This window comes from Rhinoraja longicauda, chromosome 1, assembly GCF_053455715.1.
Source record: "Rhinoraja longicauda isolate Sanriku21f chromosome 1, sRhiLon1.1, whole genome shotgun sequence".
Taxonomy (NCBI): Eukaryota; Metazoa; Chordata; class Chondrichthyes; order Rajiformes; family Arhynchobatidae; genus Rhinoraja; species Rhinoraja longicauda.
In genome coordinates this window covers 23108758-23651518 of record NC_135953.1, presented here as the reverse complement: position 1 = coordinate 23651518, position 542761 = coordinate 23108758, and the positions used below count along the sequence as shown (strand labels likewise).

The following is a 542761-nucleotide window of genomic DNA, read 5'->3' as shown; positions in this document are numbered from 1 at the left end:
GACTAATGTATTCATCGTCTGCTTTCCACATTGGCCGAAACCAGAAGGTGGAGTCTGAATTCTTCAATGCCATGAATAACATTTGCGGTGCTGAACTGCTGCCAGATCTTCCAATCCGAGCCCAACAGGGGAGTGAGAAAGCTTTTTTTTTTTATCTCTCTCCAGGATTAACATGACATACTGATAATCTTCTCGAGTCACAAGAGACAATGTTAAAAAAAAAAAAAGTTTGAAAATTGAGCCATTGACACGGATAGAAGCAAAGACGCAAACTTCGTTGTGTCATCAGACTTCAGTTGCATGACATCGGGGCGATGCGGGCAGCCGGCATTCCGCTGGCATGAAGTTTCAATCAAAGAAGATGGAATTTGCCCAGTAATGCACAGATGACTATAATGTCTCCTGTGTTCATGCTTGTGGTCCCGGCGTGGCCGAGAGTGACCCTTTTTTTGTCTTACGAGCGATGACATGCGAGTTACAAAAAGTTTGTGAATCGCACGAATGGTTTACTGATCTATAACTCAGAAATGAGACAGTATAAAATTAGCGTGGGAGGGGAAAGTGGGGAAAGGAAATGAATCATGTTGCTACCCCCCCCCTGAGATTCGACCTTGAAATACTTTCTTGCGCACGTTGGGCAATGTTAAACCAGCAACCTGCTAACAGGTGCCGAAACAGGTTCCCCTTTTCTGTGTGACACGTAATCCAGAGAAACGAAACCTCTGATCGTATTAGCCCTGTTTCCTGGAGAAAGGAACGTGTATCACAATGAGTTATCGTTTGTCCTTCAGCAAGATCAGCGAGATCAGTGATCACCGCTTGACCTTCCAGCGTTATCGGGTGGATTCCTTTGAAATACTGGGACGATTATAACATAAAAGATTTAAATCAAAAGGCTGTTACCATGATTTATGTTTTATGGACCGAGATGAGAAAGTTTTTTTTCACCCAGAGAGTGGTGAATCTGTGGAATTCTCTGCCACAGAAGGTAGTTGAGGCCAGTTCATTGGCTATATTTAAGAGTGAGTTAGATGTGGCCCTTGTGGCTAAAGGGATCAGGGGGTATGGAGAGAAGGCAGGTACGGGATACTGAGTTGGATGATCAGCCATGATCATATTGAATGGCGGTGCAGGCTCGAAGGGCCGAATGGCCTACTCCTGCACCTATTTTCTATGTTTCTATGTTGCCCACATGTAACACTCCAGACAAATGAGCAATATCCCCGTCGACCTAATCACTATGGAAAGTCAAAGGTCTCAACATCCATTTGATGGCTCCTCAATATCCATTGGTAGCGAACAGAAGAAACAGGTAGTCTACTCACTCCTGATTATTACCTAGGCAGCGATGTTATCCCCATGTTCTGACTAATATTTATTGAATTTCTGTTTATCATTATACATTATACATTTGTATATGTTCCCAGGCCTGTTATGTCACTGCAAGTAGGAATGTCATTGTTCCCTTGTCATAAATGACAATTAATCACACTCTTGACAAATGTGCATAAAGTGCTGGAGTAACTCAGCGGGTCAGGCAGCATCTCTGCAGAACATGGATGGGCGATGCTTCAGGTCGAAACCCTTCTTCAATATCAAGAGAACTTAGTGAGCCATGATCACAACTATCTTCAAGAAAAGAGACAAGGCTGGCTGTGGTAACTCCAGTGTGGTATTCCAGCTGCCCAATGCAGAGGAAGGTAACACCTCCTGCCACTTCCCAAATCAGTCTAGTCCAGAGGCTCTATCCATCCAGAGGCTCGGGAGGGGGGGGGGGGGGGGCATGATCTTCACTGTTCACCAACTCTATGAATAATTCAGGCTGCTGCACTGATCACCATACCAGCTTTTTACGTTCACTGAAGTTTTCAATGCCATGAATCCGGACAGACGACGGGATACATCCTCAAGTTTGGCTGCTCACATAAAATCATACTTTCCTGATTTGTATATCTTCATATTTCTGATCTTCTCTGTATCCTCTCCAGAACCTTGACAGCCTTCCATGAATATAAAAGTTGGGAGGTCATGTTACAATTATATAAGACGTTGGTGAGGCCACATGTAGAGTACAGTGTTCAGTTGTGGTCACCATGTCATAGGAAAGATGTTGTCAAGCTTGAAAGAGTTCAGAGAAGATTTACCAGGATGTTGCCAGGACAGAGCAAGAGGGAGGGGTTGAGCAGGCTAGGGCTTTATGCCATGGAGTGCAGGAGGGGGAAGGGTAATCTTTTGCTGTGTACAAAATCATGAGAAGAATAGATCAGGTTAATGCACAGAGTCTCTTGCCCAGAACAGGGGGATCAAAAACCAGAGGACATAAGTTTAAGATGAGGGGGGAAAGATTTCATGGGAACCTGAGGGGTAACTTTTTACACAAAGAATGGTGGGTGTATGAAACGAGCTGCCAGAGGAGGTAGTTGAGGCTGGTACTATCGCAATGTTTAAGAAACATTTAGACTGGCACATGGATAGGACAGGTTTACAGGTATATGGGCCAAAAGCAGGCAGGTGGGACGAGTGTAGATGGGGCACATTGGTCGGTGTGAACAAGTTGGGCCGAAGGTCCTGGTTTCCATGCTGTATGACTCTATGACTCAGCTATCAGAACTATGACTCTATGACTCTAAGGTTTAACCAAGGTTCAATGCAGATTTACTTGTAACCTTTCTACTTCTTAATTTCTCCACCCTAGAAATGAATCCAAATATCAGATTTGCTTTTGTTATGTTCTTGTTAACCTGTAACACAACTTGTAATGATTGATATATTTGTACACTAAGGTTCCTTTGTTCATTTACCCCACCTAGACTACCCCACCTAGATTCACACCTTTTAACAAATGAATAATCTCTCTTTTTATCCTGACAAAAAGTAAAAACGTCATATTTATTTGTTGAATTTATTTCCTAATTATGTCATTTACTTATATGTTCCTTTGATATGTTACATTCTTCCACAGGAGAACAATCGGGAAACAGGAAACATTGTCTTGACAATGTCCACAAATTTAGAAATGTTGCTTTTGATTCCAGGTGTTACCTTAAAGTATATTATATTGTTCACTGTTTCCTGACTGTTCTCCTACTTTTACTTTTCTTTATCTTCAACCCACAATGCCCTTGCCAAACAAGATGCCAAGTTAAACTAATCTCTTCTGCCTGCACATGATCCACATCCCTTCATGCCCTGCCTCTTAAGTGCCACTATATCTGCCTCCATCACCATCCACAACAGCATGTTCAGTCACCCACCACTCTCTGTGTAAAAAACAAATCCCACACATCTCCGTTAAATATTGCCCTTCTCACCTTAAAACTATCCCCTTTAGTCTTTGATATCGCATCCCTGTGGATGAATTACAGATGGTGATGAGTCAGAGTATAGAAGTGAGATCGACCGATTGACCAAATGGTGCCAGCACAATAACCTGGCTCTCAATATCAATAAAACCAGTGAACTGATTGTGGACTTTGGAAGAGGAAGGATGAGGACCCACAATCCTGTTTATATTGGTGGAGAGAGCCAAAAACTTTAAATTCCTGGGCGAACATATTTCCGAAGATCTTTCCTGGACCCAGCACACTGATGCAATTATAAATAAAGCACATCAATGCTTCTACTTCCAGAGCAGATTACGGAGATTCGGTATGTCAGAGAAGATTCTCTTGAACTTCTACAGGTGTACAGTAGAGAGCATATTGACTGGTTGCATCACGGCCTGGTTCGGCAACTTGAACGCCCAGGAGCGGAAAAGACTGCAAAACGTTGTGAACACTGCCCAGTCCATCACCGGCTCTGATCTCCCCACCATTGAAGGGATTTATCGGAGCCACTGGCTCAAAAAGGCAGCCAGCATCATCAGAGACCCACACCATCCTGGCCACACACCCATTTCACTCCTGCCATTGGGAAGAAGGTACAGGAGCCTGAAAAACTGGAAAGTCCAGGTTCAGGAACAGCTTCTTCCCTACAGCCACCAGGCTATTAAACACTACAACCTCAATTGAGCTATGAACTACAATAGACTATTATTATTATTGCACTACTATTGTTTGTTTTTTTAGTATGTGTACGTGTATATATATGTGTGTGTGTGTGTGTGTGTGTATATATATATATATATGTTATATATATATATATACATATGTGCGTGCGTGTTTATATATGTGTGTGTTTTAATATATATATATATACTAGAACAAGTGTGCCCGTTCAATGCGGGCCCGTTGGGCCCGTCCCCACACCCCCCATTCTCTCCTCCCCCAGCCCCACTCTTACCCGTTTGGTGATGACAGATGTTGCGGTATTTGTGGAGGGGGGAGAGAGTGAGGGGGGAGGGGGGGGGGGATAGCGGGGAGATGTTCTCCCGGGTGTGGGAGAGAGGAGAGAAGCAAAGGGAGAGAGGAGAGGTGAGCCGGTGATCGCGGGCTGGCGCCGCTAACGGCGTCCATTGTATATGTGTGTGTGCATGTGTATTTGTGAGTATGTGTGTATATATACACACTGAACTTTTTTTTCTCTTGTTTATCATATTGTTTACAGTGTACTATGTTTACATATTCCGTTGTGCTGCAGCAAGTACGGATTTCATTGTTCTGGGACATATGACAATAAAACACTCTTGATTCTGAGTATCTAACCTATCTATGTTCTCATAATTTTATATATTTCTGTCAGGTCTCCCCTCAAGCTCCGATGCTCAGAGAAAATAATCCAAGTCTGCCAAATCTCTCCTTATAGTTAATACCCTATCTAATCTATGCAGCATTCTGGTAAACCACTTCTGCACCCTCTCCAAAACCTCCACATTCTTTCTGTAATGGGGTGACCAGAACTGTACCCAATACTTCAAAAGTAGCCTAACCAAAGTCCTATAAAGCTGCAATGGTGACTTCCTGAAGCTCTCTTTCCTATGTCAGTCCTTTAGTTATTTGTCAATTGTACTTAATGTATCTGCTTCTATGCCACTTTGAACATGGCTCAATCAAAATCCAGAAATAGCCAGAGATTGTTCAACATCCAATTGCCTGCTGCTCTTTTGTTTTATTTGGGGCACTGTGAAATGTTGTTTAATTTATTTTAATATGGAATCGTTCACTTGATGTGCATCAGAGATTGCCTTTGAGGCCAGCTAATTTACAGCAAACTCCTCATTGACTATTAACAGTTCCTCCTCGAAGTATTTACTTATATTTGTGCTACCATGGACCACGATAACTGAATTTCAATTTCCTTTCCACCCAGTATAAGGTAAACTTTACTCTGGGTAGGCAACACAACTTTCAGGAATTTCATCCATAGTTGGGAGGATGCTAGTTACTCCCTAATTATGGAATTCCCCATCACTATCACATTCTTTGCTCTCCCCTTGGCAGCCTTCAGAGCCACGCTGCATTGGCCTACATTACAATTGTCCGTATTTCACTCTTTCTCCTTGACCTCACAACAAGACTGTCCAAAGCAATGTCTCCATCTCAAACAGTCCAGGATCAGTCATTGAGCATGAGTGTGGATCTGACACACGAGGGCAGAGAAAGACTTTCTCCTCAGTTCAGAATGCACAGGATAACTAGACAAAAGTCCAATTTAGGAAGATCTTTATCAACCATGACGGAGGATCTTAAAGGAAATGGCTTCAAAAAAGCATTAAAAGTTGTTACTTTCCTGAAAATCCATTGTCATGTGTTGTTGAGGTTAGTTATTTCTTGAATTCGTCCACAACCTTTAAGTATCAACACCCATAATCTACATCAACCCTCCAATATTCAGGACTTCTTACCAACAGAGATCTGACTGGGTAAATTCACAGAAACATAAAATGCCAGATCTTCAGTGAGGGACAAAATAACATCTCAAAAATCCATTATCATACCTTTGTTTCTTTTTAATAGGAAATGTTTTTTTCCGAAATTAATCAGTTAAAAAGGTATAAAATCTCAAATAGTGTGTAAGTACTCGACAGGGCAGTCTTGCACTGGAGGCTGCAGACAAAGAGGGAATTTAGCCATAAGCCTCAAATCCTTTCATCCTATTTCCATTCGGAACAGGAAATGTGAGAAATTTAAAATAAAATGAAGGACAGAAACAAAGGAGCAAGCAATCACAATATATTCTGAAAGGGAGCAATTCTTCAAAAACATTGGAGTTGAAAGAAAATAAGTGAGTGCTAGGGCTGAAAGTAATTTAAGACTTATTGTGAACCCATTTAAATATATCTGGTAAATGTAGACGTGGGAACTCTGGAATGATCAGTTAACCCATTACCAGTTTTCTATATTTTGTGAAAACATGACTTTTAAAATATCTATTTAACTTCATAGCAATGGTAAGAAATGAAATTAAAAATCATAATGGAAATTCAGGTTCACCTTTAAAAAAAATAGGTTAACAGTATGGAGCCCATGTTTCCCTCTGATCCTCGTGGGGATAGTGTCTGCTCCCCAAATCACTTCATTAAAGGGGTCAAAGTAAAGAATTTCATTGTTCCATCTGGGACATCTATTCTATATACTAAAACTCTTGTTTGTTTGTTTATTCCTGAACTACAGCCAAAACGGTACATGATAACGCAACAATTTTGGCCCACCTTACTCACTGTTGTCCCTTTGGTGCTAATGGGGGGAGTTCAACGAGATCTGGGTGTCCTAGTGCATCAGTCAATGAAAGGAAGCATGCAGGTACAGCAGGCAGTGAAGAAAGCCAATGGAATGTTGGCCTCCATAACAAGAGGAGTTGAGTATAGGAGCAAAGAGGTCCTTCTACAGTTGTACCGGGCCCTGGTGAGACCGCACCTGGAGTACTGTGTGCAGTTTTGGTCTCCAAATTTGAGGAAGGATATTCTTGCTATGGAGGGCGTGCAGCGTAGGTTCACTAGGTTAATTCCCGGAATGGCGGGACTGTCGTATGTTGAAAGGCTGGAGCGATTGGGCTTGTATACACTGGAATTTAGAAGGATGAGGGGGGATCTTATTGAAACATATAAGATAATTATGTTCCCAATGTTGGGGGAGTCCAGAACAAGGGGCCACAGTTTAAGAATAAGGGGTAGGCCATTTAGAACGGAGATGAGGAAGAACTTTTTCAGTCAGAGAGTGGTGAAGGTGTGGAATTCTCTGCCTCAGAAGGCAGTGGAGGCCAGTTCGTTGGATGCTTTCAAGAGAGAGCTGGATAGAGCTCTTAAGGATAGCGGAGTGAGGGGGTATGGAGAGAAGGCAGGAACGGGGTACTGATTGAGAGTGATCAGCCATGATCGCATTGAATGGCGGTGCTGGCTCGAAGGGCTGAATGGCCTACTCCTGCACCTATTGTCTATTGTCTATTGTCTATAATGGAAGAAGTTTCATTGAAATCAGTGTTATATTTTTAAAGTTATTCACATTTTAAAGTTTAAAGCTATCTCCTAGGGAGGGAGGGGGAGGGAGGGAGGGAGGAGGTGGAGGGAGGGGGAGGAAGGGAGGGGGAGGAGGGAAGATAAGGGGGGTTGAGGGGGAGGGGAAGGGGAAGGGTGGGAGGGGCGGCAGGGAAGGGGAGGGGAATGGGGCGAGGGGGGAGGAGAGGATGCTGCACCAATGCAGGAGAGGTTTGGGCCCAACGAGTCCACTTGATCTAGTGTGACAATAAACCACTCTTGCCTCTTGCCTGATGAATAACTGCAGCTGTGGCCAGAAACCAATTATTTCATATCATTCCATGTGATATGAACCATTTGATACATTAGGAAAAGGTCATGCTGTTATAAAGTATTGTTCACACATCGCAATGTGTTTCAAAGCTCTTTATGGTCAATTAAGTATTTTGAAACTTGGTGTCTGCCATATTTCAGCAAAGTTACATTCATTTTTTTAATAACTAAATGATTATTTTATTTGCAAATTTCAAACACAGATATTTAATCTTATTTTCATACAAATATACAGTTTGGATTTTATTTTCAAATTGAGTACGTTTTTCCCAATCACATATTTACAATGAATTATAGCTGCGAATGCATAATGACTATATGTTTCCTTTTAGACTATAACCAATTTCAAGCACCTTGCAAATTTTCTCTTTAGAAACCTGTCAGGTGCAATTCTTGGAGGAATTCAACAGGTTAGCCAAGATCTCTGGAGCGAAAGAGATGGTTGGAGTTTCAGGGTGTGACACTACATCAGTTCTTTGTTCATAAATTTTCTGAATGAATTCTTAAGTAAACAACATGCCCCTAATTAACATATTCAAGGGGTGTGCATCAAGTTAGCATCAAGATGTTATCACCCTGGGATGATTTAGATTTTAGATTTAGATTTTAGATTTAGAGATACAGCGCGGAAACAGGCACTTCGGCCCACCGAGTCCGCGCTGCCCAGCGATCCCCGCACATTAACACTATCCTACACACACTAGGGACAATTTTTTACATTTTACCCAGTCAATTAACCTACATACCTGTACGTCTTTGGAATATGGGAGGAAATCGAAGATCTCGGAGAAAACCCACGCAGGTCACGGGGAGAACGTACAAACTCCGTAGTCAGGATCGAATCTGAGTCTCCGGCGCTGCATTCGCTGTAAGGCAGCAACTCTACCGCTGCGCACCGTGTTAGGTTGCGAGCTTCAGAAATTTATCATGGACATTTGCGCAAATTGAAACAGGCAAGGTTCAGACTTAAAGCATTGGCCGTCTCATTGCTTTCATATATGCTGCTTGGCCCACTGAGTTCTTTCAACAGTTTGATTTCTGCTCCAAATTCCAGCATCTGCAGTCTCTCTTGTGTCTCCTCATGTTGCACCACAGCCTGGCATGACAACTGCTCATCTCTTGACCGCCTAAACCTGCAGAGAGTGGTGAATACAACCCAATCTATCGCAGGCTCGTCACTTCCTTCCATCCAGTCCAGCTTCACAATTCATTGCATCAGGAAAGCTGGAAGTATCGTAAATTAAAATCCCTTTTTGGCACCCAGAAAAAACCCACGCAGTCACAGGGAGAATGTACAAACTCCGCACGGACAGCACCTGAGGCCAGGATAGAACCTGGGTCTATGGCACTGTGAGGCAGCTGCTTTACCACTGTGTCGGTAGCATATATTGTAAACATGCCTAAATTGTTGAAATATCAAGGGCTGCCTGTGTAAGTAGAACTGTACTCCAGCAAGGTGGATAAGTAGGAGAAAATTAAAGAAGATTTAAATCTGGCCCCTGTAAACTAACATAATTTCATAAAGTCTATCTTCACAATGCATTGCATCAGAAAGGCTGGAAGTAACGTAAAATAAAATCCACTGTACACAATGTGTGTGGATTGAACATATTGTTCTCATAGTGATTATATGAATATTTACTCTGATCAGTGTGGATTGGAGCTTATAGACTTGGACAGTCCACCACTCTAACCTTTTATTTTGTACTGTTTCATGGATTTCACTATATAATAGAGATCAATTGATTTCAGCACCACATGCTAATGAAGAGTTGTGTTTCAAATCACTGTTCAGGCCCTGTGGAATGTGTTTTAAGTAGAAACAAAATTAGATACAGCTATGAAGCCTTCTATGGATGAATATCTTGGCTGTTTTTAGTTTAGTTTAGGGATGCAGCATTGAAACAGGCCCTTTGGCCCACCAAGTCCACACCAACCATCAATCACCCATATACTAGTTCCATGTTATCCCACTTTCGCATCCTACACACTCAGAATAATTTACAGAAGCCAATTAACCGGCATATCTTTATAATGTAAGGGGAAACTGGAGCACCCAGAAAAATCCCACGCAGTCACAGGGAGAACGTACAAACTCCGCACAGACAGCACCTGAGGTCAGGATAGAACCTGGGTCTATGGAACTGTGAGGCAGCAGGTCACTATGTCGGTAGCTTATATATATCTTGTGTGTTGAGACTGTTGGCAGACCAATTTCCCTCCGGGGATGAATAAACCTTTCTCGTATAGTATATTGTAAAAATGCCTAAATTGCTGAAATGTCAAGGGCAGCCTGTGCAAGTAGAACTGTTCTCCAGCAAGGTGGATAAGCAGGAGAAAATTAAAGAAGATTTAAACAAAAATCTGGCCCCTGTTAACTACAATCATTTTCTAAAGTTGCACTGTGAGTAAATAGGGAGGTTGGAATTCTGTTTTCACTATCAATGGGATTTTATTGACTGGGGGCAATACCTTCTCACTGTTACATGGTTCACATGACACTGGACGTCATGTCAAGTGGTTGAAAGCACTGATTCTACAGTTAATGGAACGCTGACATTTCCTCATCGTCCCGAAATGAAGAATCATATAACAAACAAAACTTTTCACACAATAACACACGGCAGAAAGTAAATGCTGATAAGCAATGACATCAGCAAATTCAGAGAGAAAACACAGTGGCAGCATGTTTTACATTAAATTTTGTACATCTCCTTCCTTCTGGTGAAATTCTCCTCATATCACCACCACTGCATTTGGAAATATATGAATGGATCTACAGCATCAGGAAACAAATATTTTATAAGGACACTGCCTTCTGGAAGAGGTGTTATTTGTTTGTAGAAGTTAACAAAATATTGAAACTATTTTTCACATCGATCATTTTCAATGCCATCCACAACAAAATTGATGCATGATTCTTCCAAGTTTCACCTGTCACCTTTTAAGGATTGATAAGCACTTTGTTTTATGTGAGAATAGTGTTCTATTCGAATTTCACTTTAAAAAAAAGTCATTAATTCGCCTTTCTGTAATGAAAGGATTGTGATAGGATTACCGGTGAAGCCTCACATTTCCCGTGGTCAAAGTCTAGAATCAAGTGGAAACAATATAGATTGGCTGAGACGTCTGCCAGTAACTATATCTTAGCCAAATCAGTAGCATCATTTTAGAAAGTCAGGGGATGAACGAGAAATTGGATTTGATTAGTTTGCAAATAGTATCGTTTGGCCGGTGGGGTTCTGGGATAACTGAACCATCCAGTATTTGAGCTCGCAAAGTGTCAGAAAGAGAAGAGAAAGGTTGATAAAGAGAAAAGTTAGGGGAAGCAAGCATTACAGTTTAAGCTAAATAAAAAGTGCTGGAGGAATTCAGTAGGTTAAACAGCATCTGTGGAGGGAATGAACAGACAATGTATCAGGGTCAATTAAAAATAGGCCGCATCCCTCTAAACCAGCGGTTCTTAACCTGGGGGTCGTGACCCCCATGGGGGTCGTTTGGGGTTTTTCCGGGGATCATGACGGGGATATAAATTAAATTATCCCATCCCATTGACTGAGTTTTCATAAGTCAGGCATGTTTTCATAAATCAGGCTGTTTTTTTCAATTTTTGTTTTGGGGGTCATGGTACTGACCAAGAATGTCTGATGGGGTCGTGGGGTCAAACAGGTTAAGAACCGCTGCTCGAAACTTTTCCTATCCATGTGCCTGTCCAAATGTCTTTTAAATGTTATTACTGTGCTCATCTTAGTCTGCGTACTATACTTACAGTTTGAGCATGTTGACTGCAAAATATAGCACATTGGCCAAGAAGAGCTCAATCCATGTTTCAGGTGTAAAACATCAGATAGATGTTAAAAGATTCACTAGCTTCCTGTCTCCTCTAACAATTAAAATGATTCCATATTTCCTGCCTGATATAAAGATTGGGAAGAAGCAAAACTTCTTCCATCAAAGTACATTGTCATCGCAATACTTCAGTTTAAAGATCATGAGAAATAGAAGCTGAAGTAGACCATTTGGCTCAATCTGCCTGCTTTATTTTTTTGTTGGTCATTTGCCTCATCTAAACTTTCCTACATTAGCACCACATCCCTCGATTTAAGAAAACCCATATAAAGTCATGGAGTAAAACAACAGGATCAGTTCCTGTGGATTGGAGGGTAGCTAATGTTATCCCACTTTTTAAGAAAGGGGGGAGAGAGAAAACAGGAAATTATAAACCAATTAGTCTGACATCAGTGGTGGGGAAGATGCTGGAGTCAATTATAAAAGACGAAATTGCGGAGCATTTGGACAACAGTAACAGGATCGTTCCGAGTCAGCATGGATTGACGAAGGGGAAATCGTGCTTGACTAATCTTCTGGAATTTGTTGAGGATGTAACTAGGAAAATGGACAAGGGAGAGCCAGTGGATGTAGTGTACCTTGACTTTCAGAAAGCCTTCGACAAGGTCCCACATAGGAGAATAGTAGGCAAAATTAGAGCACATGGTATTGGGGGTAGGGTACTGACATGGATAGAAAATTGGTTGGCAGACAGAAAGCAAAGAGCGGGGATAAATGAGTCCCTTTCACAATGGCAGGCAGTGACTAGTGGGGTACCACAAGGCTCGGTGCTGGGACCGCAGCTATTTACAATATACATTAATGACTTAGATGAAGGGATTAAAAGTAACATTAGCAAATTTGCAGATGACACAAAGCTGGGGGGCAGTGTGAACTGTGAGGAAGATGCTATGAGGTTGCAGGGTGATGGGTGACTTGGACAGGCTGTGTGAGTGGGCGGATGACTGGCAGATGCAGTTTAATGTGGGTAAGTGTGAGGTTATCCACTTTGGTGGTAAGAATAGGAAGGCAGATTATTATCTGAATGGTGTCAAGTTAGGAAAAGGGGACGCACAACGAGATCTGGGTGTCCTAGTGCATCAGTCACTGAAAGGAAGCATGCAGGTACAGCAGGCAGTGAAGAAAGCCAATGGAATGTTGGCCTTCACAACAAGAGGAGTTGAGTATAGGTGCAAAGAGGTCCTTCTACAGTTGTACAGGGCCCTAGTGAGACCACACCTGGAGTAGTGTGTGCAGTTTTGGTCTCCAAATTTGAGGAAGGATATTCTTGCTATTGAGGACGTGCAGCGTAGGTTTACTAGGTTAATTCCCGGAATGGCGGGATTGTCGTATGTTGAAAGACTGGGGCGACTAGGCTTATATACACTGGAATTTAGAAGGATGAGAAGGGATCTTATTGAAACATAAGATTATTAAGAGGTTGGACACGTTAGAGGCAGGAAACATGTTCCCAATGTTGTGGGAGTCCAGAACCAGGGGCTACAGTTTAAGAATAAGGGGTAGGCCATTTAGAACAGAGATGAGGAAAAACTTTTTCAGTCAGAGAGTTGTAAATCTGTGGAATTCTCTGCCTCAGAAGGCAGTGGAGGCCAGTTCTCTGCATGCTTTCAAGAGAGAGCTAGATAGAGCACTTAAGGATAGCGGAGTCAGGGGGTATGGGGAGAAGGCAGGAATGGGGTACTGATTGAGAATGATCTGCCATGATCACATTGAATGGTGGTGCTGGCTCGAAAAGCTGAATGGCCTACTCCTGCACCCATTGTCTATTGTCTATTGTCTATTGTCTAACACGGTAACAGGCCCTTCAGCCCAACTCATTCATGACATCCAGGTTGCCACGTCTGTCTAGACCCATTTATCCACGTTTGGCCCATATCCCTCTAAACCTTTCTTATCTGTGTTCCTGTCCAAATGTCTTTTAAATTATATGATTATACTTGCCTCAACTACTTCCATATATCTACCACCCTCTGTGTGAAAAAGTTGCTCCTCAATTTCCTATTTAATCTTTTTTTCTCTCACTTTAAACGTATGCCGTCTAGTTCCTGATTCCGTACCCTGGGAAAAAGACATCAGATTATAATCAAGTACTGAACCCTCCTCACCCTGTTGGGGAGATAAATCCAAAAGTTCATGGAAATTATATTTAAGCTGAAGATCGATCATGTCTTCATTCAAAGAACCAATGAATTTCCTCCCACCCTCCCTCTCACCCCCCTCTCTCTCTTCCCCACTCCCATCCCCTCTCCCCCCCCCCCACCTCTCCCTCCCTCCCCCTCCTCTTCCATCCCATCCCCATCCCTCCTCTCCCCTCTCTCCCACCCTGCCCTCCTCCTGTTCCCCCCCCTCCACCCTCTCCCACTCCCCTCACTACCCCCTCCTCTGCATCCCCTCTTCCTCCCCAACTTGCCTTTAGCAATGACCTTTCACCAGTGTTGTCTGCCTTTTGACTGAACAAAGATGTTGAATGTAAATGCAATTACGTAGAAATCACAAGTGAAATGGGTGGATGAAGATCACTAATGTTATGATGCTGGCATAACATAGGAAGGCAAAACTAGTGATGATATTTATAATTTTTTATAACTGATGAGGACATACAATATTTCCATTCACAAACTATTTCCAATAATAAACTATCAACTGTGATATCATTATCGCTTTCATTAGTAGCTCATAATCTGACAGTGCAAGGTTCAGTATTTCAATCTATATTTCCCAGTGAACAAGGCAGCACTAACATTCATTGTCTTCACCAGAACCAGCTTTCAATGTTCTTGACCTCTACGTGTGTAATTTTTTACTCTCGCACTTGGAAAGGAATAGATGGAGCGGAAACACAAGACACGGCTGATGCTGGAGCAATAATTAAAATGCTGGAACAACTCACGGATTGAGCAGCATCTGTGGGGGGAAAGGAATTATTGACGTTTCGGGCCGATGCACTGCATCAGGATTTGATGAAGTGGATCAACTACCTGTTATAATAGCTGTTTGATTTTCACATCAATTACATCAGTGAAATTATAATCAGGTGGGTTCTCTAACAGCAAATTCCCTGAGACGAGAGTGAAAAATATTCCTCCTGTGAATTGATTTTCTCTCAAGAAAGCAGATTTCCTTGAGACCCCGAGGTTTAATGCCTGTTGTAAAACAAGTCAAGAAATGCCCAGCCAGGAAAGTCAACATTTAAATTGAAGTAAGAGAACCCTTGCTAAAACTTTGAAAGAGCTTCAGTAAAACCGAATATGTGGAGATGAGTACAAAGTACAAACAAATTTGACCGGGTTTTTTGAAAACGTGACCAAGAAAACTGATGAGGGCCGTGTAGTAGACATTGTCTATGTGGACTTTGATAAGGTTCCACATGATAATCAGGTAGGGAAAGTTAGATCACATGGGATTGAGGGCGAGCTAACCAATTGGATACAAAATTGGCTGGAAAGTAGGAGACAGAAAGTAGGATGGTGGTAGAGTGTTGTTTTCATACTGGAACCCGACAACAATTGGTGTGCCACAAATATTGGTGCTGGGTCCACTGTTGTTTGCTGCTTATATTAATGATTTGGATGAGAATGTAAGTAGCATAGTTAGTACATTTGCGGATGACACTAAAATTGATGGTTTAGTGGATGGTGAAGAAGTTTAAATAAAAATTACAGCAAGATTATGACCGGGAATGAAAGAGGGAGTTTAATGCGAGGTGTTGCATTTTGGAAAGAGTCACCCGGACAGGATTTGCGCAGCAATATGGTGGGGCTTGAGGGAGAGTTGCAGAACAGAGACACCTCGGGGTACATATATATGGTTCACTGCATTACAATAATGTATTGCCAAAGTTCCAAAGATTTGGAAAGCAAGAGTTTCAAACTCAAAATCTATTCAGATGCAAAATTATTTTTTTTTAGAAAGATTGTGAAATGCATAGTGTAGCAAAACAGATACACAGCCAATGTATGTGGTGAGTTTCATACTCACCAAGTGTGCTCCTGGAAGTTGCATTTGCTAAATATTCTGGTGACCTCTACTGGCTGAATCCCAATGCTGCTGCTTTTATTCTTTTGGATTTCAGGTTTCAGATTACAAATTAGTTTACTGTGATATAAACCAGGCTGCAAAGAAATTCCTTGTTCACTTTACCACCACATACCACCGCATAGCACCCTTTCTTTCCTTGATGTATTTTCAAGCCCTTTGAAGATGTTAGACAATAGACAATAGACAATAGGTGCAGGAGTAGGCCATTCAGCCCTTCGAGCCAGCACCGCCATTCAATGCGATCATGGCTGATCACTCTCAATCAGTACCCCGTTCCTGCCTTCTCCCCATACCCCCTCACTCCGCTATCCTTAAGAGCTCTATCCAGCTCTCTCTTGAAAGCATCCAACGAACTGGCCTCCACTGCCTTCTGAGGCAGAGAATTCCACACCTTCACCACTCTCTGACTGAAAAAGTTCTTCCTCATCTCCGTTCTAAATGTTATTTTCATCCAGCCGCAGGAGCAGACCTGAAGCCTCTTCTCGGATGCTGATTGTGCGCATGGTTCTTGTTGAGTGCATGTATTGCTCATGGTCTTTTCCGTTCCTAGGTCTATGGCCGTATTATCCGTCAATGATGGAGGTCAAAAACATAAATTATGATTGATATATATTCAAGGCTATAATGTAAGAGTTTTCAAGCCACGGCTTTAGCTACTACCTCTGTCCCAAATGTCTCCAGATTTCCAGTCATCCAACATATCACAGTACAATGTTTACTACATTAAAGATACTAATATACAAGCTATTGTCCTTAAAGAGAAACTGGTAAAATTGTAAGTTTTGCCATTCATCCTCTGCCCCAAGAAAATACGCCCTCTTCTGGCCAATCTGGATTTGGTAGATATAGATTAAGCATGCTTGCATTCTTTAAGATGCAAAGGGCAGCATTCATTTCCATCTGTTAATGATACAGATGAAACGCTTGCATTTCTGTTCTCATCTACGATGTTCTGTCCAGTGTGCCCTCACCAGAGTGGCTGGCAAGCTCAGTGAAAGTTGTCAATATTGTCGTGTCCAAAACATTGTGTCCACAGTGCCTCAGGATTTCCCAAAGGACAGTGGGATTCATTTTGATGAAAGTGCCCCCAAAGAGATATAACTCCTCCTTCGTAAATTGGACACTTCAATGTGAAGTTGTAAAGAGGCAATAAGGAAAGAGATCTATCTTTGCGTCTATCTAGTTGTGGTTAAGGTATTACTCTGACCATGAACACCAATCCTGGCAGCATGTCTACAAACTGAGAAAGAATAGACATAAAAGCACTCACCAAGGCTCTGGAGCAAAACAAGAAATGAGGAAGGAATTCAATGGGTCAGGTAGCATCTGGGGAAGGAATGGACAGGCGACGTTTCAGGTCGAGACCCTTCTTCAGACACATGTATCCACTTACCTCAGCTTTGCCTGACTTTGTCATCCACCACAGAACCACATGAAATACTACTTTTGTCAGATTACTTGGTGAATATTTTCAGGACATTCTGTTTTACTTTCAATTTAGTCCACAAGTGTGATCCCAGGCTACCGGTAACCTTTCACTTTCTCCACTGTGGTGTCTCTAGCTTCGTTCTCCAACACCAGTCCAACAAAGTTGAAATAGCCTGAGGAATGTGTCAAATAGCAAAAAAAAGGCTCTTCAGCCCAAATTGTCTATGCTGACATAGATGCTTATCTAAGCTAGATCAATTTGCCCCCACACCCATATCCCTCTATACCTTTAGATACTAGGAACTGCAAATGCTGGTTTACAAAAAAAGACTCGAAGTGCTGGAGTAACTTAGTGATTCAGGCTCTCAAGAACTCTGGAGAACATAGATAGGTGATGTTTCAGGCCAGGACCATTTTTCAGTTTAGTTCTGTTCTTCAGATTGATTATGGTGCGGGGTGGGGTGAGGGGAGGGGGGAATGGAGGGGGGTGGGGGCTGGAGTGAAAACAATTGGAAGAGAGGAGGAGTAGGACAATGCCTAGCTAGTGACCAGCGCTGCCGTCGCAGCTGCGGCTTGCCTGCAGTCCGTCTGTCTTTTGTGTTTTTTGTTGTTTTGGTATGAATTGTAGTTTTAATATGGTGTAGTGTTTGTATGTTATGTTGGGGGGGGGGGTGGGAGGGAACGGGAACTGTAAAAAAATTCTCTCTCCTGAACGGAGACGCGACCTTTGTTTCTGTGTCGTGTCTCTGTTCCCGTTGCGGCCTACCACCGGCCATGCACCCGGGACCACCTGGGGCTCTGGTTCGCAGAGCCCGCGGCCCGAACTCACCACCTGCGGCGCTGGCCGCCTTCGGATGCTGCGGGAGCGGCTGCGACTCGTCTCCGGAGGCTCCGGCGCGGGCCATATGGACGTCGGAAGCCCGCAGGCCCCTGGATGGGGGCCGACATCGGGAGCTCCGGCAGCGGCAGCGTGTTCGCCCGTCCCGAATCGCGGGGCTTGGGTCGGCCCGCCGCGGACCTTTCACCGTCCAGCGCGGCCTGGAATAGGCCATGGACCTTTCACTGTCCGGCGCGGCGCTCCAATGTCGGGAGCCCCGACCGCCCCGACGTGGCAACTCCAACAGCGTGACATCGGGAGAAGACGGCAGGGGAGAGAAAAGACATTCTGGCCTTCCATCACAGTGAGGAGGGACTGGAGGAGACTCACTGTGATGGATGTTTCTTTTGTTGGTGTTAGTGTATGATTGTGTGTGTTATTGCATTTTTATTGATTCTTCTTATTGGTCTTAGTGTTTCAACTGCGGGTAATGTTTCATTTCACTACACATTTATGTGACAAATAAACGACTATTGACTATTGACTAGTGACAGGTGGATACAGATGATGGGGGTTGGGGAGGGGGGGAGTTGATCGGCTGATGGTTGAACATATGTGAGCTTAGTCTTGTTGATGTAGAAGAGGTCACATCAGGAACTCCAGATGCAGTAGATGAAGTTAAAGTCTCACCTGGTGCATTCAGTGCTCCCGATGCAGCCCCCTTTATATCGGTGGGGCAAAGTGTAGACCGAGTACGTGCTCCAACCGCCAAGGCTTGTAGGATCACATGGTTGCCAACCCATTCTAACTCCCCTTCCCATCCTGGCCTTTTTGTCCTAAGCCTGCTCCATTGCCAGAGTGCGGCCAAATGCAAACTGCAAAAACAGCTCACAACCTAACGGTATGAACATTGAATTTAATGTTGAATTTTAGGTAACTGACCTACAAACAACCCTTCATTCCTAACCCCACCCTCCCCTACCCAGTGTTCCATCTGGGCATACCCTTCCCCCTCCCCTTATTCCTTCCTCTGGCTTCACAATTTGCACCTCTTCAATCCTTATCTTACACTTTTTTCTTTTAATCTCCAGCCTTTGTCCAGCCATTTGCCTAACAGCCCGCAACCCCCCCCCCACATCTGTAGACGGCAGTGTGGCGCAGCGGTATTGTTGCCACCGTACAGCGCCAGAGCCCCAGGGTTCGATCCTGACTATAGGTGTTGTCTGTACAGGGTTTGTAAGTTCTCCCTGTAACCGTGTGGGTTTTCTCCGGGTGCTCTGGTTTCCTCCCACACTTCCAAAGACATACAGGTTTGAGGGTTTATTGGCTTCTGTAAAATTGTAAATTGTCCCTAGTGTATGCAGGATAGCGCTAGTGCACTGGGTGATCCATGGTCGGCATGGGCTCAGTGGGCTGAAGGGTCTTTTCCACATTGTTTGTCTAAAATAAGGACTTGTGTCCACTTTTCACTCACCAGGCTTTGTCCTGCCCTTCCTCTCTTACAGATTTCTCCACCTCCTCACCCCCCCTCTGCAATCTGTCTGAAGAAGGGTCTTGACCCAAAACATCGCCTATCCGTGTTCGCCATCGATGCTGCCTGAGCCTAAGCTTCTCCAACAATTTGCCTTTTTTTCCCGTCTAAACCTTTGCTATCCATGTACCTGTGCAAATGCATTTTCAATATTGTTATTGTTATTGCTTTAACCACTTTGTTAGGTGGTTTGCAGACAGAATTATAGGTTAAAACATGACACAGGTTTTTTTTATAAGGAGACCTCACTGAGTGTATTCTTTCGGTTAGTCATTCAATTGCCCATGTTCATTTTCAACAGTTTTTGGATAGGAGAAAGCTACCGTGTAAACTAATAGAGATTTATGTGGCTACAATTTGCCTTCAGCTGCAAAGCGACAGTTACCACTGACCTTGAAGAAAGATCAATGGTGTGAATTTCACATTTTCCATCACATGCTTCTGATGGGTGCCAATTCCCTATCATCCAGCAGCTGCACCACCACAAGACTGAGCAGCCCGTTACACTGAAGGATTCTCAGACAACTTTGACAATCTAAACATGATACAGGTGCTTTGAATGAAACATACACACATAAGTATTGTAGGATCCAGAATACTTTAAATTATTTTAATATTTTTGAATACAAACATAGAAACAGAAAAATAGGTGTAGGAGTAGGCCATTTGGCTCTTCGAGCCAGCAACACCATTCAATATGATCACGGCTGATCATCTAAAATCAGTACCCAGTTCCTGCTTTTTCCCCATATCCCTTTATTTCCTTAGCCCTAAGAGCTAAATCTAACTCTCCCTTGAAAACATCCAGTGAATTGGCCCCCACTGCCTTCTGTGGCAGAGAATTCCACAGATTCACAAATCTCCGGGTGAAAAAGGTTTTCCTCATCTCAGTCCTAAATGGCCTACCCCTTATTCTTAAACTGTGACCCCTGGTTCTGGACTCCCCAACATCGGGAACATTTTTTCTTGCATCTAGCCTGTCCAATCCTTTTAGAATTTTATATGTTTCTATAAGATCCCCTCTCATCCTTCTAAATTCCAGTGAATACAAGCCCAGTCGACCCATTCTTTCATCGTATGTCAGTCCTGCCATCCCGAGATTAACCTGGTGAACCTATGCTGCACTCAATAGCAATAATGTCCTTCCTCAAATTAAGAAACCAAAATTGCACGTCATACTCCAGGTGTAATTTCACCAGGGCCCTGTACAACTGCAGTAGGACTTCCTTGCTCCTAAACTCAAATCCTCTCGCTATGAAGGCCAACATGCCATTAGCTTTCTTCACTGCCTGCTGTACGTGCACGCTTACTTTCAGTGACTGATGTACAAACACACCCAGGTCTCGTTGCACCTCCCCTTCTCCCTTATCCATTCTACTTGTTACATACTCAAAAGATTCCAGAAGATTAGTCAAGCATGATCTGACACCATTCAGATAATAATCAGATAATAGAGCATCTAGCTGCTCTAGACGTCAACTTATCTACATCGGCGAAACCAAGCGCAGGCTCGGCGATCGCTTCGCTGAACACATGCGCTCGGTCCGCATTAACAAAACTGATCTCCCGGTGGCCGAGCACTTCAACTCCCCCTCCCATTCCCAGTCTGACCTTTCTGTCATGGGCCTCCTCCAGTGCCATAGTGAGGCCTGCCGGAAATTGGAGGAGCAGCACCTCATATTTCGCCTGGGCAGTTTGCAGCCCGGTGGTATGAACGTCGACTTCTCCAACTTCAGATAGCTCCTCTGTCCCTCCCTTCCCCTCCTCCTTCCCAGATCTCCCTCTATCTTCCTGTCTCCACCTATATCCTTCCTTTGTCCCGCCCCCCTGACATCAGTCTGAAGAAGGGTCTCGACCCGAAACGTCACCCATTCCTTCTCTCCCGAGATGCTGCCTGACCTGCTGAGTTACTCCAGCATTTTGTGAATAAATCGATTTGTACCAGCATCTGCAGTTATTTTCTTTTAATAATCTGCCTTCCTGTTCTTGCCACCAAAGTGGATAACCTCACATCTATCCACATTATACTGCATCTGTCATGCATCTGCCCACTCACTCAACCTATCCAAGTCACCCTGCAGCCTCATCGCAGCTCACACTGCCACCCAGCTTTGTATCATCCGCAAACTTGGAGATGTCACATTTAATTCCGTTGTCATATATAATTCCGTAATATATATTGTAAATAAATGGGGTCCCAGCACCGAGCCTTGCGGCACCCCACTAGTCACTGCCTGCCATTCTGAAAAGGACCCATTAATTCCTACTCTTTGCTTCCTGTCTGCCAACCAGTTCTCTATCCATGTCAATACCCTACCCCCAATACCATGTGCTCTAATTTTGTACACTAATTTCTTGTGTGGGACCTTGTCAAAGGCTTTTTGAAAGTCCAGATACACAACATTCAATGGTTCTCCCTTATCCATTCTACTTGTTACATACTCAAAAGATTCCAGAAGATTAGTCAAGCATGATTTCCCCTTCATAAATCCATGCTGACTTTGACCTATCCTTTCACTGCTTTCCAAATGCGCTGCTATAATATTTTTAACAATCGCCTCAAGCATGTTTCCCACTACCGATGTAAGGCTAACTGGTCTATAATTCCCCGTTTTCTCTCTCCCTCCTTTCTTAAAAAGTGGGGTTACATTGGCTACCCTCCAGTCCACAGGAACTGATCCAGTCAAGAGAACATTGGAAAATGATCACCAATGCATCCACGGTTTCTAGGGCCACCTCCTTGAGTACTCTAGGATGCAGACCATCAGGCCCTGGGGATTAATCTGCCTTCAGTCCCACCAGTTTACCGAACAACATTTCCTGACTAATGTGGATTCCCTTCAGTTCTTCCCTCCCACTAGATCATCTGTCCCCTAGTATTTCTGGGAGATTGTTTGTATCTTCCTTCGTGATTTGGTTGGTCAACAGATACTCTCTTGTACTTCTACAGATGTACAGTAGAGGGCATACAGATTGGTTGCATCACAGCCTAGTTCAGTACCTTGAATACCCAGGAACCAAGGGGGATCACCATGAGTGGTAGTCACTGCCTGGTCTATCATAGGTACTGACCTCCCCACCATCAAAGGGATCTATAAGAGGTACTGCCTCAAAGTGCAGCCAGTATCAACAAATACCCACACCACCCTAGCCACACTTATTTCACTCCAACCATCGGGAAGAAGTTATTGGAGTCTGAAAACTGTAATTACCAGATTCAAGAATAGCTTCTTCCCAACAACCATCAGGCTCTTGAATGCTACACAAAGCCAACCTCAACTGTGACTATAGGATTTATTTGGTTGCAATAAGGAGTTCATTAGATCATAAGATCATAAGTGATAGCAGTAGAATTAGACCATTCAGCCCATCAAGTCTATTCCGCCATGCAATCATGGCTGATCTATCTCTCCCTTCTAACCCAATTCTGCTGCCTTCTCCCTATAACTTCTGACACCCATACTAATCAAGAATCTATCTATCTCTGCCTAAAATATATTCACTGACTTTGTAAGAAGTGGTAAAGAATTCCACAGATTCACCACCCTCTAACTTAAGCAGTCTTTTTGCACTGGTAGACTGAAGAAGGGTCTCGACCCGAAACGTCACCTATTCCTTCTCTCCAGAGATGCTGCTTGTCCCGCTGAGTTACTCCAGCTTCTTGTGTCTATCTTCAGTTTAAACCAGCATCTGCAGTTCCTTCTCACACATTTTTTGCATATTAAATTTTTGTTTATTATATATTAAATATTATCTACAGTGTATGTAATGTGTTTAAAGGCCTGTTATGATGTTGCAAGTAAGAATTTCATTGTTCTGTTGTCAATACAAATGACATTTAAACACGCTTGATTCTTTCTTGAAAATCTTCCTCAGGCAAATATCAATTTAATACTTGAGGTACTGAGGGCCTTAATCAACAAGCACGAAACAGCGTACCCCAATGCCTTCCGCATCATCACTTGGGACTTCAACAAGGTTGCTTGAAGAAGAATCTGCCTAACTACCATCAACAAATTAACTTCAACACCAAAGGACCCCACACGTGACCACTGTTATACCACCTTCAGGAATGCCTAACACACCATCCCTCACCTACAATTGACTGTTGTACTTTGTGGTCCGGTACCTGTTGTAGCTTTAGTGACTCTGGACGGACCACAAGTACACGTGTATAAAAGGTTACAATGCTGGAGCTCAACTCCAGGCTGTTTATTCCGTGGTCATCTGGATCCAGAGTGACCACCCAATCACACCAACCTCTTATATATGCATTCCTGCACATGCAAACAAAGTAGTCCTTGGGATACACAAAGTAGTCCCAGCAATATCACAACATCCCCCTTGTCTTATAAAAGAAATATATATATATATATATATATATATATATATATATATATATGTAACAACAAACTCTAAACACAAACTTTTTTTTTTTGAAACACCATAAAACATTAACAAATATCAACAGTAACGTGCAGGTTTCTTACTGGCACGTCCCGAGCGTGTCACATAATCCCCATCATCATTACGGGCCGGTCGTTCCTCCTCTTCACATTGGGTCTCAGCCCTATCGCTGCCTGGGGGGACACAATGGGGACCAACCCCTGGCTTCCCCAGTGGAAGATCTCTCAACTGCACTCGATTCCTCCTGAACCGATTTCCATTCGGCGTCTCAATAATGTAAGACCTTGACTGGGGTTCGTCGCAGACCGATCTCACTTCTGCTGGAACCCAGACTTGATTCGCTTTATCCAGAACCCGGACCTTCTGTCCAGCGTGCAATGGCAACAAGTCATGTCTCTTGACCGAACTGTCAAACTGTGCCTTCATATTCTGCTTACGCTCCTCAAGTCGCTCAAAGGTCCTCTGCCCTTCATATGCCTTGTTCATGTCAAGGTTCGTGGGGAGAGGCGTCCGAATCTGTCTTCCAAACATCATCTCCGCCGGTGACGGTAACTTGGAATCAATCGGTGTAGTGCGCAAGTTGAGTAAAGCTGCTGCTACACTCTGTCCCGTTGCCAAGGACTTCTTGATAACAGACTTCCCCGTTCGTACCATGCGCTCAATCAGCCCATTCGACTGAGGGTACCTAGGCGAGGACGTTGTATGGGTGATTCCCCATTGCTTGCACATGGACTGGAAAGCTTCACCCACAAATTGTGGACCATTGTCGGAGATGATCTCCGTCGGTGCTCCTAGCAGACCAAACATTGCAGTCACCATATTAGCAACCATGGCACTCGTGGTGCTAGTCAGTCGGTTCACCACCGGAAACTTGGAATGGTAATCCACCATGACAAGATATTGAACATTGTCAAGTTCAAACATGTCCATTGCTATTTTGGTCCAAGGTGTGACTGGTATCTCATGTGGCATGAGTGTTTCCCTCATTTGCTCTGGCATGTGCATCTGGCACGGACTACACCTTCGGACAAGGTCATCAATGTGTTGGTTCATGTTGGGCCAATAGACCATTTGTCTCGCTAGAAGTCTCGTCTTCTCAATGCCTTGGTGGCCAACATGAAGTTGCTGCAAGACATCCTGTCTCATCGACTCAGGAATGACCACTTGCCGTCCCTTGAAAATGACCCCATTTGACATGCCCAACTCATCTCGAAAAGGCCAGTAGGGCCGCAGGTCGGTAGGTATCTCCTGTAGGGTCGCCGGCCATCCGGAATGGACATACTGCATAACCCTATGCAGTATAGGGTCACGACAAGTTTCTGTCTGCAGCTCCACCCTTTTGAGTTTGCCGAAGTGTGTCAAGTCGACATCTAGTGTGTCCTCGATGTTGTCGAAGAAGATGCTCTCTACATGTACATCGAGATCTATGCTCTCTGTCTTCTCCGGATTGGGCAGCCTGCTGAGAGTGTCAGCAATGATCATCTCAGCCCCAGGTCTGTGCTCTATGGTGAAGTTGTATCCTTGCACCTTGATGAGCAACCGCTGCAGTCGGGGTGGGGCACTCGTGAGTGGTTTGCCGCAGATAGTGACAAGAGGCTTGTGATCAGTCAGCACCTTAAAATCCCGCCCAAATAGGTACGTATGAAACCTTGTGATGCCAAAAACCAAGGCAAGGGTCTCGCGTTCAATATTGGAGTAGTTGGACTGGCATGAAGACAGTGCCTTCGAAGCGTACGCAACAGGCCGTCCTTCCTGCGAAAGGCATGCTCCCACTCCTTTCATTGACGCATCTACCTCAAGGGTGACAGGAGCATCAGGGCGATAGTACTGGAGGACAGATTCCTCCTGTATGCAGCTCTTCAGGTTACACAACGCCGTTTGGTGGTCTTGCCACAAGAATGGGACATCTTTCTTCAGCAAATCCCTCAAAATGGCGACCAGGTCAGCATACTTTGGGATGTATGGCGATAAAAAATTCATCATCCCCAGGAACCGTTGTAAATCTTCCTTATCTTGTGGTGTTGGCATCTTATGAATGTCCTGCACCTTACCAAGATCTGGCCGAATACCTGTGTCTGAATACATTGTCCCGAAGAAGTTGATGGAGTTAGCCTTCACTACGCACTTAGCACTGTTGAAAGCTAGTCCTTCCCGGGACGCTGCCTCTAACAGCTTCCTTAGATTATAATCATGTTCTTGCGCTGTGGATCCCACTATGACAATATCATCCGCAATGCAGACGCATCCAGGAACCTGTTCTATGATCGTGTCCATACGCTGCTGGAATATATCCTGACTCACCGACAAACCGAAAGGCAACCTCTTGTAGCAATACCTGCCAAAAGGCATGCGGAACGTGGTAAGTTCCTGGCTTGCCTCATCAAGTCGGACAGACCAATAACCCGCTTTAGCATCGAGTTTGGAGAACAATTTCCCATTGGCAAAAGCCGGATTGATCTCCTCAAGTGTCTGGATCTTGTGTGGGCAATGTTTGAGACTTGCATTCAAACGCTTCGGGTCTAGGCATACCCTGATTGACCCATCCTTCTTAACGGAGGTGGTTATTGAACTGCACCAGTCCGTATGGTGAGTCACCTTTCGGATGACTCCATCATCCTCCATCTTGCCCAACTCAGCCCGCAACTTGTCTTTGAGATGGATACTACATTTCCTTGGCGCATCAATGTGTGGTGTGGCCTCCTCCTTGAGATGAAGGGTGGCTGGCCCCTTGAAGTTGCCAATCCGATCAAACTGATTAGGCCACCTCTTCATTAGGTCCCCCACCGAGTTGAAACTGTCTTGCTCCTTCCGAGCGTCTGATGGGTGCTCCTCTGTTCCCATAGCATGTATCGTGACAACCTGAAGTTGCTTAATACCTGGGAGGCCTATGACAGCGGATCCTGCCACGTCTACCACGTAAAATTCCTGAGGACACCACATCGACCCCTGGTATCGGCACGAAACGGATATAGTTCCAACACACATGATTTCCGTCCCATTATATGCTGTCAGACGGACTTTGCATGGTCGCAGGTGCTGCTTGTAATCACCTGGCTGTGATTCTTCTTCCAGTCTACAGGCAGAGACTGAAGAGTGCGACACTGGTGACGAGGACAATGAGGTGCTGGTCAGGGGAGACAGTAGAGTGGTTTGGGGTCTGCTACGAATCAGTGGACTGTGTTACATTGAAGGATTCATCAGCGGACCTGAACGAAAATGCTACACTCATCACAAAATATACTTTACCTTTCAGTTTGTCCTACAAAGTGGACAGCTTCACATTTATCCAAGTAATACTGCAACTTTACTGACTTTATCTTGCACTAAATGTTATTCATGTTATTCTCTTTATCACGTATCTGTACACTGTATGATGGCTCGATTGTAATCATGTATTAACTTCCCACTGACTGGTCAACATACAGCAAAAGCTTTTCACTGTGCCTCAGTACGCATGACAATAAACAAAATTCAAATTCAACTGCTTCATATTTGCCCACTTACTCAATGTGTCGAAATCAAGATATTGCAATACGTAGAAATCCCTAATGCATATGCCCTGGCCCCCTGACATATTCTACATTTGTTTTAAGCAGCAGGTAACCCAAATATTGACAGACACAAAAAGCTGGAGTAACTCAACGGGTCAGATAGCATCTCTGAAGAAGTGGAATAGGTGACATTTCGGGTTAACACCCTTCTTCAGAACTGAGAGTCAGGGGAAAGGGAAACGAGAGATCGAGACAGTGAAATAGAGAGATTACAAGGTCATAAGGAATAGGAGTAGAATTAGGCCATTTGGCCCATCGTCTACTCTGCCATTCAATTTTGGCTGATCTATCTCTCCCTCCTAACCCCATTTTCCTGCCTTCTCCCCATAAACTCTGACACCTGTACTGATCAAGAATCTATCTATCTCTGCCTTAAAAATATCCAGACGGCCTCCACAGCCTTCTGTGATAAAGAATTCCACAGATTCACCACCCTCTGACTAAAGAAATTTTTCCTCATCTCCCTCCTAAAAGAACATCCTTTAATTCTGAGGCTATGACCTCTAGCCTTAGACTTTCCCACTAGTGGAAACATCCGTTCTACCCAAGCCTTTCACTATTCTATATTTTTCAATGAGGTCTTCCCTCATTCTTTGCTCACAATATTCTAAATGCGACCTTACCAGCACCTTGTAGAGCCTCAGCATTACATCCCTGTTTTTGTATATATGCCCTCTTGAAATACAATACAATATAATACATATCCTTTATTGTCATTGTACAAGTACAACGAGATTTTGATTGTCGCTTCCATATCGATGCTATCAAATCAAATATTTAAGTAAATCACGGCGAACATGTGAACAACAAGAAGGGGGGGGGGAAGGAAAAAGAAAAAGTGGGAACGAGGTAAAGTGCAAAAAAGGTTCATGTTGTGCCAGATGACCCTGGGGGCAGAGACAAATCATGGCGGGCTCTCAGCAGGACCGATTCAGAGCAGCTATAGCTCTAGGGGTGAAGCTGTTCCTTAGTCTGGAGGTGCGGGCGTAGAAGGCCTTGCAACGTTTGCCAGATGGAAGTAGTTCAAACAGACGGTGGCATGGGTGTGTGGAGTCCTTGTAGATGTTGGTGGCTTTCCTGAGGCAGCGTGCGTTGTAGATGTCCTCCAGGGCTGGCAGCTGTGTCCCAATGATCGTCTGCGCTCTGCAGACGACCCGCTGAAGAGCTTTCCTGTCCGCTGCCGTGCAGCTGAGATACCACACATAGATGCCATATGTCAGTATGCTCTCTGTGGTGCAGCGGTAGAAGGTCATCAGAAGCTGTTTTGGCAGACCGACCTTTTTTAGTGTTCTCAGGAAGTACAGCCATTGCTGTGCCTTTTTGACAAGTGCAGCGGTTTTGGTGGACCATGTGAGGTCCTGTGAAATGTGTGTGCCCAGAAACCTGAAGCTGGACACTCTCACCACTTCGTCCCCGTTGATGAGGACTGGAGCTTATTCCTCATTCTGTGACCTTCTGAAGTTGATAATTAGCTCCTTGGTCTTAGTAGTGTTTAGGGACAGGTTGTTCTCTGAGCACCAGCTCGCCAGGTTCTGCGCATTCATTCTGCGCATAACTGCTAGCATTGAGTTTGCTTTCTTTACTATCGTTTCGATTTGCAGACTAATTCTTTGGGAATCCTGCACCAGCACTCCCAAGTCCCTTTGCACCTCCAATTTCTGGATTCTCACCCCATTTATAAAATAGTCTATGCCTTTATTCCTGCTACCAAAATGCATGACTCCACACTTTGCTACATTATATTCCATCTGTCTCTTCTCTGCCCACTCTCCCAACCTATCCAAGTCCTTCTGTAGAGTCCTTGCTTTCTCTACACTACCTGTACCTCCACCTATTTTCGTATCATCCGCCATTTGCCAATAAGCCTTCAATCTTCTCGTCCAAATCATTAAGATAAAGTACAAATTAGTGAACGATATGCAAAAAAGTAATGATAAAGGAAACAGATCAATTCTCCTTCACATGCCCACATGGCCTTTCTGTCCTAGGCCTCCTCCATTGTCAGAGTGAGGTCAAACGCAAATTGGAGGAACAGCACCTCATATTTTGTTTGGGCTGCTTACAACCCAGCGGTGTATTGATTTTTATAACTTCAAGTAACCTTTGCATTCCGTCTCTCTCCGTTCCTCCACCACCCTAGTCAGTGTACTAGTTTCAATGTCAGCCTGGTAAGTTTCATTGTCAGTAACTTGTTTTCACCTAGCCCTCAGCCAACAATGGACAATTTCCTTTATCACCGTCTATATCTCTCGTGTCCTTTTCCCCTGACTCTCAGTCCGATGGGTCTCGACCAAAAATTTCACCTATTTCTTCTCGCTAGAGATGCTGCCTGACCCGCTGAGTTACTCCAGCTTTTTGTATCCTTTTGTCAAGTGTATTTAATTGTCATATATAACAACAACGGAACGGGTGTCAAGGGTTTCAGGGAGAAAGCAGGAAAATTGGATTAGGAGGCAGAGATCAGCCATGATTCAATGGCTGAGTAGACTTAATGGGCCGAATGGCCTAATTCTACTCCTATAACTTGTGAACTTGTGAACATCTCGGGAGAGAAGGAATGGGTGACGTTTCGGGTCGAGACCCTTTTTCAGACTCAGAATTTCTTCAGTCTGATGGTTCTCGACCTGAAACGTAACCTATTCCTTCTCCTGAGATGCTGCCTGACCCGCTGAGTTGCTCTAGCATTTTGTGTCTACCTGGTGTGTAGTTAGAGTAGTTGTCTTTCCCCATCTTTTTTGTTATTGCTATTTTTAATTTCTTTGCTTGGTTAACAGCTTAAGGATAAGGGAGAAGTCTTTTAGGACCGAGATGAGAAAACATTTCTTTACACAGAGAGTGGTGAGTCTGTGGAATTCTCTGCCACAGAAGGTAGTTGAGGCCAGTTCATTGGCTATATTTAAGAGGGAGTTAGATGTGGCCCTTATGGCTAGAGGGATCAGGGGGTATGGAGAGAAGGCAGGTACAGGTTACTGAGCTGGATGATCAGCCATGATCATATTGAATGGCGGTGCAGGCTCGAAGGGCCGAATGGCCTACTCCTGCACCTATTTTCTATGTTTCTATGTTTCTATGAACTTGTGTGAACAATGAAATTCCTACTTACCGGAGCATCACCATTCAGTATGATCACGGCTGATCATCCAAAATCAGTACCCCATTCCTGCTTTGTCCCCATATCCCCCGATTCCGTTAGCCTTAAGAGCTATATCTAACTCTCTCTTGAAAACATCAAGTGAATTGGCCTTGTGTGGCAGAGAATTCCACAGATTCACAACTCTCTGGGTGAAAAACCTTTTCCTCATCTCTTTAAATTCCACTTATTCTTAAACTGTGACCCCAGGTTCTGGACTCCCCCAACATCAGCAAACATTTTTCCTGCATCTAGCCTGTCCAATTCAATAATTTTATATGTTTCTAATAAGATCCCCTTTCATCTCTTTAAATTCCACTGCATTCCAAGCCCAGTCGACCCATTCTTTGATCATGTGTCAGTCCCGCCATCCCGGGAATTAACCTGGTGAATCTACGTCGCACTCCCTCAATAGCAATAATGTCCTTCCTCAAATTAGGAGACCAAATCCACACACAATACTCCAGATAATATCGCTACTAGATAATTATCAGTTTAATATCAATAATCTTCGGTGTAAACCAGCATCTCCTGTTACTTCCTACACAACCCAAATATTTAGTCAAGTTTAGAGGGGTGGTGCCTGAGAGTGAAGCCCAAAGATAATAGACAAAATTTAGTAGGCAATACCCACCGATCGCTATGCCTCTCGCAGTGTAATCAGTGTTGTGGGGGAACAGTATGTGTGATGATACCATTAAAATGCAGAAAATATCTCATCTATCAACTCACATTATTTTGTTATTTTTATTTTTTAATGTTTTCTCCTGCTTAATTTCTCTGATTTTATTATTTCTTACTGTTTCTGCCCATTTCCCTCCCATCCTTCCTCCCCAACTGCACTTTTGTGCAGTTTCCCTTGTATTGCTCAATGCTCAAACACACACTGCACAATAGACAATAGGTGCAGGAGTAGGCCATTCAGCCCTTCGAGCCAGCACCGCCATTCAATGCGATCATGGCTGATCACTCTCAATCAGTACCCCGTTCCTGCCTTCTCCCCATACCCCCTCACTCCGCTATCCTTAAGAGCTCTATCCAGCTCTCTCTTGAAAGCATCCAACGAACTGGCCTCCACTGCCTTCTGAGGCAGAGAATTCCACACCTTCACCACTCTCTGACTGAAAAAGTTCTTCCTCATCTCCGTTCTAATTTAACTTATTATCACTATTTCTCTCTTCATCTTATTTTTCACATGATGTACATAAACCATAAAGGCGATTCGACCTTTATGGTGCATGCCTGTACACACACATGTGCACACACACACACACACACACATACACCCACATATATATCTCTACTTTCTTTCTTGTGATTTCCTCTAATTATTTGTTTAGCAACCTTTTTCTTTCAATCTCTCTCTCTCTCTCTCTCTCTCTCTCTCTCTCTCTCTCTCTCTCTCTCTCTCTCTCTCTCTCTCTCTCTCTCTCTCTCTCTCTCTCTCTCTCTCTCTCTCTCTCTCTCTCTCTCTCTCTCTCTCTCTCTCTCTCTCTCTCTCTCTCTCTCTCTCTCTCTCTCTCTCTCTCTATCTATCTATCTATCTATCTATCTATCCATCCATCCATCCATCCATCCATCCATCCATCTATCTATCTATCTATCTATCTATCTATCTATCTATCTATCTATCTATCTATCTATCTATCTATCTATCTATCTATCTATCTTTCTTTATATGTACCATGTGCTGAGAACCATATGCTGAGAAGTGTGTGCATGACATATATATATATCATCAGTCATGCACACACTTCTCAGCACATGGTTCTCCCTATCTTTCCAGGTGAGACAGAGGTTCACCTGCACCTCCTCCAACCTCATCTATTGCATCCGCTGCTCTAGATGTCAACTCATCTATATCGGCGAAACCAAGCGCAGGCTCGGCGATCGCTTCGCTGAACACCTGCGCTCGGTCCGCATTAACGCCACTGATCTCCCGGTGGCCCAGCACTTCAACTCCCCCTCCCATTCCCAGTCTGACCTCTCTGTCATGGGCCTCCTCCAGTGCCATAGTGAGGCCCGCCGGAAATTGGAGGAGCAGCACCTCATATTTCGCCTGGGCAGTTTGCGGCCCGGTGGTATGAACGTTGACTTCTCCAACTTCAGATAGCTCCTCTGTCCCTCCCTTCCCCTCCTCCTTCCCAGATCTCCCTCTATCTTCCTGTCTCCACCTATATCCTTCCTTTGTCCCACCCCCGACATCAGTCTGAAGAAGGGTCTCGACCCGAAACGTCACCCATTCCTTCTCTCCCGAGATGCTGCCTGACCTGCTGAGTTACTCCAGCATTTTGTGAATAAAGTTCTCCCTATCATGATCACTGTTCTCTCACATACATTTCATTAGGGCCTACCCATACACATTCGCAATCAGTGACAATAGACAATAGACAATAGGTGCAGGAGTAGGCCATTCAGCCCTTCGAGCCAGCACCCCCATTCAATGCGATCATGGCTGATCACTCTCAATCAGTACCCCGTTCCTGCCTTCTCCCCATACCCCCTCACTCCGCTATCCTTAAGAGCTCTATCCAGCTCTCTCTTGAAAGCATCCAACGAACTGGCCTCCACTGCCTTCTGAGGCAGAGAATTCCACACATTCACCACTCTCTGACTGAAAACTTATTTCCAGAAATCCTAATATTGTGAATAAAATAATATGAACACATGTCGAGATATTTTTCTTTTCATTCTATATTAGTGTAATAAAATGTAATGCATACATACCTACACTGATACAGAAGTGCGAGCTTTAGACATGAATAATGTACATTGCTACCATAGCTTAATTTTGAATTTAACATGTAATTGAGGGGGTCGGTGCAATATAGTGCTAACCCTCACTTTGGTAAAAAATGAGTTACATGGCATTAACACGATCCATACTCACTACCCTACAACCTGTAAAAATGTCATATTTAAATTCAACCAATAAGTTGGTCAAATAACATAGGGGTTGGCAAAAAAGAGGGCCAATCAATCCGCAAGTGAAGCCGCAGAGAAAGCCACTAGATGGCTCTGGATTAAGAGGGCTGAGCCGTGGGCGGTTGCTGCTGGGACGCAAGTCAGGGCCTGATCAATCCCGGCTGGGTTGCCTGGGCGAGGGTGTCTGATGTTGTGAGACCTGAAACACCAGATGACCCCAGGTCACATCACTGAGGATGCGTCCCAGTGCATCCAGAAGATGTATCTTGCACACAGGCACCTTCTTGTTTTATTTTGTGATTTGTGGATTTTTCAAATGTGAATATCTCATAACGACACAATTGTGGGTTAGCAGTATATTGCACCAACCCCCTTCAATTTTACATCATTCAAAAATGAACATAAACAAGGAAAACACTTTTTATTTCTGGCATTCATGATAAGATTTACATCATTTTGTGTGTGAGATATACAGGGTTGCACTGTTTCGCATATCAGCTAACCAATAAAAAGATCAGGTCCTGATTTATATCATCTCTTCACCTCCCTCCCCCCCCCCCCCCCCCCCCTTGTCTGAAGAAGGGTCCCAACCTGAAACATCACCCATCCCTTTTCTCCAGAGATGCTGCCTGACCCTATGATTTTCTCCAACACTGTGTCTATTTGAATTGGATTCATGCTTTTGTACCACATCAGGCAGCATTGGTCATTTTAGTGGCTGTCAATTTTAACTAATCAATTCACCAATTCAAATTTTCTTGGCTTTAGTATTAAGTTAAATGTCTTTTCAATTATATTGTGGATACAGTGGAGTTCTATTGTTTGCAAATGCCTAATCTCTGCTTCCATGACTTTTTAAAATAAAACAAAAAGGGATATAGCTCGTGGAGGTGAAATTAAAATGAACAGAGAAAGCAAAGAACAGTTCATTAAAGATAAGAAAATAACTGCAGATGCTGGTACAAATCGAAGGTATTTGTTCACAAAATGCTGGAATAACTCAACAGGTCAGGCAGCATCTCAGGAGAGAAGGAATGGGCAACGTTTCAGGTCGAGACCTTTCTTCAGACTGATGGGTTCATTAAATATGATCAATTGGCCAGATACAGACAGAGTGGATCTCTAGTGCAAATATTCAATCAGTAACATCTAAAGTTTAAAGATCACGAAGCAGCAACTTTTCAAGAAATAGTTATAAATGTCAACTATCAACTTATCCAAGAAGTTGAACAAAAATAATTGTTTGCAAACATTTTGTATACGAAATGTTTGTCATTTACATCAATGATCTGGATGATGGTGTGGCAAATTGGATTAGTAAGTATGCAGATGATACTAAGATAGGTGGTGTAGTTAATAATGAAGTAGATTTTCAAAGTCTACAGAGAGACTTGGGCCTTTTGGAAGGGTGGGCTGAAAGATGGCAGATGGAGTTTAATGCTGATAAGTGTGAGGTGCTGCATTTTGGTAGGACAAATCAAAATAGGACGTACAGGGTAAATGGTAGGGAATTGAGGAATGCAGTGGAACAGAGGGATCTGGGAATAACTGTGCATTGTTCCCTGAAGGTGGAATCTCATGTGGATAGGGTGGTGAAGAAGGCGTTTGGTATGCTTGCCTTTATAAATCAGAGCATCGAATATAGAAGTTGGGACGTAATGTTAAAATTGTACAAGGCATTGGTGAGGCCGAATCTGGAATATGGTGTGCAGTTCTGGTCGCCAAATTATAGGAAACAAAATAGAGAGAGTACAGAGGACATTTACTAGAATGTTGCCTGGGTTTCAGCACTTAAGCTACAGAGAGAGATTGAACAGGTTGGGTCTTTATTCTTTGGAGCGCAGAAGGTTAAGGGGGGACTTGATAGAGGTTTTTAAATTTTTAAGAGGGACGGACAGAGTTGACATGGGTAAGCTTTTCCCTTTGAGAGTGGGGAAGATTCAAACAAGGGGACATAACTTCAGAATTAAGGGACAAAAGTTTAGGGGTAACATGAGGGGTAACTTTTTTACTCAGAGGGTGGTGGCTGTATGGAATGAGCTTCCGGTGGAAGTGGTGGAGGCAGGCTCGATTTTATTATTTAAGAGTGAATTAGATAGGTATATGGATGGGAGGGGATTGGAGGGTTATGGTCTGAGAGCAGGTAGATTGGACTAGGTCAGATAAAGTGTTCGGTATGGACTAGAAGGGCCAAACTGGCCTGTTTCCGTGCTGTAATTGTTATATGTTATATGAAATCGCAGAGAGTTCTACCCAGTCTAGCACACAGAATCTGCCTACTAAAATGGCGCTGAAATATACCCATGCCCGACTACGGTTTTTAGAGTCGAGTGGTCTATCTTGCTCCTCTAGTAGCTTTGGTGAAGCCTCGCGATGGGAGTGTGTGACTTGCGCCGCCGTCGGCCTTGCGTCGCTCTTTCCCTGTGGGCGGCCGACGGTGAGTGTCTGTCAGTAGCGGAGAGGCGCGAAAGGCGCGACGCAATCCGCCGCTAATCCTGTCCATCGAAAGTGGAGATGCTCCAATTTTACTTAAATATGACTCTCAGTTTGCTAAACAATGCCATCTGCCCAGTATTAGTGATCGAGTCGGTTTTTAAATGGCAACTATAGCGATGGCTGAAAACCTCCGGTGTACATCAAAATGGCGGCGCCTGGAGGGAGGCGCCCTGCAGAATCTACACGTTACCGCTTTTACCGTCCGGTTTAGTTTTTCTTTTCGTCTCCACTCCGATGTTGAATGGTTTCAGCTGAGCATATTATTGTTTGCTCAAGGTTCCAGCATCGGCAGTTTCTTGTGTCTCCCATTGAATGGTTTGTATTGGTCGAGGCTGCCAGTATAGGGCCATCAATGTGCAATGCCTGGAAGCTGGGCTGGAATTGATACGACCAGGGCTGGAATTGCAAAACTGTGACGGTTTAAATCAGTTTAGCGAAAAAAACACAATTTTCTTCCTGTTAAAAACGATGACGGAAGTTGGCGTTCACTTAAATTTATACTTAACACAGTGTATTCTTGGAAACTGGCTTTTCCAACATGTGGTTGCAATGATGACAATCTTAGGACACCTTTGGAATAACCGTGAAAAGAATGCGTGTCTGAGCTTCCAATATGCGACCCCCCCCCCTCAAGCCTTGACACTTGGGCTTTTGAAGACAGTCATTCTAAAGTATAAGGATCTCCACTTTCCAACATAGGTGTGCAGTTGAAATTCATACAACTTTTTTTTTAAACCTGGTATTTACATTGGTTAACCATATCTCATTTAATTTGACTTCTAGTACTCTGAAAATGGTCCGGTACTCATTGGATCCCGAGAATCCCACTAAATGTAAGTAGTTTACCTTTTAAACTTTAATATGCCATCAGTGTTAATTCAACCAGTTTACTGACTGTTGTATATTCTACAGCATGCAAAGCAAGGGGTTCCAACTTGCGAGTACATTTTAAGGTAAGCATTTTGAATTTTATGTTGCTCTAAGTGAAAAAAAATTACAAAAGTTTTGAAAATGTATGGTGCTTGTGTTATGTGTAATGTATTACACCATGCAACTGGATATCTGAGTTGATCTTGATGTAGGTGTTAATGCTTTCGCAGCCCAGTTACATTCTCATTAATACATTGCCTGGTTAAATTGAAGCACTGTTAAATTTGTGGACTTGCATCATAAGACCACTTAACAAATTAATTGTTTTTCAATGTACTTTACCAGTCCTGCAAAATCCATATTTAAGGAAAAGTCAAGGAAATGCAGGCTGGTGAGCTTGACATCAGTTGTGTGTGCATAAGGTACTGGGGGGGAAGAGATTCTAAGAGAAGGGTGAATATGTATCGCTTAGTGTGTGGGAAATGGTGACTCAACTGAGTCAAAAGTGGTGATTGAGGTGGGCAGGGCAGTCGCTATCAGCAATATGGATTTTAACAACTCTTATTGACAAGGTCTCACGTGGTAGACTGGTCCAGAAGGCAAAATCACAAAATTGGCTTGATGGAAGAAGTTGGAGGAGGGTTTTATTTCCTCCAAAATGGAGGCCTGTGACCACAGGTTTTGGTGCTGGGTCCCCTGTTGTTTGACATACATATCTTGGTATGTATATGGTATTCTCACCATAGATTTGGGTGAGAATGTAGATGGCATGATTAGTAAGTGTGTGGGTGACACCAAAATCAGTGGTGTGATGAAGATAGTCTAGCGTTGCCACAGGATATAGATCAACTGTCAGTGTGGGCAAAGGATTGGCAGATGAAATTTAACTTTGACAAGTACAGTGGTGTATTTTGATCAGTAAACCAGGGCATGACATGAAAGTAAATGATGCGGCCTTGAGGGGTGTTGTAGAAAAGAGATTCATGGGTACAGATGAGGTGCAAATAGTTTTGTTTTCTAAAAATTGACTAAGATAAACATGGTTAGGTGTATCATACGCTTGTCTCTTTTGAACGGGACATTGAGTAAAACCGTTCGATTGTCATGTTGCAGCTGTGCAAGATGTTAGTGAGACCACACCTGGAACATTGTCATTCTTTTCCCATTCTGTACATTAAGCTAGATTAAGATGTAATTAAGCTAAATGGTTCAGAAAATAGTCACAAGGACATGGCACAAAATGCTGAAGTAATTCAGCGGGACAGGCATCATCTCTGGAGAGAAGGAATGGGTGACGTTTTGGGTCGAGGCAGGTTTGGAGATGGGTCTTGACCTGCAACGTCGCCCATTTCTTCTCCAGAGATGCTGTCTGTCCCGCTAAGTTACACCAGCAATTTGTGTCTATCTTCGGTTTAAACCAGTATCTGCAGTTCTTTCCTACACAATCACAAGGACACTGTTGGGACTGGAGGGCTTGATAGGTCATTATTGTAATTTACCAAGGATAGGGGTATCTGAACCTAGAGGGCATAGTTTAAGATGAGAAGGGACCGATTTAAAGGGGGCTTGTGGGACAGGACGTGATTTTCCACACAGAATGATGGGTATGTGGAACATGCTGGCAGCGGAGGGTGCAATTATAACGTTTAAAAGACATTTGAACAGATACATGGGTGGGAATGGTTTGGAGGCATATGGGCCAGGCACAGGCAAGGGGGGCTAGCTTGGTTAGGCAACTTGGTTGGCATGGATGACTTGGGGTAAAGGATGAGTATATGGAACAAGTTCCCTTAGGAAGTAATAGGTGAGTATAATTATAGTAATTTAGAGATATTTGTGGGTAAGAAATGATTAGAGGGTTGTAGGTGAAATCTAGGCAAATGGGACATGCTCAGAGGGCATCGGGTGAATTGAGCCAAAAGGGATCTGATTTTTTGCTGTATGACTATATTTGAGAATATCCGTGCGACGTTGCATCATTTTGCTATGCAAAATAATTCTGTTTTTGGACCTTTTTTATTAATCGTTGAGCAAGGAGAGTGCTTGTCTGCCAGAATTTGATTATTGTGATGACCATCTTAGGACACCTTTTGAATAGCTGTGAAATAATAAGACTATTCTGAGTGACCACATTAAGATTGGCAGTATGACAGAAGCAATGGGTATAGGTTGACTAATATAACCGAAGATGTTCTGGTCCTAGAATACTCGTGAAACTGCTCAGACCATCAAAGGCATGCACATTCGTAAGGCAACCAAGTTCCTGAAGGACGTTGTAATCAAGAGGCAATGTGTCCCTTTCCGGCGCTACAATGGAGGAGTTGGCAGGTGTGCTCAAGTGAGTTTAATACAATGAATTGCAAATGTAAATTTATGACCTGTTGTATTTTTAAAACAGAGAATATTTCAGGTAACGTTTAGAACTTGATAGTGATGTTGATTGTGCAAATATAATCCAGCCTTTGTGGACCATATTAATATGCTTGATTAAATTCTGAGATGAGAATTGTCCTGTGACAGAACTTCCTGTACAGGGGACAATATATCAACGGATTTGCAATCTGCAGGTGACATTTGGCCTGCTATGTTTTTTAAATTCTCAATTGCTGACAGTGCATTTATTACATGGACTCTGCTGTACTTACTGGATGTATACCAATAGCTTTTGTGTTCCTTTCAAATGTGGCTGCAGTGATGACAATCTTAGGACACCTTTGGAGTAATAATGAAAGCAAATATTTTTCTGAGCTTCCACATTTTAAGGGGATGTGAAAAAATATTAATTGATAGTTCATTGAATGCTTTGCCAAAACCATCTTTTAAGATTTAATTTAAATGTTAAAATAGACGGTTTGGTGACTTATAATGGTATACATATTCACTGTTTCTTAATTATCTTAAATACGGTTTAGACTATGAATAGCACTAGATTTTGTCCAGAAATTAAGGATAACGTAGCTGAAACAAAAGACAAGGTGAAAAGAAATCATACTAACATGAAGTTATTGTTTGCAATAGGCTAAGGCATGGGGCTGGACACAAGGACGTTGGCCTAAAAAGAGTGCAGAGTTCCTACTGCATATGCTGAAGAATGCAGAGAGCAATGCTGAACTAAAGGTGGGGAATATTCACTTCTGCAAACAGTTTTGGCCTTGAAACTTAAAAAGGAAGTGGAATCAGTTGAGAATTTCATTGAAGTTTTGGTTAATTGGATTAAAATTGTCCTGGCGGTTGGATGTTTTGTTGCTCTTGAAGAGCACTTAACATCTATAATTTAAAATGTGGTTACAGTGATGACCATCTTAGGACACCTTTGGATTATACATGAAAACAATGTAAAAGTTCTGAGTGACCACATTTTATTATCTTGCACTGTTTCTTTTATTGTCATCCATATTTTTTTTAATCAAAGCTCAATTGTTTATGGCTGATACTGCTGTTGTTTTTTAAAGACTAATCGCTTAAAACTAGTGCCCAAAGGGCATAACCGTATGATATATCCTGCAGTTAATGCATTTATAAATATAATGAACAAAATGTATTCTTGTTCTGACTGTCCTTGACATAGACCCACCTTGAACACCAGGGGAGCTATGTGAGGATGCTCTTCCTCGACTTCAGCTCTGCCTTTAACACGGTCATCCCGAGCAGACTGGTCACCAAACTTTCTGACCTTGGATTTTCCCAAACCATCTGCAATGGATCAAGGACTTCCTGACCAACCGCCCCCAGACCGTCAAAATAGGCCCTCACCTCTCCTCCACCATTACACTGAGCACCGGCTCACCACAGGGCTGTGTGTTGAGCCCCATCCTTTACTTCCTCTACACTCACGACTGCGCCCCCACCCATCCCATCATCAAGTTCGCGGATGACACGACTGTGGTTGGACATCTCAGGAGGAGATGAGACAGCCTATAGGGATGAAATCCAAAGGCTGGCAGCATGGTGTTCAGTGAACAATCTTGTCCTGAACTCCTCCAAAACAAAGGAACTTATAATTGACTTCAGGAAAACCAGTGTAGAATACGACCCACTCTACATCAATGGGGTCTGTGTGAAAGGGGTACCCGCTTTCAGGTTCCTGGGTACGCACATCGCAGAGGATCTTACCTGGTCTACCAACACCATCACCACAGTAAAGAAGGCACAGCAGAGACTCCACTTCCTGAGGATCCTCAGGAAAACCAACCTGCAGGAGAAGCTCATGATGTCCTTCTATCGCTGCTCCATCGAGAGTGTGCTGGCATACTGTATAACCACATGGTATGCCAGCTGCTCAGAAAAGGACAGGAAGGCCCTTCAGAGGGTCATCACGACGGCCCAGAAGATCATCGGCTGCTCACTGCCCTCCCTGGAGCACCTGTTCAGCCTACGCTGCCTCAGTAGAGCAGGCAAAATAATAAAAGATCCATCCCACCCCGGCCACCGTCTGTTTGTTCATCTGCCCTCTGGTCGACGTTTCAGGTCAATCAAATCCCGAACAAACAGACTTAAGAACAGTTTTTACCCCAGGGCCATACGAGAACTGAACACTACCTTCTGCACTAGGCAACACTGTTAAAAAATCTTTTGTACTTAATATAATTGTATTTATTTGTTTTTGCATTTATTGCATATATGTTTTTACGCACCGTCAGGATTGGCTATTTTTTAATTTTGTTGTACTCGTTGCAATAACAATAAATGAATATTATTATTATTAAATGGTTACAGGAGCAGAGACAAAATTTTGAGATCAGTTTGAAATTGTCATTCGTGCACCTGACATAACTTTGTGGTTTAAGAAGTTTGAAGAAGCAGCTGTCTCTTTGCTGTGGCAAGGAGAACATAGTTTTCCATGGTGCATTGAGTAGTATATGAAATTGTCTGGTGTATCATTGTCACATGTACCGAGAGACAGTAAAAAAGGTCAGACTGGGAGTGGGAGGCAGTTGAAGTGCTGAGCCACCGGGAGATCAGGTTGGTTAAGGCGGACTGAGTGAAGGTGTTGAGCGAAACGATCACCGAGCCGGCATTTGGTCTTGCCGATGTAGAGAAGTTTACATCTGGAACAGCGGATACAATAGATGAGGTTGGAGGAGGTGCAGGTGAACCTCTGTCTCATCTGCAGCATTGGGTCCTTGGATGGAGTCGAGGGGGACCCAAACAGTCTTTCCAGATGAGACTGAGGTTCACCCGCACCTCCTCCAACCTCATCTATTTTATCCGCTGTTATAGATGTAAACTTCTCTACATCGGCAAGACCAAACGCCGGCTCGGTGATCGTTTCGCTCAACACCTTCACACAGTCCGCCTTAACCAACCTGATCTCCCGGTGGCTCAGCACTTCACCTCCCACTCCCAGGCTGACCTTTCTGCCATGGGCCTCCTCCAGTGTCATAGTGAGGCCCACCGGAAATTGGAGGAACAGCACCTCATATTTTGCTTGGGCAGCTTACAGCCCAGCGGTATGAACATTGACTTATCTGGCTTTAGATAGTTCCTCTGTCCCTCTCTTCCCCTTCCCAGTTCTCCCACGGTCTTCCTGTCTGCACCTATATCCTTTCTTTGTCCACCCCCCCGACATCAGTCTGAAGAAGGGTCTCAACCCGAAACGTCACCCATTCCTTCTCTCCTAGATGCTGCCTGACCTGCTGAGTTACTCCAGCATTTTGTGATACCTTAGATAGTTTTAAGTAGTAGCCCATATGTAGAATGAGCTGCCAGGTGAAGCTATAAAATTAGGTGTATTTGTGCATAAATATATTCAAATTTCTCTACATCTCAAAACAGGCAATATTTAAGAAATATTAGTAAGTCTTCTGAAATAGATGCCATTGTTCCTCTTTTATCAGTTAATAAATTTGCACTTGAATTATATCTCTGCTATAATTTGGAGGTTTATGCGTGCAGGTTTAGTGCATTGCGACCAGTTGATTAGTTTCCATTCCTATTGGTTAAATTGTAGGCAAAGGGTATTTAAAATAATAGCAGCCTTTTTTCCCCCTCAGGGTCTGGATGTGGATTCCCTCGTGATTGAGCACATTCAAGTGAACAAGGCTCCTAAAATGCGCCGGCGGACATACCGTGCCCATGGTCGTATCAACCCATACATGAGCTCACCTTGCCACATAGAAATGATCCTCACTGAAAAGGAGCAAATTGTTCCAAAACCAGAGGAGGAGGTTGTTCAGAAGAAAAAGGTGATGTATTGTTCTTGCCATTTTTGTGCGTAGAATAATTGGATTTAAATTTTACCTCTGAGCCCCGGGTAATGATTTGTAAATTTACTTATGAAATGATTGTGTGTGATTAGTAACTGATTGCTGTCATAACCATCATGCGGCATTCTTCAGATATTAACCATGTGAACAGATATGATCTGAATAGCTACAGATTTTATTTTTATATGGTTTTATTTTAACATTTGAATCGTTGTATTTTTCCAATCAATGATATGTAGATTTTAATGCTGCGTGATAAATTGGGGTCCTTTTCAATGGATTACGAGTCTTGATTTGAATAGTCCATGTGCTGGCTCATTTGCGTATCATTTATTTTGGATTTAGGCACCACGTAACACTTGGATAATGTTCCACAATTGTTTTGCAGGTTTCTCAGAAGAAGCTGAAGAAGCAAAAGCTCATGGCACGGGATTAGATTTTACTAGTTCTGTATATAATAAAACTATTGGAACTATTGGTGTGACTCCAATGTTTATGCCTCAACTGTCTAGATTTCCTTGGATGATTGTACCGTTTCTAAATTTCTCATCTTTGTTATCTCTTCATGGTCTCATACATCTGTTCCTATAACTTCCAGTAAACTTCATGTTTACTAAAGAAAATACATCTTGGATGTCCTAGAATGGAAAGTCATCTTGGGAGCAGTTGCAACAAAGATGGAAGAATTGAGATTGGGGAATAGTATCTGCAAGAGGCAGGGTGGGAGGATTTGTAATATATGTTGGTTGGTAGTCTGTCCCCTGTGCTGGAGACAGATCAGGAAAGGCGAGAAGGTCAGAGATGATCCATTTGAGGACAGGGTTGAAGTTAGTGATGAAGTTAATGAAGTCCACAAGTACTGCATGCGTGCAGTAAGCGGCAATCACTGTAGAGGAGAAAGGGTTGGGGTATAAGGCCAATGTACACATGAAACGAGGACTGTTGACATAACTGACAAAAAGGCAGGCAAAGCTGGGGTTCATGCGGGTGCCCATGGCTGCCCCTTTAACTTGGAGGGTGTGCTTTCTATGGTACATCTAGAAGTTTGTAAGAGTCACTGGAGAAAGGCTGAATTTACTTAAAGTCAAGGCGATGGTGTGCTGCCTTGGCAATCACTTGAATGCGGTTGGTCCAGACAGATCGTTGGTAATGTATGTAAGTGAATTGCTGCTTCGCTGCAGAGAACAGTTTGGGTCCCTGGGTGGTGTGAAGGGAAAAGGTAAGGGGATGGGTGTTGCATGTCCAGCAATTGCATGACAATATTCAGATTTGATGACGGAAGAGGTAGTTGAAGTCAGAGTATGGTTACTTTCAGTACTGAAAGGTGAAGAGTGGCTATGTAATGTGGAAATTGCAAAGACTAATGAGAGCAGAAGCATGAAAAATAGATCAATGGAATTTGAGACGTCAACAATGTTTGTGGGGGGGGAGGATCAGCTCACCACAGAGTAAGAGGGGTTTTCTATCACATGACTAAAGAAATGAATTATATTTTTGAAATTTCGAAGAATTAAACAGTTCCTTTGGGAAATAACTTGCATATCACGATGTTGCCATTGGTGGGTGAACTTTCCCTCCACAGATGCTACTCGATATAGGACTTCGGTTAAACCACTTTTGGAGTATTGTGTGCACTTCTGGTTGCCCCATTACAGGAAGGATGTGGAGCCTTTTGAAAGGGTGCAGAGGAGGAATACAAAAATAATGCACACAGATAAAAGTAGGTATTGGTATCATGTTTGACACAGATATTGTGGGCCACTTGTTCCTGTGCTGTACTGATCTATATTAAATGGGTGGAAGGTAATGGCCTACTGCTTATTTAGTTTAAGCTTGTGCATTTATTAAAAAAGGTATTACACAGTAGCTTTCCCCATTAATATTCATTGTGCAGAGGAGGTTTACAAGAATATGTTGGATTAAGAAGGAATTGGCTACAGAAACCAGTTCCCATGGTAAAAACACTGGAGGAACTACACTGAGAGGTGGGACTCGGAAGTGTGGAGCAGAGGAATCAGGATTTCAGGTACAAAGTTTGTTGAAAGTGGCACCATGGGTAGATATGGGTGGTCAAAAGGGGGTTTTGCCACATTGGTGTTGAGTACAGAGGTTGGGAGGTCACGTTAAAATTATATAAAACATTAGTGTGGCCACATTTATTCAGTTCTGGCCACCATGTTATAGGAAAGATGCAAAGAAGATTTACAAGGATGTTGCCAGGACTCGAAGGCCTGAGCTATAGGGAGAAGTTGAGCAGGCTAGGACTATATTCCTTGGAGCGCAGGAGGATGAAGGGTGATCTTATAGAGGTGTACAAAATTATGAGGAATATATTGGGTAGACGCGCAGAGCTTGTTACTCAGAATAAGGGGATCAAGAACCAACGGACATAGGTTTAAGGTGATGGGGGAAAGTTTGAATAGGAATGTGAGGGGTAACTTTTTCACACAAAGGGTGGTGATGTATGGAACGAGCTGCCGGAGGACGTAGTTGACGCAGGTCTATCACAACATTTAGGAAACATTTAGACATGGATAGGATAGGTTTAGAAATAAATGTGTTGTCTTTCTGCTGACTGGATATCAGGCAACAAAAGCCTTTCACTATCTTGGTACACATGACAATAATAAACTTCACACAAAGGATGGTGGGTGTATGGAACAAGCTGCCAGAGGGTGTAGTTGAGGCTGGGACTATTCCAAAGTTTAAGACAGTTAGACAAGCACATGGATAGACACAAAATGCTAGAGCAACAGCAGGACCGTTTGACCTGTTTTTACAAAATGTTAAATGGTCAGCTCAACATAGATGACCTCATCTACACCAAACCTATCAGGAGCAGACAAGGACATTCGATTCAATTTGAGATACCAGCTATCAAGACAGATGTGTATAGCAATTAATTCTTCCCTCGCATAACAAAAGCATGGAATAGTCTTCACCCTACTAGTTACTCAACCAGACGCAACTACATTTAAGGCAGTTCTCTTCTCCAAGAAGCCCTTCTTGCTTAAGTCCATACTCTGCCACCTCCAGTTTAAATTCCATTTGGAATATTTTGGAGGACCAAGAACCAAAACAGGCAGCATCTCATGAGAGAAGGAATGGGTGATGTTTCTTCAGTCTGAAGAAGGGTCTCGACCCAAAACGTCATCCATTTCTTCTTTCCAGAAATGCTGCCTTTCCAGAAATGTTGCCTGTCCTGCTGAGTTACTCCAGCATTTTGCATCTATCTTCAGTTTAAACCAATAGCTACTGTTCCTTCCTACACTACATAGATATGACAGGTTTGGAGGGTTTTGGACTAAATGCAGGCATGTGGAACTAATGTAGCTGGGACATGTTGGCCTGTGTGGGCAATTTGGGTGAACACTGTCCAGTCCATCACTGGCTCTGCCTCCCCACCATCGAAGGGATTTATCAGAGTCGTTGCCTCAAAAAGGCAGCCAGCATCATCAGAGACTCACACCATCCTGGCCACACACTCATTTCACCACTGCCGTCAGGAAGAAGGTACAGGAGCCTTAAAACTAATGTCCAGGTTTAGGAACAGCTTCTTCCCAACAGCCACCAGGTTATTAAACACTACAACTTCAAATAAGTAGTATAAGAAATTAACTGCAGATGCTGGTACAAATCGAAGGTATTTATTCACAAAATGCTGGTATGACTCAGCAAGTCAGGCAGCATCTCAGGAGAGAAGGAATGGGTGGCGTTTCGGGTCGAGATCCTTCTTCAGACGGAAGAACCTCAACCTCAAATAAGCTCTGAACTTCAATAGACATTATTATTATTGTACTACTTTTGTTTGTTTTTTGAGCATGTGTGTGTATCTATACACACTGAACTTTTTTTTCTCTCGTTTATCATATTGTTTACATTGTATTGTGTTTACATATTCTGTTGTGCTGTAGCAAGTAAGAATGTCATTGTTCTATTCAAGATATCTTTATTTGTCATCCATTTAATTTATCTGGGACATCTATACCAAAACCCTCGTTTGTTATCTTGTTTGTGCCTGAACTTCAGCCAAAACGGTACACGACAGCGCGACAATTTTAGGCCCACCTTACTCACCATTGTCACATTAGTGATATTGCTAGTAGTTTTATTGAAATCGGTGTTATATTTTTAAAGTTATTCACATTTTTAAGTTTAAGGGGAGGGGGAAGTTGAGGAGGGGGAGTTAAGGAGGGAGGGAAGGGGAGAGGGGGAGTTGAGGAGGGAGTTGATGAGAGAGGGGAGTTGGGGAGGACAGGGTCCTGCACCAATGCAGGAGAGGTTTGGGCCCAACGGGTCCACTTGCTCTAGTATGACAATAAAACACACTTGACTTGTATCACGGCCGGAGCTGTGCAGGTAAGCAGGCAAGTGTTGGGCAAGTTCTCTATGACGTTCATGGGGAGGCGCAGCCCAGCGGCGCATCCAGGGCGCGGCCGCTGACGAACCACTTGGCGACGGTGACGGCGACGGAGCGCATTGGGTCACAAGCAGCCGCTGGGAGGGAGCAGCCCCGTGTGGACGACACGGCCGGGCGGGCGGACGGACGGACGGACTGGGTGCGAGTTGGCTGGGCCGGCATCCCTGAGGAAGTAAGTGGGCCGCGAAGGTGATCAGGGCCTCGAGCTTTTGGCGGTGAGTCCTCGGCTTTCTGAGTCTCGGGTGTTGTACTATTTTTGCCCGGCCGAGGTGGGGGAGAAGGATGGAGGCCGGCAGAGGCAGAGCCAGAGGAGAGAGGGATGGCGTTGTGTGGCAAATCGGACTCTCAGCTTTGACCCTGGTCCTCACTGTGCGCAGTCCTGTACTTCGCACTTACAGACTTTGAAGTAGAAATTGCAGCAAGATAATTTATTGCGACGATCCCGCATCTCTTGGAAGAAATTGTATTGGTTGGAATCTTTTTAAGGAAACGTTTTAAGATGTCATGATATTTTCAGCCCGCTGTGGTAACAACTATCAGTGAATCTAGTCGTCTAGGCAGTAAAAATCTAGGCAGTATCTCGAATCTAGGCAGTAAAAATCAACAAAAAAAACATGTCCCCCTCTTAAGAATCCCAGCTAGTCTCTAGAGCCATTGGAGATGGGCGACGTCTTAAATGAATACTTCCTGTTTATTTTTACTATGGAGAACATTGTGGAAGCAAGGGAATTCGGGGAAGAGAAGAATGATGTTGTGAAACAGATTGATATTATGAAAGAGAAACGGTTGGTGGTCTGGAGGTGAATAGACGTAGATAAATCTTGACCAAATGTAGATAAATCAGAGCCTGACCAAGTGTGTCCTTGGAGCATTATGGGAAGCAAGGGAAGAAATTCTGCTGGAGATTTTGGTGCCTACATTTTTGGAAGTTGAACCAAGGCAGGACATACACAGTGCTCTGTGGTTCACTGTTGTCGAACGGAGAGACCTAGTGGTACAAGTAAAATACAGAATTCCCTAAAAGAGAGGATACAGGTAGACAAGATAGTGATTAAGGCATATGGCAAACTTGCATCATTAGAAGGGACATTGAGTTCAAGAGTTGAGATGTAATGTTACAGCTATATAAGATATCACACTCTAACAATGAGCATTCATGTGAGAATCTTGGAAATGTGGAATACTTTTTAGGAGAATTGCATTGATAGTTTTCCCCATATACAATTGAAGTGTCTTAGTTGTTGGATATTCTTAAATTGATTTTTCCAATGAGTTATATTTTTAGTTTTAACTGTCTTCTTGTATTTTGAAAAATCTGATTTTGGATTTCTAAAAGCAAACTATGTTTGCATTAATGTGTTTTAAAAATTGTAGAAATAGTTTATAAAGTACAATATGTGACAACATAATTATTACATAAACTGTGCCATTATCACCTATAACCACTATTCTATGCCACTCAAACTGTTTCTTTATAATTAATGGAGGGAATGTTTGACAATTTACAGTATTGGTTTATTATTGTCACATGTACTGAGTTGCAGTGAAAAATAATGTTTCGCCTACTGTCCAGGCAGTTGATACCATACATGAGAGTAATCTTGAAAATAGGTGCTGGAGTAGGCCATTCGGCCCTTCGAGCCTGCACCGCCATTCAATAGACAATAGGTGCAGGAGTAGGCCATTCAGCCCTTCGAGCCAGCACCGCCATTCAATGCGATCATGGCTGATCACTCTCAATCAGTACCCCATTCCTGCCTTCTCCCCATACCCCCTCACTTCGCTATCCTTAAGAGCTCTATCCAGCTCTCTCTTGAAAGCATCCAACGAACTGGCCTCCACTGCCTTCTGAGGCAGAGAATTCCACACCTTCACCACTCTCTGACTGAAAAAGTTCTTCCTCATCTCCGTTCTAAATGGCCTACCCCTTATTCTTAAACTGTGGCCCCTTGTTCTGGACTCCCCCAACATTGGGAACATGTTTCCTGCCTCTAATGTGTCCAATCCCCTAATTATCTTATATGTTTCAATAAGATCCCCCCTCATCCTTCTAAATTCCAGTGTATACAAGCCTAATTGCTCCAGCCTTTCAACATGCGACAGTCCCGCCATTCCGGGAATTAACCTAGTGAACCTACGCTGCACGCCCTCAATAGCAAGAATATCCTTCCTATATCGTTCCAATATGATCATGGCTGATCATCCAGCTCAGTAACCTGTACCTGCCTTCTCTCCATACCCCCTGATCCCTTTAGCTATAAGGGCCACATCTAACTCCCTCTTAAATATAGCCAATGCACTGGCCTCAACTACCTTCTGCGGCAGAAGATTCCACAGACTTACCACTCTCTGTGTGAAGAAATGTTTTCTCATGTCATTGCAATGGTCTTTATTAACTGGAAAACGTGATTTTAGGTGTTGTTGCAATATCGGCTGGAATTTCTGATGCTCTCCGATGGAAAATTACACACCCATTTAGGGAAATTGAGAAAAATGTGGTCCTGATCTCCCATCTACCTCACTGGTGACCTTTGAACTATCTTTCATCAGACTTTCTCTTGTACTAAACGTTGACCCTTAACTGTGCAAAGTGGACGGCTTGATTGTAATCATATATTGTCTTTTCTTTGACTTGGATAGCATGCAAACAAAAGCTTTTCACTGTTCTTCTGTACACATGACGATAAACTAAACTGTTTAAAAATGGAAGTGCAGAGTTGGCAAATATTTATGCTTATGCTCTATTTTTGCAAACTTGTTCTTGGAAAGTGGATGTCACTGAACTTCCCAGACGTACAGGTATGTAGGTTAATTGGCTGGGTAAATGTAAAAATTGTTCCTAGTGGGTGTAGGATAGTGTTAATGTACGGGGATCGTTGGGCGGCACGGACTTGGTGGGCTGAAAAGGCCTGTTTCCGGCTGTATATATATGATGATGATGATAAATCACTTTAGATCAACTTCCTGAACCTTGTAAATCAAAATACAGTTAAAGCATTGGATTCAATGGTGCGCTTTGTCACAAGCAGGATACACCTGATGGTTGTTGTGCCATTGACCTAAAGAGATGGCAAGGTCTTTAGCTTGATGTGAGGTCAAGTAGCCTAGACGTGGTTCCTTAGGCTATGCTTTTCGTGCCTGTTTTAAAAAATATAATCCTGTGATGATTTTCACACAATTAGATTCCTCAATAGCTTGCTGACATTTTTATTATGACACTTTAATTAGTGTATAAGAATAGATAAAGTGAGAAATACAGGATATCTAGCAATGAGTGTCAAACTGTACCTAAATAAAATAATAAGCAGGAAGCACACAGTCACAGTTGGCAGTATTATTGTCTCACAGCGCTGGTGACTCAGGTGTAATCCGGAATTCCTCAGTAATCTGTGTGGAGTTTCATAATCCTCCGGTGACTGTCCTTGCGTGCTTCTGTTTCCTCCCATATCCCAAAGAATTGCTGGTTGGTAGATTAATTAATCATTGTAAATTGCCCTTGGCGTAAATAGTTGCTTGATGGTTGGTTTGGATTCAGTTGGCCAAGGGCCTGTTTCCATGCTGTCTGATTCTGGGAAAATGCAATCAGCATGGGAAAAATTGGGGGGTTGATTGTAACATTTGGTTGACAAGTATGATTCTGCTGTTGGGAATGGTAGATATGTGAGGGAAATGTGATTATGCGCTGTTAATCATGTTCCAAAAATTAAAAATATTTTTCCATATTTTAATCCATAGCAATGGTCTGCATTCCTTGCATCGTCATTCCAATCCTACTGTGGGTTTACAAGAAGTTCTTGGAGCCTATTGTGTATCCATTCATCTCCCCTTTTATTTCCCGTCTGTGGCCTAAAGCTGTTAAAGAAGATCCCTCCACACCAAAAATTGAAGCACATAATGGAACATTTAAGGTGATGGTTATAAATTGTTTTTGCAGATATCGCATTTCATTCCATTTTACAATTTTGCACAGGAGGGTTTGCTATGCAGTTTTGCAATGTGTTGATTTTGAGGGTTATTCAGACCAGTGGAGCTGTTTTGGTGGCTGTAGATTATTGAGAAATTAGTTTGCATCCATCATTCTTCCTTGTATGTTACAGATTTCAATAATGGGCAAAAGCTGAACTTTCTAAATGGGTATTATGGGGCGCATTTTATTAATGGTCTATGACGTGGTAATTGAATTACTGTCCAAGCTTTCAACAAAAATGGTAATCAGAGTTGAAGGGAGGGAAGATTACAATGTATCCATATAAATAAACATCCCTATATAATGATGAAGCACGGGGCCAAGCAACAGGTTAAAATTGCGCTTTGTTAAGCTGCACAGTAGTTATTTAAAGATTTTATAAATAAAACATTAACTGATTTTTAAATGCACAATGTTCATGTTTTTAATCCAATTTCTCTCTTTCTGATCTATAATATCAGGTGACTGATTAATTATTGCATAATTTGACTAGACCATTGCAGAGGCTGCAACAGCCAACTTGGGTTCTAGCTTCAATGCAGGCAGGCTGTCATCTAGTGCAGTATGGTGGCAGGAGAATTAGCGGGAAAAAGGTGGCCATTTAATAGAAAATAAGAACATGGAGAATAGTGATATCAGTGTGGAGAATACTAATATGCAAGGACAGATTGAGTTAAGGAAAGAGGTTTCGGGACTCTTGAAGAGCATTAAAATGAATATGTTCCCAGAGCCAGGTGACATCTGTCCCAGGTTATTGAGAGAAGCAAGAGGAGATTGGGGGAACCTTGACGAAGATCTTTGTGTCTTCTCTAGCCGTGGGTGAGGTCCCAGAGGACTTAGAGTAGCTAATGTTGTTCCTTTGTTTTAAGTGGGATGTTAGAGATAATCCAGGGAATTACAGGCCGGTGGGCCTCAAGTCAGCAGTAGAAGCTATTGAAGAAAATTCTTTGGGATAGTATTTGTACCCACCTGGAAGAAAATTAGTTAATTAGGAAGTCTGTGTGGCCTTTATACATGGCAGGTAATGTCCTACTAACTTGATCAAGATTGTTTGAATGGTCAAAAAGGTGATCGATGAGGATAAGGTGGTGGATGTTGTCTACATGGATTTCAGTATGGCATTTGATAAAGTACCTTATGGTAGGTTGATCCAGAATATTAAATTGCATGGGATTAACAGTGATTTAGTCGTATGGATTCAATTACTGATAGAAGACAGAGGGTTGTGGTGGAAGAAGACAGAGGGTTGCAGTGGAAAGAAAATATTTCGGTTGATGGTCTGTAACCTTTGAAACCGGCGTTATGCAGGGATCATTTTTGGGACTTCTTTCGCTTGTGATTTTATGTATAAAGGACTTTGATATAAACATAGATGGGTCGGTTAGTAAGCTACCAAGTTAATAGACACCAAGGTTGCTGATGTCACGGATTATGAGGAAGGCTGTCAAGCCATAAAGCGATGACATCCTCAGTCTGAAGAAGGGTCTCCACCCTAAACGTCACCCATTCCTTCTCTCCTGAGATGCTGTCTGACCCGCTGAGTTCCTCCAGCATTTTGTGTCTACCAGCGATGATATAGATCAGCTACAGAAATAGTCGTGGGAACGGCAGATAGTTTAATATGAGCAAGTTTGAAGTGTTGCACTTTGGCCGGTCGAATGGAAAGGGGGAAATATACAATTAATGGCAGGACCAGGAACAGCATTGAGGTGCAGAGGGATCTTGGTGTCCATCCATCCCTCCTGAAAGTGGCAACACAAGCAGATAGAATGGTAAAGAAGGCTTGTGGTATGTTTGCCTTCATAAGTCAGGGCATTGAGTGTAAGAGTCAGGCCGTTGTGATGCAGCGTAATTGGACTTTGGTTAAGCTGCATTTGGAGTATTGCATGCAGTTCTGGTTGCCCTATTACATAAAGGATGTAGAGTCTTTGTAGAGGAAGTTTACCAGAATGGTGCCTGAATGGGTAGGTACATGGTGTGTTTGGACAGACTTGGATTGTTTTCTTCAGAATACTGGAGGTTGAGGAGCGACCTGACAGAAGTACATAAAATTATGAGAGGTGTAGATAAAGTAGACAGTCAGAACTTTTTTCCCAGAGTGAACATATTAAATACAAGAGAGCATAGGTTTAAGGTGAGAGAGGCAAAGTTTAATGGCGACATACAGGGCAAATGTTTGTTTTTTACACAGAGGCTGGTGAGTGCCTGGAATGTGCTGCCAGGGGTATTGCAGATATAGTGGCATTTAAGAGGAATGGAGGGATATGGATTACATGCAGGCAGATAAGAGTTTGTCTTGACTTCATGTACATCATCAACATTGTGGGCTGAGGTCCTTGTTCCTGTGCATGCGGCTCTGAGGTTCCAGGAAAATAAGCGGAGGAATAGGATTGAGGGGAATGTTCTGAGAATTAGCATAAATGTGACGGTCTTCTTCTGTGTTGTAAGACAATATCAGAAATATGATCTCCTGGTTTCATATGATCGTGTTAATTGGATTGTGTGTTGGGGAAAACTATAAATAACTAATCTGCAACATAATAGAATTGTCCAGTGTAACGGAGCATAAGAAGCAAGAGCAGCCACCTGGCTCTTCAAGCCTAATCACAACTCGCCCTAGCTGACCATCTACCTCAACATTTCCCTGTGTGATTCCTATATACCATGGTTCCACTAATATCTGTTTATTAAAATGTACCAGATTAGAATTCAGGGACAATATCAAGCCGGCTGGGGATGAATAAAAATTCATGTAATCATCTGCAGTTTTGTTATCTTGCTGCTTTTCACCATATTCCTTCACGTGCATTTTATCCAATGTTCATTCTTCTGTTATGATTATTACAGGGGAGAAAGAACAGACGTAAGAAAGTGAGAGCATGTGACATCAAAGCTCAGAAGCTGCTATCTGTAGAGTTTTAGCACAGATAATATCATCAGTGCTTCACAGACCACTGAACGAAATCATTAATCGGCTGGCACTAATAAAGGAACCAAATACTATTCTGCTGCAGAGTCTGTAATAGCTTTTGTTCTTAGTCCAAGACAGTAAGGGTGTATTTCTTCCAACAAAGTTTGGCAAAGTGAAATTCCCTTTGGATTTTTGCAACTTGAGTATTTCAATATTTTTTTTAATTCCACACAATCGGCATCCATTCTTTACTGTGAAAATCTGAGATCCCATACAATACTGAAAATACTGAGAGGACTAAAATTATCGGCAGAAAAGGGAATAAAACGAGTGTTCAAACAATTTCCAATCTCACCTTAAATCAAAGATAGACACAAAGCTGGAGTACCTCAGCAGGACAGGCAGCATCTCTGGAGAGAAGGAATGGGTGGCGTTTCAGGTTGTGACCCTTCAGACTAGTTAGGAATAAGGGAAACAAAAGATATAGACGATGATGTGGAGAGATATGCAAAAATGAAAGATATGCAAAAACGTAACGATGATAAAGGAAAAAGACCATTGTAAGCTGTTGGTCTCACCTTAAATCAACTGAGCGCCAGCTGAGATATATACGAATCATCATCCTGAATGCAAACTTGTCACTGAGACAGAATGCTGGTCAACAGAACCATGATGCTGAACTCCAATGGACTGCCAATAACTTGGATTGAAGAAAAATGACAAACTTGTTCCTTGTTTTAATTTCCCATAGGTGCCACCGATATATACTGTTATAATTGATCACATATCCTTTTTCTTTAGTCTGACCATTCATCTATGAAGGGAGATGGGGATTGCATTAACAAAGCTACAGATGGCATCAACACACAAGAATTATCAGATACTTCAGACAAAAAGACTGATTAAGATCTTCATGAAGCCTTGAATAATATGTTATGATAATATATAGAAGAATAACTAATTTTATTGACCAGCTTGAAATTCATGTACAAAGATTCCAATATTTTGCTTTATGTTAAACTTCATTCCGTGCTGTTTAATCATTTCCTTTTATGCAATGCTGTAAAATAATTCTTTAGTTCTGTAATAGTGGACAAATATCCCATAAGTGTCTCTTGATTGCTGCATTATGTTAGAGATGTTATTGCATTGATTATAATTCTTGGTTGAGGACACTCTATAGCTGTACAGTAATTAGTAAAGTGGCTCCTAATTAAATATGAGTAAACACATTCCCTTGCAACTGCATTTTATTGGATTACACCAAGAATTTGGACCAGCAAATCAGTGTTCAGTTCTCTTGTCATTACTTGCATGTAACTGGATGTTCTGCTGGTGTAACTCAATATAAAATGGTCTGTTTAATCTGACAATTGGCCCCTTTTCACTTTTCAGTATCTGCTATGCAGATATTTCTGAGGGAACATGTAGATGGATATTTTAATCGTGAAAAGATAGTTGGGGGAAAAAATATAGAAATTAGCTGAAATTTCAGAATTTGGGCATTGCTATATTGAAACACCCTTCAGCATTGCCTTAGTTGAGGCATATCTGTTCTCATCTGAGTGATGCAAGGAGATCATAAAGTTTATAGCTTGATTTAATTTTTTGTAGGACTTATCCTGCTGCATATGATAGCATTTAGTGAAGATGGTCAGTTGTTTCAGATTTATTACCCATCTGCATTGCATTGACATTAGCTGAGATCAAAATTAAATATAAATAGTTCAGATTTTGGGCTCGGACACCCACATACCACCCTAATTATAATTTCTAGTTCGTTGTTTCTGGAAGGATTCAACTGGATTGTTGTGTCCTTAATTCTGATGTAGCTAGGCTTGTATGTGCAGACTAACAAAGAGCTGATGGTATTGAGCTAGCCATGCAAGAGTTAGTAGTTTTTGGAGAGCTGAAATATACTTGATGGAAATTGGATGAGAATTTTATAAGCCAACATGGAGAACATTCATTCTGAGATTCACAGTAGAATTCTATTCGGTGAGCAGCCATTTCTCACCTAGTTAAACCTGGGAATTTTGAAATTCAACCTGTTTAAAATATCTTTTACTTCACTGACATCTTCTGGAGGTTTATCAATACTCTTGCAGTAACTGTAAAAGTTGTGGGCATGGTCCGCAGATGCCCCTTTTGCAAAGTAGCGCAACTGGGCTTATAAAGAACATGGTAGTCTGTTATTTTGAGGTTGCCCTGGAACCACTATAGAATTGTGAAACAATATCCTAGAATGTTAGGATATGAAAATGTTTTTTTCCCCTTCATACCCTCTCTCTCTCTTGTATCCTTGTACTTTGTCTCCCTGTGATGAATGTATACGGTAATACTTACATAGCCTTTTGTTCAATTTGTGGAGCTTCATTTGAAGAAACTTGGAATTGATTGTTTCTCAACCAGAGATGTGCACATGGAAGAATGAGGAAGAAAACAAGAATTTTACTTCATATAAATTGTATTTCATGTATAATGTCAGAAGACAGTTTAATTCGGAAGTTGTCAAGGTATTTTTGAAATAAACATAGTTGCACTGTGCGGAATACCTCATCTTTGCGAACATCAATTATGATGGTAAAAAAAATTGGAATTCGTCATATGGCTTAGGAGCCCATTCATCCAATTGCTTCAGTGCTATCTCTTTCAAAGAAGAGTTCAAATGGATAATAGTGCCGTAAAATATATACCCAATTCCATTACTGTTAAATTCACTTTACTAGCATTTTAAACAATCCAAATCTTAGCTTGCCAATTTTTTTTTAAATTCCCATACTCACAATTTTTGCTATTTATCTTAAAATCTCCTGGCAGCTGAAATTAGGGTTGTGCATCCACTCAAGGTTCTACAATAATATTGAACACAAAATTGCTGTATTATAAAAACACCTCTGGTTCTTTAATGTGCCTCGGGTGGAGATCAGCAGTATAGTTGATTCTACGGTTTTCTTAATCCAGTTAGTTGTAATGTAATAATTACATTAAAACAAGATAGACATAAAATGCTGGAGTAACTCTGCGGGTCAGACAGCATCACTGGAGAAAAGATACGGGTGACGTTTTGGGTCGAGACCCTTCTTCAGAATCAGAGTCATGGGAGAGGGAAACAGAGATATTAAAAGCTACAAATAAATGAATGGAGGGTATGCAATCTTTCATTTGTCCTTTGTACCTTTTTTATCCACATCCAAACTCACTCTATTCCCATAGTATACCCATATTCATGCCACTGAAAAGTTCCAAGCTTTTTCACAAGCCGTAGGTTGCTGCTCATTCTGTCCAAGAATCCTGGTCTTATAGCCGGCACCCCAGATATGACAAGACCTGTGTTATATGTCAGATTTGTGTGTAGTCCCTTGAACAACACGCACATTGAGTGAAGGATAATTTATACCAGGGAGGATGAGCGAGGACTGCATGCAGAGGGTTTTGATACTGTCTTGCAAGAAATTGTAGGATGTCAGATGCATATAATGAATGAATATTACTTTGTCATTCAAAACCACACACTAGACGAGTGCATATTTGAACAGAATTCCGTTGCATCTGGCTCACAATGTAACACCGAATAATAAAAATAGATTTAAAAAATAAATAAGTAACTCGCACATAAAAATAATGGCGGCGGATTATTGCGAATTCAAGAGTCTGATGGCTCGGAGGAAGAAGCCACTGCAGAACCTGGCTGTTCTGCTCTGTATGCTGCAGTACCTTTTACCAGAGGGCAGCATGGTGAACAGTCCATGATGGAGATGGGTGGAATCTTTAATAATGTTTTTGGCCTTAGTGAAGCAGCGTTTGTGTGTAATGTCCTGGATTGAAGGAAGTGAAGTCCCGATGATTTTCTCAGCCGTCCTCACCACTCTGCACGGACTTCCAGTCTGAGGCTTTGCAGTCCCCAAACCAGACAGAGATGCAGCTGGTCAGTATGCTCTCTGGTGCCTCTGTAGAAAGTGGTGAGGATGGGATGGGGGAGGTGTACTCTTCTCATCCGGCGCAAAGAGTGCAAACTGGGCTCTCTTGACTAGAGATGCAGTGTTTAGGGACCAGGTCAGACTGTCTGATCTGCATCCCCAGGAACTTAGTGTTACTGACTAACTCCACAGCGGTGTCACTGATGTGGAGTGGTGTGTGCCTGTGCCGGTTTCTCCTGAAGTCAACGATGATCTCCTTTGTTCTGTCGACATTCAGGACCAGATTGTTCGTGTTGCATCAGTCCACCAGTTGTTTCACCTCCTCCCTGTAAGCCAGTTCATTGTCGTCCCGGATAAGGCTCACCACTGTTGTGTTATCCGCGTACTTCATGATGTGGTTTGTACTGAACCTGGTACAACAGTCGTGGGTCATCAGGGTAAACAGCAGTGGACTCAGGACACAGCCCTGAGGGGAACCAGTGCTCAGAGAGATGATGTTGGAGATGTTGTTTCCATCCCGCACAGACTGGGAATCTGTCAGTGAGGAAGCCCAGTAGCCAGTTACTAAGGCCCAATGGACCCAATTTGCTTCCCAAGTGCTGAGGGATGATTGTGTTGAATGCTAAACTGAAGTCCAAGAACAGCATTCGCACATGTGTGTTCTCCAGATGTGCCAGGCTCAGGTGGCGTGCAGAGGATATGGCATCCTCTGTGGAGCGGTTTGGCCGGTAAGCAAACGAACGGATCAAGTGTGAGGGGGGGGGGGGGGGGGGGAGTCTGGAGATAATATGGTCCTTGACCAGCCTCTTGAAGCACTTCATCATTATGGGAGTGAGTGCTACAGAGCAGTAATCGTTGAGACATTTGATTGTGGATTATTTTGGCACTGGTATGATGGTGGCAGTCTTGAAGCATCACCATCACCCTCTGCTTCCTTCCATTAAGCCAATTTTCTATCCATTCATCTACCGTGCCCTCCATAATGTTTGAGACAAAGACCCATCATTTATTTATTTGCCTCTACTCCACACTTTGAGATTTGTAATAGAAAAAATCACATGTGGTTAAAGTGCACATTGTCAGATTTTATTAAAGAGTATTTTTTTACATTTTGGTTTCACCATGTATAAATTACAGCTGTGTTCATACATAGTTCCCCCCATTTCAGGGCACCATAATGTTTGGTACACATGGCTTCACAGGTGTTTGTAATTGCTCAGGTGTGGTTAAATACCTTCTTAATGCAGGTTTAAGAGAGCTCTCAGCACCTAGTCTTTCCTCCAGTCTTTCCATCACCTTTGGAAACCTTTATTGCTGTTTATCAACATCAGGACCAAAGTTGTGCCAATGAAAGTTAAAGAAGCCATTATAAGACTGAGAAACAAGAATAAAACTGTTTGAGACATCAGCCAAACCTTAAGCTTACCGAAATCAACTGTTTGGAACATCATTAAGAAGAGAGCACTGGTGAGCTTACTAATTGCAAAGGGACTGGCAGGCCAAGGAAGACCTTCACAGCTGATGACAGGTTACAGTTTGCCAAGAAGTACTTAAAAGAGGAACCACAGTTCTGGAAAAAAGTCTTGTGGACAGATGAGACCAAGATTAACTTATGTCAGAGTGATGGCAAGAGCAAAGTATGGAGGTGAGAAGGAACTGCCCAAGATCCAAAGCATACCACCTCATCTGTGAAACACGGTGGTGGGGATGTTATGGCCTAAGCATGTATGGCTACTGAAGGTACTGGCTCACTTCTTCATTGATGATACAACTGCTGATGGTAGTAGCATAATGAATTCTGAAGTGTATAGACATATCCTATCTGCTCAAGTTCAAACAAATGCCTCAAAACTCATTGGCCGGCGGCTCATTCTACAGCAAGACAATGATCCCAAACATTCTGCTGAAGCAACAAAGGAGTTTTTCAAAGCTAAAAATGGTCAAAAGTCGCCATCACCCAATCTGAACCCAATTGAGCATGTCTTTTATATGCTGAAGAGAAAACTGAACAGGACTAGTCCCCAAAACAAGCATAAGCTAAAGATGGTGACACTACAGGCCTGGCGGAGCATCACCAGAGAAGACATCCAGCAACTGCTGATGTCCATGAATTGCAGACTTCAAGCAGTCATTGCATGCAAAGGATATGCAACAAAATACTAAACTACTTTCATTTATAAGACATTGCTGTGTCCCAAACATTATGGTGCTCTGAAATGGGGGGATTTTTTTCTATTACAAATCTCAAATTGTAGAGTACGGAGGCAAATAAATAAATGATGGGTCTTTGTCCCAAAGATTATGGAGGGCACTGTATCTCTCCTTGGATCCCAATGTGATCTAACCTTCCAGAGCAGCCTACCATGAGGAACCTTGTTGAATGCTTTACTGAAGCCCATTTATACAACATCTACAGCTCTGCCTTCATTGATCTTTTTGGTCAAGTCTTCAAAAAACGAGACACAACTTCCCACGTACAAAACCATGATGACTATCCCTAATCAGCCCTTATCCGTCTAAATGCGTGTATATCCTATTCCTCAGAATACCCTGTAATAACTTCCAACTGCAGATGTTAAGTTCACTGGCTCATAGTTTTCAGCATTTTCCCTGCAGCCCTTCTTGAATAAAGGCACAACATTTGCCACCCTCCAGTTTTCCGGCACCTCTCCTATATTTAAAGATGACTCGTAATTTTCAACCAAGGATCCCGCAATTTCCTCTCTGATTTCCCACAATGTCCTCAGATAGATATGATCAGGCCCTGGAGATTTGTCTACCTTCATACACGATAGTACCTTCAGCACCTCTTTGACCATGACACAGACTGCTCTCAAGACACTTCCATTGACTGTCCCAAGTTCCTCCGTCCTCCTTTCTTTCTCCTCTGTAAAAACTGGAGAAATACTCATTGAGGACCTGGCCCATCTCCTGTAGCCCCACACAGAGTTGACCGCTTTGATTCTTGAGGGGTCCCATTATCTCTAGTTACCCTTTCCCCCCTTATGTATTTATAAAATCGCTTGGGGTTGTCTTTAATGCTATCTGCCAGTTCTATCCCCTGCCCCCTTTGTGCCCTTCTGATTTCCTTTTTTACTCTGTTCCTTATTTCCCACAACTCCTCCAGGGATACACTTGATGTATAATTGCAATAAGCAGTGGTGTGTAAATGTCTTGCAGGTTGCTGCCACTTTATGGGAATTACAAGATATGAAAAATGTATTTGAAAAGACCCAGGCTGGAAATATGGGTCTTAAATAAGAGGTAGATTGCAAGAGGGCCATTTAGGGAAACCATTAACGGCAATGACAGGTAAATCACTCTTTCTATGAACTTAGGACAGGTGAGCAAACAACAGGCAATAACTAGTAATAAAAAAATAACTACCTGGGTACAAATTGGTGAGGCATTCTTAGAGGATATCTCTAGTGGATTGGTGAAACCTCCAAGATGATGCGACTTATAACAAAGATCCACGTGACATTTCTTTGCCCAGGACTCAGCCTCAGTTCCAATATTGCAATGAGACACAGAGCTTACAAAAATTGCAGTGGTAGGCAGTACATCCTTTTCAGAATGGCAGGCAGTGACTAGTGGGGTACCGCAAGGCTCAGTGCTGGGACCCCAGCTATTTACAATATATATTAATGATTTGGACGAGGGAATTGAATGCAACATCTCCACGTTTGTGGATGACACGAAGCTGGGGGGCAGTGTTAGCTGTGAGGAGGATGCTAGGAGGCTGCAATGTGACTTGGATAGGTTAGGTGAGTGGGCAAATGCATGGCAGATGCAGTATAATGTGGATAAATGTGAGGTTATCCACTTTGGTGGCAAGAACAGGAAAGCAGACTATTATCTGAATGGTGGCCGATTAGGAGAAGGGGAGATGCAACGAGACCTGGGTGTCTTGGTACACCAGTCATTGAAAGTAGGCATGCAGGTGCAGCAGGCAGTGAAGAAAGCGAATGGTATGTTGGCATTCATAGCGAGGGGATTTGAGTATAGGAGCAGGGAGGTTCTGCTGCAGTTGTACAGGGCATTGCTGAGACCACACCTGGAGTATTGCATACAGTTTTGGTCTCCTAATCTGAGGAAAGACGTTCTTGCCATAGAGGGAGTACAGAGAAGGTTCACCAGATTGATTCCTGGGATGGCAGGACTTTCATATGAAGAAAGACTGGATAGACTCGGCTTGTACTCGCTGGAATTTAGAAGATTGAGGGGGGGATCTTATAGAAACTTACAAAATTCTTAAGGGGTTGGACAGGCTAGATGCAGGAAGATTGTTCCCGATGTTGGAGAAGTCTAGAACAAGGGGTCACAGTTTAAGGATAAGGATAAGGATTTTAGAACCGAGATGAGAAAGTTTCTTATGCCAAACCCAGATGCACAACTATTTTCCCACTATCCTGCCCCACCGTGACCCCTTCCACCTGTATCCTTTCCTCTCGCTTCACATTTCACTCCTCTCCTTATCCTACAACCTTTTGTCTTCTTTTAATCTCTGGTCTTTGTCCATCCATCTGCCAATAAAACGCCCCCTCACCTGTATCTATCAAGTTTTCTTATCGAGTCCACATCATAAGATTAGAAATTGTTCAGCCAGAGCTGAACACACTTCTCGACATCTGCATACAATGGCGTCTTGCGCTTCTTGTGCGGAGTGGTGGAAAGATTGGTGGAAACAGGGCCGCGACGGGAACGTCTTTCCTTGTCCCCATCTAAGTATGATGCTTTGTTTTTCCCCCACTTCTTTTTCATCTTTCTCCTCCCCACTGCAATCAGTCAAAGAATAATCTTGATCCCAAAAATGTCACATATCCTTGTCTCCCAGAGATGCAGTCAGACCTGCAGAGCTACTCCAGCACTTCGCCAAAGACCCGGGTTCGATCCTGACTCCCTGTGAGCGGGTGGGGTTGTTTTTAGTGCTCCGGTATCCCCCCCCACACTCTAAAGACGTACAGGTTTGTTGGTTAATTGGCTACGGTAAATTGTAAATTGTTCCGAGTGTGTTGGATAGTGCTAATGCTAGTGTACGGGATGACCGTTGGTCGAAGTGGAAGAAAATAACTGCAGATGCTGGTACAAATCGAAGTATTTATTTCACAAAATGCTGGATTAACTCAGCAGGTCAAGCAGCATCTCAGGAGAGAAGGAATGGGTGATGTTTCGTGTCGAGACCTTCAGACTGAAGTGGACTCGGTGAGCTGAAGGGCCTGTTCCGCGTTGTATAGAGCCCTTGCAAGTAAGGTCATAAGGTCAAAGGCGTGATGCGCGGAATCACTCAAGCGTTTTGGGGGGCAAGCAAGCTTCCGGCATACACTCGCCACACACGCAACACGCACCGCTGAGTTACTCCAGCATTTTGTCCATCTTCAATTTAAATCAGCATGTGCACTTCTTTCCTACACATTTTGTCCGTTCCAGATGCTGGCTTGAAGGGCCAAATGGAGAAGTTCTCCTCCTCACTCCGACGAGGGAGGAGGAGAATGCACCGAGTTAGCAACCGGCTGTGCCCGGGAATTGATTGCAGAGAAGGATGAATGAGATGACTGCGTGTTACAAGCCGGCTTTGTATCAGTCCAGCCGTGCCACACTGACAACGCTGAACGCTTGTGTAGGGAGGAACTGCAGGCGCTGGCTTCAACCGAAGATGAGACACAAAAAGCTGGAGTAACTCAGCGGGTCAGGCATCTGAAACGCTGAACACTTGCTGTACAGCGAGCCTTCAGAGTTCATTAGAGCTCCTCCTCGCTTACACCGCCCCCACACACCCCAGCTCTGTAGTGTGCTGTGGGTCACTAGGTGTCAGGTTTACACTGCGTTTCTCATCATGATGATTTATCTAGAACTTTATCGGCACCGCAGTCATCACATTGGAAACGGCGCCAGTGGAAACGGAGACGCAAGAGAGCAGAGAGTTTAAGGCCCTGTCCCAGTTAGGCGTTTTTTAATGCGACTGCCGGCGATTGTAAGTCGTAGCAGGTCGCCGAAAAAACGGTGACTGGATCCCCCCCACGACAATGTCTACGACAAGCTACAACAACGTACCACCTAGTCGACGTCAAGCTACGGCAAGCTACCGAAAACCAGCGACCCAATTGTCGCAAGTAGAACGTCCACCTACGACAACGTACCACCACAGAGGCGACAACCTACAACAACCGAAGTCAACCTACGTCCACCCGCGACAAGCTATGACCCTGAAGACTGAAGACAAATGAAGACAATTCACGTTTCGACCACTTTCCCTATAAAAGGGGGTGTACGGTAGGGTTTCCAATCATTCTGCATCATGACTATTTGAAAGGGATGCCACGAGAAACTACTCTGAAATACAATAACTTCATACATCAATTTTCTGTCAAAATGTCAAGAATTTTCTTTATTGATATACAAACAACATTTTTTTAAAGGTCGATAAGAACATACAACAGTGCATACAAAAATATTGTAATAAACTTCAATAAATTTAAATGAACTTCAAACTTTAAACAGAATACAAGTGCAAAAACATACAAAACCTAACATCATTCATGGACACATTACACTGATGATCAGATGAAGTCCACACTTGGAATTCGCCGAAGTCAGCACCGGCGACAACCTTAATCACCTGGCGACAACCTACTTCGCCAAGCGACAACCTGGCAACAACCTACGACAGCGCCCACGTCAGGAGACGTCAAGCTACGCTCATTGGCGTCAAACCAACAGTCGCCGAAAAATTTCAAGCCTTCACAAAATACAGTAACAACTAGAAAAACGCTACGACTCTTTGGAGACTACTCACGACCATGTCCCAGTTCGGCCAATTTTTAGGCCACTACAGACAGCCTAGTCGCCTGTAGTGGCCTAAAAATTGGCCGAACTGGGACAGGCCCATTAACTTCCACACAAAAACAAACGACTATCTCTGCAGTACAAGATATGGAACATTTTGGTTCCTGTTCAAAATACCTCGGGTTTACACTCCCTCTGGGCAGACAATGCCCTTACAGAGCTGGATACACTACAGCGACTCCGGGCTGAGACACCAGAAGGAGCCCAGCCAAGACATGCTACAACTCTGGATGGATGCTCCACTTAATGTCCACAACCCATCAACGCCATAATTACACAGCATGCCCTGGAGTAAGACGGCCAGGTCCAGAGTCTGTCTGACCTCTTCCCTCCCGTGTCTTGCCATCTTTGAATTTGCTGGGAATTGGAAGCTTATGTTGTCTTCCACAATGTGTAGGGAGGAACTGCAGATGCTGGTGTAAACCGAAGATGGACACAAAAAGCTGGAGTTACTCAGCGGGACAGTCAGCATCTCTGGAGAGAAGGAATGGGAGATGCCTCGGGTCGTGATGGATCTGGACCCGAAACATCACCCATTCCCTCTCCAGGGATGCCGCCTGTTCCACCGAGTTACTCCAGCATTTGTATCTAATGTGTCCTCCACAGCGTCACCTCATGGGGAAGCGTCATCCAAACTGCGATGTCAACCATTGTATTGTAATGAGTGGAGAACCGATCTGTCATCCGTGACCAGAGAGGCTTCACTTCATGCACTGGTATTGGCCACAGACACAAGTCAAGGCACATTTATGATACGCAGGGAAACAACAGTTAAGCAGCCTGATGTGATTAAGCACTGTATTTATGAGGTGCCATTCATAAAGATGTTTGGTTGGGACTGAGGTGTTGTTGCAAGTTTACTGGCGATTTTGACTTCAGAGTGTGGCAGAATTCTAGCAAAATTCTGGCAGGATTCTGGCAAAAAACTGTGACAATTGAACGGCTGCTGGGACCGAAGACAGTCCCGCTGTACTGGCAGCCGTAGTAAGTGCTTGCCTCCAGTACACCGCTTGTCCTCCAGAAGGAGTTGCGCGGCAACAGTACGGGTCAGGGGTCGTGACTTCGCCTGCCGTGCAAGGGGTCTCTATCTAAAGTCTAAAATCTCCATTAACTTTCCAAAGTTCCCTAGTCTTCATTTCTTTCTCCACGGAAAAACCCCTGTCTGAAAGTTACACACACTGGAAAGTTACACACACTTCTTCCCGTCTTTCAACCATATTGCCTGGATAGCAAGGTAATAAACATGTTCCCTTGTGCTAATCACACGGAACCCTCATTTTATCTGTCTTATTTCTCGGACTCCTTGCATGTCTTATCACGTCTCCCGCCCATTGGTTTGACTTAATTTATCTGCTGCATTTGGCAGATCGTCATACCACTCCACCACCCCCGGCAGAGATGCTGGAATAGAGGACAAGATCCTCGAAATTTTTATTAAAACAGAAATGTCAGGTTGCATCTCTGGATGACCTCCCTTCAGAACTCGAAGGAAAATACTTTGACAGGAGAGAAGAAAATTACAGAAGACAAAATGACAAAAGGCTGGAGTAATTCAGCGGGTCAAGCTACATTTCTGGAGAGAAAAGGAATAGGTGACGTTTCGTGTCGAGAACCTTCTTCAGACTGAAGGTATTTATTCACAAAATGCTGGAGTAACTCAGCAGGTCAGGCAGCATCTCGGGAGAGAAGGAATGGGTGACGTTTCCCATTCCTTCTCTCCTGAGATGCTGCCTGACCTGCTGAGTTACTCCAGCATTTTGTGAATAAATACCTTCGATTTGTATCAGCATCTGCAGTTATTGTCTTATACCTTCTTCAGACTGAGAGTCAGCGGAGAGGGGGTCGAGAGATAGAGATGGAACTTAGGATAAACGAATGGAAGATTTGCAAATAGCAACGATAATCAAGGAAACGTGGGGAGAGTACAAACAGAGGAACTGAACAAGACGACAGTAAAACTAGTACGACACTAGAATAGAATAGAATAGCCTTTATGGTCATCCCAAAAACATGTTTTTGGACGAAATTACGTTACCCACAGTCAACCATTTTAGAGGCAATAAAAAAGAAAACAATAAAACACACAATCACATAAAACAAAAAAACATCCATCACAGTGAGTCTCCTCCAGTCACCTCCGCACTGTGATGGAAGGCCAGAATGTCTTTTCTCTTCCCTGCTGTCTTCTCCCGCGGTCAGGCTGTCGAAATTGCCAACATTTCCGATATTGAAGCCCCCACCGGAGTGAGAGGAGCAGCGGTTAAAATGGCGGAACCATATTGGGGAGCGGGCGAGCCGATGGGGGCAGGGAGGGATTAAAACCATCCCAGGTCTCCGGGTGAACTGGCCCTCGTGGGGTTCACCGGAGCCTGACTTACCGACAGCGGGCTTCAGAAACGCAATGTCCAGCAGCGACGCTTGTCTCAGTCCACCTCTCCGCAATCACTGCGCTCGGAGAGCGGGGCCCGGGCACCGCACACACCGCCGCCGCCGACTCCGGACATTGAAGCCCCCGCCGGGCGGTGGAAAATCCCGCGGCCTATTCCAGGCCGCGCCGGACGGTGAAAGGTCCGCAGCGGGCCGACCCAAGCCTCTCGATTCGGCGCGGACGAAGACGCTGCCGCTGCCGCTGCCGCAGCTCCCGAAGTTGCCCCCCACCCAGGGGCCTGCGAACTTCCGACGTCCACAGAGGGACCGCGGCCGGAGCCTCCGAAAGCGAGTCGCAGCCGCACTCGCAGCGCCACCACACAGCCCCCGAAGACAGCCAGCTCCCAACAGTCCGCGAATCAGAGCCCCAGCCGATGGTCCCAGCTGGAGGCCGCCAGCTCCCGGTGTTTGGCCGATGGATGGTAGGCCGCAGCGTGAACGGAGACACGACACAGAAAAAAAGGTCGCGTCTCTGTTCGGAAGAGACACCAGGGTGGGGGAGGGACGGATGGAGAGAGAGGGGATGCAAGTATTACTTGAAGTTAGAGAGAAGCAATGGCAGCGTGCTCTACCCAGAGACCCCCGCAGTCGGGAAAGGCCCCTGTGGATGAAGCGCCTGCCGACGGCGGCGGCGGCGTGCGTGCGTTGCCCGCCCCCCGCTCTCCGAGCGCAGTGATTGCGGGGAGGTGGACGGAGACAGGCGTCGCTGGACATTGCGTTTCTGAAGCCCGCTGTCGGTAAGTCAGGCTCCGGTGAACCCCAGGGCCAGTTCACCCGGAGACCTGGGATGGTTTTAATCCCCAGGCATTGGGGGAGCGGACTCCCTGCCCCCATCGGCTCGCTCCCCATTATGTTATGGTTCCGCCATTTTAACCGCTTCTCCCCTCACTCCGGTCGGGAATCGGACCACTATGTTCAGCGGTCCCATTGGGGGCACATTACATCAGGCGTTGGGTTTTGTCCGACTCGGTCTCCACAGGCTGGGTGCCGTGCTGAGGGGCGGACTGACTGACTGACTGACTGCGGCATCTTCAGAGGTCCCGGGCAAGGAGGGGGTGGTTGCTCCAACCCAGGCCAGGCCCGGTGTAGGTGCAAGTGTCCGGGCAGCGCTCGGGGAGATGGCAGAAGGAGGCTTCACCGCCTCCCACCATCAACAACAAACAAAGCAGAGCATTAGTTCGGGCTCCCATACTTGCCGTATTACACGTTATGTTTGCGTGCTTTGATTTATTCCTGGGATTTGGGGTTAATGTTGACAGAGCTGTATTTTTTTAATCCCTGGCTGCCCCGTGAAGACGTCAGGAAGATGTATTTCTATATTGGCTCTTGGTGTGATGGGACACCCGCGACGGTGTTCGGAAACACTGTCGCCGTTATACGAAGGGTCCGCAATATGTAGAACTCAAAATGACGCGGGGTTTTCAAGGGAACGGTCCTATCCAACAACTCATTCAAGTCGTAGTGAAGATGTGGTTACGGAGGTCATGTTGGGTGAGCTATAATCCCTGAAGATAGTATTCAGCGCATATGATAGTACAGGAGATGCGATGACTGGAGGCACACCATTTGGCCCAATCAGCCCTTTCCAGTGTTTGGATACCGGATACCATCTGTCTGATATATCAGGGTAACATATTGCCTTATCTGCGGTATACTTGTCCACCTGCTTGCCATCTATATAAATGATTTGGATGAGCACATCCAAGGCATGATTAGTAAATTTGCAGATGACACTAAAGTGGGTGGTATTGTAGATAGTAAAGGTAGTTGGCAAAAATTGCAGCAGGGTCTTGATCGGTTGGGCAGGTGGACTGAGGAATGGTTGATATCATTTAATACCGAGAGTTGTGAGGTGTTGCATTTTGGGAAGTCTAACATGGGCAGGACCTACACGGTGAATGGTAGGGCTCTGAGGAAGGTTGTCGAGCAGAGGAATCTAGGAGTTCAGATTAGGGTTAGTCAAGTGGAACTGGTCCAGGTACAATGTTGGTACATTCTTTAAAAGGGAAAAGATAGGCCGATGGACCCTGCATGCTGGAGAAGATGGTAAGTGAAAGTTGATTAAAATGAGACACTTGCTATTGAGGGAGTGCAACGTAGGTTCATGAGGTTAATTCCCGGGATGGCGGGACTGTCATATGTTGAAAGAATGGAGCGGCTGGGCTTGTATACACTGGAATTTAGAAGGATCAGAGGGGATCTTATTGAAACATATAAGATTATTAAGAGATGGACATGCAAGAGGCAAGAAACATGTTCCCGATATTGGGAGAGTCCAGAACCAGGGGCCACAGTTTAAGAATAAGGGGTAGGCCATTTAGAACGGAGACGAGGAAAAACTTTTTCATCCAGAGTTGTGAATCTGTGGAATTCTCTGCCTCAGAAGGCAGTGGAAGCTGATTTTCTGGATGCTTTCAAGAGAGAGTTAGATAGAGCTCATAAAGTCAAGGGATATGGGGAGAAGGCAGGAACGGGGTACTGATTGTGGATGATCAGCCATGATTTCAGTGAATGGCGGTGCTGGCTCAAAGGGCCGATTGGCCTATTCCTGCATCTATTGTTTATTGCCTATTAACACTCTGAGTAAAGGAAATTCTTCTAATTGCAGTTCTCAATGGCTTGCCCCACATTCTGAAACTGTGTCCCCAGACCTCAATCGGGGGCCTGTTCCTGCATCTAGCTTGAATTCTATGATTCAGTGAGATTCTTCTATACTAGAGATTATGGACCTCGTCTCCTCTATCTCCTTAAACCTTGTGGACCTGAGACTCTAGGATTGGGATGTGAGATGATAGAACAATTCAAACTTATGAAGGATCTAAACAGAATAAGTAATGTTCCTATTAGTAACAGGGTTGCAGTTCAGCAAATGATATAACAATGGGAAAAGCAAGGAATGTTGTCTTTTCTAATCTCTGAAAGGGTGGTGGAAGCAGATTTAAAAGACAAAGAGGAAATAATTGGTGCTGGACTGGAAAAACGGGAAAGACAGGTGAATGTGATAACTGGATAATTCTTTACAAAGGTCAACGTGGGCTCAGTGGAAAAATGACCCTCCAACTGTGGTGAGATGATTCTAAATGAAAGCTCAAGATTTTGATCTCTGGAGTTTGTTCTGCAGGTGAAGTCCAGGAATGGTAACAATGGACTCTGGGACATTTGATCATGCGCATGGTTCTCTTATTGTAACTACATTGGGTTGATGTTTGACTCTTCTGTGGAATGTAAGGAGCAAGAGCAGGTATAGCCCATACGGACCTTGATCCTGCTTAGCTAACGGCTTACATATGAAAGGCAGTAACTGTGATATACTTGTTTTAGGAAGTTCTAACGGCGCTGATGGAGAACGCACAGCAGCCAGTTTCTTCTATTCTTCCGTCTACTGAGATGCTCCAAAATGAGATAATATCAAAGTTTTCCAAAGGGTCAGAATGTCAGCAACGATCCCGAAATGGACAGAAACTCTTCATTTGTTCTGAGTGTGGCAAGAGCTTTAACAAATACTCACATCTCAAACTGCACTTGCTGGTGCATACAGGGGAAAAGCCCTTTAAATGCCGCATATGTGAGAAGGACTTCAATCACCCATCCAGCCTTCGGAAACATGAGATCACGCACACAGGAGAGAAGCCATTCAAATGCTCTGACTGTGAAAAGAGTTTCAACGACTCGTCAAATCTGTCCCGTCACAAACGCATTCACAGTGGTGAAAAGCCATTCAAATGTAATATGTGTGAGAAAGAATTCACTTATTCACACCATCTATTGTCGCACCAGCGCACACATACAGGAGAGAAGCCATATCAATGCCCAACATGCAAGAAAGAATTCAGCCAATCTTCCTCATTAGTGATGCACCAGCGAACGCATGCTGACAAGCGGCCCTATAAGTGTGGCACCTGTGGGAAGAAGTTCCAGTTGTCACGCCATTTGGCGAGTCATCGTTGCACGCATACAGGAGAGAAAGCATTAGAATACAAGAAAGAGTTCAAGCGGGACTCTAGTTTGACAAAACATAAGCGTCTCATTACAGGGGAGTTGCCGTCTAAATGTACCTTTTGTAGCAAGATGTTCCGTCTGTCGCACAACCTAATGAACCAGAAGCATTTATGCGCTGGCGAGAAGCCATATCAATGCTCTGCATGTAGGCTTAAGTTCAACCAGCGCTCGTCTCTGATGAAGTATCAGCACGGAGGGGAGAGAACCCTATTGTGTTCCGTTTGTGACAAAGGATTCAAGGGGTCCAACACACTGGCACACCATATCATTGCTGGCAGCAGCCCACATCATTGCACTGGCTGTGGAAAGAGTTTCAAGAACTCAACAAATCACATTCAGCACCAGGCTATACGCATGGAAGAACGCCCATACAGACTTGCTGGGTACAGGAAGAGTTTCAAGCATGCGTATAAAGGATGCACACAGTTTATTGAGCCATCGGAATGTACACACAGGCAGGACTCCATCCAAATGTACAAGATGCAAGAAAGCCTTTAAAACACCTTCCAACCTGTTGCATCAGTAGCATTTCACAGTACTTGAGATCTTGTTATCTAATTTTCTCCTTGCACTTTTCAATAATTATGAATAATATCACTTGGATGAGACATTAGCTTTGAATATACCTTCCTAATACAGGAATTGCAATGTTTTTTTATTGAGGACGTTTTTGACCCACTGAAAAATATGATGTGAGCAAGTTATAGACAATAGGTGCAGGAGTAGGCCATTCAGCCCTTCGAGCCAGCACCGCCATTCAATGCGATCATGGCTGATCACTCTCAATCAGTACCCCGTTCCTGCCTTCTCCCCATACCCCCTCACTCCGCTATCCTTAAGAGCTCTATCCAGCTCTCTCTTGAAAGCATCCAACGAACTGGCCTCCACTGCCTTCTGAGGCAGAGAATTCCACACCTTCACCACTCTCTGACTGAAAAAGTTCTTCCTCATCTCCGTTCTAAATGGCCTACCCCTTATTCTTAAACTGTGGCCCCTTGTTCTGGACTCCCCCAACATTGGGAACATGTTTCCTGCCTCTAATGTGTCCAATCCCCTAATTATCTTATATGTTTCAATAAGATCCCCCCTCATCCTTCTAAATTCCAGTGTATACAAGCCTAATTGCTCCAGCCTTTCAACATACGACAGTCCCGCCATTCCGGGAATTAACCTAGTGAACCTACGCTGCACGCCCTCAATAGCAAGAATATCCTTCCTCAAATTTGGAGACCAAAACTGCACACAGTACTCCAGGTGTGGTCTCACCAGGGCCCGGTACAACTGTAGAAGGACCTCTTTGCTCCTATACTCAACTCCTTTTGTTATGAAGGCCAACATTCCATTGGCTTTCTTCACTGCCTGCTGTACCTGCATGCTTCCTTTCAGTGACTGATGCACTAGGACACCCAGATCTCGTTGAACATCCCCTCTTCCTAACTTGACACCATTCAGATAATAATCTGCCTTTCTATTCTTACTTCCAAAGTGAATAACCTCACACTTATCTACATTAAACTGCATCTGCCATGTATCCGCCCACTCACACAACCTGTCCAAGTCACCCTGCAGCCTTATTGCATCTTCCTCACAATTCACACTACCCCCCAGCTTAGTATCATCTGCAAATTTGCTAATGGTACTTTTAATCCCTTCAGGTACTTATTTCGGTATTGATGACTTATTTAGCAACTACCTACCTGCAAAATTGGGACTGTTTTTGATGTTGATTCTTTGTGGATTTGTTAGCAATCTAATTTTCTGGTGTGCTCCATGTCATAGTCCATGCCTGGAATACTTTTATAAGCCTTATTTTGTTGCTCCAACGTACAGGGCACCAGTGTTTAATAGAGGCCTGTAGTTCTTGAGCTCAGGAGGTATGGGGTGTCAGACATTCGGCAAATAATGCATCTCACCAGATCTGCCTTTAATCATTGCCGAGACTTCATGTGCAGATGGACATTCTGCTGCTAGACCTTTGGACATAGACCTGAGTTACCAGGTCCTGCTCTCTTTTTTCTGCTAAGCCATGATGGGGTTGCTGGACTTCCACCCGAAATGGCTGGAAAATTCAGGGCCAATGTTTGAACATTTTGTTTCCATGGAACAGATATTTATACTGCAGAAGCAGTTCCTCCCCAAGTCCCCATATGACATTTTCTTCAAATTTATTGTTTTCCTTTCAGGGAATATTGTTGAAATATGCAGGAAAGAACATGGAGAAATAAAGAAAAAAATTATCTTTGCAGAATCTTCATAAAGAAGTGTTGTCAGCAGTTCTATTTCCACTTACTGGTGCCAATATGCAATAAGAAAAATAAGGTGCCACATTTTTAATTTTGTTTTGTATGATGTGTGTTAAGTCAAACTCATTATCGGATCATGAACAGTGGTCCTTTTTACTTTTATGAATATTAATGTTTTGAAAGCCAGACTTTAATTTTGTTGTATGACAGGAATATTTGTCATATACACACACACACACACCATCACATTTTGCTGAAATTTGAAACATTGAGAATTAGAATTTTTGTTCTTCCCATTTGAGTGAAAACAGCAAAAAAAATATCTAAGTTACTATTTAAATAGTAACTTGTATATCTAGAACAAGGTTCTACTCCTTTTCAGAGTGCGATCCAAACCATAGTCTGTTAATTATTGCTAATTTATGATTCCTTTGACTCACTTGGCCGAGTGACAGTTTATTTCCAACTCTTTAACAAAACTTTTACCTTCCAAGAAGGACAATCCTAATTTATGAAGTTTTACTGCTTCATTTAAGGAGCTGTATCATGCCCATTATAGATACTTCTTCAGTGTGAACAATATTCTAACAGATTGATACAATTCATTGTCAATGTCTGTGAAAGTGGTTGAGCTGTTTGGCATGTCTGCTGTAGACAGTCCAGGTCTCACTGGCATTGAGAAAAGTAGTTATGCCTGCTATAACATAATGAAACCCAGTTAAAGACTCGCATCTCACAGAGGGATAAATTCTGCCATGTTTCTGAAATCTGCAAACTTTTTAGTGATACCATTTTGTTATTAATGGATTTATTCTTTCTTGTCCTCAATAACTCAAACACCAATAATTTACTAACCTCCTCCACCTCCTGCAGTTGCATCTTTTAATCATGATTTTGATCTTGGCACATAATGCATTTGGCCTTGAAGCTCTCATGGCATCACAAATTGCTGGATGGTTTTGCCTTGTGCCGCTCCAGCCAATCTAGGAAACAAAAGCTGTTTCAAAAATAGCACATTGTAAATGCTTACTCTACACGCCCCTCACTAAAACTGGTATGACCAATCCTTAATCTCGGTAATAAAATTAGAAAATGCTGGAAACACTCGGGTCATGCAGTATCTATGGAAAGCATATTCACAGTTTGGATTAAATACCCTTCATCAGAACTGGGAACAGGAGAGAGAAAAATGCTAGAGTCCAGGTATACCTTTGGATTCTTTTTTGTGGTCTTTGTATATTATCTGAAATGTTATGTCTACAATATGCCAATTGAGGCCAAAGCAGTAATTTTGAAAGTTACAGCATGGTCTATGGTTTTGTATTTATTCCTGTATTAATAATAAACCTATGAAAGCCACATTCTTTATTTTTGATAACCAGAGCAAGTAAAGAGCAGTAATGTTGCCTTGTCAACTTTAAGGACTTGTATTTATTTGTTCACTACACTGTTCAGTTTTCATTGTTGTACAGTCTAGATTCAACCTCCAAGGTGCACATCTGCAATGAGCTCCATCTACCATGTCAAGTCAAGTCAAATTTAGTTCAGTTTAGAGATACAAAATGGATACAGATCCTTCACCTTCCATGTCCACACCAACCATCAATCACCCATTCACATTAATTCTATGTTAACCCAGTTTCTCATTCAGTCCCTACACATGAGGGGCAATTTACGGATGCCAATTAGTCTACAAACCTGTACGTCTTTGGGATGAAGGAGGAAACCAAAGCACCCGGAGGAAACCCACGCGGTCACAGGAAGAACATGCAAACTCCACGTAGCACCTGAGGTCAGGATCAAACCCAGATCTCCTATGCTGTGAGGCAGCAGCTTTGCCAGTTCTGCTGCCCTACTATATTTGTCCTCTTTAAAGTATATCACTTGGCAATGTTTTGCACTGTTTGCAAATCAATCCCCAAGACCAGAGTTCACTGAAGAGTATTAGACCCAAACTTGACATGTAGGGAATATCACTGCAAACCAGCATTGTCTATAAAATGTCCATCACCATACTTCCATCCACATAGCTAGTTTTCTATCCACGTTGCTGCTTTCCCCTGAATTCCATGGTCTTCCACTTTCTAACTATAACTCTGTAAATGTTACAAAATGTCTTCCAATAGCCCACAAATGCATCTGAAGCACTGGTTTGATCAACATTTTCTTAGTTACCTTTTTAAATAATTTCACCAGGTTTGTCATGCTTTTAACAAATCTGTTTGCTCTCCTTTATTTAATAACTGTCTCCAAATTTGTTTATGATATCCAGTACTGGTAAGATGTGCCATTTGCAATAGTTGCCCAGTCTCCAATGTTAGGATGATTGTATGACTGATTTTTCTCCTTCTGGATAGTTATATACTTGTAGAAATTCCCTCATCCTCTATGCCCAAATAGTTACTTTGCTTCTTGCAGCAATATATAATACATTCTACCTATACTAGATGATTTGCTTATTTTAGTGATCACTTCATCTATATTATAACCCTGTCTGAAACTTCCCACTCTCATTGTAATTTTTATATCGTCCACTTTCTTTATAAAAGCAAGCAGTATATCTGTTTAATACTTCAGCTACACCATTGCTTCTCCATGAAGGTTACCCTTTTAGACCTTAATTGGACCAATATTTTTCCTAGCTAACCTCTCAGTGGATTTACCCTCATTTTATGAACCTACTTATCATCCCATTTGTTCGAACATTATCATTAAATGTATGCAGATGATGTCAGGTAAATATCTGCTGAAACATTTTTAGAATATTTCGCTCAAAAAAAACTTATTTTTATAGGGGACCATGGAAGAAAAACGCTCCCAAATATCACAGGAGTTTTATTAAATGGCTAAATAATCTTATATAGTGTGGGGAAGATACCTTTGTTAGCAGGGCTCCATTGGTAATATTCTAATCTTGAGGTAGGAGGTTAAATTTAATGGGCTTGAACCCCTCACCACATTATCTGCACTGATACCTTAAGCTCTGAGGAAATACTGAATAGGCTGAAGTTCTTTTTGGAGGCTGAAAGCAAATTTATTTGAATTGTGTATATAATATATATTTTTTAAGTGACCTAGGTAGTGGATAGGAAATATGAGGTACTTATTTCTCTTAGCAGATAGTGCAATATGTAGAGAGGTAGGATTTAAAGTATTTAGCAGAAGTATTGGAGGGGAGATGTGTTTTCACATGGTAAAATGTGAAAATGGTAGGAATCTGAAACTGCATGAGCAGATCCTAGAGGCAGAATTACATTTAAAAATATGCTGTTAATGTTGCAAGGCCACATATTTTAAAAAGTGGAAAATTGGATCAGTCTGTTCAACACTTCATCCATCACACATGATGACTCAAATGATTTCTGCTGTAGATTTCTTTGATTCCATTGCATTATATTATATGGAATGCATTGATTCCATTATAACAGATGTCATTTTTTGGCAGAGACATCAAACCAAGTTCTAACCTGTCTAGTTATTACTGTACTGTAAAGTTTCAATGGATTTGTATTGTAGAAAATTGATGAATGGAACCAGTCAGCTAAAGAAACCAAAATGTACAATGACTGCCAGGTTGTGCTTGTGATGAGCTTTCTAAAAAGTTCCTTTCTGGATGTTTTTGCTTGGTAGCTGAGCCAAACCAGACCATGATGAAGGTGAGGACAGATTCTACGATGGCAGTATAGAATTGGACCATCAATGCCCGTGGCAGATTGTGTTTCCTCAGCTGCCGCAGGAAGTACATCCTCTGTTGGGCCTTTTTGACTGTGGAGTCAATGGTGGCCCCCCCATTTAAGGTCCTTGGAGATGATGGTTCCAAGGAACTTAAATGACTCCACAGATGTGACTGTGGTGGTGTTGATGGTGAGTGGGGGGAGGGGAGGGAGAGCTCTCCTAAAGTCTTCAATCAGTTCCACTGTCTTAAGAGCATTGAGCTCCAGGTTGTTACGAAGGCACCAGCTGTGTCACTTCCTGTCTGTAAGCAGATTCCTCCCCATCCAGGATCAGTCCAATCAGGGTTGTGTCATCCGCAAACTTGAGAAGCTTGACAGAGGAGTCTGTGGAGGTGCAGTCGTTGGTGTAGAGAGAGTAAATGAGAGGGGAGAGTACGCAGCCTTGCGGTGCTCCTATCTGAGGGTCTGCAGGTCCGAGATGTGCTTTCCCAGCCTCATATGCTGCTCCTTTCTATCAGGAAGTTGATGATCCACTGACAAAGGGGTTCAGGCACAGTCAACTGGGAGAGTTTGGAGTAGCTCTGACACAATGGTGTTAAATGCAGAGCTAAAGTCCACAAACAAAATCCTTGCATAGGTTCCCCTGCGGTCTAGCTGCTGGAGGATGAAGTGCAGGCCTAGCTAGGTTGACTGTGTCATCCACCAACCTATTGGCCTGGTTTGTTAATTGGGTTTGTGATGTTTTTCAGCTGGGCCAGCACGTCTTTCAAAGGTTTTCATGACTACAGAGGTCAGTGCGACAGGCCTGTAGTCATTAAGACCAGTGATCCTTGTCGTTTTGGGTACAGGGACAATAGTGGAGACTTTGAAGTAGGCAGGGACAGTACAGGTTTGCAGGGACTGGTTGAAGAAGCCGATGCTACCAAAAGTTTGAAATTAAACCAGGCAAATGCAGTCCCCATTCATCCAAACAACAGCGGCGAGGCAGCAGAGGAGAATGGTATCTCAATTTTCTCAATATAGACATGTCAGAAAGAATGTGTAGGAAAGAACTGCAGATGCTGGTTCAAAGCAAAGGTAGACCCAAAATGTTGGATTAACTCAGCGGGTCAGGCAGCATCTCACTAGAGATGGAATGGATGACGTTTCGGGTCAAGGACACAAAATGCTGGAGTAACTCAACGGGTCACGCAACACAAAATGCTGGAGTAACTCAGCGGATCAGGCCCGAAATGTCACCCATTCCTTCTCTCCAAAGATGCTGCCTGACCCGCTGAGTTATTCCAGCATTTTGCGTCTACCTGTCAGAAAGAATGAGCAGGAATAGATTAGTGACAGTCATACAGGATATCATTAAAGATATGCCATTAATCTTCACATTTAGTGCCATTTCCAGTGTTCCATGCCGCCATCACCACACACAACACTGCTTGTAAAGCTGCAGCAAGTAAGAATTTCATTGTTCCTGGTTCATATCCAGAGCATTAAACAAGTAAGCACTCTTGACTCTTGACGCTCAAAGCAAACTTGGAGAATAGAATCTCGTCATATGATTAGGCATTTAACGAATCCATATTGAGTTCAACTATTCTATATGTCCCTACCTATGTCCTAGACACCTCACACACTCTTTGTCTCTTCAACGACTTCCGTTTTCCAGGCCCCAACTTCCTCATCTTTACCATGGATGTCCAGTCACTCTACACTTCTATCCCCCACCAGGAAGGTCTTAAAGACATCTGTTTCTTCCTCGACCACAGAACCAGCCAATTTCTGTCTACTAAGACTCTCATCCGCCTAGCAGAGCTGTTCCTCACCCTCAACAACTTCTCCTTTGACTCCTCCCACTTCCTCCAAACCCAAGGCCTAGCTATGGGCACTCGCATGGGGCCCAGCTATGCCTGCCACTTTATAGGGTAAGTCAAACAATCACTGTTCCAAGCGTATACTGACCCTATCCCCAAACTCTACCTCCGTTACATTGACGACTGCACCGGTGCTGCCTCCTGCACCCATGCAGAACTCATTCACTTCATCAACTTCACGACTAATTTCCATCCTGCACTCAAATTCACTTGGACCATCTCCCTACCGTTTCTGGATCTCACCTTCTCCATCACAGGTGACAGACTATTGATCGACATCTACTACAAACCTGCTAACTGCCATAGCTATCTCGACTATATTTCTTCCCACCCGGCTTCCTGTAAAGACTCTATCCCCTACTCCCAATTCCTCCGTCTATGCCACATCTGCGCCCAGGATGAGGTTTTCCATACTAGATCATTAATGTCATAATTCTTTAGGAAACGGGGGTTCCCCTCTTCTATTATAGATGAGGCTCTCACTCGGGTCTCATCGATATCCCGCAGCACCACTCTTGCTCCCTTCCCCCCACCCCCCATATTCACAACAAGGACAGAGTTCCCCTTGTCCTCACCTTCCACCCCATCAGCTGTCGCATCCAGCATATAATCCTCCAACACTTTCGCCACTTCCAATTGGATCCCACAACTGGCCATATCTTCCCATCTCCACCCCTTTCTGCTTTCCGCAGAGACCATTCCCTCCGCAACTCCCTGGTCAACTCGTCCCTTCCAACTCACACCACCCTCTCCCCAGGTACTTTCCCCTGAAACCACATGAGATGCAATACCTGTCCCTTCACCTCCTCCCTCGACTCCATCCAAGGACCCGACAGTCTTTCCAGGTGAGGCAGAGGTTCACTTGCACCTCCTCCAACGTCATCTACTGTGTCTGCTGTTCCAGGTGTCAACTTCTGTACATCGACGAGACCAAGTGCAGGCTCGGCGATCGTTTCACTGAACACCTCCGCTCAGTCCGCCTTAACCTACCTGATCTCCAGGTTGTTCAGTACTTTATCTCCCCCTCCCATTCCAAATCTGACCTTTCTGTCCTGGGCCTCCTGCACTGTCAGAGTGAGGCCCAGTCCAAATTGGAGGAACAGCATCTCATATTTCGCTTGGGTATCTTACACACCAGCGGTATGACTTCTCTAATTTCAAATAGCCCTTGCTTTACCGCTCTCTCCATCCCCTCCCCCTTCTCAGTTCCCCCACCAGTCTTACTGTCTTCGACTACATTCTATCTGTCCCGTCCACTCCCCTGACATCGATCTGGGGAGAAGGCAAGCACAGGTTACTGATTGTTACAGACAGACTGTTGGCGAGGCAGCCATTGCTGGCGCCACCCGGTGGTCACCTGGTTGCAGTTGCAGTTGTACACAATGTTGGTGAGACTGCATTTAGAGTATTGTGTTCAGTTCTGGGTGCCATGTTAAAGGAAAGATATTGTCAAGCTTGAAAGGGTTCAGAGAAGATTTACGAGGATGTTGCCAGGACTAGAGGGTGTGAGCTATAGTGAGAGGTTGAGTAGGCTGGGTCTCTTGCACGGCAGGCGAGGTCATGACCCCTGACCCGCAATGTTGTCATGCAACTCCTTCTGGAGGACAAGCGGTGCACTGGAGGACAAGCGGTGCACTGGAGGCAAGCGCTTACAATGGATGCCAGTACAACGGGACCCGTCTTCGGTCCCAGCAGCCATTGAATTGTCGCAGATGGCTGCCAGAGACTCTGAAGCCAAAATCGCCACTAAACTTGCAACACCTCAGTCCCAACCAAAAATCTTTATGAATGGCACCACATAATTACAGCGCTTAATCACATCAGGCTGCTTAACTGTTGTTTCCCTGCGTGTCATAACTGTGCCTTGACTTGTGTCTGTGGCCGATACCAGTGCATGAAGTGAAGTCTCTCTGGCCACGGATGGCAGATCTATTCTCCACTCATTACAATACAGGTACTCCTCAGCTTCCGATGGGTTTTCCGTTCCGAGAAACCTATCGGAAACCGAAAGTATTGTAAGTCAAAATGCATTGAATACGCACGATCACGTGACCGGGAGCGAGCGGCGGCTCCCTACGGATCGCTGCCGTTTGCACCATCGCAAAGTCGAACTATCGCATGTCGAAACATCGTAAGCTGGTGAGCACCTGTACTATGGTTGACAACGCAGTTTGGAAGCCGCCTCCCCTTGCGGTGACGCTGTGGAGGACACGTTGGAAACAAAATGCTGGAGTAACTCGGCGGGACAGGCGACATCTCTGGAGAGGGAATGGGTGACATTTCGGGTCCAGATCCATCACGACCCGAGGCGTCACCCATTCCTTCTCTCCTGAGATGCTGGCTGTCCCGCTGAGTTACTCCAGCATTTTGTGTATATCTTCGGTTTACACCAGCATCTGCAGTTCCACCCTACACATTGTGGAGGACAACATGTTCTAAGCTTCCAATTCCCTGCAAATTCAAATATGGCAAGACACGGGAGGGAAGAGGTCAGACAGACTCTGGACCTGGCCGTCTTGCTCCAGGACACGCCGTGTAATTATGGCGTTGATGGGTTGTGGACATTAAGTGGAGCATCCATCCAGAGTCGTAGCATGTCTTGGCTGAGCTCCTTCTGGCGTCTCAGCCCGGAGTCACTGTAGTGCATCCAGCTTTGGAAGGGCATTGGCAGCCCAGAGGGAGTGTAAACCCAAGGTATTTTGAACAGGAGCCAAAATGTTCCTCGTCTTGTACTGCAGAGATAGTCATTTGTTTTTGCGTGGAAGTTAAACTCTGCTCTCTCGTGTCTCCGTTTCCACTGGCGCCGTTTCCAATGTGATGACCGCGGTGCCGATAAAGTTCTAGATAAATCAACGTGATAGTAAACCTGACACCTGGTGACCCACGGCACACTATAGAGGTGGGGTAATTGTGTGTGGGGGGAATGTAAGCGAGGAAGAGCTCTGAAGGCTCACTGCATAGTAAGTGTTCAGTGTTTCAGATGCTTGTCCCGCTGAGTTACTCCAGCTTTTTGTGTCTCATCTTCGGTTGAAGCCAGCGCCTGCAGTTCCTCCCTACACAAACGTTCAGCGTTGTCAGTGTGGCACCGCTGGACTGATACAAATCCGGCTTGCAACGCGCAGTCATCTCATTCATCCTTCTCTGCAATCAATTCCCGGGCACAGCTTGTTGTTAACTCGGTGCATTCTCCTCCTCCCTCATCGGAGAGAGGATGAGAACTCCTTCAAGTAGATATACATTGAGGAGATTTTGCAGTGGAATGGACAAAATGTGTAGGAAAGAAGTGCAGATGCTGGTTTAAATCGAAGGTAGACAAAATGCTGGAGTAACTCAGCGGGAAGTACATGTTGCGCGTGTGGCGAGTGTATGCCGGAGGCTTGCTTGTCCTCCAGAACGCTTGAGCAACTCCGTGCGTCACGCCCTTTGACCGTATGACCTACCGTGCAAGGGCTCCATTCCTTGGAGCGCAGGAGGATGAGGGGTGATCTTCTCAAGGTGTATAAGATCACGAAAGGAATAGATCGGGTAGATGCACAGAATTTCTTGCCCAGAGAAGGGGAATTGAGGTCCAGTGGACATAGGTTCAAGGTGAAGGGGAAAAGATTTAATAGGAATCTGAGGGGTAACTTTTTCACACAAAGGGTGGTGGGTGTATGGAACAAGCTGCCAGAGGAGTAGTTGAGGCTGGGGCTATTCCTATATTTAAGAAACAGTTAGACAGGCACATGGATGGGACAGGTTTGGAGGGATATGGACCAAGTACAGACAGGGGGACAAACATTCTGGCAGGCAGGTTTGCTAGTGCGACACCTGTGGCTTTAAACTAATTAGTGGGGGGGAGGGGTTAACAAATTGTGAAGATGAGGTTAAAGGGAATACAGGAGATATTGTAGAAGACTCTCGGAAGAATGGGAACAGAAGTTCTAGAGGGGAAAAGAGATTAAGGGCAGGGCCATTTGTGACCGATGTGAGAGGGGAGGTAAATACAGAAGTTAAAGTGTTGTAATTAAATGTATAAAATGTATAAAAGTATAAAATATAAAGTGGATGAGCTTGAGGCTCAGTTAGTCATAGGCAAGTATGATGTTGTAGGGATCACTGAGACATGGCTACAAGAGGACCAGGGCTGGGAACTGAATATTCAGGGGTACACAACGTATAGAAAAGACAGACAGGTGGGCAGAGGGGGTGGGGTTGCTCTGCTGGTAAGGAATGATATTCATTCCCTTGCAAGGGGTGACATAGAATCAGGAGATGTTGAATCAGTATGGATAGAAATGAGGAATTGTAAGGGTAAAAAGACCCTAATGGGAGTTATCTATAGGCCCCCAAACAGTAGCCTCGACATAGGGTGCAAGTTGAATCAGGAGATAAAATTGGCATGTCACAAATGTAATGCTACGGTGGTTATGGGAGATTTCAACATGCAGGTAGACTGGGAAAATCAGGTTGGAAATGGACCCCAGGAAAGAGAGTTTGTAGAGTGCGTTCGAGATGGATTCTTAGAACAGCTTGTACTGGAGCCTACCAGGGAGAAGGCAATTCTGGATTTAGTGTTGTGTAATGATCCTGATCTGATAAGGGGACTAGAGGTAAAAGAGCCATTAGGAGGCAGTGATCACAACATGATAAGTTTTACTCTGCAAATGGAAAGGCAGAAGGGAAAATCGGAAGTGTCAGTATTACAGTATAGCAAAGGGGATTACAGAGGCATGAGGCGGGAGCTGGCCAAAATTGACTGGAAGGAGGCCCTAGCAGGGAAGACGGTAGAACAGCAATGGCAGGTATTCCTGGGAATAATGCAGAGGTTGCAGGATCAATTTATCCCAAAGAGGCGGAAAGACTCTAAGGGGAGTAAGAGACACCTGTGGCTGACGAGGGAAGTCAAGGACAGCATAAAAATTAAGGAGAGGAATTATAACATAGCAAAGAAGAGTGGGAAGACAGAGGATTGGGACTCTTTTAAAGAGCAACAAAAGTTAACTAAAAAGGCAATACGGGGAGAAAAGATGAGGTACGAGGGTAAACTAGCCAATAATATAAAGGAGGATAGCAAAAGTTTTTTTAGGTACGTGAAGAGGAAAAAAATAGTCAAGGCAAATGTGGGTCCCTTGAAGACAGAAGCAGGGGAATTTATTATGGGGAACAAAGAAATGGCAGACGAGTTAAACCATTACTTTGGATCTGTCTTCACTGAGGAAGATACACACAATCTCCCAAATGTTCTAGGGGCCGGAGAACCTAGGGTGATGGAGGAACTGAAGGAAATCCACATTAGGCAGGAAATGGTTTTGGGTAGACTGATGGGACTGAAGGCTGATAAATCCCCAGGGCCTGATGGTCTGCATCCCAGGGTACTTAAGGAGGTGGCTCTAGAAATAGTGGAAGCATTGGAGATCATTTTTCAATGTTCTATAGATTCAGGATCAGTTCCTGTGGATTGGAGGATAGCAAATGTTATCCCACTTTTTAAGAAAGGAGGGAGAGAGAAAACGGGTAATTATAGACCAGTTAGTCTGACATCAGTGGCGGGGAAGATGCTGGAGTCAATTATAAAAGACGAAATTGCTGAGCATTTGGATAGCGGTAACAGGATCATTCCGAGTCAGCCGGGGGGAGGGTTGCTACACAACCTCCGTTAGGCGGCGCCTGGGCCTCCGGGCCTACACTGTCCGTAGGTAGACACAAAATGCTGGCGTAACTCAGCGGGTCAGGCAGCATCTCGGGAGAGAAGGAATGGGTGACATTTCAGGTCGAGACCCTTCCTCAGTCTGAAGAAGGGTCTCAACCCGAAACGTCACCCATCTTCAGTCTGAAGAAGGGTCTCAACCCGAAATGTCACCCATTCCTTCTCTCCCGAGATGCTGCCTGACCCGCTGAGTTACTCCAGCATTTTGCGTCTACCTTCGATTTTAACCAGCATCTGCAGTTTTTTTCCTATACTGTTAGTACTTACAATGTCCGGGCCTATAGTGCCCCCCGGGCCTAATACGGGACAAGGACGGTCCCGTATGGGACAAACCAATTTAGCCCAAAATACGGGACGTCCCGGCTAATACGGGACAGTTGGCAACCCTACACGGTGGGACTAGTGCAGCTGGGACATGTTGGCCGGTGTGGGCAAATTGGGGCGAAGGGCCTGTTTCCACACTGTATCACTCTATGACTCTATACCGCTGGGCTGTGAGAAGCCTGAAGAAGGGTCTCGACCCAAAAAGTCACCCATTCTTTCTCTCCAGAGATGCTGGCTGTCTCGCTGAGTTACTCCAGCATTTTGAGTCTCTGCGGTGTAAACCAGCATCTGTAGTTCCTTCATACAGTGTCCTCCAGCATTTTGTGTATGTCTACAAAGTAAACCAGCATCCGTAGTTCCTTCATACAGTGTCCTCCAGCGTTTTGTGTGTCTACAGTGTAAACCAGCATCCGTAGTTCCTTCATACAGTGTTCCTCCAGCATTTTGTGTCTACAGTGTAAACCAGCATCTGCAGTTCCTTCATAAAGTGTTCCTCCAGCATTTTGTAACTACGGTGTAAACCAGCACCTGCAGTTCCTTCATGCAGTGTTCCTCCAGCGTTCTGTGTCTACAGTGTCAACCAGCATCTGCAGTTCCTTCATACAGTGTTCTTCCAGCGTTTTGTGTCTACAGTGTCAACCAGCATCTGCAGTTCCTTCATACATTCCTCCTGCATTTTGTATCTACAGTGTAAACCAGCATCTGCAGATCCTTCATGCAGTGTTCCTCCAGCGTTTTGTGTGAATTTCCCAGACTACAATTCCCAGAACACCCAGCGATTCGATCCGCGGAGGGGGGATGGGGGATGCGTGTGACCTGTGACCCGTGACGCAAGCTGTGCGACGTGGACGGTATGCGGGGACGGCGGTTGGAGCGGCAGCGGGAGCGGGAGCGCGCGCTGACAGTGATCGTTCGCCGGTCGGGCCGCGGGAGGGGATCAGCGCGCCCGGTGTCAGCGCACGTCGTGGGTCGTGGGCGAAGAGGAGCGGTGGACAGGCGAGTAAAACCATAAATAAATTACACCCAGGGTTCCGCGCCGTGTACCGGGAGGTGATTACATTCAGGTTGTCAGATATGTCAACACCGGCCTAATAATGGGGAGAGAATTAAACTGATCTTCAAACATTGATCTCGACACTTGTATTGTACACATCCTAACACGTTGGAGTAATGCTTCTATAGTTTCTATGTTCATCTAATGGTCTGAAGGAGGGTCTCGACCCAAAACGTCACCTGTTCCTTTCCTCCAGGAAAGCTGCCTGAGTTACTCCAGCATTTTGTGTCTGTCTTCGATTTAAGACAGCATCTCGAAGGTATTTATTCACAAAATGCTGGAGTAACTCAGCAGGTCAGGCAGCATCTCGGGAGAGAAGGAATGGGTGACGTTTTGGGTCGAGACCCTTCTTCAGACCCTTCTAAGACAGCATCTGCAGTTCCCTCCTACACATTTAGTATCTATCTTCAGTAATCCAGTACAACATGTTTATTGAAACAGCAGAGATAGCCTATCACTTGAATGTAATACATTTAATGTCCAATTTAATTACCAACTTCATTTCTCCGTGGTAACTCTCTCGACAGCAGTTTGAAGAAGGGTCCCTACCCGAAACATCGCCTGTCTATTTCCCTCCACTGATGCTGTCTAACGGAATGAAGGGATATGGGGAAAAAGCAGGGACGCCTCGGGTCGAGAAGGATCTGGACCCGAAATATCACCCATTCCCTCTCTTCAGAGATGCCGCCTGTCCCCCAGATTTTGGATGATCAGCCATGATCGAATGGCAGTGCTGGCTGGAAGGGAGTGGATAAGGGAGAACCAGTCGATGTGTTATATCTGGACTTTCAGAAGGCCTTCGACAAGGTCCCACATAGGAGATTGGTGTACAAACTTAAAGCACACGGTATTGAGGGTTCAGTTTTGAGGTGGATAGAAAATTGGTTGGCGGACAGGAAGCAAAGAGTAGGAATAAACGGGTCCTTTTCGAAATGGCAGGCAGTGACTAGTGGGGTACCGCAAGGCTCAGTGCTGGGACCCCAGTTATTTACAGTGTATATTAATGATTTGGACGAGGGAATTGAATGCAACATCTCTAAGTTTGCGGATAACACGAAGCTGGGTGGCAGTGTTAGCTGCGAGGAGGATGCTAGGAGGCTGCAGAGTGACTTGGATAGATTAGGCGAGTGGGCAAATGCATGGCAGATGCAATATAATGTGGATAAATGTGAGGTTATCCACTTTGGCGGCAAGAACAGGAAAGCAGAGTATTACCTGAATGGTGACCGATTGGGAGAAGGGGAGATGCAACGTGACCTGGGTGTCATGGTACACCAGTCATTGAAAGCAAGCATGCAGGTGCAGCAGGCAGTGAAGAAAGCGAATGGTATGTTGGCATTCATAGCAAGAGGATTTGAGTTTAGGAGCAGGGAGGTTCTGCTGCAGTTGTACAGTGCCTTGGTGAGACCGCACCTGGAGTATTGTGTGCAGTTTTGGTCTCCTAACCTGAGGAAAGACGTTCTTGCCTTAGAGGGAGTACAGAGAAGGTTCACCAGATTAATCCCTGGGATGGCGGGACTTGCATATGAGGAAAGACTGGATAGACTGGGCTTGTACTCGCTGGAATTTAGAAGACTGAGGGGGGATCTTATAGAAACATATAAAATTCTTAAGGGGTTGGAGAGGCTAGATGCGGGAAGATTGTTCCCGATGTTAGGGGAGTCCAGAACCAGGGGTCACAGCTTAAGGATAAGGGGGAAGTCTTTTAGGACCGAGATGAGAAAACATTTCTTCACACAGAGAGTGGTGAGTCTGTGGAATTCTCTGCCACAGAAGGTAGTTGAGGCCAGTTCATTGGCTATATTTAAGAGGGAGTTAGATGTGGCCCTTTTTGCTAAAGGGATCAGGGGGTATGGAGAGAAGGCAGGTACAGGCTACTGAGCTGGATGATCAGCCATGATCATATTGAATGGCGGTAGCAGGCTCGAAGGGCCGAATGGCCTACTCCTGCACCTATTTTCTATGTTTCTATGTTTCTAAGGGCTGAATGGCCTACTCCTGCACCTATTTTCTATGTTTCTATGACCCGCTGAGTTCTTCCAGCACTTTGTGGTTTGCACCAGATTCCAGCATCTGCAGCTCCTTGTATCTTTAACAAATCCCATCCCCATACCAGATACTACGGAAAGTAAATATTTTGAACTACATGTTGTCCCTCAAATACTGCCTTTTGCCTGCACTGAATGCAGAATTGACCACATTATTTTCTATATATTAACAACAATCTTACATTGCAACACCAGTGCAACACATGGAATAATTTTTAAGATAAATGTTTTTTTTCACTATAATTTCACACTGGCTGCTGGATAGCGAATTGGTTTCATGGAAGGAAGCAGAAGGTGATGGCGCATGGTTGTTTTTTGGACTGGAGGCCTGTGTCTAGTGTGCTTCAGGGATCGGTGCTGGGCCCATTGCTGTTTGTGGTTTATATCAACAATTTGGATGAGAATGTAGAAGGCATGATTAATAATTTACAGATGACATTAAAGCAGGTGGTGTCATAGATAGCAAAGATGATTATCAAAAATGGCAGCAGAATCCTGTCAGTGTGTGTAATACAAATATGCTAGGGTAGTTTGAGATCAAGGAGGTGGTGATGTTGAGGCTCTTGAACAACATTAAGGTGGATGTCCTTAGGGCCTGATGGGGTGTCTCCCAGGTTATTGAGGAGAGGCAAGAGAGAAGATTGCAGGGGCCTTGATGAGGTTCTTTGTTTTTTCTCAAGCCATAGGTGAGGTCCTGGCGGACCTCAAAGAAAAAGGGAGAATCTAGGGAACTATAAGCCAGTGAGCCTACAACATCAGTGGTAGGAAAACTATTGGAGCCGAAGGGCCTGTTTCCACACTGTATGACTTCATGGATAATGGAGTATGATTTCTAATTACAAACTCATTTGAGTGTTATGTAACATTGATATTCAGCATATTATACCATCAGAGAATGATAAAGAGGGAGATGTTTTCTTGCAATTTTCTAGTTTATCTAAGGAAAGTTATCCAAAGAGTGTAATTGTGAGACATGTCGTGAAGTTCCCAGTTTCTACGTACGAGCTACAAGTTTGCTGGAACGAATAATATGCTGATAGATGTCCTGAATTTCAGTCTGAATGAAAACATCCAGCTGTATTCAAGATCACTATTCAAAAGCAGTTGTGCATCTTCGTATGGTACTAATACTCAAAAACAAGAATAGAATTCTAGATGTTTTCTTTGATTGTATTACTTTTAGGCATATAACCATATATAACAACTACAGCACGGAAACAGGCCCGTTCGGCCCTACCAGTCCACGCCGACCACTCTCTCTGACCTAGTCGCATCTACCTGCTCTCAGACCATAACCCTCTAATCCCCTCTTATCCATATACCTATCCAATTTACTCTTAAATAATAAAATCGAGCCTGCCTCCACCACTTCCACCGGAAGCCCATTCCATACAGCCACCACCCTCTGAGTAAAGAAGTTACCCCTCATGTTACCCCTAAACTTTTGTCCCTCAATTCTGAAGCAATGTCCCCTTGTTGGAATCTTCCCCACTCTTAAAGGGAAAAGCCTACCCACGTCAACTCTGTCCATCCCTCTTAAAATTTAAAAAACCTCTATCAAGTCCCCCCTCAACCTTCTACGCTCCAAAGAATAAAGACTCAACCTGTTCAACCTCTCTCTGTAGCTTAAGTGCTGAAACCCAGGCAACATTCTAGTAAATCTCCTCTGTACCCTCTCCATTTTGTCGACATCCTTCCTATAATTTGGCGACCAGAACTGCACACCATACTCCAGATTCGGCCTCACCAATGCCCTGTACAATTTTAACATTACATCCCAACTTCTATATTCGATGCTCTGATTTATAAAGGCAAGCATACCAAACGCCTTCTTCACCACCCTATCCACATGAGATTCCACCTTCAGGGAACAATGCACAGTTATTCCCAGATCCCTCTGTTCCACTGCATTCCTCAATTCCCTACCATTTACCCTGTACGTCCTATTTTGATTTGTCCTACCAAAATGCAGCACCTCACACTTCTGGCTTAGATAAAAGTAATCAGCGGTTTTGCATGTTTTTGTATGTTATTTAAATGACTGATTAGAAATAAGTGTATCACAGATAACAAAATACTGGAAATATCCAGGTAGTAAGGCAGCATCTGCCATTTTGATGTCAATCTCAGGAATTGCTGAATCTGGGTCTTCAGTGGTGATGGTAATTTATTGTTTAATACTATATTCACAGGACTTTTTTTTTGTAGCAAGTTGTTTCTTAGTGAACTGTGAAATAGACTTTTTTTTCAGGTCATTGACCTTTCTTCAAAACTGTTCTACAGAAGGATCATTGATCTAAAACATGAACTCTCTTTTTGTCTATCTGTAGTGTCTAGTGCTATATGTTTTCTTTGCTAGTTAATTTTTAATTACTGGCTTCTGCAATATATTTTTCTTCTGATTCATGGCAAATAGATAATCTATAACAGCTTTGGACATCAGGTGCAAAAAAAGTCCACTGAAGGTGAAAAACTTTGGACCTCTAGTTTCAATGTTCTTTCTCTCAAATATTGAACAGTGAGTGCTTCCAGGCAATTGTGGCAGGGACCTAATATGAACCATTCCTTTCCCTGGAGCTGTGCCAAGATCCTGGTGTGAATCCCTGCCCTCCTCGTTCCTACCTCTTATACAATGACATTGGCATGAATCCAGCAATGAATTGTCCTCCCTCTCATTGTAGAAAATCAGTTTGTGAGGGCAGATGATACGCAGATTGTTGTGACAGTGTGGCCACTCAGTCATAGAGAGATACAGCATAGGAACAGGCCCATTGTCACACCAAGTCTACACCAACCATCAAGTACCCTCATTATTTTACTCTCCCCACATTCCCATCAACCCAGGATCTTCCATTCACTAAGGAATTTACGGCTGCCAATTAACCTACGAACGTTCATGTTTTCGGGATGGAAACAGGAACACGTGGGGGAAACCCATACATTCACATGGAAAAAAAACCTTCTCCCAACTTATCCATGTTGACCCAATTGCCCAACCAAGCTAATCTCACATGCCTGTGCATGACCCCAAGCCATTATCCATGTAGCTGTCGAAGTATCTTGCAACTGTCATAATTATATCCACCTCTATCAGTTCTTCTAGCAACTTGTTCCATATATGTACCACCCTCTGTGTGAAAAAGTTGCCAGGTACACTGCCAGGGAAGGTTTAGTTTAATTGAGAGCTACAGCATAGACAGACCCTACAGCCCACTGAGCCCACAGCAACCTTTGATCACCCGTTCACATTAGTTCTCTGTTATCCCATTTATGCATCCACTCCCGACACTAGCAATTTACAGAGGCCAAATAAGCCACAAACCTACATATATCTTTTGGATGTGGGTGGAAATCGGAGTAGCCGGAGAAAACCCACACAGGAAGAATATGAAAACTCCACACAGACAACAGCCAAGGTCAGGATCAAACCCGGGTCTCTGGCTCTGTGAGGCAGCAGCTCTACCAGTTGGAGGAGATGGTGGAGGCAGATACGATAACAGCATTTAAGAGGATTTTAGATAGGCACACAAATAGGCAGGGATTCGATATTGAATTCAATAATTACAGATAACTCATCTTTTCAGTTTGTGTCAGAACTAGCCAGTTTTGCTGCACCGTGTGCATCTGTAACATCAACTCAGTTTCTCTCTTTCCATTGACGCTGCCTAATATTCTGGATATTTCCCACACTGACCAGCTGTGCAAGCTTTTTAATGTGTTTCTTTGTTTGTTTTATCTCTACCAACTGTCCTCGTTAATCTATCAACCAGATGGCTTCATCAACAGTTTATTACAGTACAATCCAAGCCCAGCCCTGTGAATTATATTCTCTTTGTCCAATGCATCCATCGTCCCTGCAGCAAAAAATCAACTTTTTTTTTGTTTATCCCAGTTCTGATTAAGGGTCTTCAAACTGAAATGATAACTCAGTTATCATTGTGTGGGATAGTATTAGTGTACTGGGTGATTGCTGATCGGCGCAAACTCGGTGTGCTGAAAGGTCTGTTCCCACACTGTATCTCTAAAATCTATAGTGAAGATGACAACCCTACCCCATCTTCATTCCTGCTAAAAACTAACTTGAATCTTTCTCTTTCCCAGTTCTGACACAGACCGAAAATGTTAACTATTTCTCTTTTCCCAGATTCTAAGCTTTTCCTGCACTTTCTATTTTTGCTTAAGAATTTGTATTAAAAAAGGGACCTTTTTGTTGATAATAACCAGGTAACCAGGTTAATTTTGTGTATGATATGAAACAGACCAACTGCTGTAGATAGTATGCAGAGGTAAATGGCTAAATGCAAAATTCCGCACTAATGATGGGACGTCCAGGAAACAGAAGAAACGACAGATGCTGGAATCCTGAGTGAAAAACAAACTGCTGGAAGAATTCAGCATGTCAGGCAGCATCTTTGGAGGGAATGGTCAAACAATGTTTTGGGTTGGGACCCTTCTTCAAACAAATGTATAGATGAAGGTAGACAAAATGCTGGAGTAACTCAGCAGGACAAGCAGTATCTCTGGAGAGAAGGAAAGGGTGACGTTTCGGGTCGAGACCCTTCTTCAGACTGATGTCGGGCGTGGGCGGTACAGAGATAAAATGTAGTTGGGGACAGTAAGGCTGGTGGGAGAACTGGGACGGGGGAGGGGATGGAGAGAGAGGGAAAGCAAGAGCTACTTGAAGTTAGATGTACAGATGATCTTTGCTTCCAAGTCTACAGCTCCCTGAAAACGGTAACACCAGTTTAGCAGGGAGTACAAATACCTTACGAGGGACTGAGCTGGTTGTACATTTTGAGAAGGCTCCGCTCTTTCAACGTCTGCAGTAAGATTCTGCAGATGCTCCACCAATCAGTGGCAGTCAGTGCCATCTTCTTCGCTGACGTGTGCTGGGGCAGCAGGGCGAAGGCCGCAGATACCAATAGGATTAACAAGCTCATCAAGAAGGCTGGCTCCGCACTGGGGGTGGAGTTGAATTCTTAGGAGGTGGTCTTGGAGGGGAGGATGCTCCTCAAACTGCGGAGCATCTTGGACAATACAGCTCACACTGGTCAACCTGAGAAGTACTTTCAGCAACAGACTGGTTCCACCAAGATGCAGTACCGAACACCACAGGAGAAGGGTCTCGACGCGAAACGTCACCCATTCCTTCTCTTCCGAGATGCTGCCTGACCTGCTGAGTTACTCCAGCATTTTGTGAATAAATACCTTTGATTTGTACCAGCATCTGCAGTTATTTTCTTATACCACCGGAGATCCTCCTTGCCTGTGGCTATCAAACTGTACAGCTCCTCCCCCTTCTGTTGTGGGGTTGACTGATTGACTTCCCTCCCTCCCCAATCTTTGCACATCTCCAATCCTTTCCACTCGTCACTTAAATTTCATGTTTCATGTATTTTGTGTTTTATGACTGTTGGCAGATCAATTTCCCTCTGGGACAAATATTGTATCGTATCATACAAGATTGGCAAAGAAGTCTTACGGTATAAAAACACAAAATGCGGGAGTAATTCAATGGGTCAGGCAACATCTTAAAAATACAATACAATACAATATATCTTTATTGTCATTGTAAAGGGGTACAACGAGATTGGGAATGCGCCTCCCATACGATGCAATAAATGAATTAGCTAGTCAGTATTAATTTAAACAACCCAATGAAACAAATTAGAACAGTTTTAAAACAGAATAAAGTGCAAGTAGATCTGTGCCGGTTCACTGTGCGATGTGACCATCCAGCTCAGCAGGACCGGTTCATAGCAGCTATGGCCCTGGGGATGAAGTTGTTCCTGAGTCTGGAGGTGCAGGCATAGAAGGCCTTGTATTGTCGTGCCCGATGGTAGAAGTTCGAACAGACTGTTGCAGGGGTGTGAAGAGTCTTTGTGGATGCTGGTGGCTTTTCTGAGGCATCGTGTGTTGTAGATGCCCTCCAACGCTGGTAGCTGTGTTCCAATAGTCCTCTGAGCTCTATGGACGCTGAAGAGCTTTCCTCTCTGCCTCCGTGCAGCTGAGATACCCCACAGGGATGCCATGTGTTAGGATGCTCTCTATGGTGTAGCGGTAGAAGGTCTTCAGCAGCTGTTGGGGTAGACCAGACTTTTTCAGTGTTTTTAGGTAGAACAGTCGTTGCTGTGCCTTCATGACCAGTGCAGCAGTGTTATTGGACCATGTTAGGTCCTCCGAAATGTGAGTGCCCAGAAACCTGAAGCTGGACACTCTCCCCACACTGTCCCCGTTGATAAAGATCGGGGCATATTCCCCGTTGTGTGACCTACGGAAGTTGATGATCAGCTCCTTGGTCTTGGTGGTATTTAGGGACAGGTTGTTATCAGAGCACCAGTCCGCCAGGTTCTGTACCTCCGCTCTGTATTTTGTTTCATCAAATGATAGGCAGAGTTTTGGGTCGGGACTCTTCTGTCTGAGGAAGGGTCCCGACTCAAAATGTTGTCTGCCCATGTACTCCAGAGATGCTGCCTGACCCGATGAATTACTCCAGAACTATAGTTTCATGCTCTAGATTCCAAAATCTGCATTTGCTCATGTCTAAGGCTTATGTTATGCTTGCCTTCATCTAGCAGAGCGTCGAATATAAGAGTCAGGAAGTCATCTTGCAGCTTTATAGGACTTTGTTTATGGAGCATTGGAGTATTATCTGTATTACTGGTCATCCCTTAATAGTAAGGATGTGGAGACTGTAGAGAGAGTGAAAAAGAGTTTTTCCAGAATGCTATAAAATGTAATTAAAAGAAACTGCAGATGCTGGTTTTTCTCAGATAGACACAAAATGCTGGAGTAACTCAGCGGGTCAGGCAGCATCTCTGTATTCATCATATGTATTCTACTTCTATCCTCTTAATATCATCTACAATATCTTTAATTAGCTGCCAACTCATCTTACTTTTCTTCCCAATCTTGTAACCTGCAATATTAAGTTACTAATCCAGTCCTTTTTTGAGTCATGTTTCTGTTAACTAGATAATATGGCTATTATATTTGTAACATTATTCACCGCATTTTGCATTTATTTTTGCACTTTTCAAGTCTGCTCCCATTGAATATTGTACTGTATCCCTCTCTATTCCTTTCTAACATTACCATGTGTTAGGATCAACTGTTCCTCTTTTTATTATTACAATACATTGGTGTAGATAATAACCCTGCCAAGCTTTCTTCAATATATGAAGCAGTGTTTATTTTTATGAGAGTTAATCCAAAAGATTAAACTTCTACAAGAAATATTAAACAAAGGGGCTTGAGAAAACGGCAATTGAAAAATGTTGTTACGATATTTCATTTAAGGCTGACTCCAAAGAAAGTGGTAAAATAGATTTATTATTATGGAATACTTGCGACTGTAGCTGTACATAATTGCAAAGTAAACCTTTTTTCTCCCATGTTGGAGATCTTATTTTTGCTCTTTCTTTGCTTGTTATACCTATGTTTTTGATTAAAATGATAATCAAGAGCTCTGTACTCTTCCCACAAAAATATACTACCATGCATTTCTATGTTAAGCTTAATTTGTCACTTATTTACCCTTTCTGTTGCTTTATTATTGCCCTCCTGTGATCTGTTGTAGCCCTCAGTATTGACTGATATTCAACCCCCTCACCTGTATCCACCTATCACTTGCCAGGTTCTGTGCCACCTCCACCTCTTTTTCAGCTCCCCCCCACTTCAAGTAGTTTGAAGAAGGGTCCTGACCCACAAAGTCACCTATCCATGTCTTCCAGAAATGCTGCCTGATCTGTTGAGTTACTCCTGCACTTTGTCTTGTTTTGAAAACCAGCATCTGCAGTTCCTTGTGGCTATATATTTATAAAAAGTAGCAAAAAGAAACAGATGGGAAATGATAATTTATTTTATAAGCTGTGAGTTACGGTGATCTCAAATGGAACCTTAAGTCTCATTAATTTGACAAGTGGTTTCTATTTACCTGAAGGGTTTGCCTTATTTGGGCGGGTAAAAGAAACAGATGGATTGTCAATGCATTTTATGTAACCAATCTACAATGTCTTTGCATTTAGGTTCTAATCAAAGTGATGTCCAAATAATCTGGATCAGGTACCGTGCGCAAGTGGAGATGGGTGCAAACAGTAGCAGCACTGCTGAGATCGCAAGTAATGATTACCTTAAGCGTCTTGCTGGTACTGAATCAATCTCTGAGAATGATCCATTCTGGAATCAACTTCTGTCATTTACTTTCACTACACCAACTAATGGGTAAGAATATGATATTAATAAATGAATATTATTCACTTTAAATTAACTGAAGCAGTGTAGTGATCATTAAATGATTATTAATTTAAAATTCACTATCATGTTGATGCTTTTACATTCTTCAATCTTACTATTTCTGTTACTTTAATAATTCCACTTTAATTGATAGTAATTTCAATGTGATTTACCTACAATAAGTGTGCTTATAACTTTAAACATTTTTTTAACTACAGATGTAGCTGTGTTTACCTTGTGCTTACTTTATTTTGGTGCAGCAGTGATACTGACCATGGCTTATATGAAGGAAAAGTAATCAAGTACAGAAAAAAAAGTCTCAGAAGGATTGCAGCATAGAGCAAAGCCATTAGACATAGACATAGAAAATAGGAGCTGAAGTAGGCCATTCGGCACTTCGAGCCAGAGGAGTTGAGTAAAGGAGCAAAGAGGTCCTTCTGCAATTGTACAGGGCCCTAGTGAGACCGCACCTGGAGTACTGTGTGCAGTTTTGGTCTCCAAATTTGAGGAAGGATATTCTTGCTATTGAGGGCGTTTACTAGGTTAATTCCCGGAATGGCGGGACTGTCATATGTTGAAAGACTACTGCGACTAGGCTTGTATACACTGGAATTTAGGATGAGAGGGGATCTTATCGAAACGTATAAATTATTAAGGGGTTGGACACATTAGAGGCAGAAAACATGTTCCCAATGTTGGGGGAGTCCAGAACCAGGGGCCACAATTTAAGAATAAGGGGTAGGCCATTTAGAACGGAGATGAGGAAGAACTTTTTCAGTCAGAGAGTTGTGAATCTGTGGAATTCTATGCCTCAGAAGGCAGTGGAGGCCAATTCTCTGAATGCATTCAAGAGAGAGCTAGATAGAGCTCTTAAGGACAGCTGAGTCAGGGGGTATGGGGAGAAAGCAGGAACGGGGTACTGATTGAGAATGATCAGCCATGATCACATTGAATGGCGGTGCTGGCTCGAAGGGCCGAATGGCCTCCTCCTGCACCTATTGTCTATTGACTATACCGGCAGAAATCAGCCGTTGAAATAACCACTGTTAAGTCCTCGCCAATAGTGCGGCTTACAAATTAAAACTATAACCAATGGCAGCGGCCTGCATTCGAGTGAGGACCCCCTCCTTGGAAACAAAGTGCTACCGGCCATAGACTTGGCGCGCAAAGTAATACACACAGCACTATCGGTTTGGTGCGCAAAGTTTTGAACAAAGCTCTGTCGGCTACAACGCTAACAGCCACAGAGCTATGAAGCTTTAAACACAGTGCTACCAGCCTCAGCGCTATGAGACTTTAAACATAGCGCTACCAACCACAGCGCTATGAGGCCTTGTAACTTAGTGCTACCAGCCACAGCGCTATGAGGCTTTAAACAAAGCGCGACCACTCTCCGCGCTATCAGCCACGGACTGTTTGGGCAAAACTTATTATATCTCGTTCCTGCTTTCTCCCCTTATCCTTTGATTCCATTAGGCCTAAGAACTATATCTGACTCTCTCTTGAAATCCTGTGAATTGGCCTCCACTGCCTTCTGTGGCAGTGAATTCCACAGATTCACAACTCTCCGGGTTAAAAACTTTTTCCTCATCTCAGTCCTAAATGGCCGACCCCTTATTCTTAAACTATGAACCCTGGTTCTGGACTCCCCCAACATGGGGAACATTTTTCCTGCATCCAGCCTGTCCAATCCCTTAAGAATGTTATATATTTCTATAAGATCCCCTCTCATCCTTCTGAATTCCAGAGAATATAAGCCCAGTCGATCTATTCTTTCATCATATGTCAGTCCCATCATCCCGGGAATTAACCTGGTGAACCTACGCTGCACTCCCTCAATAGCAAGAATGTCCTTCCTCAAATTTGGAGACCAAACCTGCACACAATACTCCAGATATGGTCGCACCAGGGCCCTGTACAACTGCAGTAGGACCTCCTTGCTCCTATACTCAAATTCTCTCGCTATGAAGGCCACCATGCTGTTTGCTTTCTTCACTGTCTGCTGTACCTGCATGCTTACTTTCAGTGACTGATGTACAAGCTGCACCATCGGTGTGACCATCTCTCGATTACTTCAATCTATGACTTCCTCACTCTTCCGGATGAGCCTGAAGTCATCCAGCTGCAGCTCCACTTCCCTAACATGCTCTTTAAAGAGCTGCACCTGGAAGCACCTCCTGCAGATGTGCCACATTGGCTGTCTTCCTGAGTCGCCCACAGGCCGAGCACTCCTGCTAGCTTCCACTAGCACTAGCTTCCAACCCGCCGACACCAGGTCCAAGTTGCACTCTGAAACAAACAGAAAGTGACAGACCAAACCTTATACTGAAATCACCCTTGAGCCAAAGCCTCAATGTCCCACTCTTACTCTGTCCACTCTTACTCTGTCCATTCCAGCTATGGCCTCTTCACTATGGCGTGCCATCCTTTTATTGCCAGCTGTTTAGTTCTGTTTAGAGATACAGCACAGAAACAGGCCATTCGGCCCACCGAATCCATGCCGACCAGCGATCCCCGCTTATTAACACTATCCTACACACACTAGGGACAATTTATTTTTACATTTACCAAGCCAATTTTACCTACAAACCTGTATATCTTTGGAGTGTGGGAGGAAACTGAAGATCTCGGAGAAAACCCATGTGGTCACAGGGAGAACGTATAAACTCCATACAGACAGCTCCCGTAGTCGGGATCGAACCCGGGTCTCTGGCGCTGCAAATGCTGTAAGGCAGCAACTCTACCGCTGTGCCACCGTGCCGTCTTTTATTACCCAATTACCAACCTGTGAGACTTGCCTTAACTTAACTCCATGCTTATCTAAATGATTTATTCCTGAATTGTCCCCATTGCTGACGTTAAACGGACTAGTCTGCAGTTACTGAATTATCACAACATCCTTTTTTGAACAATTTTCCATTTGCCAATTTTCCATTTCTTGGATACCATTCTTGAATATTTAGATGCTTGGAAGATTATGCCTACATCCTCTACAATTTCCTTCCTTGCTTCACTCAATAACCTTGGGTGCATTTTATCTGGACCGGGTCATTTAATCTCTTTAAATGCAATTAACCTTTCTAGTAAAAAGCAAACTACTGGAGGAACTTAGAGGTCAGGCAGCATCTGTGGAGTGATATGGATAGATGACGTTACAGGTTGGGACTCATCTTCAGATGTGTAGATCCGGAAAAGTTGCACTCGAACTGGGCTTTTACAAGAACAGAACAGAACAGAACAGAACTTTATTGTCATTCGGTCAAATACCGAATGAAAAAAAAAAAAAAAAAGCTCCGCAGCAAATGAATTTGGGATTCTTAATGCCATCCTGAATGTTGCCCCTTTGGGTGGTTATGTGACAGGGATTCCCGCAAATCTATGAAAATTTTATACTTTTTTAAAAGACGCTTCAAAAATACCCATTAATCTTGTACCCCGGTAATCTTTGCCATATTGGAGCTGAGAGTTGATCTCAGGACACTGATGTGAACCATGTTGTATATCCATTGTGGGTGACAATGTCTCAATGTAAACCTTTACTAATGGGTACTGCTGATCAGTTCAAACAGATTGGAAGAGGACCTTTGTTTTTTTGATGTTTAAGGTCTATAGTTTTATTCACCTCATTGTCTTGAGTAGTTGATAACTCGGATGGCCTCTGAATATCGCCATATGCACTTAGAAACTTTGGAGTGATTGAAAACTGAGATCCTTGGAATCTATAACTGTTAATAGAAAATGCTGAATTCAATCAGGAGTTAAGGCAGCATTTATGGAAAGAGAATCATAAGAGAAATCTTGGATTGAAGATTCTTTGTCAGACAGTTCTGACAAAGGCTCTTTGTCCTGTAAAGTTAACCCTATTTGTCTTTCTAAGCCTGCTATCTAAACCTGAGTGTTTTTCCAAAAAATTCTGACCTTAGTTCTGGAGTGGATGCAACATAGGTTGAACATTTTTCCATTGCTCCTCTAGATTTCCTCTATTCCAGCGAATTTCTGTAGACGAGGTATAATTTTTGTAGTGAGAAATATTAAGAAATCCATGGTTTGATGCCATGACCTCACTTGACACCATTCTACTTTAGGACTATTAGTTTAGTTTATTGTCACATGCACTGAGGTACAGTGAAAAGCTTATTAGTTAAGAGCTTGACTTGCATGTCATAATATAGTTGACGTAGGACCAAGACAGATTGTTGAGGGAAGCCAAATTTAAAAAGGATCCTCCATGGCCCTTCAATTGAGGGTCAAAGGCTTATGTGCAGTCAACAAAGGCTGTGTATGGGTGGTTCATATCATTCCCAGGATTTCACATGGAAGAGCTACATGGTGAAAATCATGCCTTCAGAGGAGAATATACCAAGGATAAGCAACTAGGTCTTGGATGAAGATAGAATCCCAGTTCAATTGTAAATCATGTCTTAGGGCTACTTCCAATAAAGGTTCAAAGCCTCGTCTTCCACAACTGGAAAGAGGGGGCTATGTAAGGGGCCTCAGAGAGAAGAGTGGCCTCAGAAAGAAGAGGGACCTCAGAGATTATGACCATCTTCCAGAAACAAGATAAATCTGATTTTGATAATGGCAGGGACATCCTGCCAACGGAAAACTGGTCATCAGGTGTGTTGTTGCATGTGGTGTAGGAAGGACATTGTTGCTATTGAGGGAGTGCAGGAAGGACATTCTTGCTTTTGAGGGAATGCAGCGTAGGTTCACCAGGTTAATTCCCGGGATGGCGGGACTGATGAAAGAATGGGTCGACTGGGCTTGTATTTGCTGGAATTTAGAAGGATGAGAGGGGATCTTATAGGAACATATGAAATTCTTAGAGGATTGGACAGGGTAGTTGCAGGAAAATGTTCCTGATGTTGGGGGTGTCCAGAACCAGCGGTTACAGTTTATGAATAAGGGGTAGGTCATTTAGGACTGAGACGAGGAAAAACTTTTTCACCCAGAGAGTTGTGAATCTGTGGAATTCTCTGCCACAGAAGGCAGTGGAGGCCAATTCACTGGATGTGTTCAAGAGAGAGTTAGATTTAGCTCTGAGAGCTAAGGGAATCAAGGAATATGGGGAAAAAGCCGGTACGGTGTAGTGATTTTGGATGATCAGCCATGATCATATTGAATGGCAGTGCTGGCTCGAAGGGCCGAATGGCCTACTCCTGCACCTATTTTCTATGTTTCTTTGTTTCCCTTTTTTGAGTGTAATGCATCAGTAGCCAGAAGAGGGCACTCATGTTCTTTTTGCTGTTTATAACCCAAATGATCAAGTCCAGACGAGTCCAGCTATAATGAAAATCTTGCTTGCAGCAGCATCACAGGCAAATATAGACAGACTCATTCAACACACAAAAACATGAATTATACATATTTTACAGGACAATGAAAAGAAAAAGATTGCAAAAAGCAAGACATTAATGCAAAACACTATCTGAGGAAGGTTCTTGACCCGAAACGTCACCCTTCCTTCTTTCCAGAGATGCTGCGTGTCCTGCTGAGTTACTCCAGTTTTTTGCGTCTATCTTTGCTTTAAACCAGCATCTGCAGTTCCTTCCTACACATTAGAAAACAAGTCCCTGGCAGTGCAAGAGATGGTCCTTAGTGTTCCATTGCTGAAGCAGGAATAGATAGGGTTGTGCAGGTCACTATAAGAAATTTCATGTTCAGTTGGTGTGGATCCTTGATGATAAGAGTGGGGAAGGCTGTGTCCACAATGGGTGGGCTGAGTCCACCACTCTCTGCAGCCTATGCATGCCCCTGCATTGGAATTGCTGTATTGGAATTTCGATGGACGTGTTGATGCCCAACTTCTACCAACACATCACGTGTGTCACCAGGGGGGAAAGAACTTTGGACCACTGCTACACGCCGTTCAGGAAAGGCTACAAGGCCGTTTCTCTCCCTCCTTTTGGGAAATCTGACCACGCTGCCATTTTCCTGCTGCCGGAGTACAAACAGCGGATAGTACGGGAAGCGACAGTGACGAGGGACGTAAAGCGGTGGTCTGACCATTCAGAGGCCATGCTGCAGGATGCACTGAGCGAAGTCGACTGGAACATGTTCCAAGCAAGTTCCAGAGACGTAAATGAGTTTGCGGAAGTGGTTACGGACTTCATTGCCACAATAGCCGATACCATCATCCCCATGGTAAGGGTCAGTATCTTCCCAAACCAAAAACCCTGGGTGGACAGGTCTATTTGCGTGGCCTTGAATGCTCGCACCGCTGCTTACAACTCCGGCCTGGCATCCAGCAACATGGACGACTACAAGGGAGAGTCCTACCGACTGCGAAGGGCAGTGAAGGATGCAAAAAAGAGGTACCGGGACAAGATGGAGTCACAGATGGAGCAGCAGGACACCAGGCGCCTTTGGCAGGGGCTACGGACTATAACTAGCTACAGGTCCAGCACCCCCTCAACCGGAAGTGCCGGCTCCTCCTTAGCTGATGACCTGAACTCTTTTTACGCACGGTTTGAGACGCGTAACACCACCAGCTCGCCGTCTAAAAACAGCACCGAAGGGGCGCTGGCTAGCGAGGCTGGAGGGGGATCCACCGCCGGGGATGTGCACACATTCTCGGTGTCCGAGCATGAGGTGAGGTGGGCTCTGACGCGTGTGAACACGAGGAAAGCTGGAGGCCCAGATGGTATATCTGGGCGAGTACTAAAGTCTTGTGCAACTCAGCTTGCTCCAGTGCTCACCACAATATTCAACGTCTCCTTGGCAAAGTCCGTGGTCCCTGCATGCTTCAAAAGATCCATCATTGTACCGGTGCCAAAGAATGCCTCTCCAGCGTGTTTAAATGACTACCGACCGGTGGCCCTCACCTCGGTTGTCATGAAATGCTTTGAGAGGCTAGTTAAGAAGCACATCTGCGCCCTCCTTCCTCGCAACATGGACCCACTACAGTTCGCATACCGTCCGAACAGGTCCACGGATGATGCGGTCTCCCAGGTTCTACACACCGCTCTCTCTCATCTGGACAGCCAGGGGGGCTATGTGAGGATGCTGTTCATTGACTTTAGTTCAGCATTCAACACAATAGTCCCCAGCAGACTGGTTGAGAAGCTGCTGGAACTGGGGCTTAGCACCCCTCTGTGTGCCTGGGTCCTGGACTTTCTCACTGCCAGGCCCCAAGTGGTCAGGATGGGGGAACACACATCTAGCTCCCTCACCCCGAACATAGGATCCCCCCAGGGCTGCGTCCTTAGCCCCCTACTGTACTCCCTGTACACACATGACTGTGGGGCCAGGTTCAGCTCAAACTCCATCATCAAGTTTGCTGATGACACTGTGGTGGTGGGCCGGATCTCCAACAACGATGAGAAGGCCTACCGGGAGGAGGTGGCTGATCTGGCACTCTGGTGTCAGGACAATAGCCTCCTCTTGAATGTCACTAAAACAAAGGAGCTGATTGTGGACTTCAGAAGGGCTAAACATCCAAGGACGTACACGCCACTCGAGATAAATGGGTCTATTGTGGATAGGGTGAGCAGTTTCAAATACTTGGGAGTCCGCATCGCAGAGGATCTGACGTGGGCAACGCACATTGCCGCACTGGTGGGTAAGGCTAAGCAGCGCCTTTACCACCTTAGACAACTGAGGAAATTCAGAGTGTCGCTGAGGATCCTTCATTGCTTCTACTCTGGGGCTGTAGAGAGCATCCTGTCCGGCAACATTACAGTCTGGTTTGGGAACAGCTCTGCCCAGGACAGGATGGCCCTGCAGAGAGTAGTGCGTTCGGCAGAACGCACCATGGGAACTACACTCGTCCCCCTGCAGGACCTATACATCAGGAGGTGCAGATCCAGAGCAAGCAAGATCATGAGGGACCCCTGCCACCCCAGTAACGGACTGTTCCAGATGCTACGATCAGGCAAACGTCTCCGCTGTCACGCTGTGAAAACGGAGAGGATGAGACGGAGCTTCTTCCCACAGGCCATCAGGACTGTCAATTTTTATAACCCCAGAGACTAAATTTTTGTCGACACTTTTTGTGCTATGTTTAGTAACTTATTAACTTTATTTATATGCTGTAATTCTTTTTGTGCACAACCCGCAGGCATTGCCACTTTCATTTCACTGCACATCGAGTATGTGTATGTGACAAATAAATTTGACTTGACTTGACTTGACTAGTGAGGAGATGTTGTTTCCACAGATTGATGTCCACTGATAGAGTGGATGTGGAATTCATTGCCACAGAAGGCTGTGGAGGCCAAGTTTATTTTTAAGGCGGTGATTGACAGATACTTGATTAGTATGAGTGTCATAGATACTTAGACAATAGGTGCAGGAGTAGGCCATTCGGCCCTTCGAGCCAGCACCGCCATTCAATGTGATCATGGCTGATCATCCACAATCAGTTCCCCGTTCCTGCTTTCTCCCCATACCCCTTGATTCCGCTAGCCCTAAGAGCTCTATCTAACTCTCTGTCAGGGGTTACGGCGAGAAGGCAGGAGAATGGGGTTGAGAGGGAACGATAGATCAGCCATGGTTGAACAGCGGAGTAGACTTGATGGGTCGAATGGCCATCATGCACTATATAACTTATGATGAGGAAGTTAATGATCAAGTTGCAAAGGGAGCTATGGAGGCCCAAGTCTTGGAGCTTGATTATGACTTGTGGAGGGATGAATGTGTTGAAAGCCAAGCTGTAGTTGATGAATAGCAGCCTGATGTATGTGTTCCTGTTATCCGGATGGTCCAGAACAAAGTGGAGAACTTGCTGTTGATCTGTTGTGGCAGTAATTAAATTGAAGCAAATCCAAGTCATTTCTGAGGCAGGTGTAAATTTGTGCCATAACCATTCTCTGAAAGCACTTCATTACAGTTGATCTAAGTGCTACCGAACGGTAGTCGTTGAAGCTGGTCATCATGCGCTTCTTGGGTACCCGTACAATATGATGCCCTTTTGAAGCATGTGGGAACCTCAAACTGCAGAAACAAGCAGATGAGAATGTCCTTGAAACTCCAGCCATTTGGTCTACACAAGTCTTTAGCGCTCGGCCAAGTACACAGTATGGGTCGAATACTTTGGGTGGATTCACCTTCTTGAAGGATGCTCTGATGTCTCTCACACACTGAGATTTGTTCTTTGAGGGTTGTGGAGGTTTGTATAAGTATGTCATTGTTCTGCCTCTAAAAGTGTACGTAAAAGGCATTGACCTAATCTGGAAGTGACGTGACGTGTCATTGGTACTTATGCTACCCGCTTTTGCCTTGTAGGAGGTGAGATAGTGCAAGCCTTGCCACAGCCGTCGAGAGTCCATCTGTGACTCCAGCTTAGTCGAAGTCTCCATGCCCTCATGGTAGCCTCCAGGAGGGTGTGCCTGGAAGAAGTAGTATTGCCACATGGTCAGATGTTCCAAAGTGCTGTGAAGAATGGGGTGGTAGGCGTTCCTGATGGTGGTTTAGCATTCAAATGTGTTGGGTCCCCTTCTGTTGAAGGTGATATGTTGTTGGTGGTTCGGCTGATACTTCTGAAAGCCAGCTCAGCGATGATACGGAATGCTTCAGGCTATGCCGTTTCCTGCTTGTGATCATGGCGCTCAGCTCCTCAAATGCTAGCTTGACATCTATATATATATTTCTTTGGTGAATATTTCGGTATTATTTGCTATCATCACAAACTGTTTGTTTGTTACTGTTCCATTTTGCATGAGTGCTGAAGGAGGGCAAGAGATCTGATCTGTGGAGATGGAGAGTGGGGAACAAGAAGTGAGACCGTGGAAACAAAGGAAAGATGCTTGAGACATGGAACAGATGGTACAGAGAATATCAAATGCCAATGGATGACTTTTGAAACAGTAAAATAACCTTCTGATTCAGATTATATTCTAAACTGGGTGTATTTTCTGAATTTTCCTATCCCTCCCCAAAGGCTCTAAGTTCATACTAGGGTGAAATAAATGTTGAAGCTTGTTTATCTGTGCAGGCTATTTATCTACATATTCTATCAAACTAAGTGTCATGCTAATGTCTGGGTGCATGTATATGCATGTCTGCGTCTTTGTGTTAAGTCTGCGAAGCAGAAACTGGCCTCTAAACTAAACTAACCTTGTCATTGGACCAGGAATTTGCCCAAGTCCTAAGTCCGAATGGGTTAACTCTGAATCTAGGAGAGGAACTTCGGTGATTTCTGCATTACCTGCTCGGTGATAAGTGTCGACAACTGTTTCCCTGACCATCACCTAAACAGGTCTGTTATGTCAATGAACCTGGCCCCTCAACAACCATGGTGGTGGAAATAGAAACATTGCTGAATTAGAAGGCCATGAGCAGATTACTTCCCCTCAGCAAAGGCAGACGTCATTATGATGAAATTCCATAACTCAATTTGTTCGGCAGTCAAGTCACGAGTGTTTTATTGTCGCATGTTCCGAGATGGAACAATGAAATTCTTATGTGTATGAAGGAACTGCAGATGTTGGTTTAAACCAAAGATAGACACAGAATGCTGGAGTAACTCAGCGGGACAGGCTGCATTTCTGGAGAGAAGGAATGGGTGATGTTTCGATTTAGGTTTAGAGATACAGCGCGGAAACAGGCCCTTCGGCCCACCGAGTCCGCGCCGCCCAGCGATCCCTGCACATTAACACTATCCTATACACACTAGGGACAATTTTGTTTACATTTACCCAGTCAATTAACCTACATACCTGTACGTCTTTGGAGTGTGGGAGGAAACAGAAGATCTCGGAGAAAACCCACGCATGTCACGGGGAGAACGTACAAACTCCGTACAGTCAGGATCGAACCTGAGTCTCCGGCGCTGCATTCGCTGTAAGGCAGCAACTCTACCGCTGCGCCACCGTTTCGGGTCTTCAAGTAAGAATGAAGCAGCACAGCAGATATATAAACATAGTACTCTGTAAGCATCATAATAAACAACATATAAAGTTTGAAGAACTTTCTGAAACTTTCTAAAATCTGAAGAAGGGTTTCGACCCGAAATGTCACCCATTCCTTCTCTCCTGAGATGCTGCCTGACCTGCTGAGTTACTCCAGCATTTTGTGAATAAATACCTTCGATTTGTATCAGCATCTGCAGTTATTTTCTTACACAACATATAAAGTTCAGTAATAGTGCAAAGTCAAAAACAATGCCCCCAAGTCGATGTAGTTTGGAGCTTATTTATATATTGTAGTGTTTAATAGCCCAATGTTTGTGGGGCAGAAGCTGCTCCTGAGCCTGGGCCTTACAGTTTTCAGGCTCCTATACCTTCTTCCCAATGGCAGGAGTGAAATGAGAGTTCGGCCAGGATAGTGTTGGTCTCTGATGATGCTGATTGCCATTTTGAGGCAGCGATCGTTGTAGGGGAGGTCAATACCAGTGATGGACTGGGCAGTATTCACTACCTTTTGTAAATTTTGTTCATGGGCATTCGAGTGGCCAAACCATGCCTCATGCAACCAGTCAATATGCTCTCTACTGTACACCGGTAGATATGAGAGTATTCATGGACATACTGAATCTCCTCAATCATCTAAGGAAATAGAGGCATTGATGAGCTTTCTTTATGATTATATCAATGTGCTGGGTCCAGGACATATCTTGAGAGATATGCATGCCCAGGAATTTGAAGTTTTTGACTCTCTCCACCACTGTCCTATCGATGAAACTGATTTATGGGTCCTTCACCATCCTCTTCCAAAGTCAACAATCAGTTCCTTGGTTCTATTGACATTGAGAGCGAAGATTGTTGTTCTGGCACCAAATGAAACTTGGCACCTCACTCATAGCCTGCTGAGAAGTTATAGTTACTGCCCTGCTTTGTGCTTTGGACTCATGGACAGTCTGCAGTAGGTACCTGTAAGTAGCAGAGAAGTACTACTGAAGAAATAATTATCCTTAAATTTGACAGGCAGGATAGGCAAACCAATATCAATCCACTCTCCCAGGCCAGTATCACCAGCATGGAGGGAGATACAAAATGCTGGAGTAACTCAGCGGGACAGGCAGCATCTCTGGAGAGAAGCAATGGGTGACGTTTCGGGTCGAGACCTCTCTTCAGACTCAGTTCAAGATTTAAACCAGTCTGCAGTTCTTTCCTACACATTTTCACCAGCATGGAGGCTGTGTTCATGTTCAATCAGCTCCAGGGTTAGGCCACATCATTCAATGCTTGACGTCAGCAGAATGTGGATCGGATCCTTTATCCACCTTGGAATTTATGGACGTAAAGTTGATGTATCCGCACTCCCAAGAGACTTCCAAAGAAGGAAAGGTAAAATACAGCCTTCCAGCAAGATTCCCAGCATGGTAATTCGGATTTTTCTTTCAATCCCACCTTACCTTGCCCACAACGTTTAGTCAGGAAATCAGTGCAGTTGTCACGTTGTACCGTCATCAGTTAATTTTCATAAATATGAACCTGGGACCATTTGTTATAAACGGTTTGGTCCTGTAACATGCTATATTGCATGGTACCCTCAGTGCCTCTGAAAAACTATTGAAAAACATTCTTGAACTGCAATATTAAATAATAGTCAGAAACTCAGATTGATACATAAGAAATATTTTTGCATAGGTTTATGTTTCACATATTGCGGAACTGTTTTTATTTTTATTTTATGATGCCAAATGTCTAGATGCTTTTACTGAGAGTTTGCATACATGCCCCATGTTATGTGACTATTGGAAAAATTGCCGTATGATTTAGCGCTGCAAATTTATTTTCTGTGAAGTTGATTGTTGTTAAGAGATTTATTTGGTACATTGTCTGGAAAACCCCAAATGCCTATTAAAGTAACATTCCTAGATTTTTAACAATATTGCAAAACAAAAACAATATGCTTGTGGCAGCATGAAATATATATTTTGAAAAGACACAAAGTGGTGGAGTATCTCAGCAGATCGGGCAGCATCTCTAGAGAACATGGATAGGTGATGTTTCGGGTCGGGACCCTTCTTTGGCCACGCTTTGGGTTGGGACCCTTCTTCAGACCTGCGGAGTTACTTCAGCATCTGCAGTCCCTTGTATCTCTATGGAATATACATGACTGCAGAATTTTGCAGGAAGTATTAAACTATACAAACTAACAAATAAATTATTATACGGTTCTGTACACTGTAGATGTATGAAGCTCTTAAAGGCTCTAATTTAAGATGGATACTTTTGGAAGCTTTGCTTTGATGAAAATACTGCTTGTGCATATTTATAAGCGGTGTAATAGCATTGTGTTGTAGAATTCCCCCAAAGATTGTTTAAAAAAAAAACTATTAGCTAATCAATAGCAGGTGTATCATAAAGATTAACTGGGATGAAGTGGGGAATCACATTCTGCATTTTTATCTGTGCTTCAGCAATTAGAAGTGCTTTTCCTTAGTCCTTGCATGTGATTGATAGTTATTATCCTTTATGCCTTCCTTGCCCAAATCAAATCACACAATATTAATTAGTTTATGTTACTAACTGTCGTTTTGACTATTTGATGTGTTGCCCTACATTATTCCAGCTACAGAAAGAAATAATGAACGTATTTATTATCTTTTTACCATCATTAGGAGATGCCCTAAAGTGAATTGTAACCAGTTAATTAGAGTGTACACATTTAATACTTGCAAAGTTGACAGCCAGTTTGTTCATAACTATATCCCAGAAATGCTGACATGTTTGCTTTGGAGATGGTGAGAAAAAAAATTATAAGGAAGAGCAAAATCAGCAATCTCAAATCTATTGAAGCCTTTCATAAAACTTAAACAGCCATGTCTAGGCTTTCCTTCAATGTCTTTGCAGGCCAGTAATAATAAGACATGGGTACTGCGGTGTTTGTGTTCTAAAGCATAGTCGCCCTTATGATAACATTCAGAGAATGGTATGGATGCCACAAATTTTTCCCACACTTTGTCTTCAAACCTGAGTTTGATGTTTTACAAATTTTCTAAACTCTGCTCAGCCCTGAATGTTTGACGTCAGAAACAATTTATCAGTGATTTGTGCAGCTAGACTCCAGTGTATGAAGATCCTTTGACCTTATCCCAAAACAAATAAAACAGTTGCAGTGTTTCAGTTAATGGTACCCCTTATCGGAGATTAGATATAGAGAAAAATAATGTTGATTTGTATGAGTGATGTCATTTAATTCCAGAAATTTTACTTGAACATAATGGTACAGAAACAGAAAAAAATAGCAACAGTTAATGTTTTAATTTCAATTCTTCTACTTGGTAGAAATGAATTTCTATTATTGCTTGAAGTGTAGGAAAATTATTCTTAGGAAAATGTGTTTCATATAGTCCATTGCTATATTTGTTTTACCTGATGATTTGCAGTGTTAAAGGTGGTATGTCCATGGAACAAACAATTGGATCTATATTTAACAAATTCTAATTCAAAGTATTACAGACAAAAAACAGGATTATTGGAAAGGGTGCAGAGATTTCCGAGGATGTTGCCAGGAATAGAGGGTTTGAGTTATAGGCAGAGGTTGAGCTGGCAGGGAATCAAAAACCATAGGTTTAAGTTGAAGGGGAAACAATTTATTAGGAATCTGAGGGGTAACTTTTTTACACAAAGGGGGTGGATGTATGGAACAAGCTGCCAGAGGAGGTAGTTGGGGCAGGGAATATCCCAACATTTAAGAAGCAGTTAGACAGGTACATAGATAAAACAGGTTTGGAGGGATATGGACCAAATACTGGCAAATGGGCCTATTATAGCTGCAACACGGTGGCTGGTGTGGGCAAGTTGGGCCAAACGGCCTGTTTCCACACCGTATCACTCTATGACTCTTTTATTATAGAACTTGCAGATTTTATTCTGAAAGCCATGGCGTTGCAGATATTGGGACTTGATCTAGAATTAGCACAGAGGTGAGAATAAAAAAGAGTGTTTAATAGCCTAATGGCTGTAGGGAAGAAGCTGTTCCTGTATCTAGACATTACAGTTTTCAGACTCCTGTACTTTCTTTCCGATGGCAGGGGTGAAATGACTGTGTGGCCAGGGTGGTGTGGGTATCTGATGATGCTGGCTGCCTTTTTGGGACAGCGACTCTGGTCCTTTATTTCAAAAGCAAGAAAGTAATGTTTCAATTGGTTAGAGCCTTGGTCTAACCCCTTTTGTGCTCGATTTTGAGTAAAATTGATTAATTTTGAAGGATGCACGGTAGCGCAGCGGTAGAGTTGCTGCTTTACAGCGAATGCAGCGCCGGAGACACAGGTTCGATCCTGACTACGGGTGCTGCACTGTAAGGAGTTTGTACGTTCTCCCCGTGACCTGCGTGGGTTTTCTCCGAGATCTTCGGTTTCCTCCCACACTCCAAAGACGTACAGGTATGTAGGTTAATTGGCTGGGTAAATGTAAAAATTGTCCCTAGTGGGTGTAGGATAGTGTTAATGTACGGGGATCACTGGGCGGCACGGACTTGGAGGGCCGAAAAGGCCTGTTTCCGGCTGTAGATATATGATATGATATGATATGATATTTTGGAGCCAGAAGAGTTAAGATGGAATTAATGGTGGGCATCGAATGGTCGGGGCATCGATGAAGGAAATCATAATGCAGCTTTATGGAACTTTGACCATATTTGGAGTATTGTGTGCAGTACTGGTTGCCCCAATACAGGAAGGATGTGGACACCTTGGAAAGGGTGCAGAGAGAGTTTAATCAGAATGATGTCTGGATTAGGGGGTATGAGCTACAGGGAGAGGTTGGATAGACTTGGATTGTTTTTTCTGAAACAGCGGAAGTTAAGGGTTTGACCAAATAGAAGTGTACAAAATTATGAGAGGCTTCAATAGGGTAGGCAGTCATAACTTTTCTCCCAGGATGAAAATATCACTAGGATGGAAATATCAAATACTAGAGAGCATAGCTGTAAGGAGAAAGGGGCAAAGTTTAAAATATATGAATTGAATTGAATTGAATAAATTTTATTTGCCAAGCATGTACATACAAGGAATTTGCCTTGGTGCTTTACTCGCAAGGATAAAAAACACGATATACAGTAGATAATTAAAAATAAAACATTATAATTTAAACGTATGAAAACAAAATACCAGAGCAAAAAGAGGCCATAGACTTTTGGCTGTTGAGTAGAACTACTACTCGTGGAAAAAAGCTGTTTTTATGTCTGGCTGTGGTGGCTTTGATAGTCCAGTTACCTTCCAGAGGGATGTACTTCAAAGAGTTTGTGGCCAGGATGAGAGGGGTCCGAGATGATTTTGCCCGCTCGCTTCCTGGCCCTTGCTGTGTACAGTTCGTCAATGAGGGGAAGGTTGCAGCCAACAACCTTCTCGGCTGATCGAACGATGCGTGGCCACCTCTGGATGTCTTGCTTGTTGGCTGAGTCAAATCAGACCATGATGGAGAAAGTGAGGACAAACTCTATGATGGTAGTATAAAACTGAACCATTATTGCCTGTGGCAGATTGTGTTTTCTCAGCTGTCGCAGGAAGTACATCCTCTATTGGGCCTTTTTGACTGCAGTCGATGATGGCCTCCCATTTAAGGTCCCTGTAGATGATGGTTCCAAGGAACTTAAATGACTCCACAGTTGTGACTGTAGTGTTGTTGATGGTGAGTGGGGGAAGGGGAGGGGGAGCTCTCCTAAGGTTTATAATCAATTCCGCTGCCTTAAGAGCATTGAGCTCCAGGATGTTGCGATGGTACCAGGACGCCAGCTGTGTCACTTCCTGTGTGTAGGCAGATTTCTCGCCATCCTGGATCTGTCCAATCAGGGTTGTGCTGTCCGCAAACTTGAGAAGCTTCACAGAGGAGTCTGTGGAGGTGCAGTCGTTGATGTAGAGAGAGTAAAGGAGAGGGGAGAGTACGCAGCCTTGCGGTGCTCCTATGCTGAGGATCAGCGGGTCCGAGATGTACTTTCCCAGCCCCACACGCTGCTTCCTGCCTGTCAGGATGTTGGTGATCCACTGACAGAGGGGTTCAGGCACAGTCAACTGGGATAGTTTGGAGTGTAGTAGCTCTGGTACAATGGTGTTGAATGCAGAGCTAAAATCCACAAACAAAATCCTTGCAGAGGTCCCCTGGTGGTCTATGTTCTGGAGGATGAAGTGACTGCGTCATCCACTGATCTATTTGCCCGGTATGCAAAATGCAGGGGGTCCAGCAGGGGGTTTGTGATATTTTTCAGGTGGGTCAGCGCCTGTCTTTCAAGGGTCTTCATAATTACAGAGGTCAGTGCGACAGGCCTGTAGTCATTAAGACCAGTAATCCTTGGCCTTTTGGGGACAGGAACAATAGTGAAGACTTCGAAGTAGGCAGGGACAGTGCAGGTTTGCAGGGACTGATTGAAAATGTCTGTGTAGACTGGTGCCAGTTGTTCGGCATAGTGCTTGAGGGTAGAGGGGGAAACATTGTCTGGTCCTGGAGATTTCTGGCTTTCCTGAATAGCTTTTCCACCTCCTCAATTTCTATTATTAGTGATGGAGAAGTGGCCAGACTGATGTTGGGCAGCAAGGAGGGGGTGGGTAGTGGAGGAGAGCCCAGTCTTTGCAAACTGGAGTCAGGCTGTAAATAGGTGTGAAGTGGTGATTGGGGAGGAGTGGGTGAGGGAGGGAGGGAGGGAGGGGGTACCAGGGTTATGTTTCTGTCTTCCAAACCTGCAGTAAAACTCATTCAGGTCATTGGTCAGCTGACGATTGTCCAAGGGGTGGGGGTTTTTCCTCTTGTAGCTGGTGATTTCTTGCAAGCCCTTCCACACTGAAGATGAGTCATTAGCTGAGAACTTGCTCCTCAACTTCTCAGAGAACCTTTCCTTGGCAACTCTAATTCCTCTTCTCAGCTTGTACTTGGCCTGTAGAGATCTGCATCCCCGCTCCTGTAGGCCTCATCTTTAGACTGGCGGAGCTGTCTGAGTTCTGCTGTAAACCAAGGCTTGTCGTTGTTGAACCTGATCCTGGTCCTAGTGGGACTGTAACTGTCCTCACAAAACCTGACATATGATGTCATGGTGCCTGTATATTCATCGAGGCTTGTGGTTGCTTCCCTGAACACATTCCAATCAGTGCAGTCAAAGCAGGACTGTAGGTTTTCAATGCCCTCGCTTCTCCACCTTTTCATTGTTCTGATCATAGGCTTAGCAGATTTCAGTTTCTGCCTGTATCATAATGATCAGATGAACAGGGCAATTTGTTTACATGGGTGGTAACTGCCTGGAACGTGCTACCTGGGGTGATGGTGGAGGCAGATACAATAGTAGCACTTAAGAGACTTTTGGATAGGCGTATGAATATGCAAGTAATGGAGAGGCATGGATTATGTGCAGGTAGGTAAGAGTTGGTATTGGTGAGCCAAGGGGCCTGTTTCTGTGCTGTACTGATCTGTGTTCTTAACTCGCATACAGATAGCTTAATTTTGATTTGTGTTCTGGCATTTGACAAGTTGATTAATGTCAGTATTTAAAGTGGCGATTTGAACTAGAGAAGTTATTTCCTCTTCGGGAGAGTACACAATAAGGTGACATAGTTTTAATATTAGAACTAGGACAGTTAAGAATGAGGAAGCGTATGAAAAAGGCTAATGAAAAATTGGAACTCTTTCTCTTACCCCCAATTCCATGTCCCAAAAAGATGGGACCGTTACAGTTTTCAAAATAGTGATTAATAGATTTTTTTTAAAGTAAAGATTTCAACGACATATGATGAATAAATAAGTCTATCATATCACAGATGAGGGCCATTCTGCCTTTGGGACTTGTCCACTCTTTAGATGCCAATTCTTCAGCTACTTCTGATTATTTTTGGAGAACCAACCTTAAATCACACCAATAAAAAAAACACCACTAAATATGTTTTTCCAACCAGGCTGTTAATCACCACCATCTGTTCCTTTACCGTTAAAAATCTATATTCTATTTTACTTCTCATCCCTATAAATACTATCAATCATTATTTTCATGTTAACAATGCAATATTTTGCTAATTTGGTAACATTATTTTGTTGGCAAAATTGCTGAACTTCTCATTGTCCTATTAGATTTGTGTAACGTAGGCTCAACAAAGTACAGAAGTTTATGAAACAGAGTTTTATACCATTCTTTTGAACTATTTCTGTAGCCATAACTAAGTGTTTACGTGAACATGAATTGCAAGAGCTTTAGGGCATCCTCAAGTGCTAGAAATAGAGATAATACTATATATGTCAGAGAATATATACATTTAATGGCAAGAGGTGAGCAGAGGGATTTTGGGATGCCTGAAAATGGCATTATAAGTAGATAGAGTAGTTAAGATGTATATGGTATGTTTAACTTCATTGGTCTGAGCATTGAGTATAAGAGCAGGAAGTCATGATGCAGCTTTATAGGACTTTGGTTGGGCCAGATGCGTGCATTTCTGGTTGCCCCAATACAGGAAAGATGTGGAGGTTTGTGGACATACAGGTTTGTAGGCTAATTGACTTGTTATAAATGTAAATTGTCCCTACTTGGTGTAGGGTAGTGTTAGTGTGTGGGGATCGCTGGCCAGCACGGTGTGCCAAAGGGCCTGTTTTCTCTTTGTATCTCTAAACTAAACCAAACTAAACTAAACTAAACTAAATACAATGATGGAAGATGGAGTCAGGTCAGGGAAGGGGAAGGTGAAAGTGGAAGCAGCTGCTGGAAGGTGATAAGCAGGAACAAAAAAGACCAACAGTGTTGGAATCTGACATCTTGTGTTCCCATTATCACTTTCCAGCATCCGTCTCCACCTTCACCTTCGCCGTGCCTCCTCTTACATGTCTCTATCTGTTTACATTTTTTTTCTTGCTGCCTCCATCTATTTGCCAGGTGCCTCTTTCTCCCAACTCCACCTCTCCCCTCACCTACCAAGTACCATATGTCCACCAATCACTTCTGTCTCGGTTCCTTCAGCACATTGTGTGTTGCTTCATATTTCAGCAAGCTCTTGTGTCTCCAATTACCAAATCACTTTTGTTGGAGAAGGAGTTTCTATAAATTTTAATGAACTCATGGAACTTTCCTTAAAAGCTTGTTTTATTTAAAAATGCTTATTTGAATATTTATTTTTTGAATTTTCGCACAAGCTGATCATTGCAGTCTTCTCTAATCTAATTTATGAAATGTCAACCAAACAATGTATTGAGTTTCTATTAATAATTCTAGTTAATCAAACATTAATGACTTTATCTGAGGTGATATTCTGCAATTGGAGATTGGGTACCATTTGAAAAATTGGTGCACTTGTGAACCATAAATAGCAAAAAATTGGTGGTTAAGTAAACTGCGAATAAATATTAGATGGTTGTCAGGGAGGGGATTAAAAGACTGTAATCTAATCAAGGAATATAGATAACATTACAAACTGCGAGACTAGAACTCAAGCAGTTTGCCAGCTGAACTGCAAGATTAGGTTACTCCTTAATGCTCTGACAACTAATAATTATATTATATATAGAGCTACTTTTGAAACATTGAACAACAGCCGTCTTTGATATTTTGTTTTTGCATCAGTTGATTTAGTCCAAAACAGGATATGTGGTTATTTCAGTATATATAATATTCACTCTCCATGGTATATTAATCAATAGCGTAACTGAATTTATCCTTGTGAATTAATTGATTATGTTATACAGTTTTCACACTATAATTTAACTTGGGGAATTAAATAACTATTTAACATGCTCACATGTTTTCTGCCTTGTTTGCAGCTGAACCACTTAGATCAGGATGTTTAGTTATAGTACCCAGTCTGTGCTGACATAGCTGATATATGGTGGAAAGTTGATATAGAGTTGCACTCGGCTTCCGGGTGAGAGTTCGGGAATGAAAAATTGATCAGGATATTCATTTGTTGACTTTCCCTAGCGTATATAAATAAGTGCATTTTTGATTCATTCAGTAAGTACAGGATCAGGCTTAGTGGCTATGCATCCATGGTTAAATAATGTTTATTGCTTCGAAGCTGTCAACAGGTTGGGCTGGAACTATGGAAAGAAAGCATAGTAAGGATTCTGATTGAGAGAAAACTGTTAAAGAACTGGAAATGATACAAAACTGTTAAATCATTAGGCGCTGAGCTCGGAAAAATTAAAGAAAGAAGAGTGAAAGAGCGGGAGGCACAAATGATTAATTAATGAAGAATTATAGGAGAGGACAAAACAGTTGTAATGGGATGAGAAACTGAAGATGCAGTAAAGGATAGTATATCTATTCTTGGTTCAGCTTGCAAAGAATAACCGTGCTCCAGCACCATCTTGAATAGTGTCTCCAGGAGATTTTGATAGTTTCGGCAGAGCCATTGGTAGCATCTGTTGATTAGGGAAATGTAGACCGTGGTTCTGGCCAAAAGTTATTGATCTCATGTTTAGACCAACATTCTGTTTCTTTAATTAAAAAGTAAGTTGCTGATCATTGAGGCGAGAACTTGGAGGTCTGGGGAGTGGCCAATGTTGTTCCTTTCTTTAAAATGGGAAGTAGAAACATATAAAATAGGTGCAGGAGTAGGCCATTCGGCCTTCGAGCCAGCACCACCATTCAATATGATCATGGCTTATCATCCTGAATCAATACCCTGTTCCTGCTTTCTTCCCCTATCCTTTGATTCCGCTATCCCGGGAATTAACCCGGTGAACCCACGCTGAACTCCCTCAATATCAAGAATAGCAAAAGCAAGTAAGGGTAATCTAGGAAATTATAGGCCTGTGAGCCTCACGTCAGCAGCTGGGAAGGAGAGGATTCTTAGGGATAGGAATTACTCGTATTTTTGGAAAAGAATGTACAAAATCATGAGAGGAATAGATCAGATAGACGCACAGAGTCTTGCTCAGAGTAGGGGAATTAAGCATCATAGGTTTAAACTGAGGGGGGAAAAGATTTTTAATAGGAATCAGAGGGGTAGCTTTTTCACGCAAAGGGTGGTAGCTACATGGAATGAGCCGCCGGAAAAGGTAGTTCAGGCAGGTACTATTGCAACATTTAAGAAGCATTTAGACAGGTACATGGTACATTTAGAAAGGTTCAGAGGGATATGGGTCAAATGCAGGCAGATGGGACTATTGTCGACGGGACATATTGGTCGGTGTGGGCAAGTTGGGCCAAAGGGCCTATTTCCACACAGTATGACTCTATGAGAATGGGCTAATCAGGGACAGTTCAGCATAACTTTTTTTGGGGCAGTTCATGGAATCCTTAGTTAAGTAGTTTGGATTCGGAACTGGCTTACGCATTGAAGACAGAGGGGAAGGGTGGAATGATGTTATCTTGGCTTGAGGTCCGTGACCTGTGGTGTTCCACAGAGATCAGTGCTGAGACCACTTGTTTGTGATGTATAGAAATGACTTGGACGAAAATGTAGATGGGTTGGTAAGTTTGCAGATGATACCAAAATTAACTACCCAGGGAGAATATGAGGTGCTGTCCGTGTTGTCTTACCCTGCAATGGAGGAGGCCCAGCACTGAAAGGTCAGTATGGGAATGGGAGGAGGAGTTAAAATGTTTAGCAACCAGGAGATCACCTGTCCCTAAACACCCTGTCTCACATCCATCCATTTCAAAAGCAGATTATCTAGTGGTATAACAGAGCTGTTAATGGGAACTTGCCAAAAATTAAATAGATGCTGCATGTTGTAAATTATAGCAGCATAAATACTTAATTGACCAACAAGTATTTTGGGGTATTTTAAGAGGTGTATGAAAAGTACTATATAAATGCAAGTCATTTTTCTAATTATCGGATGGATTTTGGTATCCTGGGATAACTGGAGAAAGAGAGAGAGAGAGAGAGAGAGAGAGAGAGAGAGAGGGCTGTGTAGCCGCCTTTCCGAGAAGCCCAGCGTGCCGTTTCGTGATGCGAAGAGACGCACACTGTACAGAATGCTCCTGCACTTTCTGCACCTCCTTGCCTTCGTCTACCGTCCTTGGCGGTCTGTGTTACCACCTGAAGGTGGGGGCGGGCCCCAGTTGGGGTCTCTCTACAAGGGAGTCATCCCCCTTTACATTGGGGACCTGGGGTGGAGAGTGTTGCACAGAGCAGTGGCGTGTAACAAACTTTTGAGTCGGTTCACGGGCTCGTCGGCCGCCTGTATTTTATGCGGTGAGGAGGAGGCAGTGTTCCACACGTATATGGAGTGTGAGAGGTTATTGCCCCTGTACCAATATCTGAAGGGGTTGTTCCTCAAGTTTTCGTTACACTTTAGTCCTACGATTCTAGTGTTTGGACACAAGGCAGGGAGTGGGGAGGGTCGTTAGGGGGGGTGGGACCTCCCTGTCGGTTTGCTCCTGGGCCTGGCCAAGATGGCCATTCGTGGGTCCAGGCAGCGGGCGGTCGATGGTCTTGCCAGAGTCGACTGCCTGCCCCTCTTCCGGGCCTACGTCTGTGCGCGCGTATCCCTGGAGAGGGAACACGCGGTGTCCACGGGGACTCTGGAGGCCTTCCGTGGGCGCTGGTGATTGCGGGGTGTTGAGAGCATTGTAAATAATGAAGGCAACGTTGTATTATAATGATTACTTGATGTATTGTAACCTCTGAATGTAGTTTTGATGTGATGTATCATGCGTTTGTGCTGAATAAAGTATTTGAAAAGGAAAAAAAAAGAGAGGGCTGTGTGCATGGCAAGGAAAGATTCTGAGGGTGCCAGTTGGTAAAGTTCAGTAGATAATGAAGTGAGGTGGAGCAGACTTTAGAGGGATATATATATATATATATGGGTTTGCTGGTATTATTGGTGGCTTGAGAATTCCTTTGCATGTCCTGGTGGCAAATCTAGGCGCTGTTTAATCATTGTATGCCATTCTTCCCATTCCAAGAATTTTCCGAGCTGCTATTGATGTTTTAACTGCTCTTGGGCTCCCACTATATCTTTCCTAAAATCAACATTTCTTGCCTATGTTCCCGCTAGCCAGCATTTATGGCTAAATTCCATGTCCCTGCCACCCTAGCACATGGCCAAATTACACACTGGGAAATCAAGTACCGGAAGCATAGAGTTACTAAATGGGTTGCATAGTTTTACTTGATTGTATTTCCTGCTATTTGCCAGCATTGGAAAATAGCTCACCTATTCATACACTGCTGTTTCAGGAATGTCTAGAATCTTTAGTGTTTTAAAATGTAGAAATGCAATTTTTAATAGGAAGCAAAAGAGATTCAAAGAAGGATTTACCGGACTTTGCTGATGCAAACTGCAAATAATTATTTTAAAATATTTTAAAGTTGATTTAAAAATATATAATCACCATTTAAAGATGCTAGATCATCTGCATTGTCTAATTGTAAGCTAATTATAACAGAAATACGCTCTTGTGAAATATTTAACCTAGTAAAAATGCTCAGGTCATTTGATATTTTATGTTCTAAAATATTGCTTTTTATTGGTATGACGGTATGGCAAATGAAATTCCTCATATGTTGCAAAACATACTTAGCTAATAAAGTATGATTATGATTATAAGGTGAAAGTGGAATTCAGGGATCAGAAGCTTTTTTGAGCTCATCCACCACATCATTACAGGGAAATGTTTATAAATAATATTTTCATTGTAATTTTCTACATATGCTGTTAGGTTAGGTTATACTGTTAGGTTTCAATATTAATTGGTTCTTTGAGGAAGAGTTTCAGTTCATGCATAGAAAATATATATTATGATTTATTTTAATCATTTAGTTTCCAATTTGCTAAAAAATGTTTTAAAAATATTTACAACCTAATTTGATGGATGTGATGTTAAATCATACTGATGGTCAGATTGCATGCTGGAAAATGTTGCAAATTGCACTTGCTTAGAATATAAAGATATAGCTGAAATATATATTTCAAACGCTGAATTTGAAATAGCCAATTTAAGCCATGACTTTTGAAACCATTTGATTTAGTGTAACAGCAGTACATTGAATAAATGACACAATACATAATGTAGCCCAAATCCACTCCAATGTTTATTCTTGGTTAAAATATGACCCAAAATAATTTTGTGTTGGGGTATATGATTGTTAAAATATTGCAGTAAAGTTGTTTGAGACAGCAGACAATCATGAATAATGACAAAACTAAATGTCTTTTCTGGATCATTACCAAAATGTAATAAACTGCTAACAGTTGGAGAGGGCTCTGTAATTATAAATATTCAGCTATGGATTTCTGTTTGAAATGTTCATTTACAAATTATCTATGCCAATAAAAATATAGATTTGAACTAGGTATGAGATAATAATTTAAAAAATCATACAATGCTGAAATTGGTGTTTTAAAATAATGGATCTGTATTTCTTTTGCAGTGCCGATACTCGTCTCTTGGAAGAGGCAACACTTCCAATCTCCAAATCACTCAGTACGTATGTTATTGCCTGAAATCATGTCACATTGTTTGACGTTAAAAACTATATGTAACCTTGAAGTCACACATTTTTACAATAAAACAATTTAACAGTGCGTTTTTGATTCTAGGAGATTTAATTATCAAAAAGCAACCAAAATCAATTCGCCGGCTCAAATGTTTCTACTGAGTTAAATGATTTCAGCTGGAGTAGAGTAGATTTGTAAAATTTTCCTCTGTAGATAGACAGGTGGTGGAAACATCAACATTTCAGTGGTTCTGATAATTAAATAAGATAGAGATTTGGTGTTATTTTCCCCCATAGATAAACACCTATACATTTTGTATATTTTTACACAGAAAAAGTAGCAATTTGGTTAAAGTATTGGAGAGCTGTTAGTTGTAGAAATCAAATCAATCATGTTATGTCATTTTACAGAGAAATAAAATTATTTAAACTGAGGAACATCCAATTTTAATTTTCTCTATTACTTTAAAATATATATTTTTAGTGTAAATATGTACATTTTGCAATAAGCTTATATCTGATTTTGAAAATACTTTTTCAATATGGCTTGTAAAACATTTCATATTAATACTTGTTTTGCATGTTCATGATATTAAATAGCTCTGAGGTTTTGTGTGTTTCTTTCAGTTGAGAACAATCCTCGTACAGGGAACTTACAAGCTCTTGTTAAGGTCTTCCTCAATAGGACCAATGAATTAAAAATCTCGGCTGAATGTCAAGAGTAAGTCAGCAGTCTATTTTTGATATATAAATTGATAGTGCCGTTAAGGCTATTGACGTCTCTGGAGTTAACTTTATTTCATACTTTTAAAGTATACTAGATGGGCGTGGACCTGTTGGGTCCAAATCTCTCCCGCGGGCCCGGCAACCCTCCGAGCAAACCTCTCCTGCGGCCAGCAGCAGGATAGTTCCCTTCACCCCCCCTTGATTGTCCGCCACTCCCGTCACTCGTGCGGGTCCTGCCCCCTCCGAGCGGCAACCCTCCCCCAACTGCGCACATGCTGATGTGGCGGTCTTCTAACGTAAGTGTTAAAGTTTAAAAAGTGATTGGCGGCCATCTTACGTAAGTATTAAAGTTTAAAAAGTGATTTTTAAATCTCTCCTGCGGGCCTGGCAACCCTCCGTGCAAACCTCTCCTGTGGGCGAGGCAACCCCCGTTGGGTGCAAGCCTTTCCAGTGGGCCCGGCAACTATCCTCCAACTGACGAACCATGGACCCGTTGGTGGCCGGGGAGTGTCCACCGGGGCCGTGGGTGGGCGAGAGGGACAGGAAAGGGGAGAGGGAGAGGGAGCCACTCACCTTGGACCCGGGCGGGCATTGCGTCGGCCAGAGTGAGCCTTGCAGCCTTTGTGTGGAAACCTCTCCTGCAGCGGGAGCTCGGCGGCATGGCCATCTTGTTTGACTCTCTGCCGCCTCGCTGCATGACGGGACGGGCGTCAGTCCTTCGGGGGGGGGGGGGGGGAGAGGCATTTATGAATGTTTCTGCTCGACAGTTGGCCGCCATTCCCTTCACTTGGGCGGGTGCCATTGTGGCGTCGAATGCAGCTGACGGGCAGGAAAATGGAAAAGTGATTTTTTAATCTTTAAAATGTCAATAACTTAAAAAATATAAGACCAATTTGAACGAAACTTGCCACTGCAGATCCAAGGACAATGGCGAGTAAGGTGGGCCTAAAATTGGCGTGCTATCGTGTACCGTTTTGGCTGTATTTCCGGATGAACGGACACAAATAAACGGCACAAACAAACAAACTGCACAAACAAAAGGCAGAACAAACAAGAAGAGTTTTAGTAATATGTATATATATATATATAGATACATTAACTGCGCCAAAAGAGGAAAATTTGACTTCCATTATATTACTGATCCCAAACGTTCTTTCCAGATCCAACAGCATTTGGTAGCAAATCAATCAGCTTCCCCGCCAAATGGCATCATAGAACATAGAACAGTTCAGCACAGGAACAGACCCTTTGGCCCACTATGTCTGTGACGAACATTATGTCAAGTTATACTGATCTCCTCCACGTGATTCATATCTCTGCTTTCCCTGTTTATGTACATATCCATGTGCCAATCTAAAAGCCTCTTAAATGCCCCCTTTTCCTCCTCCTCTGAAGTAAATGGTTTATTTAAAAATATAGAAGCTTCTAAAATGGATTGAAAAGCTAACTGTTCATTCCTGAGCATAATACATAACTACTGAGAAATGATCCTTAGCTTTCTGAGCCCAGTCTATGCAAACTATCTCTTCTGCATTCTCTAGCTGATTCTGTGCAATTGATTCAGTATTCATAAAGAAGTAATTTTTGACCTATTTTTGGAAGAAAATAGACTTGCAGTTATGAAGCACTTACAATAAGTCCAGAATGTTCCCTAAAATTTTGCGATAAATGTATTGTTTTGCATTGTGGGATATGATTATTTGCATGCATCAGACTAAACAGGAGGTTCATCATTTAATAACTCATGTGGAATACTACTTCTGATGGTGCAACATTCCCTCAGACAGTCGTCAAGTGTTGCAGTGACAGTATTCTAACACCTGGGAAATTTCAACCAGGTGATAAATAGCAATACATTGTGAATTTAGCCCAAATAATATTTCAATGAATAGTCTAAATTATTTCACAATATTTCAATAAATTGACTGAACTATATGAGCTCCTCTGGAGAACTGGGAAAAGTTGAGAATAAAGGCAGGCTGATAAATTAGGTTGAATTATTGATGTGTACTGTTTTTATCACCCAATTTAAGAACACAGCCCTGTATTGGGATCTTTTTTGTATGGGGAGGAAATTATTAGCATGGATTCTTATTATCACTGGTTAAGAATGTTGGTGTGCATAAATACATTTTTGACATGTGTCTTTTGTATTCAAATACTTTGCCAGTATTTAAGCTTTAAGTTCTCAAATTTGGAATAAATACTTGAATGAAGGTGTGGGCTCACACAAGAGTCATTGTTTAGTTTTCAGTTTAATTTACAGATACAGTGCAGAAACAGGCCCATCGGCCCATGGAGTCCAAGCTAACCAGAGTTCTTCGCACACAAACACTATCCTAGCCTATAAACCTGTACGTCTTTGGAGTGTGGGAGGAAACAGGAGATCTCGGAGAAAACCCACGCAGGTCATGTGAAGAACCTTCAAACTCCATACAGACAAGCACCTGTGATCAGGATTGGACCCGGGTCTCTGGCACTATAAAGCAGCAACTCTACTGCTGCGTCACCCATTACCAATTGGTATTGGGTACTTGGAAGGGCTAACTGAGATGGGTAGATGCACTAAAAAAAGTACTCAAAGCGTTTCATGTCCTTCGGATGTTCACATCATTTAATTGCCAATAAATTACTTTTGAAGTCACTGTTCCGATAGCTTTGTTGGCAAATGAGGGCATGAATTTATGCACAGTGAGAAACACGAAGATTTTTGAGAGTAAACCAAAATTAATACAAAATTCAAAGTTACTATCACTTATAATGTCATTATTAATTTAAGTTTTACTTCTTTATACCAAACAACTATTCTCAGAGACAAACTTTCTTCGGCCTATGGTTTGCATGTAAGAACTAAAAACAGCATTTGCTCATAGCAAATAGCATAGGCCCCTTCTTATCTCTTCCCACATATGTACAGAGTGAGAATTTAATCCATGATAATATTGATAAAGTGACTGTATAAAACACATTGAATCATAAACTTCTGAAACTAAATTTCTAAACTATCTGCAGTTGCTGTGCAAATCTAAACAAGTAGGTATAGAAATAGCAATTATGTAACGCCCTGTTATTGTAAACATACTGGGAGACTTTGTTTTCTCATGCATGTAGTACTTTTTGAAGGTTGCATTGGCTGCCTATTAAATTAAAATGTCTAAAAGCACTTCATAGCAGGTTAATTTGAATGTAAACCAAATGGGGAAATATGACAAATTCTATCTGAAATTCTGAACAATAAGAAAGATAATTGATTATTAATCAATATCAGTGTTCTTTAAATCTTTTGTTAACAAAGTATCAACCAGTATGATAATCAATTCATAATGTAGAAAAAATACCACAGTTCAGGATTATCTTAATTATAATGGGGAGCATAATGTAACCGTTGGGGCTACTGCCCCATAGCTCCAATGACCTGGTTCAATCCTGACCTTTCGTACTGAGCAAGTGGAATTTGCACATTTTCCCCGGGATTAAATGGGTTTACCCTGAGTGTTCCAGTTTCTGCCACATCTCAAAGACATACAGTTTGGTAGGGTATTTATTATGGTAATGCACCCCTCATTTATGTGGGTGGTAAAAGAATCAGGGCGCAGCCAATGAACATGAGAGAGAGAATGTTACAGGAAAATAAGTGGATAAATCGAGTTGATAAGATTTCTTTCAAATTGAGGAAATAACCTAGTCATTTGCATTAATGGCTTCTTTTATTGTAAAGAAATACATGATATAATTATAACAGAACCTTATTTTAAGATTAGCATTTTATTGTCAAATCTTTTAAACTCATTTTTGAAAAATAGGGACGGTACTGTGGTGCAGCAGTAGACCCAGGTTTGATCCTGACTACAGTTGCTGTCTGTACGGAAATTATACGTTCTCCCTGTGATTGTGTGGGTTTTCTCCGGGTGCTCCGATTTCCTCCCACATTCCAAAGACGTGCAGGTTTGCAGGTTAATTGGTTTCTGTAAAAAAGAAAAATGGCTCTAGTGTGTAGGATAGAACTAGTGTAGGGGGATTGTTGGTCCATGCGGACTCAGCGGGCCAAAGGGCGTCTTTCTATGCTCTCTAAACTAAACTAAACTAAACCTTTTATTAGTTTCATGTTCTTTTTCAATGTGACAATGCCTTTTTGCAAAGCCATGCTCAGGTTCTGTGTCTTTCTTAATATGAAGGTGAAGCGCCTATCTTACCAAGTTTTGGTGTAAAAAATATTTTTAGTAAAAAAGATGTTTCACGCCCAAAGCATACTGGTGCAGGAATCAATTCAAACCCTTATTTTTCCCTATCCCTTACTTTCTCAAAGACCTCCTTTATTTCTGGAAACCACCACAATGGGTTATTTCTCCTCCTTTGAAGATTGCATAATTTCTGCCCAGAAGCAGAATTGCTTTCATAGTCCCTTAGTCCATTTGTTAATAACCATCTTTTTGGTAATATTTCCTCTTGGTCTACATTCAGTTTCTTTGATTAGCCAGCTGGTAAGGTCTTTTTAAGACATTTTATCTTAATGAGGCTTTTCAAATGCATGTTGCCATTTCTCTGTTCTTCTCCCTTCTCCATTGTTAGAATTCCTTTGCCAGAGCTTCATATGGTCTTTGCCTGTGTTACTGATCAAATAATTTACATTGTTGAAAAATATCTTGTCGTTTAGTTACTTAACTCCCTTCCTCCATTTAATTTCAGGTTTAACATTAACTCTTTTCCCTTAATATCATGGCAATTTTGATCAGAACAACCGTAAATCTTCCAAATTGTAGGGAGTAGTCGCCACCTCATTTGAACTTAAGGTGCTCAGATGTGATTCTATACATCTCTGCTGTTCACTTTTTAAAGTTAATAAATTATTTCCGAAATCTGGTGGCTAGAACATGCTTATTACTTTATGCTTGCTGTTAAGGGACTAGCCATTCAGGATTGAGATTAGAAGACATTTCCCCGAGAGTGGTATATTTTTGAAATTCTCATCTGTAAAGGCTCAGCCGCTGAGTAGATCGGTCAGAGATAAAATATCGGATTTTAGATATTAAGGGAATCAAGGGATTTGGGGTTAGTGCACGAAAGTGGTGATAGGTGAAAGATCAAGAGGAATTTTATTGAGCTGGCATGAGAGGCTGAATGGTCTACAGCTACTTATGTTCCTTATGTTCATAAGTTCTATGACTTCCATTCACACTTTATCTAGAGGACTAAAGTACACAACATTCCTTTAGTCATCTTCATTATTTTATCTAAATCTCCCTGGCAGTTTAAAGACCTATATCCATGGGCAGGAACAGTTTCAGCTTTTTATCTTTTAAAAAGCAATCTGGTCTGGCCTTTTAAAATACAAGTTGGATGATCCTCATATTTGCCTGCATTTTATTGTCTATTTGCTTAATTATAAATGATCTTTTTGAAATTTAATCTTCTTTTACATTCCTATTTGTTTTTCTGTATTGGGAAAATTGGATATGTGGCTTTCTTAAACTGATTTTATCAATAGATGAATCGTTGAGGCATTTTAGATCATTGTGGTTCCACACTGGTCTGAACCTGTCATTTTAATTATGTTAAAGTTACAATTATGTTAAAATTAATGGGCCTCTTTGCAGGAACGTCGAACAATCACTGTTCCAGGCATACACTGTGCCTATCCCCAAACTCTACTTCCGCTACATTGATGACTGCATCGGTGCTGCCTCCTGCACCCATGCAGAACTCACTGACTTCATCAACTTCATGACTAATTTACATCCTGCACTCAAATTCACTTGGACCATCTCCGACATCTCCCTACCGTTTCTGGATTTCACCATCTCCATCACAGGAGACAGACTATTGACCGACATCTATTACAAACGTACTAACTCCTATAGCTATCTAGACTACACTTCTTCCCAACCTGCTTCCTGTAAAGACTTTATCCCCGACTCCCAAATCCTCCGTGTACCCCGCATCTGCGCCCAGGATGAGGTCTGAAGAAGGGTCTCGACCCGAAACATCACCCATTCCTTCTCTCCAGAGATGCTGCCTTTTACTCCAGCAGACTTTCTCCAGCATTTTGTGTCTACCTGAGGTTTTCCATACCAGGTCATTGGAGATGTCCTCATTCTTTAGGAAACGGGAGTTCTCCCTCTTCCCCTCTTCCATTATGGATGAGGCTCTCACTAGGGTCTCCTCGATGTCCCACAGCTCCGCTCTTGCCTCCCCTCCCCCCATTTGTAACAAGGACAGAGTCCCCCTTGTCCTCACCTTCCACCCCATCAGGCATCACATCCAGCATATAATCCTCCAACATTTTCGTCACCTCCAACGGGATCCCACCACTGGCCACATCTTCCCATCTCCACCCCTTTCTGCTTTCCACAGAGTCCGTTCCCTCCGCAACTCCCTGGTCAACTCGTCCATTCTCACGCAAACCATCCCCTTCCCAGGTACTTTTCCCTGTAACCGTAGGAGATGCAACACCTGTCGCTTTACCTCCCCCCTCGACTCCATCCAAGGACCCCGACAGTCTCTCCAGGTGAGGCAGAGGTTCTCTTGCACCGCCTCCAACCTCATCTACTGTATCCGCTGTTCCAGGTGTCAACTCCTGTACATCGGCGAGACCAAGCGCAGGCTCGGCAATTGTTTTGCTGAATACCTCCACTCAATCCGCCTTAATCTACCTGATCGCCCGGTTTCTCAGCACTTTAACTCCCCCTCCCATTCCCAATCTGACCTTTCTGTCCTGGGCCTCCTCCATTGTCAGTGAGGCCCAGCGCAAATTGGAGGAACAGCATCTCATATTTCGCTTGCCCCAGCAGTATGAAAATTGACTTCTCTTACTTCAAATAGCCCTTGCTTTCCCTCTCTCTCCGTCCCTTCTGCCTTCCCAGTTCTCCCACCACTTACTGTCTCCCACTACATTCTATCTCTGTCCCGCCCACTCCTCTGACATCAGTCTGATGAAGGGTCTCGACCCGAAACGTCACCCATTCCTTCTCTCCAGAGATGCTGCCTATCCCGCTGATTTACTTCAGCATTTTATGGTCTACCTATGATTAATAAGTTTGCAGATGACACTAAAGTGGGTGGTGCCATAGATAACAAAGATGGTTATCAAAAATGGGAGCAGAATCTTGTCATTGTGTGGAATACAAATATGCTAGGGTAGTTTGAGGTCAAGAAGAAGGTGTCTACCTTCGATTTAAACCAACATCTGCAATTATTTCCTACATATTTTAATTATGTGCTCATTATCTGAACAGTTTCTCTCCTGTGCCTTTCCTTTCTTGGGTGAATAATGTGCACATTTTTATAAAATAAGTAATTTCTTATATGCTTTTTTCTTATATGCCCGTGATTTTCATAATTTTGTGACATGAGAAATATAAACTCAGTTTGCAAAACAATATTCTGCAACCTCTATGTGCAACCCTGGTTTATGTGGTTTCGTTATAACTCACAGATTCATCACCCTTCTTGTATTTATGTTTCTCTCGTCAGCCAGCTGTTTATTTGGCAGGCCCATAATGCCCTGTTTATCATTCGCTGTTTACTGAAAACCTTTGTTAGCCAGATGCCCGAGGAGGAGCTACTGCTTAACTTTACATACCAAGAGAGAGCACCATTGACTTATGGTGAGTAAAACAAAAGGGAAAATTGATTAGAATTGAAAAATGGTTCATATTTATTTTTATGTGGCATATTTCTGAATCATATTTCTGAGTTTTATTTGCGTCTATAAATTTCAGTAAATATTTATCTTGCATTATACATGTTTTTTAAAGTAAGTATTTCTACATGTTTATTCTACAACCCTGCATTTATTGACAATATTATTATTGTACAACTTTATGAGTATTATCTGTTCCTGGTACTTTACCCTATAGCCACTATCACTGATGTACTGAAGCTAGATTTTAACACTATTGGTTTATGTGAGATGTTATGATGTATAAAAAGTGCTTGATTGGACATTTGGAAAAGGTTCTACTCAATGTTACGCTCTTCTCTGGAATGAGTTTGGAAACATAGAAAATAGGTGCAGGTGGAGGCCATTCAGCCCTTCGAGCCAGCACTGCCATTCATTGTGATCATGGCTGATCATCTACAATCAGTAACCTGTGCCTGCCGTCTCCCCATATCCCTTGATTCTACTAGCCCCTAGAGCTCTATCTAACTCTCTTTTAAATTCATCCAGTGAATTGACCTCCACTGCCTTCTGTGGCAGAGAATTCCACAAATTCACAACTCTCTGGATGAAAAAGTTTCTTCTCACCTCAGTTTTAAATGGCCTCCCCTTTATTCTTAGACTGTGTCCCCTGGTTCTGGGCTCCCCCAACATTGGGAACATTTTTCCTGCATCTAGCTTGTCCAGTCCTTTCATAATTTTATATGTCTCTATAAGATCCCCTCTCATCTTTCTAAATTCCTAGTCTTTCCAATCTTGACAGTCCCTCTATCCTAGGGATTAACTTCATGAACCTACGCTGCACTCCCTCAATAGCAAGGAAGTCCTTCCTCAAATTTCGGAGACCAAAACTGCGCACAATACTCCAGATGTGGCCTCACCAGGGCCCTATACAACTGCAGAAGGACTTCTTTGCTCCTGTACTCAAATCCATTCGTTATGAAGCCCAACATGCCATTAGCTTTCTTCACTGCCTGCTGTACCTGCACGCTTACTTTCAGTGACTGGTGTACAAGGACACCAAGGTCTTGTTGCACTTCCCCTTTACCTAATCTGACACCATTGAGATAATAATCTGCCTCCTTATTTTTGCCTCCAAAGTGGATAACCTCACATTTATCTACATTATACTGCATCTGCCAAGCATCTGCGCACTCACCCAACCTGTCCAGCTTGCAATCTCCTAACATCCTCTTCGCAGTTCACACTGCCACCCAGCTTTGTGTCATCCGCAAACTTGCTAGTGTTACTTCTAATTCCATCATCCAAATCATTAATATATATTGTAAATAGTTGCGGCTCCAGCACCAAGCCTTGCGGCAGTCCACTCTCCACTGCCAGCCATTCTGAAAAGGACCTGTTTATTCCTACTCTTTGCTTCCTGTCTGTCAACCAATTCTCTATCCATGTCAATACCCTACCGCCAATACCATGTGCTCTAATTTTGCTCATCAACCTCCCGTGTGGTACCTTATCAAAGGCTTTCTGAAAGTCTAGATACACTACATCTACTGGCTCTCCTTCATCCATTTTACCTGTCACATCCTCAAAAAATTCCAGAAGATTAGTCAAGCAGGATTCCCCTATCATAAATCCATGCTGACTTGGACCAATCCTTTTACCGCTATCCAAATGCGTCGTTATTACCTCTTTAATAAATGACTCCAGCATCTTCCCCATCACCGAAGCCAGGCTAACTGGTCTATAATTCCACGTTTTATCTCTCGCTCCTTTCTTGAAAAGTGGGATAACATTAGCTACCCTCCAATCCACAGGAACTGATCCTGAATCTATTGAACATTGGAAAATGATCACCAATGCATCCACGATTTCTTGAGCCACCTCCTTGAGTATCCTGGGATGCAGACCATCAGGCCCTGGGGATTTATCAGCCTTCAGTCCCATCAGTCTATCAAATACTATTTCTCGCCTAATGCAAATTTCTTTCAGTTCCTCTGTCTCCCTTGATCCACTGTCCACTAGTACATCTGGGAGATTGTTTGTGTCTTCCTTAGTGAAGACAGATCCGAAGTACCGGTTCAACTCTTCTGCCATTTCCTTGTTACCCATAATAATTTCACCCGTTTCTGCCTTCAAGGGACCCACATTTGTCTTTACTAATCTTTTTCTCTTAACATACCTGAAGAAGCTTTTACTGTCCTTTATATTCTTGGCCAGCTTCGCTTCGTACCTCATCTTTTCAGCCCATATTGCCCTTTTTGCTAACTTTTGTTGTCCTTTGAAAGTTGCCCAATCCTCTGGCTTCACACTAGTCTTTGCTATGTTATACATCTTTTCTTTTAGTTTTATTCCATCTCTAACTTCCCTCGTCAGCCACGGTTGCCTCTTACTCCCCTTAGAATCTTTCTTCCTCTTTGGGATGAAATGATCCTGCATCTTCTGGATTATACCCAGAAATTCCCGCCATTGCTGTTCCACCGTCATTCCTGCTAGGATCCCTTTCCATTCGACCTTGGCCAGCTCCTCTCTCATGCCTTCATAGTCCCCTTTGTTCAACTGCAACACTGACATTCCTGGTTTAACCTTCTCCCTCTCAAATTGCAGATTAAAACTAATCATATTATGGTCACTACCTCCAAGCAGTTCCTTTACCTTGAGTTCCCTTATTAAATCTGGTTCATTGAACAACACTAAATCCAGAATTGCCTTCTCTATGGTAGGCTCCAGTACAAGCTGCTCTAAGAATCCATCTCGGAGGCACTCCACAAACTCCCTTTCTTGGGGTCCAGAACCAACCTGATTTTCCCAGTTAACCTGCATATTGAAATCCCTCATAACCACGGTGGCATTACCTTTGTTACATGCCAATTTTAACTCCTGCTGCAACTTACATCCTATATCCAGGCTACTGTTTGGGGGTCTGTAGATAACTCCCATTCGTGAGTTCTTACCTTTACAATTCCTCAACTCTATCCACAGTGACTACATCGTCAGTCCCAATGTCACCCCTCGCAAGGGACTGAATTCCATCCCTCACCAACAGAGCTACCCCACCTCTCTGCCCACCTGCCTGTCCTTTCCATAGGATGTAAAACCTTGAATATTCAGTTCCCAGTCCTGATCCTTCTGCAGCCATGTCTCTGTAATCCCCACAATGTCATATCTACCAATCTCTAACTGAACATCAAGCCCATCCACTTTACTGTTTATACTTCGCGTATTCATATATAGTACTTTTAATCCTTTGCTCATCTCAGCTTCCACATGGATTCCCACAACACTTGGCCATTTGCTCCTATTGCTTCATGAGCTTTCTGTCCCGTTAATTCTGGGATGTTTCTTAATTATTCCTATAGTCTCTTTCCCTTTAACTCCATCCTTGTTTATCCCATTTGAAACCTCCCCCCACTATTTAGTTTAAAACCACCCGTGAAGCAGTGGCAAATCTGCCTGCCAGAATGCTGGTCCCCCGCCTGTTGAGGTGCAACCCGTCCCTTTTGTACAATCCACCCTTACCCCAAAACAGATCCCAGTGGTCTAAGAATCTAAATCCTGCCCCCTGCACCAGTTCCTCAGCTACACATTCAGGTCCCGTATCTCCCTGTTCCTGCCCTCACCTCAAGTCTGCCGCTGTGCCACCATGCCGCCCCATTTCATATCTGATTCATATCACCCCTGGAGCATGTTCTACCACTACCACTCTGTGCAAAAACAAACTTGCCATGCACATCTCCTTTTAAACATTCCCCCTCTCACCTTATAACTGTGCCTGCTAGTAATTGTAATTTCCACACTGGGAAAAAGGTTCTGATTGTCGACCCCAATCTATGCCTTTCAGACTTGTGCTTTCAAGGTGAAAGTGAAGGGGAATGACAATGGGGAGTTTGCAAGTTTAATATTTTGTGTCATACATCACTGGGTAAATATAAAGTGACTGCAGTTCCTACATTTGTCTATTTAAATCTTTTTCTTTTTGCAGGGTCTGAGCCAGAAGATCTCCTGGAGGGATTGATATGCAGCCTAGTACATCTCATTATTGAAATGCCATTGTTGTAAGTTTTTTTGCTATCGTATTTATCTCAATCCATGTAGTTTTGTTTAAAATGTATTTGATATTTAGTAATATTCATAAATTCTAGTGAATTGACTTTACCTCTTTTTCTCCATGCTGTTTGTGGTGGATGCATTGGGTTTGCACATCAGATTCTTGCTCCTAGAATCAAGATTCAAGTTTAACCTAGAATAACATCATCTCTGTTGTAACTGATAACACCCTTGCCTTAGATAGAATGTTCAGTTTCCTAATTTCACTTAAACATTAACATCAAACAGCCACATCTGTATGGTACCTGAATTGGTGCTGTACTGCCTTAGTGGCATTAAACCTAGGGCCAGTCTGTCTTCCTAGATGTGATTTGTAGTGTCCAGAATAATATCCACTCTTAAAAATGAATGAATGAACGAATGAATGAACGAATGAATGAATGAATGAATGAATGAATGAATGAATGAATGAATGAATGAATGAATGAATGAATGAATGAATGAATGAATAAATGAATGAATGAATGAATGAATGAATGAATGAATACTTTATTGTCACATGTGACAAGTCACAGTGACATTCTTTGCTTGCATACCCAAGGTATGCAAATAGTCGCCACATAAAGGGCACTCACAAAGGTACAAAGTATCCGCGCCAGGTCCCCCTTTGTTCTCCCTCCCCCTCTTCCTCCCCCTCCCTCACGGCAGTCCCCTCACAACAGATCCTCCTTTGTTCTTCCCCCCCCCCTCATGGCGTTCCCCCCACGCCGGATCCTCCGTTGTCCCTTCCCTCGGTAGCGTCGTCCTCACTTCCATATGGTCCATCCTCGTCTGTCGGTCCGCGCAAAAATGTATCAAAAAAAGTCATTTAAACAAAAGTCATTTTGTTTGAATGCCACAAGTCATTTGAACAAAATGAATGAATGAATGAATGAATGAATAAGTTTATTGGCCAAGTATGTGCATATAGGTATGTGCCTTAGTGCTCCGCTCACAAATGACAACACAAACATACAGTTAACAATTAAGAATAAAGCATAACCACATCAAAACAATAAGGATACAACATTACGGTCTAAACATGTGGGTGAAAATAAACCAGAGCAAAAAAAGAGACTACAGACTTTGGTTATTGAGTAGAACTACTATTCGTGGAACAAAGTACCTGTGCCACAAAAAAATATAGTAAACCCTAGTTATAACAGACCATGGGGAGGGGGTGGGTGGCGGGGGAACTGTGTCCGTTAATCACCCATTCACTCTAGTTCTATGTTATCCCATTTTTGCACACACTCTCAATACACTAGATAAATAGTCTCCTGCCACACAGAGGCAAATTAACTTGCAAACCCGGGTCTCTTTGCGATGGAGAAAACCACAGCAGTACACAGACAGCACTCGAGGTCAGGATCATACCCGGATCTCTGGCACTGGGAAGCAGCGGCTCTACCTGTGTCGCCCCACAGATGGACGAATCTCCTGATTCATCAAGCCACAGATTCCAGAATTAACGGTGTTTCTCTGTCACTCCCTGCTCCAGGGACGAGAGGCCACCCTCCTACTTCAACATTAAAAAATGATCAGCCAACTCGAGCTCATCAAACTGCAAGCCAGCCAAAATATTATTTGTGTCCAAAATGAATGGGATATTCAGGCTGAGCAATCGCTCCACCAGTAATGAGGAGGGAATCCTTTCAGCTCATCTTTATTTCCCCCCCCCCCTTATAAAGAGGTTTGTAAAAACGAGGGTTTACTGTACTTGGCAGTTTAGGCTGCATCTTTGGGAAGAGAAACAGAGCCAGGTTTTGAGGTAGTTGACTCTACGTCGGAACTGATCATTTGATTAGGCTATCAGAAAGAGATGATCTGATCTTTGTCATCAGTGTTTCATAGTGTTCATACAAATTAGCTGCTACATTTTCGCCTCACAACAGTAACTATATTGGTCTGTTGGTCAAGAAACTATTTTAAGATCTATATTTTATGATTATGTCAATCAATTTCTTAAATGGAGCAAATTTGTATGTCAGAATTCTACTAATCAGACCACTGATATATTGGTAATTTCATTTGGGATGATTGTGTGAGAAGCGGAGAGCAATCTTACTGATTTTGTAATTAGAGTTCTTGAGTTTAGAGAGCGAAAAGCATAAATATTCAGTCATACTTTGTTCGGAGGTGATGCAAAGTAAAGATCCCACATTTCTCTTCATGTTTAATTTATGTATAAATTATGGTTTTGAGTCTAAATGATGCTGCTATAACCATGGCTTTTATTGCACCTGTACCTAGCCATACTTGTGCATGTGACAATAAATTTGACTTGTCTTGGCTTGAGGAAAGATCAATGCATGAGTTGCCTCCAGTTGAGGGCTTTTATTCTAATGGAAAACTACCAAGCGATACAGCCAAGAAACAAGGTATCACAAAATGCTGGATTAACTCAGCAGGTCAGGCAGCATCTCAGGAGAGAAGGAATGGGTGACGTTTCGGGTCAAGACCCTTCTTCAGACTGATGTCAGGGGGGCGGGACAAAGAAAGGATATAGGTGGAGACAGAGGGAGAACTGGGAAGGGGAGGGCAAGAGAGGGACAGAGGAACAATCTAAAGTTGGAGAAGTCAATGTTCATACCGCTGGGCTGTAAGCTGCCCAAGCGAAATATGAGGTGCGGTTCCTCCAATTTCCGGTGGGCCTCACTATGGCACTGGAGGAGGCCCTTGACAGAAAGGTCAGACTGGAAGTGGGAGGGGGAGTTGAAGTGCTCAGCCACCGGGAGATCAGGTTGGTTTTTGCTGTTCCTCCAGCAGCCCAGTGGTATTACACCATGTGGTATGTCAGGGAGGATATCACAGCAGTGCTTTGGCAGGACAGACTAGAAGGCTCGATTAAGGAGGCTGTTTGGGTGGAACTCAGAAATGAGAAAGGTTTAGCAACACTTATAGGGGTGTATTATAGACCGCCAAATAGGGAACGAGAATTGGAAGAGCAAATATGTAAGGAGATAGCAGATATTAGTAGTAAGCACAGAGTGGTGATTGTGGGTGATTTCAATTTTCCGTATATAGACTGGGAATCACATTCTGTTAAAGGGCTGGATGGTTTGGAGTTTGTAAAATGTGTGCAGGATAGTTTTTTGCAGCAATACGTAGAGGTACCTACCAGAGAAGGGGCAGTGTTGGACCTCCTGTTAGGAAATGAGATGGGTCAGGTGACGGAGGTATGTGTTGAGGAGCACTTTGGGTCTAGTGATCATAATGCCATTAGTTTCAATATCATTATGGAGAAGGTCAAATCTGGACCAAGGGTTGAGATTTTGGATTGGAGAAAGGCTAATTTTGAGGAGATGAGAAAGGATTTAAAAGGAGTGAAATGGAAATTGTTGTTTTATGAAAAGGATATAATAGAGAAATGGAGGATATTTAAAGGTGAAATTTTGAGAGTACAGAGTCTTTATGTCCCTGTTCGGTGGAAAGGAAAGAATAATAATTTGAAAGAGCCGTGGTTTTCCAGGGAAATTGGACACTTGGTTCGGAAAAAGAGGGAGATATACAATAAATATAAGCGGCAGGGAGTAAATGAGGTTCTTGAGGAATATAAAGAATGTAAAAGGAATCTTAAAAAGGAAATTAGAAAAGCGAAAAAAAGATATGAGGCTGCTTTGGCAAGTAATGTAAAAGTAAACCCCAAGGGGTTCTACAGATATGTCAATAGCAAAAGGATAGTGAGGGATAAAATTGGTCCATTAGAGAGTCAGAGTGGACAGCTATGTGCTGAGCCGGAAGAAATGGGGGAGATATTAAACAATTTCTTTTCTTCGGTATTTACCGAGGAGAAGGATATTGAATTATGTGAGGTAAGTGAAACAAGTAGAGTAGTGATGGAAATTAGGAGGATTAAAGAAGAGGAGGTACGGACACTTTTGAAGAATATAAAAGTGGATAAGTCTCCAGGTCCTGATAGGATATTCCCTAGGACATTGAGGGAAGTTAGTGCAGAAATAGCAGGGGCTATGACGGAAATATTTCAAACGTCATTAGAAACAGGGATGGTGCCGGAAGATTGGCGCATTGCGCATGTTGTGCCTTTGTTTAAAAAAGGTTCTAAAAGTAAACCTAGCAATTATAGACCTATTAGTTTGACGTCTGTGGTGGGAAAATGAATGGAAAAGATACTTAGGGACAATATATATAATTATTTGGATAATCAAGGCCTGATTAGAAACGGTCAACATGGATTTGTGCCTGGAAGGTCATGTTTGACTAATCTTCTTGAATTTTTTGAAGAGGTTACCAGGGAAATTGATAAGGGCAAGGCTGTGGATGTTGTCTATATGGACTTCAGTAAGGCATTTGACAAGGTTCCACATGGAAGGTTGATTAAGAAGGTTAAATCGTTGGGTATTAATAGTGAGGTTGCAAGATGGATTCAACAATGGCTGAATGGGAGATACCAGAGGGTAACGGTTGACAATTGTATGTCAGGTTGGAGGCCAGTGTCTAGTGGAGTGCCCCAAGGATCTGTGTTGGGTCCACTGTTGTTTGTCATTCACATTAATGATCTGGATGATGGTGTGGCAAATTGGATTAGTAAATATGCAGATGATACTAAGATAGGTGGAGTAGTTGATAGTGAGGTAGATTTTCAAAGTCTACAGAGAGACGGGCCTTTTGGAAGGGTGGGCTGAAAGATGGCAGATGGAGTTTAATGCTGATAAGTGTGAGGTGCTGCATTTTGGTAGGACAAATCAAAATAGGACGTACAGGGTAAATGGTAGGGAATTGAGGAATGCAGTGGAACAGAGGGATCTGGGAATAACTGTGCATTGTTCCCTGAAGGTGGAATCTCATGTGGATAGGGTGGTGAAGAAGGCGTTTGGTATGCTTGCCTTTATAAATCAGAGCATCGAGTATAGAAGTTGGGATGTAATGTTGAAATTGTACAGGGCATTGGTGAGGCCGAATCTGGAGTATGGTGTGCAGTTCTGGTCGCCAAATTATAGGACTTCATATTTCGCTTGGGCAGCTTGCAGCCCAGCAGTATGAACATTGACTTCTCCGACTTTAGATAGTTCTTCTGTCCCACTCTTCCCCTCCCCCTTCCCAGTTCGCTCTCTATCTTTCTGTCCCCACCTATATCCTTTCTTTGTCCCGCCCCCCTAACATCAGTCTGAAGAAGGGTCTCGACCCAAAACGTCACCCATTCCTTCTCTCCTGAGATACTGCCTGACCTGCTGAGTTACTCCAACATTTTGTGATACCTTCGATTTGTACCAGCATCTGCAGTTATTTTCCTACAGCCAAGAAACAACTCCTCTTCATGATGTACAACATGCCTCTCTCTGAGTGCGCAGGGGAGAGAGAAGAACAAAGCCTGAACAGATATAACAAAGAATGCACTTTAGAGCATAGGAATTTCCATTCAGGTACCAGCACAGGGCAATTGCAGGTTAATTATAAAAAATATGGCACAAAAGTCTCAGAATAAGGATTCTACTTAAGTTATGAACTTTGTAAACACCAAATTGGTGGGCACCTCATCTTGTGCTGGTATGAAGTCTTCCCTTGTTGGTAGTGTCTCTTTAGAATTTAGAGAGATTTCTGTCGAATTTGTTCCAAAATTGTGCATTTTGCTTGCCTTCCTCATTTAGGTTTCTCTTGTAGGCATGCATTGCCACTGGTACAATAGACCAGATTATTTTCTGCTCAGATGCCACCTGAGGTCATTGCCCACCTACACTTACATGAATTTGATGTGGATGACCCCTCTGTACCTGTGGCTTGTCAGAGAATTTTCTGCAGTAACTGGGCACAGGCAACATTGTGCTGAGACCCAGTACCTGAAATTCACCTTTGACAGAATGCAAAGTTAGAGACAGGACTCGGTCTTCTTTCAGAGCTGCTGCTGAATTTAAGAATATTTAAATATCTGTGACGTTCAGAAACATTTTACATTAAGAATTTTTTTTTAAAAAAAATAGCTTCCTTTAATGATTGTGTCATAATCTGCAAGGTAAAGATCCCTTTCAAAATCAGTGCTGAATATGGTTGAAGTGAAGAGATCTCCACTGCTTGGTCTGACTCAATGTGGCTAGCATAGTGGCAGATCTAAATACATTTCTTGCTTTGAAAATCTCAAATTTGCGATTCCACTGTGTGTGCGCAGAGGTCACAGAGAGATGTAAGAATAATAGAATTATGGTGGCCAGTGATTTCAATTTTCCCAGTATTAACTGGGATTGCTTCAATGTGAAAGGTTTTAGAGGAGGTTAAGTTTTTAAAGGGCATCCAGGAAACCTTTTTAATATGAGGATAGTCCTAATAGAGAATCACACAATATTTAGGAATGTAGCCAGGCAAGGAGGGGTGGGGAGTCAGTAGAAGAGCATTTTGGCTATTGGGACCGTAACTACCTTGAAGGTGGAAAAGGATAAGGATGGACTGAATATTAAGATCCTGAATTGGGGGGAAGGCCAATTTCAGTATCATGAAACTGAATCTGGCAAACCTATATTGGGAGCTACTGGGCCCACAAATGGGAGTCATTCAAAATTCAATCAGAGTTGAGGCCCAATCTGTTCCCGAACAACTTGTTTCAAGGAGCCCGGGATGAAAAGGGATATTGAGAGGAAAAAAGGAAGCATGTGGCAAGTATAGAGAAATACAAATGAGGAAGGCTTTACAAAATAACACTGGAGGACACGATTGACAAATATTTTAAGGAACCCTATGTATATTAAAGGCAAGAAGAGAAATGGAAATAGTAGGTTTGTTAGTGACCATAGTCTGTCTATGGAGCCAGATAATGTAAGTGAGTTATTAAATGAATACTTCTCATCTGCATTCACTAAGGAGAAGGGCATCGTACAATGATTAACTAATAACTTGTTTGATCCTAATTTAGTAGTTTGTGAGTCCATCTGCTCTGGTACAAACTCATCCATCAAAGAAACTGTTAGTGTAAATGGACCTGCACTGGTTTAATGGTTTGTCAATGGTTTCTCTTCCCATTCTAGAAGTACTGTATACTTTCAGAGTAAATAAATTCGAATAATTGACTAATTTTGAGCTTGGAGGCCTCAATCACTATGGTAACCTAGACTGACATGTACTGCCAACAGAGGAAAGGCTTTTCTCTCTTTAAACAAGCATCATTTCCTGTTTCTTATCAAATATTATTTGATGTTTAACACTTGGAGGCAACCGAATCCCTTGCTTCAACTTGTAGTTAACCTTTTACTCTAGTGATTGGCCTACAGGAAGGATGGCCATAAAGCCTGGTTCCTGTGTGATTTTTAAAATGTATTTATTTAGAATTACACCTTTGGCACCACTCTGCAATTACACAAATGTTTCTTCATTAACCTTTGAAACTGGACACAAAGAAAACTCTGATTTGGGAAGTGCTTGATGCATTGATGATATGGAAGTTAGATTACAGAGTTTGATTGTTGCAGCAAAAATATGTGTGTTTTGTTTTATTACTCTCTAAGATTAGCTTGATCAACCATTCTTTTAACTTTTTTAACAGAATTATGATAATGTTTGTTCAGCCATTGCAGCAAGGGGATAATTTTGAGGTGTATCCAGATTAAAGCCCTTTTTATGGCAGTTTTGTACTGACTTAGATTCAATAGTTCTTGACACAAGACTTTGGGCCATTGATGGCACCCACAGATTTATTTTGCAGGGTCCCCATTTATGCTGGCTTTTTTGTTGGTTTCGTTGAACAGTCCTTGTTCCAAACATACACTGGCACCACTGCTCAACACTTACTCCTCTACGTCAGCCTCTCATCGGCCTGCCTCCTGCACTCGTGTTAGAACCCGTTGATTTTATTGACTTTACCAATAACTTCCACCCTGTGCTCAAATTTACCTGGACTATCCCTGACACCTTTCACCCCTTTCTTGATCTCTCTGTCTTTTACAAGGGACCGACTAACAATTGGCGTCTACGAAATACCCACTGATCCACTTCTTATCTGGACTACACCTCCTCCCACCCTGCCTCTTACAAAGACGCCATGCTCTATTCTCAATTTCTCTGCATCTGCCACATCTGCATCCAAGATGAGACTTTCCACTCCAGGACATCAGAGATGTCTTTAGTAAACATGGTGTTCCCCCCTGCTGTTGTGGAGGGATCTCTCACAGACCTCTTTGTGACCCGTAATTCTGTTCTCACTTCCCCCCTCCACCTAGACGGAACAAGGATATTGATCCCCTGGTCCATATCTTTCACCTGACCACCCTCTGTATCAAACACGTTATTCTCTGATGTTTTCACCACTTTAAACATGATTCCACCACCAGTCATATTTTCCCACCCCCCACTCACTCCCTCCACAACTCCTTGATTCACTCATCCCCTTTCGACCAAACCACCCCTGGAAGTGCTAGAGATGTAACATCCTCTGTCATATTCATCCAAGAAACCCAGCAGCCATTCCAGATGAGACAGAGGTTCACATGCTCCTCCTCCAACCTCATCTGCTGCATTTGGTGCAGTCCTCTTCCTACTCAACACCTCTTCCCATTCCCATTCCAACCAAATCCGAAATGTTGCATACCAATGTTCTTCAGAGATACTGCTTGAATTGCTGAGTTACTCCAGCACTTTGTGTTTTTTATTTCAATGTCGGATCTCTTCAACTCCCTAATCTTCTCCACTTTCTCCCGTCCTTAGCGATGTTAACAATCTACTTTTTCAGGAAACTGGTGGCAAAAATAGTGTATAAATATATCCTACTATTAAAGGAAACTGTCAATAATCATTGGAAATCATACATCTATATACTAAAACTCTCGTTTGTTTGTTTGTTTGTTCCTGAACTGCAGCCAAAACGGCACACGATAGCACGACAATTTTAGGCCCACCTTACTCACTGTTGTTCCTTTGGTGCTAATGGAAGAAGTTTAATTGAAATTGGTGTCATATTTTTTGTTATTCACATTTTAAAGTTTAAATCTATCTCCTAGGGAGGGAGGGGGGGGAGGAGGGAGGATAAGGGGGATGGAGTGGGGGGAGGGGAGTGGAAGGGAGGGAGGGGGGAGAGGAGTGGGGGAGGAGTGGGGAGGGAGGGGGGGAGGGTGGGTGGGTGGAGAGGGAAGAGGAGGGGGAGGAGAGGGTGCTGCACCAATGCAGGAGAGGTTTGGGCCCAATGGGTCCACTTGGTCTAGTAAATTATTAAAATTGAAGTGTTATGAGAATTACAAAAAGTTTAATGAAAAACCAAAGGAGAAAATAAGAGAAGAGTGCGATAAAGCTGTATGTGGAAGATCAAACAACTGCATTAATATCTGAATCGTATGTTATTGGATATTGAAATAAGGATATTGAAGAAGTAAACCCAGAGATGGATCAGAATGAAATGTGTAATATGATGTATAAAGGTAACATTTTGGCTATTAATTAAACAAAAAAGGTAAAGTCTATTCTCCCAGGATGCGTCTCATAGGCAATGACTGTAATGCTGCGCAGCCTAAATTTGTATCTACGTAGGTTCTTCCTGTGATAATTACATAAGTGACCTCTACTACAATCTATGTCCAATTTTTCTTGCGTGTGTTAATGCCAATTACATTTCTCTTGCTGCTAGATTTGATAAACATTGCTGAGTTAAATATATTTCAGTTGTCTTGCTCTAAATAATACAATTAATGCTTTATCAGTTGAAAAGTGAAATTGAGCTATCTGTTTTCCCTTTAATGTGTTTTGATGGTTAATGTAAATTTACTTACAACAAACTTCTGCTGATTTAAACTTGTTTTGTTTTTGCTTGCAGAGATATTACATATAGCATTCTTCTTGAATCTGTGACCACACTTTTAGTTCTACTGTCGTTCCAACTATTCCAGAAAGAGATCATTCGGGAGAGCATAATTTTCAATTATTTAATGCAAGGACAATGGTATGTAATCTCTATTCAAACTTTTAAAATTAACTTCAAAGATCTAGCCTAAAAGAATTGTGTCAGTCTGAGCGGTAAATTTTCCACCCTGATCTTGAAACCAATATTAATCTATTGGAGGAAATTGAGCAAAATGACCATGTGTATAGTGTGATATCTTGAGCTCAGACACAGAACAACAAGTTAACTCGCAAGGCTGCACAGTTGCACTGTGGTTTATTCAAACATTTACAATCCTCCACCAAAGGTGGTGCTTTTACAACTCCTTCCACCCTAATTTTAAAAAAAATTCCGGGTGGACATTTTGTTTTGAATATAACCGATGGTATGAAATTATTACAATCTTGTCTGATAGTTTACTTTTATACAACCGGAATAAAATGAGGGCATCATGCATCTATGTGGTATATACAATGATATGTACATTTCAGGCAATAACTTTACAAATTTAACCTAACCACTGGGTTTCTCCTTCTTTCTGGATATCTTCCCTGACCAAAAGTTTCTGACTGTTTAGAACCACTTTAGACTCATTGTTAATCCAGTCAAACCTTCCTTTTGACCTACATTTATAGATTCCAGTCCATCAGTCAATTTTGTTTGACTGTCAACCCCACTTGAACCTCCATTTTCAGGCTGATTCAAGCTCTCACTAACTTGTGTACCTTCTTGTACCATTTCTGGTTCATCTGGTACCTGTACTTGAGGGGTAACCCAATTATCTGACTCGTCTACTTTGTCTGATTTCAACCCGGTCTGTGCTTGCTTAGGCATGACATGGTCAATGTGTACTTTTCTCACATTGCTCTTTTCCTATTTTTAATTACTTAATTCAAACGTCTTGATTCTGCATCAAAAGCTTCTACTTCAGTGATGTTATTTGCAGCAAAAAACATTTCTAAACGTTCGATGTACGCACTGAACGTTTCCCGGCTTTGCTGGAACTCACCCAATCTTCCGATATATCCACTGGGCACCGCCATTTTAGATATATATATTTTTTATCAGTCTCACAGAATTCAACTTTGTGAGCCGATTTCCAGCTGTCCTTGACACCAAACGTTATACAACCTTCTCCGTGCCTCTGTAGAATTCCTTATCTACACAGACAACTGCAGATGCTGGTTTAAATCGAAGGTAGACACAAAATGCTGGAGTAATTCAGCGGGACAGACAGCATCTCTTGAGCATCCCATTCCTTCTCTCCAGAAATGCTGCCTGTCCCACTGAGTTACTCCAGCATTTTGTGTCTACCAGAGCAATGCAATTCTTACTTGCTGCAGGCTGTAAATGCAATAGGCCCACAGGTCTGCAAATGCAATAAAACACAGATAAATATATAATAATCAAAAATATAATTAAATAGCCATGACACCAGGTATACATAATAGTGCAAAATCCGGTCCAAAGTGCAACCAACGACAGTCTATAGAAGATCAGAACAATGATAGGAAATGAGATAAGCGTTTTATATAGAGACTTGTGCTTACTCTAGGAGAAGCAATTAGCATAATACAAATATACAATGGTGTTGTTTGATTGTATGTATAGTGAATGTTGTGTGTGTAAGAACCTGTTACCAAGCAAGATACGCCTACGTCTACAGTAAGGCGGTCTTGCTAAACATTGGACTGCGGTGCCAGACCGATGTTACGAGCACTTTCCACCGAGCTCATGACATCCCGCAGAACATAGTGAGGCTACCGGGATCTACCTGGATTGCGGCCGTACCAAGGAGGCGGCGCAGGCGGCGTTGTGAGCGCAGGAGGAAGCGCGGTTGCCGAGCGGGCCTACCAGCTCGTCTGAGGAAACAGCCACACGAGCCACCGGTACCGAGCATCTTCCTCTCCAACGCCAGATCCATCGTCCACAAAACAGACGAACTGGAGCTGCTAATCGCTGGAAACCCCAACATCCGCGACTGTTGTGTGACGATTATAACGGAGACTTGGCTACATCCGCTAATCCCGGACGCAGCAGTACAGCTAGTGGGGCGCTCCATCCACCGGCAGGACAGAAACGGCGACTCTGGTAAGAGCAGAGGAGGGGGTCTGTGTATTTACGTACACAATGACTGGTGCACTAACAGTAACATCATATACAGCCACTGCTCTCCTGATTTGGAAGCAATGACTGTTAAGTGCAGACCCTTCTATCTGCCGCGTGAGTTCACTGTAGTGCTCATTACTGCGGTTTACATACCACCAGATGCTAACGCCAGCATAGCCCTCACCCTGCTGCATGACACTGTAAACAAACAGCAACAGGCTCAACCTGAAGGAGTGCATGTCATTGCTGGGGACTTTAATAAAGCATGCTTAAGGACAGTACTCCCCAAATTTGTGCAGTATGTACAGTGTGCCACCAGGGGGGTAAACACACTGGACCATGTTTATTCCAACTTAAAGCACGCTTACAGAGCAGTACCTCTCCCACATCTGGGTCTCTCAGACCACCTTTCACTGCTCCTGATCCCAGCATACATCCCGCTCAGGAGGCAAACTAAGACAGACACAAAGGTTATAAGAACCTGGCCATCAGGAGCACTCACAGAGCTTCAGGATTGCTTTGCACGCACAGAATGGACTATATTTGAACACCAGGACCTAGAGGAATATACAGAAACTGTTCTGTCCTATATAAAAAGCTGCACTGATAATGTGACTGTTAACAAACACATCCGGTATACCCCAACCGCAAACCCTGGATGACTAGAGTGGTACAGTGTCTTTTGGAAGCACGCTACTCTGCCTTCAAGTCTGGAGACAGAGCACAATACAGCGCGGCAAGGGCTGAGCTGAGGAGGGGCATCAAAGCAGCCAAGGAGGACTACAAGAGGAAAATAGAGGACCATCTAACTCAGAACAACCCACGACAGGTGTGGCAGGGTTTACAGCAGATAACCAACTAAAAGGGAAAAACATCTGTGACCTCCAGCGTGGATACCTCACTGGCAGAGGAACTAAATCATTTGCCCGTTTTGAGACTGCAATGCCACACACAGCCATCCTGCCCCCACCATCTATCACACCCAACACGCTCACTTTACAGGAACACCAAGTGAGACGTGTACTAAAGATGGTGGATCCAAATAAAGCGGCAGGACCTGATGGAGTACTTGGTAAAGTGCTGAAAGCTTGTGCTGACCAGCTTTCAGAGGTCCTCACAAAGATCTTTAACATCTCCCTGACACAAGCCACCGTCCCATCCTGCTTAAAATCGGCTACTATTATCCCTGTCCCCAAAAAGCCTGCTGTCAGTAGTCTAAATGACTACAGACCAATAGCCCTTACATCGGTTGTTATGAAATGTTTTGAGAAGCTTGTGGCACAACACATCAACGCCATCCTTCCTCCCAGCTTTGACCCTCATCAGTTTGCCTATCGAGCAAACAGATCTACAGAAGATGCCATCAATACAGCCCTCTACACTGCCCTGAGCCACCTGGAGCGCCCGGGGACCTATGTAAGAATGCTTTTCATAGACTACAGCTCGGCATTCAATACGATCATCCCAGACATACTAGTGGACAAGCTGTATAATAACCTGGGTTTTCCCCCATCCATCTGCGCCTGGATAAGAGACTTCCTCACAAACCGCCCACAATCTGTTAAGATCGGCCCCCACAGCTCCTCCACCATTACGCTCAGCACTGGCTCCCCGCAGGGCTGTGTGCTGAGCCCCCTCCTTTATGCTCTGTACACACACGACTGCACTCCTATTCACCCCTCCAATTCAATCATCAAATTTGCAGACGACACAACTGTGGTCGGTCTGATCACTGGAGGGGATGAGCCTGCGTACAGAGACGAGGTCTGTGCTCTGTCCGGATGGTGCGAGGCAAATAATCTAGCACTAAACACAAGCAAGACAAAAGAAATGGTGCTGGACTTCAGGAAACAAAGAGCGGCTCCCACCCCACTTCATATAAATGGGGAGGAAGTGGAGAGGGTCTCCATCTTCAAGTTCCTGGGGACCACCATCTCCCAGGACCTCTCCTGGACTGCAAATACCAAAGCGGTAGTGAAAATGTCACAGCAGAGACTGCACTTCTTAAGATTACTCCGGAAAAACAGACTGAAGGAGAATCTGCTGGTGACCTTCTACCGCTCTACCATCGAGAGCGTACTGGCATACTGCACCATTGTGTGGTATGCTGGCTGCCCGGCTGCAGACCAGAAGGCCCTCCAGAAGGTCATTAAGACAGCAGAGAAAATTATCGGCTGTCCACTACCTTCTCTGAAGGACATCACCTGCTCGCGCTGTCTGAACAGGGCCAGAAATATAATCAAGGACAGCACTCATCCAGGACACGAATTGTTTGCTCTCCTGCCCTCTGGGAGGCGCTACAGGAGCCTAAGGGCCAGGACAAATCGACTCAAAAACAGTTTCTTTCCCTGGGCCATAAGAACAGTGAATGGAAGCACATGACTTGACTACTCTCATTTTCGTCGCACATTTTAAAAAAGAAACTTATTTTAGAATTTTAGGTGTAAAACTCATTCATTATTTATTAGGTTTTTAAATTGTTTTTTTTATTGATACTAGTATTTGTTGTGTTGGTTCGTATGTCTGTGCAATTTTCTTTGAAAGATATGCACTGTCGCACTGTTATCAGCTGTAGCACTTCTAATTTTGTTGTACCTTGCGTACAATGACAATAAAGGCATATTATAAAAATTAAATATCATGGATACTGGAAATCTGAATTAAAACAGAAAATTATGAAAACACTTAATAGATCAGGAATATCTAAAGGATACTGGTTAAAGTTATCAGCTTTTTAAAATATTCCAGTCAGTTATATTCCAAAAGAAGCAACACTTGCGTGGCCATTGACTTGATAACAAAGACCTTTGACCTTATGATTACTACAAAAAGCATAACGGGAGGCCAGAAAAATAAGGACGCATAAAAATCTAAATATGAAATACATCACCAGATCACTTAATTTGGTCAGGCACAAGGAACCGCAGGTGTTGGTTCACCAAAACACAAGGTACTAAGCATTTGAGAGAGCACTGGATCACGATTTAAACAGCATGGTTCTTTAACTGTGTATGTGGAAAGATAGCACTCCATTGCTTGAAGAGAAGCAATTTATTTTTTTCATGTATATTATTTTTGATCACAAAATGCAGGATACTTTTGCAATAAATCCGCGCAACAAACTTCCTTATACTCATCTCAGTTGGATAGACCCCTTATTTTTGTACATAATGTTTACAGTAGATGGTGCTAGACGTTAGCTGTTAGTCACCCAAAAGGCGTTAAATGCTAGTTTAATCTTTATTTCTTAAAATACTGATGTTCAAAAAATTATGAAACAACTTGAGTGTGGTACTTTTGAGCCAACAACGTATATGCAGCCAAGTACATGGATAGGAAAAGTTTAGAGGGATGTTGATCAAATGTGAGCAGGTGGGACTAGTGCAGATGGAGTATCTTTGTCGGCATGGGTAAATGGCAAGTTGGGCTGAAGAGCCTGTGTCCGTGCTGTATGACTCTTTGACTTATTCATTGATATTATTGTCATCTATTCAATGCTCTTGCCACTATCTGCAGGATACTTTAATGGCTGTAATCCACTATGCAGATGGTTATATAATAACATAAAATGCTGAAAGTAATTCAGCAGGTCAGGCAGCATCTCCGGAGGACATGGATAGGTGCCATTTTGGGACGGGACCCGTCAGACTCTAGAGCGTTGCCTGACCTGGTAACTTCAGCACTTTATTTTTTTGTTGTAAACCAGCATCTGCTGTTCCTGGTGTCTCCTGGTTGCAATAAAACGTTGGATTCTTCCGGTACACCCATTAAATCAACCTCAATTATCAAGACTATGTAATCCCTATTTGTGCCAATGTTTTATCTGCTTGTGATGAAAGTCCTACAATTTTTAAGTAAAAGGAGTCTATGTTTATTTTCATTGAGCACAGCATTATTAATAAACAAATTGTCTCAATTTCTTAATTGTTCTTTGCTGCTAAAAATATTTGACCAGATTATAATATTAATGCATTAAAGCATTTATGGTACTGTGAGTGATCTTTGACAATGGTGTGAAATAACTAACTGAACAAAGTGTGGTTGAGACATCACAATTGATCTTAATGCTGACAGAAATTGTATGGAAATAAAATGAGGGACTCCATTCTTTGCTGCTACCCAATGACCCCTGCTGGTGTCCGCTTGTATGTGTTTGAGATTGGCTTTTGCATTGATTCTGTAAACACCTGAATATCCTCCCAATATTTAAATACTATGTTGATGCATGAAAATTAAAATTTGGCTGAGGTAACGGAGTGATGCAGGACCTGTAAATTCCTGACAAAAGACTTACCTGTATTTTGTGATTTGCATTAGCTTTGATTTCATTTTTGTTTCCTCTCTTGCTTTCATGTCTCCTCTTCAGTCCTCTTTCTTTGCACTCTGTCTACACTATCCATCGCTTCATGATTTCAAAAGTGAGTTTAGCTCATGATTTGCTTGAAGATCTTGATCACTCAATTAGAGTCAGGCTTCTGACAGAGAAGTTCTCCAGAGATGCTGCCTGGCCTGCTGAGTTACTCCAGTGCTTTGTGTCTTTTTTCGTTAATTTTGTTAAACTTCCTGGTTTCTACTTCTGACAGAGAGTGTTTCACAGTGGAGTTGCTATTTTTAGGGAAATATTAATTTTTAACACTTTTGGGTAGGTAAATATCACTGACTTTCTTTTGCAGGTTCTGTGTTAGAATTGGCTATAATTTAGCAGAAACAATCGCATAAATGCAATGGCTTCAAGACCAAATCAGAAGTGAAGTATTCTGAGGCAAGTGACTAATTGCCTGAAACCTTAATGCCTATCCCCAATCTACACGGCACTAATCAGGAATGTGATGGAATCATCTCCGCTTACACGGATGAGTGCAATTCCAATAACACTCAACACCATCCAGGTCAAAGTAATGCATTTGATCGGCAATATTCATATTGGCAGCAATGTCTAGCAATTTGGCAAAATGCACTAGAGCCACTTATTTACACCACTCTGACATCATGTCCCAAATCAGCCACTTCTACCACTCAAAACGACAAAGGCATCAGGAATTTGGGGATGCCATCTTCTGCAGGTTCCTTCATTGTTGCACACCATCAAGATTTGGAAGTATGGCTGCAGTTACATTGTTGCTGGGTCAAATCGTGGAACATCTTACCCACCAGCGCTTGGGAGAATACCTTCATCAGAAAACATGCAGTAATTTAAGAAGATGATTTACCACCACCACCACCACAAGGGTGATTAGAATGGGAAACAACTGCAGTACTACAATGCCCAGATCCTGAAAAAAAAGAAAGCAGTAATTCCGTGATTTGCAAATATTTACTCACCATCGACTGTTTTGGGCACCTCGCTTTGAGCTACGAAGCTATGAATTATACATATGAAAACACTGTACTGCAATGACCACTATGCATTTTCCCTAGGGTGGGAATGGAAGAATGGCTGTAGATGAAAAACAATAGGTCGGTTTGGAAGCCAGTTAGATCTGTGTCATTTGAATATCATAAAACAAATCTTCTGTGCCCTTTGAAATAGCTTGCATGTTGCTTTATTAGAACCACAAATCCTTGTCTCATTGGAACATAAGGATCTCTATTAAAGTTTTATGGTGTGTGAGCGATATGCACAAAGATTATTAGTTGTTAAAGCTTAAACACGAGCAGTGGCCAAATTGCAGATTCAATTTTTTAAAATAAAATGTCAGTATTGAATATTTATTTTGATATGGATTACTCAGACCGTTTTATCAAACTCATTTTAGGTCACGGGCCGGAATGGGCAAAATGCGACTTCATGCGGGCCGGATCAGTTGTGCACGCATGAACGCACACGCCCGTGGTCCCACAGCTTTCGTTGTCTTTGTTTTTTCAACCTGCTCTCATGTGTCTCAGTCTCTGCTATAACTACAATGCGTTTCACTTTATGAATTTAGTTTCTTATGAAGAAGATTGCCTAGCAAGCATTACTTTTATGATTGGTATCTGGGCCCTAGATAGAGTGGATGTGGAAATAATGTTTCCAGTAATAGAGTCTAGGACCATAGGTCATATCATCAGAATAAAAGACCATATCACCCCCGTCCTTTATAAACTCCACTGGCTCCCCATCCCCCAGAGAATCCAGTACAAAATCCTCCTCATAACCTACAAAGCCCTCCATAACCTGGCCCCATCCTACCTGACCGACCTCCTCCACAGGCACACTCCCACCTGCACCCTCCGCTCTGCCGCTGCCAATCTCCTATCCCCCCACATCCGGACTAAACTCAGATCCTGGGGGGACAGGGCTTTCTCCATCGCTGCTCCCACCCTATGGAACTCATTACCCCAAACCGTTAGAGACTCCCCCACACTCACCACATTCAAAACATCGCTGAAGTCTCACCTGTTCAGTACTGCCTTCAACCACTGAAGGTCACCTCACCTACTGTCTCCTTTCTCTGTTCATTTATTTATTTACTTATTTATCTATTTATTAATTTCCCTATGTTCTCAAAATCTCTGTAAAGCGTCTTTGAGTATATGAAAAGCGCTATATAAATAAAATGTATTATTATTATTATTATACATTCAAAATGGAGATGAGGAGGAATGGGTGGTGAATCTATGGAATTCATTGCTGCAGACAGCGGTGGAGGCCAAGACATTGGGTATTTTTGAGGCAGATATGTCTTGATTAGGTTACAGGGAGAAAGAAGACAATAGAATGTGGTTGAGAGAGAAAAAATAGATCAGTCATGGTTGAATGGCAAAGTAGACTTAATGGGCTAAATGGCCTAATTCTGTTCCCCTGTCTTATAGTCTTCCTACAGTGTTTATGTTTTGCCCACAATGGGCTGGCTGGGTGGTGAACAGCCAAACAGCAGCTACCTGGCATGGTGAAAGATGGTCTGTCCATCATCTCACCTGAAGGCCCCGCTCCCCATCCTTCTCCTTATGTCTTTCTTCCTTCCCCTCACATCCTCTCCCCTCACCTCTCATATCCTTCTCTCCCCTCACCTTTTCCCTCACCTGCCCTCTCCCTTTCCTCAGCCTATCCCTTCTCTCATCCCCACTTCCTTCCTTCTAACTACTCCCTCACTCCCCTCCCTTACTTCATCCTCTTTCTTTCCTTACCTCGTCCCTAAATCCCCTCCCTTCCCTCATCCCTAAACACCATTCCTTCTCTTATCTGCTCCCTTCGTCACCCCCTCCCTCCCTATTTCCTTTCTTTACCACCTACTCCCCCACTCCCCTCCCTCGACACCCTCTCTTCCCTTCCTCATCCCTAAAAATCCTCCCTTCCCTCATCTGCTCCCCCTCCCCTTCCTTTACCACTACCTTCTCCCTTCTCTTCCCTATTCCCACATCATTACCAGCATCTTCACATCCCACCTAACCTTAACCCAAACCCAGAGCCCCCACCCTGGGGAGCAGCTCAGATTTTGGACCGCTGGCTGCGGCCCCATTCACAGTGCGGTGACTTCCACCAGCCTCTATCCACGCACTCACTGGGTATCAGGCACATGGTGGCGGTCTCTGTGGCGGCAGCCCAGGCACTTCCCGGTGTCCACAACAACGCTCAGACTCCCCACCTTTCCCGGTGCCGGCCCCTTCCCTCCCGCGTCATCGCATGGCCAGATATGGACGTAGCTTCCACTCACCCCCAGGAACTGGGGAGTGGGGAGGTGACAAATCACCCCGCGGGCCGGATTGGACCCATTCGCTGGCCAGATGCGGGCCGCGGGCCGGTAGTTTAACACCCCTGACAATACAATACAATACAATACAATATATCTTTATTGTCTGGAGTTAGTAAGGAGTAAGACCTGTGTGATCTCCCGGACAAGTTTCGATCGCCTAGCTTGGGGTCGGAGAGGAATTTCCCGGATTTTTTTTCCCCAAATTGGCCTGGGTTTTTAATCCGGTTTTTCGCCTCTCCCAGGAGATCACTCAATTCTTTTGGGTGGGCGGTTGGAGCTGTTGGAGTAGCGGCCGGGCGGTAGGTTTAGAAACCGAGCACAGGGCTTTGTTTGGGGAGTATGAGTGTCAGGGCAGTTTATTGTTCTGGGTGTCGGATGTGGGGAATCTGGGAGTCTGATAGTCTTCCAGACACCCACATCTGCGCCAGGTGTGACGAGATGGGGCTCCTAAGGGACCGTATTAGGAACCTGGAGCGGCAGATTGATGACCTCCGTCTGGTCAGGGAGAGTGAGGAGGTTATAGAGAGGAGTTATAGAGAGGTGGTCACTCCAAGACCACGGGAGGTAGACAAGTGGGTCATGGTTAGGGGGGGCAAGGAGCAGAGGCAGGGACTAGAGAGTACCCCAGTGGATGTACCCCTTGGCAATACATACTCCTGTTTAGGTGTTGTTGGGGAGTACAGCCTACCTGGGGGCAGCGACGGCGCCCGGGCCTCTGGCACGGAGTCCGGCCCTGTTGCTCAGAAGGGTAGGGAAAGGAAGAAGAGAGCGATAGTGATAGGGGACTCTAGTGAGGGGGTCAGATAGGCGATTCTGTGGACGCAGTCGGGAGACCCGGATGGTGGTTTGCCTCCCTGGTGCCGGTGTCCGGGATGTGTCTGAGCGTGTCCAGGATATCCTGAAAGGGGAGGGAGAGGAGCCAGAGGTCGTGGTACATATAGGTACCAACAATATAGGTAGGATAAGGGAAGAGGTCCTGAAAGGAGAATTTAGGGGGCTAGGAAGAGAGTTAAAAAAAAGGACTTCCAAAGCGATAATCTCAGGCTTACTGCCTGTGCCATGCGATAGTGAGAATAGGAATGGAGTGAGGTGGAGGATAAATACGTGGCTGAGGGACTGGTGCAGGGAGCAGGGATTCAAGTTTCTGGATCATTGGGACCTCTTCTGGAGGAAGTATCACCTGTACAAAAAGGACGGGTTGCATCTGAACCTGAGGGGAACCAATATCCTGGCGGGGAGATTTGCTAAGGTAATTGCGGAGACTTTAAACTAGTACGGCTGGGGGGAGGGACTCAAACACAGATAGCTAATAGGCAGTGTGTGAGGCAGGAGGCAGAAAAGGGAAACACTCAGACCCAATATGTAGGAGAGAAAGAAGTGAAAAGAAATAAACTGAGAATAAGAAATGATGGGTCCCTTAAATGTGTATATTTTAATGCTAGGAGCATTGTAAGAAAGGTGGATGAGCTTAGAGCCTGGATTGACATCTGGAAGTATGATGTTGTGGCGATCAGTGAAACATGGTTGCAGGAGGGTTGCGATTGGCAATTAAATATTCCAGGATTTCATTGTTTCAGATGTGATAGAATCGGAGGTGCAAGAGGTGGGGGTGTTGCATTGCTTGTCAGGGAGGATATCACAGCAGTGCTTTGGCAGGACAGACTAGAAGGCTCGATTAGGGAGGCTGTTTGGGTGGAACTCAGAAATGAGAAAGGTTTAGCAACACTTATAGGGGTGTATTATAGACCGCCAAATAGGGAACGAGAATTGGAAGAGCAAATATGTAAGGAGATAGCAGATATTAGTAGTAAGCACAGAGTAGTGATTGTGGGTGATTTCAATTTTCCGTACATAGACTGGGAATCACATTCTGTTAAAGGGCTGGATGGTTTGGAGTTTGTAAAATGTGTGCAGGATAGTTTTTTGCAGCAATACGTAGAGGTACCTACCAGAGAAGGGGCAGTGTTGGACCTCCTGTTGGGAAATGAGACGGGTCAGGTGACGGAGGTATGTGTTGAGGAGCACTTTGGGTCTAGTGATCACAATGCCATTAGTTTCAATATAATTATGGAGAAGGTCAAATCTGGACCAAGGGTTGAGATTTTGGATTGGAGAAAGGCTAATTTTGAGGAGATGAGAAAGGATTTAAAAGGAGTGAAATGGGACATTTTGTTTTATGAAAAGGATATAATAGAGAAATGGAGGATATTTAAAGGTGAAATTTTGAGAGTACAGAGTCTTTATGTCCCTGTTCGATGGAAAGGAAAGAATAATAATTTGAAAGAGCCGTGGTTTTCCAGGGAAATTGGACACTTGGTTCGGAAAAAGAGGGAGATATACAATAAATATAAGCGGCAGGGAGTAAATGAGGTTCTTGAGGAATATAAAGAATGTAAAAGGAATCTTAAGAAGGAAATTAGAAAAGCGAAAAAAAGATATGAGGTTGCTTTGGCAAGTAATGTAAAAGTAAACCCCAAGGGGTTCTACAGATATGTCAATAGCAAAAGGATAGCGAGGGATAAAATTGGTCCATTAGAGAGTCAGAGTGAACAGCTATGTGCTGAGCCGGAAGAAATGGGGGAGATATTAAACAATTTCTTTTCTTCGGTATTCACCGAGGAGAAGGATATTGAATTATGTGAGGTAAGCGAAACAAGTAGAGTAGTGATGGAAATTATGAGGATTAAAGAAGAGGAGGTACGGACACTTTTGAAAAATATAAAAGTGGATAAGTCTCCAGGTCCTGATAGGATATTCCCTAGGACATTGAGGGAAGTTAGTGCAGAAATAGCAGGGGCTATGACGGAAATATTTCAAACGTCATTAGAAACGGGGATGGTGCTGGAAGATTGGCGCATTGCGCATGTTGTGCCTTTGTTTAAAAAAGGTTCTAAAAGTAAACCTATCAATTATAGACCTGTTCGTTTGACGTCTGTCGTGGGAAAATTAATGGAAAAGATACTTAGGGACAATATATATAATTATATGGATAAACAAGGCCTGATTAGAAACAGTCAACGTGGATTTGTGCCTGGAAGGTCATGTTTGACTAATCTTCTTGAATTTTTTGAAGAGGTTACCAGGGAAATTGATAAGGGCAAGGCTGTGGATGTTGTCTATATGGACTTCAGTAAGGCATTTGACAAGGTTCCACATGGAAGGTTGATTAATAAGGTTAAATCGTTGGGTATTAATAGTGAGGTTGCAAGATGGATTCAACAATGGCTGAATGGGAGATACCAGAGGGTAATGGTTGACAACTGTATGTGAGGTTGGAGGCCAGTGTCTAGTGGAGAACCCCAAGGATCTGTGTTGGGTCCACTGTTGTTTGTCATTTACATTAATGATCTGGATGATGGTGTGGCAAATTGGATTAGTAAATATGCAGATGATACTAAGATAGGTGGTGTAGTTAATAATGAAGTAGAGTTTCAAAGTCTACAGAGAGACTTGGGCCTTTTGGAAGGGTGGGCTGAAAGATGACAGATGGAGTTTAATGCTGATAAGTGTGAGGTGCTGCATTTTGGTAGGACAAATCAAAATAGGACGTACAGGGTAAATGGTAGGGAATTGAGGAATGCAGTGGAACAGAGGGATCTGGGAATAACTGCATTGTTCCCTGAAGGTGGAATCTCATGTGGATAGGGTGGTGAAGAAGGCGTTTGGTATGCTTGCCTTTATAAATCAGAGCATCGAATATAGAAGTTGGGATGTAATGTTAAAATTGTACAGGGCATTGGTGAGGCCGAATCTGGAGTATGGTGTGCAGTTCTGGTCGCCAAATTATAGGAAGGATGTCGACAAAATGGAGAGGGTACAGAGGAGATTTACTAGAATGTTGCCTGGGTTTCAGCACTTAAGCTACAGAGAGAGGTTGAACAGGTTGGGTCTTTATTCTTTGGAGCGTAGAAGGTTGAGGGGGGACTTGATAGAGGTTTTTAAAATTTTAAGAGGGACGGACAGAGTTGAGGTTGGTAGGCTTTTCCCCTTGAGAGTGGGGAAGATTCCAACAAGGGAACATAACTTTAGAATTGAGGGACAAAAGTTTAGGGGTAACATGAGGGGTAACTTCTTTACTCAGAGGGTGGTGGCTGTATGGAATGGGCTTCCGGTGGAAGTGGTGGAGGCAGGCTCGATTTTATTATTTAAGAGTAAATTGGATAGGTATATGGATGAGAGGGGATTGGAGGGTTATGGTCTGAGAGCAGGTAGATGAGACTAGGTCAGAGAGAGTGGTCGGCGTGGACTGGTAGGGCCGAATGGGCCTGTTTCCGTGCTGTAGTTGTTATATGGTTATATGGTCATTGTACAGGGGTACAATGAGATTGGGAATGCGCCTCCCATACGATGCAATAATTTAATTAATTTAAACAGCAACAACCCAACGAAACAAATTGTAACAGTTTTGAGACAGACAGTCTTATTCTGTGTGTGGTAGGATAGAAAAAATAGAGACTAGGGAGGACAAGAATTTATAGTGACTTACTTTATCAGTATTTATAACCAATCACCAGAGATGGAATTCATTTTTTTTCAATTATTTTGGTTGGGGAGGAGTGTTTATTCTGCAATTCCATTCATTTTTCCATAATGAATAAGCCTGGTATCCTTGGCAATGGTGTAGATTGTTCTGCTGATTTATTGTCTGAATTCATTTTTTTAAGTATTTAACCATTTACATTAAGTACCATGTCCTTTACTGAATGTTTTTGAAGCTGGATTTTACATTGATCCTTATGTAAGAAAATTTACGACTGAAACTGCAGACTATTTAAAATAACTTTGCCACATCTTCCCATTCCCACAGCATTGATATATTAGCTTGTACATTATGAAAGAGAGGTTTTGAACGTGAAACTATATTTAAACGCAAGTTTTACCACATCGGAGATTTACCTTCTTTCTGGTCAGTGCAATGTGCTTTTCTCAAAATGTGAGGATGAATTGTGTCTAATTTATTTGAAGATTTATAAATGCTTGCCCTCATTGGTCGGACCATCGAGTTTAAGAGTCAGGAAGTCATGATGCAGCTTTATAGGGCTTTGCTGCAGCCACATTTGGAGTATTCTGGTCACTCCAATCCGGGAAGGATGTGGATATAGCAAGGGGCAGAGGAGGTTTACCAGAATAACTAGATTTTTCAACCAGCATCTGCAGTTCCCCGTTTTTACCTTTTACCAGAATGCTACCCGGATTAGAGGGTACATTTATAATAAAGATGTCAACATTACTGAATTAATTAATAATACCCAAGCTATGCCACCATTTATCTATGGATTAATGCTGGTTCATAATATGTAACCTTGGTAAACCTCGCTATGTGTTCTATTTGCTATTTTATTTGCCAAGCTTATTAGGCACTGGTTAAACAGGTCCTCTTTGGTAACAATAACCAATGAAATAGAAGCATCTGGAAGGATACTTAGTGATTTGTGTGCTGATCATCAGCTCAAAGTTGTGGAACATGTCAACAAGGCTTTGCAAGCTGCCGTGGATCAGTGTAACTTGGAGTGGAAGCTCTTGGCATTGTCTTATTTTTGACTGTGTCAGTCATGTGGAATTAATTCATTGAAAGGAAGGTAACTAGATCAACAGTTTCACAACTCAAAAAGTATGTAACTGTCGGCCCTAACTTCCAAATAAAAGTCATGAGCTATTACTTAAATGTTTTTTTAGGACTGATCATTCTGAAATCTAGATACTTCCAACTTTGGAATTTCCACAGTTGATGGATGAGCAGAATGAACTTGAAGCATGATCTAATATCCTCCTTATGTTTAGCATTTTGCCATAGCAACAGAAAATAGTCACTATATAGGTATTTACAGATGTTTAATGTAATGTTTCACATTTAAGTTAAACTACTTTATTCTTTTAAGTATTCCAAAATTGCATTTGCTGGATGATTTGTAAATAATTCTGAACTATAATATTGTGCAAATAAAGCTCAAAACTTTTCAAAGGTTCAAAGGTCAGTTTATTGTCACATGTACCAATTAAGGTACAGTGAAACTCGAATTACCATATTAAAAAAGAGCAACAAGACACACAACATAAAAGTTAACATAAACATCCACCACAGCGGATTCCCCACATTCCTCACTGTGATGGAAGGCAATAAAGTCTAAACTTCTTCCTCTTTATTCTCCCGCGGTCGGGGCAGTCGAACCATCCCCAGTCGGGGCGATCAAAGCCCCCGCGTCTGGGCGATCGAAGCCCCACGTCGGGGCGATCGAAGCCCCCGCGTCGGGGCGATCGAAGCCCCTGCGATCGGGGTGGTCGGAGCTCCTGAGGCTTGGAGCTCTCGAAGTCGGTCTCCAACCAGAGACCGCGAGCTCCACGAAGTTAAGTCTGCAGGTTCCCGCAGTTGGAGCTCCAAGGTCGATCCCCGACAGGGATCGCCATCTCCACGATGTTAAGTCCTGCAGGCTCCCGGGGTTGGAGTTCCCGAAGTCGGTCTCCAGCAGAGGCCGCCAGCTCCTTGGTGTTAGGCCGCAGTGAGGACGGAGATGCGATACGGGAAACAATTGCATTTCTGTCGAGGTAAGAGATTTTTTAAAGTTTCCCCGAACCCCCTCACCCCCGAACCCCCTTACATCCCACATAAAACAAGCCAAAGAACACTAAACCATACATTTAATACATACTAAAAAAAACAAAGTATGAAGGGACGAGACAGACTGTTGGCGAGGCGGCCATTGTGGGCGCCACCTGGTGGTTCAATAAATAGTTCCATTTTGAAAGGGGGATAACTCTTCCAGTTTAGGTGCAATATTTTCGATGTAATGTTTATAAAATAAACTTGAAATGATATATATCATCTTTTCATTCCCTTTCACTCCTTTCCTTTGTAGGACAAAATCATTTGACTAACAATCAAGCTCTTTTAATGGAACCATGAGAAGACATGGTTATACCAAGTGTTTCATTTAGTTTGTGCTATCACCTACCACAAAATATTGCACATGATACCTGGCTGTGCACTATTAATATGTGCACCTTAATATTTAAAAAACTAATTGTTTAATATACTCGGTGACTGAGCCTCCACAGCCATCGGATAGAGAATTTCTAAGGTTCATGACATTCTGGGCGAAGAAGTTTAATTTCTCTCTATCCTGAATGGCTGACCTGTTAGTTTGAGACTCTGCTTACTGGTTCTGAACACCGCAGCCACAGAAAACATCAACACTACATCTTTTCGGTTACTATTCAGAGAGGAGTAAATCTGAGGTTGCTTATATCTTGAGGGCAGGAAGAAATAATTTTATATTTATAATGACAGACTAAGATTGTTTGGCCCATCAGGTGCACGCCTGGTCACAGGCGAGCAATCCCATTAATCCCAATTCGCCTCATTTCTCTGGAGCATTGAAAAACAATCTCAGACAATCCCATCAACTCTCCAATGATTCTTTTGGTTGCCATTAATTTACATGCAGCGATATTGGGCAACAACCACCCTACTAGGAATGCGTGAGGATGTGTGAGAATACCAAGGGACAACCAATGCAGTCAAGGAGTGAGCACAAATACTCCACATGTATGCAAGAGGGAGGAGGAGTGTGATCTGTTTATCCAGGACCACACTTAGCGTGTCATTTGCAAGGGCTCGGTTACTTTCCAATGGGAGAGATAATCTAAAAAAATAATCATCAAACACATTAATATTTTGGTTATTTATCAATTGTTGCTTAGTTTACAAGGTGTCAAGTAACAAATTTTACCAACACTCTTGAAAAGTGGATGTTCAAGGATGTTGTTCAGCCTGTCGGCAGTAAACCAAAATGAATTTCCTTCGTATTGTTCAAGAAAATCAGAATAACGTTTTACAAGGAAGATAACATTGAATATTGCTAATATGTAGGTTTATGTTACAAGGTATAATTGCTCTGTGTTCTGAAGTAAGTTTGTAAAGGTCATGGGTCAGGTTTCAAACAAAAACACTGGATTATTTGTAGAAATGTAATTTAAGAAGCTGCATTACTGGCCAAGAATTCTTTCTTTGAACACAGTTGGTGATCTCGAAGAAAGGATAGAAAATAACATTTGTGCTCATGGTTTTTTTCAAACTTATTTTCATATAAGCAAATAAAATATAAATAGAAATCTTTCACGATTGGATAATTTTAGAATGCATTGGATTATATTCCTTGATAAGTTTATGGGATAATGGTTTATTAATCCAATAGAGAATGGGTTTGTCACAAGCAAAAGGACTTATTTATGGAGTGCCCTCCATAATGTTTGGGACAAAGACTCATCATTTAATTATTTGCCTCTGTACTCCATAATTTGAGATCTGTAATAGAAAAAAATCACATGTGGTTAAAGTGCACATTGTCAGATATTAATAAAGGTCATTTTTATACATTTTGGTTTCACCATGTAGAAATTACAGCTGTGTTTATACATAGTCCCCCCATTTCAGGGCACCATAATGTTTGGGACACATGGCTTCACAGGTGTCTGCATTGTTCAGGTGTGTTTAATTGCCTCCTGAATGCAGGTATAAGAGAGCTCTCAGCACCTGGTCTTTCCTCCAGTCTTTCCATCACATTTGGAAACTTTTATTGCTGTTTATCAACATAAGGACCAAAGTTGCCAATGAAAGTCAAATAAACCATTATGAGACCGAGAAACAAGAATAAAACTGTTAGAGACATCAGCCAAACCTTAGGCTTACTAAAATCAACTGTTTGGAACATCACCAAGAAGAAAGAGAGCACTGGTGAACTTACTAATCGCAAAGGGACTGGCAGGCCAAGGAAGACCTCCACAGCTGATGACAGAACAATTCTCTCTATAATAAAGAAAAACGCTCAAACACCTGTCCGACAGATAAGAAACACTCTTCAGGAGTCAGGTGTGGATTTGTCAATGACCCACTGTCCGCAGAAGACTTCATGAACAGAAATATAGAGGCTACCCTGTAAGATGCAAATCATTGGTTAGCTGCAAAAATAGGATGGCCAGGTTACAGTTTGCCAAGAAGTACGTAAAAGAGCAACCACAGTTCTGGGAAAAGGTGTTGTGGACAGATGAGATGAAGATTAACATATCAGAGTGATGGCAAGAGCAAAATATGGAGGTGAGAAGGAACTGCCCAGGATCCAAAGCATACTACCTCATCTGTGAAACAGGGTGGTGGGGGTGTTATGGCCTGGGCACGTATGGCTACTGAAGGTACTGGCTCACTTATCTTCATTGATGAGACAAATGCTGATGGTAGTAACATAATGAATTCTGCAGTATATAGACATATCCTATCTGCTACAGTTCAAACAATTGCCTCAAAACTCATTGGCCGGTGGTTCATTCTACAGCAAGACAATGATCCCAAACATACTGCTAAAGCAACAAAGGAGTTTTTCAAAGCTAAAAGATGGTCAGTTCTTGAGTGGCCAAGTCAATCATCTGATCTGAACCCAATTGAGCATGCCTTTTATATGCTGAAGAGAAAACTGAAGGGTACTAGGTTCCCAAAACAAGCATAAGCTAAAGATGGCTGCAATACCCTCAAGATGGCTGCACCCCCTCAACCGGAAGTGCCGGCTCCTCCTTAGCTGATGACCTGAACTCCTTCTACGCACGGTTTGAGACGGGTAACACCACCAGCTCGCCGTCTAAAAACAGCACCGAAGGGGCGCTGGCTAGCGAGGCTGGAGGGGGATCCACCGCCGGGGATGTGCACACATTCTCGGTGTCCGAGCATGAGGTGAGGTGGGCTCTGACGCGTGTGAACACGAGGAAAGCTGGAGGCCCAGATGGTATATCTGGGCGAGTACTAAAGTCTTGTGCTACTCAGCTTGCTCCAGTGCTCACCACAATATTCAACCTCTCCTTGGCAAAGTCCGTGGTCCCTGCATGCTTCAAAAGATCCATCATTGTACCGGTGCCAAAGAATGCCTCTCCAGCGTGTTTAAATGACTACCGACTGGTGGCCCTCACCTCGGTTGTCATGAAATGCTTGGAGAGGCTAGTCAAGAAGCACATCTGCGCCCTCCTTCCTCGCAACATGGACCCACTACAGTTCGCATACCGTCCGAACAGGTCCACGGATGATGCGGTCTCCCAGGTTCTACACACCGCTCTCTCTCATCTGGACAGCCAGGGGGGCTATGTGAGGATGCTGTTCATTGACTTTAGTTCAGCATTCAACACAATAGTCCCCAGCAGACTGGTTGAGAAGCTGCTGGAACTGGGGCTTAGCACCCCTCTGTGTGCCTGGGTCCTGGACTTTCTCACTGCCAGGCCCCAAGTGGTCAGGATAGGGGAACACACATCTAGCTCCCTCACCCTGAACATAGGATCCCCCCAGGGCTGTGTCCTTAGCCCCCTACTGTACTCCCTGTACACACATGACTGTAGGGCCAGGTTCAGCTCAAACTCCATCATCAAGTTTGCTGATGACACTGTGGTGGTGGGCCGGATCTCCAACAACGATGAGAAGGCCTACCGGGAGGAGGTGGCTGATCTGGCACTCTGGTGTCAGGACAATAGCCTCCTCTTGAATGTCACTAAAACAAAGGAGCTGATTGTGGACTTCAGAAGGGCTAAACATCCAAGGACGTACACGCCACTGGAGATAAATGGGTCTATTGTGGATAGGGTGAGCAGTTTCAAATACTTGGGAGTCCGCATCGCAGAGGATCTGACGTGGGCAACGCACATTGCCGCACTGGTGGGTAAGGCTAAGCAGCGCCTTTACCACCTTAGACAACTGAGGAAATTCAGAGTGTCGCTGAGGATCCTTCATTGCTTCTACTCTGGGGCTGTAGAGAGCATCCTGTCCGGCAACATTACAGTCTGGTTTGGGAACAGCTCTGCCCAGGACAGGATGGCCCTGCAGAGAGTAGTGCGTTCGGCAGAACGCACCATGGGAACTACACTCGTCCCCCTGCAGGACCTATACATCAGGAGGTGCAGATCCAGAGCAAGCAAGATCATGAGGGACCCCTGCCACCCCAGTAACGGACTGTTCCAGATGCTACGGTCAGGCAAACGCCTCCGCTGTCACGCTGTGAAAACGGAGAGGATGAGACGGAGCTTCTTCCCACAGGCCATCAGGACTGTCAACTTTGATAACCCCAGAGACTAAATTTTTGTCGACACTTTTTGTGCTATGTTTAGTAACTTATTAACTTTATTTATATGCTGTAACTGTAATTATTTTGTGCACAACCCGCAGGCATTGCCACTTTCATTTCACTGCACATCGAGTATGTGTATGTGACAAATAAATTTGACTTGACTTGAATACAGGCCTGGCAGAGCATCACCAGAGAAGAGAGCCAGCAGCTGGTGATGTCCATGAATCGCAGACTTCAAGCAGTCATTGCATGCAAAGGATATGCAACAAAATACAAACATGACTACTTTCATTTACATGACATTGCTGTGTCCCAAACATTATGGTGCCCTGAAATGGGGGGGGGGCTATGTAAAAACACTTGTAATTTCTACATGGTGAAATCAAATTGGCCTTTATTAAAATCTGACAATGTGCACTTTAATCACATGTGATTTTTTCTATTACAAATCTCAAATTGTGGAGTACAGAGGCAAATAAATAAATTATGGGTCTTTGTCCCAAACACTGTATTAGCCAGGATATCTATCAGACCAAAATATTTCAAATACAAATGCTTTATTGAAAAATCAGCAAGCAGTTTCTTAGTAAATTAAATATTTTGCAAGTGCCTGTTCAAGCCCTGATGAAAAGATAAAGATTAATTTAAAGAAATTCTGAGGACCACTATTGGTGCAGTTGAAGGAAGTCACCATGGTGATTTATTCATTCTGGGCTCATGTACAGTTTAGTGGATGCAGTCCTTTTTTAAAAACTTAGCGCAGTTAATTTTAGAAACTCTTATTTTGCGATGGATTAGATTTGTGTGTAATGAATCTTGATCTTTTGTGTTGGTGTGGCTGATTGTTGGCAAATTGGGGGCACAAACAAGTAGAAACTGATTTTTAGTGTATTAATAAAAAATTGGGGTATTACTCGTAGATAAATGAACTTTTATCTTTTTTCCCCCTTCTCCCTCCGCTTCCCTTAACCGTCCACATCCCCACCATTTTTCACAGCCTTCAGAACACTAGCAGGATTATCAAAACATTACTTTACAACTTCATTCGACAAGAGAAGTGTCCACCTCAAAAAACTCAGATTTTTGAGCAGACCTCTGTGGGAAATGGATTGCTATATGGATTAGCATCTGGTGTGGCATGTAAGTATATTATGTTTGATTGTAGGAATTGCAAGTACCTACTTAATTTCTGTTGCTTCTCAATTGATAGCTAGTATGCCACTTCCTTCTGATAATTTATTCTAAGGTGTTTTTCATCCTCTGGTATCTTTCTCAACAGACATTTTTTGTATGTGGCAGGAACAATTAGTCAGCTAGGTAAAGATGTTACAGTGAAATTCCTTTTCCTTTTCATCTGTTATTCACTGAGGGGTACTTTGCACTCAGCTGATATGTAATGATAAAGAACCCTGGCAGACTTAGGGTCATAGAGTCACAAAGCACGGAAACAGATCCTTATGCCCAACTTACCCATGCCAAATAAGATGCCCCATATACACTTGTCCCACCTGCCTGCGTTTGACCCATATCTCTTTAAACCCGTCCTATCCATGCACCTGTCCAAATGGCATTTAAATGTTGTTATGGTACCTGCCCATATTGTTTCCTCTGGTAGATCATTCCATATCCCCACTACCGACAATACCAGGACAAACTTGAGTACCCGTATAATAATTCGGACACCTGCAGACTGTGACAAGGCCTGAATACTATAACTGACTGCAAAGCAAAGTCAGGCAGCATCGCTGGTGATAGCGCGGCCCTCCCTGATGAACTTAATGCATTCTATGCTCGCTTTGAGCAGAAGGCCAACATCCATCCCGCAAGACATGAGTGTGCCTTTTCTCAGGGTAACTGTTGCAGAAGTTACAACGGCCTTCCTGAGGGTGGACCCACAGAAAGAAACTGACCTGGATAGAGTCCTTGGCCTCGTTCTTAGGAACTGCGCCAACCAACCATTTGGAGTGTTCACGGGCATCTTTAATCTTTCCCTACTCTGTTCTGAGGTACCACCTACTTCAAGGTGACGCCTTTCATCGTGGTACCAAAGAAAATCAAGATCTCCTGCTTTGATCACTACTGCCCAGTGGCCTTGACATCCACCATCATGAACTGTTTTGAGAAGCTATTTATGGACCAAGTTAAATCCAGCCTACTAAACAACCGTAATCCACTGCAGTTCATCCACTGCCAAAACAGGTCCACATTTGATGCCATCTCCCTTGTCCTACATCATCACTGAACACCTGGATAAGAAAGCCACCTACGTCAGACCCTATTCATTGGCTGCAGCTCTGCTTTCAATGCCATTGTACCATCCAAGCTCATCTCCAAATTCGTGGAACGTGTAGTCAGCGTTCCCCTCTGCAACTGGATCCTCAACTTCCTGACCACAGACCACAAAGAATGGATCGGTGACAAATCATCCTCTACGATAACCCTCAACATTGGTGCCCTGCAAGGATGCATTTTCTGCCCCCTTCTTTACTCCTTATACACTCTTCTACTATTTTGACCTAACCTACAAGACCTCAACGGCGGACCAGGCGGACAAAGTTATCTTGAACTTAACGGCTGTGAAGGCGGATGAAGGCTGCAACAAATCTATCAGCTGGTGATGGCTGGAAGCTCCTAGTCAAGAACCGGCACGGAAGCGGTGAATACTTGATTCAATCGCTCAACTTTGGACTCATGCCACCTGAGAGTTCATAAAATCAACAGACATAGACCATCATCCTCTACCTTGAGGGATAGCCACGACGACAATTTCTTTCTGTAGTCTATTTTAATATTCTCTGGAAAATATTGGCTACCATCCTCATGAGATCATTTTACCATACAAGGTGGATATAAAAAATAATAAAAATGCTTGTAGTAATGTTTTGGAGAGAATTTCTTTTTTGTTGTAATTTTACATGCTTTTCAAAGTGGAGACCAGAGAAAAGTGAAACAGAAGTGCTGAAAATGCTCAGCAGGTCATGCAGGGGAGAGAGAGAAAGAGAAAGAGAAAAGAGAGAGAGAGAGAGAAAGTAAATAAATAAATAATATTAATCTGCTTTCATTCTGCATAGTTCTGTTTGTTCTAAATTTTTCCAGCATTTTCTCTTTCATTTAAAATTTGCAGTATTTTATTTTTGGACTTTAAATCTGCTATTCGGCTTTATTATGTATCAAGTTAATGTATAATGCAGTAAATGTAATTAGGTCCATCGCTCAATAAATATAAGTTTGTATTCTAATAATTTAAAACTAGTTGACTGGTTTGTGCTTGATTCAGCCCACTGCCTGCATGTGCACTTCTGGTTCTTACAATTTTGCAGCTATTTTACTCCGATTGACCTTGATGCCTAACTGTTGGAATGGTCCTGTGAGGCAGTTGAAAGCAACTGGATGTCAGGATCTATGTGGCACTTCCCCGTTCTAGTTGTCAAAGAAATTTGAATTGCCTGTAATTTTTCCTTTACTACTTGAAAATTATATTATTAAAATGCACTTGGAACATCATAACAGGAGAAATTACTTAATGCAAAAAGTTAAACAAATACTTTTTAATCAGGTTTTTGACCCCCATTCAAATGAATGGTCGCAAGGTTTGAACTCAGTGATTTGACTAGGAAATGAGTCCGGGGGCAGAGTGGGCTGTGTGGGGCAACGTGCTGGCATCCCATTTTTTGCTCATCTAAGTGCAGAAATGGAAGTCAGATGAGCAGACCTGCATGGAGAATATCATTGACAGTTCCTTTCAGAATTATCAGCTAGTGATAACGTTCCAGCCCATTGAATACTCAGGCTGTAGTTTCTTATTAAATTAAAGCAATTCAGTAATTAATTTCCCAACCCCTCTCACCATTGTCTGACTTTTTAAGGCTACAGCAACTTGTGACATCTCAGTTCCCTTTACTTAAATTAGGAATTCTTTAACTTTCTTCGCTGATTCACTGGAGCCAAAGGGGCTTTACGATGTAATAGATGTGTGTTTTTAGATAAGTAGACCACTGAATGAGTTGCAAAATATTTAGCATCAAGAGCAACAACATCTATTTTACAAATGCGTTCCTTTGTTTTTAAAATCATCTGCCAACCTTTTGCCTTATCATCTGTGTGACTTCATACATCCCGTTATTAACGCAACTAAACTGGTTTCATCAGCAGCCATACCAGCTGTCTAGCTAACATTTGGCTGACACAGCTATCCATTCAACTTTATCCTCCCCCTTATTTTTCTGACCGATCTCGTCATCTGGACCATGACCTTTCCTGCCCCTCTTACCCCCCCACATTGTTATATGGTACACCACTGCATCACTGATACCCTGCCAATATCCCTCATCATCTGCATGACTCATCTTGCCCGCCATCATCCACCAGATGCTGGAAGTTGTTAAAGGTCTAATCTGGGTCATTGCCCATAATTTTCCATTTTTGTCATAAATTTGGGGGTTACTGTTTAAAAAAAAGTCTCCTCAAGTTGTTGCATATGCATTTAGTAGCTAGTACAAATAGCAACCATGGAAAAGTGCTTGCTTAAGTTAATGGCTGCACTGTCTCATCTTGAGTTTTCTTGAGCGTTGAGGTTACATATTCGTGACAAATATTTCTCCAGCCTTTTGATTTGTCTTGCACGTAAGCAAAAAACCTCAGAAGATAACTCACGATGCAGAATACCCAGCCTCAGACTGATTTTCAGTTATCTAGGCACTCCCCAGATGACCTGACTATGGTCATACATACATATGAATATGCTACAACAATGGTGGGCTGGGTCCAGCAGCTCTGAGCAGACTCACTCGCTGACTCACTGAGCCAGTCAGGCCGGCTGGCACCAGCTCTTCCTGCAGCTGCTTGCTTTCTCACCTCAGCTGTTTCTGAGATCCAGTCCCACACACTGTTCTTCTCCATTTCCAACTTTAAATTTGTATTACGATTTGTCCTCAGGAACGGAATTCTTTCACAACCCAGGGACTGCCTCTATTGACAGTAGTTATGCATCTGGTTTTATAGATTTTTGGCCAATATGTTGATTATCGGATATTTGTCGATGGTAATGCTATTAAATATTAAATGTGGGTAGAAACATAGAAACATAGAACATAAAACAATAGGTGCAGGAGTAGGCCATTCAGCCCTTCGAGCCAGCACTGCCATTCAATATGATCATGGCTCGAAGTAAGACACAAAATGCTGGAGTAACTCACCGGGACTGGCAGCATCTCCTGATAGAAGGAATGGGTGACGTTTCGGGAGTTTGTGGGTGTTTGGATTCTCTGTTTGACGTGGTCATTGCCTGGGATGTTGACACTTGCTAATGAGCACCCTGTACTTGAATGTTTTTCCAGTCTGTGATGGAAGTGCATGATCTGTAGAGTTGCGAGTAGAATTGAATACTGCATAATCATCAGCAAAATTTCCACTTCTGACTGAGGGAGGGTAATTTATGACAGAGCTGAAAGTGATTGAGCTGAGCAACTTCTGTAATAATGTCCTGGAACCGCTAATTGGCCTGCATTGGCAAAATCCACTTTCATTCATGTGGTTATGATTCCAGACAATTCAGTGTTTTCTCCTTGACCTTATCTTGATTTTTATCACTTTTGGTCAAATGATGCTTCAATGATAGTTTTATCTTCACCTCTGGAATTCAACACATTTGGACTGATGTCTAAATTTGTAGAAACAAAGAACTGCAGATGCTATTTAATACACAAAAGGATACAAAGTGCTGGAGTAACTCAACAGGTCATCACTGGAGATCATGGATAGGTGACGTTTCGGGTTGAGACCTTCAGACTTAATTTGTGAACTGGTAAATAAAGAGAATAAACTTTTGCTAAGTAAGTGTCCATTAGAAACTGTCACGGAACTTTAAACTTACTGAAATAGGGTTGGGACTCAGAAACATGTGTCTCAGAAATGAGCGTGATGTTCGTGAGTCAAAGCACAGATCTACAGACATGGTATCAGACGATAAATTTGAAATAATAATAGAAAACACAATAAACGCTCAGCAGCTCAGGCAGCATCTGTGAAGGGAGAAATGTTTTATGTTTTTATTTCAGATTTCCAGTATCTACAGTGTTTTTGCTTTTGGATAGTTTAGAGATACAGCGCGGAAACAGACACTTCGGCCCACTTAGTCCACACTGACCAGGGATCCCCATACATTAGCACTATCCTACACACATTAGGAACAATTTTACATGTATACTAAGCTAATTAACCTACATATCTGTATGTCTTTGGAGTGTGGGAGGAAACCGACGATCTCGGAGAAAACCCACGCAGGTCACAGGGAAAACGTACAAACTCCGCACGGACAGCACCCATAGTCAGGATCGAACCTGGGTCTCTGGCGCTGTAAGGCAGCAGCTCCACCACTATGCCACTGTGCAGCCCTGCTTTCAGTTACTTTTGCCTGATAGGTTTTCTTTAAGTTTACATGTGTGTGGCTAGCAAATTTTGAATATTAAAGTTAAAGTGAAATGAAATAAAACTAAAATAAAATACGGTGAACATTCCCAAATGTTATGTCATAGTCTCAATGTTCTTTGTATGTAATAGCTGTATTATTGACCAAATTGACAAGTAAGGAAATGTAGAATGTTAGAGTAACTCAGTGGGTCAGCCAGCATCTATGGAGGAAATGGATAGGTGACCTTTCAAGTTGGGATCCTTGTTCTGAATGATTTTAGAAGGAGAGAAAGAAAGCTGGAAAAGAGGTGGGAGCGGGGCAAAGCCTGGCATGTGATGGGTGAATGCAGGTTGTGATTGGCAGATGGTGACAAAGAGCAAGTGTGAAAGATAAGAGATGAAAAGGAGACAAAAGGGTGTCTGATAAGGAGAGGAGTGAAATGTAAAACCAAGTGGAAAGATATCGGTGGAAGGGGACAGGATAGTGGGAGAAAAGGATGTACACCGTTATCGGTGGAGTGAGACATGGAATAGGAAAGAGGGATTGGGTGGGAGGAGTGGGTGTTTTACTTAAAATTGGAGCATTCGGAGAAACGGTTGCCTAGCGCACTTGGTCTTGTCAACGTAAAGGAGGCCACATTGCAGTAGATGAGGTTTGAAGAGGAGCATATGAACCTCTGTAGCACCTGGAAGGGCTGCTGTGGTCCCAGGGTGGAGGTGAGGGAGGAGGTGTAGGGACAGCGCTATATCTCCAGCGGTTGCAGGGGAAAGTATCTGAGGAGGAGCCGGTTTGGTTGGAAAGAGATGAATGAACCAAGGAGTTCCAGAATGAATGTTCTCGGTGGAAAGCGGTGGAGATGAGAAAATGTTACTGGTGATTGGATTATGGTAGGGTGAAAAGTGAAGACCATGGGAAACTTGTTCCATCTGCGGGGAGGGGGAGCGAGAGCAGAATTGCAGGGCACAAAGCAGACACGGCTAACTTAAAGAAATCCACAACAACAGATGGTTCAGTAACCATGTTTACTGAAGAAAGAGGACAGATACAGTTGAGGCAGAGAAATTGAGAGTAAGGGGTGGTGTCCTTGCAAGAAGCAGAGTGTTCATCAATCTGGCATTGATGTCTGATCATGTAAATGTTTGTCTTCCAAGCTAATAGTCTCTGCTAACTTTGTATTACTGCATCGCTAAGATGTTTAAATGCAAACCCTCTTACTGAGTAAACCATGTCTACAGTCATGATAGCATAAGCAAAATTATGTCTCGTGACTTGTCCCCTATTCGTAGCTGATAGAAGTAAAGCTAGATCCAAGCTCCAGAATTACAGATTTCTATATGACTGGACTAATTCCCAAAACATTTGGCTCTCCATTTTAGTGTTCAGAAAGCTTTTTCTTTTTTCTCTTTCTGTCAGTTTTGTCAAGCCAGCTATCTGCATCCAGGCTGGGCAGTAATCCTCACTGCAGACATACTGTCAGCAAGTTCTGTTTATCTTGGTTGCAAAATGTAAAAGAATGTCAGGTTTTATCTGAAATACTCCATGTGAGCTCAGAAACTTTGGTGCCACTGTATCGCTTTGTCTACTCTGTTGTTGATGAAAGAGCTGTACAGTGGATTTAGCTGATAGGCAACATTGCACTGTTGTGGAATAATATTTCTGTTTTCATTGCATCACTTTTTATGGCAACAGTATTTTCCAATATTTGCTTATGATAATTTTTCTGCTTTATGTCCTTGATTTCATGTAGCTTTCTAATCTCAATATAACAAATGTTACTTCCAGGATGAATGGGTGGCAAGTCTGACCTAGAAAGGCTGTTGTTGGATAGAATTAAGTGCTCTTGTGTCGAGGAGAGAATTGTGGTTAAGCATACGTATTTTCATATTGGGAAGTCATCCCAGGACAGGACCTTCACAGTGAATGGTAGGGTCCTGGGGAGAGTTGCAGAGCAGAAGGAACTAGGAATACAGGTGCTTAGTTCCCTGAATACAGTATCACAGATAGAAGGGTGACAAAGAAGGCTTTTGCTATGTTATCCTTAATCTGTCAGGGAATTGAGTAGAGAAGTTGGGACGTTATGATACAGTTGCACAAGATGAGGCCACATTTGGTGAGGCCACATTCAGATTGCTGTGTTCAGGTTTGGTTACCCTGCTATAGGTAGGATGCCATTAAGATGGAAAGAGTGCAGAGAAGATTTACGAGGATGTTACCAGCACTTGAGGGGCTGAGCTATAGGGAGAGTTGAGCAGGTTCGGACTTTATTCCTTGGAGTGCAGGAGGCTGAGGGGTGATCGTACAGTGGTGTATAAAGTCATGAGGGGGATAGATAGGGCACATACTCTTTTTCTCAGGGTTAGGGAATTAAGAACCAGAGAACATAGGTTTAAGGTGAGCCAGGCAAGATTTAATAGAAACCAGAGGGGCAACCTTTACTCTCAGAGGGTGGTGGGTAATTGGAACATGGAATGAGCTACCAGAGAAGGTAGTTGCGGCATTGAAAAGACACTTGGATAGGTACATGGATAAGAAAGGTTTAGAGGGATATGGGACAAAAGCAGGCAAATGGGATTAGCTTAGATGGGTTCTGGCCTTTTCCTACCTCCAGTTCCCACCCCTCTACTTTCAGTCTGAGAAAGGGTTCCGACCCGAAAGGTAACTCATCGTTTTTCTCCAGAGATGCTGACTGACCCGCTGAGTTACTGCAGCACCTTGCGTCTCTCCTCATCTACACTAGTTGCACCTGCCTGCGTTTGGCCCATATTCCTCTAAACCTTTTCTGTTGATGTAGCAGTCAAATGTCTTCTAAATATTGTTATAGTACTGTGTTGATACTGACATCTTGGAGCTAGATTGATGAAGATGGAGTGGATATGGATGTGGTCATTGTTACCTATTGTGGCACAGTTGATGTGGACATCTCTGTTGTCCTTTGCTCAGACAAGCTTTTTCTTTCTGATGAAACAGGATGTTGTTTTAAAGAACACATGCTGCAAGCATTTTGTCACGAGAAGGACCCCATTAGAAATGGCCTTCCCTACTAATGCTTTGCTGATCACATCTTGGCAGAGGATTATGCTCCTTCCAACCCTGGCATTGAAGGAGCCATTGAAGACACCCAGAAGGATCAGTTTGTCTTCTTGTGCATGCTAGAATTTTTTCACAGTCTTATTAGAAGTCTTCTGTGGCTTCTTCTGAAGCTTCTAAGATCGGACGCAAGCACTAATGACCATAGAAAGTTGGTTCCATTTTCTAGCAAGCTGATTTCTAGCAAGGATAATAAGTAATCACCAGATCTGCAGCGTGAGGCAGAAACTGGTGACATTCAATGTAAGGTGGTATACAGTGCATTCAGAAAGTATTTAGACCCCTTCACTTTTTCCACATTTTGCTACGTTACAGCTTTATTTTTAAATTGATTAAATTCTTTTTTTTATCATCAATCTACACACAATCTACATACAATACCCCATAATTAAAAAGCAAATTTTTTGCAAAGTACTCAAAAAGAAATAACTGAAATATCACATTTACATAAATATTCAGACCCTTTACTCAGTACTTTGTTCAGGCACCTTTGGCAGCGATTACAGCCTCAAGTCTTCCTGGGTATGATGCTACAAGCTTGGCGCACCTGTATTTGAGTAATTGCTCCCATTCTTCTCTGCAGATCTTCTCAAGCTCTGTCAGGTTGGATGGGGAGTGTCGATGCACAGCTATTTTCAGGGCCCTCGAGAGATGTTTGATGGGGTTCAAGTCCGGGCTCCGGCTGGGCCACTCAAGGGCAATCACAGACTTGTCACAAAGCCACTCCTGCGTTGTCTTGGCTGTGTGCATAGGGTCATTGGCCTGTTGGAAGGTGAACCTCTGGCCCAGTTTGAGGTCCAAAACTCTCTGTACTTTGCTCCGTTCATCTTTACCCTCAATCCTGACTAGTCTCCCAGTTCCTGCCGCTGAAAAACATCCCCACAGCATGATACTGCTACCACCATGCATCACCGTATGTATGGTATTGGCCAGGTGATGAGCGGTGCTGCTTGGCATTCAGGCCAATGAGTTCAATCTTGGTTTCATCAGACCAGATAATCTTGTTTCTCAAGGTCTGAGAGTCCTTTAGGTGCCTTTTGGCAAACTCCAAGCGGGCTGCCATGTGCCTTTTACTGAGGAGTGGCTTCCGTCTGGCCACTATACCATAAAGGCCTGATTGGTGGAGTGCTGCAGATTCTTCTGGAAGGTTCGCCCATCTTCACAGAGGAACTCTGGAGCTCTGTCAGATTGACCATCAGGTTCTTGATCACCTCCATGATCAAGGCCCTTCTCCCCCGATTGCTCAGTTTGGCCGGGCGGCCAGCTCTATGAAGAGTCCTGGTTCTTCCATTTAAGAATGACGGAGGCCACTGTGCTCTTCAGGACCTGCAATGCTGTGGAAATTGTTTTCTACCCTTCCCCAGATCTGTGTCTCGACACAATCCTGTCTCAGAGGTCTACGGACAATTCCTTCCTCTTCATGGCTTGGTTTTTGCTCTGACATGCACTGTCAACTGTGGGACCTTATATAGATAGGTGTGTGCCTTTCCAAATCATGTCCAATCAATTTAATTCACCACTGGTGGACTCCAAACAAGTTGTAGAAACATCTCAAGGATAATCAATGGAAACAGGATGAACATAAGCTCAATTTTGAGTGTTATAGCAAAGGGTCTGAATACTTATGTAAATGTGATATTTCAGTTATTTCTTTTTAATTACTTTGCAAAAATTTCTAAACACCTGTTTTTGCTTTTTTATTATGGGGTAATGTGTGTAGATTGATGATAAAAAAAAATTTTTTAATCCATTTTAAAATAAGGCTGTAACGTAGCAAAATGTGGAAAAAGTGAAGGGGTCTGAGTACTTTCTGAATGCACTGTAGATGAATAAAGAAAAAGTTGAATGAAAGGGTATTGGAACTGCACTGCATTAACCACTCACTTGATCATTCTTTTCCTTTGACCTAGCTGACTGCACCATCTGTCAGAACAATCTGAGTAGACACATAGAGTTATACAGCACAGAAACAGGCCCTTTGCTCCAAATTGTCTATTCCAATCAAGGTGGTTTCTTGTGCTGTCCATTTTGCCTACATTTGGCCCAAACCCTTCTAAAGCTTTCTTATCCATGAACCTGCCCAATGTCTTTTAAACGTTATAACAACATTGGCATCTACTATTTCCTCTGGCAACTTGGTCCAAATGACCACATTCCTCTGTGTACAAAACCCTGTTCCTCAGGTACCCTTTAAATATTTCCCCTCTCACCTTAAACCTACTCTGGGGTAAAAAGACTGTGACCATCCATTTTATCTGTGCTCCTCTTCATTTTATCAACCTCTTTAAGGTGACTGCTCAGCCTCCTTGGTTCCAGGGAAAACAATCTCTGCCGATCCAATCTCTTAAAAGTCAAGCTCTCCAGTCACGGTAAATGGCCTTGTGAATCTTGTCTGCACCCTTTCTAGTTTAATCATGTCCTGTGTATAGCATGATGCACACAATATTGCACACAATATTCCAGGTGCTGTCTCACCAACATCTTGTATAACTTTAACATAATGTCTTAGATGAAGGGATTAAAAGTACCATTAGCAAATTTGCAGATGATACTAAGCTGGGGGGTAGTGTGAATTGTGAGGAAGATGCAATAAGGCTGCAGGGTGACTTGGACAGGTTGTGTGAGTGGGCGGATACATGGCAGATGCAGTTTAATGTAGATAAGTGTGAGGTTATTCACTTTGGAAGTAAGAATAGAAAGGCAGATTATTATCTGAATGGTGTCAAGTTAAGAAGAGGGGATGTTCAACGAGATCTGGGTGTCCTAGTGCATCAGTCACTGAAAGGAAGCATGCAGGTACAGCAGGCAGTGAAGAAAGCCAATGGAATGTTGGCCTTCATAACAAGAGGAGTTGAGTATAGGAGCAAAGAGGTCCTTCTACAGTTGTACTGGGCCCTGGTGAGACCGCACCTGGAGTACTGTGTGCAGTTTTGGTCTCCAAATTTGAGGAAGGATATTCTTGCTATTGAGGGCGTGCAGCGTAGGTTCACTAGGTTAATTCCCGGAATGGCGGGACTGTCGTATGTTGTAAGGCTGGAGCAATTAGGCTTGTATACACTGGAATTTAGAAGGATGAGGGGGGATCTTATTGAAACATATAAGATAATTAGGGGATTGGACACATTAGAGGCAGGAAACATGTTCCCAATGTTGGGGGAGTCCAGAACAAGGGGCCACAGTTTAAGAATAAGGGGTAGGCCATTTAGAACGGAGATGAGGAAGAACTTTTTCAGTCAGAGAGTGGTGAAGGTGTGGAATTCACTGCCTCAGAAGGCAGTGGAGGCCAGTTCGTTGGATGCTTTCAAGAGAGAGCTGGATAGAGCTCTTAAGGATAGCGGAGTCAGGGGGTATGGGGAGAAGGCAGGAACGGGGTACTGATTGAGAGTGATCAGCCATGATCGCATTGAATGGCGGTGCTGGCTCGAAGGGCTGAATGGCCTACTCCTGCACCTATTGTCTATTGTCTATTGTCCCATCTTGTACTCAATGTCCTGTCTGCTGAAGTCAAGCATGACAAATGCCTTCTTCACCTCTATGTCTACCCTGGTTGCCACTTTTTTTCACTCTTAGCCTATCCAATGGTAGCTAGAGAATCTGCAGAATTTATCTGTCTTTATCTCCGGAAATCCCAAGTATCTATATAAGACTGTTGCCTCCTCAGCTGCAGGCTGCCTGCCTGAAGTAAAATATGCCTTTACTTCTATGTTGCCTGTTCCAAATGTCACCTGAGAGATCACAAAACTACTTTAACATTTCTACCTCATTGCCATCTCTTTTGATCATTCTGATATGCCTTTTGTTTGCTCTAAAAATATCAGGATGTAGGCATTGCTTTTTAGGCTTGTATTTATTGCAAGTCTCTATATTAAGAAGGTAGAGTGCCTTCTGAACTGCCCATTCCATGTGCTGAAAATGCTTCAATGGTACTGTAAATTATGAATTTCCAAAGTTCAAACTAAACTGACTAACTAACGAACATTCAGTTCTGGATGAGCTGAAGTTAAAACTGTTGTCTTTGGCTCCTACTGAAAGGTTTTTCTTTATCACAGACTATTTATTCCCCTGTTGACACCGGCTGAACCTTGCAGGCTTGGCTTTCTATATGACTCAGAACAATATTTCCCCAGCCTCATATTCCCTGCCATGATAGAAACTACTTACTTTCTGCTCCGTTATCATTTTCAGAAAATCTGCAAAATTTTCACCCTTCAGATTTTGATTATCCCAATGCTCTCCATTGTTCTTAAATTTTGAAAATGATACATTTTGTCATCTGTAATATAATCCTCATCATCACAACTAAAATGTAAAAGGGTCAACTGTTTTCAGTTCCTTTTCTGGGCTTGCCCTTCACATTATATGCGGACTTACCCAATAACAACTACTCCCAATGTCCAAGTTCTTGCCTAAAAATGTTATAATTTGCCTTACTCCAATTTTGTACCTTCCTACAAACTCCAGACATACCCATATTCAAAACAATCCTAAAACCTATGAAGAAACAAAGAACTGCAGATGCTGGTTTACAAAAGAAGACACAAAGTGCTGGAGTTACTCAGCGGGTCAGGAAGCATCTCTGGAGAACATATATAAATGACGTTTTGCGTCGGGATCTTTCTGAAAAGACTTTTGGATAGGCACATGGATATGCAGGATATGGGTTATGTGCAGGTAGATAAGGTATAGTCTTGACATGTTCGGCATAGATAATGTCAAGTCAAGTCAAGTCAATTTTATTTGTATAGCACATTTAAAAACAACCCACGTTGACCAAAGTGCTGCACATCTGATTAGGAAAAAGAAAAGAAACATACAGTGGGTTGGAGGGCCTGTTCTTGTGCTATACTGTTTTATGTTCTATGTTCTAAAGACCCCTCCCTGGGTACTTTCACCTGCAATCGAAGGTTTTGTAACACACCTCCTCCCTCACATCCATCCAGGGACCCCAGCAGCCCTTCCAAGTGATTCAGAAGTTCAAATGCACTTCCACTAACCTCATCTGCTGAACTCGGTGTTCCCAATGTGGCCTCCTTTTCAGTTAACTAACCAACTGCTACCCTTTCCCTATCTCCTTTCACCAATATCCCTTCTTCTCGATTCACATTTTGCACCTCTTCTCTCCATATCTCACAGCCTTTAGTCTTCTTTCTATCTTTGGACTTTGTCCTCTCATTTGCCAATCAATGTCCCCTTCATTATCACTTGCCTGGCTTTGTCTCATCCCATCTCTCACCTTTCTCCCCCTTCATACAATCAGTTTGAAGAAGGGTGCTGACCCGAAACGTCGAGTAACCTGAGTTACTTCAGCACTTTGTTTCTTTTTTTTAGTAAACCAGCACCTGCAGTTCCTTGTTTCTACAAGTTCCAGTCCATATTGGGGAACTTAAAGTCACCTACTTCGACAACCATGTTGCTTCAACATCTTTCGGAAATCTGTCAAAATACCAGTTCCTCTATCTCCCACTTGCTACTGGAGGGTGAGGGGTTATAGTTCAATCCCATTAAAGTACTTCACCTTTCTAGCCTCAGCAGACGACCCCGCCAGCATGTCCTCTCTGAGCACCGTTGTGAGTCTTCTTGATTGTTACAGCAACTCCTTAACCTTTTTTCCCTCTATCATGTCTGAAACATCGAACCATGGAATGTTGAGCTGCCAGTCGCTGCCAATGTTGAATAACACCACTGCAATTACCAACTGAATGTTTGAGAAAGCTTTGGTGGATTTTTTAAGGGTGTTTTTTTGCAAAAGCTGGTATTTATTTTTCCTGTAGCTTTGATTATTTCAACAATTACAAATAGTGGGGGGGAAAAAGAATACATTTAGAGCTGGTGGTATTTGCAGATGGAGATTTGTGGTATTGTGCAACATCCACATTAGGAAAGTGCCACAAAAATCAACTTTATATCAGATCATATTTTCCAATGAACTGGGACTGTTGCTTGCTGAAATTTATGGATTTTTAAAATTAAACATTGGTAAACTACTTCAAGCAGCCTTCTAAAATATAGAAACTAGGAACTGCAGATGCTGTTTTAGACAAAAGGACACAAAGTGCTGGAGTAACTCAGTGGGTCAGGCAGCATCTCTGGAGAACATTGATAGGCGACATTTTGAGTCAGGACCCTTCTTCAAACTGATGGTGGGGGTGGGGGGGGGGGGGGGGCAGAAGAAAGCTGGAAGAGAGGAGAGGGCAAGGCATGGCAGGTAATAAATAGGTGTACAGATGAGAGGGTTTGATAGGCAGATGTTTGAAAAAAAAGCCCGGAGATCATGCATGAGGTATGAGGATGGAGGAGTTGCAAATTGTGAAGCCAGAGGAAGGAATGTAGGGGGAGGAGGGGGACTGTTTTCACAGTCACCAAGTTACGGAGCAAAACTGAACCCAAATAAGCCCTTTGCCTCACTGCATTCATGCTAATCATCAAGCTCCCAATTTTATCCTAATATCATCCCCAACTTCTCTTCATTTCTCTGCAGATTCTATCACTCATCAAATGCTAGGGATAAATTACACAAGCCAATTTACCTACCAACCTACATTTTTTGTGTCACTAGGGCCGAAACCATGTACTCTCAGAGAGAACATGCAAACCCCAGATAGACAGTGCCTGATGTGAGGATAGAACCACGTCGTGGAGGCAGGGGCTGTGACACTGTGTTGCATCATCTCTGCAGCTCGTCCTGGTTCTCCACTTTGCACTGGGCCACTTGGACAATAAAAACACATACAGTATGTCAAGCTTTTGTTCATTGACTACAGATCTGCATTCAACACCATCATACCCTCCAAACTTACGAAGCTTGGGAAACAAGGTCTCTGTGCATCCCTTTGCAACTGAATCCTCGACCTCCTCATCAACAGACCACAATCAGTATGAATTCACAACAACATTTCCTCCTCAATAATCCTCTGGAAGTTGAAGGGAGACTTGATAGAAGTATATAAAATTATGAGAGACTAGGTAGGGACGACAGCCAGAAACATTCTTTTTCCCAGGATGGAAATATCAAAGACCGGAGGGCAATGCTTTAAGGTGAGAGGGGCAAAGTTTAAAGGAGACTAGACCAAGTGGACCCGTTGGGCCCAAACCTCTCCTGCATTGGTGCAGCACCCTCTCCTTCCCCCCTCCCTCCTCCTCCCTCCTCTCCCCCTCTCCCACCCTCCCCACCTCTCCCCCACTCCTCCTCCCTCCCTCCCCCTCCCTCATCCCCCCTCCCTCTCTAGGAGATAGATTTAAACCTTAAAATGTGAATAACTTAAAAAATATAACACTAATTTCAATGAAACTTCTTCCATTGGCACCAAAGGGATGATGGTGAGTATGGTGGGCCTAAAATTGTTGCACTATTGTGTACCGTTTTGGCTGTAGTTAAGAAACAAACAAACAAACAAACAAACAAACAAACAAACAAACAAACAACAGTTTTAGTATATAGATGTGTAATGCAAGTTTTTACACAGAAGTTGGTGTGTGTCTGGAATGTGCTGCATGGATGGTGATTGTGGTGTTTAGATAGGCATATGAATATACAGGAAATGGGTATGGATTATGTGCAGGCAGGTGCGATTACAATAGTTTGGCTTGGTGTCATGTTCGCCACAAATATAATGCACCGAAGGGTTTATTCCTGTGCTGTATTTTACTTTGTTCCAAGTTGTATGTTTTAGTACTGGACATAGTAAAATCTTGAGAATCTTTCATGGATAGTTCAAAAATCTGCTTTATTCATCATTTTATAGTTAAAAATTAATCCAATGATAACTTATCGTTTCATTTTTTTAAATAACTGCAAACAATTACAGATATGCACCTATAATGAGGGATGTAATAGTTATTTTTATCAGATAATATTTTTTTGGATCAGTCAATAATTTCCACTAACACGCTGGTTAAAATATTAAGGCAGCACAGTGATTCTTCAGATAGTGCAACTGTCTTCTATGAAAGCTGGTATAGACTTGGATAGCCTGAATGTTCTACATCATCTATATATTAAAACGTTTGTTTGTTTGTTTCTTCCTGATTTACAGCCAAAACGGTATACGATAGCGCAACAATTTTAGGCCCACCTTGCTCACCGTCGTCCCTTTGGTGCTAATGAAAGAAGTTTAATTGAAATCGGTGTTATATTTTTAATGTTATTCATATTTTAACGTTTAAATCTATCTCTGGGGGAGGGAGGGAGGGAAGGAGGGAGGGGGTGGAGGGAAGGAGGGAGGGGGGGAGGTGGGAGGATAAGGGGGATGGAGTGGGAGAGGAGGGGGAGGGGGGTGGAGGGAGAGGGAGAGGGGGGTGCTGCGCCAATGCAGGAGAGGTTTGGGCTCAACTAGACCACTTGGTCTAGTTGAACATATAAGGAGAAATGAAAATATTTTTCCCATTTTCTTGCATTGGCCACATGTAGCTCACTTAGCATAAATGGGGTCAAGCCAAGAATATCCTGGTCTGTGACTGAAAAGTGCATAACATGACATAAGCCCTCATTTTTTTCTTCAATTACCTTTCTAATTCCTGTTTCATAATCACTTAGTATGCCATATCGGTATTCCAACAATATAGTGGAAGCTATCCTGTCCCTTTTAAAATCTTTGTGTAAGTATTCAGCTGCCCATTCTGGATATTTCTAAGTTCTCTGTTTGCCAGTACTCATATTTTTAACATCCAAGATGATTTAATGGATCACATAGCTGCCTGGCTTCTACACTTGTTTTTCCCCAAAATTGAGTGACCGAGTGAAGTTTCTTAAGTGTCATCATAACGTCTGTTTTTCTCGCGAGGGACTGAGGTTATCACTCATAGAGAAAACGTGCTGTTTTTGCTTAGCTGATAATGGGTGTCGGGTTTTATTAGCGTATTTTCTTTGCACTTCGGTCAGTAGCTAATGCTCCCTACTCCTGGCACTATTCTGGTAAATCACCTCTACACCCTTTCCAAAGCCTCCTTCCTATATATAATAGGACAACCAGAACTGTATGCAATACTCTAAATGCGGCTAACCGAAACGCATTTAAAGGTGCAACGTGACTTCCTGACTCTTACAGTATACTCCATGCCCTTACCAATGAATACCATATACCTTCTCTACCATGCTAGCAATTTGTGTTGCCATCTTCAGGTTGTTATTGACTTGAACCCCAAGATCCTTCTATACATCGGTGCTGTTAAGGGTCTTGATCTCAATTGTAAACTTTCCCCTTACATTCGACTGCCAGAAGTGCAACAACCTGTATTTGCTCAGATTAAACTCCATCTGGAACATATTTGCCCATTTCTGTGGCTGATCTATATCCCTCTATACATTGACAGCCTTTCTCACAGTCCACGACCCCAGTAATCTTGGTGGCATCTGCTAACTTACTAACCAACCCATCTACATTTACGTCCAAGTCATTTATATATACCACAAACAGCAGAGGTCCCAGCACAAATTCCTGCGGAACTCAACTGGTGACAGATGTCCAACCTGAATATTGTATTTCATTTATTTATTTTTGCTTGCCATTGGGAAAATACATGTCTGAAGAAGGGTCCCAACCTGAAACGTCACCTATCCATTTTCTCCAGAGATGCTGCCTGACCCATTGAATTATTCAGCATTTTGTGTCTATCTTTGGGGGAAAAAAAACATGTTTTTGACTTCTAAGTATCTGTCAGAACACCTTACAAATTATGTCCACATTGGGCAACTGTGATTATTGCATCTAGAATGGTAATAATTTCTATTTCGAGGGTTGTTTTTCCACTATCAAAATTAAAATGGCTGGCCATTAAATTATTTAATTCCCATTTCATTTTGTGTGCATTAACTCAATAGAATTGGTTGGAATTTTTATGTCAAGTTTGGGAATTATTGGATTGGCTGTTAATGTAATGATTGTAAGAGGGTTAACATCATCTATTTAAGCCTGCACGCTGTTACCTGGATATAATGTAAGTGACCTTAAAAAAAGGTCTTTCTTCAAGAAGGAAAAGATGTATGTAATCTTCATAGCGAAGAGTAGCGTTGATTGAAGCATTCTGACATGAAATGTTACCGATCCATGTCCTCCAGAGATGCTGCCTGACCCGCTGAGTTACTCCAGCACTTTGTGTCTTTTTTTATCTAATTTTCATATTTGTTTTTGCTCCAGAGGGTTGTTTACCAGGATGAATCTATATATTGTCATATGACTTTAACTTCACGAATGTATCTCTGCTTTGTTCTTTCTGCTAATCTGTTCCAAGAAATAGTCACTATTGTTGGTGCAATTATCAACAAAATTAATTTTCACACCCGACCAAATCCAGTAAACTTATTTGTATTAACTGTAAGTTAAAGGTGAGGGTAAAGACAAGATGGTGGATTTATAAATATCTGAGCAAATTCTTAATTTTTTTACCACCTCATGACATTTCTATTTCTCTATAACAGCTGGTCTGTGGACGGTTCTTACATTGGGCGGCGTTGGGAGTAAGCCAGTCCCACAAGAGGAAACATCATCCCCACTGGCTAATCGGAGCCTCTTATTGCTACTTGTTTTATCAAATCTGAGTAGCATGCCAAACAGACCAAATCCATACCGACAGTCAATAATGTCCTTCAAGAACACACAAGGTTTGTGTTAAACTTTTGAACATGGAAAATTTTAATGTTTTTGTTCACTGCTCATTTGCTGACTAAAAATGTTCTCTTTGCATGAAACCTCTTGCCTGTTTGACCTAGAGATTGGATCACTACTACAGAGGGGTACTATCCTCATTAAGTGTTTCACATCAATTGCTGAACCACACCAGATTGGTTTATTGGCCTCTGTTCCTTATTAGCAGTGAGCTGTAAGTTCCATGGAGTATTTATTGGACACCGAAGACAGGAAAAATGTCTTGCTCGGATGCTGGCTGAGATTGTTTGTAGGTAACCGGCTGGTTGACTTTGCTGCAGACAAGTGATGGTTGGAAGAGTTACAGGGATATAATATAACATAATTCCAGCATTCTGTTTTCATTTTGCAATGAACCCTTGAGGGAAGAAAAGCAGAATTAAAATGTAAAGTCCTTGGCCTTCCATCACAACTCAATCTATGTGGACCATCAATGTGGCTGCCAGGCACATGCAGAAAATTACACTGGCATTATAGACAATAGACAATAGGTGCAGGAATAGGCCATTCGGCCCTTCGGCACCACCATTCAATGTGATCATGGCTGATCATTCTCAATCAGTACCCCGTTCCTGCCTTCTCCCCAAACCCCCTGACTCTGCTATCCTTAAGAGCTCTATCTAGCTCTCTCTTGAAAGCATTCTGAGAACTGGCCTCCACTGCCTTACGAGGCAGAGAATTCCACAGATTTACAACTCTCTGACTGAAAAAGCTTTTCCTCATCTCTGTTCTAAATGGCCTACCCCTTATTCTTAAACTGTGGCCCCTGGTTCTGGACTCCCCCAACATTGGGAACATGTTTCCTGCCTCTAACGTGTCCAACCCCTTAATAATCTTATATGTTTCAATAAGATGTTCTGTTATCATGCATAAACTCAGTTTGCAAAAGGGACCTCAAGTAAGTGCTGTGATCCATTCCCAGAGCAAAGGTCTTGGCCATCACATGATTGCTGCAATGATGAACTTCTATATTGTTGGAGATGGTTGTATTCCCATTGATGGGGTTTACGTTAATCTTCAAAATGTCCTCTTATGTTGATATGAAAGATCACAATGTGATATTGCAAATTTAGTGTTTGCAATTATCCAGCTCCAAATGATTGAAAACGATTAGTTAGTTAGTCTGAAACATCTATTTAATCCGCTGTGTTCTTCCAGTAGTTTGTTTTTTAATGTTGAGATAATCCACCTTCGTGTTGTTGACATCCAAGAGGATAACCTCTCATTTGTTCTTATTTTACTGCGATTGCCATGTGTTGGCCGACTTCTTCCTTCTGTCGAGATCAAATTCGAGCTTCTCTGCATCTTCCTCAAGGAATTGCATTTAATTGTCTCTGCTGAATCATTTCTGTATATGATGAATAACTGGGGTCCATGGTGCCTCACTAGTCACCTTTATCCGTACACTTGGCTTCCTGCTGGTCAACCAATTCTCAATCCACATCAGCACCTTATCCCTCCACAGCCCCCCCCCCCCCCCCCCCACCAATCCCATACATTTTACATGCTTCAGTGTTATTAGACCTTTTTGAAAGCTTTCTGAAAGTTCCAAGTATATCACATTGGCTGATTCTCCGTCATCTTAATATATCTTCTTAATATACTAAAACTCAGAAGAGTATATATGTTTGTAACAATGATTTCGGCTGATTTCGGCAAAACGGTGAACCGTAGCGCCACAATTTTTGCACCGCCTAATCACACCGCTGGACGCTTGCCGAAAATGATTTTTTAATTTAATTCGGTCGTATATTTTTTAAGTTACAGAGGTTTAAAAGTCAAAAAAAATTATCTCAGTTATTTCGGCTGATTTCGGCAAAAACGGTGAACCGTAGCGCCACGATTTTTGCACCGCCTTAATCACGACGCTGAACGCTGCTGGAAAATGATATTTTTATTTGATTCGGTCGTGTATTTTTTAAGTTACAGAGGTTTTAGTAAAAAAAAAAAACTTCCAGCTGTTTTTTCCATGGCCTTCAGCGTGTGACGTCAAAATGCCCATGTGAGAAGAGCTCGCCCAACCCCCCTCCTACTGATTTATTGAAGGCTTTCAGCATGGTGCGTCTGTGCGTATGGGCTCCCCTCTCCTCTCTCCCCTTGCTTCTCCTCTCTCCCACACCCGGGAGACCCTCTCCCCGCTATCGCCCCCCCCCCCCCCCCGGACCTTTCACTCATGCGCTCCCCCCCCCCCCCCCCACGGACCTTTCACTGATGCGCTCCCCGCCCCCCCCCCCCCCCCCTCGGACCTTTCACTGATGCGCTCCCCCCCCCCCCCCCCCCCCCCAGACCTTTCACTGATGCGCTCCCTCCCCCCCGGACCTTTCACTGATGTGCACCCCCACCCCCCCCCCCGGACCTTTCACTAATGCGCTCCCCCCCCCCCCGGACCTTTCACTGATGTGCTCCCCGCCCCCCCCCCGGACCTGTTGGTGCTGGGGGCAAGAGAGAGTAGGGGAAAGGGGTGTGCTGGGGAAAGGGGGGGTGGGGGATAGTAAGAGTTTGTCTGGGGGAGAGAGAATGTTGGCGGGGTCTGAGAATGGGGACTGGGGAGGGGGACAACAGGGGTCGTCCGGAGGGGGCTTGGTGGTGGGGGAAATAGAAGTACTGGGAAAAGGGGAGGTCGTGGGGAAAGGGGGGGTGTGGGGAGAGTAAGATTGTGGTTGGGGGAGGAGAGAATGGGGGGGCTGGGAATGGGCCCAACGGGCCCTCTTCGCTAGTCTATTCTAGATTCATCATCGAAAACAAATCCAGTGGTTTTGTCAAATATGACTTGCCTTTCGTGAATCCACATTGGCTCTGTTTAATCTTATCATTCTTCCCCAACTCCTCTGCTATTACTTCTTTTATAACTGAAGCAGCACATCCCTGCAACCAATGTCAGGTGATCTATCTATAATTTCCTGTTTGTTCTCTTATTTTTTCTAAATATCGGGGTTACATTAGTACTCGCCAATTCATTGGAACTGTTTTAGAGACTAAAGCATGTTGGAAAATGATCACAAATACATCAAATATTTATAGAACCACTTAAACTATCTAGGATACAGTTAATGATCATGTGCACAACTATGGTGAGGTACAGGTAGAATTAAAAATCTTCTCTGTGGGATATTGGTGAAGTAGGTTTGTAGTGTAATTGGTTCATTTCAAGGTCATCATTGTAGATGTGATTTCAGATATATTTAAATACTTTAATTTAAATTCGAGCTGAAGTGATGGAGTTCAAATTCATGTTTTCAAATAAATGCTTCAGGCCACCAGACACCAAAGCAGTAACTTAACCACTATACTAATAGGCTTCCTGTCCAGCCACTATCCTTCAAGTCAAGTCAAGTCAAGTCAAGTCAATTTTATTTTGTATAGCACATTTAAAAACAACCCACGTTGACCAAAGTGCTGTACATCAGTTCAGGTACTAAGAACGAACATACAATGGCACACAAACATAACAGCACATACATAAACAATTCACAGCGCCCCCTCAGAGGGCCTCAAACGCTCGGGAGTAGAAATAGGTTTTGAGCCTGGACTTAAAGGAGTCGATGGAGGGGGCAGTTCTGATGGGGAGAGGGATATAAAATGCTTTTGACAGCCCTGAAACCATCTATACTGTTTTGTATGGAGGGCGTGCAGCGTAGGTTCACTAGGTTAATTCCCGGAATGGCGGGACTGTCGTATGTTGAAAGGCTGGAGCGATTGGGCTTGTATACACTGGAATTTAGAAGGATGAGGGGGGATCTTATTGAAACATATAAGATAATTAGGGGATTGGACACATTAGAGGCAGGAAACATGTTCCCAATGTTGGGGGAGTCCAGAACAAGGGGCCACAGTTTAAGAATAAGGGGTAGGCCATTTAGAACGGAGATGAGGAAGAACTTTTTCAGTCAGAGAGTGGTGAAGGTGTGGAATTCTCTGCCTCAGAAGGCAGTGGAGGCCAGTTCGTTGGATGCTTTCAAGAGAGAGCTGGATAGAGCTCTTAAGGATAGCGGAGTGAGGGGGTATGGGGAGAAGGCAGGAACGGGGTACTGATTGAGAGTGATCAGCCATGATCGCATTGAATGGCGGTGCTGGCTCGAAGGGCTGAATGGCCTACTCCTGCACCTATTGTCTATTGTCTATTGTATATGGTTTCTAAGACCCCCATTAAACCAAATTAAAATATGAATTGTTTACTACCAACCTCGAATTCATCAACTGGTTCGAAAATGACCATGAAGGAGACTACTTGTTTTCTTTACTGAAATTGACAATTGTTCTCAATTGAATGCACATTCTTTTTTTTTGTGCAATCTTAACTGAAGAATAATGATAATTGTGCTGTGTTTGTGTTCTCAGACATGGAATCATAAAGTTGCAGTGTGAACAATTTGTATTTTAAAACTTTGGTCTGAAAGGAGTGCTCCTGAGGAGGCAATTAAAAATCAGCCACCTGGTTCTAGAGTCACATAGAGCCCAGATTGGGAATGAACGCAGACTTTCTTCATTGAAGTAAAGTGTGAAACAGAAGGATTTTTGTAACAATACAGTAGTTTCATGATTGCCATTATTGAGACCAGCTTTTTTCTTAAATTGCGGGTTTATTTAATAGCTTGTATTCAGATCCTCCAGCTATCATACTGGGATTCAAACTCCTGACACTGTATCAATGGTCCAGATGTTTTCCTGCTCCTTTTGGCACTGCATGTTATTATAGTATTGTTCCAAATTCTGCTGGCAACTCAAAATTATCAAATGTTATTAAGGCATTTTTGTAGTCATTTCATTAAAGTTGGAGGAGATCTTGGGCTTCACAAATAATGCAGCAGGTATCAAATGTGGGAAATTAAAATAAGGATTCTATTTTAAATTGTAGAATCAAGGAACAGCAGACAAGGAAGAGAAACACAATGCTATGATAACTCAGAGGGATAGGTAGCCTCCCTGGAGAATATGGATAGGTAAAGTACCGGGTCAGGACTCTTCTTCACACTCTTCTTCAGTCTGAAGAAAGGTCCCAAAGCTAAACCTTACCATTACCAGCTTAGTTTTAGTTTAGTTTATTATCGTCACATATACCGAGGTACAGTGAAAAACCTTTTTGTTGCATGCTATCCAGTCAATGAAAAGACAATATGTGATCACAGTCAATCCATCCACAGTGTAGAGATACAGGATTAAGGGTATATCATTTAGTGCAAATTAAGTCCAATTGAAGATAGTTCAAAGGTCTCCAATGAGCTAGATGGGAGGTCAGAACTGTAATCTAGCTGGTGAGAGGACATGTGAGAAGTTCAGTTTGCCTGATAATAGCTGGGAGGAAACTGACCCTGAATCTACCTCTTTCCTGATGGGAGAGGTGAGAAGAGGGAGTGACTGGGGTGAGACTGATCCTTGATTATGCTGGTGGGTCGCGCCGAGGCAATGTGACGTATAGGTGGAGTCCATGGAAGTTGGTTTGTTTGATAATCTGGGCAATTTCTTGCGGTCTTGGATGGAGCTGTTCCCAACCATGCTGTGATGCATCCTAATAAAATGGTTTCAACAGCGCATCTGTAGAAGTTGGTGAGGGTTGTTGGGGATGTGTCGAACTTCCTGAGCCTTCAAAGGAAGTCGAGGCATTGGTGTAATTTCTCGGCCATTGCTTCGATGTTGACCCAGGACAAATTGCTAGTGATATTTATTCCTAACAACTTAAAGCTTTTGACCATCTCTTTGGCACCGTCAATGTATGTTGTGTGTTCCGCTTTGTTTCCTGAAGTTAACCATAATCTCCTTTGTTTTGCTTCACTTATCATTACTGGAGATGTGATTCTATATCCTTTTAAAATCATTCTACATGAATTTATAAAGAAAATTCTGGAAAAGGTGTACACATATAGATGTTCCTGTTCTTCAAAAACCAAGAGTGTTTAATTGACATATGTACTGACAATGGAACAATGAAATTCTTAGTTGCTGCAGCTTTGCAGGCCCATTAACACAATAACACAAATAAATATACAATAATCAATAATGCAACTTGACCAACAAAAATGTACACTGAAGAGTAAATAGGCATTTAAGAAAAACCTAAGACGTGGTTGGACGTGGAGAATGAATTTCCCATCATGGCCAACAGGTTAATTGAACAGCATTTTGGAACTATAAAAATAAAAGTATGAGTGATATAGAGTTTTAATAAAGACTAAAATAATATATAAATAATATATGGAGAAAGCCATATAAATGAGAAAATAAGGTTGACAATGCGGCAGGACAAAATAAAAAATGGAAAGTGCAAGTGAGGCACACTCAAAATTGTCAGCTGAAATCCCTCATTATCTGGACTGGTCATTTTATGCCACACTTGAAGTAAACTCATGGCAATATCTATTTTATGCTCTTTTATCACTCTACTTTTTAGAGCAACTGAAACCTCAACGCACAAGGCTTTAGCTACTTTTTACTCGGCAGTGGAACCATAGGTCCCCAACTGGTACATATTATATACATATTATTTCCTTCTACAGAGAGTTGATAAGATATGTAGGAAAGAAAACTGCAGATGTTGGTTTAAATCGAAGGTAGACACAAAATGCTGGGGTATTTTAATTTAATATAATTTAATTTAATATAAGATATTTTAATTGATCAATTTGCTTATGGATCGACAAATGAAGTACAAATGAATCAAGGGGTATGGGGAGAAGGCAGGAACAGGGTGCTAATTGTGGATGATCAGCCATGATCACATTGAATGGCGGTGCTGGCTCGAAGGGCTGAATGGCCTACTCCAGCACCTATTTTTTATGTATCTATGTACAACACTCAAGTTTTGATATTGAGGATAATTTCAATTGCTTGTTTTGATCCCTCATTTCAGATAATACTGCCATTCAGTCACCAACCCCCCATTCCTTCCAGATAAATTTCAACAGTCTATACACAGCATTGTATGAACAACAGAAATCTGACCAGGCAACTCTTCTGTTGTATACCTTGTTGCATCAGAATCCAAATGTGAGAACGTATGTTTTGGCCCGCACTGACGTGGAGAATCTGGTGAGTGTGCTTTGAATTTTTTTGGCATAAGCAGATGAAGTGGAGTCGGCGGTGATGAGAAATGAAACTTGTTCCTTCTGATCAGCATGGCCAAGAACCACAGTGTTGATTTCTTTATCCACTAAGTTATGGGAGCTCATTTCATTTCAGTTGGTGAATATAAATTTGCCATTCTTCACAAAGGTGTTTCTGTCATTAGCAGGCTGTGGCTTAAATCTTATGGGGTTAGATTTAAAAACTAGAAAGTTTGGAATTTGATTCAGAGGTTATTATTATGTTTTGTTCTCATTTTTTTTTTTTCTGTCAATTTCTAAACTAAAGATGATAACTAAATATAGAAAAGCCATGACAATTTTGCTCTTTTGTGCAGAAAATGGATTGTACATACAAATCTTATCTATATTGATTACTAAAACTCTCATCTTGCTTGTTCCCTTCTCCTATATGTTTGTTCCCCCGTTTGTTTGTCCCGTATGTGCAGTTTTCATCCGGAACAAAACGGTGCACAATGGCGCCACAATTTTAGGCCCACCCTACTCACCGTTCCCCCACGGCCTCAATAAATGAACTTTTGTTACTTTTTAAAAACAATTTACTTCATAAACATTAACATATGCGCCCCCCCCCCGCCGGGAGGACCACGTTTGGCTCAGCGCGGCGGCAGAGGGTTCAACAAAACCGGATGCTATTTTATTAATTAGTCTGAAATCTTCCAACTGGGATTTTAATTTGCATCTTTAGATCATTTTAATCCTTGCTCCTGGATTATCAAACAACATACCACTAGTCTTTTTGTTATACTATTAATTTGTTTGCCACTGATCTTTTCTAATAATTGCTTTGGTGTGGTGAATTGTTTTCTCCTTCCTTGCTGGTTTTTGGCTATGTTCAGAATGGAGGAAGGTGGTTTAATCAAATAGTTATCAAGGTCCAAAATTTACCTCGGGATTAATATCATTGGGCCTGTTTTAAAGCATGTACTTTTCCTTTTTGAATATGACTGTATCTTATACCACATTTGGCATCCTGGCTCAATGATGGTGCTGATGCTCATTTTTCTACCTTCAAAAAGAAAAAATTACAGTGGATGGTGAACTTGAATATGTTAATTAATGATTTTCTTGACTGCAAATTGGTCATTTATTTTAAGAGAGTAACTGGAAATTACTGCTTAGATGAATGAGAAAGTGTGAGGTTGAAATGAGCACGAGGAGGGGAAAATACACGTGAACTTTCAATTTTTTTTTGATTTATAGGTTCTTCCAATTCTTGAGATTTTATATCATGTTGAAAAAAGAAATTCTCACCATGTATATATGGCACTTATTATTTTGCTAATCCTAACTGAGGAAGATTCATTCAATCGCTCTGTTCATGAAGTGGTAAGTTAATTCTGCCTGAATGTGCTTTCTATGAATTGCTTTCTTGAACTCTCCACTGCTTATCTCTGAGTATAGTTTTGTGTTTGCTTGTGTTGACATATTTTATTTCACTAATCAAGGATCATGAAGAAATGGATACTAAAATTATAATATGTTCAAAAAATTGCTCAGTTGTGGGACCAACTCCTGTGAAAGTGTGTAATACATAGCATTAATATTCTGGCTTGATGTAAACGTTGTGCTTCTTGGTTCCTCTTAGTTCTTTGTCCTCCAAAATATTCCAAATGGAATTTAAACTGGAGGTGGCGGAGTATGGACTGGAGGTGGCGAAGGGCTTCTTGGAGAAGAAGAGCTGCTTTAAATGTAGTTGCTTCTGGTTGAGTAACTATAGTAGGGTGAAGACTATTCCATGCTTTAATTGTGCGAGGGAAGAATGAATTGCTATACACATCTGTCTTGATAGCTGGTATCTCAAATTGAATCGAATGCCCTTAGTTGGTCATCATGCTGAGTTGGTCATCTCGATCAGCTGCAGGGAAAAAGCCCACTGCAATTAGCCTTGTATCTTCTTAGAGCATAGGACTGCAAAATCTCCCAAAGGAGAGAAATAAATTTTCATTTATGGAACACTTTTTACAGTCTTGATGTCTTAAAGCACCTCCAAATCACCATGATGAAACATGCCATCTGATTTTTGTTTCCCAAGCTCCCATTAACATGTGTAAAACACAAAGTGCTGGAGTAACTCAGTGGGTCAGGCAGTTTCTCTGGAGGGATTGGAGAGGTGATGTTTTAGGTCGAGAAGGGTTTAGGACCCTTCTTCAGACTAAAGAAAGGTCTTAATCTGAAATGTTGCCTATCCATTCCCTTTACCGATTTATTCCAGCACTTTGTGTTTTTCTTAGGATTCCGGTATCTGCAGTTTCTTGTATTTCCGATAAACTGATGAAGCTTAAATTGACATTATTGAGGAATAAATATTAATTAAGACATTTGGGGAAATATTAATTAAGACTATTGGAGTCCCATCATCGACTATGGGTCTAAGGGTCTTGGAGCGGAACCCTCTGACCTTAAAGAGCGAACCAACTGATCTTTGAGGATCTTTCAGATCACATCCATAATCTTTGTCTGGAAATATACACACATATATTTTAGGCAGGAGCAAAGTCTGGCTAATTGTGATCTTTCTCACTGAGCTTGCAAATGTTCATTTGAAATTTGTATTTGAATAATGGCCACTGTGTCTCATTATTGTTATTCAAGGAAATACAGTTCTATTGAGGAGAACATTGCAATTGCATTAAAATTATTTGCTAAATTACCACAAACTAAGATGTTTCCCAAAAATGCATGCACTGGCTTATGACGAACAAAAAAGATTAGATACCCAATAAAAGTGACAAATAAGTTAAATATTTTGTCTTCCAGAAAACACAAAGCTATTTTATTCTGACCCTTCTTTGATTGGTGATCTACTTTATGAACATTCTGACCAGTTTGGCCTACATTTGAAATGTGCAGTGCCTGACAATTAACCTGTCAGGAGAGCTTTGAATTTGTTTTTTTAAATTGTGTTTAGCTGCTAGAAAATATTATCACTTTTGACATTTACTTCAGGCTTTGCATGTGCCTTCCACTTCATGAGACAAGAGCAAATAGAATCTTATCCATCCCTGCACCCCACACAGTCTTAGCCCAGGTATAAGAGTAGACCATTCTGCTTTTTGTAAGATCTTACCTGATGTCGGAATATCTTTTCCCAATATTTCTAATGGCTTTGATAATCAAAATTCTATTGACTTCATTTTTAAATTTACATCAGTTGCTTTTTTGTGGATTAGAGATCCAAATTTCTCCCATTGTGGAACTGTTTCCTAACTTCCTAACTATGTGTGGAACTGTTTCCTATCTTCACTGTACAAAGCCTGGTCTAATTTACAGACAGTGCGCCTTACTCCCAGAAATCGCCATCAACAAAAATTATTTGTCACTATATACCACATAGGTTCTCCGTAATAATTTGAAAATTGAAGTCAAAATGCCCTGAACCCTTTCATATTTTGGTAAATGTAGCTCTAGTTCTATTTTTTAAGTCTAAAAGGGATAACCTCAAATATGTGCACAATTAAATCCATTTACTACAGTACCACTCTTTCTCTGAGTCTCCTCATATTTTTGTTAATATTATGTTGCAATTTATTGCCAGTTCCTTGGCCAGCTCAATAATCTGCCTTTAATTTTTTTGTGGGCTTCAATTTTCATTAGATTGTTTCTGGAAGTCCAAAATGAATAAAGTAATAGACATTTAACACTTAAGTCATCTCTACAAAAAATTCAAAAATAAACTTAAAAATATATATTTTGATGAATACCCACATACTTCAATTTAGGGGCCTCGTTCTTGTTGACCAGCATCTCAATGTTTTTTTCCTAGTGTCATGTACCCCATTAGTCAGACCATATATTCTAAGAAATGCCTGATTATTCAAGCAGACATCTTAGATGTCATAATTCAATATGAAGAGCAAATCATCATGTTCTGTAAATGTCTTCAAAGGCAATGCTTGATAAGTTGCGTCAATCTGCTATTTCCCGTTCCCTAGAGCTGATGATGATGATAAAACTGAAAAGCTAAATAAAAACCTCAGTAGGTCGAGCAGCATCTGTTGAGATAGAACCGTTGTTAATGTGTTGTTTTGCTGATCATTCGTCAGAAAGATGATAACCTCTGTGTTTTGGAACTGGTCCAGTCTTTGTGCTGACCATATTTTTATCGGTAACAAGGAAACTCTATGTTTAGGTTTATTATTTCACGTGTACCGAGATACAGTGGAAGGTTTTGTTTTGCGTGCTATCCAATCAAATCAGGTAATACTATACATAAATACAATCAAACCAAATTCACGTACAATAGGTAGAACATTCAAGCTTCTGTACTTTCTGTCTGATGGGAACGGGCGAGTTAGAAAGCTCTTTGATTATGTTGGCTGCCTTCCCGAGGCAGCGTGAGGTGTAGACGAAATTAGTGGTGGGGAGTCTGGTCTGTGTGATGGACTAGGCAATATCCAAAACTCTGCAATTTCTGGTAATCTTAGGCAGAGCAGTTCCCAAACCAAGCTGTGATGCAACCTAACAGTATGCTTTCTGTGTAAGAAAATAACTGCAGATGCTGGTACAAATCGAAGGTATTTATTTCACAAAAAGCTGGAGTAACTCAGCAGGTCAGGCAGCAACTCAGGAGAGAAGGAATGGGTGACGTTTCGGGTCGTGACCCTTCTTCAGTTTATGCTTTCTGTGGTGCATCTGGTTTAGGTTTATTATTGCCATGTGTACTGAGATATAGTGAAAAGCTTTGTTTTGCATGCTACCCAATCAGATCAGATAATACTATACATAAATACAATCAAGTGCAACTTAAGTACAATAGATGGAGCACAGGGGAAGATACAGAGAGCAAAATATAGTTCTCGCATTTAAGCACAACATAGACAAAGTCTAATAGGATGGAGGTGAATTGGACAGTACCCTAGGTTATGGAAGGACCATTCAGCAGCCTGTTAATAATAGACGGAAAGAAGCTGTTCCTGAGTCTCGTGGTACGTGCGACCAAGCTTCTGTACCTTTTGCCTGACAGGAGCAGGGAGAAAAAGAGATGACTAGAGTGGGACAAGTATTTGATTATGTTGGCTACTTTTCTGAGCTAGCATGCAGATGGAGTAAATAGTGGAAAGCCGGTTCTGTGTGATGTTCTGGGCTACATTTCCAACTCTGCAATTTCTCGCAGTCCTGGGCAGAACTGTTCCCAAATAAGCAGTGATGCAATATGGCAGTATACTTTCTACAGTGCATCTGTAGATGTTTATAAAGGTCATTGGAGATGTGCTTAATTTCCCCAATCTCCTCAGGAACCACCAGCTCGCCGTCTAAAAACAGCACCGAAGGGGCGCTGGCTAGCGAGGCTGGAGGGGGATCCACCGCCGGGGATGTGCACACATTCTCGGTGTCCGAGCATGAGGTGAGGTGGGCTCTGACGCGTGTGAACACGAGGAAAGCTGGAGGCCCAGATGGTATATCTGGGCGAGTACTAAAGTCTTGTGCTACTCAGCTTGCTCCAGTGCTCACCACAATATTCAACCTCTCCTTGGCAAAGTCCGTGGTCCCTGCATGCTTCAAAAGATCCATCATTGTACCGGTGCCAAAGAATGCCTCTCCAGCGTGTTTAAATGACTACCGACCGGTGGCCCTCACCTCGGTTGTCATGAAATGCTTGGAGAGGCTAGTCAAGAAGCACATCTGCGCCCTCCTTCCTCGCAACATGGACCCACTACAGTTCGCATACCGTCCGAACAGGTCCACGGATGATGCGGTCTCCCAGGTTCTACACACCGCTCTCTCTCATCTGGACAGCCAGGGGGGCTATGTGAGGATGCTGTTCATTGACTTTAGTTCAGCATTCAACACAATAGTCCCCAGCAGACTGGTTGAGAAGCTGCTGGAACTGGGGCTTAGCACCCCTCTGTGTGCCTGGGTCCTGGACTTTCTCACTGCCAGGCCCCAAGTGGTCAGGATGGGGGAACACACATCTAGCTCCCTCACCCTGAACATAGGATCCCCCCAGGGCTGCGTCCTTAGCCCCCTACTGTACTCCCTGTACACACATGACTGTAGGGCCAGGTTCAGCTCAAACTCCATCATCAAGTTTGCTGATGACACTGTGGTGGTGGGCCGGATCTCCAACAACGATGAGAAGGCCTACCGGGAGGAGGTGGCTGATCTGGCACTCTGGTGTCAGGACAATAGCCTCCTCTTGAATGTCACTAAAACAAAGGAGCTGATTGTGGACTTCAGAAGGGCTAAACATCCAAGGACATACACGCCACTGGAGATAAATGGGTCTATTGTGGATAGGGTGAGCAGTTCAAATACTTGGGAGTCCGCATCGCAGAGGATCTGACGTGGGCAACGCACATTGCCGCACTGGTGGGTAAGGCTAAGCAGCGCCTTTACCACCTTAGACAACTGAGGAAATTCAGAGTGTCGCTGAGGATCCTTCATTGCTTCTACTCTGGGGCTGTAGAGAGCATCCTGTCCGGCAACATTACAGTCTGGTTTGGGAACAGCTCTGCCCAGGACAGGATGGCCCTGCAGAGAGTAGTGCGTTCGGCAGAACGCACCATGGGAACTACACTCGTCCCCCTGCAGGACCTATACATCAGGAGGTGCAGATCCAGAGCAAGCAAGATCATGAGGGACCCCTGCCACCCCAGTAACGGACTGTTCCAGATGCTACGGTCAGGCAAACGCCTCCGCTGTCACGCTGTGAAAACGGAGAGGATGAGACGGAGCTTCTTCCCACAGGCCATCAGGACTGTCAACTTTGATAACCCCAGAGACTAAATTTTTGTCGACACTTTTTGTGCTATGTTTAGTAACTTATTAACTTTATTTATATGCTGTAACTGTAATTATTTTTGTGCACAACCCGCAGGCATTGCCACTTTCATTTCACTGCACATCGAGTATGTGTATGTGACAAATAAATTTGACTTGACTTGACTTGATATTGGTGTGCCTTCTAGGCTGGTGCATCAATATGGTTGGTCAACAACAGATCACCTGTAATACTACACCAAGAAACTTGAAGCTGTCAACTATTTCCACTTTGACACCATTGATACTGATTGCGGCATGTACAGTATCCCACCACACTTCCCACATTCGATAACTAGCTCTTTCATTTTGCTGACATTGAGGAAGAGGATGTTGTCCTGACACCACGTTACTAAGTTCTTTAATTCTTTCCTGCACTCCGTTTCGTCATTGTTTGTGATGCCGCCCACCATAGTGGTGACATCTGCAAATTCGTAGATGGACTTTGACCTTAATTTGGCCCCACAAATAGTTTTGATGGGTTTAGGCTGGATTAAAAAAAACTAGAATTTATGATATTCCCACAATACTGATGCTTTTGTCCTTTTTAGTAGTGGTTAAGGTCATAGTCATCTTGATGATACAATTAATTTAATTATTTTTCCTATTGTCCTGTGATTGTCAAGGTACTGATTGGGGAGACCCAGAACAAGGGGCCACAGTTTAAGAATATGGGGTAGGCCATTTAGAACTGAGATGAGGAAGAACTTTTTCAGTCAGAGAGTTGTAAATCTGTGGAATTTTCTGCCTCAGAAGGCAGTGGAGGCCAATTCTCTGAATGCATTCAAGAGAGAGCTAGATAGAGCTCTTAAGGATAGCGGAGTCAGGGGGTATGGGGAGAAGGCAAGAACGGGGTACTGATTGAGAATGATCAGCCATGATCACATTGAATGGCGGTGCTAGCTCGAAGGGCCGAATGGCCTCCTCCTGCACCTATTGTCTATTGTCTATTGAGACAATGTCACAGTTAAAGATTAAGAGGTTTCCACATGTTCCAGATGGTCACTCTTCAGCTTCTCTACCTTGTAAATTATTTGTTTTAATTGATGTACCAGGTGTTCTTAAACATTTGTCATAGAAATAAAACTAAATGAACCACAGTGCATTTTATCTTTATTTCTTTAGAAGAATAAATTTTTTAAATCTCCATTTCACCTAAGGGATGATGGCGAACGCATCCAGGATAGAACAAGTGGCTAGATTGTAGTATGAAAAGTAATACCGCAAACTGTGTAATTTATGAACTATTTACGGTTTAATTTGTAAACGATTTAATTTGTGGCAGAGTTGAAAACCGTTACCAATGTATACTATAGCCATTTAGTGCTGACAGCGAATATCTATCGCATGCAATACAAATAGAATGGACAAAGTTGCTGCAAGCATACTTGTGGGCCAATTACAGGCAAACCAGCTGAGCAATTCTGATCTTCAATTGCAGTTCCACAAATCGGAATCCTTCTTAAATGGAAGGTACTTCTTATTTTTCTTTTGTAATGAACAAAATAACCAACAATTACAAACTGTTCCTCTATTTCTTGACAGTGGAATTTGTATATTAACAAATGAGTTTGAAACTTATAATAACTTAAGGGGTTGGACACGTTAGAGGCAGGAAACATGTTCCCAATGTTGGGGGAGTCCAGAACAAGGGGCCACAGTTTAAGAATAAGGGGTAGGCCATTTAGAACTGAGATGAGGAAAAACTTTTTCAGTCAGAGAGTTGTGAATCTGTGGAATTCTCTGCCTCAGAAGGCAGTGGAGGCCAATTCTCTGAATGCATTTAAGAGAGAGCTAGATAGAGCTCTTAAGGACAGCGGAGTCAGGGGGTATGGGGAGAAGGCAGGAACGGGGTACTGATTGAGAATGATCAGCCATGATCACATTGAATGGCGGTGCTGGCTCGAAGGGCCAAATGGCCTCCTCCTGCACCTATTGTCTATTGTCTAATATGATAATAATAATAAGAGAGGACGAGAGAGAGAGAGAGAGAGAGAAGCTCAGCGCAGAACAAGTGTCAGATTCTGTCCTCTGGATTGTTTTGACATATTGTGAGGCCGTGCCCTAGGCTCGCTGACTGACAAGGCTGTTGTTCATAGTTATAAAAATAAAGAATGCTGGAAATACCCAGCGGGCCAGGTGGCATCTGTGGCAAGAGAAACGGTTAACATTTTAAATCCAGGACCTTGTGTCAGAACTGGAAGAGAGAGAAAACAATTTATTGTTTGGTAGCCGAGAAGGGAAGGGATAGATGCATAGAACAAAGGGAATGTCTCTCGTTGGGTGAGATCAAATAATTTAATGTGCCAGTTAGAAGCTTGTTATTCTTTATAGTTATGTGTTAATATCAAGACTCTGTAAACATAGAAACATAGAAAATAGGTGCAGGAGTAGGCCCTTTGGCCATTCATTGTGATCATGGCTGATCATCCACAATGAGTAACCTGTGCCTGCCTTCTCCCCATCCCTTGATTCCACTAGCCCCTAGAGCTCTATTTAACTCTTTTTTAAATTCATCCAGTGAATTGGCCTCCACTGCCTTCTGTGACAGAGAATTCCACAAATTCACAACTCTCTGGGTGAAAAAGTTTCTTCTCACCTCAGTTTTAAATGAGGTCGAGCATTGTAGAGCATACATGACAAGATGCAGTATAATATGGATAACTGTGAGGTTATCCACTTTGATGGCAAGAGCGGGAAGACAGATTATTATCTGAATGCTGTCAGATTAGGAAAAGGGGAGGTGCAACGAGACCTGGGTGTGCTTGTATATCAGTCATTGAAAGTAAGCATACAGGTACAGCGGGCAGTGAAGAAAGCTAATGGCATGTTGGCCTTCATTGCGAGAGGATTTGAGTTTAGGAGCAAGGAACTCCTACTGCAGTTGTACAGGGTCCTGGTGAGACTGCACCTGGTGTATTGTGTGCAATTTTGGTCTCTTAATTTGAGGAAGAACATTATTGCTATCGAGGGAGTGCACCGTAGGTTCTCCAGATTAATTCTCGGGATGGTGGGACTGAGATGTGATGAAAGAATGGGTCGACTGGAATTTAGAAGGATGAGAGGAGATCTTATAGAGGCATGTAAAATTCTTAAAGGAGTGGACAGACTAGATGCAAGAAAAATGTTCCCGATATTGGAGGAGTCCAAAACCAGGGTTCACAGTTTAAGAATAAGGGGTAGGCCATTTAGGACTGAGATGAGGAAAAACGTCTTCACCTGGAGAGTTGTGAATCTGTTGAATTCTCTGCCACAGAAGGCAGTGGAAGCCAATTCACTGGATATTTTCAAGAGCGAGTTAGATCGAGCTCTTAGGCTAAAAGAATCAATGGATATGGGGAAAAAGCAGGAACGGATACTGAATTCAGATGATCAGCCATGATGCTGATATTGATGAATGGCGGTACTGGCTCGAAGGGCTGAATGGCCTACTCCTGCATCTATTTTTCTATATTTCCAAGCTATTCTAATGGAAAGAAAAACTGAGCCACAGTGATGGCAGGCAAAGATAGCCAGTACTGGTACAGGCAGTATGAATGAATGATTTACACAAGGTTAGATGATTCAATATTTAGTCCAGAATGCAGCAATATGCCCAGATAGAAGATGACCTCAACATAAAATCAACGCCATACCATTACATTTCTTTTCACGAAATAACCCCAATTCTATTTTTTAAAACACTTTTGTAAAGGCCACTTTGGGTGCCACCAATAGTGTTTGGAATTAATTTATCTCAGCTGGTGCACCTGTCAGGTCATTACAACTAAAGTGCGAATGTACGGAGATATAGCCAGCCAAGTTCCCACTATTTAATGACTTCTGATGGTAACTTGGATTGGAAAGAATAGCTTTTAACATTAAAGCTCCTGTGGTAACATGGTTTCCAGCTCCTTGTTAAGAATGGTCGCTTGAGTAATGTGCTGGGTCAATGCCAGGCTCTGGAGTTATACTTTGATGTGTGCGCCTTCAAAAGAATAAAGGAAAGAGGAAAACAATTATCACTAGGTGGGGAGCACTACATAATGAAAAAAATCCCTTTTCAATGATATCTTGCATTTATGATTTTATAAAAAAATTATACATTTATCTGGATCAAGTTGACCCAGTAGTGTAGATGTCAGAGTCAAGTAATTTGGATATCGGCAAGTTACAATCTTTTAAGTTGTCATAATGGCTTTAATATTTACCTTTTGGAGAACATAATGGTCGTCCCTATCCGGATCAGTCTGAAGAAGGGTCTCGACCCGAAACATCACCCATTCCTTCTCTCCAGAGATGCTGCCTGACCTGCTGAGTTACTCCAGCATTTTGTGATCCCTATCCGGATGATTCTTTTCATCTACAGAAAGAATAGGAATTTATATTATGTTTTGCCACTGATTATCATTATGAGCAGTTTGTTTAAGATGGGGTGGATGTGATTAAATCGAACTTCCATTGTCCCTAGATCGCTGGTCATCTTGTCTTAAAGTGTGCACTCTTTCTTGTAGCATAGCTCTGGGCATAGTCTTCGATATGGCAGTGTGCAGCATAGAGATGACCTCAGTAACGCATTTGACTGGAAACATACATCTGTTTTGACATCTGGTGAGGACAGCCTCCATGCTTTTTTGCTGTCAAAGCTATGACAATTATTGACATGTGCAAACATTTACTGAGATTTGGTAATAAAAAAATATTGTTTAGAATAAAAACATAAGGAGTCAGAAAACAATTAAATACAAAATATATTAATTCAATTTGCAAAGACTTAATTTATCTTTATTCTGGCGGCTGATGTGATCACTCAGCTGAATGGGGCCACTGTACTTTTGCCAGTTTAAACTTGGCGTAAGCTCAAAGGGCAGACTTCCCAGCATGAGAGCTGAAAAGTCTGCAAAAGTTCACAATGCCCCATTGGGCTCTGAGAAGTACACCAGTTCAATGTAGGGACAGCTGACAACATTGATGGTAGGCAGGAATGCTGCCACTGGCTTAGATCCACACCAGCTCAGACTTCTGCAAGCAAGCCCCAACATTAGGCCTGGCGACATGTCAGACAATTAAGCCCAAAGGAAATTTTAGGACTGTCAGAGTGGTTCAAATTTTCTGCCTAATAGCCTGTAGACCTCATTGGATCTTCCAGTTTTTAAGCAAGTAACTGAGCAGAGATACTGGATTCCTGAGCTTTTGCTAAATCCCTTTCCCTAGATGGGCTACACTAGTGGGCTCCATTTCAACGTTGGACTTTTTTAATATGATTTAAGACTAAATTTAAAGTATATTTAACTGTTTTAACAGCGTGCCTGTCTGTATTCTGCTTTAAATTTTGTATTTCAATAACTTGTGCTGTCCCATAGCGCAATACAGCACAGGATCAGGATACTTGGCTCACCATATCTGTGAGCATAGGAGACTGATGAGTGACATTATATAGATATTTAAAATGAGGGACAAAGATAGGGAGAAGGCACATGGGTCTTTTTCCCATGGTTGTGGATTCAAGAACTAGAAGGCATAGGTTTAAGGTGAGAGGGTAAATATTTAATAGAAACCTAAGGACAACTTTTTCCATACAGAGGGGAGTAGGTATATGGAATGAGAATGGAGGAAATGGATGAGGCAGGTACAGTAACAATTTTAAAAGACATCTGGACAGGTACATGGATAAGAAAGATTGAGAAGATATGGGTCAACATGGGAAAATGGTTCTAGCTTAGATGGGCACTTGATCCTCAACTTTCTTATCAACAGACCACAATCTGTATGAATTGGCGGCACCACTTCCTCCTCACTGACCATCAGCACAGGAGCACCTCAAGGATAGATGCTCAGCCCCCTGCTGTATTCACTCTATCCTCATGACTGGACACAGTTCCAACTCCATCTTCAAATTCGCTGATGACACCACCGTTGTTGGACAAATTACCTTGGACAATTACAGATGACAATGAGACATCATTAAAACTTGGGAACTGATTGTGGAAGAGGAATGACGAGGATCCACAAACCTGTCTTCATTGACGGGATGGTGATGGACAGAGTCAAAAACCTCAAATTCTTGGGTGTGCACATCTCTGAAGATCTGTCCAGGACCCAGCACATTGCAGAACCACATATCCAGAAACAGATATTTGTGGAAGACTGACCTGAAATAGAAAGGAAAATGTTAGTCGCAGTTCCTAGAATCAGTAATGCGGGATCTCGAAGTCTTGATGGATTTTGTGCTCAACCATCAATCAATCAACAACTAGAGCAGCAATTAACAAAGCTAACAGGATGCTGAACTCTAATGGCCTTTACTGTTTTTCGTGCCTAACATGCAAACTTTTACGTTTGCTTAGGTTTTAATATCCAGTTTAACAATGAAAATTAAAAATAGTACCGGACGCTTATCTTTTGTAAAATTGCCATCAACAATTACTTTCATTCTTAGTTCTGGCATTGCACTAGAACTTCAGTTGAGGTAGTCATTGAAATATGCTAGAATGAAAACTTGTGTTCATGATTTCCATGACATGTCTCTGAAGACAGTGGAGTGATTTGAAAAATAAAGTGCCAAGAAAATGTTGAGGCACTTTGTTGAGACACAAAATGTCATAAATGTTGGATGCTGCAATTATACAATTGTACATATTTTGATCTTTTTTGCCCCCAAATGCTTGTTTAAGTGGCTTGTTTCCTTTGCTGGTTTTTTCCTTTTAAAAAAGAGATTTTGTTTTCCTTTCCTCGTTTGCTCTCTCACAGGTACTAAAAAATATTACTTGGTATGCTGAGCGTGTCCTGACAGAAATCTCCTTGGGAAGTCTCCTTATCCTTGTGGTGATTAGAACAGTCCAATACAACATGACCAGAACCAGGGTAAGACTTTTTAAAGTATGCTTTAAATTTGTGAATAAAGACTTTGGAATTTCATTGTTTCAGATCATATAGGGGTAAAGTTGCTACCTTACAGCGAATGCAGCTCCAGAGACTCGTGTTCGATCCCGACTATCTGTATGGAGTTTGTACATTCTCCCCGTGACCAGTGTGGGTTTTCTCTGAGATCTCCCACACTCCAAAGACGTACAGGTTTGCAGGTTAATTGGCTTGATAAATGTAAAAATTGTCCCGAGTGTGTGTAGGATGATGTTAATATGCGGGGACCGCTATTCGGTGCGGACCCGGTGGGCTGAAGGACCTGTTTCCATGCTATATCACTAAACTAAACTAAAATCCGGAGTATGTGACTTTCTCTCTCCCTCCCTTTTCTCTCTCCCTCCAAATCTCTTCAATCTCCTCTTCCCTAGCCCCCTCTCCCTCCTTTCCACCCTCCTCTTCCCCATCCTTCCCCTTTTTTCCCCACACACTCACCTCACCGTCTTCTCACCGTATCAGCCTTCCCTTCTTCCCAGTTCTCCCATTGTCTGCTTCTTCCCCATCCTCTCCATCTTCCCCTCCCCTTCAGCTACCTTTCACCATCCCCTTTCCCATCCAACCCCTCTTCCTCTTCCCTACTGACCTCCCGCTTGTCTCCTTCCTCCCCCTCATCCCCTTCCTCCCCCTCATCCCCTACCTCCTCCTCATCCCTCCTTCCCCTTCTTCAAATTCCTCCTCTCTTCAAATTCTACCCCTCTTCCCCTTCCATCCCTCTATCCATTTATCCCCCTTCCCCTTACTCTTCCCCTTCTCTCCCTCCTTTCCTCCCTCCTTCTTTCCCTTCTCTTCCTCCCTCCCCTTCTTTCCCTTCCTCCCCTTCTCTCCCTTTCTCTCTCCCCCATCTCTCCCTCCCCATCTCTCCCTCCCCATCTCTCCATCCCTACCTCTTCTCTCATCTCCTTCCCACTTGTTTCCCATTCTCTCTTCTCTCCCTCCCCTTCTCTCAACCTTCTCCCTCCCCTCAAGCTCCCTTTACCCCCTCTCTCCCAACTCCATCTTTACCCTCTCCTCCCCTCTGCTCCCCCCTCTCCTCCCCTCCTCCTCTCTCCCCCCCCTCTCTCCCCCCCCCCCAATCTGCAAGCCCTCTCTCCAAACCCCTCTCTCCCCACCCCACCCCTCTATGAGATGAGAGTTGAGGAATTGTTTTTTCGGTTAGCCAATGTTAACATCGTCAATAGACAATAGGTGCAGGCGTAGGCCATTCGGCCCTTTGAGCCAGCAGGCGAATAGCTCCCATTTTTATCTCTGCTTTCTTGTTTAAGTAATAGGATTGTATTTGCTACCCTCAAATTGCAGAACCATTCCAGCATGTGCAAAATGTTGGAAAATATCCAGAGTATCTACTAGCTCAGGCTCCAACTCTTTCAAAACTTTTTCCAGCAGTATGTTTATTTTACCAATATTAATTTCCTTTATTTCCTTATTTGCATTGACCCCTAGTTCTCCATGATTTCTGAGAGATTTTTTTCTCTCTTCTGTGAAGTCAGACGTGAAGTATTTATTTCATTTTTCTGCCATTTACATATTCCCCAATATACATTTTCCCATTATCTATAAAGGGTCCATGTTTTTCTTTGGTAGTCTTTTAATTCATTAATCTAGTTTAATTCTTTCATCAAGCTATTTCATCTAGTTTACCCTACTTTATTAATGGTCATCCTTTGATCAATTCTAATACATAGTTTTTCCTGCACACTTCATGTTGACTCTACCGAGTCCCATTATTATTTCCTATTTGCCCTTTTGCCACTTCCTTAATGATAGATTCCTGCAATTTCCCAAACCACTGATATCAGATTAACCAGCCAATAGTTTTATTTCTTCTTTCTCCTTTCAAATTGTGGGAGTGGTTCCAGAACCTGTGGAATGTTGGAAGATGACAATCAGTTCATCCACTATCTCGATAGTCACCTCTTTAACAAAATCTTGCGGTACAGGTCGTTAGTCTTGTTCAGTCACTCTACACCTTCATCCCTCACCAGGAAGGTCTTAAAGCCCTCCGTTTCTTCCTCGAACGCAGAACCAGACAATTTCCATCTACTAACACTCTCCTCCGCCTAGCATATCTGATCCTTGCCCTTAACAACTTCTCCTTCGACTCCTCCCACTTCCTCCAAATCCAAAGCGTAGCTATGGGCACTCGCATGGGGCGCTGGGCCATAGCTGGTATGCCTGCCCCTTTGTAGGGTACGTCGAACAATCACTGTTCCAGGTGTACACTGGCCCTGACCCTAAACTCTACCTCCGCTACATTGACGACTGCATCGGTGCTACCTCCTGCACCCATGCAGAACTCACTGACTTCATTAACTTTACTACTAATTTCCATCCTGCACTCAAATTCACTTGGACCATCTCCGACATCTCCCTACTGTTTCTTGATCTCACCGTCTCTTATCACAGGACACAAACTATCAACTGACATCTATTATAAACCCACTGACTCCCATAGCTATCTACACCACACTTCTTCCCACCCTGCGTTCTGTAAAGACTATTCCCTATTCCCAATTCTTCCGTCTACGCCGCATCTGCACCCAAGATGAGGTGTCCCATGCCAGGTCATCGGAGATGTCCTCATTCTTTTGAGAACGAGGGATCCCTTCTTCCATTATAGATGAGGACCTCACTCGTGTCTCCTCGATATCCCGCAGCTCCGCTCTTGCTCCCCCTCCCCCCCATTCGTAACAGGGACAGATTCCCCACTCGACTCTGATCAAAGGACCCCCAACAGTCTTTTGAGGTGAGGCAGAGGTTCATTTGCACCTCCTCCAACCTCATCTACTGTATCCACTGTTCTAGGTGTGTACTCCTGTACATCGGCGAGACCAAGCACAGGCTCAGTGATTGTTTCACTGAACACCTCCCCTCAATCGGCCTAAACCTACCTGATCTCCTAGTTGCTCAACACTTTAACTCCCCCTCCCATTCCCACACTGACCTTTCTGTGCTGGGCCTCCTCAAAGTGAGGCCCAGTGCAAATTGGAGGAACAGCACCTCATATTTTGCTTGGGCAGCTTACACCTCAGTGGTATGAACATTGTCTTCTCTAATTTCAACTTGCTTTCCCTCTCTCTCCATCCCCTCCCCCTTCCCAGTTCTCCGACCAGTCTTACTGTCTCTGACTACATTTTATCTCTGATTGCTTTGTTGTTACCTTCTCGCAACTAACAATGATTTATTCTATATTTTCCTTGATCTCCATTCCCTTTGTCCTATTTCCTTACATTTCCTTATCTATATACTTCCTTACAAATGTATCGCCCACTCCCCTGACATCAGTCTGAAGAAGGGTCTCGACCCGAAACGTCACCCATTCCTTCTCTCCCGAGATGCTGCCTGACCTGCTGAGTTACTCCAGCATTTTGTGAATAAATACCTTTGATTTGTACCAGCATCTGCAGTTATTTTCTTATACTATTGTGTCTATCTTTGGTCATTAGCCTTGGCAATTTCAGTCTTCCCACCTTGCATTCATTCTCTAGGCCTCTTACTTTCTTCTGAACCGTGGCTATTCCCCTCCAGCGGGGTTGAATTTCTACTTCAAAAGGATCTTGCATTTGCAGACAATTATCTCCCAAATTGCCTCGTCATTTTCATCAAGCCAGTACTGACATTTTCTGGCAGAGAAGCCAAAGGTATCTTCTCAGGTGCCAGGTATTTCTGGGCATTCTGCAACGCCTGTTAGTTGGGGATCTTCAGCTGGTTTCTGAGGTGCTGTCTGAGAACCTGAGGAGCTTGGTTTAGATCTTCAATATTGATTGTCCTATCGCAGTTTTTTTCTGTCGGCTACACTGTTTTGGGGCCAGGTTGATGAAGATAATAGAGCAGATTAGTTCATTATCAATCCAGCAGTGTGAACTTTTCATGATGAACAGTCCAATCCAGCAGCTCCTTCCTCAGATGATGGCAGAATTTAATAGCTGGCTGTGCCTGATTGAGGAGTGTTTACTTTAGTTTAGTTTATTGTCACGTGTACCATGGTACAGTGTAAAGCTTTTTTAACATGCTAACCAGTCAGCGTAAAGACAATATATGATTACAGTCGAGCCATTCATAGTGTACAGAGAGTGTGGATCGATTGTAATGTGTGATTGCAGATCTGCATCTGTGACTAGCACACAAATAGTCGCCTGGGTTGGGCGCCTTGGAAGCTGTTGCCATGGAGTCTTGACCTAGTCTCTGATGGAATACCTTTTCAAACTTTCCCAGATAACGAAGTCACCCAGGATGATCAGCTTGTTTCCCTTTGTAATATGAAGATATGAAGCAGCTTACTCTAGTACCATAGAAATAGTATTATTCCTTGGCTTCAATAGACAATAGGTGCAGGAGGAGGCCATTCAGCCCTTCGAGCCAGCACCGCCATTCAATGCGATCATGGCTGATCACTCTCAATCAGTACCCCGTTCCTGCCTTCTCCCCATACCCCTTCACTCCGCTATCCTTAAGAGCTCTATCCAGCTCTCTCTTGAAAGCATCCAACGAACTGGCCTCCACTGCCTTCTGAGGCAGAGAATTCCACACCTTCACCACTCTTTGACTGAAAAAGTTCTTCCTCATCTCCGTTCTAAATGGCCTACCCCTTATTCTTAAACTGTGGCCCCTTGTTCTGGCTTCATGCAGATTCCAGGTTTGGGGTCCATGTGCCAATGGCCATAGTATATAAAACAGACCATAGAAAAGTACAGCACAGGAACAGGCCCTTCAGCCCACAAGGTTTAGATTTTTTAGATTTAGATTTTAAATTTAGAGATACAGCCAAACATGATGGCAAGCTAAACTAATCTCATCTGCATTCACATGATCAATGCCCCTCCATTCCCTGCATATGAATAGACAATAGACAATAGTTGCAGGAGTAGGCCATTTGGCCCTTCGAGCCAGCACCGCCATTCACAATCAGTACCCCGTTCCTGTCCTCTCCCCATAACCCCTGAGTCCGCTATCATTAAGAGCACTATCTAACTCTCTTGAACGCATCCAGAGAATTGGCCTCCACTGCCTTCTGAGGCAGAGACTTCCACAGGTTTACAACTTTCTGAGTGAAAAAGGTTTTCCTCATCTCAGTTCTAAATGGCCTACCCCTTATTCTTAAACTGTGGCCCCTTGTTCTGGAGTCCCCCAATTTTGAGAACATGTTTCCTGCCTCTAGCGTGTCCAATCCCTTAATAATCTTATATGTTCCAATAAGATCCCCACTCATCCTTCTAAATTCCAGTGTATACAAGCCTAGTCACTCCAGTCTTTCAACGTATGACAGTCCCACCATTTCGGGAATTAACCTAGCTGCACTCCCTCAATAGCAAGAATATCCTTCCTCAAATTTGGAGACCAAAACTGCACATAATACTCCAGGTGCGGTCTCACTAGGGCCCTGTACAACTACAGAAGGACCTCTTTGCTCCTATACTCAACTCCTCTTGTCATAAAGGCCAACATGCCATTAGCTTTCTTCACTGCCTGCTGTACCTGCATGCTAACTTTAAGTGACTGATGAACAAGGACACCCAGATCTCTTTGTACTTCAGATCTCTTTGTACTTCACACTTCCACCCAGCATTGTGTAATCTGCAAATTGCGAATGTTACTTTTAATCCCTTCATCGAAGTCATTAATGTATATTGTAAATAGCTGCTGTCCCAGCACCGAGCCTTGCGGTACCCCACTAGTCACTGCCTGCCATTCTGAAAGGGACCCGTTAATCCCTACTCTTTGTTTCCTGTCTGCCAACCAATTTTCTATCCATGTCAGTACCCTACCCCAATACCATGTGCTCTAATTTTGTCCACTAATCTCCTATGTGGGACCTTATCAAAGGCTTTCTGAAAGTCCAGGTACACTACATCCCCTGGCTCTCCCTTGTCCATGTTCCTAGTTACATCCTCAAAAAATTCTCGAAGATTAGTCAAGCATGATTTCCCCTTCGTAAATCCATGCTGACTCGGTACGATCCTGTTACTGCTATCCAAATGTTCCACAATTTCTTCTTTTATAATTGACTCCAGCATCTTCCCCACCACTGATGTCAGGCTAACTGGTCTATAATTTCCCGTTTTCTCTCTCCCTTTCTTAAAAAGTGAAATAACATTAGCTACCCTCCAATCCACAGGAACTGATCCTGAATCTATAGAACATTGGAAAATGATCACCAATGCGTCCACGATTTCTAGAGCTACTTCTTTAAGTACCCTGGGATTCAGACCATCAGGCCCTGGGGATTTATCAGCCTTTAGTCCCATCAGTCTACCCAACACCATTTCCTGCCAAATGTGAATTTCCTTCAGTTGCTCTGTCACCCTAGGACCTCTGTTCACTTGTACATCTGGGAGATTGTGTCTTCCTTAGTGAAGACAGATCCAAAGTACCTTTTCAACTCATCTGCCATTTTCTTGTTCCCCATAATAAATTCATCTGCTTCTTTCTTCAAGGGACCCACATTTGTTTCAACTATTTTTTTTCTCTTCACTTCTCTTAAAGACCCTTAAATCTCCCTATTGTATCTGCTTCCACCCCGGGCTGTCTACCCCAACTAAAAACCTCTCTTAATTTTATATACATATCATAGTATGTATTTTCTACATTAGGTTCCTTGGAGAGAGATGTTGGAATGCCAGACAAGTTTGATTTTGGTGGCAAAATGCAGCTTACAGGGGCATCATTTCTTTTTGCAAATTGCAATGGCAGAAGATCTACTCATTGACTTGTTCTTCAAACTGGCTCCCTCTTGCTTGTCGTGTTGCACCCAGGATGGTGATGTCATTGTCAGAGCTCCTGAGTTTTAGGCTGTGATAATGGAGCACCATTTAGATCTGTCGCTGTTGGGGGGGGTTCCATGAGGGGGTGCTGAGGGTCAACTCCTCAACCTTTATTGAGTTGTGGAAGTTGCCTGTGTATTAGGTCTTTTAACATGCACACATGAGCTTGACAAATTGAAGTCTTAGTTAAGGGAATGGGGCCCAAGATAATAGGAAGTGCTGTGTGAACCTTTGGAGGCGGTGATGTGAGGATGCAGAATGAGAAGAGTGAAAGACCAGAGGAAGGAAAAAGACGGTGGTGCCTGGAGCAGGGAAGGAGGAAGTCAAGCGTGAGTGCAAGAAAGAATGGAGAGCATAAGAGTCACAGAGAGAGGGATTCAGGAGACTGGGGAATACTGACACTGACAGAGATAGGATGGATTGATTGTAAAGGGGTCAAGGGGAGGGTTGGTTTGTTGGGGTGTGGTGCAAAGAGTCAGTGGCAAGGTTGTTTCTATACTTAATCCACATATACATGTTGAATGGCTGGCACTAATAATTTTAGCATAATCAGCAGCACTTTCTGCTGCACAGTTTCCAGCTGCAAGCTTTCAATTCCTTAAATGAGTTATGCCTTATTGGTTTATATTGTTGGCAGTGCATTTCATTCTTCTACCTATTCAAATCAATTTTTGAAAAGTTCTTTGTTTTTATTGTGGAGCCAGCCCATTTACCTATCCTGGTAAACTTTCTGTAGATTAATACCTTGCTGAAATGGAAGAACCAAGAAGTTTTGTTCCTAAGCTTTGAGCAATTATATTACCATTCTCTTCCATCTGTCAGACCTGGTTTCATTGGACCTTTGTGATCATGGTTTAATGCCTTCCAGATGCTTGCATGAATGCATTGACCAAAGACATGTCATTTCCCTCTAAATTAATGGTGAGATACTGTGAAACTTGCCTGCAGATTTTAAGAACCCATAAGCTAGGGGATACATTTTTTTACGTTACTTGAACATATTATTGATTTATTTATGTTTGCCTCTTTCTGGTGCTCACTATAAATGTTTCTTTTGGGAACAGTATGTCAGCTGATGTTGACATCTTGTGCATAAGTATACTCAAGGCTGAGATTAATAGTCCTTTTGGATGCTCAGAGAATTGGAGATGAGAATCAGATGACAGTAAATTTGAGGCACCGGATTAGGTCTGATTTTATTGAATAGTGAACAGATCAGGCTTGAGAAACATTTTCCTACTTTTGCTTCCAGTTCCCGATATCCTTGTCTGCTCTTCCCACCTCTGCCTTTCCACAGTTGTCATACTTTGCTATCTTTTCTCTCCACCTCCTTATCCTTTCAAGATCTTTCTTTAAATTTCAAAAAATAAAATTGGAAGAACACAGTGGGTTGAAAACCATTTGTTTAGAAATACAATATGGAAACAGGCCCTTTGGCCCACAGGGTCCGCACTGTCCAACGATTACTCAGACACCAGTTATATGTTTTGCATCCTGCACACTAGGGGCAATTTACTGAAGCCAGTTGACCTACAAACCTGCACATCTTTGGATTGTGGGAGGAAACCTGAGCACCCAGAGTAAACCTACACGGTCACAGGGAGAACATACAAACTCCGTACGGACAGCACGTAGTCAGGATCGAACCTGATTCTCTGGTAATGTAATGCAGCAACTCTACAGTTGTGCCACATGTGCTGCCCATTTGTAGGTTGGGAAAGGAATTGTAAGTTTTTAGGGTGGAGACCCTGCATCCATCCAGCATCGGCAGCCCCTTGTGTTTCCTCTTTATTCAAATTCATCTCTTTAATGAAACTATCACTCGCCTCATTTAATATCCTCCAATTTATCTTGGCTCCATTTTTGTCCCAAGTTTCTATGAAATGTCTTTAGTGATTTTTTGATGTTTATAGCATTATTGGATAATGGATTATTTTGTTATGTTATGCATAGACATTACCCCTTTTTATCCATATTTTTTGGTTAGGACAAATACCTTCACACAAATTGCTTGGCAGCGTTAGCCAACATGTCTGCTCAGTTTCGGTCATTGCATCAGTATGCTGCTCAAAGAATTATAAGGTAAGATTTTTCTGATATTCTTGCAGAATCTTTGTTCTAAATTTTAGAGTGGATTTATATTTTCCTAACTTTTTTCATTAAATATGTACTCACATGTGTCTTTACCAAAAAAAGAGTCCATTCCATTTTTCTATTACTAAGGAACAGCCATACTGTGAGAGAATTTAATTTGACTTTTGTTAACAACTCAATTGTAGATTTGGTATATTAAAAAGTAACATTGGATTTGACATACAACGCAGAGCATCCATATAGATTTTTAACATTATTATTTCCAGATCCCATTTCTGTACAAGATTTATGGAATAAATGCAGAGTAGACTGCTTGGTATCGTGTCTCTTTCAAAGGGGCAATTAAATAGTTTTGTAACATTTATCTCTGCTGCAATTTAAACGGTCTCTACTTTTCGCAGACATGCCCTGTTATGTGGCCACAGTGCATTCATGTGACAGTTAAATGCTTTAGGAAATGTTGGAACAGTAAAGGCACCAAATTGATTTGTTTTTATTGTACAGTGCCTTCCATAATGTTTGGGACAAAGACCCATAATTTATTTACTTGCCTCTGTACTCCACAATTTGAGATTTGTAATAGAAAAAAATCACATGTGGTTAAAATGCGCATTGTCAGATTTTAATAAAGGCCATTTGTTTACATTTTGATTTTGCCATATAGAAATTACAGCAGTGTTTATATATTGTCCCCCCATTTCAGGGCACCATAATGTTTGGGACACTGCAATGTCATGCAAATGTCATGCAAAATGAAAGTAGTCTTGTTTAGTATTTTGTTGCATATCCTTTGCATGCAATGACTGCTTGAAGTCTGAGATTCATGGACATCACCAGTTGCTGGGTGTCTTCTATGGTGATGCTCTGCCACGCCTGTATTGCAGCCATCTTTAGCTTATGCTTGTTTAGGGGGTGAGTCCCCTTTAGTTTTCTCTTCAGTATATAAAAGGCATTCTCAATTGGGTTCATATCAGGTGATTGACTTGGCCACTCAAGAATTGACCATTTTTTAGCTTTGAAAAACTCCTTTGTTGCTTTAGCAGTATGTTTGGGATCATTTGTCTTGCTGTAGAATGAACCGCCGGCCAATGAGTTTTGAGGCATTTGTTTGAACTTGAGCAGATAGGATGTGTCTATACACTTCAGAATTCATTATGCTACTACCATCAGCAGTTGTATCATCAATGAAGATAAGTGAGCCAGTACCTTCAGCAGCCATACATGCCCAGGCCATAACACCCCTACCATCGTGTTTCACAGATGAGGTGGTATGCTTTGGATCTTGGGCAGTTCGTTCTCTCCTCCATACTTTGCTCTTGCCATCACTCTGATATAAGTTAATCTTCGTCTCATTTGTCCACAAGCCCTTTTTCCAGAACTGTGGCTGCTCTTTTAATTACTTGTTAGCAAACTGTAACCTAGCCATCCTATTTTTGCGGCTAACCAGTGATTTGCATCTTTCAGTGTAGCCACTGTATTTCTGTTCATGAAGTCTTCTGCGGAGAGTGGTCATTGACAACTCCACACCTGACTCCTGAAGAATGTTTCTGATCTGTCGGACAGGTGTTTGAGGATTTTCTTTGTTATAGGGAGAATTCTTCTGTCATCAGCTGTGGAGATCTTCCTTGGCCTGCCAGTCCCTTTGCGATTAGTAAGCTCACCAGTGCTCTCTTTCTTCTTAATGATGTTCCAAACAGTTGATTTTGGTAAGCCTAAGGTTTGGCTGATGTCTCTACCAGTGTTATTCTTGTTTCTCAGTCTCATAATGGCTTCTTTGACTTTAATTGGCTCAACTCTGGTCTTCATGTTGATAAACGGCAATAAAAGTTTCCAAAGGTGATGGAAAGACTGGAGGAAAGACTAGGTGCTGAGAGCTCTCTTATACCTGCATTAAGGAGGCAATTAAACACACCTGAGCAATTACAAACACCTGTGAAGCCATGTGTCCCAAACATTATGGTGCCCTGAAATGGGGGGACTATGTATAAACACAGCTGTAATTTCTACATGGTGAAACCAAAATGTATAAAAACTCCCTTTATTAAAATCTGACAATGTGCACTTTAACCACATATGATTTTTTCTATTACAAATCTCAAATTGTGGAGTACAGAGGCAAATAAATAATTGATGGGTCTTTGTCCCAAACATTATGGAGGGCACTGGATATATATCAACATTAATGTCTTCAATACATATGTGATTTTAAGTTTTAACAAGCTTCACAGATGGAGAAACATTCCCTACATCTATCAGACTTAAATATTGTTTATAGACCCTTGTGTCAGATTTCCCCCTCGGGCTTTTTCTCTTTAGTGAAACCTCCAACCTCTTGTTATTCATGTTGAGTATATCCTTTACATGAATGTAATAAGGCAGGAATGCACTAGTTATTTAAAAATTCTCCTGTGACAAAGCAATGTGCTCTTTGCACAAGCTATTTTCTGGCACCCGAGGATGTCACAGGCAAAAAGCTGCTGAATTTGTGCTCTTTTGTTTGTTACTGGTAATTTTGAAATCTTAATCTTTGTGGCCAAGTTTGAGGATGACACGTTTGAGGAAGATAGATGGAGAGTTTTGTTGAGAAAGCAGGGAGTCTACAGAAGGACTTGGACAGGTTGGGAGAGTGGGCAAAGAAGTGGCAAATGAACGACAACGTAGCAATGTCATGCACTTTGGTATAGGGAATAAAGGCGTAGACTATTTTGTAAATGTGGAGAGGATCGTAAAATCGGAAGCACAAAATGACTTGGGAGTTCTGGTGCAGGATTCCCAAAAGGTTAATTTGCATGTCGAGTCAGTAGTAAGGAAGACAAATGCAATGTTAACATTCATATCGAGAGGACAAGAATAAATGAGCATGGATGTACTGCTGAGTCTTTATAAATGCTGGTCAGGCCACATTTGGAATACTATAAGAAGTTTTGGCCCCCATATCTGTGGAAGGATATGCTGGCATTGAAGACAGTCCAGAGGAGGTTTACGAGAATGATCCTGGGGATGATTAGGTTAACATATGAGGAGTGTTTGATGGCTTTGGGCTGTACTCGCTGGAGTTTAGAAGGATGAGGGGGGATCTCATTTAAACCTACTGAAAGGCATACCTAATGAAAGGCCGAGACAGAGTGGATATGGGGAGGATGTTTTTAATCGTGGGAGAGTAGCCAAAGGGCACATCCTCAGAATAAAAGGATGTACCTTTACAATGGAGAGAAGAAGGAATTTCTTTAGCCATTAGGTTGTGAATCTGTGGAATTCATTGCCACAGATAGCGTTGGAGGCCACGTTAAGTGCAGATTACTAGGTTCTTGATTAGTGAAGGCGTCAAAGGTTACAGAGAGAAGGCAGGGGAATGGGGTAGTGAGGGAAAAATAGATCAGCTATGATTGAATTGCAAAGCACATTTGATTGGCTGAATGGCCCAATTCTGCTCCTATGTCTTATGGTCTTAAATGAAGTAGCTGCATTTATTAGGTTTTATTTTAGTTTGTTGGGTCTATTGCCGACAAAAACCTTAACCGAATGAGCCTCGCATTAATGCTCTCAGTAAGAATAGAGCAGCGATTGCATCTCTCTTTTGAGCGGCAAACCTCCTGACACCAAGAAGTATTTCCATCATCTACAAAATTCTAATTTCCAGACTAAAAGAGTGCTGCCATACTAGCAGTTAAAAAAACAATGCCACCCAGCAAAACACACCCTTTGTGAATGCCCACCACTCGATTCATCCTTTCTATGGTCAGTAAATCACAGCTGTCATATCTTTATTTGCACAAGGCATTGTAGTAATTCATCAAAATAGTGTGGTTCTATAATATCTAATGCTAAGTACGGCAAAGGTGCAAGATATTAGAAATATCATATCCACAAGTTACACATTATCCACAAGATAACCTTTGTATATCTGAAAAAAAACCCTACTTATCTTATTCCAAGATGGGATAACAATTAGCATATAGAATTGAAGCTGTTCAATGAAAATGATCACTTCTGTGCCATTCAGAAATGGGCAATTTTATGTTCTAAGCTTATTGGTTTCTCAATAGATAGCATGTTTTTAATTTATTTCTCGGCATAGGAATATTGATGACAAGGATGGACTTTATTGCCTATTCCTACTTTCTGTTGAGAAAGTGCCAGTAAGCCACCAATGTGAAATGCTGCAATGCTTCTGGTGAATGCTGTTGGATGGGGCGTTCCAGAACTTGGACAGAACATTGATGAAAGAACAGCAGCATCTTTGCCAGTTAGGGTGCTGTGCCATTTGGAGAAGAGTTTATGGTGATAGTGTTCCCACGCTTCTGCTGCTTTTATTTGAGTAGCGATTGTGGTTTGGAAAGTGCTTTTGGAGTAATCTCAGTGGAAAACTACAGTGCATTTTGTGGGTGGAACCAGTGCAGCCATGATTCGTGTATGCTGGAGGGATTGAATGTTCAATCTTAATGGGGTGGTAGGCAAGTTGATTGCATTGTCCTGGATGTTGTCAGTGTTTTTCAGTGTTGGCACTACAGTCATATACAGTGATAAGTTTTCTATGAACCTTTGGGTATCAACAAGTGAGTCACTTGTTGCAGGAGATGCAGTCTCAAAAATACTCTTGAAGCCATAGCATTTATGTGACTTATTCAACTGAGCTTCTGCTATGGAGGATCAATACATCATTCATGTTCATGATCCTAGACAATGAAAATGCAATTGAATGTCGTGTGTAGATGGTTAGACTCGGGTATTATGGATTATTATTAACTGCACATGTGTGCACAGTATATCTTGACACTTATCAGGCCTTTTAAATGTTGTCAAATTGTTGTTGCATGCAGACATAGCCTGCATCATTTGCCAAGAAATTGTAGATGATCTTTCCATCATGCAATCATCTACCCTCCTTAAGTGATGATGGTAGGTGAAACTGCTTGTTTCTCTGACACACTGCTCTGAGGAACTCCTTCAAATGTCCTGTGTCAAGAGCTGATCTCCAATAACCACATTCAAGTTTTTATTTTGCAAGATGTAATTTACAAATACTTGAGCTTTTTAGCTTTGGTGCCCATTGACGTTAAATTTTACAAAGGCTTCTTGATGGTATACTCTATCAGACACTGCCCTCGTGTCAGGGCTAGTCATTTTCACCTCAACTCTGAATTTAGTTGTGTTGCCAGTGTTTGAAGTTTGCGATGAGCGTGGAGGCTGAGTAGACCTGGAAAAATCAAAAGTAGTAAATCAAAAAGTTAGTGAGAAAGTGAATGGTGAAAGATCACTACTGACGACATCTTTCAGCTCTTTACTGATGATTGAGAGTGGAATTATTGGTGGATAATAAGTCACATTGGCTTTGTCTTGCATTTTGTGAGAGGACATACCAGGATAATTTCCATATTATTTGGTAGATGCCAATGTCGTACCTGCACTGTAACAGGTTGGTTGAAGGTATAATTAACTCTGAAATGCAAGTCTTCAGTGCTACAGCTGAGTTATTGATTGGTCTGATAATATTTGCTGTAACCAGTGCTGCAACCTTAAATCTTGATACTCCCAATCCTAATACTGTGTGGACTGACGGAAACTGGCAGAAGAAGAATATAGAAACAAGGATTTGCAGATGCTGGTTTACAAAACAGATATAAAGTGCTGGAGAGCTCAGCAGACCACGCAGTATTTCTGGAGAACATGGATAGGTGAGGTTTCACATCAAGACCTTTCTACAGACTGATTGTGGTGGGGGTGAGGGAAGGAAACTGAAAGAGAGGAAGGCGGGACAAAGCCTGGCAAGTGGTAGGTGGATACAGGTGAGGAGAGTTTTGACAGAGTTGGACAAAGGCCAGACATGATAAGACAAAAAATGTGAGATAAGGATAGAAGAGTTGCAAATTGTGAAACCAGACGAAGTGTCGGTGAAAGGGGAGGGGGAGGGGAGAAATGGGTGCGAGTCCAGGTAGGGCACAGGGAAGGGAGGGGGAGAGAAAGAATAGGGGGCTGGTTGGCTAGTTGACTAAAATTGGAGAATTCAATATTCATGCTGTTGGGTTGTCAGTTGGCCAAGTAGAATATGCGGTGCTGTTCCTCCAGTTTGCCTATGGCCTCACTCTGGTAATGTAGGAAGCCCAGGATAGAAAGGTCAGTGTGGGACTGGGAAGAGGATTGAAATGGTTATCAACTAAGATATCCAACATGACCAGAGAGTCTCCAGAGAAGCTGACTGACCCACTGAGTTACTCTATCACTTTGTGTCTATTTTTGGCAGAGGTAGGTCGCTAGAGAAAGCAATGTTAGATCATCAACTCAGCACTTATGAGCAAGCACTGTTGCAAATGTTTTGGATGGGTCTTTTTAATGTTATGCTGGGCTCTCTATTGCTAAAGATCAGAATATTTTGGAATTGGGTTGTTTTTCTTCTTCCTCTATTAGATGCTGTTTGTCATCATTCATGAGATAGACAAATTCTTGATTAGAACGGGTGTCAAGGGTTTTGGGGAGAAGGCAGGAAAATGGGATTATGAGGCAGGGGTCATCCAAAATTGAATGGCGGAATAGACTCAATGGGCTCAATGACATAATTCTACTCCTATAACTTGTGAACTAGTGAATTTATGACTAGATAAGGCAGGATCACAGATGCATTGATTGTGGGATAATTATATGATCTATTTATTGCTTGCTGTTCAATACACATGTATTCCTGTGACATACCTGAGTCCTGTTGTCACTTCTGCTGTTCCCAGCATGACCCACTGCACCCCAAGATTGATCTCCTGACTTAATTAAAAAAGTAAAGCATGGGATATGCTGGGACACATTTATAGGTTCAGGTGGTGTACATTACAGTGTTGCTGATGGTCCACAGGGCTCATGATTGTCCACTTTGAGCTGCCAGGTGTTTTGAGCCTTTGGTTTTGGCAGGTGCTAATGGCAGTGATGCAGCCGCAATGTTGTTATTTAATCTCACTGCTGGCTTGCCAGGTTGTTGGATTTTCACGAACGTTTTGCCTCATGTAAGTGACAAATTTAGTTGTATCACCAGTGGTAGTGAGGTATTTTTTTCCCTTTTGCAGTAACTCCTTGAGGCTCAATTTTTTCTAGTTTATTTTGCTAGAACCTATGATTTGAAACAGATTTTGCGGAAATGATTATTTTGGTGGTAATATATATTCAAGATGGAAATGTAGTAAAGCCAACTTTTTTTTTGCATTTTATTTATTTTACCAAAGCACTCCAAACTCTAGCAATCTTGTTTTGCTATATACCATACTGTGGATGCCCTAAACAAATTGATGATTCTTACTTTTTGTTAATTTACGAGATATGTGTTTCAGTGTCAAGTGCTGTACTTGTTGGCCATTCTTAATTGTCTTTGAAAAGATGGTGATAACCTATTTTATTGAACCATTGTATTTTCTCTTGCAGGGGTATTCCTTCAATATTATTTTACATAGAACATAGAACAGCATAGCATAGGAACAGGCCCTTTGGCCCACAATGTTTATGCCGAACATGGTGCCAAATTAAACTGATCTCAACTGCCTCAACATGATCCATATTCCTCTACTTACTTGCACGTTTATGTGCCTATCGAAAAGCCTTTTAAACACCACATTCGTATCTGCCTCGACCACTACTCCCGGGCAATGTGTTCCAGGCTCCACTGTTCTGTGTAAAAAAAAACATGCCCTGCATATCTCCATTAAACATTTTCCCCTCTCATCTGAGAGGTGTGCCCTCTAGTGTTGGATATTTCCACCCTGAGAAAAAGTTCCGACTGTCTTATCTTATGCTATAATTTTATGTAATTCTATCAAATCTCTCCTCAACCTCAGACATTCCGGAGAAAACAATCCAGGTTTATCCAATTTCTCCTTGTAACTGAAACCCTCTAATCCAGGCAGCATTCTGGTAAACCTCCTCTGCACCCTCTCCAAACTCTTCACATCCATCCTGTAATGAAGCGACCAGAACTGCGTGCAATACTCCAAATGTAGCTTTATAGAGCTTCATCATGACATCCTGACTCTTATACTCAATGTCCCTAGCAATTAAGGCAAGCATAATTGCTATGAGCATTGGGGAGAAGAGTCAGGAAGTCATAGATGCAGCTCTATAAGGCCACATTTGGAGTATTGCACGCCTTCTTTACCACCTTATATACTTGTACCGGCACCTTCCGTGGGCCATGAACTTGTCTCCAAGATCCCTCTGCACATCAATGTTGTTAAGGATCTTGTCTCCCCTTGCATTCAACCTCCCAAAGCGCAACACCTCACACCTACTCAGATTAAACTCCATCTGACATTTCTCTGCCTATTTCTGCAGCTGATCTATATTCTGCTGTATATTCTGACAGCCTTCCTCATTGTCTCATTGTCTGCAACTCCTTCAGTTTACCTGTCCAAATGTCTTTTAATCAAATTATTTTGTGATTGCGATTTTAATTGTGATGGAATAGTTTGTGACTTCCAGGATGTCAATTGGAACCTGTTACCTTTCTAGGCAGTTCATGAGGGCAGCTTAGCATCATTACATGGGCATTTAGTGGTTGGCATAAATACTGGTTTGCAAGTCACATTAATTCCTGAAACAAGAGTTACAAAGAAGACCCAATCTTAGAACTTTGTAGCAAACAAAAACAATTTCCCATGGTCGCCATCTTTGAGATCAGTGAGCACTGGTGATGGTGAAAACAGTCAGTTTCGAGTCATCCATGAATTAACTGCAGTGTGTCAACTCTCCATCTGAAGAAAGGTCTCCACCGGAAACGTCACCCATTCCTTCTCTCCAGAGATGCTGAGTTACTCCAGCATTTTGCATCTACTCTCCATCTAACAATATGGGCATCTATTATTGAAAATAAGATTATATTTTGGAACTGGAAAATGCTTTGCAGGTTGTACTTCAAGAAGAGCTGTTATTGCATGATTTCATATTTCAACTTTTAAATGCAGCATACAAATGATAACAAATTGAGTTTTTATTCTTGCATGCCTGAACAAGTGTTTATGGTAAAGTAAACTACTGTAATTGTAGTGTGGGAGACTACCGGAACACTACTACAAATTAAACTACAGGTCAAATAGACTAAACTGCGGGGAAGGTGAAAGGAAGAAATTACATAGAGAAGTTGTTTATGAGTGGAACACGTGTAGGTAGCACAGTGGTGCAGCGGTATAGTTGCTGCCTTACAGCGCCAGAGACCCGGGCTCGATGCTGACTATGGGTGCTGTCTGTACGGAGTTTGTACGTTCTCCCGTGACCTGCGTGGGTTTTCTCCGGGTGTTCCCACATTCCAACGACATACAGGTTTGTAAGCTAATTGGCTTGATATAAATGTAAATTGTCCCTAAGGTGTAGGATAGTGTTAATGTGTGGGGATCGCTGGTCAGTGTGGATTCGGTGGGCTGAAGGGCCTGTTTCCGCACTATATCTCTAAACTAAACTAAACAAGAAAACGAATTCAAGCTAGGATGTCTGTTTTACGAGATTAGTTGAAGAGAATACTAGAATCTGAACTGGTACCTTGGGAGTTAACCAACAGATGGTATATAAATTAAAGACTGAAATTAGGAAATCGTGGAATAAACTGTGCAGGAGCTTGCTATTGCCCATCATGTCTGTGCCAGCTTTTCCAAGGGGCTAAAATTCCATTCTTCTGCTTCATCGCCACATTATTGCTAGGACTTACCCCAGGTGATCACTATTGCACTTATTTTTCTAGACATTGGTTATCCTTTTGGTTTTATCACTAATTACTTTGGATGTAGATATCTGTGTTAATTTGTTCACTCAGTATATTTAAAATTATGAGTCCAAAAATTGACATATAATTCTTTTAGGTCAGCGGTGAGCAAAAACATTGCTGACCTATAAAAAGTTGAGAAAACATTTGGTAGATGTTAGAGATGTGCTTCTGAATATCCCTAACATGTAGGTAACACTAAAGTAGGTGGTATCTTAGACAGTGAAGATGGTTATCAAAAATGACAACAGAATCCTGATTAGTGGAGCAAGTGGGGTGAGCAATGGCGAATGGAGTTTAATTCAGATAATTGCTATGTGTTGCATTTTGGGAAGTCAATCCACAGCAGGACTTTCAGGGTGAATGGGGAGTGTTGTAGAGCAAAGGGATGAAGGAGTACAGGTACATACATCCATCTGCAAATTAATTGAATCATGAGTTGATTTTGCCATTTTTTTAATATGATAAGTTTAAGTATCAACCATTTTTCTTATAATTTTCTAAAACCCTGTAAATCTCTGAAAAATGTCTGTTTCATCCTCCGGGCATTCATTTCCAGTGATTCTGTGATCATCTCAGTGTAGTGTAGAAATAATTAATAAATGTTAGCAGAACAGATCAGAACACATGTACTGGAGGAATCCAACAGATATGGACGAATTTAATTCATGACAAGAATTCAAGAAGATGAGAACGAAATCCAGTGAGCGGATCACTATCACCCAAGAGGAAGGACAGGTGCAATGGCAAAAGGAACGACTCCAAGAGATGAGGCTCTGCTGATTCAGAAAAGTAAGAAGGATCCGAGAAAGATGAGCAAAGCCCTGAAGAATGGAGGCAGCATGAGTCTCAATAAGCCCAAGCACAGGGCGCCAATGCCTCATTGAAGTCATTCGTACAACCATGACTTCTAGCTGCTGCGATGAAGAAAAAACGATACTAGTGGGCCTTAAAATATAAAGATTGGACAAGGAAGGACTGGAGAAACGTGTTATTCAGTGACGAAAACCATTTCCTGGTTCAGCGCCAGCTCACATGTTTAGAGATCAGTTTGTCAAACATCCTGAAAAGATGGTCTGGAGTTGTTTCATCTACTACAGTGTTGGTCGGAACATTTTATGGAAAGATGAGATTGCTGCAATATATTGATGTATGTAGAAAAGAGCGGTGCCAGAGAACGAAAATACTTTTCCAGATGGATGTTGGATATTCCAGCAAGACCTTGCACTGTACCACACATCAAAAATGGTGTCTCCGTTTTTCCAACAGAAGGGGACATGTGTCTTGCACTGGGCTGGAAATTCTCTTGACTTGAATCCAATGTAGAATTTGTGGTCAATATCAAAGAGACACTGAAAGGAGAGGAGAGTACCACGAGACAGAAGCTCATCGAGGCCAGAATTCAGCTGCGGTACCGAGATGAAAAAATCCTCGGACCTAACCCAAACCTAGACGATTCCATGCCAAATTGTGCCAAATACGTGGTAAAGAACCATGGTGGACAAATAATATACTAAAGACATAATAGTGCGCTGATAATGAATAAAATATATCCTTGCGACATGGATATTAACTTGTTATATCCGAGTATATACTTGATTCTATTAATTTGCGCAAGGATATAGTTCCCTGAAAGTGTCATCACAGATAGATAGGGTGGTAAAGAAGGCTTTTGGTACATTGGCCTTCATCAGTTAAGGTATTGAGTATAGAAGTTGGGACGTTATGTTACAGTTATACGAGATGTTGTGGAAGCAGCATATTGTGTTCAGTTTTGGTCACTTTGCCATAGGAAGAATGTCATTAAGCTGGAAAGAGTGCTGAGAAGATTTATGAGGATGTTGCCAGGACTCTTGGGCTTGAGCTATAAGGAAAAATTGGGCAGGTTAGGACTTTATTCCTTGGAGCGCATGAAGCTGCAGGCTGATCTTATAGAAGTGTATAAAATCTTGAGGAGAATGCATAGGGTGAATGCACAGAGTATTTTACCAAGGGGAGTGGAACCAAGAACCAGAGGACATGGGTTTAAGGTGAGAGGAGAAAGATTTAACAGGAACCTGAGTGACAACCTTTTGTCTCAGAGAATGATGAGTATATGGAATGAGCTGCAGAGGAGGTAGTTGAGGCCAGTACTATATTAGCATTTAAAACACTCTGGGACTGGTACATAGGTAGGAAAGATTTAGTGCTAAAGGACAAATATGGGCAAATGGGACTAGCTTAGATGGGGCATCTTGGTCCACATGGACGAGTGGTCTGAATGACCTGGTTCTGTTCTGTGTGGTTTCGTAGCTCTATGACTATTGAAAAACATTTTTTCTATTGATCTTCAAATATGTTTTCATAACTCTGGACAGCATCTACATAGTATATTTTTTTAAAAGGTCATAATTGTGCATTGCCTTTAGACTCTGCATTAAGTAATGCTATTTGAGGAAGAATCATAGAGTTCGACAGCACAGGAGTGGGTCTTTCAGCCCACCATGTTTGTGATGACCTTGTTTCCTATCTACACAAATCCAATTTGCCTGCATTAGAACTATATCTTTCTCTGCCTTGTCTACTTAAGTGGCTGTCTAAATGCCTCTTAAACGTAGTTTCTGAATCTGATTCCACCCCGGTTCATCTAAATGTGCATTCCAGATATCACTCTTGCAGTGTAAAAATAAAATTACACCTCAAATCCACTTTAAAACTTCTTCCTCCCACTTTAAACCTATGCGCCCTTGTTTTTGATACTCCTAGCACAGAAAAAGTGCGGCCAGGGTAGTGTTGCCCTCTGAGGCAGCGACTCTTATAGATCCCTTTGATGGTGGGTAGATCAGTATCTGTGACGGACTGGGCAGTGCTCACCCCTTTTTGCAGTCTTCCTCGTTCTTGGGCTTTCGAGTTGCAACCCGTCAATATACTGTACACCTGTAGAAGTTCAAGAGAGTATTTGATGATATATCGAATCTCCTCAATCTTCTAAGGAAGTAGAGGCATTGATGGGCTTTCTTTATGATTGCGTCAGTGTGCTTGGTCCAGGATAGATCTTCAGAGGTATGGATGCCCAGGAATTTGAAGCTTTTGACTCTCCCCACCACCGTCCTGTCGCTGAAGACAGGTTTGTGGATCCTCGTCCTTCCCCTTCCAAAGTCCACAATCAGTTCCTTGGTCTTACTGACGTATTGAACAATTATGTAATTTTAGGCCACCACTTCTTGCATTCAACACCCTTTTGGTCCAGCCTGTTCTTCTCTTGGGATATACCCAAGTGCGGGACAGTTGGGTGCTTGTGCGGGAGTAGGAATACTAGACTCAAATTAACAAAATCAGGTTCAGGGGCTCAAGTTCAGGGGTTCAAGTTCAGTCCCAGGCAAGACCTCCAGCCCATAATGTTAGTCCGCAGAGCGACCGGAGATATGATCCGGAAAACAATCGCATCTCCGGCAAGATTGAAAAAAATGTTTGTAAAAGGCATCCAGGCAGAGCTAACTAGATACAGAATTGGCTTCATGGTAGGAAGCTGTGGGTAGTGGTGGAGGTTGTTTTTCAGACTGGAGGCCTGTGACTAGAGGTGTGCCTCAATGATCGTTGCTGACCTGTTTGATGTTTGTCATCTATATCAATGGTATGGACGCGAATGTGCAAGGAATGATTAGTAAGTTTGCAGATGGCACTAAAATAAGTGGTGTTGTAGATCGTGATCATGAATTGTAGAGGTTTCTTGATCAGCTGGGCTAGTGGGCCAAAGAATGGCTAATGGAGTTTCATTCAGATGTGTGAGGAGTTGCATTTTGGGAAATCGAACCGGGGCAGTACCTTCACAGTGAAAGATAGTGCCCTGGAGCATGCTGTAGGTTCAAAGGTCTTTTATTGTCACATGTACCAATTAAGGTACAGTGATATTCGAATTACCATACAGCCATACTTTAAAAAAAAGCAACAAGACACACAAAAGCATAAAGGTTAACATAAACATCCACCACAGTGGATTCCCCACATTCCTCACTATGATGGAAGGCAATAAAGTCAAACCTTCCTCGGAGTACAGGTATATAGTTCCCGGAAAAAGCGTTGCGAAGGAGGTTTATGGCAAACTAGGCAGCGTCAGTCAAGGAATTGAGAATAGAAATTGGGACATTATGTTACAGTTGTTTCAGATATTGGTGAGGCTCCATTTGTAATATTGTGTTCAGTTCTGGTCACCGTGCTATAGGAAAGATGCCATTGAGCTGGAGTGGAGATAGAGAGAATTTACGGGATTTCCAGAACTTGAGGGGCTGAGCTGTAAGGAGTGATTGGGCGAGGACTTTATTCCTTGAAACACAGGAGGCTGAGGGGTGATCTTAGAGAGGTGTATAAAATCATATGGGGAATAGATAGGGTGAAACAAGAACTTGAAGGCATAGGTTTAAGGGGAGAGTTTTAATTGGAACCTGAAGAGCAACCTTTTCTCTCAGAAGGTGGTGGGTATATGGAACGAGCTGCCAGATGAAGTGGTTGTGGCAGGTACAATAACAATATTTAAAAGACATTTGGAAAGGTATATGGATAGGAATGTTTAAAGAGAAACAGGCCAAACACTGGAAAATGGGACTAGCATAGATGAGACATCTTGGTAGGGATGAATGAGTTGAGCAGAAGGGTCTGTTTTTGTGCTGTGTGACTCTACAACTCTATCCATCTTTCCCACAAGTTTCTATTCCATACCTCCAAAAGCTTTACTAATCATTCCAACCAAACTAGGCTCATCCAAGCCTTGAGTCATGCAGCTGCATTCATCTAGGCAAATGAAGTGTTCCTTAACTCTACATAGTGGAGAGATGGTAGAAAGTCAGTTGGTATATACATTCTGTAGTCAATCCTGCCTTTACCCCTTCTCGTAGATATTCTTTGTGGGTTGGATAATTTTGGCTTCAAATTGATAATAATCCAAAATATTTATAGTAGACAATGCTATGATGGTAATGCGATTGAATGTCAAAGGGAAGTGGTTTTGACTCTCTTTTATGTGGTGCTTATTGCATTACAATTATACATCACGAGTGTTGTTTGCCATTTTTCAGCCCATGTTGTTTATATCTTGCTTTTTGACTGCTTTATTAGCTGAGAAATTACAAGTGTAGTTGAATATTGCTGTCTTTCTGATCTGGGATGGAGAGAAGGGCAGCACGGAAAGCCAGGGAATTACAGGCCTTTGAGCCTGACGTCAGTGGTGGGAATATTGTTGGAGGGGATTCTTGGAAATTAAGATTCTCAGAAACTAGATTCTTAGTTTTTTGCAGAGGTCATCAAGAGGATTGATGAGGGCAGGGCAGGGCAGTGGACTTTGTCCACATGAGATTTGGCAGAGGGCTGGGCCTTTGACAAAATCCTGCGTTAGGCTAGTCTGGAAGGTTAGAGCGCACGGAATCCAAGGTGAGCTAACCAGTTGTATTCAAAATTGCATTGGAGGAAGGAGTCAAAGTGTAGTTGTGTAGGGTTGTTTTTCTGATTGGAAGAGAATTCAAACTAGAGGGCAGAGGCTTAATGTTAGAGGGGAGAATTTCACGAGGGACCTCAGGCGGCAACTTTTTTCCACTCAGAGGGTAGTCCGTATCTGGAATAATCTGGCAGGGGAAGTATAGAAGTGGATACAATTATAACTTTAAAAGTCAGTTGGACAGGTATATGGACAGGAAGGGTTCATCCGACTATCAGCCAAATCCAGATGTTGGGGATTAGGCCAATATGTAAAGTTGATTGGCAGGACTCCAAGGTGGGCCAAAGGGCCTGATTCTATCCTGCAGGTTCTATTTCTTCCCCGTTTCTTCCCAGCTGTTACCAGGTAACTGAACTATCCTCTCACCAGCTAGAGTGCGGTCCTGACCTCCGATCTACCTCATTGGAAACCTATAAACTATCTTTAATCACACTTTATCGGACTTATCTGGCACAAAATTTTGCACTCTTTATCCTTTATCCTTTATCTATGCACTGTGGACGGCTTGATTATTATCATGTATTATCATGTATCATCTTTGCCGGGAAAGCACGCAACAAAAAGCGTTTCACTGTACCTCGGTACACGTGACAATAATAAACTAAACTAAACCAGCTCTATGACTAAGGATTTTGATGAAGGAGTTGATAATAGCAAGGCTCAGTACTCTGCCCTGAGAAACTTTTACATTGAAGTATTCTGGCTTTGGTCTCCAGCGATCCTAATCATCATTCCTCCAGCCATTAAGGTTTTCCCATTTTGCTAATTGAAATCAATATTACTAGGTCTCCCCGGTGCCTCTCTGATGCTGCCCTTGGAATTCAGTGGCTGTGTTCATACTTGGATCCATACTAAAATGAGGTCTGTGTTTTTGGCAGAATTGAGCACTATTAATGCAGGATAGACTGCAGATGCCGGAATCTTAAGCAAAATGCAAATTGCTGGGTAAGGCAGAGAAAACTTCTCTACTTATCACCTCCAGCCTTGGCTGCTATCTCCACTCTTCTCTTTTAATGGTTGCTGGTATTGATTTATTATTGTCACGTGTACTAAGAGACAGCGAAAAAACTTTGTTTTGCATGCTCTCAGGCAAATCCTCCGTGCACGAGTACAATCAAACCATACATGATTGCAACAGGTAGTGCAAAAAGAGAAAGGAAAAAGAGTGCAGAATATAGTGTACAGCTACAGATAAAGTGCAGATTAAAAAACTGCATGGGCCACAATGAGGTAGATTGGAAGATTGGAAATACATCCTTAGCTTATGAGAAGTCCACTCAAGAGTTTGCTTACAGTCGGGAAGAAGCAGTTCCTGAATCTGGGGGTATGCACTTTCAAACTTGCATTTTGTGCTCACCAGAAGGAGAGAGAAGAAGGAATGAGTGAGTGGTCCTAGATTATGCTGGCTGCATACCCGAGGCAGCGTGTAGTGTAGATAGAGTCATTGGGTGTGGCTGGTTTGCATTATATATTGGGCTGCATCCACAACTCTGGAATTTTTTGCGGTCTTGGACGGAGCAGTTGCCAAACTGAGATGTGATGGATCCCAATGGGATGCTTTCTATGGCCCATCTGTAGAAATTGGTCAGCATCATTTGAGAAACTATTAATCTCTTTGGCGTTCTGAGGAAATAGAGGAGTTGTTGTGCTTTGTTGGCTGTAGCATCAATATGAATGGACTAGGACAAATTGTTGATGATATTTGTGTCTAGGAACTGGTAGTTCTTAACCGTCTGCACTGCAGCACCACGGATGTAGACTAGGGTGTATTCTCCATGCCACTTTCTGAAGTCGATGACCAGCTCCTTCAGACATACAAGAAATCGTAACAGTGCAGTTTTGTGAAAGGAGAATCATGTTTAATACATTTATTAGTTGTCTACAGAGAGTCAAGAGTGTCATATATACTGACAATGGAACTCTTACTTGCAGCAACATAACAAGCCTGTAAACTCAATATAACTAGATCATATGTAATAAGCACAATACTAGTGCAAGAAAATCCATAGATGTTCATAGTTGAGGTTACAGTTGTGTTCAAGAGCCTGATGGTTGCTGGGCAGAAGCTATTCTTTAACCTGGCGGTCATGGTTTTCAGACTCTTGTACTTCTTTCCCTGTGGTAGGAGTGAAATGAGAATGTGGCCAGGTTGATGCGGGTGTCTGGTGATATCGGTTGCCTTTTTGAGGCAGCGCCTCCTGAAGATTCCTTCGATGATGGGGAGGTCAGTACCTGTGATGGACCGGGCAGCATTTACCACTCTGTGTAACCTCCTTTATTCTTGGCATTCGAGTTGCTGAACCAGGCCATGGTGCAACCAGTCAATATATTCTCTGCTGTACACTTGTTAACATGTAGGTTTGATAACAGGGAACCAGCAGGTGTAGTGCATTTGGATTTCAAGAATCCAAGGGCGGCACGGTAGCGCAGCGGTAGAGTTGCTGCTTTACAGCGAATGCAGCGCCGGAGACACAGGTTCGATCCTGACTACGGGTGCTGCACTGTAAGGAGTTTGTACGTTCTCCCGTGACCTGCGTGGGTTTTCTCCGAGATCTTCGGTTTCCTCCCACACTCCAAAGACGTACAGGTATGTATGTTAATTGGCTGGGTAAATGTAAAAATTGTCCCTAGTGGGTGTAGGATAGTGTTAATGTACGGGGATCACTGGGCGGCACGGACTTGGAGGGCCGAAAAGGCCTGTTTCCGGCTGTAGATATATGATATGATGATATGATATGATGATTTCTTAAGGTGCCACATAAAAGGTCGCAGACCTTGATATGTTCGCACAGATAGAGAGGATCGACTAAACAACAGAAAATAGTTGGGTTAGAATTTTAATAGGTTGCCTCAGAAACGAAATTCTAGGGCATTGACTATTTCATGAAGGAACTTCACGTAGTGCAACTCAATTTTCTGATGTTATGCAGAAGAATGGGACGGTATGATGCAAAGAGTCCACAAAGAGACACAGATAGGTTAAGTGAGCGGGTAAAAATCTGGAGGGTGGTTTATAATGTAGGTAAATGCATGGTTATCTACTTTGGTGGGAAGAATCAAATGATGGGATGTGCAAAGGGATCTAGATGTCACTGTAACCAGACACAAAGTTAGCATATGGGTACAGCCAGTAATTAGAAAGGGAAATGGAAAGTTGGCCATTGGAGCTGGAATGTAGAAGTAAGGAATTTTTGCTACAACTTACAAAATGATGTTAATTCCACAGCTGGAATACCGGTTACAATTATGGTCTCCTTAAGGAAGGATATATGTGCATTGGGGCGGTTGAGACACGATTTACTGAGTTGATTCTTGGAATGCGGATGTTGATTTTATCAGAAAAGATTGAACAGATTGAGCCTATGCTCATTTGAATTGAGAAGAATGTAATAATTTCCTGAAATGTATAAGGATATCAGAATTCTCAATAAGGGTTATACTGAAAGAATGATTCCTTTTATGATAAATCGAGAACTAGAGGTCATAGTTTCAGAACATAAAATGGAGGTAAGGACTCTTTTTGACAGTCACAAATCGTTGGTGTTCTTTATTGAAGAAATCTGTGGATGCTGAATCATTCAGTTTATTAAGAGATTGGGACAGACAGATTTCTTTTTGTATTTAGAGAATTTGAGGCAATGCGAAACAGGCAGGAAAATTGAACAGTAGCCAAGATCAGATCAACCATGCTCTTACTGAATAGTGGACCAGTATTGAGGGCCATGTAAGCTATTCTTGCTCCTTTTTAATTTCTTATGTCAAGTATTTTATTTATCTAATAAATGCAATTGAGTGCAGATAATGAAAAACGGAGCAAATTTTATTTTCCTACAAAATCTTTATTGGCATTTTGCAACACAATTGAATTGAATTTAATTTAATTTAATTTAATTTACTTGTCATTCAAAATAAATTTGAACAAAATGTCATTACCATACAGTCAACAATAAAAAGCAAACAAAACACACACTTACATAATTTAACATAAACATCCTTCACAGTGACTCTCATCCAGGCACCTCCTCACTGTGATGGAAGGTTAAAAAAAAGTCTTATCTCTTCCTTGCTTCTTCTCCCGCGGTCAGGCAGTCAAACTGCTGTGTCGTGGCAATTGAGACTCCTGATATTGAAGCCCCCACCGGGCGATGGAAGATCCAGCAACCGAGCTGCGCCGGACGATGAAAGGTCCTGCGAACGGGCCGATTCAAACCTTCTGTAATGATTTTATTTTCCATTCAAACGATTTGCATCTCTTGTTTCTGCATTTAATGTGATTGCAATTACAAAATCTTTTAAAATTGCAGAATTCCTTTATTTTAAAGAGTAAACGTATACTCCCCTTAACTCCCTTTCTCCCTTAACTTTGTTTTTCAGTTATACTTGCCGCCTCTTGCGGAGATACCTGTATGCATTCGACAAAATACATTTTCCCTGCTCTCACAGCACCACATTGCAACAGTGGTTTTCAACTTGCAGTGACACAGGAGAGGACAAAATATACTTTATGTGCTCGCATATTCTCAAGTCTTCTGCTTCAAGGTTATTAAGATTTGCTCTTCAATGTACTGTGTTGCATGCAGCAATTCCCTTTGCCTGATCGTGCATGCTACTACAGTATTAAAATGCCAGTGTTGAAGCTGTGTTTCCTCCTTTAATTTTCCAGCTTCCTACTCTTAGAAAGCAACTGTAACCTTGCTGTGGCTTTTTTGAGTAAATGTTTTGCACAGTGTACTGCCCACAATAATGTACCAGATTCATTATTTAAGAAGGGCTGCACTGAATAGTTTGAACTATAGACCAGTGAGCCTAACATCTGGTGTAAGTAAGTTAATGAAGAGGATTCTGAGGGATAAGATATTTATGCATTGGATAGATGGGCTGATTAGGGATAGTTTTGTACGTGGGAGATGATGTCTCACGAATTTGATTGAGTTTTATGAAGGTTTCTGTTTGTGGTTCATATCATTGATTTGGATATGAATGTAAGCGGCTTGATTAATAGACAGACATGAAGGGAATAGATAGGATGAAAGCACAGTATCTTTTATCCAGGGTAGGGGAATCAAGAACCAAGAAGATTGATAAGGACAAGGTTTAGACAATGTCCACATGGAGTTCAGCAAGACTTTGATAAGGTTCCACGTGGTAGACTGCTCTTGAAAGTTAGATCGCATGGGATCCAGGGAGAACTAGCTGACTACATACAGAATTGGTTTCATGGAAGGAGGCAGAGGGTGATAGTGGAAGACTGTTTCTCAGACTTGAGGACTATGACTAATGGTGTGCTTCAGGGATCAGTGCTAGGCCCATTGCTGTTCGTGGTTTATTTCAACGATTTGGATAAAAATGTACAAGGCATGATTAGTAGACAGACATGAGAGGAATAGATAGGATGCATGCACCCTGGTCTTTTTATCCAGGGTGGGAAATCAAGAACCAGAGAACATAGGTTTAAGGTGAGAAGGAAAAGAAAAAAAAAGGAACCCGAGGGTCAACTTTTTCATTCAGTTGGTGGTGTTTAGTTTAGTTTATTATTGTCACGTGTACCGAGGTACAGTGAAAAGCTTATTTATGCATGCTAATCAGTCAAAGAAAAGACTATACATAATGTGGTGTCAGGGATGACGCCAGGTCAATAATGACTACACTGAAACTGGCAGGTGGGTGAATTGACATGATATGATTTATTTATAATGAGATAATGGTGATGAAAAGGTCCAGGTCCGCATGGGGGGCCCAGTCCTTCATTGTCAATGAGGAGGGGTTGGCTATCTTAGATTTGTTCCAGCAGCACACTGGCCTCAAGAGGAGCTGTTGGTGGTCTCAAGCTTCATAAGTTTCGTAAGTCATAGGAGCAGAATCAAGTCTATTCCGCCATTCAATCATGGCTGATCTATATTTATCTCTCAACACGATTCTCCTGCCTTCTCTCCATAACCCCTGACACCAGTAGTAATCAAGAAATCTCCACCTTAAAATGATTTTAGGAAAAGAGGATGCGTTTTTGAAATTAAACGTTATTTGTTATAAAAATACATTTAAAAATTGATTCATTTTTCATTTGGTGGTCCCAACCCTGAATGGTCTAATAGAATACTTAATTAATTAATTAATAATAATACTTTCAAGTCATTACAAACTACAAGAATATGCCAGTCTATCATGATATTATATCCTCCCTCAAAAATGTTGCACCCTTCTGCTTTCATTACTTTAAAATGGATATTGTAAGTTTCACAATCCCCAGGAGACCAACAATGCTGATAATGGTTCAGTTTAGATGGATAAAATGGCACCTCTTCCAAGGATGTTGAACAGTAATCCAGTTGGACTGTCGCAATAAATGGGTCAAGCGAGGTGGAGTTGGTTAACATTCATGTGGGTGTGAAGCTATGACCCAGATCAGAGAGTGAAGACATTAAAGAACAGCATAGAAGAGGGGAACAAGTATTTACTTTTTGTGGAAAATTCAGAAGTAAAAGTTTAAGCAAAGGAAGAGAATCATTGCAGGAGATGCTCAGGCAGTAATGGAACTAAAAAGTTCACTGAGCTGAATAATGAAGAAAGACGTTGGTGCAGAATGCAACGGTTGATTGAGACAAAAGTTACCAAGGACCAGGAGTTATCAGGGATCACTTTTCCTGAAGATGTTACCTGAAACTCTCATTTACGGCAGTAACAGTAGTAGATGCCTAATTTAAGGTTGATCTGATGATGGGAAGCAACTTTTTTAAGGCTGTTAAAGAGGAAGTGTAAGTTGGACCAGAGACAGTTCATAATGCGTTTACATGGGATAGAAGAAGGAAAATGGTGAAATTATTTTTAAACTGATCGTTGTGGTAGGAGGTGGATCCCCCTATGGGCAAGATAAGGTAATTGGGGAAATGAGAAAAAAAGTAAGACTGGACCTTACTCTACCTTACTCCAGTCTCTACCTTTTTTCAAAATAAAACCATGAGTTTCTCATATTTGTTGTAAATAGATGGTGAAAGCAAATAAAATATGTTGTTATTTTTGCTTTGGAGTATGTTCCTGGAATTTAGTTCTTTTGAACACAGGTGACTGAGTCCAATTATAGTTTAGTTTAGTTTAATTTATAGATACATAAAAACATAGAAAATAGGCGCAGGAGGAGGCCATTTGGCCCTTCGAGCCAGCACCGCCATTCATTGTGATCATGGCTGATCATCCACAATCAGTAACCTGTGTCTGCCTTCTCCCCATATCCCTTGATTCCACTAGCCCCTAAAGCTCTATCTAATAATACAGTGCGGAAACAGGCCCTACGACCCACCGAATTCACGCCGACCAACAATCCACGCACACTAGCACTATCGTACACACTAGGGACAATTTACAATTTTACCAAGCCAATTAACCTGCAAACCTGTATGTTTTTGGAGTGTGGGAAAACCGGAAAATCCCAGGAAAACCCACGCAGGTCACAGGGAGTACGTTCAAACTCCATACAGACAATACCCATAGTCAGGATCGAACTCAGTGTCTGGCCCTGTAAGGCAGCAACTCTACTGCTGCGCCCGTGATATGTTGAGTGACTACTGCATTGTGAAATGGAAATCTAAGTTGGGCCATTCAGCTAAGGGGCCGAAGTTGGGATACATGCCAAGACAAATATGAGAAAGTGCTGTTCTGGAATGGAGAAATCAAATTGGAGCTGCGAGAACAATTGATGATTGGTGACAGCAGAAGGACTGAGAGGAATTAGTATTGGTTTACTATTTTCACGTGTACTTAGGTACAGTGGAAAAGCTCTGTTTTGAGTTCTATCCAGGCAGATCATCCCACAAAAGAGTGCAAAAGAGAAAATAACTAGAGAGCAGAATTTAGTGTAACATTTACAAAGTGTGGATAGAAATATTTAAGGGCCATAATGAGGTAGATTGGAAGATTGGGAATTCATCCCTACTACGAACCTACTCAAAGTTGTTACTTTAAAATTACATTTATAAGTGACAGAAAATATCCGTGCATCTTTCCAGAAAATGGTACCTTCATAGCAAAGCTGAGCATTTTGGATGACATTTTGGAGTATCATAAAATTAAGAATGTTACTGTCTTGAATGAACACAACAAAACAATTTCATTTCCTTTAATTCTTTACTTGGGTACTCTCATTTCAGCAGTATCTGGATTTGGCCATCACTTTGTAGCTGACTTGATACCCCATTTAGTACACGTACTCTGGAATGTTCAAGCAAGCTTGCAAACAGAATTTGTGCTCAATTGGTTCATGGCCTCATAGATTTTCCTAACTGAGTTAGATCTACCTACCCTCGGTTAGATTTTCCTTTAGGTTTTGGATCAAAGCGATGCAAGTAGAGTAAAATACCAATATATAGACATGTTGAAAAGCTGTTATTTTATGACAGTAAGTACAGAATGGATTACTTTTGATAAGTATTTGTATACTGCAGTAGTACTGAAATTGGCCTCAGTGCCCTGTCACAATGTGTATGAAATAATGGAAATTTCAGGAAAATAACTGCTTCTCTGATTGTATTCCATTGTTCATTCCATTCTTTTTAATTGGTTTTTTTGCATAAGCTAATAAAGGTCAAATCTGCATTAGCTGAATGATATCATTTGCCACTAGGTAAAAGAATAACATGCACTCTATTTCTAATCTTTTGGTTATGTATCTAGTTTATTTATGATCACTTATTTTCTCATTGTTTTTATTGTTCATTTTCCTTTTTCCTTCATCTATTCTTACCAATCCAAAAAAGTGCAATTAAGAAAATTGAAAGGAAGTTTATTTTTTCATGGATTCATTCGGAGGATATGACTAAGCTGTGTGCCATTATTAACAAAAGAAAATTTGCAAAAAAAACAATTAAATAGCTCTTGGTAATTGGTTGAATTTGAACTTGAAATCAAATCTACCGATTTGGTAGACTTGACATTTTCTATTTCACACAATAGCTTCAGTAACTTTTTTATTAATGTTAAGAAAGATATGAAAGTTGAGTCACTGTTCTTGCCAATTTTCCCTACAAAAAGTTAATATTGACATATGGTTCAATGGGTATTGATTCTCCTTTGTTAATTCACTTAAGTTAATAGATGGACTTTGGAAATGAGCCTTTTGTAGTCCTTGGGAACATGCTGAGTCTCTCATGTACATTTCCAGCAAGGATTGTTAGCAGCAAGAAGCTTATTTTGTTTTCTTCTGTAATCCGAGGCCCATTGTGATGCCCATTAGGAGCACGGTTTGACTGCAGGTTTATGTCTTTGCCCACTCATAACTAACACGTAGACTTTTATGTTATCAGTTGAGGTGACATTTGGGTCCAATTCTGAGAGATGAAAGCTAGTATTTCCTCTAAAATATTATCCTGGTTACGTTTTAAGTGTTAATTGGGTTTTTTCTAATTTGTTCCCAGTTGTCTGCTCAGTGCAGCATGCAATGCTGTATTGAGTCACCAGTTAGGGTGCAACTTTGTGGCTTCAGGATGCTATATTCAGATATTTTTGTGCGTCAGCAATAATTATAAAGACGTGTTTCTCCTGAATTCGGCCATTTCTCATTGCAGTGCACCTGAGATGTTTGCTGCGACAAATCAAACAGAAAAACTTGACAGCTCCTGTTAGTCCGTTGCCTAGACATTTTTCCATTATAAAAAAAGCTGAAAAAAATACATCCTGCAGTTCTGTGGTTTCTCTTTATTGTTAAGAAACTTGGCTATGCTTTAATATTTCTTTGAACCCTTTTTGTAAGACATTCTGAAAATGATAGCATCATTGAAAAATGTCATATTTGGCAGCTTCTTTTCTCCCAAGTGTAATAACATTATTTCAAAACCAGAAACAAGATAGTAGTTAAGCAGCATTAGTTATAAACACTTGCAATTTTGAAGTTTTCACATTTGCCTAAAACACGGGAGACCATTCAGCCATTAAATTTATGCCAACTTACTTATAGTCTCAGATCAATTCATTCTCTCACTTAATTTCTTTGTACTTTATTCCCTCACAGATGCCCATGAACAACAATGAGTATCCCACCAAGCACCTGTACATTTACACTGCCCATTAATCTGGCAACCAGTTCTTATTTGGGATGTAGGAGGAAAACGGAGCACCTGGAAAGATTAAATTCAAATTAAGCAGACTACAATTTGATGATTTCTGGAGACATTGAGACATGTAGAGGCCTTTCAGTCTACTGTCCATGCTGGCCATCCAATCCCTTTTAACAGGCCTTGTTCTGTAATATGCTTTTGTGATCCAAATGCTTCTCTGGACATTTAAATTTTATGAGTGTTTCTTCCTTCATCGTTCCCTCATGCATTGTATTGGGCATTCCAACCAATCTCTGGATGAAATTCCCTCTACACCTTTTTCTCCACATCCTAAAAATCTATGCTCTTTAGTTTTAGACACACATACTCTCTTTATGGCCTTCGTAGTTTTGTATAGTTCTAATCAAGTCCTCCTTAAACTCTTCCACTGCAAGGAAAACACGCCCTTCTTAACTAAAGCACCAGTGCAATCACGTCCTTATTACAGAGTGACAACAAGAAGGGTCTCGACCTGAAACGTCACCCATTCCTTCTCTCCTGAGATGCTGCCTGTCCCGCTGAGTTACTCCAGCATTTTGTGTCTATATATTAGATTGTAGACTGTATTCTAGCAGTGACCTAATCAATATTTAAGAAAATTGTACAATAATTTGCAATTGTTCAATTAATGATCAAAAATCATATTGCAGGTTACAACTATCCTTCTCATTATCAATAACAACGCCAGTTTTTATGTCACTTGTGAACCTGCTAATCCTATATCCTAAAGTACAGATGCTCCCCGGCTTACGATGCTTCGACTTAAGATATTTCGACTTTGCGATGGTGCAAACGGCAGCAACCCGTAGCGAGCCACAGCTCGCTTCCGGCCACGCGATCGTGTGTATTAAATGCATTTCAACTTACGATATTTTCGGTTTCCGATGGGTTTCCCGGAACGTAACCCCATCGTAAGTTGAGGAGCACCTGATACAAAAAACTGGAGTAACTCAGCGGGTCAGACAGCATCTCTGGAGAAAAGGAATAGGTGATGTTTCGGGTCGAGACCTTTCTTCGGGCTGAGAGTCAGGGGAAAGAGAAACGAGAGATATAGACGGTGATATAGAGAAATATAGAAGAAATGAATGAAAGATATGCAAAAAAGTAACGATGATAAAGGAAACAGGCCATTATGAGCTGTGGGCTAGGTGAAAACGAGTTACAATGAGACACAACAAGACTTTGAAGTTAGTACAATGTCTTGGGTGGGGGAGAGGTGGAGAGAGAGGGGATGAAATGGTTACTTGAAGTTAGAGAAATCAAAACATACAACTGGGTTAAGCCCACGCGAAATATGAGGTGCTGTTCCTCCAATTTGCGTTTGACCTCACACTAACAATGGAGTGAACATCCAGACTGTTAATGTTTATAACAAACAAAAAAGGTCCCAGCACCTTTTGCTGTGGTACACCATTATTCACAAGCTTTCAACCACAAATGTAACCCTCCATCTTCTATTTTGGATCCAATTTGACAACTTACCTTGGATCTTATGAGTCATCTTTTGGATCAGTTTCCCATGTGGGACCTTGTAAAGGTTTCAAAGTTGTATCATTATTGCATTTCAATAAGAAAGTAAACTAATTAAGCTGTATGTTTTTTTCTTGAAGTGCAGTTTGAAGTCCCGGCCAGACATGGTTGGTACAAACACGAAAAGTACAAAGCAATGCAACCAACGTATTATCTTTTCCATAACTACTCTTCCTTGATTGTTAAGACTCTCCAAGACAAGTATTAAAGTCATAATTAAACTCTCATGTTTTATCTGTTGAGAGTGTGGCAACCTGGTCCATTGCTCCAGGCAGGTGAATGGTGGAATAGCCTCGGACACTAGCTTACATGGATGAGATGTCAGGTCCGGGACTAATAGTACGTGGGTTGGTCAATATAACATGTTAATCCATGATAAATTGGTGTTTCTGTTGTGTTGGTGTAATCTGTGTGCATTCCATTTAAGTGCACTTTGAACAGAACTTTTAATGTGGGTTTTTGGCTTGAGATGGAGATCTTAAACCTAGCACCAAGCTCATGGTCTATCAAGTGAAGTGAAGAGAGATGCTGCATTATTTGTGTTTTAATTGCAAAATCTAGCTTGACTGGGTAAGAAACACCAGTGCTGACAAGTCAAGAGTTTGAAAAATGACTGCAATTAAATTGATATCACAGGAAGATAGGAATTAGCTGTTTGGTTGTAGGTTTTTATAGGCTAGGATCCAGAGCAAAAATTGGTACCTTAAGACAAGGTAATTAAATTGGTAAATAGACATAAAATGCTGGAGTAACTCAGCTTGTCAGGCAGTATCCCTGATGAAAAGGAATAGGTGACGTTTCGGGTCAAGACCCTTCTTCAGACTGAGAGTCAGGGGAGAGGGAAACTAGAGTTATGAAAAGGTACAGGACAATTTGGAGGAATCCATGCAAATTGGAGGAACAGCATTTCATATTTTGCTTGGGCAGCTTACAACACATCAGTATGAAAATTGATTTCTCTCATTTCAAGTAACTTTTGCATTCCGTCGTTCTCCGTCCCTTCCCTACCCTAGTCATCCCGCTAGTTTTACTGTTCGTATCCCCTCATTATCACCTCCACAGCCAGCAATGGACCATTTTGAGCTGTTTGACTATTGATGCCGGCTCTGATTTGTTCTGTACCTTTTCATACCCCTGACACACAGTCTGAAGAAGTGTCTCGACCTGAAACGTTACCTATTCCTTTTCTCCTGGCCCACTGAGTTACTCTTGCATTTAGAATCTATCTTCGTGTAAATTAGCATCTGCAGTTCCTTCCTATATATTCAATGCTAATTAAATGTAATTGTGCGTGATGGGCCAGGTGATGTCATGTGGCTGTAGCATATTTAAACTGCTGAAGATCACTGATCCAGAACAAAGGTGATTACAACAAAATAATTCCAGCATGGAGTTGATGAACTGAACTTCAGAAGCTTCAATGCATCTCAGAGGAAGAAAGATGCCTCTGCATTTTGTTCAAGGATGCAGCCCTACCATTTAGATTAGGTACTGTTGATAAGTTAGTAGTCAAGAACAGGAGGTAGTGATCGCTCATGAAAGAGGTATGGGATCTAAACCTAGTGTTGGAGGAACTTGAAGCCTTGCATTTGTCCAACAGATACACCGTTCTTGCTCCCTGTGTGAACAAGAGCGGGGACTACAGGGAAGATGAATAAACAACCCACATACTGTATCATAAAGGCCATTGTGCAAGTATAAAAGTAAGTGTGGTAGTGGATGGCCATGCAGGAGGACTAAAAGAGTTTCATCTGATAGAATATGAACAGCTGGTTTGCTTTAAAAAATAGATCCAAGATCTCAATGATTTATGTCTTTCTAACCCAAACCATGTGCAAATTAGAATAAACTGAATAAGATCAGAGAAGTAAGTGTGTGATTCAAAGTTTAACGTTTGAGAAATGGATCTTAATTCATAAGGTGCTGGCATTAACATTAAGGAAAGAGGAAGTTGTCCTTCAGGACGTGCTTCACTGGAATTAGGTTGGGATCAATGTCATGGGTGACTAAGGCTGCAGATAATGTGGTGAAGGTTCAGATGAGGGGGAATTTGGAATGCTAATCAAGAGAATTGGGCAGGTTAATGTTAACCAGATTATGAGAGGTAGTGGTAGAGCTTAGAAACCAGAATGCAGTTGCACGTAGGGAAAAATAATTTAAAAAACCAAAATTAAATCTCTTTATTTAAATGCATGGAACATTAATGGCAAGAGACTGAATTAATGACAGAAATGTATGCGTAAAAGCTGACCAAGATTTGGAACTGAATATTCTGAGGTAGTTGCCTTTTTGGTAAGACAGGCAGAAAGAAAGATAATGTGGATAGCTTTATTAATAAAAAGATTGAGCTCCAAGCAATCTTCTTTTCATTAATGAAGCGTACAAAGGTCCTTCACGAATCAGCTTCCTGATGGGATATCACCTTCTGTGTAGGACATAACAGTTCTGTTCATTCAATTCTGTGCATCCAGTTTCAATTTGTTTACTCTGTCTTTATATGTAATCTGGATCACAGTATCTGGGTGGTGGTTTTATGTTCTTTCTACTTCTTGTCAGCTCTGTGTTCTTTGTCTTTTAACTCTTTGTCTTTGTCTTTTAACTTCTTTAACTTCTTTGTCTTAACATCTGGTTACATCACAGATTGTGTGTTTTGTGGTGATGTTGGTGTTGTGCCCCATGTTGTCAGTGTGGTTGCAGGTGTTGTGGGTGTTGATCGTGAACATCACTGGTTTACCAGGTCATGTTTTGGCCGGATGTGGCCCCTGTTCCTTCTTTACTGCTTCCCAGTCTCCGTTTCAATGATGAATGATCTGGGAGTCTCAGCTTTTCTCACAATTTTTGCAGGTGTCCATATTTGCAGAACAGGATCCTGGGCATGAACATGCTGTCCTTTCAGCAGTTCTGGCAATGTTTTGGCATGTCTGTTGAAATACTGACTTCCTTCAGTTTGAGCATCAGTCAGACTTTGTCGTACTTCCGCCTGATCTTGCGGAGGATGTATTTTGTTTGGCAGGGTTGTTTTGTACTTTCTGCCATTTAGAAGCTCTGCTGGTGTTGCTCTGAGTGACAAGAAGGCAAGATTGGGATCTTTGTGTCTCAGCATTTGATGAGCATTTTCTTCACAGTTTGGACCTGTCTATAAACCCTTGTCCCCTGGGATAGTGCAGCGATAAGGTGGTGATGATGAACCCGTATTCTTCTAACAATTCCTTCAATTATTTCAAGGCAAATTGGGTCCCATTATCATAAATCACCTTCTGAGGTATCCCTTGCTCAGCAAACAGGATCCGTACTCCTGTGGATATTGTTGATGCCCTCAGGCCTTTCATCTTTCTGATGAATGGGAACTTTGAGGAATAGCATGCTACAATGAAGTACCATTCTTGATTGTAGGTGAACAAATCCATACCCAAGGTGTGCCATGGCTTTGGTGGCATCTCGCTGGTTATCATGTCTTCTTTCTGTCATGTGTTCCTGAATTTTTGGCATACACCTCATTCATAAGGTCATAAGTGACAGGAGCAGAATAAGGCCATTTGGCCCATCGTCTGCTCCGCCATTCAATCATGGCTGATCTATCTCTCCTCATCCCATTCTCCTGCCTTCTCCCCATAACCCCTGACACCCGTACTAATCAAGAATCTATCTATCTCTGCCGTAAAAATATCCATTGACTTGGCCTCCACAGACTTTGGGGAAAAGAATTCCACAGATTCACCACCCTCTGACTAAAGAAATTCCTCTTCATCTCCTTCCTAAAGGAACATCCTTTAATTCTGGGGCTATGACCTCTAGTCCTAGACTCTCACACTCGTGGAAACATCCTCTCCACATCCACTCTATCAAGCCTTTCACTATTCGGTAAGTTTCAAAGAGGTCCCCCCTCATTCTTCTAAACTCCAGCCAGTACAGGCCCATTGCCGTCAAACGGTCATCATATGTTAACCCATTCATTCCTGGGATCATTCTTGTAAACCTCCTCTGGACCCTCTCCAGAACCAGCACATCCTTCCTCAGATATGGGGCCCAAAATTGTCCTCAATACTCCAAGTGCGGCCTGACCAGCACCTTATAGAGCTTCAGCATTACATCCCTGTTTTGGTATTCTAGCCCTCTTGAAATAAATTGTCTTCTTTTCGAATTGCAAATCCGATTCGAATTGCAAATAAACTTTTTGGGAATGCTGCACCAGCATTCCCAAGTCCCTCTGCACCTCCGATTTCTGGATTCTCTGCCCCAATTTAGAAAAGAGTGTACGTCTCTACCACCCTCGAAATGCATTTAATACACCTGATCACGTGGCTGGAAGTGAGCTGCTGCTCGCTACAGGTCGCTGCCTTTTGCACCATCGCAAAGTCTAAATATTGTAAGTCGAAGCATCTAAATATTGTAAGTCGGGGATCATCTGTACAATGTGGAGTAGTGGCCCCAGCACCACCCTCGATGGAACTCCACTAGTCATTGGCAACCAACCAGAAAAAGCCTCCTTTATTGCCACGCTTTGTCTTCTGCCATCCAACCAACCTGCTATCCATGCTAGTATCTGCCCTTTGATACCATGGCGAGAAGCACGATGGAAATTCAATGATACTTTATTGTCACATGTACCTAGATAGAGTGAAATTCTTTGTTTTGCATACAATTTAATAAAATCATACTATACATAAGCACATTCATAAATAAGTAAGAAAGTGCACAACGTAAACCAGTAACTTACTCACCACTGACATCAGGCTCATCGGCATAGGATGTTAAATGTTTTGTTCCATGGGCAGCAGCCTCTTCAAGAGGAATTTGCTGTTGTTTTTAATTGAATTTGCCTTGAATTTTGTCTCACTGAAGTTGAATCACACCGTTGGCTCAGTGCGGAATACATCTCACTCACCATTAATACAGACTGGAGTTTAGTTTCTGTGAACTGTAGCTTTTAGATCATATTCTGCATTTTGTTTTAATGGATGACATTATCTGTCAGAACACATGAATTTCACTTAAATCTAAAAATGCTTCAAACTTTTGATTTGAACTCAGCTTAATAAGTTGTTTTTGTGAATTCTGAAATAATTTCAAGACTGTTCAATAGCGATTTCACTTAGTGATGTGAGCAGGGGTGAAATTACCCTTCTGCAATGTGCATGGGTACTGCTCAAAAGTTTCAAAGTGAGGTTTCCTTATACGTTTTGTGTAAAGTATTCTCCTTTAAGAACTGTGAACTCGTATGCCTGGAATTTCATCAGTATTTTCTTGGTGGAAAGCTATGCTATTTTTCCAACGATTCTTCCAAATTTACAAGAGGTCTTTGAGAAATCGAGAAATCCGTCAGTAATAATTGTGCCCCATAATCCGCATATTAACTTTTAGTTTTAGTTTTACAGATACAACATGGAAACAGGCCCTTTGGCCTAGCGAGTCCTCTCCGACCATTGATCACTTGTTCATACTAGTTTTATGTTATCCTATCTTTTTATCCACTCTCCACATTCTAGGGGCAATTTACAGGGGCCAATTAACCTACTAAGTCGTACGTCTTTGGGATGTGGGGGGACACCGGAGCACCCGAAGGAAACCCACGTGGTCACGGGGCGAACGTGCAAATCCCACACAGACAGCACCCGATTTCAGGATTGGGCCTGGGTACCCATACTGTGAGGCAGCAGCTCTGAACCCACTTATTTCAGAACTTGTTTTTCTGATCGTACTTTCGTTCTTATTCTCACACCTCAACACGATGATCACCGCTGGAATAAAAACACATGTGGATGTAAGGATTGGAAACAAAATAGAATTTTAGTGTTTTATTTTCCACCTGTGCTCTGGTTTTGCGGCATACATGAAAGGTGGCTGCTTGCAAGGTATAGGTTACGAGTTATGTTCATTTGAAACAAACTCCAGCATTACTTCATCTTCATGAGAAAGAGAATCAAAAGTCAAAACTACTCTGGTCAGCATTGTTGGTGCAATGTACAATGGTTTGGAAGGCAAGCATAAAATAAATTAATTTTGCAAACAGCAGTAATAATTATGTTGTCAGTAAGTTTCAACTCCGTACTTGCTTTTATTATGCATTTTTACTGTTCTAGTAGATTACATATTTTTATTTTTTACCATGCTTACATAAGTAGAATATCAGATGCTTTTTATTATTTTCAAATTATTGTAATTTAAATTTTTTGGGGGGTGAACAGTAAAAATAGCAACTTATTAATTGATGTCAAACAGATTCTGAATCAGTCTGTGCCTCCAACCCATTAGCTTCCAAACCTCACTTGCATAAGTTGTATACGGTGCTAAGTACAGTATTGCATATCTACTGCTGCTTCATTACCGCAGACAGGAAATCAGCGATGGGTGAGAAAAACAAGTGTCTGGCTGAGAAATATGTAAACCTATCCTTGTAACTCGGTGTTGGATTTTTTTTTGCTTTCTTCATTTAGGATGTGGTTGCCGGCAGAAAACAATACCTTGCGCTCTAAATTTTTATTGTTACTGATGTCTGCTAATACTTAGTTTTAGGACAATAATATCCCGATGAAAAAAAAAATTGAATGCATTTTTTTATTTGAACAGAGAAATGAGATAAATCTGATTTTTTTCATATCTAAGTGTTTCTGGTAGATCCAGGCCCAAGCACGTTTCGACAAATTTAGAAGGCATTATTCTTCATTGCACAACATTATTTATTCAATCATTTGTTATTTAAGATGACAACCATCATCCAAATGCAGCTGAATTTCACATCACATTTATAGTTCTGGTTTTCTAAAGAAGAACGCATAGGATCAGTGCTCTTTAGGGTCCTTTCTCAGATTCATGGCATGTTCCCAACTAATCTCACCAACTTCTACAGATGCGCCTAGAAAGCATTTTATTGGCATGCATCACAACAAGGCTTGGGAACAGCTCCATCCTAGACTGCAAGAAATTGCAGAGAATTGTGAATGCAGCCCAGACCATTACACAAACTAACCTCCATCCCATTGACTCAATTAACACCTCATGCTGCCTCGGCAAGGCCACCAGCATAATCAAGGACGAGTCGCATCCTGGCCACCCCCTGTTCTCCCCTCTCCCATCGGGCAAAAGGTATAGAAGTGTGAAAACATACACTTCCACATTCAGGGACTGTTTCTTCCCAGCTGTTATTAGGCAACTGAACCATCCTACCAACAACTCGAGACCTTTACTGAGCTACTGTCTACCTCATAGAAGACCCACTGACTATCTTTGATGGACTCTACTGCACTTTATCTTGCACTAAACATTATTCCCTTTATCATGTATCTGTACACTGTGGATGGCTCGATTGTAATCACGTATTGTCTTTCCGCTGACCAGTTAGCAAGCAACAAAAGCTTGTCATTGTACCTCGGTACAATGTATCAAAAAACTAAACTAAACTAAACTAACTAACTAACTAAACTTACTAAACTCATCTGCTATTTCTCCCCCCATCTCCCCCCTCTGATCTATATCCTGCTAATTCCTGTCTGTCCGCAACTCCAGCAATCATGTTGTCATCTGCAAACTTACTAACCAACACATCTCCATATATGTCCAAGTCATTTATCTATATTGCAAATAACAGAGATCCGAGAGAAGATCCCAGCGAAATTCCACTGGTTAAAGATCTCTAGCCAGAATAACACCCTTCCACAGCAACACTTTGTCTTCTTTGAGTAAGCCAGTTCTGAATCCAAATGATGTAGCCACTGTGGTTCTCATGCATCTTAATCTTCTGGCTCAGCCTATCCATGAGGTACTTTGTCAAATACCTTACTCAAATCCATGTAGACAACATCCACTGCCATACACTCATTGATCACCTTTATCACTTTATCAAAATACTCAAATCAAGTTTATAGATATGACCTGCTGTGAACAAAGCCTTGCTGACGGTCTCTAATTCTCTTCCACACGCGAGTAAATCCGATCGCATAGAATACTCTCCAATAGCTTCCCTACCACTGACGTGAGGTTTACCAGCCTATAATTTCCTGGATTATCTCTACTTCCTTTCTTAAATAAATTGCCTCCCAGGAATTAGTATCAGGATACCACTGTACAGTTCCTTCAGGAAATAGCTATGTACTACTGTTCATTTTCTAGCACTTGGCCAATTTTACATTCACTCCCACTATCCCCTTAAATTCTATGGATTTTAAAAACTATTTTGAATGCCTTTTTAAACGTTCATATACACAATATTTACAGCAAAAGCAAGCTACCGTGGATGTTGGAAATCTGAAATTAAAACTGAAAATACTGAGAATCATGACTGTAACTGAGAAGATATCTGAGAGAGTAACCATTGAAATGGAAAATAAATATTAAAAATTGTGGATAATGGAAAGGATTGATAGAGCTGTAGGCGACTCTAAAATAGGAAATGGTAGAAGTATTAAGCAGTTCAGGCAGCCTCTATGGTGACAAATAGTTAAAATGAGAAAACTGTTCTCTTTCCATCAATGCTGGTTGCCCTGCTGAATAGTTCCACCATTTTCTGTTTTAATACCTACTGCCGTTTCATTATCATTCCTCTTCTTAGCTTTATCTCCCATAATCTATATTTTTCAACATCTGGTTTTCTTTTCAATAATTACTTGAGTGCTTTTTTGATATTGCAGAAGTTTAAATTGTGCACACGTGAGATACAGATGCTGGAAGTCTGGTATAAAAATAAAGTGCTAAGAATTTCTCCGTAGATCAGGGACAGGCTTTGGAGATAGAAACAAAGTTAACATTTCAGCCGGACTTTACCAGGAAAGTTGGCAATGAAACGTCTTAAATTGCATCAAAATTGGACAACCAGGGAGAACATAAACATGGAGGTGAACTAGAATTTATGTTGGCCTTTTGAGGAACTTGGGCAAATTGAATTAGAATTTGGCTTGGTAATTGGACAGAGAGGATGGTGGAAGTCGATGAACAGTGTACCACAGGGCTCTGTGCTGAGAGCCTACTATTTATTATTGGCGGTAATGATTTGGATATGAATTTTCAACAATAAAACTGGTGGTATTGTTGATAATGATGAGGATATTGTAGGCTACAGGATGATATTACCCAGTTGGTAAGATGGGCAGAGCAATGGTAAATGGACTTTAAACAGGTTGGGTGTGAGGCAGTACACTCCGGAAAGACTAATGAGGATAAGACATGGTAGAGCCCGAGAGAGTATAGAAGAATCTTTGTGTACAAGGCCAAGCAGTCCTGAAGGTGGCAGCACAGGTGAATAAGGTGGTGAAGTAGGCAGACACAAAATGCTGGAGTAACTCAACAGGACAGGCAGCATCTCTGGAGAGAAGGAATTGCTGAAGAAGGCACACAGAATAAACAGAAAAGAAGGGAGGTTATATTCCAACTTTGTAAGACACTGGTTAGGGCACAGCTGGAGTACTTCGTACAGTTCTCGTTGCCACGCAATAGGAAGGATGTGATTGGAGAGGATGCTGAGAAGATTCACCAGGATATAGAAAATCCTGAAGACATCGGTAGGAAAGATTGTCGGAAACTATTCCCCATGGCAAAATACCTAAAACCAAAGGGCATAAATTTAAGGTGAGAGATAAAAGGTTTAGATGTAGTCTGAGTAAGAACGGTTTCATCCAAAGGGCAGTTGAATTCTGAAACGGGCTAGTAGAGTAGGTGATGGTGGCAGGTTCTATTACAATATTTAAGAAATTGCCTGGAGCAGCATTTGATTCAACAAGGCATAGAATACTACACGTTATTCCCATTATCCCTCTGAAGAAGGGTCTTGACCCAAAACATCACCCATTCCTTCTCTCCAGAGATGCTGCCTGTCCCGCTGAGTTACTCCAGCTTTTTGTGTCTATCTTCTCTTATCATATATCTATACACGGTAATGGCTCGACTGTAATCATGTATTGTCTTTCTGCTGACTGGATAGCATGCAACAAAAAGCGAGGTACTTTTTCTACACTTGCCATCTTCTTTGCAACTATCAAAGGATGTTAAAATTTAAAATTCTCGCATTCTGAACTCTCTAGTTCTTCCACGATTGTGCCCTCACATTTCTTCCACCCTAACCATCTCCTGCCCACGCTTTTGAACCCCACAAGGTGGTCCAGCCCGTTCCTCCAATTCTGACCCCTTGTGCCTGCCACCCACCCGCCCAAGCCAATGAAGAGCAATAATACCTTCAGGTTTTGAGGAGCTCCCTGGAATTTCCACCTAAATCTCCTCAAAGTTGGTCAATGTACATTTAATTTCCTGATGGGATTAAAGCTATGAAGCTTCATGGAATTTAGCAATTGTTGAGGACTTCTACCCAACTGTGTACTTTTGGGCTGGTGGGATAGGGTGTAGAGGTAAAGGATGATCATAGACCTAAGATTAAGGTATTGATCGTCCATCGGTTGCTCAACTAATTCCTGAGACAGCCAATTTTACAGGTTTGAATGGACTGACATTACGTCATCCTATTTTCATCTACCTAGTTTTCAATTAGAAAATTTCGTAATGATTGTTTCCAATAGTGTGTTTTGGAGTGCCACTTTAAAATGCTTTAAAAGAGTTAAATGCGAATTGATGCTTTCATATATTAGTGATCATATGGAATTTTCAACGCTACTTCAAAACTTTTGGTGCCATCTGCTATTTAGTTGACTGGTTTAATACTTTAACCACTAAAATATCAACCCCACAATCACTGATTCACATCACACCAGTGGGGGTGATATCTAAATTATACATTTGTTATTCACTTGTTTCAAAGAAAGTAAAAGAGCAATTCCCGAAAGCAGTTTGCTCTACCTTTTCCAACACTAAACTGATAATTATGTATAGAGCTAACAGGAGATGTTTCCAAAGGCATCTTGAACCCCTCTGTTGCTGTTAGCTAAGAATATATCTGCCAGCTGGTTAGCAGACAAACAAGGCAGTATTTAAAATATTAGTTAATTATTGCCTGACTGACTCATACTGTTCATCTGAGTTTCTGATTACTGAGTTTACAGTAAACTGTAATTAAACATGCAAGTTATTTCTCAATTACACAAATATAGTAACTGTGGTAGTCTTAAAACGTGCAGTGAACATCCTCATTATAAGATATTACAAATGAAATATGCAACCTTGCTTTACATGTGACTATCATTATGTATTATGCATTGCATTGGTTATTTTAATCTTTTGTTATGACTGGGAGCATGTTGTATGGTGCATTTCCTTATTTCTTTGGTATGTCACCTATCATACATAATTATGCCTGTTGTGATCATACCCCTTAAACAAGATAAATTTATTTAGATTGTAGGTGATTTTTGGAAGACGAACTGGCTGGTTTCCCAAAAACAACAGAAAAAAAAATCAATGGAACATAATTCCATCCTGATACAATTGGGTATTTATAATGGAAAGGTGAAAACATTTCAGTAATTCCAAGAAAATTTTCCCATTTTAAAAATTTACAGTATTTACCCAAAACAAAACTCTTTTCCTTATTAGCCCTAGAAGGAATATTTAATTAAAAAAGATTACGGAAAGTGTCAAATGAAAATCATCTTGTTTTTAGAAGCTTCGGTGCAATCTAAAATGAATTGACTGAATCCAGAAATCCTGCAGATGCTATAAACCTGCTAAGCTCAGACTTGTTTCCTAATTACAACACAGAAATCCAGACTACTCAATCAAATACGTCTAACAATGTTCAGGAAGGAACTGCTGATGCTAGTTTATACCGAAGATAGACACAAAATGCTGGAGTAACTCAGTGGGACAAGCAGTATCTCTGGATAGAAGGAGTAGGTGACGTTTCGGGTCGAGACCGTTCTTCAGACTGAGAGTTTATCTCTTTTCCCATACTTCATCTGACACCATCAAACAAACAAGCATCTTTTTCTTCCCACCCCCCACCCCCCCCATCAACTCCATCAATGCTGCTTTGGGAAAGCAGCCAACATAATCAAGAACCATGCACATCCCAGTCATTCTCTCTTCTCTCCTCTCCCATGAGGCAAAAAAGAGCCTGAAAGCACATACCATCAGTTTCAAGAACAACTTCTTCCCACTATTATCATACTCTTGAACTTGTATGCTTTGGATGAATTCCGATTCTTCCAATCTACCTTGTTACAGCCCTTGGAATTTTTTTTAAATCTGCAATTTATCTGTAGTAGTAACACTGTATTTAGTATTCTGTTTTGTTTTCACTTCCTGATATATGGTATGATTAGCCTTGGTTGGCGTGCAATACAAAGATTTTCATGATATCTCAGTAAAGGTGACAGCAATGTACCAATACCAATTTTCATCTCACTTATGTAAAAGAGCAACTGGGGAGAGGACAGGGTCCAAAAAAATCAACCGGGAGCGCACGGTGGAGTGTCCCGGGGTGTCGCGCGTGCGTGTCCCGGAGAGCCGCGGGCACGCACGCGCGAGTGTCCCGGGGAGCCGGGGACACACTGGAGTCTCCCGGGGAGCCGCGCGCGTGGCGGGAGTGTCGCGCCGTCTTTTGTCTTGTCAACTTGTCTACAGTCAGCTTGTCTTTTTCATTTTGTTTTCACTTTAAATTTCACGTTTTTGTGTACCTTGTGTTTTGTGACTGTCGGCAGACCAATTTCCCTCCAGGGATGAATAAAGTTTTATCGTTATTGTGACAATACATTAACTGACTGAACTGAAGCCTGGCAAGTGACAGATGTTGACTGACCCGCTGAGTTCTCCAGCACTTTGTGTTTTGCTCAAGATTCCAGCAACTGCACCCTTTGTCCTATGACAACCCTTTTGATTTTTATAGGAGAGGTGGGAGGATAGGGGGGGGGGGGGGGGGGGAGTTGATTGGCTGATGGGTGGACAAAGGCAAAAAATGAAAGGGATGGTCTATAGACGTGTATAAAATCATGAGGTGAATAAATAGGATGAAGGCACAGAGTTTTTTATTCAGTTTAGGGGAATCAAGAACCAGAGGATATTGGTTTCAGGTGGGAGGAAATTCATAGGATCCTGTGGGACAACTTTTTCAGAGGGTGGCAGGTGTGCGATATGCTAGAAGTGGGAGTTGAAGTAGGTACTAATATCAGCATTTAAATAACACTTGGACAGGTACGTGGATAGGAAAGGTTTAGAGGGATATGGGCCAAATAAAGGCAGATGTGACTATCTTTGATGGGGCATCTAAGATGTGGAACTATAAGCATTTATTGGCATAACTGGAAGCTTGGGCTGTTTTTAAATTTGTGTTCACGTTTACTGCATATGAAAAATATGTTGGAATTTAATGGAATCCTTTTTTGCACTTACAAACTCAGTATATATCTTGATTGTGTTAGCTGCTAATCAGTTATATTTCATGGATAGCAACAGCTATTGAGTAAATTACCCAAGGGAACATCAGTTGGTTATGTTTGAAAGGGTGTCATAGTTATCACTGATTCTATCAACCTACATATATTTGCACAGATCTTTTTTGAGCAAGTATTACTAATAATGGTGAGGATTGGAAACACTTAATGATTTTTCACTTTATTTTTCTGATGTAAATCATGTATTGGAGTCTGCTACATTCATGGTTATGGTTGCACATACAAGTTTATCTTAGATTTAAACTTTACTTTAGACTTTAGAGACACACTGTGGAAACAGGATCTTTAGCAATCACCCCGTATACTAACACTATCCTACACACGAGGGACAATTTACCATTTTACCGAAGCTAACCTACAAACCTATACATCTTTAAAGTGTGCGAGGAAACAGGAGCACCCGGAGAAAACCCGTGCGGTCACCGGGAGAATGTGCAAACTCTGTACAGACAGCACCCATAGCCAGATCGAACCCAGTTCTCTGGTGCTGTAAGAATCATTACAATTTTAGATGATCTATATCTTTGGGCACCTAGAATTAGTTACTTCAGTTTGAAAAAAGCCTACTGGCACTCAATACCTACAATTTGAGAACATTTCAGCCAGTTGGGAAGGTTGCCAGCGACTATTGAAAAACTTCTTCAGCAGGAAATAATCCCTTCCCTGTCAATTCAGTCCCTTCCCTGTCAATTCAGTCAATAGCCACATTCAGTCTGCAGAATCAGAAGGTCGTGCTCCATGCTAAATTGATCTTTTGCTGTGTAATTGAGAAATACAAAATTGCTAACAATACTGTCATTTGGCACGTTAAACTAAGGGTCTACATCTTTGCTGTATGGACCAGACTGTGTTGCAAAGTTATTATCCCAGAGCCATGGGAATGGATTGAGGGCAGAGCTTTAGGAAGAAACTGGAATGGTCATCTGGTGGCAACCTTAAATAACACAGATTTTTTTTTGTGTTGTTTTAAATATATATATTTTTATTGGAAAGCAGGGTCTTTCATCATCAAAATCATTCCATTGGCAGAATTTTTTATCATATGTTCCCTTCTGAAGTGGTTTGCAACAGGAAGAAAAGTAAGGTATCGGAAGAAATGTTGTGACTTCAAATAGGAAATTGTAGCTCACTTCATCCACAAAATTGCTTTTATGATGTCTGGAGCTGACATTTTCAGTATCGCTTACAGTTCCTGTGCCAAATATGCCTGTTCTTCTTGCAAACTTAAATCAACAGAACCACACTTTTTGTAAAGGTTTTTTGGAAAGTTGCTGTGTTTGTTAATCAGGTCGCAAAGAAGACAGTTTGTTAAATCTGAAATCATTGTGAGACCAAATTTTGTCTATTTTGCTTTTGTTAAATTTAGAGAACATGAATTCACAATGTGATTTTGGTGTCCTCAAATTGTCAGATGTCTCATTGTCATATAACTAATAATTGAGGCAGCATTCTGGTAAACCTCTTCTGCACCCTCTCCAAGGCCTCCACATCCTTCCTATCATGGTGCGACCAGAACTGCATATAATTCTCTAAATGCGGTGTAACTGAAGTCCTATAAAGATGCAAAATGACTTCCTGACTCTTATGCTCAATGCCCTGACCAATGAAGGCAAGCATATCATGTTTTGTACCTTCTATGGTTCTTCTAACCTTCTGTTTTTTCCATATTTCCAAGGTCTGGAATAGATATGTCTTTTTTTTTTCATGTTAGTTGTGAATCATTTTGAGGGATGCGCCAAAACTCCGTAAAGGCACATACTCCTGAGGTTTGGCTCTTTTCCAATTACATATTTTTTCAGAGTCTTGACAATGAGCATTGGAGAGTTGTTTTATCATAAAAGATGCACTGCAAGTCAATCTGCACTTCGACATAATCCACATACATATTACACGTCTTGAATGGAAATGCTGAAAAAGTCTCTTCTCTTGCCTGCAGCATGGTAGTAACCGCTACAATGCCATGCTGAAGTTAGCAGTTGGGGTACAGATGGCCAAAGTGAACTAGGAATGCAGCAACTGATCCTGCTTCTTTCTTGATCTACACGGGTAGATGTTTTGCGGGTTAAATGTTTATTCAGTAAGCAATCAAAAGGTCACGATAGTCACCTACTTTTTTCCCACACGATAGTGTTTGGGAATGAAAGCTGACTGAATAGGCGGTTTTGATGCTTTTGATGTCTTCGAATTGACAACAAAAATAATTCCTGGGTGGCATGTAAATAACTTGAAACAAAAAGAGAATTCTGTTTTATGGGTCTACATGTGTGGTAAAAATGAGAATAATATCAGGTCAAAAATTAGGATCAGGAGGAAATAATTACATATCAGTATACTTTTTATAGATTCAATATCGGCTCTGTAATTCCCAAGAAAAGGGATAATGCAGCTTTACAAGGTGCTAATTTCATTATTCTTTAGAAACTTGGCTTGAGGTTGACTTTACTTGGGTTATGGGAAATACATATTTTCTCTGAGATTTTACTGCACATGCCTTTCCAATTTTAATTTAAAAAGCTACCTTAATTTTTAAATGTTAAGCTTAGAAAATAACCACGAAGGAAAAAAAGCTTGCACATAAAATATTCTCATTACTAAAGTGGTTTAGATATCTGCTTATTAAATAGTGACATTGTTAATAATAGTTTGAAATGAAAATATGATACATTGCTCTATAATTTATGGAGTGGGTATTTGAAATTATTTTTTATTTTTTCTCTTTTTTTCAGCCTGTTTGCTCTACTTTCGAAGAAGCACAACAAAGTTCTAGAACAGGCCACACAATCATTAAGTTGTTCTGTCAACGCAGAAGAGAATTCCCCAGTACCCGATCACGTAAGTCTTGATAACAGAACTTCACAAATCAAAGTTGTCATATATGGTATGGTGTTGAACTTGTTCTCACAAAAGAGCAGCAAGCTAGACAACAGTAACTCCACATGTATCATTGAATTTATAGAAAACTCATCTAATATTGCAGTTTCAAGACAAATAAAATGCAGCTTGTGCACACTGCATGTACTGTGCACAATTAATGGAAGGCATGAATGTATGAGGAAATAGATAGTGTACCAATCAAGCATACGCCATTGTCCTAGATGACGTCAAGCTCCTTAAGTGTTGTTGAAGCTCTATATTTTTTGGAAATACCAGGAGGTGAGACATGTGACAGTTGATGCACACGTTTGGAAATGTTCTTGAAGCCAGTGTATCTATCAACTGATGCAGTTGAATTTCTGGTCAGTGGTCATCTTCCAGATGTTGTAAAATAATTGGCATTGGTATTACCATTGGATGCAATAATAAACCCGGTTAAACCCTCTCACTTTTGTGGAGTGAATGTTACTTCCAATTTATCAGTCTATACTTAAATGTGTCTGGATCTTGCAATTATGGACAGTTTTGTTTTTGGAGGAGTTGTGAATAGAATTGAATTGTGCATTCACAAGTGAACATTTCCATTTCTGACCTTGTGATGGAGAATCATTGAAGTAACTGAAGATTGTTGGCTCTAGGGCACTGCCCTGATAATAGCGTTAGGAGTGTTCGCGTATATTTTTATGTCTTGTACAGGGTCCAGGCACTGACAATAAACATTGCTGAGCTACTCCCTGTGGGTTCTTTGCTTATCTCTACAAGCTGGCAATGGAGTCTCCTTTGTTAATTTTCTAATCTAGATGCCTACCCTAGAAACAGGATGATCAGTTGTACAACTGCAACATTGTGTCCCAACCCTTATACTCACTGCCCTCGCTATGAAGTCAAGCTCACCAAGTACCTTCGCTAACCTAGCCACCTGAAGCACCACTTTCAATGAGCTATGGAGCTGCACCACATTTGGTGCATACTTTTTTTTTGCTGAAAGGTTGCATTACGTGCCATATTAAGAATTTTGATGTAAAATTCTGAATTTTGGACATCAAAATTATGAATTTGTAAAATCAAATGTTGGGAGGTCTGTACACTGACATTTCTGAGTTCCTTGCCCTTTATATATCCTACTAGAATTAGACTTCTCAAACTTCCATCACCAAACCCATCTTCATCTAACCATATCAGAGCTTTTCTGCATTGTGTGCTTATCTACCTTGCAGTTGAACATATTCATGCTGAAAACCTCAGCTGTTCTTTGTAGTAACCCATTTTACAATATATGATTAAAAAAAAGGCTGGAGTAACTCAGCAAGTCAGAAGAACGGACTTGCATTCAGTCTCAACCTGAAATCTCCTGAACCTGTTCTCCAGAGATGCTGCCTGACAGGCTGAGTTACTTCAACATCTTGTTTCCTTGCTTCTATGCTTTTACAATATATCATCCTTTAAATGAAAAAGTTTCTCCTGAATTCTCTATTAGCTATCTGAAATAACTGGAGGTAGACACAAAATGCTGGAGCAACTCAGCAGTTAGGGCAGCATCTCAGGAGAGAAGGAATGGGTGACTTTTCGGGTCGAGACCCTTCTTCAGACTGATGTAAGGGGAGGGGGCAGGACAAAGATAGGATGTATTAGGAAACAGAAAGACAGTGGGAGAACTGGAAAGTGGGAGGGGAAAGAGAGGGACAGAGGAACTATCTGAAGTTAGGGAAGTCAATGTTCATACCGCTGGGCTGTAAGCTGCCCAAGCGAAATATGAGATGCTGTTCCTTCAATTTGCGGTGGGCCTCCATAGTGAGGCCCAATGGAGGAGGCCCATGGAGAAAGGTCAGACTGGGAGTGGGAGGGGGAGTTGAAGTACTGAGCCACCGGGAGATCAGGTGGGTTAAGGCGGACTGAGCGAAGGTGTTGAGCGAAACGATCGCCGAGCTTGCGTTTGGTCTCGCTGATGTAGAGAAGTTGACATCTGGAACAGCGGATACAATAGATGAGGTTGGAGGAGGTGCAGGTGAACCTCTGCCTCACATGGAAAGACTGTTTGGGTCCTTGGCGGCAGTCGAGGGGGGAGGTAAAGGGACAGGTGTTGCATCTCCTGGATATCTGGATATACGGGAATATAATAGGATAATGTTTGATATATTAAACCAGTAATCGGGGTGTAAATCAGAGTCAGAATGTAAACTTCTGGTTCAGACGCACAAGTATAAATCCGAGCATGGTGGGTGGGAACTTTAAATTTAAGGCACTGAAATGTTTTAAACTGCGATAGTTGCAATACATTAAGCCAGTGGTTTTACGGCACTGTAAAAATCCGCCAGCACAATTGTCATCAGGTAGTGCCTTACCTCAAAGATCCAGTGACTAAGGTTTAATCCTGAGCTCCATCCCTGTGCCTGTGGAGTATGTATATTCTGCCTGTGACTGCATTGATTTCCTCCCATATCCCAAAGATGTGCTGGTTGGTAGATTAATTGATTTACGTCATTTACCCCATTAGAGAAATCAGGGTTGGCTTGATAGGTATGTGAGAAAGAATAAGTTACAAGCAAATGAGTGGAGGAGTGACATTGGTCTGGGAGCTGACAAGGATTTAATACATTCCATATCATAAGAAAGTACTTACTGATATTGTGGTTTGAACTATGTATCACTCGAGACACATCTTTATGGTTGAGTCTAACTGCCTCCTCAACCTTAGCATTGAACGGACAGCAAATGCATTTCCAAATATATCCACATCCTGAGAAAGAATAAAAGAAACAGTCATGCACGTGGAAACATGACCTTTGACCTAATTTTCCCATGCCAAGCAACATGCCCCCATCTACACTAGTAACACACCCACCTGTGTTTGGCCCATTATCCTTCTAAACCTTTCCTAACCACGTACCTGTCCAAATGTCTTTTAAACATTGTGATAATACCTGCCCAACTACCCCCTCTGGCACCTCGTTCCATACATCGACTACTCTTTGTGTAAAAAAAAGTTGCCCCAAGGTTCCGATTAAATCTTTCCCCCTTCACCTTAAGCCTGTGCCCCCTGCTTCTTGGTGCCCCTACTGTGGGTAAAAGACTCTGTGCATTTACCCTATCTATTCCTCTCGTGATATTCCTCTCCTGATCTTGTACAAATCAATGAGATTACCCCTCATCCTCTTGTGCTCCATGGAATAGAGTCCTAGCGTGTTCAACCTCTGCCTATAGTTCAGGCCCTTGAGTCCTGGCAACATCCTCGTAAATCTTCTCTGCACTCTTTCCAGCTTAACATCATCTTTCCTATAATAGAGTGACCAAAACTGAACACAATACTCCAAATGTGGCCTCCTGTAACATAACCACCCAACTTCCATACTCAGTACTCTGACTGATGAAGGCCAATGTGCTGAAAGCCTTTTTGACCACCCTATCTACCTGTGACGCCACCTTTAAAAAACTAAATACCTGCACTCTTAGATCCCTCTGCTCTACAACACTCCACAGAGCCCTGCCATTCATGAGGTAGGTCCTGCCTTGATTAGACTTCCCAAACTGCAACACCTCGCATGTCTCTGTATTAAACTCCATCAACTATTCCTCAGCCTATATGCTCAACCGATCAACATCCTGCTGTAATTTTTGATAGCCATCTCTCTATCTACAAAACCACCCACTTTAGTGTCAAATGTTAGTGTTTTGGATTTATAACCTCTCGATTTTGTCTTTCCCACAAGTGGAAACTTTTTCTTCGTGCCTAGTCTCTCAAACCTTTTCATTATCCGAACAACATCTGTCATGCTCTACATGAAATAAATCTTCGCATCCTTTCAGTGTAAATCTGTTTGTAATTTAACTAAGATTAATGGCTTCACTCTTCAAGTAGGGGATGGAACGTCAAACAGCTGCAGTGCAGATTACTGTTCTAAAGGTGCAAGTGTCCGGGCACAAAACTGGAACAGACAGCAGTAGTTGTAGAATTTTTGACCTCTGCTGCCAGAGTTGACGTGGGTAGGCTTTTCCCTTTGAGAGTGGGGAAGATTCCAACAAGGGGACATAGCTTCAGAATTGAGGGACAAAAGTTTAGGGGTAACATGAGGGGTAACTTCTTTACTCAGAGGGTGGTGGCTGTATGGAATGGGCTTCCGGTGGAAGTGGTGGAGGCAGGCTCGATTTTATTATTTAAGAGTAAATTGGATAGGTATATGGATAAGAGGGGATTAGAGGGTTATGGTCTGAGTGCAGGTAGATGAGACTAGGTCAGGGAGAGTGGTCGGCGTGGACTGGTAGGGCCGAACGGGCCTGTTTCCGTGCTGTAGTTGTTATATGGTTATATGGTTATATGATAAAGATGTAACGAGGATGAAAAAAAACATTAAGTGCTAGAGTAGCTCATTGGGTCAGATAGCAGATAGGCGACGTTTTGGGTCAGGACACTTCTGCGGACTGATTATACTTCGGGGTGAAAGGTAAAAATGATGTGGGGGGGGCAAGACAAAGGCTGGCAAATGATACAAGTGAGGGGGAGTTTTGATTGGCAGATGGGTGGACAAAGGCGAGATATTAAAAGAAGACAAAAGGGTGACCGATAAGAGAAGAGAAGAGAAGCGAAATGTAATGCCAGAGGGAGGGGTATAGGTGGGAGGGGACGAGCAGATGGAGGGGATAGTGGGGACAGGATAGTGGGAGAAATGGATGTGCATCAGGTTGGGTTTACGTTTGGTCAAGGATGAAAAAGTATCTATAATTAGAATATGAAAATGAAATAATCAGAATCTTATTTAACATAGCATTGAAATTTGAAGATGAAATTGAAAATATTGTTTTGTATATAGCTTCAATAGTGTATCAAACTTTGAGCTTTGGCCTTGTGTTCTAGAAACATAGAAAATAGGTGCAGGAGGAGGCCATTTGGCCCTTCTGGCCAGCACTACCATTCATTGTGATCATGGCTGATCATCTACAATCAGTAACCTGTGCCTGCCTTCTCCCCATATCCCTTCATTCCACTAGCCCCTAGAGCTCTATCTAAGTATTTTAAAAATTCATCCAGTGAATTGGCCTCCACTGCCTTCTGTGGCAGAGAATTCCACAAATTCACAACTCTCTGGGTGAAAAAGTTTCTTCTCACCTCAATTATAAATGGCCTCCCTTTTATTCTTAGAATGTGTCCCCTGGTTCTGGACTCCCCCAACATTGGGAACATTTTTTCCTGCATCTAGCTTGTCTAGTCCTTTTATGATTTTTAATTTTAATTTTTCTAAATTTTTGGTTCTGCAAAATGTGCTAGACCCCAGCAGAGAAAATGTCTATTTTCAATGGCTAATAATATCTATATAATACAAAAGTCTGCCAATAGTTGGGCCTGGGCAGAAGCAAAAAAATGTTTGGAAGTAGATATGTTAATGACATCTTTCAGCATTGTAAAATGCAGTAAACATTAATACGGTTTACACCCAATGTGTTTCAAATCAAGTTTAAAATCGTGTTTAAAAGGATCTATGACTAGAAGTGCAGATCAGTGCTACAGGTTGAAACACTTTAGTCCAACATTCTGTGGTCCCGTGGTTGACATGTTTTGAAACTGCTGTCACTTGTTTACAGGGAAGCTCCTGTACTGTCCCAAGCTGCCAAATTAGTATTTATTTATTTTCCGTTTTAAACTTTATTGCGTACACTTTTTCAACATCATTAAATATAAATTAAAGTACAGTACAGCATTTGATGAAGATCTTGAAAAAGGATCCTGACCTGAACGTTGTCCATCCATTCCCCCTCCACAGGTGCTGCCTGACTGACCCACTGCAGTTTGGTCTTTGCTTAAGATTCTATCATCTGCAGTGTCTTGTCAGCCTAGGGGTTAACGTTTACCTGGAAGGTTTTCAACAATTTCTGCGGTCCAGCATGTTTTATGGTCCAGCACCAGTCATATCCCAAGGGTGTCAGACTAGAGGATGTCAACCTGTAGTTTGCTTGTATGAATGTGTACTTGCTGACAGTATTTATACTTTATGAGCTTAATTCAATTTATACATTACCAATATAGAACGCAAATTGGTCTTTCTCTCTTATCAAACGATACATTAAATTTCCTTATACCATTGTTAGTGTTTGCTTTACACTTTTACTGGACTGTGCAAATCTATAAATATAAACAAAACAGTTAGTTTTATCATGCCTTTAGTCCTTATGTTTGAATTAGATTTTGATTCTCTCCTCGTTCTGCTATATTCGAGTGGTGGGATAGAATCCCATAATACTAAGCATCTTCCAGCAAGTGAACATTGGTCTATTCAGCCATTGAAGGGAATCGTGGATAAAATTAACCTCATGTAATTTACATTCTGAAATTATTGATCAAAGATTAGGAATAAGTGTTTTGGTAGATGTATTCATTTACACTAAAATAGGCTACAATTGTTCTACATTTTCAAAGTTTTGTATGTTGCAATTTTTAAAAGCTGGTTATCAAGGTGACCACTCCAAACTAATTGGTTGAAACTTTATCATGAGCAAAGTAAATTTCAGAAAGCAATATTTTTCATGCTCTGCCCATCACATCCATCCAACTATTTTTAACCAAATACTGAAAAATTATATATTACATTCTGGCATGGGCTGATAAGTGGTGAGTGACATTTGTACCAAATAGGAGCCAGAATGCCTGTCTCCAACAAGCAGAATCTTTAATCACCTATTTAGCAGTGTTATCATCGTAGAGTTGCCCTTACTCCGCTTCTTGGGGACACTATTAGCCAAAATTACCATGAAGGATCTTGATTCGAAATGTCACCCGTTCCTTCTCTCTAGAGATGCTGAGTTACTCCAGCATTTTATGTCTATCTTCCATTGAAACCACTTTCCGGTTTCCTTTCAGATTATATGCTCCTCCTCATACATGGACTCACTCTGGCAATGGAGGAGGCCTAGGACAGAAAAATCAGTATGGGAAGGGGAAGGGGAGTTTAAATAGTTAGTAACCGGAAACTCCAGCAGGCCATGGCGGACAGGACACAGGTCGTCTAGTCTTGCTGGGTCTCACTGATGTAAAGGAGGCCTCATCTGGGGCACCAAATGAAGTAGATGAGATTGAAAGAGGTTCCTTTCCATCAACAGATGTTGCCTGCGGATTTTATTCAAGTAACAAAAAGAGGTTTGCTTCAGCTTCTTTAAAAAAAATCTATTTAAAATCAAATTTCATAATGTAATCTTTTAAAATTACTGTCTATTGTTTTGAAACCTTTTAAACAGACCTCTTGATATATTTTCGTTACCCTTAATCACTTTGTTTTGTTTTAATAGTTCCACCAAATCCAAGTTAGCTTTTGATGTTTGATAAAACTCCATTGTCAGAGAAAACTGTTTTGTACAAATATATTTGTCAGGCTTATCACTTTCAGTGGTTCAATTGTTTTGAAATCCATTAACTCAAACCCTCCATGATCAGAATCGGTACTATGTTTGTCTTTTCTGAAAAAAACATTTGAAACTGAATTATCATTTACTGCCATTTATGCGGCTCCAAAATGGGTGTGCTGATTGTCTGTCTGAATTGTGCTCAGGTTCAACCAGCTAGGACCCCAAGATCCATTTTAACTACTGTACTGATTAAATTATTAAAATCTTTGTTAAAAATATTAAGATCTTAATTGCCGGATCAGAATCCTTGAACTCACTAGTAACGACAATCCGCAAGTGAAAAAGAAACAAAGGGTGTCAGATCAGATAGGAAAAAAAAATTACAATATATTAGTGAAATAATAAAATAAAATAAAATAAAACCCACAACTTTAAAAACTGGCTGTTGAATGTGCTTTATACATGCCTCTCCAATTCTTTATCTCTTCCACTGCAGTCCAAAAATAAAAATTGTGATAAAATAAATTTAGAAATGATAATAAATCTCCAAATCATGATTCCAATTAGAGCACAATAATGGGGTATATGCAAATTCCATTTTTACAAGCATGTGCAATAATAATTTGCAGACAATTATTCAAAATGAAATTTAGTATGGAGAGACAACGAGAAAGACTCACAGTGAAGTTGGGTAGCACTGATTTATTATTATTTTGGGGTAATTCAGAGCGAGGCTGAATGAATTAATTGAGCTGAATTGGATGTGTGCTATGCTTGGAATGAAACAGTTTAACAGTCAGGTAAAGCCACTCTTCATTTAATGCACGCAGTGCCCTCCATAATGTTTGGAACAAAGACCCATCAATTCCTTCTCCTCCATACTTTACTCTTGCCATCACTCTGATATAAGTTAATCTTTGTCTCATCTATCCACAAGACCTTTTTCCAGAACTGCGGTTGCTCTTTTAAGTACTTCTTGGCAAACTATAACCTGGCCATCCTATTTTTGCGGTTAACCAGTGGTTTGTTTCTTGCAGTGTAGCCTCTGTATTTCTGTTCATGAAATCTTCTGCAACCAGACAAATCCACACCTGACTCCTGAAGAGTGTATCGAATTTGTCGGACAGGTGTTTGGGGATTTTTCTTTATTATAGAGAGAATTTTCTGTCATCGGCTGTGGAGGTCATCCTTGGCCTGCCAGTCCCTTTGCGATTAGTAAGCTCGCTAGTGCTCTCTTTCTTCTTAATGATGTTCCAAACAGTTGATTTTGGTAAGCCTGTGGTTTGGCTGATGTCTCTCACAGTTTTATTCTTGTTTCTCAGTCTCATAATGGCTTCTTTGACTTTCATTGGCACAACTTTGGTTTTCATGTTGATAAACAATAATAAAAGTTTCCAAAGATGATGGAAAGACTGGAGGAAATACTAGGTGCTGAGAGCTCTCTTATACCTGCATTAAGGAGGCATTTAAACACACCTGAGCAATTACCCTGCCCTGAAATGGGGGGACTATGTATAAACACAGCTGTAATTTCTACATGGTGAAACCAAAATGTATAAAAATACCCTTTATGAAAAACTGCCAATGTGCACTTTAACCACATGTGATTTTTTTTTCTATTACAAATCTTAAATTGTGGAGTACAGAGGCAAATAAATAAATGATGGGTCTTTGTTCCAAACATTATGGAGGGCACTGTATCTAGGACCAGAAGTTTCAGGTGAGGAGTAAGGAGTTTAGACAGGATTTGAGGAAGATCCTTTTTTACCCAGACAAAGCTTGTGGATGAGCACTTGAATTACCAAGTTGTACAAAATTATGAGGCAAAATGTAGTTGGTCAAAATCTTTTTCACGTGGTGGGATATCAAAAACAAAAGGGCATGGATTTAATGTGAGAAGAACAGAATGTGAAAGGAAAGTTTGCTTTTAACCAAATGCACTTGATATCTGGAATGTGCTAAAAGACACTTGAATGGACATGGCATAGACGGATATGGATCTAATGTAGACATATGGGATAATATAGATGGGCATATCAGCCAGTGTGAATGTTGTAGACTGAATGACCCGTTTCTCTGCTGTACAAGTCTATGATTCTAAGGCATAATAGACCACAGACTAAATGTTGATAAATGAGATTAGTACAATTAGGTGGGTACTTGATGGTCAGCATAGTTGACTGAAAGACCATTTACTGAGCTGTATGACTCTGTGACTGTATTAATCGTAGCAGCATAGCCAAACCCCCTGCTTGCCATATGGGTCAGTAGGACTTCATCATATAGCTCTTGTACACCATGTAGCACATGATGTATGGAATTGTGACATTCGTTCAGAAAGGCCAAGAATGTGGATATGAAGAAGGGTCCTGAACCAAAATATTGCCTATCCGTGTTCTCCAGAGCTGCTAGCTGACCCGCTGAGTTACTCCAGCACTATATTTTTTGCTCAAGATTCCAGCATCTGCATTTCCTTGTGCCTACTAATCAAACAGCTGGGTTTTGTAGGTGGTAATAGAATTGAGAACATCCCCTATATTTTGAGGAGGAAAAAGCCAATAATTCATGCGACTGTGTTCCATTCTTTGTGGTTGGAGAAATTACTATAATGAGTCGCATCTGATGGTAGGGGCTGTCCTTCGAGCTCGACAGTGTATATGGGCAGAAATTTGAGTTCAGGGAAAAACACATGTGAGTACTGTATCTATAAAGGTAAAATTAAGACTAATCTTTGAAAATTTATCAGTTCATAGATGAAATTGTAAATTAATATTCTGCCGACTGTTTCTTGAAGCTCTTTAATGTTACGTAAAACATATTTAGTAAATGTAATGCAATTTATCATATGATCCTTTTGATTATTCACAAATTTGACAGTTTCAATAGTTAACTCTGTTGGGAAATGAAAACTTCAAAGCCTTAAATGCAAAAGAACTTTTGAAAGAAATTAAAGGGTGCTGATGCCTTTCTCTGCCTATTTACTCCCACTCAACCCCAAAATGTCTGGTACCAGTTAGCAGTGAATTTGCAGCACATGTTCTAATGCATGCTTTCTGTGTGTATAATGTACAATTGAAATATAAATTGGCTATTGCAAACTAAATTATCGAAAGGCGTTAAGTTATACTATTTTTTGCTAAAGTCGTGATCTTAAATGATATTCATTATTCCTTACTAACCTAAACTTATACTTGTGGCTCAGCAAAATGTCTCCAGAGTGGAGAAATACATATACTTAAGTACTCAAAATTATAGGAATTTAGAAGTAAAGGCCTTACAAATTAACCTGTGAATTCTAAAATAAAAGATTTTACATTCATCTAGTCATTCCTTCTCCAAATGCTCCCAAGATTTAGTTTTTTGTTTGCTGAACAACTTGTAGCATTTTGATCTTTCTCTCTGATAATATCCGAGTGTAGGAAATTCAACAGTAAAGGATCTGGAAAAATATAAGCAAGTCATCAGTAAGATGTACCAGTCTCACTGACCAGTCTGACATTGTCTCTTGGAGGTTTTTAAGTTCTACAATCTGTGAGCATTGCAGACACATTCTGGCCATAATTGTTGGTATCATGAAGCCTGGTGTGATGAAATTAGCTGTGAACACCAACTGAAACCACAGGTGCACTCACACGAACCAAGGTGACTATCCATTCTGTTGGTACCTCTGCTTCATTGACACTGAAGGGCGGCACGGTGGCGCAACGGTAGAGTTGCTGCTTTACAGCGAATGCAGCGCCGGAGACTCAGGTTCGATCCTGACTACGGGTGCTGTACTGTAAGGAGTTTGTACGTTCTCCCCGTGACCTGCGTGGGTTTTCTCCGAGATCTTCGGTTTCCTCCCACACTCCAAAGACGTACAGGTATGTAGGTTAATTTGACTGGGTAAATGTAAAAATTGTCCCTAGTGTGTGTAGGATAGTGTTAATGTGCGGGGATCGCTGGGCGGCGCGGACTTGGTGGGCCGAAAAGGCCTGTTTCCGCGCTGTATCTGAAATATGAAAAATATGAAATAAATACTGACCCCTGAGACCGCAAGCCACAGCGACCTGATATTATTAGTGCCGCTTGATTTAGTCAGTTCTGAAAACTAACCACGGTATTTCCACAGACAACTTTTAAAACATATAGGTCATCCTCAGTTTACAAATGCCCAAATTGTACACGTGACAGCACGTGGGAGACTGGTGGGATGGATTTGCCATCTGCTGCAGAGTTGCAGGCGACTGTTCTTAATGCTGCCTGGATGAATACATTCTAGTTACCACGTCTGTCCACTTTGTAAATCCTACGCCGTCTGGCCCAACAGCAGTGTCCCATTTAAAACTATCAATAGCATTTAAAACCTCGTCTGCAGTAAAATCTTTGTAAAGATCATTATTAGTTTGAGCTAAATTTATTAATATCCATATCATGGGTAAGATTGGTCAAATAGGATTTAAAATATTTCTCCAGAATATCTGTTCCCATGGGATAACCCACTTCTGCAGGCATCTTCTGTCATGCGAGAATTTTGTTCGTGTCATATTTGCAACTTGCGAGCTATTTGGGTTACAATAATAATAATAATAATATATTCCTTTATTCATCCCACACCGGGGAAATTTACAGTGTTACAGCAGCAAAGTGGATAGCAAGAGATCATTCATTATAAATAAAAGTAAAGACAAGGATAAATTGTCATCAGTTTACTATTCCTTAACTGTTACTGTTACTGTTGACTCGTCTGCTGGGAGCAGTGTTGGTTGTGCAGTCTCACAGCAGCGGGAAGGAAGGACCTCCTATATCTCTCCTTCACGCACTTGGGGTGAAGGAGTCTGTCACTGAAGGAGCTACTCAGTGCAGTGACAGTGTCCTGCATGGGGTGGGAGTCGTTGTCCAGCAGCGATGTTAACTTTGCCATCATCCTCCTCTCTCCCACCGCCTGTACTGATTTGAGGGGGCAACCCAGGACAGAGCTGGCCTTCCTGACCAGCTGGTCAAGTCTCTTCTCCGCAGCTGAGATGCTGCTGTTCCAGCAGACCACTCCATAGAAAATGGCTGATGCAACCACCGTGTTGTAGAAGGTCCTTAGGAGTGCCCCCTGCACTCCAAAGGACCTGAGTCTCCTCCTTATAACCAATTCTCAGGAATAGAACCGTGCCCATAAACCAGGGAGAACAGTTCACAACAGAAGATGCTTGCAGAGGTACTACAGCAATGGAAATATACCATTGTTGGGTAGTCATAGTAAAGGTGGACTGGGAAATCAAGATTTTTATATTTGTTCATTATGAATACAGACAGTGAACGTGGCATTGTAAAGAGGCACATGGGGTACTTGGCCAAATCTACAGGGGGACACACCTTGGTGGAACTGGAGAGCACAATGAACTTGGGTCAAAGGACTGTACATTAACACCTAATAAGACAATTCATAACTTCAGTCTCAATCTTAATTATATGACTATCTTCTAATCTTTGTACTCTGCAGATTGTTTAAAATATTAACTATAAGTTATGGTGCATTCATTCTAGTTAGCCCTCCTTTAATATTTTGATGTAATTTGCTGCTCAGCTCGCAATCACTGTTTGGACATTGGGTCCAGTAAACTAATGCTTGACAGCAACTGATTTTGGATAAAGGGAAATTCTCACAATAGAGACTGGGAGATCGTTCTTAATTGCTTTCTTCAAGATCGGTAATGGATGCCATCACCACCAGGCTACAAGCTCTGGGCATTATTTGTACGTTATTGTGTTTGCTCAACCATCCAAATGCTTGTCCCTCCTTTAGTTTGGTATCCCTCAGTCCCTTTAAAGCTCCATCAAAGGTTACACCTTCAGCCTCTTTTTTGCTTTATCATGATTAGCTACCATCACCATTGAAACTGCTTATGGTCGTGAGTGCACGAATAATACCCTGAAAAGAAGAGGTAAATCTTGAGTTGTTAAACTGAGATTCCAAACAAATTACAGTTGCCAATGAAAAGTACAATGGCCTAGAGTGTGGCACAGTGGTGAAGCTGATAGAGCTGCTGCCCCTCGCATTGCCAGAGTCCCGATCTTGACCTCGGGTGCTGTCCGTGTGAAATTTGCAGGTTCTCCCAGTGACCGCATGGTTTTCTTCTGTTTGCTCCAGCTACCTCCCACATCCCAAAGATGTGCAGGTTTCTAGTTAAATCGCGTTTGTAAATTGCTCCCAGTGTGTAGGGAGTGGATGAGAAAGTGGGATAAGATAGAACTAGTGTGAATGGGTAATTGATGGACTGTGGACGCTGTGGGTTGTTTCCATGAAGTATCTCTAAAACTAAAACTACTGAATCTGTGTGGCAGGATTTCTCACCAAATTATTGCACAGATATTGCTCAAATATGGGTGTTTTCCAAGCCTGTCAATCCCTTCTTATCAAATTTTCATTTTTATATAGGAAAATAATTGCAGATGCTGGTATAAATCGAAGGCATCACAAAATGCTGGAGTAACTCAGCGGGTCAGGCACCATGTCCGGAGAGAAGGAATGGGTGACGTTTCGGGTCGAGACCCTTCTTCAGACTGATGTCAGGGGGGGGCAGGACAAAGAAAGGATATAGGTGGAGTCTCCCACTGTCTTCCTGTCTCCACCTATATTCTTTCTTTGTCCCGCCCCCCCCGATATCAGTCTGAAGAAGGGTCTCGACCCAAAACGTTACCCATTCCTTCTCTCCAGAGATGCTGCCTGACCCGCTGAGTTACTCCAGCATTTTGTGATACCTTCATTTTTATATACAGCACCAGTATAACATTCCTGTGTTTAAACTCTATATATTGTCTTATAAAGAAAAGGATCCCACAAGCTTTTTAAACACCTTATTAACATATCCTGCTGTTTTTATAGATTGCTGTACATACTCTCCAAATTTGCAATTAGAGAGTAGGCTGAAAGAAATACATCATCATACTCCCTCTCCCATCCCTAAGATCACTACTACATAATTATAACCCTCAACATCTATTTAATCTTGAGGAGGAAAGATGATGCAGTTAGATGCAATGGCAAAGTGGTTAGGTTACTGGACAGTAACCAGAGCTACAGCAGCCAGAGCTTTGGACCATTGATCCTCCCATGGTAACCAACAGAATTAGATCAAAGGAATTAAAGGCTGGAATTAAAAGTAAATTTTAAAGAACCTAGACTTCATAACATAGTCAATAAACTACTAAGATGTTGTAAAAGCCCATCTCGTTCACCGATGTCCTTCTGAGAAGGAAATCTATCTGTGTGTGATACCATATCATGGGCACCCATGTTAATCCAAGACTTGGTTGACTCTTGCAGAGAGTATAAAGGGGATTTATGTAAATGTATGAAACGTGGAACAGACGCAGGAAACCGAATAGCCTGGTCTTGCACCTGTTTCTGAGGATGCATAGATTCATAATAAAATAATTTAAAATTTCGTAGAACATAGAACAGTGCAGCACAGGAACGGGCCCTTTGGTCCACAATCTTTATGCCAAACATGAACTGATCTCATCTGCCTGTACATGATCCATATCCCTCGTATTCCATGCGCCTATCCAAACGTCTCTCGAACGCCTCTATCGTATCTGCCTCCACCGCCACCCCTGGCAAGGCATTCCAGGTGCCACTACGCTCTGTATAAAAAAAAATTGCCCTATACATTTCCATTAAACGTTCTCCTTCTCGCCTTATAACTATGCCCTCTAATGTTGGACATTTCCACCCTGGCCAAAGGGTTCTGACTGTCCACTCTACCTAAGCCTTTCATAATTTTATATACTTCTATCAAGTCTCCCCTCAATCATTGATGTTCCAGAGAAAACAATCCCTGTAGCTGAAACACTCTAATCCAGGCAGTCATCTGGTAAACCTCCTCTGCACTCTCTCCACAGCCTCCATATCTTTCCTGTAATGGGGTGACCAGAACTGCATGCAATATTCCAAATTCCTGGCTGTTAGCATTCGTTTAATTTTTTAAGAATGTATTCAACCTACTCTTGCTTTAATCAACTTAACCAGAAAAGATAATAGATTGCATTTCAAATTAAGTTGTGTTTTCAACAGAAAGATTTAAATTAATTCTGTAAAATCTCCAATTGCATCCAGACATTGAGTAGTTAATATGTAATTTTACACTGTGACACATTCATTGTAGGGTTTCAAGAAAATGAATATGTTTTTAAGTGGATTTGGAAACAAAACAAAGTGCTGCTTTTCCTCTTCCCCTCTCGCCACCAAGTTATTAGTTAGAAAAATAATGTTATCTTCAAATTACTTGACCATCATCTTTCCCCTTTGGATTGGTTGTAGCAAGGGATGTGTTGTGTATACTGTCTGACGGCTTCCATCTGCCTGTCTCTGCTGCTTTTCCTGTTTGTATTTGGCTGCTCGGGGAAAGATTTCCATGAAAGCATTTTTTATTTGGGACATATCGTGAGTTGGATAACTCATCCTGGCTGTGTTAAAGACCATCCTGTTGTGGCTTCCAACACATTGGATTCCTCAGTTAGATTTTACCTCAATATGCAGCTCGTCTCCTTCCAGAACCTTTAAACCCCATTTAAAAAGTGTAATATTGTGCAAAACAGAAGTAAACAATATTGGACAGCATAATAAAAGCTTTTCAATAGAAACTTCTTCCTAAAAAGTAGAATTGAAACAAACTATTCCTAATTTTTATCTTCTTTCACAGGGGCCATTTCAATTTGCATACTTCCAGTTGCTTTCATTTTTATGTGATTATCTTGTTTTGGAAGATCTGCACACCCGCAGTACTCCCTGAACAAGAGGGAGTGAAAGACATTTGCCCTTTCAGGCAGAGGTATAGCTATATTTATATCCTGCCTATTCGTCTTCCTTTAACATCAGCAAAAAATTAAAAGTGGATCAGTAGCACTTCCTTAAACAATTTCTGAAACACAATTGAGCTATGGAGATTTTTCTTTCCTTAACAGGTATAACAGGTATAACAGAGCTTTATTTGTCGTTCGGTACCGAAGTACCGAACGAAACTACATAGCAGTCATAGAAAAAAAAAGAACACAAGACACATAACCCCAACACAAACGTCCATCACAGTGACTCCAAACACCCCCTCACTGTGATGGAGGCAACAAAACTTCCACTCTCTTCCCCACGCCCACGGACAGACAGCTCGTCCCCGACCGACCCGCACAGTCCCCGCACCGGGCGCTGAAACGTCCCGCCGCCGAACCAGGCGATGAAAGGCCCGCGACCAAGCCTTGTGCAGCTAAGTCCCGTGGTCGAGCCGCACCGGGCGATGTTAAGTCCCGCAGCCGAGCCGCACCAGCGGTGAAAAGTCCCGCAGCCGAGCTGCACCGATGTTAAGTCCCGCAGCCGAGCCGCACCAGCGGTGAAAAGTCCCGTAGCCGAGCTGCACCGGGCGATGTTAAGCCCCGCAGCCGAGCTGCACCGGGCGATGTTAAGCCCCGCAACCGAGCTGCACCGGGCACTGTTAAGTCCAGCGGCCAAGCCGCACCGGGGTGTAAAGTCCAGCGTCCGAGCCGCAGCGGGCGATGTTAGGCCCCGCAGCCGAGCTGCACCGGGCACTGTTAAGTCCAGCGGCCAAGCCGCACCGGGATGTAAAGTCCAGCGTCCGAGCCGCAGCGGGGGATGTTAGGCCCCGCAGCCGAGCTGCACCGGGCACTGTTAAGTCCAGCGGCCAAGCCGCACCGGGTGATGTAAAGTCCAGCGACCAAGCCGCACCGGGGGATGTTAGGCCCCGCAGCCGAGCCGCACCCCGCGCCGTGAGGAAGAGAAAAGTCCCCCCCCCCCACACACACCCACGCCACCACCCCCTCCCACACATACACAACCAAAAAAATATATATAAAAACCATCCCAACACCGACACACAACAAAAAAAAAGGGAAAAAAAAGACGGACAGACTGCTAGTCAGCCGCTGCCGTTAGGCGCCGCCACGTGATTGCTCAGCATGTGTGTCGAGACAATCACAGTAAAAAACAGTCCATGGCATCTTTTATATCCTTTAGCACCAATAAAGTATCAGAAATACAATTTAAAAGCAGGCTCCTATTTAATTTGAATCATTGTCCTGAATATCGTGGCTGTGCATGAAGTCTTCTCAGTATTTCACCAGTGCATAACAGAAAACGATAGACTCAAATGCTTAAAACTTTTGGAAGCATACAGAAAATCTCAAGAACAGTAATTGGAAAATTGGTAAATCTATACAGCAGTACGTTTGGCATTACAAACATTTCTTTCATTAGTTTCCTTTCCTTCCCTTTTTATCAGCACCTCTTTCAAAGCACTGACTCACGATGTATCAAAATTTATGATGCTGTCTTTCCTCTTCTACCTCACTTGAATAAGCATTTAGGCTATCAGATTGTGGAGAACATTGCAATTGGCCTAATCTTCATCTAAAGTCTTCACGTGTAGCAAGATTTAGTGAGAGCTCTGTTTGCCTGCTATCCTATTAAATCACACTCGAGTACAGATGACCCCCGAGCACTATGGTCGTTCAGGCAACAGAAATTCACCCTTACAATCATAAATCACCACCCAAAAATTTGAGATATGGAATGAAGGTCATTCTCACTGAATTTTTGTTGAAATAATTTCAATAAATAACTACAAAAAAAATCTACTTTCATTTCTTGACACACAAGCAGACAACACAGTTTAGTGTTATGGAAAATTAGAGGCATGGGGTCATACCGCAAGGAAACAGGGTCTTGTTATAGTACAAAAACAACATTTAAATGACATTTGGACAGGTACATGTTCAGGAAAGGTTTAGAGGGATAAAGGTCCAAAACAGGCAAATGGGACTACCTTAACTGGGGATTGTGTAGGAAGGAATTGCAGATGCTAGAACCGAAGGAAGACACAAAAAAAGTGGAATAACTCAGCAGGTCAAGCAGCATCTCTGGAGATTAGGAATAAGTGATGTTTCGGGTTGAGACCCTTCTTCAGAATGAGAGTTGGGGGAAAGGGGAATGAGAGATGTAGACGGTACATAGAACAAATGTATGAAAGATAAGCAAATAGCAACGATGATCAAAGAAAGTTGGAGCCCACAATGGTCTATTGTTGGCAGTGGGGTATGTGACAACAAGTTATACAGACAGTGAAAATCAGCAGGATGACAGTGAAACTAGTACGACAACTAGGGTGGGGGAGGGACGGAGAGAGAGGGGATCACAAAGTCAGAGAAATCAGAATTCATACCGCTGGATTGTAAGCTCCCCAAGCGAAATATGAGGTGCTGTTCCTCCAATTTGTGTTTGGCCTCACTCTGACAATGGAGGAGGCCCAGGACAGAAAGGTCAGTATGGGTAGACACAAAATGCTGGAGTAACTCAGCGGGACAGGCAGCATCTCTGGAGAGAAGGAATAGGTGACGTTTCGGGTCAAGACCCTTCTTCAGACCACTCCTCTCTTCGTGAAAGATTAGTTTGGGAATGGGAAGGGAAGTTTGGCAACTGGGAGATCACATTGGCCAAGACGGACTGAGCGAAGGATTCCTTATTGGCATGCACGTGTTGGCCCTGTTTCCTTGCAACATGGCTCCATGAATAGGGACCAAGGGAACGATCTTGTCTGGAATCTATGGAAATGGATGAATGCCCTTGAATATTTCCCATCTGTATTCACATTGGGCATGGACATTATAGTAGGAGAATTCAGGAAGGCAGATTGTGAAATTCTAGAACAGTAGAAGGCAAAAGGTACTGGTATTGATGAATTATTGACACATGTTCTGAATACCATGAAAAAGTTTGTTTTCCGTGCTATGCATGAGTACATCAGGTAGTGCAGAAGCGAAAATAAATGTAAAGCACAGTCCTCCAGTCACAGAGGAAGTGCAGATAAAATAAAATGCAATGAGGTAGACTGGAGGATAAGGACATTTATCCCAAGCATCTGGGAAGTCTGTTCAAAAGTCTGATAACAGGGGAAGAAAGTGTTCAGCTGGTCCTTGATTATGTTGTGCAGTTGTAGAAATCAGTAAGAATCATTGGGAGAGGTGTGGAATTTCCTTAGGCTTCTGGGGTAGTAGAGATATTGGTGTGCTTTCCTGGCCAAATTATTATTAAATTACTTGTGATATTTACACGTAGAAAATTAAAGTTCTCTCCATCTACATGTGCAAATGCACAGATTAATCAAAGATTACTGGTTAATCAGCATGATAGACCAATTTGGTTTAATTTTTTGAAGTGAACAAAATTTATTAATTGAGGGCCAAGTGGTTGATGGATTTCAGTAAGGCCTTTGACAAATGTTCACATATTTGTAACTCATGGTATTGAAGGGAAGTTGCCAAATTGGTTCCAAAATTGGCTTGGTATTAAGAAACTGGGTGTGGTGGAAGATTGTTTTTGTGGTTAGTAGCTTGTGCCCAGTAGTGTACTACAGGGATCAGTCCTGAGACACTTGCAGTTTGTCATATATATTAACAATTCAAATGCGTGTGTAGGAGGTGTGATTAGTACATTTGCTGATGAGAAAGAAATTAGCGATGTTGGTGATAGTGAAGAGGGTGGTCTTAGGCTACAGGATGGTATTGATTAGTTGGTAAAATAGGCAGAGCAAAGAAAGATGGAATTTAATCCTGGTAAGTGTGAGGTGGTGTATTTTCAGGGGGAGGATACACACATGAATGGTGGTGCCCCAGAGCTTATTGACGAACAGAGGGATCATAATGTACTTATCCAAGGATTCCTGAAGGTGGCAGCACAGGTAGAAAAGATAGCAAAGAAAGCATTCGGGATGTTTGCCTTTTCACTAGCTGAGGCAAAGAACATAAGAGCATAGCACAACTTTATAAAACTTTTGTTAGGCCACAAAAGGAGTACTGTGAGCTGTTTAGGTGCCATGCTGGAAAATGAACATAATTGCACTGTATGGAGAGGAGATTCTGCCAGAATATGGTCTGGCATGCAGCATTTCTATTTTGAGAACAGAGTGAAGAGGTTACTTTTGATTTTCTGTGGAGTGGAGAAGGCTGAGGGAAAACATGATTTAAGTGCTCAAAACAACAAGATGCATGGTTGTTGTAGACACAAAGAAACTTATTTCCATAGAAGAGGTGTCGAAAACCAGTAGCAACAGGTTTGAGGTAGGGAACAAGAGGTTTCGAGGGGATGTGAAGAAACATTTTTTCACCTTGAGGGTGGCGGCAGTGACTTTGTATCAAGACACTTGAATTTTCAAGGCATAAAAGGCTACGGGTGAAGTGCCGATAAATGAGATTTGTATATATGAGTGTTTGATTGTTAGACTGAACATGGTGGGCCAAAGGCACTGCTATGTTGTTGTTTGACTATGGTTCTGTAACTTATTCATTATTTCCTTTACATACTAACCATTGCCCGTCAATGCATTGTCCCAGTCATCTACTTCTAATTCTCCTCTCAAGCCTTCAGAGCTTTAAGACTAATTTTGCAATAAATTCCAACACTTTCAAACTCAGTATCCTGTTCTACCATATTTACCTGCTCCCGGTGGGGTGAAGGATGGGCCCACTGTATGCCAATCCTCACCGCACCCCGACCAGCTGGTTTCGACGGCACCAATGGCCACTTCACGAGGGGGGCATTGACACTGCCAACTCCAACTGCTTACCCTTGATTGACTCTCATGAGGTCATGTGATAGTAGAATTAGGCCATTCAGCCCAACAAGTCTACTCCGCCATTCAATCATGGCTGATTTATCTCTTCCTCCTAACCCCATTCTCCTGCCTTCTCCCCATAACCCCTGACACCCGTACTAATCAAGAATCTATCTGCTTTAAAAATATCCATTGAATTGGTCTCCACAGTCATCTGTGGCAAAGAATTCCACAGATTCACCACCCTCTGACCAAAGAAATTCCTCCTTATCTCCTTCCTAAATGAACGTCCTTCATTTCGGAGACTATAACCCTCTAGTCCTAGACTCTCCCACCAGTGGAAACATCCTTTCCACATCCACTGTATCCACGCCTTTCACTTGTCAGTACATTTCAATGAGGTCCCCCTTCATTCTTCTAAACTCCAGTGAGTACAGGCCCAGTGCCATCAAACGCTCATCATATGTTAACCAAATCATTCCTGGGATTATTCTTGTAAACCACCTCTGACCCCTCTCCAGAGCCAGCACATCCTTTCTCAGATACGGTGCCCAAAATTGCCCACATGGAAAACATAGAACATAGAAAACATGATATCAAGAATTATGATATCGAGCTCATCTTCTCTTGTTCTGGCTCCAGGCCTTTTCTCTCAAGGAGTCCTCATCTCCTCGTGATGACTTGTTCTCGCATCTCCAACATTCTTCCTTCTCCTGGACTTCCCCTGCTGGCTTTCTATCCTCTCTGGACCTTTTTATTTCCAAATGCTGGCACAACATCAACTGTCTTGACTTCTTCATTCCCCCTACCCACTCCAATCTCACCCCCTCTGAGTGCACAGTCCTCCGCTCACTCAGTATCAATCTTACTATTGTTATCAAATCCGCTGCAAGGTTGACCTCTACCATGCTGGTGCCAGCTCTCAGACACTTCCTCATACCATGACCCCACAGATGAACACCAGGCTGTTATCTCCCGAGGATGGACACAAAACACTGGATTAACAGTGGGACAGGCAGCATTTCTGAAGAGAAAGAATGGGTGATGTTTTGGGTCGAGACCCTTCTTCATTTCCCAGACCCTTACCTATCTCCTCATCCCTGCTGATTTCCCTTCCATAGCCTCTGATCTTCCAATCTTATAGTTCCCCAGTCCCCTACTGCCCATTTCTTCCCAACATCCGCAATCAGGCTTGCCCTGGCAAATCCGCTTCTGCCTCCCATGCCTCACAACACTCATCCACAACTGCCCATCCCTCTCTGCCCGTCCAATCCATTCCCACCTACATCTGAGACACCTCACACGCTCTTCAGTACTTCAATAGAACATAGAAAGGTACCGCACAGGAGCAGGCCCTTCAGCTCACAATGCCTTTGTCAAACATGACGCTAAACTAAACTAATCTCATCTGCCTGCACATGACGCAGACCTCTCCAATTTCCTGCATATCCATGTGCCTATGTAAAAGCCTCTTCAACAGCATTATCGTATTTGCCTCTGGCAACATGTTTCAGACACCAACAAACATCTGTGTAAAAAAAAAAGCACGTCTTGCACATTTAATTTAAACTTTGCCCCACTATAAATAGATGATCGATATAAAATGCTGGAGTAACTCAGCGGGTCAGGCAGCATCTCTGGAGAAACGGATAGATGACGTTTCAGGTCAAAACCCTTCTTCAGACTATTCTTCAGTCATCAGAACAGATGATTGGTGATTGGCATTGAGTCCATGCTGTATCTCTAAAACTAAATAAATTTAACGTGTGAGGGAAAAGATTTCATAGGAATCTGAGGGGCAACTTTTTCACACAGACAATGATAGGTTTATGGAGCAAGTGCCAGAGGAAATATTTATGGTAGGCACAATAACTATATTTTAAATCAATTTGGACAGGTACACGGATAGAAAAGATTACGAGGGATATGGACTAAACATGGGCAAATGGGACTAGCATGGATGGGGCTTCTTGGTCTACATGGGCGCATTGGGCCGAAAGGTTTGTTTCCATACAGAATGATTCTGTATTATCCCAGTTACACATGCCTTTCATTTTCTGATTAAAGCTAGGCCCAATATTGCAAATGCTATTTGGTGACCTATAAATAACTTCTTCCAATATTTTCTGAACATTGTCTTTCTTAGTGCAAGCCAAAGTGATTCCAGTTCCTTATCATGTAAAGCCAAGATCATTTCTCATCACTGCCAACTTATGCTTTTTGGCTCTCCTTCCTAATGTTGAACACCCTAGAATATTTTAGGGCACCTTATATAATAGCTATTAAATTATATCTGCTTTTTTCAGTTTTTGTTTATAAATCATCTACCTTATTATGAATTGCACGGACATTCATATATAATGTAGAAAAGAGGAGGTTTAGCTGGAGGGATCTGTGGTGCATGGAGGTGGGTCATGTAAGTTTCCTTAGAGAGGCTATTTATGATGTGCTGCCATCACCGCAGAACCTCAAACAATGGGAGGGTGGGGACCCGGCGTGTCCCCTGTGTTCAGAGGTGGCAACATTGTGGCATATTTTGTCAGGATTAGACTAGGACTAGTCTTTCTCAGGGTCGGTATACTTGGCAGCATAACCACGTCTTGAAGTGCATAGCAGCTGCAATGGAGAGGAGGAGAGCACGTGAATTCAGTAAGCATCAGGACTGGGAGTGCAGTGATTCATTTTGTCCATGAGGGAGAAAAAGGTCGAGGAGGGAGGTTTTCAGACAGGTATGAGTTAGGCCAATTGTGGGGAGCCAAAGATTGGGAGATGCAGGTAGATTTGGGAGGAAAGCTTGTTGTTCCACAGTAAATAATTAGTACTAGTTTGAGGCCTGATATAGTGTTATGGTCAGTTAGTCAGCGAATAGTGTATTTTATAGAACTAACGGTGCCTTGGGAGAACTTCGTGGATGAGACTTATGAAAGGAAAAAGCTTAGATAGGTAGTGTTGGCAGCAGACGTTGAGCAGCAAGGATGGAGAGCAAAAGTACGTCCGGTAGAGGTGGGTTGTAGAGGTTTCATAGCGAGATCGACCATGTCGCTATTTGGAAAGCTGGGAATTTGCAGGCAGAGTTTGCGTCAGGCTGTAAAGCAGATGTCAGAGGCAGCAGAGCAAGGCAGTAGGATTTGGTGGAGAAGAAATAGTGTCAGTTGGGGGCAGGAAGAAAACGTATTACATGCATTATGTGTATCTCTTTGTAAGTGTCGTCTGTGTAAGTGTATCCGGTTTGATATTTGTGGTGTTACAAGTTTAATGATGGGCTAGGATAGGTGGAAGATAGGATGCAGATGTTTAGCATTTGTTAGAGTGAGTTAATTGTCTGCAGTTTCCTATATTTAGTAGATTCTGGTAGCATAGGTGGTGAGCGGGTATTGAGGGGGGTTGTTCTGGGACGCCAGAACTAACTGTTGAGCCTTACAAATTGTAATTTATAGTGTCTTTATTTTTGACAGATAAACATTTTTATGCATGACTTTGTTCATGTTGTTTATTTATTTGTTTTACTACTTTTCCAGCTTTCCCTTCTCACTTTGTTCCTCTCCTTTCTGAATTCCGTTTAAGATGCCAATTTCCCCTCTCCTGATCTTTCCAGTGACACTGGCAATGCCCTCAGACCAGCCCGCCCCACACCAGGATATTGGTCTGAGCCCTGCTGTTCTCCAACCTGTCCAGTCTGTATAGACACCACCTGTTCTACGAAATCTAAAATCATCCTCCTGCTCCCTCCATCCCGTCCCAAATTCTTCTGGTTAGTTCCTCCTATTGGTATACTTTTAACGAACAACCAAGAACAACAGAAATTAAAACACTAATGGGCTTATTATTTTTTCTCTATCAGTGCGTTTGTCTCCTTCCTACTGTGATATGTCAGAGATCAAGGACTAAGTATAGTTTGGAATGGATGCTTTGTCTAGCCAGTTTAGTTGATTTAAGCAAAAGTTGAGAATTATTATAATAATGACAAAGCAACTCTTACTCAGGAGTTGTGCACGGTAGATCAGTTTTTACTTTGTCGTTGTGTATTTTAGGATGGTGCTGAAACCTAAACATTATGCTAACTCAAAAATTGACCAAAATTGATCATGGTAGATTTTTGGGGTAAATAACATTCAGCGCAGTTTCTATTTTTATTACACTCCTGAAGGTTGCACTATCTACTGCAAGGTTTTAAAAGATAGTTTTGGACACCAAGAAATATATGTTGTATATTAATGATTTGAATGGGGGAATTGAAGGCTTTGTGGAAATAGGTGGAGGGGCAGGCAGAATAGAGAAAGCAGGAACTTTGCAGAAGGACTTGGACAGGTTGGGTGTGTGGGCAGAGAAGTGGCAGATGGAATATAGTGTAGCAAAGTATGGAGTCATGCATTTGGGTGGTCAGAATAAAGGCATGGGCTATTTTCTAAATGGGGAGAGAATCCAGAAATCGGAGGTGCAAAGTGACTTGGGAGTGCTTGTGCAGGATTCCCAAAAGGTTAACTTGCAAGTTCAATCGGCAATAAGGAAGGCAAATGCAATGCCAGCATTTATTTCAAGAGGGTTAGAATACAAAAACAGCGATGTAATGCTGAGGCTTTATAAGGCACTGGTCATGCTGCATTTGGAGTATTGTGAGCAATTTTAGGCACCATTTCTGAGGATGTGCTGGCTCTGGAGAGAGGTCAGAGGAGGTTTACAAGAATGGTCCTAGGAATGAGCGGGTAAACATGATGAGCATGTAAGGGGTTTCTGCGCCGAGCTTTCGCCCGACCTAAGGTCCCCGTGCCTTGCTCTGATCCCTTGACCAGGCCGCGCACACTGGTTCCCCGTGAGTGGTTCGACCCACTCACCCCTTACGGTTCTAGACACTGGACTTAGATGCAGGAGTGTTTATAGTGCAGAAAAATTCCACCAGACCAGATTTTAAAACCAGGGTTTAAATGAAAAGGCTTTTATTTAGCGCTTGGGACTATTGTCCATGAATACTTATACATTTCTATACGACATATCTATAAAACACATATTGAATCACATGAATACCTTTGACTTATGAATCATAAAACGCACAGTTCTACAAGACATATACACGAATACCTTTTTCTCTGAATTCTTAAACACACAGTTCTACAAGACATATACACGACTGTAAGATGGGGAACGTACGACACATCGCAAAATTGACCAACACATATTTCTTTACACACCCAACGTTTATTCAAACCACCCTCCCCTCTACACTAAACTATGTCCAGGATATGCAAGATTTGGGGTACATGCTCACCATGGGGCTATCACTGGGGTTACTGGCTGTTCGTGCTGCAGTATTTCTTCTCGAGTTGCGTGCCTGTTCCTCTCTCTTGCATCCGTTCTTCTTGCCTGTCTTTTCTTCCTGCATCCGTTTTCTTGCCTGCTTGCGTTCCTTGCAGGTTTTCTTCTAGCTTCAGCTTCTTCTTCCAGTATTTCTTCTTGAGTTTAAAACCCAAAAGTCGTGGCCAGTTATACTATTCTGACCCGTCCTATCTCCCGCCAGATCTTGGAATCTCTTTGTTTAAAAAGATATGTATGAGTTTTCTCTCTGATCTGCGCTTATGTCCGGGGATACCGGGGATGGCCAGACAGTGTAAATTGGAATTTCGTTGCAAGGTGATGGATTTAACTGGTTTCCCATCACCTACCAGGTAGTTTTCTATGGGCTATTGTGCCCCCTTAACGAGATTAACTGTGTAGGTCGGCTTGGGGCATTGTGAGTATGCTGATGTCAGTGCCCCAGTGTCTGGACTTCGACCTGGTTTCGCAAGTTTCTGCATGGCCAATACCCATCCATTGTTCTGGCCGTGGCTTTGCAGAAACCTAGAGACTGGGCTGTAAGGTTTTTGCTTTTGTGGCTGGTCCCTTGGAAAAAACCGACCGCAGCCTTTCTCCGCTATCAGCCCCAGTCTCCCGTTTAAAATGTCCAAACTGCAGCTCTTTGGTTTTGTGTTGCTTTCAGAATGAGGGAAAACTTCTCAAATCTTACAGCATTACTTGCTGGAGTTTAGAAGGATGAGGGGGGATCTCATTGATTCTTAGCGAATAATGAAAGGCTTGGATAGAGTGGATGTGGAGAGGATGTTTCAGTGGGAGAGTCTAGGACTAGAGGTCATAACCTCAGAATTAAAGGACATTCCTTTAGGAAGATGAGGAGGAATTTCTTTAGTCAGAGGGTGGTGAATCTGTGGAATTCTTTGCCACAGAAGGCTGTGGAGGCCAAGTCAGTGGATATTTCTAAGGCGGAGATAGATAGATTCTCGATTATAGTCATAGAATGATACAGTGTGGAAACAGGCCCTTCGGCCAAACTTGCCCACACTGGCCAACATGTCCTAGCTACACTAGTCCCACCCGCCTGCGCTTGATCCATATCCCTCGAAACCTGTCCTATCTATGTACCTATCGAACTGTTTCTTAAACGTTGGGATAGCCCCAGCCTCAACTACCTCATCTGGCAGCTCGTTCCACACACCCACCATCCTTTGTGTGAAAAAGTTATGGGGAGAAGGCAGGAGAATGGGATTAGGTGGGAGGGATAGATCAGCTATGATTGAATGGTGGAGTAGACTAGATGGGCCATATGGTGTATCATATCATATCATATATATACAGCCGGAAACAGGCCTTTTCGGCCCACCAAGTCCGTGCCGCCCAGCGATCCCCGTACATTAACACTATCCTACACCCACTAGGGACAATTTTTACATTTACCCAGCCAATTAACCTACATACCTGTACGTCTTTGGAGTAATTCTGCTCCTATCACATGGCATTATGAATTATGAGCTATATAATCGGTCATGACCTTGGTTGCATGCAGCTCATGTCAGCACCAGATAAAATAATTGTATTTGGATTGGGCCATTTTTGCCATTTTTGAATAAGCACACATTCCTGATATCCAATAATTCCAGGATTCATCTGAAATTTATGAGCTTATGTTTTAAAATAATCCAAAAATTCAGAAGGCATCTAACTGTACAGTATTATAGTCCAAATAGATGGCTTCAGGTTCTGCTTAGGTGATTCTATAAATCTTTTTTTGTAAACATTGATGAAGAAGGATGGCCGTAATTATTTTCCATTAAGGTCCAGCATCAGAGTAGTTACCTATCTGTTATATATTTTGTCTGAATTTCTGTTTTAAAAAAAACTTCTCGGAAGAGACATGAGTATTTGAGTTTATGACATCCCATGAATGTTTGACACTATTTTCCATGATCCCTCGTTGTAGGCTGATCCAGAAGGTTAACATGCATGGTATCCACAGCAGCTTGATAGTTTGGATTTAGAATCAGCTTACCCATAGAAGAGAGAGGGTAGTTGTTGAAGGGTATTATTCTGGCTGGACGTCTGTGACCCATGGTAATCTGCAGGGATCAGTGCTGGAACCTCTTGTTGTTTTAATATATGACTTGGACAAAATGTACATTGGTTGGTTAATAAGGTTGCAGATAACACAAAAATTGGTGGAGTTGCGGACAGTGGAGAAAGCTGTCAAAAGATGGAGATCATATAGATTAGTTGCAGATATGGGTTCAGAAATGACAGGTGAAGTTTAATCTCGGGCAAGTGTGCAGTGTTGCACCTTGAGAGGTTAAAGGTAAGCGTTTTGAAGGTAAGAAAGTATGCAAATAATGGCTGGAACTTTAACAACATTGATGTACAGAGGGATCTTGGGGTCCATGAAAGTAGCAACAAAAATAGGTAGAGCGGTAAAGTAGGCGTATGGTATGCTTGCCTTCGACAGTCAGGGCTTTGAGTATAAGAGTTAGAAAGTCATGTTGCGGTTTACAATGTACAGTCTACATTTGGATTATTGTGTACAGTTCTGTTCATCCTATTACAGGAACGATATGGAGCCTGTGGAGAGAGTGTAGAAGAGGTTTACAGAAGAATGTTGCTTGGATTAGAGCGTTTAGGTTTATTACTGTCAATTTGTAAAAATCTTTGTGTTGTGTGCTTTCCGAACAGATCAGATATACGATACATAAATACAATCATGTCAAACTCACGTGCAAAAGGCAGTGCAAAGGGAGAGATACGATACAGAGTGCAAGAAAGATTGAATAAACTTGGAATGTTTTTTTTCTGGTGTCCGAAATGGAGGGAAAGAGGTTTATAATACTATGATAAGCATAGATAGGGCAGACAGTCTGAACTTTTTTCCAGGTTGGAAATTTAAAATCAGCTTTAAAGTCAGAGGTTGAAAGTTTAAAGAGATGTGTGAGTGTCATTTTTAGGTGCCTGGAATGCGCTGCAAGGGGTGGTAGTGGAAACAATAGGACTGTGGCATTTAAAAGACTTTCAGATAGGCACATGAACAGACACTGTGGCCGGCTTCAAAGCCCGTTTCTGTGCTGTATGTAATCCATGTTTGCAATATTTATTTGGAGCATCAGACGTGGTGACACATAACCACAATGTGATGACATAATGGACATGAAATACTTGCTATAATTTGTATTGTCGCAATTTCATTTCCTACCACACATACCTGAGGATCCTGTATAGACTGTGACTGAGGAAATGAGGCAGCAGTAATGTGTGCAGACAGTCTGATGTCTGAAATGTTGCAGCACAGTATAATCTGCTTCATTTAAATTTTTTGTATTATAGAAGAAGATAATAGTCAATAGACAATAGGTGCAGGAGTAGGCCATTCAGCCCTTCGAGCCAGCACCACCATTCAATGTGATCATGGCTGATCATTCTCAATCAGTACCCCGTTCCTGCCTTCTCCCCGTACTCCCTGACTCCGCTATCCTTAAGAGCTCTATCTCACTCTCTCTTGAATGCATTCAGAGAATTGGCCTCCGCTGCCTTCTGAGGCAGAGAATTCCACAGATTCACAACTCTCTGACTGAAAAAGTTTTTCCTCATCTCTGTTCTAAATGGCCTACCCCTTATTCTTAAACTGTGGCCCCTGGTTCTGGACTCCCCCAACATTGGGAACATGCTTCCTGCCTCTAACGTGTCCAACCCCTTAATAATTTTATATGTTTCGATAAGATCCCCTCTCATCCTTCTAAATTCCAGTGTACACAAGCCTAGTCGCTCCAGTCTTTTAACATACGACAGTCCTGCCATTCCAGGAATTAACCTAGTAAACCTACGCTGAACGCCCTCAATAGCAAGAATATCGTTCCTCAAATTTGGAGAACAAAACTGATCACAGTACATCCCTCACCAACAGAGCTACCCCACCTCCTCCTGATTAATATTGCTTTTTTTAATGTCACGTACCGAGATGCAGTAAAAAAAAGTTATATTTGTGTGCTATCCAGACAATTTAAATGATTCTATACATGAGTACAATCAAGCCACACACAAGTGCACAGGTTGTGCACAGAGAAAAATGCCAGAGTTTAGAATATCATAGTTTTACGGCATTGTTGCATTGCAGTTACAGAGAAATAATCCAGCTTCCGCAATGAAGCTCCTTGATTATTTTGGCTGCTTTTGGTGGGAAGTTTGGAGATGAATTTGGTTCAGATTATGGTGTTGAAGGCAGAGTTGTATAGTTGTGAGGATCATCACTATACCAACCTTGATCGTGCTAACCTTTTTGGTTCATTTTCCATCCAAGATTATGATGAGCTAACTCTACCAACATCTCTGTCATTTTTGTCTTCTCCCACACTCATAATTTCTCCTAATTCCCCATCTATGCCTGCATTGACTTTTTTTTCTATCATTCTTCAATGTTCCCTATCACATTATGTCTAATTTTCCCCATGAGCCTCAAAGATTATGGTGATTTGCCATCTTGACTCCATTCCCACATAACTTCTGAAATTAATCTTTCCATTGGCTTCTGTGTTAATTGTTCCCATTTTTAGGTATTAATTTCTCTTTAAAAGCATTTGAGGTCATACTGAACTTAAACATTCCACAGTCACCCCATACATTTTTTCCTGTGCTTTCTAATCTTATTTTTGTCATGAAGATTCTCAAAAAAATAGTGCCTCCCATCTCTTTACCTACCTTTCTCACAATCTCTGCTCAGATCGAGTCCCAGAAGTTAATTTACACCATTTTGTCAACATCGCATAAGGTCATGACATGCAAATGATCTGCTTTGCCTTTCCTTTCCCAGCGTATTGAATTTTAAATTTGCACGTTGCTCCACTAATCTTGGCAAGGCCTTTCATCTCTTTTGCAGCCTTCCAAATATTCAGCCTTCCTCTCCCATATTTCCTTCTAAAGCGAAAGCTTTTCAGTCTTTCTTGTTATTTCCCCAGCTTTTTTGTTATTTCATTCAACCCTCTTGCAAAGATGTGTAGTCTTTTTCTCAATAAAAGGCAATAATTGAGGAGATGAGGGAATTACAGTTAGTAGATCGACCAGCGTTGATAGTGGTTGACCTCTGATGTAGTAAATAAAAGTGAAAATTGATTATTCTTATTTAGAATTATTAGACGTATAAGTAAATGAATTGATAGCATATTCAGGAGTCTTATTTGCTATGAAGTCAGGTGTGGAGGTCTTCCCTGAACTGGGAGAGGATACCCAGCACAATTTCTTTCCTTGTGCATCAGTGCTTTATTTGTGGTGCAAAGTAAGTGTGGGCAGGAACGGTTTCTTTCAGAAATTCAAAGGTAACCGTGTAACCATGTCAGAACAGGTCGATGGGGAATTACACAGCCATGAACACATTGAAATAGGTTCAATGGAAGAATGTGTGTTATTGACCATGTTAATTGAAGGACGGATGAGGCACCAAATTGGCAGTGACAGAAGATAACAGGAGCAAGTTTGTTATTTCACAGGCAATCGCTCTGCAAACTTGCCCTTGATCATTTATTTTCTCTCTCTTTCTTTCTGTATTCATAATACAGCATGACAATTCTTCTTAGCTTTACCTTTCTCTTCCCTTTGAACCCAATGTCTGCTGCTACTATTCGTCCTCCTGACATCCCTATGGTGTTGAACCAAATTGAAATTTAGCCTATGTTGGATCAAGACTATCTGAACTCATTGATATGGGGTATGGGGAGAAGGCAGGAACGGGGTACTGATTGAGAATGATCAGCCATGATCACATTGAATGGTGGTGCTGGCTCGAAGGGCCGAATGGCCTCCTGCACCTATTGTCTATTTCTTTCTAGAAAATCAAAACAATCTTCCTCCAGCTAAAACTCAAAACTGCCATTACCTAACCACTATATTTGAATTTACTTTTTTAATAATGTTGTCTCCTGGTAGCAACCTCCCTTTGGTTTTCACTTTGTTTTCCCAAATCTCACTATTGCACTGCCTGGTACAGGATTGAGTTAGGCAGACCAGATCTCCCACTAGTCTTCCTGTCTCCGACTACTTCCTATCTTTGTCCCGCCCCCTCCCCTGACATCAGTCTGAAGAAGGGTCTCGATCCAAAACGAGACCCATTCTTTCTCTCCCGAGATGCTGCCTGACCTGCTGAATTACTCCAGCATTTTGTGTCTACCCCAGATCTTAACCAGTCTGGTTAAACAGTCTGCCAAATACTTACAGTCTATACTCTTATTTAATTAATTCTAACTCAGGCGAGGTGAGGGAGCAGGTAGCATCAACAGAACACTCTTGTAGCATGATTCAATGACTCCATGAAAGGGCAAATGGCAAATTGTTGGAAATGAAGTAAAGAAACGACATCAGGCAAGTTATAGGAATTATGGCATTTACCTTATAGTTTTATGCCTCTTTCTTCCAAATTAATCAGCCATGTCCCACACCCTCTACTGATCTTATTTCTCGGAATGATTCATGCTCGGTTGACAAATTATTGCCAGGTCTGAGGAAAGATTCCTGGGGTAAGTCAAAGCAGGTTCCCTCTGTAACTCACCTGAGGTAGAGATAATCACCATCATTTGGAGCTGCCTCTAAACTGGTTATTCAACTGGGCTGTCACGCATTAACAATTTTTCTTTCATGTGAAATAAAAAAGAGTATTACAATTGTGTAATGAGTTATGCTCATTTATTTAGAGGGTTTTTAGACGTCTGAATAGATTTTAAGCTGTAGCGTAGCCATGTGTTAATATAATAACCACAAAATGGCCAAATGCTCCAGATTCCAAACGGTAATTGATTCACTGAAGCACTTTGAGGTCAAGTAAAGTGTAAATGCTATTCAAGGCTGTCTAAATGTCTTTGAAATGCTGTTATTGTACCTACCTCAACTACTTCATCTGGCAGCCCGTCCATATACCTACCACCCTCGGTGTGAAAAAGTTGCCCATCAGGTACCTATTGAATCTTTCCCTTCAATGTCCCCTAGTTCTTGATTCCCCTACCCTGTGCATTCACATCATGATTTTACACACCTCTATAAAATCACCCCTCAGACTTCTGCGTTCGAAGGAATAAAGTCCCAACCTTCCCAATTTCTTTCTATAGCTCAGGCTATAAGCAATTATATTGGAGTCTCGCAGCAGGCATGCAGATGATGGAATTGATTGAGCATGATTAGATTGTGAATGCTGTGGATGTTGGCCTGGAAAAGGAAAATAACATTAGTATGTCTATCCTGCCAGTGGATTTAGAGGAGTTGGGGAGACAGTGTTAGTTCTCCCTTAACTTTGAGGTGATTATTGCAAGATGTCAATGTTTCTGAGGGTTACAAGAGAATGGGGACCCATACTGCTCTGAGACCCATGATTTTAGTATTGTGTTTCAGGTCTCAAATGTGATCTCCATTGGCTAGAAAGTCTGTGCTGACACACTGGTCAATGTTGAATTTCAACAATGATATATGCCTTCACATAGAGGTACATCCCAAGATGTAGAAAGTGATCTCATGGAATCTTACAGCATGGAAACAGGCCCTTTGGCCCAACTTGCACACTGACCCACATGTCCCATCTACACTGGTCCCACCTACCTGCGTTTGGTCCATATTCCGCTCAGCCAATACCTGAATAAATGTTTCTTAAATGTTGTGATACTACCGGTCTCAAATACTCGTTCCATACTCAAATAGCTCGTTCCATGCACCTACCACTCTTTATATGAAAACCTACCCCTCGGGTTCCTATTAAATCAGTTTCTCAGGATTGGCCAAAATTCTACCCCTCATAGTTTTGTAGACCAGTCTGCAGTGAAACAGGCTGTTCGGCCCTACTAGTCCATGCCAACCAAGTTGCCCAACCTAGTAATTCCAACATGCCTGTGCCTGGCCCATGTCCCTCCAAACTCTTCTTATTCATATATACTGTCCAAGTGTCTTTTAAATACTGTAATTGTACTGCCTCATCTACTTCAGCTGTCTGCTTGTTCCATGTACCTTCCCCTATCAGTGTCCAAAAATTGAACCTCGGATTCCTTTTCAGTCTTTCCTTTCTCACCTTAAACCTAGTTTTAGAATGTATTTGAGTTTGACTTGATTGCATTTATATACAGTATAGTACTACCTGATCTGATTGGATCGTATGCAAAGCAAGGCTTTTCACCGTGCCTCTGTGCACATGACAATAATAAACCTAAAAAATCTAAACCGAAACCCTAATCGGGTGGCTATACACATTATTATAATAATAATAATAATAATAATGCATTTTATTTATATAGCGCTTTTCATATACTCAAAGACGCTTTACAGAGATTTAGAGAACATAGGGAAATGAATAAATAGATAAATAAGTAAATAAGTAAACGAACAGAGAAAGGAGACAGAAGGTGAGGTGACCTTCAGTGGTTGAAGGCAGTACTGAACAGGTGGGACTTCAGCGATGTTTTGAATGTGGTGAGTGTGGAGGAGTCTCTAACGGTTTGGGGTAGTGAGTTCCATAGGGTGGGAGCAGCGATGGAGAAAGCCCTGTCCCCCCAGGATCTGAGTTTGGTCCGGATGTGGGGGGATAGGAGATTGGCAGCAGCAGAGCGGAGGGTGCAGGTGGGAGTGTGCCTGTGGAGGAGGTCGGTCAGGTAGGATGGGGCCAGGTTATGGAGGGCTTTGTAGGTTATGAGGAGGATTTTGTACTGGATTCTCTGGGGGATGGGGAGCCAGTGGAGTTTGTAAAGGACGGGGGTGATATGGTCACGGATCGGGGTGTGGGTGAGTAGACGGGCAGCGGAGTTTTGAATGTATTGAAGTTTACTGATGATTTTTGAGGGTGCGCCATAGAGGAGGCTGTTGCAGTAGTCCAGACGGGAGGTGATGAAGGCGTGGATGAGGGTTTCTGCAGCTGTGGAGGAGAGGGATGGACGGAGACGGGCAATGTTTTTGAGGTGGAAGAAGGCTGTCTTTGTGATGTGTTTGATGTGTTTGTCGAAGGAGAGGGTTTGATCAAAGATGATTCCAAGATTCTGGATGTGAGGGGAGGTGGATACTGGGAGACCATCAATGTTGAGGATGAAGTTTTGGGTGGATTTGGTGAGCGTTTTTGGACCAATGATGATGATTTCAGATTTGTCGCAATTGAGTTTGAGGAAATTTGATTGAAGCCAAGATTTTATTTCAGTGATGCAGTTTGTCAGTGTAGAGTGTGTGGTGGGGGAGATTGACTTGGTGGAGATGAGGAGCTGGATATCATCGGCGAAGCAATGGAAGTTGAGACCATGACGGCGGATTAATTGACCAAGGGGGAACAGGTAGAGGATGAAGAGGAGGGGGCCAAGGACTGAGCCTTGGGGGACACCTTGAATTGAATTGAATTGAATGCATTTTAATAGCCAAGTATGTATTCATAAAAGGAATTTGCCTTGGTGCTTTGCTCGCAAGGATAACAACACGATATACGACAATTAAAAGTAAAACATAATTTAAACATGTGAAAAATAAAATACCAGAGCAAAAGGAGGCTACAGACTTTTAGCTGTTGAGGAGAGTGACTGTTTGTGGAAAAAAAGCTGTTTTTATGTCTGGCAGTGGCGGCATTGACAGTCCGGAGTCGCCTCCCAGAGGGAAGTGCATCAAAGAGTTTGTGGCCAGGGTGAGAGGGGTCAGAGATGATCTTACCCACTCGCTTCCTGGCCCTTGCAGTGTACAGTTCGTCAATGGGGGGAGGTTGCAGCCAACAACCTTCTCGGCTGATCGAACGATGCACTGCAGCCTCCGGATGTCATGCTTGGTGGCTGAGCCAAACCAGACCATGATGGAGAAGGTGAGGACAGACACTACGATGGCTGTATAAAACTGGACTATCATTGCCTGTGGCAGATTGTGTTTTCTCAGCTGCCGCAGGAAGTACATCCTCTGTTGGGCCTTTTTGACTGTGGAGTCGATGGTGGCCTCCCATTTAAGGGCCCTGGAGTCTATTTAAGGTCTATTCCCCTCATGATGTACATCTCTGTACGGTCACTCCACAGCTTCCTACACTCCAGGGAAAACCAATCCAACCTCTTCTTATAACTCAAAACCTCCACACTTGGTAACATACTTGTAAATCCTATTTGCACCTGTTCCAGTTTAATGACATTTCTCCAATGAAGGTGTTAGGCATCCCTGTCTTCATGGGTCAGGGTAATCAGCACAGAAGTTGGAATTCACATTACAGCTGCACAAGACAATGGTGAGGCCACATTTGAAATATTGTGTACACAACTGTACACAATATTTCAAATGTGGCCTCACCATTGTCTTGTGCAGCTGTAATGTGAATTCCAACTTCTGTGCTGATTACCCTGACCCATGAAGACAGGGATGCCTAACACCTTCATCTGCCATTCTTAGGTCAATTGGTACAGGTGATCAAAATCACAATGGGGTAGAGGTGAATAAGACATTACCCTAGCTTATGGAAAGACTGTTCAGAAGCGTGAAGACAGAGGCGAAGTAGCTGTTCCTGAGTCTGGTGGTGTGCACTTTAAAGCTTCTGTCTGACAGGAGCAGGCGGAATGACCAGGGTGGGACGTCTTTGATTATGTTGGCTGCTTTTCCATGACATTGTGAAGTGTAGATGAAGTAAATATTCATGAGCACTAATAGATATAGCCCAGGCGCAACTACATGACTTGCCATAATGAACTTTACAAGGTATATATGCATTTCTTGGGATACTTCCACACCCTTCTGACTCAACACCATGACATCTGTTTGCGAAAACATTTGCAAGGTGCCATCTTTTTCCAGTGGTTGTTGACTATACCTGAACTTTTGGAACTCCAGCTTGGAATTTTAGTTTCTAAACTTCTGTTTACATTGCGAGACTTTTACAGATACAGATAATTATGTATCAATAATGTGATAATGAGACTGTCAGTTTTGCTCCCTGTGAGATAGAAACTTACTCTTTGCACTTTCTTTTACACAGGCTCAAGATCTCAACGTGATAGAAGAAGTAATTCGAATGATGTTGGAGATCATAAATTCCTGTATTTCCTCCTCACTTCATCACAATCCCAACCTGGTTTATGCCCTCCTGTACAAAAGGGACCTCTTTGAACAATTCCGCACACACCCTTCCTTCCAGGATGTGATGCAGAATCTCGACATGGTAAGGAATGAATTAGACAAACATTCCATTCATTAAACCTTCCCTAAGTCATTTGCAATGAGGTAGTTTGACTATATATTTTTAGCTAAAATTGTATGGTATAGATTTAAAATCTGACACTGTGATACATCGACCGCAATTGAACATTGTTCAACAAAAATAGCAGCAAGACCAGGAAGCGGACCTGCAGACAGATTGCTGTATTAGATTGAGAAGATGATGTAGTTAAGATTTCACACTGAATTAAATGGGAACTTTACATATTTCCACTCCACGGACCACACATTAAAAAAATTTTTTTTAAACTCTTTCCCAAATTAATTTTATCCCTAAAGTCGCTGACTTTTGCTGAGGCACCAGCTCTTGGGTATTAGTGGATTTCTAATGCTTTATTAAGGCCATTAGGTGGCATCTTCAGTATTTGAATGTTGTTAGGCTATTTGTCCAGGAGGATGGTCAAAGTCGATTACAGTTCTAATTCACCCTTTATCTAAATGTGCTGAGGTTTATAAGCAGCTAGTTTCCCGCAATCAAAAATTGGCTGCTGCTTTTTTTTAACAATAGTACTGCACTGGAATAGGCCCCTTGGTCACCAAAGACTTTGTCAAATGCGATACCAAATAAATATCTTCCTTGAATATCCCTGGGTTACTGGGCAAAGTGTTCCAGCCTTTGCTCTGTTGAGCAAGCATTTTCTTACATTACAAATAAAACATAGTTTTATATTTTATCCAGTTCGTACCAAGAGTTCTTACCAATAAAGATCACTGAAAGATGGGACATTCTATATACTATAGAATGCAGTTTACCTGTATAATGATGATTAGATTTCATCTGTATTGTCTAATGACTTAGAAAATATGAAAATCGAACCCAGGTGTTACTGCTTGAGTTTGTAGAGCTTCTGCCTCACAGCTTCAGTGACCCACGTTTAGGCCTGGGATGCTGCCTGTGTACAGTTTCATGTTCTCCCTGTGACCAGCTAAGTTTCCTTCACGTGCGTCATTTCCTCCCACAACCCAGACGTGTACACGTTGGTAGGCTGTAAGTGTCTTCTGTAAATTGCCCCTTTCATTAATGGTAGGGTTCATGAGAATATGAGGAAAATAAAATAGATTTGCACACAATGTAAATGGGTACTTATTGTATGGCCCAGAACTGGGCCAAAGGGCCTGTTTCTGTGTTTTACGATTCTTTGTCCTTTGACCTGTAAAGTAAACAAGAAGACTAATGTTGGGTACACAATTGACCACACCTAAAGGAAAAGAACTAGGTACTTGTTCTTCTTTGTACTGGTGCAATTGGTTGGACATTGGGTTGTTCAATGTTTAGGAAACAGGAGCTTTGACTGTTCCTTATGTTTTACCTTGTAGGTGATCAGCTTCTTCAGTCTTCGGCTGGAACAGGCAGGAACAGACCTGTCGGTTGAAAGGGTCCTGGAGGTCATCAAACAGGGAGCAGTAGCACTGCCCAAAGATAAACTGAAGGTGAGTCTTATGGTCTAATCAAGATTGGTAATTGTTGAAAGGCCAGTCTTGGCTTGTTTGGGATTATCGCATCTCTGAATCAGGTTTATTCCAGTACCTCAAGTGCAAAATTTGAAGCTGATACATCATTGCAGAAGATTGAGCTTTTTGAGGAAGTAACAGATGATTGATGAGCATGAGGCTGTTGATGATATATGCATAGGAGGAGTGGAAGCTAATTAAGAATCGGGATTCCCCGTAGTTCTGGGCCTCAATTGCAGGTCGTTTACGTCGACAGTTAGGGAGCAAGTTTGAAAAGTTTGGTGCCTGGTCTCAGATACAGCAAAAATGTAAAGTTAAGCCCTGGATATCAGGTACCTGATTTGAGTCTCAGAAAACTGGGAAATCGGACCTCAGCCTGGGAAGTGTACAGAGGAGGATGAACATTGTAGTACTATTGTTCAGTGGTATCTGGGGGTTTTAGGTTTATTATTGTCACATGTACCGAGGTACAGTGACAGGCTAATGCAGGAATGAAAATACAATACACTACTTAAATACAAACAGGTCAAACTCAAGTACAATAGGTACCTCCATACCTCCTTGTTCACATCCATTTAGTGGCCCCAGCAGCCCTTCCAAGTGAGAAAGTGGTTCACATGCACTCCCTCTAAACTTGTCTACTGTATTAGGTGCTCCTAATGTGGCCTCCTGTACATTGGCACGACCAAGCATAGACTAAACAACCATTTGCATTTGGTCAGCCGAGGCCCGCTGAATCTCCCGGTTGCTAACCATTTCAATTCCCCTTCCCATTCCCATACCGATCTTTCGGTCATGGGCCTCCTCCATTGCCAGAGTGAGGCCACATACAAACTGGAGGAACAGTGCCTCATATTCCACTTGGGTAGCTTCCAACCCAACGATATGAAGATGGAATTCTCCAATTTTCGATAACACATCCCCACTCTACCCCCCCCCCCCACCCCCCCCTTTTCCCTGTGGCCCACCTATGTAAGCACCTATTTCTCGCACTAATCTGCCCAGCTTTCCCCTATCCCGTAAAAATTGCATAAAAATTCAGACAAGATTAAAGTAGTGAATCTAGAAAGATTTAAATCTTTTCTGCTTCAAAATGCAGCAAGAAATAGTGATTAAAGTGCAGACGCTGGTTTAAATCGGAGATAGACACCAAATGCTGGAGTAACTCAGCGGGCCAGGCAGCATCTCTGGAGAGAAGGAATAGGTGACGTTTCGGGTCGAGGCCCTCTTCAGACTGATTAATGTACAGTAATACATTCACGGTTTTCCATTATTAAACCATCTGAAATGTAAGAGGATTTAGACCAGTCTACAGTTGAAAACATCCTGGATCCTTTCCTCACACACTAAGTTTATCCGCAGAGAAAATCAGATGCTTACAGGGCTATCTTATCAAGTGGTCAGTCATTCTTCCTATTTATGAAACACTCAGGCAGAACATACTGCGAGCACATTGGCTGTGGTGTTTCTTACATTAGTACATTAACAATACCTCAACTGTTGTTAAATGTAATGCAGGCATTTGGGACATCATGAAGTAATGAAAAGAATTGTATAAAAGAGAGTTTTTGTTGTTTAGTAAATTAATTGAAAAGGATGTTCCTAAGGAATAAGTATTAGTATAGAAAGGATTATCACAATAAGCAAAACCAAACTTCTGAGAAATTTCATGTTTAAAAATAATCATGTGTTTTATTGTCCTGTGGATTGGTACTTGGGCCTGTTAAAATGTGCATATTTTATCCGTCACCAGAATTTGCATTCAGACTGTCCTCAGAAATTTGTAGCTGGCTGACAATCATCTTCTTGCTGACTTTCATTTAGCCAGTAGTTTACCAGTAAAATGGAAAAGACTGGAATTTCTCACATACAGTGTAGGTTCATTGTTGTCTTTACATTCAAGTGCAAGAAATGTCTTTCTTCAGATTTTACACGTACACTGATGAGCCAAAACATTATGACCACCTGACTAATATGCTGTTGGTCCTCCGTGTGCCGCCAAAACAGCACCGACCCGTGTCCTGTGGTATCTGGCACCAAAACATTAGCAGCAGGTCCTTCAAGTCCTGTAAGTTGCGAGGTGGAGCCGCCATGGATCAGACTTGTCGATCCAGCACATCCCACAGATGCTCAATCGGATTGAGATCTGGAGAATTTGGGGGCCAGGGCAACACCGTGAACACTTCATCATGTTCCTCAAACCATTCCCGAACAATGTGTGCAGTGTGGCAGGGCGCATTATCCTGCTGAAATCTGGGAATACCATTGCCATGAAGGGGTGTACCTGGTCTGCAACGATGTGACACGTGTCAAATTGACGTCCACATGAATGGCCGGACCCAGGGTTTCCCAGCAGAACATTGCCCAGAGCATCACACTCCCTCCACCGGCTTGTCGTCTTCCCACAGTGCATCCTGGTGCCATCACTTCCCCAGGTAAACGGCGCACACATATACGGCCATCCACGTAATCTAAAAGAAAACGGGACTCATCGGCCCAGACGACCTTCTTCCACTGCTCCAAGGTCCAGTTCCGACGCTTGCGTGCCCAATGTAGGCACTTTCGACGGTGGACAGGGGTCATCATGGGCACTCTGACCGGTCTGGGGCTACGCAACCCCATACGCAGAAGGGTGCGATGCACTGTGTATTGTGACACATTCCTCCCGTGACCACCATTAAAATTTTCTGTGACTTGTGCCACAGTAGACCTTCTGTCGGTCGGACCAGACGGGATAGCCTTCGTTGCCCTGGCACATCGATAAGCCTTGGCCGCCCAACACCCTGTCGCTGGTTTGTGGTTTGTCCCTCCTTGGACCTCTGTCGGTAGGTACTCACCACTGCTGACCGGGAGCACCCCACAAACCTTGCCGTTTCAGAGATGCTCTGACCCAGTCGTCTGACCATAACAAATTGGCACTTGTCAAAGTCACTCAGGTCTTTACTCCTGCCCATTTCTCCTGCATCCAACAACTTCAAGAACTGACTGCTCACTTGCTGCCTAATAATCCCACCCCTTGACAGGTGCCATTGGAACAAGATAATCAATGTCATTCACTTTCCCTGTCAGCGGTCATAATGTTTTGACTCATCGGTGTATAAGGGTATGGCACTGTAAATGAAAGGTAACACTGTGTTAATATACAACATCTTAACTTGGCCAGTGGCAACCCATTATAGTATAAACTATAGCTGTCCATTTTCCTTTGCCTGCAATACTTCAGTGAAAATATTTTTCTCTTCCTGCTACTGGCTGCACTAATTATGCTGGGATTTCAAATGGCCTAGCCACTTAGAGTCAGAGAAATAAAAGAGGCAGACTGAGTAATGACTTAGTCTATTCAATTGCAATCCCCTATTCTTTCCTGTTGTCCTGTATTCTCTGCCCATTGAGCAATTTATCATTGATCGAAGGGATCTACCATCAAAGGGATCTATAAGGGGTGCTGCCTCAAAAAGGCAGACCTACACCACCCTGGCCACACTCATTTCACCCCTGCAATCAGGAAGAAGGTATAAGAGTCTGAAAACTGACCTCCAAAGTTCAGACAAAACTTTTTCCCGACATCCAGAATGCCCACACACTTTTCACAAAAATCCACTTAACCACTTTAAATTATTATTTTTAATACAGCTATTAGTAAACTGGAAGTAAATCCAGTTTATGCCTTGTTACAGTGATGCTTGGTTTTTAAGTAACCCATACAAGATGTTATAGTTCAAAACTCTCAAGTACTTACCGACTTGTCAGTGATTTCAACGAATATTAGGACGCCGGAGAAGCATTGACAGCGTGGGAATTTTGTGATGTTTCCAAAGAAGGTGTAATCTCGACCTGGCTTGGCATTGTCGTGGTCATTGTCGTCGGGTAAAAGAAAAGTTCGGCGATCTGCTACGACTTTGACAGTCGCCCGCAGCGCCTTAAAATCGCCTAAAGTGGGACAGGCCCTTTACTCACTTAATTTTACTTTTAATGTTACAATTTACTCTGCTTCCATCACTTTCATGCAGTTTATTCCAGATGCACTTGTTTGCTCACTTAAAGATTTAATAGGAACCTAAGAGGCAACATTCTCATTCAGAGGATGGTGGGTTAATGGAACGAGCTACCCAAGCATGTAATTGAGGCAGGTACTATAATGGCATTTTGAAAGACAAGGAGAGGTACATAGATATGAAAGGGTGAGAAAAATATATGAGCCAAATGTCGACAAATGGGACTAGCTTAGATGGGGATCTTCGTCCATATGGATGAGTTGGGTCAAAGGACTTGTTTTCTATGACTGTGACTTATTGTGATTCTTCAGCAGTCCCACAAACACGTCTCCTCTTATTTTAAATGCTATTCCCTGTGTTAGATTTTAGCTGTCTATTTGCCAGTCTATTGTTTTTCATTCTGATGTCCGCTACAGTCTGCAGTATCTAATTACATTTCGGCATTTCGTATACCTGAAAAATATGATGACCACTTATCCCTATTTCATCTGGATAATCCTGGCCCAAAAAAGATAAGCTGAATGAGCTTGGATGAACATTTGTCCCAGATTGTCTTTTGGCTGGTTAGCTGTGGTTGGTGACAAGCTGCCCATACTCACCACTGACCACCAAAGGAAGTTTGAACTTAGTTTATACAGTTCACCTTTCCAAAACCTATGGTCTGGATCAGATCTTAGGAATGTGGTGAGAATCTCCAGGCAGGCAAGGCCTTTTACTTGGCAAAGAATCTGAACCATTGTAAAAAAAATGTTTTGCAGCTAACTAAGTGATAACCAATTGCTTGTAGAAACAAGGAACTGCATTTGCTGGTTTACAAAAAAGACACAAAGTGCTGGAGTAACGCAGTAAGTCAGCACTCCAGGGATGCTGCCTGTCCTGCTTACTCTAGCACTTTGCTTTTGTTTGATAACTGATTGCTTAACTGGAACTGAAAATACTGTGAATGGTGCTGACATTCAGAAACATGCAACTCCTATTAAAATCTATTCAGACTTTTAAAAAAATTATTTAAATAAAAATATTTAAAACTAATTAAAGATATTTAAATACACTCAAAACAATTTTTTTTAATCCAAATTAACTACAACTAACTCGCAACTGTTCCTCTCCATTAAAATGAATGGATAAGCTGTTCCTATGCCAAATCGAACTTGGCACAGTTTACTTTTTGAAATTCCCCAGTGCAAGTGTTGGGAAATTGCCATTATTTTGAAATCGTCTGAGCATAGTTGGGAAAACAACCATGAACAACTGACCGTAACTTAAGCATTTCCACGTTCACTACTGCATGCAATTGCAATATATCAAGATTGAAGATTAAAAAACTGGGTAGCACTCTCGAATATGAGGAGGATGCAGTGAAGCCTCAAGGAATGTAGAAATGCAAAATGATTAGACTATGACACCAAATATAATGTGGAAAAATGTGAGATCATCAACTTTGGTCAAAAATATTGCACATGTGAAATATCTTTTAAATGATGGAGGGTTGAAAGATGTCAGTTTCTGGAGGGACGTCTATGACTTTGTACATGAATCACTGAAAGTCAACTTGTAGTCCCATTTTCATATCTTTAATACACCTACTTGATTTATTACATTCACATGCAGTAGTGAAAGTTAACGTGCAGGTACAGCAAGTAATTAGGAAGGCAAATGGTATCCTACTTGTAAGAAGAATTCTGTACAAAAGTCCAAAAGTCTTGCTGCAATTTTATAGCAACCCTCGTGTGAATATACCTGGGATATTTGTGTGCAGATTTGCTCTCCCTACCTAAGAAGGATATACTTGCAATATGTGGAATGCAGCGAAAGTTCACCAGATTGATTTCTGGGATAGAGGGATTAAGCAAACTAGACCTATACTCCGTAGGTTTCAGAAAAATGAGAGGTGATCTTTATTGAAATATACATAAGTTATATGAAAGACAGATATAAAGTGCTGGAGTAACTCACCGGGCCAGGCAGCATCTCTGGAGTAAAAGGATAGGTGACATTTCAGACTGGTATAAACCGGCATCTACGGTTCTTTGTTTCTACAAAAGCCATATGAAATTTAACAGAGTAGGTGCAGAATGATGTTTCTTCGAGCTGCAGTATCTAAAATTTGGAATCAAAGTCTCAAAATAAAGAGGTGTGCCAATCAGGATAGAGACAAGAAGAACCTTCTTTACCCATAAGGTTATGAATCTTTGGAAATCTTTGTGCAAGCTGGCCATCGTCACTAAATATGTTCAAGAGAGATTAATGGATATTAAGGGAATTCATGATATGGGGTTGGTGGGAAGAAGTAAAACTGAGTAAAAGATCAGCCATAATCTTATTGAATATCAGAGCATGGGCGATGAAGGGTGCAGTGCAGGTGAGAGGAAGGGACCCCTATATCATGTTTCCCGTACATGGAGACGTAGAAGTTGTTCTCCTTATCCACTCCATACAGGACGGTCCTAATTATATACCTATCTAAACTTACATGGAGTAATGTAGCTTCACAGATTTTTCCACAAAGTCCCAGTTATTGTAATGATATTATGGCTCGGCCAAATATCACCATGCATCTAAAAGTAGAGAAGCTCGTTGTATCGAATTGTTTCCGTTATGAACAGAAGAAGCACTTTGAAGTAGGATCACAGCGTGAGCTGATCCAATGAAGAGAAGTCGTCAGAATCCCCTTACATGAACCATGCAACTTGAATACTTTTGCCCACTTTTCCGAATTTGAACAGCATTGAGAGTTGAATTTAAAAGAAAGACTTTGCTTGCAAAAATAAATTAGTATTTTCTGGAACTAGATCTTGTGGTCGATCTGAAGGTATAAGGTGTGTCAAAAAAAGCTTGGAAATGTAAATGAGTCCATCATTTTGATGGTGCTTATCAAAGGTTTCCAATCTGTCAGCTGGAGGCAGAGGCGCTAATTGGTAGGGGTTCACAGAGACTTTTAAATGTAATGGAATGATATTAGTAGGAACTTTCTAATATTAATTCTGATTGCCTTTAGTGTGAAAAACTTTAAGGTGGTGCAATTTTCCTTTGAAAGAGAGCTCTCTGGGCCACTACTAAATATGTAGGAATGTAGTGGGGCAATGATGGGAGCAGTGGTTAGAGTGCATTTCAGAGATAGTGAACATAACCCTGTAAGTTTTAAGATATTGTGAAGAAGGGAGTGTGAAAGGTAGATAGGCACATGGAGAGACGGGGAATGAAGCGATATGGATTATATGCAGGCAATAGACAATAGAAAATAGGTGCAGGAGAAGGCCATTCGGCCCTTCGAGCCAGCACCGCCATTCAATGTGATCATGGCTGATCATTCTCAATCAGTACCCCGTTCCTGCCTTCTCCCCATACCCCCTGACTCCGCTATCCTTAAGAGCTCTATCTAGCTCTCTCTTGAATGTATTCAGAGAATTGGCCTCCACTGCCCTCTGAGGCAGAGAATTCCACAGATTCACAACTCTCTGACTAAAAAAGTTTTTCCTCATCTCTGTTCTAAATGGCCTACCCCTTATTCGTAAACTGTGGCCCCTGGTTCTGGACTCCCCCAACATTGGGAACATGTTTCTTGCCTCTAACGTGTCCAACCCCTTAATAATTTTATACGTTTCGATACGATCCCCTCTCATCCTTCTAAATTCCAGTGTATACAAACCTAGTCGCTCCAGTTTTTCAACATATGACAGTCCCGCCATTCCGGGAATTAACCTAGTAAACCTCACGCCCTCATTAGCAAGAATATCCTTCCTCAAATTTGGAGACCAAAACTGCACACAGTACTCCAGGTGCGGTCTCACTAGGGCCCTGTACAACTGCAGAAGGACCTCTTTGCTCCTATACTCAACTCCTCTTGTTATGAAGGCCAACATTCCATTGGCTTTCTTCACTGCCTGCTGTACCTGCATGCTTCCTTTCAGTAACCGATGCACTAAGGATCCCAGATCACGTTGTACGTCCCCTTTTCCTAACTTGACACCATTCAGATAATAATCTGCCTTCCTATTCTTACCACCAAAGTGGATAACCTCACACTAAATTAAACTGCATTTGCCATGCATCCGCCCACTCACACAACCTGTCCAAGTCACCCTGCAACCTCATAGCATCTTCCTCACAGTTCACACTGCCACCTAGCTTTGTATCATCGGCAAATTTGCTAATGGTACTTTTAATCCCTTCATCCAAGTCATTGATGTATATTGTAAATAGCTGCGGTCCCAACACCGAGCCTTGCGGTACCCCACTAGTCACTGCCTGCCATTCTGAAAGGGACCCATTTATCCCCACTCTTTGCTTTCTGTCTGTCAACCAACTTTCTATCCATGTCAGTACCCTACCTCCAATACCATGTGCTCTAATTTTGCCCACCAATCTCCTATGTGGGACCTTGTCGAAGGCTTTCTGAAAGTCGAGGTACACCACATCCACCGGCTCTCCCCTGTCAATTTTCCTAGTTACATCCTCAAAAAATTCCAGTAGATTGTAGGCAGGGGAGATTAGTTTAACTTGGCAACGTGTTCATCACATATATAGTTTGCTGAATGGCCTGTTTCTGTGCTGTACCATTCTATATTTGTTCTATGCAAGGACAATGATAGATTGGAAATTAAGGTCCTCAGCCAAGCTAAATTGTATTTCAATATTGTAAGACTTAATATGAAAAATTTACTAACATGTAAGTTTACATATGATCAATGAGATCACCACTCTAAGATAAAATAGTAACTCAGAGAAAGGTTCATTTTAAGAATGAAAACATGTTTGACACAGTTAAATCATAATCAAACATTGACAGCAACTCACCTACAGGGCAGTTGGAAGGTAAAGCTAAATGGATGATGGAGGCAGGTGTTTTAGAAGAATTTAGATCACTAGGAGGCTATGGACCAAGTGCTGGTGAATGGGATTAGTAGAGATAGATACTTAAGTCAGCATGAACATGATGTGTTGAAGGACCTGTTTCAATGCATTTTGACTCTGATTTTGACTGTATGTGTCATGTAATTAATGGCCAATGAGTCTAACATCAGGATAGGGAATTTTAAGTGTCAGTGTCAGTAAGATATCCTCCCTTCATCTCTCAACTTGATCATTTCCTGTGGAGACTGCTGAATAAGGAACAGTAATTCTGCCCAACTTCCTCTTATCTAACCAGAAAATATCAAAATAAATTCTGGTGTGTTTTTTCTGAAATCGGTTAACTCAGTACAATCTGTGAATTGAGTTTTAGATTGTCCCTTTATCATACTTGATTTAACACTTGGTTACAGGATAAATTGGGTGATATAACTTTGATAATGACCTGACCACACTTTTGACTATGATACGTGCAAGTGTAAGCATCTCGTCCGGCTTTGTTCCACTTATAGGTAGTATGTCTCGGCTTTATTCAAATGGGTAATGTGCGGTAAGGTGACCTCACCATACTGATGAATTTCGTGTATGTCTGCACTCTATGTGGTTGGTGTCAAGGTCCAAAGCCCTGTAAACTGTAACCACAATGAATCATGCTGAAATTATTCAATGCAGTGCATGATAAAGAAGACTCGATCAACAAATCAAGAAACTATAATACATCAGGCATAAGAACAAAAATGAGAGTGCTGGAAAAACTCAACAGGGCAGTTGATATTATCTACATGGACTTTAGCAAGGCTTTTGACAAGGTCTGCATGGTAGGGTGGTCCAGAAAAAAAGAACGCATGGGATCCAGGGTGAGCTAGCCAATTGGATACAAAATTGGCCTGCTGGAAGTTCTAGTCGCCATACTATAGAAAGAATAGATTAAGCAGGAGAGTTGCAGAAGAGATTCACAAGGTTGTTAATGGAGCTGGAGGGCTTGTGTCATAAGGAAGATTGGATAGACTGGGACTCTTTTCCCTGGGAGAAAGGAGATAGCGGGGTAACCATATAGAAGTTTTATAAAATCATGAGGGACATCAATAACATGGATGATCACATTTTTCAGGGTACTCAGGTCTGAAACTGGAGAGCGTGGTTTAAGATGAGAGAGGAAAGATTTGAAGGGATCATGAAGAGCAAATCTTTAACACGGAGGGTTGTGGATATATGGAACCAGGCAGGTACAATTCTAATGTACAAACATCATTTGGTCAGAAAGGATAAGAAAGGTTAGCCAGGATATGGACCAAATGCAGGCAAATGGGTCGATTTCAGAAAGGCACCTTGATCAACATGGATGAGTTGGGCAAAAGGCCTTGTTTCCATGACTCATTGACAAATGGAACCAGGTGATGGGAGTGGAGGGGGTTGGAATGGGGGAGGTGAGCAAAACTCGCTGGACGGGTGAGCATAAGTGGGGGGATAATACCAGAGGTATAAGTTACCTGAAACTGGAAAATTCAATTTCACACCATTTTGTTATCTTATCTTTTGTTATCAAAGGCATGAATGGGGTAGCTTACAACTCAATGGTAGGAATGGGTAGCTTACAACCTAAAGGTTCTGCCTAGAAATTAATATAATAACTAGAGGCATAGCAAGGCATCTCATACCTGCAGAATGTATGTCGTGTACTACATTAAACTTCAGTACACTTCCCATGTGTTGGAGAAACATTTGTGTAGGAAGTGTTGGTCAGGTGTAGGTGCTTTAAGGCTGGCTTTTGAAGCATGGGCATCAATTGATGTTACTGGAAGTGTTGTCTCATTAGTGCCTGTGATGTAGATATACTTTGAGCCTCTCCCAAAGTAGCCCTTCTTCAGCCGTAAGCCAGGACGGTGAGTAAATTGCATCACAACTGAGCGTAATGCTATTTTACATTTACGCCAACAATGTGTTGGTGGTTCAGCCATTGCAGAAATTATTGCTACAAAGGAAACTTTAATTTGAGAAGTCTTTTGTGACTGCATAGTTTAAAGGGTTAAAGTGAAAACTGAATTAAGCAATAATTCCCATTTTCACTGTGGAGGGGATGTCAGACAACACATCCCAACTACAGCAGATAAGAGAAGTGACTGAGCCAATCAGATTGGGGAAGTATTGGATGGTGACAGTATGTCTGTGTCTGTTGCTCTGTTTATTGTTATGGTGTTAGTTATTTCCGTCCATGACGGTAATAGAAGTTACCACACTCATTTATAGAAATAGAGAAGGCTGGTGTTATTTTTCATTGCAGCTATCCGTAACTTTTTTAAAATCTTTTTTTCCTCTATTTTTTACTTTATCTACTTTTTATGTACTTTATTAAACTTTTTTTTGTTGCTCTTTTTCTTTCAAGTCAGGGCCTGTCTGCCTGTGGGTTGGCTTGTTCTCTGATATGTATCATGGCTGGGATGAGAGTTTGCAAAAGGAAAAGCAATTGCTCCACATCTCACATCGGCATATTTGTATGTAGACTAAGCTTGCTCTGGAGATGCTATCTCAGGCCCAAGCATTTCTTTGCAGCAAACCACATTTTTGAGTCTGTTTCCTGAATGTATTCATTAGCGGCTAGGGGTATCCTTCCATCCCCCCAGCCTCGTCTGCGTTGGATGGCCTATACTGATGCAGTTTCTCAAGTCTGATATTTACAAGGAATCTATTTTTTTGACCTGTCTGTTTCCTTCGCAGCAGGTTTGATCTCTTTACTTGATTAATAATTGTGCAACTGTGGCAAGAACTTGGAGTATTTGCTTTTGAGTCTGAAATTCTGTTTGATATACAGGTCTATCTCACAGCACAGATCTTACTGTGTTTACAGACCTGTTATGCTGCTGCATGTAAGAATGTCATTGTTCTGTTCTCAGTACATATGACAATTAAATAGTCTTGACTCTTGACTCTACAATCCAAAGCGGCATTAAATTAAGCAAGAATTTATACTTTTCCATACTTGCAAATCCCTCATTATCAGGGATTTGCATTAATATAGTCTTGACTTGGGTGCATTTAATGCCTATGACACTTGTAAAATTGAAAAATACAATCAATTAAATCTTTCACCTTAATGAGCAAAAGGAGACTTTTTATTTGGTTTATGTTTACTATTGTCATGTGTATTGAGGTACAGTGCAAAGCTTTGTTTTGCATGCTATCCAAACAGATCAGTTACTATATATATTCAGTCTGAAGAAGGGTCTCGACCCGAAACGTCACCCATTCCTTCTCTCCCGAGATGCTGCCTGACCTGCTGAGTTACTCCAGCATTTTGTGAATAAATCGATTTGTACCAGCATCTGCAGTTTTTTTCTTATAGTTACTATATATAAATGTAATCAAGTCAAACTTAAATACAATAGATTGAGCAAAAGGGATTGTAGTGCATCAGTTCTATAGACAAAGTCCAAGGCTGCAATGGAATAGAGATGAATGGAACACCTGGCTCATGGAAGGACTGTTCAGAAGCCTGATAACAGAGTTGAAGAAGCTGTTCCTGAGTCTGGTGATGCACACTTTCAAGCTTTTGTGCCCTCTGCCTGGCAGGATCAGGGAAAAGAAGGACTGACTGGGGTGAGACAAATCTTTGGTTATGTTGGCTGCTTTTCTGAGGCAGTGTGAAGTGTAGATGGTCAATGGTGGTGTGATAGACTGGCCTACATCTACAACTCTCTGTAATTTTTTGCAGTCTTGGGCAGAGCTGATCCCAAACGAATCTGTGACGCATCTTCAGTTTGCTGTCGATAGTGCATCTGCAGCAGTTTGTAGGAGTCATTGGAGACATGACAAATGTTCTAAGTCTCCTCAAGAAGTAGAGGCGTCAGTGTGCCTTCTGGGCTGTTGCATCAGTGTGTAGGAAGGAACTGCAGATGCTGGTTTAAACTGGAGATAGACACAAAATGCTGGAGTAACTCAGCGCATCAATGTGGTTGGTTCACAACAGATAGTTGGTAAAAGTGTGAAGGAACTTGAACCATTTCCACTTCAGCAGATTGGGGCATGGAATCCATCATGCTTCATGAAGTCGATAATTAGTTCCTTCACCTTGATGACATTGAGGTAGAGATTAATGTCCTGACATCATGCTGCTGAGTTCTCTATCTCTTTCCTGTACTCCATCTCATCATTGCTAGTGATCCGGCCCATCACAGTGGTGTAAATTCCAAACTTGTGGATGCAGTTAGAACCGAATTTGGTTGTACAGTCATGAATGGTTAATTTGGGACTGAGAATGCACCCTTGCGCAATTTAATGTGAAGGAAGTGTTGTCACCTATTCTCACTGATTGTGGCCTGTGAGTCAGAAAGTTGACGATCCCGTGGTAGCGGGGGAGGGGGAGGGGGAGGGGGTGATTCTTAGGTCCAGGAATTTGGATGGATGATGGTGTTGAAGACAGAGCTATAGTCAATAAATAGAAGTCTAATATAGGAGTCCTTATTGTCCAGGTGTTCCAGAGATGGGTTTAGGGCCAGGAAGATGGCGTCTGCTGTGGACCTGTTGCGATGGTAAGCAAACTGCAATCGACTATGGCTGGCCAGATAGCTAGACTTAACATGTGGCATCACCAGTCTCTCGAAGCACTTCATGATAATGGAAGTCAGAGCCAGTGAACGGAAATCATTAAGGTGTGCTAACTTACTTACTTTACTTTGACATTGAGGTGATAGTGGTCTACTTGAAGCAGATGGTGACCTCTGAATGGAGTACTGAGAGGTAAAAATAATGTCTATGAATAAGTCTGCCAGCTGATCTGCATAGGTCCTTTGGACGCAGGTAGGGACGCCATCCGGACCAGTTGCTTTCCACGCATTCACTCTTAGGAAGGCCAACCTTGCGTCTGCCACAGTAACCGTTGGTACAGGCACACCCGAGAATGGTGGGCAAGTGGTATTCCTCCATCGCGCTTCTGCTCAAAGTGGGCGTAGAATGCAATGAGTTCACCTGGAAGGAATTCATTGTGCTAGTGATACTGCAGAACTTTGCTTTGTAACCTGTTATAACATGCAAGCCTTGCCACAATCTATGGGCATCCATGCCATGAGATTTGGAATGTACAGCCAAAATACGAACAAATAATAAGTGAACAGGTACCCACAGTTGTGGGAGGAAATCAAGAAAAGGGAGGGTCATGGAGAAAGGTAGAATAGCTAACATTGCAGAGCGATACTTGGAAAAGGCATAAAGGAGAATACTTTAGCCAAGAAAGCTACAGTGTAACCAGAGAATCAGAGAACACTTTTGTACAATGAATAGTTTGAATCTGGATCTGCTGCCAGTATACAGTGCCCTCCATAATGTTTGGGACAAAGACCCATCATTTATTTATTTGCCTCTGTACTCCACAATTTGAGATTTATAATAGAAAAAGTCACACGTGGTTAAAGTGCACATTGTCAGATTTTAATAAAGGCCATTTTTACACATTTTGGTTTCACCATGTAGAAATTACAGCTGTGTTTATACGTAGTCCCTCCATTTCAGGGCACCATAACGTTTGGGACACATGGCTTCACAGGTGCTTGTAATTGCTCAGGTGTGTTTAATTGCCTCCTTAATGTAGGTATAAGAGAACTCTCAGCACCTAGTCTTTCCTCCAGTCTTTCCATTACCTTTGCAAACCTTTATTGCTGTTTATCAACATGAGGACCAAAGCTGTGCCAATGAAGGTCAAAGAAGATATTATGAGACTGAGAAACAAGAATAAAACTGTTAGAGACATCAGCCAAACCTTAGGTTTACCAAAATCAATTGTTTGGACCATCATTAAGAAGAGCTTACTAATTGCAAATGGACTGGCAGGCCAAGGAACACCTCCACAGCTGATGACAGAAGAATTCTCTCTATAATAAAGAAAAATCCCCAAACACCTGTCCGACAGATCAGAAACACTCTTCAGGAGTCAGGTGTGGATTTGTCAATGACCACTATCCGCAGAAGACTTCATGAACAGAAATACAGAGGCTATTTTGCAAGATGTGAACCACTGGTTAGCAGTAAAAATAGGATGGCCAGGTTACAGTTTGCCAAGAAGTACTTAAAAGAGCAACCACAGTTCTGGAAAAAGGTCTTGTGGACAGATGAGATAAAGATTAACTTATATCAGAGTGATGGCAAGAGCAAAGTATGGAGGACAGAAGGAACTGCTTAAGATCCAAACCATACCATCTCATCTGTGAAACATAGAAACATAGAAAATAGGTGCAGGAGTAGGCCATTCGGCCCTTCGAGCCTGCACCGCCATTCAATATGATCATGGCTGATCATTCAGCTCAGTAACCTGTACCTGCCTTCTCTCCATACCCCCTGATCCCTTTAGCCACAAGGGCCACATCTAACTCCCTCTTAAATATAGCTAATGAACTGGCCTCAACTACCTTCTGTGGCAGAGAATTCCACAGACTCACCACTCTCTGTGTGAAGAAATGTTTTCTCATCTCGGTCCTAAAAGACTTCCCCCTTATCCTTAAGCTGTGACCCCTGGTTCTGGACTTCCCCAACATCGGGAACAATCTTCCTGCATCTAGCCTCTCCAACCCCTTAAGAATTTTATATGTTTCTATAAGATCCCCCCTCAGTCTTCTAAATTCCAGCGAGTATAAGCCTAGTCTATCCAGTCTTTCTTCATATGAAAGTCCTGCCATCCCAGGGATCAATCTGGTGAACCTTCTCTGTACTCCCTCTAAGTCTTTCCTCAGAATAGGAGACCAAAACACGGTGGTGGGGGTGTTATGGCCTGGGCATGTATGGCTGCTGAAGGTACTGGCTCACGACATTGATGACACAACTGCTGATGGTAGTAGCATAATGAGTTCTGAAATGCACAGACACATCCTATCTTCTCAAGTTCAAACAAATGCCTCAAAACTCATTGGCTGGCGGTTCATTCTACAGCAAGACAATATTCCCAAACATACTGCTAAAGCAACAAAGGAGTTTTTCCAAAGCTATAAAATGGTCAATTCTTGAGTGGCCAAGTCAATCATCTGATCTGAACCCAATTGAGCATGCCTTTTATATGCTGAAAAGAAAACTGAAGGGGACTAGCCCCCAAAACAAGCCTAAGGTATAGATGGCTGCAATACAGGCATGGCAGAACATCACCATAGAAGGCACCCAGCAACTGGTGATGTCCATGGATCGCAGACTTCAAGCAGTCATTGCATGCAAAGGATATGCAACAAAATACTACACATGACTACTTTCATTTACATGACATTGCTGTGTCCCCTTCATTATGGAGGGCACTGTAGATAATAAAAGCAAATTTAATATTCACTTTCAAAAGAGAAATCACTAAATTCTGGCGGTAAATTTTGCATGTAAGAGGGTTTAGTGGGATGAATTGGGTAGTTACTTTAAAAACTGTTTTTAAAATGTAGTTCCATTTGCTCCATATTTTTTGTTTGTTTGTGTTTAACTTCAATGCAATACCGAGATCAAAAACACAGATGAAAATTGTGATTCTCATCAAAATTGTGATTAACATCCATGTTGATCAGTGTTATCCATGTTTTCAGCCATTCCAAGACCTTCAGAGAGTTCAAATCAATTTATTACTTTTGCAGAGATACCTAATATGAAAACAAAACAGGAGTGCACATGGCGTTAATATAGCCTTGACTTGGGTGCATTTAATGCCTATCACATTGCAAAAGTTAAAAATATAAAAACAGAAAATGCTGGAAATACTCAGCAGTTCAGGCAGCATCTCTGTTGAGAGAACCAGTTAATTTTTCAGGTTATTAACATTTCATAATTTCTAGTAAAAGTTAGAAAGTAAACATGCATTAAGTTGCAGAGAAAGGTTAGGTGTATAAAGAACCGAGGGAATGGCAATGACAGGGTGAAGACCAAGAGAGGTTGAACGATAGAAGTAGAATCGAGCCAGTTCAAAGGTGTTGATCACAGTTAGAGCTGAGCCAGTGAGCAAAAGAAGACAGCTGTAAAATAAAGTTTCAATAAATTGATGAATGTTAAAAAAATCTTGTTTAAAATGGTTTTTAAACTTATAGTGATTGATGGTGAAAACGAATCAGTTCCTCAAACCGGGAATGGAAAACTTTGGTAGTGTAGTGGGCCAAGTAGGCCAAAAGAACGACAAGTAGGCAAGGTTAACAAAAGCGTGTTTACTGTATCTCTGGAACTCCAAAAGGGAATGAGAGTCATGCGGTCCTTGACCTTTATACTCCCGGCCGAAGTCCGCCTCCTTGGCTCGACCCATTCCCGTGCCGAGGGGTCGTGAGTGGTATGGCCCGACCCTCGGGAGCCGCCACAGGACCCCCCCCCAGAACCAGAGGCACGAAGCGCACCGGTGGTCGCACTAGTCGACCGAACCGTGTACGGTACCCGTCCGACGGGGGGTCTGGCGGGGGCTCAGCTGAAGGGACAACCGGGGGGGCTGGCGGGGGCACTGCTGGAGGGACAAACGGGGGCGGAGAAGGGGGTACAAATACCGGTCGAGATGAGGGGATCGGCGGGTGCGGTGTTGGAGGCACTTGTAAAGGGGGGCGCCCGCGCGGCCGAGGCTGTGCAACCCGCACCGGCTGGTCAATGTCCAAGTGCGCTGGCTTGAGGCGATTAATTGACACGGCCTCCGGTCGGCCCCCCATGTCCAACACAAAAGTTGTCTCACCGTGCTTCAGCACCTTGAAAGGGCCCTCATAAGGTCTCTGAAGCTGTGCTCGATGGGCGTCGCGGCGGAGAAAAACGTAGGCACAATCTCGAAGGGCCAATGGGACGTGCGGGTGGAACGTCCCATGGTGAGACGTAGGGACGGGTGCCAGTTTTCCCACTCGCTCACGAAGGCGCTGTAGGGTGGACGAGGACGGTTCCTGCTGCCCCGGCGATGAGGGCACGAACTCCCCGGGCACGGTGAGCGGCGACCCGTAGACGAGCTCGGCTGATGACGTTGCGAGATCCTCCCGTGCGGGTGCGCCGACTTCCGCCGGATAAATTGCGTCTGGCGCGGCAGGAATTCCGCGACATGGAATCCTTGGGGATCGTTCGACCATCGAACAGTCCATGGGCGTCCCCACTTCACATGGTCCCCAAGGCAAGCGGTGGCTGGCGGCCTTGCGGGGATTATCGGCGACTGAACGCCGCTATCACGTCGGGGTCACCAGTGTAGTGGGCCAAGTAGGCCAAAAGAACGACAAGTAGGCAAGGTTAACAAAAGCGTGTTTACTGTATCTCTGGAACTCCAAAAGGGAATGAGAGTCATGCGGTCCTTGACCTTTATACTCCCGGCCGAAGTCCGCCTCCTTGGCTCGACCCATTCCCGTGCCGAGGGGTCGTGAGTGGTATGGCCCGACCCTCGGGAGCCGCCACAGTAGAAACACTTCCTGAATTACAAAAGCAGTTATAACACCGCAACAGAAATTTGACAATATATAATAATAATAATAGACAATATACAATAGACAATAGGTGCAGGAGTAGGCCATTCGGCCCTTTGAGTCAGCATCGCCATTCAACGTGATCATGGCTGATCATCCACAATCAGTACCCCATTCCTGCCCTCTCCCCATATCCCCTGACTCCGCTATCCTTAAGAGCTCTATCTAACTCTCTCTCGAAAGCACCCAGAGAATGGGCATCCACTGCCTTCTGAGGCAGAGAATTCCACAGATTTACAACTCTCTGAGTGAAAAGGTTTTTCCTCATCTCCATTCTAAATGGCCTACCCCTTATTCTTAAACTGTGGCCCCTGGTTCTGGACACCTCCCATAATATGACAAAGCTGAAATTAAATGATAGTTTGAAATCATTCCCCTACTTGTACAGAAGGTGGGATCATGCACTAAAGGGACATGATCAGGCTGGCAAAGAACATTGTTCATGAGGAGCATGCTCTTTGTGCGAGGGAGCCTTGCATTTGGGTACATGCCCATGCCTATTTTGCCTTTGAGATATGTGTAAAAGGTCAGTACTAATGGCCAAGAAGGATCCTGAGGCTAGAACATTGAGAGTGACCCTCTCCTTTATGGTAAACCAGTTGGAGCACACCTGTGATGTTCTATTATATGTCACAAATGTCTCTGATCTTGAGCAAGAACAAAGACTGCAGATTTTGTGTTGTTCTTTTAAACGGTTTCTGGGGTAATAGGGTTAGTAAAACCTTTAAGTGAGTCTGAGTAATAATTTTTAAGAGCAGTGACGGTGTAAATTTGATAGCAGATGAATTTTACATGTTGCACTATCTTTGACCATCATTTGGAGTAGTTCACCACTGAGGGAGAGTGCTAAGGAGAATGAAAAATCCACCAAACTCTGGAGGGACAAATTTACAGTTGAGTATTAAAGTATCCAGAGTTGAGACCCTTCTTCAGACTGAGATGCTGCCTGACCTGCTGAGTTACTCCCGCATTTTGTGAAATAAATGACTTCGATTTGTACCAGCATCTGCAGTTATTTTCTTACATTAAAGTATCCAGAAATATTTGCAAAAAATCTCTACTCCACATTTTTCCCAAATGTGTGAATCAATTACTAAACCCTGTGCCTGGCATGAATAAGTCATATTAAATGGAATGGAACTGCAAAATAGAATTAAATTGAATTGAAAGGTAACATGAAAACAGGTCCTTCGGCCCATCAAGTCCTTGTTGACTATCGATCACCCGTTTTCACTAGTTTTAAGTTATTCCACTTTCTCATCCATTCACCTTACACTAGGGGTATTTTACAGAGACCAATGAACTTAATAAGAGAGGAAAGCGGATCACCCTGAGGAAACCCACATGGTCAAGGGGAGAACGTGAAAACACCACACAGACAGTACCAGCAGTCAGGATCGAACTGTAGCCCGAATGCTACCTCTGCACCATTGTGTTGCTAAATATTACAATGCAGAAGAATCTGGGGTCTCAGTTCATGAAATACATGTACCAAAGGTAATATGGAAAGTTAATGAAATGGTTAGCCTCTGAAACTCCTGTGCTTACTTTCAGCATTTCAGCAACAATACAGGAACAGTCAGAAAGTGTGAGCCTCTTTGTGCACCGTCTACTTCCTCTTGAATATTTCTGGGGCTTGTGTGGCATTATGACCATATCCCAATGACCAATGTCTTTCTGTTGAACAGCTAATGGAAATTTGGCATTTCCTCTCAATCTTAACATTAAAAAAACACAACTGCTGCTGGTAATTGGAAATAAAACAGAACATTCGGGAAACACTCAGCAGGTCAGGTAGCACATCTGGAAAGAGAAACTGAATTTTCGATCTAAGACTTTCATCAGATATCTGGAAAGGGGTCTTCAGCCTTTCCACTAATGTTACATGACCTGCTAAGTCTTTCCAGTAAGTCCAGATTTTTTCTGAGTGATAAGATTTACTCATTTGTGTTCTTATATGTTCACAAACGTTTATACTTTAATACACCCCCAGATTGATTGCATTTCACTTCTGCCAGCTGTTTTGTAATGAATATACATATCTTTCTATTATTTTGTTTAAATCATAGATATTTTTATATTACATATCTCAGGATATTAAAGGAGGCTATTCAGCCCATTGAGTCTATACTGATTCTCAGAGCATTACCTTTAGTTCCATTCCCCTACTTATGATCCTTCTCTAAAGATCATGCAGTGCTGAGGTCCAATATCCTATAATCTTGTTGTGGTTAATATTCTTGAACCAGTCCAAACAGTGAAACTTCTTTTCTATCATGGAACCATTGAAGATACTCTCAATCTCATCCTGTTCCAACATTCATTTGGGATGTTCATGCTGTGATGGCAATTACTAGCAGACCATATGAATTATATTTGTGAGTTTCCATTGAATGAAAACAAGATGGTTTAGAACAAGGGTTCCCAACCTGGGTAAATTTACTCCCAGGGGGTTAATTTTGCCTACCATTATTGTTATTTGAACTTAAAATAATAATAAAACAGTATTTTAAAATTTCCCCTTTGTCGGTTGCTTTATTATGGTAGAAGTGTAAACTCAAATTACTGAACAAAACAGGGTGGGGGTAAATTTACTTTCGAAAAGTTGACAGGGGTAAATGGGACGTTAAAGGTTGGGAACTCCTGGTTTAGAATTTAGAGGCACAGCATGGAAACAGGCCCTTCGGCTAACTGAGTCCATGCTGACTATTAATCATCCATTCATACTAACTCTACTAATTCCCGTTATCCCACTTTCCCATCTATACCTTAAACAATTTTTTTTCCCGGTCAATACAATACAACAGATTGACCATACAGTTGTGAAAGTTAAATAGTACAAAATCATTGTATCAAATTCCTTAAACATTAGGGACCTTTTTGCAGATCTGCACATCTTTGAGATGTGGGAGGAAATTTGAACATTCGGAGGAAACCCATGTGGTAACAGGGAGTACATACAAATTCCAGAGACCATACAAACTCCACACAGATAGCACCGAGTCCAGGATCGAACCTGGGTCTCTGCCACTGTCAGGCAGCAAGAAGGGTCTCGACCCGAAACGTCACCCATTCCTTCTCTCCCGAGATGCTGCCTGACCTGCTGAGTTACTCCAGCATTTTGTGAATAGATCGATTTGTACCAGCATCTGCAGTTATTTTCTTATACTGTCAGGCAGCAGCTCTACAAGCTGCGCTACTGTACCGCCCTAAATGATATATGCAATAACGGTATATACAGGAAACTTCAATGAATTATAGAAACTAGGATTTTGTAAAGAGATTTGGAACAGTTTTTTTTTTAAGTGTACTGCTTAATTCTGCATTGATATTGTGCTCAGACTAGACTCTCAAAAGGTTAAATTAGCATCCATCAAATGTTGAAAGTTAGTTTGAATTTGGTTAATATGAGTATTATTTATCTTGGAGTGAAATGAAACAGGAATAGACTTTGCTAAGTCATTTTTCAACATGTTATTAATATTTTCAAATACACACCATTGTTGCCAAGCATGCTTTGGATATATGGGTGCTGGTCACCATTTGGTACCTTCTGCAAGCAGTGTGTGCGTGCGTGTGTGTCTGTCTGTCTGTGTGTGCATGCGCATGTGTGTGTGCTCAGTCACTAAACAAGCTGAGCTCACGCCACGTTCCTCATTGCATCACTAATTAGGCCATTAATGTACACTGCATTCCCCAATAAATGTGCACATGTGGTGATTAATTGCAGCTGTATTTCCATTCCTTGGAGTTTTTCTCCATTGAACCACGCTCCAAAATAGGTCACTTTGCAACACATCATACGTCATGGGAAATGGAGTCACAATCACAGTGAGATGAGCATTATTAGAGCATAAGATATTGAAACATGTAATTTCTTTCCTTTCAGCAAATGAATTAGTCTTCTCATGAGGGAAAAATTGCGTATGAAGTATGCCTACATGCGTACAATTCTTGCATACTTTTTTCATCCCATAGGCAGCACGGTGGCTCAGCAGTAGTGTTGCTGCCTTACAGCGCCTGAGTCCCGGGTTCGATCCTGATTACATGTGCAGTCTGTATGGAGTATGTACGTTCTCCCTGTGACCTGCGTGGGTTTTCTCGGAGAGATTCAGTTTCCTCCCACAGTCCAAAGGCATACAGGTTTGTAGGTTAATTGGCTTGGTAATATTGTAAATTTTCCCTAGTGTGTGTAGGATAGTGTGCAGGGATCACTGGTCGGTGTGGACTTGGTGGGCCGAACAGCCTGTTTCCACGCTGTAACTAAACTAAACTAAAAATCAGCACATCAAATCAACATTCGTTGCTTGCTGTTTCAATAGTACTTTGTGTATTTTACATTTAATTCTACCAAAGTGCAGAACCTTATATATTCCATCTGTCATCCTCTTGCTCACAAGCTTAACCTGTGTATATCTCCGGACAGACTATGCATCTTTCTCACTGTCCTCTTTTGCCCAGCCTTGTAAAATAAGTAAGGCTATGCCTAAATTATCGGTTGGCCATTAAACAGTTGTGAATGAGTAGAGGTATTGACCTTTTCTCCCAGCTACACCCAGGATTTCTGAGCTCCCTCTTGGCTGCATGTGAAAAAGCAATATTTACTTTTATTAATTACAGTAATAATGAAAAAATGAGTCAGTATATTTACTTCTGAGGGAAAGCAGCTTCAAGTAGATGGTCAATTATATATTTCAAAATATTAAAATTTGTCTTTGGAGAACTTTATTTCAATTGCTATCATTTTTTTCAATTTGCACCCTCGATGCTGCCTGACCTACTGAGTATTTCCAGTATTGTCTGTTTTTATCCCTTGGTGCACTGTTATTCGTTGCTCCAATTGAAGAACATGATTGGTTTGGTTCATGAGATCTGCTGTAGAAAAAGGGTGGGCAGATGACAAACCCTGCGAGTGCCCAAGAAAGAGTTCAAAGATGCTTGGAAAGTTTTGGGCCATTGCATTGAGGACTTGATATCATAGGATCCATATTTTTCATATTTTTGGTGATAGTTCTTTGATGACTTAATTGCTTAATTTGGGAATTTAGAAGGATGAGAGGAGATCTTATCGAAACGTATAAGATTATTAAGGGGTTGGACACGTTAGAGGCAGGAAACATGTTCCCAATGTTGGGGGAGTCCAGAACAAGGGGCCACAGTTTAAGAATAAGGGGTAGGCCATTTAAAACTGAGATGAGGAAAAACTTTTTCAGTCAGAGAGTTGTGAATCTGTGGAATTCTCTGCCTCAGAAGGCAGTGGTGGCCAATTCTCTGAATGCATTCAAGAGAGAGCTAGATAGAGCTCTTAAGGATAGCGGAGTCAGGGGGTATGGGGAGAAGGCAGGAACGGGGTGCTGATGGAGAATGATCAGCCTTGATCACATTGAATGGCGGTGCTGGCTCGAAGGGCCGAATGGCCTCCTCCTGCACCTATTGTCTATTGTCTAATACATTTTAACTGATATTCTGCTGCCGTGTAAATGAACAGAAGACTCATGAACTATATATTCATCGGTTCCTAACAGTAGCAAGTTAAGTTGATAAGGTGGTTAAGAATGCAAATTAGATACTTGCCTTAGTTTAGCAGCAACACACATTCTGTTAATACTGCAGAAGGTGATGAGGAGATTTTTAAAGAATCCCCTCATAATGTTATACATTATGTATAATATATAAGATCATCCCTCATCATGCTGCACTCCAAGGAATAAAGTCCTAGCATGTCCAACCTCGCCTTATAACTCAGGCGCTCAAGTCTTGGCAACATCCTCGTAAATCTTCTCTGCACTCCTTTTGCCATAACAACATTCTTCCTAGAGCAGTGTGACCAACCTGATCACAGTACTCCAAATGCAGCCTCACCAACTTCTTGTACAACCATAACATAACATCCCAATTTCTGTGCTCAATACCCTGACTGTTGAAGGCCAATGTACCGAAAGCCTTCGTGAACACTATCTACCTGTGATGCCATTATCAAGGAGCAACATACTTGTACTCCGAGATCTCTCTGCTCTACGACCTTTCTTGAGGCTTTGCCATTCACTGTGACGGTCCTGCCCTGCTTTGACTTCCCAAAATGAAACACCTTGCATTTATCTGCATTAAATTCCATTAACCATTTCTCAGTCCATTTTCCCAACTGATCAAGATCCTGCTGTAATTTAATCTTCACTATCTACAATATCACCCACATTAATGTAATCTGCAAACTTACTAATCATGCCTTCTACATTTGCATCCAAATCATTAATATAAACCACAAACAGCAATGGTCCCAGCACCGATCCCACCAGTCTGAAAAACATCCTTCCACTTTTACCCTCTGTTTCCTTCCATGAAGCCAATTCTTTTTCCAGCCGGTTAGCTCTCCTTAGATCCCATGTGACTTAACCTTCCAGAGCAGCCTGCCATGTGGAACTTTATGAAATGCCTTGCTGAAGACCTCACAGACAACATTTACGGCTTTGCCCACATCAACCTTTTTTGTTTACTTCTTCAAAAACCTCAATTAGATTCGTAAGACACTATCTCCCACGTACAAAACCATGCTGGCTATCCCCAATCAGCCCCTGTCTATCCAAATGCATATATATCTTATCCCTCTGACTTATCGCTCCAGTAACTTGACTACCAGGGAAATTAGGATCATAGGTTTATAGGTCCCAAGGCTTTTCCTTGGACACTTTTTAAAAAGAGTCACAAGATTAGCCACCCTCTAGTCTTCCGGCACCTCACTGTGTCTAATGACGATTCATATGTCTCAGGCATGGCACGTGCAATTTCTTCTCTAGCTTTTCACAGTGTCCCCGGATATATCTGATCAGGCCCGAGAGATTTATCTACCTTCGTACGACTTAGGATAGTCAGCACCTCCTCAAGACATCTCCATTAACTCTTCCAAGATCCCCTGTCTTCATGTCTTTCTCCATGGTAAAAACAGGGAAGAAATACTCATTGAAGACTTATCATATCATATCATATCATATATCTACAGCCGGAAACAGGCCTTTTCGGCCCTCCAAGTCCGTGCCGCCCAGTGATCCCCGTACATTAACACTATCCTACACCCACTAGGGACAATTTTTACATTTACCCAGCCAATTAACCTACATACCTGTACGTCTTTGGAGTGTGGGAGGAAACCGAAGATCTTGGCCTATCTTTTGCGGCTCCACACAGAGATGACCACTTTGGTTTCTCAGAGCCCTATTCTCTCTCTAGTTTAGTCTTTAGACTTTAGAGATACAGCATGGAAAGAGGCTCTTTAGCCCAGCGAGTCCATGCCAACTAGCGATCACACTATACACTATAGCACTGTCCGACACACTAGGGACAATTTACAATTTTACCAATAACCTACAAACCTGTACACCATTTGGAGTGTGGGGATAAAGCCTTGGTCATATGGAGAAGGCACAAACTCAATTTCTCTCATCATCCAAGCTTCCTTACCTCCCCTTGCCTTGGGCTTCACTCTTAACAGGAACATGCATGCCCTGAACTCTTGTCATCACACTTTTAAAGGCATCCCACTTTCCAGACGTTCCTTTGCCAACAATCAACCTATTCTAATCAACTTTAGCAAATTCCTGTCTAATACTGTCAATGTTGGCCTTGGCCCAATTCAGAATTTTAACTTGTGGGCCCGCCCTATCTTTATCCATAATTATTTTAAAGCTAATAGAACCATGGTCGCTGGTCCCAAAAGGCTCACCCATTGCCACCTCAGTCACTTGCCCTTCCCAATTCCCAAAGAGTATATCAAACTTTGCCCTCTCTCTTGTACAGCCCTCTACATATTGCCTGAGGAAACCTTCCTGAACACATTTGATAAATTCCACCCTGTCTAAGCTCTGGACACTATGACAGTCCGATTGGAAAATTCAAAATCCCCTATTACAACAACCTTATTAGCCTTGCAGCTGTTTGCAATTTTCAGGCATATTCGCTCTTCTAATTTTCATAGACTTTTGGGGGCCGATAGTATACTCCCAACAAGGTGATCATCCCCTTTTTATTTTTCAGCTCCACCCATATAGCCTTACTGGACGAATGATCAATAATGTCATCTTGGACTATTGCCGTAACATTCTCCTTAATCAATAAGGCAACATCCCCTCCTCTTTTACCCTCACCTCTCTCTCCTATTGCACCTGTACCCTGGAAGATGAAACCGCTCGTCCTGTCCCTCTCTTAGCCAGGTTTCCATAATGGCTACGAGTCACACATACCCTTCCATGCCATGTGTTCATCCATGCCCTGTGCTGTACTGTTCTATGTTCTGTGTTAATTTAAACATGAAATTAGGAGGGCTACGGGATTTGCAGATGATACTAACATAGGTTCTATCAGAGACTGTGAAGAAGGTTATCAAGAATTGTAGCAGGATCTTAATTGGCTGGGTAAGTAATCTGGGTGTAATAAATATTAATGAGGTGGATGAAAATGCAGGTAATCTGATTAGTACGTTTGCAGCTGAATCAAAAATTGTTGGAGTTGTGGATATTGAGTAATCGAATCAAAGGATGCAGCCAAATATAAATCTGTTGGAAATTTTGGCAGAGAAATGGCTGATGGAGAGATGCCCCACTGTCATTTGAAGCAGTGGACAGAACTCTTCGAGATCTATGCAAAAAGAACGATGAGCCTTTTGGCGGCATTCTTACCATTTGTTGTGGCGAATTTCGACAACTCCTTCCTGTTGTGAAAAGGGGAAATGATGCTGATGTTGAAAATTCCTACATCAAGAAATCCTATCAACGTTCAAATTGTTATATTTTGTTATTCACATTTTAAACTTTAATAAATCCCTTTTCCACTTGCTGTGCAAGTCAGCCGCCCATGCGCAGTAATACCTCCATGTTCCACGTCACAATGGAAACCCGACGGGCGGGAATGGCGGCGCCACCGGAGAGCCCCTAAGAATGGAGGGGGGGATAAGGGGGGATGGAGTGGGTGACTGGGGGGTGGGAGGGGAAGGGGGCAGTGGGTGGGGAAGAAAGGGGGTTGAGGGGATGGAAGGGGGGGAGGGGAGGGTGCTAGACCAATGCAGAAAAAAAACACAATTTTAAAGAAAAATCACGATTTTCATTGAGATGGTTTTTAAAAAAAAGCCATTTAATTTAAAGAAAAAAGCGCCATTTTCCCACGTCACAATGGCAACCCAATGAGTTGTGGGCCCAACGGGTCCACTTGGTCTAGTGATTCTATAAAACCCTCCATTTCCTTGCTACTACTTTGGACTTCAGACATACAACGCAGAAACAGGCCCTTCGACCCAGCGAATCCGCGCTGACCTGTAATCACCCGTACATTAGTTCAATCCTACACACTGGGGACATTTGACAATTCTTTGCCTTTGGAGTGTATGAGGAAATCGGCGCACCCGGAGAAAACCCACGCGGTCACAGGGAGAATGTATAAAGGCCTGATGGACACCACCCATAGTCAGGATCGAACCCGGGTCTCTAGTCATAACCAGCGATGGTGGTGAGGGAGTTTAGATCATTGGAGAATTGCCTGATTTTTGGATTGTGTAGTCTGTAACTCAGCAGTTCATACATTGGTGTGTAAGAAGGAACTGCAGATGCTGGTTTAAACCAAAGATAGACACAAAAAGCTGGAGTAACTCAGCTGGACAGACAGCATCTCTGGAGAGAAGGAATGGGTGACATTTTGGGTCGAGACCCTTCTTCAGACCCTTATTCAGGTCTGAAACGTCACCCATTCCTTCTCTCCAGAGATGCTGCCTGTCCCACTGAGTTCATACATTGGTATTGTTTTGCATTTTTATATTGAACTTAAATTGAAGTATTTGAGAATCTCTAACATGGGCACTTTGCCCAACCCATTCTTCATTTTGTGTGCCTGGATTTTAACATTAGCAGTATATATGGGAGAAATGTAAAAAGGTTGCAATCATTGTTATAAAAATAAATTGGCTGCAAACTAACTCTGTAACTATTGAATGCAATTATAAGTTAATTGAAGTGTGATTTGAGATCTTGTGACCTGTTGCATATCTAGATTATACTGGTAAAGATTTACGTGCATTGGGAATTCATTAAGAATTGCCATCTTGCTTTGGGTCTTTGTTAATAAGTGTTTGTTATATTGGCTGACGCCAGTTATATGATCACTTGGTCTGAAAATGAGATTTTACTTTATTGTTAATTAATATCCAACTATTCTGCACATGCTATATTATACTGAGGGATCAATTTCACTGCCTTTAACTGATGCCCGAAGCTGGCAGACTGGCAGAAATATTAGCTAAAGCAGCATATTACAGTGGTTTGTATGGAGCGGTGAAATGTAGACGTCTTCATTGTTCATTGGGATGAAATTACCATTCTGGGCAAGACATCAGTGTGCAACAGGATTAAAGCATTGATGACAAAGGCTGGGAGGCAACTGCTCATTAATAATGTAATAGCATCTGATCATCTCTCGGTAGTAATGTCAATGTTTCCCTTGTGTTGGCTCAACAATCTGCCTCTCGTCTGAATTATATCCTTTTGTAGAAAGCTGAGTCAGCTTCAGTTGGCATGATAGTACTTTAAATTATCACTCTTTTAAATCCCAAACTTCTGTCTCAGACAAAATTTGTAGAAAATTGAGTTTCCAGGTTCACTGAGATGTTACAAGTTCTAGGAATCTGAAGCATATCTTTGGAGATCCTAGTATTTTTTTTATCATCTTAGACAATAGACAATAGGTGCAGGAGTAGGCCATTCAGCCCTTCGAGCCAGCACCGCCATTCAATGCGATCATGGCTGATCACTCTCAATCAGTACCCCGTTCCTGCCTTCTCCCCATACCCCCTCACTCCGCTATCCTTAAGAGCTCTATCCAGCTCTCTCTTGAAAGCATCCAACGAACTGGCCTCCACTGCCTTCTGAGGCAGAGAATTCCACACCTTCACTACTCTCTGACAGAAAAAGTTCTTCCTCATCTCCGTTCTAAATGGCCTACCCATTATTCTTAAACTGTGGCCCCTTGTTCTGGACTCCCCCAACATTGGGAACATGTTTCCTGCCTCTAATGTGTCCAATCCCCTAATTATCTTATATGTTTCAATAAGATCCCCCCTCATCCTTCTAAATTCTTCCATCTTTTTGACGATTGGCCTCCAATTGTTCATTTTCTACCCACATAACAAGTGAGCAACTACCCAAAATGCTGTTTTACATGGAATGTGCAATACATAGTGGCCCAGGGTTTTGTGGCCAGTGGCAAAGCAATGACTCTGACCAAAGACTTCAAACAACGTTTGCTTCAAAGGTCAGTTTGGTGAGCACATCCTGTTCCAATCATCCACTGCTATCAAGAGCGGGTTCATTGCAGATACATGATGTCTTGTCACCCTGATGTCTTCAAGTTGTTTGAATGGCAATGGGCCAAATCATGGACCCTCAAACTGGTAGAGAACAATCAGCAAAACCATATGAAAAAAACTGTAGGTGCTTTTTTCAAAATGCTGGAGTAACTCAGCGGGTCAGGCAGCATCTTGGGAGAGAAGGAATGGGTGACGTTTCAGGTCGAGATCCTTCTTCAGACTGATGTCAGGGGAGGGGGCAGGACAAAGATAGAATGTCAGCAAAACTATCCACTCTGGTCAACTCCTCTCTAGCCGCTGCACCTGTGCATTGTGCCAAGGGCATTAGCGTACTGATGCTCATGTACTGAGCTAAAGCCTGGATCCAATCCCACAACTTTATTCCAGTTTTTGCTGACCCAATTTGCTGAGAAAATTAAGACCAGATAAATGGAAGGATTATTTTAAGTTATCTTAATATTTTTAATAAGTCTACCATTTTAAGAAGCTTTTGAAATTATGTATTTATTTTAATAATATTAATGTTTAATTATTTAGGCTCATTTGAAATGTTGCAAAGATTATTGGAGACATTTAAAAGTGGTTAAAAGGCTTAAGGGCCTGTCCCACTTAGGAGATTTTTTAGGCGACTGCCAGCGACTGTCAAAGTCGTAGCAGATCGCCAAAATTTTCTTTTACCCGACGACAATGACCACGACAATGCCGAGTCAGGTCGAGATTACAGCGTCTTCGGAAACATCGTGAAATTCCCACGCTGTCAATGCTTCTCCGGCGTCCTAATTTTCGCAGAAATCACTGACAAGTCGGTAAGTACTTGAGAGTTTTGAACTATAACATCTTGTATGGGTTACTTAAAAATCAAGCATCACTGTAACAAGGCATAAACTGGATTTACTTCCAGTTTACTAATAGCTGTATTAAATATTTAAAATAAATTAAGTGGTTAAGTGGATTTTTGTGAAAAATGTGTGGGCATTCTTTGAAAATGTACGGGAGATGCATATCTGGTTTCTGGGTTGCATATCTGGGTTGGGAGCCCACTTTAAATGTAATGGCTGATGGCCATAAACATCGCGAAATTCCCACGCTTACCTGACCGTCAAACTGTGGCCTCCAATCTACCTGTCAAATGCCCTGACGGTAAATAAATTGGTTAAACATGAGCATTTTATGGTATTTTGAAATGACTTTACTTATTTTAATATTATGTGCTTCTAAATGCATCTAAGAGAACCTAGCAAACCTGGGGACAGCATGCGACAGCACCCGCAATAAGCAACGATACCTGGCGACAAGCCAGCCGTCGCCGAGAAATTTCACTCCGGATGATTTCTCAGCGACGCGCTGGGATCCACTACGATTCTTGGAATACTCCTCACGATCATGCCCGCGACACCCGGCGAACTGTCGGCGACAGTCTAGTCACCGGCAGTCTCCTTAAAATTGCCTAAAGTGGGACAGGCCTTTTAGGCTGTCAGAGAAATGTAATTGATTGATATATTCAGAAGACTTTTGAAAAACCTTCAACTTGTTGATTGATTTCCTCATATTTTTATGATGGGAAATAACATGCTACAGTTCAAAATTTGCAAACAAAAAGGAACATTATGGCCATAAATGGTAACAATTCAAATGTAAAGCTACAACACGGCATTACCCCATGTTTTAGGACTGAGACTATATTGCCAACAACAGCCAAATTAAAGTTTGGCTCAGGTTAGTAGTGAGGCTCTCACCTCTAAATTACAAAAAGCAGTACTTTTCACCCAGAGAGTTGTGAATCTGTGGAATTCTCTGCCACAGAAGGCAGTGGAGGCCAATTCATTGGATGTATTCAAGAGAGAGGTAGATATAGCTCTTAGGGCTAACGGAATCAAGGGATATGGGGAGAAAGCAGGAACGAGTACTGATTTTGGATGATCAGCCATGATCATATTGAATGGCGGTGCTGGGTCAAAGGGCCGAATGGCCTACTTCTGCACCTATTTTCTATGTTTCCATGTAAAGGATTGTGTGGTAAGGAACTGCAGATGATGGTATATACCAAAGATAGACGCAAAGTGCTGGAGTAACTCAGTGGGTCAGGCAGTATCTTGAGAAAAGGGATGGGTCAGGGCCCTTCTTCTGACAAAGTATAGAGGTTCCCTGCCCTATATTTTCAGTCTGAAGAAGGGTCCCGTCCTGAAATGTCACCCATCCTTTTTCTCCCGAGATGCTGCCTGACCCACTGAGTTACTCTAGCACTTTGTGTCGATCTTCAGTATTAAAGAATTGTTGCATTATCACAGAGTGACATTGGTGGGTTGAAATTGTCATGCATTTTCTTTTCATCGTTTTCCTTTTCAGCTGAAGTAAAGATTCCAAAGGACTGTATGAAGGGAATTGCTGCTGTCATGGGTAACCTCCAACCCTCTCCCAAAACATCAGCACAAAATATCTAGTCATTTCTATCCAATGTTTATTCTGGAATCTTACTTTGTACTGACTGTCATTGCTGTGTACAAATTGTGTAAATAAGTGACTACATTTAAAAAATAGATTATTGCCTGTGAAGTCATTTACAATGTTCTAAGAACATTGTAATCTTGCATTTGAAATCCATTTATTTATTTATTTGGGTTGGGGTTTTTTTGCAAGTATGACTTATACACAGGACACTGACCGGGGTGATCACTGTAGTTGGGGATATTCTGGTCCTGCACTGCAGAAGCACAGGCCAACCAGTGTTCCACAAACCCTACCGGTGGCAGTGTAATCCCCGAGTGGCAGCAGTAAAGATCGTGGTCTAGAAGGCTACACAGAGAGGAACAGGATAATAGAGGCAACAGCAAAATAGAGGCAACAGCAAAGGAGAACAGGTTTCTAAAAGAGACACAGGGTCCCAAAGGCATCGGAATAAATAAATAATTGTATAATATTTGAATTAAGACAGTGTAAGATATCAAAGGGACTGAGGGTAAAATAGGATTAGACTGGACAAGATTGTATTTAAACTGAGGAAACTTCTATTGAGGGAAACAAGGAAGTAATATATGGAGGATGTTAAGCAGCCTTAATGGACATTCTCATTATTTATTCTTATGACTCTAAAGGACAAATTAAAGTATTGAAATATTGAGTATGATCAGAACAATCTTGATCTCCAAAGGCCCGGTCTTGGTTGTGTGGTGAAAGTGTAAGGAACAGCATGTTACTGGTGGGGGAAGGATAATAGACAATAGACAATAGGTGCAGGAGTAGGCCATTCGGCCCTTCGATGCAGTGGTGGGGACCCAAAGTGCAGCAGTAACTGCAGGATCAGTCATCTACCTGGCCTCAGCCCACGCAGACTACCTTTTCAGATCATGTGGTTATTGGACTTGAATAATACAGATCTGTTGAATTACTGTGCTAGACTACACTGTACATTTTAACACCTTTCTTTAACAAAGTCTCACAAAGTACTTCACCTCCACACATCCTCATCCAGCATGGCTACTCTGCTAGTGTGGGCCACCCACGAGGAGCAGTCACTCGGGGATGCTAACTGGTTTCAGCTGTAAAACTGAAACTGCCCTCGTTAAGTGTGATGACTTTTAAACGATCCACTTTTTTTTGGTGTGTTAACAGAACGCTCTGTGTAAAATTAATAATTTTTGTTTATCTCTTGCTTTCCTCACAGAAATTCCCAGAGCTCAAGTTCAAGTATGTTGAAGAGGAGCAACCTGAGGAATTTTTTGTTCCATACGTTTGGTCATTGGCTTACAACTCCACCGCTGAATTATATTGGAATCCACAGCAAGTCCAGCTTTTTACAATGGATTCTGGCTGAACAGTGTTTCTTGGGAAAATTGTGGTGGGGAGAGGTAGGGGTAGGGTGGCACAGATAATGGTACAATTGTATAAGAAGAGCAAGACTCTTTCATCCAGTTTTTCCGAGCTCTGCACCTTCAATAGGATGTTAATGTTATGCACAAGGAAAAGGGAATTGAGGATGCAACATATATTGCCATTCATGTATCAGAGTACTGCTTCAAATGGCTGGAAGCAAATGATTATAATTGCTAATGTTTCAATTTCTTTCATAGTCAGTAATATCAAAATGAACTTTGCCTGTCTAGGGCAAAAAGTGATATATCCCTGCCCAAATAATAAAAATGGGAGGGTGGGGAGGAGCGAAATGCAAAACATCCCATGAATGCAACACTCACTTTTTTTCTAATTTTATTCAGATTACCAATATTGTTTGTTGCTTATAATGTTGCTTAAAATGTTTTAGAATTGCAGTCTTCCTGATTCAAGCAAGTTATTTGTAGGTTAAAAACTGAGCTAGCATGGCACGTTGTTTTATTTAAGTTATAATAAAAGCTTTAAGAAATGGATTTGTGTGCTCATTGACGATGATGCTGGTCCTGGACAAATTATGTTTAATGGCAGTACTGTCCAGCTCATATTTTGACTACCAAACGAGCAACGATACTGTCAATTAACATTTTTTAAACAGAGGTTCTTATTTGCATTTTGAAATGCCTTATGTGCACCATTATGAGCAAAGTATAAAATAAGAATGTCGTTTGATCAATATATCCGTTTAGAAATGTATTTTCAGTTGGAGGATTTAGATCAAAATAAAACTTTGATATCATTTGATTACTTAGTGGATAAATGTTCCTTCCTGGTTGTTGTATAGAGTTAAATAAACCAGAAAGGTCCCAATTATGGATATATTCATAGAATGCTTCAACTTTAACTTACTACAATGAATACCAATGAAAGTAGCTAGTGATATAGGAAATGAAAATGGTAGATAATAAATGGCAGAGCCAAACAAGGAGTTCAGCTGCATTAATCAGTGTGCATGTCACCGACACCATACATGATATTCAGAACCAGAGTGGGAAATATCTATTCTCTCTAAATCCTTTACACAAATTGTACAATAAAAGTTTGTTCCAAACAGTAACACAGTAAGATTTGGTACTGGACCAAGATCTTGTATGCCTATCAAAAGAAATTCCATGGATCTATATATAGAATTTCAGATAGTTTTCCCCAACATTCTAATCACAATCTAGCTCCAAATTAAATAATTAAATTATCAACCATTGTTTGTGCATAATTGTTACATAATAACTCTTCAAAAAGAACAAAAACAGAAAATGCTGGAAACACTTATCAGGTCTTTGGTCTGAAACAGCGACTCTGTACCTCTTTCCATAGATGCTGCCTGATCTGCAGAGTGTTTCCAGCATGTTTTGTTTCAGATTTTCAGCATCTGCAGTTAGTTTGATTTTCACAATTTCAAAGTCATTTATTGTATATTGAACGATCACTCTATCCTGAAAACTGTTCTAAATTGTTACATACATCACATTTTTGTCTGCACACTTTTAAATAAGAACTAAATATCCATCAACAAAGAATTAATTACATCCAAGATTACCTACTATTTTCTCCATTATATTACTATTATTACTTTTCAACCATGCACTTGCATAGCTCCATGCACACCTGAATTTATGTATTGGTTTGCCACCAATGTAACTAGCGATAATGTCAAAGTACTTTGCCCGTATTTTATGACACTGGCATCAGCTTCAAACCCTATTGTTTAGGTCCTATAGGGTCCGAAGATATGTTATTTCAACAGTAGTTTTTCAAGCACGGGCGAAGTCATGACCTAAGACCATGCCTCTACATTGCATTGGCTCACTGGGCAAAACACTGCATCTAAGTCAATATAGATGTGTCATGATAAGCTCCCACCATTTAGCTGGTCCAAGGGAAAACCAGCTTCACATTACAATATATCTGCAATGCATGATGGAGTTAGCTCTGTGTAAGGCCTGCACAAACATTTTACTGAACACTTGGTCTTCTGTTTTTGTTCTGTGAGATTAATAGTTTCCACTATTGAGTTTACATTTTCACAACAGCAAAGTTTGCAGCTGTTTTATGTGTTTCAGTTTCAAGTCCTGCATACGGGATGGTCAACTTTTTGTCCTTTCATATTCAGTCTTTGCTAATATTCATGGTCCATCCTAAATCCCCTTTACGTGCTTGTTAAAAGTAATTTATCTTGCTGTTGGTCTGGAAGCACAGACCTGATCAGAGAACAACAACAGAATTCCTTCCTTTAAAAACATTAATGATCCAGAGACATATTTACAACTGTCCAATATTTTCTTGGTATTCTAGAATATTTAATTAACTGAATTTCACCACCTGTAGGTGGTGCACACACCATACTGACTTGAAAGTATTTCACTGTTCAACCATTGTTACTGGAAACAAATCCTGGAACCTGGTACTCAATATCACTGTGGGAATGCTTTCGAGAAGGCGCCCCTTCACCACCTTCTCAAAGAGAGATTAGGGCTGGGTAGTAAAATGACAGCAGTGGCCACATTTGACAAATAACTATTTGTTGCAATGCAGGAATTTGAGCACACCTCCACAACATTACCACAGGGCTCTGTACTATTTGTCCTGCTAATTACTCTCCCACCCCAATGGATTTTATATTTGTTATCAAACGAGCTGAAATAAAATCCAAATGGCAGCAGCTGAGCTCAGGAAACGCGCATTTGCCTGGATATTTGATTGCACAGTACTGCAACCAACAGTTATTTCACCACTGTGTCTGGAGTGAGACACAAAGCGATCATTTCTCTATTATTTTACACCACTATGGAAATGCAACGCGGTTTTTCTCGGTATAAGTGCACATGACCTGATTTACATCATTTGAGGTACGTCTGATGTGCAATTTCACACGCAGTGTTATATTTGCAGCATTGTAGGAAAAGTCACATTATGTTGTCCCTGGAGCACCCACTGTTGGTCATCCCTGAAGCAACTTGGTTTTAATGTCACTGCTCTATTCTGAGGTCCCCACTGAAGTCAAGGCCATTACTTATGTCCTGTGGTTTTGGTTACTGCACATGCCCCAATCAACACCAATCACATTCCTCAACCCTCTGTTAACAATCACTTGTCCCCAAATCTTCCTCTGATCTTCAAGCCTACCTCCTACGAAGCATTGATTATTTCCCTTTGTTTCCCTCCCTCTCCCCACACCCAGGCCAGAACCAGGCCAAAACACCCTCAGCCTCAACTGGACAGTGGACTGAACTAAGTGCAAATTAAACTCACTAAGTCTGCACATCAAGACAATGAGATATATGGATAGACACAGTATATATTTCCTCTTGATTTTTGCACTTTTCTATTGAGTAATATTGACGTCAGGAAATTCTTGCTCTGTTTAAATCTTGTGATCATCAAGACCAGTGTTTCGGTGTGTTCTTACTCAAGGGGTAAATTTCCCCCTCAAATAATCTTTAGTTAATTGTCACGTGTACCAATGTACAATGAAAAGCTTTATGTCACTGGCTATCCAGTCAGCGGAAAGGCTGTACATGATTACCATCAAGCTTGATGCAGAATGTAACTGAATTGGGGAAAGTTTTTGTAATTCCATCTTCATGTTTGTGTAATTTTATTTTCCATTCTTTTGTTGTACAGTTTTATTTATGTCAACAAATTTGCTCTGAAATAAATTCCTCCCATGAATATCAAAGAATTGGTCTAGATTTGCTTTTCTTTCTCTTGTTTACATTTCTTCAATCGACAGTCACTTTTTATTAGCCTAAATCCCTGTGTGCGTTTTAAATGACTTACTGTATGGGAATTTTGGAACAATTTAGCTGGAGTCAATCAGTGAATCACCTTGCTGCTTGAATGAATTATGATACTGCCATTTTTTGCACTTCACCAAATTCCAGATCATGTTACTATTTTTTGGGCAATGTCCTCACACCTAATGAAGTAGTTTGACCAAAAATATAGCTTTTATGAAAATGAATGGGATGCATTTTTAATAGCTAGAAATGACTGAGGTTCTTAGTCATTTTTGTAATAATCTCTTCTCTTTCTGCCATCATACAAAGTAAAGGGAGGCAATGGTTGGGGTGTTGACTGTTAAAATTTATATTTTCACTTCCGGGAGAGTATTGGTGGATTCACAGTGAAAACCTTGGTTAGTTGTCACTAACAAAAGTAAGCCTGGCTTTGTCTAGCTTTGTCACCCACTAATCATAGAGTTAGCAGCATGGAGCTTTGTGATTTCTCTTTAGCACAATCAAGAAGCAGTCATCTCTTTTCACACAAGTTGACTAATGGCATCATGCTGTTATGTTTAATAAACCCATCACATTTGCAATAAGTTACAAGCTATTAAAATCCAGGGCTCTTTTCACTTGACAATGACATTTAAATTTCACAGATATGCATAGGATAAATAGTACCTATGAAAGGCTACATTGTAAGCTTGGTGAACAAATAGGGAAAATATTTCAGGAGGGTAGGCCATATGGAACTGAGCTGAGGAGAAATGTCTTCATTCAGAGGGTTGTAATCTTCAGAAATATAATGCTTGTGGGTGCTCATTCATTGAGTAAACTCAAGACTGAGTTTAATGGATCGTTGGATACTTAGGAAATTGATGTTTATGAAAAGGGCAACACATTATCACAGCGGTAGAGTTGCTGCCTTACAGTGCCAGAGACCCGGGTTCCATCCTTTCTATGGATATTGTCTGTATGGAGTTTGTACATTCTCCCTGTGACCATGTGGGTTTTCTCCAGGTGCTCAGGTTTCCTCCCACATTCCAAAGACATGCAGGTTTGTAGGTTAATTGGCCTCTGTAAATTGTCCCTAGTGTGTAGGATAGAACTAGTGTACAGATGATCGCTAGCCATGTGGACTCAGTGGGCCGAAGGGCCTGTTTCCACATTGTATCTCTAAACTAAACTAGAAAGTGGACTTGAAGTACAAATTCAAAAAATATCTTATTGCACAGCACTGGGGGATTACAGCGGTTTTGTACTCATGCTTTGGGCTTTTGTACCAAACTAGACAAAATTAAAAGTTCTGGATTTGATCTCTGTTTAATACTGAAATAGAGGATCTCAGTCAAGGCAGAGGTTGAGATGATTGGGTTAACTTCCTCATTCATGGGTTAAAGAAGAGGAAATCAGGCAGTGTCACAAATGCACAGATTATATCCAGTCATTCAATTACAATGTCCTAAATGGTTGAATATTTAGCACCATTCATTTGTTGGATTCCATATTTTTCCTCAGCACCTTAAAGCTTCAAATGAATTAGAATCCAGTGAGTTAAAATACCACGGCGTTGAGTTTATTCAGTGACATTTTACTGAAACTATTTACAAACAAATCTTAACATTTTTATGCAAAGCAAAAAAATGTCATTTTGTACTTGTCCTTTATTATTACTCACCGTAGACTGTGGTCTTGTGGTTGCAAACACATCTCTATTAGTAAAACATGTGATCTGTGCAATGTCCTGAGTGGGTAAGATTTGTTCATCTGTGAATTAGTTGGGAAGAATGTAAAATTGAGTTGCTGCAGTATTAACTGCCCATGTTTGCTGCCTAGTCAGAGGTAGCAGGAGTGGACACTTAAGGAGTGGACACTTAAGTATGATGTCAGTTAACCAGTACGTGGGTGTCCAAATAGACTGTTAAATTTATTATCCAACCGCCCCTGGAGCATACTCCCTTGGATGAGTTGAAAAAAGGTTGGCAAAACCCCCCAAAAAAGTTCAATGGTGGAAAGACAAGGATGGCAAGGTATGGGAATCTTAGATGATGTAAATGAAGTCAAAATAGGAAACAATAAGATTTAGGAAGCTGAAATCAGACAGGGCCCTTTAGGTATGTGAAGAAAGCAACAAAGAACACAGAGGGACTCAGGAGGGCCAAAGGGGACCATAAAATGTCCTTGGCAAGTAGGATTTAGAAAAATTCCAAGAGGTTTTAGACGTACATTAAAAATAAGAGGTTCGCTGACGGAGGGGGGGGGGGGAGGCGGGGGGGGGGGGGGCAGATAAAGGGGGGATATTTTGCCTGAAGCCAGAGGAAGTGGCTGAAATACTAAAGGAGTACCTTGCATTGATATTCCCAAAGGAAAATGACATAGAGAATAGCAAGATCAATATGGAGGGTGCTAATACTCTCCCCCCCTCCTCCCTCCCTCCTCTCCTCTCTCTCCCACTCTCTCCTCTCTCTCCCACCATCTCCTCTCTCTCTCACCCTCTCTTTCTCCCCCCACCCTCTCTCCTCTCTCTCCCCCTCTCCTCTCTCTCCCCTCTCCTCTCTCTCTCCCCCCTCTCCTCTCTGCCCCCCTCTCCTCTCTCTCCCCCTCTCTTCTCTCCCCCTCTCCTCTCTCTCCCCTCTCCCCTCTCTCCCCCTCCTCTCTCTCCCCTCCTCTCTCTGCCCCCCTCTTCTCCCTCCCCCCTCTCCTCCCTCCCCCCCTCTCCCTCCCCCTCTCTCCTCCCTCCCCCTCTCTCCTCCCTCCCCCTCTCCTCCCTCTCCCCATCCTCTCTCCCCCCCTCTCTCTCCCCTCCTCCCCCCTTCTTATTTCATTTCTGCCATTCTGATTTTGCCTCACAATTTTCACATGTGAGAAAACACATGCCTTGACACTTGCCCCGCCGCTTGCCCCACCCCGCCTCTTGCCTGGCCTCACCGCTTGCCCAGCGTCGCCAGTCCGGGCCGGGCCTCGCCGTTCACCGGGCCTCTCTCGCCGCTACACTTGCCGGGCGGGCCTCGCAGCTCGCCGGGCCTCGCCTCACCACCCGCCAGGCCTCGCCGCCCACCGGGCCTCGCCGCTCGCATTGCCTTGCCGATCGCCGGGCCTCGCCTCACCTCACTGCTCGCCGGGCCTCGCCTCGCCTCGCCGCCCGCCAGGCCTCTCCGCTCACCGGGCCTCACCTCGCCGCACACCCAAGCCTCGCCTCGCCTCCCACCTGCCCGGGCTTCGCCTCGCCGCCCGGGCCTCGCCTTGTCTTGCCACCGGCCAGGGCCGAGCCTCGCCCTGCCCCCGGGCCGAGCCTCGCTGATGGGCCTCGCCGCTCGCCGGGACTCGCCCCTCGCCACTCACCTGGACTCTCCGCTCGCCGGGCCCCTGCCTCGCCGGGCCCCTGTCTCGCCGCTCCCCATGCCTCGCCACCCCTAAGAATGGAGGGGGGGGGATAAGAGGGGATGGAGTGGGTGACTGGGGGGTGGGAGGCGAAGGGGGGAGTGGGTGGGGAAGAAAGGGGGTTGAGGGGAGGGGAGGGTACTAGACCAATACAGAAAAAACAGCATTTTAAAGAAAAATCACGATTTTCATTGAGATGGAGGTTTTTTAAAAGCCATTTATTTTAAAGAAAAAAGCGCCATTTCCCCACGTCACAATGGCAACCCAATGAGTTGTGGGCCCAACGGGTCCACTTGGTCTAGTGTCTTATGAATTTGATTGAATTGTTTCTGGTGCTGACAAAGATAATCATCAAATATAATAATGGTAGAGCAGTAGATACTGTCCACGTGGACTTTAATTTAAAAAATTGACAAGGTCCCTCATGGTAGGCCGATACAGAAGATTAAGATGCATCAGATCCATAGTGACTTGGTAGATTGGATTCAAAATGAGCTTGGCCAAAGAAGACAGAGGATAGTGATGGAGGGCTGCTCTCACTGCTCATACTGGAGATCTATGGCCAATGATGTTCTGCATGCATCAGTGCTGGTTTTGCATATTTGGAGTATTGTATGCACTTCTGTTTGTCCCATTACAAGCGAGATATGGAGTCTTTTGGACAGGGTGACAGAACAGGTTCACCAGCATGTTGCCTGGGTTGGAGAGTCCTGGCTATAAGGGGAGGTTGGACAAACTCTCTGGAGCGTCTGAGGCTGAGGGGAGACCTGATAGAAATTCATAAAATGATGAGAGGCATAGATAGGGTGCATAGAGTGTTTTTTATCAGGGTAGAAGTGTCAAATACCAGAAGGCATAGCTTTAAGCTTCAAAAGGGGAAATCTAAAGGAGATATGCAAGGAAGGTTTTATTACATAGAGACTACTTGGTACCTAAACACTCTCCCAGATGTGGTAGTGGAAACTGACATGGACAGGTCTGCAACATTTAAATAGGCATTGTGACCAACACATGAAGAGACAGGGAATGGGGGGGGGATATGGTTATATACAGGCGACTGAGTTAGTTTCATTTGGCATTGCCGTCAACACGTACATAGTGAGGCAGAGCTTTCCTGAGCTGTTCTGTTCTTACTATTCCATGTTTAGTTTAATTTTAGTTTAGAGATACAGCGTGGAAACAGGCCCTTCGGCCCACTGAGTCCGCCATGGTCAACGATTCCCACACATTAACACTATCCTACACTAGGGACAATTTACATTTACGCCAAGCCAATTAACCTACACGTCTTTGGAGTGTGGGAGGAAACCGAAGATCTCGGAGAAAACCCACGCAGCTCACTGCGTGGGGTACAAAGGGTGCAAACTCCGTACAGACTGCACTCGAAGTCAGGATCGAACCCGTTTCTCTGGTGCTGTAAGGCAGTAGCTCTACCGCTGAGCCACCATGCCACCCCACACCTATGTGTTTCACCAGCCCAGCTAGTGTACAGCTTTTTGAAGTAAAGTAGAATAAATAAAGAGAATGAAAAGGGAAGAGATTATGGCGCATGGAAAGAATATGGGGGCTTTTAAACTCCATTGCCTATTATTCTGCGTGTTATATATTCACTTACAAGTAAACAGAATATTTGTGAAATAAATGTATTTAAACAACAAAATGCAATTTTCATATCCATTTCTGTTTCTGATTAATTCAGCCTAATAATTTGTCCTTACTTGTGGGATGAATTTATATTCTACAGTAACCACCTTCTGTCCTATCCATCAAGTACCATAACATTTTACAAATATTGCAACTTTATTCCCCCCACCCACACTGCCTAAAGGGTTCATATTTTTTCTTCCTTTCTATCCCAGGAATGGAGGTTGATATGGTCTGCATAGTTTCTCTGCATGAATTAGAAAAAGTCAATAAAATTTCAGTGAGAGTCCGAACTAGTAGACAAACATGCTATTATTGTGTGTTAACTAGCTTGTAATCAGTACAGCCATTTTACTGCTGTTTCCAGGGGAAAATATGGAAATATATGTTTGCATTTGGCGCCGTTCCCAGAGATCTGTCTCCTTCCCGCTGCTCCAGTGAAAGTATTGATTAGCGAGGCTAGAGGCTCAGGGCCAAAACAAATATCAGGATGGAATTTCCTGTCTTAAGTTCTACTGAAATGACGCTGGAATTTACTGCACGGATTTTGATGAAGGCGACTTGCAACAATATTTCCTGAAAATGTCCTCCAAAACAATAAATTAGCATTAAACACGTGGAAATCATGCTGTTGACAAACAGCAGCACATGAAAATGTGCTTAGCAATCATACTCATGTTTTCAAAGTTCAAATTTGAAACCATCTATTATTTAGACACATTAAATGTGGCAACTTCAAATAAGAGTGCATTTATTTCATATTTTACCATCCCAATGGCATAAAATAAATATTGGAGCATGCAGCTATGGTAGAAGATGAAATACAAGCTGGAAAATATATAATGATATTATATTATCTGAAAGGGTATGGAATCTTGAAGTATTTGAGGGAATGATAATCCATGCACAAAAAGACAAATTTCTGTAGATAGTTGGTGGTCATTTGCATGGGGTATAGAGAGTTGTAAAAAAAACTGAGGATGAATTGGAAGTGCTGCATATCTCCTGTTACCGACTAATTACCTCCCTTCTTCAAAATGGTCTTGTAGTCTGTTCACTGGCCTTGGTTTCCAGTGATTCATGGATGCCAAACCACAGAATGAGCAAAAACATACATGATGCTGTTTTATTTGTCTTGAGGCTGTAAGGATTGTCATACAAACCCATTTGGTCCACTAATGGCCTATCGTGAAGACAACCTGATACCTCTACACTGTTTGGTCTATGTGGGACTCCAGTACAACAGTAACATGGTTGCCTCTTCACTGCCTGTTGAAGTGGTCATGTCAATTGTACCAAATGTAAATAAATGTATATGCAGCATTCATTTTATAAACCTTACAGCGACTAAGAAAAAGGAACAGATTAGTTTAGTTTAGAGATACAGCATGGAAACAGGCCTTTCGGCCCACCGGGTCCAGGCCAACCAGTGATTCCCACACATTAACACTATCCTACACACACTGGGGACAAGTTACACATACCAAGCCAATTAACCTACAAACCTGTACGTATTTGGAGTGTGGGAGGAAACCGAAGATCTCGGAGAAAACCCACGCGGTCACGGGGAGAACGTACAAACTCCATCCAGGCAGCACCCATAGTCAGGATCTAACCCGGGTCTCTGGCGCTGCAAGTGCTGTAAAGCAGCAACTCTACCGCTGCGCCACCATGCCGCCCTAAGAATTTATAAGACTGATGAGGAAAACGTACGAAATACATAGGTAATCACAAGATATACATTATTTATCACTTGCAGCTCTCCCAAGTTCTTAAGTCCACTGAAAAGCCACATGGTTAATTTACAATTTGTCTTCCACACCTCACACGATAGTCACATGAAATCTTGCTTGTACTATTTGTTTGTATCTACAAGAATATTATTTCTCAGCTTTGATTATGGCTGCAAAAAAATGAAGAAGAAAAGAATAACATTGATGTTAGCCTATTAATGTATTCTGTTAGCTATTAAGAGGACCTTTGAACAGATTATATATCCAATCTGAGGAAATCAAACTGGACAAAAAAGTACTTAGGCATACGATGTTCTATTTTAACCTCCACTAAAGTCTTTGGCACAGCTGCAGTTGATAGAAATATTTTGAGCTCTTGTTATCCACTCTTCCATCATCACATAGGCCACCTAAGCCTCTTAAACCATCTGCCTAAATGGTTCAGTGGGTAAATGTGCTACCTGACATGATCCTAAGGCATTCAACCCAGATTAATTTCCTGATGCACAGAATTAGTTTGTGTCTCTTCACAGTTGAGAATTGTTGGTTTTAGTTCTCTTAGAATTAGGACAGTCCAAAAATAAGCAAGGTTTAGTAAGCCTTCAGTGAGTGCACCAACTTGCACTGTGAGAATGGGATAAGTTTAACTATGAATCCACTGTTGGGTGTCTCCTCTGTCACCTCTATTTGAGTTTACTCGTGGGATGGCTATTTGTATTAGAGAGTTGAACTGTTGTTGTCTATGGAATCAATGCGGAAAGGCACATAGTATTCGATTCATATACTGTTCGATGTGATACCCGCACAGAGTGGACCTGTTCCTCACTAGATGCAGATCAAGTCACCAGCAGCAGTGCTAAGCATAGTGGCAGCTGATCATGAGAAAGAACTGCTCAGCCTACGGGGCTTGTGGGCCAGAATTTGGACAGGAACTGATACAATTACTATTTAGAAGTGCAAAGAGGCAAAGGAGACTGCAGATGCTGGTATCTGTACCAATAAAAGGAGAGCAGCTGATGGAACTCAGCAGGACAATAGACAATAGACAATAGGTGCAGGAGGAGGCTATTCGGCCCTTCGAGCCAGCACCGCCATTCAATGTGATCATGGCTGATCATTCTCAATCAGTACCCCGTTCCTGCCTTCTCCCCATACCCCCTGACTCCGCTATCCTTAAGAGCTCTATCTAGCTCTCTCTTTCTAGATCTAGACTTCTAATTCTAGATTTTATATGAGTAGGAAATGACTTAGTCGAATCTTGGCCACATTTCAAATGAGCCTGGCACCAACCGGCGGCGCGCCTGATGTAAACAGTAAGTTGTGCTGACACGTACACATCCTCTGAGTCAGTGGATCAGTGGTAACCCAGCCCCACTTCGAGATCGGCTGCACGACTCCCGCACAGAAACACGACGACAGGTACTTCCACATTGGTCTGCAATTCGAGGAAGTCGACTTCCAATTAGGTTCCTTTCTGAAACGTTTGAGTTATTGTCAAGTTTTCTGGCAGTGATAGCTGTGTAGATTACATCGATGCAATTATTGAATCAAGCAAGTCTTTAAAGTCACAGCGCTTCTCATGACGAGCAACGGCTTTCTATTTATTGGGTAAACAAAGAGCTGCGTGTTTTGTTTTCCCAAAATATAATGCTCGACATTTTCTTTCTGTCTGTTCTTCCACAAAAGGACATAGGTTTAAGGTGAGGGGGGGGGGGGGGGGGAGATTTAATAGGTACCTGAGAAGTAACTTTTCCACACAAATGGTGGTGGGTGTATGGAACGAGCAGCCGGAGGAGGTAGTTGAGGCAGGGACTATCGTACGGTTTAAGAAATATTTAGACAGGTACATGGATAGGACATGTTTAAAGGGATATGGGCCAAATGCAGGCAGGTGGGACGAGTGTAGATCGGACGTGTTGGTCGGTGTGGGAAAGTTGGGCCGAAGGGCCTGTTTCCACACTGTTTGACTCTGCTTCTAAAAAGCTTTCATTTGCAACAGGCCACATCTGCCGTGTTGGAGGAAGGCAGAGAACATTCAGCTAAGAAAGCCAGGGAGAGGAGGAATGAACTCTTTGCACCAAGTAACACGGGCACTTGGAACAAATTACTGTCAACAAAGGAAGCAAATATGCAGTGCTGTGGATCATGCAAATGATGGGAAAACATGAATGCATTTTTCAGAGTAGTCGTAAACCCACTAAGTCTTTCAAAAAATGCCCTTCATTGTATCCTATTAACAATGACACCTTTGTTGCACATGCCTAATTTAGTTTAGTTTAGTTTATTGTCTCGTACAGTGAAAAGTTTTTGTTGCGTGCCAACCCGTCAGCGGAAAGACTATCCATGATTACAGTCGAGCCGACCACAGTGTTCAGATAAATGATAAGGGGAGAGGTTTAAAAGAGTGGAGCAATTGTCACGCATGATTGTAGATTCACCTCTGTGACCAGCACGTAAAGAGTCGTCCGGCTTGGGCACCGTCTTGGATCTTTGTCCTTCTAGCTTTTGGGATTGAGAGGTGTTGTTGACAATCTTGGCAGGTTGGTGCGGTGCATTTTGTAAATGGCACAGAGTAGGAATGGTCCTGGTAGATGATGAGATGGCTGTCGGGTGGGTTAGTTTGTCATGATGGTGCCATGCCCCATGAGAACACCTGACATTGCACATTTGCAGGCAAGTGGGGGAGGATAATCCAAAACATTCTGAAAAAGGGTCCCGACCCGGAACATCACCTACCCTCTTTCTCCAGAGATGCTGCCTGACCTGCTGAGTTACTCCAGCACTTTGTGTCTGTCAGCATCTGCTGTTCTTTGTTTCCACGTTCCTAATACTATTGGATTCACTATCCTCCATTACTGAACAATAAGTAAGACATTATTCGTAAAGCTCCACTCTTTGTCCATCCAATCCTTGTTCCCTTCTCGATATATATATCAGATACAAGCTCCATGATAATGGCATTGTGAGGCACCCGCAGAAACAAGGAACCGCAGATGCAAGTTTACAAAACAAAGGACACAAAGTGCTGGAGTAATTCAGTGGACCAGGCAGCAACTCTGGAGAACATGGATAGGTTACGTTTCTGATTGGGACCCTTGAAGATGGATGGTTGCTGAGTCTACGCTTGGTCTCGCCAATGTAAAGGAGGCCACATTTTAGAACATTAAATGCAGTAGATGAGTTTGAGGAGCTGCTCATGAACCTTTGCCTCACCTGGGAGGACTGCTTGGGTCCATGGATGGATATGAGGGAGGAGCTATAGGGACAGGTATTACATCTCCTGCCATTGCAGGTGAAGTACCTACAAACAACCCCATATCCCCCCCCCTCCTCCCTCCACCCCTCCTTTCTACCTCTCTTCCCTGTGCCCCACCTAGATTTGCATCCATATTCCCCTTCCCCCTCCCACCATCCCCTCCCCGTATCCCCCTCCCCCCACATCCCTTTCCACCCATATTCCTTCCTCTGGCTTCACAATTCATACATCTTCTATTCTTGTATCACACCTTTCAAGTCATCTCTGGTCTTTGTCTTACCATCTGTCTATCAACCCCCCCCCCCCCCCCCCTCACCTGTATAGAAACATAGAAACATAGAAACATAGAAAATAGGTGCAGGAGTAGGCCATTCGGCCCTTCGAGCCTGCACCGCCATTCAATATGATCATGGCTGATCATCCAGCTCAGTAGCCTGTACCTGCCTTCTCTCCATACCCCCTGATCCCTTTAGCAAAAAGGGCCGCATCTAACTCCCTCTTAAATATAGCCAATGAACTGGCCTCAACTACCTTCTGTGGCAGAGAATTCCACAGACTCACCACTCTCTGTGTGAAGAAATGTTTTCTCATCTCGGTCCTAAAAGACTTCCCCCTTATCCTTAAGCTGTGACCCCTGGTTCTGGACTCCCCCAACATCGGGAACAATCTTCCCGCATCTAGCCTCTCCAACCCCTTAAGAATTTTATATGTTTCTATAAGATCCCCCCTCAGTCTTCTAAATTCCAGCGAGTACAAGCCCAGTCTATCCAGTCTTTCCTCATATGAAAGTCCCGCCATCCCAGGGATCAATCTGGAGAACCTTCTCTGTACTCCCTCTAAGGCAAGAATGTCTTTCCTCAGGTTAGGAGACCAAAACTGCACACAATACTCCAGGTGCGGTCTCACCAAGGCCCTGTACAACTGCAGCAGAACCTCCATGCTCCTAAACTCAAATCCTCTTGCTATGAATGCCAACATACCAATCGCTTTCTTCACTGCCTGCTGCACCTGCATGCTTGCTTTCAATGACTGGTGCACCATGACACCCAGGTCACGTTGCATCTCCCCTTCTCCCAATCGGTCACCATTCAGGTAATACTCTGCTTTCCTGTTCTTGCCACCAAAGTGGATAACCTCACATTTATCCACATTATATTGCATCTGCCATGCATTTGCACACTCGCCTAATCTATCCAAGTCACTCTGCAGCCTCCTAGCATCCTCCTCGCAGCTAACACTGCCACCCAGCTTCGTGTCATCCGCAAACTTAGAGATGTTGCATTCAATTCCCTCATCCAAATCATTAATATACACTGTAAATAACTGGGGTCCCAGCACTGAGCCTTGCGGTACCCCACTAGTCACTGCCTGCCATTCCGAAAAGGACCCGTTTATTCCTACTCTTTGCTTCCTGTCCGCCAACCAATTTTCTATCCACCTCAACACTGAACCCTCAATACTGTGTGCTTTAAGTTTGTACACCAATCTCCTATGTGGGACCTTGTCGAAGGCCTTCTGAAAGTCCAGATATAACACATCCACCTATCACTTGCCAGGCTTTGTCCTGCCCCTACCTCCCTTCCTGATAACCCCCCCCCCCCCCCAACCACAATCAGTCTGAAGAGAGACCTCACCTGAAATGCCACCTATCCACGCGCCCCACCTAGGTTGGCACCTATTTCTCCTCTTTAAGGTGAAAGGGGAAAACTTTAAAGGAGATTTGCGGGGCACATCTTTTTAAACAGAGGATAATGAGTGCCTGGATTACGCTGCTGGAGGTGATGGCAGGGACAGATACAATAGTGGCAAAATTGTGTGCAGTTTTGGTCTCCAAATTTGAGGAAGGACATTCTTGCTATTGCAGGAGTGCAGCGTAGGTTTACTAGGTTAATTCCCGGAAAGGCGGGACTGTCATATGTTGAAAGACTGGAGCGACTGGACTTGTATACACTGGAATTTAGAAGGATGAGAGGGGATCTTATTGAAACATATAAGATTATTACGGGATTGGACACGCTAGAGGCAGGAAACATGTTCCCAATGTTGGGGGAGTCCAGAACCAGGGGCCACAGTTTAAGAATAATGGGTAGGCCATTTAGAATGGAGATGAGGAGAAACTTTTTCACCCAGAGAGTTGTGAATCTGTGGAATTCTCTGCCTCAGAAGGCAGTGGAGGCCGATTTTCTGGATGCTTTCAAGAGAGAGTTAGATAGAGCTCTTAAAGATAGCGGAGTCAAGGGATACGGGGAGAAGGCAGGAACGGGGTACTGATTGTGGATGATCAGCCATGATCACAGTAAATGGTGGTGCTGGCTCGAAGGGCCGAATGGCCTATGTCTATTGTCTATTTAACAGACTTTTGGATAAGCACATGGAAATGCATGGAATGGAGAGATATGGATTATGTGCAGACAGGGAAGAGTTAGTCTTTGCATCATGTTCGACACAGACATTATGAGCCAAAGGGCATTTCCTGTGCTACACTGTCCTATATTCTATGTTCTAACTCCACTTCTACCTTCTAAAGTCCTAGATCTAGAGTGAACGGGTGATCAATAGTTGGCATGGACTCGGTGGGCCAAAGGTACGGTTTCCATGCTGTATCTCTAAACTTCTACATTTGATTTGGGATAGATGTGTGCCCCACATTTAATTATTTAATTCCTAAATAGCCCAGTTGCACAGTGCCACAGCGGTAGAGTTGCTGCCTTACAGCGACAGAGACCCAGGTTCGATCCTGAACAAGGGTGCTGTCTGTACGGAGTTTGTACATTCTCTCTGTGACCATGTGTGTTTTCTCTGGCTGCTGGGGTTTCCTCCCACATTCCAAACACGTGCGCATTTGTTGGCTAATTGCCTTCGGTAAATTTGTGAATTGTCCCTGGTGTGTCGGATAATGCTAGTGCAGTGGTGATACTGGTCGGCACAGCCACGGTGGGCCGAAGGGCCTGTTTCTGCACTGCATCTCTAAAGCCTAAAAAGCTCTAATAGACAATAGACAATAGGTGCAGGAGGAGGCCATTCGACCCTTCGAGCCAGCACCGCCATTCAATGTGATCATGGCTGATCATTCTCAATCAGTACCCCCGTTCCCGCCTTCTCCCCATACCCCCTGACTCCGCTATCCTTAAGAGCTCTATCCAGCTCTCTCTTGAATGCATTCAGAGAATTGGCCTCCACTGCCTTCTGAGGCAGAGAATTCCACAGATTCACAACTCTTTTAAAGCAATTTGAGAATTCTTGCTATTGAGGGCGTGCAGCGTAGGTTCACTAGGTTAATTCCCGGAATGGCAGGACTGTCGTATGTTGAAAGGCTGGAGCGATTGGGCTTGTATACACTGGAATTTAGAAGGATGAGGGGGGATCTTATTGAAACATATAAGATAATTAGGGGATTGGACACATTAGAGGCAGGAAACATGTTCCCAATGTTGGGGGAGTCCAGAACAAGGGGCCACAGTTTAAGAATAAGGGGTAGGCCATTTAGAACGGAGATGAGGATGAACTTTTTCAGTCAGAGAGTGGTGAAGGTGTGGAATTCTCTGCCTCAGAAGGCAGTGGAGGCCAGTTCGTTGGATGCTTTCAAGAGAGAGCTGGATAGAGCTCTTAAGGATAGCGGAGTGAGAGGGTATGGGGAGAAGGCAGGAATGGGGTACTGATTGAGAGTGATCAGCCATGATCGCATTGAATGGCGGTGCTGGCTCGAAGGGCTGAATGGCCTACTCCTGCACCTATTGTCTATTGTCTAGAAGACGCCTCTCTATATTTTTAATTATTTTAAACATCTTAACATGTCTTTAAACTCAAGAAAATGTGCCAGAAAATATCTGCAAAGAGCCATTTTTTATTTTACCAGTTCATCTATCTACTAGTTTAACAGTTTCACATTCTGCAAAATCTACAGTGCACGTTGCACATTGCACCAAAATCTACATCACCTCCTTAGTTATTACAACAAGCCTATGGTGTAGTGCCCAATACTGAAGTCATTACTCTGGAAGTCTCCATTTAAGGACTGTATGATGAAACACAACTTTCTCCCTTTTCTATTACATCTCTCTTAAGAGATGCCCAGTGTTTCTATAGATTTAAAAAATCTAATTATATTTGTACTTGTGCGCCAGCTCTTAATGATTGTGCTCTTTGGCATGCAGGTCCCCACTGCTTCTCCATAGTCTCTAATTCCCCGCCATTAAGAAAATATTTTGGTTTGTTGTTCTTGGCTCACAGTCGGATGACTTCACACTTGCCCACAACAAACTCCTTCTGTCTAGTTTAGCCCACTGACATAATCTGTTTGTGCCCTTCCGTAACTTCCTGCTCCCCTCTGCACTACTTACTTTGCCTCCCTCTGATTTTTCTGAGACCCTGGTACCTTTAACCCGCAATATAAGTGCTCCATTAGCACTCTGGAGCATGAATGGTCCTCATTATGCCGGTGCTGAGCTCATGCCCATGGAAGGCGCACAGGTGTTACAGGCCAAGATTGCCGGAGGATGGCTTTGATCTCCCAGCTCCCACCCTGAGCTTTGACTTTCTGGGTCTGCGTGCTATCAGGATGTACAGCTTTAAAATATAGGCTTTGTGTATGGATCTGAAACATGTGAAGCCGTATAGCTGGATAATTTCAGCGAAAGTAATTGTTTTCCTTTCTGCCGATGTAATTCATTATGTTCAGCGCTCTTACTTTTCGAAAGAATGCCCCAATGATGAAATGTGAACTGCTTGATGAACGGTGGCGCAGCGGTCGAGCTGCTGCCTCACAGCGCCAGAGACCCGGGTTCCATCCTGACTACGGGTGCAATCTGTGCGGAGTTTGTACGTTCTCCCTGTGACCTGCGTGGGTTTTCTCCGATATCTTCGGTTTCCTCCCACACTCCAAAGACGTACAGGTTTGTAGGTTGATTGGCTCAGTATAATTGTAAATTGGCCCTAGTGTGTGTAGGATAGTGTTAGTGTGCGGGGATCGCTAATCGGCACGGACTCTGGGCGGACGAAGGGCCTGTTTCCGCGCTGCGTCTCTAAACTAAATCTGAAACTAAAACTGAACCTGGAAAGCAGATATTTGCTACGCTGACACAGGTCATGCCAGCAGCATCTGAGGACCCAGAAATCACCCAGAACCCAGGATCTCCATCCGGTCACCCTGTAGAAAATGTCTGGAGAGAAGGTACAAGAGCAGGAACTGCTAATGTCTACAGCCTGGTCTCGATTAACAAATTAGACAATTCAATGCCACATGCGGCCAAATAGACGGCCTGTGTTTACTTTAAGGATTCCTTAATGGTTAATTGATATTAATGAGCGCCAGCATCATAGCACTGAGAAAAATGTTGGCAGCTCTGCAGCCTTATTAATTATTACCGAGCTGACTCGGGGCATAACACTGAGCAGTGCAGTTACCAGATGTCTATTTTGGATTGCCTTGTGAAGTTTCTGATGTTGATTCTATGAATGGCATATATCGTCACTGCATAAAAGTATGAATGAGCTTTGTATGGCCAGGACTGTACAAATGTAGGGAAGGCCGTTCCTTTGAGGATAGATGCAAAATGCTGGAGTAACTCAGCAGGTCAGGCAGCATCTCAGGAGAGAAGGAATAGGTGACGATTCGGGTTGAGACCCTACGTCTGTAATGGGCTCCACATATTAGATGAGGTTAGATTAGGTTATGTAAGAAAATAACTGCAGATGCTGGTACAAATTGAAGGTATTTATTCACAAAATGCTGGAGTAACTCAGCAGGTCAGGCAGCATCTCTGGAGAGAAGGAATGGGTGACGTTTCGGGTCGAGACCCTTATTCAGACTAAAGAAGGGTCTTGACCCGAAACGTCACCCATTCCTTCTCTCCTGAGATGCTGCCTGACCTGCTGAGTTACTCCAGCATTTTGTGAATAAATAAATTAGATGAGGTTATGATCATATGCAGCTGGGTGCAATGAAATCCTTGCTCACATGAAACTCAGAGTATCTACAATATTGATAACAATAATAATAAATACAGTGACAATGCAAAACAGCAATATTTGAATAGTGCAAAAGAATATTAAAGTGCAATAATAGAATAACTAAATGAAGTAGAGTTAAGAGTACGTGGCAACACCTCTAGAGTGCGCCCTGATCGGGATTCAGGAGGGAGATAGCGGTGGGGAAGAATCTTAAGTCTGGACATCTGAGCTTTCAAGCTCCCGCATCTTCTGCCAGAAGGTAGTTGAAAGAAAAGGGAATATCAGAAACCTACTGTAGCCAACTTCTTCATTTGGGGACTTTGTGATCTCAAACTTCATGCATCTTATTGAATGAAGTGTGCCAATCAAAAGGACCTTCACTTGTAAACTGATTGGCAGCACATTATCCGTCTGACTCTCTTGCTAATCATAAGCTCAATAGTTCCCGCAGCAGAATTAGGCCATTCGGCCCATCAAGTCTACTCCGCCATTCAATCATGGCTGACCTATCTCTCCCTCTCAACCCCATTCTCCTGCTTTCTCCCTATAACCCCTGACATTCTCACTAATCAAAAATCTGTCAATCTCCACCTTAAAAATATACATTGACTTGGCCTCCACACACTTCTGTGGCAATGAATTTCACAGATTTACCACCCTCTGAGTAAAGAAATTCCTCATCTCCTTTTTAAAGGTACGTCCTTTTATTCTGAGGCTTTGGCCTCTGGTCCGAGACTCTCACACTAGTGGAAACACCCTCTCCACATCCACTCTATCCAGGCCATTAACAATTCTGTAATATTTGGTGATGTTATGATACGTGGTCCCTACCAACCATGCCCATTAAGTGAATTTGTATGTGTATTGTGGAGAAGAAATTGTGAGGTGAAATATTTGACAAAGTATATATATTTTTTCAAGTGCGAGAGTCCTGGAGAAAACTCCCTGCAATGTGGTTTTGCTGTTGTGTATCTGGCTACTCTTGAAGTATTTCTGCTTCATTGGTCTTGTTGTGAACAGAGATGGAGAAATGCAAACTCTCTCTTTTTGCCTACTCCGGTGGCACAGTGGTACAGCTGCCTTACAGTGCCAGAGACCAACTACAGATGCTTGTCTGTACGGAGTTTGTACGTTCTTCCCGTGACCTGCGTGGGTTATCTCGGAGATTTTCGGTTTACCTCCCACATTCCTAAGATGTATAGGTTTGAAGGTTAATTGGCTTAGTATAATTGTAAATTGTCCCTAGTGTGTATAGGTATAGTGTGTATGTGCGGGGATCTGCTGGTCAGTGCAGACTCAGTGGGTTGAAGGGCCTGTTTCTGGTTAGCATCTCCAAACTAAACTAAATTACTCCAATGTTCAGGGAGGAACTGCAGATGCTGGTTTAAACCGAAGATAGACACAAAAAGCTGGAGTATCTCAGCAGGACAGGCAGCATCCAGGATAGGGCTCCACGGTGGCGCAACGGTAGAGTTGCTGCCTTACAGCGAATGCAGCGCCTGAGACTCAGGTTCGATCCTGACTACGGGCACCATCTGTATGGAGTTTGTTCGTTCTACCCGTGACCTGCGTGGGTTTTCTCCGAGATCTTCGGTTTCCTCCCACACTCCAAAGACGTACAGGTATGTAGGTTAATTGTAAAAATTGTCCCTAGTGTGTGTAGGATAGTGTTAATGTGCGGGGATCGCTGGGCGGCGCGGACTCGGTGGGCCGAAGGGCCTGTTTCCGCGCTGTATCTGTAAAAAAAATCTTTTAAAAAGCATCTCTGGAGAGAAGGAATGGGTGATGTTTCGGGTCGAGACTGAAGAAGGGACACGACCTGAAACGTCACCCATTCCTTCTCTCCAGGGATGCTACCTGTCCCACTGAGTTACAGCAGGCAGGTACAGCAGGTACAGCAGGTACAGCAGGTACAGCAGGCAGTGAAGAAAGCCAATGGAATGTTGCCTTCATAACAAGAGGAGTTGAGTATATTGTCTATTGTCTATTGTCTATTCTCTCCAGGGATGCTACCTGTCCCACTGAGTTAAATTACTTCAACCCCCATTTTGCTGGTTTGAAGAGAAAGTGAATTCAGGCTTTCTTTACTGGTTAACTGTCCACTGACCTCACAACAAAGCAGGAATATGGGAGTGTTGGGCAAGCAGTTGTTATTCACAGCTCTGGCCAATGCACAAAAAGACCCAAAAGAAAATTATGTTATATTATATAAAATAATATAATAGCTTGGACTTCCTATGATGCCTTTAGAAGCATTATAGAAACATAGAAAATTAGGTGCAGGAGTAGGCCATTCGGCCCTTCGAGCCAGCACTGCCATTCAATATAATCATGGCTGATCATCTAAAATCAGTACCCTGTTCTTGCTTTTTCCCCATATCCCTTGATTCTTTTAGCCTGAAGAGCTAAATCTAACTATCTCTTGAAAATATCCAGTAAATTGGACTCCACTGCATTCTGTGGCGGAGAATTCCACAGATTCACAACTCTCTGGGTGAAAAATCTTTTCCTCACCTCAGTCCTAAATGGCCTACCCCTTATTCTTAAACCGTGACCCCTGGTTCTGGACTCCCCCAACATTGGGAACAATTTTCCTGCATCTAGCCTGTCCAATCCTTTAAGAATTTTATATGTTTCTATAAGGTCCCCACTCATCCTTCTAAATTCCAGTGAAATTCCAGTAAATCCCAGTTGACCCATTCTTTCATCATATGTCAGTCCTGCCATCCAGGGAATTAACCTGGTGAACCTACGCAGCACTCCCTCAACAGCAAGAATGTCCTTCCTCAAATTAGGAGCCCAAAATTGCACACAATACTTCAGGTGTGGTCTCACCAGGGCCCTGTACAACTGCAGTAGGATCTCCTTGCTCCTAAACTCAAATCCTCTCGTAATGAAGGCTAACATGCCATTTGCTTTCTTCACTGCCTGCTATACCTGCATGCTTATTCTATTGGCACATCAGGAACAATGAATCTACATTGCACTTTTAATTACCTCAATCTTGCAACAATTAAATATGATGGAGTCAGAGTTGTAATGTAATAAAGTGACAACCAGTGTATAGACAGCGAGGCAATATGTGTTTTCTTACGAGACATAAGAAACTGCAGCTAATGGAATCTTGAGCAAAACACAAAGTTCTGGAGGATCTCAGCAGGTCTGGCAGCATCGGGGAAGAGAATGGACAGACAAAGTTTTGGGTCGTGATCGTCCTTCAGTCTAATGAAGGGAAGAAGGCTTGCAAAGGATGGTGGGGGTGGGATAAAGCCTGGTAAGTGATAGGTGGACACCAGTGAAGGAAGGGGGGGGGGGGTGAATATAGTCAAGAATGTTTTATTGTCATATGTCCCAGATAGAACAATGATATAGAACAATGAAAACAATGTGGATAGATAAAGTAACTGACAAAGGCAAAAATAGACAAAAGGGAGTCAGATAATGAGAGACGGGGAGGAGTGAAACGCGAAGGCAGAGGGAGAGATATGAGTGGAAGATGACGGGAAAGAAGGGATATAAGAGGGAAATGTGAGAGGTGGGAATGAGGGATGTGCGTACAAAGGAGGGGAAAGGAGCAAGGTGACTGGTTGGGTGGGTGGGAGGAATGTGGGTGTACTGCAGTTGGGGAGGGGGAAGAGGAGGGGAGAAAGAGTGGGGGTGGTTGGAGGTATCACTTGAAATTGGAGAATTCAGTGTTCATATCGCTGGATGTAAGAGCGATATGAGGTGCTGTTCCTCCAAGTATTTCCTTGGGAACTGGTTGGGAGGTAAAGACTCGGCAGGACACCATAACTGTTGCCTCTACTCTTCTTCAAAACCCAGTCACAACTCTTGGTCTTCTACCTGACAGAGCGGAAGGGCCCAAAGATTAACATGGTGGACCCAAGCTGGATCTAAACCTAGTAAGGCTACTAAAGCTTGTTTTATAAGTTATACATTTTCACAACTTATGTGGGAGGAATAAATGAACAAATTATAACAATGCACCACTTAAGATTGGCAGTGCTTTAAAAGTATTTTGAGACGACAAAATTTTAGAAATTCTTTACAATCCTTAATTTCACTCAATCCTGTGCTGTCTCATCTTGCTGCAGTCTATTACACATGTGCAGCTTACACCAAGGTACTCACTGAAGAAAGTCAAGCCCAGGATAAATATGAAAAATGTACTCCATAATGCAGATAATTTTTTCCTATTCATTCCCTGCCTGTGGGGCAAGGCTGTCAATCAAATTAACATTAACATTAACAATACCCGAGAAGCTTACTGACGGCTTCTGCCTGACTGAATTTTAACTCACCTCTTGCCTGAGTGGTGTAGAATTAAATAACACCAAAGAAGACTCAAGGTCCACCTTACGTGAGATGGCTTCTTTAAAGGACTCTTGGATTTATCCCACTCTCTTGCTCCACCGTACTCAACTAACATTGTGGTTTTGTTTAGTTTAGAGATACTGCGCGGAAACAGGCCCTTCGGCCCATCGAGTCTGCACTGACCAGCGATCCCCGCACATTAACACTATCCTACCCACACTGGAGACAATTTACACTTATACCACTGCAATTAACCTACAAACGTGTACATCTTTGGAGTGTGGGAGGAAACCGAAGATGTTGGAGAAAACCCACGCAGGTCACGGGGAGAACGTACAAACTCCGTACAGACAGCACCCGTAGTCGGGATCAACCCGGCGCTCCAAGCGCTGCAAGGCTGCAACTCTAACGCTGCGCCACCATGCTGCCCTACGTCTCGGAACAAATCTTCTCTGCATCCTTTCCAGATTGACATCTTTCCGAAAAACATGGTGCCCAGAACTGAATACAATACTCTAAATGCGGTGTGATGTCTTGAGAGGTCGGAAGCTTTTCTCTTGAAGGTTGGGAGGTGTGGGTGCCGGAAATGAAGACAGAAAAGTTCTTGATTTCAAACTTAAATTCCATATATTTAGTCTTTTCCAATTGTTAATTGTTAATTGTTTGCAGACAGGTACACAAAACCAAAACAGGCAGTACTGCTTCTTACAAAGTATAACTCAAACAATTCTCTCTCTCTCTCTCTCTCTCTCTCTCTCTCTCTCTCTCTCTCTCTCCCTCCCTCTCTCCCTCCCTCTCTCCCTCCCTCTCTCCCTCCCTCTCTCCCTCCCTCTCTCCCTCCCTCTCTCCCTCCCTCTCCCTCCCTCTCCCTCCCCCCCTCCCTCCCCCCCCTCCCTCCCCCCTCCCTCTCCCCCTCCCCCTCCCCCTCCCCCTCCCTCTCTCTCTCTCTCTCTCAATATACTGCTTCCCTTCACTTTTAGCTCTCTCACTGAGACAATCAGCTCATCTGGCAGCAATCAGTAACAGCAGCAATCAGTGTCAGCAGCAATCAGTATCAGCAGCAATCAGTGTCAGGGCAGGGCAAGCAGCCCTGGGTTTTGTAGTCTTTTGCTGGCAGCCATGATGGTTTGTAGTCCTTGTTGCATCCACCGGGAGGAAATGTATCTCCCCTCTATGACTCTACCTCTCATGATATCACAGCGGCCTCACTAACGTCATATACAACTGCAACACGACCTCCCAACTTCTATACTCAATGCTCCGACTGATGAAGACCAAAGTGCCAAAAGCCTTTATGATCACCCATTCTATCTGAGATGCCACTTTGCATCTATGACTCTATGACTATCCATGAATGCAATCAAGCCATCCACTGTGCACACATAAAAGATAAAGGTACTACATTTAGTGCAAGATATGAAAATGTAGTCCAGAAAAGTCCAATTAGAGATAGTTCAAAGGTCTCTGGAGAGGTAGTTGGGAAATCAAGACCGCACTCTAGCTGATGTGAAGACTGTTCAGTTGCCTGATAACAGCTGGGAAGAAACTGTCCCTGAATCTCAAGGTTGCAATTTCAGACTTCTATATGTCTTGCCTGGGAAGATGGGAGAAGAGGGAGTGAACAGGGCGAGACTGGTCCTTGCTGGCGGCCTTGCTGAGGCGGTGTAAAGTGTAAATAGAGCCAATGGAAGGGAGGTTGGTTTGTGTGATGGGCTGGGCTACGTCCACAACTCTCTGAATTTCTTGCAGTATTGGATGGAGCTGTTCCAGGCTGTGATGCATTTTCCGTAGTGGTCCAAGATGCCATTTCCATCACTTCCTACACAACGGGAAATAGGGTTGGCAATGAATAATGTGTGTCACCTCGGCAAATTCAAAGGAATGAGTGTATGCATGTGGATGTACAAGTGGATGCACTGCTATCCCTCTGGAAATTATATGCACTGGAAAAAAAGGATGTTGTCTTTTCAATAAAAATGTGATATTTGATTAGCTGTAATTTGAAGATTACTGTGGCCCCATTACAAACAAGCTGCATGCATTCATCAGCCTTCAAAAACACAGACGTAAAGACAAGAGGAATTCCATGCAGAGTGAAATCAACTGCTGCAATGTGAACGTCACAGGGGCAGGCACAGCTTCTAATTAAACCGAACAAAGACATAACATAGAATTAAACTGAAACGGCATGGATCACACTCCGCAGTGTCTGCTGTGCAGCAGACCACTCAAGATAACCTTGTGGTTCAGCCACTAAAGTTGTGATGCCTCACTATTCCAGCCGGGTAGGTGGTGAAATTGATGGAAATAGGGAGAGTATAGATTACAGGAAAATTCAGTGTAGGAATGGGATTGAATTGCATTGGCTGGATGGCCCAAACAACCTCCAGAACCAGGGGTCACAGTTTAAGAATAAGGGGTAGGCCATTTAGGTCTGAGATGAGGAAAAACCTTTTCACCCAGAGAGTTGTGAATCTGTGGAATTCTCTGCCACAAGGCAGTAGAGGCCAATTTACTGAATGTTTTCAAGAGAGAGTTAGATTTAGCTCTTAGGGCTAAAGGAATCAAGGGATATGGGGAAAAAGTAGGAACGGGGTACTGATTTTAGATGATCAGCCATGATCATATTGGATGGTGGTGCTGGCTCGAAGGGCCGAATGGCCTACTCCTGCACCTATTTTTCTATGTTTTCTATATCTATGTTTTCTTTCTCTTTTTTAGAGATACAGCGCAGAAACAGACCATTCGGCCCACCTGGGTCCTGCGATCATCCTCAGTTCAGTTGTTTACTGTCACGTGCACCGAGGTACAGTGAAAAGCTTTTTGTTACGTGCTAACCAGTCAGCAGAAAGACTATACATGATTACAATCAATCCATTTACAGTGTACAGATACATGATAAGGGAATAACGTGTAGTGCAAGGTAAAGCCAGCAAAGTCTGGTCACACTAGGTACAATATACCAAGCCAATTAGCCTACAAACCTGTACATCTTTGGAGTGTGGGAGGAAACCAGAGCTCCCGGAGAAAACCCACGCAGGTCAGGGGGAGAATGTACAAACTCTGTACAGACAACCACCCGCTTCTGTGGTGTAAAGAAATACAGACAGGCAGCTGAATGCCACAAATAGCACAAATGATCTTTTCTGAAAGAGAGGTATAACTTATCCATACACAGAAACTCCAGTAAAATGGAAGCAGTTTATAGAGGAAAAACTAGGATGCTTTATTCATGTAGTAAACTGCACTCCAGACAGAGGATCAAACACACCTAATTCTCAAGACACTCAGAGGGTGTCCGGTATTTTTACATTGGCTTGGCAGCAGACCAGTACCACAGCATGGAGCCTGAAATGTTCACCTTCCCCTGCTTGTAAATGCCCTAATTCAAAAAATGTTTAAATTAAATTTGTGCATGCATATTCATCCAGTTCTATGTATATAAAACACACCGCACTTATAATAAAGGCTGCTATTGTGAACTTGCAGAGTTGAATTGCCACCTCCCATCAATGAAGGTGCCACAGTACCCTTGCTGTTAGGAGGAGTAATTGCAGTATAAAATGTCACAGAGTAACTTTCATTGTAAATGTGCAGTGCGAATTTATAACAGGAATGTATAGAAGGAATGTCTGACTTTAAAATTAACTATGTCTGCAATTCCTGATCCAGCTATCCTCAGGCCTCTGAAGACTTTGGCTGGGAGGTGTGTGCATCAAACTACAGCGTGAAAGATGCTGGATTGTTTTAAGTTCACAACTAAAAACATCTGCTAGACCTGCTGCTTCACTGTGCCAGCGACCCCAGTTCGATCCTGCCCTGCCGTGCTCTGCGTGTGGAGGTTGCACGTTCTCTCTCTGACCACGTAGGTTTCCTCCCACATCCCAAAGACGTGCAGGTTTGTAGGTTAATTGGCTGTTGCGTTGCACTGTGACTCCACAGTCGCTGTCTTGGCAATGCTTCTGGGTGGCTTCAGATTGTAAGGTACGATTTGCCCTGCCCGGTGAGTTATTATTTCGAGATTTTCTTTACCTAAGCTGGAAGCGCTGGGGCAACCTCCTTGAGTCATTACTGGGTGATACTCTTGTGGAATCCCAGAAATGCAGATGAAAAGGAATTACAATCTGGTGCATGCCTATGCAAGGATATTAATCCAGTAGACATGCTGAAACATTCATCGCACCATGTTGCTTTTCCAGGTAATATCGCAACACAAGCTACAAAAGGTGTCAGGGTGATAGAATAGTTTTGCAGTATTAAACACATGTAAACGCACTGTCACTGTGTACAAGGAGAGTTAGGTAGAAACAGAAAAACAGTGAGCTATGGGAGAGAGCTGCCAGCTATCCCTCAGCACAAGTTTAATTTAGTTTAGTATAGAGATTCAGCGCGGAAACAGGCCCTGCGGCCCACTGAATCAGCGATCCCCACACATTAACACTACCCTACACATACTGGGGACAGCTTTTTACATTTATACCAAGCTAATTAACCTACAAACCTGCACGTCTTTGGAGTGTGGGAGGAAATCGAAGATCTTGGAGAAAACCCACGCAGGCCTCGGGGAGAACGTACAAACTCCCTACAGACAGCACCCATAGTCAGGATTGAACCTGAGTCTCTGGTGCTGTGAGGCAGCAACTCTACTGCTACACCACCATGCCGCCTTGGTGTAGAAACAACATGTAGTATCTACATACCATCCCTCCCTCTGGTTCCACATTTCAGTCCTATCTTATCAGATTCCACCATATGCAGCCCTTTCTCTTTTATATTTATCACCTCAAGTTTTTTCCAGTCTCAGTCTTTTGAGAGGAATAGATCGGGTAAGCGCACAATCGTTTGTTCAGAGTAGGGAAATCGAGAACCAGAAGACAAAGTTTTAAGGTGAGGGTTGGTGGGGAACATGTGGACAGGTACATGGATAGGATAATCTCTGCTTATAGTTACTGCAGATTCTGTACAGATTCTGAAATCAGTCTTTAGACACAAAATGCTGGAGTAACTCAGCGGGACAGGCAGCATCTCTGGAGAGAAGGAATGGGTGACGTTTCGGGTTGAGATCTGAAACGTCACCCATTCCTTCTCTCCAGAGATGCTGCCTGTCCCGCTGAGTTACTCCAGCATTTTGTGTCTATCTTCGGTTTAAATCAGGATCAGCAGTTCCTTCCTATTCATTTCGACTGAAGTCAGTCTATCCTGACTGAGAAATATAACATCAGTAAACCATTAAATGGGACTGCCCAGATGGGAATTGGTGATGAAAGGGCTGACATCTTGATAAAATATTAATACATCCATAAATTCTGGAATACTATCTAAAGGCTACATCTTAGTAGATATAATCCTGGAGCTTACAAAATGAATTAGTTTGCCCAACAGCAAAACCTATGTTATATTTATGTCGGCACCAACTTTAAATACATTTTAGGCTGAGTTAGAAATTACACTATACAGAAATCAGGCTCAGGCAATTTGTTTTATTCCCAAGGTTCCCTGCTCAACTTCAAGTATAGGTCGGAAATTAATGGGAATGTCTGCCGACTTATGAATGGCCAATGGTGGAGGTACTTAGTGACCTGTGTGCAAAGGGAGAGAGAGAAGGGAGGAATGTGATGGAGCCTTGTGAAGTTGCATTTTTTTAAAAATATTCATTTCGAGTCATAGAGTGATACAGTGAGGAAACAGGCCCTTTGGCCCAACTAGCCCACGCCGGCCAACAATGTCCCAGCTACACTAGACCCACTTGCCTGCGCTTGGTCCATAACCCTCCAAACCTGTCCTATCCATGTACCTGTCCAACTCTTTCTAAAACAATGGGATAGTCCCAGCCTCACCTACTCCTCTGGCAGTTTGTTTCATACACCCACCACCCTTTGTGTGAAAAGTTACCCCTCAAATTCCTATTAAATCTTTTCCCCTTCCCCTTGAACCTATGTCCTCTGGTCCTCGATTCCCCTACTCTGGGTAAAAGACTCTGTGCATCTACCCGATCTATTCCTCTATTTGTTGAATATTCTTACTTGCTTAGGTACTTACCAAATAGTGGTAAGTACCTAAGAGGCTTGGATAGAGGTAATGTGAAGCGAATGTTTCCACTGGTGGGAGAATCTAGAACCAGAGGTCATAGCCTCAGAATAAAAGGAAGTACCTTTAGGAAGGAGATGAGGAGGAATTTCTTTGGTCAGAGGGTGGTGAATCTGTGGAATTCATTGCCACAGAAGGCAGTGGAGACCAAGTCCATGGATATTTTTAAGGCAGAGATTGATTAGTGAGAGTGTCAGGGGTTATGGGGAGAAGGCAGGAGAATGAGATTGAGAAAGATAGGTAGATCTTGAAGTTATGAACTTATGGTGTTTGTGGGTTTCGGAGGCTAATCCAGCAGTTAATTGCCCATAGACAAAGTCTGAAGAAGGGTCTCGACGCGAAACGTCTCCCATTCCTTCTCTCCAGTGATGCTGCCTGTCCCTCTGAGTTACTCCAGCATTTTGTATCTATTTTCGATTTAAACCAGCATCTGCAATTCTTTCCTTCACATTTAATTGCCCATTCCTAGCTGCATTGAGAAGGTGGTGGTGAGCTACCTTCTTGAATCATTACACTAATTGAGATATGGATATACCTACAATGCTATTAGTAAGAGAGTTCCTGGACTTATTTGAAAGAGATTTCCAGGAGAGTTCACCAACTCAGCAATGGTGAAGGAACGGTGATATATTTCCAAGTCATGATGCTGAGTGGCATGGAGGGCCCTTCCAGGTTTACACTTAATATCAAGCTGTACATTTTAAAGCCAAGGTTTATTGATTGATGGGAGTATAAATTTTAAAAAAGCACTTTCAAATTGCCCTTTGGCTCCATAGATACTGCTCCACCCAAGTCTCCTAGCATGTTTTGTTTTGTTTTCCTATTTACCCGGTGCGGAATTTTTGTCTACAGATTCCCTCACCTCATACCACTCCATCTCCAACAACCCTTCTTCTCAAAAGCCCAAAGCCAGATATCTACATCTCTCTAATCATATACTGTACTTGCTCTGTCACAGCAGTGAGATGACCCTAGTCAATCCCAAATGAGACATTTAATGAGTACTAGACGGGCATGGACCCGTTGGGTCCAAGTCTCTCCTGCGGGCCCGGCAAGCCTCCCCAACTGACGATTCGTGGACCCATGGACAGGGAAGGGGAGAGGGAGCCACTCACCTTGGCCCCTTGTGGCCAGCACTGCAGCCAGAGCGGGCCGTGGACCCGAAGGCTCTTCTGCAGCTCGGCGGCGAGCGACGGCGAGCGGCAGCGAATGGCGGCGACGGCCATCTTGTTGGAACCTCTGCTGCCGCGCTGCACCGCAGGAGGAAGGTCGGGAGCAGGGCACACCGGGACGGGCGCCGGCGCCGGTGGAGAAAGAGAGAAAGAGAGAAAGAGAGAAAGAGAGAAAGAGAGAAAGAGAGAAAGAGAGAAAGAAAGAAAGAGAGAAAGAGAGAAAGAGAGAAAGAAAGAACCCAGTGGTATGAACATCGACTTCTCCCACTTTAGATAGTTCCTCTGTCCCTCCCTTCCCCTCCCCCTTCCCAGATCTCCTTCTATCTTCCTGTCTCCACCTATATCCTTCCTTTGTCCCACCCCCCTGACATCTGTCTGAAGAAGGGTCTCGACCCGAAACGTCGCCCATTCCTTTTCTCCCGAGATGCTGCCTGACCTGCTGAGTTACTCCAGCATTTTGTGAATAAATACCTTCGATTTGTATCAGCATCTGCAGTTATTTTCTTATAGATAGATAGATAACTCCATTTACACATCACTCTTCCTCGGCAAGGCCTGCAGCATAATCAAGGCCTAGTTGCACCCTGGCCACTCCCTCTTCTCCCCTCTCCCATCGGGCAAAAGATATAGAAGTGTGAAAATGCACACCTCCATATTCAGGGATAGTTTCTTCCCAGCTGTTATCAGGCAACTGAATCATCCTACCACAACTAGGGAACAGTGCTGAACTACTATCTACCACATTGGAGACCCTCGGACTATCTTTGATTGAACTTTACAGGCTTTATCTTGCACTAATCATTATTCACATTATTCCCGTTATTATGTATCTATACACTGTGAATGTTTCAAATGTAATCACGTATTGCCTTTCCACTGACTGGTTAGCGCGCAACAAAAGCTTTTCACTGTACCTCAGTACACGTGACAATAAACGAAACAAAACTAAACTAAACCTTCAATACTATCCAACATTTCTTCCCTGAGCACACGGATCCCAAGGCTAAATATTGTGCCTGAACTCCCATTCACCATCCACAATGAGATCTGATTCTTCAGTAAGAACAAGAGGCATGAATTTGATCCGAGTCTTTAGGCATGAAAATTCCTCCCCAATACTTGGTGCATGGATCCAAAAGTTGTGAATTCAATTCTCACTGCACAACGATGTTCACAAGCCCAGTCCAAATTTACTCTTAAAGAGCTCTTAAAGATAGCGGAGTCAGGGGGTATGGGGAGAAGGCAGGAACGGGGTGTTGATTGGGAATGATCAGCCATGATCACATTGAATGGCGGTGCTGGCTCGAAGGGCCGAATGGCTTACTCCTGCACCTATTGTCTATTGTATATTGTCTAAATTGAAAGTATTGGGTATGATGTATGGGACTTGGATGAGATATTGAACCAAGGCCTCATTTGCTTTCTCAGGTGGAGAAAGGAAATTCTTTGACGTTATTTTTAAGAGGAGAAATTTCCTTTTTTTTTGCCAATACTATTCCTTCCACTGAGCTGCAGATGAACTTGTCATCATCACACTGTGGGAACATATGGTACAAGCTGCTCTTCGTATTTCCTACATTCCAAAAATGATTGCAGTTAAAAAACACCTCATTGGTTCTGAAGTTTATTTTTACTGAACTGAGGATGTTGAATAGATGAAATTCTTTTCAACCTAATCCATTTGACTCTAAGAATGCTGGTTGGGTAATTAAAACAACATTTTGCTAAATTCCCATTGTATAACTGCCCCTCCTGCATATTGTAGGGGTCAGGGCAATCGGAGTAGTCTGATATCTTACCGAGGATCCTGGCACAATTTAAATTGGAAATTGCTGGATGCAACTGTAAAGTTTGTCAGCAATTGATACCGCCCATAAAAAAGCCTCCAACATTTTTTTACTTTAAGTTGCTTTAATTACTTGCTGTTACTTTAATAATCTCTGTCGTCCTTTGATTTTCCTCACCAAAAACTTTGGGGCAGATGAACTCGCGTCCCCATTGCTGGATCCCTGTCATCTACCCCATCACAACCACTCCGTGTATGGAACCCAGTTCTTGGATGAACCTCACTTCTTGCCGTTTGAGGTGGGAAAGTGGCCTGCTGACAAGACCCAGAATTCAAAACTGCCGGTAATGAAGACTTTCATAAGCTACTCATGACTAATGCAGTCTTCATCACTCAAGGGATGAAAATGGTATCCATAGTTACCCACTGATTACCTTCTGTTTATTTTCACATGTGTGAAATCCCACTCTGCTGCAGCAAGTGAAATTACCCATCACATCCATGGATTAAAAATAACCCTCCCTGTAAACCTGGAAATATCTGCAGTCTAAAAATATTTGCATTCTATTCTCGAGCACCAGATTCCTTGGCAAATATTTCTATGTGTGAAAATCCTTAGCAGCTTGTTGTTTGCTCATTGAGAACCCACCCCAAATGTTCTGAGGCGCCAGTTAACTCTGCACAGCGTGCAGAATCCATGGCCCATTTAGCCCACTGAACCTCTGCTCCTGGAGTGCCTGTATCCTTCAGGAGACTCATTCTCCCTGTGACTGCATGGGTTTCGCTCGGGGCTTTCTGGTTTCCTCCCACATCACAAACGCACCTGGATTGATCGGTTAGTAAAACGCAAAGTACTGGAGTAGCTCAGCAGGTCAGGAAGCATCTCATAAGGGCATAGATAGGCAAAGCTTCGGGGTGGGACACTTCTTGAGAGAGCTGAGGCCAGTCGCCAGGTCTCGGACACCTCCTCATCCCTAGCCTTTGACCATGACCTCACTGACAAACACCAGGCCACCATCCCAGACCATCACCAATCTCGTCATCTCTGGCAATCTCTCCTCCACAGCCTTCAACCTTATAGTTCCCCAACCCTAAACTACCCGTTTCCACCTCAGTCGTAAAATCCACAAATGGGACTTCCCCGGCAGACTCATTGTACCTGCCTCCTCCTGCCCATCAAATTCATCTCCAAATATCTCAATTCTATTTTGTTTCCCTTGTCCAGTTTCTTCCAACCTACATCTGAGACAACTCACACACTCTTCAACACTTCACTTAAAAAGAGTCTAAAGAAGGGTCCTGACCCAGAATGTCACCTTTCTATGCCCCCCAGATGTGAGACATGAACCACTGAGTCGCTCCAGCACTTTGTGTTCTATGCAAGATACAGCATCTGCAGTACCTTGTGCCAACATCTATCTGATAAGTTAAATCGGCCACTATCGATTACCTGCTGTGTGTGGATGAGAGATGGAGGGGAGAAGGCAGGAACAGGGTACTGATTGAGAATGATCAGCCATGGTCACATTGAATGGCGGTGCTGGCTCGAAGGGCCGAATGGCCTCCTCCTGCACCTATTGCCTATTGTCTATAACCAGGGGCAGTTCATGGGCATGTGGGGAGAATAAAATGAGCACAAGTGATAAATTGGATGGTTGATGGTTGGTGCAGACTCGGTTGGGCCAGAAGTCCTGTTTCCATGGTGTATCTCTGTGACTTTCTGCATCCAGGTTGTATGTAATTGGGCTGCGACAGAAATTAAATGGAGACACAACGCACAAAAGCTCCGAAGTGCACAATTCACTCAACAGGTCTGAGGGTGTGAGGGCTCATTTGATGCCAATGGTTCAGACCTAATAGTTATAGTTATACATACATACAGCACAGAAACAGGACCTTCAGCCCAATTTCCCCGTGCCAACCAAAATATGCACTAGTCCCACCTGCCTGTATTTGGTCCATATCCCTCTAAACCTTTCCTATCTATGTACCTGTCCGAATGTCATCTAAATGTTGTTACAGCACCTGCTTCAACTATCCCTATATACCCACCACCCTCTGTGTGAAAAAGTTGCCCCTCAGGTTCCTAATACATTTTTGCCCTCACCTTAAACCTATGTCCTTTGGTTCTAAGTTTCGCTGCTCTGTGTAAAATACACTATCTATTCCTTTCATGGTCTTATATACCTCTATAAAATCGCCCCACATCCTCCTGTGTTTCAAGGAATAGTCCTAGCCAGCCCAATCTCTCCCTCTAGCTCAGGCCCTCAAGTCCTGGCAACATCCTTATGAATCTTCTATGCACTCTTTCCAGCTAATTGACATCCTTCCCATAGCAGGGTGACCAAGACGTTACAATGCTCCAAATGCAGCCTCACCAACATCTCCTAAAACTGTAATATGGTGTCCCAACTTCTGTACTCAATGACTGATAAAAGCCAATGTACCACATGCCTTCTTGACCTGCGACGTCACTTTCCTGCTCAGCTCTACAACACTCCCCAGAGCCCTGCCTCATTAAAATTACTTTCATCGGAGTCCCACCCTAACTCAACCAGAGGCAACGGATGTCAGGAGCAGGAGACTGCAGGCAGCAAGATGCAATGTGGGATGCATGGTATGTAAAGAAGACTGAGTAGTGAGATGCTCAGGCCTCAGTCCTAAATCTAGGAGGGAGAATTTCATCCTGGCCCATAGTAAGAGCTAATATCCTTATCCATACCGCCATCTTCCAGCAGGCTTGGCCTCCATCCATTCTCAGGCCTCATGCTGAAACAACAGATTAAGAAGAGTCTCGATCCGAAACCATAAGGTCATAAGGTCATAAGTGATAGGAGCAGAATTAAGCCATTCAAGTCTACTCTGCCATTTAATCATGTCTGATCTATCTCTCCTAAATCCATTCTCCTGCCTTCTCCCCATAACCCCTGACACCCGTAATAATGAAGAATTTATCTATCTCTGCCTTTAAAATATTCATTGACGGCCTCCACAGCCTTCTGTGGCAAAGAATTCCACGGATTCACCACCCTCTGACTAAAGAAATTCCTCCTCATCTCCTTCTTAAAGGAACGTCCTTTAATTCTGAGGCTATGACCTCTAGTCCTAGACTCTCCCACTAGTGGAAACATCATCTCCACTTCCACTCTATCCAAGCCTATCTATTCCTTTTCTCCAGAGACGCTGCCTGACCCGCTGAGTTACTCCAGCATTTTGTGTCTATCTTAGGCCCAATGACATCCCCAGAGCACGGCCTCCATAATTAAGCTGCCAATATGGCACTGAAACCTCTGCCCATTTTAACAGCATCAATGTTCCACTTCTTTCACATCTTGTGTTTCACATTTTGCAAACAAATTTAATGATTCGACGCCAAAGCACGTAACATGATCCACGACAGTCTAGGCCATAGATCCATCTGCTAATCTGTACCGAGTTAACTAATCTCATGCTCTGTGGTGGAAGTGCTACATTTGGCCTTGAGTTTTTGGACTAAGGAGTGAAAAAGTTGCCCCTCAGGTTCCTAATACATTTTTGCCCTCACCTTAAACCTTTGTCCTTTAGTTCTAAGTTTCGCTGCTCTGTGTAAAATACACTATCTATTCCTTTCATGGTCTTATATACCTCTATAAAATCGCCCCACATCCTCCTGTGTTTCAAGGAATAGTCCTAACCAGCCCAATCTCTCCCTCTAGCTCAGGCCCTCAAGTCCTGGCAACATCCTTATGATCTTCTATGCACTCTTTCCAGCTAATTGACATCCTTCCCATAGCAGGGTGACCAAGACGTTACAATGCTCCAAATGCAGCCTCAACAACATCTCCTAAAACTGTAATATGGTGTCCCAACTTCTGTACTCAATGACTGATAAAAGCCAATGTACCACATGCCTTCTTGACCTGCGACGTCACTTTCCTGCTCAGCTCTACAACACTCCCCAGAGCCCTGCCTCATTAAAATTACTTTCATCGGAGTCCCACCCTAACTCAACCAGAGGCAACGGATGCCAGGAGCAGGAGGCTGCAGGCAGCAAGATGCAATTTGGGATGCATGGTATGTAAAGAAGACTGAGTAGTGAGATGCTCAGGCCTCAGTCCTAAATCTAGGAGGGAGAATTTCATCCTGGCCCATAGTAAGAGCTAATATCCTTATCCATACCGCCATCTTCCAGCAGGCTTGGCCTCCATCCATTCTCAGGCCTCATGCTGAAACAACAGATTAAGAAGAGTCTCGATCCGAAACCATAAGGTCATAAGGTCATAAGTGATAGGAGCAGAATTAAGCCATTCAAGTCTACTCTGCCATTTAATCATGTCTGATCTATCTCTCCTAAATCCATTCTCCTGCCTTCTCCCCATAACCCCTGACACCCGTAATAATGAAGAATTTATCTATCTCTGCCTTTAAAATATTCATTGACGGCCTCCACAGCCTTCTGTGGCAAAGAATTCCACGGATTCACCACCCTCTGACTAAAGAAATTCCTCCTCATCTCCTTCTTAAAGGAACGTCCTTTAATTCTGAGGCTATGACCTCTAGTCCTAGACTCTCCCACTAGTGGAAACATCATCTCCACTTCCACTCTATCCAAGCCTATCTATTCCTTTTCTCCAGAGACGCTGCCTGACCCGCTGAGTTACTCCAGCATTTTGTGTCTATCTTAGGCCCAATGACATCCCCAGAGCACGGCCTCCATAATTAAGCTGCCAATATGGCACTGAAACCTCTGCCCATTTTAACAGCATCAATGTTCCACTTCTTTCATATCTTGTGTTTCACATTTTGCAAACAAATTTAATGATTCGACGCCAAAGCACGTAACATGATCCACGACAGTCTAGGCCATAGATCCATCTGCTAATCTGTACCGAGTTAACTAATCTCATGCTCTGTGGTGGAAGTGCTACATTTGGCCTTGAGTTTTTGGACTAAGGAGCGGAAAAAGGCAACTAAATTGTCCACTTCAAGAAATTGCCCACTTCTGGTTCACATTCATGGGATAAGGTGCAAATGGTGAAAATTAAGCTTAAATGTTTGGCTAGGATCATCCGTTTGTCCAGATTCAGAAACATACAATGAATGAGATGCAAAATGGTGTCACCATTTGCTGAATTGTATCTCGGTCTGACTCATCAAGCCATGAGATATAAGAAGAAACAACTGGGAAAGAGTCAAAGCCAATTTGGAAAGGCTTACAGTCATAGAGCCATACAGCACAAAAACAGGCTCTTTGGTCCAACCATCCATGCCGACCAAGGTGCTCCATCTAAGGTAACACCCAGAGAGTTGCGAATCTGTTGAAATCTTTGCCACAGAAGGCACTGGAGGCCCATTCACTGAATGTTTTCAAGAGAGAGTTAGATATAGCTCTTAGGTCTAACGGAATCAAAGAATATGGGGAGAAAGCAGGAATGGGTTACTGATTTTGGATGATCAGCCATGATCATATTGAATGGCGGTGCTGGTTTGAAGGGCCGAATTGCCTACTCCTGCACCTATTTTCTATGCGTCTATGTTTCTATGTTAAGCTAGTCCCATTTGCCAGCATTTGGTCCATATCCATGCAAGCACATGCTCGACTGTAATACAGACTGCCCTCATGATTTCAAGGGTTTCTTCTGAAGAATCCTTTTGTGGATGCACTTCTGGTGGTGTTAATTATAGTGAACATTTAAAGGCAAAATACTGAGGATGCTGGAACTGAAGATGAACAGAAAGGGTGGAAACACTCCTTAGATCATACTGCATCTGCAGAAAAAGTAAACAGAATTAAAATCAAGTCAAGGGAGCCAGGTCAAGTTTTTAATATGCACCAGCAACTCTTACTGTGTAGGAAAATAACTGCAGATGCTGGTACAAATCGAAGGTATCACAAAATGCTGGAGTAACTCAGCGGGTCAGGCAGCATCTCTGGAGAGAAGGAATGGGTGACCTTTTGGGTCGAGACCCTTCTTCAGACTGATGTCAGGGGGGGCGGGACAAAGAAAGGATATAGGTGGAGACAGGAAGACAGTGGGAGAACTGGGAAGGGGGAGGGGAAGAGAGGGACAGAGGAGCTATCTAAAGTAGGAGAAGTCAATGTTCATACCGCTGGGCTGCAAGTTGCCCAAGTGAAATATGAGGTGCTGTTCCTCCAATTTGCGGTGGGCCTCACTATGACACTGGAGGAGGCCCATGACAGAAAGGTCAGACTGGGAGTGGGAGGGGGAGTTGAAGTGCTCAGCCACCGGGAGATCAGGTTGGTTAAGTCGGACTGAGCAAAGGTGTTGAGCGAAACGATCGCCGAGCCTGCGTTTGGTCTCTTGTAGAGAAGTTGACATCTGGAACAGCGGATACAATAGATGAGGTTGGAGGAGGTGCAGGTGAACCTCTGCCTCACCTGGAAAGACTGGTTGGGTCTTTGGATGGTGTCGAGGGGGGAGATAAAGGGACAGGTGTTGCATCTCCTGCGGTTGCAGGGGAAAGTGCCTGGGGAGGGGTGGTTTGGGTAGGAAGGGACGAGTGGACCAGGGACTAGCAACTCTTACTTGTAGCAGCATAATAGGCTTTTAAATACAATGCACATAGCTAATGTATAATTAAACAAAACAATATATTAATCTTCTTAGGCCCCCTCGGTCATGGCTGACCATGGGTGATGCATCCTAGTTGGCTGCTTGCTCCACACCTCGGCTACAGCAGCGTCACTTGTGGCTGAAAAGACCAATGCGGGGGTTTGTAAGAGTCTCTATCGCAAAGGTCACATTTGTGTGTGGTCTCTGGTTTGTTGAAGTTGCTGCTCTCCTTTCTGCGTGCCCGCTTTTCTGCCGCTGCGTTCATCAGTTTCTCTTCCCCCGTTTTGAGATATTGGTTCAGTGTACCTCTCCACCTCGTACGGTCACCTGCAAGGCTCTCCCAGGACTCCACATCTATGTCGAGCGCCTTCAAATCTCTCTTGCAGACATCCTTGTAACGTAGCCGATGGTTCTCCTCCCAGATGTTAGCTCTCCATAGAGGATGTCTTTTGATATACGGCCATCCTCCATGCGGTGGACATGGCCCAGCCACCACAGCCTGCTCTGCCTGAGTAGAGTGTACATACTCGGAAGGCCAGCGCGAGACAGAATCTCGCGTTGGACACTCTGTCTTGCCAGGATATACCCAGGATACGGTGGATGCTTCTAAGGTGGAAGGTGTTGAGTCTTCTCTCCAGTCTGGCATATGTAGTCCATGTCTCACTGCTATACAGCAGCATGCTGTTGACACAGGCATTGTAGACTGCTATCTTTGTCTTCACTGTCAGCTTTGGATTGGTCCACACTCGAGTTGTGAGGCGAGCGAGAGTTGTAGCTGCCTTCCCGATCCTCTTGTCAATCTCTGTGTCTAAGGAGAGGTTGTCGGTGATGGTGGAGCCAAGGTACGTGAACTGATGGACGGCATTGAGTTCGTAGTCATCGCTGGTGATAACAGGCGGTGCCTCTGTGTCCTGTCCCAGGACGTTCGTCTTCTTCAGGCTGATTGATGGTCAGCCCAAAGTCCTTGTAAGCCTGATAGAAGCGGTCCATCAGTGACTGTAGTTCCTGCTGGGTGTGGGACACAACGGCTGCATCATCGGCAAACAACATGTCTCTGATGAGAGCTTCACATATTTTTGTCTTGGCTCTGAGGCGGGTGAGGTTGAAGAGCCTGCCGTCTGATCTAGTACGCAGGTAGATCCCCTCTGTTGCGGTGCCGAAGGATGTTTCAGGAGCAGAGCGAAGAAAATCCCAAAGAGTGTGGGAGCGAGGACGCAGCCTTGTTTGACGCCACTGCGGATGTCGAAGGGCTCCAAGAAACTGCCATTGAACTGCACTGTCCCCTTCGTGTTGATGTGGAAGGATTCTATCATGCTCTGCAGTTTTGGTGGGCAGCCGATCTTTGGGAGAGCCACAAAGAGTACTAAGCAGGATGTGCTGGAGGAATTTAGCAGGTCGAGATCTACTGGGAGCAAAGAGACCGTTGACGTTTCAAGTCAACACCCTGTATCAGGATGGAGAATACTAACCGGTCCACAGTCTTTAGTTTGCCAATTATTTCTCCAGATAAAGGAAATGGTACTCTGAGGATGCAAGTACTTTTCTTCCCAGTCCACGTGCATGCATTTGAGTCAAGGCCTGAATGGAATACTTCCTCACTTTTACCTTGACCTCCAGGTTACTTCCTACCCACTCCCTGCCTGCTCTGAACATGATCTACGTCGACTGGCAGCTCAATAACAAGCTTTTATGCCTCATGTCTGAGACTAGTGATGGTGCGAAGCTTTTAATCGTTAAACAAGATACAATCTGGCAGAAGCCACAGAGGAGGAGTGAGCTATTAACACATAAGCAATTAAAAAAGGATTTCTTAAAATATTGAACGTTGGCTCGTACATCTTCCTTGTCAGCAAATTAAATTATACACTTAATTTACCACCTTTATTAAATGTCTTTATTTCATCTGCCCAAGGAGAGTCATAGAATTACACAGCGTAGAAACAGGGTCCTCCATTCAAATTGGCCACGTGGACCATTTGCTGCATGTAGCCATGCGCCATTAAATCATTCCTATCCAATAGACAATAGACAATAGACAATAGGTGCAGGAGGAGACCATTCGGCCCTTCGAGCCAGCACCGCCATTCAATGTGATCATGGCTGATCATTCTCAATCAGTACCCCGTTCCTGCCTTCTCCCCATACCCCCTGACTCCACTATCCTTAAGAGCTCTATCCAGCTCTCTCTTGAATGCATTCAGAGAATTGGCCTCCACTGCCTTCTGAGGCAGAGAATTCCACAGATTCACAACTCTCTGACTGAAAAAGTTTTTCCTCATCTCAGTTCTAAATGGCCTACCCCTTATTCTTAAACTGTGGTCCCTTGTTCTGGACTCCCCCAACATTGGAAACACGTTTCCTGCCTCTAACGTGTCCAACCCCTTAATAATCTTATACGTTTCGATAAGATCTCCTCTCATCCTTCTAAATTCCAGTGTATACAAGCCTAGTCGCTCCAGTCTTTCAACATATGACAGTCCCGCCATTCCGGGAATTAACCTAGTAAACCTACGCTGCACGCCCTCATGCAGGTACCTATCCATGCACCTATCTCAACAGATTTTAAACATTGTAATTTCATCCACCTCATCTCGCAGTTTGTTACACATACCCACCACCCTCTGCATAAAAAAGCTGCCCCTTGGGTCCCCTTTAAAATGTTCACTCATTACCATAGACTTTTGAGATACAGCACACAAATAGGCCCTTCAGCCCACCGAGTCCGTGCCGACCAGTGATCACCCTGTAAACTAGCACAATCCTACACACTAGGGACAATTTAAAAACCCACCCTGTCACAGAGAGAACGTACAAACTCCGCACAGAAAGCACCCTTGGAGCTTCTTATGCTCCAATGGAAAAAGACTCAGCCTCTCCAGTTTCTTATTGTAAGTCCGTAAGTTTATAAGACATAGGAGCAATAGACAGTAGACAATAGACAATAGGTGCAGAAGTAGGCCATTCGGCCCTTCGAGCCGGCACTGCCATTCACCATGATCATGGCTGATCAAGCACAATCAGTACCCTGTTCTTGCCTTCTCCCCATATCCCCTGACTCCGCTATCATTAAGCGCTCTATCTAACTCTCTCTTGAAAGCATCCAGAGAATTGGCCACTGCCTTCTGAGGCAGAGAATTCCACAACTTCACAACTCTCTGAGTGAAAAAGTTCTTCCTCATCTCCGTTCTAAATGGCCTACCCCTTATTCTTAAACTCTGGCCCCTGGTTCGGGACTCCCCGAACATCGGGAACATGTTTCCTGCCTCTAGCGTGTCCAATCCCTTAATGAACTATATGTTTCAATAAGATCCCCTCTCATCCTTCTAAATTCCAGAGTGTACAAGCCCAGTCGCTCCAGTCTGTCAACTTACGACAGTCCCGCCATTCCGGGAATTAACCTCGTGAACCTATGCTGCACTCCTTCAATAGCAAGAATGTCCTTCCTCAAGTTTGGAGACCAAAACTGCACACAATACTCCAGGTGTGGTCTCACTGGGGCCCTGTACAACTGCAGAAGGACCTATTTGCTCCTATACTCAACTCCCCTTGTTATGAAGGCCAACATTCCATTGGCTTTCTTCTCTGCCTGCTGTACCTGCATGCTTCCTTTCAGTGACTGATGCACTAGGACACCCAGATCTCGTTGTACTTCCCCTTTCCCTAACTTGACACCATTCAGATAATAATCTACCTTCCTGTTCTTACCACCAAAATGGATAACCTCACATTTATCCACATTAAACTGCATCTGCCATGCATCCGCCCACTCACACAACCTGCCCAAGTCACCCTGCAACCTCATAGCATCTTCCTCACAGTTCAAACTGTCACCCAGCTTTGTGTCATCTGTAAATTTGCCAATGTTACTTTTAATCCCTTCATCCAAGTCATTAATGTATATTGTAAATAGCTGTGGTCCCAGCACCGAGCCTTGCGGTACCCCACTAGTCACTGCCTGCCATTCTGAAAGGGACCCATTTATCCCCACTCTTTGCTTTCTGTCTGCCAACCAAATTTCTCTCCATGTCAGTACCCTACCCCCAATACCATGTGCTCTAATTTTGCCCACCAATCTCCTATGTGGGATCTTGTCAAAGGCTTGTCGGAGCAGAATTAGGCCATTCGGCCCATCAAATCTGTTCCACCGTTCAATCATGGTTGATCTATCTTTCCCTCTCAACCCCATTCTCCTGCCTTCTCCCCGTAACTTTTGACACCCTTACTAATCAAGAACCTATCAATCACGATTTTAAAAATAGCCAAAGACTTGGCCTGGACAGTGTCTGTGACAATGAATTCCACAGATTCATCACCCTCTGGCTAAATAAATTCCTCCTCATCGCCTTTCTAAAGGTACGTTCTTTTATTCTGAAGCTATACCCTCTGGTCCTAGACTCTCCCAATAGTGGAAATGTCCTCTCCACATTCACTCTATCCAAGCTTTTCGTTATTCGGTAAGTTTCAATGTGGTCCCCCATCATCCATCTAAATTCCAACAAGTACAGGCCCAGAGCCATCAAATGCTCATCATACACTAACCCAATTATCCACAGGATTATTACACCAAGTACGGTCTCACTAACAATTTGTAAATTGATAACATGACATCCCTGCTCCGGTACTCAGTGTGCTGACTGATGAAATGCCAAACACCTTTGTCAACACTTGCATCCCCTCTCTCTCCATCGCTCCCCCACCCGCCGTACGAGCTTCAAAGTCGTCTTTTGAGTCTCATTGTCTGTAACTCATTTTCACCTAGCCCACATCTAACAATGGCCTCTTTCCTTTATCATCACTTTTTTGCATATCTTTCATTCATTTGTTCTATATCTCTCTACATCACCGTCTATATCTCTCGTTTCCCTTTCCCCAGAGTCTCGACCCGAAACATCAAGATTTTTCGAAAAGGATCTATTCCTTTTCTCCAGCGATGCTGCCTGACCCACTGAGTTACTCCAGCTTTTTGTGTCTGTCTGCCTGTGTCACCAGGAAACTATGCACCCTCACTATCTCTATTGCATACAACACTCACACATCCAAGTTAAACTCCATTCCGCCATTCCTTGGCCCATTTCCTGGGTTCATACTGCATTCTCATCCAAATCATTAATATAGATGACAGTAAACTGTGGACCCAGCACCGACCCCTACATCACACCAGTGGTCACAGGCCTCCTATTTAAATAACCACCCACCACCCTCTAACTCCTACCGCTAGGCCAATTTTGTATCTAATTGGCCAACTCACCCTGGATCCCAAGTTATCTAACCTTCTGGACTAATCTATCATACGGGGCCTTGTCAAAGACCTTGTCAAAGACCTTGTCAAAGGCCTTGATAAAGGCCTTGATAAAGTCCAAGCAGCATATCCACCACCCTAGCTCGTTCATCTTCTTTGTCACAATTTCAAAATTCTCAATCAAATTCACGAGACATGATTTCCTACAAGATAAAGCCATGCTGACTATCCTTTATCAGCCCTTGCCAGTCCAAAATATTGGTCAATTCTGCCCCTCAGAATCCCTTCCAGTAACTTTGTCGCCATCGATGTGGATCTCAGATGATGAATAATAACTCTCCTCTCATATCAGGGAGATTCCAGGTTGACAACTGAAATGACCATGAGTGGCTGGTGCCAGTAAGACTGCAACCAATGACTATAAACCGTTGGACCTCAAATCCCTTGGGTCAGGGACAAAGGGAAACAGACAAAGCTCTCAGACGACTCAGACTCAAACAAAACTGCAGATGCTGGAATCAGGAGCAAAAAATATAGAGTTATGGAGTCATACAATACAGAAACAGGCCCTTCAGCCCAACTCATCTACGCCGACCAAGATGCCCCATCTAAGTTACTCCAATTTGCCCTGCATTTGGCCCAAATCCACACTTAACCTTGCCTATCTGTGTACTGAGTGTGTCCAAGTATCTTTTAAAAGTTGTTATTACACCAGTCCCATTGTGCCTGTTGGAGGAATTCAGCGGGTCAGGCAGTATCTGTGGAGGCAAAGGAAAGGTCGAGGCCTTATATCGGGTCTCAGGCAGCTTCTTCACCCAAAATGTCAACCGTACCTTTGAGTCCACGAATGCTGTTTGATCAGCCGGTGCTCTCCAGCAGTTTATTTTTTGCCCGTTGCTTGTTGCCTGATGATTGCTGAAAGGTTCATGTGTACGGACATTGGTGTGGGACAGGGTTACTCTTGCAAATCCCCCCCTCACCGACCGTCTAAATATGATCAGACTGCCTGCTGAGACTCACCAAGAAAAAAAGCAGTGACGCAGTCTGCTAAAGGCCCTTTGTCAGAATGAGATTCCACAGGGCCACTTATCGAGACTGCGACAGACTGGCCACGTTACTCAAACACAGACTGATACCCAGATATCCATAGTTTTTTTTAAAAAGGAGAGTGTACTCAGCACAAGCCAGTGTGAACAAAGGGAAGCAGTCAAAGAGATTCACTTGCAGTCAAAATGTCTGAATTCTGGAGGCATCGCAGAGGCAGACGGTACACCCATGTGGGGAAATAAACCTAATCCACCTCGCCTGGATTTAAAGCTTGGCTCGCAGCCAGTTAGAATATCTACTTATATGGCACGGCTGTGAATTTCTCAGCTGCGCGGGGTCCTAATGTCCACGCTGATATGTTTCTTCATAGTGCTGCAATGAAGATACTGCCTGACACACCGATGCCAGTCTAAACTCTGAATCAATACGTTAATATTCAAGTGCCATTAAAGTAATGAATGAAGAACTCCAGGCTCGTGCTTCAGCGCAGTACTGAATGAATGAAGGCAGTGTTCCTATAAAATCAGGTACAGGTCCACCACCCATTCGCCTGCATCCTTGGTTCCGGAATCTTTTTGGACCAACAGAGGTCATGACTTCCGAGGGGAGTCCAACTGTACGGGAATGGTACCAGGGACCAAGGTACCGGCCCAGAACGTCAGCCTCGGAAGTCGGCTAAGGGAAGGGATCTGCCGGCTCTGGCCTGGCCGGAGTTCCAGAGCCCCAGCCGCAGCGTGCAAATTTGACCCACCGATTAACTGAGGGAATGGATCTGCAGGGGACAAGTTCAACCCACTGATCGGCACAGAAGTCCCAATGAGGTTGAGATCGGCCGTCTCACCTGGCCTAGGCACCACATTTTTGGGGGGGGGGATTTCCAGTGGGGGCATTTTAAGTGCACCCTTGTAATTCTGTCCAGATTAATGGAGGTGGTGGACCACGAGTTGATGGAAAATCGGTGGTGGACCTGTATTACACTCAGGCTACATCCACCTTCCAGTGTAACAGATCTCATTGGACTATTCTGAGGAGAAAAGAAGCTCTCCTCAGAAAAGTGGCCAATATTTATTGTTGTGAACAACACCGGGTAGCAACAGCAATGGTTGCCTCGCCAAAAGTCTGTCTGTCCCTTCCTTCTTTGTTGTTTGTTTGTATGTGTTAAATGTATGTTTTTAGGGTTCTTTAGCTGGTTTTATGTGGGGGTGGCGGGGGGGGGGGGGGGAGTTGGGGGAATCCTTTTCTAGTCCCTTACCTCGACGGAGATGCGATTTTTTCCTGTATCGTATCTCCATCCGCACTGCGGCTTAACATCAATAAGGTGGCAGCCATTGCTGGAGACCGACTTCGAGAGCACCACTGCAGGAGTCTGTGGACTTTAACATCGCAGAGCTTGCGATCCCTGTCGGGGATTGACTTTGGGGCTCCAACCGCGGGTGCCTGCTTGACTTTGCGGAGCTCACGGTCTCTGTTTAGAGACCGACTTCAGGAACTCCAACCCGCAGGAGCTTCGATCGCCCCGACGCGGGAGCTTCGATCGCCCCGACATGGGAGCCTCAGAATTAAAGGATGTTCCTGTAGGAAGGAGATGAGGAGGAATTTCTTCAGTCAGAGGGTGGTGAACCTGTGAAATTCTTTGCCACAAAAGGCTGTGGAGGCTAAAGGCCCTGACCCAGTTAGGCATTTTTTAAGGCGACTGCCGGCGACTGTCATAGTCGTAGCAGGTCGCCGAAAAATTGGCGACTGGACCCCCCCTACGACAATGTCTACGACAGGCTACAACAACCTACCACCAAGTCAACGTCAAATTTGGCAAGCTACCGAAAACCGGCGACCCAATCGTCGCAAGTAGAACATCAATCTACTGCCGCACCTACGACAACCTATCACCACAGAGGAGACAACCTACGACAACCGAAGTCAACCTACGTCCACCCGCGACAAGCTAGGACAAGCTACGACCCTGAAGACTGAAGACAACTGAAGACAATTCCCGTTTCACCCACTTTCCCTATAAAAGGGGGTGTACGGTAATGTTTCCAATCATTCTGCATCATGACTATTTGAAAGTGATGCCACGAGAAACTACTCTGAAATACAATAACTTCATACATCAATTTTCCGTCAAAATGTCAAGAATTTTCTTTATTGATATTCAAACAATAAAGGTTGATAAGAACATATGTGCATACAAAAATATTGTAATAAACTTCAATAAATTTCAATAAACTTCAAACTTTAAAATTCAAACTTTAAACAGAATACAAGAGCAAATACATACAAAACCTAACATCATTTATGGACACAATAGACAATAGACAATAGACAATAGACAATAGGTGCAGGAGTAGGCCATTCAGCCCTTCGAGCCAGCACCGCCATTCAATGCGATCATGGCTGATCACTCTCAATCAGTACCCCGTTCCTGCCTTCTCCCCATACCCCCTCACTCCGCTATCCTTAAGAGCTCTATCCAGCTCTCTCTTGAAAGCATCCAACGAACTGGCCTCCACTGCCTTCTGAGGCAGAGAATTCCACACCTTCACCACCCTCTGACTGAAAAAGTTCTTCCTTGTCTCCGTTCTAAATGGCCTACCCCTTATTCTTAAACTGTGGCCCCTTGTTCTGGACTCCCCCAACATTGGGAACATGTTATCTGCCTCTAATGTGTCCAATCCCCTAATTATCTTATATGTTTCAATAAGATCCCCCCTCATCCTTCTAAATTCCAGTGTATACAAGCCCATTACACTGCTGGATGATCAGATGAAGTCCACACTTGGAATTCGCCGAAGTCAGCACCGGCGACAACCTACGTCACCTGGCGACAACCTACGTCACCTGGCAACAACCTACGTCACCTGGCGACAACCTACGTCACCTGGCGACAACCTACGTCACCTGGCGACAACCTACGTCACCTGGCGACAACCTACGTCACCTGGCGACAACCTACGTCACCTGGCGACAACCTACGTCACCTGGCAACAACCTACGACAGCGCCCACGTCAGGAGACGTCAAGCTACGCTCATTGGCGTCAAACCAACAGTCGCCGAAAATTTTCAAGCCTTCACAAAATACAGCGGCGACCATAAAAACGCTACGACTCTTTGGAGACTACTCACGAACATGCCCCCGACACCCCGGCGACCGTGTGGCGACAGCCTAGTCGCCTGTAGTCACCTAAAAAAATCGCCGAACTGAGACAGGGGCTCAAGTCAATGGATATTTTTAAGGCAGAGATAGATAGATTCTTGATTAGTGCGGGTGTCAGGGGTTATGGGGAGAAGGCAAGTTCATGGGGTTAGGAGGGAGATATAGATCAGCCATGATTGAATGGTGGAGTAGACTTAATGGGCCAAATTCTCTGGAATTCTCTGCCACAGAAGGTAGTTGAGGCCAGTTCATTGGCTATATTTAAGAGGGAGTTAGATGTGGCCCTTGTGGCTAAAGGGATCAGGGGGTATGGAGAGAAGGCAGGTACGGGATACTGAGTTGGATGAACAGCCATGATCATATTGAATGGCGGTGCAGGCTCGAAGGGCCGAATGGCCTACTCCTGCACCTATTTTCTATGTTTCTATGTTAAATGGCCTAATTCTGCTCCTATCACTTATGACCTTATGATCACCATTTGCTGGTTGCCATGGTTCTCCACGTGGACTTGGAAAAGATGTTTCCACTAGTAGGAGAGAACTAGAACCAGAGGGCACAGCCTCAGTATAAAAGGACATACCTTCAGAATAGAGATGAGAAGGAATTTCTTTAGTCTGAGGGGTGGTAAATCTGTGGAATTCATTGCCATATACGGCTGTGGAAGCCAAGTCATTGGGTAGTATTTTTAAAGCAAAGATTGATATATTCTTGATTAGTGTGAAAGATTCCAGGGAGAAAGTAGGAAAATGGGGTTGGGAGAGAAAAATAATCAGCCATTGTGGATTGAATGGTGGAGTGGGCTCAATGGCCTGAATGGCCTAATTCTAAACTAAACTAAACTAAACTAAACTAACCTATGTCTTGTGGTCCTGATCTCAACAATAGCAAAGAAGAGTGGGAAGCCAGAGGATTAGGACTCTTTTAAAGAGCAACGGAAGATGACTAAAAAGGCAATAAGGGGAGAAAAGATGAGGTAAGAGGGTAAACTAGCCAATAATATAAAGGTGGATAGTAAAAGCTTTTTTAGGTATGTGAAGAGGAAAAAAATAGTCAAGGCAAATGTGGGTCCATTGAAGACAGAAGCAGGGGAATTTATTACGGGGATCAAAGAAATGGCAGACGAGTTGAACCGGTACTTTGATCTGTCTTCACTAAGGAAGATACAAACAATCTCCCAGATGTTCTAGTGGCCAGAGATCCTAGGGTAATGGAGGAACTGAAGGAAATTCACATTGGGCAGGAAATGGTGTTGGGTAGACTGATGGGACTGAAGGCTGATAAATCCCCAGGGCCTGACGGTCTGCATCCCAGGGTACTTAAGGAGGTGGCTCTAGAAATCGTAGATGCATTGGTGATCATTTTCCAATGTTCTATAGATTCAGGATCAGTTCCTGTGGATTGGAGGGTAGCTAATGTTATCCCACTTTTTAAGGGCGGGAGAGAGAAAACGAGAAATTATAGACCAGTTAGTCTGACATCAATGGTGGGGAAGATGCTGGAGTCAATTATAAAAGAAGAAATTGCGGAGCATTTGGATAGCAGTAACAGGATCATTCCGAGTCAGCATGGATTTACGAAGGGGAAATCATGCTTGACTAATCTACTGGAATTTTTTGAGGATGTAACTAGGAAAATTGACAGGGGAGAGTCAGTGGATGTGGTGTACCTCGACTTTCAGAAAGCCTTCGACAAGGTCCCACATAGGAGATTAGTGGGCAAAATTAGAGCACATGGTATTGGGGGTAGGGTACTGACATGGATAGAAAATTGATTGGCAGACAGAAAGCAAAGAGTGGGGATAAATGGGTCCCTTTCAGAATGGCAGGCAGTAACTAGTGGGGTACCGCAAGGCTCGGTGCTGGGACCGCAGCTATTTACAATATACATTAATGACTTGAATGAAGGGATTAAAAGTACCATTAGCAAATTTGCAGATGATACAAAGCTAGGTGGCAGTGTCAACTGTGAGGAAGATGCTATAAGGTTGCAGGGTGACTTGGACAGGTTGTGTGAGTGGACGGATACATGGCAGATGCAGTTTAATGTGGATAAGTGTGATGTTATCCACTTTGGTGGTAAGAATAGGAAGACAGATTATTATCTGAATGGTGTCAAGTTAGGAAAAGGGGACGTACAACGAGATCGGGGTGTCCTAGTGCATCAGTCACTGAAAGGAAGCATGCAGGCACAGCAGGCAGTGAAGAAAGCCAATGGAATGTTGGCCTTCATAACAAGAGGAGTTGAGTACAGGAGCAAAGAGGTCCTTCTGCAGTTGTACAGGGCCCTAGTGAGACCACACCTGGAGTACTGTATGCAGTTTAGGTCTCCAAATTTGAGGAAGGATATTCTTGCTATTGAGGGCGTGCAGCGTAGGTTTACTAGGTTAATTCCCGGAATGGCAGGACTGTCATATGTTGAAAGACTGGAGCGACTAGGCTTGTATACACTGGAATTTAGAAGGATGAGAGGGGATCTTATCGAAACATATAAGATTATTAAGGGGTTGGACACGTTAGAGGCAGGAAACATGTTACCAATGTTGGGGGAGTCCAGAACCAGGGACCACAGTTTAAGAATAAGGGGTAGGCCATTTAGAACGGAGATGAGGAAAAACGTTTTCAGTCAGAGAGTTGTAAATCTGTGGAATTCATTGCCTCAGAAGGCAGTGGAGGCCAATTCTCTGAATGCGTTCAAGAGCTAGATAGAGCTCTTAAGGATAGCGGAGTCAGGGGGTATGGGGAGAAGGCAGGAATGGGGTACTGATTGAAAATGATCAGCCATGATCACATTGAATGGTGGTGCTGGCTCGAAGGGCTGAATGGCCTACTCCTGCACCTATTGTCTATTGTCTATTGTCTATTGTTCACTGTTCTGAACCCAGGAACAAGCAAATGCAGCAAGTAACAACTGCTGTTGGAAGATTATCATCTTGAGGAAAGATACTCTTTGGTCTGCTCTAATTTTTTTAAATCTATCAAAGGTATGGAGTGGTCCACAAAATGAAAGCTGCATTCAGACACATTTCAAAGTGTGGGACAATGTGTTGGCGGGCACACTGAAGCTTCGTGCAGTCACTACAAGTACACTCTGGGGAAAGGCCGCAGCACAAGGTGTTCCTGCCATTGGACCACGAGTGGCTGGGCCCTGACTAACAACCTCTCAAGCTAATTGCTGACAGATTTGTTTGGGATTGAGAAGCTGACGACATCTTGATATATTGTAAATAATATAAATAGACGTGATGAGATGCTCAGGATAAATAAAGAAAATGTAAGGTTCTTTTGTATAATTGTATATTTCATGAATAAACTATATTTTGGAGGGGAGTGGGTGGGGAAAGCAAGAAATTGGTTGCCTTTGCAAACAGGCTCATTTTCAGATCCACTAACTGGAAAAAATAATTACAGGCACCTTGCGTTTTAGATGCGCTCATATTTACAGCCGTTTAAATTGATATGTTTAATTTTCACTGGTTTCCAGGAACTTAACCCACATATAAAAGATGAGGTGTCTATACATGTTTGTGAATGTCTGATCCCATTTCAGATACGTGTTAAATTTACGTATTACTTTAAACATGTGATTTGGAGACCTTCCCTGAACAATCAGACTGAATTAAACATCAGTTTAATCTGGACTTCCTCCCTGGCAGGGAGTACAAAATGGAGTTTTAAGCAGAGAGTATTAAGTAATGTTTTTAAACCTCCATTGGGTTATCCCTCGTGTATAACTTTGGAAAACAAATTCAAAGTAGGAATATTCCTCATAATACTGGCAACTTCCTGGATAACTCCCACACTTCTGCCAACTTTTCCAGGCATATTGTTTTATTTATTTAACCGATTGCTCACATAATCGTTGGTATTTTACTTTCAAAGTTCCTCCAAACCTCCTTTGAAGGTAGTGTGTCCTGCCCCCTGCCCACTCAAGTAGCTCGATGACGTGTCTGTACTTCACAAGTGACACAATGTGCATTGGCAAGTTATTTGATCATGGAGTGCATCACAGCCAATCCAAACTGTGTTGCTTCCAGACAATCACGGTCAAGTGTTTTACAGCAAAAGCCCAATAAAAGTTAGGAGTACTGAGTGATGTTTCTTTTCCTTTGCCCTGGAATCTTGAAGTCAATTGGAACGTCTCAAGTTGATACCAGTGAACAACACCGGTCAGAAAGTGAAGCTAAGCAGTTCTCAGTTGCTGAAGTTGATGTATCATATAATGTATTTTCATTACCATGCCCAGGGCATTTCCCATCCAAGTCACACCGAGCACTTCATGAACTTAAAATTGTAAAAGGAGAGTGTCTGACACAATCAGTATAAATGGGTTAAAATAACAATATTAGCAATATGACTAATGGTAACAAATGTAAGTTACTTTCACCACTGCAGTGCCATTTTTTATCATGATTATCAAAAAATGTAACTTACCTTTAACTTCCTAGGCCCTCATGGTATTAATCTGTGGTATACATCATATTGTATAGATCAGATGCTCAACCCCATAGGGGTAAGTCAAATCCAATGCAAGCCTTCTTTCCAGCCAAGCTGTGGATCACCTGTTCTTTAAACCATCAGTTGAAACTGTGAGTAGGACGGAACTGCAAATGCTGGTTTACACCAAAGATAGACAAAATGCTGGAGAAACTCAGCGGGACAGGCTGAGTCTCTGGAGAGAAGGAATGGGTGACTTTTCGGGTCGAGACCCTTCCTCAGACTGAGGGTCTGGGGAGAGGGAGACAGAGAGATGTGGAAAGGAAAGGTAATGAAAACGAGAGAAACAATACGTTTGATTAGTACGGGTGTCAGGGGTAGAGGGGGGAGAAGGCAGGAGAATGAGAATGAGAGGAAAAGATAGATCAGCCATGATGGAATGGTGGAGTAGACTTGATGGGCCTAATTCTGCTCCTATAACTTATAAAGTTACAAACTGTTCAGTAGATTAGCTTGTGAGATTTGTTAAATAAATCAAAGAGCTGTATTACCAGGATTGCAGGCAATCAGTTAGGATGTAGCTTTAGCTCCCAGGTATCGGGACTTTAGATTTAGATTTTTTTAGATTTAGAGATACAGCGCGGAAACAGGCCCTTCGGCCCACCGAGTCCGCACCGCCCAGCGATCCCCGCACATTAACACTATCCTACACACACTAGGGACAATTTTCACACTTTATCCAGTCAATTAACCTACATACCTGTACATCTTTGGAGTGTGGGAGGAAACCGAAGATCTCGGAGAAAACCCACGCAGGTCACGGGGAGAACGTACAAACTCCGTACAGGCGGCACCCGTACGTAGTCAGGACTCTTCTCTATTTAGTCCCCGCAAAATACTACAGATCCTCAAGGCCGCAAGGAGTGAGAGCTTCAGTTGTCAATGTTCGTATGGTTACATACAGGTCAGTCAGCTCTTTGGTTGGCAGATTTGTCATCTCATTTATCTGAACCTCCTTCTGGGAAAGTAGAGAAAGAGTATTGTGCCTTCAGTAGCAGCCTGTCCCCCTTTCAAAGTCACCAAGCCTGAGAGCAGACCAGTTAATTGCAACCCAGTCACTCCCACTTCTCCCTCCAAACAGCGGGCAATGGTACAGAAGTGTGGAAACGTACACCTCTAGATTCAGGTGTGTCGGAAGGACCGCAGATGCTGGTTTCAACCGAAGATGGACAAGAAATGCTGGAGGAACTCAGCAGGTGAGGCAACATCTCTGGAGAGAAGGAATTTCTTCCCTCCAGAGATGCTGCCTGTCCCGTTGAGTTACTCCAGCATTTTGTGCCTACTGCCAGATTCAGGGACAGTTTCTTCCCAGCTATTATCAGGCAACTGAATCATCCTACCAACAACTAAAGAGCGGTCCTGAGCTACTATTTTTAATCGGACTTTACTGGACTTTATCTTGTACTAAACATTATTTCGTTTATCATGTATCTGTACACTGTGGACGGCTCGATTGTAATCCTGTACATATTCTTTCCGCTGACTGATTAGCACGCAACAAGAAAACATTTTCAACTGTGCCTTGGTACACCTGACAATAAACTAAATTAAACTAAACCAAACTAAACACCCACCCCTCTACTCTGCCCCAACCCTACCGATGGCAACACCAAAACATTGCTTCTCATAATGCGCACAGAAGGACAGGAAAGATTCAGGCCATGGCAATGAAGTACTGTGACCAACGTCAGTGCAGATTAACAGAGCTCCTCCCAATGCAAAACCTGTGGGTTCATTAAATGCTGGGAAGATAGCAAGAATGCAGATAAGACTTGACGTCGTACCTTTCCAAAAGGAACAAAAGCAAAAAAAAATGAAGAAAAGGATTAAAAAAATTTAAAAACACAACATTTATTGCCAAACGCCACAAACATCTCTATAAAGTGGCCGTAGCCAATCCATCTCTTGTGCCACATACAAGGTATCTTTTTTTTTTTAATGTGGCACGGCATTAAAACCTACTTCAAGAAAGCAGCTTTCTATTCAGAGCATGATCAAATTACAGCAGGTTGCCAAATTCTTATAGCCGGATACACCCTTTGATAATTGGTTTAATTGATGTTTACTCATTGCGGAGTTATGCATCGTGCCTGTGATATATTGTGGAAATAATCATTTGTCTCCTCCTCTGAATTAAAAAAAGCTTGTCTCTTTCTCAAACTGCAGAACACAAATGGAAGCTGAACCTTTCTTTGGTCTTCCATGGACGTGCGTGCCATTGGCTAGGACAGCATTTATTGCTCATCCCAAATTCCTCGAAGGACTGGTTTGAGAGGGTGGTTAAAAGCCAAGCACATTGGTGATTCAGAAGTCATGCAGGGGCAAGACTGATTAGCTATTTTCTTCTCTGAAGGATTGTCGTGAAACGGATGGGTTGTGCAGCAATTTAGCAGTCTCGTAGTCACCATTAATGATTGTAGTTTTTTATTCAAATTGTATTTACAGGTAGGCCATCGATTTTTCAGTTCCAGAGCTTTGCCTGATTATCTGTTTTACCGGACCAACAGAGGTCACGTAATAATAATTCAACAACACACATCTGCCCCACTAATTACACCCCTCCCGTGTCTAAAGCACTGTGGACTCCTGGAAACTTAAATCATTATAATAATAAAGACAATTAACTCTTTTGTGACGGTGGCACGCACCCTGAAAGAGTGGCTCCACACCCAGTACCGTCTGTGGCTGCCCAGTGGACTAGTCTGACAGTGGTGGCAATTTCAATTACACGATACGACACAATACGATGGGACTTTATTTATCCCAGGAGGGAAATTGATCCGCCAACAGTCATAAAAATACAAAACACATGAAACATAGAAACATAGAAACATAGAAACATAGGTGCAGGAGTAGGCCATTCGGCCCTTCGAGCCTGCACCGCCATTCAATATGATCATGGCTGATCATCCAGCTCAGTAGCCTGTACCTGCCTTCTCTCCATACCCCCTGATCCCTTTAGCAAAAAGGGCCACATCTAACTCCCTCTTAAATATAGCCAATGAACTGGCCTCAACTACCTTCTGTGGCAGAGAATTCCACAGACTCACCACTCTCTGTGTGAAGAAATGTTTTCTCATCTCGGTCCTAAAAGACTTCCCCCTTATCCTTAAGCTGTGACCCCTAGTTCTGGACTCCCCCAACATCGGGAACAATTTTCCCGCATCTAGCCTCTCCAACCCCTTAAGAATTTTATATGTTTCTATAAGATCCCCCCTCAGTCTTCTAAATTCCAGCGAGTACAAGCCCAGTCTATCCAGTCTTTCCTCATATGAAAGTCCCGCCATCCCAGGGATCAATCTGGTAAACCTTCTCTGTACTCCCTCTAAGGCAAGAACGTCTTTCCACAGGTTAGGAGACCAAAACTGCACACAATACTCCAGGTGCGGTCTCACCAAGGCCCTGTACAACTGCAGCAGAACCTCCCTGCTCCTAAACTCAAATCCTCTTGCTATGAATGCCAACATACCATTCGCTTTCTTCACTGCCTGCTGCACCTGCATGCTTGCTTTCAATGACTGGTGCACCATGACACCCAGGTCACGTTGCATCTCCCCTTCTCCCAATCGGTCACCATTCAGGTAATACTCTGCTTTCCTGTTCTTGCCGCCAAAGTGGATAACCTCACATTTATCCACATTATATTGCATCTGCCATGCATTTGCCGACTCGCCTAATCTATCCAAGTCACTCTGCAGCCTCCTAGCATCCTCCTCGCAGCTAACACTGCCACCCAGCTTCGTGTCATCCGCAAACTTAGAGATGTTGCATTCAATTCCCTCGTCCAAATCATTAATATACACTGTAAATAACTGGGGTCCCAGCACTGAGCCTTGCGGTACCCCACTAGTCACTGCCTGCCATTCCGAAAAGGACCCGTTTATTCCTACTCTTTGCTCTTTTGTAATTTTGTCCGGATTAAAGGAGGTGCTGGACCATCAGTTGCTGGAAAATCAGTGGTGTGCCTGTATTTCCTAGAATTTACTTTTGTCACCTGGAGAATAGGAAGTAGATTGAACTTTATCGCCTTCCATCACAGTGAGGAATGTGGAATCCATTGTGACGGATGTTTATGTTAACCTTTATGTGGTTGTGTGTCTTGTTGCTTTTCACTTAGTATGGCTGTATGGTAACTCAAATTTCACGGTACCTTGACTGGTACATGTGACAATAAACTGACCTTGAAACCTTGCAACCTTGAATGGTGAGATTCAAATTGAGATTCACCACACTGTGTGCTTGGTCAGTAATTAATTCTTCACGCTGCCATTCTCCTCACTTGATCCACCATGCTTGAGCTGGCTGTTTCAAAGTTTTCCCATCTGGTCCCATTCCCTTGGCCTTTTCCTAGCATTACTTTCTCTTCAGCTTTCATTCAATTCCATTACAGCAGATTCATTCCTGATCATAGAGTCACAGAGTCATACAAAGGGTACAAACAAACCCTTCAGCCCAACTTGCCCACACCGACCAACATGTTTCATCTACACCAGTCCCAACTGCCTGCATTTGGCCCATATCCCTCTAAATCTGTCCTATCCATGAATATGTCTAATTGGGAACATTGCAAGAGTCCATGCCTCAATTACATCTTCTGGCAGTTCATCCAATAATCACAACAACTGCTGTCATTTTAATAAAGTGCTTAATCTTACAAAAAGATCACAATTAAGATTACAAATAAGGGGTAGGCCATTTAGAACAGAGATGAGGAAAAACTTTTTCACTCAGAGAGTTGTAAATCTGTGGAATTCTCTGCCTCATAAGGCAGTGGAGGCCAATTATCTGGATACTTTCAAGAGAGAGCTAGATAGAGCTCTTAATGATAGCGGAGTCAGGGGGTATGGGGAGAGGGCAGGAATGGGGTACTGATTGTGAATGATCAGCCATGATCACATTGAATGGTGGTGCTGACTCGAAGGGCCGAATGGCCTACTCCTGCACCTATTGTCTATTGTCTATCATCACTTGCACTTGTGCTCGGTCCGCCGAGGCCTATGGGATCTCCCAGTTGCTAACCATTTTAGCTCCTCTTCCCATTCTCCTACTGACCTTCCTGTCCTGGGCCTCCTCCATTGCCAGACTGAACCCAACACAAGCTGGTCTTAACCAACCTGATCTCCCGGTGGCTGAGCACTTCTACTCCCCGTCCCACTCCCAGTCTGACCTTTCTGTCATGGGCCTCCTCCAGTGCCATAGTGAAGCCCACCGGAAATTGGAGGAACAGCACCTCATATTTCGCCTGGGCAGCTTGCAGCCCAGCGGTATGAACATTGACTTCTCCAACTTTAGATAGTTCCTCTGTCCCTCTCTTCCCCTCCCCCTTCCCAGATCTCCCACTGTCTTCCTGTCTCCACCTCTATCCTTCCTTTGTCCCGCCCACCTGACATCAGTCTGAAGAAGGGTCTTGACCCGAAACGTCACCCATTCCTTCTCTCCTGAGATGCTGCCTGACTTGCTGAGTTACTCCAGTATTTTGTGAATAAATACCTTCGATTTGTACCAGCATCTGCAGTTATTTTCTTATAGATAAATGTGAGGTTATCCACTGTGGCGGCAAAAACAAGGAGGCAGATTATTATCTCAATGGTGTCAGGTTAGGTAAGGGGGAAGTGCAGCGAGGCCTGGGTGTCCTTATACACCAGTCACTGAAAGTTGGTGTGCAGATACAGCAGGCAGTGAAGAAAGCTAATGGTATGTTGGTCTTCATAACGAGAGGATTTCAGAATAGGAGTAAAGTGGTTCTTCTGCAGTTGTACAGGGCCCTGGTAAGACCACATCTGGAAAATTGTGTACAGTTTTGGTCTCCTAATTTGAGGAAGGACATCCTTGTAATTGAGGCAGTGCAGCGTAGGTTCATGAGATTGATCCCTGGGATGGCGGGACTGCCATATGAGGAAAGATTGAAAAGACTAGGTTTGTATTCACTGGAGTTTAGAAGGATGAGGGGGGATCTTATAGAGACATATAAAATTATAAAAGGACTGGACAAGTTAGATGCAGGAAAATTTTTCCCAATGTTGGGGGAGTCCAGAACCAGGGGCCACAGTCTTAGAATAAAGGGGAGGCCATTTAAAACTGAGGTGAGAAGGAACTTTTTCACCCAGTGAGTTGTGAATTTGTGGAATTCTCTGCCACAGAGGGCAGTGGAGACCAAATCAATGGATGAATTTAAGAGAGAGTTAGATAGGGCTCTGGGGGCTAGTGGAATCAAGGTATATGGGGAGAAGGCAGGCACAGGTTACTGATTGTGGATGATCAGCCATGATCACAAGGAATGGTGGTGCTGGCTCAAAGGGCCGAATGGCCTCCTCCTGCACCTATTTTCTATGTTTCTATGTTAACCTATTACCTAGCAGAAAAAAAGTCAGAAGAAGGTCCCGACCCAAAACGTCACCTATCCATGTTCTCCAGGGATGCTGCCTGACCCACTGACTTACTCCAGTACTTTGCGTCTTTTTTTGTCTTAATCTTACCTCTGGTTCTGTTGCCAATCACTTTAAACCTGTGAACACTCGCTCCGAACTAGAGCTTCACTTCCTTCACTATTAACACCGTTCATTAAATCTCTTCAAAAGTGTTGCACAACCTTGGAGTGTGGATCCAAGGGGTACGTGGCCTTCAGTTTTGTCCACATCTACCAGTCTTTCACAATGAGCGCATTCAGGGAGATTCTGCATGCCATTCAACCAATGAAGTATCAGTCAATGTGTTTTAAATACAATTGCTATTTTTTAACGTTTAAAATTCTCGAGGTCTATTTCAACCATTTAACTGTCTGTGATTAACAGAGACATTTTAAAAACACCTTTGACCACGTAAGCTGCCAAAAAGCCTTCAGGATAATCCTGGACTGGGCCTCAGGATCAGTCACCAGAGGCCTGGTCGCTTAGCAACCGCAGCAACAAGGCCTCAAGCTCAATTACACTTGTGAGGCTGCACGAACAGTCACTGTGATCCTGATGCTGAGCTGCTCTGACATTGCACAGATATTGTTTACACGTGGCACTGTTGGATGACGATACGACCAGGGAACAACACTGTGAGTTTCTCCCCCTTGCATGCTGCCGTGATTAGCTGACAAATAATCTAGGGGTAGGACCTCGACCTACTTGGTCTACCTGGGTCAATATCCTCACTCACAGAGTTATAGAGTTGTCAGGATTAGAAAGTTTCAGTACGGGGTCACTTCCAAAAATACTTTAGTTCTTAAATTTAAAATAGGCAACAATGGACTGGTTAGGGCTTGACTCCGTTTATGTCTCACATTCCCTCCATGCTCCCAGCGCAGTCCCTATGGCTACAATAACCTTCTGTGGCCTCACAAGTCTCATCGAGCTTGAGGCCTTCCTGCTGCAGTTGTCTGTGAAGCACAACCTGTGACTTGGCCTTAGACCCTGATGCTGATCCTGTCCCGATACTGTCCCAAACTGCTCTGACGGCCTCTGGACTACTTAGTTGGCAAAGGCCTTTTCAAATTTCAGGAAATGCTGGAAGCAATAGCAGTCTGCCATCATCTCTGGAAAGAGAAGTGGCTAAAAGTACAGAATATAGTACAGTACAGAGATACAGCATGGAAACAGGCCCTTCAGCCCACTGAATCCATGCCAACCATCAATTACCTGTTCTCGCTAGTTCTACATAATCCCACATTTTCATCCATTCCCTACACACTAAGGGCAATTTGCAAAGGCCAGTTAACCTACAAACCTGCATGTCTTTGGGATGTAGGAGGAAACCGGGGCACCAGGACAAAACACGCGGTCACAGGAAGAATGTACAAACTCCACACACACAGCATCAGAGGTCAGGATCGAATCTGGTTCTCTGGTGCTGTTTGGCAGCAACTCTACCAGCTGGACCACCCCCAGGATGGAGCCAGCCTTCCTGATGAGCTTGTCCGCGGCCTTCGCCCTGCTACCCCAGCACACGACAGTGAAGTAGTTGGCACTGGCCACCACCGATTGATAGAACATCTGCAGCATCTTACTGCAGATGTTGAAAGAGCTGAGCTTCCTCAGAAAGTACAGCCGGCTCTGTCCCTTCTGATACAGTGCCTCAGCATTCCTGGACAAGCCCAGTTTACTGTCCAGGTACACTCCAAGGTACATTTACTCCTTGGTAAATTCCACACCCTTGATGGAGACAGGGGGCAGGGGTGTTCCTCTCCTCCTAGAGTCCAACACTAACTCCGTAGTCTTGTCGTTTAGCTGTAGGTGATTCAGCCCACACCACTCAACAGAGTCGTTGACTACACCTTTATATTCAGCTTCCCTCCCCTCACTGATGCAGCCCACAATTGTAGAGTCATCCGAAAACTTCTGCAGGAGTCTGAGTTGTGCCTGAAGTCCAGAGTGTAGATGGTGAACAGGAAGGGAGAGAGGACCGTCCCCTGTGGGGCCCCTGTGTTGCTACCATGTCCAAGATACATAGAGTGATACAGCAAGGAAACAGGTCTTTCGGCCCAACTTGCCCACACCGGCCAACATGTCCTAGCTACACTAGTTCCACCTGCCCACATTTGGTTCACATCCCTCCAAACCTGTCCTATCCATGTACCTGTCTAAATGTTTCTTAAATGTTGGGATAGTCCCTGCCTCAACTACCTCCTCTGGCAGCTTGTTCCGTACGCCCACCACCCTTTGTGTGAAAAGATACCGCTCAGATTCCTACTAAATCTTTTCCCTTTCACTTAAACCAATGTCCTCTGGTCCTCGATTCATCTACTCTGAGCAAGAGACTCTGTGCATCTACCCAATCTATTCCTCTCATGAACTTAGACACCTCTATAAGATCACACCTCATCCTCCTGCACTCCAAGGAATAGAGTCCCAGCCTACTCAACCTCTACCTATAGTTCAGACCTTCTAGTCCTGGCAACATCCTCATAAATGTTCTCGGTACCCTTTCCACCTTGACAACATCTTTCCAATAACATGGTGCCCAGAACTGAACACAATACTCTAAATGCGGCCTCCCTAATGTCTTATACAACTGCAACATGTCCTCCCAACTTCTATACTCAATAGAATAGAATAGAATAGAATAGAATAGAATAGAATAGCCTTTATTGTCACCCAAAAACATGTTTTTGGACGAAATTACGTTACCCACAGTCCACAATGAGAGGCAACAAAAAGAAAGCAATAAAACACACAATCACAAAACCAACATAAAACAAAAAAACATCCATCACAGTGAGTCTCCTCCAGTCACCTCCTCACTGTGATCGAAGGCCAGAATGTCTTTCTCTTCCCTGCCGTCTTCCCTACCAATACTCTGGCTGATGAAGGCCAATGTGCCAAAAGCCTTTTTGACCACCCGATCTACTTGCGACTCCACCTTCAGCGAACAATGCACCTGAGCTCCTAGATCCTTCTGGTCTACAACACTCCCCAGAGCCCTACCATTCACTGTGTATATTCTGCCCATGTTAGACTTCCCAAAATGCAACACCTCACATTTCTCTGCATTTAATTTCATCAACCATTCCTCAGCCCACCTGACCAATTGATCAAGATCCTGCTGCAATTTTTCACAACCATCTTCACTATCTGTAAAACCACCCACTTTTGTATCATCTGCAAACTTGCCAATCTTGCCATGTATGTTCTCATTCAAATCATTGATGTAGATGACAAACAGTAACGGGCTCAGCACCAAACCCTGAGGCACACCAATGGTCACAGGCCTCTAGTCCGAGAAGCAACCTTCCACCATCATCCTCTACTTCCTCCCATGAAGCAAATTTTCAATCTGATATGAAAACGAAAACAAGGGTCATGACTCAAAAAGTGCCTGCACGTGGTAACATGAAAGCATAGAACGCCTGAAAGCCAGATCTCGTGATATTTGACCTTTTGCTCTGCCATTGGACTTATTGAGACAAGGGCAGGCCACAACCTGGAGATGGCACTGAGTCCAAAGATGGCATGTAATCATCCTGAAATGAGGGCTCAGGTCCACTCCAAACCTGCCCCCTAGTTTAAGAAAATAACTGCAGATGCTGGTACAAATCGATTTATTCACAAAATGCTGGAGTAACTCAGCAGGTCAGGCAGCATCTCGGGAGAGAAGGAATGGGTGACATTTCGGGTCGAGACCCTTCTTCAGACTAGTTTTACCCTAGTTTTACTCCTGCCACAACTCGCACGGCTTTGCTCACCCCCAGTCATTTGAATTGGGCCGTGGATATAGCATGCAATGACGTTAGCTGCAATGTGGTTTTGCTGTTGTGTGTCTGGCTGCTCTTGAAGTATTTATTGGTCTTGTTGTGAACAGAGATGGAGAAATGCAAACTCTCTCTTTTTGCCTACTCCGGTGGCACAGTGGTACAGCTGCCTTACAGTGCCAGAGACCGACTACAGATGCTTGTCTGTACGGAGTTTGTACGTTCTTCCCGTGACCTGCGTGGGTTATCTCCGAGATTTTCGGTTTACCTCCCACATTCCTAAGATGTATAGGTTTGAAGGTTAATTGGCTTAGTATAATTGTAAATTGTCCCTAGTGTGTATAGGATAGTGTGTATGTGCGGGGAACCGCTGGTCAGTGCAGACTCAGTGGGTTGAAGGGCCTGTTTCTGGTTAGCATCTCCAAACTAAACTAAATTACTCCAATGTTCAGGGAGGAACTGCAGATGCTGGATAAACCGAAGATAGACACAAAAAGCTGGAGTATCTCAGCGGGACAGGCAGCATCTCTGGAGAGAAGGAATGGGTGATGTTTCGGGTCGAGACTGAAGAAGGGTCACGAAGGGATTAAAAGTACCATTAGCAAATTTGCAGATGATACAAAGCTGGGTGGCAGTGTGAACTGTGAGGGAGATGCTATGAGATTGCAGGGTGACTTGGACAGGTTGTGTGAGTGGGCAGATGCATGGCAGATGCAGTTTAATGTGGATAAGTGTGAGGTTATCCACTTTGGTGGTAAGAATTGGAAGGCAGAGTATTATCTGAATGGTGTCAAGTTAGGACAAGGGGACGTACAACGAGATCTGGGTGTCCTGGTGCATCAGTCACTGAAAGGAAGCATGCAGGTACAGCAGGCAGTGAAGAAAGCCAATGGAATGTTGCCTTCATAACAAGAGGAGTTGAGTATATTGTCTATTGTCTATTCTCTATTCTCTCCAGGGATGCTACCTGTCCCACTGAGTTAAATGACTCCAACCCCCATTTTGCTGGTTTGAAGAGAAAGTGAAGACAGGCTTTCTTTACTGGTTAACTGTCCACTGACCTCACAACAAAGCAGGAATATGGGAGTGTTGGGCAAGCAGTTGTTATTCATAGCTCTGGCCAGTGCACAAAAAGACCCAAAAGAAAATTATGTTATATTATATAAAATAATATAATAGCTTGGACTTCCTATGATGCCTTTAGAAACATTATAGAAACATAGAAAATTAGGTGCAGGAGTAGGCCATTCGGCCCTTCGAGCCAGCACCGCCATTCAATATAATCATGGCTGATCATCTAAAATCAGTACCCTGTTCCTGCTTTTTCCCCATATCCCTTGATTCCTTTAGCCTGAAGAGCTAAATCTAACTCTCTCTTGAAAACATCCAGTAAATTGGACTCCACTGCATTCTGTGGCAGAGAATTCCACAGATTCACAACCTTCTGGGTGAATAAGTTTTCCTCACCTCAGTCCTAAATGGCCTACCCCTTATTGGGATACCGGATACCCTCTGAGTGTCTTGAGAATTAGGTGTGTTTGATCCTGTGACTGGAGTGCAGTTTACTACATGAATAAAGTATCCTAGTTTTTCCTTTATAAACTGTTTCCATTTTACTGGAGTTTCTGTGTATGGATAAGTTATACCTCTCTTTCAGAAAAGATCATTTGTGCTATTTGTGGCATTCAGCTGCATGTCTGTATTTCTTTACACCACAGAAGCGGGTGGTTGTCTGTACAGAGTTTGTACATTCTCCCCGTGACCTGCGTGGGTTTTCTCCGGGAGCTCTGGTTTCCTCCCACACTCCAAAGATGTACAGGTTTGTAGGCTAATTGGCTTGGTATATTGTACCTAGTGTGACCAGACTTTGCTGGCTTTACCTTGCACTACACGTTATTCCCTTATCATGTATCTGTACACAGTAAATGGATTGATTGTAATCATGTATAGTCTTTCTGCTGACTGGTTAGCACGTAACAAAAAGCTTTTCACTGTACCTCGGTGCACGTAACAGTAAACTGAACTGAACTGAGGATGATCGCAGGACTCAGGTGGGCCGAATGGTCTGTTTCTGCGCTGTAAAAAAGAGAAAGAAAACATAGATATAGAAAACATAGAAAAATAGGTGCAGGAGTAGGCCATTCGGCCCTTCGAGCCAGCACCGCCATTCAATATGATCATGGCTGATCATCTAAAATCAGTACCCCGTTCTTACTTTTTCCCCATATCCCTTGATTCCTTTAGCCCTAAGAGCTAAATCTAACTCTCTCTTGAAAACATCCAGTAAATTGGCCTCTACTGCCTTGTGGCAGAGAATTCCACAGATCCACAACTCTGTGGGTGAAAAGGTTTTTCCTCATCTCAGACCTAAATGGCCTACCCCTTATTCTTAAACTGTGACTCCTGGTTCTGGAGGTTGTTTGGGCCATCCAGCCAATGCAATTCAATCCCATTCCTACACTGAATTTTCCTGTAATCTATACTCTCCCTATTTCCATCAATTTCACCACCTACCCGGCTGGAATAGTGAGGCATCACAACTTTAGTGGCTGAACCACAAGGTTATCTTGAGTGGTCTGCTGCACAGCAGACACTGCGGAGTGTGATCCATGCCGTTTCAGTTTAATTCTATGTTATGTCTTTGTTCGGTTTAATTAGAAGCTGTGCCTGCCCCTGTGACGTTCACATTGCAGCAGTTGATTTCACTCTGCATGGAATTCCTCTTGTCTTTACGTCTGTGTTTTTGAAGGCTGATGAATGCATGCAGCTTGTTTGTAATGGGGCCACAGTAATCTTCAAATTACAGCTAATCAAATATCACATTTTTATTGAAAAGACAACATCCTTTTTTTCCAGTGCATTTAATCTCCAGAGGGATAGCAGTGCATCCACTTGAACATCAGTGCATACACTCATTCCTTTGAATTTGCCGAGGTGACACACATTATTCATTGCCAACCCTATTTCCCGTTGTGTAGGAAGTGATGGAAATGGCATCTTGGACCACTGCGGAAAATGCATCACAGCCTGGAGCAGCTCCATCCAATACTGCAAGAAATTCAGAGAGTTGTGGACGTCGCCCAGCCCATCACACAAACCAACCTCCCTTCCATTGGCTCGATTTACACTTTACGCTGCCTCAGCAAGGCCGCCAGCAAGGACCAGTCTCGCCCTGTTCACTCCCTCTTCTCCCATCTTCCATCAGGCAAGACATATAGAAGTCTGAAATTGCACACCTCGAGATTCAGGGACAGTTTCTTCCCAGCTGTTATCAGGCAACTGAACAGTCTTCACATCAGCTAGAGTGCGGTCTTGATTTCCCAACTACCTCTCCAGAGACCTTTGAACTATCTCTAATTGGACTTTTCTGGACTACATTTTCATATCTTGCACTAAATGTAGTACCTTTATCTTTTATGTGTGCACAGTGGATGGCTTGATTGCATTCATGGATAGTCATAGAGTCATAGATGCAAAGTGGCATCTCAGATAGAATGGGTGATCATAAAGGCTTTTGGCACATTGGCCTTCATCAGTCAGAGCATTGAGTATAGAAGTTGGGAGGTCGTGTTGCAGTTGTACAGGACGTTGGTGAGGCCGCAGGTGGACGAGGGGTGATTTTATAGAGCTGTATAAAATCACGAGAGCAATAGATCGGCTAGATGAGGCGAGTTAGGATGAAAACAGAAAACCGGTGAGTTGTGAGGGAGAGAGCTGGCAGATCTCCATCAGCAGCAGTTTAGAAACAACATCTAGCATCTACCTACCATCCCTCTCCCTCTGGTCCCACATTTCACATCCTTTCCTTCCTTTTTATCAGATTCCACCCTTTGCAGCCATTCCTATTTTCCATTTATCACCTCCAACTTTTTTGACTCCTCCTGAGAGGAATAAATCGGGACCTGGGACTGTAAATATTGGAGAATCAATAAATGGACATAATTTTAGAAAGGACAGGAGGAGGAATTTCTTTAGCCAGAGGGTGGTGAATCTGTGGACCTCATTGCCACAAGCAATGGTGGAGGCCAAGTCTTTGGGTATTTTTAAAGGAGATGTTGACAATTTCTTGAGTAGTAAGGGTGTCAGAGGTTTACGGGGAGAAGTCAGGGGAATGGGGTTGAGAGGGAAAGATAGATCAGCCAGGACTGAAAGGTGCAGCAGACTCGACGGCCGAATGGTCTAATTATGCTCCTATCGCTTATCAACCTCTGAACTTTGGTTTAGCTCTAAAGGAACCAAATGGATGGGCAGTGCGGGCATGATCTCTGACTCATTCAATCTCCTGACATTTGGGGGTTATCTATCCAATATTGCTGGACACAGGCTCAGGTGTAAGTCTCCTACACTGCGACAGTGAGTTGATTGAATGCTTCGATGTTGATCACTGTGGGATTGTACAAGATACATTTTTCGGGCTATCACATGCCTCCGATGATTGTAAAACCTTGCAGGAAATAATAATCTTTGTTGTACAGAAGCTCTTCCGTCTTTTATTGTTCACACGGCCCTGAATGTCTGCAGAGTGAGGCCGATTGCTTCAGCCTGCAGATCTGCCAGTGAGCTCCAAGTCTAATCTCATTATATCAGCCAACAAGTAGTCTGCGGGATTGTTAAAGGTGCACAGTGGGAATACTTTGACTAGGTGGGCCAGACTGGCTCGCCTGAAACTCTTACTCTGTTTAATATGTTCCGAGACGTAGGGCGGCATGGTGGCGCAGCGGTAGAGTTGCAGCCTTACAGCACTTGGAGCGCCGGAGACCCGGGTTGATCCCGACTACGGGTGCTGTCTGTACGGAGTTTGTACGCTCTCCCCGTGACCTGCGTGGGTTTTCTCCAACATCGTCGTTTTTTTCCCACACTCCAAAGATGTACACGTTTGTAGGTTAATTGCAGTGGTATAAGTGTAAATTGTCTCCAGTGTGGGTAGGATAGTGTTAATGTGCGGGGATCGCTGGTCAGTGCGGACTCGATGGGCCGAAGGGCCTGTTTCCGCGCTGTATCTCTAAACTAAACAAAACTACAATGTTAATTAAGTACGGTGGAGCAAGAGAGTGGGATAAATCCAAGAGTCCTTTAAAGAAGCCATCTCACGTAAGGTGGGCCTTGAGTCTTCTTTGGTGTTATTTAATTCTACACCACTCAGGCAAGAGGTGAGTTAAAATTCAGTCAGGCAGAAGCCGTCAGTAAGCTTCTCGGGTATTGTTAATGTTAATTTGATTGACAGCCTTGCCCCACAGGCAGGGAATAAATAGGAAAAAATTATCTGCATTATGGAGTACATTTTTCATATTTATCCTGGGCCTGACTTTCTTCAGTGAGTACCTTGGTGTAAGCTGCACGTGTGTAATAGACTGCAGCAAGATGAGACAGCACAGGATTGAGTGAAATTAAGGATTGTAAAGAATTTCTAAAATTTTGTTATCTCAAAGTACTTTTAAAGCACTGCCAATCTTAAGTGGTGCATTGTTATAATTTGTTCATTTATTCCTCCCACATAAGTTGTGAAAATGTATAACTTATAAAACAAGCTTTAGTAGCCTTACTAGGTTTAGATCCAGCTTGGGTCCACCATGTTAATCTTTGGGCCCTTCCGCTCTGTCAGGTAGAAGACCAAGAGTTGTGACTGGGTTTTGAAGAAGTGTAGACGCAACGGATATGGTGTCCTGCCGAGTCTTTACCTCCCAACCAGTTCCCAAGGAAATACTTGGAGGAACAGCACCTCATATCGCTCTTACATCCAGCGATATGAACACTGAATTTTCCAATTTCAAGTGATACCTCCAACCACCCCCACTCTTTCTCCCCTCCTCTTCCCCCTCCCCAACTCCAGTACACCCACATTCCTCCCACCCACCCAACCAGTCACCTTGCTCCTTTCCCCTCCTTTGTACGCACATCTCTCATTCCCACCTCTCACATTTCCCTCTTATATCCCTTCTTTCCCGTCATCTTCCACTCATATCTCTCCCTCTGCCTTCGCGTTTCACTCCTCCCCGTCTCTCATTATCTGACTCCCTTTTGTCTATTTTTGCCTTTGTCAGTTACTTTATCTATCCACATTGTTTTCATTGTTCTATATCATTGTTCTATCTGGGACATATGACAATAAAACATTCTTGACTATATTCACCCCCCCCCCCTTCCTTTACTGGTGTCCACCTATCACTTACCAGGCTTTATCCCACCCCCACCATCCTTTGCAAGCCTTCTTCCCTTCATTAGACTGAAGGACGATCACGACCCAAAACTTTGTCTGTCCATTCTCTTCCCCGATGCTGCCAGACCTGCTGAGATCCTCCAGAACTTTGTGTTTTGCTCAAGATTCCATTAGCTGCAGTTTCTTATGTCTCGTAAGAAAACACATTATAGCCTCGCTGTCTATACACTGGTTGTCACTTTATTACATTACAACTCTGACTCATCAGAATTGTTTAATAATTGTTGCAAGATTGAGGTAATTAAAAGTGCAATGTAGATTCATTGTTCCTGATGTGCCAATAGAATAAGCATGCAGGTACAGCAAGCAGTGAAGAAAGCAAATGGCATGATGGCCTTCATTATGAGAGGATTTGAGTTTAGGAGCAAGGAGGTCCTACTGCAGTTGTACAGGGCCCTGGTGAGACCACACCTGGAATATTGTGTGCAAATTCCTAATTTGAGGAAGGACGTTCTTGCTGTTGAGGGAGTGCTGCGTAAGTTCACCAGGTTAATTCCCTGGATGGCGGGACTGACATATGATGAAAGAATGGGTCAACTGGGCTTGTATTCACTGGAATTTAGAAGGATGAGTGGGGACCTTATAGAAACATATAAATTTCTTAAAGGATTGGACAGGCTAGATGCAGGAAAAATGTTCCCGATGTTGGAGGTGTCCAGAACCAGGGGTCACAGATAATCTAAGGTGTCACAAGCCTTTCACTTAAAATAGACCCAAAATGCTGGAGTAACTTAGCAGGTCAGGCATCTCTGGAGAAAAGGAATAGGTGACATTTCAAGTCAAGACTGTAAATTATCGCTGTGCCTCAGTACAATGACAAAACCCAGTTCAGACTGAAGAAGGGTCTCAAACCAAAATGTCACCTATTTCTTTTCACCAGAGATACACCAGAGTCACCAGAGTTACTCCAGCATTTTGTGTCTATCTTCAGGGTAAAACCCACCATCTGCAGTTCCTTCCTACACAAGCCTTTCACTTACTCTGTTCTTAACATACCAACAAACCATAGATACAGTAGGTGTTGCCTTAAATACTGGTGGTGCTTGTCCCCCTGCAGATGGGACCACGTTGAAAGTCAGTGCCAATTATTGCAGCATAACTCCACCCAATGCCAAAAACTGACACCAGAGTTTAATCTGACGGCATCACCTGTAGACAGCACGAGCGTGAATGGTCAGATCATCTCATGCTCCTCCTCCGAGTCAATAGGTGTTGTCTAAAGGAGTTGCAGACAAATAATATGCAGTCTGATCTGACAGTGTCTCCTTCCTGTACAGTTACAGAAACAAGACTATTTCCATAAAGAATGAGCAGAACTAGATATGGTATTGTTTATTTTACACCTGCTGCTTTGAATCCTGCCCTCATGCTGTAAGACTAATGTGCACTGGCTCCAATTTGTCTGCTGCACCATTGTTGGCAACTGTTTGGCATCTCTCTAATCAGCCACATAATAACAGATTAGATTATTAGATAATCTTCTCTACATTAAACATTTATCTATCTGTACATTGATAACAATATTTTCCATTATGTAACATTTCCACATTTGAAAAAAATGTTTCCTTTGGGTAAAAAAAAAAATCAGCCTTCCTCAATCTATTTATTCTTGCAAAAAAATCCCTTCATCCGCTGCTGACTGAGAATTCGTCTAATGGTAGTGACGAGGTTGTGTGGAAAAAGTCAGAATCTCTTCCATGCCTGCAGAACCTGTTATGCAAAGACGTGAGAGACTGCAGGTGCTGGAACCTTGAACAAAACACAACATGCTGAAGGAACTCAGCAGGCCAGGAAGCATCTGTAGAGGGAATGGACAGGCAACAATTTGGATCACAACCCTTCTTCAGACCGATTGGAGTAGGGGGAAGAATACTGGAAAGGAGAGGTGGGGACAGGACTAGTTAGTAATTTAAATGATCAGCAAAAATCCTCTGCCTAACCAAAAAAATGAAGCAAAGTGCTGGAGTAACTCAATGAGTCAGACAGCATTTCTGGAGAACATGGATAGGTGACATTTTGGGTTGGGACCTTTCTTCAGACTGATTGGAGTTGGGGGGGGTCTGGAAGAGAGGAGAGACAGGACAAAACCTGGCAGGTGCTAGATAGATACAGGTGAGCGGGATTTATGATAGTCCAAATATTTGGACAAAGGCCAGAGATGAAAAAACAAAAGATAAGGATAGAAGAGTTGCAAATTGCGAAGATAGAGGAAGAAATGTAGGTGGAAGAGGGGAAGGGGAGAAATGGGTGAAAATCCAGATGGGGCTCAGGGCAGAGATGGAGGAAAGAAAGGGGGAAGGGCTTGATTGGTTACCTAAAATTAGAGAATTCGATGTTCGTACCGTTGGGTTATAGGTTACCCAAGCAGAATTTTCACAGTTGGGCAGGAGATGTTGAGAGGGAAGGCAGGTGGGTTGTAGTCAGCGTTTTCTGCAGCTTCTTTGTGTTCCTGGTAAAACCCAAGGTTCTCAGTACCATTCTGAATGCTCCTTTCCCATTTTGAGCAGTCTTAGGCCAGAAATCCCCACAGTCAGTGTATTGTTTTACCAAGATAAGCTATATGGACATCCTTGAATCTTTTCCTCTGTCCACTTGGTCATCAGTTTCTGTGTCAGAGATTGGTATATATTGTCCGTTTAAGGAGACACAGGAGACTGCAGATGTTGGAATCCAGAGCAAAAAATAAATTGCTGGTGGAACTCAATGGACCAGGCAGCATCTGTGGAGGGACAGATCCAAAACATTGGCTGTCCATACCCTCCACTGATGCTGCCTGGCTTGCTGAGTTCCTCCAACAATTTGTACTGTCAGTTTCAGAGTCCTGTGTCATATCCTAATGATGTGGCCTGTCAGACATGATTGAGGGGAAAGCTTGAACCAAACTAGAGAAACAACCAAAGATTTCAAGATTTCAAGATTTCAAGATTAAGGTTCAATGGGGAATTCAGAAGGGCATGCTGATGTACTCAAGACAAGGTTTAGGTGAGGTTGGGCTGATTAGGACTTTATTCCTTGGAGCGCAGACGCTACAAGGCCTTCTACACCCGCACCTCCAGACTCAGGAACAGTATCATCCCTAGGGCCATAGCTGCTGTGAACCGGTCCTGCTGGGCCTGATGGTCACATCGCACAGTGAACCGGCACAGATCTACTTGCACTTTATTCTGTTTTAAAACTGTTCTAATTTGTTTCATTGGGTTGTTTAAATTTATACTGATTAGCTAATTAATTTATTGCATCGAATGGAAGTCGCATTCCCAATCTCGTTGTACCCTTGTACAATGACAATAAAGATATATTGTATTGTATTGTATTGTTGAAAAGCAGGCGCAGGGAACTGCAGAGGCTATAATTGTGAGCAAAAAAACAAAAATGCTAGAACTTGGAAGTCTGAAGAAGGGATACTTCATCTGTTCATTCCCTTGTACCTGACCCGCTGAGTTCCTCCAGCACTTTGCATTTTGTTGAGTGGCATTCTGGTGCAGCATGGGCACACCGATAGAGGAGTTTTTGCCTTGCAAATGTTGAGTTTAAGACCTATCCTTTTGCATGCTCCAGGCAATGAGTCAATAATGGGTTGAGGCTCCACCCTTGAAAAACAAACTGATGCAAGTGTCGTACAAGAGCAGAGAAGAAAATTGAAGCAGGAATGGGCCATTTGGCTTATCAAGCCTGCTGTGCTATACAAATCCATCATGGCTGACCCATTCCAAACCTGAACTTCTCTCTGTACCTGTTCCCCATAACCGTCAATTCCCCGATCTGCGTAGTTTCAATTGAAATACTTTCAATGATCCAGCTTTCTCAAGGAGGCAATATAGGGAATTTTAAAACTTCACCACCCTCTGCACATGGATGTCCCCAAGCAACCTCAGTTTTAACTATAGACTTTAGAAATTTGAGATACAGTGCGGAAACAGGCCCTTCGGCTCACCGAGTCCGTGGCGACTAGCGATCGCCCCATACACTAACACTATCCTACAGACGAGGGACAATTTACAATTTTACCAAAGCCAATTAACATACAAACCTGTACTTTGGAGTGTGGGGAAAACCAGAGCACCCGGAGAAAACCCCTGGGAGAACGTACAAACTCCGCAGAGGGAGCACCCATAGTCAGGTTCGAACCCGGGTCTCCAGCACTGTCAGGCAGCAGCTCTAACGCTGCACCACTGTGCTGCCCACCACTGACCATTCGCTATATTGTGACTGTGTCCTCTCATGCAGGATTGCATGCTGGATCTTGACTACTGAGTATCTGGCGATCTTTGTTCTGGAGTGAGCAGGGTGAGCAGCTTCCTCTTTGTTCGGAATAACTAATGCCGCCAACAAACGTCCCGCAAGAGTAGACATAATCCACAAAGGTACTTTTATGAATGAAAGCGTTTCTGTAGTCAGCTGGCAGCAATCAACCTCCTACCCCTAATTGAACGTTAAAAAAAACTGCAGATGTCGGAAAGCTGAAATAAGTTCATAAGTTCTAGGAGCAGAATTAGTCCATTGGTTCCATCGTCTACTCAGCCATTGAATCATGGCTGATCTATCTTTCCCTCTTAACCCCATTCTCCTGTCTTCTCCCCGGAACCCCTGACACCATTAGTAATCAAGAATTTGTCAATCTACGCATTAAAAATACCCAATCTTTGGTTGTTTCTCTAGTTTGGTTCAAGCTTTCCCCTCAATCATGTCTGACAGGCCTCCACAGCTGTCTGTGACAATAAATTCCACTCACTGACTTAATAAATTCCTCCTCATCTCCTTTCTAAAGATACGGCCTTATATTCTGAGGCTATGGCCTCTGGTCCTAGATTCTCCTAGATTCTCCCACTGGTGGAAACATCCTCTCCACATTCACTCTAGGTTTCAAGGTTTCAAGGTTTCAAGGTCAAGGTCAAGGTTTCAAGGTTTCAAGGTCAAGGTTTCAAGGTTTCAAGGTCAAGGTTTCAAGGTCAAGGTTTCAAGGTCAGTTTATTGTCACATGTACCAATTAACATACAGTGAAACTTGAGTTTACCATACAGCCAAACTAAGTGAAAAGCTTAAAAGTTAACATAATCTATCCAGCCCTTTCACCATTAGAATAGAAAATAGAAACAGATAAAGCTGGTGACACTCAGTAGATCAAGCAGCATCCATGGCAAGAGAAACAAGATTAATTTTTGCCACAGAAGGCTGTCGAGGCCAAGTCAGTGGATATTTTTAAGGCAGAGATAGATAGATTCTTGATTAGTACAGGTATCAGAGGTTATGGGGAGAAGGCAGGAGAATGGGGTTAGGAGGGAGAGATAGATCAATAGACAATAGACAATAGTTGCAGGAGTAGGCCATTCGGCCCTTCATGCCAGCACCGCCATTCAATGTGATCATGGCTGATTGAATGGTGGAGAAGACTTGAAGGGCCGAATGGCCTAATTACTCCTATTCCTTATAACCTGATGAAAGGGCTGCGATCTGAAACGTTGACTCTTTCTCTTTCACAGATACTGCTGAGTGTTCCACCAGGAAAGAGGAAGGAGGTGCTACAGCGGGAGTTTAGAGAGTTGGGAAAAACACTGAGAAGTGGGACGTCGAAGGTGGTTATCTCTGGACTGCTACCGGTACCTCGTGCTGGTGAGGCCAGGAACAGAGAGATAGAGGGTATGAATTTATGGCTGAGGGGCTGGTGCAGAGAGCAGGGATTTAGATTTCTGGACCACTGGGATCTCTTCTGGGCTAGGGGTGACTTGTACAAAAGGGACGGGTTACATCTTAACAGCAGGGGGACAAACATTCTGGCAGGCAGGTTTGCTAGTGTGACACCTGTGGCTTTAAACTAAGTAGTGGGGGGGAGGGGTTAACAAATTGTGAATATGAAGATGAGGTAAAAAAAGGGAATACAGGAGATATTGCAAAAGACTCTCGGAAGAATGGGAACAGAAGTTCTAGAGGGGAAAAGAAATTAAGGGCAGGGCCAATTGTGACCGATGTGAGAGGGGAGGTGAATACAGAAGTTAAAGTGTTGTACTTAAATGCGCGTAGTATAAAAAATAAAGTGGATGAGCTTGAGGCTCAGTTAGTCATGGGCAAGTATGATGTTGTAGGGATCACTGAGACGTGGCTACAAGAGGACCAGGGCTGGGAACTGAATATTCAGGGGTACACAACGTATAGAAAAGACAGACAGGTGGGCAGAGGGGGTGGGGTTGCTCTGATGGTAAGGAATTATATTCATTCCCTTGCAAGGGGTGACATAGAATCAGGAGATGTTGAATCAGTATGGATAGAAATGAGAAATTGTAAGGGTAAAAAGACCCTAATGGGAGTTATCTATAGGCCCCCAAACAGTAGCCTCGACATAGGGTGCAAGTTGAATCAGGAGATAAAATTGGCGTGTCAAAAATGTAATGCTACGGTGGTTATGGGAGATTTCAACATGCAGGTAGACTGGGAAAATCAGGTTGGAAATGGACCCCAGGAAAGAGAGTTTGTAGAGTGCCTTCGAGATGGATTCTTAGAACAGCTTGTACTGGAGCCTACCAGGGAGAAGGCAATTCTGGATTTAGTGTTGTGTAATGATCCTGATCTGATAAGGGGACTAGAGGTAAAAGAGCCATTAGGAGGCAGTGATCACAACATGATAAGTTTTACTCTGCAAATGGAAAGGCAGAAGGGAAAATCGGAAGTGTCAGTATTACAGTATAGCAAAGGGGATTACAGAGGCATGATGCAGGAGCTGGCCAAAATTGACTGGAAGGAGGCCCTAGCAGGGAAGACGGTAGAACAGCAATGGCAGGTATTCCTGGGAATAATGCAGAGGTTGCAGGATCAATTTATTCCAAAGAGGTGGAAAGACTCTAAGGGGAGTAAGAGACACCTGTGGCTGACAAGGGAAGCCAGGGACAGCATAAAAATTAAGGAGAGGAAGTATAACATAACAAAGAAGAGTGGGAAGACAGAGGATTGGGTCTTTTAAAGAGCAACAAAAGTTAACTAAAAAGGCAATACGGGGAGAAAAGATGAGGTACGAGGGTAAACTAGCCAATAATATAAAGGAGGATAGCAAAAGTTTTTTTAGGTACGTGAAGAGGAAAAAAATAGTCAAGGCAAATGTGGGTCCCTTGAAGACAGAAGCAGGGGAATTTATTATGGGGAACAAAGAAATGGCAGACGAGTTAAACCATTACTTTGGATCTGTCTTCACTGAGGAAGATACACACAATCTCCCAAATGTTCTAGGGGCCGGAGAACCTAGGGTGATGGAGGAACTGAAGGAAATCCACATTAGGCAGGAAATGGTTTTGGGTAGACTGATGGGACTGAAGGCTGATAAATCCCCAGGGCCTGATGGTCTGCATCCCAGGGTACTTAAGAAGGTGGCTCTAGAAATAGTGGAAGCATTGGAGATCATTTTTCAATGTTCATAGATTCAGGATCAGTTCCTGTGGATTGGAGGATAGCAAATGTTATACCACTTTTTAAGAAAGGAGGGAGAGAGAAAACGGGTAATTATAGACCAGTTAGTCTGACATCAGTGGTGGGGAAGATGCTGGTATAAATTATAAAAGACGAAATTGCTGAGCATTTGGATAGCAGTAACAGGATCATTCCGAGTCAGCATGGATTTACGAAGGGGAAATCATGCTTGAAAAATCTACTGGAATTTTTTGAGGATGTAACTAGGAAAATTGACAGGGGAGAGTCAGTGGATGTGGTGTACCTCGACTTTCAGAAAGCCTTCGACAAGGTCCCACATAGGAGATTGGTGGGCAAAATTAGGGCACATGGTATTGGGGGTAGGGTACTGACATGGATAGAAAATTGGTTGACAGACAGAAAGCAAAGAGTGGGGATAAATGGGTCCCTTTCGGAATGGCAGGCAGTGACCAGTGGGGTACCGCAAGGTTCGGTGCTGGGACCCCAGCTATTTACGATATACATTAATGACTTAGACGAAGGGATTAAAAGTACCATTAGCAAATTTGCAGATGATACTAAGCTGGGGGGTAGTGTGAATTGTGAGGAAGATGCAATAAGGCTGCAGGGTGACTTGGACAGGTTGTGTGAGTGGATGGATACATGGCAGATGCAGTTTAATGTAGATAAGTGTGAGGTTATTCACTTTGGAAGTAAGAATAGAAAGGCAGATTATTATCTGAATGGTGTCAAGTTAGGAGGAGGGGGAGTTCAACGAGATCTGGGTGTCCTAGTGCATCAGTCAATGAAAGGAAGCATGCAGGTACAGCAGGCAGTGAAGAAAGCCAATGGAATGTTGGCCTTCATAACAAGAGGAGTTGAGTATAGGAGCAAAGAGGTCCTTCTACAGTTGTACCGGGCCCTGGTGAGACCGCACCTGGAGTACTGTGTGCAGTTTTGGTCTCGAAATTTGAGGAAGGATATTCTTGCTATGGAGGGCGTGCAGCGTAGGTTCACTAGGTTAATTCCCGGAATGGCGGGACTGTCGTATGTTGAAAGGCTGGAGCGATTGGGCTTGTATACACTGGAATTTAGAAGGATGAGGGGGGATCTTATTGAAACATATAAGATAATTAGGGGATTGGACACATTAGAGGCAGGAAACATGTTCCCAATGTTGGGGGAGTCCAGAACCAGGGGCCACAGTTTAAGAATAAGGGGTAGACCATTTAGAACGGAGATGAGGAAGAACTTTTTCAGTCAGAGAGTGGTGAAGGTGTGGAATTCTTTGCCTCAGAAGGCAGTGGAGGCCAGTTCATTGGATGCTTTCAAGAGAGAGCTGGATAGAGCTCTTAAGGATAGCGGAGTGAGGGGGTATCGGGAGAAGGCAGGAACGGGGTACTGATTGAGAGTGATCAGCCATGATCGCATTGAATGGCGGTGCTGGCTCGAAGGGCTGAATGGCCTACTCCTGCACCTATTGTCTATTGTCTATTGTCTATTGTTTATTTCCTATGGACCCATCTGTCGCCAACCTGTCTTGCAACATAAACAGTCGTTACCACATCAAATAACTCTTAAAAGGGTGACATCATTGGAGGAACAATTATTGTCCACAGACTAATATTTCATAAGATACACATTATGTTCCTTCATTAATAATGAAAGACAAAAGTGAAACCTAAATCTAAGAGCAATCTAGTCTCTATATAATTTACTTTGGCACAGATTCCTGGAGACACCTAGTTGACAGACTGTCCGTCCTGAACCATTCCTTTATTGTCACGTGTACCAAAAGGTACAGTGAAATTCCATTTACCATACAGTCATACCAGAAAAAAGACACACATCTACATGAAAGTTAACATAAACATCCACCACAGCGGATTCCCCACATTCCTCACTGTGATGGAAGGCAATAAAGTCTAATCTTCCCTCTTTATTCTCCCGCGGTCGGGGCAGTCGAACCATCCACAGTCAGGGCGATCAAAGCTCCCGCGATCGGGGCGGTCGAAGCTCCTGCAGCTTGGAACTCCCGAAGTCAGTCCCTAACCAATGGACCGCCAGCTCCACAATGTTAAGTCCTGCAGGCTCCCGTGGCTGGAGCGGCTGCACCGGTAAGCCATTTTCTGTCCTTTCTACTTCATCAAGCAAGTCTCCATGGCATTCTGAGATGCTGCAGAACCTGGATACGTGAAATTTCGGGTCGGGACCCTTCTTCAGGCTGATGCAGCACTTTGTGTCATGTTCTTTGGAGATGCTGCCTGATCCACTATACTCTAGCACTTTGTGTCCTTTTTTTGTAAACCAGCATCTGCAGTTCCTTGTTTCTAAATAATAGGTAGATACAGGTGTACCGTGGGGATGGGGAAAGAGGAGGGATAAAAGGGAAATGTGCTCTCTGATGGTTTTCTGTCTTCAATATAGGATGCTATCCCCCATCATGACCTGCTAAGACATAGACCTCTTATGATCTGGGACATTGTATATCGAGTCTTCACTGTCTTCTGCCATATTTGGTGTCAGTGGAATATGAGCTTAATCCACATTGCTTCTATAGCTTTTATCAATGGCCTATATTTGGTGTTTCTGTTGTAGCAATGGGCCTGTCTTTTCTTGGCCAACTCTTGTACTCTTCCTGCACACTTTTGCATTTCCTCATCTGTTATTGGGAGCAGAGTGCTATTGCATCTACTCTTATTCCTCAATATGAGACTGACAATAGACAATAGACAGCTGGTGTAGGAGTAGGCCATTCGGCCCTTCGAGCCAGCACCACCATTCAATGTGATCATGGCTGATCATTCTCAATCAGTACCCCGTTCCTGCCTTCTCCCCCATACCCCCTGACTCCGCTATCCTTAAGAGCTCTGTCTAGCTCTCTCTTGAATGCATTCAGAGAATTGGCCTCCACTGCCTTCTGCGGCAGAGAATTCCACAGATTTACAACACTCTGAGTGAAAACGTTTTTTCCTCATCCCCGTTCTAAATGGCCTACCCCTTATTCTTAAACTGTGGCCCCTGGTTCTGGACTCCCCCAACATTGGGAACATGTTTCCTGCCTCTAACGTGTCCAACCCCTTAATAATCTTATATGTTTCGATAAGATCCCCTCTCATCCGTCTACATTCCAGTGTATACAGACTGCTTGGTATCCTTTCTCCAACAAGGTCCAGCTTTGATGACATTGAGCTTCCTTGGCCACCTTCACAGCATTCACAAGCTTCCCATTGTCTTGTGGACCGTGAAGTGATGTTGCCCAATAATCAAGCTGCCAGCCTCTGAGAAAGTCACAATATTGTCTGCTGTGAACTGCAGCCCCTCATCTCTGATTAGTTGCTTGGGTGATTCAATCCTCATAATCCTGTCATGTTAAACTTTTGCCAATCCCATGCACAACTTTTTGTTTAGTTTAGTTTGGAGATACAGCTCGGAAACAGGCCCTTCAGCCCACCAAGTCCGCACCAACCAGAAATCACCGTGCACTAGCGCTATCCTACACACTAGGGACAATTTACAATCTTTACCAAAGACAAATTAACCCACGTCTTTTGGAGTGTGGGAGGAAACCACCCAGGGAAATCCCATGCGGTCACGGGGAGAACGTGCAAACTCCATACAGACAGCACCCATAGTCAGGATCGAACCCGGGTCTCTAGCGCTGTAAGGCAGCAACTCTGCCGCTGCGCCACCGTGCTGCCCTCACTACTTTCAAGTACAGTTGTGACATCTTTAGTAAAATGAGGTCCACATCATAACTTTCGTGATTATTTAGGTGTACACCAACATTTTGGCGCAGCACACCTGACCTTGCGTTCGGTTCTCCAAGGCTTGCTGGACCTCCCAGTTAGTAACCATTTTAACTCCCCTTCCCATTCCTGTAATGACCTTTCTACCTGGGCCTCCTCCATTGCCAGAGTCAGGCCACATACAAACTGGAAGATCAGCGCCTCATAGCCTAGCAACTCAATGGCGTGAACATTGAATTCTCCAGTTTCAAGTAATATGTCTCCTATTCCCCTCTCTCTTTCTCCTGACCCCCACCACCCCCGGTGCGCACACATTTCTCCCACCATCTCCCATCATCCTGTCACCATAATCCTTTCCCCTCCTTACAATTCGCTGATTGTATCTCTCATATTTCTCTTTTATCTAACGGCTCTAACGGATGTCCCTTGCGCAAAGTGTTCGGCACCAGGCACATTGTGTTCAGCTGGTACTCTTGATGTGGGGCTGTCTTTGTGCATGCATGTCCATTCTTGGCCATTCATGATTTTTTTCCTTGTGCATTGTTTTCTAATCCACACCATAAACATTTTTTCCCCCCAGATCCAGCACATCGGCTGCTCAATTACTGACCACAATTCTTGAAACATCAAAGCAATCTTGGCAGTGCTTTCCCTTTTCAGCCTTTTCACTGCATGTGCTTTCTTCAGTTGACTATCCAACATTTCTTGCCTGGCTTTGGACTACTCCAGTGCTTTCTATATTTGCATGCACTTTTCTAGAATTAATTCCCTCTCGCTGGGCTCCCGGTTTCCACAAATAATCAGATTTCTCATGAGTGCGTCCTTCAAATCTAAGAAATTGCTTTTAGTTAGTTGCTTCCAATCTTAGTTCCATTAAAGGAGCAAGCAGGATTCTTTCTGCTCCTGTTTAGATGTAAAGGACCATTAATAGTCAAGTGTTTCATTTTGAAGCCGATTGCAATGGGTTTCTAATGCATCTAATGCATTCACCAGGGTCTCATTTGAAGGCTTTATGGTGGCACAATTCTTTTCACTTGTGAACAATGAGATACAATAACACCTCTACTTACATCTGCTTTGATTTATCTGCCATAGCGAATTGAATACACAATGTCAACTCTTACTTCCACTGTCTTCATTCTTCAGAGAGATGGGTTAATTGCCTGGAAATTCAATGGTTTGGGGAAACTTTAATTGCTCCATTGTGTATGTTTTCAGTTGAATCACACAGTCCTTCAGTGCACATACATGAATTACCATAATTAGGAGAGATCATGGCTGTTAATCAGTATTTCTCATTCGGACACACCACCATAATTCCATCAGCCAGCAATTCTAACATCAATGTTTCATCCGAAGAAAGAGTCTGAAGAAGGGTCTCGACCCGAAACGTCACCCATTCCTTCTCTTCAGAGACGCTGCCTGTCCCGCTGAGTTACTCCAGCATTTTGTGTCTGTCTTTGGTGTAAACTAGCATCTGCAGTTCCTTCCTACATATCAATGTTTCAATATCTCCCTTATTCACGTTTTAGACTGCAGTAAAAAGTCAATCGATCAGCAAAGGATTCATGCAAGAGCTAACAGAGATAGTGGACATTGTTACATTACTTTTCTTTCAATAAGTCTCCATCTGGAATTCCCTTTCCCCAAACCTTGTTACAACTCTAATCGGTAGTTATCCACGTGAAACATTCCTTGAAGGAATGAAATCGTTAAAGGAACAAATTAGAGTGGCAGAGTAGCACGGCTATTAGAGTATCTCTCATTCAGAAACCCGGTTTCAACCCTGAACTTCTGCTGTTGTTTGTTTGCACATTCTCTCTGTCACTGCATGGGTTTCCCCTGGTTCTCCGGATTCCTCTCAGATCCCAAAGACATGTGGGTTGGTAAGACAAGAGATAGTATAAGAAAATAACTGCAGATGCTGGTACAAATCAAAGGTATTTATTCACAAAATGCTGGAGTAACTCAGCAGGTCAGGCAGGATGCTGCCTGACCTGCTGAGTTACTCCAGTATTTTGTGAATAACTACCTTCGGTAAGACAAAAGAGGTGAGTTCAAATGATGTGACAGCAGTTTTGGGAGTTAAATTCAGTTACTAGCCTGACATTTCAAAACAAAATCTAGTTTTGGAAATGATAATCGTGAAATTATTGGCGTGTTGGAAATAAAACCCTGGTTCATTAAAACCATCCTGACACAGGGCTCATTCAAGTAAAGCCATCATTATTCTATACAAAATCAAATCCCACAGGCCTGAGTCCTCTACTAGAGTTCTTGGGTAGTATAGATGAAACAAGAGGAATGCACAGAGGCGTAGGAGCAGGACAAGGGGAAGACTTGGATGGCCAAAACTTCCAGGGAAGTCCTCTCTCCGGTTCAAATGAAGTCTCAAGGCATTAGTTTAACATAGGCGAGGAAAACCTTTTCCGATGACCACGATTATCTCAGTCAGCTGATGAATCTGTGATCCTTATGGGGAACATTTCTTGGAAGAAGCAGTGAAAGCAATAAGGACAGAGAATATACTCTGGGTGGGGGATCTCAATGGCCAACTCCAGGATATGGTGGCACATTTATAGAATCATAAAGCTATGCAGTGTGAAACCAAGTTGCCTAACCAAGCTTGCATCTGACTCATGTCCCTCCAGACCTTTCTTATCCATGTACTGTCCAAATGTCTTTTAAATGTCATAATTGTACGTCCTAACCACTTCCTTTGCCAGTTCATTCCATATATGCACCATGCTCTGTGGAAAATAGTTGCCCCTCAGATCACTTTTAAATCTTTCCCTTCTCACCCTAAATCTTTGCCCTCTAGTTTTAGACTCCTCGAGCCTGGGGAAAAGACTGTGGATATTCACCTTATCTGTGCCTTCATGGTTGTATAAATGTGATGACTCATTGTTGATGATGAGAAAACCAATGTAACAGAAAAAAACTTCCCTGTCCTCGACATTACCATCCTACAGTGACTGATGCATTTCTCCATGGCAACAATGGACAAGTAATCACCACAGTTGTGGAGACAAAGTCCAAAATTCACACTAATATGACTCTATATTGTGTAATTGGGCTAATATGGGTAGACTCAGAACGGATCTGAAAGCAGCCATGAGGCGCCATGAACGATCAACAGCTGCAAAAATCTACATCATCGCAATCTTAGCACATCCCTCACCGAGCCATTATAGCCAAACCAGAGAAACATATAAACATAGAAACATAGAAAATAGGTGCAGGAGTAGGCCATTCGGCCCTTCGAGCCTGCACCGCCATTCAATATGATCATGGCTGATCATCCAGCTCAGTAATCCGTACCTGCCTTCTCTCCATACCCCCTGATCCCCTTAGCCACAAGGGCCACATCTAACTCCCTCTTAAATATAGCCAATGAACTGGCCTCAACTACCTTCTGCGGCAGAGAATTCCACAGACTCACCACTCTCTGTGTGAAGAAATGTTTTCTCATCTCGGTCCTAAAAGACTTCCCCCTGGTCCAATGATCCAACAAACATGGTCCAATGAGGAATTCAGAAGGGAATGCCGATATACTCAAGACAAGGTTGAGATGAGGTTAGACAGGCTAAGACTTTATTCCTTGGAGCGCAGGAGGGTGAGGGGGTGATCTTATTCGGATGTACTAGATCATGAGGGGAATAGATTGGGTAAATGCACCAGACTCTTTTACCCAGCGTAGGGGAATCAAAAACCAGGGGACTTAGGTTTAATGTGAGAGGCAGGGGTGCAGTGCTGTCGGAGCTCACCGGAGCAGCACTCCGGCACCTCTAAAAAAAAGCCAAAATAAACAGCGGGGAATTTAACAAGCGGGGAATTTAATGGCGGCCGCTCCAGGACCGGTGACAACTCCGGCACCTAAAACATTAGCACTGCAACACTGGTGAGAGGGGAAAGATTTAATAGGGGGACTGAGGGTTATCTTTTTACACAGAGGGTGGTGGTTATATGGTACAATCTGCCAGAGAAGGTAGTTGAAGCAGTTACTATAACAACATGTAAAATACATTTGGACAGGTAAATGGATAGGAAAGGTTTAGAGGGATAGGGGCCAAACACGGGCAGGTGGGACTAGTGTAGATGGGGTGTCTTGGCTGGCATGGGCAAATTGAGTCAAAGGGCCTGCTTCCATGCTGTATGACACTATGGTGGAAGCACTTGCAAGTACGTTCAACCAGAACTGCACTGTGGATAATCTATGTCAACTTCCTCCTGTGATCTTCACTAGCTGAACCCAATCTTCAACCAATTTAATTCATTCCATTTAACGCCACTCACATCCATAGAAACATAGAAACATAGAAACATAGAAAATAGGTGCAGGAGAAGGCCATTTGGCCCTTCGATCCAGACCGCTATTCATTGTGATCATGACTGATCATCCACAATCAGTAACCTGTGCCTGCCTTCTCCCCATATCCCTTGATTCCACTAGCCCCTAGAGCTCTATCCAACTCACTTATAAATTCATCCAATGAATTGTCCTCCGCTGCCTTCTGTGGCAGAGAATTCCACAAATTCACAACTCTCTGGGTGAAAAAGTTTTTTCTCACCTCAGTTTTAAATGGCCTCCACTTTATTCTTAGACTGTGGTCCCTGGTTCTGGACTCCCCCAACATTGGGAACATATTTCCTGCATCTAGCTTGTCCAGTCCTTTCATAATTTTATACGTCTCTATAAGATCCCCTCTCATCGTATAACTCTGAATATTCAGTTCCTTCTTCAAATTAGGAGACCAAATACTCCAGATATGGTCTCACCAGAACCCTATACAACTGCAGAACAACCTCTTTACTCCTATACTCAAATCCTCTCGTTATGAAGGCCAACATGCCATTAGCCTTCACTGCATGCTGTACCTGCACGCTTACTTTCAGTGACTGGTGTACAAGGACACCCAGATCTCATTGCACTTCCCCTTTACCTAATCTGACACCATTGAGATAATAATCTGCCTCCTTGTTTTTGCCACCAAAGTGGATAACCTCACATTTATCTATATTATACTGCATCTGCCATGCATCTGCCCATTCACTCAAACTGTCCAAGTCACACTGCAACCTCCTAACATCCTCTGCTCAGTTCACACTGCCACCCAGCTTTGTGTCATCCGCAAACTTGCTAGTGTTACTTCTAATTCCATCATCAAATCATTAATATATATTGTAAATAGTTGCGGCCCCAGCACTGGGCCTTGCGGCACTCCACTCACCACTGCCTGCCATTCTGAAACTCTTTGCTTCCTGTCTGCCAACCAATTCTCTATCCATGTCAATACCCTACCCCCAATACCATGTGCTCTAATTTTGCCCACCAATCTCCTGTATGGGACCTTATCAAAGGCTTTCTGAAAGTCCAGATACACTACATCCACTGGCTCTCCACCATACATTTTACTTGTCACACCCTCAAAAAATTCCAGAAGATTAGTCAAGCAGGATTTCCCCTTCATAAATCCATGCTGACTTGGACCAATCCTTTTACTTCTATCAAAATGCACCGTTATTACCTCTTTAATAATTGACTCCAATATTTTCCCCACCACCGATGTCAGGCTAACTGATCTATAATTCCCCGTTTTCTCTCTCACTCCTTTCTTGAAAAGTGGGATAACATTAGCTACACTCTAATCCACAGGAACTGCTCCTGAATCTATAGAACATTGGAAAATGATCACCAATGCATCCACGATTTCTAGAGCCACCTCCTTAAGTACCCTGGGATGCAGACCATCAGGCCCTGGGGATTTATCAGCCTTCAGTCCCACCAGTCTACCCAATACTATTTCCTGCGTAATGCAAATTTCTTTCAGTTCCTCTGTCTCCCTCGATCCTCCGTCCTCTAGTACATCTGGGAGATTGTTTGTGTCTTCCTTAGTGAAGACAGAACCAAAGTACTGTTCAGCTCTTCTGCCATTTCCTTGTTCCCCATCATAATTTCACCAGTTTCTGCCTTCAAGGGACCCACTTTTGTCTTTGGTAATCTTTTTCTCTTAACATACCTAAAGAAGCTTTTGATATCCTTCTTTATATTCTTGGCCAGCTTACCCTTATACTTCATCTTTTCACCCCGTATTGCCCTTTTTGTTACCTTCTGTTGTCTTTTGAAAGTTTCCCAATCCTCTGGCTTCCCGCTACTCTTTGCTATGTTATACATCTTTTCTTTTAGTTTTATTCCATTCCTAACTTCCCTTGTCAGCCACAGTTGCCTCTTGCTCCCCTTAGAATCTTTCTTCCTCTTTGGTATGAAATGATTCTGCATCTTCTGGATTTTGCCCAGAAATATCAGTCATTGCTGGTCCACCATCATTCCTGCTAGGATCTTTTTCCAGTCGACCTTGGCCAGCTCCTCTCTCATGCCATCATAGTCCCTTTTGTTGAACTGCAACACTGACACTTCTGGTTTAACCTTCTCCCTCTCAAATTGCAGATTAAAACTAATCATATTATGGTAACTACCTCCGAGCGGTTCCTTTATCTTGAGTTCCCTTATTAAATCTGGTTCATTGGACAACACTAAATCCAGAATTGCCTTCTCTCTGGTAGGCTTCAGTACAAGCTGCTCAGCTGCTCCAAGAATCCATCTCGGAGGCACTCTGCAAACTCCTTTTCTTGTGGTCCGGAACCAACCTGATTTTCCCAGTCTACCTGCATATTGAAATCTCCCATAACCACAGTGGCATTACCTTTGTGACATGCCAATTTAACTCCTGCTGCAACTTACACCCTAAATCCAGGCTACCGTTTGGGGGCCTGTAGATAACTCCCATTAGTGTCTTCTTACCTTTACAATTCCTCAATTCTGTCCACAGTGACTCTACATCGTCAGTCCCTATGTCACCCCTCGCAAGGGACTGAATTTCATCCCTGACCAACAGAGCTACCCCACCTCCTCTGCCCACCTGCCTGTCCTTTCTATAGGACGTATAACCCTGAATATTCAGTTCCCAGTCCTGATCCTTCTACAACCACGTCTCTGTGATCCCCACAATGTCATACCTACCAATCTCTAACTGGGTCCTCAAGCTCATCCACTTTACTTTTTATACTTCGTGCATTCATATATAATACTTTTAATCCATTACTCCCCTCACCTTTCACATCGATTTCTATTACACTTGGCCATTCTCTCCTATCCCTTCGTGAGCTTTCTGTCCCGTTAATTCTGGGGTCTTTCCTAACTTTTCATATACTCTCTTTCCCTATAACTCCATCCTTGTCTATCCCATTTTATCTCCCCCCCCCCACTATTTAGTTTAAAACCACCCATGTAGCAGTGGCAAACCTGCCTGCCAGAATTCTGGCCCCCACCTGTTGAGGTGCAACCCGTCCCTTTTGTACAATCCACCCTTACCCCAAAACAGATCCCAGTGGTCTAAGAATCTAAATCTCTGCCCCTTGCATCAGCTCCTCAGCCACACATTCAGATCCCCTATCTCCCTGTTCCTGCCCTCACCAGCACGAGGAACTGGAAGCAAACCAGAGATAACCACCCTGGAGGTCCTGCTTTTCAGCCTTCTTCCGAGCTCTCTAAAGTCACGCTGCAGAATCTCTTTCCTCTTCTTCCCGACGTCATTTGTGTCGACATGCACTACCACTTCCGGCTGCTCACCTTCACCCTTGAGGATGCTCTGCACTTGGCCCGTGACGTCCTGGATCCTGGCACCAGGGAGGCAACACACCATCCTTGAATCCCGCTTGTTTCTGCGGAAACCCCTGTCCCTACCTCTCACGATGGAGTCCCCTACTACCACGGCTCTGCCTGATGTCGGTCTCTTTGGCTTTGGTTCAGCGCCACGTTTTGCCTCGCAGACCTGTCCGCCGCTCAGACTGGCAGCGTCCTCTGTCCCGACAACTTCCAAGAGGGTGAACCTGTTTTCAAGAGATACAACCCCCAGGGTCTCCTGTACTCCAAGCTTCCTTCCCTTCCTCACCATCACCCACCTTCTCTCTTCCGGTAACATTAATGAGCACCGGGTACAACAGACAGGATTAGATAAGATCCCAGGTGCTGTATTGAAGACTAAACTAGCAGTACTTCTAGCCAATCCGTTTCACTACAGTCATAACAGTGGCAACTACCTGACAAGGTGAAAAACTGCTCAGATATGTCCTGTCTACAAAAAAGGAGGACAAATTCAATCAGATGAAAGATCTGCCAATCAATCCCTCAGTCACAAGGTGATGGAGTAACAGTGGTGGACAGTTCATTCAGTGCAAGAATCATGTCCGCATGGGTTGGGAAGTAAAATGCAGTCGGGATAGCTGAAGTCAATTCCTGTGGTAGGTAGTAGGTCCAGAGAGCAGTTAGCTAACAGGGCTACTCCAATAGCTCCACCATCAAGAACAGAAGGCAGCAAGAACACAGGGCTGCCACCTTCTGCTGGTTCTCTCCCAAGTCACTCACAATCCTAACACATCACTGGCCCGTCATAGTTGCTGGGACCAAATCCTGCGACCATATGCACTGTGGGACTACCTTCACTATGACAGCAACCATTCAAGAAGATGGCTCGCCATCAACTTTTCAAGGGGTGTTAGGGATGGGCATTAAATTCTGGTCTTTCTAAAAGTAAAACCTTCGCTGCATGCAAGTTGGGTGCTGCAACTTTGGCTGGAACGGTGGTGGCGTCAGCGACGGCAGCCTCGCCAACGGTCTGTCTGTCTTTTCGTCCTTTTTGTTATTTTTAGTGTGTTTTAAAAGTAAGTGTTAATGTTCTCTGTTTTGTTTTATGTGGGGGGTGGGGGAGGGGGTTGGGGGAAATGTTTTTTCAATCTCTTACCTTACCAGAGATGCGATTGTTTTCCGGATCGTATCTTGGTCACTCTGTGACCTAACATCATGGAGCTGGCGGCCTTGCTCGAGATTGACTTTGAGCCCCACCACAGGGCCGTGGACTTACCATCAGAGCCTGCGATCCCTTGCCTGTGATCGACACTCCAATCGCGGGCCACGGATTTCACCATCGAGGAGCTCACAGTCTCGGGTAGAGAGCAATGTTGGGAAGCTCCAAAGTCGCAGAAGGTTTGACCAGCGGGCAGATCGCCCGGCGCGGAGGAGCTGAGATTTCCCCCCCCCCCCCCCCCCCGATGCAGGAGCTTGATCGCCCCGATGCGGAGGGCCCGACTGCCGGCTAGGGGAACCAGGATCGCCCTGGAAGGCTCGAGGCCCCCGACCGCGGGAGGATAAAGAAGGGAAGAGATTTTTCTTGCCTTCCATCACAGTGAGGAATGTGGAGGAGTCACTGCGGTGGATAGAAACATAGAAACATAGAAAATAGGTGCAGGAGTAGGCCATTCGGCCCTTCGAGCCTGCACCACCATTCAATATGATCATGGCTGATCATCCAACTCAGTATCCCATACCTGCCTTCTCTCCTGATCCCTTTAGCCACAAGGGCCACATCTAACTCCCTCTTAAATATAGCCAATGAACTGGCCTCAACTACCTTCTGTGGCAGAGAATTCCACAGATTCACCACTCTCTGTGTGAAAAAAAACTTTCTCATCTCGGTCCTAAAAGACTTCCCCCTTATCCTTCAACTGTGACCCCTTGTTCTGGACTTCCCCAACATCGGGAACAATCTTCCTGCATCTAGCCTGTCCAACCCCTTAAGAATTTTGTAAGTTTCTATAAGATGTTTATGTTAAAATGTATTTTGTGTGTCTTGTTGCTTTTTATTGGTATGACTGTATGGCAAATCAAATTCCTCGCATGTTGCAAAACATACTTGGGTAATAAAGTATGATTATGATTATAATTATGATTGTGTAAGAAAATAACTGCAGATGCTGGTACAAATCAACAGTATTTATTCACAAAATGCTGGAGTAACTCAGCAGGTCAGGCAGCATCTCAGGAGAGAAGGAATGGGTGACGTTTCGGGTCGAGACCCTTCTTCAGACTGATTATGATTGTATGATTATGAAATTATGATTGATGGTTGTCAGTGTTGATATTTCTAAAGTACCTCTTTAGCTGGCGTGTTTTGGGATGTCCAGAATAATGTGTCTAGATTATCAGTTTATTGCTTTCCAATTGTCCTCGGTAGAAGTGTGCACACATGTATATGGCAAGTGTGCATGCGTACCTGCATCAGTGCAGTTCTTTGTTCATCTGCGATACGCACCCATAAGCAAATATATTGCCTGCTCCAAATTTCCAGGTTCAGCCATTTCAACATTTTCTCGAGCTTATGTTGCAATAGAACTGCAATCCAAAAGGTGTGGAAAAGTTTAGAGAGAAACCCGATGAACAGGAAGGCTGTATTTGCTGTCTTTTAAATCATACTTTAATTATAATGTGATATCAAGATTGAAAATACTTTGCTCATTACAGTTGCTGATCCTCTAGTCTGAGGCTAAACCATGCAGTTCATAACAATCAGAAAAATATGTTGTCTCAACTTTATCTTCCAGAGATACATCTTTTCAATCATTTTTTAAACCATTTTAAGCCTGCATTAATTCTCTGTAAACAGACTAGACTAAATATTTTGATACCTTTTACTGGATCAGTTCTTAGGTTGGTGCAATAGAAGATCCAAATATTTTGTCTGTCTTCAAGGCTGTGTGAAATTATATGGTAGAGACCTCATGGCCTTGCTCTGAAGTTATCCATGCATATACAGAAGTTAAAGAAAGGGATTAATTGTCATCAGCCAGTAAATTTCCCTTTCTCAATTTCAGGTCAAGTCAAGTTTATTGTCATATGAATAAGAACAATGAGGTACAGGTGCAATGAAAATCTTGCTCGCAGCAACATTAGATGCACATAGTCTCAGACAAAGCATATAAACACAATTTATACAGAGGTTCTACAAGACAGTGAAACAAAAAGACAAAATTTACAAGATATTAGAGCAAACATACACTATTATGTTTTCAGGAAGGCTGGGTCAGTCCTGGGAGTGGATCTGGATTCATGGGAGGTGGTCTTGGAGGAGAGGATGCTCCTCAAACTGTGGAGCATCTTGGACAATACACCTCACCCCCTCCATGACACACTGTTCAACCTGAGGAGCACCTTCAGCAACAGACTGGTTCCACCAAGATACAGTACAGAACGGAACAGAAGATCCTTTTTCCCTGTGGCTATCAAACTGTGCAACTCTTCCCCCTTCTGTCTGCAGTAGACTGACTCCCCCTCCCCCCCCCCCCCCCCTCCAATCTTTGCACATCCCCAATCCTTTCCACTCGTCACTTTAATTTCATGTTTCACGTATCTTGTGTTTTATGACTGTTGGCAGATCAATTTCCCTCCTGGGATAAATAAAATTCTATCGTATCGTATCGTATCCTATGAGAAAACAAGTAGTACCGCGGCACGGTGGCGCAGCGGTAGAGTTGCTGCCTCCTGACTATGGGCGCCGTCTGTGCGCTATTTGTATGTTCTCCCCGTGACCTGCGTGGGTTTTCTCCGAGACCTTCGGTTTCCTCCCACACTCCAAAGACGTACAGGTATGGAGGTTAATTGACTGGGTAAAATGTAAAAATTGTTCCTAGTGTGTGTAGGATGGTGTTAATGTGCGGGGATCGCTGGGCGGCGTGGACTCGGTGGGCCGAAGGGCCTGTTTCCGCGCTGTATCTTTAAATCTAAATCTAAAATTCTAAAAATCTAAATCTACAAGGGTTAGTCTACAATGTTCTTTTGTTGAGGTAGGATTAGGAAAGTGCCGGTCAGTTTTACAACCTGATTGTAGTCAGAAAGTAGCTGGTCGATAGCACTGTGGTGTGAAACGTAAGATTTCTGTACCTCCTGTCCAACAGTTTCAGCAAGAAATGGGCATTGCACAGATGGTGGCGATCCTTGATGATAGATGCCGCCTCCTTGAGGCTGTGCTTCATGTGGATGCTTTTGATGGTGGATAGAGCTGTAACCGTGATGGATTTGGCTCTGACCCCACTCTCTGCAGCATCTTGCTTTCCTGTGCATTGGAATTGCAGTACCAGCCCATGATGCAACTGGTCAGGATACTTTGTAAAGTGCATCCGTAGAAGTTAGTTGGAGTATTCGGTGACATGAAAAATAAATACTTTAGTATGTTCACAATAAAAGAAATGTTAGTGCAGACTTCACACCTCTGAATGTTCATCAAAGGAGAAACAAAGCCCTTGATTGAAAGAAAACAATTATTGTGATATTAGACAATAGACAATAGGTGCAGGAGTAGGCCATTCGGCCCTTCGAGCCAGCACCGCCATTCAATGTGATCATGGCTAATCATTCTCAATCAGTACCCCGTTCCTGCCTTTTCCCCATACCCCCTGACTCCGCTATCCTTAAGAGCTCTATCTAGCTCTCAAATGCATTCAGGGAATTGGCCTCCACTGCCTTCTGAGGCAGAGAATTCCACAGATTTACAACTCTCTGACTGAAAAAGTTTTTCCTCATCTTCGTTCTAAATGGCCTACCCCTTATTCTTAAACTGTGGCCCCTTGTTCTGGACTCCCCCAACATTGGGAACATGTTTCCTGCCTCTAATGTGTCCAACCCCTTAATAATCGTATACGTTTCGTATAAGCAAACATGACAAATAATAATTATGCACTCATCTGAAATCTAATTTTTGGAGCATGATTGGTGCATGTAAACAATGCTTACAAATCAGCTTCCCGTTGCTATTGAGGGGAAATAGAATGCAGGAAATGTTACTGCTCAGATCAAGGATGGTTTTGCATTAACATAATAACTAATCTCCAGAGAAGTTACTGCCCACCTTTCACCCAGAGGGTGGTGCAGACATAGAACGAGCTGCCACAAGAAGTGGCAAAGGTGAGTACAAGAACAACATTTAAATGACAATTTGAATCATGGGATCGTAGAATTAAACAGCATGTGAACAGGCCCTTTGGCCCAACTTGTCTGTGCTGACCCAGCACAATCATGCCGACCGTGATTCCTATCTATGCTAATCTCATTTGCCTGCATTAAGCCTTATCCTATTACTTCTTTCCTAGTTTAGTTTAGTTTAGTTTATTGTCTAGTATACCGAGGTACAGTGAAAAGTTTTGGTTGGATGCTGTCCAGTCAGCAGAAAGACAATACATTACAATCGAGCCATTACAATGTATAGATACATGATAGGGAAGAACGTTTAGTGCAAGGTTAAGCCACCAAAGTCCAATCAAGTTTAGCCCGCGGATCACCAAGGAGGTAGATATCCACGTACCTGTATCCACCTCTACCATTTCCTCGATCTACATAACCACCACTGTCTGTGTGTAAAACCTGCCCCTCACTCCTTTAAATTTTTCACCTCTCGACATAAACTCATACCCTTAGATCTAGACTCCAGAGCCCTACTTTAAAAAACAAACCATAATTTTATAAATCTGTATAAAGTTATCCATGGAGGGAAAGAGTTAATATTTCAGGTTGAAGTCTTTTCACAAGGACATGTTTGTATTGATAATATTTTACCTCAAATTTCGAGTGTACGACATTCAAAACTTTTTGTGTTTACAGTAGCAGGTACCGAGACTCATGGAAAACTAGGTTTACAAATTTGCCTGCTGCATTGGAGAGATATCGAGTGGCTCACAGATACAAATCTCAGAATTAGAGTAAAAACATATTTAAACAGTTTACGTCTTTCCCTCACTGGGAGTGAATAGCCTAACACTTGCCTTTACTGCAGTGATATTTTCCACTGAATGATCATGATGATCATTAATTCAATCGTTTTGTTTTAAGATTTTTATAAAATAAAAAGTGCACATCTCACTTTAACTGTAATGCATAGATAGTCTTTCTTCACACGTGTCAGGAATTTTATACAAAAAGTGTGAATGGTTTAAGAGCTGGTTCATTGGAATTCTCGACTTGGGTCGGTATTATGCTTGGATTAAGTATGCGCATACTTCGAGTTAAATTCATCCTTCAGTGAGAGTCTTTCATCTCACTTGCATGCCCCAAGGCAAGCTGGAAGAACTCCATAAGTACGTATTTGAGTCCACCCTCTGCCTCCTGGATTAAGTGTGATATAGCCTTAATGCTCCTCCTTAGGCTATTTGCAGGCAATTCTACCCTTGAGTATGGAAGACTGATCTCGGTGTTTAAAATATTAAGATGACTTGGCTGCTTCCTCTGGTAGAGCAATCAACGCAAAATGGTAATTTGTCCTCGTATTGATAATCCAACCTGCATCTGGCGAACCTTTACAGCACGGCTTTTCTCACAGGTATGTCCTTCCATTAGTAGAAAGACCAGACCTGAACACAACATTCCAGATGTTTGGACAGGTACTTGGTAAGGAAATTACCAAGGAAAAACTTTTGCAATCAGAGAGTTGTGAATCTGTGGAATTCTCTACCTCAGAAGGCAATTCTCTGAATGCATTCAAGAGAGAGCTAGAGCTCTTAAGGATAGCGGAGTCAGTGGGTATGGGGAGAAGGCAGGAACGGGGTACTGATTGAGAATGATCAGCCATGATCACATTGAATGGCGGTGCTGGTTCGAAGGGCCGAATGGCCTCCTCCTGCACCTATTGTCTATTGTGTATTGAAATTCACAAAATGGTGGAGTAACTCAACGGGTCGGAGAGCATCCGTAGAGAACATGGGATTTTGAGTTTGGTTGTGATCTTTCTTCGGACTAATTCCAGGGGGAGGAGAAAGACCTCCCCACCCCTATAGGCTGCAGAAAGGTCCCGACCTGAAATGTCTGTGTTCTCCAGGGATTTGCTTGACCCGTTGAGTTACTCCAACATTTTGTGCCTTTCCTTGGTAAACCAGTATCTACAGTTCCTTGTCTCTACTTGGTAGAATGATAGGTAAATGCGATTAGCGTTATCGGGCATTTTGGTCAGCACAGTCAAATTGGGCTGAAACTGAGCATAAATTGGTTGACAATTTTACAGAGCTACTCTATTCTATCCATTAGGCCGCATACCTGGAGGTTCATCTGCCTGAGAGTATAATTCCCTATCCCACTCCAATGTGGATCTCTCTGTCTTTAGCCTCCTTCACTGATCCAGTACAATCTCAGGGAAAAACACCTCCCGACCTGGCACATTACACGTGTTTGGACTTAACATTGAATTCAACGTACTCTGATCTCAGCCATTTCACTTGTGTAGTTCTTATTTCTGGCATTTAGACTTATAGAGTCATAGAATCATAGAGTGATACAGTGATGAAACAGGCCCTTCGGCCCAACTTGCCCACGCCGGCCAAAATGACCCAGCTACACTAGTCCCACCTGCCAGCATTTCTATGTTTCTATGGTCCATATCCCTCCAAACCTGTCCTATCCATGTACCTGTCTAACTGTTTCTTAAATGTTGGGATAGTCCCTGCCTCAACTACCTCCTTTAACAGCTTGTTCCATACATCCACCACACTCTGTGTGAAAAAGTTACCCCTCAGATTCCTATTAAATATTTTCCCCTTCACCTAAAACCTATGTCCTCTGACCCTTGATTCACCTTGAGAGACTTCTCTCTCTCCCTTTCAGGAATTTCAGATCTCAGATGATTGTTAGGTGAGTTGGCAACCGTATATTGCCCCAAATGTAAGTGGATGGGTCAGGGGCATGAGGTGAGATTTTAATACAAGTTTATACTTAGATTTAGATTTGTACAGCTTGTACACCCAGAGAGCCGTGAATCTATGGAATTCTCTGCCACATTCTTAATTGTTTTTAATTGTTAACTGTTAACTGTATGTTTGTGTTGTCATTTGTGAGCAGAGCACCAAGGCACATTCCTTGTATGTGTTTATTCACAAAATGCTGGAGTAACTCAGCAGGTCAGTCAGTCAGAGAAGGAATGGGTTACGTTTCGGATCGAGACCCTTAGACTGATGTCAGGGGGGCGGGACAAAGGAAGGATATAGGTGGAGACAGGTAGATAGAGGGAGAACTGGGAAGGGGGAGGGGAAGAGAGGGACAGAGGAACTATCTAAAGTTGGAGAAGTCAATGTTCATACCGCTGGGCTGCAAGCTGCCCAAGCAAAATATGAGGTGCTGTTCCTCCAATTTCCGGTGGGCCTCACTATGGCACTGGAGGAGGCCCATGACAGAAAGGTCAGAATGGGAGTGGGAGGGGGAGTTGAAGTGCTCAGCCACCGGGAGATCAAGTTGGTTAAGGCAGACTGAGCAAAGGTGTTGAACGAAACGATCGCCGAGCCTGCGTTTGGTTTTGCCGATGTAAAGAAGTTGACATCTAGAGCAGCGGATACAATAGACAAGGTTGGAGGAGGTGCAGGTGAACCTCTGTCTCACCTGGAAAGAACGTTTGGGTCCTTGGATGGAGTTGAGGGGGGAGGTAAAGGGACCTGCGGTTGCAGAGGAAAGTGCCCGGGGATGGGGTGGTTTGGGTAGGAAGGGACGAGTGGACCAGGGAGTTACGGAGGTAACGGTCTCTGTGGAACACAGAAAGGGGAGGAGATGGGAAGATGTGGCCAGTAGTGGGATCCCGTTGGAGGTGACGGAAATGTTGGAGGATGATTTGTTGGATACGCTGGCTGATGGGGTGGAAGGTGAGAACGAGGGGGATTCTGTCCTTGTTACGAATGGGGGGAGGGGGAGCAAGAGCGGAGCTGTGGGATATAGAAGAGGTCCTAGTGAGAGCCTCATCTATAATGGAAGAGGGGAAGCCCCGTTTCCTGAAGAATGAGGACATCTCTGATGCCCTAGTGTGAAACACCTCATCCCGAGCGCAGATGCGGCGTAGACGGAGGAATTGGGAGTAGGGGATAGACTTTTTGCAGGAGACAGGGTGGGAAGAAGTGTAGTCCAGAGAGCTGTGGGAGTTAGTGGGTTTATAGTAGATGTCAGCCACTGGTCTGTCTCCTGTGATGGAGATGGTGAGGTCCAGAAACGGTAGGGAGATGTCGGAGATAGTCCAAGTATATTTAAGAGCAGGATGGAAATTGGAAGTGAAGTGTATGAAGTTAGTGAGTTCTGCATGGGTACAAGAGGTAGCACCAATGCAGTCGTCGATGTAGCGGAGGTAGAGTTCGAGGATGGGGCCAGTATACGTCCGGAACAGGGATTGTTCGACGTACCCGACAAAGAGGCAGGCGTAGCTAGGGCCCATGCGAGTGCCCATAGCTACGCCTCTGGTTTGGAGGAAGTGGGAGGAGTCAAAGGAGAATTTGTTAAGGGTAAGAACCAACTCTGCTAGGCGGAGGAGAGTGTTAGTAGATGGGGATTGGCTGGTTCTGCGGTCGAGGAAGAAACGGAGGGCTTCGAGACCATCCTTGTGGGGGATGGAAATGTAGAGTGACTGGACATCCATGGTAAAGATGAGGGAGTGGGAGCCTGGAAACCAGAGGTTATCGAGGAGATGGCGAGCACGTGAGTTGTCTTGTGTGTATTTTGTGAATAAATACCTTTGATTTGTACCAGCATCTGCAGTTATTTTCTTACATTCCTTGTATGTGTACATACTCGGCCAATAAACTTATTCATTCATTCATTCATTCATTCATTCAGAAGGCAGTGGAGGCCAATTCACTGGATGTTTTCAAAAGATTTAGCTCTCAATCATATTGTAGAAACATCTCGCGGAATATCAATGGAAACAGGATGAGCCTAAGCTCAATTTTGAGTGTCATAGCAAAGGGTCTGAATACTTATGTAAATGTGATATTTCAGTTATTTCTTTTTAATTACTTTGCAAGAATTTCTAAACATCTGTTTTCGCTTTTTTATTATGAGGTAATGTGTGTAGATTGATGATTAAAAAAATGAATTTAATCAATTTTAAAATAAGGCTGTAACGTAACAAAATGTGGAAAAAGTGAAGGGGTCTGAATACTTTCTGAATGCACTGTAGATAGATTCTTGATTAGTACAGGTGTCATAGGTTACGGGGAGAAAGCAGGAGGATGGGGTTAGGATGGAGAGATAGATCAGCCACGATTGAATGGCAGAGTAGACTTGATGGGTCAAATGGCCTAATTGTACTCCTATCACTTAGGACCCTATGTCCACAATCTTCTTTCAACCTTCCGAAAGGAATTAGTTCAGATGGTATAGAATTAAATGCGTTCCAGCAGTCCGTTGGTTTGGAGCCTTTCAGGTCGAGATCCTTCATCTGGACTGGGTCAGATGAAGATACCCGACCCAGAATATCAGCTGTCCATTTCCATCCAAACTTGTTGCCTGACCAGCAGATTGTGTGTTGCTCCAGGTTCCGACAACGTCAGTCACGTGCCATCATCCAGGTCTTAGTGGGGGGGGCCAGCCTGCCGTGCATTTTACTATTTGAAGAAACATGACTGAGTAAGTTTGAAATATTGGTTTGAGTTTTATGCTTGAAAACTGACCAGCGGACTGCTAGAACGCTTTGGATTCTTAGCCATCAGAACTCATTCCTTTAGGAAGGTGGGACGAAAGTTGTTGTGAGATGGGGCGAGTGAAAAAAAACATTGTGGTCGAATCTTCCTGGCTGTTTACAGCTTTGCTCTGGAATGCTTGATAATCTTTTGCCAAATTTATTTCTAGAAGACAGAAATACAAGAAGGTCACAATGTGTTCTTGTGTTCTTGGTATCTGGTAATCTTCTGCTGAAGCTACTTCTGAAGAATGGGGAGAAGTCTACAGGAATACTACTTATCACATTAAACAGCAGCAGACTGAAGAAAAGGCACACCAAAAGAATAGGAATCCAGTATGGAGGGTTATGGACAAGTGTAAATGGTGGCAGAATAGAAAGAAATGCTAAGGGAGTAAACCTAAAGGGAGTATGACAAGGAACAGGCAAGAGATATTAAAGTGAACACAAAGCTGATGGTAAGAAGCATTGTAAACATTTTTAGTTGCATTGTTTAGTTGCATTGTTTAGTTGTTAGAAGCATTTTAGTTGATTTCTATGCTTCAGTAGACGCAATATCCTGGGCAATATGAGGAAATTAATATGGAAGCAGGGACAAGTACTCAACAACATTAGCATCAGCAAAATAACCATTGTGAAGGAAATAATGGCAATAACCAGTTAAATATCATGCAGCTTGCCTCTCAAACTTTTACAAGTAATAGTCAGGTTGTACACAATCCACATTTCTACTGAAATGGCAATTTTTAAAGTGGCTTGGAAAATTACACATTACTGCACAATTTAGGAAATGTGAGAGAGGAAAACCAATGCATTGTAAACTGGTTAACCAAACATATATTGTTGGGAAAAAAATGTGCCAGTGGAACTCAGTGGGTCAGGAAGCATCTTTGGAGGGAATTGAACAGACAATGTTGCACGTCGAGACCCTTCTTAAGACTGATTGTAGTGGGGGGTGGAGGGGGGAGGGGGGAGAGAAAGCCGGAAAAGAGAGGTAGTGGTGGGGTAAAGCCTGGTATGTGACAGGTGGATCCAGGTGAGTGGCGGGGGGCATTGATTGGCAGATGGGTGGAGATCATGATCAGGTATAATGAATAATGGAAATGCCCAATGGAATGCTGTCCTTTATATCTCGAGGCTAAAGCTGTAAGAAGCCCTAGTCAGGCAGCAACTGGTGATCTATGAACAGCTCTGGGCAGGAAGAAATGCCAGCCTTGTAGGAAATACCGTCAATAATTAACAATTACCAATATGATACCTAGACTTCAACAATTACATTGGGAGCAAATACATCACAGAATTGTATTCTCCAGAAATTAGATTAATGGGTGATTTAATTTAAGTTTCGCGTTATTAATTGGAGGAAACAATTTTTCGCTTGTTAAGGATTGTAGAATATAAACCATTCTTAATTTTTAAAGTGAGATTTGGTTTTGGTTTTGGTTTTGGTTTATTATTGTCATGTTTGCCGAGGTACAGTAAAAACCTTTGTTTTGCATGCTATCCAATCAGATCAAATAATGCTATACATAAATACAATCAAGCCAAGAGGCAGAGTGCACACATGCAGACTTGTAGGTTAATTGGCTTGGTATAATTGCATAAATCAGGGGTTCCCAACCTTTTTCATCCCATTTACCCTTTTGCAGCTTTTCAAAAGTAAATTTACCCCCACCCTGTTTTGTTCAGTAATTTGAGTTTACACTTCTACCATAATAAAGCAACCGACAAAGGGGAAGTTTAAAAATACTGTTTTTAACGTTATTATTTTAAGTTCAAATAGCAATAATAATAGCATATAACAATGTTATTTCACTTATTTATGAACAACTAATGATGAACAGATGGAAATACCAGAACCAAACAGTCAGTCAATATGTACAAATCCAGAATCAACAAACTCACCTCCTGGGTAGGCGGAACTTACCACCTGGGGGTAAATTTACCTCAGATTGGGAACCCTTGGCATAAATGTAAAAATTGTTCCTAGTGTGTGTAGGGTAGTATTAATGTGCGGGGATCGCTGGTCGGTGTGGACCCGGTGAACCAAAGAGCCTGTTTCTACACTGTATCTGTAAAGTATACTAAAATAAACTATAGTTCCCAGCATTGTAGTGCATCAGTTCCATAGACAAGGTATCACAAAATGCTGGAGTAACTCAGCAAGTCAGGCAGCATCTCAGGAGAGAAGGAATGGGTGACGTTTCGGGTCGAGACCCTTCTTCAGACTGATGTCGGGGGGGGGGGGGGGGGACGACGACAAAGAAAGCATATAGGTGGAGACAGGAAGACAGTGGGAGAACTGGGAAGGGGGAGGGGAAGAGAGGGACAGAGGAACTATCATAGACAAAGTCAACATCCACAATGGGATAGAGGTGAATAAGACTACCCAAGCTTAGAGAAGCCTGATAACAGAAGCCTGATAACAGAAGGGAAGAAGCTGTTCCTGAGTCTGGTGCTGCATGGTTTCAAGCTTCTATAGCTTCTACAGGAGCAGAGAAAAGAATGACTGGGGTGGAACAAATCTTTGATTATACTGGCTGCTTTTCCGAGGCAGCATGAAGTGTAGATGGAGTCAGTGGTGGACTTTGGTTGGGTAGCATGCAAAGTAAAGCTTTTCACTGTACCTTGGCAAACAAGACAATATACCTCAACCTAAACCTAAAAGGTATGAAGGAATATGAAAAGAGTTGCATGGAATTAATGTCCCACCACTCATGACTACAAGGAACACCATGACAGGCTTATGGGGCTAAACAGCCTATTCTGGTTAGATGTTCCTGGTAGTATTGGAATGAGAAAGCTAACAAATTGTGTTAAAAAAAAACATGCTTACCTGTGTCTGAGTTTTGATGGGGGGGGGGGGAAGAAGCAATGTCTGTAGTTGGTGGGTTTTCTTGGATGTGAAGTCACATAGTCTCAGGATAGTTATGGCAAAGAGCTATATCTCAGGGTCTAGTTGGTAAACAAGATGGCACTGAAGCCAGGCGACACTTTGCGTGCTAGTCCCAGAAGTGGATCTGCTATCATTCATTGCAATTGCTCCACTCTTTATCAAGATAGATTTTGATCTATCTTGATAAATCGCACGGTGGAGCAGGGGGAGTGTTGCAGCCTTGCAGCGCCGGTGACCCGGGTTTGATCCCGATTACGGGTGCTGTTTGTACGAAGCATGTACATTCTCCCTGTGACCGCATGGGTTTTCTCCAAGATCTTCGCTTCTTCCCACGCTCCAAAGCTGTACAGGTTTGTAGGTAAATTGACTTGGTAAATGTAAAAAAGATTGTCCCTAGTATGTGTAGGATAGTGTTAATCGCTGGTTGATGCAGACCCAGTGGGCCGAAGGGCCTGTTTCCATGCTGTATCTCTAAACTAAACTAAACTAAATCAATGTGTATTATTTTATTGTAATCATATGTAGTATTTTCGCTGACTGGTTAGCACACAACACAAAAGCTTTTCACTGTACCTCGGTTGGCATGACAATAATAAACTAAACTATATTTTAAGCTCTTGCTTCATGGCCTCATTATTGGTCGATCCATCACCCCATTATTACATAGACTGAACAATGTAGAAGTTTACTTTAACAATGAAGAACATTTGGTTTGAATTCAGTATGGCAACTTTTATGTCCCTAATACTAGTGCATGCAATGACCATTTTATTTACTGTACTTTATCAATCGTAGTACAAGGAAAGAGGGGTGAGGTGTCTGGTCATCGAAAATCTCTCTGTCTGGAACTAAGTAAACTATGCAGCAAAATGTAATGTTTTAATGGTTCTTTGTTGTTTCTGCAGTTGTTGTATTGCTGGCACTTAGTTTTGGTTGCCAACACTAACAGAGCAATATTTTCTGTACTGATAACACTGTTTCTTTCCCTTTGCTAAATATGCTGCATTTCAAAAGTTGGAACTATTTTTTGTTCCATTATTTGCTGTGGATACACATGGAGAATAGATTAAGAATTCAAACATGTTAAAGGAGCAAGTAAAACATTGAATGTGGAGTGAAAGGTTATTTTCCCCCAGTTTCCTTCCCTGCTCTTTATGAATTATGATTTACAGAAGAGCAGAGTTCTACAGAATTGAGCAGAAGTCTTCTGGTGCTGTTCCAAGTATGTGAGAATAGACAATGCACCAGATTTCGCTGGACTGGCACATCTCACAAGGTGTAAAATTGATTTGTTCTTACATGGTTCTTTTTAATTGTTGCTTTGTGCACAGAGCTGCAGGAAGTGTGCACAACGAGGGCATGTGGACCCTAGTCAAATACTCCTCCACCAATGAAATAAGGAGGGGGGACGAAGAATTCAACAGAGAAAGAAGTGAAGCAGGTAGGCGAGAGTGAGTGAAATCTCCGTCAAAGTACAAAGGGGAAGAGAAATATGGGGGAAACAACGACAGGAATAAAAAGGGAAGGGAGAACGGTGGCGCAGCAGTAGAGTTGCTGCCTTACAGCAAATGCAGCGCCTGAGACTCAGGTTCGATCCTGACTACGGGCGCCGTCTGTACGGAGTTCGTACGTTCTCCCCGTGACCTGCGTGGGTTTTCTCCGAGCTCTTCGGTTTCCTCCCACACTCCAAAGACGTACAGGTATGCAGGTTAATTGACTGGGTAAAATGTAAAAATTGTCCTTAGTGGGGTGTAGGATAGTGTTAGTGTGCGGGGATCGCTGGGCGGCGCGGACTCGGCGGGCTGAAGGGCCTGTTTCCGCGCTGTATCTCAAAATCTAAAAAAAAATCTAAAAGGGTGGAAAGGAAAAGTAAAAAAATTTATGAGGGTTAGATGGATAAATATGAAGTTATTCACTAAGGTGAGAAAAACTGAAAAGCAGAGTATTATTTAAATCATGATAGACTGAGAGTTGTTGAGGGGGGTCAAAGGGACATTGGTGACCTTACCAGGCAACATACAGGTGCAGCGAAAAGTTAATTAGGCGTAGATAGGTGGGCAGTCTGAACATTTTTCTCAGGGTGGAAATGTCAAGGACTAGAGAGCATAGCTTTAAGATGAGAGGAACAAACTTTAAAGGAGATATGTTTTTACATGGAGGATGGTGGGTGCCTTGCACAAGTTTCAAGGGGTGGTGGTGGTGGCAGATATGATAGGACCATTTAAAAAGCTTTTAGATAGGTACATGGATTGCAGGGAATGGAGGGATATTGATCACATGCAGGCAGGGGAGATTTATTGAACCTGGCTTAATGGTCGGCACAGACATTGTGGGACAAAGGGCCTTTTTCCTGTGGTTTGTTCTTAAATGGTTTTTATTGCAGGGAGTTTTGAGTACAGGGGAAAGGATATCTAGATATAATTAAATAAAGGCTTGGTGATACCACACCTGGAATTTTGTATGCAGATTTGGTCTCTTTAACTAAGAACATGTGCATCTGCCTCAGAAGGAGTATGTTGGGGGTTAACTAGACTAATTTCTGGGATGGCTTGTCTGTCATATGAGAAGAACACATCTGTATTCACTAGAGTTTAAAGGAATGAGATAGAATCCCACTGAAACATACAAAGTTCTGACAGGGCTGGACAGAGTGGATGTAGGGAGTATGTTTCCCTTGGCTCAGGGATCTAGACTGAGGAGTTGCAGTCTCAGGGTAAAGGGTGTGAGGAGAAATTCCTTCACTCAGATGGAGGTGAACCTGCGGAATTCCTTATCACAGAAGGTGGCAGAGTCTGAATCACTGATTGTGGTTAAGATGGAGTTAGATATATATCTTGGCCCAAAAGAGAGCCAGAGTATGGTATTGAGATAATGGTGATTGCATTGAAAGCTCAAAGCACCAAATGGACAGGTCCTGCTCTTATATCCATGTTTCTAAATTTCCTTTGCTCACTTTCCATGATGTTGATTGTCAGTCATCAATAGTTTCAATACTGTTGCAAAGATGCCAATATGAGTCAGAGATTTAATACCGTACAGAACTGTTGGGTCTAAGCTCCTTCACTGGGTGTAAATACAGCAAATGACTGAAACTCACAAGGCATGAAGGTGAGCAGCATTTTCACCAAGCAATACATACTAAGCAGACGCTGCAGTATTGTGTATAATCTGGACACAGCACTTCAGGAAGGAATTGATGCACCTTTCCAAGGTGGTAAGGACGTTTTTAGAACATGGACCCAGGGATGAGTTATTTGAACAGAATGAAGAAGCTGAGATTGTCCACACTGCAGCAAAGTAAAAGCTGAGAGGAGGTTAATGGACTCCGTAAATAATGAGTCATTGTTTCCATTGGGAGGATAGTCAAGAGCCAAAGGACATGCGTTTAAGGCGATTGGCAAAAGAACCAGGAATGACATGAGGGAAAACTTCCCTACCAATTGAGTAGTTATGATCTGGAATTCACTGCCTTACAAAGTGGTGAAAGCAAATTCAATTATGGCTTTCAAAAAGGAATTGCGTAAGTACTGCATTTGAAAAGAAAGCTGGCAGGCATACAGAGAAAGGGCCAAGGAAGGGAACCATCTCGAATGCTTTTGCAAAATGCCAGCAACTATTTGGTGGGGTTAATGGTTTCCTGCTGTACAGCATTAACTCTCTGACTTGAACAGAGCTGGGATGCAAATTGCAAACAACTTCCTGTGATTCGCAGATCTTGAAGTACTTCTTCCTCACCGCGAGCTGATGACCAAGTGCTCAGATACTGAGAAGGAAGAAACTGCAGATGCTGGTTTAAACCGAAGATAGACACAAAAAGCTGGAGTAACTCAGCTCCAGAGATGCTGCCTATTCCGCTGAGTTACTCCAGCTTTTTGTGTCTATGCTCTGATACTGTTATCCTTACTGTAAGACCTGGCTGAATGAATATAGGTTAGTAGTTACCACATCTGTGTTTACCATGCTGATTTCCCACACCTGGAATTGCTAATAATTTCCTTGGGAGATCTCTGACATCTCACGATAACTTTTGTGAACAGGTACAAACTTAAATAATGTAAATGGACATTTGTGCGGTTCCTCATGAGTTTAAATCTATCTTGTGGTGGGAGGATTGGCAATCCTTGTAGAGATTATGGGACATATGACAATAAAACACTCTTGACTTGATTCCTCCTGTTGGTAGTTAGAAACACACACATTGCAACAATGAGTCAAGATCGGCAGTTACAATGCAGGTTAATTTATTTCTTCCTTTCTCTAATCGATGAATTAAGCATTACCTTCCAATTTCTAGTAGGGAGGTACTTATTCAACACAAATGAGGTACCTTATATCTTAGCTACACATTTGGCGATGCATTGAATAAGATTATGACTGATCCATTTGTAACCTTCGTCTCTGCATTCCCATCTACCTTTCAGATGCCCTCACTCTTTGCTTTTCAATAATCTAGCAACCTTGGCCTTAAAGAAGAGTTGAGTTGAGTTTGAGTTTAGTTGAGTTCAGTTTATTGTGTAAACAATAAACCAAGGTACAGTGAAAAGCTTTTGTTGCAGAGAGTCAACAAATTTGCTTCCACCACTCTTTGTGGAAGAGAGTTCAACGGTCATATCTGTCTTAAATGGTTGATCTCTTATTTTTAAACAGTGGTCCAGATGAAAGTCAAGAGAAGCGTGTGACGCAAAATGACTTAAGTCAAATCGACTGCAGTTAATGATCCACACTCCTTTCATGTTCATTAATGGCAGATAAAGAGCAACCAAGAAAGAAGGTATTTATTCACAAAATGCTGGAGTAACTCAGCAGGTCAGGCAGCATCTCAGGAGAGAAGGAATGGGTGACGTTTTGGGTCGAGACCCTTCTTCAGACCAAAAAAGAACATTCACTTTTCTCCTGTCACAGTAAATTGGAGATACTGATCATGCCACACATGCTCAGGACTAAACATCGTGATCAGCCCACAAAAATGCACTATTTGATTGAAAGGAGCTGACTAGGAAAGCAAACATCGTGGCAAATCTCTCATCTTTGCACCGACAGAGTTATTGGGCATTGTTCGCCTAGGAGCGAAGAAATCTGCAAAATGTGGTGAACACTGCCCAGTCCATCACGGGTACCGACCTCTCCACCATCAAAGGGATTTACAGGAGTCGCTGCCTCAAAAAGGCAGCCAGCATCATCAGAGACTCACACCACCCTGGCCACAGCCTCATTTCACCCCTGCCATTGGGAATAAGATACAGGAGCCTGAAAACTGTAATGTCCAGGTTCAAGAACAACTTTTTCCCTGCAGCCATCAGGCTATTAAACACTACAACCTCCCAATAAGCTCTGAACTACATAGACTTGGGGGCATTGGTTTTCGTATGCATGTTAAGTCTATGGTGTGTATATATTACAGGGCAACCTTGTGCCCTCATTAAGGTAAGCATAGAGGCACTGAGAAAATGAACCATTTTCTAATGTTTCCACTCAGAATCAGCACCTGGTTAGATATACCATGGTTTCTGCATTTATCAAGTAACACCCTACCCTGCACTGCATACTTTACATCAAAGCTACAGTAAAACAAATGAGACACATGGAATACTTGGGTTACTCATCCAGTCCTACACAGACACTCGGCTTACAGTTCTGATATTTATTCCTGGAGAGGTAATAATGTTCATCCTTCTTATCATATGCAAAGACCAAAACAGACTATGCTATTCCAGATGTGGCCATATCACCGACTTCTAGAATGTAGGATTGCATTTTTAACCAAACATTCAAACACCCTATTCATGATAGCACTGAACAAGGTTTGCAGTGCATCACAAACTATGATCCCTGCCACCACCTGCCCCACCCCCAGCTGCCCCACCCCCAGCTGCCCCACCCCCAGCTGCCCCACCACCACCTGCCCCACCCCAGCTGCCCCACCCCCAGCTGCCCCACCCCCAGCTGCCCCACCACCACCTGCCCCACCCCCAGCTGCCCCACCCCCAGCTGCCCCACCCCCAGCTGCCCCGCCCCCAGCTGCCCCGCCACCACCTGCCCCGTCCCCACCTGCCCCGCCCCCAGCTGCCCCACCCCCAGCTGCCCCACCCCCAGCTGCCCCACCCCCAGCTGCCCCACCCCCAGCTGCCCCACCACCACCTGCCCCACCCCCAGCTGCCCCATCACCTCCACCAAGATTTCTTCCCATCTTTGGGATTATTGTTAACTAGTCACACACTGCATTCATTCACAATGACGGACAAATGTCTCAGCATCACTTGCCATAGAGTCATAGAACCACAGGCCCTTTGGCCCAACTTGTCCATGCTAACCAAGATGCCAATCTTCACCATACCCATTTTCCCATGTTTGACCCATATCCCTCTAAACCTTTCCTATCCATGAACCTATCCAAATGTATTTTAAATGCTGTAATTGTACCAACCTCATTTCCAATTAATGATGATTATGGAAGAACAATAGGGATCCTTGGATCCCACTAACAAATTGACTCCAATTTGTGCTACTACCATTAATGATTTCCCTCTGCCTTTATGAATGCAACCAATTTGTAAACTAGTTCAAAAAGTATTTCATAATTGAATCCATGTCAAACAGTTTTTGCCAACCTTTTTGACTTACTGACCCACCATCACACACTAGATGTTCAGAAAGTTAAGTAGGCGATGAAATGAGACTTCTGATTCCCAAACCCAAATTGCGATTTCCCTAGTGACCGAAAAAATATTCACTAGGTTGATATAAGTAAAGAGTACAAGAGTAACTTTATGTTGTCCAACTTGGTTTGGACTTATCTTCTGGCCTGTTGATTATGGTGACAAGGTCTCGGGCAAGGTCAGCTCAGAATGCCACAATGCTGGGTGAGGGAAGGAAGGTGAAGGAGGGGGAAGTGGAGGTTACGGTTTATTACATAGTTGCATAGTTTCATTTAAGATCTTATAATGTTAGACTTGCATTTCCAAACAGTAACCAGAGATAGCAAATGCAGAAAATAGTCCAAATATTGAGCGGGTCAGGCATCCTCTGTGGAGACAGAAATACTTAGGTTCAGGTCAATTGCCTATCATAGAATCATAGAGACATACAGCATGGAAACATTCAGGTCAACTCATTCATGCTGACCAAGATACCCCTTCTAAGCGAGTCCCATTTGTCTACGTTTGGCTCATATCCCTCTTTATCAATTTTTATCCATTTTTATCAATGTACCTATCGCAGTGTCTTTTAAATGTTGTTATTGTACCTGCCTCAACTATCTTTAGGATTGTAAATGATGATGATGTGACTTTAAAACGCAAAGCATGAGGGGAAGAAGAAAGAATCCAGGATCCAAATAAGAGCAGAAGACAAGAAAAAATATACAAAGGCAAAAATAAAACTGCAAGAAAGCAGGAGGCAGGAAAGGGATAAATAAAAGATGGGGCCACAGGAAATACAATTGGAAATAGCAGAATTGTTATTGGAAATTCTGGAACTCAATAGTGAGTTTGGACCAAGCACAGGCTCGCCGATTGTATCGCTGAACACCTTTGCTCAGTCCGCCTAAACCTACCTGATCTCCCAGTTGCCAACTCCCAGGCATTTTAACTCCCCCTCCCATTCCCACACTAACCTTTCTGTTCTGGGCCTCATCCACTGTCAGAATGAAGCCCAGCGCAAATTGGAGAAACACCTAATATTTCGCTTGGGCAGCTTATCCCCTAGCAGTATGAACATTGACTTTGATAACTTCAAGTAACCTTTGCCTTTCTTCTCTCTCCATCCCTCCCCCCTTCCCAGTTTTCCGACTAGTCTGACTGTCCTCGTTTACATTTTATTTCTGTTTGCTTTGTTGTTACCTTCTCCTAGCTAACAGCCCCCTAACGGCTCCACGGAGGGGAGTGGGCATGGCGGCCGAGAGCGTGGAGGGGAGGGTGGGGTGGGGGGAGGAGAGAGTGTGGGTGGGGGAGGGGAGACTGGGGATGGGGGATGAGCGGGTGGGGGAAAGAGAGAATGGGGTGGGAGGAAGGGGAACAGTGGGGGGCAGGAGAGAGTGGGGGTGGGGGGAGGGGAAGGAGGTGGGGATCACGGGAGGGGGAGAATGGGGGTGAGGAGGGGGGAATGGGGGTGGAGGCAGGGCTGGGGGAGGGGGCAGGGGAGGGACGAGTTGGGGTGGGCTGGGGGGATGGAGTGGGTCAGTGGGGGGTGGAGAGGGCATAAGGGGCATTGAGTGCAGGGGGGGGGGAATTGAGGGTGCTACACCAATACAGGAGAGACTTTGGGTCCAGAGCTCACCCTCTCAGTCACACCCTCCCCTTCCCTGCCTACCTCTATGAGGAATGGACCCAACGGGTTCACTTGGTCTAGTATATAACTAAAACTCTCATCTTGTATGTGTGTGTGTGTGTGTGTGTATCAAGTCAAGTCAAGTTTATTTGTCACATACACATAAATGTGCAGTGAAATGAAAGATTACCCACAGTCCAACAATAAGAGCAATAAAAATAAGCAATAACACACACAATCAAACAAAAAGAAACATTCATCACAGTGAGTCTCCTCCAGTCACCTCCTCACTGTGATGGAAGGCCAGAATGTCTTTTCTCTTCCCCTGCCATCTTCCGCCGCGGTCAGGCTGTTGAAGTTGCCGCGTTCCAGGCCGCGCCGCATGGTGGAAGGTCCGCAGCGGGCTGACCCAAGCCCCGCGATCCGGGGCGGGCGAAGATGCTGCCGCTGCATGTCGCGGCGGTCGGGGCTACCGACAATGAAGCCCCGCCAGGCAGAGAAAATCCCGCGGCCTATTTCAGGCCGCGCCGGACGGTGAAAAGTCCGCGGCGGGCAGACCCAAGCCCCCCTCCCCTGATCCCCACCTCCATTCCCTCCCCCCACCCCCACTCTCCCCACCCCCACTCTCTCCTGCCCCCCACTGTTCCCCTTCCCCCCACCCCATTCTTTCCCCCACCCGCTCCTCCCCCCCCACTCTCCCCTCCCCCTCCCCCCACCCGCACTCTCTCCTCCCCCCACCCCACCCTCCCCTCCACGCTCTCGATGTATGTATGTATGTATGTATGTATGTATGTGTGTGTGTGTGTGTGTGTGTGTGTGTGTGTGTGTGTGTGTGTGTGTGTATGTATGTATGTATGTATGTATGTATGTATGTATGTATGTATGTATGTATGTATGTATGTATGTATGTATGTATGTATATATATATGTATGTATGTATGTATGTTCCCCAAATACAGCCATAACGGTACACGACAGCGCAACAATTTTTAGGGCACCTTACTGCCTGCTGTGTGCAGTATCAAGTTTCGTTCAAATTGTTGCGCTCTCGTGTACGATTTTGGCTGTATTTCGGACACATGCCACATAAAATAAACATCTCCATTTTGATCTAATACTTCCGTGTTCATCTTGCGTCACAACGGGAACCCAACGGGTATCCGCGCATGCGCAGTTGTGGAAGGGTTGCTGGGTTCGATGGCTCTGCGCCTGCGCAGCAGTGCCGGGAGGACCGGCGCCCATCCCAGCATGCCCCGCGTCTGACCTTCCTCCCGGGATGCAGGGCGGTGGCAGAGAGAAGGTCAAAGAAGATGGCCGCCGGCAGGACATACATGGGGCAGCGCCTTGGGGCCGCTCTTCTACTGCTGGCTGCCGTGATGGCAGCCCGGGGCTGGGGTGTATGTAGATATATATCTACATATATATGAGATCGCCATTTTGAGATCGCTGGCGTCACAACGGGAACCTAACTGGTCCACGGGTCATCTAGTATGAAGATAAAAATAGTGGACTGTGCTGATGTTCCTGGAGTTTAGAAGAATAGACATTTGAGGTTACAAATGACTGAAAGCAGAGACTGCTGAACAAACTCACCAAAGTGAACAGCATTAATATTTCAGACCAAAGACCTTCTTTCAGAATGGAGAAGAGAGAAAACCTAGTTAGTTTAGTAAAACTTGGTTTTAAGTTGCAGGGAAGGTAGAGGAAGGATGAATAAGAGAAAGGAAGTATCTGGATAGAGTGTGGACCGGGTTTCGATTAAGATAAGGTGTAGATGGAAGTCATCCAATTAATGGGTTGATGAAGCTGTTTAGTGAACCAGAACATAAAAACAATGAAATGAGAGCAGGAAGAGAGTCAGAACACAAAGGAATATCACTGACTTTACTGGACTTTATCATGCACTAAACGTTATTCCCATTATCATGCATCTGTACACTGTGCATGACTCAATTGTAATCATGTATAGGCTTTCCACTCACTGGTTCGCACGCAACAAAAGCTTATCACTGCACTTCGGTACACATGACAATAAACTGTGCAAAGCTGTGCAATACAGAGCTGCAGGCAATATTCAGCAGGTCAGGCCATTCAACTGGAGGGAGGAAAGGTAAATTAATAACATAAATGGAAGACCTCAGCCGATCTAGCCAGTTCTGATGCAAGAAGAGAAATCAAATTACCTGTGGAGTTTGATATTCAATGCGGAGACGTGCTGTCATAAGATGTTAAGTGATTGGAGCAGAATTAAGCCATTCGGCCCTTCAAGTCTACTCCACCATTCAATCATGGCCGATCTATCTCGCCCTCCTAACCCTATTCTCCTACCTTCTCCCCATAACCTCTGACACCCGTACTAATCACAATGCTGTGTGGCCTTGCGGAAGATGAGATGAAGGTGATTCTGAACAAGGTTCTCGACCTGAAATGTCACCTATTCCTATTCTCCAGAGGTGCTGTCTGACCTGCTGAGTTACTCCAGCTTTTTGCGTCTATCTTCGGTTTAAACCAGAATCTGCAGTTCCTTCCGACACATGAGATGCTGTTCCTCAGGCTTACATTGGGTTCCTTTATAATAGTCCAAAAACAGACAGGTCAGACTTGGAGTGAGATGGAGAATTTATTGTGTAATGAGTAGTTTTTGTAACTTTTTCGGCGCCTTTGTGGCGACTCATTTGTGTACTTTGTATGCAAAAACAAAGAATTTCACTGCACCCAGCTAGGTGCAAGTGTCAATAGAGTACCATCATCACCATTATCAATTAAAATGGACAGCATCAGGAAAGCCAGAATCACCTCTGCAGACTGAATACAGCTGTTCTGCACAGCAATCTCTCATTCTACATTTAGTGTATCCAACATGGAGAGGACCACATCATAAATGCAATGCCACAGATTGCAAGTGAGTATCAGTTCACCTCGAAGAAGGGTTGGGGCCCCTGAATTCTGGGAAGGGAAGAGCTAAACACAGAGTTGTAATGAACCACGTATATTTACCGTTTTTTTCTCCAGAGATGCAACCTGACCCGCTGTTTCTCCAACACTTTGTGTCTATCTTCATTTAACAGCCAAGTTTCGCGCCTCCTGAATTGTGTGTGAAAGTATCGTGCGAGGGAGAATAGATGGTGGAAATGGTGGAGAAGGATGAGAGGAGATCTTATCGAAACGTATAAGATTACTAAGGGGTTGGACACGTTAGAGGCAGGAAACATGTTCCCAATGTTGGGGGAGTCCAGAACAAGAGGCCACATTTTAAGAATAAGGGGTAGGCCATTTAGAACTGAGATGAGGATAAACTTTTTCAGTCAGAGAGTTGTGAATCTGTGGAATTCTCTGCCTCAGAAGGCAGTGGAGGCCAATTCTCTGAATGCATTCAAGAGAGAACTAGATAGAGCTCTTAAGGATAGCGGAGTCAGTGGGTATGGGGAGAAGGCAGGAACGGGGTACTGATTGAGAATGATCAGCCATGATCACATTGAATGGCGGTGCTAGCTCGAAGGGCTGAATGGCCTCCTCCTGCACCTGTTGTCTATTGTCTATTGAAGTAACAGCCCAGGGAGTTGAAAATGAAATGGTCCCTTCAGAATGGTGAAAGGCAAGAAGATGTAACTGGTAAAAAAACACACACAAAGTGTTGTTGTAACTCAGCGGGTCAGGCAGCATCTCGGGAGAACATAGATAGGTGACATTTTGGGTTGGGACCTTTCTCGAGAGTGGTGGTGGAATCTCATTGAAGGCGGTAAAGACATTCTGTAAAATATATGTTATTCTTCGCCAGTGAAAAGAACCGGAGGGGTTTGTGTGAGACTCTGATGAACCTTTCTCTTTGTCCAGGTTTTCGGTCACCACTTCTTTTTTCTCCTAGTGTTTGTATCAGGGATCGAAGAGGAGGTGGAGGGAGACGGCACGGGATGCTGGACAAGGGGACCAGTGAGAAGAACCGGTGGGGGACTTACCTTCCGCGGGTACAGGAGGTATACAGGAGGTGTACCTGTAGGTCGGCTACAGGAGGTGTGTGCGGGAACAAGAGCTGAAGAGGTCCAGGAGTGGAGAGGGACATCAGTTTGTGGGATGACCAGAATGGAGGTGATGGCTGCAATGGCGCTTTGTGGCTAGCTGCAGCTGGGACTATAAAATGGAGCCAAAAATGGTGCCTCTTGCATACAAACCCAGCGGGCTGTTCTGTGCGTTCTGTACTGACCAGGGCAATTGTGCTTATGAACAAGGATAGTCTCACCGAGCTGTATGCAAAAAGTGTATTTCACTGCACCTGCTACACGTGACAATGAAGAAACCATTGAAAGACACCATTGAAACCATCTGCGAGATTATGCTTCTGGAACACATGCTAGTTGTCAATGTTACTTCTTCATGATATGCTCCTGTGCTGAGTCACCTGGCCTTGCTCAATGATGACAATTAATTAGTTCCTCGTGTCCCTGAAGCAGAAAGGGAGAATAAATTAGTCAAGGATGGCTGCCCTGGCCACTTGCCCTGTCCCCTGCTGTAAATATGGTGGATCCAGTTCCGACCATAATCTGTCTCACTTGTAATGCCACTATATAGTTAAACCATGTGCTAACATTCACTGCTTTCTCCTAAGTTCATCACATGGGCAGCCTGTGTGCCAAATGCCCCTTCAGGGATGCGAGAAAATTGATTTATTTGAAAATAATAGCATAGACCAAATTATTCCATGAAGTAAATGCTTACTGAGCTGTTTTACTGTGAAGATTATGTAATGAGTAATATGGAGGGAGGTCAATGAACCTTACTTTATGGGTTCTTGTTCTGCTTTGATTCAGTCGTTTTTTTCCCTACTGAAGTCGCCATGTCATGTGACTATCCAAGTCGGGAGCTGTTTCACGGATTTTCTCTCTAATCAGGCCAGGAGTACTTAGGCCAATTGCAGCTTACTGTGCAGAACTGCATGGACCGGCATTGTGCGTTCCTGATCTAAGCTCTGCTGAAATCAAAAAGACAACTAGATCCAGCAATCATAAGTGATAAGTGTATTTGGCCCATCAAGTCTATGCCGCCATTCAATCATGGCTATCCACTGGGTGGCGCCAGCAATGGCTGCCTCGCCAACAGTCTATCTGCCCCTTCCTTCTTTGTTGTTTTAATAGTATATGTTAAATCTATGTTTTTAGTGTTATTTAACTTGTTTTATGTGGGGGTTGGGGGTGGGGGAAACTTTTTCTAATCTCTTACCTCGATGGAGATGCAATTTTTTTCTGTATCGCATTTCCGTCCGCACTGAGGCCTAACACTGAGGAGCTGGCAGCCTCTACTGGAGACCGACTTTGGGAGCTCCAACCGTGGAAGCCTGCGGACCTACCATCGCGGAGCTCGCGATCCCTTTGCCAGGAATTGACTTCGGAGCTCCAACCGCGGGAGCCTGTGGACTTTAACATCGTGGAGCTCGCGGTCTCTGGTCAGAATCCCACTTCGGGAGCTCCAAGCCACAGGAGCTTGGATCGCCCCGATGCGGGAGCTTGGATCATCCCGAGCTTCAATCGCCCCGACGGATAGTTCGACTGCCCCGACTGCGGGAGAATAAAGAGGAAGAAGTTTGGACTTTATTGCCTTCCATCACAGTGAGGAATGTGGATAATCCGCTGTGGTGGATGTTTATGTTAACTTTTATGTAGTTGTATGGCTTGTTGCTTTTTTTTAGGATGACTGTATGGTAATTTGCATATTGGTACCTTAATTGGTACACGTGACAATAAAAGACCTTTGAAACCTTTGACTGATTTATCTCTCCCTCCTAACTAACCCCATTCTCCTGCCTTCTACCCATAATCCCCGACACCTGTACGATTCAAGAATCTACCTATCTCTGCCTTAAAAATATCCACTGACTTGGATATCCAATATACATTAATGACTTGGATGAAGGGATTAAAAGTACCATTAGCAAATTTGCAGATGATACAAAGCTGGGTGGTAGTGTGAACTGTGAGGAAGATGCTATGAGGTTGCAAGGTGACTTGGACAGGTTGTGTGAGTGGGCGGATGCATGATAGATGCAGTTTAATGTGGATAAGTGTGAGGTTATTCACTTTGGTGGTAAGAATAGGAAGGCAGAGTATTATCTGAATGGTGTTAAGTTAGGAAAAGGGGACGTACAACGAGATCTGGGTGTCCTAGTGCATCAGTCACTGAACGGAAGCATGCAGGTACAGCAGGCAGTGAAGAAAGTCATTGGAATGTTGGCCTTCACAACAAGAGGAGTTGAGTATAGGAGCAAAGAGGTCCTTCTGCAGTTGTACAGGGCCCTAGTGAGACCGCACCTGGAGTACTGTGTGCAGTTTTGGTCTCCAAATTTGAGGAAGGATATTCTTGCTATTGAGGGCGTGCAGCATAGGTTAATTCCCGGAATGGAGGGACTGTCATATGTTGAAAGACTGGAGCGACTAGGCTTGTATACACTGGAATTTAGAAGGATGAGAGGAGATCTTATCGAAACGTATAAGATTATTAAGGGGTTGGACACATTAGAGGCAGGAAACATGTTCCCAATGTTGGGGGAGTCCAGAACCAGGGACCACAATTTAAGAATAAGGGGTAGGCCATTTAGAACTGAGATGAGGAAAAACTTTTTCAGTCAGAGAGTTGTGAATCTGTGGAATTCTCTGCCTCAGAAGGCAGTAGAGGCCAATTCCCTGAATGCATGCAAGAGAGAGCTAGATAGAGCTCTTAAGGATAGCGGAGTCAGGGGGTATGGGGAGAAGGCAGGAACGGGGTATTGATTGAGAATGATCAGCCATGATCACATTGGATGGCGGTACTGGCTCGAAGGGCCGAATGGCCTACTCCTGCGTCTATTGTCTATTGTCTCCCCGGCCTTCTGTGGCAAAGAATTCCACAGATTCACCACCTCCTGCCGTGGGAATCTCAGGGGAAAGGCCCAGATTGATTCTATGCCGCAAAATGAGCAATAGTGCACGTGCTGCTTACTCTTCTTGTGCATTGTCCACTCATACATTTCAGATTACAGCCCATGCATTTCCAACAATGATCTCAGTGCTGCAAGGTTTAGAGTTTGGCTCCATCCAGTTCCTAATCTAGTGATATCGTCACATTCCCAGATGACGTCCAGACCTGTCATCCAGTCTTGTATGAGCGATAACATCATCCAACAATTTTTCCTACATCGTTGGCACAAAATGAGCGCAAGTTGTTGTTGGCTCAGAATGGCAGTAGTGTGTGTGTGTGTGGATGGACACACATGTCGGAACCACAATCTCGGACGGTGTCAATCAGCCGTTTGTGAGGCACGGTTTCACAACGTTCACTTCAAGGCGCTGTGAAGAAACAGAAAGTTAACGTTGACCTAGCCTAGCTATCCGAAACGCACAAATGAACCGTGTCAAAGGTTGAAGGCAGCCCGCAAAATCCGTCTCACGTCTAATTCGCCCTGTCTCCACACGTAGCATAGCAACGTGCAATAACCAAAGAAAAAAACCCCGCACAGTCTGCGAACACATCTCGGCGCCGTTACCTAGTTCCGTGCAATGCACAGAATTCCAGTGAAAGGGGAGGAGGAGGTTTCTTTATATACATATATATATATATATACAAGAGACAAGAGATGCAAGTTTCACTTCTCAAAATCCCAGTTGATCGGTTTTTTTTCCTCTCTCTCTCTCTCTCGCTCCCCGCCCAAAGTGCATTAAATGTTGATGTTATTTATTAATAGTGGTTTAATGTTCACAGTGGGTTTTGCTGTAATGGTGCCCGTGTGTGTTGAGAGAGGGAGGGAGGGAGGGAGGGGAGGGTTATAAGTAAAGAGGTCTGTTAGTAATGTGATCGCTTGTTTGCGTAACAATCACTTTAAACCGGGGGCCGCGACGAAGTGTCTAGACGTACACGTGATCGACCGCGCCAATGCGCAGCCAAACCAAGAGCTTGTGCATTTCAACTCCTTGTGTCAGTTTCAGCCAGGAGTCCGGAGCTCGCAGGAAATCAATCCACAGCCTAGGCGGATTGGAGTAGGAGCTGCAAACGGCGACGACAACTCTCCGGGTTATCTCTTTCCCAACCCCCTCTCCCCCAACCCCACCTCGGATGAATCGTGAAAATATCAAATGTATAAAGAAAGAGGGATTAAGTTAGTAGTGGGAAAGCGACAAGCAGGAGCACGTTCAAGCCGAGCTGAAGAGAGAGAGAAGAAAGCAGGAACATATTAAACCCCCCCCCCCAAAAAGAAAAGAAAAGAGACACTGCCTGTGTATCTGTGAACGCGGAAAGGAAGAAGCGAGGACGAAGCCTAAGGAAGAAAACGATCTTGCCACAGTCATTTAAAGAGCCTTGCCCGGCGGATTAAGGGTTTGGATTAATCTATCCAAAAACCAAGGAAGGAACAAGGGAACGAACGCTTGGTTTACATTTCAATGGATACATATGCTTGGCTACATTTTTTCTACTTTATATCGGTGGGTTACAATGCATGATTGTATCTTTGGGGAGCCGCACTAACCCCCTTTTATATATATTTAACTGCAGCATTGTTTAAACCATTTTTTTCCGAATCTTTTATTTTTTTTTAATCCTTTTTTTTTAAAACAAAAAACCAAGAGGGTGGCGTATGCTACAGATCCGTGCGGCTGTTACTGTGTTTTTGCCATCGGGAACAGGCTGGATTCATGTTTTGCGGGTATGTTTTTGCTGTACCTGGCTGGATTTTAGCAGATTTCTCTCTGGTGGAGCTTCATCTCGCATGTTCAGGACGAAACGATCGGGTCTTGTCCGGCGACTTTGGAGAAGCCGTGCGTTGGGAGAAGCAGACGGGCAGACGGATAACGAGGGCGATGCAAACCGGGGAGGAGGAGGAGGAGGAGGAGGCGGCGGCAGCAGTGGCAGCGGGTGCTGTGGGGGCAAAGGGGCGAAATACACAACCTCCGACCCCGAATTGAAAACCCTCACTCACTCCCTGCTGAAAAAACTGAAGGAGAAGCAGTTGGAATTGTTGTTGCAAGCGGTGGATAGTAAAGGGGGAGCCCGTACCGGCTGCCTCCTCTTGCCCAGGATGATCGAGCCTAAACTCAGCAAACAAACTTACTCCCTACCGGTACTGATCTGCAAAGTCTTCCGCTGGCCTGATCTGAGAAACTCTTCGGAACTGAAAAGACTCTATTGCTGTGAATCATACGGAACCAACAACCCGGATTCCGTCTGTTGTAACCCACACCACCTTAGCAGACTCTGTGAATTCGGTAAGAAACCATGACTCATACTTAATTATTTAATGTTTTAAGCGAACATCAATTCGGCTATGTTTTAAGTGACATTTTTTTAAGGCTCTTGGCCGTTTCACGAATTCCCCACTCGTTTGAATATTGCAATCACCTGGGTCCACCTTTTACGGAGCAGGAAAGATGTTGCAGCAATAATAATTTTTATTTTTAATTCGAGAGACAATAACCTTCAGTCCTTTACTCCGAGTCAGTTTTATGTACATCACTGAAGCATGCCCTTTTTTAAAGAACACTGGGGTTTTATTAATCTTATGTTCAATATGATTTAAGAAGTTTGTATTTGCCTCCTGATTGTTTCCATTTAAAATCACTATTTCAGCTAAATATATCATTTAAAATCACTATTTAAAATAATATATTTTGCTGACAACCCAGTGTTATCCAATATTAAGAATTAATTCCCGGAGAACCGACTTTAAAAGAGTAATCCGGTCCAAAACAAGTTCAGGGGGAGTTTGTAAAAAAAAAAAACTTGGATCACACTGTCCGAAGATTTAAAACTGCCCATAAAACCAAACGTTATTGGGATCTGAGTTGAAAATGTAAATTATTACATGCAGGGAGAAGTATAGGAGTGTGTGGGGTAATCGTTGACTTTTAAAAAAAATGTCTCCAGTATTTCTTGGAATTAACTGAATGTCAAGAATTATTGTTTAAATTCGCATTCCTTTGAGGACGGAAGTCATTTCAAACATCCTATAAATCGCGTTAAATGTATCCATCAAGTAGATAAAAGTTTTTAAATGACAAGAGGGGGGGAAAAAAAGTTGTCTGCAAGACTTGTCGCCGCGGTAAATGGGTGATTTTCCAGTTAGATGGCGCGGGGAGATTCTCAGGCCGTCTGATTCAGTAGTAATTTCCAGAGTAGAAGCGTTTTACGTGAGGCAAGGAGGGGCGATTAGACACACAAGTTGCATATCAGTGAGACTGGCGCCAGGCTGACTCTTTTGTTTATGTGACTGTTAACTATCAAGGCGATCGCCGCCTTTGCTGTTCTGCCTCCAGCCCCCAGAGTTAAGACAAACAGTTTACGAAAGAATGCCGGCTCTCCTGCCAGTGTTATCATGAGTTTCTATCTCTTCTCATGGCTTTGCCCTTTTCTCTTTTATTTTTATGTTTGCAGAGTTACCCCCGCCTCCCTATTCCAAATTTCCAATGGACTCGCTCAAACAGTCTGGTAAGTCTTGTGCTCGTTATTTATGATTTATGTATTTTTCTGCATTTTTAATATAGGCTCCACTCCCAGAAACCCCGAATTTGTAACAGTGTACATATATACTTGTGGAAAAGAGTTGTAACGATGTCTTTAACGAGACCGTAGCGGGTATTTCCATGGAGTTAAATCCTGGGGAAGCGGGCGAGGGTGGACGATGTTATTAGGAGTCCCCACCAGGAGCAGAATTGATTCAGGACATTGGTAGGAAATCGAACCGGCAGGAGATTGTCGATGTGATCAGGTGATCAATTGGGGGGGGGGGGGGGGGGGAGGATTTGTTCTTGTTTCTTGGTTACTTTTGTCGGGGCAAAATAGAATCCATTTACATCTTACAGTAAAAGCATAATAAATGCACTTTGTACACCAAGACACCAAGCATGGTTTTCACTCTGGCTGCATGAAACAACTATAGAATTACACGTGGAAAAGATTATCGCCCTCTCCTTTATGTATGAAAAAGCAGTGGATCGCATTTAATATGCGAGTTATTAGGTTCAACCCATATAATTCGTGGGTTTGGTCAAGTTACTGCCCGTCACATCTCAGGGCCACCATCTACACCATAATCATCTTCTCAGTACATCCACAGCCTTTAAAACAAGTAAGTTGCTGCCATAACCAGACTGGTCTTCTGCATAGCAAGCTCCTGCAGGTTGTGATGTGACAATGACCAAGTGTTCAGTTTTAATGATATTTAATTGGGAACTCGATGGTTCTCAATATTTTTTTTTGCCTCCTGGAAGAGTGTGTGTTTTGAAGATGATGCAGAAGAGTGTTTTGAAGATGATGCAGAAGAGTTTTATTAGAACACTGAATTAGGGGGTATAAGCTATCAGGTGTGGTTGGAGAAACTGGATTGTTTTCTCTCGTGCGTGGGAGGTAAAGTAGAGACCTGATGAAAGTATATAAAATTATAAGAGGCATTGATAGGGTAGGCATGGAACTGTCAAAGACCAGGGGACATAGCTTGAAGGTTAGAGGGGGGAAGTTTAACGGGCAAGTTATTCACACGGAGAATGGTAAGTGTCTGGAATGTGCTGCCAGTACTGTGGTGGGTCCAAGAGGCTATTAAATAGGCAGACAAACTGTGTGGGAAGGAACTGCAGATGCTGGTTTAAACGGAAGATAGCACAAAAAGCTGGAGTAACTCAGCAGATCAGAGAGCATCTCTGGAGAAAAGGAATAGGTGCCGCTTCGGTTCGAGACGTCACCTATTCCTTTTCTCCAGAGATGCTGCCTGACCCGCTGAGTTACTCCAGGTGTTTGTGTCTATCTTCTATTAGATAGGCATGTGGATATGCAGATAATGGAGCGATATGAATCAACGCAGTCAAAAAAGATTAGTTTAACTTCGCATCATGTTCAGCACAATCAATGTGGGCTGAAGGGCCTTTTAATGTACTGTAAGGTTTTATGTCTAATCCAGGACCTCTGCAGCCATTTGCACTAATTCAATGTTATGCTAGCTGAGGAAACTGACTTTATAGAGATTGGGGATCTAATCTTCTGATTCTATATGATGCAGTACTTTTACTGTTTCTTTAAGAAAACCCCAACTGCTCTTAAAAGCAGTTGTCCTTGCAAAGGAGTGGGCTCTTTGGTCCACCTGTGTTCTTTGCTCAACCTTTGGTGTGCAGCTAAACTGTGCTTCACCTGGGAGTCACCTGCAACACTGAGCAGATTATTCAAATGAGAAGATAGACACAAAATGCTGGAGTACCTCAGCGAGTCAGGCAGCATCTCTGGAAAAAAGGAATATGTGACGATTCAGGTCGTGACCCTTGATGAGGGTTGGTATTGAGCAGTAACGTTCATGAGAAAGCTTTGAGTATTTCTGTGTATGGGAAAAATAGTGAAGGTTTACAGTTACAAATCTATGTTCTTTTATCAATAGGGAACACTCTTGGATCTTTTATGATTTCTCAGTTTAGGCATTACTTTCAAGGTACGGCCTGTCCAAACTGTTCTTTGTGGAGTGTGCAAGAACGAATCTTGGGAAGAGATTGTATGAGTCAAATGTTGTACTCTGCTGTGTGGAATTGCACACATAATGCTCTAGCCCTCTGCTCCACGTCTGTCCCACCCATGAAAGCCATATTCATCAACCCCATAGGCTGCCATCTTGAGAGCAACATTTGTACTCTCAATAACATTTCCCTGTCCAGTCCTGGCGACAAAGTGGCCGGCGTCGGTGAGTTCTGACTTGTTGGAGCACATTGGTTCTTTTACACAAGTTCAGTCGCAGCGGCACTGGGTAGAGAGCACAGGAATGTTTTCTTTGTCGCCAGGGCTGGACGGGGAAATGATGTGGTTGTCTGAAGTAAGCCGCCTTGTGGCACACAGTGCTCTGCATTAGAAGAGAGAAGCAGGAATGTTGACTGTGATATTCCTTTGGGTGAGGTGGGCCGAGATGTATGTCTGTGGAAATGGGTCAATAATAATGTTAAACACGGGAATTATTTTCTTAAGTTGCAAGCTGTGGCTCAGTGGCGGCACTCTCAACCTCTGACTCAGAAGGTTGTGGATTGAAGATCCATTACAGAGATTTGAACACAAAATCCAAACTGACATTCCAGTGTCATGCCAGGCTAACTGCTGCACCATCAAACGCTGCTGGATTTGGAAGAGTGTTATGCCAGAAATCTCCCTGGTTGGTGTCTGGCAAATATTAGTCCCTTCAACCAACACTCATTGCTGTTTGGGAGACCTGCCTGCATGAAAATTGGTTGTGGTGTTGATGAGATGTTTGAGTGGCTCCAAAGAGACTCGGGGGATCTTGTTATGAAAGGTGCTCTATAAATGTAATATTTACGTATTGCCTTTGAAATATGTTTACTTTTCCAATTAAATAGAGTCATGAAGCCACTAGTTCATCATCGGATGCTTGACTTTCCATTCAACACACCCATCTTCTGAAGCATCTCATATGCTGGTGTACAAATGCATGGGTGTTCACCACTAGCTTGTTTGTGTCTTGCCCAAAAAGCCTGTCTTTCATGTCTGGCTTTCCCCTCTGTCTCGCCTGAACTAAGTCAGGAGCAGAGATCTCATCTCCCATGCAAACTGACTTTTACTTCAAATTTATTTCACACTTGTGATCCGGAGATTGAACAAGCTACAATTCAGGCAAGCTGTCTTCTATCTCATCTTTTCACCTACGCTCCTATCCCAATGAAACACTGATACTTGCACAATCATTGAAAGAAAAACACAAATTCTAGAATAACTCAGCATGGTCAGGCAGCTTCTCTGGAGGACATGGGACAGAGGTGTGGAGTAGGTGATGTTTTGGTTTGGGCTCTTCTCAGGCTTTCCCGATTGTCATGTTACAGTCAGCATATTATGCTTTGAAGATTTGGTAACCTCGTATGTAAGTCTGGATGCTCAAGAGTTGTCATTGCTTGAGTTTGAATTAATTGTATTTATGTTTAGTGTTATCTGAGGAGGTGCTGTCACATATCTTCACTATTTATGGTCTGTGGGTCAGAAAGGCGAGGATCCAATGGCAGAGAGAGGTGCTGATTCCTGGGTCCATGAGTGGAGATGAGTTTGGATGGGATTATGTTGTTAAAGGCGGCGCTATAGTTGATAAAGAGGAGTCTCATGTGGGAGACTCCGTGTTGTCTCGGCATTTCGGAGATGAGTTTAGGGCCAGGAAGATGGCATCTTCTGTGGTCCTATTGTGAAGTTAAGCAAAGTGCAGTGGATCAAGGCTGGCTGGGAAACTGGCACCATCACCAGTCTATCAAAGTACTTCACGATGGTGGATGTCAGAATCACTGGACGGTCATTATTAAGGCACGGTACCTTACTTTTCTTTGGCACCGGGAATGATAGTGGTCTTCTTGAAGACATCAGACGAGGACCTCAGTATGGACTAATGAGAGGTTAAAGATGTCAGCAAATACATCTGCAGAAGACTTGAAGACACAGCCAGGGACACCATACAGACCAGTTGTTTTCAGCAGTCATTGGTTTTATTAAGGAAGTGTTTTAAGGAGTACAGCTCCTCCCCAGGTTACGGCAGAGTTCCTTCCAGTCCTGAGAACTGTTCACAACCCGAACCATTTGCAAATCTGAATTGGACCATGAACCAATCCTCCACCTGGCAGAAGATGCCTGCAGTCCCACAGCAGCTGTCACATCCAACCCGCTGTTCTCTCAAACGCTGGTTCTTGTTCATGGACTGTACCTAAATTGGCTGCTCGTAAGCTGGGGAGGGCCTGTATAAATTCAAGGACTGATCAGGCATGAATTAACCGAATGAGTAGAAACAACGAACTGCAAATGCTGGTTTACACGAAAGTGCTGGAGTAATTCAGCAGATCAGGCAGCATCTCAGGAGAACATGGACGGGTGATGTTTCAGGTCGGAACCCTTCTTCAGACTAAACTAATTGACTAAGTTTGATTTATCTGAATTTAGTACTCGTTCTTAAAACTCGGCTGCTTTATTCCTACAATTGAACTAATTTTATATAACTTATCACCATATCATATATATACAGCCGGAAACAGGCCTTTTCGGCCCACCAAGTCCGTGCCGCCCAGCGATCCCCGTACATTAACACTATCCTACACCCACTAGGGACAATTTTTTACATTTACCCAGCCAATTAACCTACATACCTGTACGTCTTTGGAGTGTGGGAGGAAACCGAAAATCTCGGAGAAAACCCACGCAGGTCACGGGGAGAACGTACAAACTCCTTACAGTGCAGCGCTCGTAGTCAGGATCGAACCTGAGTCTCCGGCGCTGCATTCGCTGTAAAGCAGCAACTCTACCGCTGCGCTACCGTGCCGCCCATTAAGATATTTGTTGAGTTGGGTAAGGAGTGGGCTTTAGTGCTCTGACCTGCATCTTTTGAAGAAATGTGCTAACTTCAAGGAACATGTGTTGGCCTGTTTTTGAGTGCCGTATCTACACCCTCCCAAATGAAAGTTTCTGCTCGCAACTAATCCAAATTTCTGCCCAACAGAGGAAATAATAGTAAATTTGGCAACAGATAACAAAACTTGGCCCTTGTAGGGAAATAGACAAACAGCACCTGATGTGCCCCATTAGCTGAGGTGGAATAACTTATTGCATGTATTGACATAAGGACTAGTGTTATCTATGTAAATAGAGGGACACAATCTGAAGCTGCTTTTATGGAAGGAAAAGCCCAATTACTTTTGGGAAGTATTGCCAACTTTGGCGTTTGGAACCTGAGGGAGAGGTATCCTTGTGTCTTTGCATTCCCTCATTTTGGAGATGCTGACCATTCCCACAAGTCAAAGTGTCTGAATATGGTTTCCAAGGAGAGCCCCATTGTGGTTCCCAATAGGGGGTACTTGCTAATCTACTTGTATGTCTTGAATCAAATTTTTATTTTTAAGGGTTAACTGCTGGTACTGGTCAGCATCAAATTGAAGCAAACTAGCCAGAAAGATCCAACAGACATTCCATCCCTGCTGCTGTATCAGTAGGGTGGATTAAAAAGGTTTATCTACTGAGATTGGTGCCCTTCCTCTGGACAGGTTTGGAAGGATATGGATCAAGCGCAGGCAAGTGGGATATGTTGGCCAGTGTGGGCAAGTAGTGGAGCAATTAGTTGGGGAGTGAGCAAACAAAAATCTATAAACTATATGCAAAAATCTGCAACATTGCAACCATTGTTGCATATGTGACTGCACTTGGGCCCTTTGTTACCCACAAGGATGGCAGGCAGGTCTTACAGCTCATCTCATTGACCTACTCTGTGTTTGAGCAATCAACAGACAAGATCACTCCCCAGAGAAGCACAAGAAATACCTCAGGACAGTTTAGGTCTTGAAATCTTCTGAGAAATTGCCTTTCAATAAAGACAGACAGTGGATGGGGGTTTAGCACACGTTGTCCCAGGATTTTGAGCTTTCCCTTATATTTCGGCTAACTTTTGTTTTTCATGAGTTTTTTGCAAGTTACTCTGATGTAGAGAATAGTAATAATCCCATATTGAAATGTGAGATATCTCTGTTTGTTAACAATCAGAAGCTGAGTTTGGAAAAGCCTCTTGTGTTGTGAGTGGAGGGGAGTTTGGATTCAATGCACTAAGATGTTGTTGTAGGTGAAAAGTAGTTTTTGTGGAGAGATTTTGAGCTGAAACCTGAAGATATCCGGCACATTTCTTAAGTGCAATCGTCTGAATCAACAGACGTTTAATAGCACAGAGAACAGAAGAGATGTGAAGAGACACAGTACAATTGTGCTCACTCTTAATATAGGCTTGGTCTTCCCAAATAACATACTGCTCTTAAGTTCTAATGAGTCGCCTAGTATTTGAGGTATTTCAATTTGGCTGGCTAGGAAATGGAAATATCTTGGAGAAGAGCCAAAGAAAATGAGCACACATCACTCCCTCACTATCCAGTTCTTACGCTGAACTGTAGCACGAAAAACAAGGCAAAAACTTTTTTTTGGAGATGGCTTTCATCAGCGAAATCAAAAAGTGAAATGCAGGAAAACGGAAGTAAAGGTTAGCTTATTGAAGGCTGAATGAATTCTGTGTTAGTTTACCAAACGCCTTTGCTGTACTTTCAGCAGAAACTGGCTTTTGTAGCATGACTTTCTGGGATGTGCTTCCCTTAAGCTGTATTTCGCTCCCCACCAATTTAACCTCTACAGTGCTGCCATATTTAAGTAAGCCTGTGCCTGATGGTTCAGACTGCAGAGAGGACGTACTTTGGTACATGCCTGGATAAGCTGTTGAGGCACATGAACAGGTCGCTACGGTGGGGCAGCGGTAGAGTTGTTGCCTTACTGTGCCAGAGACCTGGGTTCGATCCTGACTATGGGTGCTGTCTGCATGGAGTTTGTACGTTCTCCCAGTGACCTGCGTCAAAGACGTACAGGTTTGTCAGCTAATTGGCTTCGGTAAAATTGTAAATTGTCTAGTGTGTGTTGGATAGTGTGCAGGGATCGCTGGTCAGTGCGGACTCGATGCACCGAATAGTCTGTTTCTGCGCTGTATCTCTAAACTAAACTAAAACAAGATAATTCTTCTAATTGCTCAACTTCCCTGCTGTTTTGAAGAGGCATTGTTTTTCCCACTAGCTGGTGAGCTCCTTACTCCCTAATGATGGTGAGTTGCTGGGGGGGGGGATTACGGTTCCATGCCCATTGGTGTCTCCCCAATATCTTGTTGAAACGACTGTTCTTTATGTGTGAGCCTCGTCAATCAGTGGTGCTAAGCATCTTAACTAAAGAGACCTCATAATTATGTGACATTCAGGTTGAATGACTCAATTCGATGGCAGGAAATAAAATGTTATGACTTACTTTAATGTGTGTTTTTCCTTTTGCTTCCAGCAGATTTGCCAGACTCTGTGCCTCCCTCGACTGAAACTGGGGGAACTCATTATACGGCTCCTGGGGGGCTTTCAGGTAATGTTCCCAGCCAGTTAATGACACTGTGATTCCTCTTGAGTGTTAAAATAGGATGTTCACAATTTAATTAAAAAAACATTATTTAGTAAAGGATTATTTGAGTGGGGGAAAAGGGGGGCTGGTGATTCCAGGGGGATGTTCTTTATCCTTAATGGCTACTTCATTGTGTTGAGGTTCAGAACTGGTCCTGTTACATTCCCACCCAGGTTTGGAGGTCAAAGTCTCCTTAGTGCAAGAGGATGGGAATACCAGAGTATTCAATTAGCAGGTGTGCTATAATATTCTCAGTGGCATTATTGTGGTGTACTGTGGTATTCCAACTGCACAAGATGTACAGAAATTAGATCCATTTATGCGAAAATTGCACATGAGAAGCGGGCTGTTTTGTGAAGCTTATGCGCCATTTCTTTCTGTGGTCCCACCAAGCAAGAAATTGGATCAGGCATGAGCTGTCATTATTCACCCTAACACAGGAAACTATAAACATTTCTTAAAGCAAGGATGATGTCCCAGCTTTTTTATGTGGCTTCCAGTTTGGTGGTAATGCTGTGTACTGTACTCAATCAGCACAATGGGAATGCCCAAAGTCCAGAGTCTAGGCAATAGTATCTTTTGACATGTATTCCGGTGTCCTAGAATAATTTATCTACTGCACATGCTGTAGCACAGTAGGCTTGGTGTCTAGTTTTCCATGATATTCATGGTGTGTTGCATTACCAGTGTAGGAACATTTGTTTTCCAGGTGAATAATGATGAGTTCTATATGTGTATTCTCTCTCTCTCTCTCTCTCTCTCTCTCTCTCTCTCTCTCTCTCTCTCTCTCTCTCTCTCTCTCTCTCTCTCTCTCTCTCTCTCTCTCTCTATATAATATATATATATATATATATATATATAAAATATATGATTTGTAAATATATGATTGGTGATTTGTAATATTATTGAACCTGTTGTAACATTTTCAAGACTTAGTAACTAGGCATGGTGGTAGGATATGAAGGTTTGTAAGTTCCCGACATGAATGATCCATTTTAATCCACAGCTGAGGCAGATCTGATGCTGGATGGGATTTAATACAGGGTTGGCTTTAATGGGCAAAATAGAGGACTGTAAACCAGCCTACATTACTGAAGTATGATAATTGTATCCCTTTCATTTTACAGCATGTTTTTTTTTTCCTGTGAACTCTGTCTATACAGTCTTGTCTTGAAGCAGCCAATTTAAAATTGGAAACCAACAAAGATTGCAGTCTTGTGGTGAAGTCTGTTCCCTGCATATAGAGGCTTCCTGCCCCCACCCAGGCGTAGGCTGCATTTGTGTGTGGGCTCTCACAAGTTGAAGTTGCGTCCGAGGATTCCCATTCTGAACGCTGACCGGTTTCTTGAGGCGCATTCCTTGAACTTTGTTTGTGAAATCTGGGAATTGGCTTTGCTTCAGATGTGTGTAATAAAACCCGCCATTTGGCACCAAATTGCTTGAACTTTAATAGGTGCAGGAGTAGGCCATTCAGCCCTTCGAGCCAGCACCGCTATTCAATGCGATCATGGCTGATCACTCTCAATCAGTACCCCGTTCCTGCCTTCTCCCCATACCCCCTCACTCCGCTATCCTTAAGAGCTCTATCGAGCTCTCTCTTGAAAGCATCCAACGAACTGGCCTCCACTGCCTTCTGAGGCAGAGAATTCCACACCTTCACCACTCTCTGACTGAAAAGGGTTCTTCCTCATCTCCCTTCTAAATGGCCTACCCCTTATTCTTAAACTGTGGCCCCTTGTTCTGGACTCCCCCAACATTGGGAACGTGTTTCCTGCCTCTAATGTGTCCAATCCCCTAATTATCTCATATGTTTCAATAAGATCCCCCCCTCATCCTTCTAAATTCCAGTGTATACAAGCCTAATTGCTCCAGCCTTTCAGAGGCAACGATACCCTTGTTAAAACGTCTAGCTTGCTTCTGCGTTCCAATTTTCTAAATCCATCATGCAACAGAGAAGACACTCGGAGCAGACGAGATGGCATCTTATTTCTACGCGCCATGTAAAAGCATCAACATACTTCACCAATTGCGCGTCCCTTATCCAATTGCTAAATGTGTCCACAAAGACCCAGCTTATTGATTTCTAAACAACCGGCCAGTGAGAGGTATTAGCACCCATAATTATTGTGGCTTTGGACAATAGGAAACAAATGAAATGCAGAAGTAAAATCTCTTCCTGATGCCAGTGATATTGTTAGCTTTATAGCTTTCCCTCGCAAATAAAATCTGTTCAGTGACTAACACTCTGGTCGGAATCCAACAGGTTAATTTTAGTCATTGCCTACTACTTTGTAGGAAGTTGTTGAAACCTAGAGCAACAACCAGTCCTGTTTACCGCTGTTAACCTGCACAATGGATCCTAATACAAGGGGCATTGCATCAATTCATTCAGTTGGGGTTTACTTACCCTTATTGGTGGTTGCGTGTACTTTGTTTTAACTGTTCATTTGAAGTGTGAGAAAGGTTTAGCAATATGAGCTGTGTATGGAGTAATTATTTGGTTCTGCCTTGCATTAGTGTGAACCACTGATAATTACAGACCTACCCGTGCCAGTAAGCTGATCAATTGGCAAACTCATAGACAAAATGGCTGTTACTGCTGTCGGGCGCCTTCATTCTGATCTTCATAGTTCATAAGTGATGGGAGCAGAATTAGGCCATTCGGCCCATCAAGTATACTCTGCCATTCAATCATGGCTGATCTATCTCCCTCTCAACTCCAACCTTCTCCCCATAACCCCTGACACCTGTACTAATCAAGAATCTTATCTATCTTTGCCTTAAAAACATCCATTGAATTTGCCTCCACAGCCTTCTGTGGCAATGAATTCACAAATTCACCACCCTCTGACTAAAAAAAAAATCATCCATCTCCATCCTAAAGGAACGTCCTTTAATTCTGAGGCTGTGACCTCCGCCGGTCTTTATGTGGTCTTTCCTTCATGGTCTTTACCTGGCAATATCAGTGCCAATATGCCCCGTGATTTCAATGGCAACAATTAACAGACCTGGATATTTCAATGAGTGGAATCGCTCAAATGCCTATGAATAGTTTGAAACTATGTTAGTCATAGCAATGGAATTCTGGATTTGGAAGGAGTTAGAATAAATTGCATATTTTGACTTGATCTGTTCCTCAAAACCGTATGGGTTTTATTCAGGAAACTATTGGGGTCCAGTTTTGAAGAAAATGCATGACCTCTCATTAATACAGTCGTAATTCCTATTATCTGTATATGTGAGGTCAGATAAAGCAACGTAATAGTTGGGACCTCAGGAACCAAAGAGAGAAATTGGTGAAGTAAATGAGCTGAGAGATATTGATTGTTTGGATCCATTTTTAACTTTAAGTTGCTGGATGTAGTGGAAGTTTGATAAAATGAAGAGCCATGTGCATTAAAGGGCCCTGTTCAAATCTGACCTGTAATCTGTTGTGATCTACACCTCAACGCTGTTTGCATTGCGGCACTCCGAGAGGAAGTGTTTTCCACATACCACTCCCCACTCTGGGCCACACAATCACAGGCCGAGGACTCGCTCTGATACCAGGTGGCTTAAAGATGCAGCACGGAATCAGGTCCTACGGCCCACTGAGTCTGCGATGACCAGCGATCCCTGCACACTAACACTATCCAACACACACTGGGGACATTGTACAATTATACCAAGCCAATTAGCCTAGGCGTGTGGGAAGAAACCAGAGCTCCCGGAGAAAGCCCAAGCAGGTCACCGTGAGAACGTACCAACTCTGAACAGACAGCACCTGCAGTCAGGATCGAACCCGCGATTCTAGCGCTATAAAGGTTCAAAGGTTTGTTTATTGTCACATGTACCAATTAAGGTACAGTGAAACTCGGATAAGGCAGCAACTCTACTGCTATGTCACCTTCCAGATTCCAGCTGAATTTCAGGATCCCTCCTTCCTGAAGCCATGGTTATTCTATCTTTTCTTTGGTTGTTCTGTACCCAGAATGGATTGATCGGCCAGATAGTCATTTGTATCATTGAATAGACAAGCCATGGTATTTTGCCATTGATGTCACAGAGTGGTGGCCTGTTACAGTTTAGGGCAAAAGATCTCTTGGTTACCTCTATATCTAAGTTGCAGCCTGAGTCCCCAAAATATACGAGGCCCCTTGCAGAAACCAGGAACTGCAGACGCTGATTTATAAAATAAGACACAAAGTGCTGGAGTAACTCAGCAGGTCAGGCAGCATCTCAGGAGGACATGGATAGGCGACGTTTCGGGTCAGGCCCTTTCTTTGAAAAAACCTTTTGCAGGTCATCCCTGGTTTATGAACGCCAGGCTTGTGCAGAATCGGAACATGCGAACAGGTGTTTGGGAGACCGGCGGAATGGATTTGCCGGCTGCCGCGAGGCTGCAGCAACTGTTCTTAACGCTAGCTGGAATTTTGCCAGACCCAGGAAGAACACTGTCTAGTTAACACGCTGATGTCTCCATTTTGCCAATCCTATTTGGAGACAAGCTGTCCTTCGGGCGCAACAGCAGTGTCTGTTTTTAGTCTATAGCATTTAAATACGCATCTACTGTAAATCATTTATAGAGTCGTAGAGTTGGACAATGTGGAAACAGGCCATTCGGCCCAACTTGTCCACACCGGCCAACGTCCCTGTTACACTTGTCCCACCTGCCCGCATTTGGTCCATATCCCTCCAAACCTGTCCTATCCATGCCTTTTATATGACTTGTTATTAGCCCGAGATAACTGTGGGAGGTAGTTGTAAAATCAGCTGTATTATCAAGAATGGCAGAACAAGATTTAAAATGCTTCATGAGACTACTATTGCAATGGGATAACCGACATCTGCAGACACCTTCTTCGGTGTTAGAAGGCAGACAGGTCATGGTCAAATTGAAGATTTGTGAACTGTTCGGGTTACAAACAGGAGGATGGAGAGGACAAAGAAGAGGTTGACCAGAATGTTGCCTGGATTAGAGGGTATTACCTTTCAGTCTGAAGAAGGGTCTCGACCCGAAACGTCACCCATTCCTTCTCTCCCGAGATGCTGCCTGACCTGCTGAGTTACTCCAGCATTTTGTGAATAAATCGATTTGTACCAGCATCTGCAGTTATTTTCTTATACTACCTTTCAGGAGAGGATGGACAAACTTATATTGGTGTCTCTGGAGTGCCAGAGATTGAGGGAAGACCTGATAGAAGTATGTAAAATTAAATGAGGCATAGATCGTCGATCAGAACCTTTTTCCCAGGATGCAAATGTCAAAACACTACAGGCACAGCTTCAAGGTGAAACGAGCAATGTAATAGTGGATGCCTGGAACATAGAAAATAGGTGCAGGAGTAGGCCTTTCGGCCCTTTGAGCCCATTCAATATGATCATGGCTGATCATCTAAAATCAGCACCCCGTTCCTGCTTTTTTCCCATATCCCCTGATTCCTTTAGCCCTGAGAAGCTAATTCTAACTCTCTCTTGAAAACATCCAGTGAATTGGCCTCCATTGCCTTCTGTGGCAGAGAATCCCACAGATTCACAACTCTGTGGGTGAAAAAGATTTTCCTTATCTCAGTCCTAAATGGCCTACCTCCTTATTTTTAAACAGTGACCCCTGGTTCTGGACTCCCCCAACATCGGGAACATTTTTCCTGCATCTAGCCTGTCCAATCCTTTCAGAATTTTATATGCTGCCAGGAGTGGTGGTGAAGGCTCCAAGAGGCTTTTAGATAGGCACAGAAATGCAGGGAATGCATAGATCATGTACAAACAGAAGACATGTTTTAACTTGGCATGATGTTCCTGTGCTGTACATCTATATATTCCTTCAGAGTTCCTCTTGCCAGTTGAGGTGAGTGGGCATCTCCTGCGGGTGTGTACATACTCACTCTAGATAGGCTGTGACTATAGAGTGGCATGATGGTGCAGCAGCAGAGTTGCTGCCTTACAACGCCGCAGACCCGGGTTTGATCCTCACCACAGGTGCTGTCCGTACGGATTTTGTACGTTCTCCCTGTGGCCTGCGTGGAATTTCTCTGGGATCTCCAGTTTCCTCCCACACTCCAAAGACGTACAGGTTTGTCGGCTAATTGGCTTGGTGTCATTGGAAAATTGTCTCCAGTGTGTGCAGGATAGTGTTAATGTGCGGGGATCGCTTGTCGGTGAGCCGAAGGGTCTGTTTCCACGCTGTATCTCTAAACTAAACAAACATGCTTATGAATTCCCAAGACGGGGGAAAAATAGGTCAGTGGAATCAGTCAATGTATTGTCCACCCACAGTTCCTGACTCTCTTTGCTGGTACTGTAAGGAGTTTGTACGTTCTCCCCGTGACCTGCGTGGGTTTTCTCCGAGACCTTCGGTTTCCTCCCACACTCCAAAGACGTACAGGTATGTAGGTTAATTGGCTGGGTAAATGTAAAAATTGTCCCTAGTGGGTGTAGGATAGTGTTAATGTACGGGGATCACTGGACGGCACGGACTTGGAGGGCCGAAAAGGCCTGTTTCCGGCTGTATATATATGATATGATATGATATGATACTGTCGGTTCCAATATGGAGGATGAGTTAACATGACTGGCAGCTGAATCTGCTGACCCTGTCAGGACTGTGCACAAAGTTCAACAGATTCAAAGTTCAGTGGCACTCAATGGCGGAAAAACGATGTCCCGTGCATCTTGTGCCCCCAGTTTATTCCTCCCTCCCCACCCCCACCTCACCTCTACTTTCAGTCTGAAGAAGGCTTCCGGCCCAAAACGTCACCGTTCCTTTTTCTCCAGAGACGCAGCCTGACCTGCTGAGTTACTCCACAGCATTTTTTGCACATCCACGTGTCAACCATTCGGACACCTGAAATGAAATAGTTAGTTTTCTCCTGGACTACACTCACTTACAGCACTTGCTTTTCAATGGCGGGACAATGTAATTCTCAAGTGCACAGATCTTGTGGCTTTTTATGGAGTGGCCCAGGCAGTCAGTATTGGCAGTCTGAATACATGCGTGTATATGTCCTGGGGATGTCCGAGTTCACTTCGCAGCTAGTGAGGTGCTTTTAAACAGGAGGCACGAATGTGCTTTAGGAAATGTGTGCACACCGTACTTCATCAACATCATTGAAGCCACTGCGATGTCCCTCTCTTTTGTCTCTGCCCATCTACCCTGGCTCCCGCCTCTTTCCCTCTCTATCGCAGTCTCTTTGCCTTTAATGGAACGCAGCTGCACCTGAAAATCAATTGCATTTCCTGAAACCCATTCAGATTTCTGGAAAGGCTGAACCTATTCTCCTGGGTCCGAGGCTTGTGCAGGGGAGAGAGAGAGACACACACACACACACACACACACCGAGAGACGGGGGGGGGGAGAGAGAGAGGGGAGAGAGAGACAGAGAGAACAAGAATTCCCAGGATCTTGATTTTAAAACATGATGCTTCACGAAAGGCATTGCCCACGTGATCTTGCCGTTGGTGGGGAAGAAGAGGGGAGGTAGGGATGTGGGGTGGAGAAGATGGCACTTGAGGGTAAAGTGCTTGAGGGTGGGAGGGGAAGCTAATGTTGCCCTGGATCTTGCAAGAGAAAGGAACGAAGAACCGGGAACGGAACATAGGATGCCTGTCCACAGGGACCTGCAAACCATTGAACTGGGTTGAGAGTCGACGGGAATTGATCTGTTTTTTTTTAAAAGAATGGTATAATAGCTTTGTAATCCTTTTATTTCCCTCCCCAGTCATTTCTCAGGACCTGCAATAAGTTTGTCTGAAACCACACAGACTTGATTTTCTTTAAATCAATGTCTTGTCTGTAAATATTTGAGGCAGTTCAGTTTTCCAAGCTCCCTTCTGGCATTCTCTCCCCCTGCATTTCTGAATGTTAGGCTTGCTGCTGGTGGAGCTCAGGCACTGCTGGATCCGCTTCTCTGTGCAAAAAGCAGCAGAGACCGACCGCAGGGTGGTGGGGATGGTGCTTCACTTTCTTGCTTCTCAAAGCTGCATTTGTTTTGATCGTTTGAAAACCACAGAGGAAGACTTTGCTGCCTTTTAAAAAAATATATAAGTTTTTAATTGACTTTATAGTTTTGGTGCAGGAATGAACGCTGTTGCAAAGCACTTTTGCTTTGTTTTGCTCAGAGAGAATGTGATGTTTTGGGTCGACTGACTGGTTGGTGCTTCTCTCCCCTCCACCCTGCTCCCCACCACACATCGGTCTTTTTTCCCTGGGACCAGTTGAGATGGAAAGGTCACAGTAGCGCAGCTGGTAGAGCCGCTGCTTCTCGGCGCAAGAGACCCGGGTTCGATCCTGACCTCGGAAGCTGTCTGTGGGGAGTTTGCACGTTATCCCTGTGACTGCGTGGGTTTCCTCCAGGTTCTCCGGTTTCCCCCTCGCGTCCCAAAGACGTGCGGGTTTGTAGGTCAATTGGCCTCTGTAAATTGCCCCTAGTGTGTAGGGAGTGGATGCAAAAGTGGGATAATATTGAACTAGTGTGAACGGATGATTGATGGTCAGCGTGGACTCTGTGGGCCCAAGGGCCTGTTTTCATGCTGTATCTCTAGCTAAAGGTCAGTGGCAGACACCTTATTCGAGAGTTTACTCTTGCCCTGTGATTTTCAGTGGTGGGTCTTGGCAGGAGACTGTCCTCAGGAAGTGCTTGCAACTGGTCTCACTCGGTCAGCCCATGCATGTATCTCTTCCAGCCAGGATCATTGGGGGAATATAGATAGAGTGGATGTGGAAAGGATGTTTCCACTGGTGGGAAAGTCTAGGAGAATTAAAGGGTACTCTTTTAGAAAGGAGGTGAGGGGGAACTTCTTTAATCAGAGGGTAGTTAATCTATGGAACTCATTGCCATAGAGGGCTGTGGAGGACAAATCAGTGGATATTTTTAAGGCAGAGATAGACAGGTTCTTGATTAGAATGGGTGTCAAGGGTTATCATATCATATCATATATATACAGCCGGAAACAGGCCTTTTCGGCCCTCCAAGTCCGTGCCGCCCAGTGATCCCCGTACATTAACACTATCCTACACCCACTAGGGACAATTTTTACATTTACCCAGCCAATTAACCTACATACCTGTACGTCTTTGGAGAAGGCAGGAAAGTGTGAATAGGAGGCAGAGATCAGCCATGATTGAATGGTGGAGTGGACTCGATGGCCCGAATGGTCTAATTCGACTGTCACTTGTGAACATCTGCTCAGCTTCCCCACCCTAATCCTCTCCTTGATCCCCAGCTTCATACCTAGGTCAAGAATAGCATGTTGTAGATTAATCGGGACAGGCCAGGATTTAAACATGGACTTCATCTGTGTTGCATTTCTCTGCTGCATTGTTTTGATTTATTTGCTCCCTCTTCCTTTATCTGCCGCTCTTCGTCCCTCAGCATCTTGTCTCCTTACCCTCCGAACTTACCCATCTGCTTCAGTTTCTCTTCTGACCTCCTTCCCTCTTCCTCTATCACCCTTTGCAACCTATTTATCTCTGTAGTGTGAAGCTGTAGTTCAAGGGATCAAGATTGATTCAATAGAACATGGAACAGTACAACATAGGAACAAGGCCCTTTGGCCCACAATGTCTGTGCCAAACAGGATGTCAATCGTAATCTCATCTGCCTGCATAGCCCTCCATTGCTTCCATATCCACCTAAATATCTCAAAGCCTCTTGGGTAAAGTTTACACCATAGAAAAAAAAAAGTTCAGACTGTCTACCCTATCTATGCCTTTCATCATTTTATATACTTGACCACCTTCTCTCCCAGCTGAGCTTCCAAGAGGATGGGGGTCAATGTGAACTGAGGGGAGGAACTGGGAGGCAATTGTACTCTCCCTCAGCCTGAGACTCTTCCCCCAGTCTCTCTGTCAGTCCTTGGAAGCTCATCTCGTGTAGTGTGTGTGTGTGTTCACTGAATCCTTGACCTCCGACAAAGTCCATTGTAGAATGTGCAGATGCATACACATGAGGCAGTGGGAACTCAGACAAGGAACAACAGCTTATTGAAGAGTTCTTCATCGACTGTTTTAGACCTCTTATGCTCAAGGTTGCTTGCAGCCCAGAGAGTAGTCAGTCACGTGACACGATCTTTAAAGCACCAACTATTGTTCACAAGCAATATTGCATACAATGCACCAAGAACGCTTCAAGCATTTACTTAGAGTTAGAAAACATTTAAAAATCTGTACTTTGTACCCAGTTAATATTGTGCAGGAGTGTTGTACGAGTTGAATTGTTACAGATTTAATTGTTGGACCGTACATTGTTTTCCTTTCTCGGCCTACAACTCATTTCCCTTCACCTTCCACCCCTGTTCCAGTCTCTCTAGCACTTGCTGTCCTTCTTTCATCATCCATCTGCCAATTTGCACCCACCACCATTCCCTCCATGAAACTGAGGTAAGATGTGCTCCTGTGGAGCGGTTCTCACAGCAAGAACGGATTGGAGGACTAAGGGTGGAGCTCTGGGTTTGTGCTGTTTCATATTTTCAGATAATTAAAGCCAATGATCCTGTGCATGGAGCTCTGCTGCAATCTGTGAGCCCGTGGCGCCACTCAACACACACTATCATTGCTTCCCTTCTTCTGCAGTTCTGCCGCCAGCTCTTTTTCTACTTTTTTCCCTCTGTTGTACTTAGATCCTGCTGTTTCCTCTCTGCTTCCCTGTCACAGGGAGCTGTAGCTCCCAAGTCTGGTTCACTCTGCACCACTGTGGTCTAACATGGGCCACACATTTCACTTCACCCATTGAGAGTCACTGAGAGAGACAGGTCCTATGGCCCATCAAGTTGGTGCCAACCAACAACTACACATTGACACTAATCCTATGTTAATCCTGCTTCGCTGGAGGCTGCTGATACCTGATAGCAGTATATAAAATTATGAGAGGCATAGATTGGGGAGACAGTCAGAACCTTTTTTTCCCTGTATGGAAAAATCAAATACTGGAGGACACGGCTTTAAGCTGAGAAGAGCAAAGTTCAAAGGAGATGACTTTCCCAACATTTAAGAAACAGACAGGTACATGGATAGGACAAGTTTGGAGGGATGTGGACAAAGGGCAGGCAGATGGGACTAGCGTAGCTGGGACATGTTGGCCGGTGTGAGCAAGGTGGGCCGAAGGGCCTGTTTCCACACCCTATTGCTCTATATGACTCTATGAGATATGCAGGGGCAAGTTTTTTACACATAGGGTGGTGAGTGTCTGCAATGTACTGTCAGGGGCTGTGGTTGAGGCATATTAGTTAAAGGCACTTAAAAGAGACTTTTGGACAGACATGGATTATGCACAGGCAGATAGAATTGGTCCTGACCTCCTGCTCGGCTCGGACATTGTGGGCCGAATGGCCTGTTCCTGTGCTGCCCTGTTTTATGTTCTATTTTTATCCTCTTCAATTTCCCCCATGTTTTACTGCTCTCCTAAGCTCTTTGTGCCGTACTCCATATACTTATATTATTATATTATCCGTGCTCTCCCTTTAATTCCTCTTAGCTCGGTATTTTTAATTCTCGCCCGCTTCTTTCATCACCGCTCTGTCCCTCGCTTCCCTCTGTTTACCTCGTGTCTCCAGTGTATGTGGAGCTGGTCAGCTCGAGGAATGAATGGAGCTCAGTTCTCAGGGCCGGAGGAAGCTCTGGAGGCTGCAACCAGAGACTGGCCAAGTTCCTCCAGCAACTGCAGGAAGAAAGTTAATCCCTGGGGCAACGACAAAGTAGTTTCTCCTGGTGAAAGCACAGAGATGACCGTCAATTCACTGGCCGTGCTCTTTCATGGTGTGAATGGAGATTTTGGGGGTGGTGAGTGAGTGTTGGCTCGGCAGTGAAGGCATGCAGGGAACCTTTTCAGACCTCATTAACCCTCAATACGCCAAAATCACCCATTGAGAACTTTACCACAACACCTTTAGTTCTTGTTTTCACAAATCCCAAAGCAAATTCTGTTGGTCCCAGAAATGCCAATACATTTCTGGGATGCTTATCGCTGGGTTTAACTAACCTAAGTGCTCGGTAGTATGCCTCAGCTTTCATTGAACGTGTACAAATTGAAAGGGGTAGTAGTACTGATTATGGATGATCACAGTGAATGGGGGTGCTGGCTCGAAGGGCCGAATGGCCTACTCCTGCACCTATTGTCTATTGAGTGGTGAATGGAAGGTTGATTTTACCAGAGCTGGGAATTGGAAAGTGCCCATAAAATCCTGAATTTACTTGGTTCTGTGGAAGGGGTGGGGGAGATGAATCAAAATATATTCAGTCCTCACAATAATTAGAAATGGGGGTAGCAGTTAATTCATATTGTTCTTGTTGGGGCAGGGAGAATAGTCTGTCAAATGTCTTTGCTCACGCAGTATGCTGAGTTAAGACATTTTCATTTAGCTCTTGATTTGAAATCTCCTTCCCTTTTTGTCGACTTACTTGGGGGCACTGAAGGGGACAAGTGCAGCAGAATGCTTAAAGGAGATCGTTTGAAGTGTTGTCTCTGCAAATTGTGCTCATCCTGAGTATGGGTGCTGTTTGTACGGAGTGTGTACGTTCTCCCCGTGAGTTGCGTGGGTTTTCCCCCGGGTGCTCCGGTTTCCTCACGCACTCCAAAGACGTACAGGTTTGTAGACTAATTGGCTTGGTAAAATTGTAAATTGTCCCTGTTGTGTGTAGGATAGTGTGTGGGGATCACTGGTCGGCGCGGAACCGGTGGGCCGAAGGGCCTGTTTCCGCGCTGTATCTCTAAACTAAACCAAACCACGACTACTCAAGAATGCGCCACTCTGCTTGCAGTGCAGTGCGGGCTGGCTATGTTTCACTTGTGCTTATTGAATGTAAAACAAATGGCAGACTGCAGGAAATCACGGAAGGGTTAACTTGGCCATGAAAAGCCTTTATTGCTCTCTAGGCCGTCTGCCAGACTGGGAGCCTTGCAGTTAGCCTCTCGCACGTCACATGACTAGAACAAAATGCAGCAGCCAGTGAAGTGTGGAGCCTGGGACTTGGCAGGGGTCTGTCTGTAGCTGTTGGCCTTCCACATCCACCCCACCCCCATCTCTCCTCTCGCTCACTGCTGCTCTGCCTTTAGGTCCCTTCTTTTCGCTGGCAGGGTGGGCTTTTACTTTGGTGGGTGGGGCAGGGGCCTGATATTTGAAGAGGCCCAACAAAGGCTGATGTTTGACATTTTTTTCACAAAATCTTACCCAAAAACTCTTCACAGTTTTTGCTGCAAACTGTTTCCGAGCACTTTTCTTCTCCTCCCTATCTCGGAGACAGCGGGTGTAACTGCTGGCTAGATGTTGGAACTTGCCCCAGGGCAATATTGAACCTGAACAGCTTCCAAGGTGGGAGCAAACTTGATTCACATACCGCCGCACCAAAAGATTCCTGAAAATCAGACGATTAAATTCTGGAATAACCTAGATTTTATTGAAGCTAAAGGAAATGCACATTTTTACAGAACTGCCACTACTTTGTAAACAGCTCTTTTCATTATTTTTGAGGGTACTTCATTCATGCGGTCATTCCATTTTGAGTGGTTGGGACTTGCAGATTGGAAGCAGGCCCTTCGGCCCAACTTGCCTGTGCCAACCAAGATGCCCTATCTACACTAGTCCCACCTGTCCGCGTTTATCCCATATCCCTATGAACCTTTCCTATCCCAATGTTTTTAAATGTTGTTATAGTACCTGCGTGAGGTTAAACAATAAGGGGAGAGAGTTTAGCTCCAGGGGGATATCATAACCCTTCCCACATAGTTCCAGCCTTCTAGTTGTGTTGACACCATTAAGGGACAGGCACCTGAAAAAATTGAACATCATCTGAGCAGAAGACCATTAAAGCCAAGCTGTTGCCCCAGCCAAGGTGGGTTTCTCAGCATAAATGTAAATATAACAATCAATACCAACATGCAATGTGACCTTGCAGTTACTGACCCCTACATTTTCGTAGCTCTGCATATTTGAGTAACTTCAGCATATCATTGAATTCATGATTTCTGGGGAAGAATTAGAGCCCAACCCGTTCATGCCGACCAAGATGCCCCATCTAAGATGGTCCCATTTACATGTGCTTGGCCCGCATCCTTCTAAACCTTTCCTATCCTTGTACCCATCCAAGTGTCTTTTAAATGTTGTTATAGTACCAGCCTCAGCTACACCCTGTGGCAGCTGGTTAAATATACTCACCAACCTTTGAGTGAATTCATGAATGCATTTTGTTGGAGATTACAAGTTAAGGGAGTAGAATTAGGTCATTCGGCCCATCAAGTCTATTCCACCATTTAATCATGGCTGATCTCTGCCTCCTAAACCCATTTTCCTGCCTTCTCCCCATAACCCTTGACACCTGTTCTACAGCCGATTATGGAGGATCTCTGCCTAGAATGGGACAATTTTCCTTGGACATTTCCCCGCCCCTGAGCCTGCCTGCATTGCCACCTATCTCACTGCTTGTTCTGGTCATTGCTGCCAACTTATCTGGGACTTGCTAATGAAATGTCTAAACCTCACAAAACCGTTTCCTCTTTAACTTGTGTCTTAAGAGGGCATATGCGCCTTTCTGCGTTTCTTGCCTCTCGGCGTTCTGCCAAGTGGCAGAGAGGTCAAGAGAAGCATTAGACAGACATTGTGTTGAGCCAAGAGTCAGCTGAAACCCAGCCTCCAGAAATTGATAGGAGATGGGCCCCCATAGCATTTTACCTTTGGTTGAGGCCATGGCCATAATAGGCATTGGCTGACCTCTTGATTGAGGACTATTTGAGGGGGGGGGGGAGGCTTCAGAGAAACCTTATCAGCTGCACATCACATTTGCCTTCAACCGAGAGGACATGCTGGTGCTGTCTCGTACTGACCTTTGCGCTCCACTGTGTAAAAGATAACTAACACTGCCTTGTCTCTGGCACTGAGCAGGGCTCGGGATTAAATGACCCACAGGCGCTAGCTTGGCTCCCTGCCTGCTGTCATGGAGATGTTTCCTCTTGTGTGTATTTTTTTTTCTTGAGCCAGTCTCGGTCTCAGGTTATCCCCACTTCATGCTGTTTCATGACAGATGTTTAAACCAGAGCAACAGCTCGCACATCTCCCAGTCACACTCGGAGAGAAAATAAATGCGTGTCAACCATTACTGTGACCAAATCTCCTCCCCCTCCCTGACCACCACCCCCAGTACTATCACAGGGTTTAAGAAAACATTTGGACAGGTACGTTGATAGGTTAGGTTTAGAAAGATATGGGCCAGACACGGTAAGGTGGGACTAGTGTAGATGGGACATGTTGGTTGGCACGGGCAGGTTGGGCTGAAGGTCCTGTTTCCACGCTGTATGACTGAAATAGGTTTACGATGGGGGAGGAAGCAGTTTGGAGGGGATAAATTGACTATTTTTCTGCCCTCACTTCTGTTGGCTGTGGGGTGATATAACTGACTTCAGTGCAGCACTTTAGACCGAGGGAATGGAGTATCCTGCTGAATTGAGGCTCCGATATAAAGCCATGTTCAAGTGAAACATTCTGCCAAGAATAACTCTTGTTATGGACTCGTATAGAAAGAAAGACTGCTTGAATAAGCATTGGTTGCCCGTTGGAGAAGGGCAATAGGGAAATGGAAGGGGAAACTACACTTCCTCTTGTATCTGTTGTTCCCCCTGAGTTTAGTAGAAGACGACTGCATGTAGCATTTTCTTTAATAAAATAAGGCACAGGCAGATTTTAAATGTGGTTGTTTCTGAATGATGAATCTTGAACTGCTGTGGCTGATGGTGAATGAAGACTTCAGCTGCTCCCAATGGCAGCGAACAAGTGATGAATGTGGAGTAGCACATGAGCCGTTTGTGGCACAACACTGGAACGTGATGTGTGAATGTTCTTTGGGTGTAACGCGGCCAGTACTTGCAGCAAGCTAGTTTCAGTTACCATCTTGGAGCTTATCGGTGGCTTTCTGTTCGAGGAAGAGCTGCCACACGTTTTGGGTGTTGACTTGACAATCTTCTTGATCTGCAATGTGCAATTACTTTACCATAGGTCTTAATGACAGTGCAATAAAAATATAAGCGGTGCAGTTGAAAGTGGACTGTCCCAGCATGATGGATCATGTGTCCATCTGTCGAACCAGTGGCTTCAATGTGATTTGTAACTCATCCTCCTATCCGTATTTGTTAACATGCAGCTCCTCAGCCAGTTAGTTCCGTTTAGAGATCACAGCAGAAACGGGCCCTTTTGCCCACCAAGTCCGCGCCGACCAGCGATCCCCACACGCTAACATAGTCCATAGTCAGCTACTCCACATTCTAGGGACGCACTAGGGACAATTTACAATGGTGCCATGCCAATTAACCTACGCCTTTCGGGTGTGGGCAGAAACTGGAGATCTCAGAGAAAACCCACGCAGGTCACAGGGAGAAGGTACAAACTCCGTACAAACAGTACCCATAGTCAGGATCAAACCCGGGTCTCTGGCGCTGTAAGGCAGCAGCAACTCTACCGCTGCAGCACTATGTCCCTCTTCTATAATGCTAAGTATACACTTTGTACATTTTGGTACGATAGGATGTCAAATGCAAACTTTTTCCCCAGGAGTATCTTGATTTATGTGGCACACGTACATAGTTTCATGTCCGTGAGCACTTTTATAGTCACAAAGTTGTACAGCACAGAACCAGCCCACTAAGCCTTCGCCAACTAACAAGTGCCTCTCCATACTATTCCCATTTCCCAGCACTTGGTCCATGTTGGCATCCAATGCCTTGGACTTCCTTAAAAAATGTAAATCAAACTGAGCAGAGTTTCTTCAATTGCTGTGTTAAACATCAGAGTGCCTCGTGCAAAATGAAAAGTGCCGTTTTTTAATACTTCTGCCGGGTCGGTCCAGAGGAATGACTGATTTGTTGGCCACATCGCTGTATCCAACGGCAGCAACCATTTTCTGCACAGCAAAGTCCTGCCACCGACGGCAAATTGAATCAGTTCATGCGTTTTAATGGTATTGTTTGAGCGAGGAATGTTGGTCAGGGCACTGGGACTACTGCCCACGCTCGCTCAAAGCACGCAAGAGTGAGGGGAAGAAATCTGAACCACCAGAAGGAGAAAAATAAAATCAAAATACTACCTTTCTAAGACAGCGGAGAGAAAGTGAAGAAAGCAGGCAGGACCAGCACTGACGAGTGAAGTTTTCAGGGCAGAACGAGGGAGGAAAACAAACAATGGATGTACTGTGTTGTGTTTATTTAATTTTTTTTCACCTCCTGATGGTAGGATGGTAACGTTTCTCTTTAATTTGACTACGGCCTTGAGCGTTACCCAGAGGGATGTGGTTGTCTGCTTCTTGTTTATGGATATTTCATTCCTTTCCTAGTTTCCTTCCCTGCTATGAAGCCAAGGAAGCTTTTGGCTGAGGACTGGTTTTGATTTGCACTTGGGTTTGGTCCCAGTCCTCTGGGTCTTGCACACTGGGCTCCACCCAGTCTCATCAGCACGAACTCGGAAAAGAATTACACCTTCGTCTGGATCCCTTCCCTTCCCTCTCCTCCGCTCCCTGAAAGAAATTAATATTTGGCTTAAAATGCAAAAATACATTTTTGCCTAATTGAACCTAATCCTCACATTTAGCTGATGATCAGCTTCAGGACAAGTACAGCGCTGTTGTGAAGAACGGGCGAGTTAAGTCAGTAATATGTGGCTTGTTGAAACCCACAGTGGGTTTTTAAAAGGTTGTAGATTACAGGGGGGGGGGGGGGGGGAATATGAGGGAATTGTTTGGTTTTGAAAATCCAGCGGATGCGATAAGGGGCGCTGTTCAACATCATGGTCACCTCTTCTGTGGCCTGGAATGCAAAGGGTTTTAAAGGCCCATTAGCTCCTTCCATGAAAGGGAGCAGGATTTGCAAAGTGAACTTGTATAAGACACAACACACCACAACTTGGAGACAGACTCAGGGTTACACTCTCAAGACACCTGCTTTACTCTGCAATAAAAATTATGCTTTTGGGTTAGATCTTTTATGTGATTCATTTCAGGTTTATCAATGATAGAGAAAGAAAACAAGCTTTGGTTCTCCTACTTTTTTTTCATCAAAAGAGGAATTTCTCACCTACATAAATCACAATAAAACTGCTTGTTGGAGTGCACTCCAAAGCAGTATCTCCAGTTAATACTGAAACTGAATAAAACACTCATCTCAGTTCTTCTGAAAGATCCTCCCTTTCTTTATCTCCTGCTCCCGTTCTGCTGTGTGAAAATAATTTTTAAAAGGGGGTGAGAAATGCAGTCACCAAGCGGTTTACTGACCTGGAGGTAGGAATGTGCAGGCATCTGCCAAAATGTAGACTAGCGTCATCTACAGTAAACCTCGAACTGACCTCAACATTTACAGCAGTCAGCCTTTCTGGCATGAAGAGATAGCACATCTTAAAAACAGCCCCTCCTTAGCAATAACATTGCATTAGACTTTGCAGCTTGTGGCTCCATTCCTTATAAAGCAGATTGTCATCCCACTTGTCATGAGCAAAGGAGAAGGAATGTCTTTTATCGGTGTGTGTCTTCAGGATGTACAGCATTGTGTATCTGGCATCAGCAGACTTTAGGGCTTACAACGTCTTGGGGATACGGGTAAATGATTCTACATATTTGACACAAGCTTCCAGTGACACTGTTACAAAACTTGTTTCTGTGTGCAAATCCTGAGGGGACATTTCCTAGATAAAGGATGTGGAGGTTTTGGAGAGGGTGCAGAGGAGGTCTACTGGAATGATGTGTGCAGGAATAGGAAGGAACTGCAGGTGCTGGTTTACATTGAAGATAGATTCAAAATGCTGGAGTAACTCGGCGGGAACAGGCAGCATCTCTGGAGAGAAGGAATGGGCGACAATTCGGGTCGAGATCCTTCTTCAGAATCTGGAGAGAAGGAATGGGTGATGTTTCGGGTCGAGACCCTTCTATCTTTTACCAGAAAGATGCCTGGATTAGAGGGCATTGGTTATAGGGAGAGATTGGGAAGACTTGGAACTATTTTTTTGTGGAACCACAGAGGTTGAGGGCAGACCTGATAGAAGTGTATAAAATCATGAGAGGCATAATCAGAATCTTTTTTTCCCAGGATGTAAATATCAAATGCTAGAGGGTATAGCTTTAAGGTGAAAGGAACAAAGTTTAAAGGAGATGTGCAGGGCAAATCTGTGCCAGCATATAAAGTAGTGACATTCAAGAGAGGCTTATAGATTGGGGCATGGACATGCAGGGAATAGAAGGATATGGATTACATGCAGGCAGGTAAGAGTCGATCTTGGCATATCATCATATACATACAGCCGGAAACAGGCCTTTTTTCGGCCCTCCAAGTCCGTGCCGCCCAGTGATCCCCGTACATTAACACTATCCTACACCCACTAGGGACAATTTTTACATTTACCCAGCCAATTAACCTACATACCTGTACGTCTTTGTAGTGTGGGAGGAAACCGAAGATCTCGGAGTAAACCCACGCAGGTCACGGGGAGAACGTACAAACTCCTTACAGTGCAGCACCCGTAGTCAGGATCGAACCTGAGTCTCCGGCGCTGCATTCGCTGTAAAGCAGCAACTCTACCGCTGCGCTACCGTGCATCAGACATTGTGGGCAGAAGGGCCTGTTTCCGCGCTGTACCAGTCAATGTTAACACCTCCCGTGGCAGATTAACTCCATTTGATTGTCGTGGAGCAGTAATAAGAGGTAATGCGTTCCTGCCTGAAGTGCATTACTTTGGGTTTGGGCTTGCTGGTTATCAATAATTTATTAAATCCAGACATTGTGGCCAGAAAGCTGCCTTTAATCATAGTTTTCATTGTCATCATGAAGCTCGGTTTCGACTGGCAGCTTGCACAGGAACACTGAAGGGTGAGCGTGGATTATCGAAGTCGGCAAGCTGCAACTTGTTGAACAAAGACGGTTAGTTGAAAGAAGAAAGTATGGATTCTCCCAGGAAAGCCAAAGGAAAACTGATGTCAGTTGATGGCAGTTTATGAGGGTCATGTGTTGGGCCATAGATGGTGGCATGCAGCAAAGTGAATAAAATTTCCACATCACATACTGATTGAGAATGATCAGCGATGATCACATTGAATGGCGGTGCTGGCTTGAAGGGCCGAATGGCCTACTCCTGCACCTATTGTCTATTGTCTATCACTTTAGGTTTAGTTTAGAGATACAGCACAGAAACAGGCCCATCGGCCCACCTGGTCCACACCAACCAGCAATCCCCCGCATATTAACACTATCCTACACAAACTAGGGATAATTTACACTTGTACCAAGCCAACTAAACTACAAACCTGTACATCTTTGGAGTGCGGGAGGAAACCGAAGATATCGGAGAAAACCCACAGGGAGAATGTACAAATTCCGTGCAGACAGCGCCCGTAGTCGGGATGGAACCCGGGTCTCTGGCGCTGCATTCACTGTAAGGCAGCAACTCTACTGCTGCGCCACCGTCACTTCTTTGAATTGCTATCAAATAATTTAAAATGCATTGACCAAATCGCTGAGAAACAGTGCAAAGGAGAATTTCCTGAGCATTGCTAACCATAGCAGTCAACGGGTGAGGTGCTATTTGTGGCCTTCTCGGGCAGTGCAATTTCCATATCAAGCTGTGATGCAGCCCCATAGGATGTTTAATGCATCTGCAGAAATTGGTAAGAGTCATTGCAGCCATGTAGAATGTCCTGAATTTGCAGAATTTTGGGGGGGGGGGGGGGGGGGGGCAATTGAAGAGCCAGGTGGTCATTTTAAGCCACCCCCACCCCATGAGCTTGTTATGTAACTATGGTGATTTGTTGAAAGGCGCAATGGTAGAGCTGCTGCCTTGCAGCGCCAGAGACCCGGGTTCCATCCTGACTACAGGTGCTGTCTGTACGGAGTTTGTACGTTCTCCCCGTGACTGCGTGGGTTTTCTCTGGGAGCTCCGGTTTCCTCCCACATTTTGAAGATGTACATGTTTGTAGGTTAATTGGCTTCAGTAAGAATTGCAAATTGTCCCTAGTGTGTAGTAGGTTAGTGCTAGTGTGCGTGGATCGCTGGTCGGCGTGGGCCGAAGGGCCTATTTCCACACTGTATATCTAAACCAAGGGTGAGCTGGTAATAGTTCACACATACTATATAGCGAAGATAGGTACAAAAATCATCAGAAGTCCTTCTGATCCAGGGCTGCTGCCCTTCCCTTTTCTGAATTATTTTACCAGATGCTACAATCAAAACACATATGTGGCTTTTCCTGACAGTTTTTGACATACTTTAGTCCTTATAAAAGCCAATTTAAGCAGGCTCATCCGACACCATTCCAATTTTCTACGGGCAAAAACGCCTTTAGTATATACAAGCTCTACCAAGTTACATAATCGCATCTCTATTCTTCATCTGCTCTCCCTTTTTTTCTCTCTCTCTCTCTGTTTCGCACACACATACTTTTCAGGTTTCTTTGTCATTTCCTCAATTAGATTACATTGACATACTAACATCCTACAAGGCTGATGCTGTTCCGGTTTCAGATGTGCCAAAACACTCAGCCTGAGTCACGCATTGTGTTCCTCCTGTGTGCTGCTGGTTGAAGTTCGGTCGGGTGGGGTGCCGCCGCTATTATTAATGACATAGTTTACTTTGAGCTAATAGCTGGGAAACAACTGGCATTTTATCAAGTCGAGTGAACGAAGTCTTAGTGGGGTGAGTTGGGGAGGGGGGGTTGATAGTGGTAATTTGACGTTTATTCTTAACTCTGTGCAACTTCCCAATGTTGTCCAACAGTTGGCTTTTTTTTTGGCAAAGTAGAAGTTCAGCAATGGTCTGGGGAAAATTATATTCCAACATCCCCTGGAAAGGTTTTCAAGCAACAAGAGATTCTGAAATGGTGGGGAAACAATCAAGAGTAACATCCACTGACTACCTGGGTTAGACAGGGAGGTACAGTTAGGGTCTTGCTGTAAGGAGCAAGGTTAGACTCACTCAACATGTTGTTCAACATTGGACATCAGTCCGCTGAACACCTACGGCCATGAGATTTCACTGTATTCCTGGCCGCAAGGCTTTTCTCCCTGACGCATCAATGATTCAATTCAAAGATATGTGCAAAGAGAGAAGGCAGGACAGGACTTAAACCATGGCTTGCCAGCCAAAAGGGGGGCACCTGATATTTGTAATATTGCTTTCTCGTTCTCCTGCCCAATATTTATCCAGACATGATCTGGAGAGGTTTGCGTTAAGATTCTTAGCAATCACTGCCCATCACTGAAATCTCCACTTTGACAGTAACGCCTTTCTGGGTGGTTTGGGGAAGTGGATAGAGGCCACAAAGATCAAGCTATGGTAGGATCAGTAATATGAATCAGCAGTGTAGCCAGAGGGTGATTAATCTGTGGAATTCATTGCCACAGTCGGCTGTGGAGGCCAAGTCATTGGGTAGTTTTTAGGCGGAGATTGACAGTCTGAAGAAGATTTTTTCAAGAGGGAGTTAGATCTAGCTCTTAGGGCTAATGGAATCAAGGGATATGGGGAGAAAGTGGGAACGGGGTACTGATTCTGGATGATCAACCATGATCATATTGATGATTGTGGTGCTGGCTCAAATGGCTGAATGGCCTACTCCTGCACCTATTTTCTATGTCTCGACCCGAAACGTCGCCCATTCTTTCTCTCCAGAGATGCTGCCCATCCCGCTGAGAAACTCCATTATTTTGTGTATATGTCTTCAGTTTTTATTGTGTATATATTTTCAGCATCTGCAGTTCCTTCATACAGATAAATGATTAGTACGGGTGTCATGGGATATGGGGAGAAGGCAGGAGAATAGGGTTGAGCGGGAAAGATAGATCAACCATGATTGAACAGCGGGGTAGACTCGATGGGCCGAATGGCCTAATTCCACTCCTAAAACTTATGAACTTACAGTGATAGTTAAAATAATGTATTCAGAAATAGTTTGAAATATACTGAGCGATGTGATAGGGTGCCAGCCAGATCTTTTGTTCCCTCAGCTCTGATTTAAAAAAAAAATTAACTTGCATTCTTGAGTTAATTTGCATTTTGTGATAAAAAATATGTTGAATACATCCACTGAATAATTTTGAAAATATCCACAAGGTCATCTCAGAAATTGAAATAGATTCCAACTCAACTTCCTGTTTAGTCCTAAATTTCTAATGTTAATAAATTACATCTCCCGGCCTTTGAATCTTTGGAGAATCATGGATGTAATGACTGAGCGGCAATAAGTGAGGCTCCAGCAAGACTGGAGGGGGAATAAAGCACACAGACTGAGCCTTCGTCCTTCAGACTGACCTGCTGAGCCTCCATTTCACCCAGTACAGTACAGCCAGTTGTCTGTTCCTACTTCACTGTGCGCTATTTGGGCTGGAATACCTTTGAGTGGGGTGGGAGTGGGGTGGGATGGTGGTGGGGGGGGGCAGCTGATTGACTTGCAAATGAAAACCTTAAGGATTTTTAAAAAAAAGGACTTTGAAGATGTGGGAGATGCACCGACCGGTAGTGCATGCTGGCGGCAAGTGATTTACATCACAAGTTGTAACCTCGCCGTGTGTGTGCCTGCGCGCGGAGGAGCGTCAGGGAAGGAGAGCCATGTGATCGGGAATAGAAATGATTTGATTATGAAGCCAGACAGAAGTAATCATTAACTTCTTCAGGCTGCTTTCTGTCTCCAGTCTGCCGGCTGCTGTTGTTTTTCCCCCTCCCAATGCCATGGGGACACAAACCTGCAGCTTGTATTAGTTGGCTGCTGGTGAGAGGCATTGAGGGGGCAGGGGTGTGGGGGAGGGGAAGAGGAGGAAGGTAGAGAATTCCTTCTTTGGCCAAAGAAAGAACCCACTGCAATTATCAGTGAAGGTACAATTGTGGCTGTGCATAACGCGTTCATATTCACGCTGACCACAAAAACAAAAAAAACACGCCACTTACAACGTGTGCCCTTCCAGACTCGGTGTTGAGATTCGTGATTGTAGAAAGCACTTCCCTGCTAAAAAATATTTAAGGGAAAAGTCCTTTAGATGGAAATATCGCCGCCCATTCAGGCCACAAGTGCCGTTCTCAAACAGGTGGGGGTGAAAGGAGGCACAGTGAACTGCAGGTGCTGGAATCCCGAGCAATGCCCAAAGTGCTGGAGTAACAGCGGGCCAGGCAGCATCGTTGGAGCGGATGGATCGGCGATATTTTGGAACTTTTATTCAGATTGGGGAGCGGAAGGATGCGGATTATATGCAGGCGGGCGGGATTTGCTAACTTGCCATCGTGGTTGATGGGCTGAAGGTCATGCACTGCACTGTTCTACATTTGATACGTAGACACAACTGGCCTGTTAGCGTTGCAGAGATAAAGTTTGAGAATCTGCACACATGCCGTTTCCCTTGTTATTATGAAGGGAGCGGAAGGTTTATCTTGTTACTCAAGAATTATTGCTCCAACAAGAAGTATTGCATATAGATAAAGTGCCTTTCATAACTGCAGGGTGTTTCTCAACACTTTACAGTGCGTGGCGTACTTTAGTGGAGGCCATGTGTCTTAGTGGGGTGGCTGAATGCTGAAGGTCTGAAGAAGGGCCCCGACCGGAAACGTCACCTATCCATGTTCTCCAGAGATGGACACAAAACGCTGGAGTACTTCAGCGGGACAGGCAGCATCTCTGGAAAAAAGGGACAGGTGACATTTCGGGTCGAGGCCCTTCTTCAGACTGAGAGTCTCAGGGGAGAGGGAAACTCCCTCAGGGGGGCTGGAGGTATGAAAAGGTACAAAGATGCTCCAGGGATGCAGCCTGCCGCCTGGACCTACTGAGTCCTTCCAGCACTTTGTGTTCTTTTATTTTGGCTGAAAGGTAATGTTGGCTGCAATATCGATGGGAGCTCCATTGCTTGCTGTGGGATCATTTGCATTCAGCTGAAGGGGTAGGTGGGTGGGGTGGCTGTGGTTCGTGGTTTAAACCTCTTGTCTGTGAAGCTTGGCTGCTGTTTACTGGCATGCTGAGGTTTGGTGACTTGTGGGGGCAGGGAAGGCAGTTGGATGCAGTTTAACACCATCTTCCATTACGTAGGTCATTAAGGGGCCTCCTGAAGCTATCCGGGAGTGGACAAAAGAATGCCCCCAAGTTCACTAGCTCCAGATTAACATTCCGTAAGGGGATTAGTTCTGTCTACCAGAGGCCTTGAACTGGATTCGGTGTAGACGCTCACATAGTAAGTCAGTCAAAACCAACAAGCTCTGAAGTGATCGCTTGCTCAGAACTCAAATGATTACCAGACTTTTCCCTTTTCAACATGGCTTTTTTTCTCTTCGCTCTGTTTCAATTACCTCATCTTTTTATGGATCCGAGCAGAATTTGGCTGCAGACTGGGTTTTAGCAAGATGGCACATTGGTTATTTATTATTATTGCTCCTCCCCCTTAATACTTCACATGCTTGAGGGTTATCAATGGGTTCAGTCATGAAGGTTGCCTGAATATGATTTTTCTTTCTAATGGTAAAACCCTATTTTAATCAGGAAAAATGGTATTAAAAATATTTTCCCACATGCCTCTGCAGCAAGAAAGGGTGATGATGTTGTGGCCCATTTAAAGCATGTGCAACTGTTTTTCTTTGCTATCCTACTGCAATTCCCCCTCCACCCCCAACTCCTTACTGGACCCCCACCCTTACAAAAGCCCATCAGTGAGCTACCATGATGTACACATGCAGCCAGGTGAGCAATTACACAAGGCCTGTTCACAGCTACGGCACATTTGAGTGCTTTGCACACCAACCTACTCAGGAATGCAGCGACTGTTGTGATGTGGGCAAAATGAGCAAGTTTAAAATATTTATTTTTCAAAAAGAAACGAGTACAATTACCGTCCTTATAAACCTTTCACAATTGGCCCGCAGTCAGCCTGTCTAACCACCTTTGCCAATTTGATGGCTGCGGCAAAGCTTTTAATCCCAACCTCCCGCCCTTTCCCAGTCGTCGATGATTACCTGTCATTTTAGTGGAGGCATTAGCCCATTTAGTTCATTGCCTGCATTAACTTGGAAGAGGTTGGAGTTTTGTGATTGCGCCGGGCATACAGATGCTCCTGTGAGTGGAACCCTCCGTGAGTGAAACTCTGCAAGTTTGAGGTCCGCATGCTTAATATAGGAATATAGATAGCTCTTAATCCTTAGTTCTCAAGAACAATGGAGCACCTTGCCAAAGAGGCTGAAGGTATTTGTCTGGGAGCCTTTGTATAGCAGGACTGAATTAATAACCATGATGAGAGTGCAGATAGCTGCAGACAAGTACTTGCTTTGTACCAAGTCTGTAATAAAGGAAATGTGTTTAGAGTATTTACACTTCACTTCCCCAATGGCTCTGTTACACTGCCCCACCTCTATGCTGAATGAGTGCCATTGAAACATGGATCCTCTCGCCACAACTTGCTCCAAGAGGACCGTCCCTCCAATGTGCTTTACACCTCTGACCATGCGACACTCACAGTGGCACAGCAGTAGAGTTGAGCGCTGTCGGAGATGCGGGTTCGATCCTGGCTGTGGGTGCTGCCTGTATGGAGTTTGTACGTTCTCCCCGTGACCTGCGTGGATTTCCTCTGGGTGCTCCAGTTTCCTCCCACAGGCCCGTTTCCTATTTTTCTATGTCCGAACTAAACTAAAGTCACTATGAAGTCTGAAGAAGGGTCCCCCCCCCAAAATATCACCCATCCTTTTTCTCTCGAGATGCTGCCTAACCCGCTGAGTTACTCCAGCACTGTGTCGTGTCCATCTTCGACACTCAGTAAGCTGCGTTTGGCTCCCTGAAGATATGGCAACACTTGTCCGATTTTAGTCTCTTTTAGCTAAATAGCCGGGCATAATTGGCATCCTTGCAGCAATAATTTAAGTGCACCAATGATATTTGTGTTAAAATTATGGTTGTCCTCTTCACTAAATTTATACCTAAGTCTTTAACTGCATAAAATAGTCATCTATATGATGCCGCAGAGTATTTTTTTAAATGGGACATGAAGACTGAAGCCAATTGCACTCTGTCTGGGAATAAATTGTCTTGAACTGTAAGCTCCACTCCCTCCCTTTGAGGACTTCAATTACTTTGAGTGAAGTGTGTGCAGCGGTTGCCTGCGGACAGAATTGCGATCTGTAATTTGCATGGATGATGAAGAGTTTACGCCAATGGATAAAGAATGTCAGCAGGAAGCAGTAATCAGCTGTCTGCCCCATTCACTGGAGACAGGCTCTTGCAGACAAAAGGAGCCAGGCTTGCTTTCTTTCCCTTGTTTTATTGTTCAGGCCCTAGTCACTGCAGTGAATGCGAGGGCTCGGGCAGCCAGCTAAGCAGAAGTGCCTTTGTGTGGCCCAGTCTGTCCTTTTATTGACACTACATTGGCAAATGCAAACCTGAAGCAACACCCCTCCCCCTGCCTAGGTTTCCTACTCCAACCGTGTCCTATTGCAGAGGCCAGAGTCAAAAGGCATATATATCTCTGTGTCTCTTAAGATTTTATGCCCACTATTATCCAGGCCTTAGGCAGTAAATTTGCACTCCTTTCTTTGAGCTCCCGTCCTTCCCCGCACTCCCATGCCCGTCGCCCGGACTCAAATGCAATTCCCGTTTAAGGTTCAGTGACTGGGCACGCTCCTACTTCTGGAAATCAGAAGCACACAGAAAGAAGCCGAGTGTAAATGGCAGCAGGAGGGGCTCAACCTGACCGTGTGCAGCCTACCTGCCCAGGCACCCCCCCGCCCATCTGTGGAAGGGAGACACAAGCAACTGCTGATACTGGTTTGCACAAAGCGCTGAAGTAACTCAGCAGGTCAGACAGCATCTCTGGAGGGCATAGTGGTGGGCGGGCACAGTGGCGCTACGGTACACCTACTGCCTCACAGCGCCAGAGACCCAGGTTTGATCTTCACTATTTTTTTTAAAAATAGGTGCAGGAGTAGGCCATTCGGCCCTTCGAGCCTGCACCGCCATTCAATATGATCATGGCTGATCATCCAACTCAGTATCCCGTACCTGCCTTCTCTCCATACCCCCTGATCCCTTTAGCCACAAGGGCCACATCTAACTCCCTCTTAAATATAGCCAATGAACTGGCCTCAACTACCTTCTGTGGCAGAGAATTCCACAGATTCACCACTCTCTGTGTGAAAAAAAACTCTCTCATCTCGGTCCTAAAAGACTTCCCCCTTATCCTTATACTGTGACCCCTTGTTCTGGACTTCCCCAACATCGGGAACAATCTTCCTGCATCTAGCCTGTCCAACCCCAACTACGGGTGCTGTCTGTATGGCGTTTGTTTGTACGTTCTCCCCGTTACCTGCATGGGTTTTCTCCGAGATCTTTGGTTTCCTCCAACACACCAAAGACGTGCAGGTTTGTACGTTAATTGGCTTGGTATAAATGTAAAATTGTCCCTAGTGTGTGTAGGGTGGTGTTAATGTGTGGCGAGCGCTGGTCGGCGTGGACTCGGTGGGCCGGAGAGCATGTTTCTGCACTGTAACTAAACTAAACTAGACATGAACAAGTCATGTTTTGGGTTGAGGCCCTTCTTCAATCTGTGATGGACCAACCTGCGAGCCTGTATTCTCTGTAATATGAGTTCAAGGCGCCATTGTTGCAGAAGACGGAACTTAGACTGTAGATGCGAAAGCTCATGATGCAAGAGGTGATGTGGAAGGGGGAGGATTGTTGCTATGGTCCAATTCATAGTTGAAGATAGACACAAAAAGCTGGAGTAACTTAGGCAGCATCTCTGGAGAGAAGGGATGGGTGACGTTTCGGGTCGAGACCCTTCTTTAAGGACTGCAGCAAAGGTAGTCAGAAATATTTTCCCAAGTTGGAAATATCAAAAAAATTAGAGGACATAGGTTTAAATTGAGAGGATCAAAGTTTAAAGATGTATGGGACACAGAGGGTTGCTGGGATGAAGAGATCAATAAAATCGAGGGATATGGGGGAAAAGGCAGGAACGGGGTACCAATTCTGGATGATCAGCCATGAACATATTGAATGGCAGTGCTGGCTCGAAGGGCCGAATGGCCTACTCTTGCACCTATGTTTCTATGGGTGCCTGGAATGCACTGTGGGGTGGTGGTGGAGGCAGCTCTAAAGGTGGCATTTAAGGGGCTTTTAAATAGGTGCAAGATTATGCATGGAATGGAGGGTCATGGGTCACGTGCAGGCAGAGGAGGTTATTTTATCTTGGCGTCATGGTCGGCACAGACGTGGCGGGCCGAAGGATCTGTTGCTGTGCTGTACAACAGAGCTCTGTGTGTTCAAACAGAGCCCAGTGTATAAGGATGGTAAATACGGGGAACATCAGTAGGAATCGCACTGCTGGCGCGGTGAGGTTGGCGGGTGTTTGGCGAGCTGCGGAAATGCCACTTGCCAACCGGGCCTGCGGTGGGTGCTGGAGGTGCTGGGTCTCATGGGTGCTGGACGCTCTGCCGAGAACAAAGGGGGACCCAGCCTTGGGGGGGGGGGGGCACTGAGAGAACAAAGAGGGGCCTGGCATGGGGGGGGGGAGGGCGAGGACAAAGATGGACCATTGGGGACTAAATGGAATACTTTGTAACTTTGTCGGCACCCTATATGTGGCGACTCTGCATATTTCACTGCAAAGAATTTCACTGTGACGTGTCACATGAGATAAGAAAGCATCGTTGATTCAACCTGCACCAAAGTGGCATACTCTATTTCGGTTGACGGGCATGGTCGGTCAGAGCTCAGGAGCGCAAGCCCTTTCTGGTGCTTACGGTTATTCCTCTCTTCTCGGTTTCCTTTTCTTTCGTTTTGGCAATGAACGTACTCCTGTTTTGTGTGCTGAGGAGCAACAGGGAGAAAGAACTGCAGCAGGGTTGAAAGGAGCCCCATTGAACAACATGTTCCTCGGATTTGATTCTGCTGCTTGTTTTATGGAGTGTTTTGAAGGGGAGTTTGAAGTAATTTGACACAGATCCTTTCCTCTTTTTTTCCCCCCCTGCTTGTTCTCTGCCAGGATTTCATGTGGATGTAGTTGAGCTGGAGAGGGTTACGAGGGGCACTGCGAAGGGGGGGAGGGAAAATGTGAGGAGTGGGGGAGGGGTGGCAGGGTGTACTTAAAAGGGCCAGGGTGCAATGCTCCCTCGTTGTGGCCTCGAGGAAAGTGAGTGAGCTGACCTGCTGCACTATGCAGGACTGAGGCAAATATCACACACACCCACAAACATCATTCGTGATAATGCTGTGGGCTTTTGGTATTAATCAAAGGCAGAGAGAGAGAGAGAACTTGAATCACAACTGTAAATAAACCAAGCGTTTATAAAACATTCATGCGTGCGTGTGCAGAGTTTTGACGTTAGCTCAGGCAGGATTTCAGATAGTTAGAGGGGTGTTGTTGCCTCAGCGACAGTGAGCTTTCTGACAAGCTCAGCCTCACCAAAACAAAATGAAATTTCAACCTCAAATGGAATTGGAAACTAATACCAATTTATTAACAATATAGTCAGTCTAGTCTAATGCAACATAAACCAGCTTCAAATTTAGTTTAGAGATACAGCGCGGAAACGGGCGTTTCGGCCCACCGAATCCGCACCAACCAGCATTGCATTAGCACTATCCTACACACACTAGGAACAATTTACCAAAGCCAATTAACCTACAAACCTGTACGTCTTTGGAGTGTGGGAGGAAACTTGAGCTCCTGGAGAAAACCCACACGGTCACCTGGAGAGCGTACAAACTCTGTACAGTCAATACCCATAGTCTGAACCGACGGGGGTGTCTGGCGCTGTAAGGCAGCAACTCTACTGCTGCGCCACCTGTGAGGTCATCGTGTGACTATTGCGCTCCACTGTCTGGCAGTGCTTGTGAAGATGCTCAGATAGGTTCACTGTGTTTGGGAAGGTGCACGACAGGTCTGTTCCGGGAGCACAACTACTCTGTGGGGCTGAAGATAGATACAAAATGCTGAAGTAACTCAGCAGGTCAGGCAGCATCTCTGGAGAAAAGGAATATGTGATGTTATGGGTCGGAACCCTTCTTCAGACTGGGGATCTTTGGGGGAATTAGTCATGGAGCTATACAGTATGGAATATCTCACTTGGGGGTGGGGAAAATCCTTGTCACCAGGAGTGTCTGGTTCTGTATCTGTGTGACAGAGGGTGAGGGTGTGCTGCTTTTGCATGCATGTTTCATTGTGTGCCTCTGTGGGTGTGTGCGTGCATTTCTCTGCATTTAAGTCTCCCTGTTGCTGTCTTGTTTCTGTGCATTTATGTGTCTGTATATCTTTTAATTTACTCTTATTTCAGGATCAGTGGGTTGCTGTCATGGCTAATATTTATTACCCTTGAGAAGGTGGTAGTGAATCACGCACTGCAGTCTTTCTGGTGAAGGTTCTCCCATGTGCTGTTGGACTGGGTGTTCCAGGATTTAATAACAGCAATTTTGAAAGAAAGGCGAATTGTAACCCACTTATAAGGCGAAAGTAAAAGCAAGGAACTGCAGATGCAAAAAAAAATGACACCGATTGCTGGAGTATCTAGAGAACATGTATAGGATCCCGACCTGAAATGTCACCTATACGTTCTCCAGAGATGCTGCCTGACCTGCTGCCCATGACCTGCTCAGTTGGAGGCATTACAGGCTTGAGGGCTGGTGTCGCAGTAACTACAGAGCATGGCATTGGATTCTGCAGCCACTTGCAGGAGTGGTAAAGGGAAGGAATATTCAGACTGGCTGTGAATAAAGTGCCAGTCAAACAGGTGCTTTGTCTAGGGTGGTATCATGTTTCTAACATGAGAATTGTTGAAGCTGCACTCATCTGCCATCTGTAATCTATCGATGTTATGGTTGTCAAAAAATATTTTATTATGTATGTCCACTTAAAACTTTGAACATTCAGCAGGACAGGTTATTAGTGAAGTGAAAGCTTTTGGTGTGATTGAAGATTCTGCTCTTCCAACTCTTGCCTTTAGGTGTATTAATTATTTGAGGTGTGTAATATTTGTGCAAAGGGAAATAGTTATTGTGTGTGACATTGGTTCAGGGAGCAGTTTCCAGCCCCATCCATCTCACTCAGTGTCTGCTTATATCAATGATGCATTTATTCTACAAATATATAGGAAATCCTTAGGGCGACGGTTAATGGTTAAAAGCTAATGGTTTTTTTTTTCCCTTCCTCCTGCAGAATCCCGAATAAGTCAGGAGCTGGGAAGTCAGTCGCACTGGTGCGTTGTTGCATATTGGGAGGAGAGGACACGAGTTGGGCGTCTGTACACTGTCCAAGAACCCTCCCTCGATATCTTCTACGATCTACCTCACGGGAATGGTTTCTGCCTGGGACAGTTAAACTCGGACAACAAGAGCCAGCTGGTGACCAAGGTCCGGAGCAAAATCGGTTACGGCATCCAGCTGAGCAAAGAGCCAGACGGGGTGTGGGTCTATAATCGCAGCAATTACCCGATCTTCATCAAGTCAGTCACACTGGACAACCCGGACTCCAGGACGTTGCTGGTGCACAAAGTGTTCCCGGGCTATTCCATCAAGGCTTTCGACTACGAGAAGTCTTACACCTTGCAGAGACCCAACGACCATGATTTTACACACGAGCCGTGGTCTGGGTTCAGCATTCAAATTAGTTTTGTAAAAGGCTGGGGCCAATGCTACACGAGACAGTTCATAACCAGCTGTCCTTGCTGGCTGGAAGTGTTCCTCAATAACCGATAGAGTGGAGTTATTAAAGGACTCGGATTCAGCGGAGATGCTTTCAATGAAAAGTAATGAGATTTAATAAAAGAAAAGTGTATTTTATGTTATATATAAATATATTATATTACTTGTAAATATGAAGACGTTTTATAGCATTATTTATGTATTGTGCAATGTGTAAACCGGATAATTAAAAATGCACTTTGCTTAATAAAAATGCAAATAAGATGAAAAAACGCCAAAATTTAAATAACACAAATTGGTGTTCTTATGGGTGCTGAAACCAAGAAGAATGTTTTTTTAAATAGAGGAGTTTATGTTCAAGTGGAAAAATAAAATTGTACACCTGATTTAAAAAAATGATTTTGATATCTTTATCAGGTGAAACGATGGGTTTCCTTGTCTGCATTCACAATTTCATAATTAAGATAATTCCTGCTCATCAATTAAGCTTGTGACGTTCTGACAAGGAATGGGAAGGGCGAGAGTCTGTTTTGTGAACAAATCTCTTGAAATAGTTTGTATATAATTCATGTTCATAAATTCTAGGAACAGAATTAGGCCATTTGGCCCATCAAGTCTACTCCAGCATTCAGTCATGGCTGATCTATCTTTCCCTATCAACTACATTCTCCCCATAACCTCTGACGCCCATATTAATCAAGAATCTGTCAATCTTCACCTAAAAAATAACCAATGACTTTGGCCTCCACAACTGTCTGTGGCAATGAATTCCACAGATTCACCACCCTCTGACTAAAGACATTTCCTCCTTATCTTTCTAAAGGTAAGTCCTTTTATTCTGAGGCTGTGACCTCTGATCCTAGATTCTCCCACTAGTGGAAACATCTTTTCCACATCCTTTCTATCCAAGGTATTTATTCACAAAATGCTGGAGTAACTCAGCAGGTCAGGCAGCATCTCGGGAGAGAAGGAATGGGTGACGTTTCGGGTCGAGACCCTTCTTCAGAAGGTCTTTCTATCCAAGCCTTTTACGATTCGGTAAGTTTCAATGAGGTCCCCCCTCATCCTTCTAAACTCCAGTGAGTACAGGCCCAGTGCCTTCAAACGGTCATCATTATGTTAACCCAATCATTCCTGGGATCATTCTCGTAAAAATCCCACTGTCATCCTTCCATGGAAGCCTGTGTTTTGCGACTCTTCCTCGTGTTTTTTTCAGGTGCTGCCTTTTGTTGGTTATAGCTTCCAGCACCTCATCCAAGTGAGCACACCTTGTGATAGAGAGTCTGAGGGATATGCCCTCAAGCTTTATTCATGCAAATGTTTCTGCTTTCAAAGTCAAATGATTTTACGTTTTTCTCTGAAGTGCTGAGGTCAGTTGTACTCTTGCTGCCACTCCCACGGCGAACAGCTACGATGGTACAGAAGTAGTAGCCACCCTGGTCTGTATGATCCAGCAGCACGTCAGCTGGGTGTTTCAGTGGGACCTAGCAGCAGGACTACCTGAATCATATTTCTCACCAGTCTGCGAGAAACTAACTCGCATTTCTCACCCGTCTGACAATAGACAATAGGTGCAGGAGTAGGCCACTCGGCCCCTCGATCCAGCACCGCCATTCAATGTGATCATGGCTGATCATTCTCAATCAGTACCCCGTTCCTGCTTTCTCCCCATACCCCCTGACTCCGCTATCCTTAATAGCTCTATCTAGCTCTCTCTTGAATGTATTCGGAGAATTGGCCTCCACTGCCCTCTGAGGCAGAGAATTCCACAGATTCACAACTCTGACTAAAAAAGTTTTTCCTCATCTCTGTTCTAAATGGCCTACCCCTTATTCTTAAACTGTGGCCCCTGGTTCTGGACTCCCCCAACATTGGGAACATGTTTCCTGCCTCTAACATGTCTGCGATAAATTCACACGTATTTCTCACAAGGTCACATTTCTCGCACATAAAATATACCTTTATGCCTTTCCCATCACACCCTCCCTCAGTCACTGAACGTGCTGTAGGGGGAACTGCCATAGAGTCCCTTTAAAATAGTGTCATTGGCAGATAGGGTGGTCAAGAAAGCTTTTGGTACTTTCGCCTTCATCAGTGAGGGTATTGAGAATAGATGTTGGTGAGACCGTATCTAGAATTTTGTGTTCAGGTTTGGTCACTGCTGTAGGTAGGATGTTAGACACAAAAAGCTGGAGTAACTCAGCGGGACAGGCAGCATCTTGGGAGAGAAGGAATGGGTGACCCATTCGTCGCCCATCATCTCTGGAGACCTGAGGTGAAGGGGCAAAGATTTAATAGGAATCTGAGGGGTAACATTTTCACAAAAAGGGTGGTGGGCGTATGGATCAAGCTGCCAGGGAAGATAGTTGAGGCAGAGACTATTGTAACAATTAAGAAAAATTAGACATGTACATGGATAGGACAGGTTTGGAGGGATGTGGGCCAAATGCAGGCTGGTGTAGATGGGACATGTTGGGCAGTGTGGGTGTTGGGCCGAATAGGGCCCGTTTCCACACTTTAAGACTATGAGGACATAGGTTTACTGTGAGATGGGCAAAATTTGATACAAACCTGAGGGGCAACTTCTTCACAGAGAGGGTGATAGGTAATACCTCGCTGCCCTGCACCCCCTGGCGCTGTGCGGGTGCCTGGCGACGGCGGTGTTGACAGGCAACCCCGTGAAGGGAGGGGCGCTGCCGCCCCTCCACCTGATCACCTGCTGAACCCCAACCTGTTCACTTGCCCCCAACCCCCACCGCATCTTCACGTCTGACTCCTCCACATCGAAACCCCTTTTTTTCTCTCCTTTTCTCCCTTCCCCAGCGGTAGAGTTGCCGCCTCACGGCGCCAGAGACCCGGGTTCCATCCTGACCGCGGGCGCTGTCTGTAGGGAGTTTGCACGTTCTCCCCGTGACCTGCGTGGGTTTTCTCCGAGTGCTCTGGTTTCCTCCCACACTCCAAAGACGTAGAAACATAGACAACAGGTACAGGAGGAGGCCATTCGAGCCAGCACCACCATTCATTGTGATCATGGCTGATCATCCACAATCAGTAACCTGTGAATGCCTTCTCCCCATATCCCTTGATTCCACTAGCCCCTAGAGCTCTATCTTACTCTCTTAAATCCTTCCAGTGATTTGGCCTCCACTGCCCTCTGTGGCAGAGAATTCCACAAATTCACCACTCTGAGTGCAAAAGTTTCTTCTCATCTCAGTTTTAAATGGCCTCCCCTTTATTCTAAGACTGGCCCCTGGTTTTGGACTCGTCCAACATTGGGAACATTTTTCTCGTATCTAGCTTGTCCAGTCCTTTAATAAATTTATATGTCTCCATAAGATTCCCTCATCCTTCCAAAGTCCAGTGAATACAAGCCTAGACTTTCCAATCTTTCCGCATATGTTAGTCCCTATCCTGGTGAACCTACGCTGCACTGCCTCAATAACAAGGACGTCCTTCCTCAAATTAGGAGACCAAAACTGCACACAATACTCCAGGTGTGGTCTCACTAGGGCCCTGTACAACTGCAGTAGGACCTCCTTGCTCCTAAACTCTAATCCTCTCGTTATGAAGGCCAACATGCCATTAGCTTTCTTCACTGCCTGCTGTTCCTGCACGCTTACTTTCAGTGACTGGTGTACAAGGACACCCAGGTCTCGCTGCACTCCCCCCTTACCTAACCTGACACCATTCAGATAATAATCTGCCTCCTTGTTTTTGCTGCTAAAGCTCTGGTTTCCTCCCACACTCCAAAGATGTGTGGGTTTGTAGGTTAATTGGCTTGGTGTATGTGTAAATTGTCCCCAGTGTGTGTGTGTGGGATAGTTTTCGTGTGCGGGGATCGCTGGCGGCACGGACTCGGTGGGCCGAAGGGCCTGTTTCTGCGCTGTATCTCTAAACTAAACTAAACAAGCACCCAGAGGGGGTAGTTGAGGCAGTTGTTATAACAACGTTTAAAAGGCAATTGGTCTGGTACATGGATAGGAAACATTTAGATGGATATGTGCCAAATGCAGGGAAATGGGACTAGTGTAGATGGGACATCTTGTTCGGCAGGTTCAAGTTGGGCAGAAGGGGGTGTGTTTCCGTGCAGTATGACTGACTATAAGAGGCAATGGGTGTAGAGCAGGGACATCCTTGTCATCATATAGAAACAGAAAATAGGTGCAGGAGGAGGCCATTTGGCCCTTTTAGCCAGCACCGCCATTCATTGTGATCATGGTTGATCATCTACACCTTCCTCCTACTGCTGCTGTTCTCGCTCCTGCTGTCTCAAGGCTCTGACGAATGGCCCTCGGGCTTCAGATCTCCTGTTTTTGTTGACAAAGTTTGTGCAACATGGAGCAGGCAACAAATCAGTCAGAGAGTTGTGAATCTGGAATTCTCCGCCTCAGAAGGCAGTGGAGGCCAATTCTTTGAATGCATTCAAGAGAGCTAGATAGAGCTCTTAAGGATAGCGGAGTCAGGGGGTATGGGGAGAAAGCAGGAACGGGGGGGTACTGATTGAGAATGATCAGCCATGATCACATTGAATGGCGGTGCTGGCTCGAAGGGCCGAATGGCCTCCTCCTGCACCTATTGTCTATAAATTCACCGCTGGACTGATGCAGTCAACAAAGCCCATCTTCAGAGGAGCTTTACTAGAAGAACACCTGGATTAGGATGTATAAGCTACAGCAAGAGGTTTGACAAACTTGGATTGTTTTCTCTGGAACGCTGGATGTTGAGGGGAGACATGATGGAAGTATATACTGTAAAACGAAGATGATGATACTTTATTGCCCCATGTACCGTGAAATTCTTTGCTTTTGCATACAAAGCACACAAACAAAATCGCCATAAAGGTGCTGACAAACTCCTTAAGTAATGTTGGTCCCTTCATCAATCCCCCCCTCCTCATTAGTTCTTGACGTCCCCCTTTCTTCTTGGCGGCCCATCTACGCATTGATAGCGTAGACAGAACCTCTTTCCCAGGATAGAGATATCAAATACGAGGGGACACTGCTTTAAGGTGAGGGGCAAATTTTAAAGAAGATGAACGGGGCACGTTTTTTACATAGGGGGTGGTGGGTACTTGGAACACGAGTGATGGAGGCAGATAGATACATTGGTCGCAAAGCTGTTCACTACCTCGGTACATGTAAGAATAATAAACAAACCATTTAGGATAAACATATTTTTACAGTTGGAGGAATAGAGATTATTTGCAGACATATAAGAGATGGGTCTTGGCATCATGTTCAGCACAAGCTTCGTGGGCCATAGGGCCTGTTCCTGTACTTTACTGTTCTACGATTTATGTTCAGGAGTCCCGGAGTGCTTTCAGTTGTGCTGTTGTGCTGCTGGTATTTGCTTGGCTGCTGTGGTTGAAGTGTAGAGCCTGGGATGTGGATCCTAACTCCCAAGATGCAACCTTCTTGAGCAGGACTGGTCCCCGCCAAAGTCAGACAGCACAGAGTTCTTCTCGAAAGTAAAGAAATTAAATATTTGTCTGGAAACAAACAGAATTCACATTAGGAAGTGCTTCCTTTGATCCGTGATAACCTGCACGTCAAGGAAATGCAAACATTTATATTTCATATGTAAAAGATCCCAAGTTCCAACTCTAAACTATATCAACCCATGAATGCAGGTAATGGGTGTTCTGCACCTCCGCAAAGGCCATAATGCCAGATTGTCCCCACTGAAATCAGGGCGGCACGGTGGCACAATGTTGCTGCCTTCCAGCATCCAAGACCTAAGTTCGATCCTGATTCTGCTTGCTGTCTGTACGGAGTTTGTTCGTTCTCTCTGTGACCGCGTAGATTTTCATCATCATCATCATTTTATTTTATTTCGTACATGTTAAAAGACATCAATTAAAAACGGGCGCTCCAGTTTCTTCACACACTCCAAAGAAGTACAAGTAGTGTAAGAAAATAACTGCAGATGCTGGTACAAATCAAAGGTATTCACAAAATGCTGGAGTGACGTTCCCTCACTTCCCCTCCCCCTTCCCAGATCTCCCACTGTCTTCCTGTCTCCACCTTTATCCTTCCTTTGTCCCGCCCCCCTGACATCAGTCTGAAGAAGGGTCTCGGCCCCAAACGTCGCCCATTCCTTCTCTCCTGAGATGCTGCCTGACCTGCTGAGTTACTCCAGCATTTTGTGAATAAATACCAAAGACGTACAGATTTGTCAGTTAATTGGCTTTGATAAATTGTAAAAATCATAAAATTGTTCCCAGTGTGCGTAGGTTAGGTTGATCGCTGATCGGCATTGGACTCAGTGGGCCGAAGGGCCTGTTTCCACAGTGTATCTTTAAATCCAGAGTAGAGTCGAAATCAAAATAATGAAACCATTTCTTCCCAGCTGCAGTGCCTGAGTGCCATATCTGATGCAACAATGCACAGTGAACAGTGAGATATTGCAGAGATCTGTTGTGGCCACATGGAAGGGTCCATTTGTGAGGAAGCTGAGAGATGATGTGACTGACCTTCACAGGGAGAACTATCTTTGCCCAAGAGAACAGCCAAGGTTTCTCCCTCATGGTGTCGCTTATCCCCTCGTTCTATCGCAGATGGTCTACGTCAGTCATATCGAGCTTCCTTCCCCACTTTACATCAGTAGAGCCAGAAGCATGCAATTCATGAATAATGAAATCATTTGGATTGTTTCTGGGGCTAGGACAATGGCACTTGTGGCAATCTGAATAGTTCATGGAAGTTCCTAGTTGAATTTCACGTCTGCTCCCAATTCTCCCCAACACAATGTGCCAAGGTTAAAGTAGAAATTGGCCCATTTTGTTTGCGCCACTCAATCGGATTTCTAGGCTGATACGACTTGATTGTGAGACCCCATGCTGCTCATAGTCATAATCAATTGTTTATTGTACCGAGCGAGGTACAGTGAAAAGCTTTCATTGCATGCTCACCAGTCAGTGGAAAGACAATACACAATAACAATCGAGCCATCCACAGTGTACAGATTTGCCAAGAGTAGAGATTTAAAAGAGTGGAGCGATTGTAATGCATGATTGCAGATCCACTTCTGTGACAAGCACACAAAGAGTCGCTTGGGTTGGGCGCCATCTTGGATACAGCCAACCAGTTGAAGATCTCGCTTGATTTCACCATCCAGACTTGCATTGTTCAGCTGAGATTGACCCATTTTCCAGCAGCTGAACGTCAGCAAAGGTCACCGGACCACGGAACCCGCCCGAAGGCTCGGCGAACGTGGTACCGGGGAGGGACCCACTGGAGACATCGGACACGAGGAGCAAGGGTGAACTGGGGTAATGGCTCCAGCGCCTTCAAGATCGGCTGCAGGAGACGTTCCCGGGACACAAAGATGGCCGGACGAGGGGAGGAACGTCGGTTCGCAGGTTGATCCAGTCGAAGGCCCTGCAGGATCCTGGGGCTTCCCTGGATCGGGAACTGCTCCAGTAGACCGAGCACGCGGTCGGACGGACTTTGGACTTGTGGAAATGGCACCAAAACATGGCGGTGCCTGCAAGTGTAAATATGCAATAAGAATTTCCCTGTGCAATTGAACGTGACAAATGTGGGCGACACGGTGGCGCAGCGGTAGAGTTGCTACCTCACAGCGCTTGCAGGGCCAGAGACCTGGGTTAGATCCCAACTACAGGTGCTGTCTGTACGGAGTTTGTACATTTACCCCGTGACCACGTGGGTTTTCTCCCACATTCCAAAGATGTACAGGTTTGTAGGTTAATTGGTTTGGGTTTATATAATTGGTATAAGGGTAAATTGTCCCTAGTGGGTATAGGCTTGTATTAATGTGCGGGATCGCTGGTCAGTGTGGACTCAGTGGGCCGAAGGGCCTATTTCCGCGCTATATCTCTAAACTAAAAATAAAGCACCATTGAACCATTAAAATGTTTTCAGGAGAGGAAGCATGCAGGATGGAATTCTTTTGATTTAATCTGGAATTCTCAGCCCAAACAGGTAATTTAATCAGCAGCCCCGAGGATGGCTGGAAGCTGCCTGCACGGTATCCCATGGGGGCTTCTGATCCAAGAGGAATGTGAACTCTGCAGATCTGAAAGTACTGATGCAACTTGGAGCCACGGGTAAATATATTTGCCCAATACTTATTTGGGGCTGTTCTTAATTAGGGATAGAAATTCATCCAGTTTTGATTTTCAGCTTTTCTAAAGCTTATTGGGTTTGTAACCATGGTGACGAGGCCTACCACGGTGATTAGGCAAGCGGCAGCCTGGAGTCATTATATTCTTTTTCCTGTACTTATTCCAATGCTGTCGAAACAACAGTTTAATACTACTTCAGAAAAGCAGGATCCTGCTCACCTTTTGATGTTGGGAAGTGCAATTCACTTTCCACATGAAGGTTAATCATAACAATTACATTATCATCATACAATAAATATACTAAAAAAAGATGGAAAATCTTCAAGGTAAATGGAAAACTTGGTGTTTATTTGTGGATTAGTTCAGCAGTCTACTTGTAGATTAGTTCATATAAAATTCTTAGATGATTGGACAGGGTAGATGCAGGAAAAATGTTCCCGATGTTGGGGGAGTCCAGAACCATGGGTCACAGTTTAAGAATAAGGGGTAGGCCATTTAGGACTGAGATGAGGAAAAACTGTTTCACCCAGAGAGTTGTGAATCTGTGGAATTCTCTGCCACAGAAGGCAGTGGAGGCCAATTCACTGGATGTTTTCAGGAGAGAGTTAGATTTAGCTCGTAGGATTAAGGGAATCAAGGGACATGGGGGGAAAAACCAGAACAGGGTACTGATTTTGGATGATCAGCCATGATCATATTTAATGGCGCTGCTGGCTCGAAGGGCCAAATGGCCTACTCCTGCACCTATTTTCTATGTTTCTAGTGTGTGTAGGATAGTGTTAGTGTGCAGGGATCGCTGGTTGCCGCGGACCTGGTGGGCCGAAGGGCCTGTTTCTATGCTGTATATCTAAACTAAACTGAACCCACAAACCTGTACATCTCTGGAGAGTGGGTGGAAACCAGAGCACCGGGTGAAAACCCATGCAGTCACAGGGAGAACGAACAATCTCCGTATAAACAGCACCCGTACTCTCCTCATTCTTCTTCCTCTGACACCATTTGCTCTCTTTGATTGGCCTGCAGCCAATAACAAAATCTTGTTTTCAGGGGAGCCAGTGGTGTTTTCAGCCATGGATCTGATACTTGTGCGGTTTTTGTTGTATCTGTGCTTCAGTTTCTGTTGTTGGATAATATGCATTGCTTTTGTGTGAACACTCAGTGAAGTTGAGGATAGCCCTTGTCTCCAAGGATTCATCTCACCAAGCAGAACTAGTCCCTTAAACTTAAACTGTCTGGCAAGTACAGACTCCATTGTCAGAATAAAGGAAATCATTTGTGCCACCAGGGAATTCAAGAGTCAAGAGTCAAGAATGTTTTATTGTCATATGTTCTGAAACGGAACAATGAAATTCTTACTTGCAGTAGCAAAGATATGTAAACATAGTCCTCTGTAAATATCTATCTATACATCTATATATATCTATATCTATATAAACATAGCACAAAAAATAAGGAAATTTGTGTTTGGTAGATTATTTCTTTGTTGTAACAATGCTTCTTGGCAATAAATCTTATACCGTTGGAAAGCCTGTTTATTTCCCTTTTAAATGGTGCCACATTTGTAAGGAACATGCATTTGTGGGATGAGCAGCAGAGCTGAGTATGTGGGTTGCGCCCATGAAAAATCTGCCAAATCTTCTCTGCCAATGCCAAACAGCTTATTCTGCCATTGACTCTTGTTCGGTGTTGTTTGGTGGATTGGATGATTGAAGTCTGAAGAAACAAGACATATTGGCAATTTAACAATTTATTCATTTAATAAACAGGAGCCTCAGTAGCGTGTGGAAGAACCATACACAGCCACAACAGCCTGGCACCTCCTCCTCATGCTGGTCACCAGCCTGGTCACACACTGTTGTGGGATGGCATCCCATTCTTCAACCAGCATTTGTCGCAAGTCAGCCAACGTGGTTGTGTTGGTCACTCTGGCACGAACAGCACGCCCAAGCTGATCCCACAAGTGTTCAATGGGGTTGAGGTCAGGACTGCTGACAGGCCATTCCATCCTCTCCACTCCCAAATTCTGGAGGTAGTCTCTGAGAAACCCTGCTCTGTGGGGGCGAGCATTGTCATCTTGGAGGATAGAGTTCGGTCCCAGACTGTGGAGATATGGGATTGCCACTGGCTGCAGAATCTCATCTCGATATCTCTCTGCATTGAGATTGCCTCCAATGATGACAAGCCTCGTTTTTCCAGTGAGGGAGATGCCGCCCCACACCATCACACTGCCTCCACCAAAAGATGTTACTCTATCGGTGCAGCAATCAGCATAGCGTTCTCCACGTCTTCTCCACACTTTGACCCTATGATCCAACTACCGTAGGCAGAATCTGGACTCATCGCTGAACATAACGTTCCTCCACATGTTCAGGTTCCAGTGCACGTGTTGCCGACACCAGCGCAAACGGGCCTGATGGTGAAGGGCAGTCATGCCTCCTGGCAGCCCTATGAGACCGGAGATCGGCTGCGTGCAGTCTGTTCCGAATTGTCTGGGCAGAGAGCCGTCGGCCATATCGTCCTGCAAACCTTGACTGCAAATCTGTAGAAGACAGCCTCCGGTTCCTAAGTGCTGACAGGGTGAGGAAACGGACTTCTTCGGGTGTCGTCTTCTTGGGACGCCCACTTCGCGGCCTGTCTCTGACATCCCCCATTATATGGAACTTGGCCTTCACTTTGGAGATGGTACTAGGGCTCACTCCAAATAATGCCGCAACTTGGTTTTGCGGAACACCAACTTGAAGTTGCCCTATCGCACGTGCCCTATCCAGATCAGTCAAACGTGGCATGCCGATTCTTGGAGCAGACACCTACTGACCACTGTAGCAGGGCCCATGCTCACACATGCTGCCAATCAGGTGCCAATCAGGCCCCTGATTGTCAGCACCTGGGAGTACCAGAAGCTCAAAACAAAAGTCAATAGCAACAGCAGAATAAGCTGTTTGGCATTGGCAGAGAAGATTTGGCAAATTTTTCATGGGCGCAACCCATATACTCAGCTCTGCTGTTCATCCCACAAATGCATGTTCCTTACAAATGTGGCACCATTTAAAAGGGAAATAAACAGGCTTTCCAACGGTATAAGATTTATTGCCAAGAAGCATTGTTACAACAACGAAATAATCTATCAAACACAAATTTCCTTACTTTTTGTGCTATGTTTTTAGATATCTATATATATCTATACCTATCTATATGTAGATATATATATATATATAGATATGTACACAGACACACATGTGCACACACACACACACACACCCCCCCCCACACACACACACCCCCACACCCACACACACACACCCCCACACCCACACACACACACATATATATATATATATATATAATTAAATACACACATATATATATATATATAAGTAAATACATACATATAAATATAAGACAGACAAATAGATACCCAAGTTTATATAGTTTGCAGCCTATTTGGAGGTTGGGTTGCAGTGTTTAATAGCCTGTTGGGTGTAAGAAAGAAGCTGCTCCTGAACCTGGACATTACAGTTTACACACTCCTGTACCTTCTTCTCAATTGCAGGAATGAAATTGGTACCCTTCATTTTGTATTCCATTGGGGAAATGGAAACAGTTCCTGTTCATCAATAGTACTACGTTCTTCATGGAAATCCTTCTGCACACATTCCTGTGAAGCCAACATAGCTGGGAATTCTCAGTGCCCAAGGTACCCTGTTCTCCTCCCTGAAATCAAAGTATCTGGATGCATTTTGTGGCAGGGCTTGCATGACCTCTGTTGTGTAGCTGTGAGCAGCATGTCGTGGTGCATTACAGAGAGCCGCTGCGGCCACTTGGAACGATCTTATGGTGAGGAAGCTGAGAGTCAGGGTGACCTTGGCTTCCATGGAGAGAACTGATCACACACAGGTCTCTCGACAGAAGGTCACATACTTCAGTGATGACAGTTGTGGAAAACCTGAATGTAACGAGATGTTAAAACAAGGAACTGCAGAAGCTGGTTGACAAAAGCGGGCAGTCTGAAGATGGGTCCCGACCCAAAACGTTGCCTATCCATGTTCTCCAAAGATGCTGCGTGACCCGCTGAGTTACTCCAGCTAGATGTCCTTTAAGGAGATGGTGTTTATCGAATAGGTGTAGATAGGATCTGAATGTTCAGAAACAGGCTCCCATGATGGAATTCATTTGTTTTTCATTCCAAATTCCCAAACTACGCTGACTGGTCAACCATGTCCATAATGATTCCTTCAGGCCTGGAGATCCTCCAGCAGGGCCTTTGCTGTGGCACCCTTTGCAAGAGTACCTCAACTATTAAATACTTCCTGGTAACATGGGCACTCTCAGCAAACTCTAATGGTGTTTACTGAAAGTAAGCATGCAGGTACAGCAGGCAGTAAAGAAAGCTAGCAGTCTGTCCGTCTTTTTTTTGTTGAGTGTCGGTGTTGGGATGATTTTTATATATATATTTTTTGGTTGTGTATGTGTGGGAGGGGGTGGTGGTGTGTGGGGGGTGGGGGTGGGTGTGGGTGGGTGGGTGTGGGGAACTTTTCTCTTCCTCACGGCGCGGGGTGCGGCTCGGCTGCGGGGCCTAACATCCCCCGGTGCAGCTCGGCTGCGGGACTTTACATCCCGGTGCAACTCGGCTGCGGGACTTAACACCGCCCGGTGCGGCTCGGCTGCGGGACTTTTCGCCGCTGGTGCGGTTCGGCTGCGGGATTTTTCACCGCTGGTGCGGCTCGGCTGCGGGACTTAACACCGCCCGGTGCGGCTCGGCTGCGGGACTTTTCGCCGCTGGTGCGGCTCGGCTGCGGGACTTAGCTGCCTTTCATCGCCCGGTTCGGCCGCGAGACGTTTCAGCGCCCGGTGCGGGGACTGTGCGGGTCGGTCGGGGACGAGCTGTCTGTCCGTGGGCGTGGGGAAGAGAGTGGAAGTTTTGTTGCCTCAATCACAGTGAGGGGGTGTTTGGAGTCACTGTGATGGACGTTTGTGTTGGGGTTATGTGTCTTGTGTTCTTTTTTTTTTCTGTGACTGCTATGTAGTTTCGTTCGGTACTTCGGTACCGAACGACAAATAAAGCTCTGTTATACCTGTTATACCTGTTATATTGCGAGAGGATTTGAGTTTAGACAATAGACAATAGACAATAGGTGCAGGAGGAGGCCATTCGGCCCTTCGAGCCAGCAGCGCCATTCAATGTGATCATTGCTGATCATTCTCAATCAGTACCCCGTTCCTGCCTTCTCCCGATATCCTTAAGAGCTCTATCTAGCTCTCTCTTGAATGCATTCAGAGAATTGGCCTCCACTGCCTTCTGAGGCAGAGAATTCCACAGATTCACAACTCTCAGACTGAAAAAGTTTTTCCTCATCTCAGTTCTAAATGGCCTACCCCTTATTCTTAAACTGAGTTTAGGAGCAAGGAGGTCTTACAACAGTTGTATGGGGCCCTGGTGAGTCCGCACCTGGAATATTGTGTGCAATTTTGGTCTATTAATTTGAGGAAGGACGTTATTGCTAATGAGGGAGTTGGTTCACCAGGTTAATTCCCGGGATGGCGAGACTGACATATGATGAAAGAATGGGTCGACTGGGCTGGTATTCACTGGCATGTAGAAGGATGAGAGGGGATCTTATAGAAACATAAAATTCTTAAAGGATTGGACAGGCTAGACGCAGGAAAAATGTTCCCGATGTTGGGGGAGTCCAGAACCAGGGGTCACAGTTTAAGAATAAGGGGGTGGCCATTTAGGACTGATATGAGGTAAAACCTTTTCACCCAGAGAGTTGTGAATCTGTGTAATTCACTGCCACAGAAGGCAGTGGGGGCCAATTCACTGGATGTTTTCAAAAGAGAGTTAGATTTGGGGTAACAGCATCAAGGGATATGGGGAAACCCATATGAAACTGACTTTGGATGATCAGCCATAATCATATTGAATGGCGGTGCTGACTCGAAGGGCTGAAAGGCCAACTCCTGCACCTATTTTCTATGTTTATATGTTTCTATAGTCATAATGATGCCTTCAGGTATGGATATCCTCAGCAGTACTTTTGCTGTGGCACCCTTTGCAAGAGTAACTTAACTGAAGGTCACCCCACCTTCTGTCTCCTTTCTCTGTTCGTTTACTTATTTATCTATTTATTCACTTCACTATGTTCTCTAAATCCCTGTAAAGCATCTTTGAGTATATGAAAAGCGCTATATAAATGCGCTCCTCCAAGCTCCAGTCTTCAGCCATCATGCAACAATCTCACTTAAACTAAGGGCACATTGTCTGGTCACCCTGTTGCCTTTTTCAATATTAAAAGAGAAATGTGCCAACTCCAGGAGGAGCTGACTGTGAAGATTCACAGTCGACTTTAGGCGGCGTTATCACCATTAGAGTTTGCCAAGAGTGCCCAGGTTAATAATAATAATAATAATAATGCATTACATTTATATAGCGCTTTTCATACACTCAAAGACGCTTTACAGGGATTTAAAGAACATAGGGAAGTGAATAAATAGATAAATAAGTAAACGAACAGAGAAAGGAGACAGAGGGTGAGGTGACCTTCAGTGGTTGAAGGCAGTACTGAACAGGTGAGACTTCAGTGATGTTTTGAATGTGGTGAGTGAGGAGGAGTCTCTGACGGTTTGGGGTAGTGAGTTCCATAGGGTGGGAGCAGCGATGGAGAAAGCCCTGTCCCCCCAGGATCTGAGTTTGGTCCGGATGGGGGGGGATAGGAGATTGGTAGCAGCAGAGCGGAGGGTGCAGGTGGGAGTGTGCCTGTGGAGGAGGTCAGTCAGGTAGGATGGGGCCAGGTTATGGAAGGCTTTGTAGGTCATGAGGAGGATTTTGTACTGGATTCTCTGGGGGATGGGGAGCCAGTGGAGTTTGTAAAGGACGGGGGTGATATGGTCACGGATCGGGGTGTGGGTGAGTAGACGGGCAGCGGAGTTTTGAATGTATTGAAGTTTACTGATGATTTTTGAGGGTGCGCCATAGAGGAGGCTGTTGCGGTAGTCCAGACGGGAGGTGATGAAGGCGTGGATGAGGGTTTCTGCAGCTATGGAGGAGAGGTATGGACGGAGACGGGCAATGTTTTTGAGGTGGAAGAAGGCTGTCTTTGTGATGTGTTTGATGTGTTTGTCGAAGGAGAGGGTTTGATCAAAGATGATTCCAAGATTCCGGATGTGAGGGGAGGTGGATACTGGGAGACCATCAATATTGAGGATGAAGTTTTGGGTGGATTTGGTGAGCGTTTTTGGACCAATGATGATGATTTCAGATTTGTTGCAGTTGAGTTTGAGGAAATTTGATTGAAGCCAAGATTTTATTTCAGTGATGCAGTTTGTCAGTGTAGAGTGTGTGGTGGTGGAGATTGACTTGGTGGAGATGAGGAGCTGGATATCATCGGCGAAGCAGTGGAAGCTGAGACCATGACGGCGGATTAATTGACCAATGGGGAACAGGTAGAGGATGAAGAGGAGGGGGCCAAGGACTGAGCCTTGGGGGACACCTTGGGGAGGGGAGCGGTGGGGGATTTACAGTTGTTAATGGAGATGAATGGAAATGTTAATGTGATTCACTTCGGTTAAAATTGATCTTGATTTAGAACATAGAACATACAACATATAGACAATAGACAATAGACAATAGACAATATGTGCAGGAGGAGGCCATTCGGCCCTTCGAGCCAGCACCGCCATTCAATGTGATCATGGCTGATCATTCTCAATCAGTACCCCGTTCCTGCCTTCTCCCCATACCCCCTGACTCCACTATCCTTAAGAGCTCTATCCAGCTCTCTCTTGAATGCATTCAGAGAATTGGCCTCCACTGCCTTCTGAGGCAGAGAATTCCACAGATTCACAACTCTCTGACTGAAAAAGTTTTTCCTCAACTCAGTTCTAAATGGCCTACCCCTTATTCTTAAACTGTGGCCCCTTGTTCTGGATTCCCCCAACATGGGGAACATGTTTCCTGCCTCTAACGTGTCCAACCCCTTAATAATCTTATACGTTTCGATAAGATCTCCTCTCATCCTTCTAAATTCCAGTGTATACAAGCCTAGTCGCTCCAGTCTTTCAACATATGATAGTCCCGCCATTCCGGGAATTAACCTAACAGTACAACGCAGGAATGGGTCCTTCGACCCACAATATTTACTCCGAACATGATGCAAAGTTAATCTGATCTTATCTGCCGATACATGATCCATATCTTTCTATTTCATGCACTTCCATGTGCCTACTTCCAAGATGGCGCCCAACCCAGGCGACTATTTGCATGCTTGCCACAGAAGCAGATTCACAATCACATTTTACAATCACTCCTCACTCTTGAATCTCTACTCCTACAGCAACATTTCTTACTTTCTGTACACTGTAATCGATTGTAATCATGTTTTTTCTTTCCGCTGAATGGATAGCACACAACCAAAGCTTTTCACTGTACCTCGGTACACATGACAATAAACTAAACCGAAACTGAAATTGAAACGGCCTATCTTAAATGCCACTATTGAATCTGCCTCCATCAATATTCCTGGCAATGCGTTCCAGGCCCCCACCATACTCTGTGTCAAAAACATATCCTGTACATCTCCATTAAACTTTCCCCGTCTCAACTTACAACTATGCCCTCCAGTGTTGGACATCTCCATCCAGGGAAAAAAGGTTCTGACTGTCCACCCTATCTATGCCTCTCATAATTTTATCTACAGATTATGAGAAGCATAGGAAGGGTAGACGGACAGATAATGCTTAAAAAAATGTGCTATGCGATCCATTTCCTAGGGTGTGTACACAGCTGCTACTTTATAGAGCAAATCAAATTGGCCTGGTGGGGTCCTTGCAAACACTTCAGCCTCGTACTTGCAGCCACATGCTGTGCTCATGAAGTGAACATGAAGTTTACATTGACTCCTCCTGTTAATTGTACGATTACCAGCCATGATTCTTCAGCGGACGCGTTGAAACTCTAGAGTCTTGCTCTGATTTGTTTATGTTGGGAATGGGTCGTTGGTTTGGTGTTTAACGCTGCTTGTCCGCAGAGTAGCTTCATCCCCACATGTGCTCAGTGTTGTCCTTCCTGATTCTCCCTTGAACCAGGGTCGGGTTCCCAGCTTAATGATGGTCAAGCAATGAGAAATAAGTTGGGTCTGTTCCACATGGAGCACACTACTTGTTATAGCCTGCTTGTAATAAATAGGTTTAGGTCTATAGACACAAAATGCTGGAGTAAGTCAGCGGGACAGGCAGCATCTCTGGAGAGAAGGAATGGCTGACATTTTGTTTCAGACTGAAGAAGGGTCTCGATCCGAAACGTCACCCATTCCTTCTCTTCAGAGAACACTGTCCCACTGAGTTACTCCAGCATTTTGTGTCTATCTTTGATTTAAACCATCATCTGCAGTTCCTTCCTACAGGATTAGGTTTATTATTGCAATATGAAAAGCTTGGTTTTGCATGCAATCCAGATAACACTATACTTAAATACAATCAAATCAAACTCAAGTACAATAGGTGGAGCAAAGGGGAAGGTACAGAGTGCATAATATAGTTCTCAGTATTGTAGCGAACCAGTTCCATAGACAAAGACAAATGGCACAATGGGGTTGAGATGAATCGGACAGTAACCTGAATGATTGTCGCACCGTTCAGAAGCCTGATAACAGAGGGGATAAAGATGTTTCTGAGTCTGGTGGTTCTTGCTTTCAAACTTCTATATCTTCTGCCCAACTGGAGGAGGGTGAGGAAGGATTGATCAGGCTGGGATCAGATAATACCACAAATTCATTGAGTTTTACTGTTTGTGAGGACATTTTATTTACCACGTCAGGATTCAGGTAATCTTCCCTGAACATTTAATTGAATTAGGTTTTATGATAGAGAATTCCATTGAATGTATTTAAAACCAGTTATTTTTATAGAGACATTATTCACAGCATTATAGAGACACGGTTCTCATTTCACATTCCTTTCATAAACAGTCTGCACTTTGATGCTGGAACTAGTCAATGTTCCCTGGCCTTGCACTCGATAATCAAGGTTAGACAATTGATTCAGTCGGCAGGGTAAAAAAAACTTGGGTTCTGTCTCCTTGCAAAAATACGAATGATGTTTGGGAATGGATAAGGATGGATCTTGATTTCCAAATGAAGAAGCTTACCATTCACTGAGGAGGGGTGTACTTGGGAATCATTGCAGAGGGCAACCAATCACCTGTGGACCTATAATGCCAGTGTGAGCAATTATATTATTGTGAAAACCAACAAAAAAAATGCTGAAAATCTAAAATAAACAGAAAATGCTGGAAATACTCAGCAGGTCACACAGCATCTGTGGGAAGAGAAACAGAGTTAGCCTTTCAGTATTCAAGGGTATTAGCTGTAAAGATAGATAGACCACATTTTTATCGCAGGGTGGAAATGTCAAAGACTAGGGCAGCACCGTGGCGCAGCGGTACAGTTGCTACCTGACAGCGCTTGCAGCGCCTGAGACCTGGGTTGGATCCTGACCACGAGTGTTGTCTGTACGGAGTTTGTGCGTTCTCCCTGTGACCGCGTGGGTTTTCTCCGAGATCTTTGGGTTCCTCCCACACTCCAAACAAGGGGAGTTGAGCATAGGAGCAAAGAGGTCCTTCTGCAGTTGTACAGGGCCCTAGTGAGACTACACCTGGAGTATTGTGTGCAGTTTTGGTCTCCAAACTTGAGGAAGGACATTCTTGCTATTGAAGGAGTAGGTTCACGAGGTTAATTCCCGGAATGGCGGGACTGTCGTACGTTGAAAGACTGGAGCGACTGGACTTGTATACTCTGGAATTTAGAAAGATGAGAGGGGATCTTATTGAAACATATAAGATTATTAAGGGATTGGACACGCTAGAGGCAGGAAACATGTTCCCAATGTTGGGGGAGTCCCTAACCAGGGGCCACAGTTTAAGAATAAGGGGTAGGCCATTTAGAACAGAGGTGAGGAAAAACTTTTTCAGTCAGAGTTGTGAATCTGTGGAATTCTCTGCCTCAGAAGGCAGTGGAGGCCAATTCTCTGAATGCATTCAAGAGAGAGCTAGATAGAGCTCTTAAGGATAGCGGAGTCAGGGGGTATAGGGAGACGGCAGGAACGGGGTACTGATTGAGAATGATCAGCCATGATCACGGTGAATGGCGGTGCTGGCTCGAAGGGCCGAATGGCCTACTCCTGCCCCTATTACCTATTGTCTATTGTCTATTGTCAAACACTACAGGTTTGTAGGTTAATTGGCATGGTATAATTGGAAATTGTCCCTCATGTGTGTATGATAGTGTTAATGTGCAGAGATCGCTGATCGATGCAGATAAACAGACCACAGTCTGTTCGAATTGGCAGAAATACTTCTTCCTCATTAACAATCAGTACGGGAGCAACTCAAGGCTGCATGCTCAGCCCCCTGCTCTACTCACTCTTTACTCATGACTGAGTAGCCGAACATAGTGCGAACTCCATCTTCAAGTTTGCCGACGACACCGCTGTTGTTGGAAGAATTACAGATGGTGATGAGTCAGAGTATAGACGTGAGATTGACCGATTGACCAAATGGTGCCAGCACAACAACCTGGCTCTCAATATCAATAAAACCAATGTACTGATTGTGGACTTTGGAAGAGGAAGGATGAGGACCCACAATCCTGTTTTGTACCCACTCCTTCTCTCCTGAGATGCTGCCTGACCTGCTGAGTTACCCCAGCTTTTTGTAATACCTTCGATTTGTACCAGCACCTGCAGTTATTTTCCTACACAATCCTGTTTATATCAACGGGACGATGGTGGAGAGAGTCAAAAGCTTCAAATTCCTGGGCATGCATATTTCCAAAGATCTTTCCTGGACCCAGCACACTGATGCAATTATAAATAAAGCACAACAACGCCTCTACTTCCTGAGATTTGGTACGTCAAAGAGGATTCTCTTGAACATCTACAGGTGTACAGTGGAGAGCATATTGACTGGTTGCACTATGGCCCTGTTTGGCAACTTGAACGTCCAGGAGTGGAAAAGACTGCAAAAAGTTGTGAACACTGTCCAGTCCATCACCGGCTCTGACCTCCCCACCATTGAAGGGATTTTCCGGAGTCGCTGCCTCAAAAAGGATGCCAGCATCATCAGAGACCCACATCACCCTGGCCACACACTCATTTCACCACTGCCATTGGGAAGAAGGTACAGGAGCCTGAAAAACTGGAAAGTCCAAGTTCAGGAACAGCTTCTTCCCTACAGCCATCAGGCTATTAAACACTACAACCTCAAATAAGCTCCGAACTACAACAGACTTATTATTATTATTATTATTATTATTATTATTATTATTATTATTATTATTATTATTATTATTATTATTATTATTATTATTATTATTATTATTCTACTATTATTTGTTCTTTGAGTATGTGTGTATGTGTATGTATATAAATACATGTATATAAATATATATATATATATATATATATATATATGTGTGTGTGTGTGTGTGTGTACTTGTGAGTATGTGTATATACACACATTGAACTTTTTCTCTCTCGTTTATCATATTGTTTACAGTGTACAATGCTTATATTTTCTGCTGTGCTGCAGCAAGTAAGAATTTCATTGTTCTATCTGGGACATGACAATAATACACTCTTGAATGCATTCAAGAGAGAGCTGGATAGAGCTCTTAAGGATAGCGGAGTCAGGGGGTATGGGGAGAAGGCAGGAACGGGGTACTGATTGAGGATGATCAGCCATGATCACATTGAATGGCGGTGCTGGCTCGAAGGGCCAAATGGCCTCCTCCTGCACCTATTGTCTATTGTCTATTGTCTATTGACTCTTGACTTGGTGGGCCAAAGGGCCTGTTTCCGCGCTGTATCTCTAAACTAAACTAAACTAAACTAAATTAGAGGGCATAGCTTTAAGGTGAGAGGGGCAAAGTTTAAAGGAGATGTGTGGGGTACGTTATTTCCACTGAGAGTAGTGGGCACCTGGGACGCGCTGCGAGGTGTGGTGGCAGAGGAAGATGCGACAGTGGCATTTAAGAGGCTCTAAATTAGGCACGTGGATATGCAGGGAATGGAGCGAAACGGATCATGTGCAGTACGGATTAGTTTAATTCAGCATCATGTTCGGCACAGACATCAAGGGCCCCAGTGTCTGTTGCTGTGTTGTGCTGATCTATATTTCTGGTCAAAGTCTCTTTGTTAGAACTATGAATGTAGGGTATTGTCAGAGATAATATTGACTGAGCAAGACCATTAATTAATCCATGTCGAGAGATCCTAACATTCCCTTCGGTGAAATATTTTCAGAAGTAATTCAGGCATTTCTATTTCTCTACTCTGCTCAGAAGTTTTCCCACATGTTGATCGCTCTTTATTTGCAGAACAATTTCTGATATTAACACTAAAATTATTTGAACGTTGGTCCCAGGCTTTCTGTAATCATTCTATAATCTTAATAACGTTAGTGCATTATTAAGATTCTCCCTCAGGTGTCTTTTTCCAGGCTGGAGAGACTAAGTGTCTCCTGCGTTAACAAAGAGCACTGATGCACGTGAACTCAATGTCTGTAAGTTTCCTCCTCTTGAGTGTCTTTGTAGACACAAGGAACTGCAGATGCTGGCTTACCAAAAAAGACATAAAGTGCTCTCAGTGGGTCAGGCAGCTTCTCTGGAGAACATGCATCGGCAATGTTTAGGGTCGGGACCATTCTTCAGACTGATTGTATTAAGGGGAAAGAAAGTTGGAAGAGAGGTGGGAACAGGACAAAGTGTGTAGGAAGGAACTGTAGATGCTGGTTTACACCGAAGATAAACACAAAATGCTGGAGTAATTCGACAGGTCAGGCAGGTCCTGACCATCCATCGACACAATTTGAGACCTTTGAACTATCTTTAATTGGACATTATCAGACTTTATATTGTACTAAATGTTGTACTGTAGCGACCATAGGGATTGGTCCTGAGAGTCGAACCCTCGGATTGGCCAGCTAGGTCAGGTGGTGGTTTTGGCGCCCAAAACCAGACAGTGGGAAGAGAACTTCGAAGCGAACAGTTTGATTTAATGGTTGTCTGTAAATCCGTTTGTTATAATTTGTGATCGAATATTGCTTCCGCAATAAACTTATTTAACAAAGAACAAGCTTCCAGACTCGCCATATTGGTGACCCCGACGTGATCTAGCCGATCATCTACCATGGATGAACAAGGTGCTCCTCCTGCGGCTCCAGCGCCCGGCGTACCGCAGCTAAACGCGGTCAGCGTTCATCTTCCTCCGTTTTGGGCACATCAACCCCACCTTTGGTTTGCCCATGCGGAAGCCCAGTTCCACCTAAGAAACATCTCGGTGGACGAGACAAAGTATTATTACCTGGTCAGCGCCCTACCGCCGGAGACGTCTGCGCGGGTGATGCAGTTCATCACCTCCCCTCCGGCAGAAGGCAAGTACGAGGCGCTGAAGGTACTCATGCTTCGAACCTTCGGATTCAGTAGGCATGATCGAGCTGAGAGGCTTATACACCTACCGGATCTCGGAGACCGGCTGCCATCCGCCCTCATGGCTGAAATGTTGGCGCTGGCAGGTGAGCACAAGGATTGCCTCATGTTTGAGCAGGCATTTCGAGAGCAACTGCCAGAAGACGTTAGGCTTATGCTCACGGATTGTTCTTTTAAGGACCCCGTGGCATACGCGGAGAAAGCCGATGCGCTTATGGCGTCCAAATCGAAGAAACATAGTTCGATCAACAGGGTCTCGGTACCATCGGGCAGCCCGCAGCGGCACCACGATGGCGCCGCGACTCCCGCCATTTCTCCAAAAGCCCGCCAAAAGGACCCAGCCCGCCAAAAGGATCCGCACAAACGCGGCTGGTGCTATTACCATCTGAGATAGGGTGGAGAAGCCCACAACTGCCGCTCGCCTTGCACCTTCTCGGGAAATGCCTCGGCCGATCGTACATAGAGGCGGTTGCGATTGGCCAGAACAGACGCCTCTACGTCCGAGATCGATTCACGGACACAGAATTCTTGGTCGACACGGGAGCCATAGTCAGCATCGTACCGCTGACCGACCTTGAAGCACGATCGGGTAAGAAAGGGCCTACCCTCATCGCAGTTAACGGTAGCCCCATTCGCACGTATGGTACACAGGCAATGTCTCTGTCCTTAGGCACCCGCACGTACGAATGGACGTTTATCGTCGCGGAAGTCGGTCAAGCGATCCTGGGTGCAGATTTCCTCTGGGCCTTTTCGCTAGTTCCCGATGTCCGATGTAAAGGCCTTCGATCCTCCGCTAGCAGCGATGAGCCCGCTGCTCCACCGCCTGCCACCCCGCCCAGCCCGACTGTCCAGGCCGTCGTCGCGGCCTCCGACCCGTATGCTGCGGTCCTGACTGAGTTTCCGGAGCTGCTGGTTCAGCGGTTCGACTCCCCTTCTGCAAGGCATGGCATTGTCCATCACATTCCCACCGAGGGGCCCCCCGTTTTCGCGGGAAGAATTTCAGAAGATGGAACAAATGGGCATTGTCCGTCGGCCGACAGCCCGTAGGCCTCTCCATTGCATATGGTCTCCAAAGCATCTGGGGGGTGGAGGCCATGTGAAGATTACCGGCGCCTTAACGCCGTCACCACGGCGGACTGCTATCCCATACCGCACATCCGGGCTGGAAGATGCCGTAGTGTTCTCCAAAATTGATTTGGTGTGGGGCTACCACCAGATCCCTGTGCATCCGGGAGACATACCAAAGACTGCCATGATCACTCCGTTCGGGTTGTTCGAATGGTTGCGTATGCCTTTCGGTTTAAAAAACGCGGCACAGGCGTTCCAGCGGCTGATGGACCGTGTGGGTCGAGATTTGTCCTTTGTTTTCATTTATTTGGACGATATCCTGGTCGCCGGTCGCTCGGTGCGAGAACACCTTGTCCATTTGCGGACGGTGTTCAAGCGACCAAGACCACGGGCTCATCATACACCCCAACAAGTGTCAATTTGGCCTCCACTCGATTGATTTCTTAGGACACCGGATCACCTCAGCTGGCACCACTCTGTTGCCTGACAAGGTGGAGGCGATTCGTACCTTCCCGCGGCCCACCACGGTAAAAGGGTTGCAGGAGTTCGTGGGTATGGTGAATTTCTATCACAGGTTCGTGCCGGCAGCGGCACGGGTCATGCGTCCACTCTTCCAGTGTCTCGCAGGCAAACCTGCAGAGTTGGAGTGGTCGGCAGCCGCTGAGACGGCCTTTGAGGCAGCTAAAGTGGCTCTGGCAGACGCCACCATGCTGGTCCACCCGAGCGCCTCCGCCCCCACGGCCCTGACGGTCGATGCGTCGGACGTGGCGGTTGGAGGGGTTTTGGAACAGCATGTAGATGGCAGTTGGCAGCCCTTGGCGTTTTTCAGCCGACAGCTTAACACGGCTGAGCTGAAGTATAGCGCGTTTGACCGAGAGCTTCTGGCTCTCTATTTAGCTGTCCGCCACTTTAGGTATTTTCTAGAAGGCCGCCCATTTGTGGCCTTTACAGACCACAAACCGTTGACTTTTGCTTTTCGAAAGTATCCGACCCATGGTCGGCCCGCCAGCAGCGGCACCTGACGGCCATCTCAGAGTTTACTACTGATGTTCGACATGTCGCGGGTAAGCTGAATGCCGTTGCTGACGCCCTGTCCCGGCCAGCCATTTCCCCAATTTCAGCGATGGAATGCGAGGTGGATTTCCAGGAGCTTGCGGAGGCACAGCGCCTGGCTGACACTGCCTCAGCATACCAGTCCACCACTTCGGGGTTGAAGCTGGCCCAAGTGGCTTGTGGGCCTGCGGGTACAAAAGTCTGGTGTGATGTTTCCCTTCCCCGCCCTAGGCCGGTGGTGCTGGCCGCCCTTCAGCGCCGGGTGTTTGATGCCATTCATGGGCTGGCGCACCCGTCCATCCGCTCCACCTCTTCCTTGGTAGCCGATAGGTTTGTCTGGCACGGCCTGCGCAAGCAGGTAGCCGCTTGGGCCCGTTCCTGTTTTCCCTGCCAAACCGCTAAAGTTCACAGGCATGTCCAACCTCCGGTACAGGAGTTTGAGGTCCCTGCGGTCCGTTTTTTTCCATATTCACGTTGATTTAGTTGGGCCCTTGCCTTCCTGCAGGGGCTACACTCACCTACTCACGGTGGTTGACCAGTTTACCCATTGGCCGGAGGCTTTCCCGTTGTCCGACACCTCTGCCGCCTCTTGTGCCCGGGTCCTGGCCCTCCATTGGGTGGCCCGCTTCGGTGTTCTGTCCATTATTACCACCGACCGGGGGCCCCAGTTCACCTCTGCCCTTTGGGCTACGTTAACGGAGCTGTACGGTTCCCGGTTGCAGCAGACCACGGCGTACCACCCACAGGCTAACGGGCTCGTGGAGAGGTTCCACCGGCAGCTTAAGGCAGCCCTCAGTGCGCGGCTGGACGGCCCTGACTGGGTAGACCAGCTCCCCTGGGTACTTTTGGGCATCCGTACGGCTCCTAAGCAGGACCTCGGAACTTCGTCCGCGGAACTGGTATATGGCTCGCCACTCAGGGTGCCCGGGGATTTCCTTTCGGAGCCCTCTGGTCAGCAGCCCTCGGTTCCGTCGGTTTTAGCATCCCTCCGGGCGCGAGTGGGTTCCCTGGCTCCGGTTCCTACTTCACGTCACGGGTGTTCCATGGTGCATGAACCAACTGCCTTGAAGGACTGTGAATTTGTGTTTCTGCGTAGAGATGCCCATCGTTCCCCGTTACAGAGGGTCTATGAAGGACCGTTCCGCGTGTTGCGTAAAGGGACGGTCAGCTTCACCTTAGATGTTGGGGGCAGGAGTGAGCTCGTCTCTGTGTCCAGGCTCAAACCTGCACACTTGGATCAGGACCACCCTTTCCTGGTCGGTCCAGCCGCCCTCCTGCAGTTCCATCTGACCCGGGACCCCCTGCTCCTGTGGTGCCTGCAGCCCCTCTCCTTACTCGTTCTGGTCGCGAAGTCCGGCTCCCTGCTAGATTCCGTACCTTGGGTTCTGGGGGGGGTCATGTAGCGACCATAGGGATTGGTCCTAAGAGTCGAACCCTCGGATTGGCCAGCTAGGTCAGGTGGTGGTTTTGGCGCCCAAAACCAGTCAGTGGGAAGAGAACTTCGAAGCGAACAGTTTGATTTAATGGTTGTCTGTAAATCCGTTTGTTATACTTTGTGATCGAATATTGCTGCCGCAATAAACTTCTTTAACAAAGAACAAGCCTCCAGACTCGCCATAGTACACTTTATCCTTTATTTGTGCACTGTGGGGAGAAGGAGAGGGAGAATGAGGGAAAGGAGGAGGAAGTGGGGAGAGAGGGGGAGAACAAAAGGGAGAAGGAGAGGAGGAGAGCAAAAGGGAGTGGGGGAGGAGGAGGGGGAGAGAGAAGAAAATGGGGAAGGAGAGGGAACCAGGAAGAGAGAGTGAGAGGAAGCGGGAAAGTGATACAAAGAGGGAGAGGGAGGGGGAGAGGGAGAGGGAGAGGGGGAGAGGGAGGAGGGGGAGGGGGAAGGGAGAGGGGGAGGGGGGAGGGGGAGGGGGAGGGGGGAGGGGGGAGGGGAGGGAGAGGGGGAGGGGGGGGGGGAGGGGGGGGGAGGGAGGGGGGAGGGAGAGGGAGAGGGAGAGGGAGAGGGAGAGGGGAGAGGGAGAGGGAGAGGGAGAGGGAGAGGGAGAGGGAGAGGGAGAGGGAGAAAGGGCTTACAAATTCAGTAAAAGAGATAAGTGAATCCTAATGGGATCGAGGGGAAAGTACCATAAGATCTGGCAGGAGACGATTCAAATGGTCCGATGCAAAGAAGAAAATTCCTGGACAATGGAACAATTTCATGAATTAAGATAAAAGTTGTCTTATACATTGAGTCATACAACTTGAAAACAGGCTCTTTGGCCAACAATGGAAAACCTGGTAGATGTCATTCAATACAACCAAATGTCATGCCATGCATGTCCCACACAAGACTAAACCACTTTTATTGGAATACAACATGGGTAGCCATACATCACTTGCTGTCGACCATCAACCATATCTAGGAGTCGAATTAAGCAAAGTTGTAAGTTAGGCGATGCATATTGGTCAAGTGTCTACCAAAGCAAATAGAACGCTCGGCCTTCTTAAAAGAAATGTTCACGCATGTAGTTCGTCCGTCAAAGAGAACGCCTACAAGTCCCTGGTCAGGCCCAAATTGGAGTATTGTGGAGCTGTATGGGTTCCTTTCAACAACAACAACAAAGATCACCCTGGAGAAGTACAACGCCAAGCTGCTCGCTTTGTATGTAATGACTACAAGCGCAAATCAAGCGTGAATAATATGCTGACTTCTCTCGGATGGGATACCCTAGAGCTCCACAGAATCAGGCTAAGACTTGTTGCAATTTACAGAGATTCGCAAAATCACGCCATCAAATCTCCCGTCATCCCAGAGCACCAACTGCCATGAAACGAGACCAAAATACCAGGTCCCTACTTCATCAACTCGCTGAATTTCAATAAACTTTGCTACCAATATTTCCTTTACCCTAGGACGATAAGGGGATGGAATATGCTACCACCCAACACACGCGCCGCTCCCGATGTTCAGTCATTTAAAAGGGGATTGAGCATCTAGATCTCCTCAACTTGGTCAAAAAGGCCCACTTCAAAATTTAATCACTGCTCTACTGCTGTTTGCGCAGTAATCAACCAGAACCAGAAGCAGAACTTTCCCACGTCGACCAATATGCCCCATCCTTCTAAACCCTATCCTATCCATGTACCTGTCCAAATGTCCTTTTCAACATTGTGATACTCCCTGCCTCAACTACCTCCTCTGACAACTTGTTCCATACACCCACCGCCCTTTGTGTACAAAAGTTGCTCCTCAGGTTCTATTAAATCTTTCTTTCTCCCCCCCCCATTCTCCCCCCCTCCCATTCTCCCCCCCCCCCCCCCCCCCCCCCCACCTTAAACCCATGTCCTCTGGTTCTTGATTCCTTTCTCTGGTAAAATACTGTGCATTTTCCCTATCTAATCTCCTCATTATCTTATACACCTCCATAAGATCACTCCTCATCCTCCTGCACTCAGAAAGCACACTGATAGCTCAGAAAAATGCCATTGTGGCACAGTGCAGTTGTGAGAGAACTTTTGCCTTCCATAAATGTATTGTAAAGTTTATCCGGTTAAATGCTTCATGAACAAGTCAACAATTGCTTGCACCTCTTCCTCCAAACATGTGCATATGCAAGTATCACCTGCCTAGTGTAGCTTGATGGCAGAGTTGACCTTCGTTCTGGATGACAACAGTGGAACAGTATTTTATTTGCCCTTTAGATTAAAGGCCAAGGAGCTTGCTGGAGATGAGATACAGCATTATGGTGAAAAGAATTGAAAAGAGGATTGTTATGATAATGAACCTAGACTGCACTGAGATTGGGTCTGTACTAGAAGCTTTGTTGAGATGTCGTTTGGGTATACAGATGTAGAACGGAGATTAGGTTGCAAATCTCCTGTGAATTAGCTGCAAATTAAATTGTGGCCCTTCTCCGACACCATTCCTTGCCTTACGTTCACTCCGCCTCTAATGTTCTGACACCTAACTACCCCATGCAGAGATCAAATTAACAAATGAATGATAATTTAGCATCTCCTCCTTTAGGAATAGGAGAGGGCCATCCAGACAGGAGGGGGCGTCCAGAGTCTAGCATCAACTGGCTGGAGGAGACAATCCTATTCTATAAGGGGAGTGGAGCCACAGATACAGAAAGCAACACAGGCGTGATATGATATCTACCAGGTACGTTTGTCGGACAATGTTACATGGTGATTTCAAAATCCCCTTTATATGAAGGCATAGAAAGCTATGTTATGAGCACTAACTGCAGTAAACCAGGTGCAGGCAAATCTTTGCCTCACTTAGAAGGGCCGATTAGATCTAAGGATGGAGGTTATAGAGTCACAGAGTCACACCGGCCAACATGTCCCATCTATACTAGTCCCTCCTTCCTGTATTTGGCCCATATCCCTCTAAACCTACCCTATCCATGTACCAGTCTAATTGTTTCTCGTTGCAATAGTCCCTGCCTCAACTACTTCCTCTGGCAGCTCATTCCATACACTAACCACCCTTTGCGTGAATAAGTTACCCCTCAGGTTCCTATTAAATCTTTCCCCCTCACGTTAAACCTAGGCCCTCTGGTTCTTACTTTCCTTACTCTGGGCAAGGGACTCTGTGTGTCTCCCCGATCTGTTTCCTCACATGAGGTGAGGGAGCAGGTGAAGGGATAGCTATCCCTTTTCCCTTTTCATCCTTCCTTGTCCTTTCTCCAGAGATGCCGAAGGGCCTGTTTCCACACTGTATTACTTTATGAGATGTTGCCTGACCCGCTGAGTTATTCCAGCACTTTGTGTCTTTCTAAAAGATAGGTATGATCCCTGCAGAGAGTAGAACAGTGGGAAAGAGAAAGACGTGAATGGTGATGGGATCGCATTGGAGCTGGCAGCATTTTATTTTTATTTTTATTTTTAGTTTTAGAGATACAGTGGGGGAAACATGCCCTTCGGCCCACCGAGTCCGCACCTACACACAGTTGGGACAATTTACACTTATGCCAAGCCAATGAACCTGCAAACCTATACGTCTTTGGAGTGTGGGGGAAAGCGAAGATCTCGGAGAAAACCCACGTGGTCACAGGGGGAACGTACAAACTCCGTACAGACAACACCGTAGTTGGCATCTAATCCGGGTCTCCAGTGCTGTAAGGCAGCAACTCTACCACTGCACCACCGTGCCACCTGTTTGTTTCATTTAGATTATTATTGTCATATATTCCAAGGTACAATGAAAAGCTTTTTTGTTGTGTGCATGCAGGCAGGGAAAAGACTACATGATTACAATCAAGTCGTCCACAGTGTACAGACACAAGGTAAAGGGAATAACGTTTAGTGCAAGATACAGTCCAGTAAAGCCCGATTAAAGATGGCCTGAGGATCGCCAATGAGGTAGATGGTAAATCAGGGCCACTCTATAGTTGGTGAAGGGATGGTTCAGTTGCCTAATAACAGCTGAGAAGAAACTGTCCCTGAATCTAGAGATGTGTGTTTTCACACTTCTGTACCTCTTGCCTAATGGGAGAGGGGAGAAGAGGAAGTGAGACTCGTCCTTCATTATGATGCTGGCCTTGCCGAGACAGTGTGAAGTGCAGATGTAGTCAATGGGAGGGAAGTTGGTGGAATGTAAGTTAAGAACCAAATGGACTTGATTGCTTTTACTTCCCCTTCCCCATTTACTTCCCAATAATGATAATAATAAATGAATACCAATACAGTAAACCCTCGCAATAACAGACCATTGGGGGGGGCGTGTGGGAGGATGGTGTCTATTATTGCTGATTGTCCGCTATAACGGAATGAGGGGGGTGAAGTTTAACCCAAGACCAGGAGGGAAGGAACATGGCACGGTGCACCGGCACATTCACTGGGTGACGGTTCGGGTCGAGACCCTTCTTCAGACTGTTTGCTCTCTTCGCCTCCACAACCGGAAGCACGGCACGTGACGCCAGTTCATTGGATAGCTGGCGGAAGTTGGGGGTGGGGCTACAATGGGAGCCCCAAACCAAAATCCGCTATATAGAGGTTCGTTATTGCTAGGGTTTACTGTAGTCCCATGTCCACAATCTTCCCCAATGGGCCTACCCAGACAATCCTGAGGCCTCCTGTAATGGAGTACAGTACTGCCAGCAGCACCACCATTGAGGAGCCCGCTTGAATGAATTTCACAGGAGCTAAAGGCTGAACAAAACCATTTCCTGCACATTCCAAAGAATTTGGGTGGTGTGTGTGTGCCGTCTGCAGTCTGCAGTCTTCCCTGAGGCTGTGCAGACAAGTCTCCTGATGTCAGCAGGGTGTACATTGTGAGAAAACCAGGAATGTAGCAAGCTGCATTGTTGCCTCTCCTGCGACTGTTTCACAACAGCCCTTATACGGAGCTTTGAACTCCCATTTACGTTAGTGGGGCATGCAACCAGTGATATCATTAGTGCACTTGGTCAAAGGTCAAACAGGCTAAAATGGGTTGAGACCTGGAGAGCCTTGTTCAATTTTGATTGGTTAGATTTCACCTGGAATTGCTCACTAATGCAAACTACCCTGATTTATATTTAGTTTACTTTAGTTTAGTTTAGAGATACAACGCGGAAACAAGTCTTTCAGCCCACCGAGTCCGCACCGACCAGCGATCCCCGCACATTAGCACTATCCTACACACACTAGGGACTATTTTTACATTTTCACCAAGCCAATTAACCTACAAACCTGTACGTCTTTAGAGTGTGGGAGATCTGGAAGAAAACCCACGAAAGGTCACGGGGAGAATGTACAAACTCCATACAGATAGCACCCTTAGTCAGGATTGAACCTGGGTTTCTGGCACTGTAAGGCAGTAGCTCTACCGCTACGCCATCGTGCCGCACAACCATATTGATTATGTTGCATAGTACTTAAAATAAACATTTCTTTGGGAACCAATTGCTTGACAATTTCACATCTATTCTACCAAGACTTCCAGCTCTCTCACACTTTCTCCTTTAGTTCTAATATCTGGAACATGCATTTTTTACTCCTCGTATGCACGCATTTCAGCATTAAATTTCTTTGGCAATTGTTCTGCACACTTGCGTACCCCACCAAGCCTTGAAGCTTCCCACAAAGTACTTACCTCTTCTTCATTCTGATATAACACATCCACTAAACATTTGTTTCCTATTTAAGGAAGTCTCATAGATTACTGTATCTACATTCCTTCAAATCTAAATTTATATATTTATATATGTAGGAAAGAAAACTGCAGATGCTGGTTTAAATCGTAGGTCGCTGGAGTAATCAGCTGGTCAGGCAGCATCTCTGGAGAGAAGGAATGGGTGACGTTTCGGGTCGAGACCCTTCTTCTTTATATATTTATATCTGTGTACTAGTCCTTATATATTTATATCTGTGTACTAGTCTTTTGGCTGCAAAGAAGTTAAGGCAGACACAAGGAACTGCAGATACTGATTTACAAAAAAAGACACAAGTGCAGGAGTAATTCAACATGTCAGACACCCTCACTGAAAAACATGGATAGGTGACGTTTCAGGTCAGGGATCGTTCTTCAGAAGGTCCCGATCTGAAACGTCTCCTATCCATGTTCTCCAGAGATGTTACCCGACCCACTGTGTTACTCCAGCACTTTGTGTTTTTAGTTGAGGCACCTTGTTTAGAAGTTTGATTTTACCATTCTTCAGACACATTGCATACATTACAGTTGCATTATCTTTATCCTGTTAATCATATAACCATATAACCATATAACAATTACAGCACGGAAACAGGCCAGTTTGGCCCTTCTAGTCCATGCCGAACACTTTCTCCGACCTAGTCCCATCTACCTGCTCTCAGACCATAACCCTCCAATCCCTTCCCATCCATATACCTATCTAATTTACTCTTAAATAATAAAATCGAGCCTGCCTCCACCACTTCCACCGGAAGCTCATTCCATACAGCCACCACCCTCTGAGTAAAAAAGTTACCCCTCATGTTACCCCTAAACTTTTGTCCCTTAATTCTGAAGTTAACATCTTAGTTTTGTCGGTGGATCGAAATAAAAATAAATGGTTCTGTAACTTTCCATGGACATGTGGCTTTAAAAAAAATACATGAGACATATTAGCTTCATTCTCGTGCAAAGGTGTGTCCAAGGTTTTGAAAGGCTTGTTTAAGATGATTGATATTGTCTCTCTCAGGTCATTATTGTTCTCAATGCTCAATGACCTCCCTCAATGTGCTCTTAAAATTTTGAGCTGTTTTAGCATGTCTTGAAATTTTATCGAATTTATAATGATTTCATGACAATTTCTTGTTATCTCGGCTTCTTGCTGCCTTGCTCATTCATGCCTTCTCACGTGAATACTCAGAACAAAGGAATTTGATCGATTGCACGATACTGCATGGAAACATCGATTGCACCATCGATCACCCGTTCACACTGGTTCTATGTAGATACCAGGAACTGCAGATGCTGGTTGGCAGATACTGGTTCACACTCGTTCGATGTTATCCCACTTTCATATGCACTCCCTACACATTAGGAACAATATACAGAAGCCGATTAACTACAACCCACATGTCTTTGGCATGTGGGAGGAAACCGGAGCACCTGAATGAAACTGTTCTCATACAGATTTAGGGACAGTTTCTTCTCAGCTGTTATCAGGCAACTGAACGGTCCTCTCAACTGCTAGAGTGCGGTCCTGACCTCCCATCCACCTCATTGGATTTTTAATCATACTTTATCGGACTCCATCTTGCACTAAATGATGTTCCCTTTATCCAACATAAATCCTTTATATAACAATGTTGTACACTGTTACACTAGGGCTTCCGAGATGTCCTCGTTCTTCAGGAAACGGGGCTTCCCCTCCTCCATTATAGATGAGGCTCTCACTAGGGTCTCTTCTACACCCCGCAGCTCCGCTCTTGCTCCCCCTCCCCCCACTCGCAACAAGGACAGAATCCCCCTCGTTCTCGCCTTCCACCCCACCAGCCAGCGGATCCAACATATCATCCACCAACATTTCCATCACCTACAACGGGACCCCACCACTGGCCATATCTTCCCATCCCCTCCCCTCTCTGCCTTCCGCAGAGACCATTCCCTCCGTAACTCCCTGGTCCACTCGTCCCTTCCTACCCAAAGCACCCCAACCCCGGGCACTTTCCCCTGCAACCGCACGAGATGCAACACTTGTCCCTTTATCTCCCCCCTTAACTCCATCCAAGGACCCAAACAGTCTTTCCAGGTAAGACAAAAGTTCACCTGCACCTCCTCCAACCTTATCTATTGCATCCGCTGCTCTAGATGTCAACTTATTTACATCGGCGAAACCAAGCGCAGGCTCGGCGATCGCTTCGCTGAACACCTGCGCTCGGTCCGCATTAACCAAACTGATCTCCCGGTGGCCGAGCACTTCAACTCCCCCTCCCATTCCCAGTCTGACCTTTCTGTCATGGGCCTCCTCCAGTGCCATAGTGAGGCCCACCGGAAATTGGAGGAACAGCACCTCATATTTTGCCTGGGCAGTTTGCAGCCCAGTGGTATGAACATCGACTTCTCCAACTTTAGATAGTTCCTCTGTCCCTCCCTTCCCCTCCTCCTTCCCAGATCTCCCTCTATCTTCCTGTCTCCACCTATATCCTTCCTTTGTCCCGCCCCCCTGACATCAGTCTGAAGAAGGGTCTCGACCCGAAACGTCACCCATTCCTTCTCTCCCGAGATGCTGCCTGACCTGCTGAGTTACTCCAGCATTTTGTGAATAAATGTTGTACACTGTACCTGTGCATTATCTGCACTGTACTGTACACTGTACATTATCTGCTCCACTGTAAAGGGTTTGATTGTAATCATGTATAGTCTTTTCTTTGACTGGATAGCACGGTACACGTGACAATAATCAACTAACCTAAAATAAAACAGGGAGAATGGGCAAATGTGCAAATAGAGGGGCCATGAGTCCAACTCTTCAGTAGAAGATGGGCAAAAATTGGAAGAATATTCATTAACAAAGTGAATCCCCATACTGCTTTGAAATGACTGATTGCCGGGAATCAAGGATTAGAGCAATTGCCTTTTTTCACCATTACCATTTATGTACAATCTAACCAAGAACACAACACTGAGTAACTCTACTGAAAATAATTGGAGTGTTTTTGTTCACATTGACCTCTGCCAAACAACTGTATGGAGTTTATAGTCTCTCCTGTCAAATTGCAGACATTCAATAGAAAGCCTGGTAATTACTACTTTAGACTTGCAGTCTGTTGTCTAGGATCCTATCAGCTTAAATCTGTAGACATTGCTGTGTTGCACAGCCCAGTAAACACTTTTAGGATTGTGGTATATCCACTAAGTGGCAGGAACACAAAAATATCAGCGGCTATCTGTTAGCATCTACTGCATTTAATACTTTAACCTTTTCATCTCTTTTATTAATGTTCTTGTGCTGATTATCATCTGAATACATTACTCTTGCTGAGGTTCCGAGCTGCCTGTTAATCTTTTATACTTTGTGCAAATGACTGTCCCTCCAATTAATTTCCCTTTTTTTCCCCCCTCTTCACCACCTACTCCACGCAGTGGTGTGATTGTACAGGTACTGAGAAGCATTGGTTGACACTAGTACTGTCTGCTTATGTGTCGGGCTTGACACTGATGTTTATAGCTAGGCAATGTGACTACATGACACATCACAACCGTCCAAATCCAAACCCTTCCCTCCCTTCCTCTCCTTTCTGACTCTTTCCCACACATGCACATAGACTCACACGCACACACATACGCGCACACCCATAGGCGTGTACAGCCACACACATGCACATGCATAGACACGCACATACACACACACACACACACACACACAGGGGCACAGGCACACACACTTGCACACAGAGACACACAGACAGACACACACCCATACACACACGCACATGCACATGAACACGCATGTACACTGACACGCACCCATGCACGCGCACATACACACACGCACACACACACATACATATGCACAGACATACACACACACACACACACACACACACACACAGGCACACACACACTCTCTCACACACAGGGACACAAACAGACAGACACACACCCATACACACACGCACGCTCACACACACCCGCACATGGACGTACATACACCGACACGCAACCATACACACAGACACACATGCACACTGACACACAAGCACATGTGCACTGACACACATGCAACCATGCACATACACACATACATGCACACACACATCTGCACGTACATACACACGCGCACACACACACGCACGCACGCACACACGCACGCACACACAAACACAAGCAGCACAAACTCTGGTTTAGCTTGGCTGATGATTGAATGTGTATGAATCTGAGGAAGGGAGGTTGTAAGGAGACTATAAGTGAATCATTTATAATATTAGGTTCACTATGGGGAGACTGCAGATGGCTGGGGAAGGAACTATGGAAAGGTACAGATTACATAAATGGTGGAAGCTGTGCATTTGCCAGAAAGTTTGCAATCTTTAAACGCTGCCTCATTACTTTGAACTCCAGTCCTGGAAGCAGTGGGTAAAATGGTTAAAGATGCTGTGTGGAGCTAATTGGAAATTCTGGCACATGATAAAAGGTATTTATTTCTGGAGATTAGGATTTTGATAGTCTTCAAACACCCCACAGGTAGGTCCGGAAAAGATCGGCGTGACCTGCTTTTATTCACATAGTATTTAGTGAAGATGCTTGCCTCATTGGTAGATGCCCATATCTGATTTGAGAAGGTTCCAGATGCAAACTTGCCTTCAGACAGGGAGAGAGAACATTGTAAATACACTCAATCACTCAGCCAAAAATGCAGGAAACACTATCCACCACCGATCCTTTACAGTCAGACCAGTGTTGTAGCTTTATTACTGCTGCTCATTTCTTTTTATCCCTGTTCTGTCTCTTCATTTGTGAAAGTTTACCAATCAGCCAACATGGAAATAAGAAAAACTTCAAACGCCGGATATCTGAAACAATAACAGTAAAAATGCTGAAAAACACTCAACAGGTCAGGCAACAAAGTTATCAGTTCAGTCTGGATAGGCCTTCATTAAATGGGCAGACTGCACCCTGAAACATTAACGTTTTTTCTCTTTCCTCAGAAGCTTCCGAGCCTGCTGAGTGCTTCTCACGTTTGTCATTTTCATTTCTGATAATTGTGGTAAAGAGCACTTTGGGAAGGTTCTAGAATTCTGTGAAACAAGAAACTGCAGACGGCGGTTTACAAAGAAAGACACAAAGTGCCGGAGTAACTCAGCAGGTCAGGCAGCATCTCTGGAGAACATGGACAGGGCCTGCACTCGCTATACTCACCTGCAAACGCTGGAGTTTAGAAGGATGAGGTGAGTCCTCATTGAAACTTAGCGAATAGTGAAAGGCCCGGATAGAGTGGATGTGGAGAGGATGTTTCCACTAGTGGGAGAGTCTAGGAATAGGAGCCCTATCCTCAGAATAGAATGGTGTACGTTTAGAAAGGAGATGAGGAGGAATTTCTTTAGTTAGAGGGTGGTGATTCGCATATCACTGTACCTTGAATCCGTGGAATTCATTGCCACAGACGGCTGTGGAGGCCAAGTCAATGGATATTTTACAAGCGGAGCTTAACAGATTCTTGATTAGTACGGGTGTTGGGATATGGAGAGAAGGCAGGAGAAAGGGATTGAGAGGGAAAGATAGATCAGCCATGATTAAATGGCGGAGTAGACTTGATGGGCTGAATGGTCTAATTCGACTCCTATCACTTATGAAATTATGAAGGTGACGTTTCGGGTTATAGAGTCATAGAGTGATACAGTGTGGAAACAGGCCCTTCGGCCCAACTTTCCCACACCGGCCAACAATGTCCCAGCTACACTAGTCCCACTTGCTTGTACTTGGTCCATATCCCTCCAAATCTGTCCAATTCATGTACCTGTCGTTCTGTTTCTTAAGTGATGGGATAGTCCCAACCTCAACTACCTCCTCTAGCAGCTTGCTCCATACACCCACCACCCTTTGTGTGAAAAAGTTACCCCTCAGATCCCTATTAAATCTTTTCCCCTTCACCTTGAACCTATGTCCTCTGGTCCTCGATTCCCCAACTCTGGGCAAGAGACTCTGTGCATCTACCCAATCTATTCCACTCATATCATATCATATATATACAGCCGGAAACAGGCCTTTTCGGCCCTCCAAGTCCGTGCCGCCCAGCGATCCCCGCACATTAACACTATCCTACACCCACTAGGGACAATTTTTACATTTACCCAGCCAATTAACCTACATACCTGTACGTCTTTGGAGTGTGGGAGGAAACCGAAGATCTCGGAGAAAACCCACGCAGGTCACGGGGAGAACGTACAAACTCCTTACAGTGCAGCACCCGTAGTCAGGATCGAACCTGAGTCTCCGGCGCTGCATTCGCTGTAAAGCAGCAACTCTACCGCTGCGCTACCGTGCCGCCCTATGGCGTGATTTTGTACACCTCTATAAGATCACCCCTCATCTTCCTGCGCTCCAAGGAATAGAGACCCAGCCTACTCAACCTCTCCCTATAGCTCACACTCTCTAATCCTGGCAATATCCTCGGAAATGTGTGATCCTTTCCTCTGAGACCCCCCCCCCCCCCCACCCCGACAGTAGCTCCCTCAGGCCTCCCTCCATCCATCTGCTCTCCTCAGAGCCTAAGTCTGATCCCAGCCCTTACTCCTGTCAGATTTTCACTATCCCCATTGACCCCCCCCTTTCCAAATCAGAACAGTCAATCCTCAGCAGAAGGCTTACTTTTGACCCCTTACACCCACACCTCAATTAGTTCCGAGCCTGCCATGATTTTTATTTATTTACATTTAAAGATACAGCATGGAAACAGGCCCTTCGGCCCACCGAGTCCACACTGACCATCGATCACCCATTCGCACGTTCCATGTCATCCCATTTTTTCATTGACTGCCTACACACTAGGAAGGAAACCGGAGCATCCGGAGGAACCCACATGATCAAAGGGAAAACTTGGAAACGCCATACTGACAGCACCCAAGGTCGGGATCGAACCCGGGTCTCTGGGGCTGTGAGGCAGCAGCTCTACCAGCTGCGCCACCGTGCCACCCATGATGCTGAGCTCTTCTTCTGTCTCCACCACCTTGGGGCCATTCCGTTGGTAAGGAGTCCTCGCCTCCCAATGACAACCCCTTCTGCTGTCGCCAACATTCCTCCTCATGGACTCCCGCTGCTGCCTTCTATGGAACTTTTTCTTTCCAACTGTCAGCACAACATCAACCGTCTTGATGTTGTCCACTCCCCTTACCCATTCCAATCTCACTCCCTCCAAACGTACAATAGACAATAGACAATAGGTGCAAGAGTAGGCCATTCAGCCCTTCGAGCCAGCACCGCCATTCAATGCGATCATGGCTGATCACTCTCAATGAGTATCCCGTTCCTGCCTTCTCCCCATACCCCCTCACTCCGCTATCCTTAAGAGCTCTATCCAGCTCTCTCTTGAAAGCATCCAACGAACTGGCCTCCACTGCCTTCTGAGGCAGAGAATTCCACACCTTCACCACTCTCTGACTGAAAAAGTTCTTCCTCATCTCCGTTCTAAATGGCCTACCCCTTATTCTTAAACTGTGGCCCCTTGTTCTGCTCCACTCACTCGACAGCAATACCAACATTGTTATTAAACCCGGCGACAAGGGAGGTGTTGTTGTCGTCTGGTGGGCTGACCTCTACCATGCTGAGGCCAGATGCCAACTCCTGGACACCTCCTCATCCCGACCCCTTGACCATGACCCCACAGATGAACACCAGGCGATCACCTCCCAGACATTAATCTCATCACCTCTGTCAATCTCCCCATCACAGCCGCCAACCTTATTGTACCCCAGCACTGCACTGTCCGCATCTATCTCCTTCTCAAAATCAACAACAAGGAATGCCCTGGCAGGCCCATTGATTCGGCCTGCTCCTGCCCCACTGAACACATCTCTACGTATCTTGATTCCATCCTGACCCCCTTGTTCAGTCCCTTTCAACCATCATACAAGACGCTTCACATGCCTTTCACCTCTTCAATTTCAAGGGTCTTGACCTGAAACGTCACCTATCCAAGTTCTCCAGAGATGTTGCCTGACCCACTGAATTACTCCAGCACTTTGTGTCCTTTTATATGTTAACCAGCATCCGCAGTTCCTTGTTTCTTCTTTCAATTTCTAAGCCATGTATTTACCATGGACGTCCAGTCCTTTTACACCTCCACCCCCTCTGGTTCTTCCTTCAACAGAACGAAGAACCTTGGTGGCACAGCGATAGAGTTGCTGCCTTACAGCGCTTGCAGCGCCGGAGACCCGGGTTCGAATCCGACCACGGGTGCTGTCTGTATGGAGTTTGTACGTTCTCCCCGTGACCTGCGTGGGTTTTATCTCCAAGGTCTTTGGTTTCCTCCCACACTTCAAAGACGTACAGGTTTGTAGATTAATTGGCTTGGTAAATGTAAAAATTGTGCCTAGTGTGTGTAGGATAGTGTTAATGTGCAGTGATCGCTGGTCAGTGCGGACTTGGTGGGCCGAAGGTCCTGTTTCCACACTGTATCTCTAAACTAAACTAAACTAAACTAAACTAAACCAAACTAAACTAAACTGAGTCTGAAGAAGGGTCTCGACCCGAAACGTCACCCATTCCTTCTCTCCTGAGATGCTGCCTGACCTGCTGAGTTACTCCAGCATTTTGTGAATAAATACCTTCGATTTGTACCAGCATCTGCAGTTATTTTCTTAAACAAAGACCCAATCAGTTTCCCTCCACTGGCACTCTCCTCTGCCTGGTGGAACTTGTCCTCATTCTGAACAACTTCTCTTTTAACCCCTCTCACTTTCAAGTTCAAGGTGTAGCCATTGGAATCTGCATGGGGCTCAGCTATGCCTGTCTTTCTGCTTTGTCCTGCCCGTCCTCTTTTCCAGCTTTATTTCCACCCCCCCTCTACCACACACACACACCACCCCCCATCGCCACCACGATATGTCTGAAGAAGGCTCCCAACTCAGAATGTTGCCTATCCATGTTCTCCAGAGAATGTGTTCTGCTCTGAGTTAGTTGGGCTGAATGAAGGACAATAGACAATAGACAATAGCAGGAGGAGGCCATTCGGCCCTACGAGCCAGCACCACCATTCAATGTGATCATGGCTGATCATTCTCAATCAGTCAGATCAGGAACAGTCCGCATGGGGTTGAAGCAAATCCTCCAGGTTAATTGGATGTATTCAAGAGAGAGTTCGATGTAGCTCTTAGGGCTAACGGAATCAAGGGATATGGGGAGAAAGCAGGAACGGGGTACTGATTTTGGATGATCAGCCAGGACCCACAACGTCTGTGCTGAACATGATGCTAAAACCATCTGTTATCTACCTGCACAGAATCCATAACCCTCCATTCCCTGCATATCCAAGTGCCTGTCTTTTAAATTCCACTATCGTATGTGCTTCAACCACCAACCCCATGCAGCACATTCCAGGCATTCACCACCGTCTGTGTAAAAAAGATGCCCTGCATACTTCCTTTAAACTTAGCCCCTCTCACCTTAAAGCTATAATGACCAGATGACCGAAGGAAAAACGCAACCCTCAAATCTCTGATTAACTGCTACGTTGAAAGGCATTGCTGATTTGCTTGTCCAACTTCCATCCTCGTACGAAGCCACTTGAAGCTGAAATGGCTTTGTGACATCCAACCTCTTCCACCATTGCCTGAACCAATGTTCAGGTTTCGTTGGCAAGGTGTTACGTAGGGATTTACACCGCAGTGTTATCACTCAGTGTTCCAGATTCAGTGGTAACATGGCAGGCCACAAAATGAGATAAAGGGGCCTGGTACTGAAAGGTGAACCTGGTTAACGGGTGGTGAATCTGTGGAATTCTTTGCCATAGAAGGCAGCGGAGGCCAAGTCAGTGGATATATTTAAGGCTGAGATAAATAGATTCTTGATTGGTACGGGTGTCCGAGGTTATGGGGAGAAGGCAGGACAAGGGGGTTCGGAGGGAGAGATAGATCAGCCATGATTGAATGGCGGAGTAGACTTGATGTACCTAATGGTCAAATTCTGCTCCTATCACTTATGATCTTATGATCTTATGAACCCTTTCTCTCTTCACAGATGCCAACTGACCTGAAGATTGTTTCTAGCATTTTCTGGTTTTTATATTAGGTTTTCAGCATCAGCAAATTTTTGTTGTTGTTGATTTTCATGTAACCTGGTGTGCCAGTTTATGTTAACATTATTCACATGTTTCACTGCAGGGGAAGGCATTATAATCTCCTTCACATATGGGAACAATTCCCTTTGCTTCCACCCCCCCCCCCCCCCCCCCCCACCCGTTCCCACCCCCTTCACCATCCAAAATCACCATCTGCTCGCTGCGTTTTTTGCCTTTACATTCCCTTGAGGCATTCTCTTTCCCAACAGGAGGTCTCACATTGCACAGAGCCAATGCCAGTAATCAATGCCTGCATTGCAGGAGTCATTACATAAAAGTGCCTCACTGACTTTACAGGTTATTGGGAGGTGCCAACGTTCTGATAATCACCAAAAATGCAATATTTTTCTTTTTATTATGACGGAACCTGCACACAAGAGGCAGAAGTCTCTTGTGGGGACACTGCAGGGTGAACCAGAAGACATTTGTCCTCCGAATACAAAGGTGAACTGGGCTGAGGGGGAAAGGAAAGCTGGAAGAAATAATATGAAGTTGCAGAGGTGTTTTGGTCCAACCTGGGTCTAAACAAACATTGTATCTCCGTGGCTCACCAATCTGGATATTGATATGCAGCTACTTGGGCTAGCTGATATTCGAGTCACATTGTGAAGCGGTCGAGTTGCTACCTTACAGCGCCAGTGTCCCCGGTTCGATCATGACTGCATCTGCTGTTTGTAAGGAGTTTGTACGTTCTCCCTGTGATTGGGTGGGTTTTGGGACATTCTGTAAGGTTGTCCTGAAATATTATGCAATTGTAAACCTTTCTTTTCCCTCTGCCTATCTTTTGTACATGCTTGTTTGATCACTTTCTTGCCTTTACATCTGACGTTGATTGCTCCCGGACAACCTAATACAGGTTTCCGAGTAAAGTTCTGTTACAAAATGGAGGGTGGTGGAAATTTGATGGGTGGGGAGATGGGTATGCAAGGGGGGCTCACTCACAAGAATATTGACTCATACTTCTGGAGTGACACTAAATGATCAGAAAATAGTTGTTTTCATTCAGGCATTCATCAGGACCCTCTTTAGTCAGAGGGTGGTGAATCTGTGGAATAATTTGCCACAGATGGCTGTGGAGGCCGTCAGTGGATATTATTAAGGCAGAGATTGATAGATTCTTGATTAGTACAGGTGTCAGGGGTACAGGGGTATGGAGAGAAGGCAGGTACGGGATACTGAGTTGGATGATCAGCCATGATCATATTGAATGGCGGTGCAGGCTCGAAGGGCCGAATGGCCTACTCCTGCACCTATTTTCTATGTTTCTATGTTTCTATGTTTTCTCCGCTTGCTCCGGTTTCCCCCCACAATCCAAAGACATACAGGTTTGTAGGTTAATTAGCTTTGGTTAAATTGTAAATTGTTCCTAGTGTGCAGGATAGTGTTATCGTCCAGAACACTCCCACTATGTAAGGAAAGAGACCCAAGCAGGGAAAGACGTTGGAACAACAATGGCAGGTATTTCGGGGAATAATACAGAAGGTGCAGGATCAGTTCATTCGAAAGAGGAAGAAAGATTCTAAGGGGAGTAAGAGGCGACCGTGGCTGACAAGGGAAGTCAAGGACAGTATAAAAATAAAAGAGAAGAAGTATAACATAGCAAAGCTGAGCGGGAAGCCAGAGGAGTGGGACTCTTTTAAAGAGCAACCGAAGATAACTAAAAAGGCAATACGGGGAGAAAGGATGAGGTACGAAGGTAAGCTAGCCAAGAATATAAAGGAGGATAGTAAAAGCTTCTTTAGGTACGTGAAGAGGAAAAAATAGTTAAGACAAATGTGGGTCCCTTGAAGCCAGAAGGAGGTGAATCTATTATGGGGAACAAGGAAATGGCAGACCAGTTGAACGGGTACTTTGGATCTGTCTTCACTAAGGAAGACACCAACAATCTCCCAGATGTACTAATGGACAGAGATCCTAGGGTAATGGAGGAACTGAGGAAATTCACAATAGGCAGGAAATGGTGTTGGGTAGACTGATGGGACTGAAGGCTGATAAATCCCCAGGGCCTGATGGTCTGCATCCCAGGTACTTAAGGAAGTGGCTCTAGAAATCGTGGACACATTGGTGATCATTTTCTAATGTTCTATAGATTCAGGATCAGTTCCCATGGATTGGAGGGTAGCTAATGTTATCCCACTTTTTAAGAAAGGAGGGAGAGAGAAAATGGGAAATTATAGACCAGTTAGCCTGACATCAGTGGTGGGGAAGATGCTGGAGTCAATTATAAAAGAAGAAATTGCGGAACATTTGGATAGCAGTAACAGGATCGTTCCAAGTCAGCATGGATTTACGAAGGGGAAATCATGCTTGACTAATCTTCTGGAATTTTTTGAGGATGTAACTAAGAAAATGGACAAGGGAGAGCCAGTGGATGTAGTGTACCTGGACTTTCAGAAAGCCTTTGATAAGGTCCCACATAGGAGATTAGTGGGCAAGATTATAGCACATGGTATTGGGGGTAGGGTATTGACATGGATAGAAAATTGGTTGGCAGACAGGAAACAAAGAGTAGGGATTAACGGGTCCCTTTCAGAATGGCAGGCAGTGACTAGTGGGGCACCGCAAGGCTCGGTGCTGGGACCGCAGCTATTTACAATATACATTAATGACTTAGATGAAGAGATTAAAAGTAACATTAGCAAATTTGCAGATGACACAAAGCTGGGTGGCAATGTGAACTGTGAGGAAGATGCTATGAGGATGCAGGGTCACTTGGACAGGTTGTGTGAGTGGGCAGATGCATGGCAGATGCAGTTTAATGTGGATAAATGTGAGGTTATCCACTTTGGTGGTAAGAACAGGAAGGCAGATTATTATCTGAATGGTGTCAAGTTAGGAAATGGGGAAGTACAAAGAGATCTGGGTGTCCTTGTTCATCAGTCACTTAAAGTTAGCATGCAGGTACAGCAGGCAGTGAAGGAAGCTAATGGCATGTTGGCCTTTATGACAAGAGAGGAGCAAAGAGGTCCATCTGCAGTTGTACAGGGCCCTAGTGAGACTGCACCTGCAGTACTGTGTGCAGTTTTGGTCTCCAAATTTGAGGAAGGACATTCTTGCTATTGAGGGTGTGCAGCATAGGGTCAATAGGTTAATTCCCGGAATGGCGGGACTGTCGTATGTTGAAAGACTGGAGCGACTAGGTTTGTTGAATACACTGGAATTTAGAAGGATGAGAGGGGATCTTATTGAAACATATAAGATTATTAAGAGATTGGGCACGCTAGAGGCAGGAAACATGTTCCCAATGTTGGGGGAGTCCAGAACCAGGGGCCACAGTTTAAGAATAAGGGGTAGGCCATTTAGAACGGAGATGAAGAAAAACTTTTTCACTCAGAGAGTTGTAAATCTGTGGAATTTTCTGCCTCAGAAGGCAGTGGAGGCCAATTCTCTGGATGCTTTCAAGAGAGAGCTAGATAGAGCTCTTAATGATAGCGGAGTCAGTGGGTATGGGGAGAGGGAAGGAATGGGGTAGACAATAGACAATAGACAATAGGTGCAGGAGTAGGCCATTCGGCCCTTCGAGCCAGCACTGCCATTCAATGTGATCATGGCTGATCATTCACAATCAGTACCCCAGTACTGATTGTGAATGATCAGCCATGATCACATTGAATGGCGGTGCTGGCTCGAAGGGCCGAATAGTCTACGCCTGCACCTAGCCTATTGTCTATTGTCTATAGAATGTTTTTGACTGGTTTAACCTGACAAAACTGCAACACCTCACACTTGATCAAGTTAAATTTCATCAGTCATTCCTCGGCCACTCCCAGAATTCATCAGACCTTGCACTAAATGTTATTCCCTTATCATGTATGTATATTCTGTAAATGGTTCGATTGTAATCATGTATTATCTTTCCGCTGACTGGATAGCACGCAACAAAAGCTTTTCACTGTACCTCGGTACACGTGACAATAAACTAAACTGAACTAAACCGAGATGCTGTTGAAATCTGAGAAAATATTCTACACTGTCCATTGCACCACTAATCTTTGTGCCATCTGCAAACTTACTTACCATCCAAATCAATAATATGGATAGCAAACAACAGTGGAACCAGCGAAGATCCCTGCAGCACATCACTGTTCAGCGGCCTCCAATATCTTCCACTATCACCCTCTGACTCTTTCCACCAATCCTTTTCAAATGCCCTCCTGAAGTCTGTAGCCAACATCTACCACCCTGCCCTTGTCGATCCCCTTTGTCACCTCTTCAAAGAACTCCATAAAATTTCCCATGTCCAAACCCACACTGACTATCATTAAGCAACACCTTTCTTTCCAAATGCTGGTAGATCCTGTCCCTCAGAATCCCCTCCAGCAACTTTCCCACCGCTGATGTCTAACTGACCAGCTTGTCGTTCCCTAGCTTGTCCTTGCAGCCCTTTTTAAATAAAGGCATAACATTAACGTCTTCCAGTTCCTCACCTATAGCTACAGATGATGCAAATATCTCTGTCAAGGCCTCTGCAATGTCTTCTCTGCCTTCCCTTGATCAAGCCCTGGGGATTTCTCCACCTTAATGTGCCTTTAGGTGGCCAACACCTCCCGTTTTGTATTGTGGATACGCTTAATGACCTGAGTCACTGAACACCAAGTCCACTGGCTCCCCTCCAGATTAGAGTCTTCCCGTTTCTTTTCCAATTCATGCTTCCAAAATTACATCCAGATTTCTCTACATTGAATTGCAACCATCATCGAAGCGGCCACCCCACTAGCTTGTTTCATCTTACCTGAATGTGCACCATAATGCACCATGTATGCAATGTGCATATTCAGTGCCATTCCTTCAATTCCTGGCGAGATCATTTATGTAATCGGTAAATCTGTCTCAAATTATTTTGGAAAACTGCTCACCGGAGCTTTGCAATGTAAATAACATAATTTTTACTCTCATTCTATTTTTGCCTTTAGTCTTCACTATTATTTTATTGAACACTCTTTGAAAGTACATTAAAAACACATTCACTGTATTCCTTTTATCCTCTGCCTGCTTTTACTCTAAGGAATACAATAAGGTTGGTCAAGAATTGGCAGCCTTGCTGCTCTGCTATGATTAATTCTTCCCATACTATAGACTCGACTCTCCTAGTTTACCAACTGTTGACTAACCAGCTTCTAATTTCCGGCCTCATCCCACTAACTCTTTTAGAAGTAGTGAATCATTCTTCAATCCTGCGGTACAACTTGTCTCTGCAGAACATTCTGGAAATCCTTCCACAAATTCTTCTCTGCCTCCCACAGCACCACTGGACATTTTCATCTGGTCGGAAATATCTGTCCAATTGATTACATTCTTTTGCAACTTTTCTTGTTCATCTTTATTTATTCCTCCCATCTCTGTGTTCCACGACCGATACATGTTTTTATTACTCAGGAAATCCCCGACTCCCAAATATAAGATTTTGTCTCCTATCAATCCTGCCTGTCTTTCACTATTCCACTAATGTCAATAAAAAGGTCGTTCATTGTCTATGATGTCTTTTGTAAATGGCCTTGCATACTGCTCTCAATGCTTTGCAACATTTTCATTGTTTTCTTATTGATTATTTTCATAGAACATAGAACATAGAACATAGAAAATAGAACATAGAACATAGAACATAGAACATAGAACAGTGCAGCAGAGGAGCAGGCCCTTTGGCCCACAATATTTGTGCCGAACTTGATACCAAGTTAAACTGATCTCACCTTTAGTTTTAGTTTAATTTAGTTTAGAGATACAACGCGGAAACAGGCCCTTCGACCCACCGACCAGCGATTCCCACACACTAACACTATCCTACACACACTAGTGACAATTTACAATTATACCAAGCTAATTAACCTACAAACCTGTACGTCTTTGCAGCGTGGAAGGAAACCGAAGATCTCAGAGAAAACCCACACGGGTCATGGGGAGAACGTACAAACAGATAGCACCCGTAGTCAGGATCGAACCTGGGTCTCTGGTGCTGTAAAGCAGCAACTCTACTGCTGTGCCACCGTGCCACCGTGTACACCTGCCTGTACATGATCCATATCCCTCTATTCCCTGCACTTAGATGGATGCAGTGTGGAAACAGGCCCTTCGGCCCAACTCGCCCACGACGGCTTTTTTATAGGCACACTTCCATGTACTTATATAAAAGTCTTGTGGCGGCTCCCAAGGGTTGGGCCATACCACAACTGAACCCCTTGGCACGGGAATGGACCAGTCCAGGGGGGCGGCCCTTAGCTACGGGGGATAAATGACGGGTGAGAAGGATTTTTTTCACTCAGAGAGTTGTGAATTTGTGGAATTCTGCCACAGAGGGCAGTGGAGACCAAATCACTGGATGAATTTAAGAGAGAATTAGATAGAGCTCTGGGGGTTAGTGGAATCAAGGAATATGGGGAGAAGTTGGGCACAGGTTACTGATGGTGGATGATCAGCCATGATCACAATGAATGGCGGTGCTGGCTCGAAGGGCCGAATGGCCTCCTCCTGCACCTATTTTCTATGTTTCTATTTTTCGATGTCAGGATGGAACCGAGGTCTCTGGCTCTGTAAGGTAGCAACTCTACTGCTGTGCCAATGTGCCACTCATTTTCTTGGAGACTGGAATGTCAGAGGTTTCCTTGAAGCAAATGAGGACAGTAGATAAAGGGTTGAAGATGTCGGTGAAGACTGTGGCCAGTTGATTGGCGCACAATTCCAGAATCCGTTTTAAAGCTGGTCACTTAGCAAGAATTTCCCTTTTCTTGCAACAACAATATTCTCTGTCCAACCCTTCTTTTGGACTACAGTTATCTTTATAATACAATATATCTCTCTGGTTTGTTTAGTTTAGTTTAGAGATACAGCGAGGAAACAACCCTTTCGGCCTATCGAGTCTGCACTGACCATCGATCACCCACACACTAGTTCTATCCGACACACTAGAGACAATTCAAATAAGCCAATTAACTCACACACCCACACATCTTCGGAATGTGGGAGGAAACCGGAGCACCTGGAGAAATTCCACGTGGTCACAGGGAGAAAGTACAAATTCCGTACTGACAAGCCTCCGTAGTCAGGATCGAACCCGGGTCTCTGGCGCTGTAAGACAGCAACTCCACCGCTGCACCACTGTGCTGCCCTGTAAGGGCCTTGTCTGTAAATTTCCCTTTCTATTCCTATTGCAAAATTAATGCTCAGTTTACTCTCTCTCGGGTTAAGATCTCATTTACTTGCCATATACATATATGAACTGAAAAAAAACGAGGAGTTGAAATTCCAAGCTCTTCAGCTAACCAGCAGACTGGATTAGATTACCACTGGCACGAGTCCCAAACCCCTCCACAAACTGCAGAAACAGGGCCACGGACTCCATGTACCGTGAGCAAGCACGCTGTACTCTTATGGACCTCCAACAGCATATGATGCGCATACAAGATGGAAAAATGTGGTGCTAGCACACCTGGCCCATGATGGAGCCATGAACTGGTGCACTGTGAAACTAAGCTGAACACCTCTCTTTAGGATTGCTCCAAAGGGATGTTAAGTTCTCTGTGAAAGTCATTTGTGGACATTCTGGAGTTTTTCCTGAGGCCTCGGCAGAACTCAAACCAGATGAGTTCAATTTATCGGACTGGGTTAATTCAAGGCTCGAATAAAGATCGCTGGACCTATTTTCCATATAACCATCATGATTATTGCGGGTGGGATTGTGGATTCATTGCCGTGGGTCTACCCCACGCCACCAGAAACTGGATTCTGTCTGTCCTGAGCTACTTTATGCAGCACTCCAACACAGATTGAGTTTCATCCTGAAATTCTCGGCTGGATTTGAATGCTGCCTCCAGAACAGTGTTAGATATTTTCCTCCGCCATTGCACCATCTTCCTTTTAAGTTTATGTTTAGTACCTAACATGCTGGCGTCATTGTTTGGGCTTCCAAGAACCACATCTTGTTATCCTGTGATTTTATTTGTAGATAGTATCTCTGCGTGCAGCTAGACATAAACAATATTGTGTTCAGGCGGGCCAGCCTGAAAATCCAACTCTTGTGCTTGAAGGTCAGAACGCACTAGCCTGCAGTAAACCATGAGAATGAATATATCAATAAGAATAAGTCAATAGCTTTTATTTCCATTATTTCTTCAATGATCTGGTGATATGATGGTTGGCAACAAGTTTTTTCTTGTGCCATGTTCGAACTTCCTCATTGACATCTGTGCCCGTCTGTATTGCAGCCAATTTCAATTTTACAATGTTATATAAAGCGGAATCATCAAAGTTCTTCTGAAAATAATTAGATGCTGTGATTGAAAGATGAGGTTAATTGGAATGAATAGCTTGACCTCAGCTTCAATTTTCATGATTTTTTTTCTGTGCAGGATTAAGTCTTCAATGTGTTTCAGTAATCAATGTTGCCAAGTTTGGGATGAGTCAGAAAAACCAAGGTTCCATCTGCCCTCTCATGTGCATGACACTTTTCAGGGAAGAATAAGAGAATTATCCCCATATGGCCAAACTTTTATCTTTCAGCAGACAATGATAAACAGATTATCTGATCTTTTCCTCGTTGCTGTTTATTGGACCACATTTGCTTCCCGATTATTATTTGTTCCAACAGCAAGTTCACTCCAAACGTGAAAGTACATTATTCGTGCCAATCAGTAAACTAAACTAAACTAAACTAAACTAAACTAAACTAAACTAAACTAAACTAAACTAAACTAATCAGTTGCTTTATAAATATAAGTTTCTGCTGATGATAACTTTGGCTGTGACTAGCTGAGTCATGTAGGCAATGCTGCCTGCATCAGTCGACATTCTGCATTGATTTAAAAAAAAAAATTATATTTAGAGATACAGCGCAGAAACAGGCCCTTCGGCCCACCGGGTCCACGCCGCCCAGCGATCACCGCACATTAACACAATCCTACACCCACTAGGGACAACCTACAAACCTGTACGTCTTTGGAGTGTGGGAGGAAACCGAAGATCTCGGAGAAAACCCACGCAGGTCATGGGGAGAACGTACAAACTTTGTACAGTACAGCACCCGTAGTCAGGATCGAACCTGAGTCTCCGGCGCTGTATTCACTGTAAGGCAGCAACTCTACCGCTGCGCCGCCGTGCCTGGCGAGTTGCTGTTGTGCCTAACACATTACTCATTACGGTTAACCTTGTTGACCTCCCAGCAGAGCGCGATGTCCGTCAGGGAATGTTGCCGACTGACCCGCTCCAGACGGCAGGTGGACGTGCTGTGGGACGCACTGAAGCTTGGTGCAGCCAATGCCAAGGCTCTGTGGGGGAGGACCACAATCTAGGTTTCTTCCACTGCTGGACATGGGGGGGCAGGTGTGGTGGAGACTCCCCTCAAAAGAGGGAACGGATATTATCCCAAGGGGCCATATGAGTGGCAAGGGTGCCGGGTCTAATAATGTTTTTGAGGGACACTATGAAATATAACACTAACGAATGTATGTATAACTGTGGAGAATGTCGGGGGAATTTTGCATGGTTCTTGTTTTGTATCTGAGTTTTAGTAGTGTACTAGACCAAGTGGGCCCATTGGGCCCATTCCCACCCCCCCCCCCCATTCTTTCCTCCCCCAGCCGCACTCTTTCTCTCCCCCACCCCCCCTTTCCCCAGCACCCCCTTTCCCACACTCTCTCTTCCCCCCACCACCAACCCCCTGCCCCACCCCCGCTGTCCCCCTCCCTAGTCCCACTCTGCCTCCCATGCCCATTTCTCCTGCATCTAACACATCAACTTCAAGAACTGACTGTTCACTTTCTGCCTAATATATCCCACCCCTTGACAGGTGCCATTGTAACAAGATAATCAATGTTCTTCACTTCACCTGTCAGAGGTCATAATGTCTTGGCTGATTGGTG

At 43.5% G+C, this 542761-nt stretch overlaps 5 protein-coding genes, 1 long non-coding RNA gene and 4 other non-coding genes across 14 annotated transcripts; 9 read left to right on the top strand and 1 right to left on the bottom strand.

Moving 5' to 3' along the window:
* The first annotated feature begins 35765 nt into the window (after positions 1–35765).
* rpl17 (ribosomal protein L17) lies at positions 35766–43409 on the top strand. The gene is made up of 7 exons (XM_078420023.1): positions 35766–35797; positions 36640–36689; positions 36769–36809; positions 38930–39064; positions 39745–39843; positions 42720–42911; positions 43321–43409. Exons 2-7 carry the CDS (start codon positions 36650–36652, stop codon positions 43366–43368), a joined length of 555 nt encoding a protein of 184 aa, XP_078276149.1. The 5' UTR covers positions 35766–35797; positions 36640–36649; the 3' UTR covers positions 43369–43409.
* Positions 36401–36465, top strand: LOC144601256 (small nucleolar RNA SNORD58). Its single transcript, XR_013548276.1, has one exon. It is a non-coding gene; the product is annotated as a small nucleolar RNA SNORD58 (small nucleolar RNA).
* Positions 38788–38854, top strand: LOC144601265 (small nucleolar RNA SNORD58). The gene has a single exon (XR_013548280.1). It is a non-coding gene; the product is annotated as a small nucleolar RNA SNORD58 (small nucleolar RNA).
* On the top strand, positions 39413–39478 carry LOC144601245 (small nucleolar RNA SNORD58). Its single transcript, XR_013548274.1, has one exon. It is a non-coding gene; the product is annotated as a small nucleolar RNA SNORD58 (small nucleolar RNA).
* Positions 40012–40079, top strand: LOC144601259 (small nucleolar RNA SNORD58). Its single transcript, XR_013548278.1, has one exon. It is a non-coding gene; the product is annotated as a small nucleolar RNA SNORD58 (small nucleolar RNA).
* Positions 43410–47293: 3884 nt separating the features above from the next.
* Positions 47294–56777, top strand: c21h18orf32 (chromosome 21 C18orf32 homolog). Of its 2 annotated transcripts, none has more exons than XM_078419799.1 (3): positions 47294–47524; positions 51088–51260; positions 55032–56777. In XM_078419799.1, exons 2-3 carry the CDS (start codon positions 51090–51092, stop codon positions 55134–55136), a joined length of 276 nt encoding a protein of 91 aa, XP_078275925.1. In that variant the 5' UTR covers positions 47294–47524; positions 51088–51089; the 3' UTR covers positions 55137–56777. The 2 variants fall into 2 exon arrangements, with proteins under 2 accessions (XP_078275925.1, XP_078275832.1); XM_078419706.1 differs by having other exon boundaries at positions 47305–47567.
* Positions 53017–55037, bottom strand: LOC144604961 (uncharacterized). The gene is made up of 3 exons (XR_013548798.1): positions 54809–55037; positions 54586–54685; positions 53017–54148 (listed from the first exon to the last, which is right to left on the bottom strand). It is a non-coding gene; the product is annotated as an uncharacterized LOC144604961 (long non-coding RNA).
* Positions 56778–67532: 10755 nt separating the features above from the next.
* LOC144604817 (uncharacterized) lies at positions 67533–72241 on the top strand. Its single transcript, XM_078419569.1, has 2 exons — positions 67533–67845; positions 70745–72241. The coding sequence occupies exons 1-2, from the start codon at positions 67798–67800 to the stop codon at positions 71918–71920; spliced, it is 1224 nt and encodes a 407-aa protein (XP_078275695.1). The 5' UTR covers positions 67533–67797; the 3' UTR covers positions 71921–72241.
* A 13732-nt stretch (positions 72242–85973) lies between these two features.
* Positions 85974–333641, top strand: dym (dymeclin). Of its 3 annotated transcripts, none has more exons than XM_078419291.1 (18): positions 85974–86213; positions 96347–96542; positions 121732–121784; positions 122425–122518; positions 129994–130127; positions 134121–134193; positions 143970–144095; positions 165911–166053; positions 184824–185006; positions 191894–192072; positions 193329–193454; positions 205617–205730; positions 214533–214627; positions 234205–234369; positions 257494–257599; positions 294803–294985; positions 296359–296472; positions 329758–333641. In XM_078419291.1, exons 2-18 carry the CDS (start codon positions 96403–96405, stop codon positions 329905–329907), a joined length of 2178 nt encoding a protein of 725 aa, XP_078275417.1. In that variant the 5' UTR covers positions 85974–86213; positions 96347–96402; the 3' UTR covers positions 329908–333641. The 3 variants fall into 3 exon arrangements, with proteins under 3 accessions (XP_078275417.1, XP_078275558.1, XP_078275492.1); XM_078419432.1 differs by having other exon boundaries at positions 85975–86213; positions 96347–96439; XM_078419366.1 differs by lacking the exon at positions 234205–234369 and having other exon boundaries at positions 85977–86213.
* A 114809-nt stretch (positions 333642–448450) lies between these two features.
* On the top strand, positions 448451–491383 carry smad7 (SMAD family member 7). Of its 2 annotated transcripts, none has more exons than XM_078409430.1 (4): positions 448451–449729; positions 450895–450948; positions 458320–458391; positions 490523–491383. In XM_078409430.1, the coding sequence occupies exons 1-4, from the start codon at positions 449102–449104 to the stop codon at positions 491059–491061; spliced, it is 1293 nt and encodes a 430-aa protein (XP_078265556.1). In that variant the 5' UTR covers positions 448451–449101; the 3' UTR covers positions 491062–491383. The 2 variants fall into 2 exon arrangements, with proteins under 2 accessions (XP_078265556.1, XP_078265547.1); XM_078409421.1 differs by having other exon boundaries at positions 458317–458391.
* Positions 491384–542761: the final 51378 nt, after the last annotated feature.

What these genes read in the sequence shown, in the direction of transcription:
- smad7 (XM_078409421.1), top strand. Translation starts at nt 449,102, where the DNA reads ATGCTACAGATCCGTGCGGCTGTTACTGTGTTTTTGCCATCGGGAACA. An exon ending in TAGCAGACTCTGTGAATTCG is followed by an intron (nt 449,730 to 450,894) that starts GTAAGAAACCAT and finishes TTATGTTTGCAG; the next exon opens with AGTTACCCCCGCCTCCCTAT. An exon ending in GGACTCGCTCAAACAGTCTG is followed by an intron (nt 450,949 to 458,316) that starts GTAAGTCTTGTG and finishes TTTTGCTTCCAG; the next exon opens with CAGATTTGCCAGACTCTGTG.
- dym (XM_078419291.1), top strand. Translation starts at nt 96,403, where the DNA reads ATGGGTGCAAACAGTAGCAGCACTGCTGAGATCGCAAGTAATGATTAC. An exon ending in TCCAATCTCCAAATCACTCA is followed by an intron (nt 121,785 to 122,424) that starts GTACGTATGTTA and finishes TGTTTCTTTCAG; the next exon opens with TTGAGAACAATCCTCGTACA. An exon ending in GCACTGACGTGGAGAATCTG is followed by an intron (nt 192,073 to 193,328) that starts GTGAGTGTGCTT and finishes TTTGATTTATAG; the next exon opens with GTTCTTCCAATTCTTGAGAT.
- rpl17 (XM_078420023.1), top strand. Translation starts at nt 36,650, where the DNA reads ATGGTCCGGTACTCATTGGATCCCGAGAATCCCACTAAAT. An exon ending in GAGTTGGCAGGTGTGCTCAA is followed by an intron (nt 39,065 to 39,744) that starts GTGAGTTTAATA and finishes TGTTTGCAATAG; the next exon opens with GCTAAGGCATGGGGCTGGAC. An exon ending in AGAGCAATGCTGAACTAAAG is followed by an intron (nt 39,844 to 42,719) that starts GTGGGGAATATT and finishes TTTCCCCCTCAG; the next exon opens with GGTCTGGATGTGGATTCCCT.
- LOC144604817 (XM_078419569.1), top strand. Translation starts at nt 67,798, where the DNA reads ATGGTCCCAGCTGGAGGCCGCCAGCTCCCGGTGTTTGGCCGATGGATG. An exon ending in CGGTGTTTGGCCGATGGATG is followed by an intron (nt 67,846 to 70,744) that starts GTAGGCCGCAGC and finishes TACTTGTTTTAG; the next exon opens with GAAGTTCTAACGGCGCTGAT.
- c21h18orf32 (XM_078419799.1), top strand. Translation starts at nt 51,090, where the DNA reads ATGGTCTGCATTCCTTGCATCGTCATTCCAATCCTACTGTGGGTTTAC. An exon ending in CACATAATGGAACATTTAAG is followed by an intron (nt 51,261 to 55,031) that starts GTGATGGTTATA and finishes CTTTTTCTTTAG; the next exon opens with TCTGACCATTCATCTATGAA.